The sequence below is a fragment of the Lonchura striata genome, chromosome 9 (assembly GCF_050655825.1).
Source record: "Lonchura striata isolate lonStrDom1 chromosome 9, ASM5065582v1, whole genome shotgun sequence".
Classification (NCBI taxonomy): domain Eukaryota; kingdom Metazoa; phylum Chordata; class Aves; order Passeriformes; family Estrildidae; genus Lonchura; species Lonchura striata.
In genome coordinates, this window is record NC_140711.1 from 21,050,033 (window position 1) to 21,626,748 (window position 576,716).

Below are 576,716 nucleotides of genomic sequence, written 5' to 3' on the forward strand. Positions count from 1 at the left end.
ATTCACAGAGCAGACAGCATGAGGAGAAGTGTTTGGTTATATATTTCAGGAGGCAGGAAATGGGCCTATCTGCTGCTCTGTGAGCAGTGAGAATAATTATGCATGCATTTGCTGCATCCCATAATCATCACCACCACAAAGATGACATTTCATAGCTGAGTTGAGAATGTGTGTTTCCCAAAATTATTTTTTGTTTGGAAGGAGAAATTGTTCCAAATAGTGTCTATGGAGGATAGATATAGGAAAGCACAGGTTTGAGAGTTGGACACTGTAGAGTCAAAAGCCTATCACCAGGTCTCTAAATAATTCTATCATTAATTCCACATCAGCAAAATGGTAACACATCTGTCTGTAGCAGAGTCTCAGGCTACTGGGAATTTCTGTTAGATATTATAAACTGGTACATTAATGTGAACTACTCAGACTCTGTTTGCATACAGGAGCTCCTCTGGGCTTTGGCCAGCTTTGGAAGGGGACAACAACTCTTTTCATTGTTTGATCCTGGTGAAACTGTCCAGTGCCCCAGTCATTGCCTCACTATAGACTGACAGGCACTAAGAACAGCAAGAAATCACAAAGAGTTGTGTTTCTCAGGTGCACTCTCCTGCCCTCAGACAACCCAAAACCAGAGCTCATCTCTGAGCTCAGTGGTGAGGGATGGGACAGGAGGAAGAAGGACCAGCTCGAGGCACAGCAGGCTCAGCAGACATTTCATCCCCAGGAGTATTTCTACCCACTGGGTCATGGCTAGAACCAAAGATGCACCACAGCCCTACTATCAAGGGGATTACTTACCCAGTTGCTCAGGCTGAACTTGCTGCTGGATTCCTACAGCAAAGAGGAGGTGCTCCAGAACCAGCCAGGTTCACAGACCTACCCATGCCTCCTTGGCACTCTGCTTTTTTCGCTGGTTCCACATTAGACCATGATAATCATTCACAAAACCACATCCAATCACCTTTTCTTACTGTGATAGTGCTAAACCTAACCCTGCTCCTTACTGATTCTCCAGCTTGGATGGAGTAAAGATCAGGACACAACTGGAGATGTAGCAGTTTCTCCATGAAATAAACTGGATTGACATGTAGGAAGTCATGGCTTCTTCTAGCCATAAGACTTCAGGTAAATAATTTCACTCGTGTCCTTTCTGTTAGTTCTGACATCTTGGTGTTTTTTCTTCAAGGAACAAGAACTCCAAAATGACTTTTAAAAAGGTAATTTCTATTTTCATTTGAGTAGAAAGAAAGTGGGGCCCTGTTTATGATGTAGATTTTAAAGAGAAATGAGTACAAATAAACCCTCACCTCTGGAAGGGATGTATTGTCATATTAGGCATGAGGACCTCATTAGTGGGCACTGTGGATTACAACAGTTTTTTGCCCAGTATTCCAGTGGGACTTTGGCTTTCTGATCCATACCAGCTTCTCACAGCCAAGAGGTTTATACAGGCTGATTGTCCTGCTTTGCAAGAGCTCAGAGCAAACCTTACTTTGCAAATGGTTCCTCACAGCTAAGTAGTGCCTAAATCTTAATGCTGGGAACAAGTGCCTGCAAGAGAATAGTTTTCAATGCAATGAGAGTTCAAGACCTAAATTAGCCACAAGCTTGCTTGCTTGTCTACCTAGCACATACAGACCAGAAACCCTTGCTTCTCTGCTATGTAAACATGTAGCAACTACTTGCAAATGCAAAGCATACTCCAGGTGTCCTGTGCAGTACAGACCACACCGTGCAGAGAACTGCTACCAAGCTCCAAGCCAGGACAAGCTGCTGGCTGGACAAGAAAGCAACATTTCCCCAACAATATGATGTCACCTGCACATTTGGGGGTGGAACAGAAAAATCTTGATTTGTTCTGGCTATAGATGAGGACACAGCTTGAAATTAATTGATCGTGGGTACATTCAAAGTAAGAGCTTGATCCACTTCCAGCAAAATCCAATGGCAAAACTCTGGTGCAAACACTGAGCATGCCAGACTTTCTTCCCAAAGACTTCACTGCTTAGAAGCAGTTCGACCTTCCCTGTCACATTGCTGGGGAAGTTCTGAGCAGCCATTCAGACCTCAGCTCTCTCAGTGGTGGGGATTGGAAGAGGAAAAATAGGCTGATGACTAAAATGTTTTCTTTGTTTAAAGATTTAGATTAGAGAAATGAATTGATTAGGATGGAACTTGTATCAAGATCCTTCAGCCAGGAATCCACTCCACAGGTCGCTCTTTCAGCCTACCTGTATGGTCTCTACTCTCACAGCACATCAGTATATTGGAAACTCACATTACACCCAGCCTTTGAGGCATGAGGATGTTTGCTTCCCCCTTTCAAGAGATACATCTCTGGAAAATTAGCCTAAGTGCTCCAACAGTGCTGCTCTGCAGGACAGTCCTTTTCTCTTGCATGTCCAGTCTCCATTTTCTGCAACACATTTTTTCCTACTGTTTGCTTTGCTTTTCCCCACTGATACATTGCATTTGTCTCAGAAAGCAAAGCTCAGCCAGTCTGCTTTACTGCCATTTACAATCAATTTAACTTCCTGGCTCTCAGGCACCTTTTGCTGGTCTTGTGACCGCTGCTACGCAGTTCTGTTTAAATCCAGAATAATTTGTTGATGTGGAAATTAAACCATTGTTCTTTTGATGCCACTAAACCAAAGTGCTGACAATTGAAACAATCATTCCAGCAAAATGGTCAGGAGTATCCATGTTTGTCATCCAGATAAAGAGTGTTCAATTCATAAAAAGCCGAAAGATGACTTCCCAAAACACTAGTGTCACAAAATTGGAATCTGAATGTGTTTTCTTAGAGCTACTTAATAGAAAGGAGTGTCTTTATTTAGCACCTGTCATCTCAAGTTCCCAAAATGCTCTCTCAAAAATTAAGTTTCCTTAATAAGCCTTCCTAGCCAGACATCGGGCTCCAATTTACAAGGGGTAAACTTGTTTAAGGTCACCCCGCATGGGAAAGAAGATCTGGGAAGCAGCTCCAGGAATCCAGAGGACCACACCCCTCACTAGCCACTAGACCACACAACTGTCCCCATTTCACTTGGGTCATTATTAAGCAGGATAGCAGAACACTGTGGTTTTATTTTATGTCAGCTGAACTCTTGTATTAACATTTTGCTGTCCCACTGATGTTTTGCCTAGAACATTCTGTAATCCACAAATTAATATGTGAAGAACATCCAGTACAGTTTGGAGGAATAAAAAATTATCCAAATGGCAAAGAAGTTTTGATTTCCAGCAGTTTCATAAATCAGATGTGCTGGAGAAAGAAGGTTCCTTATTTTATCACACATAGCCTTTTGTAATGCCAGCAAAACTGCTGCCCTTCCCAAAACCAAGCAGAAACCCTATTGTTGCGGCAAACCCCATCTGGTCACATGGAGAACTTAAAACCTCATGGCATTCTGTTTCACACAGACAGAAAGGAAGTTCTGCTCCAAATACATGACAAGAGCCAAAAATATTTTTGCTTTACCTATGCACAGTATCTGAAGTTTTTGTTGCCTGTTCTTATTCACCACTTAATGTTTTCTGTGATCCTGCCTTTAGCTTCTGGGACGAGGGTTTCTCTGTCCTGCAAATTCTATCTTATTCTCATTTTTGTTAAATCACTTTGTTACAGGATTCTTCTAGGTGGAAGCAGATCCTCCCCTTCTAAGGACACATACATGCTGCACGCAATGCAGTGAAGTGCAAATCCAAGGCAAAACCCAATTCCAATTCAGAAAGTCTATGAACAAAGTAGCAGGAAACTTGCCCAGGCTTGGATTGGGCACAGACCCTGCTTGTCCACAGTTGCTGGGGAGGTCAAGGAAGACTACCACTGCTCCCAAAACTCAATGCTCCAGCCAGAGCTGGGGAGTCAGCATGGAGCTAGGCAGAGCATAAACCCTAATCTGAACTGAATTATTTAAAATGTGTTAATGCAAACTAATTAGCAACTGTCCCCCACCTGCCAGGTGCCACAGGCTCCTCCTCCCCAGCAGCACCGGGCCATGTCCTGCTGGAGCTCTCCCAGTGCTGAAGGCTCCCGGCGAGAGCAGAGCATGGCCAAGTGTTAACTTGGAGTGAAGCTGCAGGAAAAACGCAGTTACAGGGCTGAAACGAGCCTTAGTAAGACCAGCTGACACTGATGGAGGGTGGAATGCCAGCAGGGAGCATCTGTATAGATGGCATGAAATAGCTGGAGGAGAATAAGTGTGTTGCATGTCAGGGTTTTGAGAAAAGTGCCTCCTTTCTACTGCCTCAAAGCCTTTGCTCCATAAAATGGTCCTCTCCCTCTGCCTCTCCTTGCAAACCTAACAACAGTGTAAAATTCCCCATGATGATTTAAGAGAATGTTTAAGGGAAACAAAGCCTGGTCCTTCTGGTCATTAGAGATATTACACCACTTCATCCAAATCCAGTTCACTTTAGCATCCTTGGTCAGCTTCCAGCTTGGGCTATCAGAGCCTGCACACCTAAACTCAACTCTCAGCAGTAATCAGAGAGGCTATCCTGCTTCATCTCTCACAAGTAAACACTGTCCTGGATCACAGTTCCAGCCAGAAGTGAATGTGACTGGACATGTGCCTGGACATCCAGCACTTTGAATGTGCTTCAGGCACATCTAGAATGGAAGAAGCTAAAATGCAGATCAGAAGGTCAAGAGGAGGCAGTTTTAGCAAGTGTCTGGTAGGCATGAGCCCAACACAGCTGTCATGGCCTTACCCAGAGAACAGACCCAGTTTGTGGGTCTCCTCTTTAATTCACCTGGAACGACAAAACTGAACTTTGATGTCCCAGACTGAGGCAGCAACTTCCTTAGCACACACAAAAGAGATTTTATTTTCTCTGTCAGCATAACTTCTTGATCTTTTATGACCACCTGCAGACCGATGTAGAAGTGATTCCTATGAGACCAGCTCTCATTCCATGCCCTGGCTGGTATTTTTCCCAGTGTTATCGTGTCTTTGAGGCTACTTCAAGGATACAGCAGTGGTTACACATTCAGTGCTGGGTTGCTGCAAGTTTGGATTCTGACAGACTGCATGTTACTTCATAATCAGTGTTGTTAAGTGCAGTAGCCAGTGGGCTAATTCTGGGTTTGTACTGCACTGGGTCAAACATCAGATTATCAGGTATTTATGTTGCTTTTTACTGAGGAGAGCAAAAATATATGAAAACAATTTTTAGCACTCTTGGGCCCATAACAGGATAACTACAGCAGGATCAGGAGAGCGTAACCTAGTGTTATATGAGATTGCATCTGTAATCACTTCTCCAAATAGGAAATCTCATAATAGAAACTATTTTAATAGGACAAGCACACTGCAGGCATACCCATTGCACCCATTAAAATACACACTCAGGGAAAAGAGAAAATATGACCGGCCCTATCTCTGGTTAATATGAGGTCTCAGAACATACACAGCTACCCAAATTACAATGTATATTACTATTGTGCTTAGAGGCTGCACTGGAGACCTTAGCTGCCCTATAATTATACCTGCCTAATATAATCAAAGCTGTTCTGCCAGTGAAAGTTCAGGGGCTACTCCCCACCAAGTGACAAGTTATGCCTGAGTGTAGCAGGAGAGACACAGCCAAGCCCTTCCTCCAGAGGCTTAGAGCCTGGGCAGGCAAGGCAGAGAGAGACAGACTGGCAGAACAAGGTAAGGCAGGAGGAACATTATAAAGCCATGTGGTGTAAGTGATGGCGATGTCACAAGACTCTGGGGACAAGAGATAAAGACCTGTAAGGACATGCCCCAGAGGACTCAGCCTCAGGAGAGGCTCAGCACTGTGGAGACCATTACTGCTGGGTGTTACTGCAATCCATCGAGGTGACAGAGGGAATCTGGCACTGAGGTAGAACCCAGTAAGTGCCAGGGAATCCTGTGCCAATGACTTTGTAAGGACACAACACATTACCTAGATGAGCAATGGCTGCTTTGCTTATGACACCAGCAAAGGGCAGCCAGCATTGGCAACACACATTAAAAGAAAGTGCACAAACACTTAATAATGGGATGCAGCCTCTCAATTCAGCCTCTCAGCTCCTCTGCTAATGTCTAGATGCACAGTCCTTCCAAACATGCAGGTGGGTGCAGAGGAAGCTCCAGCAGAGGGTATGGATTTCTGCAGGCTAATGACACAGCTGAAACAGATGAGCTTGAGCTAATGCTTGCAGAACAGCAGTGCCCAAAGGTTTGGCCCACAAAGCAAATTCAGTTGCACTGAAAACAAACACATTTAAGAACACCAGCAACTATGTTGCTTCATCTACTATCAACTGACAGCTAATTTGCTATTTTTTTTCCAAGTATCTATTTGCTAATCAAACCTCCAAAAGGGCTGAAAACAATAGCACCTCCTTCTGCACACCAACATGTCCTTCCCCATGGGACAAGATCTGTTTCCAGCACAGTGATGAAAAGCTGTGTCTGTAAAAGCTCAAAAATGCAATTCTTCTTGCTCTTGTCAGTGGCAATCAGTAAGGTCACTGCAGCATGAGCTTCCACTGAATGTGTAAAGGTGTTCAATTAATCTTTGCTTGCTGAGAACTCAGGGAATTTAAGTAAGGTCAAAGAGTTAAAAGAGATCAGAAGACGTCACACTCTCACTGACACAATATTTCCTAAAGAATCAACACAGACATATAAGTTACTTCACTGACAAAAAAAAAAAAGGTGTTTTTTGCAATCAACGTCCTAAGCACATATACATTTACTTGCAAAGACAGTAAAACATCCAGACAAGCCACTTCTGCTTGCTGTCCCCCTCACTATAATAGAAAGTTGTCCTTCTGCAGGAAAAGGCTCCAGCTCTTTTTTGGTTTACAGACTGTTTGTTCTGTAGTTATCACAAGGTTACCCAGACATGCTTACCTGCTTCCTCAGGTGGAGGCTGGACAGCTGTGCATTGACTGCTCCAGTCCTGGGGACATCACCTGCCACAAATTCCTCCTTTTTATCTGCTGGGTATGGGGTAGAGCTCTTGAAGAGCTCTGTGCACTGTTTTCACACACAAGAAAGCAACAGATGAAACAAAAGCAATAGGAAGGGTGCAGAAAATAATGCTGAAAATAGGGGAAGTCACATAAAGAACTCTAAGCCCACAAAACCTGCCATGTGGGCCCAGATATCCCACAGGTGCCACACAATTGAACTCTGCCCAGGCACATTAAGAGACCAGAGGCCTTAAAATTTTGCTCCTTCATCCAGCCTCTGCTCCTCAAGGAAGCTTACCACTGTAACCCTTATCCCTCTGTACAAGGGAAAGACCACAGAGTTATGGAGATGAAAAAAGCAGGGTAGAAACCAGGCAATCAGTGGTAGGATGAAGATTCCCATGAGAAATGGGAAACAGTAGGTGCCACTTTGAGAAAGACCTACAGAAGTCATGGATTGTGCCCATACACAGGCAGGGGACAGGAAAGCAGCCTCAGTCAGAGAGACTCCAAACCCAGATGCCCACACATGAATCAAAAGGTTCTCAGCACAGCTGCACTGCAGGCATTTAGTTCAGCAATTCCGAGTATGTGCTCAAAGTCCAAAGCTAGTGGCTCTCCCCTCAGTACAAGAGACAAAATTTGGGACTAGTGATGGAGATACCACTTTTTATGGTCTTCATCACACAGAAGGAGGCAGCACTGGAACAGCCCAGCACACCTGTCAAGCTGGTAATGGTGCACACAGGGATCTGCAGTCCCCACCCAGGTCAAACCTCTGTGCCTAAGAGCTCAGCAGGACAGCACTCAGCCCATCTTAAATCACCAAGATGTAGCTAAAAGGATCTTGACAGTTTTCCATCAGAAAAACCTTCATTATTTTCCAATGCAGAACAGATTAGAAGGTCTATCTATATATTATGAGGTTTTTCCTCCTGGTGCAGGAATCCATTTCAGTATTTAGAATAAGTAGCAGCCTCAGAAACTCAGCTTTTCTGATCATACAATTGCATCCTCGTAAACAAGGAGAAAGATGCTGCTCTAATCATCAGCAATGAGAAAACATCCTCTAAATGGCACATGGAACACAAAGCTGTGCTTGTGTCACCCCCACAGCTGCACACATAGCAGGGGATTCCTGGCATTGCCCTACCAGGGAGGGCAAGCCAGGGCAAGGAGGAAGAGTGGCAGGAATGTAATTTTGCCAGCAGTGTTAAAGCAGAGCAGCCTCCAGGCAGCTCGGTATTGAGTTAGGATGAGGAAGCAAGAAGTTATGATCACAGTGAATCCTTGCTCCAACTTCTATTTCCTCTCTCTTCAAGTGAGTAGGGAATCTGGGTAAGAGACAGGACTGTCCTGTTCCTGGGAACAAAACCAGGAACACCTCTGGAGAGCTAAGTCACTCTATGGAATGACAGTGAGAACTGTTACTCTTCCAAAATAACCATACAGGGCATGTTTATAACACTGATTGCTACAAACAGCATCCTCTCCCCTTCTCTTGGTCTAAAAATTACTCTGCAGACAGGGAGGATGGAGAAGATGGTAAGAAAATAGTCCTGGGAAAACAGTCCACTGAAAATATTTACAAGGAAAAACATGTATAACTTTGGAGGCAGCCAGTATGGCTGGCAGACCAGGCAGAATGAATTCTTGCCTTCAAGGTGACTGCTAGATTTATAAGACCTTTGTCTGGAGATGTCAGCATCCATAGCCTACAGATTCACATTGTTTCCCTTTTACAAGCACAGAGCACCATGATCACCACCCCCATATACCTGCCTGCTCTTCTGGATAGCTGCATCTCTGGCAACACTAGCCAGGCACTGTTCCTCCACATACCAGAGCAGAACCTGGTAGGAAACAAGGACAGCTTTATTCAGGAAAAAAGTGCAAAAATGAAACACCATTTTGGGAAGACACAGCAATAATTCATCTGCTTAAATGATCAACAAAATACTTTCCCATGTCACCTTGGCAATTGCCTGACAGCAGCGTTCCATGACCAAGAGTGGTCCAGTGGGCAAACATCCCTTCTCCACATTACCTCCCTCTCCCATCCACCAAATGCCACTCATGGTTTGGCATCGGTGGGTAGCAGTGACCTAGCACAGCAAGGTCACTCAGGGAACAGCTTTGTAGGGCATCTTGAAAAGTATTTCTTGATTTGTGGTGAGAATTTACCACTGAACGCAACTACACGCCACAGCGTTGGGAAGGGACTCACTGGAATTAATTCTCATTCCTCTGGCATCTCACCCAAAATTTCTGGTCAGAGAGCTGTTTCTGCTTCAGCATTTGTTGAAGATTCCCATTAAACACAAGTCTTCAAAGGGAAAGTCATTATTACACAAGAGTGAAGCAAAGACCTTGCTGCAGGGAATCCACGTCCCACTAGAAAGTAGAAGCCACTTCCCCAGTCTGGAATTCAGCTCCCACCACCCAAACATTTTTAAGTCTGTGTCATACTACAGTGACTCCCAAGGCATCACTACAAGATTTGTGAGCACCTTATCTGTATTTCCTTATCTCCCAGAGCTTCTCTTGCATATATCATTGTATATTAAAAACTTCTGTGGAAGAAGCAGGTCTGTGCTCATCCTTTTTGCTGTTCAACAACACATGAGCAGAAAACTCATCACCTCACTATCTTCTTCTGGGCCATCAGACTGAAAGTTACTATGTGGCTATGTCATCTTATGAAGGGTCAAAGGCTGAATATGAATTTACTCACTGACCTTCATACCACCATTTTTAACGCCCTACATTTTGCAAAGTACGTCCCAAATGGGACGATCTCATTCATTATCTGGAAAGCCAACATTTCTCATCTGCAGCCTACAGCCAGAGAAGCTGAATCATCAGCCTCTTAAGAAACTTCCACTTCTCCAGAAGAGAAACCAGCATTTAGATAACCCTCCTCTCAAATCCACTCAAACACGAAGTTGACAGAGACTCATCCCTGTTATCTCTAAAGTCTCAAAGAACAAAAAACACTTGTTTTAGACCAGTCGGTGCAATATCTGCACTACAGTTGCCTCTGTCCATGGGTGCTCCTTGAGGTACTACAGAGAAGCAGTATCTTGCACATGCAAAGGCTACAGTTTAAGCGTGAGATTGATTTCAAGGGTGACCTTAAACCGGTTTAACAGGAAAGCTGCAGTCTCTGAGCCTGCTCTGAGGAGGGGCTGGTGTGGGGCAGCTCCCACATTACTTGTTCTGCTCTAGGCAGACTAAATCCTTAAAGACAAGGAGAAAAGCAGCCTCTCCCACCCCAGGCATAGCCAGAGGGCTCCTAATGAGGGGCCCTGCTCTCCAGCTACCTGCTGCAGCATTGTCAGTGGGGGCACACAGGATCTCAGGATAGCCTGGGTTGCTGAAACACAGGTCCAGACCCTCACTGCCTTCCACACAACCCAGAATCAGCAGCAAACCTCCTCCTCTCCCCCATTCACAAGCCTACTCCATGTGTTTTGGGGTTTTTGCTTTTTATAGCTCACCTCACTTCACACCTGTGTCTTTAGCCTGAGGCCTGGGACTAAGTTGGCAAAAGCTGAAGTTCAGAAGAGAACATACCCAGCAAACAGGCCTTCCTTCTCTCACCAAACAAACCAAGCTTAAGGCAATTCCCACCTTGCAGGCCACCCAAAGGACAACACAAATAGAAACAGCCTTGCAAGCAACAGCAAACAGGATTGAAAGGAGTGTGACTTGGCTTTCCTTAGTAGAAGCCTTAACCTCCCCTGAGGTCAGATCCCACACAAACATGGGCTTTATTATCAAGGAACAGAAAGAGCCATTGAAGAGGCACCAACACCTGACAAAAAGGTCTCATAGCCCAAACCACACACTTGGTTCTGTGTAGCCACTTGTCCCTAGCTCTCTACCCAGTCCCAACATTCCTATACGCCTAAGAGTGCCACCAGCCTCCTGCCAGGCAGCTACCCCTTGGATGTCACAGGTGCTCTTTGTTTCAGGAAATAAGCAGCGAGTTATTTACTAAGTTGATTCATTCATTTCTCCCTGATGGCTTTGGAAATAGCAGATTTCATTTGGCTTCCAGCAGGTTCCACAAGAAACAAACCATGACACAAAGAAGGATCCTTGTAGTTACTACAAAATCTAGGGTTTACAATAAATTTAGGATTTTTCTCACGAGCTGTTGATACAATGGCTATAGGTTTCATACAGCATTAGTGCCTAGCTACAGAATCATTTGTTACCAGACTTGTATTCTAAGCCATGGCTCAAGTTCTCTCCAAATCCTATAATGGGTAAGTTAACATCAAAGCAAGGCTTCCAGCTGGGAGAAATTTAATGGTACTGTTTTACGCAGCACACCTTGTTAATAATAAGCAGTGCATTGGACAGACAAAAATACCTACCTTGCATATACTGAAGTAACAAGGTCACACATTCAGATGTTAATATTGGTATGGCATCATGCTGAGCTAGAAAACCTCCCAGAGCAGCTTCTATATCTGCATTACACAGGTTTGTAAGAAAGGCAGCCAAAAGTTGAAGGACAGTACAGACTGATTAGATACAAGCAAGACTCTAATGAAGCTGGGAGAAGCTAGGATAAAAACAAGATAGCCAAACCAGGCAAAGAAATCAGATACTCAGGAGTACAGGATCTACAAACCTAGAGAAAACAGAAAAGATGCTCAGGTGGGTTCCATGGCTTTGCCTTTCCCAAATGGGAACACAAGAAAAAACTTGCTTAGACAACTTTTCAGAACCATTTACATTTTATTCCCAGCCATATGCAAAAGAAACCCCAACATCAGCCTGAATTCTGACCTCTAATTGTACATTACTGATCCAGGAGTATTTGGAACACTACAATAATCTTTTTTGACATGTGTTGACTTTTGCTTAAACATCTTCAGAGTTTGACTATGTTTAGGTGCACGCTCAGAAGTCACAGCAAGCCTACAGGCCTGCTTCTCAGCTGCTCTCTGGAAAGACAAGAACATGGTAAGTAGCATTGCTTGGTTAGCCATGACAATCAATCCTGTGTGCTTCAGAGTGGAATATTCTACATCAGAATAATAAGGAACAAAGCAAATCAAACAAAAATTTAAGCTGTTCTCCAAAAAGCATTAAAAACAAAGCCAGATCATACCAGTCTCCATGTCACTTAGAAAAAATACTCTTAGAGCAGGGCTCTGGGTAAGTTCCTGAAGAGATATGTCCATAGGTAATGCAAAAAGAACAGGCTTTGCTACCTCCTGGACTGAAGGAGAGTTTGAGACCTGCATTAGAACAATGTGCAAGCAGAGACACCATTCTCATTTCACTGCTGCCTCTTGTACAGGTGAGTGGAAGAAATGACCCTCATACAGCTGTTACAGATGTCATGCTGCTTTCTAAAAGCAGAAGAGCAGGGAATTAGCTGGGATATCCATACTTGTCCGAGTGTCTAAGACTGATGGATGGTCCACAGTTTTGCAATAAATTTTAACTACTGACTTTCAAATACAGGAATATATGTGCCCCTATTTTGCTTTAGCATCACTGCTACTAAATTGAACACACAGCATATCTGAAAGCAGGAGTAGGATTTGATCCTACACCACTTCAGGCCCTCCAGTTAGAGCATCTCAGCACTTCCTGCTAATCCCAGCTGTAGATCTCAAAAGAAAAAGAAAAAAAAAAAAAAAAAAAAGCAATGCAAAGACACAATAAAACGGTGACAAAATAGGAAACTGAACCCAGTTCAGATGCCCCAACTGAATGGAATTTCTTTTCTCCAAAACATACAGGACCCTACATTTTCCAGCACTTCTAAGAATTTCCCAGAGAAAAATATTTCATGGTCTAATAAGCATCAGTGCTGAGAAAACCAGCTGACATTTCCCTCTGGGGTTAATGTGGGCTAAACATCATGAGAATTACATTTTGGCTAAGTAATTCTGCTTCCTCTTACATGATTTCAAAGCACCAATTTCAGCTGAGGTCTCAGGCCTCAATGCCTTGGGTGCCTTTGCCTGGTTTATTTTCTAATATCTGCAAACACAATCCAAGATCTGCTGAAGTCAATAGAGAAGGTTGTTTAGCTTAAAAAAGATTTTTCTCTATTATAAATTCTAAGGTTTGCAATGCTAAGGGTGGATAAGTTTCCCATGATTCAAAAAACTTGAATTATGCATTGGACAGTTATTAGAAAGCACCCTAAGCAAATACAGGTCGCTTCTGGTAACTGAGCATGAGGTATGTTATTTTTAACATGTTTGGCTAACCTCACCTTAAAAATCTCTAGTGACAAGAACTCCATGACATTCCCAAATAGTCAAATTAGTGCATCAGTGTCTACCGCTGGGAAGGTTTCCAAAGTGCCCAACCTGATTTTTCCTTGTTAAAATTTAAGTGCATTATTTCCCAACATATCTCCATTGCTATGGGGAAGTGTCCTTCTTCTTCTCTGCATGAGTTTTTCCACATTTTTGAAAGCTCCTTTTGTACTTTATTCTAATTACAGTTAAGTCAGCTTTCCCCCCCTCCTCGTTCTGAGGTTATGTTTTTAAGATCTACAATTGTTCTCCCTGTTTTCCTTTGGCATCTTCCCATTGTCCACATCTTCCCTGAAATGTGCTCAGCAAATTGTACACAATGCTCCAGCTGTTTCCCCAGGACTCTGTAGAGTAAAAGAATTACAGATGACTCTCCTGACACTGCATGAGTAACTAGGCTCATGGTTCTTCAGAAATTTAAGATTTGTGCATTCTCCTGCTGCTACACAGCAACCCAAGATATCCTCTATGCAAGATGTGGAACAAGCTGGCAAAGCTCTTCAGAACTACAAGTAAGGGATGTTAAAAATAATATAAATTTAAAATAGGGTTTCATTAGAAATTATCATTACCCTTAGTTTAAAGGGAAAAAATGAAAAAATCCCAAATGCTCTGCAGACTTTCATTAACTTATCTGTACTGTCAGTGCCAGATCTATTTTGAAGTACACAAGCCTGACAATACCCTTGGAAGAGAAAAATAAATTAGCTATTCTCTGGAGGCATTATTATGAATAGCATGTGTTCCTGGCCTGTTTCCTCTGGGCCTATTTTATGAATCAGTCCCCAGGAAAAAAAAAAATCAGTACCACCATAAGGTCACTGTGAACTCAGCTTTTTATTTCAGCAGGACAGTAACTAACCTACAAGCTCTGGGCTGCTACTGGGCTTGATCCTGAAATGAAATTATGCTACTGAAAGAGAATTAAACTGACTTCCATGCCCCAGAGTCAGCACCGTGGGTGCCTAGTTTGTGCTGGGATGTTGACAGAGGAGCCATCTCTCAGGAGGGAGAGCACCTAACCCAGAGTGATCACAGAGATCACTTTGGCAGCTTTGTGATCTTTCCATTCCAGGCTGGAAGTATTAGCCCCAGAGCATCCCCAACACTGATAGGGTACCACACAGGACCTGAACCACTTTGCAGCACAAAGCAGTGGTCCAGCTGCTGGCTAGAGGAAAAGTGCACCAAACCATTGCTGTGCAGTTCACAACAGAGAAAGTCAAAACAGTCAATCAAAAAATCCAATGTGGGTTAAAATATGAAGGCCAGGATAGAAGACAAAAATAAAAGACAAATTATTCTTCGGAAGTCCCCCAAAGTATGTATTTCCACTCATTTGGTCCTGAAGACAAGCTGTTCCCTCCCAGGTCATCATGCTCTCTTCTTTACAGACTTCACTGGCCTTTGAGGAGGCTCATAATAGAATTTTGAAGAGGAAAGGCTTGTACTGGACTATTATTAGTCAATGGTAGGAGAAGATAAAAGGAAATTAACTTATTTTTTTTTAATTCAGTGCCCAGAATTATGATCTAGATTCATCTAATTGTGCTTGGATCCAGAGAATTAGTTCCATCCATTGTAACAAATGGAACCAATTGCAAAATTTGGATGTGGGTCAGTATTTAGAATCCAAGCCAAAGGTTGACAGCAGGCTTTGTTACAACTCCTAGTATTTAAGGAGTAAGGGAAGAAAGAAATGAGAAAAGAGACACTATTTGGCACAAATTTGTCTCTGAAATGCTGAAGCTCTGGTTATCAGGATACCTGCTGCTCACCACAAACACAAAATAGAAAAAAAAAGTGTGACTAGACAACCTTCTAAAAATGATTAATAACAGAATGTACTAGGAGAAACATTAAAACACAATTCTTGGTCTGGGTGAACTTCTTTCAGTATTCTGATTGGATTTATTGCCTTACAAATAATTAGGGAGAGCCTAATAGAAGACCTAAAGACCTTCGGGCAAATAAATGAACACCAGCAATGCTTTGATGCCATTTAATCTACTGCTGCTTCCCAAAGGCTCTCTCCACCCCACTCACTGCCTCAAAAACCATTATTTTCATCTCCCAGTCTCACTGGGGCTGGAACAGCCACATAATTGTGCTGTGCTTCCAAATACTGCAAGTTGTAAAGTTGGGTTATTCTGCTTCCTAAAATACACACACAGGTTCTGGAGACTCCAGGTGAGCTAACACATTTCAACAAAGCCCATTTTATGCTTCTGTTTCAAACTGTTTTCCAAGCTCCCAGCGAGTGGGTAGGAGAAGCAGCAGTGGCCGGCGTTGGTGAGCACCATGTGCTGACTCAGTTTCCGCTCATAAAACAGGCTGGGAGCTGCAGGACAAGCAGAGCCTTTGTGAGGGGAGGCACAGAGGTGTCACAAGCCTCAAGCATGGCAGCAGGAGCCAGGAACACCAGCACGGGGACAGGGATGGGAAGCCACCCCCCCTCACTTCTAGTGGCCCCTTTTCTGAAGTGAGGGGCATCCTCCTCACCAAGCAGCCTTCTAGGGGCACCAAGACTTGTTGATGTCTGCACAGTATTCAAGGATCCTTGGAACCAAAATCTTTTAAAAGCACAGACTAAAGCTGGAATTTTGAATCAGCCAGTTCAAACAGTAAACAGGACACTCACTTTTGACAGGGAAGGGGTAATTGGCCCTTGGCACTGCTGAGACTCTCACTCTGGACAGAAGAGCTTTCTGCATACCACAGTTCAGCTCAAACACCAGATACAGCCTGGCTGCAGATCTCTGCTCTGTGCATATTAGCTAGTGCCATCCTCCTGAACAAGCTCTTTCTAGGCAGCACTATTTTAAAACTGACCTTAAAATCTCTTCTACAGAGCCAGCAGCAGTAGAAATCCTTGGTTAGACTGGAGGCTGCTTGCTTCCACCACTCACCAGCATTTCCAAGCATTTGCAGAAGTAAATTGGCTGAAGAACCGGAAAAGATGAAGGTTTCAAGAAACATTCTGACATAGGACTTTAGCACTGGTTTCTGTGCAGCTCAGGCAGCAAATGTTGACAATACCAGAAGACTGACCAGCTCTGTTCTACCAGCCCCGCTTGATAAAGGGAAGGAGTGGGGGAAAACCACAGGAATATTTCAGCTTGTTAAACATGACAGCTTCATCCCCCAAACACTGGGTACAAGGGAAGGTTTGCCTCAAGTGGCTGAAGAGGCATTTATAGCCAGAGGATGGGTGCTATGAGCAGGACTTAAATGCCAGCCCTACATAGAAAACTTTTGTTCCCCGAATAGAGCTACAGAAAAAAAAAAAATCAAGTCCTCCAAATTCTAAAAACTCTCACTTCTAAGCTTTGACAGTTTGAGCCTCTTAATCCAGGATCACTTCCTTGCAGTGGGCTCCCACCCCAATTCTGAAGCTGGGGTATGAGACCTGGGGAAGGAGTAAGTTGTCCTTGCTGCATGTGTTTTGGAGGACTGGGAGCCCTGCAACACATGTTAAGCGAGGACAAATCCAAAATGATTTTGTCTCGAGTGGCAATAGTGATGCTTTAACAGGCTGCTGAGAGTTAAATTCAATCCATGTATCTACAGGAATACAGCAAGAAGATTAACACCCCAAGCTCTTTCAGCTGGCACTTCTCTAAAATGTTTTTGTCTTTTGAGTTTGATTCTCACCCTTGTGTTTGGTGGTTTTAACTTTTGGGGTTTTTTAATAGGTTGAAATTCTAAGTTAGGCACGTAGCAAAGATCATAATTCAGACCAAATTGTAATCAGTATTTCAAATTAAGGGATACTTGCTGGGATAAGCCACATCTCCAGACCTGAATTTCTCTCTTTAAACACTAGGGTGGAATCCTGCCTCAGAGATCAGGTCAGGCTTGAATCCATCTTCTGAAGAGATCTATTGCAGCCCAGTGAGTAATGCTGGGTGAGAATCAAGAGAGCCAGCAGGCATAAAATCCCCTCCTCCTTTCAAAAATTAATTATGAAAAAAGTAAAACAACTGACATAAACAAGGGGACTCCAATCTATAAAGGGGATGAAAAAAAAAAAATAAATTTGCAACCAAAGGTTTTTTGGTCTGTTAAGAGTGATTTTCCATGCCTGTCCCATGCTTTCTGCGAGGACAGAACTGTGGGGCAAAGGGAAGAAAACCATGATAAAAACCACCAAAAGCAAACACCACCATTGCCTGTAGGAGCAAGGAAAGCTGTTCCAGAGGGAGCACCTGTGCCGGGAGAGGGCGCATGGTCCAGCAGAGCCGCAGCCCCCAGCCGGGAGCGGCGCCTCCACCTGCCGCGCTCCCCTCCAGCCCTTCATCCCTGTGTATCCGCACAGCCGCGCATCCATCATCCCCCATCCCACAAGGGCTTCTCTTCGCTCCGCTCGCCTGCTCCATGTTAGCGCTCGGCTGCCTTACATGACACCATGACCTACTTTATTTTTTTTTTTTTTTTTTTCCTCCCGGAGAATAGCAAAGCGCTGCTTCAGTGTGGCTTGCAAGGAGGAAAGGCAAAATTAAGGAGTGCTGGCAGAGCAAAGCAAGGTCCTTTTCAAAAATTCTGGGCTGTTTGTGAGAGGTTAGGCAAGGAGAGGTAAGGCCAGCCCAGGCACTCCAGACTGCACAGCTATAAACAGGGTGATAACAGGAAGAATAACAGAGGGGTCTTGTGTTTTGAATCTGAAAGACAACGCCTGTAATATCTTTACCAAAAAAATCAGAGCCCATGGAGCTCAGATCAGCTGGTTCAGAGGCAAGGGTAAGAAACAGCATCACAGGCTGCAGCAGAGACTCAGGGAAGCTCAGGAAACACAGGCTCATTTCTGTCCTCCCCTACAGACACCATCTAAGGAAAATACTTAGACCCAGAGCCTCCAAGAGAATCAATTACATGCCTATATACCAGAAAAGTCAATCAGCTTAACCATAACCCTGAGGAAATCCTGCTATCTCCACCACTTTCCAGTGCAAATTACAAATCTACATCCCTTTGAGGATGTGGATTTTAGTCTCCATATGTCTCCCTTCCCTGGTGTTTGAGAAGAGATAAAATTTCCCTAATTCTTCAAGGTATTCTATCCAGCAGACTGTCAGGCATGCCTAATAATTTAGTGAAGGGGTACCTAAAAGAATAATCTGGAAATATCTACTCCTAAAATAGCTAGAATTCAGTCTGTTCTGTGAGACCAGATAATACTTTAAGAATTTTTGATTCTCTCATCAATCCAGACTTCCTTAATTCTCGAGCTTTCAAAAGCTTGACTAGCATGATTTTAAGGGTACATTGCTTTGGTTTACCATGGCTTTCTTGAAACACAAGGATGGTTGTCCTTGGCAGGCAAGCTCAGAGCATACTTGCAGCAGGGCAAGCAGTATTAGTCTGCACTCTAACAGGACTGGAGAGTCAAGACTAGCTATTTCCAGACTGGTATTTGCCTTTTTCATTGCTGGAGAGCTTGCAGGACAAACAGAATGTATTGCCATGATTGCAGGTCAGGCCCAAAGGGTCCCCATGATTTTTGCTCTTTTCCTTTCAGGACCTGGTTTGCAGTGGGGCCAATGCAGACATAGTTTGGCAAGAACAGCACAAACCCTGGCAGTACTCATGTGCCTTGGGATAACACTCGGTGGGAATCACTGGCAGAATTGTAACCTTGAACCAGGCAGTGAAAATCTGACCTAAGGAATAGGTCCAGCAGCTGCAGGCATTAATATATTCAATCTCAGAGTTTTAATCATTACAGTGACTGCTGAGGAGGCAGCTCCTGGAGGGAGCTAAAGAGCTTTAAGGTGCAGCACTAAGATTTGAGTGCTTCTTACTATCAAGTTTAGGACCTGGCCCAACTGGACAGCTGCTGGAAGTTACTGCCACTGTACTCACCAGCCACGGATGCATAAGGCTATGTTGCTGCTGTTCAGGGAAAATGACTTTGTTTCACTCACCTCTGAATAATCCCTTGGGGTTTATTCTTGCTGAGCATGTCAGTAGCTGGGGCAGGAGTTGCTGAATGTCCAACATCTCATACTTCACCAAAATACAGACCCCATCCACCTCAGCAGTGTCCCAGATACACCACTTACCCTGTGCTGTGTCCAGCTGCACTGGCCCAAAGGGAGAAGCTGCACTTGGGAATGTTCCAAGTACCAAGCCCTGCTGGAGAGTCAGCTGCAGGCTGCAGCCTCTCTTCTGTCACATACCATCCATGTCTCCTTCATATGACCCAGAGTGGGTCATATGTTAGTAGGAGGGGGAAAAAAATCAAAAAGAATGCTGACAAACAGATCTTCACTACAGAATGCATTTGTGAATAGAAAACAGGATCCAGGGCTCACAACCTAAATGCAGATACCAGCAGCTCCTAAAAATATATCTTTAAAAAAAACCCACACCTGAAAGCTGCCCCTCAGTGCAGGAGACACTGTTCCCTTCTAAGCATCTTTTTTTTTTTTTTCCAGAGCCCTTCTGGAGCCCAGCTGCTCTGCATAATCCCTGCTTAGGGACAACACACAGCAGCCCAACACAAGCTGCTCTCAGTTTTCCACTGCAATTAGCATAGGTGGTATTTATCTTATTTTAGAGTGACCTGGCTCCTCTGGGGAAAGCCCTTGTCTCCAGTTCACTCAAAGACACAGCAGCTGCTTCTCTGCTTTCAGCATGAAGTGTCCTTGCAAATGGCTGGGATGGATGAGTAGAGGGTAAATGAGAGACAGTACCACCTAGGCACTGAGTGTGCACAGGCTCACTGCTAAACACCCGCAATTCTTCCCCAGAGGCCACAGATAAATTTCAGTGGCCTTGTCAAAGGTTCAGGGAGCTGCTTTCCAAAAGCCACAGATTCCCTGGGTTGCCCAAAACTTGCATGCAGAAGAATAAAACAATCCCCTCTCAGCTGACCCGCAAGCAAAGAATAAACACAGGAGGCAACTGGCAGCATCAAAGCACCCTGCACTCCCTTTTGGCTCAAACACGTGCTTTTGGGCTTCAGAGATGTGCAGCTGGCATGCCCCAGGAGCTACTTCCCTCCCCAGACATATGTCAGCATGCCTAGAGCACACCAACACAAACATCTGCATTCAGACAAACGGGGACTTTTGAAGCAGATCTCCAGCTCATCCCCACTCATTGCACTTTGGTTCACATCCCAAGGTGATCTTGGAGGGTGCAAGGGGCACTTCCTTTCAGATGAAGCCAGACAGAGATTCATGCCAGAGCACACCAAACACACTCCAGACACCCACATCCAATCCCAAGAACTGGAGAGTAGATCTAATCCAGAAATGCCAACAGCACTGACCTCAGCACCATCTGATTTACCCTGCAGAGCCACTCACAGTGCTCAGTGACACAGAATCCAGAACACTCTGAGCTGGAAGGAACCCACCCTCAGAGCCACTCCAGCTATGCTGTGCTCCCACCTGTCTGACTGCTTTCACCTTCTTCTCTTGCCTGGTGCTTCACTGATCAGTCCTCAGAGACAATCTCTCAGCCTTTACTGCTTGCAATTGTGACAGCTATCCCAACAGGGCCTTCGTTCTCCCTGCCCAAGATGTCTGAATAAAACAAAATTAATTCATTGCAGTTTTTATTGCTTCCAAATTTGCTTTCTACAGATGTTTCTCCCATTTCACCAGGAACCATTATACTTCAGTTTCAGCTGCAGAAAACATTAACCCATTATGAATGGGCAATATTGACCTATTTTGAAAAGCTGGTTCTAGTTCCTCTACCACAATAAACAATAGCAGCAAAGCTGTTTGGCACTAGCCACCTTCCGAGAGGCTATTCATATTCTGGTGTTTGTGCATGGTTTACGGCAGGGATTCTGCATTGTTTATTTTCTGTTTCTCTGCAGACAGTGGCATTGTTAAACAGCATGTGTCCCAGAGAATCCACCCTCTCCATGGGATCTCCTCCCAGCTATTACAGCACTTCCCAGAAACCTACTGAGCTTTGGAATAAACAAGTCTCAATGGGGGGACTGAGCCCACACCCAAGAACTACAGTGCCATGAAGCCTCCATAGCAATGAAAGTAACTTGGCTTTGCATGAAACCTTCCTTTTTCCTAATGAAAACCCTGTGCTGTCACCCTTCCTAAGGATGCTCTCTTGTCCCTTAGAGTCAGAAGACACAATAATGGACTTTTCTCAGACTTGCTCCAGCTATGATATGGACCACAAGAGAGGCTTTCCTTCTGACCCATGAGCATGGGCACCCAAAGCATTTCACCTTGGATCGAAAGAGCAGAGGTCAATCTTTGGTACAGATGAGCTGGAAAGGGGAAGCAGGGAATTCTTCCCAGCACTGAGAAACCTTCCACATAGTCAGTTTGTTTTTCCTCACCCATGCAAAGTTAGACCAAATGCCAGATTTGGGGTCAGGAAGGAAACTCCTCCAACTGAAACGACCACTATGTAAATAACTTTTGTCTTTTTATTTCCCCCCCTTGCAGTTTGGGGCTTGATAGATCCTCAGTATCATCTAGCCATTCTGCCCTGGCAAACACCCTCCCAGCAGCACTGGAAAGCCTCTGCTGGCATTTTGCCTGGCATATATTCCCTCATCTCTTGTCATGCGATACAGAGAGATGCTCTGCAACATGTTATATTAGCAAAGGCCAGGGAGGCCCTGCTGGTCTAAACATCTCATATGCAGTAAATTAGGATTGTGGCAACTTTGATTCATTGATTCAGACAGTGCATTTCATACTCACATTCCTAGGGTTTTGGGTTTTTTCCTGACTGGCAACAGATGTCCAATATTTCTGCTGCACAAGGGAATCACTGAGCAGTGAAGACATGGGCTCATTGTAGGATCTGTAGCTGGCAGCCCACCTTTCTGGGCCAGAGCAGGCCTAGACTGACAAGCAGTATCAATGATTGTTCTCCATATGGCATGAGAGGGAAATGCTCCCAAACAGCAAAAGAAACACTCAGTCCTACATTTCAAAGATTTTGCCAGCTGACCTCAGATTCAATCTTTTTTTGCATTGGCTTTGAAAAGCATTTACCCATCTATCTGGGTCTTTCAACATTACCATGTTTACAAGACATGCACATTTCATTGCTCTTCATAATTCATTCCCACTACAGCTAATCTCACACACAGTCAAAGCAGAAGCCCTTCAGAAGCACTAAACCCAGTACTAGGTTGCATAAAAATGATAGCTCCCATATGTCCTTACAAACACCATGCCAAACTGTATTGTGCTGTATTTACATTGTGTTAACATCTACCAAATTACCAAGCCAGCAGGAGAACATACACCCATTCACATTTCTAAACAAGGCTTAGAGTCTGGGTGAGAACTTAATTTTTGGTTTGTTTGGGTTTTTTGGTCTTGTTTTGGTTTTTTTTGGGTTTTTTTTTAAGCAATGCCTATGGGAAAAAAAGAAAATTTTAGCATAAACTTGGTCTGCAGTTTTATGTTACTTGCCAGAACTAAAACATCTGCATCCTGCGGTATCAGTCCACTTGAGGAATTTGTTAATTCAGAGGCAGCTAGAGTTTTGGATGGTATTACCCTTGGGAGAGCTTCCTGTCATCCTGACATTTCACGTGGTTCAAAAGAAAAGAACTTAAGCTACCATGACTAAATTTTTTCTTTTATATTTCAGTTTATTTTCAAGTGTACATTTCTACAAAACAGGGAATCAGGTCCAGTAATACAAAAACTGAAATTACACTCTGGAAATTTACTTCCTATCCAGGGATATTTCCTGGCTATCAGCCTTCTGATTTTCCTGGACCTGGGCTTTCTTTACAGCTACTAGCTGATCAATCTCAATGCTTGTAATAAGAGTCCCTCACCATAGTTTTTCAGATGAGCACCAAGACCATTCTCTAGGGAGACACAGAAAGACATGCCAAACGGATCTGAGTAATGGTCTGTAAAGCCTGTTTCTCCCTAAGAGCAGCAGAAGAAAGACAAATTATGCTCTAGACCTCCTGCCCAAGCTCATGAAATCTTTTTCTGACCTGTCTAACTAAGCAGTAGATTGTATTTATAGGCAAAAGACTGGGACCTTTCCTTTTAATCTATATGGTTACAGGCAATACCTCTCATTACTTACAGTTGTACACAGTCATCAGTAAGACTAATTCTAAAACCTCTCTGAGAAATACCAAACTACCTGGCCCAGATTTGAAGCAGAGGCTGAAGTCAAGATACAGAAAAAGTTACCTGTCCTTTAGAGGTAGGTTCTGGGTTCTGACTGAGCTACAGTTTCAGGGGAATTATGGCTGCCTCTTCTGGTATAAAGAGATGTTCAGCAGGATTTGGGTCACAAAGTGCATCAGTGCCCAAACCAGCCAGATCTGAACACTGGAGACAACAATGAGGAACAAACCTGAACCAGACCAGAGCTGGGGACATGAAAAGTGGGTCATACTAGACTCTGTTGTACAGAAAAGCTGCACAGCCTCAGAGCCCTGGTGTAACAGGAGGGTTACCTGCTGAACCACTCAGGCAAGCTTTCATCATAGACTATTTTTCTTGCTGTTCCTCATAAGTCACACTCTTCAGCTTCTCTTACACAGGTCAAAGGACGTGTCAGCTTTCAGTCTGCTTGCTTAGGGTTGATCTAAACAGACACAGAGGAAAGATAAAAGATCTTTTAAAGATTTGCTCAGCTGCCCATAAAACCTGAAACACCAGTGTAGTGGAGTGGTAACAGGCCTCAATTCTCCACGCACTCACTCTTATGCATCATTGCAGGTGTATCAAACTACAGATTTAAATTAATTTGTCATTATCAAAATACCAGTTTATAGCCATTATATTGATGGCAGAAGGCAAAGCACAAGAATGTTTAGTATTCATCATACATGCCTTATTATAACTTTGTTTATTCTTCATGTTTGAGACGTTTGTTGGATCTAGAACAAAAGGAGCACAGACCACTACTTCCAGGCAACAAAACTAATGGAGATGATTTTTAGATACTTCTGTTTGAAACTACACATGCATTTGCTAGACAATGCAAGTTAAAAGCTTTGTAGTCACCAGCTTGGGCATAAAGCCCAAGGGAGTTTCTGGGTGGTCACATCCAATTCTCCAGGCTGCCATATTTTAGACAGCATTTTGGATCATCTCTACAACTAAGTTCATGCTGAGGTCTTGGATTTCAACCAGGGTTTTGTCCTCTTTTTCTATCTGTGATGGTGCTGCTGTTGCTCTCTTTGGTCTTCTAGCAGCATACACTGACTATTCAGGGTGAGCAAGGTATGATTCAAGAGAGGATCTCATGCTTGAAGGAGGATTTAAGCCCATCCATCAATATTTTTAAAAAAGGTCACTCATTTTGTCAGGAAACCTAGTAGTCTACATCAAAACTTGTGGTTCTTTTTTGCTACTTCAGGCTTGAATTGAAAAAAAACCAAAACATACGGTAAAATGCCCTTCATTTCATCAACACCTTTCCTCTCCCTTGTTTCTTTGAGGGACTCAGAATCTGATTAAAAAGGATTGCCATAGGCACAGGTAGGTCACAAAGGTTCTGACAGCCTCTACTATGCAGGATGGACCAGCTGTGTTTCTAAGAACAGATTCAGCCACTCTGGAAGGGAGGAAGCAAGCACAAGAATTTGCCTGTGGTCCACAACTTATTTATAGCCACAAATGCAGCTAGAGCTCAGGTCTTGCTGGCCACTAGGAAAGCACAGTCTGAGCTTCAGCCATCTGTTTGAAGGTTAGGCAGCCTCCATCTCTGCCAATTCCTAAACTTTAATGAAAACAGTGTTGTTCCTTTTTTTCTTCCTTCCGTTGAAGCTCCTCCCAAGCTTAGATTTAAGAGCCTAACAGCAACATTTTAAAAATACCTCTGTGATTTGGGACCACAAGTCACAGTAATTTCATGCAGACACTGTGGTGAAGACTGACCACTGACCAACTCCTACTATGGAAAAATTTTGGCCACCATCATCCTGAAAGATGGCAAGGAAAGGGCTCATCTCCAGAGACAGTGCAGCCTTTGAAAAACATTTTAGTAATACTTTGTCATACACAGCATCAGAGCTAGAGTTGCTAGAACTCATTCCTCTGGGACATAAATGCTTTTCCTCAAAATGATATTTAAACTATATAGTCATTGTTTTTGAGTACAGTTCAAGACATTCCTTTCCCCTTAGCATATATGCCTCTTTGACCTTAACCTAGGAGTTGTGAGAACTCTGAAGGACTTTTGGTAAGTGATCCATACCGTATGTGAAGAAATATAATGAATTACTCTTTGAGTCAGGGAATGTCCACTATCTAAACTTCACATTTCAGTCTGGGTAACAAAACATCCTAGAAAATCCAAATTTACCCAGGAATGTACCTGTATCTTTTGTGATTAACTTATTTCTAAGTATCTGAGTAGTCCAGTTCTCTTAACATTTGCCCTCAAGTGGCCCTTCCTATATCTTAAAAAAAATTAAAAAGGGAAAAAAAGAGCAAACACTCTCTTCCCAGAGCATTGGTGGGATCTTTTAGCTGAAAGAGCCAACTGATGGGTTTCACAATTTTGATGTTTAATTTCAGTGTAGAAGAGAAACCCCACCCCTTCACCTTCCACAAAAGCTTCAGGAAAATGCTTCAAGACCAGTATTTGCTGCTAGCAAAAGGCTCATTGCACACAACCTCCCAGGGGAAATCTCACAAGAGGAAAGGCTCTCCAAGACAAAGATCTCTTCCAACCAGCAGGAAAACAATATGCCTGCATTAATTTACTCAAGATACTGGGCCTTTTGCAGAGCTGTGCTACAGATTTGTGCAATACTCCATATTGCAGACCTCAGGGCTCTAAGGAAAATATTAAAGAAGGGGAGAAGAAGCCTACAAATGGAGAATTCTGATTTATGGTCTTGCATCTTGCACCCTTATTAGGGCAGCTCAGGGGAGGTCAGGAGTCCCCAGCATTGTACCCAGGGCTAAGTGAGCACCCAGCTGATTCATTTTCACACACAAATCCCCCTTTCTGAGAGGTGCTCTTGTTACTCCCCCACTGCCCACCACAGGCAGCATTTGTCAGCCTCCAGCACACAGAGGTTGTTCCTGCCCAAATCAGCTTCCAGTCCTGATGGCCGAGAACACAAGGTGCTCAGTGTTCACACACCTGTTCACAGCCAAGAACAGAGCCCAGGAGCCCTGGATGGTGATCAAAACCCTTATCTCCCTCACATGCTTGCTATCAACAGCTGACAGCATGTGGTCAGATTCAAACAAACTTGAAAACAAACTTGTACCTGAACACACTTGCCTATACAACAGAGTTGACTTTTCTTCCTTAGCACAAGTCCTACCTAGACCACTACTCAACAAATTCAATGACCTCCAAAGACCACAGGAAAAATAAGTGCTCTAACAAACTGTTTGATCAGTAAAGAAAAGGACTTAGTACTTCTGGGATGATTGGAAAAAAAATGTGGAATGCAAAAATGAATGGTCACAGAAGAGAGGCTTGGCAAGGACTCCATGCCAGCTGAGCAGCCCTAACATCTGGGAGCAATGAGTGCCTCAGATCAGAGGCTCTCAGCCATGCTCTCAACATCACAAAGTGTTTCAAAGCAAAGGCTAAGGTGGGGGCAAGGCTGCATTTACTTATTGGCAGCACCCAGACATGTGCTGACAGAGGGGCCAGGAAACCAAGGCAGTGGGAGAGGCCACCAGTCATGGCTCAGCAGGCAGGTAGGGAGATCTCACAGCACTTCATCCACCTCCATCAGGGCCTCAGCACAGCCAGGTTTGCTGCCAGGGGCCAGCAATGACCATCAGTAAACTACCACAAAGCTGCTCTCCTCAACCCACACCAAACCACAACCCTTCTCCAGAGCAATGAACACTGCAGCTGAACTTCCCTATTCACTGCCACCTTGAAAAATAAGTATGAAAACACGTCATCACCAGTTTTTCCTTTGTGCTGCATTGGACTTTGCTATTGCCTGTGTCTTGCTCCTCACCATCATCCTAGAAACATCAAGTACTGAACAGACCAGGATAAGAGAGGGCCTAACACAGACACGGGCTCCCTTGAAAGATAAAGGGCAACCACCAGGAGGATAAGTTACAAATATTTGAACTTCCACATGGACAAAGATCACCTTAGAAAATACTCTGAAAGAAAAGAATTCCCCATCTTCTTATGTTATTTAAAAACTGCAAAGACTTCAAGAGAGGGAAAGGTAAGTGGACAGTCAGTCAAACACCAAAAACCTTGAGTAACTTTAACAGCACATATAATTTTGGCACACAGATTACTTCTCCAGACAGCTTCTGCAAGGCCTAAGCAGCTTAGCAAGATGGTGAGAAAATCTGAAGTGACTGAACCGTGATGCTATGAATCAGGCCAGCCTTTTCTAGTGTGGCTGCCGCTGTCATCCCAGACTTTGGCTTTGCCTGCAGCCCACCACTGAAACCTTCCATCAGGCTGCTTGTTTACCTGCAAGGAAAGATGGCTTTAGGTTCAGATGTTAGTTTAGACTTCACACAGGCTCCCATTCCAAATCCACTACTTGTTTCCTGTTGTCATCCCACACCTTCTCTTACATAGGCAGGCTGTAAATGCATTAACAACCTACACCATTCTTGCTCAGTTATGACAGGGGCCATAAAAAAATAGAAGTTATGAATGCATCAAAGCCTGCAAATCTCCCTTCCTCCCCATTCTGCTCTAGGCTTGTGCTTTTTGGTTTTGTTTTTTTTTTTCCCTCTCCTCTTTCCTGGGAAATGTGATGAAGGAGGGTGGAGTGGCTGGGGCTACGTACAAATATTCAGACAGTCTCTTAGCAATAAATGGATCTCAGTCAGTTCTATTATCTGTCTGGCTGTAGCTCCCATTATCTGCTGTGAATTGTAGCAGTGATCTCTGGAACAGCATTCGGGCACCATCATTACTTCCACACCCTCCACAGACTGCACTGTAACAAGGCATGCTGGATAATACTTGCCATTAGAAGAGGGAACATAAAGGCTTCAAGCTATGACTAACACAGTAAAAGGCTCTGCATGGAGCTTTTACATTCATTGACCAGGGTTTGTTATTAAAGAAAATTCTAGGTTCAAAACCTAGACCTGCATTTTATACAGCACATCAGCTGACTTATACAAAAAGGTGATTTCATCCTGCTCACGCTCACTTCCCCACTCCCCTCAGCTAAATCCTCATGGAAGGCTGCAGCTGGAGAGTGGGGAAGGCATAGCACAGGCCTGCCTGGAGCACAGAGTCCCCAAAAGTGGGCCATAAACCCAAAGCAGTGAATTTGTCCGGGCCAAAGTGCCTGGGAGCCTGCGAGGCACCACAAATGCGAGCACCACAGGGAGCATCCAGCAATCCAGAGCTGAAAGCCTCCAAAGCAGCACTCACATGGCTCCTTGTTAGGAACAGGAGTTTTGGGATCCAAACCCACATCTTACTTCCTCATGTTTTTCACAAGCCCTTCCATTTGTTTGAGGCCCATCTCAAAAGCCTGAAATGAAATCCAATATCTTCCCCCAGGGTAGGATGAGGGTTTTAAGAGAAAAAAACCCCATAGGTCTCCCTCCCATAGCCAGCAAGGCAAGGCCACAAACATGAGCTCCACCAAAAATCATTTTCTGACGGGTTTCTACCTGGCAATGGATTGGTTTCAGCTTCCCGGGCACAGAATCTCTGGACAGAGGCTTTCCTGAAACTGGGATATTTCAGAAACCGCCCTCTCCTGCACAGCTTCCCTTACGCTTTTCTCACTTGGACACCTATTTCACAGCAGAGCTTAATATCTTACTTACCCATCATTCAGCATGGCTGAAAAATTAGTCATCAACCTAAAAAGTTATTAAGAAACATTTGATACTATGATTGCTTTCCTGTGGAATGAAGCAAAGGGAAGAGGTAGGGGAGGGAAGGTGGGTCAAACTTTGCATTTACAGTCAGGAAAGCTTTCCCAGCATAGAAGCAGATCTCCTGGGGAAACATCAGCCCACAGGGGAGCACCCAAGATCCCAGCTTAGCACAGCCCCTCCACCACTGAGAGCCCAGAGGCAGCTGGCAGAGGCTGCCTTAAGTAGAGCTGCTGCTCTCCAGCAGCACCACCCATGGCTAATGTGCTCCAGATGAAAGTCATTCCTCGGCCAAAAATTGCTCCTAGGCCTCAGCTGGGAAATGTAGCCCTTCTCCCTGCTCTGCCCTTGGGCATTTGGGTCCAGGAGCAGGGCTGGCCACTCTCTCATCTGTGCACAGAGCAGCTTGGGGACAGGGACACCAGCTGGCTCTGGAGCTGTGGGCTGGGAAGCCCAGGGAAAGATACGGGAAAAGAGGGAAGAAGCACAAGAGGAACTCCACAGGGTCCTCTCAGGTCGGGGACTTGCAGCTGCTGCCACCAGCAACATCTCTTACCATATCTGTGTGTACCCCAAGGCATGGCTTAGGCAGAGGGGCCCAGTGCTGCTTTCCTGCATCTTTTGGCCACCCCAAACTGCTGTCCCAGGCCACCCTCTGCTCTTTCCACTGCTCCCACCCCGTGTCCCAGGAGCTCCTCCAGATCTGCAGATGGTGTGATGTGCAAGCCTGAGCTATGGCACTAGAAAAAGGGAAAAGTTATAATGGGGAGATAAGGGGGACAACTGGGAGCACTGAAAAAGGGCATGGGATTGACCACAACCACAAAAAGAAGAGAACAAAGTATCACACCTCTTCATGGCTATTTTCACACCACATGCACTGTTGAACTCAAGGCAACTCCAGGTGGAAGGAAAAGTAACCTGTTCAGGAAAAACAAGAACCAACAGCCTGTAAAAACATGGCATCTCCTTAGGCAAGATTTTTTGTGAGGCAGAGCTGAGCTATTGTGTGCACCTGCTCAACCCCACCACCCTGAGAAGGCAATTGCTGGGAAGGGGCTGCCACTGGCTGAGAGTCCTCATGCCCACAGCAGAGCTGGCTGGAATAGGCAGTCTGAAAAGCTACATTTCAAATGGCTTTCTGTCAGGCAGTGCCAAATATTTGTGAGGATGTTTTGAGAAGGAAAAAAAAAATAAATACTCCCCCCATTTTTTATGTTAATAAAAACATATTTTATTTGTATACAGTTCATGTGCTTCATGAAAGTGCTACTTACTCTCCCAAACAGAGGAGAAATAGAACCATTTTTTTTGCATCCCACCCTTCCTCCTGCCTTACTCTTTTTGCTTTTATGACGCAGCATTTATTTCAGTCGGAATTGTGCCCAGCTTATTCTGCCTTTCGCATGGCGCATCCTCACCTCTCTTCCCACTCATAACAAAAATAATAATAACTTGCAAATCTATGTCAGTGGAAACTTGAAAAAACATTCTGAAGGGAAAAAAAGTCATAGTCAAACATAAAGCACAGAAGGACTCCAACACTGCCCCCCACACCCCTTTCCACAACTTTTTCCTTTGGTGCATACATTTTTCCAAGGTCACCTCGGAGGCTTTTCCTAGTTGGCTATTAAAGCAAAAAAAACTCTGCCTGCCCCAAGAAGCACATGAAGCCATCACTGTGGCTTGGACTGTCTCCCTGTGTATGGATGCCATGGGAGAAGCAGCAGGGCGGGGTGTGGGGGGGTGAGCTGATATTTTTCCAAGACTTTTTCTCTCACCAGAGGAGGATGAAGATGGAGTGATGACTGAGGTTCCGTTTGTCTGGCAGCATGAGTCACTCAGCAGCAGTTTCCGATATACACTTTTTTCTTTTTTTCTTTCCATTACAGAAATTGGTGTCATTTATTCCTTCCTTCTTCTCAAGTAAAAGAAAAAAAAAAAATCCTGCTACCGTTATGTCTAATTTATTCTGGGAACTTGTCTGAGGACCCACCAAACCTGGGGGGGAAGGGTGATTTGAAACACAATCCAAAATATAATCGGCTCTGGAAGCTTTTAAAGAGACTCCTTTAAGGCTGTGCCAAACCTTAAAGAAGGAAAATACTTCCACTAAATCCCTCCCACCATGAATGGGATCCTGTATGTCTGAGGCTTTTTATTGGATGGGTGGTTTTGGATTGTTGGTTGGTTGTTTTTTTTATATCAAAGATGTTACTCTTTCAAATAGGGTCTGAGCTCTGTGGCTTTTCGGCAGGCAGTGAATACTTGCTCCTCGGGCATGCAGCGATCTGACACAGCCCTCCCCCACACTGGGTCGGGTTCTCATGCTAAGATCTGGCTCCTGAAGCTTGAGCTGTTGTTTTCTTCTGGAAGCTGTTTTTCCCCCCTCTTCACCCTTTAAAAGCAAAACTAAACAGAACTAAGCTGTTTAAAAGAAAAAAAAAAAAAAAAGCCTCACAGGGCCCAGAAACCCAGCCTGACCTCCTTACTCCTGAAATATCAAAATATTCCCACTGTCTGCAGGCGAGGGCTGGTGCTGCCTGTGCTACCTCTACCAGCTCCTCTGCCTCCAGCCAGAACCAGGGCAGGAGAAAGCCCTGTCAGTGGGCAGAGAACACGAACAAGGCATCACAGTTATAGTCAAGACCATCCAACCAATGGTAGGAGTAATGAGTGAACATACCCTGGCTTCCTCTTATTTCCAGTAACCCCCTTAGGTCTTGCTCCAAGTCCCAAACTGACCAAACCCAAGCTGTCCCCCTGTTGTGACTCCCCTGTGTGGCAGAGCTGAGGCAGGCTTTAAATGGGGACAATACTAAACTTGTCCCCTGCATTACCAGAGAGCAAGGATTATTGCAGAGCCAAAGTTTAATTATTTTGATGGAAGAGTATCTCAGAGAGTAATGGAAAGACTCTTATATTTTATCTAGAGTTGGATGCCCTTCTGCCCTATAGCTCTTTCCTTCCAGCTACATGTACATCCAGGTCTGGAAATGCATACCACTGTAAGGTCTGTTTTACAAGGAGCAGCATTAATAAGGCCCACAGCCTGTGGTTTTTTGTTCTCTCAGATGCCACATTTAACCTCTGCTCCTCTGCCCAAGTCTCAGCTCTACCAATCCACCCTGTGCTGAGAGGCTAAAAGGAAAACTCAGCAGCAGGGGAAAGCAGTGCTCTAGGAGCAGAAATCTTTTTCCTGAGTTCAAAAGGCACAGGGAAAAGGCTGCAGGGAAAATGTTTGGATGTTTGTTTGGAGTGAACCACATTTTGTCTGAATGCAGGCATACAGCAAAGAAGGGTCCTTTCTCCATTGACTAGGAGGTCAGGGGCCTCAAGGCACCCTGCCCACAACAGATTCATTCTCTACAAGCCACGAGCAACTTCTCTTCTGCATTTCAGGTTCTCCTCTGCTGCAATGTTACCCACCAGCCTCTCTTCTAGTACAGAGTGGAAGGTCAGAGAGGAGCTCTGGCACCCTGGGAGCATCTCCTGTTTAATTAACATGCTTCTGATAGGGGACAGATGAAGCTCAAACATTTCATTGCTCTTCCTTCTCCTTCCTCTGGAGCAGAGTGTGCTCATGGACTGCCCCAGCACCACCCTGCCCATGGCTTCAGCACAAGGCAGTGGCTGTACCCAGAGCTCTCCTCTCTGAACACGGGGGGACTCCGGGGGCCTTCAGCCTGCCTGGCTCTCAGTGTGGCCCAGGGGGCCGTGTGTCCCCAGCCAGACTGACCACTGACTCCTCTTTGCTGCTTGGCCACTCCTAGAACAGCCGGCTGTTTGGGCCCACAAAGCGTCTTGGAGACCCCACAAGAAATACTCCCCCTCACTTCTGATTTCCTGTTTACAATGACATCTTGGGATGTGCTTCCAAGCCAGTCTTTAATCCTTTTACTCTGTCACATTGATTTTGAATCATTCTAGTTTAAGTGTTATGAGTACCAAGACAAATATTTTTTATGAGTCTCAAACCACAAGCATCTTTTTTTACCTTATTTTTGATTTACTCACAAATAATCCCAAATTTAGCTTGACAGGATCCATCTTCCACAAGGTACCAGAGGCTGCCTGATTAAGACCCAATCTCATGAAAGCAGTTATTTAATGAAATTTCAAGGCAACTCTGAAAGGAATATGTTCAGACCTCCAACCGCACAGTAAAAAAGGTGCATAACCCCCTCTGGGAATGCAACACAAACTGATTTGCAATACAAATCTTCTTCTATAAGATTGTGTTAATGCATCTTTACTTTCCTTATGCTTTAGTTTTCAGTAGCTGCCAAAATGACTGGCATTTCCCAAATATAGGCAAACATTATTTATTAAAGGAAATTGAAGCCCCCTCCCTGAACATCCAGAGGGTCCTCAGTGTAGGGCACAACCCCAGAGAAATCCAGAGCATGGAGGCACTGCAGACTCCCAGCACTATCTCATCCATCCATGGATCAGTGGCTCCTAGCAGCTCAAGACGAGTTCAATGGAAACTGAAGCCTCTATGCACAGGAATACCATGGCATTTTCTGTAAAGGCAGCTTGCTGCAGAAAGCTTAGTATGATTTTTTCCCCTTTTTGACCATCATGACACAGTGAATGTTTTTGCTGAATGTGAGGGAACCCAACTTAAACACTGTAAGTTAAAGGGAAGAAAAAGAAGTCAGCCTCACATCAGGTTGTTTGTGCCAGACCTCACCATATAGAGATGTGCAATTATGGAATTTCCTGAAATACATTTTTGCTAGAAAGAGAAGTGGATAAAGGTTACATGGGATTCTGAAGAGCCTCATGAAAGGATACAGGATTTTAACCAAATGACCCACTGAGTGGGGAAAGAAAACCACAGTATCCAGTTCCAGGTGGCAATCAAAGTCTGAGCTCTCAAATACATATGATAAAGGAGGTATCGATAAGCAACATGTGCCAGCATGGGATCTGCAAAAACTGATTATACCTGGAGGCAGTATATTGTCCCTCTGTGCCTTGTTATAGATTGGTGTTGCTGGCATGAGTCTGCTTATTCATTCCCAGGAAAAAAATACGTTCTTTTAGAATAGTGTGTTCTAATATAAATTTCTTTCATCTTCCTCTAAAATGTCAGCACTTCTGGTCAACTGCTTGATATCATTGAGAGAAAGTTGGAACCTCTCCCTGCTCAAGAGCCCACATCTCATCCCCCACAAGGCCCTGGGACAGCCAGAATTTCTTCAGCCTTCATTGCATTCCAATGTGCTCACTCACACAGGTTTGTGACTTTTTTAAGGGTCGTGATTTGATTTTATTTTATTTTATTTTTGGTCCTGGTGCTTGTTATGAATCCTAATTATGAATCCAAGGTCATTGTCAGTGATGTCAATTATGCAATGGCTGAGCAGCTGCTCCCCCTGTTGCTGGCCTAATAGTGCCATGTTGAAGGAGACAGCAGAATTTCTTGTGCCATTTAAAATTTGCTATATCATGAGTTTCCTTTCAATTGCAAAAGCAGAAAAACAGCTTGAGTACTTTTCCTCCTACATCTTTACTTCAAGCTGCTTTTACATTCCTCAGTACATCTTTCAGCATCTCATGCCTTAAATACATATCCCAAGGGTAATAAAGATGAATTTAAAAAGATTAATTTTTCCCAGATGGTACCCAAAATCATCTATGAACACAATAGGAACTGCTTTAAAATAAACTCCACTGGAGGATTCTGGCTATGGGCGAACAGGGCAAGTGGCCATTCACATGTTGCCAAGTGCTGGGTACTAAATACAACTGCTCCAGGGTGAGAATGTGGAGGCAGCTCAGTAGAGACAAGCAGTGTTTAACATGCCACTGAAATGAAAGGGGGCTGCCTGTCTTCACCTTCATAGATTTTATAACAGTTTAGATAACTAGAAGGAGGTAGCCCCAACAGCAAACTACCAGTTATCAGTGATTTCCTCCTCTGTGCAGGGTGAGGAGTGTGGTGTGCCACATCCCACCATGTAGGAAGTGTTAACAAGCACTTGCTTTTTCATGGCAGGCGTCTGGTAGCAAATATGAAAAGAGACCCAACTCTTCCCCTTTCACATACATTGCATATTTTTTTTTCCTTATTCATCATCTTGGAAGATAAAAGAAGGTGTCTGGATTCACACAGGGTGGTCTCCTCTGTGACTTGCCTCACAACGTCACAAACACCAGCACCAGTGGGAAACACCCATTTGCCAAATCGGAAGTTTGGCGTTAGAAGAAATCCATTTCACTGCTCTTTTATATAAATAATGCTAACAGGATGTTGTACAGAGGAACACAGCTGTCTTTTAGTCTGCACATCAGCTGTTCATAAATGGGTATCTATGTTACTGAGGAACTACTGTGCTCCTCTCCCTTCTCACCTTCTTATTTCCCATTCCTAATTTCACCCTTTCAAAACTCCTACTGGAGCCAGACTAAAGCTGAGCTCTTCCTTGCTGAGTACTAATCCCAAAAAGGAAAACCAGTTGTCCAATTTATTGTCTTCTTGATGCTTACACAATCCTATCTCTGTCCTAGTGTTTTCTCTGCCCCTTCTTATTGCATTAATGAGGTTGGAAAGCAAATTAAAAAACCCTGCCATTGTCAGTGCAGCCAGAAGCTATGACTCAGAAAACAGAGCCTGCAGATCTGGTAAGATGGAGCTTTTTCTCCCCACACCCCACACTTTTTTTTTTTAGTAATCTTATTAGAAAAATAGAAAGACTTCAAAGAATTTGACTCTTTCTCAAAATTACTGCACGATTAAGGATTTCTGGTGGAACCACCTTTTCTGCTAACTCCAGTGACAGTCTCTCCAGGCTGCCAGCTTTGCATGGTCTAAGCAGCTCCAGAAGCTGGAATACCTCCTGATGATGTCCTTAGGGCTTGTGCATCTGGGCTTTAACCATGCAAGGTCCAGAACTCTGAATGCCTTCAGACTTCAAGAACTTCCTGCTTAGGCCAAGAGGATGCTGTCAAAACAGACTTCTTTACTGAGTGACTCAGTGCTGCTTTCAGTCCTTGCCAGAAGCCAAGTACAGAGGCATGAGGAAAACAAACACAAGTTACTGAAGCATTTCAGAGTTTTCAGAAAAGTTTGGTTCAGCTTTAATTCCAGTAAAGCTCAGAGAAGGATGAAGCAGAAAAAATATTTCCTAACCAAATTCCTCATGCAAAGGCTCTTAGTACACAACACGTATAAATTTTACAACAGTTTTGCATTCCTGGTCAGGACTCACATGGTTCCATGTCTGGAATAGGTACATGCAGAACTCATGGAAAAATGCCCTAAAGATACCAGCTTAAGTTTTGCCTTCAGCTCTATTCCCATAGCAAACCAACTTCCTGGGAGATTTTTTCTATTTCTCCTTCTTTTTTCTTTTTTTTTCTCCTGTTGTTTTTGAAGCTGTATAATCATTTTATGGAAGAGCCTGGCAGATACCAAAGGCTGCACGCACACAAGTGTGCTTGCTGGGAACTCTCCCGCAGGAATGCTCAGCTTGGATCTTGCCAGCTTTTCATCTAATTCAAACAGTAGAATACCAGTTTTTGAAAACAGAGTAATCCAAATATATTTAAGTGTGAAAACCAAAGCTATATTTGCCTAAAACTGGAGAAAAAAAAAAAATGCCAGGTATGCTCCAGAAAACACTTCCATGCCAAAGCCTACCTTGGATCTGTATTCACACACTCTTTTGTGGGTTGTTTGTGATTAACATCAGTTTAGCACTGGGGAAAAGGAACCATTGGATACTTCATCAGCTTCTTCCGTTCTGCCTCCCTCCAGAAAAAGGACCATACCTCAAAGTAGGACACCAAAGCAGTCAAAGCCACCACCATCACCCCAAGTTTGTGATAATGCCACAATGGCAAAATAGCACAACAAAAACATTGACTTTCCATGTAAATAAATTAATTTAACCTAATCTGGGCCAAAGAACACCGATATATCTTCATCACAACATAGTTAATTTCTAACATAATTGGACAGGAAAGGGAAGTGCAAGTCCCTGAGAGTACTGCTACAATTATATTAACTTTAACCTTTCAAAATTTCTTTTAAATGGAGCTGTCTATCTCATGGGGCATATGACACTGACTTGGAACAATTTAGCCAGCCTACTCTTTATTTTTAAACATGCATCTCTGGTACATGTATACATACAAGCTCAAATCCATCTTAATGAGATCCCCTAGTTTTCAAAATTGCCAGGAGAGCTACACAACCATACATGGAGCTCCAGCCTACAAACCCACCAGGAGCACAGGCTCTGCAGCTGGCCACAGCTGAGCCCAGGCTACAGACATGGGCTCAGCCCTCCTCCCATCAAGTCACCAGCTCCAGAACATCCCTTGGCACATACAGCTGCAAGGAAGGGTGGCTATTGCTCCTCCACACATTTATCTTGATCAGTAGCCTATCTGCAGGCTGGCTAATGCCAACAGACTGCAAACACTGATGATGGACCTTAATAACAAACTGGTGTGTTAAAGCAGTGCAGCAAATCTCAGATGTTGTTTTATTCCATCTTTACAGTTATTCAGAGTGAAAAAAACATTTCTTTCCCTCTCAGAATTAAAAATGTTAGTGTTTTATTAATCAAACTAGTTAATGAAGAAACTTGCAAGTTGTCTGAAAATTGACTTGGCATGCAAAGTCCAAGGCTTACAAATTTAGGGAATTCATTAGACTATCTTCCTTATGTAGGACAAGAGGAGTTAACTCTGGCTTTTTAGACAAAATAGAGCCTCTGATTCATCACTGCGCCAACTGACTAGCACAGTAAGACCAATTTAGGCAGTTTCTAACAGACTACAGAACCCAAACCAAACAATCAACAAAATTAGACCAAAAACCTGTGCTGGGGGGTGGGGGGACAATTCTGACCCAGCCATAAATCATCAACTGCAGGTTCTTTAGCTGTTGTTTGTGCAGTCACACTCCCCTCTTCAAACTCACTGGAGATCCAGAAGACAACTTCAATGCATTCTCCCAATTAAATAGCTCATTTGGATCTAATACAATGTTTATTGACTCCTGGGCCTGTATTGATTCTGAATAGGCTACAGCTAAGGTTTAGTAAATGCCTTGGAGATAAATCAGCATGCAGGTAATAAACTGCAGATCACATAAGCAAACATTACTTAATTATATTCCTATTAATATATTGAGTCTGTAATGAATTTTTGAGGCATTTAATTATCAATTTGACAAGATAATCTAGAGGTAGTTAATGATGGACCAGGAAATTGTTAAAAAAACACAGACACATAATAAGTCTCCTAACTGACGCTGAATTAACTTGCTTTAGCTGTCTGGTTAAATAGACAGCAGTTAATTAGAGTGCTTAGGCAGTCTCACAATTTTAATATATGACCCTCTTTGCTGTGCAGTAACTATACAGCAGGAAACATGGGCTTTCTCCATGTATTTCCTTCTGATGACTGAATTACTGGCTGCTGTAACCACTTTTGCTTTCAGTAAGATTCAGCAATTAAGCCTTTATTATTTACAATTAAATACAATGGACTGTTCCCTCTCTTTAGTGATCAGAAATCATTCTGTGTTTTAAATCTTCCAGGATTAACAAAAAGGGAATTTCTCACTTCTAGGAGGGGTAACAATTTGGAAATGGAAGCAGCAGCCTTGAGGCTCCAAGTGGTCCCTGGACAGGCAGAGACATCAGCTCAGAGACCCTGGCTAGCCACGGATGTCTGAGTTTTGCTGTCTACATATTCATGTATATCCAAGAAATGCTCTACCCAATGCAGCTCCTTATTTGGATAAAATCCCGACACTTCGCTGCAACAACGGGATCAGCACTGACTCATACGAGGATGATCACTTGCCATAGTGTTTTGGGTGCATAAAAAAAATTAAGGGAGCGGAGCCAGCCAAGGCAGCACCAGAGACAAGCTTTAACAGTTCATCCCAGAGGTTAACAAGTAAGGGTAACAAGTAGTAATAGCTGTGACACCTTCTCTAGGAGTAGCCTGGGGAAATGCAGCTTCCTCCAGCTGGGGAAGTGGTGGCATTAGCTGGTTTGAAATGTAAAACACTGCTGATAATCCCGGGCTGTGCATGAATAAAACATTGTAGATCCTTAATCGTCTGGAGAAAACACTCTTCTTTAAGAAAAAGACATTTCAGGAAGTAGAAGAAGAGTTGTTTGACTCCAAGAGTTCAGAGGCCCAGAGTCATCAGTCTCTCCTATCATTAGCTTCAAGAGAAATTTTCAAGTGCTGGTTCTTTTAATTTATTTACTTTGGGGAGCCTTTGTGAATGAAGCCTTTTTCCACAGTAATTCTGCAGCCTAAAAGATCTTTCTCCAAAAATAAATAAAAACATTCATGCAATAGCACAAATCCAGGAAGAAGGTCTTAAAAAAGCCACCAAATGTTTTTGCTACTGGAAAACTTGAGCAGAAGCCCCAGGGACCCTTCCTCAGCCACACATTTGCATGGCAGTGCAATGATACCAACAACATAATTCTGCTGAAAAAGCCTTTAGCAGCTGTGGTAGTGTTAAGTAGCAGGGTTTATGGGCAGAGTCCTTCATCACAGCCTCCTGAAGGTAAAATTCGGTGGAGACAGCCCTCAGTCTGGGAACTAAGAAGTCCTTGTGAAACTTGTGTCTCCAGCAGCTTTATTAAAGTCACGTCACATTGTGCACAGATAGGCCAAAAAAGACCAAGCAGAGCTTTTTTTCAAGGCACAGTTCCCAAGGCACCATTCTCCCTACAGCTTCACCCGAGTGAGAAAAATAAAAGTTTCTCTCGCCTTTGGCTGAGGGCAGCTTGGACACCTGAGGAGGCTCTGATGGCTGCTGAGGACACCCCAGTCTACAGCTTGAGCAGGGCTGCATAAGCACTCCTGCAAGCCCATTCTGCCCAAGGAGGGCAAAAAAAGCCAAAGGAATCCTTGCCACCTCCAAAGCATTGGTTCCTAAGGGTTTATCTGTGACACAGAGAGAGGGAAAGGATCATGTCTTGGCCTTTTGCCCAGCCTCCCCCGAATCAGCACTGAATTGTCATCTGAGCAGTGACCTCCCTTTCAAGAGGTCATTTTAGGGCAGGTCGCTGTTAGATCAAACATCTACACTAAGTCTCCTCTGACAGAGGGAGCAGTAGTTGAGGTTGGAAGGAATTCACAGCCCTTCAGTTTGTGTTGCAGGTGGGACCTTGGCAAATTCAAAGACCATTCCCTTAAGTCAGACCTGGGGAGCAGAGCTGAGTTTAACCCCTTGCTCTCTGAAAGAGAAGGCAGCACTTTCCCTGCACTGACACTAAGTGAGGTCACTGGCAGGGTTGTGCTCTGCAGGATACTTGTTCATGCCCAGTTGTTTTGGGCTTTCCAGTAGAGAAACTATTTTGCCAGAGGTGTTGTCAGATTTACCACCAGCTCTGCATGTGGAACTCAACACATGCATCACCAACATGCTTGTGGTAACTCTTGAAATCCTCTTTTGGTCCCAGCACCCCTTGGGATATCTAGAAAGAGGCACAGCCTATGGTGTTTTTGGATGGGCTGGTGATGGAGCTGGTGGCCATGGCATGCAGTGATGGTCTGGCCTGGGAGGTCAGATCTCCTGGCCCTCAGGATCCTTGGTCAGTGCTTCTGTGGTCCAGAGCCAATTGAAAGTTGATGTCCTGCTCTCCAAAACTGTTGCTTCCTCTGATGTATCCCTGTAGGCTCATTCTCTGTGATTTTTGCTCAGAATGGGCAAGACTGTCCTGTTTCCTCAGGGCAGGCAGCTGCTGTGCCCTGCTGGGGATGCAGATGCGGGTTGTGGGTCCACCAGCCCTTCAGCTCTCCTCCCCAGCACAGATGAGCACTCCAGCCCCTGCACATCCCTCCTCCTCTTGCACAGATGGTTGCCGGGGTTTCTCTTTGGCTGCTGCTTTTGGGCCCAGCTGCAGGAGGGCTCTGCTCCAACACAGGCTCAGCTGGGCGAGCACAATGGGAAAACAAAGGCCCGCTCGCTGGGGATCTAAGCTTTTTCAGCCCCATTTCCTTTTCCGATGCTTTCATTTCCTCCGAGTGAAATGCTGCTGAAAGGAGGACACTGTGGCTGTGGCTGCTGCCATAGGCATGGGGCTTGGATGTCACTAGCTGCTGCTTCATCTGGGTCAGGGATTTCAAAGGCGCCTTCACTCAGCTCCTCCCATAGAGATAATATTTCTTCTTAAATAGGTTTACCAAAGCAATCAGTAGAGACCTGGGTTGACTCTACCTTAGAAACAACTGGCCTTGCCTGGCCCAGAAGATATGCTGGACATCCTGGAACAAGTGAAAGTGAGACAGAGCCTAGCAGGGGTTTCTTAATTTTTAGCATTTGCTCTGCAGTTTTGAAGGCACCCAGAAAACACAAGGATACATTTGGGAAGTGGGGTAGCTTTTGCTTTGGAAATTACAGTGTGGAGCTGGAAAGAGGAGCAGGGCATAAAGTGGCTTAATTTATAGCATGGCTTTACTGCCACTGCCCCTGACAACGAGGGACTGGGGGAATGTGCTGGAGCAAGGGAGGATGTATTCTTTTAACAGCCTTTTGGCATGTGGCGTTATCCCTGCCGGCGGGACAAGGCGTTAATCTGCGCATTTGCAAAGGCAGGAGCTAACACTCCCCGTCTTTAGAGGAGCTCCAGGCCGAAGCCCCGGAGCCGACCCGGGGCGGGCGGTTCCCCGCGGGGCCGCGCTGCGCGGGCCGGCCGGCAGAGGGCAGTGGCGGAGCGGGAGCGGCGCGGCCCCGGAGCCCCTCACACCTGCCGGGCCCGCCCGCGGCGCCCCGGCCGCAGCGCCCTCGGCCTTGGGCAGCGCAGCCAAACCGCTCCCGAGGATGGGGCTCTTCCAGAGGACAGGGCTGGAAATAAGGCGCCGCTGGGGAAGGAGTGTGGCAATGTGGCACCTCTGTTCCCCTCTCCCATACCCAGCCTCCATCCCGTGACCCGCACTCTGAACAGTTCGGGGAGGTGTAGGATTTTGGAGCTGGAACACCATCCCCTGTCCCTTGGGTGACTCTGGCCAGGACCCTCATTTCTGGGGGATCCGCTCTCTTGCAGCCTGCAGAGCCCTCACTCCCATGGACAGGCAGGTTTGCTTTATTTCAGGTTTCACAGAGTGGCATGGGCTGCGTTCTTTGGGCTCAGGACCCTCCTTGGCCTGCTGGCCGCTGTTTCCCAGCACTGCACCTCTTCCCAAGGAGGGAGCCAGCAGCTCTGCCTGAACCTGCAGCTCCAGCACAGGCAGGCAGCTCCTTGCTGCCTGAGGGCTGGCCAGAAACTGCACCTGCAGCTGGGGCCGGCAAAGAGCGGCACACAGCTCCGTGGGGCAATGGCAGCACCTGGCCCCGGCGTGCACAAGGGTTGCATCCCAGGAAAAGCCCTTCCTTGGAGCCCCTTGAACGGCAGGAGCAGCACGTCGCTGGAAGAGACTGGTTTGCTCCAGTAGCCTCTTTACAAGCACCAAGGGACAGATGTTTGGGGACCGCTGGGTTTTTAAAAGGCCACTTACAAGCTTTAACACTGCGCTGGGGGAGAGGCAAAGGAGGAGGGGGGTCAGGGAGGGGTGGTTGCATTGACTGCTTAGGACTCAAAGCTGTAAACCTCTTCTTCCCTTTCTCATTGCTGGGACATTTTTATTGGCGAGATGAAGGGAGACAGAGCACAGCTCCACAACTTGCTCTTCTTCTAGAGGTTAATGACCCAGTTAGCAGCTCTTGGCTGCATTTCCCGACATTTTGCAGACATCAAGACCCGTCTCCCTGCCAAGTACATTCTGTTCCCTGGAGCTCGGCCAATGCATCTCAGATTACTATGTAATGCGACAAAGAGGGAGAGCTGGAGGTGAGGGTGGGGGCTGGAGGGGATATACGGGAGCGTTGGGGAGGGGGCAGGAGAGAGTGGGAGAATGGGAAACACCACTTCTAAATTTAACAGCTAAGATGGAAATGAAGCTCCCAAGGTGCTTATTTGCTGGATAAAACGTGAATCCCAGGATGAATTGGAGTGATGCTTCTGGGAAACAGATGCAATCAGCAAATAATTCCCCCCTAGGGACTATGCAGGCCTGTGCTTCCTGGATCTGCTGACAGTCGAGCTCTGCTTCTGATGCCCTTGTGCCCAGGACAAATACTGCTGGGGAACTGGGGCTGCGTTCCTGAATGACAGTCCAGTATTCCTTGAGGAACAGGGGCTTAGATATGAAAATGGGGAATGGGGGGATTGAAGAGGATGAAGTTCCTGCATGGTGTTTTATTTATCTTTTTATACCCAGAGCACATGATGCTGCTCAGGCACACTGTGCTTGGTGAGCCTGGCTGCTCCAGATCCCAACACTTTCACAGTAAAGGAAGGAAGGTCAGACCACGGGGAAGCTTTCCTGGCTGTGGCTGAACTTGTGGCTTGCAGAGAAGCTGAGTGCCAAACTGGTTGGTAGCTGGTGCCTGCCATTGTTAGAGACCAACCTGGTCCCACACTCCACACATGCTCTCAAGCCTTTCCCCAGTGACCAGTCCTTTCCTGAGCCATGCTGGGGTCTTCCCCTGTAGCTCTGAGGAGATCCCATGGCCATAACATGCACTGCAATGCCTTTGGCCCTTGTAAACCTTTCCTCACAGGCTTCATGTGCCACGTTTCTGATTAAAACCACATTGTTTTCTAGTTGTTTCTTTGAACCAGAGACCCTCACATTTTGGCAGTGTTGAAAATGAAGCTTGGGGTCCTGACCCAAGAGGAACTCTTGCAATCTCTCTTCTCTCAGGCTGGCACCTCTGTTACAGTTTTCCCATGCTACCTAGGTGCAGTATCTCCTACTAATTCAGCTCTGGACATTTGGGAACCTTCTGTTCAGAGCTGCTTTAAAAGCCTTCCAGCCGGACCTGCAGACCTGGGCTGCTGCACCACTCTGATGATGTGCCACAAACCTTTCTCCACTCAGGCACAGTTTCTGCCACATGGTCATGCCTGTTCTCAGCCCAAACCTTTGCCAGGTCTGCGGTTTCTTTCCCTTCCACTTTCTACACTTGTGTCAGCTCCACATGGTGTGAGAAAATTGCTCCTGGACATCCCAGCACCTCTGCCTGAGCCCTACGCTGATGTAGGAGTTCACCCAGTCCCATTCCTGCTGGGACATAGCCATGGACTCAATCCCAGCCCATTCCCTCTCCTGTTTTGCCATTTCTGCCTGCTCCCACATTGTCTTTCTTGATCCAGCCTGGCCTCTCTGGGGCACAGGGTGTGTGGGGTCTCCTCTCCTGCTGCTGGCCAATGCCTGGCTGAGCCTCCTGGCACTGCCTTCGTGCGAGGAGACCTGCTGGGAAATGAGCCTTGAGTCACCTCTGCCCAGGGGGTGTGGGCAGGCTCAGGAGCAGTGGGTGAAGGTGGAACCCCACCGAGCAAAGCAGGAGGCCTGGGGAGAGCTCAGGAGAGGGGGCTGACACACACAAGGTGTCAGAGCCTGCTCACAGGACCTGAGACACCCCACAAGCAGGGTCTGCTCCCAGAGCTGAAAGAAAACGTTGTTCCCCAGGACTGAGTGCAGTCTGGTTGTGCACCAGGCAGAGGATCTGCTCCCCCTTTCAGAGATGATTGGATGGAGCCAGGATTCCAGGCAGCACCTCAGGGCTCCCATCCTGCTCCCACAGACTGGACAGCCCCGTTTGTGCCACCCCTCAGGATGCTGCCTTGTGAAATGGGAAGAGAAGAAACACCAGAGGTCTGCCTCAATGGGACTGCTTATCTCCCTGTAGCAGAGCCCTCCCTCCTCTTCAGGAATTATTTCCTTGAAAGACACAAACCAGCACAAAACTGCCTCTTGCTCAGTTCCATCTGCCATGTGGGGGCTGGGTGCGGGGAGGCCACGGTTGCTCACTGCATTTGCCAGACAGACATGGCTTTAAGAGGATTTTTTACTATGTGCAGCCTAAGAAAGAGATGAGTTGGGTTTACCTGTACCAGGAGTTGCTCAGGAAAGTCCTGAAAAAAGAGTGTTTTTATGGAAAAGAGCTTCCTCAAAAACCACAGCAAATGCCAGCATCTAAAAATCTGGCACTGCTTCACTTCATTGCTGAGCATCTGTCCTCGAGGCCAGCCCCACAGACAGAAAGTCATCAGGGGCCAAAGCATCCTTTAAAACACAAGCCTTAGCTAACCACAAACATGCAACCCTCCTGACTTCTAAGCCACATGTCAGCCTCCTCCAAAGGATGAGAAGGTTCAGACAGTCCCGTGATGTAGGACAGCTGGGAGGAGGGCACAGGTTGCAGGAAGGAAGGAGCCCCTCCTCCCCAAGAGGAGCTGGGTAGAAGCGTACACCGAGTCTCAATTTTCCAGCAAAGTCATCCCAATCGTCTCTGTGTGGCTCATGCCCTTCCCCAGCAGATGCCCAGTGTGGAGATGAGCCCACATCACTCTCACTGTGCTTGATACTGCACAAACCCAGCCTGCAGTGATGGTCCTGGCCCCACACCTCTGACATCTGACTGCCCAGCAATGCTGCTACAAGTCAACAGCTCCCAGCCAGCAGGGAGAGCACAAAAATGCAAATGGAGAAAAACCTGCCAGAGGCATCTCAGCATCTGGTACAATGCTAAGAAAACTTGGGTTGGGATAATTATGGTTTAAGTATTTCTACTACCAGTGCTAGAAGTGTTTGAGCTTTTACCAGGGTAAAAGCAGGTAGGTGACTGCTAAGTTCACATTGCTTTTTTTCTGCCCTTCCTTTTCCCTACAGATCTATGCTGGAGTAGAAATCATCAAGGCCAACACATACAGAGAAATGTTCCAGTCCTATTTGTGGGGCAGGGTGAGCCAGGCAAGCACCAGCTAGGTCTTCCATGTGACTTGTAGTAGGGAAGTAGGGACATGAGTAGGGAAGCTCATCCCAAAATCTGAGACTTTTTGTTGTTTCAGGAGACCAGCAAAGTCCTCATTTCTGTCTCAATTCACTCTTGAATTTACCAACTCACAGAAACCATCAGGCAGTTTTTGTGCAATAACTACAGCCAGTCCAGGCTCAATTCCTCACCTTTTAACATCACCTCCAGATCCACCTGCCTCAGGAAGAAATAACCCAAGTTAAGCACAGCTCATTAGTCCAGTGTGGGTAGGGCAGAAAAGAGTAAGCTTAAAGTGCAGCAAAGAAGATTTAACTTTGGCCCATCTCTAAATGTTTTAAATAACAAACACAGTTAAGCCCCCAAATCATCGCCTAGAGGGTCTGTGAGTTCTGTATACTGGAATGCTTTCAGGAAAAGGACAGAAGCAAATATCTGAGCTATCTTGGGTCCAGCTGATGTTGTGGCAGGGTATGGACCTGTTTGAACTCTTGTTATGTGTTGACCTTTCCCATCCCAATTTCCAGATGTGTTTGTTCAGCTCCTCTCTATCACATGCTGAACCCTCCCTTTGTGTTCACAGGATGTGTGGCACACTGCTGAGCCTGGTGCTGAGCACGTTGGTCTGACTTGCGAAATCATATTTTCCTTGAATTAGGATGAGTTTTGAGATATACATAAATGTATAGAATAGCAGAGAATATTTATTAGGGTTGAAATTAACATTGATTGATTTGATTTTTGCTGATTAGGTAATTATGAGAACTAAAGGGGTAATCACCCTTTCAACGAGGAAATGAAACAATCATCCAAGCTAGACAAGTCCTGAGTTTCTAATTTGAGCAGGAAAAAAAAAAAAAAGCTACAGGTGAAGAGGAAAGAGCACTATCTATGCCTGTTGCCTTTTACTCTGAAAGCAGATATGGGCTGGGACTTTTCCCACCATGGTCATCTCAGTTTTATCCATCCATAGGTCTTGGGAGATGGACTGAGGACAGATGCAAGAGTTAGCCTGGGGAAAGCAATGCAAGGTGCAGATTTTTTGCAAATCAGTTCACATCCAGAGGAGGAGGAAGCCTTTCCTACCTCTCTCCAACTCACCAGAAGTAGAAACATATAAACAGATCTGTCAAGTCACTGACAGCTGAACATGAGCTTCACTGGAGCAAGTCCTGCCTCACTCCCCTCCCTAGACCTATCTCTTGCACACCTGCAGCCCCTCAGGGGCTCTGTTCCCCAGGCTGACCCCCAGTCTGGTTCACTGGATGTTTGGGATATCTCCAGCATCTTGGTGCTCTGGGATTTCTTCCCCAGTCAGCAACAGAGGAAAAGGCCACCAAGGGCAGACCTTGGCCTCATGCCCCGTGCCCAGCAATTGCCACCCCTTGTTGCCTTGTGTAGGGCTTGGACACCCATACAAGTGCCATGATCCCTTGCCCCTGTTCCCATCTGCATCATAATGGAAAGCCAGGATGAAGGGACACTCTGGAAAGCCAGCTACCATCAGTCCCTTAAAAACAAAACAAAGGCCTTTTCTCAGCTGCAGTGGCATGAACAGAACTTAGTCCCCCTGGCCATTCCAGGATGTGGCTGAGATATATCAGGGAAGAGCAGCTGTCAGCATGGATGTGCCTAAAATTAGCTCAAAGAGAAGGTTTCCTCCATTTATTTATTTATTTGCTCCTTAAAAGGTCCCTTCTTATTAGATGCAAATTCAGCACAAAAGCTTTGAGCCAGTACAAAGGCACTGCTAATATTTTTCAATTACACTGAGAGGAAGGTCACAGCATTTTGTGTTTGAATTTCTGCTTGGGATAGAAGCTGTGGCAAAGGGGGGACTCTCTGGAGATTTGGCTAAAGGAATGTATTTGGAAGAGCTGTACCATGTGCAGCAGGTTCAGCTGGTGAGTTGGTATGCTGGAGACCAGTGTGTCACTTGAGGTTTTAGCTGTCCCAGGAAGAAATCATGGAGAATGGGTTTCTAACCTTAATTTATCTTCTTTCAGATATACACACACTCCCTTCCAAGAGGTTTTTTATTATACATTATGGCATCTGCTTTCATCTGTTTGCCAGCTTATGCTTACCATCCATCTTTCCCATCCTCTGATTATTCCAGGACTCCCTCATCAATTTCATTCCCTCAGACTGTAGGGGGAAAAAGGGAGTGGAAAAATCTTAGAGATACTAGATTCCAGCAAGTGTTTTGTCAAAGAAAATTACCTCAATAAGCCTTTTGTAAGCAAAGTACTGGAGAAAATATTCCCTCCTTCTTAGAAAAGAATCCACATATGGCATAGATCCATAGGAAAGCAGGCTTGATCACTTCTGCTGCTCAAGGGACCATCTGTTAATTATAGAGCTCACAAAACTTCATCTCATCACCTTTGTTTGGCTCATGACCCAGAGACTGAAATGGGAATACCTATACAGACATTTAGAACTGAAAAATAATAAAAAAGAACTCTAGGGAAAAAACAACCCCCAAATTTCCTTTAATGTAACTAGTCTATCCCACACATCTCAGAAAAATACCTTAAATTTCTTTGTGCATACTCCTGGAATGGGCTTTGCAGGACAGAAGTGTGCCTTCAAACTCTTTGTGACACCTTGCTCTGCAGTGACCCACAGACATCCAGGAGTTGAATCCTGAGGTTGCTGCATTTGTGCAGACTTGCTGCCCTCCCAGCTGCTTTCCCTTGCTGCCTTTCATTTCCTTCTCTGCTTACCATATTTTTTGAGGTGAGGAATTGCCATCACCATTGCAGGGAGGTGCTGGGCAAGCCTGGGGCAGGGGGGGCAGGGGGCTGCTCCTGCAGCTTGGAGAGGCGATGAATGAAGTGAGCAGTGAGTGGCAGCAGCACCTGGATCACCCCTGCACACAGTCATGCTATAATGCAACATGTCTGGTGTAGCCTGGTCAGGTTGTGCCACAATCTTTGTCTCCTGACTCTAAAAGTATTTGGACCCAAGTTTGTGATTTGCACAAGCAGGGGAGGCCATGCACTGCAACTCTGGCTACCAGAGCATAAATCATAGGTGGGCTGGAGCACTGGCTCTGAGCAGGACATTCCATCTACAGCCAATCTCCATATTCAAGGTCCAGGAGCAGAGTTTCCAGGCTGCAGCTTCAATTTTTTCTGATCCACCAAGTCAATTGGATGCACATGTAAACTGGATCCTGAGATTTTATGACTTTTTAATAAGAAGGTGAGAACTATTTACACTTTGCATAAGCTCTTCCCTAGAGACAGCAATCCTGTTCAGGGTTAAAGGCCTGCTACAGCTACCTGCTTACCATATCTTTATCCTCTTGTCCAAGAAAGTACATCAGAGAGCAGAAAGTCAAGCATCTCAGAGTACACCTGGCTTAAAAGACCAGCCCCCCGCCTCATATCTCTCATCCCTTTGCTCTGATGGCATCAATGTTGCTCTGCACAGCACTGCAAGTACTGCTGATTGCAGAGCAGCAGCAGGAAGATGGGAATCATTAAAGCAACTCAGCCAAAGCCCTGTAATTAATTAGTTAGAAAAGCATCTTGGCGTTATTAGAGAGGCCTCAGCAGAGGAAGCGACACCTCTGTTCTAACAGATTCACCTTCCGCCAGAGCTGCTGCTGTGATGTTTGACATTGTGCTGGTGTAAACAGAAATTAGAAGTCAGTGTGACAGGGAGAGGAGCCACTGGCAGGCTGTGCCCTTGGCCAGGGCTGTGCTGTGTGCCAGGAGGTTTCTGTGCTTTGCTCGCAGGCAGAAATCAGATCCTGGAAAAAGCTCAGGTAGGGATGATTGCTGCTCAACCAGGAGGACTCTGATTCTGCTGTGATTAAAAGCAAGCCCAGATTTCCCAGGATACTGAACGTGAAGCTTGGTTATCCAGGTGTTTGTGATTATAAACAGCTAAATGTACACAGAAATGCCACCCAAGACTCCAGGAACTGGTGTCTCCTGGGATCTAGACACATGCAGGATGCTGCTGTCCCTGGAAAACATGCACAGTTTGGCTGCATGGAGAACTGGGCCATGCTCAGAACTGCATATTCATGGCATGGAAATGTTACACTATTGCAAATTCCCACAGCTGTTATCAGCACACAGTACCATGGCCATGAGCCCCAGAGATGGAATAACATCCTATGGGGAGCAGCAGGATGCTGCAAGATCTGTGTGTTGCTGAAAATAAGAGCATCAAAAGGAAAATGGAAACACAAGACTAAAATAGTCAGGGTTGGTTTCAGGAGTCTCAGTCTCCTCTGGGGCAGGAGGCCAGGCAGTGTAGCTGGTCCATGAGGCAAGGAGGAGGCGGCAGGAGGCCTGGCTTTCCCACTGACCTGCCATCATACCCTTGGCAATTATTTTTTTTTACCATAGGCTAATTTTGCCCTTTCCTCACTTGGTATTGTCAGCCTCTAGGAATTCATAAGTCTTGATTTGGGCCTCCAAACACCATGATTTTGGCTTAAAAATCCAGAGCTATAAGCATATATGTATGAATTACGTGCCTTTTTGAGTGGCCTTGTGGTTTCTGACTCTTCACAGATCGTATTTCCAACTGAGCAGGTCAGATTTTTTTTTTATTATTATTATTATTATTTTAAATGAAAGCCAAGAATTTCACATAAACACAGGGCTCTGGCAGCTTGGGTTGGCAGCTGTGCTCTTCATGTGTCCTGCCTGCTTAGACAGGGTGCATCCGAGGCATGGGCTGTCACTGGCCATGTCTGCAGAGCATCAAGCAAAATCTCCCCAGTCTCAGCTGGCTTCCTGAACTTCCCCAGGGCAACTGAGAAAAACCAGCCATTTCCCAGATGTTTCCAGTGGGCAGTAGTTGGGATAACTCCTGAGTTTGACCTGTATTAGAGTACAGGTAAGCAACAGACTGGAAGTGCCCAAGGAATAAGCTCCTGAGGAAGATTTTCGGTGCATCCTATTTTGGCCCTTGTTGTTGCAGCCTTGCCAAGGTGCTTTAAGTGCTCTTCAAAGCAGCACTTAGAAAGACCAAGCTCTGAGAGCTTGTCCGTGCATTTATTTGCTGTTCTCTTTGCTGAGTTTCAGATGTGGTCCTGGGCATACTCTGGGCAGAAGTTTGATAGGAAGATTGTGCATAATTGAACGGCCTTGCTCATCCCATGATGAGCAAATAACTCCAATTCCCCATGTTTTACCTTGCAGATGTGTGGATATACCATGGGAAGCTCCCTGTCTGTACAGCTGTCATCAGCTCTGCGATAACAAGAATCATGGCTTTGGCTCTCAGCTCGGAAGCTCATCTCTTCACATTCTGAAGTGAAGATGTTCTCTAAATAAATGAACAAACTGAGATCTTCAAATGAACAACAGATTCTTCCTCAGGTCAGCTTTGCAGAGAAAGCAAATATTTCAGGAGAGTATGGTTACTGCTCATAGCTCTCTGGAGCCAGCCTGCTAACTCCTCTGCGGTGGCTGTAAATCTGATGGTGGTTCAGCTGAAGGACCTCACAGATGCTATTTCAGGCTGATATAATGTACCATAAATGGGATTGAAAGCACCATCTATAGCAGACAAAGCCTTTCTGGTTCATTCAAACACCGAGGAAACCGACCATTGTATATATGCACAGTTGGGATTCATCCAAAAGTGAGTGGTAGCCAAAAGAATTTACACGTTCCTTGGCTGCGGAACATGTTGATTTCAGAGGGCAGCAAAGGTAACACAAGGATACAGGGAGACTCCCTTGCCTGGCATTTAGTATTTGAATCTCATCCTTTGACTCGCCATGAAAGGAAGAACCCCAGAAAGGGCAGAAGAGCCCCTATCACAAATTATATTTCTCATTTAGAGGCAACAAGGTATTTGGTCTCCATGGGATGGCAGGAAAACAGAACTTGCTCTTGCAGTCTCTGACTGAATTTTAGGGGGTGTCTATCTAGCTGAAATGATACATTGATAAACATAATATCACAATCAGCTTGTGGAATGCATTTCTACAAAGCTCTGCAGAGAACCAAAGGGGTCCAGAAAGGTTTTGGGGGGCAATTCTTCAACTCTCAGTACAGGAACAGCCACCAGCCCCCTGTGTATTGAGAGAGGTTAAAAGCAATCACTTAACCCCAAATGAGCACCATGGCAGGGGGAGCCTGTCTTCAATACCTGAGAATATATCTAATTAACAGGGTCAAGGAAGGGTCCCCTGGGGCAGACGGGCACACCAGGGGTACACAGGGTGCCCTGGGAATCTGTGCTCCTGGCGCTGCTCCCACGTGGGCCACAGAACCAGAGGGATGCGTGGTCTGAACCTCCCTGGCAGTTTCTGTGCAAAATGGGGCCAATTTGCTGGGAAGCTTCCCACTCCCAAGGAGGGAAGAGGTGGGCTGCGAGTTTAACAAACATTTTGGTATTTGGAAGTCATTCCCAGCTCTCATTTAACACACAGACTGCATTTCCCGTTGCTAACTGGCAGCAAAGAGCTCATCAACATTTAAATAAGAGGCTTGTTAATGCCAGCGTGAGGCAGGTTTGTATGCCAAGGCTGGCTAAGGTTTCGTGCCAAGGATTTTCTAAGAGAGAATTTCTCTAGGAAACTCCTTTAAAAGGAATAATTCACTACTGGTTAAAGACAGCGAGGGCTTAATTTGAAGAGGTGCTGAGCTGGTTAAGTCAAATGGATGGTGCAAGAGCTGAATGCCTGTGAAAATCAGACTCCAGCTTTTAAATCAATTAACTGAAGAATGGCATGTGGAGTTTTGTAACTGATTATATGCTTTCTGCAATGCCTTAACTGAAGGAAAAAAAGGCTACATGTAACCTCTTCCTTCAGCGTCACTGACTTGCCCATGGTAAATATGCTCAGGTGAGGTTTTAAATGCACCTGTTATCCACCTGAGTGTGGGAATATAAGGCTCTACAAATGGTCAAACATGCCTTAGTGCAAGGAAGATGTGCAATATTTGGCTCTGTTTCTAGATCTCAAATGAGTCCTGTAAATTAAAAAGCATTTTTACTCTGGGACCTTGTTTTAAGCCTTCCATATAAAGACAAAGTCCTCATCCCAGAGCCACTGGAGAGGAAGGATGGCAGCTTTGGCAAAGCTAGAGGGTCCTGTGCTATATGACTCTATAGTATGGTTTATTGCCTTTCCTTGTTCCGTCCCAGAACAGGAGTAATGTCCGTGGTGTCGGAATGTGCACATGGTAATTGGCTTTTGCTGTAATTAAATGCTTCGGTGCCAGCATTTAATCAGCCGCCAAAGCCTTTTATTGCCTCATATACGGCTGCACCATGAGCATTACCCCTTAATTAGTTGCTGAAATAGTGATGATTTAGCAGCGTCTTTATATTTATACTTTAAGACAGCAGATTCAGTCCAACACCAACAATATGGCAAGATAAAAAAGCAGACCATTCTGCTATGCAATGATTTGGGTTTATTTATTTTTCCTTACCTCATGGAAAACAGTGTCATGTGTAACTCCTGGTGACACTGCACTGGAGGTGGTTAGCACTTGGAAAGCAGTCGCTGTGTCTCTGCTCTGCTCCAGGGCTGACCTTGTGTATTTTCTCCAAAAACTCCCAGCAGCAAAAGAGTAGGCTTCACCTCCTTTGACTCACCGTTACCTGGAGTGCCTGGTTGGGCAGACCAGAGGCAAAGAGCTCCCAGAATCCTCACAGGAGCTCCCTGGGTAGAGGAACTCCTTGGTGTCACTGGAGTCACTGGTGTCACTTTGTTTTGCAGGACCCTGGCAGGTTGTGACATGTGACACTGACAGCAGCATCAATTCTCCTGACAGCCCCACCCAAACTCCTCTTCCCCCTTTTCCCCACGTTTTTGCAGCCGTGGTGGTGCTGTGTGGTGCAGCCATTTGCCATTTTGGGGGGAATTGAGCAGTGAAAGGGCTCACTCACTTGTCCATTCATCTCCATTTCAGTTGTCTGAATGGAAGAGGTCTGGTCTGATCTTTCAGAGTCCCTTGACAGTTAATGGTATGAGAGAGACCTCTCCAGAAAGCAGTTCACCCTGCCATGAAGAACCTGCCAAAGCTTTGTTGGAGGAATGACCCGTTGGAAGTGTCCATCTCTCACAGAGGGAGCCTTGCTGCCCTCTTGCATTGGGTTCTTCCCTTCCAAAATATTATTCCAAACCCTTCCCAGAACACCAATACTGCCTGCTAAGACCAGCACTGGAGACAGATTTATCAGCCTTCCAGGTTTCTCTTCCATTTGAAAACCCCTGAGGAAGCTCAGGAAGCCCTTGAAATCTTCTCAAAATTGATTAGAAAGCAAAATAAATCTCCCTTTTTGACACAGAAGTCATACAGGAGGTTAGCCTAGATAAACATCAGGATAAACATCCCAGATCCACCTTTCTTCAAAGCCAGGTGGTTAAATCTCCAGTAGCCACAGCTGGAGACAGCCATTGCACCAGGAGAACACAGGGTTATGACTGCTTTTCATGTGACCAGGGATGTCACCAACAGAGCCAAACAGTCTCCTCTGCCTCCATCCCTCCCTGAGCCCCAGGACAGCCCCCACTGGCGCTTGGATTTTAGATACACTTCACTCCCAAACCTTCCATTGTCTTCAAAGGATTCTGGTAGCCTTTGACTGCAAAAAAAGCAGTGCCAAACTACGGGATTAATAGCTCCCCCACCCTTGGCCCTCGCCTCTGGCCCCTGGCCTGCTAATGCATTTTGATTTGTGTGTGGACAACGTATCCCTGGAACTTTTCCATCGTAACAAGTTTAGGAAAAAGTACCTTGTGCTATAAAGGAAGTAATAATATCAAGTTTGGAAAACTATATAGCAGTTTGAATAGACTTGAAAGCCCACACCATCACACTCCCTCTACTGCCAAGACAAAGCCTGTCAGACTCCCATGTCCTGTAGGAACAAGCAGCAGTTTGTCCTTTCCTGAGGAACAACACAGGCCTTTCCTAAATTCCCCTGGGGAAGGGGAGGAGCTGGGAGGGAGGCTGCTGCCTGCACCTCCTTCCATGGCTAACAAAGCATCCCCTGACAATACATAACCTACTAAAGAAGTCCTGCATTTTTCCTGGTGGTGGAAAAGTAAGGATAGGATTTAATTTACAGCCAATATTTGGTCTGGACAGTAGCAGAGACTGTTTGAGGGTGAAGACAACACTGCCATAGAGAGGACTGCCAGGGGAGGTCATGGGATCTCCATATGCAGATGTCTTCAAGGCCACACTAGATAAGGTTTTCTTAGGAATTACATGGAGGGAATGGATTTAGCTGTGTTGTGTGGCCTGGGATCGTTCTACAACTCTCAAAAATTCTTTTAAGATAATCACTTCTGCTAATAGGTTCACCTCATTTAACCCTTAAAGGCACAAGACAAACCTGTCTCAGATGCTTACCTAAGATGCAGTTTCTCCCCTGACAGGAGGGCCACCTTAGATCACACTGCTGTCTTCCAGACTGCTAACGTTCATAGAAATTAATCCCATCTTGAAGATGATCTGTGCAGCACTGTGCAGGAGATTTCTGAGAGAAAAGGGCTTTTATAAAAAAGTTCCAAGGATAGAAAGGGAGAAAAACAAAGGCTATAAGCAGGGTGCAGATATTTTGCATGTATCTGTGGAAAAGCTTACTGGGATACACTGGACATGAAGCATTTCTGTCAAGGACAGTGTTCAGTGCTGCACCAGGTTCTCTGGCTGGAGAGGTTGTGGGCAGCCTGTGTGGGGACCAATGATATTTCTTAAGCAGATGGGAACAATCCTGGTTATTTACTGCAATGATAGCCTAGAAACAAGTTTCTAGAAGAGATAGGCTTTGCTAACCACACTTATTTCTACTCTCCCCATAACAGTTTGAATAATGTTCCTTCACTCAGCTGCAGAACAAGGTGTCTGACTCTGCTGTCACCCATCACAACACGAATTTAAGAACATTTGTGGACACCTTCCCATACAACCCAGCTCTGTGGATTACTGCATGGGTTAGGAATGGAGTGCTCTCTACTGCAAAGGCACACATTTTTAGGAAAATTCATCAAGAGATGGTCAGTATGTCAGATGAGCCTCTCTTGGGACACTTCTGCATCCTTAGTTCACCCAAGAATAAAACAGTCTTGAATTAGGTATGCTCAGGACCCACACAATGGGATTTTGAACCTAAAAGAGAAAAAAGTGAAGGATATGAAGCATAATTGCAGGTAGAGGCTGGGAGAAAATAAATAGCATTCAACTTGAAAAAATAATTTCACACGCTAGCAAACAAAAATGAAATTTATAAGAAGTTTATTGGATTGGTAAAATGTAATAAAAAAGCATTTGTGATACTTCTTCTGCAAAGAAAAAAGGCATCTGGCGATTTTGCATATTTATTTTCCCTTACAAAACATTTGAAAAGCATAACTGATAAAAAGGATAACAACTGGAAGAGCAGAGCAAAGAGGAAAATACATCTCAATATAATTGGATAATGCATAATAAAAATACAGAAAACACATGCTTAAAACAGCTTTCATTCTCTTACTGTAAAAAGTAATTTTACGTGTTGAATAAAAAATATATGCCGGTTGCTCTGAAAATTGCAGTTTAGAAGAGGTAACTAGCTGAGAACAAAATATATATATCTATATATATTTATAAATATAGAAAATGTGTATATGCTGCATCTGTCCTCAGAACAAATTGGAATAAATGATTTTCTATTCATGCACACAAGTTACCAGAGAAAAAACTTCATTTATTGCTTAGCAGATCGATCCTGTAAGGTGCTGATTGCATTTCCTGAGTGCCCTCAAAGCCCTATGGAAGTAGTCAGTGAGGGAGACAAGTGGCCTGATGGGTTCAGTGACAAGGGAGGCTACTCAGCAGCTCACAGGAGGTGCACTCAGCAAGTCACAGGAATTGGGAAAATTCCAATGCCAGCAGGGTTAGGCCCCCCACAGACTTGGGTAGTGCTTTTGCTCAGCAAGGAGTAAAACTCTGGTACCCCCAAGCTCTGACAGACAGGAGACCAATCCTAAAAGCTCAAGTAATGTTACTTCATTAGGATCCGAGGGCATGGAGTGTGCAGCAGAAGCATTCCTCATACAGGACGTGCTTCCTTGTGCCTCCCCTTGCCCAGATCCCTAGGCTACTGATTCACATTTAAAAGGAAGATTATTCCCACACCACTGGGAGCCTCTGTCTGCTGAAACGACAAGGAGGAGAGTGGCCAGTCATGCCTCCTCCCAAATGCAACAAAGGCAACAACACAGAACCTTCTCCATCTCATGGGCTAAGCCAACAACCACCATGAAGCTGAAACGCCACCTCAAACCGCTGTGAATTACTGCACCTCCAGTACAGATCATCCCTGTGAGCCCTCAGAGCACACAGGTCTGCAGCTGGCAGGGATAGGCCAAAGCATAGCAGCCACATAGGACAAATACATTCCTGGGGCACTTCCTCCTTGCAGTCTGAAAGACCTGAATCATTCTCCCAGCCTTTAGGGGCGGTCTCCGTGGGGCCTGTAGCCAAGAGGAATCCTTCTGGAACAACCTACGTGTGGTCAGACCTCCTTGTATCAGCCCACATGTAAAGCCAGCATGAGTGATTGGGCTCTGAAGCACAACAAACCTCTGCTGTTTGTTTTCTTCTGGAAAGTGACTTCAATAAATACAGAATTAGTACTCGGGGTCTCTCATTTGACTAACTAGAGGGAAGGTACTGGAGGCTGCTCTCCAGACTCTCTGACTGTCCAAAACACAAGCTATGCCATGGAAAAGTATAGGACCATTAAGGAAGTCGAGGTGTCATCAAGGCAGATCCTTTCTAGCAAGACCATGAGAGAAAGTCCAGGCATTAGTTGGCTCTGCCCACACCTCTACCAATACTCAGTTCTCACTTTCCAAAGAGACAGTAGAGGAAGTCACAGTGATGCAATTCAGAGCACCAAAACATCAAATCTTTCCCATCACTGCATTTCCAATACACCTTGCATTTCCTGTCTGATCACAGCAGGAAAAATGTTGCTAAAATATTATTTTGACGATTGAAAATGAGAGCATATCAGCCTTTTTAATACAGTAGCACCAATCAAACTTTGGTTCACCTTCAGATTTTCTCTTCTAGCATTATATAAAAAAATGAGTGATGGAGATTTTATAAGATACATTATTAAGGGAATAAATTCTTCAGATATGAATGACTGGAGTTTTGAACAGGAAGAGATCTTTGAGGAGATTAGAAGAGGTAACTAGCTAGTTACCTCTGCTACAGAACAGCTGCCCACTAGACAACAGGGTGTGTAAAGCAAGACAAGCTGCACTGATGGGATAAGCCATTGCTTTGCTTATCCCCATGGAGGACAGATTATCCATTATCCTCTTGCTTGTCTTCTCCATCACCCTCCTAATTCCCATCCCTGCTCAGCACTGGGGCTGTTTCTCTGCTGCCCATAGAGGAGCACAGCAGGTCTCTGAAAAGGCACACAGTGAAGAAAGTGAAATGCACTTTTTGTAAAGGCAGCTCTGTCAATAGCCTACTTGTCACCTTGCTGGTTGTTCTGTTGAGATGCTTGTCAGGAGCTTAGCTACTTAGGCACATTAGAAATATTTCTTTTTAGGTGGATAAACCAAAGAACTAGATCAGACTTGGGGGACAAGGCACAAAATGTCCATTTGCAAAACTGAAATGGGTTTCCAGCCCACACAGAGCTGTCAGTAAAGTACTGGCAGATGCAAAAAAGAGCTCCAGTTTGGATTTTCAATGGGTACCATCTCAACACAGTTGAAACTCAAACTACAACCTCCGGCTGTGCATTTCAGTGCAAACTGCTCTTATCTCATGCAGCCCTGAATGAAACATTAGCACAAAGGCAGCCTAATTGGAACAGGATCTTCTCCTCCCTCCCTGCAAATCCTCATCATTGCACACAATCCCATAGCTAATGGCAGAGAGAAAACAGCTGATTCTGGCAAAACACTCACATTAGGAAGCAGGATCAAGCCCTAGGCTGGACACAGACTCACCATGGGGAGTAGTGCTGGCTGTGGAGAGGATGAGGCTGACCTTGCTCCCTTAGCAGGCCTTCCTCACTCCCATGTTGCAGCAGTGTGGAAAGCTGGAGAGGGAGCAAATGTGTGCAGAGGAGATGCTGGGCTCTGGCTTAGTTTAGGAAATGGACGGTGTCATTTTTCTCCTTGTATATCACCAGGGAAGATTAGAAAAGCAATGAGAAATTATACTGAATGGCCATCTCCCTTTAATTTTGAAATCTAAGCATTTCCTCCAGTGAAGGAATTCCTCCCATGTAGAATTCCTATTTTGAAAACTTCTTTATATCAGACTGGAAAATATTCTTACTGCATATGCTGGTTCCAAATTCTAGGTAAGCACTCCTAGACAGAGTTCCTAACTATTTTCATTCAGTGCCCAAGCCAAAATGGTTCCATACTCTATGGGGACGAGGGCAAGACTACAACTCAACAAATGAAAAGTAAAAATAATGATACCTTGAAAAAGCACATGGTCCTGATTACCAAAAATGCTGAATAAGCAAAGCTACTATGGAACAAAATCAGTGGGAGACATAGGAACAGCCATCAAAATAAAAAATCAGAGCAATTCTGCCCTTTATTTTCTTGCCACGTTTATTATTTTCACCTCTCTCTTCTCACAGATGAAGTGGGGCAGGCCAGTTCTTTTTCCTTTCCAAGCTGGCTTTGCTCTCTGGGCTGTCACGCTGCTGGCACAGCCCTGTGGAGACAGGACTTCCCGCACTTCAGGGGAATGCTGAACTGGGGCTATTTTTTAAACATCAAACTATTCCTGTTCACTGTACACTCTGCTTCCAAAAATAAAACGAGCATCCAAGTCTTTAAACGAGTAGACAGACCCTTTAAAGTCTCATAACAATGTTTTAAACCAGGGGTAGGAGGGATGGGAATGGGAATACATTTTCCTGCTAATTGGAAATAATGAAGCTGATGTTTGTGGATATGAAATGCTGGGTAATAACAAATCAGAGGTCTGTTGCTGAGCCTGTTCTGCCAGCAAGCCTTTGTGAGAAAAGACAGCAAGAAAGGGTTTTTTTCTTTGCATTGATGAACTTAAAATGAAAGCAGGGGCAGTACCTGGGAAGGAAAAGGGTAGACAGGTACAGGGCATGGAAATTATTTGTCTGGAGCAACCACAGAAGTAGGCAGAAAAATGGCAAAAATAATGTCTCCTTATTTTCTTAGCCCTGGTTCCTAAAACTAGTTTGGGAATGATCTGGGGGAAGGGGAGGAAGGAGCAGCAATTTGAACACAGCAGATGCTCCAGTTAAACCATATTTTCCCAAAGAGGAACCGAGGGTGGGGGCAGGGGAGATGGCTATTATTAATGTCCTTCCGTATATAGCAAAGCAGACATCCTGCATAATGGCAACACAATACATCAATAATAGCCCAAGAATAGCTTCCTACCGGTTTTTTCCCCCTGACAGTTAGAAACATAAAGAGAAAAATCAAGCTGCTGAGATAAATAGCTGAGTCTCCACCCCCACCTCAAATTGCCTTGGCATATTTTAAGAGATAAATGGTTCTATGAGAAATTTAAATAGCTTTCTCTTTTCTTTTTTGGCAGCTGCAGGAACTGGGTCAGGTGTAGAAATTATTAATTTAGAAGCCTGAAAAACCCATGTTTGAAACTAAGGGTGTTTTTTTTTTTTTTCCCCTTTTAAAGCATCAACTTTCTTAGAAGCAGTTACAAAAAAATAAAAAATAATGGATGGGTATTTTTTAAACAGAAGTCAGGTTAAAAATAATGAAATAACAGTGCAGGCTGTAGAAAAGGGACAATTTGTGTAACAGTTTAATGGACATTAAAAGTATCCATAGTAGATTGTTAATGGGTTTTATTGCAGAGTGCAGTATTTGCCTAATGGCTTTCATTCCTCTTCATCAAACATAGCACTGGGAGTCTGCCCTGAGGAAAAAGTCTGGGGGGCACCATTCTGAAGCTTTACCCAAAGTTTAGTGCGTATTTCCAAAGAGACAAGAGATTTCTGGAAAGTGACCAGCTCCGAACACTCCCATGAGGAGCCCATTGTTCTCTTGCAGGTCTCAGAACTGACACCCCAGGGAGCTCACCTGCTTGAGGCTGTGCTCGCTGCTGCTCAGGGCTGGTGAACCTGGTACTGAGCCACAGGAAAATCACTGCCTTCCCCCTCTCTCTCAAGTTCCTCTTGCTGTCCACCTTGATACCAGGATTTGTAACACAGCTTTCTACTTGATGCCAAATCCATCTCCCTCCTCATGCCTTATGGGGAAGGAAGGATCTCTCTGCAACCATAAAACCTTGAATCTTACAGAGAAAAAAGGTCAAATCCTTTAGGAACAGCTCCTAGCAAAGAAATGCTGATGAACTATCTCAGAGGAAAGTACACTAGTTAAGACCTGTAAAAGATTCAAATTTCCAGTCCTATAAAGAACTCTGAGGTCTTGAAAAATACCCAGTTGGCAGGCAGCCCACTTCCTCTGCTGCATGGCTGGTACAATCCTCCTGTTCCTCATGTTCTGTGTCCCAAATCAGGCAGACACCTGAGAGGGAGGAGGACTCCCTCGTTTATACTCACTGCACCTCTCAGGGCTCATGGCTTGCACTCTCTCTTTCCCTCAGTGACCAATCAAAAATTTAGAAAGGTGACAGAGAGACAGATGTAAACAGAACCGCAGTGCCTAGAAAGTCAGAGCACAGATAGCATCAGAAGACAGACTGTAATTACAGGCCCTGCTACTTATTACATAGGCCAGTTGGGCTACATGAGCCTTTGGTGGAAACTTCCTGTGCAATTAATAAAGAAGAAACAGAATACTTTTGCAATCACTTTTCTAGCTTTCACTGTGGGGGTCCAATCCTACCATCCTGGATTAGCTCTGATCATAGACAATCTTTCTCTGCATCAAATGAAGGCATCTGTTCCGTAAGACTAACAAAAAAAAAAAAAAAGAAAAAAGGACAAAACCCTCCTTGCAAACCTACACCATGCAATCAAGAAGGAAAGGAAACTGATCCTGATCTCCCCCAGATCGTAATCTGACAATGTTTTCAAGGCATCTGGCAAAAAGGAAGAAGAAAGAGGAATACTATGAAATATTTAAAATCCTACTTCTGTCAAGAATACATAAGAGAAGAAAGGTGAGTTTGAAAGGGCTGTATTATTTGTAAGGTAAAACCTGAAAGCACCACCTTTTGCATAGGGGCATGAGGGGTCCTTGGCCTGAGCCAGAGCGGTCCTGAGAACAAGTACCAGGCACTGATTCAACAGGGACTGGTGTGACAAAGTCAAAGCTGGGTGTGAGGGACCAAAGCACTGTCCTGCAACACCCTGGGATGTACCATGGGACACAGAGGGTAAGGACACGTGTTAATACTACAGCAAAACAGCTGCAGCTTTGCAGCCAGCAACTCATCCTCCTCATCTAAAGCTTCAATCAGATTTTCAAGTGCATAAGAAATTGAGCATACCCAGGGGAGGATTTCTCCTAAAGGCACATTTTTTTACTACTGAGATTCTCACCAAAGAGACTTCCAAGGAAGGGGAGACTGCCCTGTGAGATCTGAGATGCATCAAATGACACTTTACTTTGCTCCTGCACCCAGGATATTGCCCTTCCCAGTCTCAAAACCCCACTGGTATGGAACAGAAAAGTCTCATCCGGGCCTGACCACTGGACTGATCCCATCCCCATCACAAGAAGCAGGCACAGAAAAGGGCTGAATGTGCCCAGGTAGAGGCAGGAAGGAACCCTCAAGCAGATATTCAGCAGTTCCAATGCTCAGCTGAACCTTTTTCTTGGTCACATCCACCTGCCTGCTGAACAGTCCCAGTAGAAACCATAACAGACTTCAGGAATGGTACTGGGTGTACAAATGGGACCAAAATAATCCTGAAATGATGAAAAAAAAGGACACTTTGGAACAAAACTGGCACAGCCACAATCCCCACAATGCTTGTGTAAGATAGAAAGAAAGAATCCCTAGAATGTATTTATCAAAAGCCATTTTATGCAAATTTTTCCTTCTGAATATTTAAAACATGGTGAATATTAAACTTCAGAGATTCTTAATATGTTCCAAAGCCCCACGGACCTTTGAAATGCTAGCTCATCAATATGCAGCATCTAATCTTGTCAGAATAAAAAAAAAATAAAAAGGGGGAAAAAGAAAAGCTATTCATCCTCTGCACACAGAGGTTACAGTGAGACTCCCAAGGAAAATAAAAAAACAACCAACTTCCAGCATCTTATGCAATAGGTTAAATTTACTCTGGTTGGGAAAGTTTCACTTTCTGCAAGAGAGAAAGTGCCTGTACGTGCATAGCTACTGGAAGCTTCTTCTGAAGTGTGAGGCTGAAACTGTGTAGCTGGATTACAGTAAGTAGTTTATTAAAAAAACAAGGCTTGTGGCTTTGCCTCCTGTTCCAGTCCAATGCAGTCTCAGGATCCCCTCTCCAAAGGCCAGCAGACAGTGCGCCACCTAAAAATCCATTCTAGTCCAAAATGCTGTGGTTGAAATGGTTTTGCTTGTTTATAAAGTTTAGTGTTTCGTATCGCTTGCATCTGACCTTCAGCAGAAAGAAAAGCTCAGTTAAATTGTGCAAATATGTACCAAATGGGAGCAAGGGAAGGCAGCCAAAAATGCTGCATGAGCTTTTGCAGGGCTGCAGCCTTTTAGGAGCACCAGTTAGATGAACTGGATGAGAGGCCAAATTGATTTAGGCTCCAGGCAGGAGCTTAAAACACCATGACATCCAAATTCACAAAGAAAATGTCCTGTTACTGCAACCCCAAATTTCCTGCACATGAAAACACTGTTTTCTTTCATCTTTAGGAGATGCTCATTCTGTAATCCGACATTTAAAAATGAACAAACAAACAGGAGTCAGCTGACAAAGGATTCTTGCTGGTGAATGGAAGTAGGTCACTTTGAGTATTTAGCCTTTACAGTCTGGCTTAATATTAGTGTTGTACACAGAGCAGCAACAAAACTGCACTGGACAGGGAAAGACTGATTTTTTCTTTTCTGTGAAAATTAGCATGAACGTTTTGCATTAATGTGCAATGCCTCCCCAGCACCTAATATCTGGTTAATTAAAAGAAAAAACCACAACCACAAAGCAAACCGCACACTAAATGAAACAGCAACAAAAACCCCTTACTGGTCAGCCTGCATTTAAAGACATCTCAGTATGAGTAACTGGGGAGAGAGGAATTTTCCTGAAGGAACATAAAAGAAAATGAAAGCTCTACATACAAGACCAATAAAATTTTCTGTCTCTCACGAATGCAAATTCTGGCTGCCCTTTTACACAAACATATTAAAGGAATATAACTGGAGGAAAAAAAAATAAAAGAGGAAAAGCTAATAAAATCATTTTTGAGGAGAAAAATATTTAAAAAACAAACTATCCTTCAAACATATTTCTTCATGGTAAATCCCTGCAATCATGTGGTTCTAAATTACATGGTTAAATATGACTGAAAAAGTAAGGCACAATTTCATAATCATTTTAAAAGCAATAATTATAACAATTTTATTTGATATCCATATGGCAGGCCACTGATACTAAGGACGCACAAACTACTTGATTAAAGATCTGAACAAGTTTTTCCAACTACTAGCTAAGACTCACAATACTTCGGTGAATTAAGTAAGAAACCATCTTTACTGCAAAGATGAGTGCACATTGAGGACATGGAAAAAGTGGGTAAGAGAGAGGCTTGTGGACAAGGGGAGGCAGAGGCAGAAAAGCAGAGACACCCCAAGTGTGATGTTCCTGGGGAGGGACTGGTAATGTAAAAGTAATGCCACCACTGGGGCTTCTGTTTCCTTCCTCATTTTCTAAAACAACTAGGTAGGATGAGAATACTGGACGAATAACAAAATTTAAAAAAAAAAAAAAAGAAAGAAAAACTTTTTAACTGGATGCTCTTGCTACCCGTGATAAACCCTGGCTTCCACACATTACATGAAGCAAAATGTGCTTCATGTAATGCATTCCTGACTGCATGACCAAGGACACGCAGTCAGGAATAAAGCCCAGTGCAGTATAAGCAGCAACAGCCAATATTGCAGCCTGTATTTCTGCTCAGTTATAGCCCCACAAACACCTGACATGTGTGTGTCTGTATGCCAGACTGCTCTGCAAGGGTGGAACTTTGACTTTTCAGACCACAGCAGACAATTTCCAGGCTGAAGTGAGAGCTGTTCCTCAATGTCCAGCAGGAAACCTACCGAGGTTATGTTTTTTTCTCTTAGATTTTCAGATGCTGGATAAATGCTATAATTTCACAGGTGTAAAGTCTGTTCTCTCTCAGGCTTCAAATGCCAGTTGGGCAACCAACTGTTGCAAATTCAAACTTGAAATGCTGAGGGAGACAGGTAATAGTTCTAGAAATGCTTAAGGAAAAATGCCATTCCCAAGCCCAGAGAGGAGATGAAGTTCAATCAATATCTCTTGATTTTCATGGCAGTTGCCATAATGTGCCTATATTCTTCAGTAATTTCAGGGGCAAAGCCAAACAGAAAAAGACCCCAAGATAAAAACAGAGAAGAAAATTGCAGTTGCCACAGAAAAAGACACTGGCAGTCCCTCTAGCCAGCCACTTCATGGCTTTAAGATGGATAAGAATAATGAATTCAACAGAAGCAATACTGTTATTTTAAGTCACATTACTTGGATTGTTCTAACAAAGGAAACAGTGACTTCAAAATTAGCAAAACTAGTTAAAAACAGGGAAAAAACATCTTGTGAAAAGTTTCAAAGCTTTTTTTATTTCACCAGGTCCAATACTGAACCATTTCCCAAGAGCATTTGCTTGGTTTTAGGTAGAATTTTTATCCAAAGAAGTTTTCAAAATTGTAACAGAAACTTTAATTTACCAGCAGAAGAAATCCAAGAAGAACTGTAAACAACTGTGAAAGAAGACATGGGTCTTTGAGAAATAAAAATATTTGTTAACAATTCTGAAATGTATTTAGATAAAAATTCAGTATAATTTTAATCATAACAGCAAAAACAACCCCCAAAAATGTTGTGGGTAACATTGCAAAAAGAGAGAACTTCTCATTAAAAAAATGGCCCTTCTGCTATCACATAATTAGTGTAAAAATTGCAACCAGCTCTAACTGGAAATAGTGTTCTCACAGCTCTCTTGGTCTGTATTTTACTAACCTCTAGGTTTATGGAGCAGTTCCTGTCCTCCTTCTACAACAAACCCTCAGTTACCATCGCTGGTGTTTTCCCACAGGGATTTCACCACAGTGGGATGGTTCAGCACCCCTCTCCAATCACCCCTCTCCAATCACCACTGTGACCCCACTACAGGAACCAGACACCATCAGATACCAGGCAGCAACTCAAACTCTTCCTGAGCCACTCAGTGCAAGCACCAGGTGTCTCACATTTATCCTTGACATGGGACTTCTCTCAAGAACCTTCTCTTGGGTCCTGTTATCCCTTGCCTTCCAGATTTTCCCAAAATCAAAAGGAACCAGCATTTATCAAACCTAAGCCAGGCAGAAGCCGTAACAGGTCCAAAGAGATTTCAGACAGACTTGTGGTATATTCTCTTTAACAAGCATCTTTTCTTTAAAGACATTTTCTTTTTCTTTATTCTCAGGCACATTTTGCTGACAGGCAGAAAGTCAAATTAAGGCCTGTGTTTTGTGAAAGCCTCACTCCTGCTATCAGGATGAACACTATTATGTAGAGTGACAAACACTTTGGTACTCCCACACTTCTGTGATTAAGTCATTACCCAAGTGTTTTGCAGCCAGGATAAAAATCTAAGAATTAAAATATTAACACCCCTCCCAAAACCAAAATTAAAGGTGTGTTATCTGATAGGCTAAAGAATTGGTGTGGCTTTCTGTTTTTAAAAGCAACGTTCAATGAATAAAAAAAGGTACAATAAAACCATCACATTCACAAAATTCTAGTGTTAGCCTTGGGGATGTGCTTAAGGATTGGGCTGTAACCAAGGCAACCCACTCTCCTGGAGAAAGTTTAAGTAGAGAGTTTTAAAGCCATTGCTCAAAGATACAGTAAATCTGGCTGTAGGGCTACTTGTGACATATGGAAGGTGTCACAACCACCCAACACAAAGCACTCATCTTGTAACAACTCAGCCTCCTGCCATCCAAATGTAAATTTGATCAGCTGTGGTTATCTCCTGCAGTTGGCATAAGAGTGACACAGGAGCCATTTCCTGTGTTCTGGACAATTGGATAGAAATTTAACTGTGCCTACATCTTACCCAGATCAAACCTGTACGATCAGGGGACACAGAACCAGTCTGGTATTAATGGCTTATGTCACACCATGCAATGGCTTTAAGTCTGTGCTTAAACAAACCTCAGGGACTTAAATATTTTGCTAAATTAGAACCTGATCCTGGGCCCTGTCTGGCCACACAAATCATGGGATCAGGCCCGACTTGCCAACAAATGGTAGACAAAGCAGCATAAGCAGAAACTGCAGACTTGAACAGAAATGTTTGGGTGATCTTCCAATTCTTTCTGAAAGGAACAGTTTGGACATTATCACAGCCACAGATGATGTGAATTTTTGTCATGGTTAAGAAGGTCCAACTTGAGAAAAGCAATGTCTCTTTGGCAAAACAACTCCTTCTTTGGAACAGATAAACATGATATATTATAAGTATGTGATAAATATTGTGATGAAGCCATATCCCAATAGTTCTTAATTGCAGTGCAATTGAGATAAAATCCCACCAGCATTTCTTATTAAATCCTGAAGCATCAGCAGGGAGATTTCCATATACATGTGGGTGATGAGAGCCTCTGTGATACTGTATCTTTTAAATATATTTATAGCAATTTTGGAAAACAAAACCACACAGAATAAAGAAGAGGGTTTTGGATGCTCCCTCCTTCCAATGGGCAGATGGCTTTAGTGTCTAGGGGTGAAAAAACTCCCATCATAGTACCTTTGCACAGATGTGTCAGGTCTAGAAACCAGCCACAGCACCTCAAACATCAACACTTCAATCTTTGTCAATCATATTTCATCCATGAAATATTTAATGCTTGAAAAGTTTGGCTCTCACCTCCCTGCATGCCAGCCCAACTCACCACAGCACTCTCATAACAGAGAGGATTCAGAGCTGGATCTCCTGGCTGGCCACATGCATTGAAATGGGCTGGAATCCCAGGTCTACATACCAGCAAACTTTTCTGGAAAGAGAAAATAAAGCTCCAGAAATCAGTAGTTTGTGCTAGTCTGTGACTAGTTTAATCCCCATAATGTCTCTGGGAAACTGCAAAGAAGCTCTCTCATGCAGAGGGCAGAGGACAAGGACTGCTCCAGTCCAGCCCATGGCAGGGCCATAAAAAGCCCAAAGGCTCTGAACTTGAGTCCTTAGTCTAGGCCACATTCTGCTGGAAGGCACAGCAGCTTGTTCCCATCAATTACCTCTGCAGAGTCTCATCTTGAGACTTGATTTAACACTCCCAAGAATAAGGAAGATCAGAGCTATGTTTTCTGCCTGATTAATGGCTCCTTCTGCACCCAAATGCATCACATTATCACCTGTGCTTGTATTCTAGCACTGACCTCCCCTGTTTTTGTAGCGTTAGCTCAAACCAGATTTGCTCAGTATTTGCAAGGCTTTTTGGACTGGTGGTGGTGCACACTGTATGTCAAGAAGCGAGCTCAGAAGGACCTTACATGCCACAGTTCAAAGAGCGGGAGCCCAGGTGGAATCTGGTGGGAGCCAGGGTGCCAAAAAATATGTTTATGTCTGAGGCAGTAACATTCTTACAGGCCAGGGAAGAAATCCAGTATAAAAAGTCAAACTGCTTCAGCACAGTCGCTGTGGTGGTGAAGGAAGTCTTCTGCTCAATGATGCCACCCTTCTACAAAGAAGGATTCATTTCAAGCTGTGAATTTTGGGAAACTTCCCTGACACTGGTGAAGTTTGCCAATATATAAACCATGCAAGGAATGGAAGTTTCAGACTGGTATTTCTGTATTTGAATTTACCACAGAGAGCTGAAGCTACTGAATATCACAGTGCTCTTCCAAAAAGGTTAGTGCTAAACTAAAAAGAAATGCACCATATGCAGGAGCTGCAGTATCACATCACAATTTTTCCTTCATTTCCTATAAGTTCAGTTCATCTAACTTTTCTTTTCAGCATTAGTGGATATAATTATTCTCTATAACAGAAGCTTGATACAAAGAAAAAAGTACCACATTTTTATTGCTCTTCAGTGGGATGCATGAAAAAATCTTATAACTTACTCTTGAAAAGTTACATTTTGTCACTTATATGGTCAATCAGCTTGCAACTATTTCAGTTCTCCTTCTTAATTTAAGCGCAAAGAAAGGTATTTTCCTTGATTACATCTGCAAATAAGATATTAATGTCAATTCAGTGATATGAAAATTACTCCCTCACTATGTAATTTGCACCTTAGTTATTATGGGTTTCATGAACAAGACTATTATAGCTGCTCAGAATGCCATGGATTTCTAATTTTTTGATTTGTTTTTAATTACCCAAACTAAAAAAAACCCAAAGAAACCCTAAACCCATGATCATGTGAAAAAAAAGGATTATCTGTGCCCAGGTTTTATTTACCTTGGGATATATATTAATTCTGGACTGAAGATGAAAATGCTGCTTCTGGCCCAGCACTTTACTGCCATGCGTTTCACAGAGGCAAGTTAAAAGTGGCTGGGATGAAAATGGAAGAGGCAAAAAAAAAGCCTGCTTTCTGGAATGGCATAGTGAAGGGCTTAATACCCTCTTTAGCTTTCTTAGGATGAAAACTGAACATGTATTTATGATGATCTCTTTTGCTGTTGTTGAAACCAAGACCTTATTTTTTAAATTTAAAAATTCAGATCACATGTGTTAACATCAGAGAAATGTGTATCATCCCAAAGCCTGATTCAATCCCTGTTACTGTTGAAGGAAAATCCTCCCACTGCAATAACAGGAGATGGAAAAAGACTTTATTGCTTGAATGTCTACCCAGAGACCAACACTGCCAGTGGTCCCACTAGAATGGGCTGTAGAAGAGAGTGGCGTAAGATTTTTCTGAGCATCGCTTTGCACTGCAGTTCTATATAGTCATTTTTATCTTTTTTTAACCACTGGGATTTCAGAAATGTGTTTCTAGACCCACATCCCTTAGATATCTTCTCAAGGGACATGCCTGGCTTATGCCTCTGGTAAATCAAAAGCAAGTTGTGTGTGTGTAGTGTGTAGTGTGTGTGTAGTGTACAGTGTGTGCAAGCTCACATCTTTCTGTGATTGCTCATACATTGTGAATTGGAAGCATCACTACTGAATAAATTTATGCAATAGCTAAGTAGACTTTCATGAGTAAAAGAAAAACACTATTGAACTGGGAGGGAATGGAGACAAGCAAGGGCCTAAGAAATGAGCAATTTATGTCCCAAGGATACAAAATCACACCTACACTCAGGCGCAGTACAGTTGCAGTTGAACTGTTTGTGTTAATGCTGGGTCTGCTCTCACACCTTCGAGGACAGTGGAGCTACTTCTGCTGGTGACACAGATCCTATTAAAGTCATCAGCAGACATTGAAGCCCCATGACTTCAATGAGAGCTGCTCAGGTTCTCAAAATAACTTGGGAGCAATAACTACTTCAGCCATACTTCACCCTCTACCTTCATGTATTTCTTAAGAAACAGTAATCAAACACAGAATGGTAAGGACCATGTTCAGACCTCCTTATACAGGCAGATAACTTAGGTGCTGTCACCCTTAACTCCATCAGCTACAGACAAAGCAGGTGCTCTGACTCACTCACTGCCCTCCTGGACAGTTGTGTCTAAATTAGGTGCTTGTCATGGGCAGTCTGAACATGGCCTCTCAAACTGCCCTCTTGTTCCAAGGCCTTCCAGTTTTCCTTTTTTTTTTTCTTTTTTTTTTTTTTTTTTCTTTTTTTCAATAACAGAGATTCAGACCCTAGGCTGGAAAGCAATCATGCAAAGCTTGTGCAATATCCCCCAATGGGCATCCTGGGGAGGGTCACAGCTGTTACTCAGAGATCAGTGCTGGCCTTGGCAGTCAGAGCCTGGATCCGAGCAGAGTTGCATGTCTTGCAAAGGATGTGCCCGTCCAGAGGGTAACAGCCCTGATTGTCCCCTTCAGACAGGAGGCCACCACAGTCCTAGGAAATAAGTGAACAGGAAGAGCAAAGTAAATAAGAAAGAATCTATTAGTCAAAGAAACTCTCTCCTCACTCTCCACCTTGTAACAGAATCCAGCCTGAGTCAGTGTAAAGCATGAAGCTGAGGTACGTGATGTCTTTTACGATTAAGCCATTTTCTGATAAGAGACAATGCTGCAGAGAAGATGGGTTCCCAAGCTCTCTGCTGAATTTAATCCAATTGAAAATAAAAGGAGATTATTCCCTTCACATTTCTGAGGAAGCAGAGGTCTTTAGCATTGGAGAAACATCAAACTGAAGCACATATTTATTAATTCAAAAAAAGGATAAAAAAAAAGCATCACTGGGAAAAAGTTTAGTACCAATATCTGACTATAGGCAATCTCCTTTGGAAGAGTTAATGCCATGAAGTTACAGCCTCCATTCTGGGGGTGGCAGCTAAGTGAAGTCCCTTACCAGAACTGTCACCTGTGTTTGTATGACAATTGGCCAAAAAGGTTGTGGCAAAAAGAAGGATGTCAGACAGGAGCATAGAAACCCCACTACAAGGCCCCCAGACTTGCTCCAGAGACCTCAATCTATAAGCTTTAAGGCTGAGTATAGCTGATAGGAAAATTGGGAATTATCCCACACTTCATGATCAAGCAATTGCTTGGCCCAGGACTGCTGATGGATCCCTGTGTATGAAAGCCTGGGTATCTCAGCAGCCAGCATGGGGACATGCTGTATGATGAATTAGGCTCTACAAAATTTAGTGTAAGAATGCTCCAGCATCTTAAAAAATAATGTGCCTAAGTAATGGGCTGATACGTACCCTGAAAGCCAAGGTCAGATTGAGAATTGAACCAGATGCCTCAAGTTTCAGCCTAGACCTTTAAACCTTAGTCCATCCTTCTTTCCAATTAAGGTTATTAAAACCTGCAACTGCAATATGAAATATATTTGGTCTCATTTTTTTACCCTGCCATCTGGCTGATGTATTATCCAACAAGTAACACTAGCACCGAAGAATTCTTGAAGGTTCCCTAACACAGCTGTTCCCACATGCTAATTGCTTTAAGGTGATTTTTATTCTCTGTCTTCAGACTCTTACCATCAAAATTACATGAAGTGTGTAATGAAACTGAACAGAAAAAGTAGCACAAAAAGCATTGCACAAAACAAGAATGATCATGTTTATATGTCTATTAAAATTCTTCAACCCATATGCTGAGTTTCCTCTACAATCTTGCTCAAATCCTAACATACATTAGCTTTCATTTTAAGAACATAAAGATGAGCTACGTTTGTGTCCAGGCAATAATTGATGAAGTTCTCCAGTATTAAGCCTTAATTGCCTGAGTCACATTCTTTTGCTCTTCTAATGAACCTGTTATAAACAAGGAACCAGATTTCCCTCTCATTTGCATGGATATAAATGAGGAAAAATTCCTTCCTTGCTGAAGTCAACGAAGTAATTTGACTGTAGAGCCAGTGTTACAATAGGGTTTGCCTGCCATGTGGGCAACATGAGGTGGTGATGAAGTTAAGCCGACCCTTGCTTTCTGTCCCTGCCGTGCCTGGAATACCAACCTCGCACCGGTAGCACTGCACATGGAAGTCACGATCCAGGGCAACAATGCGCACGGTCTCCTCTTGTCCTGGGGCTGGCATGATCGGCTCCTTACACACAGAACACCTGGGGGCAAATTTCCTGAGGGAGCAAGAGACAGGCACAGTCATCCTCAAACTTGGAGCAAAAGTTTTTGTTAACTACACCAGCCAGCCAGAATGTGTGAGTTTGTGCCAACACACACACATGTATGTGCACACACAGCACAGGCTGGAGCTCTGCACAGCTCCTTCCTTGGAAAAAAACAGGCAGTAGCACTTTAGTCTTACAAGGCAATTTCAGGCATGTAGAATATTAAAGAACGTTTATTAGGAAAGGACTTACAGAACTTCTGTCAGGCAGCAAAGCATTTTGCCTGCCCTAATTAACAACTAAAGTGCCTTTTGAATGACCCTCGACAGTGGCACCTAAGCACTGCCACAAGCCTCAGCTTCTAAGAAAATCTATGCAAATCCCAAGGTTAGGAAGATCACCAGGATCTGCTTCAAGACCATCTCTTGAAAACAAAAATCAAACTATTAAAATTTGGAGATTAGAACAAATAGTTTAAAAGTCTGAAAAGAAATGGTAAAAAGAATTGCCTTGCACCAACACTATTTTGTTGAGGTTTATGTCATCTAGTTTAAACTTTCAAGCCACCTTACCCACTTATGCACATAGAAGCACATTTCTGGCTGTGCTCACTCTCAGACAGGAAGCATCAGGGCAATTCTAATGCCCTGACTGCATTTTGAAGTGCTTCATCTCCTAGGTAAACGCAGCTCAGTTACCCAACAGGGTGTTGTCCAGACTTACAAGGCAAAAGGTCTAGGTGCAGAGACCCCAATGTTCTCTCTTCCAGTCGGCCTGACTTCCAATTTTATAGTGACAATATCTCACTGGATGAAGAGGCTGACCTGCATCAGGGTCATCTCAGGGACCAAGAGAAGCACAGTCCTTTCTTCTTCCCTCCTATTGCTTACCGTATGCCCTTCTGGACAATTCACCCTTGTTCTGTATTCCCTCTAGTTTTGCTCCCCTCAGGTCCCACAAGAAGTGGCCACCTCTGCTCCTAGGCTTGGGAACATTTGGCCTGTGGTGAATCATTCTCTATTTTAGTTCAAAATCTACTGGTACCAGTTTCCTGGCTGTAAATTCTGCCTGCAAGAAGGAACTTACACCCACAGAATCTGCTGCCATGTAATAAGAGCCAGGGTCAGGAGCTGTGGAGTGACAGGGGGCAAAGCTTATGGCAAACATCAGAACACAAGGAGATCAAAGGCCCTTCTCTTCTAAAATGCCTAGTAAGGATTGACTCTGCCACCCAGCCTGTCACAGGAACCACCTCAGAATTAACTATCTTAGAAAAGAAAAAAAAAAATCTATCTGTACTAGGAATAAAGAAAAATATTAATTTCACTGGCACCAGATGAAAGATGCCTGTGTAGCTGTGATCTAATGAAAGAATGAATTAAACAGTGGCTATAACGAGTGCTCTGAAAAATAACTTAAATGGATCATGATATGACCAGAGCTATGATGGCAATTAATTACGTGCTGCTTCATGCAGGCCCTTCCTTGTGCCATTTAGCTCAAACGTGGTACTTAAAAAATACTTCAACATTTCTTTATTCAGGCTAATGTGAGTAATTCATTATGAGACAAATATTATCTCTCAGGATCTTGACATAATTCCTGCAGATTTCAGGGGATGGAGATCTCTTACTGTGGGGCCTGAGCTCAGGGGGTAGCTGAGTAACAGTGTGAGCATCAGCTACAGTTTTGTTATCTAGAAGATGTAGATGTAGAACACTCAACCTCCAGATCAGGAGGACATGTCATCCCTAATCAATTAAAACTGGGCTGGTCAAAGTACTGCAAAATATGTGGCTGGCCAAAGACATTCTGAGTGTCACACTGGGTCCTGTGCTATTCCCACCACCTTCCCCTCAATCCTTCACTCAACAATTTTTATGTCCTTCCTTGCATTGACAGCCTCCCACTTGCCACTCTCAGAGCCCCGAGGTCCATAGGCAGTCACTGCCAAAAAGCTTCAGTGTGGGACAGCTCTCCTGAAAGCGGCTCTGGGAAGGGGCACTCTCCAAATTGTTGAGGGGGTGTGAGGGAAAACCTTCAGGTGACTGAGTGGTGCATAAAACTCCTGTTGGGCCTGTGCTCAGGATCACATTTTACCTTACACACAACTGGTGGCACAGAAAGGCAAAGCAGCACAGCAGCTGCCAATTAACCCAGCCTAGCTGAGCTACAGGGAACATCCTGCTGTTGGATTCTAACATGCCAGTTAATTGTGGCTGCTTCCCTTTCTGTCAAATCAGTCAGCTTCTTTGAGCTTTCAGACCCACACACTGATGTCATGAGGCTCTAATTAAGTCTACCTGCTTAGAAATTAAGAGGTAAATGGTTGAGATATAAACTCACATTTGTCAGTATTGATTTCATCTTTTAATTGAGGGGTGTAATGTATCTGTCTTTTCCATACAGGGCAAACATTTGTGCTCTGATTATATCTACCTGTCTTCCCTAGATTAGTTGTGATGATGGGGGTGGTAGTGTGTCAGTGACAGAAATTACTTGCAGCTATACCTTTCAACTTACTTTAAATAGCAGTTTCATTATAAATTATTACCAGGGCTGTATTTTTAGTAGCTTTAAAAAGCTAATTAGCCACTAGAAACAAAAGGAGCCGTGAACAGCCTGTGGCCACTGAGATCCCTCTAGCAGGTAAGCAAACACCTGCAGAGTGCAGGAGGACAGGACCTTTCTTAATTGCTCAGTGGAAGAGGCAGGGAGGTGGTGATGTGAAAGTGCAGGTAGAGTCAATGAAGAGAAAGAGGAAGGCAGAGCACTTGAAGCAGAGGGACACAGAGGTTATCCCTCAATTCAGCTCTAAGCAAAACAGAGATCAAACAGAATCATCCCCTAACCAATTAACCTTGTATGGCATTGCATGCCTGCTTGGAGCAAAGCTCTCCCTACTATTTAAGAGCCTTGGGAGGAAGCGGCATAAGGTTCAGAGCTTCCTGAAAGCTCAGTTTAGGGGCAAAAGACAAAAACAACAAGCAAAGCACTGACAGCAGCTTAGGCTTACTTATGGAAATCCTCAATGCAGTGGATGTTGCCACCAGCATCCACAGTGAAGGGGATCCCATCCAGGCTGCGATGGCACATCACACAGGTGAAGCAGTGGGGATGGTAGGCTTTCCCAGTGGCTCGGAGGATCTTTTCCATGATGGGCTCTTCACAGACACTGCACTTCTCCAGTGTATTCTGCAAAGAAAACATACACAACAGATATGAGCACCATCTCAGCAGGACACTTACAAAGGTCAGCTGGATTGGAGGCTGCTGCTGGTCTGCTTGGAAGCTTTAGGTACCTTCTTTTCATTTCTTCTAGATAAAGTGCAGTACAGTCAACAGTTATCAAGGAGTACGATAACAGCACAGGGAGCACAGGGCCTGGGTCAAGCCTTTAGAACAGTGTGAGAACACAAACCAGAGCCTTCTCTCAGCAGCTCTGACAAGTGATCAGAGATGGCTCATCAGGTGGGTTATCTGAGACACAGCAGCTTCTGTAGCCAGGAGCACATGAAGGAGTTGTGCAGCCAACACTCCTGGGCTTTTGCCTCTGCACTGCCCAGTCAGAGCGAGCTTTTGCAGCAGAGTTCATTAGAGACAAGTACCACAGAGGGCAGCGCTAAACTGAAATGCAAACTCCTGGGGCTACACAGACACCCCCTAATTACTTTGCCAATTCAGATCCCATAAAAGTATCTTTCTCTGCCTTGTACGAAGATCTTGATCTTACTCTCTCATCACAGAGAATCCTGCTAAGTCTGGGCAGAGAACAAAGCAGTGGCTCCAAGGAAAGCATCTGCAAGGACAGGAGCTTAGGATGACTTAAATGCTTCATTTATCTCTGGCCCACGATGTTTGAGATAATGACTGTGAAATGCCAGCTCTGAGGCCATGATCCTTGCTGCACAGGTTTTCAATACTAGCCTGCTCCTAAAGTGCTGGAGCCAAAAAAATTCCCACTTTTCAAGTGGAGTCCATTGAATGATTAATCTCATTTCAACCCTCACTTACCCTTGCAGTTAATTATAGAAACACCACGATAATTTCGTTTCAGATGGTTGTCTGTGAGCCACACCAGCCCTTCTTACACCAACTGGATAACTCACCATTTCAAAGTAAGCACTTTAAAAGACACATGCCATGAATGGATGGTGCAAACCACAAAGATGCAAACAATAAATCTGATTTGGGTAAATTCACTGGACTTGTGAAAAGCAAACTTCACCTACTATTCTTGCTTGATGGACCTGAAGTTATCAAATAATGTTATCAAGCAATGTTTGCATCTTGGGTGAGGTAGAAAAATCTATCATTACACTATTGATTATTATTTAGATAGACAGAAATAAGAGGGTGGGAAAATAAAGGAAAGAATCTAACAGGTCAGAAATATAGAAAGCTGCTGAAAGGCAGATCTTGTTGACAAACACAGGAAAGCTAAAGTTCTGCTTCCTCATGCAACAAAATTCTGAGAGAAAGTGGTGCTTTGACTGACTGCATTGTTATTGCTTCTTTGAGCCAGTTTCTCCGGGGCAAGATCCACTCCTTACATGTGCAACCAAAATGTATTGTAAGGACATGAATCACCCAGGAACTCAGAAGGTTCTACACTCTCATATTTGCTCTCAGACATTATCTCTGGGCTGCATGTCACTGGTAAGGTACAAACATAGAAATACACAAGTTCCTATCAGAGGATCAGAAGGATTGTCTTTGGAAAGGTCGATATGAAAAGTCCCAAATTTCAACCCGTCTGAGAACTGCCTCATGTATTTGGAAGGAGAGCATAGCCAGACTAGCATTGAGTACAGGCTGGATTTTGCTTTATACCTTGTAATAATGGGCAGGAAAGAATGACTGCTGGCCTTTCTGTCTGGTTGCTGTCACCATCATCATCATTATAACGGTGGCTGGTATGCCAGAAAAAGCAAGGTCAATAATTTTCTCCATGGAGAAATAACCTGGCAGATTTACCATTTTGCTTTGCATAAGCAGATCACATCATCTCAGTCTGCATCCATGCGGTTCTCTGCGTTTTTCTGCCAGAAAGGGAAGGCAGGATACCTGCGGATACTGATGGAAGATTGTGCCATTCGTGAAGCATTTGCCATGAAACCTTCTGAACACACACAAGTATGGAGCATTTGCCTCACCAAGTCACTGCTTGCCTCATTTCCAACAGCTGCCAGCAACAGAGGCCAAAGTATGAGAACAGGGTAAGCAAAACAAAAATTCCTTGGGATTTGCTTCCAGTCTCCACTGATTACTGGTTTAGGCACTTCCTGAGTCAGAGCTTGGCTTCCCCATACTTTGCCTCAAGTGGATGCTTCTCCCATAAACCTTCCTGACTGATTTTTGAATTCTGATAAATACTGATCCCCCACAACATGACCAGGAATTCTGTGGCTTATTTCCACTGGGGACTGATCTGTTCAGCATTTCCCCTGGACTGCTACTGCAGCCCACCCAGGACTGTGACCAGAGCAGGCACCAGTAATCCACGCTGCAGAGGGACCCACCACCAAACAGCGTGGCCTGGCACTGCTGTCACCACGGGTCTGATGTAGCTCCTGCTGACGCATTTCGGGCACACACAGTTTAAGCCCACAAAGGATCAGTACAACCATTCTGTCTGACATTCCGTGTTAATGCTGATTTTGATGCAAACCTTGCGCTGACCAGGACAGCAGGGAATCACTCTGCTGGATCATACCTTCTGAAAACACTCATCTTCTGTTCCCAAATCTCAGCTCAGTCACAGTTTGACATTCTCACAGCTCAGTAAGACAAGCATTATAAATTAACCAACTCCTGATTAAGCTTTCTATACAACCTGAAAATCAGATCTGAGAAATTTATTCTTTTCATCCTTCCAAGTCTGTACCAGTAAGGAAAAACAAAGTCATTAGTTTCAGACTCCAGTTCACTCCCTGTCTGGGAGTGTATTTGCTTAAGCCTCTCTCCTTGCTAGAACCCTGGCTGGCTCATACCCTCCCCTTCAAAGTGCTACCAGATGATGCCCAAGGGAAAGCTTCCTTGATTCACACCCATTTGACATCAGGTTGCTGTAAGACAGGATTTGGCCTGTGAAGCTACCAGGGTTTTCTTTGATTCTCTAATCAGGTTATCCCACATGCCTAAGTGCTGCCCCAGCAGCTAACAACCTGCACAAAGGTATTTCTGCACATTATGGGAACACCATCCTTGTAGGATTGTAAGTTTGGCTTCTTGATTCTGCCCTCTTTCACAATTAGTCTAACTCTCCTAGCACCTCCTGGAGCTTTCAGACCTCCAAAAGCCAAACAGGAGAAAAAAAATTGCCTAACAGGTCTATTTTTTTTCTTTTCTCTCCAGCTGTTGTTGCAAGCCTGCTCTATTATCAACAGGTAGAGCTGAATGCATCTGATGAGCTACACTGAGATTTAAGGCAAGGCACAAAGAAGAAATATGACAAACAGCTAGGAAATATCAGACCTAGGGGTTGTGGTCACATTCGTGTCATAAGAATATAGACCACAAATCTAGTGTGGGCTGAGGGTAAAGTTTACCATTCTTTTCCCATATTTTTGGCCAAGAGGCAGGGAGTGCCCTTGTGTCTCCAAATCCAACTAATTTTTTTGGGTTTGAAAAGCACAGGGAAGGAGCCATCCATTTCCAAATGGAAGGCTGGCACAATGTTTAAGGCTGACTCTGGGTCCATGTCTCTTGAGGGCAGAACATCCACAGCAAAGAACAGAATCTCACAAGGGTAAAATAATGTACCCTAAATACCAAAAAGAAAAATAACCCCAAGCAAAGATACACTAAAACACAAACAACTATAATGACCAGGACACCAGAATCATCTTGCAAGTTAAAATTAAGAGACTTAAACACGTATAGTACACTCAGTGCAAAGTGGGAACAAGCTGCTTGGAAGCAAGGCTCTAGCAAGTAGTGATTGGAGTTGACCTCCCTAGAGCAATATTTGTCCCTTCAGAAACCACAGAAAGCCAAAGGGAGTTGCTCTGCAGATTTTAGGTTTAAATATGGGACACAAAGTAAAAACACTGACTGCTGGGAAAGACTTCTATGTATCAAGAGCCACAGAAGGCTGGAGCTGAGGAGTGTTTCAGTCTCCTCCTGAAAACTTCACATCCCAGATGGCAAGGTGGCAGAGGCTTTGGGGACAAGAGGTGCAGTGACAACCCATGGGCTGCAGCTCATCCCACTGCCCTAATACTGCAGATTATAACCCCTCCTAACCAAACCTGGGGCACAGCAGTAACTCACAATATCAGGCCAGCACAAGGACTCTCCCCCAATGACCCAGCAATGAGTGCAGAAGAAAAGCCACAGATTAGTCATTGCTTCTTCTGCATTGGCAATTCATCCCAAGCTCTAATGAACATAAATAATGTCTCCTGCACTCTGAGCAGCAGACTGAGGAGAGCTCACGCACAGGGACATGAGCATGGTATTGCTTATTTTGCTGGGAGAGGGGAGGGAAGTTGCTGGAATAAATTACATTGGCAACTCATGCACAGGGACACAAATTCACTTTCTGTAAGCACTGCAGAAGAAACACATTTTTTGAAGTGACTGAGCAGGGAAGATGGTTTTAAGCTGCACGAATGAAATGTGACTGCTGTGCTAAAAACAGGCACATGGTCAAATACTATAGTTGGACTGTAACTTAGTAAAGTGTGGTAAGTGACTTGCTTTAAATCTTGTGACTCCGTCCTTCATTTCCTCAGACAGTGAGGAGAGCAGAGCAGCAGACATTTTCCCCTTTGTGGGATATTTTTTGAGGCTTTAAAATGTTTCCATACTTAAGCGAAGACAGAACACTTTAATCTCAAGAAGCCTGGTGAATTTATAAACCTCAAATTAGATCAGGTCAATTGAAAAACTGCACTTCAAAATAATTACAAATGGTTTCATTTAGGGTTTGGGTCTGAAAATATATAGTTGTATTATAAATTAAATATAAAGCAGACAGTGGTGGAGGGGTTAAGTGTCAAGATGTAATTTCAACACTTTCAAACACTTGTTTGGCATTATTTCTAGAAAAGGAAAACCTAGGCTCCCCAACTGCTATCTCCACAGATGGGTTAAATCTTGGCAAACATAACATTTAAGTCACTAATAGCCAGCATGAAATTCCTTCCTGCATGTCTGAGGAGACAACTTGGGCGCACGTTAATCCTTCTCACTTCACCTGACCAGCTGGACTCATTATTAGCAGAGGCTGGCACTCCCTTCTTGCTGCTCTGAGGGCACTTCCAAAAGGGAGAGCACTGCAGAAGCACCTTGGCTGGTGTCTGACCTTCAGACCATGCTGCCATAGCTGCTTCAGTGTATTGGGGCAAAAGATGTGACTGACCTTGACAGCCTAATTCAGACACAGTGGTGAGCAGTGAGGCTGCTCTTTAGATGGTATAGCTTGGTTTGCTGGGAGATGGCAAGGAAGATACAAGAATGAATGACATGGGTAACCCTGCAATGTTACCAGCATGCTGGGAATGGGGCTGAGCTGTGCTTACAGGTTCCCCTTGCACAGTGCAGGCTCAGGCCCTGGAGGTTATTGTATTCAGTGCCTTTCAAATCATTCTTCCATTCATCTCAGTTTTCAGTGGCTTTCCCAGCACAGTAGCAATACCACGGCTGGCATGCTTCTCTTCTGCTGGAATTTGCTTCTCTTGTCAGGAAAACTGAATTCAGCTTTGTAGTTTGGACTCAGAGCAGCTGGAGGTGAATCTGGCAGAAAGTCCTCTCAGCATACAGGATGGAGGAGTCCCTTCCCCTTGCCCTATAGCTATTAGAGAAAGGCCAGATGTATTATGCTTATGCTAGTAGCTTATGCTTATGCCAGTAGCAAAGATAACAATGGCATGCAACTGTGTCCACAAATGTGCAATAGCAGAAAAGCCATGATGAAAATGGAACAGCGCTTGAGAACTGCTTCTCAAATGATAAGCAGATGTCAAAATATGCTCTACAGTGAGAGGAGGAAGCAGCTCCATTTTTCTTATCAAGTGTAGGCTGAGGGATGGCTTTGCCATTGTCTGAGCCCACCAAAGGCTGGAGAGGAAACTTGGAGAAGGCTGCTGGGCCTGGGAGGCAGACAAGATGGCCATACTACCTGCAGAAAGAATTATATTTTTAATGCTGAACATAATTAATGTTTAGAGCAGCAGAGGCAGGGACTGGGTGACTACTCTGATGCTCAGTGCCAGTTTAGATAAGACCTGCACCTCCTTCTAGCACCACCAAGCTGAGAGTGATGAAGCAATCTCAGGGTTAAACAATCTGCTCTGCATTATGCTCAATGTCTGACCACAGCCACATTGACTCCTTCCAGCTAAAAATCCACAAGAAGCCCTGTGTTGGAAATTACTTAACTAATTTCTGGCACTCAAAGCTACTCATCTTCTGTACATTCCTTGCTCTGACAACAGAGATCTTTGTCTCTTTAAAACAGCAGAGCCTATGATGGTAAGAAATGAGTGAATTGTCCTCTGAACTGGCAGGCTGGAAGATAAAATTACTGGACTTCTGGCTTTTAAACCAAGTAGCTGCCATAGGCAAAGCATTCCCATGTTCTGTGCCTCAGTTGGCCTGTAAATAAAATGGCTGTAGAATTTACGTATCCCAGTGAGAAACTGGATATTGTTAGATTTGATAAATACTTGTGAAGTAATCTGTGTGCCTAAATGGTTACTTGATAGAAACAAGATATTATTAACAGAAAATAATAAATTCCTTTTATCTGCAATGACTTGCACACATCTCAAAGATCAACATTGTGTGGTGCACCACCAGAGAACAGCACCTGAGCTGTTATATTGAATACTCCATTGTGGCTACAGCCATTTGCAAAAATAAAGTAGTTTAATAGTGGGGAAATGCTTCTAACTTACAGTTAACTTTAAAATAGCACAGATAATAAAAAAAGTCTATGCATAGGAAATTTTTTCAGAAAAAATAATGGTAGTTGCATGGAATACTACAGTAAGCCAAATAATTGAAAGCACCCTTAGTAATCGCTATGTAAAAGAACATTGTTAAATATCTTAGTAATCAGCTCCAGTCCCTTCAATAATTTGACATGTGCATGTTGGTGAGCAGAGATCACTCTTGCTGTTAGCATTGCCATCACACCACACACCAGGTATGAACTACATGAAATCAGTCATGGTCACTCCACACTGGGACTGCAACTGGCCCAGAAAACATCCAACCAGGAAGCTGGGACAGGCTTTTGGAGCACTGGAGAGAAAAACATCTGGAAAGCACAGCAGCACCAGCAGAGAACAGGAGATGAGCCTGCCTTGGCAGGGAGGAATGATCTGATAAGACAGTTTCCATCTCTGATTCCTTCAGTCCAAGGAGATCCTAAGTGCACGACCAGATCTTCACTCCAAGATGTTGCATAATACAATGCCTGGCGCAAGAAGCTGATTTTTGAAGATTTCTAACTTGAAGGAAATCCCTCAAAATCCTTCTCAGAATGTCAGAGGTAAACAGTTTGTTCAAGGCTCCTGCAGCTGAGGCGAACTGCCACAGAGCTACTGCAGAAATCCCTGGGCTGTGTCAGAACAGCAGCCATACCTCAGCAGATCAGCATTGCTTCACACACGGGGGTCCCTACCTAGGGCAAAACCAGCCCATGGCTTTGCTCAATGCAGAAAGATGTGTTTGAGGATTTGTTAGAACTCTTTTTCCACTGAAGTGAACCTTAGTATGATAAAACTATGATATTCTATTAGCTTTGCTCCTGAGGGACAGGGGGAATACATGGCAGGTTTCGATAGCCTGTGCTTTTATCTATTATAAACACCCACACATCAGGTGAGAGCACCTACAGACCATACATAACTCAGGGATCTGTTGAACAAAGTGCTGTGGGGGATAAAGCAAAGCTGTTCTTTATTCCCAAGCACTCCCAGCCTTTGTGCTGTTGATGTAGCTCTGCCTGCCTTACGTGCTCTCACCACCAAGTTCCTCAAAGCATGATGTGCCTGACCTTGCATGCCGCCCTGGGAGTTTTGCCTAAATAAAGGTTCTGTCCTGTTGTGATTACTTTCTGCACAGGCAGCAGAATTACATGCAGCTGGGAGATGTGGCAAACATCGAGCAGATACACTCTCCTCCTTGTTTAGATACAATTGTGGACAACACACAGATTTCAAGCTTAATTAGCAATACCAAGGAAGCTGTTAGAGAGGCATTTCAAAATGCTTGCAGTTTAAGCTGATTAGAACTTTGTGAAAACAAAACAGAATTGTGTAGCAAATTGTTAGACTAAAATTCAAGTCAAACTAAACCACATCAAAGGAAACAGAGAAGTGACTATCAGCAAGAAGTGGGCTTTTCTCCTTTTCTTTTGGTGAGGAATTTAATTTCATAGCCTTTAATAAACCAAATGTTCCAATCCAAGCTTGCCGCTCTGGCAAGAAGCTTAACCAAAATAACATTGGAACTCGGAGCTGACGGACCAAAGAGACTATAAATTGGTCAAATCTGGGCACAATACAAGAAAAAAAATATCAAAAATTCCATTCAATTTTCCTATTTTAGAATTTTGATGTAACTGACCATTGACATGGAAATGTTATCTTGACCTTAACTGCTAAAGTGACTTGCAGAGGAAAAAATGACTGAGACTCTGACATCTCAGTGGTTATTTATAGTTCCCCTCACTCTCCTCTTTCTCAGTATTTTTACATTTGAAATGAGTTCTTGCCTGCCATGCCTTTCCTGAAGGATTGTTTGAGCAATGCAAGAATTTGACATAAAAACCATAAAGAAAATGGAACTTCATTGATTAAAATGGAAACCAAATTTTAGTAGGAAACTCTCGTCAGTAAATTAGCATCCAGCAAAGCTGGGCTTGCTTTGGTAACAGATTGAACACTACAAGCCTTTTAACTACAACCTGTTTAAAGCTGGCTTTTTCTGCTTCCTGTGCTCTCCAAGAGAGATTTCCTGGAGAGACAAAAAAAAAAAAAAAAAAAAAAAAGAAAAGGGACAGGGCTACTGCTCAAGAGTCTGGGTTCTTCTAGAGTTTGTAAGGATTGTAAAGAAAAAAAGAATCCTTCCCCTTCACTCCTTGAGAATAAAACCCTCTAATTTCTCCAAGCCACAAGAAAAAGCACACAATCTATTTTCCTCTGTTTATTTCAAGTCACAGATAAGGGCATCTCTATGTCACTTCTAATGGCTACTAAATAAATTAAATATTCCAGATGGATACAGTTTAACAGCACCTCATTCTACCTTAATTGGTCAAACTAAGAGAATACAAAGCTTCTTCAGAACATCTCATACAAGTCACAAGAGATTTTTTTTTTCTAGTGGCAGGGGCAGAGCATGCAAACTAAGGGTGTTTCTCTTCTGTCCTTGATTCACCAGTGACTAAGAGAATAATTTCATTATTTTCCTCCTCTGTTCTTCATATTATCTATGGAGTGGCTTTAGTCAGCTATTGTTAAGTGTGTGATGCTCTGACAGAAGTCACATCTCTATTGTAAACACCAAAGTTGGCACCTGGTGCCACCAAGAAATAAACACCTCCCCAAACTGAAACAAAATGAAAACCCAAGCAAGAAGGTAATGAGATTTTGCACAGAATTTCATGGAGCTTTCACGGAAACACCTTTTGAGTGCAAGATAATGTTTTTTTCAGTGTATACGTGCAAGTTGTGAAATACAGGTCATTGCAGTAGTTCAGCATAAAAATAGCTGTTTTTAATAGATAACGTAATCCAGTATAAAGCTTGGAAAAAAACTCCCCCAAAACTCTCACAGCACTTGGATGCTGCTGCTACCTGAACTGACAGTGAGAATATGATTTGCCCAAATCCGTGATATGTTTCCAAAAGAGTTGCCAAATACATTTATGTCCTTGACATGAGAATGTCTTGGAGCCTTTGGGAGTGGGAGACTAATCTGTGACTGAAATATGAGGGCTGAAAGCTTTGTGGGTGCTCTGAGGTCTTTCCAAAGGCAGGAGAAAAGGGAGTTTCTTATTTCTTGAAGAAAGCCTCCTGAGTTAAGTGTCTATTCTTAAAGACTCTGAAAGAACACTGGAAACCCACAAACAATCAGCACTGGCCACTGTCAAGAATAACAGAACCCAAAATTTAGTGGGCCAGTGTGAGGTAAGAATTGTACTATACTCTCTGCCCTCTACACCAAGATTAGAAATTTCATTTTTTGGGGAAATGGGATTTCTTCAGAGGTTTGAATTGAATTATTTCCTGGAGTGACACCCCTTCTTGTGTCTAGAGTCAGACTCTAATTGGAAATAAAACCAGACTGCTGACTAAGTCCAGGGTCAAATATGTCACCTACCAGGTACTGTAATTATTTTTAGATGCAATGACATCCCTATTCTTTTTATTCAGTTGACCTGGATGTTTGATTCAGTTCCTTGTCTGAGAAGTAAGTTTGAACCACCTGCTGAGAAAAAAAGTGACAAAGAAGGTAGGGACACAAAACCAGAAAATTTAGACGGCTATGTAAGAAGAACCCAGATAAGGCATGGCACAGAAAAGAGAACTTCCCAAAGAGGTCAAGTGAGATGTGAGAAAAGTGAAACCTGGAAGACTGATGTTCCACCCTGGGGACTCATCCATCACCTTCCTTCCTCCACTGTGAGATAATCTCATCCACAGAGACAAGAGACAGAGAAGATTATTTACATCAGTCCCTCTGCACCTCCTGCCCACCTCTGAGGGTGCTTCTGCTAGAAGTCAGCTTGCTGTACAGTTGGTAGAGAAAGGATGGCACATTATTCCTTCTAACCTTATAAAGAAATACCCACACAATAGATCAGATCCTTCCTTGAGTAAGTGAAAGTAAACCAGAAGCTTTGGGCTACTCTACTGCTCAAGATACTGCTATGGGAAGTTGGGCAGAAGAGTCTTTGCAACACAATTGTCTACTGAGCTGATTCAACCTCTTGGCGCCGTTCCTTTGTCCTCAATCTAGAAAAATTAAGGCTTCATGAAAAATAAAAAATTTCCTGTTTTGTACAGACAACATGGAGACTTGGATCCAGAGACCTTGTATGGCAAAACCATTGTAATGCAAATAAGCTCAAGAGTTGCATCAAGAGCAGACAGGCATGTCTGAGTAGGTGGTAATTCTCTGGTGTCTGCAGGGTTAGTCAAGGATGCTCAGAGCAAGAAATATGCACTTTAAAGTAATTTCTTTCCCTTTCATTACCATGAGAAATTTTGGATTAATTTGGAATATGAAGGACACTGGTCTGAGCTGTCAGAAAGGTTTATGTCAGAGCAGAGCAGACCAAAAATCAAGCTGACAGTTGGCATTTCTTTACCAGGTCTTTTACATCACTTGAGGAAGCTGCCCTGGATGTTATTTCAAGTTGAAAAGCACAGCAACTGAACGCTGTGCTAGTCAACTGTCAGTCCATAGTATTTACTAACCAGATCACCCCTGTATTTGTGCAACCAACACCAAAGGTTTTCTGCCAAATATTACGTTTAAAAAAAGAAACAACAGTTGAGAAAAAAACCCAGCAAAACCCAAAGTGAATGGAGCTGGAGAAAAGAAGAGATTCACTTGGGCACACACACCAGCAGTACAACCTGCAAGGTCTTGGGACAGAGCTTAAGAATCAACAAGAAAAGCAGAGCAGCAATGGCAGGAGAAACCAACTTGTCCAACCTCACTGTTTTCCTAGTGACATGGTTACATAAGAGATATGCATTTATATAAACACACTAAATGTAAAATAGATGTTATATAACATGTCCATTCTCAAGTCAATAGCATCCTCCCAGTGTATGGACTCTTAGGCTGAAATGACAGTGGTTATGGAAAATGGAGGAAAAAACATTATTGCAGGATCATTCTGATCTGTAACTGTTCCATTCCATTATGGGGATTTTCTTTCCATAACAGTGGAAACGACCATGCTCCATGCTTCTCACAGTACTATAAAAGATCTGAGATCACCTGCATCAATGGCTGTTTCCCAACGTAACTGCTGAATTGCTCATTTCCGTTCTAATACAACTTCCAACTTTCCTTTCTGAGGACCAGAAGTTGCCATTTCCCCAGCAAGAACATTTGAACACCCAAAGCAGTCTCACCCTCGTGTTTTGCCAAGCAGCTCATGCAAAGTAAAACTGGACCACATCTTTCCACACACAGTTTGTGATTTAATGGACCTATGAGGAACAAAAGAACAAAGGGCCACTTCATCAGGCTGTAACTATAGACCAGATCCAGGTGAAAAGAGACAAGACAGCCTGGTATTAGCTGGTGGCTCATGCTTCTGAGTGATCCAGCTAAAGCAGGCTGTAAGGACAAGTGCTGATGGTCTCCTAATGGAAGGATGCCATTTTATTGCTGCACTGGCGGTGCAAAGTGGGCACTCCCCACATGCACTGCCACACCAGCTTCCAAAGATATGTGGGACAAGGACAGAGGGACTGGAGTGGCAGTGAAGAGTGGGGAACAAAGAAGTTATCTAGGGCTTCCTGAGTCATTCTCTTTCTCAAACTGCTGCTGGAGCAGCATAGTCCAGCTCTGCCCTACCTGTAAGTTTTCCTATGGAAAAGTTACAGTTGGCTCCTTCACAGGCAGCATGAGTCCAGTGAGCACTGTCCTGCCAGTTCTGCAAGGGCAGCTAAGGAGCCTTGCTGGAAATCTGGCCCCAGAGAGAAACAGCAGAGGAAAGCAGCCATTTCAGAAGCACATTATTAAGCCATCAGACCAGTAGCTACAGGATCCCCATGGAAAAGTTGATCCAGGCACTTTGTATAATTACTTGAGCACTTCCAGTCATTTATTCCCCTTTGTGGTTGGCAAGGAAAGTCAGTATCTTCTGGAGCTGCAAAGTCATAGGGCTTTTTAAGAAGCCAGGTTTGTAGGTGAAGACATTTCCCTTTGCAAAATCTTTGCTGGGGCACACACTGCTCAGCAGCAATCCAGGCTAATGCAGCAAGTTCAAATGAGCATGGCACACAGGCAAGTCTAAGCTTTCCATTTGCTTTACCTACATATGTTTTAACACTTACATTTTTAGATGAAGAGGCATAAAAATAGCTTAATTGTGCACATTGCCTACATTACTGCTGGACTCCACCTGTGGAAAGGAACTAGAGTTTAAGTTTTATTAAAGTTTCACATACTTCCAGGAGGTTGCTAATTATCCTGTGTGTTTTGTACAGTATTTCTGGCTTCAGGTTCTTTCTGCACTTTTTTGAAAGAACCCAACACAAAAATATTTGAGCCGAGACCTGGAATGCGTGACTGAAAATAAAGCCTTCACTCCAGGGTTCATCTAACCCCACATATCCTTATTCTTACCAGGTTTTGGAAAGCACTTTCAGATCTGCTGGTAAGAAAATACTAACTGGATACCAAAAGCTTGTTATTGCCATTTAGTTGTCCTGCTTCCATGCACTTTAAACTCCACTGTTTGCCGGGCATTCCTGTGACTACAGCTGGGTGTAGAGTTGATCTTTTTAGGGCCTAAAGTAACAATTAATTCACTTTGGGTATAGCCCTCCTTTTAATGACTAAATGCTTAACAGTCACACACTGCAAAGTGTCCTCAGGGACAGGGTGTTCTATATTTTAGGACGGTTAATTCAAACCACCTTTTCTTAAAGTCACTTCAAGCCAACAGCTTGAGTTGGGGTCTGTTCAGCATCCTGCAAAAAAACAAAGCAGCCCATATTCTCTGACAGAGAAGACAAACCACAAGATAGCTGGAAAGAAGGCCAGTTTTTGAAAATAGCAGCTTTTACCTCTTCTGACCTAGATAGCTGACCACCCCAAGCACAGTCTCCAAGTCCTTTTCATGTGCTCCTTGAACAAAGGCAGACAAATCTCCAGTGGCCATAAATCATTGTTCTTCAGTGGTATCAGCTGGAGTTACTGACATCTGGACCTGCTGTGGCAATGGTCTAACAGGAGGAATGTGTTAGCTAGTGCCATGTACAGAACACAAGGATCTTGTCAGTAACACTATGTGCATGCTTCCCACCGTGCTTGGGCTCTCTGCTCTCTTTTGGGAACGTGACAAAAAGAAAACCAAACAAGACACCACTCCTTCTACCCCAAATTCACAGTTTATGAGGTTCTTGGTGCTATACCAGCATTGTTTCTCTGCAAAATTCCTGGCAACTTATGATCCACTTGGATTTTTAGCTATGTACAGGTTTGACTAAATCAAGACTTCCATCGCAGTGCCCAGGCATAGCCTGAACACATTGAGAAACACAGACCTACCACTTGCTAAGGCTCCCTTAAATGGCTGTACAGAAAGCTCTGATCCTTCCTAAGGATGTACTCAGCTGGATGAACCTCTACCTGCAGATAAAGCTGGTGTGCCAGAAGATGGTTTTGTTCCTGAACAAATAGATGGCCTCATAGTTGGGTGTGTTAAACTATTCCAGCTCAAACAAGTCTGGGATGCTCATCAGTCCATGCCTCTCCATTCCCTTGCTCTGGCATCTTATTAATCCACTAATTTTATCAGCAGGCTTTATTTTCTTTGTTATTAATAACACACTACAGGTAAGCATCAAGTACTATCAGACATAACAGCTCTGCAGTACCACACTAGAAATCTGTTTCAGCCACGCTCATTTATATGATTTCTCTTGAAAGGACAGTTGTATTGGTCCCAAAGATGTGTTTGGGGGACAGATGGGGGACAGGTTAACATCACAGGGAGGCTTAAGCAGAAGCCATTAATAAGCTGTATGAATTAATTACATTTCAGGGTTTGTATAATCTGTGTAAGGTACTCCACACATTTATTATTAAATAAAAACAGCAGTGTAAAAAATGTTTTCCAGAAAGACTTAAGAATTGCTTCAACAGGAGAAAAAACTACCTTACCTTACTACAGTATAAATTGCTAATTACTCCACCAAGCCCCTGGAAAGCAAAAAGCTCACTCTGGCTGTTATTCTATAGATTATATGAAATGTTTAAATGACATCTTCAAAGCTACTGGTCATGTCTATGTCTGCAGCAAGTAAAGGGCTCAGAATCACCATGCAGAGATGACCCTAGGGCTAAAAGCATAGAGAGAGCTTGAAGACTGACTATTCCCCAAAAGACAAAACTGCTGTGTAAAAGAAAGTGCAGTCTTAATGTTAGATCTTTCACGAATAGAACCACGAGAAAAAGATGTGAAAGCTCCCTTGGGAAACAAGTGGGAAGCATCTGCAACAGCTGATACTGAGCAAGGGGGAACCTCTGAAACTAATCTGAGGTAGTTTTGTGCATCTGTAAATCCACTTCTATAAGCTTCAACTTTATAAAGCTTTTAAATTATTCAGTGTCTATTGGATGTTACAGTTACTTGCTGTAATCTTAACACAGTTTGAATTAATGTTGATGATATTGCATTAACTACCTGACATGGAGTGCCAGGAGTCCCTAATGATGCCCTCTGTCAATAATACACTGCTGTAGAGAAATGAACATGTTCTCCCTTAGCTGTTGTTGCTACCCTAGGAGATGGGAAGGTGTAGAAGAGAAATCCAGCTAGAAGCTCCCAGCGCTCCAAGACCGTGGCCATCCAGTCAGCTAAGCTCTCTGAAGTCACTCCATGCAAGTCTCAATGAACAAACAATTAACATCAACCTATTTCTCAGGAATGTATAACTAAGGCACAGTGAAGCAACTCAAGCAGAACAAAAAGTAGACATAAGGCAATGAAGAACTCAGATGAGAAGCCAGGGTTGTGAGATACGGACCCAGAACTGTGTTCAAATAGCCCAGGCTCTGCTATTTTAAGTTAATCAGATTTTATCTTTCCTACTTTCTTCTTTAGGGTACCCTCAACTGTTTTGGCATATTTGAGGCCAGCAAGACAGGCTCACTTCTGGATTCTGGATCTAGGAGCTAAGGAAGCACCAAGAGGAAGGAATGCCAAGCAAGAGGAGGAAAGAGGCATTTCCCAGTTGGCTCCCAGAACCCTGACATTAGACTACAAGAGGTAACCAAAGTGCCAGGAAAACATCCTGGAGGAGTGTGGACAGGAAACCCAGTGCTGAACACAGCTCCAGTAGCCTGGCCATGCCACCCCAAATAGCTGGTGTCACAGAGGGGCACAGAGTAGCTCACCTGCCCATCCATACCCTATGTGGGTACCACAGGGTCATTTTTCACATCAGGACTTCCTCTCTATGAGGCAGACCAAGAATTCCTTCTCTTGGCAGACTTGTGAAGGACTCTTTACAGCTTCCTCTTCCTTTCCAACAGGTGTTGCCATTTGGCACACACAGCTGATAACATCACCCACACACGCCCCTGAGCTTTCTAAATCACATCTAGCAACATGTTAGCTCAGACATGCAAGATGAACTCAATTCAGAATGGAAGGGGAGTGACCACAGTAGAACCCCATTTTTAAAATCTTTGGCAAAGTTTTCAGAAGGTAAAAACGTCTCTACTGTATGATTTTATATGCCAGGATATTTTCCAAAATTACTTGTGCTTTAGATCCCATTCACTTCCTAAAAAAAGATGTTTTTGCCACCAAAACCTGCTGAAGAAGGAATCTACTGCAGAAAGGGGCAGCTGCACCTTGCAGATATGCACAGCTGAAGATCTTTTATGTAAGACTCCCCCTGACTGTGTGGAGAGCTGTTAAGATGTCAGATCATGGTTTGTTGCTCTCAGGGAGGCTGCTGCAGCACTCAGTCAGAACAAGTTTACGTCTTGGAGGAATTAATTTGTCTGAATAATGTCACCCTGGTTAAACAAAATGTTAGGGAAAATATTGCAGCGTTCTGGTGCACCTCCCTGAACTGATGCCTATATATGGGGATTAGCCAGCATGAAAGGGATCCTGCTGAGTCAAACTGGATTATAGCAGTATTATTTTATAGAGACAGTAGAAAAGAGGAGGGAGGAAGGAGCTAGGAAAACCTTGCAAAAATATCAGCTATTTGACATGTTAAAGCAAACAGCACAGATGTGAAAATGCTGCCTGCTTACACAAGTGCCTCAGAGCCAGGTCAGCTGAGTTACAGCAGTAGCCCAAAAAGTAAGTTTTTACCCCTTGTAGCCTTTCAAGAAACACAGCTCCCAGAAAGCAAGGTGGACTCTGTGCTTTCATCAAGAGATGTGCTTGTGTTCACATGGTGGCACCCTGGCAAAGGTGGCAATGTTCCTTACATAGGGAGGATCTCCTGGAGAGCTTTGCCAGACCTTCCCAATTGCCCAAGCAGCATGTAAGGGGGCAAATGAGCTTGCAGACTCAGCTCTCAAAGCCCTTGGGGGGCTGGTGCAGGTGGCAGGAAGGGAAAACATGTAGGTTTTCAATAAAGTCCCTGAGATGTCTCCTTTTATCATCACCAGGCACTCACACAATCATTTATGTGGTGATTGTTCAATGCTGGCTGGAGACTCAGGGCTGGTGGAAATTCACAAATGGGACATGTCCTTGTACATCTTGTTTGCAGAGCTGGATCTGCAGTGTGTTCTTAGAACATGCCTGGAGGGCTGATGTCCTCTCTCTCTCTCTCTCCAGCAAACAGCTTGACCTTAGAGTAATGGCATCAATTCCTCTGCCTGTCTGGCTCTGCCCTAGCAAATACTAACCTGTGCAAATAAGAGATGCCCTAACCACTCCCCTGCACCCTGCAGTGCAGAGACACAAGACTGAGTGAATATCCTACAGCTGCAGTTCTGTGAACAGTGTAGAAGACCCAAGGGTTGGTGAAGAAGACTCCTTCACAATTATGTCATTAAAGGACAGACCCTATGTAAGCACATAAAAGCAGCAAAAATCAGGTAGAAGAAGAGGTGGCATATTTTAGGCCAGAAAGAGTTGTCACAGTATGAGGCAAGGCTTGTGCCTCTCTTTGTAGTGCATCTATTCAGCAGTGCTGGTCTTGGTGGATCAAAATCCCTGTGCCTGCTCCCCCTGGGGAAGTGTCAGTCTAACTGAGCATGGTGAATTGTGCTAAAAGTTGTTCTTTGCAACACTGAAGACTGCTGTGGTAGCAGTGGAAAAACACTCCTCCATCCTCCACTGCCCAATGCCAGAATATCCAATGCAATGCTATGCTAGTCAGAGCGTACAAACACATGGTTTGAAGGAAAAATTCTAAAACATTTGAGTCATGGGAGTATAAAAAATTCTCAAAAAACCCAAATAGAACATATCAGTCATGTTGTAACTCGGAAAGCCAAAATTTCCTCCCAAAGACAGCAATGAAACAGTTTCCAAGATTCCAGGACGCATCTCTGTCTGCAGCTAATAGAGACATGTTTTTTAATCCAAGTTGCAAGCCCAGTGAAATCCATTTCTGACAATAAGAACCCAGCCAGCTGAAGAAATCACACCATGCCTTCCTAACCCACCTTTTGTTCACAGGTAGCTCTGTAGTCCATCCAGCTCACCCCTCCAGCACTGCCATGCCCATCCTGGTGCCCACTGCACATCTCCCCTGGATTAAGGTGCTTTCCCATCCCCTTTTTGCAGTTATCTGTGTTAGCCTTGTGTTTTTCCAAGTTTGGAGGTGGAGCAGGCTGGGAGGCCATGGTGGGAAGACAAGTGCAGTTCTGACCCACATCATCCCAATGAACACTTCCATTCCTGCCTTGACCCTCTCTGGCACATCCCTGGGTGTTTCCTGCATGCTGGCTTCAGCTGGAGCTGCAACAAGAGCTCTTCTGGAGCAGTCTTTTCTGTCACATCTCCCCTACATCTAAGAAAGGGCAGTTTTAGTTTTGCCCTCCAGCTGAGGCAGTTTCAGAGCTTGGGTCCACTCATCTCCTGTTTCCTGACTACTTAAAACCACCTGGATGTATTGCAGCTCCACTTTCTCTTCCTGCATCCGAGAAAATGGTCGGAGCTGCCTTTTCTGGTGGAGCCAGTCCTGAACGAGAGTGAATTAGAGCATGACTAAACAAGCAGGCCATGTGGGAGCTAAGGCGGAAGAAAGCCTACTTTCTAGGTACTCAGATGCTGCTTGCCTTAAATATACCAAGCAAAGGTGACACCAGCACTGGGGTGATTGCAAACGTTGTTGGTAGGGCTGGTTAAAATATCCTTCCCTAGGAGGCACCAATAACTCTCCACCATCACTCCCAAGGCACATGCATGTCAGCCCAAGCACATGGCTTATAGCAAGATGAAGTTATCTGGGATGAATTCCACCACAAGCATCAGACCCATTTAAGAGCAATCCCCTTGTGCTCCCTTAAAGAAATAGCAGTAAAAACCAAAACAACCCCCTACACTCCCTGTGTGTAAACATCAGCAAAAACTAAGTAATTTAATATATTTTGCAAAAGTAAAACCAGAGTAAATGCTTTGCCTCCAACACATCAGGAACACATTATTACCACATTGTCTTCAGTGATTATTCAAGCAATGCATTTAAATGTTCAGGGAGAAGAATGTGTGCTAAAATATTGTTATGTAACATGGGGAAAATGACTAATTCTGCCCTTGATCTTTTCCTATTTTGCTCCAAGAAAGAGTCATTAGAACTCATTCCCTGGTCGAAGCAGCAGCACGGCCGAATTCTGACCCAATTCCCCTGGTGGATTTACAGTGAGCTGATCCTATCCCAGGCAGCTGAGCTGTTCCAGAATTACTGAGCATAACTGTCTTCTGAATCAGTCCTCCAGGGTTGCACTTTTCCAAAGACAGGTGGAATAAACAATTCACATTTCTCCATGCTCCCTGCTGATGGAGGTCAGAGATCATTTACTTCCCGTTCATCATGACTTGTGAGGAGTCTGGAGCCTTACACATGAGCCAAGTGAGGCCAGCTCCATCCAGCAGTTGTGTGCATACTTCAGCAACTGCTGATTCACAGAGTGGGATTGCTACATGAATTCCTGTCCTGGCAGCAGAAGCAGAAGATGAAGACCTGTTCTGGGTAGCTTTACTTTCAGTCCATTTGCATCAACAGTATACATACAAGACAAACAGATCTGTCCTTACAGACACTTATGAAAAGCTAACATTTTCCTATGCTAGTGGAAAAATAAAATAAAAAAAACAAGCAACAGCTACAAAAAAAGAAAATCAGAGTTGAACATCTTTCAACAGCCTTTTTAACTTGTGACCCAATACAACTTGTACTGAGACCTGCCCTCCATATACAGAAAGAAGGTGACACTGACCCTGGGTAGTATTCACAGAAGAGTTCTAGTTACAGCCAGTAAGAAAAAAATTTTAAAAAAATTGTTTAAAGCTCCAAAAAGGCCCCTCCTAAAAGAAAATTTTGCATAGGAAATGCCTAATTGTGCCACACTTTTGAGAATCAGCTTTTCACTAGTGGGAAGAAAAAGTAAAAAAGAAAATCTGTTACTGGGATTTCCTTTCAAAGCTTTTAGATTCTAGTCTTCAATACATGTGATTTAAGATTTTCATTTTGGGGATAACTGGGGTGAAAACAGAAGTTCTCAATAATCTTCAGCTGAAATCCATTTCTTGGGCAACTTTCTCCCTAAGTCACTGGAGATGCAGGGATGGGTTTTAACTCTCACAGGGCTGTGTTACCCCATCAGGTGATATATCACAGCCCAAGTATGTGCTGTCCTGATCAGGCTGGGATTGTTTTTTTTATCCTTCCTATAACCTCCAACTAGGAGAATAATACTGGGTCTGATCAGATAGGCTGGACAAGTCTGTATTTTGCTTAGCTTAGAGTTAAGAGGGAGAAAATTTATTGAAATCAAGTATTTGGGATTTTTCCAGATATTTCCACAGCCAGAATCCAGCACGCTGGGGCCAACCCTAAAGTATTGTCTCTCTTTTCCTAAGATAGAGGTTCAAAGGCACTCGTGAAGCTCATCACTGCATTAGCCCAGTCCAGTGAGATTTACCTAGTCTGCCACAGAGATCCTAATTGTCATCCACTGGACACCTGATACAACACTTCTGATACTTTTAATTAACAACACCCAAAATAAAGCTACCAGCTCAGTCCTCAGCGAGTCTGACTTGAAACCATCTCCCCTCAGTAACAGCGAGGGCTGCTCTAAGTGAAGGAAAATGCATCAGCCTGCTAAGGGATGGTGAGGCACAAAGTCCCTGACCATACCAGGAAGTTCTGGAAGGCAAACAAGGCTCCTTCTCCAGCTAGAGCACCAGGGCTTATTTTGCAATTAGGCAAGAGAAGACAAAGGGACAAGCAAATTTCCTGCTGTGATGGGGCACTTGCAATGCAGTCCCTATAACTGCATCTCATTCCTAGCAGTACCAGTCTACACAGTGCTGGGTGATTATGTAGTGTCTTGGACTGCTTAAAGGTAATAAGCATTCACCGAAAATGGACTGCTATTAGCCACTGGCAAAAGCTGATTATAATAGTGCCAGCTCTGGAATATGTTTTCCACCCATTTACAAGAGGAGTAAAATAACAGGAGGGAAAAAAAAATCACATTTGCCAGTGTTTGGAGCATAGTGTGCTCTACATACAATTATCGAGAGAATGACAGGAAATTGACCCATTTACTCAGAAAAGTTCCTATCGTGTTCTGCACTATTTCATTTCATGCCCATTTGAGAACAAGTCATTTCTCTTCAGGGCAGAAGATAAATTGTCAGCTCGTACACACATCTCTTTCCATTGCCAGGCACAAAAATATCACAAAGAAACATTTTCCTGCCCTCTGCTTAATTTTCTTCTTCATCTTTTCTAATAAATGGTGCTAACTATAAAAGTCAACAGACTGTAAATAAACTCCATTCTATTCCTTCCTTACCTTATGATTGATTTTTGGACATAATGTATTCCACCCACAAGGTCTCTTGTCTGATTCAACTGCTTTTCTCAGCACCAAAGTAAAATCAGATAACCTCGGTGGAATAGCTTCATGTAAAAACAGAAACATTTGGCAACTACAGTTTTCCAAATGGCTCACTGCAATACAGGCTATAGAGCACATCAGTGCCCAGCTCTGTGTCAGCGTGGGGAGAGTTCTGGGTATTTAGGCTGCCAGCAGGGCCATTTCAGAAACAGCAGCAGGAAAAAGTGCTTGGGTTATGTATGGACACCTTGGATGGGGCGTGGGGAAGCCCCAGGCAGCTTCCCAGATTGGATTTACCCTGCCCATTTGAGCCAACCACTTCTCCTCTCTGAATGTGCTTGACAGAGGGCAAAAGAGCAACTGGATCACCATCATGGACAGGAAATTCACACAAAAATTATGACAGCAAGGTCCATGGGGAGAGGCAGCATGTGCATGTAAGAAGAAAAAAGGACATCATGGAAACGTCTCTATCTACAGCCTAAGCTCAGGTTTCTAGAGAACGCAGTTTGCTGTTCCTGCTCCATTCAAGTGGCAGTGCTCAGCTCTGGTTAATATCAAGAACATCAATCAGCAGAGAATTCCACAGCATCCCTGATGGAAGTGCCAGCAGTCTGGGTTTGCAAGAACACAGGTGTCTCCTGTGCTCTACAGCTGGAGAACTGCTAATGTAAGGATGAGCCTTGGGCACAGAGGAGACAGCAAGGCAGTAATTCTGCACTCCCCAGCTCCTGACAGATCCATCAAACACCACTCCAGTCCACAGCTCGTTTCTTTGTTCCCTGGCACCAGTTTCTTGAGGTTTAACTTAGAGTAGTTCCACAAACCTCCAGTTCACACAACTTTTCCTGCAGCTGGCACACTGGCCAGCACACCCCAACTTATCCTCCAGCCCTTGCTCTGCAAGGTGCAACTTCTTTCACGTGCCCATAGTGCTGAACAAGACACTGTTCATTTGCTCTGGAACTTTGTATTCAATCTCATCATTTAACACTGTTCTTTCACCTGAACAGTAGCTTTCCCTGTGCTCTTCCATCCTGGAGCATCATTTCTAGGAGTGAAAATTACCAATCATTTGGAGCAGGAAATGAGATGGAGAAGGGAGCTCAGAGCCAGAACCAGCCTCAGTAGTTGCAGCACTCTGTTCCTATACCGAGCACAGCAAAACTCATGTTTTGCAGAGAAACCAGTCACGGAATGTGTTATTCGGGCTTTGACTATGATGGAGATAGGGGATGTAAATGTGCAGAATATCAGCTTGGGAAGTGCAAAGGAGAGAAGAGCCTTTCTTCACAAACAAGCAAAATATTCAAGGTTCTGCTAATTCACACCTGGACTACTTCCCCTCTCCCCCCTCAAAAGGGATTAGCAGAATAAAAAAAGGAGGAATTTCCAGGTCAAGAATCATATGGAAATTATAGTCAAAACCAAATTGTTTGGATCTGGTCTTTGTCCCAGGGAAAAGCTGTTTGCTCCTGCTTAGTACAGAGCCCAGCCTCTGAAACCCAGAGTCTGCACATGCCTACAGGGAATGTGAAAAAGAGGGAGAGAGAAATAAAACAGCTCCCTACCTCACAGTGAGAGGGTTTTGTTCCTTTCTGGCCAACAGTATGGACATCTAGACGTGTACAAGAGAACAACAGAGATCATTACCTGCTGGGGAATAGTATTGCTGTTCCCCTCTGTGAGGACAGCCAGATTGACTCAACTCCCAAGGAAAAACAGCAGAAGCATTAAGAGACATTTTTTTACCTTCCGGTCTTCATCAGCTAAGGAAAGAATTTCCTGTGGCTAATTACACATTTCAGCACCAAGGTAGTGATTGTCCTTTAACTGCAAACATCTGCCTCCAGCCTGGGGGAGAGCCCAGCTCTGACCACAGTTCCTTGGGCACTGGCACCAGGCAGCTGCAGGACAGGATGGCGGTCCCTCACCTCCTGCCCTGTGGAGCACACACAGTCATGGGAACACGACCATTTCTGAACTGGGATCCAGCACTGGAGGTGCCAGCTCCTGACTGTGTGCAGCCTCCTGCTATGTGCCAGCCCCATCCAGTCCTCTGCCCAGCTGCCCACCCTGCCTGATCAAAGCCCACAGAGGCCTTTGGGTCTGTTACCAGGAGCTGAACTCTTCCCTTAAGGTCAGATTCAAAGCCCACCAATCCCCATATCTGTGGCAATTTTTCCACTGATGGGATACAGCCCCAGTTTTCAATCAGGTAATAGCTTACTGCTTATCCACAGACCAGGCTCACTGGGCTCACTCTTGGTCCCTTAGAAGATAACCAAATTCTTCCTAACACTGAGTAAAAGGAGACAGGGCTCTTCAAATGCTCCACTCCCTCACCTTGCTTCCTATTCCTTTGTTTATACATATGAACATATGCCACAGCCCTGAAGTTCTGTTGATTGCCACCCAAGGGTGAGACCAGTGACCCATCCACCATCTGTGCAGGAGGAAACTCCCTTGCACAGTTGGAGGAAATTTGCCTCCAACTTCCCACCTCACTTCATACATAAATTCTCACATTCTCTCCACATGAAAAAGAAAAAAAAAAAAAAAAAGGTAGAAGGAAAACAAATATCTTCCTCTGCCAATACATACATGTGTACACATGCACAAATACTTAGGAAAAAATGAAGAATCTGTAGACGGAGGGGTTAGTGCCAGATTTTAAAATTATTAAACATTATGTACAAAGAAAACATAATGAGCTCCTACGGGATGTAGAAAAAATTACCCATGAATGAGAGAAAAATGGATAACCACTCCTGGGTTTGCCACTGGTGAATTATTTAATAATCACTCCCCAGCAGATGGAATATATTTATCTACCCCATTGGAGCACACTTTGCAATTTATTTATACTGCTTTAAAATATGATTATTTATTTAAAAAATAAACAAGGTAACCACATGGGAAAAGGGAAGGAAACAAGTTTAGAGGGGGGAAAAGTATGTTTTGTGATTTTCAGTTAATTTTAGGGAAATTCCACTAAAACTAACTTGAATTTTCCTTACTTCTACTTTAAAAAACAGAAATAGAAAATTCTTTTGATCAAGCCAGTCTAGATTCTTCACACACTCAAGAGGATCACTTTGTGAGACAGGGTGTATGTCTCATGTCTTTCATTAGCCACAATGGCTTGGGCACTACACATCGGATTCAGTTTTAAAGAAAACATTTAAATGGGATCAGTGGGAGCAGACCCACAACTTAGACTATGGGATCCAGTTCCTTATCTAAGTTGGAGTGACTCTAACGCATGGCTCAAACAGCACTCAGCCTTGCCATTTAATTAGCTACTTATTCTAAAATGCAAAGGGTGCCATTTAGCAAAGTTTGAAAATGCAAAAGGTACCCTTTAGTACCATCTAACTGCATAAGTGAGCTGCCTGCTTCCAAAATTAAAGTAGCAGTTGTGAGCAAAAGGCTCTGCCCACCCAAGAGCAAAATGTATTATTGATAATTGAAGACTGATTTGGACAAACCTGAGGGAAGGTCCACAAAAGAAAGGAATACCTTTTCTGGGCAAATGCCAAATTATTTCAGATTTAATTCAGCCTTCCAGATTGTTCCTGTGCAAATCTGTGTGTAGGTACAAATATACATTGGCCATGGAGGGCTGCACAGAAACTCTATTACCCAGCTGGGCACAGATGTTTTTAGGAGCTGGAAATCATCTGGGAGAGGGGAGGTCAAGAGAAACCCTGCAGTGTAACACAAGCTGTCATACCTTGTCCAAAGAAAACAAAACAAAAAAAAAACAAAAAAAAAAAACAAAAAAAAAAAAAAAAAACCCCAACCCCAAACCCTAAACCACTGCTCCCTCACCAAAGAAAAAACTAGTTGCTATTGGTGAAACCTTTTCATGAGATTTTCAACAATCCATTCTGATTTTCTTTAAAACCAGTGAAGTTTATTTATAGATCTCAAATGTGATGAGTCCCATCTATTGATGGTGAAACCTTACTGGAGACATAACATTTTCTAAAGTGACAAAAGAATTACATGACTTACTGCTAAGAGTTTAAGTCTCATTGTCAAGAGTGGGTTAGCAAACCAAAAGCAGCCAATTCCTCAGTCATTTATGTGCTTTTGAGAAAGTTTCTTCAGGTCCTGATGATATTTTGTCTCTCACACCTTGCTTCCCCTTCCAGGACCAAGAAAATCTACAGCTAAGACGAATCAAGAATAGGCATTTTGTAAAAGATTTCACCTTAAAAAAACCAGAAACCTGATAGACCAGAATCCAGCTGCAGGCATGGATGTCAGTGTTTTACCAGTTAGCTAGTTCAGCAAAAGGGCTGCTCTATAAATAATCTAGTATAGTGAATGCTATACATTTTTGAAGTAAAAATGGACTACTAGAATACTCTTATTTAGCTCAGGTTGAGGAGAGAAAATCAACATGTCCTCCTTACTAGGAAAAGGCTCAAATATAGGTAAATCCTCTCTTGAACTGGGAGTGCTGCACTACCAGCAAAAAAACCAAAGTGACCTCTACAATCTCAACATCCTGGAAGAGTAAAAGCAAATTCATTGTATATTATTTCTGGAAAGAGCGAGATCAGATTTCAAATATTACTTCCACCACAACAATCTAACACATGAAGACAGACAGTACAGATGTGCATGTCTCTGGTGGGACGTGGACAAGGAAGCAAAATCCTCCCTACATCCTCCTGAGATGGAAAGATGGAAATGTCAAACATCTTGTGTGGTTATGCACTCATTTATTTTAAAGACAGAAAGGATTAAATACATCTACATAAAGGAAAGAAAAGTGTTTAAACAACAATAAAAAAAAGATTTAGTGGCATTAATAAAGAACTCCCTTAAACCAGCATGTCACCATTAAAGTAATTAATAGGGCATGCAAGACATTTCAGTCGAAACTGAGCAGTGCTCGCATTAGAGCCTTTAAAGTTTTCACATGACCTCAAGACAGACTACAGCATTCCTGAGCAAAAGTACCCTCTAAAAAAGAGATGGGAGCATTCAAGTCTATAAAAGAGTGATTTTAAAATTTAAATGATATGGTCTAAGTCTAAAATGCAAAGGTTAAGGGAATATTAGAAGGGCAATAATTCTATCTGATTAAACTTTTATCCAAAGTGACAATAAAATGTTCAAAATGAATTAAGGACTTTATTAACAGATGCAGAGGCTCTATAAAAAGAGTTTGAAATCTAAGTACCACAGAGGAGAGGTTTTATTTTTTTTTTGTCTGGATGGAGGTGATATTACATAAAACTTTAATCTTATTGCCATGCCACAGTGAAAATAAAACTGTCAGAGGTAATAGAGCAAATCAGGACTGCTTTCTCTCCCCGTTCTGTTGCAAGGGCCTCTTTCCAGAATATAAGAATATGCATGTTCTATGTATGGCATTGTTCCTATAGGTGACACACACATGTGGACAGGTTATGGGCTGATAATTCACCTGGGTTTCTGCTGGTTGCAACAGTCCCAAGGTGGAAAGTACAGGCAAATTATATGGACCATTTCAAATGGTAAAAACTGGTAAAAACTGGTGCTGTGCCACCAGGGATTCTTCAGAACATTTCAGCCTTTCCAAAACAGAATTCACTATTTCAGGACAGTTTTAGATGTTTTACTTGTTTATTAGTACCTGTATGTAGCAAGAGGATAACACCAATTTCCAAGCCCTTAAACAAAGGCATTTCACTACTTTAGAACGATGAAGTTTAAGCCAGTCATAAATCTGTGGAACAGCATTAAAAAACAAGACTTTTCCTGAAAATTATTGCTAAATTCTAGATATGACTTCGAGCACAGCTCAGCTCCATCAGGGCATTTAGCAGCCATGATTTCGGCCATCGCTAATTTTTCTGTTTTGCTGCTGCTAAATTCTGGCAACTTGGTTGCCTTGGTGATGGCTGCAGTGCCTGTGGCAGATGCTCTGGAAGACATCTTGCTAAGTGGTTTGGCTTTTCCTGGGAACTCCTGAGCCTTTTGCATGTTGGCAGGAATGCTGTGATGGCCACCTGTGCCTGTTCCACCACCCTCTGAGCCGTAGTGTCAGCACGGGCACAGCCTGGTCCCCAGCCTGCTCCTGTCACACCCTCCACGGGAGGACCCAGGCTTCATCCTCTCTCAGCCCCTACAGAGCCACATCATGCTACAGCTGCCCCCATCCCCTGCTGAGGAGCCCAAAAAGCACCTTTAGGGATTCCCACATCCTCCTTTGGCCCTGCAGCACCCACGAGAAAAGCACAGCTCCTCAGAGGAGCAACCAACTGCAAATTGCCAGGAAGACTAGGATGTCAAACAAATATTTTTCTTTTCGCAACAGAACATAAATATTTGGCAGCACATTTAATTTAAAAAGTCTAGAAGTTACTCAAAGAGATTGGCGAACATTGCTATGATGTTCGTTTGCTTCCTAAAATGTGACCAGTCACAGATGGCTTGCTGTAGGAAATATTAAATAGATTTTTTTAAGTGTTGTCTGGCTTGAGCACAGATTGCATTTACACAGATATCTCTGTTGGTGGAAAGCCAAGATGGTGTGTTGGTTCAAGCACAACCTTAAACAAAAAACTACCTAGTCAGGAGCTAATGGAATATTCATACTTAAAATCTCAATCCCTGATAACATCTGAGAATTAATTTACATTTCAACGCTGTTATTTTTCTCCCTTCTTGCTGTGTTTCCCATCACAAACAACAGAAAATATCTGGGTTTGGTTTAGGTTTTGGGCACAATAACCATTACTTTTTACATATTTGAAGCAGTTTGAAAAAAACTCCTACATAAAGAATGTTAAGTGACAGGAGAATCTGGAAGGCTACTCTGTGTTAAAAAGTCAAACAGCAAGGATGTAAATAGAATGAGCTGCAGCATTAAACACATTCATAACAAAATAAAAATCAAAACAATACAAAGATTTTTTTCAACGGCCAGCATCCTATAGTGACTAAAGAATATCAAATCTGTGCTTTATAACCTCACACCAAAGAGGTCACAAAGACTCTTGGTTTATTTCTTTCCATGAAGCTCTATTTTTAACAAGAACAAAAGCCTTTGAAACATGGGCATGTAACATAAGAACGGCCACCAGTTTCTCACTGCCTCAGAGAGCTGCGTGGAAGTCTGCTTTGGCAGCTACAGCATCAGGTTGTGTGGAAAACCTCCATGGTGCTTCTGTGTCAAATGTTTGTCAGGAAACAGCAGCCAGGGCAAAGCAGGGACAACGCTGAGCTCATCACTCATTCTCAGCGCTGATCTCATCACTCACTTTCAGCTATCCAGATGCCCCCTGAGTTCCATGCCCACCGATGTGCGTGGTGCCATCCCTGCCTGACCCCCACAGAGGCCTCACAGAGATGGGCACACATCATGGGACCTCACTGACCACATCAAACTCTCTGCTCCTGTGAAGGCTTCTACCTACCACTGCACAATTATCTCTTGTCCCCAGCAAATGCCACAGCATCAGAGTTAAGCTATAATCTGGTTTTCCTTCTGCCCAAAATACCCCACTGGATTATTTATCTCTTCTGTCAATATTGTACTTGGACCATAGCTTTGTAATCAATGCAGATGAGATGAAACAACAGTCTTACAATTTGCTTTGTCCCTACGTGAGTACTAGTCTACATACTCTTAAAATCAAAAAACTTTTTCTCCTGTCACCATTTCCATTTGTTGTACTTTCCTTACACTGCCATAATTTTGGCTTTTTTCTAACCAGAAATCTCCCAAGTCCACTGGGGTTTCTGTGTGCATGATGGCAAGTTTCCCCCACTGCAAACAAACATCACATGCACACAAATCATGTCCTGCAGTGAAGAGCAGAGGCAGACACTAGAGGGAGGATCGACTCAAAGGCTGAGCTTTTGCCAGAGCAAATTCCTTGGAGTGGGGCTTCACCAAGGAGACGGCTCAAGTGGCACGCTGCAAGAGCCTGCTGGGCTCCCTGGCACTCAGGCTTGCAAATCACTGTCTCGACTGAAGGAAGAGGGCATCTGGAATTGAGACTGAGCAAGACAAGATTTTGCTCTTCAAGGCTGCTCAGGGAACCATCCCTGCTAAATCCAAACACACCCATTCCAGGACAGATTCTGCTCTGTTACTCGCAGGTACTGCAGCATGCTTTGCCAGCAGCTCTGCACAGGGGCACTGGTAAAAATAAGCAATACTTAATGGTTTGTTTACTTCAGCGAGTTCCAATTGTTTTATGTCTGGACACTGCAGTGCTTTAACATCACTGCATTAGAAAAGACAGAGCTCCATAATATACAGATCTGATGAAAAAACACACCTAAATTACAGGCCCAATTTCAAATACATTACAGCTTTTTCAGAATAATTGTCTTCAGCAGTTTGAATGGACAAATAACTATGCAGGGTTACAGTAAGCAGTAAGCAGTAGGACTACTTGGAAAGGAACGCTGTCATGGTACCTTCCACCCTCCTGGGTTTTCCAAGAGCCCTCATTCAGCTTTCAGATGCTTGTTCTTATTCCTGTCCAGTCTCTAAACAGCAGTGATTGTAAGAGGGGAAGAAAAGAAAGGTAGCTCCTTCACCTCAAGATCTTGCCAAGCTGAATTGCATATAGGTAGAAAACTTGGGCATGAAAAACCTGAGCTGTACAGTGCAAGATGTGTTTATGGTCCTGGACATGTCATTCAAGCTCAGAACTGGAACAAGTAAGGCTAGAAAAACATCCCTAGGTCTGTGCATGCCTAGACCTTAACCGCTCCTTGAAAAGAGATGTTTGTCCCACGGGTCCTTGAAGGCTTCCTGTAATGGAGAGACATGATCTAAACAATCTGCATTTAAACTTCTCAGGGTCAGATCTGCATCTCCAATATGGAAACAATGCTGTTGCCTTTTCCATAGACTTGCTGTTTACCAAGAAGTTTTTCAAAGGCAAAGACTTTCACTCACTGGCACACCACAGTGAGAGTTTATTGCAGTGGCATCTCCAAATGCTGCTTGGGCAGCAAAGGGTGAAAGCAGCAAGTAGTTCACTGAGGAGGTGGTGAAGAACAGATGAAAGAAAAGAGATGAACACTGTAAACACTGTCTGTAAGTTGCCAATAACTATCTACATTTGACTGCAAATGAGGAAGATATTACAAATATGTTATTCTTGCCTTATAAGCCATTTCTGCTCACTTGCAAAGGCAGTAGGCTTTGGGATACGTTCCATAGGAAAGGCTCAACACACAGCTAAGATCCATTGCTAAATGACTTCACCATCCCCTCTACTGTAGCATGATCCCTAAGTGGATCTATAGCCAGGAACCATAAAATCCCATTAGTCCTACAGAGAGGGAGACTATTTTCTTCCAAAGAATATACAGTTGGTCAGTGGAATTCACCCCGTGAGGCAAGAAATTCACTAAATGGCAGCAGCTGGTCCTTTACAGTATCATCTTTTCAGTCACTAAGAACTCTTCATTTCCCATGGTATAGTTTTTCTAGATGATACATGTCAAATCAATGCTTAGTTCATATAATCAAAATATGAAAAATGCCTCTAATTATAAAAGCACAAGGCAAAGACAACACTACAAGTTGTTATGGCTGCCAACACACACATAGGAGGAAAGATCTGGATTCTAGCAAGCCATCACAAAAATCAAGCAAGCTCGGGTGTGGAGGAGGAGTCATCACAATATGGACACATTTTTAAATAGCAGCCATGAAAAGGAATGAAAAGTGATACATACCTAACAAAACTTTGCACCACCAAGACATCTGTGAATAGTTAATCATCACTTCATGCCCAACCTTCCAACACAAATGTATCTATTAAACTGCTGTCCAGCACTATGGTACTTTTCCAAAAATATCCCACTCATGACACTGTTCTCATTGGTAGCATCAAGTTGCTTTACCTCCACAACTGGTCCATTGCTGGTCTTCCTCTAAAGCAACACTCTAGTCAGCTTTCTGGAAAGTCAATTACACCAAGGTATATTCGTCTCAGAATCCATCACCAAGGTGAGCCCAGTGCAATTCTTGGCAGGGCTCACTCTTATGTCTTCCAAGAACACTATGAATTTTCCTTCTCACAGGCTTGATTTGCAGGCTTCTTGTCCTGTCCTTGTTGGACAGAAAGATGAATTGGCCTTGTATTCTTTAATATGAGCCTCTGGGTCTCTACAGAGGAGCCTCTGTAAAGCGTTACCTCATCATCTCATGGTACACTTTCTCCCCTTTCTTATAATCCCAGTTTAGAAAGGAGGATATTGACCTCTGCTGACTCCCCCACTCACCTACCCCTGCAAAGGAACCTTTTCCCTTGCCTTGTGACAAAATAAGAGGCATGACCCATCCCCTGTAACAGCTGGTAGGCCACTGAAAAAACAGATGCAGTCTTCCAGAGGGTCAGCTAAGTTCAGCTGTCCCAGTTCTGACAGAAGATGCTTCATTGACATATTCTCTCACATGTTTTTGTGCCTCTTAGACCTGGGCTCCTGGAAGCTCCAGGTGCAGCTTATGTAATAGCACGCCATCCTCCTCTATCTGTGCCCTGATTGCACAAGAACATTTACCACTCAAAGTAGTAGAGTTGAACTTATAGCCACTATTCCTCCTCCACCTTCTGTCTCTATTTTTTCTATCAGCTGTTCCTGGCTGGTATCAATAGAAAGGGCTGTTACACTCTTAAGGGATTTACCACTTTTACAAACAATCAGTTTATTAGATGTCACAGATTCCACTTGACATTATGTTTTTTCCATGGAATTACCAACTGGGTGCAGACTAGCAAAATTATCAACGCTAATAATCAGCAGGAATAAAACATGCCTGTGAACAAGACAAAATCTGGACCTGTTTTGTGGCTGCTATGCCCATGGACCACTTCTGCTGAGGGTAAGAAATATCCAGGGCTGAGCCTGCTGCTGCCTGGCACAGCCCAGCTCCATCTCTGTGCCACAGGAGCTGAGCCTTAATGCTTTTCGATCCACGGGTCACAGGTTCAGCTCCCTGCTGCTGATGACTCACACAGGAGCTCCGAACTAAAACTAGCAACACCAGCTTTTTTCTAGGAGAGGATTGAAGAGCAGCATTGATCTCAATGAAATATTTCGAGGGCAGAAAAATTCCACCACGCAAAGAGAGCGTGACTTCTCCTTAGTTTATTTTATATTTTTGTTCCAGTTGTCATTTTGAATTCAAACTCTTTGGAAAGCAGGCATAATAGTCTTAATGATCCCATTGAGCAGTTTAAATTCAAATTGTGGAGCACTTGCAATACCATGCTGGCAGCACTTTCCATAAATTACTCTCAAATTCAATACATTGCTTGACAAAAACAAGAATAAAGGGCTTTTTACTTTAAAAAGAAGAAAACTTGTATCATAAAAAAAAAAAATCTTTAAATTATAGTTTCTCTTTTCTGGTCCAATTTAAATTGTTACATAGTTGCTAAATTAGTGCTGTAATCCCTGCTTACAAATTGCTGAATTATTTTTAAAAATAGATGTAGTTTTACTGCATGGAACAACCTTACACTTTAAACCCTATGTGCTGCAGGAAGCTGCTCTTGCACAGCTTTCAACCAACCACACTCACGTGCACACAGGGTGAGGTTTACAACACCAGTCACACTGAAGCTAATAGCAGTCTCACCAGAGATTTCAATGAGCACAAATTGAGTTAACACTGACATTTTAGAATGATTAGCAAATTTAAGCTTTCCCAGGATGCTCCATGTCAGCAGTGGCCCTTGTTGTACCATTTCTTAAAACATCAGCACTTCTCTTCTGTTCTGTTCTGAACTATCTTCTCCTACTGAACTACAGTCATTGATAGTCCAGGAAGTTACAAGATTGTAAGAGGAAAAAAACCCTCTAAGATATACCCTTTTCTGCTCACAAAACAAGTAATTGGGGAGGGGGGGAGAAGTCAAAAAAAAAGAAAAAAGGTGGAGCACTATGATCCCAAGTTCAAAGCTGGGTAACAGCAATAATCAGGGCAAGACTCCTGTGCATAATTCTTCTTCCTTCAAGCACTTCCTCAGCTTCAATACTATGGAAAGATGAACTTCACCTGCAAAAAATCCATGTAAGGGATCTTTGGGGATGGGTTTAAGATATTGTCCTCAATATCTCACAGCACTCAGCAGAAATATAAAACCTTGATCCCTGGGTCTCCACAGGGCTCTGCAGAACATACCCACCATATCCCCTGCTCTAGCTTGACAGAAATGAGAGGTTCTTTCTTCTCCTTCAATCAATTTTTCATCATTTCTAGCCCATCACTTCTCTGAAGTCTTTCATCTGACCCTGGCTATTTCTGCTTTCTTGTACCCTTCCCAGTCCCACCATGGTCCTCTTCTCAGGTGGGTCACATTGACTTGGACACAACAGAAGAAACCCTGAGAGGCCAGGAGCATCAACAAGATACTCTCTGAATTAACTGCAGGAGCTCAGCCTCCCAGCCCTCATCTCAGAATGCAAATCTCCATCTGCCAACAGCCAGACTGTCAGGAGAGGGGAGAAAGAATGGAGGAAAATTTCCACATCCTGGAGAAAGTTATCTGGACATCAAAGAACATCCCATTCACAAAACAGCGGCATCATTCTTGCCAGACTGGTGTGTCTGGTTAACCTTGTGCTCAGTCCTTATGATAACACAGTATTTGGACAGCAGACAGCTGGCACTGCTCAGCATCTTGCTCTTCAGTCTTTTATAACAACAGTTCCACTGATATTACGCTTAGCCTTTTCCCTGCTCTCAGTCCAGTGTTAAAATCTCTTCAACTACTTAGAGGAAGCAAACCAAATGTTGTTTTGTCAGTAATTTGCCCTGTAAGGGAGGGGGGAAATATACTGTTAACATACTGCAGACACAGCGTTCATCACGTGCGCAGCAGTGCACTGGTTAGACTGGAAACTCTATGAGGGTATTTCAAATGTTAACTTGACTGTCATCATGACTGGGAAACATCTGTCTCCTATTAACACTTTAGATTTTACAGTTGCTTTTAGTTCAGCAGAAGAGTCTTAATGGAGAAGACTGGTACTCTTTTAGAAATAACATCAATAATGAAAGAATCCTTGGACGCAGAGCAAAACCAGCAAACACATTGGCAACAGAACTCACTGCACTCAAAAGATGTAACAGGAAATGATAGTGACAGGCTTTTGGGTGGGAGGATTTTTGTGTGAAAGAAATTAACTCTGGTACTCAAATTCCTATTAAGAAAAATATTTCTTTTCGAACAGGTGATTGATTTCCTTAGATGTTAATTCAGACTTTTGGGGAATTTCATCTTACTTGGATCACTGGTAAATAAAACCAGAAACAAAAACAACAAAGAAAACCCCTTCTGCAGGCTATTTAGGCTTGGTACTGACTAACCAGTAATTAAATACAGCTCTTCACAGAAATCTTAATTATGGCTTCACTACACCACAGCTAAGAAGAGTCACACAACAAACTGAGAAGATTAGCCAATTCTAATTGTTGAAAAACATTTATTTTTATTTTTGTGCATAGTTTTTGTGTGCATAAGGCCACAAGTCACACCAGCGAATTATTAAAAAATAATCAAAGGCTTCAAGAATTTATATATCACAAATAGGCCAGTGTTACAAGGGAAGTATTAGTTTATTTTCTTTATATAAATTAAGCCTCTATGACTTGCATAAGAGCTCAAGAGTTTTTGACTTGGGAAAATAGTGATGTCTGCTAGAAATCAGTGTGTATTAGGTAGACCAGAAACAAGTTTCACTGAGTTACTCGCTCTGAGAATCCTGTTTTCTCAGCTGGCCACTGCCATGAATTAGCCATGCAGTCACATCTGCTGCACCTTCCATGGGAATTCAGGTCCAGAGGAATCTGAGTCAAGGACTTTAGTCCCACTTATTTTCTACAGATCTAGGATTCCTAATATCCTAGCTATATTCTGATAGAGGGACCTTGGGAAACAAAAAATACCCCACCCACCTTCAAAAACTAGACACACAAAAAAAAACCCCAAAACCAATCAACCAACCAACCAAAAAGAAAGAGGAAAAAACCCCAAACCAAAACAAAAATATTCAGAGGCCGCAATTCAGCAGAATCTGGCTAGACAAGCTAGATTTTGAGCAGGTCATTAACTCTCAGAGTTCAGGATAACTGCATCACACATCTAAAAGCATCTAAAGACAAACACAGTCAGACTGTGTCTCATCAATTTAAGGGCCTCATTCATCTGCAAGAACAACTTGCAAGCCTAGCTCAAAGCCTCGGTGTACTTAGGCATTCATTATCCTACTGAAGCCAATGCAGGCTTCATTCCACTGAAAAATCAATGAGACATATGCTCTAGGACACAAATTCCTCAGGCCTAAAGCCAGTGGATGGCAGAAGCCTAGAGCCCTTATAGATCTGGCTTTCTACACAGCAGAGTCCCGAGCCTTCTGAAAGACAGTGAGACGTAGGCTCCCAACACTTATTTCTTCCACATTTATAGTTTAATATGTGCTTGGGTTTTTGATTTTTTTCTTTACTGCATCAGACTGCCAGCTTCCTTCCCATTTTTCACTCACAGTACCAGCTGCCCAGATACATATATGTAGTAGCCCCCTCAGCATTGCCATCCTTTCCCCTGCATGTGCAGCAGCAGATGGATCCAGACGTGTTTTGGGTTAACTCCATAACCATGTTTTTCTGGACTGCATGGATAAACATTTAAAGGCCCCTTCTGGTTATATAAAAGGAAGCTATTAAACGTTTACTCTTTCCTCTGTACTCAGAGCTGCAAAGCTGTATCACAGAACATACAAACGCAGATGCAACCAGGCAATTATCGTTCCTTTATCCCTTAAATAGATAGAAGATAAATTTGAAAGAAAATGAGGAACAGAATCCTTCTCCCTTTCCTTTTTTATCCTTTTATCTCCCAATGTAGGAAGTTTACTGAACCCTTGCCAACAATTCACTCAGGCTAATGAAGTGTATAAGTAATGGGATTAAACAATCTTAAACCATTACTACAGTGGCTAATGCAGATGTTTTCCCAAACTAAAGCAGATGAGTGGTGTAGAATGCGTGCTTGATTTAAAAAAGAAGAAAAGAAAGTATCAATCTGCAAGCAGATGAAGTCAATTCCAGCCTGAAGTCAATGAAATGTTTAATTCTAGTTACATAAAGTTGCTCCAATTATATTATGAATGCACCTTCCTAAAGTCTTCAGTGCTTTGCACGTGGTTAAACTTGCCACAAAATGAAACTTAAATTTTTTATGGCACAATCATTTTAGTGCAAACAAAAATAGAAATTATTTAAAAGGTACATATTTCACCAAAAGATCATTTAGCTTTTAAAATCAATTTAACAAGGCCCATCTATCACTGCCATTGTAAACAAGACACAAGCCTCCCTTTTTATATTCAATATTTCAGCAACAATCTCACTGTGAAGGCTCTGTAGAAATCGAGAGAACAATGAGATATTGGTGGTATTTTCAGAAATATTATCCTATCATTGCTCTAATTATAACTGGAATGACAGAAATGTAATGAAAAATATCAGTTTTTACTTTCAGAAGTGTAAATCCAATTCTGGAAGGGTATTAGGTCCAATGTTTGTAAGAACTCAAAACTGGAAGTTTAAAGAAAGATCTGTCAGTGTTTTAAGAATGTTCCAGTGCTTTTCTTACTTTAAGTTACAAGGATAATCCTTAGAAACTGGATGCTAAGGTCAGACCAAGGTAAAGCCTCAGGCACATTATGGGATGTTTATTTAATTTGCACCTGTGCAACTGGTTCCAGCTACTTGTTATGGGAGTCTGTCAAAATGTGCAGCTCCTCAAGAGCAACTGTTAATTGTTTGCTTTAAGACCTTGTTGGAGGCATGAAATGAAATTTTAGGGTTAATGTAAGCTTCAAAAGATATCTAATCCAAAGACCCTTAGTTCAGTAGAAAGTCTTCCATCAAGCAAGGCAAAAGTCTTGATTTTAGAAGTTTTAGTGCTTTCTTGCGTCCCACCTCCTTAATCTTATTGGGCACCACAGTCCAGTCTGTAACCATTTTGGTATCAGGTTTCTCAACACAGAAAGCTGAGAACCACACTACTGCTAAAAAATGACTGCATAGTCTGCTCCTTACAGAGATGAAACAATCACAAAACCCAGCTCTTTCTCCTGCTGTGTCCACTTCATTTCAGAGGGAAGTCAGACCAGAAAATGTAACTCACCCAGTAAGCTGAAAAGACCAGAGTTCTTCTGAAGACCATAAAAAAACTTGTTGCTCATGGTACTGCCACAGGGTTGTCAGATTTTAACTGTAAGGTAACTCCACAGCAATGAAAGAAATAAATGTTTCCCATGTCTGTGCATTAAAATCAGGGCATGAAGAGGAATGGGTACTCACAATGTAGCAGGGTTCACAGTAGGCTTTCTTCTCCACGGCATAGAAAGGCTGTCCCCTCAGCTTGCTCTTGCACGTTATGCAGGTGAAACACTTCACGTGGAAGACTTGGTCCATGGCTGTGCAACCGGTGCCTTCTCCAACAACATTCTCCCCACAGCGGGCACAGCGTCCTGTCACCAGAGGGAAAGGACAAGAGTCAAAGCAAGCCCATCGTCCCAGCTGCACAGAGGGTCCCTCCATTTGCCCATGGCTGGTGAGGGGGATGTAGCAGCTCAGTCCACAGAAAAACAGTTTGTGCTACTGCTGGCAAAGATCCAGTGCCACTGGAAGGCACTCTGGTGCTGGTCCACATGAAAAGATCTATAAATGATTGAAATTGGCTCCCAAGACAGCACTCATGTCAGTCATGCTGCTGCAAGCCAGCAATCATTGTAAGGATCTTGAGCTTCAGCTCAGCTATCACCTAACTCAGCTATATGGTCATCCTCAGCTCCTCAGTTAGATGGGATAAACCAAGGCCTTAAGCCTTGCTTCTACATGAAAGGATTTTGTCATAGGAGGCCTCATAAAGCTATCTGGTGGCAGCTCAATTTAAAGAGAAGTTTTTGCTTGTATCGCTTAAACCTCTTTCAATGAAGCAAATTACTTTTTTTTTTCCTCTTCAAAGATTAATACAGATTAAGATATTCTGTCTATTTTAAAGCACAGAAACTATTCCTAAAGAAACTGATGTGTGGGTATTTTATTCTTCCCATCCTTCAAGAAAGGTGTATCAGGAACTGCTGGTAAAGACTCTAAGTACAGACATGTCTTAAGAGCTCTGTCTTTTTCTGAAAAAGGTCTTTAATGTCAGACACAAATGCATAATAAAAAGCCTGTAGACATGCACATACAAAAGGCTTGTTGCCTTTTTCAGATTGTTGCTAAAGATGCTATGTGGCAGATAGTTTTAAAGTGAAGACAAGATTTCCTTAGCTCATGGGAAAGACATTTACCTAGGGAAGACTGTGATGCAGAGATGATGGAAGAGGTGGGTAGAAGGCACACCTTAGCCATTTTTCTCTGCCATTTGGGCTCTAGAAAATGGAGATAGCCCATTAAGTTCTGATGTACTTACATAACAATTGATGTAGAAAATGAAAGGCCTTAAGGACGAGGTCAGCCACATTACACAGGAGAACCCCACCAAAGGTAATAGAGTAACTATGATCTGGGGCATTGCCCCACTCAAAATTGTACTCCCCAGTTTAAGAATAACTGGTGATACCAGCCTTGGGACCCTGCACTTCTTGAAGACTTCATGGGTGGAGTGGTGTGGTCAGTGAGGGTGGGAAGGGAAGAAAGAGCTGAGGTACAAGCTGAGTTCAGTATAGAATTATTAATAAAGACATATAGAAATAATATGTACCTGATAATAATTACATAATCCAGTGATGATACAATGCTCTCTCACACCATGGTCTGTTTATTGCATGGTCTTTTAATGCAAATACTGCACAACTTATACAAGTTAGACTTGTCTTGTCATCTCAAGAGCAAGACTGCAGCCCTTCACTGTACACTGACAATGTCCCCACAGTCATGACTTCTTTCCTGCCTGTCCCACACTCCAACAAGCTACATTCAGGGAACAAAGCATGTAAGCTACTTTTGGATCCCTCAGGATGTGGCAGGATGATATATATACACATTTGAGATATATTCGGAAAGCTTGGAAAAGAATCCAGATCATTATGATTTGCTACAATGGCATAGCTGTAGCTGCCTTTATACAGGACAGACAGTTCCTGGCTCAAACAGCTCCCAGAATGATCAGTGTGGAGGGATAACTCACCAGAAGAATCTAGACAAGTCTGGAATTCCCCCAAATGGAATTAATAATGATGTATTTAAACTTAACTTTCCTTAGCATTTGTTATTAGGGTTTTGATTGTCACTGTTGTGCTTTAATCACTCCACTGTAACACTTCTAAAGAGGACTCCTTTCTTATGAACAGAAAAGGAATTCAGGTTTCCCAGCATGGTAGTAAGGCTACAGAGCATGGGGGAAGAATGGAAAAAACCATGAGGGCTAGGAAGAAAAAAATCCAAACCCACTGGAGAGAACCACAGGAGCGAGCACTGCACTGAGAAGGAGGCAGAAGACACCTCCTGGGTACCACAGGAGAGCCCTGCTGAGCCCTGCGTGTGGACAGCACAGAGCTGCTCCAGGGCCTTCTCCAAACATCTCGTGTAGCTGGGCTGTAACACGAAGAGACGTCTGGGGAGCAGTTAATATCTCTATATATAAAACATGAAATTGAAAGCCATTAGTGTATTACTTTACACAGTGTTTTTCCAGAGGGAATATTCCGCTGAAGAATTTATTTTCCCTAGTGTGCCATTCTGTGATCATCCGGTATTATTTTTATGAGGCATTTGGACATGGAATAATGTAGTGTCTATGCAAACACTTCTCAGCTTTCTTTGTTAACATCTGAGCAGAACATGTGGGAATCCTTTCAACTCCTCCTTCTCTTCTAACACACATAATTTAGCCAGCTCTTGTGTGCTTCAGCATTTATCTTCCTCTTTGACCAAGGCATCTCTCCATATGCTGAAGAAGCTGTCTACATGGAGACCATACTTCTGGCTGCACTTGTATCAGGAGACCTGGGTCTGTTTCCTAATTCAAATACATACTCCTGTAATCTGTTGCTCAGTGCCTTTGTACTTCTGTGCCCTCTTTGAGCAAAGGGAATAAAGACATCTTCTCTGCCTCCCAAAGGTGGCCTGAGGCTACATTCCCCCATGGCTCTGAGGTATTCCCCAACTACACTGCTGGTGCTCACGTACAAACCAAAGAGTAGCACAACCTGAGTCTTGGCCAACTTCTCCCCTTTAAGTTCATTTCCTGAGGCTTTCCTTCCTCTTTCTGGGTTTTTCCACAGAAGATTCCCACTGTGGCAGTGACAGACTTAACCTGTCTACATTTATAAGAAGTTCAGTTTCTGCTATTGAGTACACAGACAGAAATACTCCTATAAACTCTCACACTGGACAGCTTAAAGAAAGCTTCCTTTTTTATAAGTTTATATGCAAATTATAACACTGTGGCCTTGAGCAAACCACGTTCTTCATGAGACATGGCCACTCCAGTGAGAATCAAAACACATGTTCTGTGCCTAGCAACTGTCCCAACTGTCTCACTCACCCAAAAGGTAAAAGCAAATAAGCCAATATATTCAAATTTGGGAGCTTACAGTTGGGTGGCTGGATCCACTTAAAGGCACATGGGCAAATACACACCGATCTGGTTTGCAGCAATGTGATCACTGGAAACTGCACCTTGTGCAAACCTTGGTGCAATCTGGGAACTCACAAGGCTTCTGCAAAAACCTGTCTCTTCTCCCAACTCCTGCAACTCGCTCAAATGTAGTTGAAAATGGCTATTAGTTTCAAGTGTTGGTGAAGGAGGAACTGACAAGCAGACAGGCACATGCACACAGGCAGGGCGATTGCACAAGCCTCATTTCCTTAGAAAACCAGAAAAACCCCACTAAAAACAATGTATCTACCATTATGTCTGATAAAAACAAAACAAAGGTCTGCTTTTCCTCTGTGCCAGTTACCAACGGCGAAGGTATTTGTGGTTGGGCTCACCACAATTAAGTGCCCACACATGTTCCCCATTTTAATATTTTCACACTGTCTCAAATAACCCAGTCCGTTGTGTGCAGAATACCCATGAGTGAACGCAGAACAAGTTGCACTGCTTATTGGGAAAGAAGTAGCAAAGGCAAAGTTTGCAAGACTCAAGAACAAACAGATTGCACAAAAAAGATTACACAAATAATCTAAGAGAAAAATAGCAGGCAGCGTATTACAGTAGAAACACAGAACAACGTGACCCATTTGCTTTCCACAAACAGCATTTAAAAGGTAGCTTAAAGACAAAGAACAAAATTAGCACTAAACTGCATGAAGATGAAAAACTATGTCATTTCAACATTCTTCTTTTGCCCCTTCAGCCCTTTTTAGATCCTTTTTCAAGATCATTTCAGCAAAACTAGAAGGCAATAGTTGGCAGCAAGCCTGGGAGACCGGAGTCCTCTATTTTTGCATGGAAGAGGTTCGTAACCTTGGCCGTGCTGTGACCTTCCTTCAGCCCAGCCTGGCTGCCACATGGTGGTCTTACCTTGGGGGGATGTACAGAAGTGCCTGCAGAGGCTTCCCTGCTGAAAATGCCATCGTTAGTGAGTGGATTACACAGAAACACTTCAGCAGCTGAAAGGACACATCAGCTACTACACTCTATTCTGAAACTTCCCCAGTTACTCTCTTCTGTTGTGTAAAATTTTGAAATATTGTGAATCTGAAGGAAGAGGGGGAAGGGAGGAGAGGAGCTCATATTGCACAGGATGCCATGTTCTAACTTCTTGTTATCTCATTACTCCTATTACATGGTTTTCACTTATAACACCACAGATCCTGGCTGCTCAGATTATAGAACAGATCCATTCTGCTGGGTATTGGGACAACACAGAATTCAAAGAAGGGCACAACTGCAGGAGTTTACAACCTAATCTAATACAAGCAATAACAACCAGGTAGTGATAGGAATAGAAGGAAACAATCAGACAAAACCAGTCAGCAAGGGAAGCTGTGGTCTTAGCACTCTAAATGTTTTACTGTTGACAAGGAGTCTGTAGACAGCACAGCAAAGGAAAAGGTTAAGGAAGAATTTGAAAGAGGACCCGGAGGGAGTTTAAAGGAAGTTTAATGGAATGCTTCTGAAGAAAGGACAAAGACAACACAAAAGAGAATGTAAGTGCTTGAAGGTTGAACATAGACAACTTCAGATGGGAAGGATGAGTTGATATGTCACTAGAGAATACTAGAGGAAGAAGGGTGGAAATAGGTCATTACAGGTCACACAGGTAAAGACATGAAGCTTCTGTTTGATATGAGGCAGAAATGAAACCAGAGGAAAGATGTTTAGGAGTTTGATTTGATTATCCTTGTGGGCCCCTTCCGACTTAGGATATTCTATGACTCTACGGCTAAGAGGCAAAAATTATCTGGCCTAAGTTAGAAGCCAGAGAGTTATTTCTGCAGCTAGTTGAACATGAATAGAGAGAAACTGAATTTTTTAAAAAGGATGTTGCAGAGATTCAAGGTCACTGGAGCTTGGATGCAGGTTTTAACTGTGAAAATGAATAGGAAAGGCCATAATCTGAGCTGTTACTCAGCAAAGTTCTTAAGATTTGGCCAGAAACTGGGCACAATCTGGAGATGAAGAATTAGGCACAGGTTGTCCAACTTATCTGGAACATGCATCACTTTTAAATGTCAGATTAGGAACATGAGCAAATGGGACAAACATCCACCAGTGAAGATGGATGATAGGTACATGTCAAACTAATCCTTATGGCAGTAATATTCTGATAGCAATCATAATGGACCCAAGGATAAAGGCAATGTAACTCCACACAGGTGGCTTGAGATGCTCTTGTTTGCACATCCAGGGACTTGAGTAGCCTTTCTAGGCTACAGCATTATATTTCTGTCATATCTACTTAGACATTAAGCCATTGGCAGCACCACTGTGATGTACAGTGCCTAACACAGACAATTCAGGCAGTAACTACAGATGCCAAGAGCTGAGAAAGGAGAGAGAAAATGTGCAAACCTCTCCACAAAAGGCTTAAATTCATGAATTCAAAGCATGCATTCTATGTAGAGAAGAGATAGGGGATAATTTTCTGATAAAAGCATCAAAGTAGGGAGGTTCTGCATTTGCTGAAACATGGGGAAAAAACGTTGATATCTCAAAAAATTCTGCATGATGGAAAAAACTGTTTCCCATCTAACTGTACTGTGGGAATACACCACAAGGTCATATCCTCGGTGCCTATCAATTACACAATTTCCCTTGATCAGCTAAGTGTATTCCCCAGCTCTCACTGCAGCCCTGATACACAATGCAAGAAAGAACTAAAAAATACAGCACAATGCCTTTGCAAAATGGCACCAAGAACACTTTGAAAATAGATAAATACATTGAACAAAATATCTCACTAAAAGTTCCCCTAGCAGCCTCAAGACACACAGTATTTCCGCTGCATTATTTTTCTAATCATCTCTGTTTAAAGTTTGCCAGCGAATGCATTTTAGAGATTCATGACACATTCTGCTTTTGGATGGCTTTGAATCAGCTGGCAGTAAATGTGGAAAAATCATTATTCCTAATGAAGAAATATTGATGACAAAACAGCATTTCGAGGACAACGCTGACCATAGTCAACAATGTAACAAGACTTTCCCCTCTCTCCCTCCTCTTTCCTAGTGACTTTTATCCAAGGGTTTTCAAGCATTTCCCAAGCACATGGGATTCCTCAGGACACCTATGTCAGACAGGCACAATTACTCCATTTTAAGGGGATGCAGGAGCAGAAATTGATTATTAGGATAACAGTGTAACAGGAGATCTTAACTCCCAGTTTCAGAGCTTCGGCAATTCTGAAGTACCCTACAAGGTCCTGCGTTCTTTGATTCATCCAGCAAATAGGGAATATTCAAAGGGAATAGAAGAGGGATCTCTGATCCACAAGGGATGGCTTATGTCCTTCTACAGTGCGTGGGAGGTATGTGCCTAACTGATTATGCTAGACACAAATGTGTTGATCATATTTGTCCCAGAGTGATTCTGACATTTTGGCACTCAGGGCACTGCAATAATGGTACAGAGGGAAACCCAGAGGCATTTTGTACATTTTGTAGAAAACTGTTATTTAGCTCATCTTACTATTGTTTTCCTTACCTACTCTTTTCTTACTTTTGAACTCAAGACTTTTCACTGAGTGGGAATCCCTTGGCAATGGTTTATTGTGCCAGGATCCAAGCTTGAAGTGTCACCATTTGACAGTAGCAGGCTGTAGGCATCAATTGTCTTACACAGCCTTTGGACATGAGACAGATCAATCCTAATTCCCCCTTCTTCAGCAGACGTCAGAAAACACAATCTTTCACAGTAAACACAGATTCATGCTGCAATGTGTGCCTGAAACACTTCATAAATTAAATTCAAGGCCATGATTTAATTACTGTGTCCTGGTTATTCTGCTTTAACTGTGTTGCACTTGACTCCAGATGTACAGGTCCCTGCAGTGACCTACTTGTCACTTGTACTGTACAGCACTGTGCAGTAGTTGCACTCTTGTGTTGTTTGCATCCCTTTCCTCCAACCACAATACAATTTCATATTCTCACTTTGCTTGGCTGTAAAAACCTGACACATTCTCAGTATGCCCCGGAGGTCCCACTCCACATCACAGAGCAAATGCATTGCAACTGTGCAGGTTCACTCTGCCAACACTTTACCTTCTCAAACATTTCTTCATGCTGCTCATCACAAGATTACTATCCCAGCTGATCTCCAGGCCTCACAGTGAACCTTTCCAACACCCCAAGGAAGGCAGAGGACTGTTAGGACACCCAGCATGCAGGCAGGTAACTTGAGACCCACACAGGTTAAATAACCCTCCAAGGGTCATACAAGAAGTTTATGATGGAGCCAGGAACTTAAACCATATCTTTCTTCTCAATCACAGTCTGGTTTCTTTAACCACAAGGCCATCTCTGAAAAGACTTGATGGTAAGAAGGGCCTGTGGCATAAAAACTCCATTTCAGAGGGAGCTCCCAGCACCAATCTTGCTAAAATCCCTCCCACAGGAGATGGAATTTGCTACTTGTGTGGACCATGGCATCATACTCTGGCAGTCTGGTTGAGCCACATAGCAACTGAACACACAGAGTTCTATGCCTCTGCTACTATCCTCTCTTTATTGACAGAGAAAGAAAGGCTCTGCTTCATTCAACGCCTGTGTGGTGGTGATCCTTTACCCATCTACATCCCCCTCTCCTCAACATCCTGGGACACAAGAGACAATACAGCTTGTTTCTCATTTAAAGCAGATTACAATGAGAGGTACCTCCTGAAATTATTGCAGCCACAATGTAGTACAATCTTACTGCTTCGAAGGCAGCACCAATTCTCTCTACGGCATTATTGATAGATACTTGTTAAACCTGTTCCCAAAAACCTCCAGCAACAGAGATTTCACCAAGCACTTGGACAAAAAATCTCAGCAGGTACCTAACTGTACCACTAGTGAGCCTTTCTGCCATCCAACCACAATGCCCCTCCCAGCAAGCCAAGGCAATGCCTGCTCACTCCATTCATGATGGCCATGAGGAAAGCGGACAGGCTCGGGTGTAAGCTGCAAGGACAGACTGGAAGATGCTCCCCCTCGCAGGCTGGTGTGTCCCGGAGCCCCACACATCGCTGTGGTGCCAGTCCCCAGGCTGGATGATGTGCAGTGAGTGTGCCAGCCCAGTGGGGGTCAGTGATGCTCTACAATATTTAAGGTCCCAGACACCTTTTTTTGCAAGCAAGCTTTGAATTTTTTTTTTTTTCCTCCTGTTGTTGTTGTTACATCGTGTCAACTTTTTGGCACGTGTTTTACCATGTGCGAACGGCTTGAAATAGAACTCCGCTTACATCTGGAGACAAAAAAAAAAAAAAAAAAAAAAAAAAAAAAAAAAAAATTAAAAAAAAAAAGAGGGTGAGAAAGAGAGTAGGAGAGAGGAAACATTCCTCCCTTTGCTAACCGATCAAGGAAATGCAAGGGAGAGAGTAAAATGTAGTCTATTTCCTTTAGAAATGTTTCCTTTAATGCCGATGAAAGCTGCCAGATGACGGAGGCTGCGGCTGTACATCCCCGAGGAGCCGGCTCGGCGAGCAGAGGACGAAGGCGCTGCTGGCAGCTCCGCAGGCGCGGGGGCAATTCCTCCCGCAGCCCCTGCGACCACCCGGCTCTGCAGCACGGCAAACACAGCCCCGGCCCCGGCCGTGTGCCGGCGCTCCTGCTTCCCCTCCCCACCGCTCCCAGCCCGGCCCGAGCCGGGCACCGCCATGCTAAAGAGGTAGCTTCAAGTTGCAAGTGTAGAGCTGGGTTGAAAGAAGTAATATTTCATAATTATTCGTTTTAATTAAACGTGTTCGTGTTTGGGGGTAAGACTTTCAAAGCACTAATTTGTACAAAAAAAAAAAAAAAGAAAAAAACCAAAAAAACTCGGCCAATAAATGCTCAACTAAGGACTGCAATAATATCATTTGGTACTAAAATAATTAAAAAAAAAAAAAAAGCATACTTTCACAGAAGTCTCCCACATTCCTGCACCGTTACTCCTCTCTGATTGCATGTAGTAAGTTCAAAAAGCAAGACACATAAAAACCTTTTTTTTCAAATAAGTATCAAGCAAAAATTATAAAGGCTATAAGAAAGTGGGCCTTTTCCATGTTTTAAAAAGCTGAGAAACCTCTTATTTTATTCTACTTCCATAGGAAAATTAAGACTTTTTAAAGCAAAAATGACTCTTTTCCTTGGAACACATCACTAATACTGAAATCTTATTTTTTAGTGAGATGTTACCAGTATGTGGCATCCAGGGAACAACCTCAGCAGCACTCTTACTAAAGTCCTGGCAAAGGTGAGGCTACCAGCCAAGTCCTAGTGGGGCTGTCAGGAAATCTCTCTCTGGGCAATTTATCCCAAAGCTGATTCTGTGGGGTTTACCCCTCTTAGGAAGGGAAAAACAAAGCAAAGGGGAACAGTTGCTGGCTGAGCTGTAGATGAGACAAATTTTGGCAGTTTTGGTGATCCCAACAGCAACAACCACTGAGCCACTCCCCTTGCACTCACACTTGCAAAGACATATTGTATGATAAACCCTGGACAGTGAAACCACCAAATATATTACAGCACACAAGGTGAGCCAACCATGCTTGTATGAATCTCCTGTAGGGAAAGGAAGGCAGGATACCAGGCAGGAATCACTCCTCCTCCCACCCTCATCAGGGGCCAAGGGCAGAGGAGCTGAACTATCCCCTGTCCCACTGGGCTCATTCTCTAATGCTGCACCAAATTTCAGGATACTCTTTTGGAAAGTCACAAAATCAATACCTTGTCATTACAGGGGGGTGCCAGTGGCAGCAGCCTCAGGCAGCAGCTATGTGGGGCAGCTCTGCCCAGCCTGTCTGGGTCCTTTGGCAGGTACATGAGTGTGCTGCCCCAGCCTGGTCCCTCCCCAGCCCAGGAGAGCACTAGAGAGCACTGCTAGAGCAGTGGAGGGTGATTTCAGGGGCTGCTGCACCTGACCCTGTCCCTAAGCAGTGGCTGTAACACAGAGCAGGGCTGGAGGCCAGACGAGCTGCTCTCCTCAGAGGCTTGGTGCTCACTGTGCAATGGTTCATGCAGCTTCTCCCAGCCACTCCTGCAGCTGGGGAGGACCAGCGACTGACTGTCCACAGGCTCACGCTGCTGCTCAGCACAAGCACACCTTAAATAGATCAAATTCTCCTGAGCTTTCAGCTTTCTTACAGAGCTGAACCAAGAGTGCAGTCAGAAGGGACCAGCTCTGAGAAGGGACTCACACTGATACAGACAGCAGCCTTCATGTCTAGGTCAAAAAAGGAGCTGTCTTTTACCACATTCCCAAAGGACTGTGGTTGGGTTTGCCATTTCCAGCATGAAAGCAGGCTCAAGGAGCCCAAGCAATGGGGCACAGCTCTGTGATGTTAGGTGCAGGACAAACACAGAGCAAACAATGTCCCCTGTCCCAAAGACCTTCATCTGCAATTGTGTCCATGTTGCACAAGGGCACTTCAAACCACTTCTGTCCCCCTGCCCAACCAATCCATTCCATAAACCCAGGATAGGCACCATCAGTGTGTTAAACAGACTCAAGCCCAGCCAAAAATCACATTCATGGCTGGGTATGAATGACTCAATTCACTCTTCCACAGCCCAACTGTGCTCCAGCTGGTATTCCGCAGCTTGTCTCTGCCTCGTGGCATCACTGGGAAGGGGTGCCATGAATTGATTTTTACCAAAGGCTCTTTTCAGTGGTGAAAATGAAATTGCCTGAGTAATGGCAAGGTTTTGAGTCAGAGATGCTTCTTGTATCATTGGCTCTGGCCTACCAACCTGGAATGCCTCCTGCATGCTTGCCTGAGGAAAAACATCTGACAAAATCCAAAACACAAGGAGGGAACCTATCTCCCCACTGCCAAAAGTGAAAGAGGAAAAACAAAAAAAAAAGTGAAGAAAGGCTGGATCTGACAAAGAGTAGTGTCCTGAACAAATGGCAGATCTCACAGACCCAACAACATTGAGGCCTGAGGTTTTCAAAGGTGTCTGGATGCATTAGAAGATGTCATACCAAATTTCAACCAACACCTCATTTATTTCAGGTCTTTTGAAAACCCAGCCTTTCACAATCCGGCACCCGCCCAAAGCTTCCTTGCTGTTTTGAAACATGCACTGTCTGTGTGTTGACAGCAGCCCTGCCATAAATCACATCCCTCAGGCACTGGAAACCACCTCACCTGTATGCTGAGCATCCACTCTTCCTTGCAATGAATTCCATCACTCCGAACTTCTCAGTAGCTGGAATCAAGTAATGCTTTTTTTTTTTTTTTTAAATTTTTTTTTTTTTCCCATTAAAAAAACCTACTAGACAGAGGTTTCCTTCTTCACCCCAAAATCTGAGACTTTTCCAACCAGGTATGAAATCCAATATTTGTTTACTCTCTTGGACAAGTAATAGGAACTTTACAACCTGGGATGGAGAAGCACTCTGATTCTGCAGGGGACATTCAATATTTGTTCCTATTCAGAATGACCACACATATCATAAGCTTAAAATGTGACATTGGTATTGAAAGCAAAAGTCCTTTTAAAATGTCATTTGATTTTTACATATTTATTACACTGATATAATTAAGCAGTAACTATAATTCTGCTCCTCCTTTGGGTCATGGGACCTGCTTTTACTGGCCAGGGTAGATGGAAAGTAATACTGATAACTCTCTACTTTGAGAATAACCTCCCAGTGGCACATGCTTCATCTGGAGTCCATGATGAAGCACTCATATCAAGTATCCACAGATCATTATGCTCACCTGATTGCCACATTCTCAGAGCTTGCTACATAATGGTATCAAAGTTTTCTTGCTTGGCCTCCACTATGAGTGAATTAGTGTAAAACATGAGATATATATTTATAACAATTATTATTTTATTTAAAGAAAGTATGTGGAAATCCATCTGCACTATTGCATGTGTCATTCTCATACATCCTACAGCTTTTGATTCAAAACTAGCAAGGTTTAAAAAATAATAAGTTAAAAAACCTCACACCATAAAACCAAGCTCCTTAGTGGCATTAAGTTTGATCTGTTTGAAGTGGTGGTTTTGACTCTAGGGCCTATTGACTAATAGTAGGAGAGATGAGAATTGTGGGTACTGATCCATTTGTCATGATTAAAGACTGTCCTGACATTTCACCTTAAGCTCTCTATGAGGAGGCTCTGATGTTGACCGGCATCTACAAAGGCGTGCTCAAAGTACTATTCATCACTCATCACTCATCTTAGTACCAGTAAGATGGAAGAGTCTTCCTGAATTGGCTTCCATGCTAAAGGCTTCCATGCTAAGGGCACCAATCCCTGTCTCTTGAATTATTCACACAATTCATGACCTGAAAATTTTGTGCCAATGGAAACTGAAACCACAAAAGCTTTCCCTCCTCCCTCCCACGGCTGAACCAATCGGAATGGACTGATTCAATATCCAGAGCTCATGATGAGTTCTGCCAGTCCAATGCCCTTGAGCAGGCATTCAAAAAGGCCATCATCATCAGGGATTGTAAGTGTTTGCCAAAAACTTGGTGTTGGAAAACGTCCCGAACATGCTGTACCAGTGACGGCAACTCTGTATGAGCAAAGCTGGCAAATCGCTGTGCTCTGAACTTTCAGGGTGCTCTTTGCTGCTTTCTTACATTCATGGGAGTTCACTGTGAAAACAGTAAGTGTATCTAATCCTCATTAAACTCTTTGGTGTGACAGTAGGGAAAACTGATGGGCTTGTTTACATGTGATAATGGAATCATTTGAAATCCACTAGACCTCTAAATTTAGATCTGACATAAATGTAGGGACAGTTTATACCAAGCCTGATTTTAGCTGATGTAAACTTAGTTGACTTCTTTTGAATTTATATGACCAAACCCAACACTGGTCTAAGTCAGTTGGTTTCCACTTTCATGTAAAATGATGCAGCTTTATTATGTTGACAAAGTCAGATGTGATGGGTAAGTCAGAGAAGCTATTATGCCCACCCCAGCATAGGAAACAGTGTGGGAGACTTATGTCCTAATGGAAAGCTACAACTTACAAAAGCCTTCAAAACAGGACTTTTTGGTACTTCAAACATTTGAGAAATTGCTTTCATTGTTTTCCATTGTTCTAAGCATCCCTGCACAGATGAGGACGTACAAAACAAAATGCATTATGTAGCTTGTGGGAAGTCTACAACCATGTTCTAGACCAGATGACTCCAGAAGAGTTTGAGGAAAGTTTCAGATCCACATCCAAACATTAGAACACCTACAAAAAAGTCTGAGTTCCAGTATTGCTTCATGAGAAAGTCAAAAGAACCTCACCATAGGAAAAGGAGAGAGACTGGCATTTTGGAAATCACAGACTAAAGTCTTACGAGCTCCTTTTCATGCAAATGAGCGCTATCTGAGGTATTAAGGGTCATGAAATATTCCCAGCTAAGAGTGACACAAAATTAGTAAATTGCCATGGGGAAACAATATTAATATCTCATTTTACAGTCTTATTTGTGCTGTATATTGTTCTGTTCTCCCCTGTCCCCAGAACACAGGAATGAAGCTACTGCACACACTGATGTCCTAAGAATTTAGGCAGTATTTATTCAGCCAGACTGATTTTACTCTAGCCAAGCTGATGTCAGTTGCAGCACCTTCTTCTCAATCTTCAGTCTCAAAGAGATGTGAGCCACTATGTGCCACAATTAGACCATGCTCCAGAACATCATCCTGTGAAATGTTTGTTCTTCTAAACAAAATGTTCTGCAATTTCCCTAGGCCAGAACAGCTCTTGTAATCAGACATTTGCTGGATGCACACCATTCCTACTTGCTACCTAACAGCTGTTACTCATAGTACCAGGACTTCTGTCACTTACATGGGACTCAAGGCCACAGTTCAGCCACCTTGTCTTCCCTGACAGTTGTGCCACAAAGGGCAATACACACCAAGACTGTGTGTGCACACCTTGCAATTGTACAAAACAGAAGGAAGCAAAGTCTGTAGACATGGAACAGCTTAGTTATGGCTCCTCACCCAACCTCCTGCTGTAATCAGAGCAAAGAAATAACAGAAAACCCACCAAGATCCCAAGACTAATTGGCTTTCTGTGAAGTATTGTTTTTTTTTTTTTAAAGGACCAAGCCACACTTGGATCAATGGGCCTTATGAACAAAAACCACTTTACTCATGACCAGGCATGACCAGAGCTAGCTCAGGGCACAGATCTCCAATCCCAGAGCAGCAATGGCCCTCTGGCCTAAGTTTGGGGGCTTTTCCAAAGCCTGTCTCTGACCCTCCTGCTGAAGCTCCTAAAACTTGCATTATTGGTGTGGGTTTTTACGTAAGCCCTCATGAAAGTATGTGACTCTTCCCTGGTGAGTGAACAAAGCAACTTCCATTCCTCACTCAATTTAGAGACAGCAGGGCAGAAAGAGACTGAAAGAGTTCAAATGACAAGCTTTCACTAGGAGCTGGCCATGTAACTGACACAGACCTTGTGGCTCTCCTCAGCTGCCTTTCTGACAGAGGGATGCCATGGAGATGGCAATGCACCAGCTGTGCACATCTTCAGTGCACATTCTCCACTTCCTTCACCTTCTGAATTTTGCCTGTGAAGAAACAGCAGAAATAAATCTGATCATGGGAAACTTCCATTTTTCACTCTCCTCCCCTTTTTGTTGCCATGCATGGAAATTGAGTATACATAGAATAAGAGGTTATAGTGGTCCTAGCATCAGTAGTGGCCTAATGGAACTACACAAGCACAGCACACTGAAGCCTGTGCTTTGCCATTTTATCTTTAGAAGAAGGCAACGGTTTTAGGCATGTACAGATAAAAGATGGAGTATTTTAAAATGTCCCACCCAAACATCCACTGTAGTTGTAGCCATACCTTCCCCAGTCTTGCCTTCTACCTTACCTTCCTCCCTCCTCTAAACAACACACATCAGATTTGCCAGTGCTGTAGAGAGTCACACTTCACATGACCCACGTAGGCATCAAAAACTGATCAGTTGATGTGGGATGTCGAGATGGAGAATGGGAAAGAAAGGATCGCCACTAGAATCAGACTCCAGGTAGTTTCCTGCCCTATATATATGTGTACACACTCACATATTTATTTATGCATTTTAGGATTCTCACTAATTTCAGCCACGGGACAGAAATGAGAAGCAGCTGCACAGCTCGTGGAGATGACGACAAGAACACATGACCAGAATTAGCTCCACGTTGGCAGTGACAGTCACTAGGACTTTCCTGTCCTGAAGAACTGGCTTCATATGACAGTCTTCTGCACAGCATAAAGGACCCACATTAGAGTCCTTTCTAAATGTCTCCCTTCAGCTCAGCTAGACACAATTCCTTAGCTCATGTGATCATAAACTCTGCACTAAAAAGAGTGTAAAGTCAATATTGCCATGTCCCAGGTATTCATCAACACAAGAGAAAATTCAAGGTAAAAGGCTTAAGGCTTTCTGCAGTTTTTTTGAGAGTCGCATGCTGAATTCACTTGTCTTTCACAGCAAGCACATAGTGAGGAAATAGAGAAATTTTAAAAGCTGGGTTTTTTTCAAGTGTAATTTTAAATGACAACAAAAGCAACTAAAATCCCCACAAAGAGTTTCTCTTCTTTCAACCTACACTCACAAAGAATGCAGCATATCACCTGCCCAGCCTGCCCCTGACAGTACAGACAGAATCAGAACATGTACTGAGCAGATAGTAAGTTATTAACCTCTCAAGATATTGTCTGCAACCAGAATTTGTTGAGGAAATTGTATATTAAAGTTCAACACTGATGCTAACTGAATACAGCCTGATTCACAGCTTTAAATGGACAACTTCACATGGCTGGGACGGTGATTTGGAAGAATCTACAAAACTAAGTAATTCACATCCCACATCCAGCTGTCTGTCCTTAGCAGTGGACAGTGCCTTAGGCTGTGGAAGATGGTTGTACCCATACCTCTAAACTCTTAACAAAGGGGTCTGTTATTGCAATGGTGTTTTACTGAACCACTTGTGTTCAATGAGGAGATGCAATTGTGAACTGTCAGAACTCATGTCACTACCTGTACTGTCCCCTTTTTACCCTGGTGCTGTGAACATAGCTTTTCAGAGGTTTGGCTCTTATTTCTCACTTCCAGAAGTAATTATTTCTACATCTCTGTGCATGTCTTGGCAGACACACAAGGAAAAAAAAAAAAAAGGCAAAAAAACCCCAGCAAACTAGCAAGTTCCTAAATGAAAGCTGGTGACAAGGTATCAGATGTAGTCTCCCATCTCCACTTTGCACCCACAGTGATGCTACTGCTATTGACATTGTCTGTTTCCCTCAATGGGGCTGGCTTAAGCAGGGCCATGGGACAGGCACAGTGCTTTGCCACTCTCTCCTGCTCAGCTGACACAGTCTGTGCTGGCACAGTACAGGCAGGGGACATCTCAATTGCAGGTTTCACAAATCAAAACAGGTTTACTCTTGGCTGCTTGTAGCATCCCAAATGTCTGCCAGGGCTGGCTTCTTGTGATCTGCCTGCCAGTTTGAGATGACAGTCTCCTGAGCCTTGAACAGCAGTTGTGACCTTGGCTTGTAGCCAGAGACATGAAAACATGTGTTCATGACATGATGAACAGCAAGGTGCATTTGGACACATGAAAACAGTGCAGCATACTAAAACCAGCAGGAAAGTTTGGCTACTTTTGATTCTTTTCATCCTTTTAATCCTCCCCTACCTCTTTGCACCACTGAGAATCGCTCTGTATTGATTATGCTGACATTGACAGCAGAGCTGGAATTTTTTTTTTTTTCACATCTCGGATGAGAAAGTGGGTTATGATTCATCTCACTGAATCTGAGTCAAAGCAATTCCTTATAAAAAACCAAACAGTTTTGATGCATTTCCATTAGAAGAGAAGAGGTTAGAGAACACTCAGCAAATGAGACAGTCCTGTTTAATTCTTTTTAGCACATTTCACTCTCAGATAAAATCTGTCCTTTCCCTCCACTGGAAATAACTCATTTTGAGTTAATGACACTAAAATACCCCCAAAAGCTACTAGCAAAAGACAAACCACCCTATCAAAAAAAGACAGCATAAGACAAATGCCACCAGAAGAAGAAATAACAAATGCCACACTGTGCCCCACTTCTGTGGAACAGTGATTGCTGGAGTGGAAAGTAATAGATTACTATGGTAAATTATCAATTTTCCTAATAGCCTTGAACTACCTAAATGCTGAAGTGTGATAACATTAGTGGGTACATTATATTAACAGCAGTTAAAATGATCAAGTGTGATCCTGGAGCACATTTTCCCTCCTTTCTTGTTTTCATAGCCTTGTTACTAACCCTGGAAAATAGAGCTTCTGCTCTGCATGCTGGGAAGAGCCTTCAGACTGGTTGTGATTTCTTATCAGACAAGGCTCACAAGTCCATTTTAGTTGATTTTCACATAAAATAAAGTGTGTGACCACAGTTTTGGGTAAGGCATGGAACTTGAAGGAATTCTAGGCTCAATTCCCACTTCGCTACTGGATCTCAGCATGACTCTGGGTGAGTCATCTGAACTCTTCCAGTCAGCCCCTCGTTTGTAAATTAGGGACAGTAATTTCCTGGTCTTTGGCATATTTTCAGTTTCAGAACTCTGAGGGATGCACCCTTTTCCTAATCCATATTTAATTTTCACATATTACAGTGTGACCACAGGCTCGAATGCCACTGCACCACAATGAGCCATAGTGGAATGGGAGCAAACTGCAAATTTAGTGCACAGAGCTTCAAAGAACAGGTGAGCTGGTTTCAGTTTTAAAAAGCAAAGAAAGGGTTCCTTTCTATCAGGTCATGTAGACAACTAACTCGAAACAAAGAAATTCAACTGTTTTCATGTTACTGGGACAAAGATTTATCCAAGAGTGCATTGCTGGAAGGGTTTCGAACTCCAGCTCCAAAACTGAATGCCTGTGCCTCACTTGACAACTTAGCTACAAGTCATGACGAAATAATGTCTTGAGGCTTTAAACACTTCAAAGTCCTATCTGAAGTGAGAATTATTCCTATAATATAGTCCAGAAAAACATCCTTACTCATTCCTAGACACATGCAGACACACACACACACTCCATCTCAAAATACCTACCTGTATGTGAGAATTTAGAGTTTATGATATCCTGGATGGAGGAAACTCCTGGTTGAAGTCATCTCCATAAAACAGGAGAACCAAACTTCTCCATCCTGTATGTCCTAGACTAACAGTCCATCTTCAGCTCCTAGACTCAGCAAGGAAATCCTCAATCAGGGGTCTTCAAGGTGCCACAATTTGTTGGCTTTAATCAGGTCATGACATCCCCACAGAGACCCCCAGGGATGAGGCAGCTCATTTCAAGTGGAGCCGTAAACAGCCAGCATGTAGGTCTCGTGTTTTTTAATGATCTCAACTAGCTATAGACTCAGGAACTGCAGCTGAAGACTTGATGGCTCACTATCAATTTTTCAGCCCTTTCAGTCCACAGAGTGTTTACTTTACTTTGTAAGTTCATCATGAACAAGCTGGGCTGTATTCGAACTGTTTGTCAAATTAAGGTAGAAAGATTTGGTTTGTTTCCATGTAGGACTGTTAAATATGGGGGGTTGGCCAATAGCCTTATCATTGTTCAAAGGTTTTTCTGAAAGATGAGCTTTCCTATCTATCTGTACAGGTCCTAGCACACTAAGGGCCCTCTCACAATGAAAGAAGTATCCACCACCCTCACAGGTTTTTTTTTTTTTTTCATGGCTATGTTAATTTTTAAACATGAAGAATCATGTAGAATACAGCTGTACTTTAGAAAGACACATCCCTGAATTTCATTATCACATTTCACTCCTCTTAGAAGACAGCAGGAAATTATCAGTTTTTATTTACTAACTTTCAGGACAAACCTAATTTCATTCATGGCTTGAAACCCAGCTCTCTTTCTCAGCATACAGGTGATCATGGGAATCCCTTTAATTAAGTGCTACTTCAGTATTCTGAACTTATTATCCATTAAATAATCTCTGCATCAAAAATCAGTTCTGTTTAAAAGTAAGAATATGTCTATGTTGACTGCCAGCAATTCAAGCTAAACCAGGGAATTAAAAACACAGAAGAAGTCGCGCTGCTTGCTACCTGTTCCAGCTGGGATTTTATGACCTACAGTAACAAAGGTAATTGTGCTTTTGATGCAAGATTTAGATCCCATCTGTCAAGCAGTGGTGGTCTCTGAAGAGAGTGTGCTTCAGAAACACTCATGATGCAAAGTCTTGACCACTCTTGTGTGGATAAGAAGAGGAAAACAGAAGGTGAGTCTCCTGTCTCCTGGCCCATGTGGGTACCAGGTGCTCAGGACTTACAGAAGTGCAACCTTCTCTGATTTCTGACTGCTACATCTGCTGGATCTTCATTTAAAAGATGTGCACTCAAGCCTTTATAAGGCTAAGACACCTGGCATAAAAAGATCTAGGTGCTTAGTTTCATAAAGCATGTTTCCAAGAATTAATAAAGTAAGATGTAGATAGGATCAACATCAGGAAGAATCACACTTTTGCACCTATTTCCAGTCTTTCAAATGCTTAGAAGCACCTTAGACCAGCTCACAGCCTCTTGCCTTTCTCATGGCTGGAGATAAGTCCATGTAGATATGGTATATTTTGCTCTCCAACCACTCACTGGCTTACTCTTTTTCTCTTCTTACTTTGGAACTGTGGGCTAAAATTCACCCGTCTAGGTTGCATTGTGATTACCCTTATAAATTTACTCTACCTTGCTCTGCAAGGACGCTGGCAGGCAGAGGACTCCCTGAAAAAATGCTAGACGAGGGTGGTAAGTATTGACAGAAGTGAGACTGAAGAAACAGGCTCTGAAAGCCATTTACCAAGATAATTAAAGCCCCTGGGGAGCAGAGGGAGGGTGACTCCCCTTGTGGCAGGCCACAACAGGGCCGCTGGATGTTGATGGTGCTGCACTGTGACCTCCCTGAGCAGAGGTTGCTCCCAGGCTTTGTAGCCTGTGTGCAAACATTGGAATATGGCTTGAAGATAAAAAAATAATGACTTGAACTACAATGGAGAAAAGGGTCCCCATTATATGTCAGTTCTTCCTGCTTTTGTGAGTGGTTACATAAGAGTAAATGACTGTCGGCTCATCAGTTGCTGAAAGTCTAACCTGCTATTTTCTGACCCAGATGTTGTTCAAATGAGGACAGACACCATCTTGCAGCAGAACCCCTGCCTTTAGAAAAAAGACACATCACATTACATGGCAAAATTACAATGTAATTATGCTCTCATAATAATACCATGCTTCTTTTAATGATAACATTTTCAGAACAGATCTGAGTATAGGCAAGATACAACAACTTTCAGTTTCTTTTTCTGGTAATAATTCAGATGAAACCAAGTGGCTACTTGTGCCTTTTAGAGGCTCCTGATATGCCTGACCAAGACCGAAATGCAACACAGACCACGTTCAGTTTAGAGCCTCTAGAACTGTACAGTGCTCAGAGCCGTGCCAAAGGAAACAAAGACAGCAAGAGCCAAAGGAAGTCATACCTGGACTCAGCTGAACCTCCTACAACTCTGCCATACCTGATTTGGATTGCTACCTCCCAACCCATGTCCCGACCCTCAAGAAGTAAAATTAGGGAACATATTCCATACTGTTTGGATACCAGGTCTCTGGTCCTATTGAAGAAATTCTAGCTTATGAATGGAAGCCAAATGGAGATGCAAAACCAGTGATGGGAAAGGTTGGCAGAGCCTTGGCAGATTTAATACTGGTGTCACTTATCAATCTTTAATCTTAACTGTGACATGACATCTCAAAGAACCATTGGAGATGAAGGCTTCTCCAGGGGAGATGCATATATGACAGATGCTGCTAATCATCTGCAGCAAATTCAGTGAAAAAGGAAAAAATTAAGTTTGAAAAGGTAAAACAATCTGCTACAGGTCAAGATGTCAAAATGAGAAGTAGAAAAGAAAGTCAAGCCTCCTGTTTCTTAGCCTTGCTCTTCAATCGAATTCTGCACCACCTCTCCCATTGTCAAAGACAGGGTACACAGAAAATACACATTAAAAAACGACATCTCCTGAATTATCAGCTCAAATTTAAAACATAATTCCTTTACTGCACAAACTGAGTATTTCCCACAGGATGATTCTGGCATCTCTCTTCTCCCCATGCATCCCTACAGCATGCTGGAACTACAGAAGGAGAATGCTACCTTATCCAATACATGAAACTGGTGGCTCCTTTGGTAGCTCTGAGCATTTATGGTAAAATACCAGTGAGAGTTTCTTCCCACCAGTCAGGGAAACTGCTGTGGGGAGTGACTCAGCTGGGACATAGTCCAGAAGGCAACAGGAGATGAGGGGCCCCAATGGCACTTTTCCAGTCTTAATCAGCACTGTCTGCATGGTGATAGAGACTGATAAGCTGCCAGAAGTAATTTCTTTCTATAAGACTTGAAACAGTGGTCCAGAACAGTTGTGATCTTTCTGTGTGTGTGTATTTGGTTGGGTTTTTTAAAATGCAGAATTGAGGGCTGTAATTTCCCATGGCGGCCAACAAACAATTTTGATAGTTTCATTTTAATCTCCTATAAGTATCCATTTCTCCTCCTTCAACCTTACCCAATTTCCACTCCACTAAGTATTATTTTTTCCAAACAAATCAGACATGCCTGTCTACAATAGCACATTTATCAACAGGGAGGGCTGTGATAGAGAGAAACTATTCCTACTGCACAGAACATAAGACATTTGGGAATCCTTTCTAATAAAAAGGGATTTGATTAAAGACAGCCAACTACCACAGATCAGCAACTTAATCATCAGTAAAGAAGGAAGAGCAGCTTAGACACAAAAGACTTAAATTTGCTGATCTGCCAAGGACTTCCCAGTAGTAGTCACTCCACAAGTTACTCCAGAATCTACAAGGGGGTAGGAGGGGACATACACCAAGGATTGGGGTGCTTAGACTTATTAAAGCAGTTTGGTCTTAACAACAGTTAGGCACAATGCCCAGCATGCATATTTAACTCCTAAAAACTCACAGGAATTTTTAAAAAATTATTATGCCTAATGATATTTCCATACTTAAGCACTGCCTTGCCAATGGCAGCTAGAGGATTTCCCAGTGACTGGATTGTGCTGCTGTGCTAAGTCCTGGAAAGACAAAGCTGCCAGCTGTGATCTTGCTGCTCCCAAGTGTCTCCAACATGCTGCTCCTGGCTTCCACCACACTTCCAGGCTCCCCAGGAGGGCAGTGTGATCCCTGCTGCCAGCTGTGTGTGGTTGTGTGAGCAATCCCTGCCTAGAACAGTTCCCCCAGCTCTGAAATCACTTTCAGTGGTTTCCACCTGGAAAGCTGCAGAGAGGTGCAGTAAGCATAGACTGGATGGAAGTGTTGGCTGTCCTGATCCTCAGCTCAGCTCACTGGGTCTGCCAGCAGTACCAGACAGCATTTCCAGGACAAAGAGACAACCTGAGTGACTACTACTGCTCTTCCTTCCCAAGGAACCTTCACCCTGCCCACTGCTGGGCAGATTCTGCTGACTACAGAACCAGGATGGCGTGATTGAAAACCAGAGATACAGTGAATGAACTTGCAGAAGGAAGTTGGTTACAGAGAAGATCCTAGAGTGCTGGCAGACCAAGTAAAATGACCTTTCTCCAGCCTAACAGTTCAAATGTAATTATTCCAACAAATTATTTTCATGACTTAATATAACGCCTTGCAGCTTTCTAGCAAGGTTAATTAGATTCTTCAATTCAAAACCTATCTGCTCTTAACCAACTTTTAATATGCTGAAATCCAGTTTTCTAAATTCAAACTAATAAAAGTGATTAGCTGACAGCTATCTGGTATGCTACAATTACCACGACATTTAGACCTCAGGCATAAGATATTTAATGCAAATCAGAGTCAATGTCTCTGCCCATTTGTCCTTTTTTGGATTATTTGATAAGTGTGCCATATGAATCCTGTACAGTCCACACTACCATGCTAAACAACTAAAGAACGAGGGCAGAGATATTGGTTGAGACAGTTAACCAAAGCTGAAAGAGTCTTTTTTCCTCCCACACTTAATTTGTTCTTTCCACATGAGCAGAAGTTACTGAAAGGCACTGGCTGACAGCTCAAGTAGAGATGAGTATTTAGTTCTGACATAGCCAGAATTAGTACAGAACTCCTGGCCTGCACTGCCATATCAGAAAGCTTCATCCACTGTGACTCCAGAAACCCAGGGAGGAGCCTGGGCTGAAGCAAACCTAGGAAGATGAGGGCAGCCTAACTCTTTCACTGTGATGCCTTAAGTTTTAGTTTTCATATTTTTTAGATTCTGTACTACCTTTGTGTGTGACTCTGAACTTTACATAAAGTGTTAGCAAGTTTTCTTCACAGTTTAGTTTGACAAAACAATCCTTTCCCAGCCTGAGAACCAAGAACACCATTGCAGCTTCAGGCTCAAGAAGTATAAAGAACAGTGAACTGAGGAGAGCAATCTGAGAAGATGAGACTTGATAACCTGAAGCTATAATTGGACAATTGACCCCAATATGTAAATGAATCAAAACTTATACAAGTGTGAAAACTCTTGACCAGTCATCCGTCTTGGGCAGAGCCACAGCCAGGGTCTGGTATTGCCCAGGGTGTATCTTTTGAAGACTTTTTAATACATACCTACCTTATTCCTTTAACTCTGTCTAGCCACTGTTCCAGGTCAGCCTCTTTAGGCATCAACCCTACCTAAGCATAAAAAGCAGTTGTGCTCTAGCATTCTGTGTTTTGTTAGATAGAAATGCTCCCAGAAGGCTGCATGGGGCACAGCATCCTTAGGGAGCTGAAGAGATGTTCAGCCCAACACATGGTTCTTTGGCACATCAGGAATGCCAGGGATGGACATCACCTCAGTGATGAACTTCAGTGGCATACAGTGCAATCAGAAGATCAATCAGGTGCAGTTGGTAATTACACATGACCTGCCCAGGGTAGGATGAAAGTGGTTGTTTGATTTTTCCACCATGCATCATGCATGATTATTCCATCTTTGATTATGCTACTGTTTATATAAATAACACTGGCAAAACTTGTGAGTGCTCTGAAGCCTCCTTTCCATTTTCTCATCTCCTGCTGAATTAAGAGCTAATGGCATGGCATTGGTCTGACATTGGTCTGATCTGATAGCCAAACTGATGACCTGAGCATCTTTATGTTCCCACTCTTTCAGCTATGCATCCCTTTTGGATGAAGAAACTTTGATGTACCACCCTCTCCAATAGAGCAGAGCAATCTTAGTCATACAACATTAGTCTGCAAAATCTGAGCTTTGCAGCTTCATAAATACAAGTGGTAAACAAAACTAAAGCTTCACTTCAGGAAGCAATTTTCGAGCTGTGAGGAAAATTAATCACTAGAACAGCTTATCAGGGTAGGTGGTTGACTCACCATTGCTTGAAGTTTTTAAGATAAGATTAGAATTTTTTTTTTTTTCAAGTCATGATTCAATCATGTTCCTGGGAGAAACTGAGAGTAGGACATTAAGCAGCATAATGGCAAGGTCCTTTCTGACCTTGCAGCTTGTGAATCTTCTTTGTTTATCTGCCTAGCTTCTTGGGCAAAAGGAAAACTGAATGGGCTTTGGTCCATCAACCAACTCCTGCCAGAGTTCTGCATTAAGAAAATTGCTGTAATCAGATCTCATGCTTCAGGGCTTCAGCCATTTGCCTGAAGAGGGCAGGAAAAAAGTTTCTCCCTCTTTCCTGCCCAGGTAATGGCTAATACAGGTTATGTTTATTTGGTTGTAGCTCTGCATTTAAAACATCAGAGAATGAACCCAAATGGCTATGGGCAGAGATGAAGTCAAAGACAGAAATACAGAAAACAATCCCTGGGTATTTTCTATTCACTTAGCCATTCCTGCTCACACCTCAGATCTGTGATAATCATCAACTCTGATGACTATCAGTATTTACAGAGAAGACATTTTGGTTGTTAGGGCACAGCCCACAGAAGGTAGAAGGTACTGATAGAGAATTGGGACTGATACTAACCCCACCTACAAGGGCAATGTTTGTTTGATGAGAACATCTTAATCTTTTCATATTATCAGATCCTTGCCACTGCAAGATCCTTGTTTGTTAGTGAAACTGTGGTCCCACCCACTTTCTGATTAAACCAGACCACAAAAGTTTCTTCAAGCCAGAAATGTCCAACCAAACTCTATAGCAAATAAACCTGGAGGAAATCTAAATTACTTTTTAAGAAATGTTGAAATAAAGGAAGATAAATAACACAAAATGAATGGCCTGCCCCAGTCTTTAACTCTACAAACTACAGCAGTCTGTTTCATAATAACACTATTACCCAAGCCTGTAAGAAACTAAGCACACAGGCAGCTCCATCGATCTGCCCATCGTTGAGTGCCCAAGACTCTTGATTTCAATGCAGAGTTCAGAGGTCTTATCACCTATGTTTCATGTAAAGGCAAGGTATAATTCTACACCTATACATGCCTAAGATAATTATACTCTATATCACTTAAGAAGGAAATTAGATGCTTATATTTTTCCAGGTAAGGAAGATGACACTGTTATGACCAATCAGTCCAGATTTGTCTTACTTGTATTTGTTGGACCCAGTTCTGGGTGCCCATGTATAACCAACCTGATTGACTCAAAATGGATTTCCTTTTAATCTGTGCCAGCACACAGAAAATGAAAATCCATGCCTTGGAAGCAGAACACATTTACACTGCCAGATTTTTTTGCAGCTGCAATGAGAAGGGATGGGGCAGGCAGGCACGACAGCAACAGCACCTGAATTCAGACTGGTAGCCTGGAAGCTGGAGACAGATGGTGTGAAAATGAACCAGACACTGAAAAATTCAACTTTATATCCAGTAAGACTATAAACATACAGTGAGTGAGCGTGAGATTTATGCTGAAATTACAGAGGAATTCCTATGGATGATTACACTTCCAGCCCAAGCATGGAAAGCACATCCATCAACACGAGTGTCACTACATTAGCAGTGCAGCTGTCAGGCCTCCCATTACTGAACCCAGTAAATATAGAAGAGGACCATGAACACTTGTGACATGGCTCACCAAAGTACTCATCGGACGGAGGATTCTCCATGTCATACAGCATTTTCTTGGTCAGATGTTCCAGCTCATCCTCAGGCCTGAAGGCAGGAGTGCTTGATGTAGGGCCAGAACTTGGATATCCACTCTGGAAAAAAAAAAGAACAGCCTGTGATGTGGTATAAAAGCATTCACACAGTAAGTGGCTATATTATCTGTTCAGTGTTGAACTTCATTCTTCATTCAGTGTTGAACTTCTTATTTTTCTTTTTTTTTAAGACCCAAGGGATTCAAGGAAGTAAATACCTTACTTAATGTAATGAAAATGGACTCTGAAGAACAACCAGTGAAGTACTATATATCCTCCTAGAATGGGAAGTATCCTGTGCCTCATAATTAGATGTCTACTGGGTAGCACATAATAATTAACAAAGCAGAAGATTATTCCAAGAATAGCTTGATACAAACGTTTTCCAGAACTGAAAAAGGCTTGGGAACCATTTAAGTTTGGACTTGGTAAAAGTTTCCATTGCCTAACAACACAACATAAATGGTAATTCTCTAGTGGTAGAGTATATAGACAAAGACAGATAATCTCAAGCTGCTAGTTATGTTCTCTTCTTGTATGTTTCAACACAAATCCTGCTGTTAACTTTAGTGAGATCAGGAGCTGCTCCACAGATTTTTAGTACTAGAGATACAAAGGTTTAAATACATGTATAAAACCTCTTGGCCTTCATAAGCTAACAGCTACATATAGTATTTGCAGCCTGCCTCAGAGAGTCTTCTCCCTGGAAAACACCATAAGTACGGTATATTTTGAGAAGCACAAGAGTGCCTAGAAGTTGTGCCTAGAAGTTTTTTAGAAGAAGCTAAGTTTGGTGTCCATAAGGAGAAACTCGGTCATCTCAGGATTAAAAAATGCTGACACCAGCTCTCCTTGTGTGCACTGGTTTTTTGAAAGACTTGCATATGAAAACTAACTTATTTATAAAACACATCATTTTTAGTAAAGCAAGTGATTTTATTGATCAATTGCTGCTTACATCAAGGATTGGACCTTTAATATGAAACAAGGAAACATTTTTCCATACTCCGTAACTACTTAGATGGCAAGAAAATATAAAATCATTGGAGAAACAATACATTGACCACTTCTAGGGACTACATCTGACATGATGAATCTTTATTGAGCCAGTGATGTTTAACAGAGAAGAGCAGCTGTAAAGCACTGCACTTCAAGAGAATAAACTATATGCTTCCATGCTTTTTTCTTTCAGGCAAGAAGGAGATTTCAAATGAGACATCAATCAATGCAGAGAATGGCACTTCACAATAATACTTCAATCACCCACTCCCAAAATACCTGCATGCTCCTGACCCCATCATAATTCCTTTTCTAAGGTCCATGCTAAGCTGTACCATCACCCTTCTAACCTGTTGGCCTCAGCAAGGGCCTGTGCTCACTGGAAGGGCTGGATATGCTGTGCACACACTCAGTGCAGCAGCTGCACCCACTGCCTGCCCAAAACCCACCCTGCAGCAGAGTAGCAGCAGTTCACAAGCGAGAGCGGGGGCATGGTCCCCTAGGGAAAAAAGTGTACCTGGAATAAGCCCCAGGCTGGATGAATTTCCCTGAAGGGCTGTGCAAGGTCTGTTTGCCACATATTCAGACTCCCTGACTGAGAACACAGATTGGACCTAACATACATTCAGGTTTTCCCACAGTTGTTTTCATTTTTTTTGCTTATGAATTTTTTTCTGAACAACATTTAAGGATTTTGTGCATTTCTCCAGGAATTTTCGTTGCCTAGCAGTTGTCTTGAGTATCAGGAAATGCTGAATATCCACATAAAGAACAGTAAACTTTTTTGTACAAATGCAGCCATGCTGATGTGTTTGGGTTACCGTAACTTACTTTTCACATGCAGAGGCAGACAGTATGGTGACCTGCATTTGACTTCTAAGTCATGTAAGTGTCATCTCTGTGAGATAAATAATTACATAATTTTGGTGTGGATAAGGGCATTCATATGACTAGAAGTTCTAGAAGTAGGTGTTTGACCCAGTACACCAGGACTCCCTTGGCCAGAGCTTTGTGGCTTTTTAAGAAGAGTTAGTCTACAACTACTTCATTGGAAATAATATCTAGCATAATCCTAAAAAAGGTCAATTAAAATTGTTAAATGTAAGAATCTTGGAACAACCTGTTTTTTCCCCTTTGCTCTCTTGTTCCTAAGAGCTGATCATGAATCTTGCATGAACATATATTTTAACACAGCAAGTGCAGCCAAGGATTTATTACCTTGAGAAATCAATCTGGCAACTGAGCTTCTTGAGGTTCTATTCCAGGTATTGTACCTATTTCAGTTTCCATGCAGAAAAGAATGACCTCTGCTATTCCATCAACAGAGACTCATTTCCTAGACTTTGCATGGAGAAGACAGCATGGTCTGAAGCTGATGATGGCCCTCATCCCTGTATTTCCCATTAGCCATCACCAATCTCTTCTGCTGGGCTCTGTCCACACATCATTTGAAACACTGCCTTTACCCTTGGGCCCTGTAATAAAAATGGACCAAAACAGAAGGCACAAGCCACAGTTTGTTCACAGAAAAGGGCAGTGAGACACATGAAGCTGAAGCAATTTGCCCAGTATCACACATGGGCTCTAAGGCAAAGACAAATCCTGCATCCAGGCTGCTAGGGGCCCTACACTTTCCAGCCTCACACAACTGGGGCTCTACCTGGTCTTGCAGACCTCCATTGAACACTCTGCATCCCAAAGCCACTGCACCTGCAGGCCACCACAGCCAGGCATTGGCAGGAGGTGGCTGAAGCCTCTCCCTCTTTTCCATGCTGGCTTCCCACACCTCTCAACCGGGGAGCCCTCCATAACTAATTCAGAAGGTTTGGACTAGGCCCTTTCAAATGAAAGACCAAAATTTGCAGATTTTCAGTTTTGTCTGACTCTCTCTGGTTTTGGAGGCCACACTGCCTCATACGCTCAATAAATAGACTGCTCTCGTATTTTATCTACATTGCACTTTTCCAAACCAGGCAGATTTCCTATCCAGTACCCAATGACAGCAGAAATAACAAATACCAACCACAATGTTATGAGACACTTTGACTTATTTTGACTAAAATGCTATGCCTTTTTGACCAGTATTTAAGTAGTGCTAGGCACATCTTCTTCCTCCTCCCATGGCACATGTTGACTACGTGCCTCCAGGAAAATGCATTTCATGCAAATGAACATGCTGTTTGCTGGGACACGCACACACACACACACACATAGAGAGGAAAGTGCATCCTCAGTCCAACATAAAATACTTGTTTCAGCAAAACAGTTTCCTTCCTCCTCCTTTGTTAGGTCAGGGTAAAAATACAATTCTGGCTTTCCTTACAAAACAGAGTTGTGGTGTTGTTGTTTATATTAAACTTCCTCTATTTTCTCCTGATCTGCACAATAATAAAGGCTGTCTAGAAATTCAGCTTGCTGTCTGATCTACCAGTTAATTTCATGCATTTTCTTTTCTCCAAGCACACACCTTAATGCACACAATTAACCACTTTCTTAGCTAGACACAGCTCAAAGAAAGGGACTGCATTGATTTGCAGACCCCAAGCACCACTCTGTCTGGCTAATCACAGAAGCATCAGGGACAATAAATTGACCCATGAAAACGGAAAAGAACCCAGCAAAAAGCTGGCAGAAGGGACTATGCTTTGGGAGCACAGGCACCTGAGTGCCTCCTTTGCTACTGTCATCAAACACCAAGCAACTTCAGGGAAGAGAAGAGGATTGCAATAGCATGTGCAGATGCAAAAGCATTCCTAAATAAACACTGTCCTGAATACTTAGTTGGGGTATTAAGGAAAACACCAGCATTTCCAGGGTTAAGCCCTGTAGCAGAAAGTATCTTCATGCTACAAAGGAAGTGAGCTAATTGCTTGTGCCACTATCAAAATGCTGCAAGAACATCTGGCTCATCTTCCTTATTAAAGTTCAGTTCCTGAAAAGCCAGGTCAAAAGAAGCAGTTTTGTGGAATCTCTGCATAATTATTTTGGTACTCAAAGCTGATACTTGCTTCAGTGCTTCCCTGGCATATTTTTTACTCCAGACCTATCTCAGCTGTAAGGGCTGCCCAGAAAAGGGAGCTCTGCAGTCACTGTGGTGCAGTCACCAACAAGAACCTTCCCCATCCCCACATAAATATTTACCTGTATGGATAAAAACTGCAGTGCAAAATCTGCAAAGGCATCTGAAGATGATGCTGTGATGAATGCACCATCATTCAGAATCCACTGTATGTGGTCATTTTTCTTGTCCATTTACGAACATTGTAGAAGAAGCTTCTTCTCTCTGGGAGAAAATAACTTCAATTACGTGTTCCCAGTTACAGAAACGTGGAAATTATCTTCTTTTCAGAAGGTAGAATTAGCTGAACTTGGAATTGAAAGGCAGCCAGAAACATCTTTCACTGAGAGTTACTTTCTTTTCATTTTTTTTTCTCCTGTTTCAACTGCATAAAGTTCGTCTTCTCATTTCACTCACCAAAGCTAATCATCAGTTAAATAGTATTGCAGCATAATTTTTTGCTCAATGGTTTGACAAAGACCACTCTTTTTTTTTATTTTGAAATTACAGACTGTCCAAAACAATTGCAAACTTTCAGAGCAAGAAATCCAGCATAGTGCCACATCTCTCATGAGTTGTGCTCCCAAGGAAGTATCAAGATTGCCTACAGCTGTAATTCAGTTTATAATTAAGGCCAAGTCTTACAGAGGAGATGCACTAGAAAAAGAATTTGAATTCTTGATTTATTTTCCCAGTGAAAGGTTACAGCTGCCAGAGTACATAAAGATTCCTGAAAAGAGGATTCTGCCTGGAATCCTTGCAGCATGAACGTTCCTGGGTTTATTCCTGGTCAGAGGATAGCTCATCAAGACCCTCTGAAGAAGCTGCCTGGCATGAGGAGATACCCACTGACAGCCAGTGCCCTCCAGCCTACACCAGAAGACCAAAATTTCAAGTGTTGGGCTGCCAGGATAGAGGGCTCTTCTGGGACATGCCAGAGTGGAACAAACCACCAGTTCCCTCACTGCCTACCTGCCCTGCCACCCCACAGCAAACCAGCAATCCAGAATGTGCAGTTCTGCCAGCAGAGCCCTCCTTTGGTTAACACTGCCTGGCTTGGAAATAGGACAGTTTTGTAACTGCTTCAAAGCTCTAGAGGATATTTTTCTTTATTTTTAAACTTCATTATTGCAACTGTATCCTTAACTATCCATGCACATTGCCTGTCCTAATCCTGCTAAGCTCTTAGTTTTAGTGATCTCTTGTGGCATTAAGCTACACAGAATTTGAGTAATAATAACAATAAAAAGTATTTTCCTCTGTTTTAACTTCACACCCTGCAATTTTGCATAATTGTCTCTTTTTTTTTTTTTTTTTTTTTTTACACTATGAAACTGGGATGCAGACAGGTAGGAAGGGGAGGTATCCTATTGATAGTTTTAAAAGACAGTAGAGCCAGAATGCAAAATCATGATAGAATTGAGGACTTTTGAAAATCAGGCTGCTCATACAGATGTTTGTTTTGACTCACCAGAGCAGAGCTTTTAGCTTACAATCACGAACCCAGAATCTTGGTCTTTGTGTACTGATACTGAATTCAACAGGTTCACCATACATGCACCCTAATTACTCTGTAAAATGGGTTTAGGAATACTTCTGTCTTAATTTAATCAGTGCTGTGGAGCTGTTCAAGCTTCTACAACATAAGTGACTACACAGAGACAGATAATTTTATTTAACATCAAGCATGGCAACAAAAGAACGTGACTGTTTTGTCCTTGGATTGTTTTATGCTACTATATGTAAACAGACTAAGTGGCTTTTCTTGCTATTCTTCATATTCTCACTAATGTTTTGAATCTGGAAGGGCTGGTTATTTTTTATAGGTATTATAAAAACTGGATATTCTGTAAACACCACCATCTGCTTCTGGCTTCTGCACTGAGCACAACTGTGTTAAATGACACCTTCCACTGCTATTCTGGCGAGTCCTTGCTTCTGCTGGACACTATGGACTGTTTATATATTCAGAGTTAACAGCAGATGTGCAAGATTTTTATGGAGCAACATTGACCATTTCTCATTATAAAATACAAAGCAGTGGCTGGTTCTCCAAGTAATAAATTTTTTACATGTTATCTCAGGAAACAGCAGATTTAAGCTATATTTCACATATAAAATACTACATTTTAATGTCCCATTGGTGCTTAAATGTATATACAGAAACAAATGCAGCAGTGCCTGATCTTGCCTGGGGCCTCTTGGCCCTATCATTACACAAATATGCTTTACTTGTCAAGGCTTATCTCATATGAAAAGGGGAGCAGGCTGTTTTGTGTTTTTCCATTAACCCCACTTATTTTGGTAACAGACATTTTAGGCACTTTAAAAAAACCCAAGAACTTAAGGAACAGCTGGATGACACTACTGAGAGAGAGAATGAGGCACCATTATTATACCCATATGCAAATAAAAAGACTGTACCATTGTAGCCCTATGTTTTTGGCTGGAAGAGCTCAGTCTGCTCCATAAAATTGTATCAGGAAGTCCTATGCTCACTCGTCTATTTGTTTCAAGATCAAAGGCTTTATTCTGCTCTAAGCTGCTTGCCTTGCCACATCTCTCTGAGCTCAGAGTCAAGCATTCCCTTACTCCCATGGATCATCACCAGCAGTAAAGACCCTACAGGCTGCTTCTCAACTCCCCTCCTCAACAGGTCAAAATCTGCATTTCAGAGTAGGAGCCATAAGCTTCCATAGGAGATAATAGTCTTACTGCTTTGATCCCGAGCTCCACACCAAACTGCTGTACAAGAGTTTGAATTCACTTCTTGACATCTTGGCTATAGATCCTGGGGTGCACAGTGCATCTAGGACTCCTTGATTGGGGAGTGATGAGCCTCAAGACCTGTACAGGGCTGCCTTGTGCCAGTCCAAGGTGGCATTACTGAAAGACATCAAGCTGTGGAGGGTTCCAGTGGCAGTGATTGGCACTCCAAGGGCTTACCATCTCACCACCAACCAAGCCGTATTCCTATCTAATAGGACAAGCACAGAGGCAAACTTATGAAAATAAGAATGCTTCAATATTCATACTGATGAAAAGAGATGTGTTTGCTGACACAGTACTCAGCTGCCCAGATGATTCACTACCACAATGAAACGACTGAAAGAAGCACCTTCCCTCCAAAGCCTACCCTTCCAGAAGCACCTTCCCTCCAAAGCCTACCCTTCCAGAAGCACCCTTAAAATCCAAGGAAATAACTGGGCTTTGCCCTTTCTTAAATTTTTCATTTGCAAAGGAGGGCAGAGCTGAATGGTTTCCACAGACACTGAGGGGTGACACGGCGTGACGGGCTCAGCACGCGGCCGGCGTGGCGCCTGCAGCACCCGGGAGCTCCCCAGCACTGCCCCAGCACCACTCACCCACCCCAGAGCTGGGGCTGGAGCTGGTGCTCAGCACCAGCACCACCTGCCCTGTGGTTCAGCTTCAGCACCCAGTGAAAAAAAAGCAGCCGCAGCTGCGGGGCCTTAGCAGGTAACAAAAACCAGAACTGCCATGGCATCACTTGTTTCAAAAGAAAAATAAATCGACCATTTTAATGGTACTAATTTTGCATGTGAAACTTGCATTCATATTGTATTAACAGTTTAAATATAGCTTTCTTGCCAGAAGCCTGAATAGGCTAGAAAAGATACTTAAAATATGCAAATTGTGTTTCTGTTTTAATACACAAAGAAACCTAAAACCATATCACTTTCCATCACCAAGACAGGTTTTAATATAAGGTTTTTTCATGTGAAAACTGTAACAGCAAACAAATGGTTAACCAAGTGTGTTTAACCCACTATCTGTAGTCTCACTTTTAGTAAACTGTGACATGGGCCATTACACTTCCCAGGACGCCAATGACTTAAATGAAGACTATGTATTTTGCTTAACATTATAAGATTATATATATAAATTACAGTAAAAAAAAAAAAAAAAAGGCTTCTCAGACTGGAGAGGGTACTTGGTTCAACATCCATAGCACTGGAGGGTAGGATTCCTGAGCTTTATCCTCAGCAATGTTCTTAACCAGTCTGATCCTGCACCCTGCTGTTATAAATGGTGTTCATAATGCTTGGCTGTCTCAAGAGAGTTTGAGAGGCTCAATGAACTCTTCATTACAAAATGCTTTGAGATCCATGAATGACAGATGCTGAATGAGTACAATTCATGACTATTAATAATTACGTTCACTAGCCAAAATTGTGCCTCCTTTCACTCATATGTGTCTAGATTTTGTCTTTTAAGATTATAACATCTTCAAAACAAACACTGGTCTCCGAACATGCCCTCAGTGGTCTTGTATAAGTAAAAGTGATAAGAATAATATTTGAGGAAACAATAGTGTGTCTCTTTCCCTTATGTGTAGCTGCTTTCATTCTAACAGCTTTCCTGTTTTTCCTTTAACTTTGCACAGACCATGTTTCTTGAAGAGGTTACTGGAGGGTGCCAACCCTTTTAACAAAATGGGCACAAGTTCCTTTGGAAAGAAGATAGGAAGCTCTAAACATATCAGAGAGTGTAAGCACTGAGTACAATCCTTTATTTCACTTTGAGTCTCTCAGGTAACTGCAACAGAGAAAAGGAGTCAGAAATTTAAGAGACATCTGGATTCTGTTCAGGCCATCTTATTGCGCTCACCTCTCGGCCAAGGTGTGCTTCAAGGGTGACAAAAAATTGTCAAAGTGACACCTTATCCAGTGATGCAAGAGAAAAGAGAACTTGCAAATAATAATGAGAAGATTGCTGCTCATTAAAGTCAGAGGGAGACCACATTTGCTTGCACCTCCAGGTCTTGTGGTGAAAGACTGTAGAGAAGATTATTTAAAGGATACTGACACAGCTCAAGACAATATGTAAGCAGTAAAGATCAGAGTTCATCTCATCTCTACCTCAGTTAAAGCATCTCTGTATTTTATACCAGCTATAGGAATGGTTTTTTTGCTGAATTGCTTTATTGACCTTTAAGAGACTGAAGCTTTACTGCACTTAAAACAACTAATTCTCATCATGAAGAGCCCTCTGCAGGTGTCTGTAGGTCACCTGGATCTCAGCTCAGTCATCTAACATCACACCAAGTGCCATTTGCAAATACATGTTATTTAATTCATAAGGAGCAATCGCCTGGCCCATCAGTGTTGAGCAGACCACACTGCCACCAGCAAGCCCTGGCCTCTCTATCTCCAGCCCAAACAAGGACAAGAGCCTCTTCAAAAAATTACCAGGCTGGAGTTGGTCATCACTGGTGATTAAAAAGTTAGAGAACCCTTCTGCTTCTGCTATATGGAGGTCCCCACCAAAAGCAGGCAGTTTGTGCACAGAGCTGATGCTGCTCACTCACATGAGAGTCTGGGGAAGGGGCTGGCAGCCAGGTCACGGTGCAGCTGCTCCCACAAGGCATTACCTGCACTTGCAGGTGCTACTGTGATGCTAAACAACAGCAGGCAGAGGACAGGACACACTGGCAATAAGGAGAGAGGTAGTGAAATTAAACAGTGCCATCAGGAACAGTGGGAGTAATACACAAGAAAAGAAGGAAGAAAGGGTGAAGGGCTGCAGCCTCGAGTAAGTGTCATCTTGATAGCCTAGGCACTGCTGCTTTAGAAGAGACTTGTACATTTTTCACTATCAATTACCTCAGGTAATCAAAAATAATATTTTCAGAACAAAGCAGTGCCAAATTCTACACTGCACTTGGAGGAAAAAGGCCAGGGTAAATGCCTGTCACCTATATTATAATTTATTTCACCCAATGTACTTACAAAAATGATCTCTCATTTGGCTCACAGCAGTAGAAATTTCTCAACAAAGTCATAATTCTCCTGTAATAGAGTCCAGAACAGTAAAGTATTACTCAAATAAAAGCTCCAAGTCTTCTTTGAAAAACTGTACCTGCTCAGGAGTTTCCCAAAATCACACGGGGAGAGGAGCTGAGAAAAGGGCAGCAAGAGAAGAGGAATTATTTTTTCCTTAGAGGGCACCACAGGATGAAGATTCAGCACATCCCAACTGGTGGCCAAATCATGGCAGAGAGCCAAAGAAGCAGGGATTATGGACTATCAAAAAATGCTGCAGGAAATTTCACCATGGTTATTCAATATTCAAAGGGTCTCAATCTTTTCCTTGCAACCTGCTGGAACAGGAGTTGGCTGTTCTATTCCTGTTATGGATCCTATGACTCCTGCTTGTGCAGAGGGCAGGAGATGGCCCTTGGAGAAGAGCCCCAGGAGCAGAGAGGTGCAGATCAGATCTGGAAGGAGGGCTCTGGCATCATGGGGAGGGAGGCAGGGGAAAGAGCAAATTAGCATTTAGCAACACAAATACAGCAATTAAGGCAGAACAACCTTAGTTCAGCAATTAGAAAAGAAGTGCTAGTAGGAAGAGGGGAAAACTACTCAGAAGGCAGCATGCAGTAAGTGATTTGAGCCAGAGCCCAGCATCAAAGAGGAGGATGGGATGAGGCAGAGAGGAAGGAGATGAAAGTACTTCCAGAGCTGGCAAGAGTCCATGCAGAGAGGGCACATGGAGATATGCACCCACCACAGGAAGAGTGGCTTAAGGAAGACCAAAGGATCAAAGGAGGTGTGAAATGGAAGGTAATAGCACCCTCAGAGCAGGGAGCAAGCAGGAAAGTAAGACCAAAGGAGAGGCATCAGTGTCAGCTGATTTTATTGAATAATTTCCTTTCTACAGGAACTATCCAATGCTAACAAAACCCAGCAGTTTCAGTCTATGAGATTGGTCAGATGTACATGTGTGTGCATGTGTGTTTTTGATGGGACAATAGACAATAGACACCCAGGACAGAGCACTACACCCTCAGTGTCACATTTGATTCCCTCTGGGAAGTTGGATATGGGGCTTCAATGTCACATGATCCTCCTCTCCACACCCCTGCCACATGTAGTGTATGATCCCACATTTGTCACAAGCAAGCTTTCCAGCTAACAGAAAATTACTTTTATTGCCACGATGCTTAAGATGGTAAATGCATAGGGGCTTGTGCTATGTGCTACACAAGTACCTATGGAATAAAGGGCAAAGGAGAAGGGAATTCCCCAGATTCAGAGCTTTTCTACTACTTTTCCTCATCCTCTGCTTTCCCATCAGCCTCTCAAAAAGCCCCAGGATCTTGGCAGCCAAACCAGGCTGTGCACTAAGGAAAGGGAATTTAACTTCCTCAGCTGCAGCCTCTAAGGCTGCTGTCATCCTGAGGGCACAGTCACTGTACTGACATACAGCCCTAATGATCTACACTGTTCAAGGCATCAAATGCTTTAAGAAACTCACCCTGTTCAGAAGGCCATGCTCAAGCTATATTTCTGTGCCATCTTTTGTGCGAGGCTGGGACTGACTCTGAGGAGGTCAGGAAGAGCCTGATGGCTCAATAAATGAGACACTTGGGAGTGTTAGTCAAACTGACAGCTCAACAAGATCCATGTTTAGTTGTCAAAACATTCCTCCATGTACAGAGAGGTGCAGCTAAGAAGGCTGTCCACATCCATCCTGGGCTGGAGACAGGCTTATGTCACTAATTGGTCGAGCAGTACTTCATAGAGAATGGAGTGAACAGGCAGAGGTGGTGGCATATGCAATTAGAGCTGAGGAAGCTGAGGGCTGTGGCTGGACACAATACTGTGCCTGGACCATTTTGATGTATAGGGAAGATCACTTTGTCCATGAACTATTTCTGTGCCACAACAGCAGCAGCCTCCTGTATTTTAATGACTGAGCAGCTCACAGCTTGACTGAGCAAAGGCTGAAGGGGGAAAAGCAACGGTGTATATATATAATTTTGTTGAATTTACTTTAAAAGGATGGGCTACACATTCAGATGGTGCAAATCAGAGTCGCTCCAGGGAACTCGCTGATTTACACAGCAGTGGAGAATCTAGCTCAACATGCCAAAGTGAGCAATGTACTCAGGTGTACATTTGCTAGTTGAGAGGCACTGTTTGAGTCAATAAGGCTGTCCAAACCCAGACCAGACTAACTGCAGCCCCCTCAGCCCTCAGCTGCATTGTCTCTCACAGAACAAATGATACAGGGAGAAAACTGCCTTCCAGACTGCCAGACCAAGAGTGAACACCACAGACAAAAACCCTGCTCTCTGAGGATATGGGTGATTGAAGCTGCTTCCTTGCAGGTGACACTCCAGGGTTTACCTAAAAAATTAAGTTAAAAGTCTCTGTCCCCATCTGTGGGGGACATACCAGACTGGCTTTCATGGGTTCCTGTTACCAACTCCCAGCTCAAGCTAACATGTTTTTCAGGGCCTCCTCTCTCCTGGCTCCTTTTGAGAAGCTGTCTCTCTTTTTAGAGGATTTTCAGAGCAAGCATGCATCCTTCATCTCCTTCCTCATCTACACTTGTTCCTAAGAGCCATGCAAATTTCAACAGCATATCTAGAAAAACTGTTGAGAACATAAAACACTTTACGAACTTCTTCCTCTTCTTTCTCTCAATACAATGTATTTTCTCCATGCTCCCTTTCCACCCTTCTGCATTAGTTTTACACTATGAAATAAAGGATTCAGGCCCTCCTCCCTGTGACCCTCATCTGAAAATCACTCACACACTTCAGAGGGTTTGCAACACAGAGGATGAGAAAGTGAGGCCAGCAAAGTGCTGGAAGGGATTTCCTGGGGAGAGTCTGTGATTTCCATCACTGAGGCTTTTCAGAGTAGGAACAAACAAATATTTGTGAAGAATAGCTTAGGCAGAGTTGATCCTGTCTCTGAGCAGCAGACAGATCTTCAAGTCTGTTCCAGCTTTACTGTTTATGCTTCTGTGATTGTGATAGCAGTTGTGACATATTCTGCAACGGAGTTGAGCAAAGCCAGCTGAAAGCCCTATGGATCATCTTCAGGGCTGAAGCTGCTTACAGGAAAGGAAGCTCATATGCAGTGTTAAGTTACTTGATGGTTTTGTTCCAAACACTAAATCAAGGAAAGTTTGTTCAGCCATGGTAAGATAAAGAAGTTGGGTCCTAAGCAGGCCCTGTCCTGCTTTTACCATCTCCAAAATGCTCTATCTCCACCTTTGACTCCAGGCACATGAGGCAGCACATTCAGAGCACCCACTGCCTGGGCAGTAAATATTTGTGTTAGACAAACAACCGGCTTCTTTTGTCCTAGTCCTCAGGAATGCCCATCTGGCACTCGGTGCTGAATCTCTATTAAAACCTCCCAGAAGCTAGACAGGATGCAGTGAGTCTGGCCAGGAGCATGGAAATGGCAGGCAAAAAGCATTCAGAAAATCATCATAGGTACCCCAGACTGCAAAATGCTCCACATGTCTGTTGTGCAAAAACCCACGTGTGTCCACAGTGGATTGAAGGAAAGAAACTGCTCCAGAAACACTGATGCCAGCTCTCCCTGCAATACCACCTTCTGGGGAAAACAAATGGCAGGGGAGCTATCTAACCTACTCATCGCAAAGTCTTTATGCCACAAGACGGTATTTACTAGCTGGTACCAGACAACATTCAAGCAAGAACAGAAAGTCACTTTCCCAACGCTCCTTGTGAATTGCTCCCATCTGTGCAAGAGAGCAATCCAAAGCCCTTATGCCCATGACAGCGCTGCAATCACACGCTTCGTGTTTTACACCCAAAATAGCGCCAGCCAGAGCACGGTGAGGCTCGCACAGCGCGTGCAGCTGTGCTGATGAAGAGGAGCCACTGGAAGCGGTTCTGGGGGCGCGGGTTGCTAGGGAACGTGGCAAAGCCCTGCAGATTTCCCCGCCGCTCGCCGGCTCTTTCCCCTCTTCCCATCTCACTCGCACTGTGCCAGCATCTTCACCCCGAGAGTGCCGCTCTTCCTGTCTGAAGTGTGCAAAAACAAATCTGCCAGCAACAATGGAGCTCGATTGCTTGGCATGTCTTCCTGAAGAAAGAAATCACTCTAGCCTTTGATTTTCAAAGGCAGCCAGCTGACGCTTTGGGAAAAAAAATCCATTCTCCATTTTCTCCATGTCTGTGTGTTATTTCATTCCACCTGTGCTACGGTTAAGGGTGGGTGGCAAGCCCAGGTGGCACAACTCAACAAGCCGAGTTTGTGGGAGCTGTGTCAGCTTGCAGATAGCAAGACTGGTGCCCTGAGTGTCACACTGTGTCCCCTGGACCCCTTCACTTCCCATAATGTGCTGCACCTTGGGAGGCGCTGCAGGAGCCAGCACAGCACAGTTCTGCAAATGTGGCTGGGCACTGCGTGGTGCTCCCACAGCTCCAGTGGCCACCAGGGCTTACGGCAAAGGGCACACAAGCAAAGGAAGAGCTACCAGAGAACTGGGAGAGAAGGGAAAAGAAATTTCTGCCGTCTTAAAAAAGAGCTGGGAGAAGGAGAAGCCAGTGACCAAGGTGGAAACATAAGGTTTTCCAGTATTAATCAATCTTTAAACAATTTGACAGAATGATTAGGAAATGCAATGCTCCCTTCTGAGGCATTAGAGATTTATATTTAGATGTTAGGTATTTTTTTCTACACTGCATTATTTTTAGCTACTCGTTGATGCTAGGCTAGCAGTGGCTGCTGCTGGATCGATGAGGCTCTCCTGTGATGGCAGCTGGGTGAAATATGCCAATAGGAAGTGAGACATAATTCAGCCCAGGATGCTGCTTGGAATCCCTGTCTGCATGAGGAGATAATGGGACAGCAGAACAGTGGCTGGTTACCCAGACTGGTACTCACACACCGAGGCTGCAGGCCTAGACAAATGTCCTTCAATACCAACAGGGATTTAATAAAACCCTTACAGTAGCAGAGAGGATACACCTAACAAGCCTGTATAACTAAGAAATCACAAGAGAGAAAAGATTTGGAAGTGATTTTGAGAGATTGCTTAATAAACCTTTTTATCCCAAGAAGGAATAAAATAAAGTCTGTGTTTGACCTGTTAGATGCATTAATTCTGGAGACAGAGGAAGAAGCATTTCCTTCTCCTAGTAACAGCACAAATCTTGGGTGTCTACAATGCCTGAACTCATAACACTCTTTGGACAAGGGGAGACTCACATGATCCCCAGGGCAGGCCAGAGCTGCAATTTCCACACATTACAGGGTTGCATCTTTGAGAAGAACCATCACCTGATGATGAAAGGGTAAAAAAATCCAAGAAATGTAAAACAACAAAATACTAAATATTATGTCAAAAGACTAATTTCTTCTTCACTCCAGGTGATTTGTAATTAGACTGCTTTCAGATAGGATTTATGTTTCTTCCTAAGGACAGAGTCTCACACAGTGTGACAGCATGATTTCTTATCTCATGACAAGCCAGGCAAAGATGGTCAAGGTCTCATCTTGAACTTTGCTCAGCAGCACAGCAACAGCACACCAATATGCAAATATCTTCCATGGAATCGTGTTATGTATCATGTGTCAACCTCTCCACAAACAAGGATTAGTCTCATTTTATGACGGAATACAAAAAGCTGAATGCAAATGCATGTCTGTATATCAGCATTCCTTTTGAGAAATTGCCTTGCACCCCTGTGTCATCCTCTAGAGACCCTGGAGCAAGACCTTAAAAATGAGAAATAGTGCCAGCATCTCCTAGAGAAATTGTGTGAATGCTACTATCCCACCTTCATTTCCCCTTTAATCTACATTTCAAAAATTATATTCACCTGCAGACACATTCTAGGTTGATACATGTCAGGCACACTTTACTTTTCAGTTCAAGCCATATGGTTCTAATAATAGTGGTTAATAAAGGAAGAGTATATTTTCACTTGTAATTTTTCAAATCTCATCAAAAAATGGTACAACACAGAACAGTGCAGACTGCAGCACAGCACATGTGCTCAGTCACATTTTGCACTGCTCTGCACTTGCTCTGCTAATGGCCCTTAATTAATATTCACAACCAACTCAGTATTAAGTTCAAAAAGAAAGTGGTACAACTCTGTGTTTGCAGAAATGGTACCTTAAATTAAAACAAGCAATGCAATTTCAAGTTTATTAAAAGTGCATTTGGAAGCAGAGTCCTGCAGCAGACTTTGGAAATAGGAAGGAACAGAGAACATCAAGTTACCTAATGGGCTTTTGGCAATAATTTTACATCACAAATAAATTTTTCAGTAATACGCTCAAGGCCAGCCTCGACATCTTGGTTTTGGCATATCTCAATAACCTCTGTAGTTAAAATCATCCACTGGGCACTTTCAGGAAAAACGGGCACTAGGTTTCTCACAGAGGAAAATCAGCAAGTAGCAACCATAGCTAACTTAATCAAACTTAATGGAAACAAAAGGTTGTGACTGGTCTAGTGGTAGGGGATTTCCAACTAATTTATTGTGGAAAATGGTATCATTCACAAAGTCATCCTTAGAGAACATACTGCAACAGAACATTTAATATAATAGCCTGGCATCATCTGACCCCAGATGAAAGAGTAAGAGGATATATTTACACTGCACATGACTCCCGCCTCCATGAATGCACCTTAAGGCAGTAGCAATGTGATCTTTTAGCCAGTGGTGTCCTTAGCTTGCCACAACTCCTGCACCAATCTGCCACAAAAGCAGAGGTGTGTGCAGGCAGGTTTGCTGAGAGGGGAGCTGGAGCATGGACAGCAATCCAGCACGCCTTGTTCCACCACTGAGGCCCTCGCTGTCTTCCAGCTGCCTCTCACAACTCTGAATGAGCCTGAGGGCCAAGCAAAGTCTTCCAGGTGACTTTTTGCTTATGGAAGAGAAACCCAACAAGCCATAGAGAGGCTGAGCTGGCAGGTGCACAACGAGCTGCGGCAGACGGGTGTCCTTGGAGAGCCCAGCAATGTGCACACAGCCAGAGAGGACGCACAGACTCAAGAGTCACAGCCGATCTCTGGGCTGAGCAAAAACCATGCTTTCTGAACCCAAGAAATCCTACAATGAAGACAGGCTTTCTCCAAGGGACAGAGGCAAGGCGTACGGCCATGCCATTGGCATAATTTTCAACTAAAAGCTGAGACATCAATCCTAACTCAGCACTTGGAGAGGTTATTCCAGGGGGCCTATGGGGGACAATCTCCACTGAGAGTGGAGTCTGTCCCTGACAGACTCACATGTCGTGAGTCTGACCTGACTGTACACAAACACACATGAAGAGACAGTCCTTTTCTCTAGGGGCTTCAGAATAAATAGGATCAATTTTTTTATCAGGTATTTGTCTAATTGCTCAGGGTAATTTCAGTGCAGCACTAAACATTAATTCCCACCTTACTGCCGTGTTTATTGCCTCAGTTGAGAGCTGAAGTCTTATTTTTCACATCATGGGTTAGGAGACCAAAAGACAGTAGCAAGGGAAAGAATAAGATAACCATCTGCCTTCTCAAGAAACTGTCAGTTGTCTCTTTTCAATCAGGTAATCCAGCTGTTTGCTGTACATGCATATTCCTTTAAATATAGATAAGTTTCCATCTGTGGCAGAGATATTTTGCACAAAGTTAATGCCAGAAGCTTACATTCCTCTTCTAGGGGTCAGATCTCTTGATACACATGACCTCTACTGAAAACCATCCAACTGGGGACACTTCTTGTTAACATCACAGAAAGAATCATTAAAAAACCAAGCCTTCTAAAATGGAAGTGGGAAAAAAAAAATCATGCTGCTAATAATCTAAACGGCTCATTTCCAATTATGCATTTTAGTACACAATCTATTTTTTCTCTTATCAGCAGCTTTTGAATTTTCAGACCAGATCCCTACCAACACCTGCTCTATCTGCTCAGTGAGTACTAGTGCTAGCACATAGTACTAGCTCTAGCAGGAGAACTAGCTGATGCACAGTTCACGTTGCCTCCACTTTGCATCCCATGCACTCTCCCAAAGCTGGCTGCTGTGTTTCCAGCGACCTGAGAAGGAATACTTGTTCTCTTCGTAATTAGGATTCACAGTAAATGTGGGAAGTGAAGCAAAAAGAACACAATGTTCAAAGCTGCCACTCATGGTTAAATAATTAGTCAATATTACGCTCAAATGCTGCCTCCAGTGTTCATGCCAATCTGTACAGGGAGACATTTGTCCTTACATTACTTTGGCGCCTCGTTTCAGTAATTTCTATAAACTGGCAGTCTGGCCTCAGCAGAGAATGGGTCACACCACTTCTGATTCAGATAGATTACTAAATACAAATAAGAATGGTGAGAGATTAAAGGTGGTGAGGTGTTAACAAAGCTTTGGTAAAGTAATAGATGCAAGAAATCCTTTCACCTGATTTTTATAAAGTAGGCCTTGTCTAAAAACAAGGGGCTAATTAGCTGATAACTAATGCAGAACCATGATCCTGTTTTGCCTACATGTTCTGCTATAGTTACACACAGAGAAGTGCTGTTGATTCCCAGTGAGAGGGGATTTGGTTGCTTCTCCTCACTGTGTAGGAACTTACTTTTTTGCACAGTGATACTGTGGGTCTTGGTGGGACTTTGAAATGCTTCCCCCAGAGAAACTGCAGTTTGCTGGGACACTGCTCCATCTCCATGTTCATGTTGTGCCTCCTTTATCATGGCTGTATTTTTCCTCACAGCATTTGTGTGTGCTAGAAGAATTTCCTGACAAGAGGAGTTGTGATGGCTTATAGCTGATCGAGAGCTGAACTTGATTCTTTTGGAGTGCTAGGTGATGCCTGAATGAATGCTGCTGCTGCTTGTCTAAATAGGCTAACTTAGAAAGAAAGAACAAAGGATTTCATGAGCAATAGGAACAAGTACAGACCAACTCCTGGAATGTTCCTGCGTCACCTGCACAGCCATTCTAAAACTCTTCCATCAAACGAATGGAGACTGTGTCAACATTTTGCTTAATTGCCTAGCAGCTGCCTGGCTCATACCTGGTTAGGCTGAGGAAGTTGCACTTCCACCTCATGTCACCCAGAGGCAGGAGTACTACAGACATGAATTTTCACTCTGTTGTAAAAAAGAAGTAGTAAGAAAAGCCAGCACCCCTTCCACCTCTGCTGAACCATGAACCCCCTTCCAGCAAACTGTCCACAGGGAACAGCATTATGATCTTAGGAAAAATCTTCTTCCAGTGCTTTTCACCAATACTGAACTCAGTAAGAGTCAATAAAACAGCCACACACCACAGATGCGTCAACAAGTGGTGACCTGCAAGCCTGAACAAGCCCAACCTAACATCAGCTCTTTTTCATAACATTGGCTGCCCCTGGAAAGGAAACACTTCCTCCCGATCCTTGCCTGGTGCAAGGTACTTTAACTTGGGCTACAAAAAGCACCACTAATAAAACTGAGAGCAGCACTGCTAAAACCAAGAGCATGTCCCACAAGCAGGCCCTGCAAACACATACAACCAGCTAAGTACTGTTCTAATTTATCAGACACCTGCTGGATGTGGAGACTAAGGAGCACTGTGGCAGGGCCCAGACACCCTGCCCAGCCTTTAACACCATGTGAAAGAGGGGAGACAGCAGAAATACTGATAAGAGAACTCTGAAATGATTCATTTTGTCTGAGTTTTACTATGCATGCCTGACAGTGACTTCATTAATCAGATAGCTCACATCTGGATTGCCACTCTCCCCTGGCTGCTTCATCCATCCACACAGCTTGCTGGGGAAAAGACAGTGAGATGGGATCCAAATTAGAAAAATTATTTATGATTAGTGAAGTAGAAAATTAATTGCTTTTCTTCCCTTTCTTCCCTCATTCTGAAACACCCCTCCCAGGGAAATTAGTGCTAAGAAGTCCTTGTGAACAAACACATCAAGAGTAACAGAACAGGGTCCATATGTACCAGCAACCAAAAATAAACCGAAGTCTGAAATCCACACAGTCAAGTGGATTCACAATGTCTATCTCTACGCCACAGTAACAGATGGTCAATGAACTGTTACAAGACAGACCAAGACTAGTTAAACAGATGGGCAGTATTATTTTTATACTGGTTTATAAGTGAATCTTTAAGTTTCCACTAGGTTATCTGAAATAACATCAAAGAAGCACACACAATACCCAACCAGCCAAAACCAAATTCCATGAAATCTTTTGCCCAAAGAAGGTACTGAGCTTTTTATGGCATTGTGCTGATGCTGCTAGGAACTGTGGCGAACTCTTTGGAGTTCAGGAAGGATGGCCCGAGGCTGCACAGCCTTGGAAGCCCCTCTGGAAGCTGTGCTGCTGCCAAGGGCAGCTGGGGCGTTTGCTGTGCTGTGGCAGCCCCGCAGAGCTCTGTCCAATGCTGAAAGAGCTGTGGCAGCGGCGGTGACATGCGAGCCACAGGGCTCCTGTGACTGCATCCTCTCATCTCTCTTCCTTTAGCAGATTTCATCCCTGCAATTTATTCACAAAGCAGATGAACTCCACAGCTCAACTCATGCTGGCTGGACAGAAACAGCAGCTTTACAGAGGGAGAAAGGGAAATGGGGCATTTTAGAAAAGATATGCTTTTAGAGACTTGTTCATGCTGTCAGAATGCATGAGAAAGACCAGAGACACAATCTGACTTTTCAGACTTCTCTTCATTTTGCAGCCTGCATTACTTTTTTTTTTTTTGCAAATCTCTCACCTACAGGCATATTGGGCAGATACACTTTCCCCTACTCCAGATTTAAGCAGAATATCTGTGTTGACAAGAGGGCAGGACAGACTATAAAAATAAGTAAATTAGCAGCTCATAGCACATTCAAAAACCTAACCCAACATTTGCTGAAGACACTGACACATCTCACTGCCAGACATCTCAAAGGAACTGGGCTTCTAAAAAACTACCAAACAACCTTTTAACAAATTACCAAAAAACTACCTCAGACAATCTGAGCAGCCCACTCTTTTCAAGGTGGGCATAATAATAGTGGAGACAACCATATTCACCTACTTGCAAGAGAGGAAAGTTCTGTAAGTGCCCATAAACCAAAAAAATCATTCTTCTGTCCACAAGATGCCTGGTTCACATTTTCCCTACACCTTTTTTAACAGTTTCTGCATTAGGCAGGTGCAGATCACTTAACCCTCACTTCAAACCCATTTTTTACAACCAGAGTGATGCACAAAGGCTTCAAGTGTGACTATGACTCAGGCCCCCCTTCAGCATGACTGCTGCAATCAGATGTGGTCACAATTGTTGGATCAGCACTTGGTTTTGAAATTCACCATCCAAATCCATTTCTTACATTTCAAAGTGACCATTATCTTCTCACTGTTTGAAATATTGCTGACTACTGCTATGAAGCTGCAGGGGTTTGCCTGCAAGCCTCAGAAGAGCTTGTACTTGCACTTCTTTATAAAGAAGTTTCACTTTGTGGCTGCATTATCTGTCCAGCTGCCACCAGAAAATAGTGCTCAAGAAAAATGAAACTCTCTTTGCAAGTATTTATTCCTAATTTACTAAAGGCTAACAGTATCTAGTGACAAAACCCAAAAAAGTTGTCATTGAAACATTTCATTTACCTAACAGCTTGAAATCTCCAGGCTGAAGATTATGTGCACACACACTCCTGTGTGCTAAATCTTCAAATAAAGAAAATATAAAAGCTTTGCAGTTCAGCCACTGGGAGACTTTTAAGCATTCACAGCTTCATCTCCTTGCACATGAAATGTTAATGGGGCAACCATGCAGGGCTGGCTCCACAGATAATTGTTCAGATAACAGTGGCTTTGTGATACTTATCACTGGGCTCCAGAGGTGAGGGGGTCTGTCTTGCTTCATAGTGGATGACTTCTTGTCAGCATGTCACCTTCTCCAGTCAGTTCAGGAGTTCATTACATCTAGATAACACCTTTTTTTTTTTTCTCTCTGGCACTTGTTTATTAATGCTGCACACAACGTGGTGATTCATCAGAGAGGATGAAGTGGTGTTCTTCAGCAGGCTGACAGACTCCAGTGGATCCCTGCCCTGGCTGAAGTTCACCACAAGGCTTTAATTTCATTCATTTATTTACTGCAATTTCTGGAAGTCCAGTGCTGTTATTAAACAAGGTAATAGCACCTGACAAAGATTCAGGACTTGTCAAAATAGGTCTGTTTTGTTTGTTGTGTAAACAACATTAGAAGTTTAGAAGTTTATCATTAAGCCTTCAGTTATTAAAATGGCATTTTAAAATAGGCATGAGTAGAGAGAAATCTGCTGAACCTGTTGTTAGCATGCCTGATAACCAGCACAAGACATCGGAGCCCTGGAAATTGTTCTTCTTTGCCTACCCTGTGTTGCTGTGTGCTGTGCCACACACAGGACAGTAACCTACTGCAGCTCTCGGGCCGAGGGTCACAGGTCAGGACTCTCTGCTGTGGCAATTAGTTCCCTGAGACCCTTTAGCAATGACAAAGAAAAGGCTTTGTAGTTTTGCTCAGTAGTTTAAAATAATCCAACGGAGGAATTGGCAATACCAAAATCATGTGCAAATGTAGTAAAGCCTTTAGGCTTGATGTACCAGAGGTCAACATTGTGAAATGCTTTGCGCTAAACTTACATTACTTCTTTCCCTTGGGCAAGCTTGCAACATCCCAATTCCACTCCTTCAGACTGAAACTTTTTTAACATATCCTCTCCATGAACTGCTTTGGATACTCTAGAGAAAAGACTTAGTGGGAGTACAAAACCAAGATTTTTCAAAAATATAATCCCATGTATATAGTATATATATGGATAATATATACAGTATACACAAATATAATATAAAAACACACACCTACCTGTAAAGCACATAGGTCATGAATCTGGGCAACTTCATGAAGCAACTTGGAAGTGCCACAACAACAGTTATGAACAAGATGGAGTCACTTGTCTTTGGGCTTAATACCAGTGCAGGAAATTTCACCTTGGGGCTGCATTTCCAAACTCATCTCAGAGGACGAGAGCATTCAGGCACTGGAGCTGGGATCCTCTGAGACAGCACGGCAAAGAGGAAAGGAAAGCTGTGCACTCTGGACGCAGACAAGTCAGTGCTGCTGGTTTTTTGACTAAGTACATGCATGTTTTATGGGAGTGCTGGTCAAGTATCATCTGCAGGGAGACTGGAACATACAAGGACACTTAAAGGACCTCTGATGCGACTCAATTTCACTTTAGGGAAAAAGAATGGTACTTACTATATCATAGGTTAAATTTTGGCTCTGTCAAAGTCAGTGGGAGTTTAGCCAAGGCCAGGTTTTAAAAATGTAATTTCTCTTCAGAGACCAGCACAACCTAGTTTGGATTTACCTCACAGTCTGTTTTTATCTCTGCAGAATGGGGTTTTTTTGATGGGTAATGCAAGACTGACTGTTCCACTGAATGAACAGTGGAAGATATACCAGACAATTATTGTTATAGCAGAAGACATTAATACTACATTTAATACATTAACTTTGATAAACCTACAACTGCAGATGCCCTATGCCACAGTTTTAAGTAACATCAGCCTGCTGAAGCTTGGAGGCTGAGCAAATCTCTACTTTTCAAGAATACGGAATGATACCTAAAATAACTTCAACAGTTAAAACCAGCTAAAATCTATTCCCTTCTGTTAAATAGCAGCTTATTCCTGAGACACACTTTTTAGATACTACTTTCAATCCAATTTTGGAATTTTATGGACCAACCTGGTGTCAGGGTGGTTGCTAAAGCAGTTATATTAGTTGTTACAATTATATCTTCCTTCTACAGAAGAAAACCATCAACCTTTCCACTTGTTGCATAATGCTGCAATTACTCCATAAATTCTGTCAGTCAATTTGTTGACTGCAAAATAAAGTAAGTGTCAATGGAAGCCACTGGCCTGCACAGAGGATGAGACTTCAAATGGCAACCAGAGAATTCACCAAACAGATTTATGGAGGAGAGTTTATGGGCTGTTATCAAAATGTCCACAAGATTCAAACTTTCCTCAGCAAATAAAATTTGTAGCTGTAAAACAACAGTATAGCAATGGAACTTTTCACTGCAGGATGCAAAGGAGAGAAGGAAACACTGCTGCACTCAGGGAGGTGATGCTCACCCCGACTGCCGCCCTCCAGATTTTAATTCCCCTTCTCTGACTCCCGTGGTTAAAAGCAGCCCCTGCTTCACATAGTGATTGGCCTCTTTTCCAGATGGACTGGAAAATGCTCTGCCTCTCTCAGGGGTGTGAAGAGAAGTTCCTGCTCTGACCAGGAAGAAGGAATATGGATAGAATGCCAGCAAGTTGGTTTCTATCTTCAATTTCTTGGACTACTGCACACTATCAAAAGTCTTTTGCTTCTTCATACCCTGCAGTTCCTCTTCAGCTGAGCTGTGAAGTTGTTTCATCAACAAACTCAATAAAAACTCTCAGTGACAAACCTACAAGATTTATGATTTTTGTCATCTTTAAATAGACATCATAAAAAAATATTGTCAAGTTGCTGAATTCATTTGCTGGGAATTGACACTTACTGATAGCTGCTAGTAAGGGATAATGTAGTGACCTGCTACAGTAATGACCAGATAAGAGTTGGCAGTAAACCAAAAGGGGAAAAGGACTTTAGGTCAAACATTTTCAAACTCACGTGCCTGAAGCCAAGCTTTGAAATGCATCTGCAAACACTAAATGAGAGGTCACCTTTTCTGAACTGTTGCATCCCCTCAGCCCCGACAGAAATCAAATGCATTATACTATGGAAAATCATAACTCAGGCTACTTCTTTAGCAGCCAAATACAGATGTGTATTTGTAATGCTCGGTGCCAGAGAGAAAAAGTTGTCCTTAAAGGAAAGAAAAAGAAGAGAATCCGGAATGCAATGTGTTACAGTTGCAGTATCATACTCTCACTGCACAGTTATTTCTAGTGAGAAAGATCAGGTGCTAACTTATGTTTGCAACACTTGGGCCTAAGGACTTGATTTTATATTGAAGGAAAAAAAAATTACACTTTGGCAATAAAAAGGAAGATTTCCTTGTTTTGGGGAACAGAGAAGACAAGGCTGCTCTCAAATCCTCCCAAATCCATTCCCAAGAGCAGCTCACTGCCCTCAAAGTGGGCCAGGCTCACATTTGTTCCTATCAAACTTGCCATAGAAGAAACACCTTGACAGGACTGGCTAAGCCTGGGCACCCTCTTAGTACCACACCAGCAGGAATTCAAGTCAGGAGCCCATTTGCCAGGAGAAGTGTCTGGAAGGTCACCCCTGAGATATGCTCAATCCTGCTTTTCTGATGTGAATGGGATAGTGTCCATGGAGAGTCTTCATGCCTCCCAGATTTTACATTTCTAAGATTCAATGAACTGAGGTATCTTGGGTGACACCAAGGCACGTGGCTGTTCCCTCAAGAATGTACATTTTTGGCAGAGAGACATGCAAACTGCTCCTCTCTGCTAGCAGGAAAGACTTCTAGCATCCCTGCTCCTCTCCATGCTAGAAATCAAGAGGGACATTGTAGCCAAAAAGGGAAGACAACTGCAGGGACCTATTAGTTACATCCCTCTCTCAACAGGTAATTTCTACTCCCCACCTCTGCCTCTTTCCATACAGTCACTGAGTCCCTGCCATGTTCCCAAAACTGTAGGTCAGCATTACCCCAGTTGTCCAATATCTCCCATTGCTGCAGAACACAAGAATTAGGAAATCATGCCATCCTGAGCAAAGGTCACAGATGCACAGAACTGGTCTACCACAACTGCCATTTCCAAGGCATCCTTTTTGTAACACCACCAAAAAGCAGGCAGGGCAGAGGCTGCTCATTGTATGCTGCATTATGGAGTTGCTGTCTTGTGATGGAGCAGAGTTAGGGTGGTGACCACACTGTTAAAATTTTGGTTCCAGCACTCAAGTGGCAAGTTGGGTGTCAAATGCTTCATTTGGTCCCCATAACATGACCTGAAACCCAAAAAAATCCATTTGGTCTGAATGTTTCTGCCTAATTTGCTGGATTTTCACCCAACTCTCAGAATATGGCTGTCAGTGAGGGACAGCAGTGACAGGCAGGGAGTGATGGATCCACACCAAGGACAAAAGAGGATGGTGGATGTGTGAGGCTGAGGATAAACACCCAGGGTGACCAGTGGTATCCCTGGTCCCAGTCATGACACTCCACCCAGACATCCGAACAGAGGTGGTAGTAAAAAGGAGAAGGGTGAGGACCACAGCAAAGAAGCAAAGGAAGCTGCAACAAATAACTAATGGATCCTGGGTGTGCAAGCTACAGCCAGATAATCAGGAAGGTAAAGTATAAATGCAGCAAGCAAAGAGAAACCTACTGTAATCAAGATCAAAGACAGTAAGCTTTGGTCTGCTGGTTTTGGCTTAATCCATGACATTTGGGCAGTTTCAGAGTAAAGGAATTAAGGGGAAGGCAACAACCTTACAGGCTAACCCAGGGATACTGGGAAATTGGTACCAGCACCAGCATGAGTTACTGCCTGGCCATGTCAGAGCTCAGGGATTTGGCAAGGGACACCTAAGAGGTTAATCTCTCTTACAGATGGATCACAGGGGCCTGCATGGCACACCACTCACATACTTCAGCATGACCAACCTGGCCAGCCACAGTCCCATAAGATTTAAACAAAAGGTGGCTCTGAGCCAATAGGTTGAAGGTTGGGAAACCTATGTGCAAGGCAGATGCCAGAGCCCACAGCCAGTGAAAGTCTTCATGCACCAGAGGACATGGCCAGACCCAGCTCTGGGCCTGAAATGACTGTGATGGGAGCAGAATATTTTCTCTTTTCAATGTACTGCTGTTTCCTGCACCATGTGGTTAGAACACTGCAGGTGACAGTGCAGCTGAATGGTGACACCACATACCACGAAGATTAATTTCTCATAGCTTTTCTTGGGGCTGGAGACGTGGAATCTGACCTTGGCTTTCATCTGGTCAGTCTCAGATAATTCAACAGGGTTGCTAAATGAGGTGCAGAAATAACAGAATGATTGTCCCTTGCTTGAGACCACTGCAGTCCCTCGAGCTCAGGGCTCTCCTCCAGTAGCCAAACCAAAGTGCAAACCTCATGTCTGTAAAAACTGTCTCACAGGCAATAGGAAACTATGCTTCATTAAACAGCAACTCAGCAGCTTGCACATGTGCTGTTTTGTAATATAACAGATTTAGGAATAACAGTGTCAAGTTTGGAAAAGTAAAAGTCAGGAAGATTTCTCAAAGCTTTTGACAAGGGGGTTTGCAGTTATTTCCCTGTGGTTTCTTGTTTCTCTCACACTTAACAGAGGAGGAGCATCCTAGAGCTCTGTCAAAAGCCCTCACAGTCACTCTAGCCTAATTCTGAGTACTGGGGTTCCTAAGTGCTGTCCTATGCAGTAACCATTCCAAAGCTGCTTTTGTTTGTGGTAGACATCAATCCTTAGTGTCCTGCTTTCTCTGTGTCTCCCATTCCTCAGCTTTGCTTTGCTCTGGAGCAAACAGAGCTTCTGGGCTTTTTCCGTGCTTGCTCCTCTACTTTGATCTGAGTTTTTGCTTTTTCCTGCTGAAATTTTCTGCCTCCTCTTCCTCATACAGGAAATGTTATCAATGGTTCAGAGGACAAAACATTAACCTCTACAATGATTGCCAGACGAAGACCTTGCTGTCCTGTTAACAAATGCACACTTCTGTCTATAGCCAAGGATTACAAAAAACTGAAGATGTGCAGACTCTTCTATGTGCAAGATTTCTCTGTCTTTTGTGTCTCAGGTGCTGTAAGGGAAAAAAAGAGAGAATATTTCTTTTGTTTTTCTAAGTGCTGCAGGTTCTGCAAAGTCTTTCTCATAGCCAGCACGGCAAATGGCAGAAAATGCTGTTCGTGTGTGCAGCTCTGGAGAAAACTGTGCATCCCTGAGAGGAAACTTTCTAAAAGAGATGCAAAACAAAATGTTTGACCCCCTTGTATATCCTAATGCCACCCTCTAGGCCAAATTGCAGTTGTTAATTTTCACCACAGGGCACTGTCTCCTAAGCTCTGGGCATCCCAAAACTGGCAAGAGCAGCTGGGTAAGCTTAATTTGAAAAGCAGGTGCACAGGCACAACTTCTGGGTGCTTCAACTATGCAAGAGAAAAATAACATTCCCTTTCTTGGAACTTATTTTCAGTGGTTGAACAATTCACAAAGAGAAACTGTTAGTACAAACACTCAAAAGGTCAATCTCTAAATAAACAGAAAGAGAGAGTGATGAAAGGGGTTAGTTGTTAGTAATGAAGCTGAGATGATCACAAGTCAAAAAAAGCAAAGCAGCAATGAAATCAGAGTACTGTGAGCATGCTAGAAATTTTGGCAAGATCACATGTGAAGATACAGAAAGCAAAAGTTACGTTCCCCAGTCTGAAATGCCACACGCCCCAAAAACTTCTTCTTTACTTTTTGCAGGGATTTTTGCTCCTTCACTCAGTTTAGGAGGATCAACAACTGGTTTAGCACTAGAAACGAGCATCAGCTCTCTCCACCCAAATGCTATATTCATACTAAAACAAAGGATGAAAACAGACATAATCTGCACCTACTACACAAATCTTTGTTTTATCTTCATGCCTAAACAGGATTTCCCTCTAAATCAGATGAACATTTCTCCCTGACAAAATATCAGCAAAACATGGTGTGTAGTTCACATTAAAAGGAATCTGTACAAAGTCAATTAAGAAAAACAAAAAAGATTATGACATTAGACAAATGATAATAGCTGAAGATATTTATGGAAACTTTGATGATGTAAATACTATCCATAGGTTTCCTATTTTACAGTGTTTACTTTTGGGACTTGCTTGTTTACCAGTCATGTGGTAGTGTCACATTGACTATAAATACGTACTTTACAGAAAATGCAGAACTGTAGAAGTTAGAGATCTGTTCTTGGCTTTGAGGTGAAATTCAAATCTGATTATGTATCCCAGTTAAAGACTAGCTTTCCTACAATGAGCTAAGCTTCAAAGATCAGCACAGTCAAAATTTGGCTCTATAGTTTGTAGCCTGACCCTAGGTAAACCTCAGGCAGCACCACTTGTGGTTCAAAACAAACAAATAAAAAAATCCCTTGATGTTTCTGAGTCATCACACTGTATTGGTTCAATTTTCAAAGGTGAATTTGTCTCAGTCAGTCATGGAACTTTTGGTGGGATTAATAAGTGCTTTGTGGCTCAAAGGTGATTTGGCACTAAGGACACCACCCCTGTGCAGGGAGGACCAGTGTGAAAACAGCCATGTGTTCACATCACAGAGCCTTGTGCAAGGCTGAGAGGGCTCTTTGCAACTGCTTGGAGCTGGGCCCCAGCTCCTTAGAACAAGGAGAGCACTTAGGACATTCCTGTGAATATCAAACATTTGCTAAAAGGGCAGGATAAAATCTTTCCTCACAGACCAGTAAAACCTCTCTGCCATCTCATATTGTGCTGTATGTCTTGTCCTTTTCCTACTGGCACTCATCCAGGACAGTGTAATTAGAGGACACATGGCGTGACAAGATCAAACGATATGTCAAATATACAGAGATCACCAGCCTCAACTGAACAAGTGCCAGTGTCCCAGCACAAGCCAACTAAAGTGCTTAAGAAAACCAGCAGCTCCCTAGACACTGAATGACAACAGAAAACTTTCCAAAGCAAAGACTGGGAACAAAACAGCTCATGCAGCAGTGGGGAAAATAGCAGGTCTCTCAAGAGGCTGATCTATATACAAGGCACCAGCAGATCCACAAATGACCCAGATAAAGAGAGTAACAGATATATGCAGTGGCCTTCCAGAACACAAGATTGCAGAAGGTGGTATGTCTAACAGTCTCTTGGTCTGGGGAAAAAATAAATAAAGGAAGGACTACTGGTATTACTAGTCAGAATGATGAAGACACAGGAAAAGAAATAGCAATGAACTTCTGGAATTCACTACTACTACAACAATATAACCAAGACAAATACTGCTGGACCAACAGAGCATCAAATACAATGTTAGTCTGGCCCTGGTCTCGACCTGTCACTTTTAAGTTAAAACCTGCTCATGCTGCAACAAGGAAAACACTGAAGGTCAGCTCTGCAAGGTGCTCAGTGCTTTCACCAGAAGTCAGACAGTTGTACAAGCTCCTTGTTTGTTAGACAATGCAAGAGAGAGATGTAGAGTGAGAGGGTAGAGTGTACATTTGTGAGTCAGCAAGTACTAATGTGTGTTGTGGTGGCAAGGGAAAGAAAGCAGGGAGAGATCAAACAGGCAGGACTGGCTATGCCTTGAGCTACACTGAAAGCTTTTCTTGAGGTTTGCTCTTTCAGCATCATCCACAGGAGGAATTTTGGGCTTGCTGCATTGTCAGGCTGCCCTAGCCTTTTGACTAAGACAAGGTAGGGGATTAAATTTACATGCTGCGTGGGCAGTGCTGTCCCTTAATAAACAACACAACCAAAGGATTAATTGAGATAATGTTTTACTAAAGGTGGCTGGTGACCGCTGGCCGTCCCCTTTCCCTTGTGCTCTGAGAAAAGCAGACAAGGCAGCTGCGCTCTGCTGAGCAAACACACACTCTCAAAGCCACCCTGTCTGCTCTGCTCACTGCCCCGTGCCTGGCCATCCCAGCCAGAGAGGCAGCACCATTCTGAAGCATCACTTGAACGACATCAGGACTTCAGCTCCCAGGCTTACCAGTGGTGCCCAGCAGCTCCCAGGAGGACACAAGACATGGTACTTTCTCTCAGAGATTCTCTGAGAGCCCAGTGAAGCAGGAATAAAGGAAAACCAAGAGACTCACTGAAATTTGGATTTGGCGGTTTGGATGGCCTGACACAAAACCCCGCAAACCTTACAGGTGCCATTACAACTTCCCCTTTTCAGGGGAAGCACAGACCACTGTGTGTCAAAACCTCTGGGTTCACTTCCCCCACTTCAACACCACTTTCTCTTTGGACTTGGCCATGTTACTTAACCCAAACAAGTTTGGGTTTTGCATCTGCATGATGAGCGCTGCCTGTTCAGAAGCATTCTTATGGTCCTTCACTGCTTGCACACAGTAATGTCCAGGCTTCTTCCCTAGGGGGAAGATTTAGTGATCCCACCAGAGTTCCTATGAAAGGAAAATGAGCCACATGAATTGCTCGTGCCTGAGACAAGTAGGTTGATGGGGGAAACCAGTGTGAAACAGCTCATTCACAGTAACCCCCAGGGAAAAGGAATGTAATGCAGGGTCCAAGCTGTCAAACCGAGGTGGTGAATTCCTTGTGCTACAGGCTGACATTAGGCCACTCAAATATAATGTTTTGGTTAAAAACAACTCATTGCACATGTTCAGCTGAAGGCCTAGGAGTCAATCCTCAGTGTAAGTACTTTAAACTTCATGAATAGGAGGTACAAAAGAGCAGAAATCATGCATGATGAGCCAACACTGAGGACATGGGTAGAACCCTAGAAGTGTTATTACCCAGCTGATATTTGTCTATACATATGTGCATGCAGTGTTAATATTCCACAGCAAGCCTCCAACTAAACATATGTCAGCAATTGCCAAGTTGCTTCTTTTTGTCAGGTAGATTTTTGTATTCATTCTCACAGTCCCACAATTTGAGTCCTCATGGTTCTCCCAGCACTCAAATCTCTTGAGCTTCTGCCAATCTAGATCTACCCAGTGGCAATCACACAGGTCTGAGGAAAGCCACACACCTTGTCTGAGCAATTGCAATCTCCTGCATTTCAAGTGAAAAATCAGTGCTGGGGAAGAAAGGCATCTGCAGAACAGCCGATGCAGATATGAGCTGATATGAAACCATGAGTAATGAACTCTCATCAGCAAAAGCTCAGTGTAGCTGCCTTGCTCACTGTTATCACAATGCTCTGGACCCTGTACACTGACCCTTGTATATATTCATCACTGAGGAGGAGTGAACAGCTGCCTCTTGTGCAGAGCGTAAGAGAAGAAGGAAAAAAAAACTCTGTCCAAGAAAAACAGGATGTGAGATTCAGAGAAATCCTTCTGGGAAAAACCAGGAGTAGGGAGCTTGGAAAGAAAGCTTAGGAAGAAATGTATATTTGCAAAAAGGACCCAAGTTTTCAACATTATTTCTGCTTCGTATCTGTGAGGATGCATGTTCACAACCCTCCTGATACCTACCTTTGCTCTCTACCTATACTGCCAACAGTCCTTTCTGATCAGGTTCATATCACTGGTGGTGTCTGTTCAGAAACAGCCTCAATCACTCACAGCTCACTCTGAATGCTACAGCAAGCCTCCCCAGAAATGGATGTTTCTACTGCAGGGTGTCATTTAATTGAGCTGTTCTGTTAAAGAATTCCTCTTCCTTCTTCTTTACAAGAACTCACACAGGGATATCTTCCTACATGTGAAGTAAAATCTCTGCTTGCTTAGAAACAATGTCTCACAAAAGAAAGTATTGAAAAATGTTATGGCTGGTAACCAGCAGGGATAAGGTCTTGATTCCCCTAAAGCTAACCATAAAGTCACTGTTGTACCAGGAACAGGTTCAATGTGTAAGTGTTTTAGGGAGGCAGGAAATATGAGAACAGAAAAGGCTACTCTATGATTTATTTGTTCTCCTAGTTTTTGCTTGAGAACCTCAGATGACAATACTACGTTAGCCTCTGATCTATACTCCCAGCTGTTACTAAATCAACAGAGTTGCTCCAAAGTCAATACTGCTATAGTGACATCACTCTGGTCCAATATATACACACAGCAAAATTAAAACCTGTAAATTACAACTCAAGAGCCTTCATAGGATAGATCAAACTCACTGCTAAAATATTATTCTATACAAATTCTGTGTTTGTGCTTCATATATGAGGTGTTGTATCTGCTGTGGCTTTTTTGGATGTCAGCTTGCTTCCATTCCTGGTTTCTCATCTTATTCCAGCAACAGCTGGAATTACTGTACAGAGATAGCCTAACTCCAGCTGCAACACAGCTCTTTCCATAAATTACTTTGTTTTAAAGCCTTCTAAAACCAAATGGGGCATAATGTGGCCACCAAATGTCTGATGAACCCTCTCAGACTGAACACCAAAGGAAACTGGTTGAACAATCCTGAACATTGGGCAACAACATTTATCCTCTTCCTCATTTCCCACATTCTTTGCATCTGGTTCCCCAGATGCTTCAGTAACAGGAAAGCTGAGGATGTCAGTAGTCATGCCTGATCTCACTGGCCTTTCCTCATGCTTTTCAACAAAATAAAACAGGGACTTAAGCCACAGTGAGGCACTGCATATTTCTGCTCTAAGCACACAGTCAGCACATGGGAGGGTGGGCCACAGTCATCCTAAATCCCACCAAAGTCCTTAGATCCAGACAAGGTCACAGCTCTGCACTGCTCCTCAAGGAATGTATATACCTCATTCTCTGAATGTTGACTTATTCATAAAACTGTATGACTTGATTAAATAGCTCATTCTCCACCTCTGAGGGAACCTTTGTTATCTGCTTGGAACACGTCCTTGCCTTCTGTCTGCCACTGAGGGAGGAGAAGCCATAGGGCTGCTTTCTCCCCTGTGAGTCTGGGGAAATGACCATAACAGCAGAATATTGCCATAAGCTTTTTAGAGGCTTTTTGAAGGATTTAGTTGAGATTCGTAAGAGAGCTCTGATAATATAAAACACTAAATAAATGCTAAAAGTTAACTGTTTTTAATAGCCACAGATTTAAGAGAGATCTTTCTTTCATTTACACACAAAGGTACAGAAATATCCTTGATTTCAAATAACCACTGTGCCTGCTGTGAGAGGCTCTGCACATGATTTTCATTGCCTTTCACAGAGAAAATAGGAACACTACTTTGCATTTATAGACTTTAAAACTAATTTGCAGACAATCAAGTCTTGAAACCCCCACTGTGATACAGGAGGTAAACATTATACCTGCTTTAGAGAGGAAACTAAGAATGAAAAAGGTTAAATCACCAAGTCTAAAGCCAGAAAGGAGACATTTGAGAAATCAGGCATGCTACTAAGGTCTATCTAGATGCACAATTGCTCACCTGTTCTTCTTACTGAACAGTTAACTCTTCTGATCTCAAGGCTCTAAACATCAGGGTGCACATGCCATATGGCGAGAGTGGCCACCACATTTATCTGTATTACTATGATATTTAATCTTCTGCAGATACTTCTGTTGACCACAGAGTGTGCCTGGAATTGCATGAGGCCATTTATTCCATTTTCTAACATGTGTGGCAGTAGAAAATTGTTGACGACTAAAAGTTAACCAAACATTTATTTTTAGAACCCAAGTCCAACGTTATAGTGTCTGGACTCATAACTACCCATTTCTCCGACATTAAGCTGAGCTACCACATGAGAAAATTGCTAGAATGATAGTGTTTCCAGGGCATACTGAGTCACTGTCCAACATGTAAATTGGGAAATAAAATAATTTCTCAGCAACTGGCAGCAAAGTGGGAGGCAAAGCTTGCAGGAACTCATCTTGTGTTGAAAAATCCAGGTTTTTACTTTAAAACAGGTTCCTCATCACTATGCACAGTTTTTTTTTAATTTTCCAATGATAGAAAAACAATTAGGTTCCATGGTATTGAATTCTTTGCACTATCTAGTATTTAGAACAAGTACTAAGCATCACTACCAGAATTACAATGGTGATGACCAGGGAGCAGCGAGAGTAGCACCATGGAGATTTAGGAACATGTATCATTTTTTAATCTGATCCATCCTAGAGAAGTGCTGTGGTGCCTATCTGGAGGCTCTTCCTGACCAGTCTTTGGAGAAAGATGACTGTGAACCTCAACCCTGCCTACAGCAGGAATTCCCAGCCCAAGTGAGACCACCTTGGCTTGTTTCCTCAATGGCCCACAGAAATGCTAATGTGAAAGAGTAAAAAAGTCTCTGTGACAATGGATTTTTTGCCTTTTTTCATTTTCATACAATTATTTTTCCCCTTGGATGTGCAGGCTCCACAAAAGAAATTTAAGCTTCTATCAAAAGGCTTTCCTAGATCAGGGGAGGTACAGCTCAGAAGTAATTTGCTGATGCTTGGGATTTGCACACTAAAAGCCACAGATCTCATGTCCAGTATAGCCTCTCTCCTCGAGAGGAGAAGCTGCCTATGCTCAGTTAATAATTAAATCCTAAATGGAAGCAGAAGGGTTGATGAGGGTGATGAAGGTTTACGACTTCATGTCTTTGTATACTTTCTAAAAGGAGAAACAGATGTTTACAACCACCATAAATTTCCATTCCACAGATCTCTTGCTCTGGTTGTTACCTTGGGGCAGTGACTTCCAAATGCTGTATTAAGAAACAAAAAAATTAATTATTTTGCTAGAAGAGAGAGTCTGGGGCAGGGTCAGAGGTTGAACACATTCCCTCGCAGAGCAGCTCAGAAGGCAGAAGACAGCGTTGGAAAATCCTGCTCTAATACTGCTCTTTTTGCTGGTAACCAGGGTCTCCACAATTGCCAGTTCAATTGGAGAAAAGCCCTGGAAATTCTTCTGCTTTGTCAGCGACATAGTCCCAAGCAAATCCCTGTCTCATCTGTCAAAGTACAATCTGGATGCTTTCACTAGCATTAATTTAAATTTCTAAACAAACACCAGACCCTACCAACTTGTGTAATGGTGAAGAAGTTAATTTTATCTGAGATGTTTGGGTTTCCTCCCCTCTTTTGTCTCCCACTTTAAATTGATGCCATCTTGAGTTAAAAAAAAAAAGGCCAGGGGGCATTTTTGAGTGCTGCTTGCAGATATGCATTTGTATGCTTTCCCCATATTTTAACTAACAAATAGGAGGGGAAAAAAGTTCATTTTGCAAGCAGCCTGCTGTGATATAAATAAAAATAATAGGTACATTCACAGATTTTGAACTTTTTTACAGCTGCTGCTGCAAAAAGCAATTTTAATTTATAACCACAGATTCTTGCAAAACATATAACGAAGACATAATAAAATGGAATGTTTATCCTGTGGCTCCCATTAGACCTCCATTCGATGGTTGTAACTAATGACTTGTTTTTCCACTTTTGTATTGGAAGCCTTATTATTGGGCTGCACAGAGCATACCTTATTTGATTTCCCTAGCAAGGTCTGCACCTCTTGCTGAAGCCTGCAATTAGATGTTCATGAAGTAATATTAAAAAGCTGCATAATCACATCTATGGTCAAAAATTAAAAAAAAAAAAAGGAGAAAAAGCCAGTAACAAGCCAGCTCTGTTTGTATAATATTATACCGAGTACAATAGACTAATGTTCACTCTAGTGCATGTGTCCTTTAGACTAACCACTTCTATCTGACAACCTTTTTTTGGCAACAGAACACATTGTACTTTTTGGATAATTGACTGTGGAATATAATGTTGTTTATTCAAAAGCAGGTCACACAGAACTGAGCTTCCAGTTGTCTTTATCCCTCTACCTTTCTTATCTTCATTCTGTTTAAATTTATGCTGAATTTCTTTTAATTACACATATGGTTTTAATTGCTGTTCTGTATTTATTCAGTAGAAGATAACCTGATGGTGAAATGGTACAAAAAGTTGGGAAGCCAAATTCAGATTTGAAAACTATATTTGGACATATTTATTGGTGAGCAACATCATGAAGAAACAAACACAAGCATGTACTCTCCCAACACCCTCTGGTACATACAGGCCATGTTTGCCTGCAGTACACTTCTTGGTACTGAAAAATCTACTAGAGAGACTCATCCACCACTTGCTCAGTGATCTGGAAATTCTACAGCAGCAAAAGGCCTAATTTTAAGCCTAAGTCTTGGAGGACAAGAACCCTGAGGGAAATTGATGTAGAAACACGTAAAAGTTGTGAAAAATCTAGATGATGGGAAATGCAGTTGAGAAAATGGGTTCAGGAGAGAGTTTTAACTGAAGTATTAAAATGAGGTCGTGCAAGAATTGATGTGTTTCTAAAGCATATTTTTGGGATGCAGCCTGTGGAAAGAGAGGTTATAAGTAAGTATTGCATAATAGGAAGGGGAAAGGATTTTGATGCAGCAAGGAACAGAAAAGCAGCCTTCTAACACAAGGTGGAGAAGGAGATGAAGGGCACCTTTCTGATGCTGATCATCAGATCAGGAAAACAAAATTGTCACCTGAATCTTTGAGTCTCTGAGATACACACAAAACAGAGGTTTACAAGAATACAAATGTTGCAGAACACTTCCTCACAGAGATTTCTTCTGTTGGCTGAGTTGGACTGCAAAATAAAAACCTCCAGGCTTCCTGGTGACAGCCTAGAAGGAATCCACCTTAGAAGGTGTCCACCTAGGTGACAGCCTAGAAGGAATTTACATATATACAGCAGCAGTTTCACTGTGCACTTAGGTCATTTTTCTCCATGGAAATAGCATGAGTTTTTGCTTTAAGCTCTATCGCAGCAACAAGAGAAAAGAAGGTGATTCATTTAATGAACAACAAGTTCTTACAAACCTGGAGAAAAACCCTGAAAAAAAGATTCTTCAGATGTTAGCAGAGTCTAATTAGGCAATAATAGGATGAAAATTATGATAGCTAATCTGCTGTATATTATAGCTCAGGTGGGTTCCATTTTATTGATGACTAAATTAATCCTAATAAGTCGGGTTAAGTTACAGCCAACTCATTTGAGGAAATTTTGTTTGTTTGTTTAGAAAAATATTTAACTGGGAGGCCAAGTGATACTGACAGTAAGAATAATTCATCTGTCTGTGCTAAACCACACTGTGGAAAATCCTTGGTAATGCTACATTGATCAGCTAACACACAGCAGCTCTACTCTTCTAATTTGTTTTGTGTAGCTGACTTTAGATGGCCCATTTCAATCTGGACTATTTTGAGGAGCCATGTGAAACTAAGTCACTGCCCTATTACTGTGGATAAAGAGACATATGAATATTACTCTGCTACAAGTAAGATGTAGTTCATCTGATATTTCTTCCAGCAGAGAGAATACATTGTGTCTGGAACAAAGAAGAAAATGTGACTGGAAAGTTTAGAGCCCTTAAATTAATTCCCTAGACAGAAAGTTGAGGCATCATACTCATAATATCATGTTATGTAACTTGCTGTGGAGCCAGGCAGCTACTAAGTGAAATAGTGTAAGTTATAAAAACAAAATATTGTTGTGAAAACAATTTTACAGCTTTATAATTCACTATTACTTTCATTTACGAACAAAACTGTCAGTGTAATTGCAGATTCTGTTTGCCTTGCAGGAGTTCTTTCAGCCTGTGATGGGAAACCTCTTCATTTTTTTTTAAACTTTTTTCCCCCAAAGGCTGCTATTAAATTTACTATGTTATCATGTTTCTTTATAGTTATTCAGAGGTAAATCTTAACAGGAAGGCCATTATGTTAGTTTAACACCAGAACATTTATGATGAGTAAATGTAACCATATATTAGCAACTGCTTCATACCATTATTCTTGGGTGAAACAAATATTATATCAACAGACGTTATAGACTACTTTGTAATCTTTACAACTGAATATCTATTTTTGGTGGGATCTTCGTGGCTGGCACTGCTCACTATGCACCATGATAGTTTTCTAACTTGCCTGCTCATTGAAGTACTAGACTTAAGAGCCTATCTATGCACAACCATCCCTATTCAGGGAAAAATTATTCATCTTTTAAACTGTGCACAGCCCCCTGCACAAAGTGGTGCTTCAGTAACAAACCATTACTATTTTATCTGTATGTGTGCCTTATTAAAAGCTGGATTAAGACGTTAAATATGGTTCACATAGGTCAACCCAAATACAAAAAGATCCACTCCAAAGGACATGGCCAAAGCAGGACATCACTCAAAACATCATCTATGTTGCCACTGTGTTGTGAGCATAGTGACTTCTCTCAACACTGGCATTACCATCGGGTCATAAGCCCAAAGAGTTTCACATCAACAGAGAAGCCAGAGACCTTCTCACCTCAAAGAGAAGAGCCACCAAATGACACCAGGATGCTTCATGTCTCCTTGTTCTGCCCAGCCCTCCTAATCAATTGGTACCTAACCTTGGACAAGTTTCTCTACCCATTCAAGTTCTGGCTTCATTGCAATAAACTTGACAATGACAGAGGTTATCTGACAGAAAAACAGCTTCCTCACACACTCTGGTGCTTTGGCTTTGAAAGAATTACAATGTGGTTTGACTCGAGTGTATTTTTAAATGGAAGGAACCAGCTCCTCCAGTAATCAGCAGCACCATCACACACAGTAGCCAGAGTCTGCCTGCAAATCAAGTGGCACTTGCTTTTATGGGTGCTGATTTCTGTACTGAAAGCTGTAAGCCAGTAGCAAGGCCAACCATCCTTGTCACATCATGCTATAGACCAGACTGCCCTTTAGAGACCTGAGCTCAGGCAGCCCCAGGGCTCAGGCAAGCCCCACTGCCTGGAAACCAGCCAGCCTCCCTGTCTGATGCTATGCAAGTATACACTCACTGCATCTTATGACTCAGACCCAAAATTCTTATGTTAGCCTGTAACACGGTCTGGCAGGATCTCTCAAGGTAGACACTTGGTTATCAAGGGTTAACCAGCACAGAAGCAGAGCCCTTGATTAACTTCAAGGTTGCCCCATGCCTTATCATGTATGGAGGCATTGTCCTCAGCTTATTTTAAGAAGGAGCAAGAAAGAACATCCAGGTATTATGCCAAAAGCCTCTTTCTCAATTATTCCTCTTATATTTCTAACCCATTGTGGCTGACTAAAGGCTAAAGCTGCAGAAGCTGCATCCTGAAGCTGTAAATTTAAGTTGGTTTTTCAGTATATGCTGACCTGACTTACTCCCGTAACTGCAGGCTCCCTGTTATCTTAAACTTCAAGGTAATTGTTTGGCAACTCTTTGTTTCACTATTTCAGGAAAACAATTCAAAGATATGATACCCAAGAGAAAAAACTGATTAATTGCTCTGTCATCAGCTGGTTCCTGCCTAGTATACAGAGTGCTTAAATAATAAAAATATAATACAAAGAGTAAAGTTCTCAAGTGAACATGTTAAGCACATTTTGAGCCAAGAATTGTGCTCTTTCAAAAATCTGGGGTAAAAACCAGACTGTGCCATATTCCTGTAGTCAGGATAAGGACACCACTGTGCAAACACCTCTTTGCATCTCTTGCCAGCACCTATTCACCTGAAAAAACCCACAACAATTTTCATGCAGAGACTTATAACAGCTTGAAGAGGAAAACATCATTTTCAATGCCACAGTAGCATAAGTCCTGAGCTTCTCATCTTATTGTTAGACACAACTGCCTTCTTTTCCCTCCTCCTCATTTTAACAGAAGCAACAGTATTTAATTCAATCCACCCAGAAGCAATGACAGAGTCAGCAGCTGATATACAGCTAGTGCTGGTTAGAACTCTGAATTACTGTTTTGTGAAGAATGTCAACATTTTGACATTTGTTGCTATTCTCAGGGTAGAAAGGAACTGCATATTCGTCTGGAAATTTTGAAATGTCACACTGAACTCACAGTTTCAACTCTAAATTTCAGAATTTCACGTTCTATTCCATTTCACATTGGCTTTCAGTCTTTTTTAATTCATTAAATGCCAAAGTAGAATATTTTAAATCACCCTTTTAAATTTTACTTTGGTTTGCTTTATTTGAGCATATTAAAACTATGGGAAGCCACTGTCCCACACTGACGGAAGACCAACTTCAATCATCATTTTACACTGTGTCTAAATTCCATCCATTGAAAATTTTTGATACGTGACTTTTGTGAAGACACTTGGGTGAAAGCGTAAAATTTTGGGTGAGAAGACACTTTGGGGGAGGCAAGCAATGCAAAGCAAGCTGCCTGCCTTTCTCCATAAGTCAAAAGCAACACTAGGAAGGCATATATCCCTGTGACAGCAGGAGGGAATCTGGTAGACTGCTTTTATTCATCTGCAGAGAAGGAAAAACTTCTAGTTGCTAAATTAACAGCAAACAGCAAGAGACTTAGTCTCAGTTCAAACGCAAGCATCGGAGGTGAGTGATGGCAGACTGTAAAAATTATTAAACCAGTGCAAGAGAAGTGCATCAGTTGTAGCGAAGGACACTGGTGAGCAGATGTTTCTGAGGTGATGATGAAAGTTCCAAGCGAATGTCTCCATCAGAGATATTATATCAGTGGAAAAACTGACAAAAGCTGTGTAAAACAAGAAAACAGTGAGTCCCTTTTGGGCACTACAAGCCACATGAGACCATGTATGGCTGGGTGCAGCAGGCAGCAAAGAAATCATCTCCAGCAGTGTGGAAACCACGCTGTGGCTGAGGTCCACTAGTCATGAGCAGCCACCACCACCTAAACTATGCCACAAGCATAAGCTGCCTCATTAAATCCTCCTGGTTTATAGTTGTCTCCCCACTTTTCATAGTGCTCATCTGGAAAGGTGTGCAAAACTTTAGGGCTGTCTGAAGAGGAGGCCATGCTCCACTGATGCCTCTACAGATGTGAATGGGGGTACTGCAATCCGTGGCTGACCAGGTTAAGGAATTTGGGCACTTGTGTCATGTCTGGGAGAACAGACACAGCTACCAAAGGGATATTGCTCTCTTTCTCCTCCCAGCAAATCTGCAGCAAAGAAACATGGCTTTGGATGCTGTACTAAATCAGAGCTACAAGACATTTCCGTCCTCACCAAATTGTCAAATTGCTCTCAAGAGATCAATGATTTTATTAAGATTTCCACCATTTTGGACAAGAGCTGCAAAGCTGTCTCAAATGGCTTCAGTGGTACCTAGTCTAGATGTTGAAAATATGAAAGGTCCCTTTAGGAAGGAATGTGCTTTCCAAAGCCTATGAGTAGAATTAGGACAATAGCTGGGATCTAGGAAAAACAGATCTCCCAGAGCCACCCCTCAAATACACCAGGAGATACATGAGGTCCCTGAAAGGTCCACAAATCTATTTGGGATATATGATAGTATCTCAAAGATGTTCAAACATGACCAAAAAGAGTGAAAGGACCCAAAATTATTTGGAGACATGGGAACTCAACAAGGGGTTTTGGTGTCTTAACCAGTCCAGCACAGGAACATTTGGTGATAGATGAGCTGGTCAGTGGTGGGAGTTTACCAGTCCTGCTTTGGCTACAGGGCAGAATCCTGGGAATACTCCACATCAGAAACTGGTTTTGTCATATGTTTACTATAGACATGTTAGTGCCAGAAATGAGCATACCTAATGAGCCACCTTGGCCTTGTGCCCTCTGCCCTTTGGGAGAGGAGAAGTTAAGAGAGAGGCTTCAGATTTTGATTTCGTCTGAGCAGGCACAGCAAGAGCATGAGAGTAGCCAAACGGTCTCACGAGAACTCTGTTGCTGCTCCTACAAAGGTCCCCATCACCCTGAGATTTTTTGACTGTTGAAGCACATGAAAGTTTAAATGAGGACATGCACTGCACCAGATCATTTCCTAACTAGGACTTGGGCACTAATGCTAGACAGACACTAATGCATGACTATCACCCCATAAGTGGCCCAAGGACAGAATGCAGCATGGAATTGTGTGTGAGTAAAACTCATTGTTTTCAGCAGGCTTTAAGAACCAGTACAGATTATTTGCTGTTCCCATACCAATCCAGATTTATTTTGGATCAGCAGCGACTTCAAGATGATTAGTACACAGCAAAAAACAGAGAGCCACAATGTCATGAACCTCTTCCTAGCCAGAATGCCAAATAGAAACCTTTTTTTTTACCCTTTAAAAGCATGAAACAAATTTAATATAAATTTTTGCCACTCACAGTGATGAATCATGGTATATGTTAGAATTAGGGACCATTACCTTTTAATCTAAAATGGATTGGCTGCAACATCCTCAATAATTTGCGCACAAACTGTGTTCAAGATTAGGCATGAGCTTTTCTGAATACATTTAGAAATTGTTTGATACTTTAAAACCCTTCCCTTGCAAGAAGAAAAATTCCAAAAGGTCATCTTATATTTTGTGTGATTTGTATTAATGCTTCTTACCCTTTCTGTTTCCTTAACTGAAAAGTCTCAAACCAACCTTGAAAAGGCAAAACACAACCAAATGCAGAATCATGTGTGTGTGTTGGAAAAGATGTTAAGATTTACATGATAGCCAAGTCAAATTAAAGTGACAATTCTTCCTAACAGATATCTGGCTCTAACACAGCCTTTTTTTTCCCTTTTAAATAAAATAATTCCCAAAGTTGATTTTATGAATGAGTTATTCTGCAAAGGAAGAGAAGAGCATGTGGCAAGGCTGGACAACACTGCTTTAATGCCAAAGCCTGCCACCAACATATCACAGAAGATTTGTAAGCTCAAAAGTGAAATAGGTAAGAAAACAGCTATTTAGCAGGTTGGAAGAGAAAGAAAGTTTCTGGAGGGATTTATCATCAAGCAGATAATAGTCTGTTCTGCAGAAGAATTGAAATTATTTTTTATAGAGGTACTTATGAAATATTTCTGTCTGTGTATTTGCAAATGCCACGTGCACACACACCAACATGTATATATAAATATATATAGGCATACATGAAACCCCCAACATGAGCTAAATTAAATTGTCCCTCCAGCTTTGTAATGCAAATGAGACTAACAGGCTTGTGCTGTTTGTGGTTTGAGATGATTTGTGTTTCCATAGAGATGCTGACTGAACTACAGTTTTAAATTTTTTTATATATATAAGCCTACTTGTATCTATAAAAGTCTAAATATGGATCTACTATACCTCAGCATTTCCTCAGTGACTCCACTAGAACCACAACCATTTACATCTGTTAAAGCTATGTGCAAATTTTGTGTCTTTCACTACTTTTCTATCTAAGCTCTGTACCAAGAACCTGCAGAGCTGCGAGTTTATTGCTTCTCTCCCTGCTTCAAAGGTTCTTATTAAGGAAGGGGAAGAAAAGAATAAAAACAGTTTCTTAGCTGCTCGTAGATAATATTTTAAAGCCTTCTGTAATTTCTTGCCCTCTCTAAACTGCCTCAAGAAACATCTTTCCCTTTCAAAATTCCCACTGTCAGGAAACCTGAAATTCAGGGAAGACCATCTGTGTGCTGTTAGAGAAGGAAATGACAAATGGACAGGCTTTCAGTCATGTATCAGAAGCTTTTTCCCCTTTCCCTGTGAGCACTCACAAACTCAAGAGCATGGATGTGCTCAGACATGCCAAGGTGGGCCTGGGCAGCAACAGCATCATTGCCTCCCTACCTCACCCTTTGTGGAACCTCAGCTCGTCATACACAGTGAGGGCCCACAAAGCTAAAACACCTCCCAGAGCCACATTAGAGATGGCCACCAGCAGAAGTGACAAAAGCCAGGCAGGATCAGCTTGGGCAGAGAAACCAGGCAGACCCACTTTAACTTTCTATTTCAAACTGACTTCACTTTATGAGGTCCAGGCACTTATTGAAGTGGATGGGGACCATCTGGTGTACCAACATCAGAGAGGAAAACCAGAGCCGAGCTCTGTGGGGACTCATTTCCATGTGGTTTCAGTGATAAGTGATCTTTGAACAGCGACACACCAGAGGACAACCTCCGCAATCACTCTGAACCACAATCAAAACCAGCCTCTCGTGTACCTCCCATCTGCCTGAGGACCGGGAGCATTAATTGTTGAACCAGGGATGTCCCCAGTTATATGAAGCAGCTCACACCCAACCTCTCACTTCATCTTGGGAGTGCCCAGAAGAAAATGCTCCAGTTGAGCGATGCCTTACAGAGGCATGGCCAGGGAGCTCATGGGCAACAGCAAGTCACAGGGACAAAACCTGCCTCCCTCCCTCCTGTGGGCTGACACCATGCTTCCACACGTGACACCATCTCACTATTTGAGGCTAGCAGTTTCTCTAAGCCCCTGCAGAGGCTCTTTTCAAAGCAGATGGGAGTTCCCCATTTCCAGCTTTTAAGAAGCCATATGTAGGGAGATCTGCCCCACACCCCTGACAGCACCACCTTCACCCCCACCACCTTTCAGGGAGCATCCCAAGCCACGTTCCGCCATGTGGCTCTCGCAGGAGTGTCAGTGACCACTGGTATCTCTTACCTTCTGCTGCAGGGTGGGCGGCTGCGGGGCCAGCACTGGGTCAGTGATGTAGGTCTTCTTCGTGCCCGGTGGCTGGTAGAGCCCAGGGGGAGCCTGGCCCATGGCATTACTCGCAGGATACGCCGGCTCGGCCTTCCAGGAGCTCTGCGGCACGTAGGGCGCCTCGGAGCCGTTCCTGCCGCCGTAGCCCCCGTAGTAGGGGTCCTGGTAGCGGCCCTGCGGGGGCGCGTAGCCGTAGGCGGGCTCCGCGGGCCGGCCGGGCGCAGGGCCGTAGCCGTAGCCGGGCCCCTGGGGCTGCGGCGCTCCGTACTGAGGGGCCGTGGGCTGGCGGGACGGCGCGGAGCCGTAGGGCTGGCCGGGGCCCAGGCTGCCGTAGTGCCCGGGCTGCGGGCTGGGCGGCTGGTAGTGCGGGCTGGGCTGCGCCGTCCTCACCTGCACGTTGAAGGCCGGGCGGCTCGGCGTGGAGGCCGTGGCGTAGGAGGCCGGCACCGGCTGCGGCTTCAGGGTGCCAACCGGAGTGACTGGGATGGGCGCTGGCTGCCCCGGGCCCTTGGCAGTGGACTTCTTGGTGGCGGTGAGGGGAGGCTGGTTGGGGATGATCATCCGCTTGTGGCCAGTGACAGGAGTGGACACGGATGGGGTGGTGGCAGCGGAGCTGCTTGAGGTCCCCGAGCCCTGGAGAGCAAGGAGAGAGACACAGGGTCAGCAGGAGGGGCCGCTTGGGCACTGGGTCGAGCAATGAGGGTGGAAATGTGGGTTTACAGAAACATCTGTGCAGCAACTCCAACTGCTTAGGAAAGCAAGAGTAACAGGGCCACACGTTATAGAATGGTAATAGCAACCTTCCCCTGCTCTGACAGAACAGGGACGGCACCGCAGCAGCAGAGCAGAACTGCCGTGCATGGCATTTCATCTCTCCTTGGAGGCTTCTCCTCCGCCTCCAAACAAACAAACAAATTAAAAAATGATACACACACACACACAAACAAAAAAAGGGAGACTCGCCAGAGGATAATTAGGGAAAACCCCATGCATTCCTGTGGAAATGCGGCTGTTTTGAAAAAGAGAGAAAATGAGATTATAGTCTCTATGGAGACATGAAATTCCTTGGGTCTCTAGATCACTTGTAGGGTTCTGCCCCAATACAGGAGCTCCTTTAACTGTGCAGGAGGCAGCAGATTGGGATAGCCTGCAAACAGGACCCAGGCTGTAAGAATGAACTCCGATCAAAGCAAGTCACTGAGGTGTCCTTACCCTGGCTGTACCGGTTGGACACCTGGAGTGACCCCAGAAAAATTAAATGCTACAAATGCTCCATTAAAGGGCAGAAAGTGGGTCAGGATTTCCAAGAGCTTCAGAAGTCAGCTCCTACCATGGCAGCCATGTAACCCTGCACCAGTGCCCCAGGCACTGCAATGCTGGCGCAGCCAGGGAAGAGGATCACAGCAAATGCTGCTGCTTCCTGCAATTTGGCCATGGAATGAAGCTTTGTCGCAGTGACGCTCTCTAACAGGCATCATACATCCTTCAGTTTAGTGTACTTGTTTGTTTGGCTTACCTCACATTTAAATGTTCAAGAACACCAGTGTGAAAAGACATCTTTGTTGAAGAGCTAACAGTGTCAAAGTTTCTGAAGAACACTGACCAATACTCTTTATGTCTTTTCACTACATCAAAGAAGAGTAAACTTGGATTTCTAGAGTTTGGGATTAGGTATAATTTTTTGTTTCTCTATTTTCCTTTATTCTAAAAGAGTACCTGAATTTTATGCCTTCTACAGAGAAATGCATTAAAGTGAAGACATGCAGTTTGACTGCACCTAACACCATAGTTATATGAGGTTATTATCTCTCATTCAAACTTCCTGTACCAGGCTTGATCTCATCCATGATCTGCTTGATAATCTACAAGTTCACAGCAGCCCAAAGGCAGCCTTTACCCATGCTTTTGTGCACTCCAAGGCATATGACACCTTTAATTGACCAACTTGCACTTGTCCCCAGGTGTTCCCATTTATGCAGGCACCCTGACCTCCACCTCCTGCTCCACCTTCTTCCCAGGGAGGGCATGGTGAGGACTCTTCAGGACATGCACAAGCTGTCCTGGGGCCAGGGAAATCCTGTGCCTGGTCAGCAGGTGGCGGCAATTAATTGCTGCCAAACCACCCAGAGGGGGCTGGGGTAACTTCAGCCACCTTGAGCCTCCAAGGGTTCCAAACTCATCCTCTGTACGGGGCAGGAGAAATTAATCCTCTGAGCAGGGTGGCTGTGTCCTCCAACATTTGGTAACCACCTCACACAAAGAAAAAAAAGATAAGTGCAACCCACTTAGCTTCTAGAGCACAGCCTACAAGCAAGTCTACCCAAGGGATAAGGAAGCTCAACCACCCAACTGGCAGCTCTTCCCTGGTGATGTGCAAATACTTTTTTGCTGATGCACTGGTAAAGACCTTACTCCTGCAATCACACCTTCAGGGCAAACCTCCCACAAGGAAACACTATAAATCAGCAAAAAACCCCAGGCAAATAAGAGCATCAGTCTGTTCTGAGAGGTGTGAAAGGTGTGTATTCAGAAGTGGGGAATAATAAGGCAGCAAACTTCTGCTGGAGGAAAAACATCTCAATGTATTCACACCCTGACCTTGCTAACAGATCCATGACAAGGCAGCACATAGACAGACTGAAGAGATTTTCAAACTGAGAGCAAGGAAGAGCTGAAGCATGTCTCAGTTGAACTGCAAAGGCAGAGACAGGTTAAGGGTTTGTAGCTCTCCATTAATACTGCCCAATACTTCTACTTCTGAAACACCTGAAGGGAGGCCGGCACTCCTCCATCCCTGCATCAGAAAACAACTGCACCAGCACCCATTGCTAGCAAGAAAACTCGCTTTCTGTCAGAATTGTTCTCCCATGTCAGGTTGGCATTTATGCCTGGGAGTGCCAGAAACTTTCCCATTTCCTCACCTATTTCATTCTTGTAAATTATAGTAGTTTGTCTACTTACTGTAATGGGATGAAAGGTCCACAGTACAGCACTGTGTAATTACCACCAGAAAAGCATTTTTCTTTTCCATGAGAAGAGGTAGAAGGTAGATAATGTTATAAAGGCAATGGCCTGTCTGGGAGAGGGGAAAAGATCAAAATAACAGAAGTGAGCTCTGTTCATCACATTCTGTATTTCTGAATGCAGACTCTGGAAGCAGGTCATGACAGATGCTACTAAAACTCTTCTGATCCTATCTCAAGAACTTGGGGACTTACAATCTTACATATAAAAATCTAAAAATCTACATAACACATATAAACATCCACATAACACTTCACTTATGCCAGTCTCCTGCCCTGTCTGGAATACACCTTAAGAATGATAAACCCTTCTTCCAGAAAAGCCCCAAACCCTCACAATCTGTGGACTGGTACCAAGTAGCTCCTGTGTTTTGACACTACAGACAGGATGAGCTGTGAGTGTCCCCTCCTGCACCAGAATCCAGCGAAGGAAGGTGGCAATTTGGGGGAGCAGAGCCCAAACTGCGCTATCAATGCCACAGCGAAGGCCCGAGCTAACAAGTACTGGCTGCATTGTGGCATCAAACCACAGGCTGCCTTGAGGAGGAGGAAGTTTGCATCAGTAGGAGTCCCCAGAGGCGCCCTGCGTGACTCATTCTGAATTCCTCTGAGGGCGCTGGGCAAGTGTGTGATGAAAGCTGGGGTTTATGGGGGGAGGTGTAAGGCTAGCTGCTGTGGTGTAGTAGAGAAATGGGACAGGCTACAGGGAATTTAACACTACTGGAGCACTGATGATTTATGAGGACACAAGTTGGTTGTAGCTCTTGTGCAAGGGCACAGGTGAGGTATCACCATAAATCCTCTGCCCTTTTGCCTGAGAGAGAAGGGTGGCCACAGTCCAGCCATGCACTCAAATATCACCCCAGGCTTAAACGTTAAGATTACTAATGGATTAAGAAAAAACTTTATAAATGAACAGTCACTAAGGACAAGATTCCTGCTCTGAGGACGGGAATGTGTGGAAGGACAACAAAAGGGTACTCAGATACCACTAGAAGAGAGATTTCAACAGCTGTCTGGAAGGCACTAGGAGGATAGGAGGGATGGATGAGGCTGTAAAGATGCCAGGTAGATGGAGTAATGCACAGAAGGCTGGAAGGGGCTATCTATATCACTGGGTACAGTCTAGCAAAACAGATGACTGTCACAAATGTTTCATCCAAGTGAATCCACAGAACTTCCACCAACACAACAAGGTAGAATCATCCAAAAGCACATCAAAGTGACTGCTCAGAAACATGAAAACAAGTAGAAACAGGAGAAAGGAAAAGGAGAAAGACAAAGAGTGAATTCATAGGAGCACAGGCATTCCTTTCTCCAGCAGCTCCTGGACAGCTCATTTCAAAACCATACTGCATTTGCAAGTGATTATCGCAGCCAAACATGCTCTCTGACATCCTCTGAGGGCTTTTTTCAGAGGAAGACAGGCTTTCCTCTGCTCACTATGCCCTGATGAAACTGTCTGACACACTTTGCAAGTGCAAATTAAAACCACGCTACTTACCATCAACCCCTTCTTGCAAATTCGTATTTGCAAAGAGAGTAAACTAGAAACCCCAGGTGTTGATAACATAGTTGTTGAGAGAAACTAGAGTAGGAAGGAGTTAAATTCAGAACCTCATCTACCACAAGCATTATAATACAAACTCTTTTTTTTTTTTTAATGGGAAAGCACAAGAGCCTTGTTTAAACACAGATGGAAGTATCTAAATGTACTGCCTCTTCTACAAATGAATTATCCAGCAGTTCAAGTAAAGGTGAACTAATACTGACAAAATCAAGTAAAACTCAATCAAATGTGGGAGGAAAAAAACTCCAAAACACTTCTAAAAAAGCCTACCATGTATAACCATGAGTAGAATCACTTTGCTTGGCAAATCCTATCTTGTCTTTTTAAATGCAGAGGAGGTTCATAAACATTTTCAGGAGTTTCATGTACCAATCATCAAAGGCAAAGTCTATGGCATTGTGATAAAGTCACACTGTCCAAGAGATCTGACTTTCAGAGCTGGGTGTCTGGATTCAAAGCTACCCTGGTGGGCAAATCCAGAATCCTGAGTATCTTTGATTCTTTGTCCTGAAGAAATTATTTACATATATCTTAAATTCAATGTACATCTACAACTAAAAAGTCATTGCATAGGTACTAGGGATGAAACATGTTTCTTCTACAGAAATTAACTTATAATTATTTACCATTTGTCAGGGTTAAATCTTAAAAAGAGTACCAAATTATCATAGTCTACAGCATGAACATGATTCTATATGATCAGCTGGAATCCATATGAAAAGGACTTCATTCTTTTACTTTGTAGAATTATTTTTATAGAATCCCTTCAGTTACTCAGGTTTCAGAGACTGAATCAAAAATGCCAATACAAAGTTTATCATATTGTATTCAATTTTCCAGACATTTTTTCATATAGGTATAGTTGAATAGCTTTAGCCCTTTAGATGTCCTATTATTACATACAAAGATACATTACTCCAGCTCAGTGATTTTCATCAACCTTTATGCTCGGCAGCCCCCAAAAGTTTTTCAGAAGAGACAAGCTGCTTTATGGAGAAAGTTAATCTATTGACAATAAACATGGGTTTTTCAGTTACCTTCAATTGAATTCTTCTTAGTTACCTTAGGAGTGATCCATGGACCCCCAGGGTTTGCAGAGCAGAGGTTGAGAACCACGGCCCTAGCTGGGGCTGCCTTTTTTGGGCATTTCAGTCAGTAATTGCTCCAGGATAGGAATGAAACAACTCTTCTTCCTCGAAAGGCAGAAACCTGGCAACTACCGGTGGGCTGAACCCGAGATGCGGCGTTCTCAGGGGGCTGCCAGTCCAATGGGACACTGCAGCATCTCTCCTCCTAACTCAGCCCCTCTCCTGCATGGTCCACTGACACAAGCTGGGTTGAAACACAGGGCCAGCTCAGGCCACCTGAAATCCTTTATGTAGCACTCAATGGTGGTGGAAGTTGAAGGCCTGGGTGGGAAGGGCAGAAAACGGTGAAAAATTAACTTGGCTTTTCCTATCACCAATGATGGGCATTCACCTTGGCTAGCTGGAGGTGCTTAAAGCTCTCCCTCTCTCTGAAATGTATCTCCACAGGGTCATTTATTCCATTCTAATATTGAAGCCTAAAACAGGGGAGATGAATCATCCCCTGCGGGAATCTACTTCTCTCCACTGACTGTAAAAGAAGGGTAAAAACAGGCAAGACAAGTCACTGAATATTTAGACAGCACAAGTTAGTGGAGACAAATTCCACAGTAAGCAGGTAATTTTGATGTGACTGTAAGAAGCAGAGATCCCTTTTCCCTGCATTAAGTGCCCTGCCACTCAAGCTCAGCTACAGCAGCACACCAAAGGGATTTCTAAGTGCCAGCAGCTCAGATGATTTGCCAGGATCCTGCCTCATCCTGTAGCCAAGGCATGACCAAGAGGTTGTGCTGCAAGTTTATTTCTAGTGTATGAAGGGGACTGACATGAATGGGACACCCTTCCCCACCTCCTCTTCTATCTCTGCGCTGAACAGTGGCTCCTGCTGGAACTGGAGCTGCTGCTTTTGCAGGAGCAGCACGTGGGCTGAGCCTACCTTCTGCCTCAGGTAGCATACCCCAGCTCCCCTCAGTATGGGAAAAATAACCCCAGAGAAAAATAAAACACTCTGCTTTGAAACCTTGGTCTTTAGGTACCTGAAAATGTGAACAGGGATTTTAGGGGGTTTCCTGATGTGCAGGCACCTCTGCCTCCTGCTGACTTCAAATTCTGTATTTGAACAAGCAGCTTTGCTAGTGATAATGTATGGCCAAGTTCCCCTGAACCCTTTTCTGTGTGAAATAACATCTGGGTGAAAATGAGAAATCTGGCCTCTCATTTGGGACTTGCAGATGCCTGGAGTCTTCTGGAGTCCTGGTAGAGCTCCAGCTGGGCTGCTTCATGTCCAGAGATCCTAAATGGATGGACTGCTCCCATTTAGCATACCTGATGCATTTTCAATATACAGGATTCCCTGGCCTTCTTTATAAGGTCCAGACAGTCCAAGCACACTGAGGACACATCTTTACAACTCTGCACTGCTGCTATGCTGCGCACACAGCTCAGTTGCTAACACAGATTTATTTTAAATGTCAAAATATCCTTAGAACCCAATCCAAAGTTTTGAAGTCTGGTCCAAACCTTAAACCCCTCAGCCAAAACACGTTTATAATTTTTTCTTTACACTTTCATCATTCTCTCATTTCTAGTTTACAGCTGACAAGCGAGTGTCACGGATGTATGGGCTGTGCATGGATCAGCAGCTACACTCAGACTTTGCAGATGTGAGACGCAATTTGCTGGCTTGATCACCAGAAGCTATCAAGGTATTCAAACAGACTGCTCCCAGGCACTATACCAAAAGAAGAAGAGGAGAAATCTAATAAAGTGTTCCACTCTGGTTCTCAAATGAAGAGAATAACTTGTGAATGTCATAAAGTGTTACAAGAACACAACTGCTTCTGAGCTTTGATCTGTTTTTCAGCTGCTACCACAGGTGGAAAAGGAGTCAACGTAGTTGTTAATGTTTCCGTCCATAACCTCTTTTGTACTCCTTGTGATGGCCCAGCCTGAAAGCATGGGAGATGGTGCACAGAAGAAAAGGTGCTAAGAGTTGACCTCCAATATTTTATCATGGAAAACAGCCTTTCACAACTGAGGCGTGCAGTTACAGACACACACCTTGGTTCAGCTTTCAGTGTGGGTGTCAAGTGTTTTAGGCAATCTGGGTTTCTACTTTGCAACACTCCATTAATTCCAAAGAGTCTCAACACATCTGAAAAATTTGGTCTCCAAAACACAACAGTGTTATGCCAGGGAAGAATTTCCTTCTCAGTTTCATATTTACTTTTTTGTTTACCTAATACTATCGCTACGATGACTACTCTGAGCTTTTTATTTGCTTTTCCTTCTCTGATGACTGATCATCTGGTATTTATGAGAAGGACTCTCTGAGAGACCAGTTTTAAAAGATGTGCAAACAATTGACCTAAATACTTTTAATGCTGGTGGACAGTCAAGGTCCATAATACTACCTTAATTCATTGAAAGGGCTAGTTGTTATTTAAACTTTTCTATTTAGGCACTCAACTTGACCACTTCAAACGCAGTAGCAACTTTATCTATAAGAATATCAGATACCAGCATGAGACATAACTGTCAAAAAGTTACAGAAGATGCCAGTCAAGAGAAGGCAAACATTTGCCAAATTCATCTTAGGATACTTCTGTAATTTCCCACTCTTATCACTAAAATGACATTATTTGCACCCATCTGGACCTGAGGACTTTGCAATGGCAGCCCCCTGCACAGATTTTATCAGTAGCACATGGACTCAGCAGTAAATTACATAAAGAGCTGTTAAAAGGCACCAAAGCCCTTTAGCTACACCAAAAGGCAGAACTACTGAGGGCAATCCCAGAAGCAAAGACCACAAAAAAACCAGCACTGCACCATGTGAAGACAAGTCACCACGTGCACAGAGTACTGAAACAGCTCCTTGAGGAACATCTCCTCTAAGTCTTAGCAATGCAGGAATGTCCAAAGCATTTCTATTCATCTAACTGGGCCCTTCTAATGGGCTGAACAAATTCCCTTGCTTGATTTAGGCAAATATTGCTAAGCCTGACAATGGGGAAGCCCCCACCCCCCTATAAATAAGAACTTTGGGTAAGCAAAGTATTTTCATGACTTTTGCTATTACTAAGCTAGTAAAACTTAAAGTATCATAATTACAGCACCCATAGACTTTTTTTCCTTCCTTTTATAACTTTCTATTCGCAATGGAAAAGAAGTTCCTGTGTATGACAAATATGGGCAGGTTTGAGGGTTATACCACTATCCATGGATGTGCATCATGATTACAAAAAGTAGATTAGGAAGGTATAAATGGAAAATGCATGAGTGAGGGAAGAGGTCTGCACCTGTGAGTGACAGGACAAAACTCCACATACATGAAGTCTTCTGGAGAAGTATTCTACAATTTATATGGAAAAGTTATCATTTTCTATTGTATGTTAACAACAGACACAAAGATGAGTCCAAAACCGTTATAAAAACTTCTCATTTCCTACTAAGTTGCAAAGGAATTTTAGAGTGTTTATAGAGTATACAAGCTTTCTTCCTTTATTAAGTCTAGAGAACACTAAAAAAGTGTGCATAGGCACACATAAAATAATAGGAAATATATATGCACCCAGACACTACTTGGTTTACTTTGTGTTACTTATTTGTTTACAATTCCATTTATTTGCTGCATTGCATTTATAACTTATTTATCTTTTCAAATTCCAAAACTCTATTAAACTAGATTTAAAACATTTTCCTACTAGAGGGCATAAACATTTTCGAATGTTAGTATTGTCTCTATTTCCTGTGAAAACCATGTGTTTTCATTCTTCTTTTCCCCACATTTTAAAGCCTGTGCAAATAGCAGCACAGAAGAGCAGAAGCATCAGTGAACAATTCTGTGTTCATACAACATCTGCTTTCTTATGGTTCATTTGAGGTCCAGAACCCACTGTCATTTGCATGTATTTTTAGTGGGATACAAAATTGTTCAAGTTAGTAAGTTGAGAGGTTAGCATCAGGAAAAAACTGTATAGCCACACCAAAAAAATAAGAGTGTAACAAAAAAAATCCCCCAAAAAACATAAAAGACAGGCATATGTGACAGAGAGGTTATTTTCCTGTTAGATTCAGTGTACACCTTTCCAAAAGGCTGATGAGCTCCAGCAACAGGTCAAATTTAACAGTTTTCCCAGATGGCTCCTTCTGGGAAGTGGAGTGGAACATTCCCTCATTTATCCGTCTGCCTGGGTTATCACCAGTGCCCAAAATACCTTAATCTTTCCACAGTATCACAGACTCCAAGCACGATGTTGAGAAATCTGATTGGAAAGGTTTTCTTCCACCTGCTGTAGCTTTTAAAATTAGTTTCCAGGTATATAAATACATACACCAAGATACACAGAAATCCCCTGCAGCACTTCCAGTCAAGACACCAGGGCAGTACTGTAGCCAGTCAGAAAGAGTGAAAGAGAGGGCATTAATTTACAGCACAAGCAAAAAAAGCCATCTGTACCACACAAATACTTCAAACAGAAGTATACACAAATACTTCAAACAGAAACAATACAGAGAGTTGAGATTATTTTTAAATTCAAGAGTTCACTCAGAATAATCACTGTTTCTGCACTATTTTCCTTTCCTCATAGAACATATAATTATATTATATGTATGGTAAATAAAATGTTTACTCAACACACTGATAAAAATTAAGAATCACAACAGTATCACTCTAAAAAGCCTATGAAAAGGAATGTCAAATCCATTGCCTCACCAGGCTTCGTTCTGTTGCAAATGGTATTATAAATTAATCCAGTTTTCCTAAATATGCCTTCAGGAAACAAGATTACAAACAGCCATTGTAAGCTTTAATATAAAAAAAAAACCAACAAAAAAAGGGAAAAAAACCCCAAAACACACACACAAAAAACAAACAAACAAAAAACAAACAAACAAACAAAAACCACAAAAAAACACCCAAAACCCTTCTCTTCATTCTTAACCAGAATGCAAGAGCTGTGTTTTCAATAACTGATACTGCTGACTAGGTTATACAGTTTGCAAAAGAAGTCAACCTGTTGTGATACAGCTAAGTCCTATATTCTAGTTTAATACCAGGCCTTCTCCTTTCCTATGTTCCACTCTGCTCAGTGAGTTTTAGGAAGAGAAAAAAGAAGTTCCTAAACTTCATCACTAATGACCTAATGAGCCCAATTAGTTTATGATTTTTAATTTTTCCCACTTACACTGCTCTTGGACCAAAATAACATCCCAAAACATTTGCTCCATGGCTTGCTCACTGGGTTATCACAGTCACAGCTTACAACTAAAATATTCTTCCATACCCCTCACTACCTGAATTGCATTTTTTAAAAGTGCTTTATATCAAGCCAGATTCTGATCTTGGGGACAGTGGTGCCAGCTCAAGTGTGTCTATTGACTCCAGATGATTTACTCCAAACATCCTGACTGCTGCAGATTTGGACTTGGATTTGGATCCAGATACACTGCCTCTGAATTCACTGGGTTTGTCCCCCCACTGGGAACACAGTGGAGGTTTCTATGCAAACAGTAATGAACCCTCCCAGTCTGACCTTCTCAGGTACTAATTGTCCAGCTTTGCCAAAACTCAACACGCTGGCCATCTTGGCAATTCATCCTGCTGCAGCCTTAATGAAAGCAAATGAAACTTCTAATCGAGATTAAATACAGCCTGCACTGGACTAAACCTCAACACCTCCAAGGACTCAGCTCAGCCTGTCCCAGCAGCAGCACTTCCAGCTGTGCACCCTGACCTGTGCACCCAGCCACGAACCCTTCTGCATGAGGAATTGAACCCAAACGTGCTAATTCAGAACAAACAGACATATCCTCCCTCTCTCCTCACTTCTTTCTTGTGGTGGATGTATACATGCATACTGATGGCTACTGCGACTTGCAGTCTAACTGATTTTGACATTTTTAACTCAAGAATTTGAAACAGTGACTTCCTAGCTCTGGGGCAGGAGTACTAAATGCTAAAAACCTTTGGGACTAGGGAGTATTAATTTTAAATCTGAGAGCTTGGCTTCAACAATGTTTCCAACAAGGGCTCAAAGCTCTCCAAAACTCAGCAATGCATGCCCCAAAACTGCAACGAATTCTGGATCCAAAATGGAGTTTTGTGGCTTTAATTCTTGTTTGTCACAGGTCAAATTTAAGCTCCAGGCTTGAACTTGAGGGGAGTGAGGAGAATTCAGGTCTAGGTCTGAATTTACTATGGAATTAAATCATAATTTCTAGTTTGTAATGTACCCTTTTTTTCTTTTTCTCTCTTTTGTGGTTTATGATGTATTTGTATTTTAAGAAAAAAATTATGCACAGAGAAAACATCCTGGCATCACAAGCCATCAGTAAATCTTTTTTCCGTAACAACCCACAAAAATTCACTGCAGGACCCAATTGTTGAAACACAAAGCAATGACATTCTATAAGCTTTCAGAAGTATCATTCTAACCCTTGTGGACTTGATGAATTCTCTAAATGAGTCACTGGCCTCTCAATGGAATTGTCAAAACTTAGGTTAAGCCAGGTTAATTCCCTTTCCCCTTGTATTTGGAAGTCCAGCTGCAGCATGTGGTTTTCCAGTGAAAAGGTCTAAATGCAGAACCCATTCACCCTGAACAGGAAATCTCACAGGGCCCAAAGCTAATTTTTTTCCTAAAAGCTAGAGATAAGCCACACTTGCAGGAAAAAAAAATGTAATTTCTGATGCCTCATGGGCCGTGTGATGTAAAAATCAATATTCCTCTTATATGGCACAAATAATTTTCTGCTGAAGGTTAAAGGATCATGCTTGAAGCTACTATGGTTGGGGAGGGATAAAGGGCAGCTGTGAGGAACGGGGGATGAAGAGAGCAGAGACTTTAACCAGAGCAGGGAGAATGGAAATGCTGAAAACAACACTTCTAACCAAGGCAAGCGAGCAGATGTGGCATTGATTACATGGCCACAGAAGTGTTTGGGCTGGACAGGACCTGAACATCCATCCAGCTCCAAACCCCTGCCATGGGCAGGATACCTTCCACTACACCAGGCTGCCCAAAGCACCATTCAGCCTGGGCTTGAACACTTCAGGGATGAGGCAGCCACAGCTTCTCCCGGCAACCTGTGCCAGTGCCACATCACACTCGGGGAGGAATTTCTCCCTTACATTTCATCTAAACCTGCTCTCTTTCAGTTTAAAGCCATTCCCCCTGTCCTGTCCTTACATGCCCTTGTCAAAAGTCTATTCAGGGTTGGGCTGAGGGTTTCAGCTAGGTGGGACAAGGAGGGACATCCTTCTGACCCACAGGCAGTCTTCGGGCACGATGATGAGCGCTCCTTCCCTCTGCCCAAGGCCACCTGTGCCAGCTCCAGCTTCCAGCACAGCACCCTGCTTCACTGCCTTGCTTCCACCACAGTGTCAGCTCCTCTGGAACCCCCAAAAGAGAGATTCTGCTGGGCATATCATGCTCTTCATAATGGGATAAACTATGCTGAAAGTAGAGCAAGTTTTTATACTCCCACCCCTACTGTGCCAGAAGATCACTTGAAAACATCACTGCCTACTTTGTTAGGGACAAAACCACTCCACTTCCAGGCTAAAATAGTTCATATCCAGTTTGTCCTCAGGAATAGGTACAACAAACAAAAGTCACAGTTACTCATGCCATTGATGTCGACAGTCTACACAAATTTGGTTGCAACTGGTGAACTCTCTTTAGCCTTCCAACAGCACTACAGTTCTCACCACTGAAAATATGTCCTAAGGAGAAAAGGATTTGTCTCAGCTGTAATAAATTCCTTTTTTTCATAATAATAGAAAAACCTAAAAGCAATTGGAAAAAAAATTATGGCAAATGAAAAAACTAAAAAAAAAAAAGATAGAGGAAAAGAAAAGACATAGTTTATCCTACTACTACTGCAGAGAACATTTAATTGAGGGCTCTGGACTTAATTAAAAAAAAAAAAATACAGTTTTCAAGAGTGCAGAAAGCTTAAAACATAAAAAAACTAAAGAGCCTGATGGAAAACTAAAAAGAAATTGAAGTAAATTTTCTCTAAAGCAAAAACAAAAACTATTTTAGACTGATCCTATGATATTTTTAACAGCTGGAATTGATAATACTCAGCCATAATTCTACTATATTTAGCTATGTATCAAAGTCCACATGACTTTTCCATGAGACAGAAGAATAGATATATAGGCTGATAGACAGATGGATAGATACATAAAAAGAAAAGGGAAAAATATAATTAGGAAAGGGAACATTCTCTTGTCTGTTCTTTCAGTATGTTTTTTTTTAATTTCAATTTCTACCTTATTATTTCCTATAGGTAGAAACAGATTTTTCTCTCTTTCAAAAAATTCTTAAACTGAAAACCTCCTTTGACAGCTTCAACAGCAGATTAATCACTTTTGTAACCCACAGAAAAAAAGTTTTCTGGAAAGCATAACTGTCTGTAAATGTAAATGACAGTATTACTCTCTCTTATGCTAAGACGCCTACACATTCTCTCACTTCCATGACTCAGCACCAGATAAAAGCTTGTAAGATAATAAGCAGCAAACCTTCCTTTGGAAGAATAAAAACAGTTAAAAAAACCCAATTCTTGCTACCCCTCTTAAAAAAAAAATCCTTATAGTGTTAAAGTAAATTCTGCCAACAGATTCCTCTCCCACTGGAGTAAGATACAAATACCCCAAGGACCTCAGAAAAAAGAGGGACTAGGCTCAAGCAACATCAAAATCCAAATGCATGCAAACATGAGAGGCTTTTCTTTTTCTCCAAATGAGCAAGAATGGGTTTGTTCAACAAACAGGAATTTTATTACTGTTCATCTCCTGCCTCGCTCTAATTTGGTAGACAAATGAGTTGAAATTTTGCTCACCTATAATGAAAATTTCCAGGCACTCTTAAGGCAATGCACTCATGCCAAAAATCACAGAAACCTGTGGGGAAGGGAGGGGAATTTCAGTGGGACTTCCCCTCCTGCCCTGTGGTCCTTGTCTGACTTGAGCTTGTTAGAGCCCAAGTAACTTCTCCTTCAGCCAGCCAAATCAGGGGCAGACCCCTCAGATCAAAATATTCTTATTTTGGATAAATCTTTGGGAAACAGAAACGCTGAAAAAGAGTGGCTCAGACTTCACCTAGGCTCTTATGATGTCCCTAAAATGAATAGGAATGGTTTTGATGCCAAAATATTGCCAGTCAGCTTGTGAATGCTGCTGGAACAGAGACAGCAATCTCCTCTCCATGCACTCCTGTCAGCCCCAGCACACAGGTTAATTAACCAAAGGGTGGCAATCCAAAGAGAGCTGATTATTTACTTATTGAGCAGAGATGCTGTGGATCTGAGGAGGAATGGGATGACTTCCCAAGCCTCAGTATAGTCTGGAGTTCCTCTTGCTGAGTGCTGGATATTTCCTCAGAGAGTTTCCACCACCTCATGTGCTGGGTGGGTGCCCAGGAGTCTGTATCCCTCAGAGCAGCTCATTCTACCAGGAGTGGAGGTTATCCAGGAAGTAAATCAGGAAAATGCTGCCCATGCCTGTAACTTCTGGAGGAAGCTGAGTCCAGCTACGGAGTACCCACAGCCCCTCCTGAACATGCTGCTGGTGCTGACTTTCACATTTTATTACATTGAAAATAGTAAATTAATGGAATTAACCACAGAAGCTTGAGTTTAAAGGGAAGCCCCAGGGTAAGGCATCCCAGGCCAAGGGTGCAGGACTTCTTGACAGCAGATGCTTTGAACTGAGCCAGAGGTAGAATCTAACTCTTCGAAATACATTCATTAATAGAATGCACCTGCTCTGGCAGGAGGTTGGGGAGCAGAGCCGAGCTCTCAGCATGATGCTGGCAGAGCACATGTGTCCCACACAGTCCAAGGAATGAGTGGGAGCATCCCCAGCTCAGCTGCTCCCTATCATGGCACAGGGGGCATGGAGCAAATGCAGCAGCGTTGGGATGCTCCACTCAGCTGGCTGCCAGGTGGGTAAAGCACTGCCACTGACAAATTCAGTGCCCCTCATCTTTGTAGAGCTGCAGATTCCTTCAAGCATTGGATGCTTCTCAAAGAGAGCAACCACAGCTGGGAAAGGCATGGCAGAGGGCTCCCATGTACCCAATGATCTTTATCCCAGTGTTACCAAGGACAAGGCCTGTGAGCACTAGGTAAGAATTTGCAGGCCCAGAAAATGGCAGTATTGATATATTTGCATTTGTGTCTCAAAACTATGCTCGTTATTTCACAAATAACAGATTTCCATGTCCAAATCCGACTGAAAGCAGGTGTAGTCCAGTGGTTTCTGTACAACCACATCTGCTCATACTCCAGGGCAAACGCCAAACTATTTATTGCTACTTAAAATTTATTGCATTTTTAGACCTCCATCCCAAAACTGGTTTTGTTTAAAAATTCCTTTTAAATCCTTCTATGCCAACTGGATAAATCAAATCTGACAATTAAAATGGCAAATTGTTCAGAACCTCAGAGTTTCCACTGAGAATCTCCGAGTACCTTCAGAACTTAAACACTCTTAATCACTCCCATGCTTCTTGCAGAAAAGAAAAAAAGAAAAAGCATCCTTTTAAATTCTCTTTTTGCAGATGGAAACCTGAAGTCCTGGGAGCCCCAAATAGCCTGCTAGGAAGCTGCTTGCCCAAAGACTCCTTATCCACTAAATCAGAGGCAGGGCTGGGAAGGGAAACCAGGAGTTTCAGCAACTCTCAGTCCTCTTGTTCTAGCCACTTCATCAAAAACAGAGACAGAGATGTGATCATGCAGTTGTCAGTGTTTTCCCTCAAGGGGCTGGACAGAAGATGCTGAAAGCATTTGATCCACATGCGAGCACTGAACGGTATTGTTCGACACTGAGAATTCAGACATAAATAACTGGCTTGTTTGGAGTGAGTAAAAGGATGTCTGCGCTTGCAGGAATCTCACAAGAGGGAGTAAAGAACCAGGGTGTTCCTTTTCTTTTATTATTACCTTTTTTATTTCTTTTGTAGCAGTGTCTGGAAATAACCCATCAGGCAGAGGAGCTGCTCCCGCTGCTGCTGTGGCAGATGGCAAGCAGGGCTGGAGAGCAGGGCTCTGCCTCGGCAGGGCTGTGTGGGGAATTCTGCAGCGGGAAGCAACAAGGCAAAATGCGCAGGCTGCCGTCTGCATTCAGATCAAGTGCTGTCTGTTGCTAGCAGCACAAGTTGTTCTGAAAACAAGAGTCAATCATCTGTAGCCTTATTTCTGTACATTTCCTGCAGGGGTCTCATGAAATAAATGAGAATAAATGTAAGGGCGAGAGTTCCTATTAGAAGCAGCCTCATCAGCATCACCCAGCCAAGCATTTACGTCATCAGCATGCTAATTTAATCAGACCTGAGCAGTGATGCTATAAATGGATTACCATCCCAGCTAGTGTGGTTACCGAGGTAACTCAGCCCTTTGTGCCACAGATACAATCGGCTTAATGATAATAAAAACCTCAGCACAAATGAAACAGAAGGAAAAGCCTGACAGGGCTGACGCATACACGACCCTTTCTCTCCTCTCACCCCTCCCCTTCCCCAGCCTCAGCCGCTCACTGCAATAAAATTAAGTGCTGCTGTGATCTGTATGCACAACATTCCCATAGGGAACACGCAAGTAAATAGAACCCGCGGAAATAATTAATACAGGCCGACAACTGATGTCGTCAGCACTACTTAGTCATTCCTCCAACCCTGAATGGCAGAGGGACACACAGACAGAAACAGTGCATGGACAGATTCCAAAGCTCCTGCAAAGGGCTTCAGAGAAGTGGCTGCTCCCCACTATGCAGCATTAATTATATCAATGGAGTGCTTGGACCAAGAGCTAACTGCAATGGTGAATCCAGTCACTGCCTGTCCCTGCCGGGGGGGAACATTTCCCCACCATCTCCTACTCTGCCAAAACTGGAGGTGACCTGAAACTGGGTATTCCAAAGGCTAGGAGAAATTCAACTGCAGTGTCATCAGTCCAGAAGCAGAGGTGACCTGGTCCTTTGCAGGAGGGTTAAAATGGGGCTGTGGGGCTTCCTGCATTCACCCAGCTCTGCAAAACCAGCAGCCTACTCACCTCCCAGCTTAGCCTGGGAAAGAACATTCCTTGGAAAATGCTAGCCTCAGTGGGCTAAAAGGCAGTGACCATGCCTTAAAATGGACAGAAGGTCATACTCTTCAGCTCCTCTAGCTCTTTGCCTGATTGAGCACCAAGTTCCCTGTGGATGCTGAATGCCAAACATTTTCCTATTCAGATGCCAAAGACCAAATTTCCCATAGCATTCAAGATATGATTTTCTTTTTCTTCTACCCAAAATCTCAGCAACTATGAGCAAAACCACCAGCATCTAAGTGCTCAGCTTCGACAGCAGCTCAGGCATTTCACCTGCCCTTACTGCAAGTCACCACATCCACAGCTAAAATGCTTCACCTGAAAGCACTGATTGCTACAACGGGATCAGGAGTGCACACCATAACCTTGGTCCATCAGGCTCATGGTGGGTATTGCTACAGTCACGGAAGCATCTTAAGGGATTAGCATGACACCAACAACTTTTGATGGATTCATCAGAAGTGCAATGAATTCTCATTACCTGTCACATGAACACATACATCAGACTTGTTGTTTTGTAGATGCCAAAATGCAGTTCATACAGTCTTTGGAAAAAATCCAGAGAGACTTCCCAATATATATCACTGGACATGTACAGAAATAGCTGTGCCCTTGCCTTCATTTCACAGATTAAAAGCATTCTGTGTGTGCTCATTCCTGAGGGCAGGTCCTTCCACCTGTGTGAGACCATCTCAGCAGCCCAACCCAGCAGTTCTTCACTGAGTCGAGGTACCTAAGTGTTTGGACTCAAGCATAAATGAGATCAGCTTTTCAGAAGAGAAAGCCCTTTCTGAACTGGCAGAACCCCAGTAAAGTCAAAGCTGCTTCTGTAAACTGCAGCATGTCCCTGCAATGAGCAATAATAGCAGATATGTCTAAGGAAAAGACACATTCAGGCTCATGTCTTGGGAAATCTTACTAAATACTTTCTCACTCCTCCACCATGCAGAAGAGCACCAGTTCTCCCAGGAAATTTATTACATACTTCCAGAGAAATAGCTAAATAATTCCTTTAGGAGTCCTTTTAGATCAGATTACAGGAGTACACTTTTCCCTGGAAGAGAGAGAATCCTATGCAAAAAACACCAAATAACTTTGGAAAGTTACGTTCTTGGCTGGAAACACGTGGCTTACTGAAAGCATGGAGCTGCCTGTCCTGATCTAAGTGTGCCCTCACTCACCAGCCAGGCAGGTGAGGACACAAACAACCCCAGGAAAGAGGCAGGAGGGATAAAAATCCTCAAAGCAGAAGGCAGGCGGCGGAGCGCCAGAACGCGCAGCTCTGGAAATGGCGCGGCTGTTGATGTGAGAAGGAAGCCATCACCTTTGCTTCGATTTAAAAGTCATCATGACAGCTTGAGAGATTGTAACATTTAAGTGACACAGTGACAGCTTGATCCAGTCAACAATTGCAATTCACAGACGCGCTCTAAACACAAACCCCGCTTCTCCGGGTGCAGAGCAGCCGCTCAGTTGGGAAAGGCATGTATCCAAAAGGAGATGTAACATTAAAAAAGTTCCTCCACCATCCTCACTTGGCCAGTTTTTCTGCATACATTGCTGCTGAGACTTAGACTAAGGCTCTCTCCACCCCTGTGGCACAGAAAGGATACAAGCAGGCTGGTAGATGGAAAGAAAAGGAGAAGAATTGGCATCAATGTCAAATGTTCCATTAATTTCAATGGCAGCTACAGATGTGCAGAACTTCAGAGAAAGCTCTTCTACAACAATCAAGTGAAAATTCAATCATGCAAACTCCCTTTACTCCTGCTCCCCGACAGTCAGGTGGGCTCTGAGGTGGTTGCAGTGATGCAGGGCAATGCAGAACAGCCCCAGCTCACTGCAGGTATCCCAGCCACATTAAAAAGAGAATCAGGCATTCACTAAAATTTACAGTACACTTCTAACCTCTTTATAGTTAGGTGCTTGCTCTCTTGGCCAGCAAGTTACAGCTAATAGTATTTTGGGCCTAATAATGGCACTTTTTTTTTTTTTTTGGCCTGCCCAGTGTCCTGCTTACACAATTTAATGCTGTGGAGCACTGCCAGAGTAACTCTCTTGGCAGATGCAGAACAGCCAGTGCTGGCATTTCTTCCCCTGAGGTGTGGCCTTTTAGGTGCCCACAGCACATCTGGGAGGGATTGCTCTGAGCCACTCGTGACATGATTTCCCAACACAGTAGGATTTCTGGGCATTTGCAAGTGGGTTCTAACCCATGGACTGTTCATTTAAATAAATTATAAAAAAAGAAATACTGGAGAATATGTCCACACAAAAAAAAAAAGTCACAAGAGTCACTAAGCCAAATACTTATTTCATCCCTTAAAATGGTAATGGTAATGCTCTACTGTGCCCCTTCCTGCTGCACAAAGATCTTGTCATCCACAGGCAATATCAAAAGAATGATTTTGTTATTGTCATTAAGAATATGACTTTTCAGTGACCCACAGAAGTACAGCACCATAACACATGCTTACCAATGGTCAGCTCTCCACATAGTCTAATGCATTTTAAAAACAAGTCTGCTCTCTGTAACCAAGCTTTAGTTGTCTTAAAACCAAAATAAATAAATAAAAAGCTGAAATACTTTCACAGCTCACAAATATCCTAAAAGTATATTTGATACGTAAGAAATATTAGACAGTTACCATCCTGAACAGAGAAACCAGGGGCTACAGAGCTCACTGCCTTTGGAACATTTTCTCTGACTTGCAAGTTCCTCAGATAGCAAAGGAAGCCAGAAAATGAAACCTTCAGTAATGGCTCCTTTCCAAGCCTTTATGGCCATGGCCGGGCACTGAATTTTCTTAGAGAGGCAGCAGGGCATCCCTGGCTGTGGCTGTGCACAGAGGCAGGCAGTGCCTGCAGGGCAGCTGAGGACCTGCTGCTCTCGGATGTTGGGGGGGCTGTGCACTGCCCCTGCCTGAGCCCCCCCAGCTCCCTTGGGAATGGGACCTGCTCAAGGCAGCCCCTGTTGATGCAGAATGACCTCTCCTAAAGAAATCTTACAGGTTGAATGGGACCTCAGGAGTCTGCTCAGCCCAGTCCTGTTCCTTACAGCAGGACTGACCCCACCTAAACTCCTCCAGACAGAGCTTTGCACAACCTGACCTAAAGTCCCTCCACTAATCAATTACCTTCTGCTTTTCCATGCCAGCTTCTTCTGGGGTTACCTATCCCTCCTACTGCAGTTTTACCCTAATGGGTAATCTAAATCTCTAGCTGGGTTTAAGTCCCAGATATTGTGCTTTCCAGAGTAGATGTGTCATTCCCTTTTTCTTTGCAGCTGGAAGCAGACAGACCCTGAACAATTAGGAGGCAAGAACACCCACAGGGAAGAGGTTATTTACATAAACAAGATCACAATGTGTGTGTGTTTCTTTATTTATTACTTATAAAAAAAATACTGCAATCTCTTTTCTTTTCTAATTAAAAGACCCAGTTTGCCCTGCTGCACAATTGCTAAGCAGATTTAAAATGGGGACTTCAGTAGCTATTTTATGGCTAATCAAATGAGTAAATATAATGATCTGCTCCAATTCCCATTCTGATTACACAGTGTAGCTATTTCATTCCCTCAATAAGCTCCTTGCACCCAAAAAGAATAGTTTAACAAGCTTCAGAGCAGAATGTTAGGCTCAATTTCTCTAAAGGGTAATAGAGTGGGAGTGTCTGTATAATTAGCTTTGTTGGGCTCCCTCCCTCACTGTACAATACACTCTATACAGAGCTTTCACTGTCTCTCCAGGTCTTCATGCTAGAGCAGAAAAATAATGCAGAGCACATTAGAATCATACTGGTTGCACAGAAGAGTTTTGAAAGACAGAAAAAGAGCTGGAGAAGTGCTGGCTAATTCAGCCCAAAAGGGCTCAAGCTTCAATTTTGCTTTAGCAATAAAATCACACGTGTTCATGTACACAGCTTATTCATCTCTAATGTATTGAACGTTTAGATGTTTCTGGAAATTAAGATCTGCCAGACTACTAACACACTGATCAAATCATAGTATAAATCACTAAAGTACACTCAACAATTTCTTCCCTGCACAGAACCTGAAATTAAATTAACAGTATATAATCTATAATGCAAAACATTACCTAACACATTTGGAAGAGTTTGATGCTGAATTCCCTTACAGAAAATAAAAGTGTTTGACATACTGATTTTTCACAGCAAGAAACAATTTTTCACATAAGCTGGCAAAACTGTAATATTTTTGTGCTTGCAGAAGAATTTTCAGCTGGAGATTTGAAAATCCTTTCTGAAGTCAGACAGCCAGGTGGGATATGTTATTATTACCACCTCTGTTTTACAGATGGAAAACTTAATGCTAGAAAAATTAAAAATCTTACTGAAAATAAAGGGACGTGTCAGAGATCTGCGAGGAAAGGGAGAACAACAGATCCCATCTTGTTCCAAAGTACTGTGGCTGCATCAGACCTCTCCCAAATCAGTCATCCTGTATCTCTCCTCTCACTTTGTATTTGCAAGCAAAATGCCCATGGATACTGTCTTTGGAAACTATCATGCAAAAAGTTTGGCAAAGAGATCAAAATCCAGTCAAATTGTTTTATCCTGCGATGATTGGGAAAAAAAAAACAAAACAAAACAAAAATAAAACCACCAAAACAAACCAGAAAAAAGCAGGGCAGTATGGCAGTATGAAGTTACTCTGAAAGTCCCACAGCCGAATCACAGACTTCACCTCTAGTAAGTAAAATCCACAGTTAAGCCATTGTTTCACAGTAAGTCAATAGCAAATAAAAAATAAAATAAGACAGGTCCAATAGCCACTTCCACTTTCTTTGGTTTTTGTTGTTGTTTTTTTTTTTGTTTTGTTTTGTGTTTTTTTGGGTTTTTTTGTTTTTTTTTTTTTTGCATATAAGCTTACCAGTTTGCAGTTACGTAGCAATACCTGATCAGAAACAAATGGATACTGCACCTACATTTTTCACATTCCTCTGAAATAACTAAGTATCTCTGGAGCCTTGAGCCTTGAAAAGAGACAGCTCAGACTCAGACTGGTACAAACAGGAGGAATGATTGTTCTGTCACTTCCAGTGTTAGGAAGAAGCAATAGGAAACCACCCTTGTGGGAGGCAAAGAGAAAATATCAAGAATAAGGTGGGTCTGCCCCACCCACACTGAACTTCTTTGCTATGGGATGTTTTAAATTCCAGAGATTTACATGAGCTCATAAAGCAATTGGATGAGCTGATGGAGGAAAAACCCCTGACTGAATATTAAGGAAGACATAATTTAAATCAAGCCAGTTCTCAGTGAATAGCAAATTCTTAGATAAAGGGAAATACTCTGGGGCAGTGTAGATATGAATTTGCACCACTCTTGTCTTCTTTCTCTGGTATTTATGGGGAAGAACACTGAGCTGGAGTAACCACTTATCTGACACAGGGTGGGCAAGGTCAGGTTCTTAATTTCAGGCCTATATACCCTGACATGAGAAAAAGATACTGAAAAGCAAATTTCAGTTTCTCTTGCAGGCATGCTATTTTTCTAAAAAACAGGCTATTGCTACTTCTGTCTTTAAAAAAGCACCAGCAGCTGACCAATACTATAATGACATGAGCTGGAACCAAATGAGTGAATATATGAGTGCATACACTCCAGATTCAACTTCCCTCAAAGCTCAGTTGAAGACAACAAATCCTACAACAAGAGCATTTCTCTGAGTCCAGGATAACAGAATGCTTTCATCAAATGAGCCAAGCCAGAGATGAAACTGAGTCTTCACATTTAAGACAGCATTTGAGTCCCTCAAAATTCCCTAGAGGACAGGCTTCCAACACTGAAATTGCAAAGTGTCTTCTGCATACAAGTGCAATTAATGGAGTCAAAGCCATGTGATGGAGCCAGTGCTGGATGCACTGGTACATCCCCATACAATGTGTCTCCAAGAAGGTGACAGTTCTGAGCACTCATCTCTACTGTCTCCCTTTTACTATTCTGCACCTGTGTACAGGAAAGATTCCCAGCTGTTGGGCACAACATTCCACTTGCAAAGCCAGTTCAAGCATTTTTGCAGAACAAGAAGATCACCTTCATTTTCCTTCAGTCGTTGGCTTACAGCTCCCCAGAGGTGTACAAGCAGAACGAGGGACCTGGTTTGGATGTATAGGGAGTTCTTAAGCTGTTCAGGCAGAGAACAGCTTAAAAATGGAGAACAGCACCTTGGTGCTGTTGACTCTGCCAACTTAGCCACACAGAAAGGTGAAACAGCTGCACAAACTTGCAAGGCTGTGCTCCACCTAAGACTTGGAGAGGGACACTTTATCCCAATCCACCCATGCTGCTGTCACAGGAGAGTGAAGAGAAGAAAATCCCAGTGGCTCAGATGCAAATACTAAAGGTCACAAAAAATACATCACCTACACACCCTCACTGCAGCAGGTACTGCACAGTCACCCAAACACCACACACTGTGCAGCTGGGCAGAGAAATGGAGGTTTTCCCCATTTTAGAGCAGCCCAGGGGCAGAAAATGGCTCAGCCAAGGTTACACAACAGCAGGTAGAGGTCTGGCAGTGTCAGGGACACAACACAGGACTGAGAACAACTTACCTCCTCCTCAAGTTCAGGGTGGGACTTGGCTAAAAGAAAGTCCATGTTAGTGATAGATCCTTTAGACTGAGCACTGCTTTCCTCCCCATTCTTTTGTGTAGCCTTTCTTAAGTAAGTTAAAAGGAAACAATGACAAAGCTGATGCCAATCAGTCCAACCTGACTTTTCTTACAGTCAAAGCCCCAAACTCCTACCCTGCAAAACTCTGACAAATGTATCTGAGAACCCTACAAGGTGCAGCAAGGAAAGCCCCTTTAGGACTCAAGCTGCTATTTTACATTTAGAGACATTTTTAGACTGTTATTTTATCTCTTCCATCTCTCCCCATTGCTTGAAATTAAAATAAACATGGACCAGGGCCTAGGATTTTATCTGTCACATATTGCTATCATTAAACACACTTGAAACGAGTGGGTTTAGTTCAAATAAAACTGTCTCTTCCCTCTCCCTTTCTCAGCTCAACAAACATAAAATAGGAAACTGCACTCCAATATATTCAAGAAGCAACACACGTTACATCATGAGTAGATGATCCATCTGGCAGGCTGACATGGTAATAAGTTTGCTTAATTGTCAGGTCAGGCATATTACAGACCCAGTCTGTCAGTCCTTTTATTACAGCTCTGTCTGTACTGGGGAATTTCAACTGCCTCACACTCCGTATGTGTAGACATGGAATGCATCCATATGGTAAGAGGACATATGCATGGACACATATATGAAGTGTCACTCAGAACAAGGAGATTAAATTAAGAAAGGAAATGCTGAAGTCAAATAGCTCTTAGCAGCTGTATACATTTCAGTCTGGAATAATCACCCAAAGAAAGCAATGAGATATTTACATTTAATTTATTGGAAACTGGGCTGGCGAAAGCACTGATTATAAGGGATAATCCAGCACTGCCTCATAAGGAAAACAGCCAGAGAGCCTCAGATGTTCCCTCCATTTATACTTTTTAAGCGATCAGCCCATCATTTTGTTTTTGGCTCCATGCAGCTCCAATCATGCAGACAGTCTCCTGAGATTGTCCATATGTCCTCCTGAGAAATCACTGAGTACATTCAACAAATGACTGAGTTCATCAAATGGATGCTTTGCCTTTAAAAAGCCCACAAAACAAAACAAAAGCCACCTTTTTCCTTCTTTGTCTTTATGCCTTACCTTATCTCCTTCTCTCCATTAATGAACTCAATTTTGAAATGATTTTATTTACAGGAAGGCTTTAAGGTGTTCTGAAATACAATTTGTAGGAAAGATGCCAAATACAAATTGTATTTTCTAGACTTGCCTGCATTTGTGATTTTACATGAGCACGCACACATATGTTCAATATCCAAACAGCAGGTGTTCCCTAAAGTTTTATTGCCATTAGTTAGAAATGACCACATTACTAACAAACTCAAAGCCAAGTCTTGTCAATGGCAAGTCTTGCCAGAAAGTCTGATGATTTCCAGGATTAAACAGTCCTGCTCTGGGGTCCTGGCTCTGGCTCCTCCAGATATCTGCAAAACCTACCAGTGATCTATATTTACCCAAAAGAACCACTTAACTATTCCTCCTCTGTGTGGTATCCCCACAGCTTTTCTCAGGAAGCAGAGTGTGCTGTCTCGAGCACGGTAGCAGCTGTCACTGGGGCCTCATAAAACACTGTGATCTTTGTGGTAACCCTTTTCCCCAGCCAGATCCCTTGTCTTGCACTTTGGACATGAGCTGCTGATGCAGACTCCAGTCAAAATCTTTCCAGAAAAAGAGTAAATATAATTCAAAGCAATATATGTACTATCTCCCTGCTGAACTACACAGCGCTCAAAAAAATCCAGCTGAACAACTGTTTTTCTAGCACTTTTTAGGACTGTAATAGGACCTTAGCCACACAGATATCCCATGTAATGCACAACTGACCTTTCTGCAAATCAGCACAGTAATCAACCCCAACATCTCCTCTTTCCCTCTTGATAATCACAGCTTGAAGCTGCACATGCATCCTGGCTTTCTGCTGGATGGAAAGAGAACTGTGCCTCCCATCTTTCTTGAATTCTCCTTGGATCACAAGTTAGTGGTTTGGGAAGACAGCACCAAAATTGCCTGAGACCCCAGGATGATTGGAGTGATTGCTGATATAGAAGATGGCAATTCTTCATGGTTCTGAGCTGCCTAGGACAGGAATGGGTTCCCACTGACACCTTACAAATCATTCCAGAGAGGGTAAGGTACTCAGCCTCTTGTCAACCCAGAGAGAAACAACGGTGCTACTTATGGCAAGTCAGCAAAGTCTCTGACCTGGCTTAGGCTGACAATCAGGTGAGATGATTGCAACAATCCTGCCTGTGAGGCACAAATAATGCCAGGCAAACTGCACAACCTGCCCTTGCCCTTACTGTACTCATGCACATGAACTACTTCCTTCCAAGTGAAGAATTCATTGTAAGACTCAAAATATTTTGTTTGGGCAGGGAGGAATCAGTATCAGACTGCAAACATTGGCAGAAGTATTTATGGCTGCTTCAAAATCTCCTTTTTCTGGCCAGGCCCTTTATTTTGTTTAGTTTTCTTTTTTAAATCTGTGGGGGAAGACAGTAATATCCAATGGACCAACACATTATTGATTTCCCATAGAAACAGCAGTTAGATAGAGTGCTCACTTTCAGCAGTGAAATAGCATGTTAGTTTTATCTTACTGTAACATTTTTTTTCATTTCATCCTCTTTTACATACTCATAGAAGTTTCCTATTCACTACTGAAACACCATATGGTGATAATATATGCTAACACAGGCACAGTGACACAGTCCACAAGCCTGCTATTGAGCAAAAGTTGACAACATAAGGCTGAGAGAATTGTAAGTGCTTCCAAGCCACAATAAGTACGTCACCTAATTGCATTTTACTGTGATGCAAAGAAGTCTGAGTCAAGGAAAAGAACCTCCCTACAATGAAACTGTAACAGCCTGGAGTAATTCGCAGTTACTTGAAGAGCTAGAGCAAGGATCTATCAATTCATGGCTTTCAGATACAGGCTAGATGTGAGTTGGGGTTTTTTTTAGCCTAGGCAGCTTTAATATACAGAAGGAGACAATGCATTTTAGCATCACAGTCATTCCTCATAAGGTTCTAGACAGGAAGGCCAAAGGCAATCAGTAAGAGAAAATACAGACACTGCTTCTCAAACCATTCACAGATGCCTCTTATTTTAATGAACTAGGTTTTGAACTAGAACATCTTGGAACAATCCTGAGATATATTCCGGCTACAAATGGATCAGGCTTATTTACACACTGGTAGTAGAGTCTGGTGGAGAAACTACAGGGCCAGGTCTCACTTTTCTGTGGAGCTCTAGGTCCTTACAGGTGGCCCTACCTGAAACGAGACTGTGAATACACCTGATCTGCCTTTGGAATGGCCAGCAAGGGCTCCAGGGAGAGGTGCTCCCTCCCTGGCAAGGTGGACCCTCAGAAAAACAGACCACAGAGAACAGGATGGACAACAGTCAGTGACAACACTATCCCAGAATGTCACTGCTATCTGTCCAAAGCCCTGTTTTACAATGAGCTGCCAGGTGAGCTGTGCCTCAGCTCTCCATCTCCAGAACAAAAGAACCAAACTTCTCCCACCCCAGGGCACAACAAGGAAGAACATGGAAAGTTGCAAGCACTCGCTCAAACATGCCGCAATAAGCAACAAGGACAAATTCACAAAGGCCGTACTTGAAATGCCAGGGCTGCCCAGTGTGTTTAAGCCTTCACCTTTCAAACTGTATTTAGAAACTACCACTGCAGAAGGCAGCAGCCCTTCTCTTCTAAAGAGAACAATTCCACAGGAGCTCCCATCAACAGGATCTATACCTGCCCTGAAATGGTCTCTGGATAGCTTCCAAGCAATTCCAGGGCACACCAAGGCACACCCTCCTTGCTGTGAGCGTGATGCATGAACCACAGTCATCACTCCCAGGTGGAAATGGCCTGGGGAATACGCCCAGCAGAGTCCTACAGTGGGAGCAGTCCCAAGTGATGTATTGCCATGCAGGTGTTTTACAAGTTGCTGTGCTGTTCCCTTGGCGCTGAGCTATTTCCTTTCCCTAGCAGGGAGGGAAATGCAGCTGGTTCCTCCTGTGCACAGAAGAGAAAAACACAACACAAAAGGAACAGAAACCATAGAGAGCAGAGCAAAGGAAGCCTGATTTCCTATGGACTTGTGCCTTGCATCTTGAGCAGACTCTGACCCTTCCTGTTCTCATCTGTTACCTCTCCTGACTGCCCCTCCACTTCCCTTCTCCCCCTAGTATTAGCCTTGGCATTTGTCTGTGTGTGTCAGCCAAACAATCCATGTTCCAGGTCAGAGATCCTGGTTACAGCACAGTCTGGAAGGGCAAAAGTTCAAGTTGCCTTCAGGACATGCAGCCAGCTTGGAGCTCGCTGCGCACATGTGCAGTGGGGCCACCCCATGGGCCAAGCAAGGACAGCCAGGGTGGCCCCACTGCACACCCTGCAGCTCCCTGAGACAGGGACCTCAGGGATCCCTCCTCCCCAGCCACAGAGTTCTTCACACAGATACCACTCCCACAGACCCACTTAAAATGGTCACAGAAATCAAACCATATGTGGGGAGCAGCCAACTGCTGGACACCACTGGGTGCTGAGTAGAAAGAATTAATCAACTGTGCTTTCATTCCAAAATGCTCCAGTTATTTCCTTGGAAGGCACTGGACAGAAGAGTAGCTACCACACATGGGGAAATCAACCCCACACCTGAGACCTCTTTAAATCTTTCTGACAGGGGTGTTCTCACACACTGCCCATCTGTTCCAATGGGGTATGAGATGAAGATAAATCCATCACAGGGTGCCCATGGTGTGGCCTCAGCTCCTCTGGTGACTCAGGCACAAATCATCTGATCTCCCAGTGCCTAGGTTCCTCCCCTGCCCATGAGACAGGCAGTGTAGTTCCCCATTTCACAGGGCTGCTGTCATGGTGGTGAATCTGATGCCACTGAAGCACTCAGATGCATCGACCCATGCAAGAACGCAAGCAGAGGCTGCGTCCCAACAAAAAACAGGTTCCTGCCCCAGAGGCAACTGCTCTTTGCTGGCTGGACACACGGACAGCTCACGAAGTGCGCCACAGCCCTTTGAGGAGAGTGCCAAACTACACCGAGTGCCAAAATGCAAGGATGGGGAAATGATGACAGGCTTCCTGAGATGATGCCTTACAGCAGCTCAGTCCCATTGTGGGGAAAAAGATAGAAAACAAAACATAACAATAGGCAGAAGGCCTTGAAAAGCTTTAGAGAATAAGAATCCTGCTCTCAACAACTCACAGCAAAACAATCACAAATGCAGAATGAGAAAAAGACCAAATTATGCAGTACTATTTGCTTTTTATCACTGTTCCCAAAGTAAATGTTTATCTTTATCCATATACAAATTTGAGATGCCTGCACAGATTTTAAAGTCCAATACATCCAACACTGGTCATCATCTAAAGCTTTAGCCAAACACGTAGGCAGAAAACCAAAATGGATGCAAAAAAAGAGAAAAGGAAAAATGGAAAAGAAAACCTTACTGGTATTCCTGCGAACTTGATAATATATCAGAAAAAGAAACAGCAGGAGTAGTGCTGATTTATTTTCACTCTGATGATAGTACAAGAGGAAGAAATAATACCCTGCAAAGGTCACTCTTATCCTGTTCATCTGTGACAGGCTGATAATCCGGGATCTCAGAAAACTTTCTTTAAAAATCTTCACGGACATGCTCTTATCAAAAGGATTAAGGTTTAATACATACCAGCAGATGCAACCGATTCAGGCATCTGCTAATCAGAGCAGCGTCAGTTGCTGCACGCACTGGCTGGAGCTGATGACTGCAGGAAGGTTTCCCTTCTTATAGAGACACATTAAATCATCTCTTGGCTGTGCCTCCCAACTCACACGTTCATGGCTGAGCATCCCCGTCCTGTGCACCCTCCTGCCTCACCCCATGTCAGGGACAGCAGGACAGATGTGCTGCTCACAGCCAGCACACCCACAGTGGTCCTTCCAGAAAGCTCCAACCCAGGGACCACCTCAAACACCACCTGCGTGGGGTGGGAATGTCACTCTGTCTTTGGAGAGGGGAACCACAGCAGGAAGTGTTTCTGGATGTAGGGGCTTTGCATTTTGAGTGTTGGGAGGAACCTACTGAAATTGCTCTAGATGGGACACTTCCTTTCCTACTTTCAGAATCCACCCGGATTTTCCAGACAGCACAAAGCCAGCGTGCTCTAGCCAGAAGCAGGGGCACAGCTCTCAGAGGTGACCCCATCTTCAGAATAGCCCATGCAATTCCTGATGTCCATGACTACAGCAAAAGTGTCACAGCCCACTGAGAACAGCCACAGTCAGCAGCCTGCAGTGAGTCTCCACAGGCCACCTGATGCTACTACAAGGGCTGGAGCTCACCAGCTCAGCACCAGCTTGGGCACTCCGCTGTGAGCCACTGTCATCCAAGTCATCGAAACCACAGCACTCACAGCCTTCAGGAAAAGCAGTGTGTAGCACAAAAGCTCTACAGTAGCTAGGATGGTCCTACTAAAAGATCACCAACCCTTTAGGATGGACAGCAGATGCTTCTCAGTTTCAGAAGATGAGCCTTCTTCCAATGAACCCTCTTGTCCTACAACAAAGAGATTCAAATGCCTACAAAGCCCAAAACACACAGAACTCAAGAGAACAAACACAAAGAGCCCTTTTCAATCGGGAAAGCACTGCCTGGCTACTGTGCACTGCTTTGGCAAAGATGCCCAGCAGTTAGATCCACTCAGAGCAGCAGAATGAGGCTGGGAAACTTTTATTTACCTCAAATATCATATGTGAAGATGGCAGAAGCTAAGCCATCCATTTCAGCCCAAACTGAACATCTGAAAAAGCCATATTCCCCTGAGTCCCGTAACTGAGGAACCATAAAACTCTCTGTCACATAAACGCTACAGGAGGGAGGAATTCATTCTGAACCCTCCAAATCAATCTCAATCTCCTTGTACACCTAAATTTTCTTTCTTAAAAGAAATAACTACATTCCTGACAACAACTGGAGTTCTATAACATACTCTGTGAACTGCCCTTCCAAAATCCTTTTGGTACAAACCAACCCAAGCAGCCAGGCTCAGCCAAGTACCAGGAACAACGAAACCAACCCTGAACCTGTACTAGCAAATTTGGACAGACTGTTTTCAGTTCAGATTCAGTGATCTGTTTTTCATAAAGCCTCACAGCCCAAAGCAAGAGCAATCATAAGGAGCTTTCTCAAAGATGGGGAAATGTGCTTCCCCTTGCTGGGCTGGAAGCTTTAATCATGGCTGGAGACACAGCTCTGCATAAACCAAGATAAAACACCTGAACTCCCAGCCTTGCATTCCTGACACAGCTATAAGTGGGGCACTAGCAATTAGAAATTCATAGGGAAGAGATGCCTAGGAGTCTTCAGCACTCAACATTTTGCCTTGGTTTGCCATTGTACAGCTGAAACTGTTCAATCCTGTCCCACAACTCTGCAAGAAAATACGTCCATTGCCTTTTCTCTGCTTTTACTATCCCCAAATGGTCATCAAAAGAAGTGACAGGATAACCACCAGCACTGTCGAACATTTAAATCCCTTTTAAATTCCAGTCATTACAAGACATTATTTCCCAGTATGCTTAAAACTTAATGAAAATATATCACTGATTTTTTAAATTTAATTTTCTTTACATTTTTATTGTTTCACAGCTCATAGAGAGAATGAGCCCCTTTTCCTTCAAAATAGTGCTCACTTTGCCTTAGTGTTGGATACTGACAGGTGTCTAGTACTGGGGGCAATGACACAGGGGCATGAATCCTTAGAAATCTTGCCTAACTCTGCCTTCATGTTCCCCACCTGTTTGAACAACCTCATCACCCAAAGGCCTTCAACCCAGACCAAGGTTCCACATTGCTACATGCCATACACATGGGGAGTAAGAGGCAAATCACATTGAAGAGGTTGCCAAGCTACGAGGACAGAAGAGATTTTGAGAGGAAGGAGAGGGGAAACACTACATTCAAGGCCATTTAGCACAGCAGTGGTTGCTGGGAATGAAACAGGTCTCCAGAATGCCAGCCCAGTTGCCTCTGGATTAAGCTGCCTCCAAGAGCTGTACGCAAGCAGATTTCATCTTGGCTATGGTGCATGGTCAAATAAGATTTATTTTTTTTTTTTGTTACTTAAATACTTCACAAATATTGGCCAAAGAGCATTTTCTTTTAGAAAAACCTTAAAATACCACCAGAGCAAGTACACTTATTACCTGGTACACCTCCTACAAAGTGCTATTTTGCCAAACAGACATTCTGTTGGAAATTCAGGATAAAACTCAAGAGTTTCAGAAGGTAGGTGTCCAATTCCAGACAAAGCAATCATCATTCAATACATAATTCACAGCAGGGACGAAGAACCCTGAGCTTACATGTGCTGCTATTTCCAGTATTTCATTTTCATAGTCTCTGCTGGAAGCCCTTTCTCCAGAGTCACAAAGTTTTCTTGTTTTTTAAAAAATGCAAACTTTTGTTTTATGGGCTAAAATTTGTCATTTTTGGTTTAGGGTGTGTGCTTGCTTTTTTTTTGGTTTTTTTTTTTTCTTTGTTTGTTTGTTTGTTTGTTTGTTCAGGTTTTTTTGTTAAGATCTTGCTGCACTGACCTTTTATGCAAGGATTTAAGCAGAACAGGTAAAAACTGGGGAAAATACCCTTCAATAGAGGAGTCAGATCACCACAGCATTCACTAGGCCTCTATTTATGGGGTTCACACAATTTATGACTTGCCTCTGCTCCCATCCATGGAAATTATGCACATAATACCTTGTTTTTTACTAATGCCTCCTTTTACTAATGACAGATACAGTGAGTTCTCTGCCTCTGAACTTCCCAATGCGTTACTGCAATTTAGAAGGTGTGAGATGCACACAGAAGCACACTGCAGCTACACAAGAGGAGCTCTGTACTTTACTCATCACGCTAGTACTTCCAAACTGCACCAAATGAGAGGAAAAAATTAATTAGATTTTTTTCATAGTGCATCTGCAGTTCTTCCAACAACACCCGAGGCAAGTTAAACCTCATATGCTACTGCAGTCATGGCAATTTTGAGATCATCTTGGTCATCTTGTCCATTTCAATTTACTGTACCAAAAGGCTAGAACTGGTCATGCTGGTGAAGGTCATGCAGATCCTGTCTAAAGTTTCTGTTCTAGCTGAATTCTTTAAATACAATCTCTCCTACACCACCTCACATGACAGGAAACATCCTTAGATGCTGCTCTGTTGAGGCTAAAGATGATGATTTAGTCTTGTAATTTTATGTGCTTTTAGGTATGTGCAGTTTTGAAAGGAAAAAGCTTGCATTTAATCACTTCTGATTGCTTCTATGTTTCAGTCAGAGAGACTTTTGCTTGCAAGACATGGACTCAGCCCAGGTCACCTTTGCTTTCCTACTCAGCTGTCTAGAATTGGGCAGGACCACGAGGTACCAAGAGGACACTGCTGACCACAGGTGTCCAAACTCTCTCCCTGCCTTCTATTAATGGTGGTCAGTTCCAGCTGATTGGCAGTGTCCTTTTCACCTGCCCAGCTCACAAAAATGTTAACGGAGTGACACTTAGGTAAGCAATGCAGGGATGGTGCAGAGATTCGAACTCACCGTCCTCAACAGCAAGGGCTAAGCGACGGTGCCTGGGGTTGATGTTGGGCCATCCTTTCTGAGAAACATTACATCCCTCTATGTCAGAGGCACCCCCAGTGCAGTCTGTGTCTTTGCAATCATGAACTCGTACCAAGGATCAAAAGAGCTTCCCTTTGTGTGAGTTAATGGCAGTGGGCAGCGTATGTTAAATAAACTGCTTGTCATTACCCTGCTATCCAGTGAGAGAGGACTACGTTACGATTTATCTTACATTGCTTTAAAACTGTCTTGAAGATAATATAAAAAAGAAATGTAACAATAAAATTTCTTATTCCAGAATAGGAGTATCCCCAAGGGTAAGGTATTCCTATAAAATTATTATAATGCTTTAACCACATAAGCACAACTGAAAACGTCTTCTCTGAAAACAAGTCGTAGCTCTTTTTTCCTATCTGCAGCCATTATCCTGATAAATTTGGGAAGGTCAGCTAAGGTGTAATCCAATAAATGTGCTGATGTTCTGAGTAAGTACCTTACAATTTGCAGCCTAATCTATTATCCTACTATAAGACCATCAAATGACTCACCAGTTTTAATACTTAGTACAGATCAAACAAAGGAAAATATCAAAGCTTTACCTTCTAGTTCCACCTTTCAAGGACTTGTTTGAGTACTCTCTAATTACAGCAGATGATACATCTAACTCTGTCATTTTCTTTCTTTAACAGCTCTAGTTAGAAGTTGCTGTAGCAGTACTTTTCACAGGACATCATTATGTTAACCAAAAGATGCTAGGAAGTCAGATAGACTGAACAAATCAATCTGGGATTTGATCCCAGAGATGGAGTTCAGCTTCTTCTGCCCACCAGGCCACACAGTGTGCAATGCACCTGGGAGCTTCACCATCCAGGTGCTCCTGGGTGCAGGTGACAAGTCTGCAGAGCCCCCACCCGAGTTGTGGCAGAAAGCCATGGGAACAAGCACGTGCACAAATGGGAATGAGCACATCATCTTGGAGGGTGATGAACTTCGGAAGTCAGATCAAGTCCCAAACTTGGGCTATGACTTCAAATCCTCCAGAAACTCAAATGCACCTGCAGATATTTGCCTTTGGACACTGTGATTTTTTTTTTTTTTTCTTTTAATGGTAAAGGCGTAAAATAAAAGTGAAAAAACGACCTATTCACAGAACCCCAGATTCCAAAGGAAGAAGCATCAGGAAACTGTCAGCAGCACTGTCAGCAAACTGTAGATGCTCCATGAAATAGTACAGAAGTTACATGTCCCCACAAAGATGTCAGAGCTGACTGGGAGCGTTGCTGAGGAAAATGGGGAGCACAAATCTCTTTCGCCCAACTCTAGCAGTGTTTTGAGTCTGAGCATTCCCCAGTAACAGTGTGTGCTGGTATGTGTTTGGCCCATGCAAACAAAATGAACATGGCTTATTCACCACAGTGCCTCAGCAGAACTCGTCTCATTTATCGCAACAACAAAAACCACTGGGAAAAGGGCAGAATTGTATCTGGTTTACATTTTTGGTCTTTTTGACTGACTAACCCAAGTCAGACTATTTTTCAAGTACAAGCCTGTAAGTTTATGCAATAACTGTGCACATGACACTAAAAGCCAAGTTTATAGGGAGGTCCCTGCAGAAAGGATGGAAACTCAGAGCCTCTGTGTGCAGGGGGGACACTTTCAAAAGAGCACAAATCTGATTTCACTCTGCTTTTGCCTCATTTGCAGACTTGAAGAAGAGCAAATCTAAAGAGATTCCGATCACTACTTTAGTTCTGCTTCAAAGGTATCTCAGTTACTTAAAAGAAATGGAGCAATGCAAACAACCAAAAAAGACAAAACAAAAAGAAAGCTTGTATGGATAGTGAGTGTGCACCCATCACTGACTTATCTCTTTGATACTTTTGACTTTTGGGGCTTTACTAAGAGAAATACAGCATACATATAGCTGTATAGAACCTATAGACCCACATGCATGTAATAAATGAGACCAGTCATGAGACTAGGAAGGAAAGATAAGGCACAAACATATCTAGGATGATTTTAGGAGATCTCAAGAATTGCCCTTTTAAAAGTGCCACTTGGGTGTCACCACTTCCTCTGATAACGAGATGACATCTCACCAAAACTTAAATAGCTCCACTCAAGCACTACCTAGATGAGTGACAAAAATTAGCCAAGTCACTGTCACCCCTGCAGTCCTCGTCTAGACACAGCAGAGAAGTGTGAATTCCAGTCTGCCTTGCTGGGCTACAGCTTCCCTGACAGCTGAGCTCTGATCCAAGCCACTTCGTGAGATGCGGATATCTGGATCCTTCTGGCAGCGCGACAGACAAAAGTTAACAGAACAGAAAAAAAACAAGAAAATAAAAGCACAAAAGTCCTTGTGAATCGAGAAGGTTCTAATTCACGAGTCATTGTTGGTTGAAAGTTGAGGCAAACAAAATGCCGTTTTTTTGCGAGTATTTTTCTAACAATCTCTGTGGCAATCTGACAGTTGGGATCAGAGGCCCTTTGCTCAGAGGTGCGGCAGCTTTTGAGCCGGTGCCCCCTCAGAGCAGCTGCGCCCTTCTCCCCATTGACAGCCACATCTGGATGCTATCAGGAGGAATTGGCTGGCCTTCTCACAACAAATACCAAGCACTTAGCAAATTGACTCCAGAAGTCGATGCTGGTCCCCTTCCCACTCTGTGTTTATGCAATGTGCAACTAACCTGTTGAGTCCGAGGCTTGTATGGAGAGCTGCTCTCTAGGTCAGCCAGGATGCTGGTCAGAGAGTCAATTTCTGCATCTAAACTGCACCGCCTCTCCTCAAGTGTCTTGCCACCAGGATTCACCTTAAAGAAGAAAGAAAAGTTCCAGTTATTCAAACCACTTGGCCTGGCATATAATTTCTTACTGTCTTCATGGAGCTGCACCCATGCCCAACAATAAGTCTTGGGTTGCAGGGACAAACATGCTGAAATCCCATAGCTCCCTCCAGAATTAACAGCAAGCCTCGATCTCACATTAATTTATGCTGCTTTGGGGCTTTTTTTTCACGTATTTGCCACAAGGGTCCCATTGTGTAAAACTGACTTGGAGGATTAGCAATTCAGCAACCAGCAATCTGCTACTAGAAGAGGAGGACAATCCCCACACTGTAAGATGGAGAAGATGTGTTATAGAAGGATACTTGTCTGGAAAGACAAATCTGGGGACAGGCTTGGAGCACCTGGATCCCAAGAGCATCTCTTCTGCCATGTTCTCAACTCAGGCAAAACACAAAGAGAACAGAGCTACAAACCATAGTAACCAGTGACTGGCAACGTGCACCTATTCTTATTTTAAATCAATTCTTGGTAGGTGTACCTGTCTGAGTCAATGCTTCTTCACAAATTTCATCTGAAAAATGAGCTCTTTCAAGAAGGAGTGAAAAAGTTAAATCCATTTCTAGCAGATTGAAGGTGAAGGGTGTGATTTGCAACAAGCAGTCAAAAAACAACGTAAGTAAGGTCCTTGTGAAAAGGCTTTTATGCAGGAAATCCCATGCCCAGAGCAAATGTCAACATGCAGCCAGGGACCCTAATTCAATACATTTTGCTTTCTTTCTGCTTTCGAAACAGCCCAGTCCCATTTGTACCCAGGCTGGTAGGGACGCTCACTTGGAAGGGAAGAGATGTGAATTTTCACCACCACCACCACTCACCTCAAAAAGTAAAACCCAGAACTCAGTACCACAGCAGTGCATGTAACCTTCAATCCACTGTTTAAGGTCAGTACTGCAATCCCTGCTAGAATAACCATTTTTAAAGGGGACTCATTCCCATGCTTTGTTTTTGATAAATCAACCTAGTCCAAAACCTCTAGGAAGGACCTTTGTGCTGTACAGCCCAACCCAACAGCAGGAGCTCTCAAGAGGACACAAAGTAGGTAAAGGCTAGGACACATCCTCCTCAATGTCTTCAGTGCTTTGGGAACTAGGCAGCTCCACTAGGAATGGGAAATTTAAGAAAACCAGCTGAGGATCCATGCCATGAACAAAGTAGGTGCTCGGAGCTAGCCCCACTGAGCCAGGCCACCACCAGGGCACGCAGAGAAACCAAAGTTCTTGAGTCAAGTGAACTATTACACTGAAAGTCTTTTTTTCAGCCTGAGTTGTCTTCTTTTCTTCCATGTCTTACTTATCTGCAAATCCCCTGGACAGGACAGAGTCTCCCTGTGTACGTGCAACTACAGAGTTCAGTGCAGAAGAGCTCAGAGTTTGACAATGTCAGTAATAAAAATACTAAAGAATTACCTAACAACTCTCCTAATTTCAACTACAAAAGCTGTTCAGACCATACCAGCACCTTGCCACAGACAATCCAGCTCTGTTTGCTTTCACTCTCACCAAGTTACTTCAATTTTCCAAGACAACAATTTGCCTTTTCTTTTGGCTCACTGGCTGCTCCAGATAGTTTTTATTTAAATTTCATTTTAGGTGCAGTTGATCATTACCTGTTTTAAAGAACTCCCCAGTCACCAATCTGTCAGATAAATGGCAAGTTGGTCAAAGAGAGACAGACTATGCAAAGTAGGCAGCCTCTGATCTGCCAAACTTATTCGTGCTGAGGCATCCATTAGGTCCTAATGATTATTAAATCTTATTGGATTACAATATATTTGGCTTGACTAACAAGAAAATGGAAGTTCCAGTGTGGCTTATGCAAGAACTCACCATTTAAAAGGCTGAGAGTCAGGTTAAAAAATACTTACAAACTCGACTCTTCTTGCCTATTTTTATTATAGAGCCAAAGTCTTTCCATCCAAACCATTGTTCAAAAAAACAAATATTTTTCACAGGAATTAGCCCAGGTCATTACTCCTGGCTAACTGCAGGCACCTGTTTTTTTTAAATCTGCAAAAGTGCAACTTCTTTTTCACTTCATGACTCTTGAAGTTTGATTCTTCTTCATCTTCTGGTTGTTTGGTTTTCCTTCTTCTTCCAGTTGTTGGCCTGTAACTGCCACAGGCTTCTCTGACAGAAAATCTGTGATTGCTCCACTCCAGAGAATTTTGAAGCTAAGCAGCCAAAAAACAGCCTGGAAAAGAGAGGGGAGATGCAAAGAGCATCCAAGGCCCCAACATGTGAGGTGATAAATCAAGCCAATGGAAGAACCAGGAATAACACTGGAGTCCTCACAGGACTTGCTTGGTACCTTGACACTAGAGAGAAGTGATGGTGGCAGATGAGAAGATCAGCCAATTTCATTTCTGCTTCTTAGCATTTCTGGGCCATATTATTCCCAGGTTCTCATTCCCCAGAACAATTATGCAATAGCTGACTAGCAAATACTACAGAACAAGTTATAAGGCTGTAAAAGCTAAATGTCCTTAGGAAACCTAGAAAAGTAAAATAAAACACCATAGAAGCATCTCTATTGATTCTGGGCTCTGATTTATTTATTCAATTAAAATATAATCAACATAGATTAAGAGCCCAACTCTACAAATGCAGGAGCATAATGCAGTGCAACAGTGCCAACGAATGACACTACAGATGTATTCTGCAGGGGCAGAAAGGGACTTGAAAGACATTTAAGAAATGGTAATCCTCACAAAGACAGGTTTCTGGTTGCTTTTTCTTCCCCATCCCCGCAAAGCTTGAATTTTTCTCTCCCTACAGTGTTCAATACTCAACCAAAGGGTTTGCTGCGTGGGCAAACTGGAGCATTTGCAACACCAACTTCAGCAAGAGAGGGTTAAGTTATTCCTCTTCCCATGCTCTTTGTCATGACATTACTATAAAAGTTTTATGACATTGTTCTGGAACAAAACCCGAGCGCCAGGTCCCAAGGCACAACAGGTTCACACAGACGCAGCTCTGCTCTGGGGAGCGCGGGCTGGCTAAGCTCAGAGCCCCGCAGATACAAACACCGGAACCAGAGGGAACTGCTAATTCTATTTCTGTCTGGATTTATGGCATTGTTGCAGACATGTCGCTTTTGCACCCCCTCTTCCAGCCAGTAGAATATGGAAAAATGGGCTTAAAAAGAAAAAAGATGCTATCTTTGGCTCAGCCAACGTGAGTTCAACAAAAAGCAAACGTAAGCCAACCCAGTCCAACAAATTACTCATGCCAGAGACTATCCACTCACGTGAACTTCTGCAACGCCTACACTCCTATCCCCTGGCTCAGTTTGTGCTCTGAGTCAAAAGAGAGAAAAACAGCAGAGAGCTTCACTGCTTGGCTTGTTTGTCAGCCCCTGAATTCCTCGTGTGCAGCTCAGAGCAGCTCTGATGGTAATCCACTCTCGAGCCCCATCAACCTACTCTGCTCTGATGAAAATTTACTTTAGTTTTACTAATCCTATAACCCAACAGCAGTCAGTGCCACAGGTCCCCCACAGGACTCCAAGGAACATTCATTACAGAACATGCAGCACAGAGGTCAACACAGAGTCTCAAATTTTGCCTCACCGCACTAAAACGGTTGTGAGACTATTCACCAAGCTAAAAGACATGAAAAGCACAATGATGTCCCTTGATCACCTACTCTTATCATATTTTGCAGCTTTCAGCAGAGGAGCAAGAACATCTCTCGTTTAACCAAGCCAGCTCCTTGCAGTGGGCTCAAAAAGAATCTGGCTCCCAGATGTCCTTCCTAGCTCCTGTTCCAAATTCCTTTCCCTACCCAGGCCCAGCCGTCTCTCTTTTATTCTGTTTTCCCCTCTCTCCATGCCCTGTTTCCTGCCCTGCAGGGCTGTAGCTCAGGCCAGGCATTAGCCCCTGAGATGAGAGATGCCAATGTGGGCTGCCAGGTTGGCTTCTCAGCCAAATTGCTGGTGCCAGGTGGTGTTGCTGTGTTGGGGAAACATGGAGTGTGGCTTTGCAGCAGTGACCTGCTGACAGGGGTGGTGGGCTACAAGTAACTCCCGAGCCCCAGCATGTATTTTCTACCAACACAAGGCAATGGCCAAACTCCTGAATACTTTGGGTATTTGACTTTGTTCACAGAAGAGCAATTTTCCAATATCAGTATCCACCACCTCTCCATCCACCTCAAAAGTCTTGTCTAGCAGAGGTTGAGCTGAGCACATTTGCATATTTCTTGAGTGCAGTGGCCAGCTCATCCTCTGAACTGTGTCCCGGGAAGGTGATCTGTCATTTGTGGGAAATGTAGTGCTGGTTTATCTGTGCAGACACCTCCAAGACAGCAGAGCTGCAGCTAAACACACAACCTTTCTTGTAGCATCAGCTCATTTCACAAGCTGTGCTATCACAGGTCACTGATAACCTCCTAACTCAAAAGTGAAAGACTGGAGATGAACACCATGGATATTAGGAAAGGTCACAGCTAATGACTCAAAACAAAGCTGAGGGCCCACAGTGCCTTCTGTTCCTGGTACATTGGTTTTAGCCTGAGGTGCTTGGGAGCTCTCTTTGAGCTGTAACACATCAACACTTTTTTCATTTACACATCCAAGAACAGGGAAAAGCAGAAAAGCCTTCTGGGGCAAAGGAAGGACAAAGGTAACAAGAGGAACAGGAGGAATTTAGGCAAATCGGGAGTTGTGAGCAAGTAGGCTGCACCCATGGCAGCCACCCACCAACCTGTGCTGGCTGTTGTAATCCTGGGATAGGCACTGAGGTGGTGGGAAGAGCAAATAAAACAGGAGTGAGCCTCTCCTTATGCTCCATGGCCTTGGGCACTGGGCTTTGACAGAGATGCAGACAGAGCAAGCAGGATGCAGTTCTTATTTCCTATTTTAGCTGGGGACAGGTGAGGGACAGAAAAGTGTTTGATGTCAATAGTATCCACTGTACTGACAAGAAGAGACAGTGAGAAATGTTAACCAGGAAGACGAAAGGAAGTGATTCAGTCTTGATATACTTCAGGCTGGAACTTGTTTAGTTTTTCCTTTTTTTTTTCTCTTTCTTTGCAAATTCTCTAACAATATCACTGCCAGAGGCAAGGTTCTTTTCAGACACACACCCCTGCTACCTCGTCTCTTATTCATTCTTCTTTCCAAGGTCACAAAAGCCATCTAAAGCCCCAAAAGACATTGCAGTGGAAAAAAAGATGCATATTGAAGGGTATCCACCAGGAATATGAAGAACCCTTAAGAGTTGCTGTGCCTATTCTCCCCTAAGCCAAGTGTAAACATTTTCTTTCAAATTCCCTAATGTAAATTTAAACAGTCCCAAGAGGCTGCCCCACCACGCACGCACATGGAGACAAGAGCAGACTGCAGCATCCAGGGCAAGGGGGGTCTGAGATGCTTGACTGATGCCTAATCTCCATTCCAGGCACCAAGGAGGGCTGGAAAAGAAGTCGTGCCCTTTAAAAACAGAAAGATTGAGTCTTTTGAAACAAATATGAAATGATGGAAGATTTCAGCAGATGTGACCACAGTGATTTCACCAGATGTGATTGTATCAAGGATCTAATAGAAAAGAACTTCCCTGCTGTTCCATCAGGCTGAAGTCAGGCCTGAAATATCCTTTTTAGTCTTTTGATGACATCAAGGATAAAAGCCAAAGGGAAGTTAGGGTTTGATTTATTTTTTTCCCTTTGCTCTTTCATTTTTTCAGGCACAGAATAGTTTTACCTGGTTTGTATTGCTGGATATTAGCAGGACTAAAGGAAAGCACTTCAAAAGTTTAAAGAAGGCTGTTCCAAGGCACCATTTGGTACCTCTCAGATGCCACTGTCATTTAACTGGGCAATGTTTCTTTGACTCCAGCCACTTTTTCAGATTTCACTGTAAAGAGGCAGGTCAGGCCTACCTGGAACAGGACTTGAACGGGGTGGGAGTGGTCATCTACTAAACACCAGCCTGTATGGTCCCAAAAGGGGCCAGTGAATGTGCCAAATATCTTCCCTTGGCAAAGTTCATACCAGCAGCTGTGCCACAACAAACTGTAGAAGGCACAGTGGGGTAAAGGAAGCTGTGCTCAGCCACACCTACAGCAATTAGTCTGGCATAGCCACAGTCCCACACTCAATCTCTCCAGTCATGAAAAACACAAATACTACTGGGTATCCAGACTGAACTCACTTCTGAAGCAACACAGTGTGGTAAAGAACTGCACGGGCTTTCAGCTGGGGCAAACTAACAAGCAGATAAAGGAAAGTTATTTGTTAAGCATTGCTAGGAGACACCTTGCAAAAACTTAACAACTGATTTAAAAACTCACTGTGGTGTAAGAAGCTTATGAAAACGACAAATAATAAAAACATTTTTAAAAAAGAAAAAATACAGATAAATCAGATAACAAGAAAGCATGAAACTAGGAGGCATCAGTCTCAAAACAAAGGAAAGGGGGTAGGTGTTTTGTCACACAACACACTGCTAAGCTGCAGGCCTATTTCTGCTGCAAGACACTGTGGTTGCTATTTTACATGGATTTCAAAAGCAGCAGGACAAACTCATGGAAGAAAACTCCAAGACACATAATGAATATCAAATGTTCAGTGCTTCCCTTTTACATTTTTCTCTGGTCACTAGTGATTGATTTGGCTCTAGAGACATCCATATGAAGTCGCCACTTGTGTTTTCTATCTACCTGCTGACACCTGTCAGGAGTCACACCTGCTGGAGAGTACATTCCAGTCTGCAGGTAAATAACTGACCACAGCCCTGGGTGCCAGGGTTTGGCCCAACACCTGGAAACACATTTCTTTCTTTCTTTTAGGAGAGACAACAGAAATTGCAACCAACTGCACTCAGTCTCCTGGGATGCATAGATAAAAGAAAGCAAAGACTTTGTTGCAGTTATGAAGCTGTATGATAATAAAGATTTATATTTTCCTAGGGATCAGTGTGACAGACACTGTTCACACAATGCCTAGGAAACATCCTTGTCCCAAGAAGTTTATTGTCAATTGGATACCAGCCCTGGGAAGGGAATCCAGGCAGAGGGGTGGGAGCAAGGTGCTGAAACTCTGAGATACAACCAAGTTCCTCCAGGACACCAGATGAAGACACTAGCGCCTTGGGCCAAGTCAGCTCCTTAAAGGACTTTTCATTCTCTGTATTTGCCATCCAAGACCTGACAAAACATGCCACAAGACAACAAACCCCTGTCCAAGCCATTCAAGCTCCAGTTGCAATTCTGTTGCAGGATGGCCTTGGTTTCCCATGACACAGCTGGGTCTGAGCCACTGCTGTGGCTAGCAACTGGACTGTGGGTCAGGGGGCCTGTGGTCATCTTCCACCACTGTTTAATAAACTCTTTCTCCCTGCTTATCCTGAGCAGGGCCCCAGTCCCAGCACCAGCACGTTGGTGGGGGCAGGATGCCACCAGTATGGATGAGCAGTAGTAGAGTAATCCAGGAGTACATTCCCTTCCCAGCAGCTCCTGCCCCTAACACCAGAGGGAAGATTTTGCCACAAACACCTGTGGTTAGTCCAGAATTCTCAAGAGGATCTGGCCATGGATATTAGGTGAATGAGCAGAGATAAAAAAAGGATGGAAGAGCACTATAGAAGTGTAGCCAACAGGATCCATGACCTTGGGGTACGCTCTGCTGAAACCCAGGATCAAACGCAGCAGTGGATGACTGATTGATTTGATGGGACATAGACAATAGACAATGAGAAAATCTGCAATATTCCCTGTCCCTCTACCACCCCTGAGGACAGCAGAAGGCAATTATGCAACAGGAATAAAGAAGATGCAGCAAACAGCACTCAACAAATCCTCCTTGCAGCCCAGGATTGTGCTCGTAGGTGCCTTGAAACTGGAGATGCCAACACAGAGGCATTGATGGAGGCCCCGTGCTGTCAGGTCCCCTCAGCCTCAGGATGGTGTTACCCAGCTCCCTGCTGTATCACAGGCTGGCACCTCCACCTTGAGCATGTAAACCTGCACCCAGCTTTTGTGGGTTCCTCACTTTTTGTTTTGCTCATGGAAGGAAGTCCTGGAAATGTTAAGGTTGGCTAAATGGGGCTTTTAAAAGTGCAGCATTCCTCTGGGCCTCTACACCAAAAACCAGCAAAACAACAAATGCCCTTCAGCTGACCAGAGGATCTTCTTGCAGTGGGCCAGAGAATATGTGGGGAAAGGCAGCACAATCCTCAGCACATGAAAACAACAGGATGGTTTTGATAAGGAGCAGTCAGGGGATGAAGAGAGAGGAGGAGTCCCACAAGCCAACATCTGCCAGAGCAGCAGACCTGACAGTCCTGAGAGCTTACTTAACATGTCTGATCAAGAGCTTTGGGAGTCTTGTCTGCGTTAAATGCTACCAGATGCAAAATCAGCAGCAAGATGAGAAGTGTATTAATAAACTAAGGAGGCACATGAAGTTATTTGAAAACTGAATGGGGAAAGTGGGGAGAGAAGGGGGAGTATAAAACCAGTTTATTTTTCCATTAAAGCAATTTAATATTCTCCAGGTGGAGTTACAATTACTCGTCCTTGGGAATTAAATTGAATTTGTGAAACATTCCGGTTCATCAGCAGAATATACAATAAGAACTGGGATATATAATTTTTTTCTTTACACTTTGTCAGGACAGCACTACCTGTCTGTCCACAGGGTAAGAACAGCTGGCCATGATGTCTTTTTGACCCAGCATGACTTTCACTGACTTTAACTAACTTTACAGCAGCAGGGAATATATCCCTTTTCTTTTAATTAATGCAATTACATTAGGACTCATCATTGACAATTATGGTGACTGTTAAAAGTTTCCCCTTTCTTTGCCCACTCCCCCACCAACTTAAAATCTGCTCCAATATCGTTACAAATTAATGTTTAATTAGCCATCAAGCAGAGCTGATGTTCCCCACAGAGCATTGCTGCTTACAGAAAAACTGAGAAATAGGAGAACATAGCGGATATTTCATCATCTGCCTCCAAGGGGAACCATAACCAAAGAGCAGCCAATTACCCCAATACAGCTGCAAAGTTTAATCAATGTAGAAACCAAATATCTCATTAGGTGTCCACTGCAGTATTGGAAGACTTTCCCATTGACTTCTATGACACGAATGTTACATTTTTAAAAGATCCATTGGCAATATGAAAGAGCAGAGACTCCCTTCATCTTCACATCCTGGCCAAGTCCTGATCTTCATCTTTCCTTTTCTGGCATAAGAAAAGAGGCAGGAGGAGGATGCCTCAGACAGCACGGCAGGTGTCTGACAAGCCATGAATTAAACACACCTGTGCACAAGGCAATCTGTCACACCCAGCCCCACCACTCTGGATTTATATCCCAGAGGGGAAAACCACACCAAACACTATCTCCCATCAGGGGCAAGAAAGCGCAGAGCTGAAGATGATTTTACTTCTTTCAACACCTGTGGTGAGTCTGGCACTGACATACTGTGTCCAGTATGGGAGGCAGTAGTTTAGGAAATTGAGATGCCCCAAAACAGCTGAAAAGGAGACACATAGAGAATTCATTTGGTTTCACCTACCAAGGAGATTGAGTAGCTCGACAGCAATAACTAAACAGCTTTACAGAATGAAAATGCCTGATACCACAAGATATCCAAATCCAACTTCCAATCCAGCAAAACAGAAAAAAACATACAGCAGCCAGGAAGCCAAAGCTAGGGAAATTCCATTTAGAAATAACAGATTCTCATTTATGTGTAATACTGCTGGCAATTAAATGTTAAAACAAACTTCCAAGATTTCTCCACCTCTTGATGTCTGTGGATCAAGGCTGGATGCCTTTGGTCTCCCTGGGTGACCAGGCAAAGCTTTATGATCTGCAACAGGCAGAAGGGCACAGCTGACAATTTAATGGCCTGGCCGCCCCCCTCGACAGAGGTGAGAAAGAAACAGCTCTGCCAGTCCACAAAGATCTACTGACATCACTTTGTGTTTGCACCAGTTTAACTGGAAATTAAATTTACATGAACAAACTCTATCCCACACAAGACTGCATATTGTGACAGTTAAATAAAGAGCTTTTTAAAAGGCACACGTCTCAGGCAATTTAAATCAAAAAAGATAGGTTTTGTTAAAGCTACCAATTTCAGAAAATTAAGGCTGACTAAAACTGCTTTTAAAAACTCCTTTTGGAATTTAATCACATATTGGAAACTCATATGCAGCTGTTTGTGTCACCTGCAAAAAGACTGTATAAAACATAAGCATATGCTTAATTTTACACGTGTGCTTAAGTTCTATCAACTTTAATGAAGTTTAAGCACACAGCCAAGCTTCTCTGAATTTGAGAAAGCATTCCTGAGCACAGGCTGTGAAATTATTAGGAAATCACCAATGAGAAAAAAAGTAAAATTAAAACTGGCTGGTCAATTTTCACAGCCTGAGTAAGCACTAGGTGAAGAAATAAAACATATAACATATTTCTGAGTTTGTTTGCTTGTTTTGCTGTAATAGGAAGGGGTGAGTGCCCAAATGGTTGTAAGGATTCCCAGTGAACCTGGCAAAATGTCAGCAAAATAGATGTATAAAACGACATGAAAGTCAATGCTTGGGTTTGGCTTCTGAGGAAAGGAATCATATTAAAAATCTACTATATGTCTCAAAGCTGAGAAGAGGAAAATCTGGACTCTGCCTCAGTCTACACATTTGTGTGGTGGTCAGGGGCAGGCAGGCCTCAGCTGGGCAAACCCCACAGTCTGATTCACTGAAGAAGGCTCTTGCCTTCACGAAATTTGCAATCTCATTTTCCAAACCATTAGGCCCACTTCTACATTCCCTTCCAGGCTGCCAGATGTGTGTCAGATATTGGATTTGGCTGACTGACCATGGGTTTTTATTTCTTTTTTAACAACAACTGTCTTGTTCAAACACCTTAGGTTCTACGCATCTCCTAAGTGGGAACCTCAGCTGAAGAACAGGGAACCAAATCACACAGAAAGCTGAATAATTTGTGCTGTCCTAAAAAGGAATCCACTGTGCAGAGCCCTCCTATGTGAGCTGCAAAGTTTGATATGCATACAAATGAATGTAAAGTGCTGTCCTTTCAATCAGAATTCGTGCTTCAGAAAAGGTGGTGCCACCAGCACACATTAGACCTCAAGAAAACAGCACTGAGCTGTACCTCTGCTTGGGGCCAACATGCCAAACTTTGCACTAAAAGCGTGTTCCTTCCCTCTAAAAGAGTGTTTTTAAGGGGCTCACCTGAGCCCAGAACTGAGCACACGCTGCTCCTGAAGGCAGCCCTACCACCCGTGGGACACCCGGTACCCGCAGACCTCAGCAGTGGCATCCCCAGGAACACAGAGAGGGACTGCAGGGCTGAGCTGCAGGAGTTTGCAGAGCCAGGGGGAAGGAAGGGACAAACAACTCAAGAGCTGAAGAGGAAGGCTAGACCTTTAACGTGACAAGACGTGAGACAGTTTCCATGGCAAAAGAGAAATGTGGAAATGGAGAGGGAAGGAGCTGTGCCTCAGGACTGCTGAATGAAAGGAGTTTGTGAAGCACCTTTGGCTTACTGGCTTCAGCAACACTTGGGAATTGCTACAGCTTTTCCAAACATTTGTGTTTTACTTCTGTCACCATTAAAACCAATAATAAAACCATCACAAAATGTTTTCCAGATGCTTTTCCTTACCTGTTGTATGTTAAAGCTAATCAACATCCTGCATTTTAATCAGCAAATCAAACTGAAAAATACAATTGTGGAGAATGGTCCTTCAAAGATGGAGTTTTACGGTAGCAGACACTTAAAATCATGTCTGGAACAAATTTCTTCAGCTCTGGCAGCAACATTTCTCACTGGTATTTCTACCATCTTCCAGTTTGCTCAGTCACTGTGCCACACACTCCTCACAGAGACAACATTTTCTAACAACAAAAACACCCTTCATGGCAGCTGAAGCTGTTTTTCATCCATGATGGAAACTGAAAAACAGAGACAGGAACCTGCATTTCAGCCACTTCCATTCTTGGAAATTAGATGCTCTCACAACTTCTCCATATCCACATCTCATTGCTGCCAGATAAAATTTTCATCAAAAACAGGATGAAGTTTGTCCTACTCACTGAAAAACTCCAGGGCTCTAAAACTGAATTTAGGCCACAACTGGATTCCCCAAGCAGTATAATTCTATTTCCTTTTATCTTGTTTGGCCAAAGCTCCTTTCTACACTGCACAGCACCATAGTATTTAAAGCACCAGACCCAAGGTGGGAATCTGACTCTGCTCTGTCACATTCCAGACTACCACTATGCCCAAAATGCATGGAAAGACTGACTTTCTAAACCACCTTTTCCAATCCCAGCCGGCTTCATTCAAACAAGAGGCATAATAATTTGTCTGCTGCAGTTTTTAGCATTCCTTCTTATTACTGACAGTCTGTTTTAGTCTTGCTGCTGCATTATAGTTCCCTAATGCAACACAGGCTGCGCAGTATCTGAGACAAGAGATCTTGCAAGAGATTTTTTTCTAGGACCTGTTAATCCAACAGCAGACTTGAACAGCATTCAGATATGAGAAGAATGGAAACTTCTTCCGCATTGGTCATGTTATCTCACTCTGTCCCATCACACAGCTCATCTGCTTTGATAGGAGAATTTTCACGTCTTCATTATCTCTTTATTTTCCCTCTGCTTAAATAATTCTACCTTAAATACAATGATGTATTTGCTTGCTGTTTGTCTGTCCGCAGCCAAGCTCTGACAGAATAAAATTGCCTGCTTTTTCTGCTTGCTCTCCATGCCTCCACTATTGCTTTCCACATTCATGTCTCTATTATCCATGGGTATAATCGAGGTTACAGATTAAACTCTCTGCAGGTGCCAGCTGTGGCTGATTCCATCATTTGCAGTATGACAGTGTCCCTCAGAGATGTGTCCACAGGACCAAGGAGATGCCCACGAGGGTTTGTAGTCTCCGGCACAGCACTGGGGGAGCACGGCCTTCTATCTGGACCAAAGCTGGCACGTGTCTTAACCTGGGATGGATTTACCTTGATCAGCTCTGACCATCATAAGCAGCAACATTTCTGACCTTTCTGTTTCATCTCACGACTTTTTAGTAGGTCCCATACCTGTATTTACACATGATCTGTACCAGGCTTTTGCCTTCTTCTGTTCCTTCACCTCATCACCTGCTGTTTGGCAGAATCAAAAACTGCCCTGTTTCATCTCTGAAAGCCTCTCCCAGCCTCAGCCACAGAGCTGCCCTGTCAAAGAAGGCACAAGTGTGCAGGTCCTGGCACATCCTGTGTGCTGTGTAACTATATTAAACAATAACATAACAAACACATTAAATAACACAGTAAATAAGCATGATGAAAATAATGAGCACAGTTAACTGTTTGCGTCTTGCTTACTTTGTAGTCCTTGCCGAGAGGTTCAGCTATTAAAGGCTCTCTTGCATTATAACATTGCCAAGATATTAATAGCCAGGCAAGGAGATGAATGGCAGGCTTACACTGCACAATTAAAACTTTTCCAGTTTACCCTTTCAGTAAAATTTGTGGTTTATAATAAGCATCTTTGTCTGTTCTGAAGAGAATAAGAATTGGAAAGTTACATGGATGGGAACAGAGGTTCATTAAAGATTCAAAATAGAATGTGGTTTGGCATTGTAAAATAAACATGTGTATAAGATGGGATGCATCAAGAGCTGCCTGAAAGAAGTGCTCAGTGTTCCTTTTCTCTTGTGATCCTGGATCTACTGGTCATGCTACCCACAAAAAGGGATGAAAAAGCAGCAGGGATAAAATGTGCATTCTTGCTTCCAGTAATGTGAAGTCTGCTCTATATCCCCACTCATGATTCATTTATCATACATATATCTATAGGGTGTAAATATATATATATACACACATATATAAGAAATGCATGCATTTTATCCTTCATGCACCCCAATATTCATCAGCATATACAGATGTTATATTACTGATTTTTCTCACCCTAGAACCTAAATCCTCCTATTATAGAGCAAACACTTATTGATTTGTGGGGACCCAGTGAGCATTTAAACATTCAGAGAACACACATGTTATTTGTTTAAGTCTAACTTAGAGCACAGCACATTCCTGTTTCTCAAACACACGAGGAAGGCAGGAAGGAAACAGATAAAAAGCATTCCTACAAAGCCAAGGTTTGAGTAAAAGAGTTAACATTACCAGGTAATTTATTTATACTGTTGGACACAGCTTCAATTTAGATAAAAGGCAGATGCTTATCACATGGATTTTAATAAATCAGGTTAGAAGTCACAGAAATCTGTAAAAGCTAGATCTCAAAAGGCAAGCAATGCACACAGACTGTGCCTTTATTTACAGAGTTTCTGGGAGTTACTGATCCCTCCTGGTGTCAGGCAGCCCCACCAGCAGTGAGATCTGCTCCGTGGTACCAACATTCCTTGCCAGCAAGCACCTACAACCAGGCCACTAATCCCGATAATTAACAAAATCTAGCACTAGAGGGAGGCTGAACACATGTTCTGCTCTCCCTGGCCTTTTCAGCTTCTCCACACATTAAAAGGCAGGTGATTTAAAGCAAGCCCAGCACCAGCAGGCAGAGCCCAGCCACCGAACAGGAGATGAGCTATTTTACGCAGCAACCCCCACTGGCAAAATTCATGGTTTTTCCTCCCCAGCTATTTGCCAAGATGTGCAACCAAATTTCAGAAATAAATTTTTAAAAAAATCCAAAGAACTAAAAACAATTCCTGTGTCCTGGCTGTTCTTTCAGCCAGTGAGTCAGAGCCCACAGAGGCACCGCTGCCACTCGCGGGGAGTGGAGGCAGACGCTGAAACACCTGGCAGCCTCTTCCCTAACAAGGATGAGACTCTCACTTCTCACATCTATCAACACATTCCCACCTTCTCCCAGCACTGAGGAGCAGTGAGACAGGTCTCCTCAGAACAGCCTCGTGGAGGAAGGCACACACACCTCCAGAACGCGCTTCAGCTCTCGCCCTTCCAAAACTCCTTGGCAATAGGAATTTCAGTCCTTTGGCTGATTTTCTGCACATCACAACACGACAATAGGACTGGTAAGTTCAGTAGGTGGGAACAGTTCCCTGCCCATGTAGCCCCTCCAAACACAGAGGATTATAACAAGAACTGGTATATTAAAATTTTTTATATTGCACTTCATGCAACTATTCAAAGTCCAATTTTTTCTTCACTTTAACCCCCAACCTAAATCCACTTATTCACATCCACTTTGATACATCCCAAATTGTTCCTGTGTTCAGGCACTGATGGTGTTTAGTCATTAATTTGCAATTATTACAGTAATGAGGCTCTGGGATGTCGCAGGCAGAATTGCTCTGGGACACAGGAGACCTCAGTCTTATTTTTAACCTGCTACTGGTCAGCCTGGTGACCTAGACAAAGCACTTTCCCTACTCCAGCTTCCTTATCAGGAAGAGAGTGGTATTTCTTTTGTCAAGTGTTTTGTGGCCTGTCAATAAGAAACACACTGATAACAGCTGGGGGGTGCTGGGAAAGAGGTGCCATCCCAGCTCAGCACAATCCTCTCCTTCCCATGCTGGTAGCATCTCAGATCCCAAAAGAAAATCAGACCCATCTGCAGATGCAGCACATGCAGGTAATTATTAGAGATCTCTAAATGGATGTTTTCCCAAGGTGGTCCTTGGCAAGTTGGCAGCTGAAGGTCACATCTGCTTTGAGCCACCCAGATCCTGCTCCAACATGAAATGCTGGGCTCTGACCCTCCCCTTTAAAAAGAATTGGTCATTTCCAGGCCATAGCACCCATGACTCCTGAGACAGCATAGCACTCCAGGACTCCTGGGGCATGGGACAGGGACTGGCTTTTCACACAGCTGTGCAGCCCTGCCTGGCAAGGAAGGAAGAAATTGCCAGAGCCATGAGTGAGGGTCCCTCTGTGAGCAAACAGGGTGCTTGAGAGATGGCTGATGAGAGTTTTTGGCTTTCCCTGGCCTGGGCAGATGCCTGTTTTGAAACTAGAAGGCAAAAACATAATAAAAATCTGTCTGCCTCCCTCCCAGATCTATCTATTTCCCTTTGACAAACAGTGATTTCATTTTTCTTCCCGTCCAAAATTTTTTTTTTCTTTCTCTTTCAAACTGAGCCCAGGCCAACGTGGCAAAAGGCTCTTTGCTCATGTCCTTATTTGTCAAACACGCCACCACCACGCCCTCACCCCATTCTGGGAACAAGTCCTTGCCTTCCCCCGCTGCAGCCAAAGGGGAACTTCCCAACACAACTCTCCCCCAGCCCAAACACACTCTTTTAAAAATAAATATTGCCTTTTCTTTCCTTTTTTTTAATAAAAAATAAAAAGGCATTCCAGTTAATAAGAAAAGAGTTTAAATTTCCTTCCCCTTTCCTCCCCACAGCCCTGCTGTGAATCTGAATGTGACAGATCTAGATGGGAAAAAAAGAAATTACAAGAAAATGCCAGATCTATCACAAAGGTATTTTATGATCCAGCCCTCCTCTAATTTCCATCAGAGCATAAGTCAGATACTAAAGTACCTTTTTGGATCTGATCCTAAGTGGCCAGTTCCACTGTCCAAATAGAGATCCAGAGATAAACAGGCCTATGAAAACTGGGTATTATTTTAACTGCTGCTCTTAAGCTACAGCTTAAACTGTAATAAGTTGTGCAGCTTTCAGCCCTCTGGTAACACTAACACACAAACTGATAATAAACTAAACATCTATCCTGCTGTCCTCATCAACTTAACACCTAATATAAAAAGATTTACCTGGATCCTACAGCATACATACTTCATAAGCTGTCATCAGCACTGCACCATCCAGAGAGAAATTTCTGATGTAAAACGGCTGATTTGATGGAACAGAGGAATTTCAAACTCTGAAGTAGATCTGGAGGGCTCTCACCAGGTCCACAGGGGCCAAACCACCCAGACAGCAGCCTCAGGTCTGGGCAATGCTCAGGAACTGGGTCTGCTGCTCCAGCACTTACATTTAGCAAGAGGGAAACTGAGGCATGGAAATTAAATAGTCTGGCATTGGAGAGCTCTTGTAGCCCAATACAACACATGTTCACAAGATCCCTGATTTCAGACAGCCATGTCTTCACAGCAGAAGGAACACAGTCACAGTTTGTTCTGCTCCTTTAGCACAAGAACACCTGTCCAGATCTGAGAAAATTACTGTGTTTGATGCACAAAGGCACTGGGCAGCTGCCTCCAGCACCACTTGCCCTCTTCCTCCTCTCTTGGGCTTTACATGCTTCAGCGTGACTTTTGCTGTTCCTGAAAGATAAGGAGCTGATCCTGCAACACAAAACCCTGCTGGCTCCTGACTTAAGCCCTGACTTTTGCCTGCTCCTGATCTCCTACAGAAAATGGAAGGGCAAAGGGAGAGAAATAGGTGACATCTCTGATCACAGATGAAAGTCAGGGAAAGGCAGGGAGCTCTGTTTGCTGCATAAGAGTACATTTGGGATGGTGACAGGCAGGATTGCTCAGGTACAGCTGCTAGGCTCACCCTCCTCTGAGCAGGACACCACGCAAAGGAATCCTGCTCTAACCAAGCTCTTGCTAAAACCCAACACTGGACACAGCTCCAGTCCCAGTTTCCCAAAACCAGAGAGAAAGAGTGTGACAAATAGCAATTCCATGAGTTCAGAGGGAAGAGTTGTCCTGCTGAGTGGTTCTACCAAGGGGCACATCCCTGTCATAGTTTCAAGTGGCTCAGGGACACTTTTGGAGCCATGGCAGGAGCAAGCCCCTTTCACTAAATACACAAGGCCCTCTCCCTGGATGACTGGGAAGGGGGAAGCCTGACCCTGAGGAATCCTGTGAGGCACCACGACCCCTTCCTGCTACACAGGCTCCTGTGCAGGCACCATGCAGGCAGTGCCCTGCCTTTGCCAGGAGCCTGCTGCTCCTCGGCTTCCCGGGGTGCTCTGGAAGCTCCCCTGCTCCCACGGAGGCCACTCTTCTCAGAGAGATAAAAGACAGAACAACACTTGCTGGGGAATTACTTCATTCCCCCAAGGCTGGGAAAAGCCATGCTCTGCACTTGGCAATGTCCCTGACTGCTGCAGCCTTTCCTGGCAAGGGAAAACACAATCTCCATTAACCTCTTCCTGCTCAAAGGCTGCTTCCAACACTGAGCCCATTGCAGGAAAGGCTGAAGCTTTGCCATAGTCTCTGAAGGCACAGGCAAAAGATCTCAGTAAGCCCATGAGGGAGGGGAATGTTTTATTTTCCCCAAGCCACAAAGCAGACAAAGTGAGTCTAGAGTTGGTGAGAGGGTCGGGAACCAAGTCAGGTCTTTTGAATCCTGTTTAATGCCTGCCTGCTGGCCTACTCTCATGTTCAAACTCACCAAGGGATACAGGACTGCCACAATCTTCCAGGGCATCAAGGGCAGCCCCATGTCTGTGGATATGTGGTTACACGACTCTCAACAGCCTCAAACCTAGACCATGCTTGATGTGGTCTCACTACTTCTGACAGAAGGCTTTTCCAGATCTTTGGAGCCCCAGTGCTTAGAAATTTCTAAACACCAGCATGGGTATTCTGGCAAGCTCAGCCTCTCCTGTTCTTGCACCAACATCCACACAGAGACGAAATATGGGCTTATTCCCAAAGTGCATTTCAAATTTGCAACCAGACTCATCCTCAGCCTTCCTTTTGCTCAGCTAACAAGACATACTCTTCTGGTCTTCACCTGGAAGATCAGCTCCTCACTCCTTGATCACCTTGACTGCCTTGTCCCGAAGTCTGAATGAATTTCTCTAGAATGTGCCTGAGCAAACATAAACCTGGCACTCCAGGCAAACCTGCAATACCTGCACAAAAGTGTTCATATATTGCAAAGATGTTCAAGGTCTGTCCATATTCACATTGGACATTCCAGCATCACCTGATGTGTCTTAGAAGTCGTGTTTTCATCCAGGTGGCCAATCTAGAAGACCCAAGCCAGCAAAAAGAGGGTGAAAAGGGTCTCAATTACATCACTGGAGCCTGGGCCAGGGCTTATTTGCTTCACTTAATTTTGGGAATCTAAACAAAGCACTTTCAGGATCAGATTACTGCCCTAAAGTCTCTCCACAGTCCATGGAAGGAGATGGCCATTCCAGAAAACAATTCATTCTGGGAAGGTTCCACTCCCATCCGCCATCACAACAACATAAGGCAATTAGTCTCCTAATTCAAGCCGGATGGGAAAAATCCTTTAATAGCCCAGCAAGTTTTGAATGGAAATACTCCCTGCTTGGGAAACACAGCTTGCTAAAGCTGACTTGGTTATTCCTGACCCATGATTTTTAACCAGAACTTTGCCATCTCATTGTATTATCATTCATTCATTTCCACAATTTCTGGATCAGTTCTGCACAAATGACAAAATTCTTGTCTTCTTACCTGTACATTGTAAGTAACATCATCCAGAGTGGGTGGTGGGGGAAAGGCACCTTGTGATGATGTGATGTTCCCAAGGTCATCCACAGGAGGGGGTGGGGGAGGAAGAAAGTCGCCTAGGAGAGAGAATGGGAGAATTTAAACTCGGCAGCATTTCCCCACATCATGACATGGATGATCAGGAGGAGTTCCGCAATACTTTCAGCTCTGCCAACCGGTTTTGTGGCACAGGACATAACACATTATTTGACCATTAAATGCTCAGCTTCACCCCTCGATGCTCCAGGAAATGGCTACACAGCTCAGTAACATTGGCAGATGGCTTAGAGGTGCTCAGATTCCACAGCAAAAGGTGATGTACCACAAAGCCTGAAGGCACCAACAAGCAGCCCCACAGACACAAGTCGCATCTAAAACCTAACTACCACAGGCAACCACAAAACTTGCACTAATGAACACCTGTGTCTAACCCTGCAATGGAACCCATCCAATTCACTCGTGTGCTAAACTATGCCAGCTCTTCTTGATCCCTATAAAGACAGCATCAGGTGTTGTCCAAAAGCAGGGATCCCCTTGCAGAAGACACACGAAGGGCTGGAGCTGGAGCCCAGAGTCTAGGCCAGACCATCTCCTGCACCCCTGCTGCTGGCAGGCAGACACACTCTTTGCATCTTCCTATAGGGACTTCACAGCTTCATGTAAAGAGCTGCTGGGAAGATGACAGGCTCTTCTCAGTGACAACAGCCATATGATGGGCCAGGCACAAGCACACATGAATCTTAACTCTGGATTTTTACAAGGGGGATGATGTACAAAATTTCTAGAATACAACTTGTTCATTTTAATCTTCCAGAAGTGTTGATGGGAAGCCAAAGCAGCGAAGACAAAGCAGCTGTGAAACCATCCAGCTTAGCATAGAGATGGGAGGTGGGAGCAGAGAGAAGTTCTCCTTAAGAATTTCATGGGATGTGGGACCACAAAGGAGAAAGAAAACAAGGACAGAGTAGCACAGGCTGCAGGCAGCAGGACACCAAGCTCTGAAAGCACCTCCTAATGGTGGAAAAAGAGCATTTGCCATTAGCACTGGATTTGTCTCCAGGGAAGGCAGCTGCCTGCAATTTGGACCACTTTGGTATGTTTTCATTTCTTCTTATGAAGATTGATGCTGCAAGTAGAGCTGTTTGCTGTTGGCTCTTGTGTGTGCAGCATCTGGGATGGAAGGTTTCAGATTAATAAAAGTGTGATATCTCACATACATAGGAACTGTTGCTTTTGGAAGGAAATGTGAGCTCCCTACTTGACCCTCCAGATCTCCATGCAGCATCACACTGTGTTCAGGCCAGAGGCCTTCAGCACCACCCCTAAATGCCAAGGAGCAGGCTCCAGACCACTCAGGAAGGTGCTGAGCCAAACCCCTGTGACCTGCAGCCTTCTGGACCACCTATACCCAGGTTTAAAGCCCTAGGCTCAGCCCAGACCAGGCACAGGCACCAGCTGAGCAACACTGCCAGCACAACACCTCCATGCTCTCTACCATGGGAAGCAGATGGGTCTGCAGCCCTTGAAAGTTTTTCTCTTCTATTTCAAATCACCCTCTAAAAGACACAAACTTCCCCTAGGACTTTCAGAGATGTTATTTACCAAGAAAGTAATTTCTTCCCATTTTCCCCAAAATGAGCATGGATGGGACTCAAAAAATCCCTTCTGAATCCCTAAGAAAGTATCATCCTAAATACAGATGCTCAAAGACAGGTCCAAAACAACAGACTGAAAACTAATTTAAGACAATAATTTTGCTCCAATACATAAAATCTCATGAAACCTACTAGCTCATGCTATTATAGAGTTCAGGATTGATTTAAAAAAAAAAAAAATGTCCAATAATATCTGCAGTATCCTCCTTGTTGCCCTATAATTAATCCAATCTTTTATTTCAAATCATGTGAAATACAATACAAAATAAAAAGAAAAGTAGAGAGATTTTGAAATTAATGTCTAAGAGGTTAGTTCTAAAAAATGCTGGGATATTTGAGTGCTTCTTAAACTTTTCTCCTTTGCTCTGTAAATGACCCTTCAACCAGCCAACATGATTTTGCAAACAAATTCAACTCCAGCAAACACAGACTTCTCAAGATTATGCTTTAGATGATGTTTCTCAGTCAGTTCTGGCTCCAATGCCAAAGACTGATCTCCCTGCACAGCACATTAGTCAGACACTCTTGCTTTATTACAGTCCTTCAAAACACCTAAGGAAAATCAAAGTAGAGAATGTGCTGGAGGATATGAGACAGGGAAAGGGACAGGTTTTCTGCATAATCAGGAGTCTGCATCTAACAATGACCATTAGAATAAACAAAAACAAAATACCATTTTTGCCCCTTTGGAAGACCCACTCCTTCTGAAAGAAAAAAAGAAAAAAGAAATTGGCAAGATTTTTCAGAAAAGGAGAAAGGACAGAAAAAGAACTCTCTCCTAGATCTTGGAAGAAAACACTTCTTTGCAGTAGGAGACAGCTGGCTCTACCACATCCCAGCCCAGCTCTGCTGACTCCATCCTGTATTAGATAAGCTACTGGCTCCACTCTCCCCACAAGTGGGAAAGTTTTTAGACTGGGAAGCAGAGAAGCAGATGCCTGATGAACTGGGGGGACCTTGCAGATGTTTGGCCTTTTCCTGGTCCTCTGTGAACAGATGGACCTTTCTCCTTCACAGCTTTAGTTATTTATTCTGCCACTGCGCCTTCCTCTTTCCCACACACAGCCCCGGGACCCAGTGCTGTTCCCACTGCACTCGCGGGAGAATATTCCCTTGGATGCAGGAGGGAAAGCTGTCCCTGCATTATTATTATTATTGGCATTGCTGGAAGTCTCCCTCTGCCAGAGAGGGAAGCATGCAAAGACCAAAATCCGTGTCCTCAGTAGCATATGACTTTAGATGATGTGGGGAAGAAACATGTCTAAGTTTCAGGGAGAAAAGGAGGAAAATAATTGAAAGCCAGCTGTCCTTTAAGCACAGTGTCCCTACAGTGCACCTTTGGCACCTTCTCTCACCCTCGGAGCTTTGCAAGTCAGATTTCACTTACTTAGAGCTGGCAAGCCGTGGGAGGAGGCAGGAAAGTCCATGTCCAGGCAGAGCACATCAGTGCCACCCACTGCTGACCACCTTCAGTGTCACAAAGCGAGGTTGGAGCCATCTGGGCAAGGGAGCGTCCCTGGTCTGCATGGATGCACCAGCAGCCACAGCAGAATGGGGCTCTGGCGTTACCCGTTAACCATGGGCTGGTGGAGGACACATCCCACCCTCAGCACTCACCCTCTCCTGACTGATTTAACCAGGTTGTCCCTCTGTGAATAAGGGATAAAGATGGGCAAAAGGCTCATTAGTATTGATTATTGTTCAGCACCAAGACCAGCATTTTGTAGACTTTCACCTGACATCAACCTGAACAGCTGGATGTATTTCAGGTTATGAGAGTGACTGCACAGAGCTTTGTCAACAGAGAGGCATCAAGGCACCTCCAGAAAGCGATGTGTACTTCAAGGCAGGTGAAGAGACTTGCCTTCCAATGGCAAGTCTCTCCATGGAGGCAGGAAATCACACCAAGACACACACTGCTTCAGCTCTTACAATGAGAAACCTCTACCTGCTACCATATGTTTAAGAAGAGAAAATAAACACTCCTTGCTGTTCTCCCTTCATACAGCTGTGAAGACCATGAGTCAACCTACGAAGGGGCTGTGCAGTGAGACACATGCCCAGCTCGGTTATTTCAGATGTGGTGGCGCAACGTGCCGTGAAACCACAGCTCTGAGCGCTTCGCTCAGCACCCGTGCAGCTCCTGCGCCGCAGCATCACCCGCTGCAGCCACCAGGAACGGGGCTGCCAGCCCGCTAATAGAAAACCCTGTCCTCACACTCACCCTGAGCTATAGACAACGTGTATGTTGTCAATCCAAGTAATTAGCGAGAAATGAGGTTGAGTCCACCATGGTTATGCTGGGAAGCAATGGCAGAGCCATTGGCAGAAGTGATGCCTCCCAGGGCCCAGCCTGGCTTCTGGCTTCAATCAAATCTGTGTCATTGTAGACACTCTTGCACTTTTACCCCTCTCCATCTCAAAATTTCCCCTCTTACACATTGCAAGGAGCTTTAAACATTTCACTATTACACTTTTAAGTACACAAATATAATATTGTTCAGAGCCCTAACAGACACCTACATCAGCACAAACCTGTCAGGGTGAATAGAAACTCACAAAATTTTTGCCACTGGCTGCCTGATACCTTCTGGGTACAAGTACAAGCTAAGAAAAACATCCTGCCCATACAGCAAACACCATTCTTGCTTACAGGCTAACCTTTAAAATTTTAAGTGCACTTCATTTTTTGCTGGATCAAGCTTGTGTCTCAAATCTTTGTTTTCAGGAGATATATCTGCCAGCCAACAAATAAATTGTAGCACAGTAACTGCCACCCCTCTTGACAGACACAGTTATTTAGACATGAAGATTTGCAGCTTTGAAACTTCTAGACTTGAAGAAGGGCTCACATGTTCAGTAAAAGAGACTCTTTGGGGAAAAACACAGAGAAACACAAAAAAGCAAAGCACCATAATTTTCATGGAAACAATAAGTTAATGAAACCTATTAAACAAAGAACTGGCTTACATTGGTCTTCCCAGATCTCTGGCTGACATCTGAGGACTATATATGTCACGTGCTGATTTCTATTTTCTCCTTCCTAGCAAAAATAACCCTTTCTGATTGTCATCTTGAGAATTTCTGATTCTGAAGGTGGTTCAGAATCAGTCTGAATCACCTGAGAAACCCAGTTCAGCCCTGACTCAGAGACCAGACTAAGGATAGTGATGGAGGGTACCCCCACTGATGTGTTTCCCTTCTGATCCAGACTCCATCTGGCAAAGTACTGAGCAGACAGAGGCACTGCTCAGTTAAGTATTTACCTTCCAATGCAGAAAGCCACAGCTTTTGGCATTGAAACAATTGAGATTTACACCTAAATCTCATTTGTTGAGTGCTAGCTAAAATCCAGTGTAGATAGAGGCTACCATGAACCTGTAATCCACAATGCAGGAGCCTGCAGAATATCCCAGTATTACTATATGGTCTGGGAAACTTCCTACTGCAAAGTGACACCACAGGATTTTTATAGAAAACTTCAGCTAGATGTGACCTGGTGCCTCCTAGGTGTGAACATACATCTTACTCAGTTTCCCAAAGAGAACGTTATCCTGCAGCATCTGTACTTAACACACACCACTAGGCAAAGAATAACACACAATTAAAATCATGTTTTGGCCCCAGCCATGTTGTGAGGAATCACTGACACCACGTCAGTGCAGGGGAAACTGTTGCATGATGACACACCAGCTCCACAATCCACCTAAATATACCACATTGGCTGGTGATTCCTAAAATAAAGCAGCTCCAACAATCCAAAGCACTGTTTAAATTACCACTCTTACCAATCACTAATCCCACCATTTGAACTACTTGTGCTAATCAGCTACTGTATTAATAAGCATGAGGAAGAAAAAAACCCACACTGGCTAATTTCATCCTCAGCATTTAAAAAAGGAATACTGAGTCTGTCAGGTAGTTGCACTGAAAATTTACTTCACCACCTGCTAGCTGAAATATTGCTTTTATGGATTTACATTGTATTAAAAGGTCACTGGCTGTTTAAGTCTTAAACAGTTTTAATCATTCTAAAAGTCTCTTAACAGTAAGAAAAGGAAGCTCAGAACAAACAGCAGCAGGGATTCTAATTAAAAGGGCCAATTCATCTAATTTTATTTGGGGTTAATTATTCAGGATTCACTCTCTGATGTGTAAGGAATAGCAATTAGTAATTTTAGTGATTTGAGGAACATTGGAGGTGTAATCAGTTAAAATGAGTGAGTGTTTACAACACAAGATGTTGAATTAGTTTCTCCCAGCTGGAGAGCAGGAACATTAGTCCCCTACAGTTCAGGACTATGCATCGCAGTCCTGCTTAAAATATTCTCTTTAAATGAAAAAAAATTTAAAAACCAAATCCACCACATGCCAACAATCATCTGGTAATTTTGTTTACTACATGGAAAGTCAATAGGAAATGTGTACCATGGCAGCTTACTCATCCTCACCTCCACCTTCACCCTTCCATCCAACTATTTAAACCCCTGGGATTCACTGGAAACAATTCCCAGCAATTTTCCTATCTGCACAACTCCAGTCAGATTACCACCCTCCTGCCATACTGCCTTTCACCACAGCTGGCTGAGATAATGGAAGAAGCAGCCTGTGAAACTTTGAAATGTTAATTAACCTCAGTGGTTAAATATACAGAGGAAAAATGACCGTGCGATTAACTTAAAACCTCTAGGTACAATTCCTCCTGCAAATGCAAATCCAAAATAGCTCTGCTGGAATTGCTCTGGACTTCTTCCAGTGTTACTAGAGCCAGAATAAGGTACTAAAGCTTTCAGGAGAGGCAGATGAGACTCTGGTGGGGACAGAGGAGCCACCTGGGAGAGTGCCAGTGGGGAGATCCAGCGCTGGCTGCTTTGACATCCGGGGCTGAGCTGAGGCTGCAGTTCTAAAGCCATTTTTTACTCCCTCTCAAGAGGGTTTTACCACCACTCAGGCATAGCCAGTAGGACTGGACCCCTGGCAAGTTTGTGCCCACAAGTTTGTGACTGTTAAAAGGAGCAGCACTGGCACACTGTGTCATGCTCACTGCAAGTGATGCAGCTTTTAATGAGCAACTTAATTAAGTACACACAGATGCTGTCTTTAGTGTCGTGTACACAGAGCTTTCACTCCAGCTCTGGTCACCAATACAGGAAATCCCCTCCACCCCTTCACTCAGAACTCGCTGACCTCCCTCTCAAAATACCCCAAAGGCAGTAATTAGCACGAGGGTAGCAGATAAGGATTCAGTTCCCCAAATTATGCAAAATCTCAGCTGCTTCACCACAAATGCCCCTCATTGTGAAAACAATGGGGGTTTTTGATGAGACTCCATTTCTGTACAGCTGGTGGCTGTAGACACCAAGTGCTATCCTTCCTAGCAAATCCCAGGCGATGCTCCTGCAGCCCCAGTGGTGGAGGGAGGAGCAGGCAGGTACAACCCCGTGCTGGACTGGCCTCCTGCACACATCAGCAGAGCTTCCTACACATCAGGCTTACAACACACAAAGCACTAAGCCATCGATAGAAGGCTGCTTTTTAATCTTAAGCTTATTTTTCCATACAACTGTGGGGCAGAGCACTCCATCTCATGCCCCACATCAAACTCTCTGCCATAGATGTGACACATGGAAAACACAAAACTCTAAAGCTTAGCAAAGGACTGAAGTTGAACTGATGCAAGAAACAGTCCATGGAACCTTAAAACTTGAATTAAAATCTCTGCTAAAATAGAAGGCAGAAGAAGAACCGTAAGATTTAACAAAAAAGCTTTAAGCATTTTCCCTGTCATAGTCTTCTTTTAGGACATTGGGGATGTCACTTAACCCCCCTGTGTCTCTGCCCACCAGCATGAAAAGCTTTCCTTTGCCTTCTCTGCAATGTTTATTTGTAGAAGTGAGCATAATTTCATCTTACTTGTGCAGCAACTAGTACAATGAGATCCCACTTTCAGCTGCAGCTGCTCAGATCCAAAAATGGGGACAAAAGTTGTTCTGAACGATTTTTTTTTAAAAGGACAGAAAATAGAGGAGAGATTTCCATGTAAACAAACAACAACTGGGGCATCAAAGACAGAAGATAAAACCATGTCCTGGAGCAGAAATGGGCTGCATTCCCATGTATCATCCTTCTCCTCTGTGACTGAAGGGTCCATGAAACAACTCAACAAAGGAAACACCACCTCACTCAGAACAAAGTGGAACAGGTTATCTATTTGTTTATTAGATTATGGTGTTGAACTCATTTGTTCATTGCTAAGAGCTTCTGACAAGAGTTGACATATGCATTAATTTATTAGAGGGCTGTTGTGAAGAAGTTGAAAAAAATGAGCTACACCACTGGATTAGGACCTCATTTTCCCTGGCTGCTGCTGCAAAGCACAGTGAAAGTGAGTCTGTTTATTTGGTCAGCCTTCTCCCCTGAGGCAGCAGACAGGGAAGATGGGGACCATGTCCTTAAGACACAACCTATCTTATCTTCAACCCAGCTCTCTCTGTCCCTAGTGATGAAATACAAAACACTGCACAGATCACAAAAAAAAACATCCCTCAGAGCTCTTCACTGCCAAGGGACATCCTCAAGTTTTGGAAGCTGCAGCCAACAGTTTTAAGCAATGCTGGATTTATCTTTGCCTATGCCTGTTTTTGTATTGTTTTCCCATTTTGGGGGCGAGTTGCAATCTGAGCAGACAGAGGAAAGCCATGTGCTGCAGCTTTGGCTTGAGCCTCAGAGTCAGCAGTGCTCTGTGCTGCAGAACATCTGGAAGGACTGGATCCATTCTCCTTACCCAGCATGTCAAGGAGAGGGACAACAAAACCCACTGCATTAAGCAGACCATTCCTGGAGGAGGAGGACAGCCTCCCTTCAAGATGTTCTCTTCAGAGTCTTCTGCTCCTGGTTTGAGAGACTGGAGCAAAACTACCAAGTGTGAAAGGCAAGTGCAGTGCTCAGATGAGCTGATCAAACAAATCCCCATGGACTAGTTTTCAAACTGGGTCACTCACCCTCTGGGCCCTCCCATCCTCTTTGCCACCCCTCCCTCTGTCACACTTACAAACATCCAGACTTGGAAGATGAAAGCAAAATGTGTCTTCATCAAATCTATCTCAGTTCACTGTTTACACCAATACAAACAGCAGTGCCTTTCTTCCTTCCCCTGCAGTTAGTCAGTGCTACTTGGGAGCAGAAAAGCATCTAGATTTTCTTTGTGCTATAAAATTAATTTCCGTCTAATTCACGGGTGTAACATTGACTAGTACATTACAGCCTTAATCCCTGAAGATAATTTAATATAAAATTAAATGTTAGATACATAGAATTCACCTCTATCATATTTTTTTCAAAATAAATAGCAATGCTCCATATCCAAATTTTAGTGATGAACTTGGCAGTGTTAGGTTAATGGCTGGATTTGATGATTTTGATGATCTTTTCCAACCTAAACAGTTCTGTGATTCTAGCTCCACATATAAATGTATATAAATAAATATATATATTTATATGGAGTAGTGGTGGTTTGGTTCTTTTTGCTGGTACCTATTAGAAATGCCCCATGTGATCTGGCTAGAACATGGAACAAAACTGAGATTAAAATCAAAAGAAAAAAAAAAGGAGGGTTGTATCTTTCCCTGGGTAGGAGGTGCTACCTGGAGGTGCACTATATCCTTTCTACTGTACTTCTTGATAACAGAGAAAGTAGAGGAGAAAACAAATTATGCAGACTTTCTCTTCTTTGAGATGAACTGTACACTAAAACACTGATTCAAATGCTTTCTGTACCAAAGACCATTTTCCCCCACCCTGAAGTTACTATACCCACTTATACTTGCAGTTATTGCCGCGTTGTGACAAGAAATGCTTTAAAATTTACACTTTTGCATAATTCAACAAAGTAACTGGTTAAGAAAGAACCATGCTAAACTGACCTTTTAGACAAGTATTCTTCCATATTCCAGAAAATCTCCTACCAAGAGCCACCCCATTTTTTTATCTTGTCAGAGCCCAGAGTACTGTGGTGGGGAAGACAAGAGGAGACAGAGCATTTCCCATCAGGAGCACCTTAAAATGAGCAAGGAAGAGGTGAATAACAGAGGTACAAAAAGGACTTCCCAATGATGAGAATCATGTTCCCATTCAGGACCACTGATAATAACAGTATTCACTCCCTAGAGTGACCCAGGCAGACTTCCTGTCCTCAGAATACACGCAGGGATAAACAGTGGCAGCATGGAACCTGTGCTGGTTTTGGGGGAACGTGGCTCCCATCCTGCATTCCCAGCAGGAATGGCTATGACACTGTAGCTACCCAAGCACACATTTTGACCTTCTGACCATTCTGAGAGAGCAGTCAATAAAAGGAGCAGTTTTACTGTAACTCTGCTCAGCATATGGTGCCTCCCTTCCAGAGAAAGAGTATTAGGGTCTGGCATCAGCCCAGAGCAACTGAGAGGGTGCCCTTGCCATGGAACACCCCACACCAAAAGAGGGTCAGCTATTTGCTCTAGAGAAACCTGGGTGAGATCGCTCCCAGACTGAATTAAATGTTTTCTATTTAACCGACAGAAAACAAATTACTGAAATATTTGTGGATATTGTTAAAAGGAATAATGCGGAAGAAAATTAAAATCCTCTGCTAAGATTGTGGTTTTGTTTGAAAAGCCAGAGATTTTATTCTTAAAATAAAATGTTGTGGAAAAAAATGGTAACAAATTGTAGTAACATATTGCTACAGTTTCTAGGCTGGTCTTTGGAAATCTTTAGTCTGAGGTTTTGTTTTCCCTCAGAACTGCTACTGGGACAATTTTAGTTAAACAAAAAATTAAATCAGGCTAGGTGGGGAACCTCTCTCGATTTCCTTTTGTTCTAGTTTCTTTTCCAGCTTTGCTACAGGAGACTGCAAATCTATCCTTTTCAGATTAATGATTAATCATCATTCTAAATCCCCACTCCAATATTAATAACCTCTCAGAAAACAATTAAAATGGATATATCGTTTGAGTGTGTGCTCAGGGAGGATGAGAAGAGGATAAATCTTCTCTGATGACAAAAGGCTCTGTCACACTTGGAGGGCTGCTGATGCCAGTGGTGATGGACAGTGATTATCCACTGTCACATACACATCTCCTCGTGCTTCCACAAGCATGTGCCTGGAGCAGTGAAGGGCAAGGAGAGAGTGCAGAGCAGCACAGGTGAAGAGGGGCTGGTCCATCTCAACACCTAACAAGAGCTCCTTGATCAATGAGCTGGAAAGAGTAGGCCTTTTCCTCCACCAGACAGAAGATGATGCAGGAAAAATGACTTCCAAATTGACATTATCAGCAAGTGCAAACAGCCAGAGAGACACCAGGAAGGTTCATTGCTTGGAAATTATTTTAATGCACAGAAATGCCCAGTGTGCTGAGGCTTTATGATGAATCATGAAGCCTTCGTCATTTAGAGTTTCTTATCAGCTCAGAATTTTCTAGCCAACGTCTCTACCTTCTTCATGAATCACAGCAAAGAAAGAAGCATCTCCCACACAACCTAAGCAGTGCCCTGGTTCTGTGGGCTACAATTACTCCTTTTGCCTTTTTCCAGTCCCAAGTGAAGCAATGGGAAGGTCATGGTGGTTTTTCACAGTGTAACAAGGGGAAAGCACATTCCCTGCCCTGGCAAGGGTGCACACAGAGATAAGGGTGCAGAGATTTAAGGGTGCAGAGTTTTCTTAGAGGATGGTCAGAGGGCTGGCATATCTTCCTATGAAGACAGGCTTAGTTGTTCAGCCTGGAGAAGAGAAGGCTCCAGGGAGTGCCAAGAACACCTCAGTCTCTAAAGGGGGCCAACAGGAAGGGTGAGGGGAGACTTTTCACACAGGCATGTAGTGGCAGTACAAGGAGGAATGGCATTAAACTGAAAGAGAAGCTATATGGAAGAAATTCCTTACTGTGAGGGTGGTGAGGCACTGGCACAACCTGCCCAGAGGGGCTGTAGACTCCCCATCCCTGGAAGTGTTTCAGGCCAGGTTGGATGGGGCTTTGAGCAACCTGGGACAGTGGAAGGTGTCCCTGCCTAGGGCAAAGGAGGTGGAATGAGATGATCTTTAAGGTCCCTTCCAATCCAAATCATTTGATGACTCTGTGATGTGATTCTATGACTATCTTTGGCATAGAGAGACAAACTTGAGTCACGGCCTGAGTGTTCTCCTAGAGAAGAGCAGAACCACCCTCCTTTGGTGTTTACATGAAACCCAAGAGGAGCAGGTTTTGAAAACTCACACTGCAATCTTGTAATGCATGACTTGCTGCACGCAGTCATCCAAGGTGACTGCTTTATGCAAAAGCAAAGCTCATTCCTAGAGGATTTAAACAATGACAGTCATATTTTCCTGATGAAAGATACTCCAGTGAGTAACAACTTTATTTAAAGAGGAAACACGGTATCTTAGGGCACCTGGGATGTCAAGAAAACAAGAAGCAATTGAAAATGCATTTGAGAATGTTGAAATTGGGCATTATTTATATTTCTACACAAAGGACAGATTTTAGATTTAAAAATACAGGCATGACCTAGCTTTAAAATCCAGTAACACATCTGGGCAAAACCTAAATGTGGGTGTTGATGATCTTTTAAAGAACAGGACACTCTACTTCCACAAGTCTATGAGATTTACTCCATATCCTTATCAGACAATACATATCACATCAGGTCATGGTGATTAGCATCTTGACTGATTAAAATCTTTAATTCCATTGGATTTAGAAGGCTAGTTTGAGACACACTCATACAAAAGACCAAGGCTGGAGCTCATCACAAGCACAGAACGGGACATTGTGGCTGCAACATTGATATCTGCTCCCTTTATTCTTCAAAATAGTCAGCTAAAATCATCTAGCCAAGAGAGGTAAACAAAGGTGTGTGTCAGGTCAGCCAGAAAAACCTTTCAAGGCTCCACAGTCATCGTGAGAAAGCAAATAAAAACTACTTTGGCTCTCATTTACTATATATTTAACATTTGCAAGAGAAAAATGAGATGACTGCTTAAAGCTTGGTATGATGCACGCCATATTCAAGCTACTCCTGAGCTTGAAATGTTTAATGTTTTATGTGGTTTGGAAATGGTTTAAATTCCCTGATGAATTTTTCATGCCCATACACAATTTAGCCTTTATCAAAAAATTCCCCTTCAATTATGTACTCTGCAGAAATTCAGAAATTCTTTGGAAGCATTCTAGACACTTTTTTCCCCTTTTTTTTGTTTACTGTTTTCAGTTTGCTACAATCTGTATAAAATACCCTCACTTGGCTATGCCTACTGAAGTTATCTGCACTTCAGCTTTTGTGCTATTCCCAGAAAATCTCTCCATGCTCCCTCTCCATGACTTTATCTTAACTGTGGAGAATGGGAAGACAAAGGAGCACTGGGGTGAGGCTAAAAAGCTGCAAACCTTTGGATGGACCCAGCTCTTTGCCGTGATGCAGCACGGGGAGCTGTCTGTGGAGAGGGGCATCCTCTGGGCAGCAGAGCTGGCAGCAGGCACGTCATTCCCAGCGCAGGAGAAACAAGCCTAATTAGAGCACTGCCATGTGCCAGCTATTCTTGGAGGCAGAGCAGCCCCTCAGGAGCTGCTGCAGGAGAGCGAAGCCAGGACAGCCCTTGGACCACTCCAGCCCACGTCAGAGGCATCCCCAGGAACACAAAGCCATCCTCCCCTGCCCTGCAGCCCAGGCTAAAGATACCAAATTGCTGCTGCTCTTGCTCTCTGAACACCTTTGTTACACTGAGCACACATCCCCAAAGGTTCTGGGAATATTAACATAAGCCACCCACAGATATTATTTTAAAGTAGTGATTCCCAGAGTCCTCCTATTTTTGGAGAAGCATCTTAAAAAAGCTTCCCTAATATACTGGAACAGGCCCCATTTTATCTCTTCATGAAAAGAATCCAAGTGCTACGCTTCTAAATTCACTGGTAAGCAGTTCAGACTTCCTTTTATATTGTAAGATTTCCTTCCCATAAGACGCAAGATATATTGCCTCAAGGGAAAAACAGCTTTATGAAGAGGAAGCTACGTGTGCCAGAATTGTTCTCTTCCATTATCCATAACATCCCTTCTCCCTCCCATTGTTTTAATAAAGTTGGTCACCAGAAGAACCTGCAGCAAAAATGCCAATACCCTCAGAAAGTACCTGCCAAAAGCCCCAAAGCACATCTGCTGTTCTGCAGCCTCCTTGATGCTCAGAAAACCTGGCATCAGAAAACCTGTTTTCTATGCATGCCACATACGCAGCGCTGATAGAAATGTGACTTTGCTAACAAATTTACTTTTGGCTGTTCCCACCAGAAAAACATTTGAGGAATGGATGGCTCACCAGTAATCTCCCACCTACATGTATTTTTGTAGCATTTCATTGAATAGAAGGATGAAAAAGAAAAAAACCCAACCAACCAAAAAAACCCCCAAAAATAACCAGAGAGAGAGGAAATGCATTCAATGGCAATCAGCATTACAGGGAAGAAAAAAAAAATTAAAATCTGCTGTCTGATGTTCCTACACGTGATCCAGAGAAACATTCCCCTCCTGCATGCACGTGCTTGCATGCAGCAGGGGCTCAGTTACACTCTTAAGTTCAAGTGCATTCTTAAATGTTATGTCCCACGGGCCTTCACAAAGCATGTATCAAATCAGGCATTTGGTGGAATGCCTTGCTAAGCAAAATGATTTGTTTAGGAAGTTTCCCCAAAGATTTTGCTGAAATGAGGCTAAATGGTTGCAGTGGTTGCTCTCAGGAGATCCGCAGTTCTTCCCTGAAGCATTCATTTTGCTAGGATTTCCCTCTTGTACATTCAGCTTGGGGGAATCACTATGGGAAACTGGGAGCAGGGAACTCTCAGTGCTAGAAATTACAGTATTGCCCAGGGTAGCTAAAGTAACCACAAATCCCTCCTCACTGATTCAGATCCCACCAGAGCCACTAACATCTCTTAAATTTCCATTAAAAATCTCCTCTAGAGGGTATAATCTCCCCAGATTTAAGCAGAGGGAAATCCAGGGTTCCCTCAAATCAGAATCTACTTTATTTGGGACAAAAAGAATCTGCTCTCAGGAGGACTGGAGTTGCTAAAAATAAGCAAATATTCCCAGAGTTTCTGCACTCCTCTCCCTGAAGTGAAATGATCAAGAGGATTAATTTTAGAGTATGTACAGTTTTTATGTGAAAAAAACCAAGCTGCATCTTAGCTTTTAAGCAAAGACCAGATGGAAAGTCTATCATTAGAAATGCCAAAGGGAGAATACGCTTAAAGTTCGCTTCAGGATGGAAAGGTCATTTCTAGTCATCCTTGTTTTAAATGTTCTCAGAAGCACTCAAGCTTTTTGTAATAAGCTGGCTTTCTTTTAGTTTATCAACCTGATTTCCTTCAAAATAAAATATAAAAAGATCTCCAAAATAAAACAAAAATTGCCAAACAAGACAGAAACTTGAAAGACAGGCGCCAGCTCTCTTTTTTTCCTCTCCAGAGCAAAAGAGTCATTAAATTTTTAATGAATTATTGTTTAGTTGACAAGAAATGCCACAAAAATGACCTGCTGATTCCACCCAGGGGTGTTTACTTAGAGCTTCACAGGGAGATTTATGACGTGACAGGCAACAGACAATGTGTCAATGGAGTCTGAGAGGCAATGCTTCGTTCATCAGGTACCAATGTCGATGAAGAACATGTCAAGATGATGAGAAATGGATCAGGTTTCTCCACTATGTTAACAGCAACATCCCAAGCCCCAAGGAGGGCCTTGTGCAGCTGCCCCATACAAACCCACCAGCCCACCTGCACTGAAAGCACCATGCTCCTGATCCTGAGACCTGAGCAGTTCAGTAAGAACCCCCTTGGGGCATAAGATGCCTTCTTAACATTACTAGCACACACAGGGTGACTAGGAAGTGACAAAATTGTGATCAGTGACATTCACTGGAGTCAATAGGGTGACCTGAAGATAATACAGTGATTCCAGCTTTACTCCACTTACTAACTCATGTGAGAGCTACAAACACACAGCTCCCACTGAGACTCCAGCAGTCCCTGATCTCCACGTGCCAGCCAACTGTGAAACAAATCCTGTGCCCATGAAGATCAGCCCACAGCTGGAGTACAAGATGTGAATAAGCCCCCTGGGACACAGCTTAACAGGAAAATATTTAATCAAAGACAGAAAACCCCATTCTCCTGTTTTCAAACAAATATTTTAAAAGTACATTGATACAGTGATATAAAACTGACATTTTCACAGTAAACACTTTTGTGTCCCGGTGCAGATTATTCCAAATAAAAACTGGAGCTACTGCCTAAAGCTAAAAGTGTTTTATTTCCTTGCAGGCTGTGCCTTTTCTCAGCTCTAGTGGGCCACCCCTGACAAGAAGTATCTGGCTTTAGGTCTTCCTCTATACAAATCCTCTCAGAGGAGCCACCACTGACCTAACCAAGCAGCAACTGGGCTGTGCAAGTGTCAGAGGGAAATGTGCCCTGCAGTACCACTGAATGAGGGACAACCAGACAAAATCAAGATTTCATTCCCAAACAGCGTGCGAAAGCACTGGGAGTAGCAAACAAATGCTTTGTTGCTTCTTGGCCACTTGCAAATGGTGATTATTCCATACAAAATAATTAATAAACAAGAACAGAATCCTCCAAGCTCTCTTTAGAAACCTTCTTTTCAAAACACACCCTCATTTTAATCATTTACCGTTTGCAATAGAGAAGGAAAACAAGGAGGTAAGATATCTGACACAATCAAACCTTTTCTAGTTCCCACAAATAGACATTCACTGCCTTCCAATAGTCTTGACTAATCATTTTAATAAGCAGTGAAAAGATTTTGCAATTAAATGCTTAGAGAAATAAGATGCATCCTTCTGCTCTTTCTCATGCCTCATGAGTTTTCCAGCTCCTCTCATAAAGAGTTTTCATTACTCTGGACATGATGGAGCCAGAGCTGCTGCATGAGAAAGCTCTGATTTCAGTTTTATCTCAGTCACTGTCCAAATGCCCAGAAACTTCTTCACAGCTCTTGGACCACAGGGGAAAAAAAATAAGACCAAAAAAAAAGTGGGAGTTTCAGTCCTAAGATCAGAACCACATTTACTACACAGGTTTTTCAGAAAAAAACCCTCTGGGCTTAGTGTAAACTAAGTATATTTGGTCAAGTAGCAATAGATCAAATAGACAGGGAGCCTCACAATGCCCTTCCTGCAGCCCCACATTTGTGGTGACAACTGCACTTTGCTCTGATGAAAAGTGACCTTTAGGCCCTGACATTTAGGTCCAGATTCTCCTATTTGTGTCACCTCCGCCTCCAGTTTCACAGGTCGAATTCACAGCACTTCAAATAGTTGGCAGCATTCATCAAACATGAGCCCATGTCTTGCCCAACAGAATCTTAAAATGGAATATTCCCACTCCACAGTCCCATGCCATGCTGGATGGTCAACTTACACGAGGTACTGGATGTGCCATATCTCCTTGGAAAATCAACATACCAAGCGAAAGCTCATCTCCCAAAATAGTCACCCTGCTTCTTTATTTCTCTTTTATTTGTTTCCCTACTGCAGTTACAAAACACATTCTCACTGAGGCAAAAGGGATCATTAGCCAGAGCGCTTTTGGACGCAAAGAGGCAGTGCTAAATGCACACCAGAAATGGGAATATGGTTTTCCCAGATGAGAAAGCATAAAAAGGCAAACGGACCCTCCATTAGCTTGTCACCATGATATCTCAGGAAAAAACAATATATTCAGAATGGAATCACGGTGATTGGGAGATTTCTTGTTTAAAAAGTCCAACTTTGTTTACAGAGGTATCTCAGCTGTGGTCACGCATCACATCCCTTGTGTTGGATTAGCTGTTAAATGTAAAGTATTTTCTTCTTCTATCCAGTAAGTATGATTTACTGGCATGGAGAAATGTTTTAATTATCATAAGTTTTCAGGTTCAGCCCAACCAATCGCTCCTGCAGCTGAGTCTGAAAGACTCTTTACCCTAATAAGGGATGTATGAACAAAATCTAGAGATCTGGCAGCCAGAGATGCACCAGTCCAACCCCCTCCTGCTGCCACAAGGTGATCTCTCCCTCTTGAGGGCCTATTGTCCCATTTTTACATACACACAGGCACCAAGAGACATCAGTCAAGTGTTCTGCTACAAACCAAACTGAATTTTCAGCTGTAGAAAAGGGTTACAGTGCCAGATTCTGCAGGATCACTGTGGGCAGGGATGGGTTAACAAGAAGAGATCAACTGTGAATTTAATTCAAATCTAAGGCATTGAATAGACCAAACAGAAGATGAGGAAGATACTGCAATGCTTCATGCATTATCTGGTACAACTGCATGGTATCCTGTCCATGCTGATACCAGAGGAGATACAGACCAACTGTGATTTTACCCAACTCACACTTCCCTCGTGCATTGCCTCTTGTCTTTATAAATTTATTTTTACGTAAGACAGCTGTGTCAGACCTGAGCTCCCAGTGTAATTTTCCCCCTATGCCTGTAGAATTAATTCAGTAAGCCAGGTTCTATTTCTCCTTGGGCACCATACAAAAAATTACAAACGGCTCTTATTTGTGCCCAGCTGGTACAAAAGTGATGTCAAAAGTGTAATGGGAAGTAAGAAAGGACCCAATTACAAAAGCAAGGTCTGTGAGATAATCTCGGTCCCAGGACAGTGAGATATGGCAATTAGAAGCATTTCATCTATCTGTCAGTTGGGGTCATTCAATGAGCTTGTTATCCAGAGAAAAGGTGGCACCTCAAAATACCAATTACAACCTTCCAGAGTCAAACTGTGCTTCAGCCTCTTCTGCCCCCCTGTGCCATCATCTCTAACATGACAAGAAGGTCAGAATGAGCAACAGGAATTCAGTTTTCAAGAAGAAGCCCAACTGTACTGCAAATTAAGAACCAATTAGCAATTTTGAAGAAGTTGAGCACTCCAGCTGGGGGGCTGCCAGGCTGTGCTGAGGAAGTGCCTGGTGTTGACTTCCCAAACTGAGTCACTTCTGTAAGCCATGGGGTGATATTTATAAAGTTGGGGGAAAATTTCCAGGAAACATCACTTACTGGTACTCACAAAAATAGCAAGGGAATTCTTAAATTACTAAACTTTTAAGGAAAAAAGTCTTTCTTCTTTATGACAAGACAGTAAATCAGGAGTCTCTATGATTTTCTTGGAAGAAGTCACAATTAATAGTGTTCCTTATCTCACTTTTCTTGGACAGTAGGTAGGAATTGCTCCTAAGATATTCTGTGCAGCTGCAAGGTTATGTTTTTTCTTCTCCCTTCTACAGATAATTTCCAGGATAATTTCCTTGTCTCCAAGGCTCCTCAGCAAGACTTGAATGAACCCAGGTACCAACAACAACTCAACCACAGCAGTCCAGATCAGCCCAGACCTTTTACCCAACTGTCCAGGATCCTGATTTGGGGGAATGGCTGTACCCTTCAGTAAACCACATGAATCTGCAAGTAGATCTGTTACTGATAGTCAAACTATCATCTGCAGAAGTGAGCTGGTCCCCCTGCATAAAGTAGACATGCCCTAGTATCACAGAGCACACAAAAGCAGAGGAAGGACATGGACTAGTACCTGGATCAGTGTCTGTTCCCCTCCACATGCAACAGTGCCCTGATGTGTCCTCAAAGCCAGGGACTAAGCCAAGCTTTCAGGAAGATTTTTGTCCCTACAATAGTTTTAAGGATGCAATCACAAATCTGGGCACTCACAACCATTTTTAAGAGTATTTCACTTTCTTTCCATTAAATACACACAGATTTATGGTCTTGCTTAGCAAGGGTGGGCAGACCATCAGGCCTGGTCCCCTTCCCTAAGCAGCCAGCATACCCCACTGGGGAGGATGCAGACCAGCTGACCACAGAAGTACAATATCTGGAATGAAAAATAAATTTTTGAAAGTATAAGATACAAGCACACATACTTGTCCCCATCCCACACACAAGCTGCAAATGCTTCAATTTATTACTATGACTTCCGGACTGCTCCTACCACTACCCTCCCTCTAAGACCTGGGGCCAACATTGGCCAAATGGTCATTGAGACAGCCTCAGAAATGTTTCCCTACATGTCTTACACAAATCAGTACCTTAGATGAGGACAAAAAAACAGGATAATGGGAAAAAGGCTGCTGGCAGGAACTCAAGCAGTACCTGCTCTGCCTGGCCTCTCAGCCAGGCTCTCCCAGGGAGGGCAGGTCGGGTCCAGCTCTCTGCCAAGCTGTCAATCAGCACAGCTCAGCCTGTGACACTCATGAGACATGACACTCTGTGCAATGCAATGGAGACCCAACAAGTTTGTTTTGCACATGCCACCGCAGCGTTGGCAGATACAGCAACGTGCTTTGGCTCGAAAGCAGTGACATGGGAAGCATTCAAAGAACTCGTGCAGAGATAAGAGGCTCTCCTCGTCTCCTGCCTGAGACACACTGACCTCCTCTCCCTCCCACCTCCTTGGCATTTTCAAAAATACAAAAATATGTCCCTTATGTTTTCAAAATGTATCTGTTTCATTGAGTTCTTCCCCCATTTTTTTTTTTTTCTGAGACCAATTAAAAATAAAAGTTTACCAGAAAGACAACAAGGAAAAAAACAAAGTCTGATGCCATTGGATCCAGCCTGTAAGGATCTCACACATAAAAGAATTATGTCCCTGAGCACTTTCCAACAGACTTTCAGAAAATTTCATCTTTCTACTTCCCTGGCTGGATAGTCTGTTTGAGTAATTTTCTCTTTCTCCTGGGGCTGGTTGCTAAGAGACGTGCTATTACTTCTCCCTCTCTTATGACCCGATTACTGTGATCAGCAAAGACAGCGTGCAGACAACAGCCTGACACGGCTCAGACAAGAGCATTGGGCTTGTTACAAAATGATGGACTGTATTAACACTCCGCAGCCCCTTTGCTTGCCATGGCCTTTGGAGAGTCTCCAGGCACAACTGGGGGCTTTTACTTCCCCAGCTTCTGAAGTGCACGTTCAAACATTTTAAATCACAGGACTGGGAAGGGAGAAGAATTGACTTTTTCCTCCTGTGCTTCACTGTCTGACAGCCAGAACGGTGTTACTGGATCCTCACTGAGCAACTTTCCTTTTCTTACCATTCCTAGGAAGTGGCCTAGGAACAATGACTACTCCTTTTTACCTTCTTGAAAAATAAACTTTGCAAATACGCAGCACAGTTTGGGTCAGAACATTCCCTTGAAGGGTTGTAAAGCTGATTGTGACACTTGAGAGGCTAAGAGGTAAACTGGTCCTACAAAGAGCTGGCTTGCTCTGGATAAGGAAAGCAGCTGGAAACAGATCCAGCTGTAGGTGTCCAGAGGTCCCAAGGGATGCCCAAGAGGCTCTGAGCTCATGCAGAAGCAGCCACAGCCTGGCACTGTGTCCTCTGCAAAAAAGAAGAGTTGATGGAACCAGTGGAGGAGATAGGAAAATTGGAGCACAAATTGAGAGCTTGTACGGAGGAGTACATGGGGCAAAAAGCTGAGGAAAGTAGATTTTGTTGACAACCAAAGAACTGGTTTTCTAAGAATCTGGGCATGAACCTCAGAGACTATCAGTCTCCACTTAGAAAGAATTCAATCCTCATCACATTCACTTATTATAACATAAACTTCAAACTTCTTTACTTTCTTCTATTAAACCTACTTTCAAAAGACTGTGTTTACCCACACTGTTTTGGAATCATTTTCATACTCTTGAGGGCCTCCTCTCCTCCCACCAGCTCACTCAGGACAGCTCTTGTGGCAGGACTCCTGGGCAGACCCTGACACGGCAAGTAATGCCAAGTGCTCAGAAATACCAGTTGATAAAACTTCTCAAGTGGGCCTTGTAACAGAGATGACCCAGAGCACAGGTTCCTTCCTCATCTCCATGTCATTTCCCATAAATTCAGTGCTTGGCACAACAAATGCCAGCTGTCATGACAGTGCAGTTCCTATCCACCAGCCCTTAAGAGCAGGCTTGGCTTTACAATTTGGGTAATATCTAGAAGAAACCAAAACCTTTCCTTAGTCATTGTCATCACAGGAATTAAGACTTGAAAGAGACATGCGAGTCTTCTGCACTTCAGCTCCTCAAATAGTTTGGGTAAATCCCCAGTCGAGCCCCTGGAGCATTCCTGCACTTTCTTCCACAGAAAACTTTGCAGTGTGCGTGCTGGTTAAAGAAGAAGTCAGAAGGGGAATTTTCAGATAGTAGGAAACTAGCTTACTGCTTATCAGGATCTAGAGCAGATTCCTGCTCATCTCCTGCAAAATTGCCCTCCCCAGGCAAAGAACCACCACAGGATTCTCAGTCCTGCTCACAGACCCCCAATTCCTGTGCCAAGTCCATCTATAAACATGCTTTGCTTAGCAACAAACATTTCAGGCCTTGCATACTTAGTCCAGATTGTAATTGTGTAGGATTCACTGCTAGAAATGCCTGCTCTTTGGCCACAAGTACAGCTTCGGTGGCTTCAAGAGCTGCTCATTCATTCCTCCAACCTTTTATTACACCAACCTGTAATATAATCCAATAGACATTTACTGGTTGCTCTGATTTAGCAGGACTCAGCCTGGCAAAATAAAAAAGCTTTAGGCAGAGAAAAGGAAAAACATACATATAATCCTTTACTGTAATAGTTGGTTTCCAGTGAGTAGAAGAGCAGCATTGTGTGAAGAACAGCAAAAAAAATTAAATATTACTAGACTGTTAACTGTTGTATAACAATTATTATTATTTAACAGACTAGCATCTGGAGGATGTTAACATTTCAGCTTAAAATAAACGGGACAAGTGCTGCCTGCTTGAATTCAAGCTATTTCTGCATTAGCATTGCTCTCTTGCTTTGACTGGGAACCACAGCCCTGTAAAACTACATACAGAACAAACATTATCTGTTTAACAGAAGGTTTGATATGGTTGATGACAGAGGTTTGCAATTCAGGTTATTAAATGATACTTCCCTTCCATTTCAGTTGTGTCAGAAACATCTTCTCTTTCTCTTTTTCCCTTCCCTTTTTTGCCCGTTTTCTTTATTCTACCCAAACTATTGTGGTTCACAGAACAGGCCACTGCTAAGATGAATCACTATTTGATGTTTGAAATAATGAAGTGGAAAAATTAAATATAGTATCTTGGAAGAACAGACAGACAGCAGAAAAGAAAATGAGAAGAAATAGTCAGGGCAGAAAAAAATTAAGAATCTACCTGCTGAGAAGTGTAATGTTTGCTTTATGATACCAAATAACTGAGAAAATACAAGCTCACTCACCAAAATGAAACCCAAGGCTAGGCACTACTTCAAGTAGTTCCCAAATAAGAGGCATTGTGTTCCAGAGCATGTAAAAATTTAATATTTGTAATTCTAACAAAACACAGTCAGAATACTTAATAAAACTTGGTGGCTTGACTTGACATTTTATGAACTACAGATAAGTATACTAGTTCAATAACAGTTTTTATGCATTTGTTTTATGCTGCATACTTCCCAGGGCCTTTCTCTAAGGTGGTATTTCAAAAAACAAAATGCTCATCCTGAAAGCAAAGCCAAGACACAGTTCTATGGATTTGTCTCTGGCAAAAAAAAAAATAAAATAAAATAAAAAAATAAAGTAGATGCAGACACCGCTATCCAACAAAACAACTTTTGGGATGAATGCTAACAAGACAGAAGGCCCCAAATAGAGACAGTTTATTCACACTGGTGAATAAACTCACAGGTCCTGACAGTGGTCACTGTGCTGGGGACAACTGGGCAAAAATCCCTGTGCCTGTAACTCAGAAGTTATTGAGTGGAGCAATGCTGCCCAGGCACAAAGGCACCAGCTTGATCTCATCCCTCTTCAACATGGCCCAGCTTGCTTGGGGCAGCTTAAATCCAGTTTTATACAAATGAGAACCACCACTCATTTCCAACTGGTTTCACTCAGTTCTTTTAACCAACAGGAGGGAGGATGTGCTTTGAGAGAAATCAATGGACACTTCCAAAAGGGTGCCCCAAACTGCTTCACAGCTAGGGACCCCCCCCTTCCCACTCATTCTGCAGTGTTCAGGTGCTTTAAATGCTCCTGTGTGAAGGCAGCAAGCCCACCACAAAGTGGCCTGGAGTTTCAAGATCATTTTCACCAGCTGCATTTCGTAAGAGCCTGTGGATGATGCAGTTCTGACACTAATGAATAAAGTATTGCTTCATTTGTTACATCTCATTCAGTACAAGAAACACATAGAAAAATGAGAGAAGAATTAAAAAATACTTTAAAAGTTTATAATATGCACTTTAAAAAAGGTTTCTATAAGAAACAAGCACTAACAGGGAGGCTATGGTCAGGACCAGCCAGGATGACTTGAAACAGTAAAGTTACCTCTTTATTCAAACTTCATTTTTCAACATGAGCTCAGTGCTGTGAGAGGATGGTTCCACATCATCCATTGCAATTGATGGGACCATAAAAGTGTTAGAGCACTTCTCATCCTGTCTTTTTGTCCCACCACTGAGACACTGTGACCCCCATGAAGAATCAATGAATTTTTTTCCAGCTAGTGGCAGAGATGAGGAGCAAGAGAGGGACCATCAGATCCCACTGGAAATACCCTGGTACTGCCAGGACTCAACTCAGAGTAAACAGTGTATTCCCATCTCTCAACTGGGCAGCAGCAGTGGTCCACAGACATAACTCCTGACATATGCAAGACAGCCAGCTCCTGCTAGCTGTCCAGCTCTGGATAATTGCATTATCTGATGTTAGTGTTGAACAATGCACACACAAAACCACCACAGGAGCATGGATGAGACAGCTCACTGTGCCTGCACCTCAGCCTTCCTCCAACAACCAGCACAGCACTGCAGAAGCTCCTGAGATACTTCAAGGAGCAGGTACAACACCCCTCTGCCTCTCAGCCAGCACAGCCCTTCCACAAGTGAGAATTCTCCTGCTATGGAACAGAGCCAGCAGAGGCAACCAGGGAAAAAAACAAACAAACAAACAAAAAAAACCACAGAATCTTTCAGGTCAGCTTGAATTTATTCTTTCAGTACTCTCAATACAAATAATGAATAGACTGGATCATGTTGGCTTCTATGAACTGTCAAAGACTGCAGGGCAGGGAACAGCACAGCTATAACACAGGGTGGCTAGTCCAATAAATCCATACCCAAGCTTCAAAAATTAAGACACAGCTACTGAGAGCAGCTGCTGCAAACAAAACCTACTAGGTACATCTGCCTGGAAAAAAAACCCCAAAACACATCAGCAAAACAACAAACAGCCTGATAGTTCATGCCCCCAGTCTCCTACAGACACAGCAGAACATAACTCACCAGTGCTCAAAGGCCTCCACACCCATGAAGAAGAGGAGGGCACAGAGAGTCAAGCTCTGAGAAACCTGGATCAGCTGGGTTGAAGAACACACACTGGTGTCCATGGCATAGCCTTGCCCTGGAGCTGGTCCTGCTCCTTTGCCTTCTCCCATGAGTCACTTGCCTACTCCTCCAACCAAGGTAAATGGAAGGAGATGGTTTTTAAAAAGGCAATTATAACCTCAAAGGCCTTCACATGAGACCTGTTGTTCACCATATCTGAAAGGTGCCCAAGGAAAGGAAGGAGAAAGGAGGAGATTGCTTTGAGGCTCATCCCTTTGCTAAGTTTCCATTATTAAATCCATATTGTTTCTGCAGATACTATTTTCATAAAGGATGGCAGTTAGAAGGAAAGATATCAGCACTAATAAATACTGAATTTGGAAGTACCCAACAGCATAAACTAAAGAGGCTAATTTTGTAAAGCATGTCCTGAGAGCCCCAGGGTGACAGAGAGGCACCTCCAAGTCCTGGGCAGCCCCACAAACAGAATGACTGCCCTGTGAGGGATGCTGCTGCACATCCCTTTCTGACCAGGGCTGGCACTGCAGCATCTCAGCCTGTTCCAGGCAGCTTGAGAAAAACACATGGTCCTGTTCATATGAACAACAGACATGTGGAAAGAATCATCTTTGCAGGAGCAGGAGAACTCCTGGAAGCCATTCAATGATCTGGCACTTATTGGTAAGAAGTACATTCCTTCTCTACCACCATGAAATCATCCTCCAAGTGACTGCACACAGTGGCAGAGGAGCTATATTCAATCCCCAGGGAGCTGCACTAGTGCTCACAAATGCTGGGCTGCAAAGCCCAGCCCTGCAATCCAGCTGAGCCTCCCCAGATCACCACTGTGCTCCACCTGTTTCAGCACAGTCTCGTTTCTGCTGGACTTGCAGAGCTTTATTTGGAGGAAAGGGGGGAAAGAACTTTTGTGGATACTGAAACAAGATTCAAACCAAAAGCATCCAAACCAAAAGGCAACTCATATTGCAAAGTTTGTAACTCACTGCTCCCAAGCCATCCAGTGGCCCTGACTCAGGCTCTTCTGAGTACTTCTGACTGACAACAGATTTTACACATTTCTGAAGCCCCCAGCTCTGGCTTTACAACGCCCAGTGCCAGCCCAGCAGCACCAGGCCCACAGTAGCAGGCACAAAGCCAGCAGATCAGCTATCACCAATTTCACCCCACACCAGATGCCTCCTTACTCTGCCCTGCAGGGTGAGGCCCCATTTTCTGGAACTAAGGCAAAGATGGAATTTGCTTCATCTGCAAGCTATAAATCCTTTCTATCTTCCAGAGCCCAGCATAGATGGGAACAGCTGTGTGGCAGTGTTTCCCTAAGGCTCCAGCTCTGTTGAAGATGCTGAAATACCAACTGAAGTCTAAAAGCTGAAGAGCAAGAGAGAAGTGGCAGGAAAAGGAGGAAGACCAACCACAGAAAGGTTTGGATAGGAAAGACCTTAAAAAACAATACAATACAAAGCCCCTGCCATCAGCTGGGATATCTTTCACTAAATCAGGTTGCTCAAGGCCCTGTCCAACCTGACCCTGAGCACTTTAAATGATAGGGCATCCACTGCTTTTAAATGAAACAAAATTAATACCAACTCCTCAGAAAAAAAATCTTAGCTCCTTTAAGAGTTTTTTGGTGTAGGACAAAACCCACTGTGCACACTGATGGACAGGGTCTGCTGGAAAAGAGGGAGGGCAACACCAAACACATGAGCATGGAGAAAGAAAACAAATATATAAGAAGCAGACTGTTAGGACCCATGGCTGGTTGATGTCTCACCCATCTCAGGACTCATCTTGTCCTAGCATGAAGAGAAGATGCTTTCAAACTTCAGACACATCTACCTCCACGCAAGGACCACCCCTGACCCCAGTTAAACTCTTTAGAGCTACTGGTCAGATGTCTGGACATTTAATTTTGATTTCTAGCCTAATTCCTTAGCAGCTATACTTCCTGCCAATGCACAATTGTTCACCTTGTCGATAAACATCTTTCCCAAGCTTGAACAGTTCTCTCCTCTGTCTGTGGGGCAAAAACAGAGTTCTGCAAGATGATGAGCACCAGCTCTTCCCAGGAACTGTGGTGCTCACACCTCCCAAGATCAGGCAAAATTTATCCTCTGCAAAGTGTCACACTGGGGAGTGGCAGCACTAAATCCTCCAGAAACACAGCCCAGACCACAGCAGGCGTTGGAAGGACCTATACAAACAGGCTGTGCCTGCCTCTTGGGCTGCCTGCATGGCACAGACCTGTGCAGAATGCTAAGCAGGGCTCAGCTCTTATTGATGATGATTACCATTGTGATCATTACTTCTACTACTGCAGCCATACCCAGGGGCCCCCAGGCAGATCCCTGCAAGAACAAGACTCTGTCTCTGCTTTGATGAGTGGATAAATCTGGTCTGAAACAAGCTGCAGCAATTCAGCATGGCAAACAGCACAGAGGGGGGCTGGCTGCACCACGAAAATTGCTACTTCAGTGGTCTGAACACATGCCTTGAGTGCTTCAAATCACAGTAAAATGTTCCTGGTTTATAAACTGCTGGCCGTTGCCATTTCATTTTGTTTCAGTCATGTAACCATTTCTAACTTCTGTTAAAGTTCCATTAAGCAGCTTTTAATCAGCACCTTCTGGTTGAGTTTTGTGCAGGTATCAGGAAATAAAAAATAAAATTGAAGTCAAGGTGAGACTAAGAAAATGCTTTAGCAGGAGATGGGAGGGAGAGAGAGGTATACATAACACCTGCTCCACAGTCTTTCACTCCAGGGTCTTTCCCCTCTGCTTTCAATATGATCAAGAAATAAAACCACAAATGTGATTAGCTTGACAAACCCTCTACATACAAGCAACATACCTACAAAATAATAGTAAGAACCTCAAGGTCAGAGGATGTACATTCCTAAACATTACCAACAATGAGCTGAAGAAATTACCAGGAACATAAATTTGTCAGTCTCCCAGAGAGATTCCAGATACTTCAAAGGCTGCAGGGAGCCAATTCCAGCAACACTGCTGGGGCAGCCAAGGCTGTGATGAACACAGCCACTTCTTGACCAGTAACAGCAGCAGCACAACCCTCCCCCAGAGCTGTTGCTCCTACTCATCTCCAGCAAATGGATGCATGGGAAGCCAATGTGCCTCCAGTTAAGCAGCTTTGGCAGGGTAGGAGGGATGAAAACACACTGGGGCTTGAGGGATGCTGCTGCTCCCCTGCCTACAGACTCACAGCCAACCAGGTGGGACAGACCTGTCCAACAGAGGACAAATTGAGGCAAAATGGCAGTGTCCCTTTAAGCAGGGAACCAGTGGGGTCTGGAGCCATCTCCCAGGTTGAATTATTGCTGCAGAAATCAGGGAGGTGATTGAAAAAACAATTTGGGAGCCTGGAGGAGAGAAGGGAGCCATAGCAAGTGAATGAAGCACATTGGGCTAACTATTTCTCACTGCCCCCCCAGGCCTCGCCTGGCAGATCCCAGAAGCCTCATGTTCTCAGGATTATATATGGATGGTAATGGCTTTGCACGGGCTGCTGACAGCAACCAGCAGTGTGTCACCTTCTGGAAGTGGATTAGCTAAAGCTGCAGGCATGTTGTCACATCACTAAGCCTACCTCTGACCAGGTCCTGGCCAACCCTTAGCTCTTCTAGGCCTGTCAGATAACGATGGGATCTCTAAAAGCCCAGTGTCAGACAAGGAAAGGGACTGGCACTGGCAAAGTCCCCTGGGAGCTCCCCAGTGTCTCCTGGTTCCCAGCAGTCCCAGCAATCCCTGACTGCTTGCAGGATCAGGCACTCTGGGTTACATGAGAAATGTTTGAGTGCCTTGTCTCCCCTTCTCAGCCTGCAGTGACTCTTCTGCTCTTTGGGAAAACTCCTTCCACAAGTGGCAAGAAACACAGAATTTTTTTTAGAAGGTGATAATGTTCCTGAGTCACATACAATTAGACCTACAATCACTAAAACACTGACAATTAAGACATACTGACCTTTGTCACACAAAAAATCCTGACTGATCAAGAACAGATTTCCTAGGAAAAAAGGACCATATTCCATTATTATTTTGAATTGCACAAGAATTAGAAAAATAAGAATTTCCACTTGACTTGAAGGTGACATTTTCTTTGCATTTCAGAAATGGATTATTTTTTACTTTTTAAATTCCAAATGTCTTTCTCTTCCTATTTTTCACTAAGTTTTGTTAAGGAAAGCAACAGAACAGGTGCATTATGACTTTCCTTTTCCCCCTCCAACACATTTTCTTTTTTCGTTCTGAATTCTCCGAAGTTAGAGCGGCAGACAAAAAATACCCAAAACACTCATCAGGCTTTTCCAACTTTCCTATAAAATGTCCTTAACTTTAGAAAATCACTCAAGTGTAAGATTTAATACGCTGCTTTGTTTTTCTTTCTCTTTTCCATTGCTCTGTAGTGTTCCTGAAAATGTATATGCTTTCAAAAGATGGAGCAGAAAGAGGAAAGAATGTACAGATGATATTTATGTTATTGTACTCAACATAAAAGAGGAAAAAGTAGTGAAGGAACAATGCAGAGCATCCAAAACCAAATACAAAAGCTGGTTTGGCAATTTTCTTGAATACAGCTAAGCTTTTCTTTGGAGGGGAGGAGGGGAAGAACCTCCCGCCACTTCTACCTACAGTAAATCACCAGGAATAGAAATGTCATGCTCTGCCAAAACAACTACCACTCTCTCCTAGAATCCTTGGCCTTCACTTCTTTCTGCTGTAGTTCCATCACAAACTCTCTATTGTCAGCCAGGGGCATCCCAGGTGCTCCAGCTTGCAGGTTTCCAGTTGCCAGTTCCAGAGGTGCTCCCAGCCATACCCTCCTGCTCCTGGAAACTCCATCCCTGCATGTGTGCACAAGCCAGGAACCCAAATCCCACACTTGCTGCTCAACTGCATCAAGAGAGGAGGACTTGCACAGCAAGAAGTAGAGGAAGGCTGACACAGAGTGACTGGCAGGCATTTGTTTTGCTGGTGTAACAGCTCCAGAGGCCATTGGTCATCTAAACATCTTCCCAATTATTTTATATTCAAGAGTGTTCCATGGTAGAGGGAAAGAACAAAACTAGTACAATTCATCCAGCTGACTGGAGAGAAAACACTTCCAGGCTCACTGGCCAAATTTATGCACTACCACCCCCGATTATACTTATATTCCACAGATGAATCTCTTGTTTGTAAAGCATTCCCTGTGCTAGGGTGAAAGAACCAGTACTGAAAAGGGTTGTTTGAGCCCAAGCTCCTTGAATCATCATGTGCCAGCAGGGACCAAACAAGCAAAACCCCTTGAAAAGTACCAGTCCTGGACACAGGACATCTGCTTTCAATTAAAACCGAGAAAATCTGTCCCCACGTCCTCTCCCAGCCCTGCACTTCTCAGCAGGGTAGCTAGCCAGAGCAAAAGGAGGAGATACCTTCACATCCTTCTTGATTTGAACGACCTGAAAAAGGGAGGCTCTCACAAACTCGCCAACAAAGAGCAAATCAAGAACAGCCTGTGTTAGCAGTCAGTTCCTCTGAACCAGGCAGTTGTGGTTCCTTCCTAGAAAATAAATACTCACCATCACCTCCTGGTTGCTTGTATGGGTTGTACTTTGGTTTGGGGGCGACCACAGGCGCAAACTTCTTTGGGGTCTGCTGGGTGGACACGGAGATGCTGGGAGTCCCAAAGGTGTGTGTGGTCTCCATCCTTGCAGTAACGTGGCCAACAGGCTCGTTGGTACTCTTGGGTGGCAGCCAGGATGGGTGGGACATGGTTCAGTCTGGGGAGACACAAAGAGAGGCACACGTACATTAGGGATTTGGGCTGGGCAAGTGACAGCTGCAATCCTACTGTTTTTCTGGTTTGTGAAATCAATCCTACAAAACCCTTCTAAGCATGTTTAACTTTAAATACGTTATTCCAAATGTATAGGACTTCAGATGCAAATTTATCTTTCTCTCCCCAGCAGGTCAGAATTACTGATCAGGTTATTGTTGGTACCTGCAAAAATCATTGCTGTTTTCCTCTTCAAGAGCAGAGACAGGCTGATACCCTGAAGCAGCCCATCAATCCCACCTTGCATTCAGCACAGTAGTGATGTATTTGCCTTTCCCTGTTAAGCCTTTTTGAGTACATTAATGTACAACAGTGCAGGTGCTCTGGGGACAAGTCTAGTCACAGATAGGCACACACACTTCCAAAATACACTTTTAGCACTTTTTCACATGTCATTTAGGACCCCATGCCCCAGTGATTTTCACTCAGACTTTTAAGAAAACAGATTTCAAAAGTAGCTAATCATTCTTGATGCCTCCATTTCTGAATGCCCAGCTTAAGACATTTTAAAAGCATGTCAATTTTGAATAAATGCCAGAATCTCACAACCCCTGACAACCAGGCTCCTTTTAGACTTGTGTAACAAAAAACAGAGGGAGCCCAAATCATTACTTATTTATGAAAATCTTGGCTTTGGCCTCTTAAAAGCCTACATCACTTTTGAGAACTGGGTTCAGATGCTGCTGAAAATGTTGCTCATAAAAATCCTGTTGTTCCAATGAACAAGTGCTTTTCACCACACACAAACCACACTTACTGGGTAGCCATGCTAGTCCTACTGTATCATCAGATGGTCCTACGGAGCTGGATTTGAGATTTGATGGAGAAATGAAGATCTCACACAGACAAAAGTCAATGGTAATTTTGCAGCTCTTGAGCACCCTGCTCCTTCTGCCCATGCACTGCTTTGGTGTCAGAACCCCTTAAGGCTACCAAAACCAGCAGGCACCTGTGACCCAATCAGGAAAGATTTGATTTCATCATGGAAAAAGATCAGTGCATCAGAGTTAGGATCAAAGTCTCCACATAGTAGTGCAGGGTGAGCACTTCCAGCTAAGAGTAGTGACTGTTAAAACTGATGGATATACAAGTGTGCTTATTCCAACAAGTAAATTTACTTCAAAAAACAGTTTCCTGCTTGAGAGGTAATTTCTACTTTAAGCCCCAATGTCTGACCCAATACTAGGAGGTGAAAATTTTTGGTCATCTTCCACCTGCATCACTCCTTGTGTGAGAGAGGAATTGACAAGTGCCAAACATCAGTCCCAGCACTTCTGTCTCTTCCTGGCCATGCAGTCTGACTGCTTGATGTGCAGACAGTGGTTTCACAATTCCTACCACTAGGAAGTGAACCTGCTGTACTAGGAACCCAATACCAGTGAAATGAAGGCACTGGAGCTGCCTAGAAATAAGGCAGACAGGAGCATGGCAGGAACAGCCCAGAGATGTACCCAAGGCTGAGCTTCAAGGACATGACTTCTCTCTCTCTCAGGCCTGCTGTCCAACCCCACAGTAAGAGTGCAGAGCATCATTCTGAAAGCAAGAAGTGAAAGACAGGTCCTCCCCACAAGGCAGGAGAGGAAACCAGTCACAACAAGTGGGGGCTGAGGGCACACAAACCATGGTCCCACTGCCTGGCACTTCCCATTACCAACAGCAGCCCCTATGGACCTGGAAAATGACTGCCACTCCAGCAGTAAGATTCACCTACACTGCTATCCTCCTCCTCCTCCTCCATCCTTCAAAACTGTAAAAGCAGCAATAAAACTCAGGCAACTATCTAGGTCTTAAGAGCAGAAAGCAATGAGGGCAGTCAGCCTTAAGAGCTAAACAGGACAAGCTGCACTCTGCAGAGTTATTACATCCAAAGATGACTGTACCTTACCCATTGCTAAAAGCATACTGGAGTTTAATTCTGACAGGTTTTCAGCCTCTGGCTTGACATCTGATATGAAAGAGCCTCCTGCCACAATAAAGCACCCTCAGACCCTGGACATTACCTCCATGCTGATTTAAAGCTAAAAAATAAAAAAAGATCCCGTTACTGACTAGATTATCACCATTCCTGTTCTGGAGTGTTCCTTAACCACCCCCAGGCAGCATGCCTTGGTACCAATGAACTCTCATGGTCTGCTGGGCTGATGACAGGGATGGGTTGTGTGATGCACAAATCAAGAATGTTGCTTCAGTAGCCAGGTTGCACAGCACTGAGCACGGCTGAAGACAGTGAGAGAATTTCAACAAACAAGCTTAGAAAGCAGACAGCTCCTATGGACAGCAAGGAGATCACAGTGCTGGAACTCAGCTGCTGAATGTACACTGGCACACAGCTCTCTCTCAGCAAACCTCTAACGCCTTTGTTTTGGCAATGGTGGTATTTTCTAATTGTTTCCCCATTAGCCTTTTCTCTTCCTCTTTCTCCTCACCTCATTTTCTGTTATGCATTTACTGCCACTCATTTTTGCTATCTGTGCCCTGACAGTGTTTTCAGCAAGTTCCCTTTTCCTCATCTGTTCCAGCCCCAGCTCCCCAGTCTCAATTAAATTTAGCCTAACTGCTCTGTAAGATCATAGAAAAAGAAAATGAATTCATTTCTTTTTAAAAGCTGAAGCTAAATTTCTGGGCTTGCTATTATTTTACCTCCATTTTAGCTGGTAAATGCCAAAAGCAATGAAAAATGTAAGGGACAGTGGGTTGCAGACAAGCACAGCCCCCCCCCACCTTTCAGCAGACTTCTCCATGGTGGAGCACCCTGGCTAATTCAGTGCTCTCTCTCCACTCCCTGCAATACTGCATGGTTTTCTATCAGAAGCCTCTTTGGAGCAGAAAATTTGTGATGTGCACAAGTAACTAAAATAGCACAGGAAAACTTGGGCCTAACTAATTCCCTTACTCTAAAATTACTCTTACCCATGTCACTGCCTGAGTGTCATTGTGGTGCCTGCACTTGGAGAGGTAACAGCAGTGCTTTTCTGGCCAGCCAGCAACACAGCCAGCAAACACGTTTCACTTTTGAGCTATCTTCTTCCATTAAAAGTTAATTTTCACTGAAATGTTAACCCTCAGATGAAATCTACAGCTGCCCTTACATTTCTGCTCCAAGCAAGTAATTTGTCAGGCACTGTTTGTATTCAGTGAGCCCCTTCCCGGCAAACCTCAGTAGATCGAGCCACACAACAATTAACACAGCAAGGTTATTTGTCAGCACCTTTCTCCCCTGTCAGTGCCACACCTCTCTCTGCCTTGGCCAAAGCCTTCTGAATGTCTGCCTGCCACCCTCCCACAGCCATCCTTGGTCAGCTGTACCTCACAGCTCCCTTCCTGACCTGACTGCTACAAGCTTCTTCTGTGACTCTTTACTCACTGACCACTCTGGCAACACCCCCTTCCCAAATTCACTGCCTCATCCCCCCCAGAAAATCCCTTAAATCTTCTCTGTGTCACTACTTTGAAAGCCTCTCATTGATCATCTTGACTAACCCTGAACCATCCCCAACTACTGCATAACTTCTGTGGAGCTAAACATTATTTGTTATAAAGCATACATAGCCTCAACTGAAAGAATTAAAGTGTTGAAGAACCCAACACAGCATTAGGTAAATTGTTTGGACAAAAAATTAAGCACCATAATCACAGATTCTCCTTTATGTCTGGCTTAAAATTTAGCTAGATCCACTTCCAACCATTGCATTTTGTTATGCTCCTGTCATCTACATTACAGACTTGCCTCTCTTCCTTATGTAGATCTTTTCAGAATGCAACCAGATCATTCCTTAAATCAAAACAAAACATTTAAATTAAGTATCAATTAAACTCCCTGTAAAAGGCAGGTTTCTCTTGATTTTTTCATGCGTGTTTACTCTGAATTCTCTTCAATTTTCCAGCTACCTTTTGTGAAATGGTGGTTAATGGCGTAAGACCATTTTTAAGAATAGTAACTTCAAATAGAAGAGGTAAAATGATGAATAATATCAAAAACAAAAACCTGACTGAAATCAGCTGTGGACGTCTGAGGTTCTGTTATCCTTCCTTCCTTGGAAGCATTAGTCATCACCTACTTTTGGAGGCAAAGGATAAGACCAGACTAACCATGATAAATAGCATTAAAAGCAAACAGTGAAATCACACTGCATAAATAAGGCAAAAAGTGTGTTCTGGTTCTATCATTAGGCCAATCTTAATGCTGTAAATTCAGAAAATTCTAACCATGAAAGAATATACCACAGCAGAGGAACTGGAATCCACGAATCCCAAGCTGAGACCGCATTATCTAAAAATGTCAGATCAGGAATATCAATAGCAGATAATACCATGCAGTAATAACAGCCTGACAAGGTTTTTTCACTGCTTTTTTCTTTTTTCAAATGTGTGGGCATAAGAGCTTGTTTTTGCTTTTAATTACAGGATGTCATTCACCTTTGAGAAGCGAAGGTAAAAAACTGAGGGTTTCAAGTCAATTTCTCCTTACGTGTGATAAGCAATGGAAGGGTAGAGTACCAATTTGTCTACTTTTGAAATTGTTAAGTACATTCATCTCTGAGACAGGCTGGCTTTTCTGTGATTAGACTGTACCCAAATAAATCTCCATTTCATTTTCCTATTTGTAACATGGACCAAATACTCCTTGGATGTTGATGGACTTCACCAAGACAGAAGATTTTGTCCCTGAGCTAATTAAGCTAATGCTTCATAGTGGGTAGCAACAGTATTCAACAAAAAATGAGCAACAACCGTCTGTGCTTACAGACTGTCTGTTCTGTCTTCCATCCCACGCCTTCCTAAATTCACTAGCTTGATGTAGGTCTGTGATGTTCTGTCTTAATATCACCCATGCACAGTGAACTATTATGCCTAAGGCCAAGAGATTGACCTGATATAGGGAATTATTGTTTGTTGACAGGAGATGCAATTGAAAGTTGTGTTGGGGCTTTTCTCTGATACACAATACAAGCATAACCTTCCCATGATAAATCAAGTTTGTCACTAAATGTAGAAAGGCAAACTGCATCCTTCCCACTCTTTCTCCTCTTCCCTCCAAGAACTCCAAGAGAAAAGTTTTGACTTTACATCACCTTCCAAATGAATTTTAAAGAACAGCTCTAGAGCTAAACAAAGGGGACATCGTTCACAATGCAAAAATCATGCCACCCGTTGCCCCTTTCTGTTAGAGCTGCAGCCTATATGTCTGCATGTCTCTCCTCTAAGCCGATTTGTCTTTATTTTTCTGCCTGAAATTCCCCAAATCACAAACCTCAAATGCCCTGTTAAAATACAGTCCTTTGCTTTGTCCTTTTCACCTCCAGTCTTCTAATTAGTCAAATGCAGTGACTGAGGCTGACCAGAGAGATTTGCTCCTTACAAACTCCCAAAGCTGCTTGTTTTTCTTGGCACTGTTCCCCTCTGAAGGTTAAATGAATTTATTTCTTCATTTATGGCACATGGTCTCTAGCCATGCTCTTCTACTTCTTGTGGCCTTCAAAAGAGAGTATAATGTCAAAATTCAGGTCTCATTAAAGGTCTTTAACCAAACGTAGGAAGTGCCATAGGTACTTATAAACTCAGCACAAGCCCTCCTGGGATGCTTTTCCCATATGGTACTACTTATTCTCATCAATTTTACATCATATGGCAAATTATGTGATTTGGGGAATTGGGAGTCCTTGGAAACTCCCTTAATCATTGCTGATCTGCACAACATCTCTAATCGCATTTAACTCCTGCAATATTAACCAGCACAATAATGCTCCTCCCTCAAAACCCCCAACAGCAAACCGACTCCTGACCTTCATCACAAAGTTCCAGGAACAACTCTGAGCACTGGGAATCCTGTGTGTGGTGCTGGTGTGGCCTCTACCACCAGTGAGCAGTGAAGCTCTAAGAGTCAACTGAGCCACCATGAGACTGAGAGGTGATGAAGAGGAATGGAAAACACCATCACCCTCCAGTGACTGCCTTCCTGACCCTAGGCAAACTTGACACAGGTGGACTCCAAGTTCTTGTGACAAATACCTCCTCAAGATCAGGTTTCTTTGCTTGCACCAATTTTACATGGTTTATGCACATTTTCTAATGCTTTACTGTAGTCTTTCACAGCAGGTATCAGCTGGAGCAAGTTCAACTCTGCCTCTCAGAGTCATAGTTTATTTTGATTGCCTGGATAAGGCAAGGTTTTGTATCCTCATCCTAATTCCCTCAAAGTAAAATAAATAAATAAGTAAATGAAATCAAAGACACTTCTTCAGTCAAACAGGACTGAGACCATTTACCTATTTTCTGCTATGGGACATCACTAATGTAATCAGAGAAATTAAAGGACAAAGAAACCTAGTTAGAACACTGATTAATTACTCCTTGAAGAATATAATCTGGTAATATTTCATTATGGCTTTAACAGCTTCACTCAAACTTCCATGGGATCATCCAGAAGACCTGACTTAAATTCAAAGTGCATCCTGGTATGAGGAAGTGGTTGGCCCAGATGACCTCCAGAGATCCCTTGAGGGATCAAAATAAATTATTTTGTGATTCAAAAACCTCAGACCGACATCCATGACTTCATCTCCACTCAGAAGCGTTTCACAGAATCATGAACCTGCTGAGCTGGAAGGGACCACAAGGATCATCAAGTCCAACTCCTGTCCCTGCTCAGCACCATCCCCAAGAGTCACACCATGTGCCCGAGAGCATCGCCCAAACACTTCTGGAGCTCTGCCAGGCTGCTGCTGTGACCCCTGCCCTGGGGAGCCTGGCCAGTGCCCAGCCACCCTCTGGGGGCAGAACCTTTTCCTGACATCCCACCCAAAGCTCTCCTGACACAGCTTCAGGCCATTCCCTCAGTCCTGTCCTGGGCAGCACAGGGAGGAGATCAGTGCCTGCCCCTCCTCTTCCCCTCGGGAGGAGGCTGGAAGTGCAGAGGTCTCCCCTCAGCTCCTCCAGGCTGAACAGACCAAGTGCCCTCAGCTGCTCCTCATAGAGCCTCCCCTCAAGCGCCTTCACCATCTTCATTACCCTCCTTTAGACACTCTCTAATAGTTTCTTAGACGGTGGTGCCCAAAACTGTCCACAATATTCAGCATGAGGCCAGGCCAGAGCAGAGTGTGCCAATCCCCTCCCTTGCCTGGCTGGCGAAGCCCCCAGGACTCGCTTGGCCCTCCTGGCTGCCAGTGCACTGCTGGCTCATGTTCAACTTGCCACCAACCAAGACCCCCAGGTCCCTTTCCATGGCACTGCTCTCTAACCTCTCCTTCCCAGTCTATCCATCCAGGGTTGCCCCATTCCAGGTGCAGAATCTGGCATTTTTTCGTGTTGAACTTCATAAGGCTGATGACTGCTCTATCCTCTAATTTATCAAGGTCTCTCTGCACTGCCTCCCTGACTTCGAGGGACTCATCAGCTCCTTCCAGTTTGCAGCAATATATTGTATTCCAGTTAAGATATGCCAGCAATATCATCTACTGTCAATGCAACATTATATTCCTTATTTTCTAGATGCAATAATTAGCAAATGAACAGAGCTTGTGCCTATTCTTTTAAGTAAATAACCAATATTTGGAAAGTAACTTTTTTCCCCTAGCTGCATCCACAGTTCATTTATTTTTCATCAGATCCATGCCAGTTTGAGATGTGATTTTCATTGTACACTCTTAAGTCACTACAACTTGTACAGTATTACTGAGACATAAAAGGAAGACAGCAAATGTGTAGTGGAGACTTAAAGAACAGTCTCTCTGGTACAAAGATACTTGACAAAAGTTAACGTCATCATGAAAATAGTTCATGAGATATGAACCCAATGTCACAATCATTCCTACTTCAAAACCCTGCCTCTGGAACAATTAGGATATCAACCAAGAACCTACCCTTGGATTTCCCTTAGTTCATTTTTCTTGCATCAGCTTCCGTAGTGGAAAAGGTAGAAGGGCAAACTAAACATAAAACTTCTTTTCTTTCCCAATATAATTGCATTAGGAGTTTTGGGATTAGATGCTGGCTATTTGAATTTGGCTGCTGCTGCAAAACACATGCATAAAAGCTGATGAATGAGATCTTCCTTTTACAGCCATGTCACATCCTGGTGTCTGATGACAAACTAGGCTTTAAAATCCCAATAAATTGAACTTGAGTTGTCCATGTGAACTGAAACAAAGAGATCATACTGGCTCCCTGGAGATAGATAGATCTATATAATCTAATACAACTCTAATGACTGCATTGCAATTTCACCAGAGAGTAAGCTGATTCTTGGCTTCTGTGGCATGAGACAATCCTCAGCTACTCCAAACATAATCATATTGGATAAAACACGAATCCAAGGCCTCAGCTGCTTGTGGTCACAACAAATCCCAAGGCAATTGTAACAGAGGAGGCAGACCTGCTGGCTTACTCAAATACATTTTATTCCTGAACCTAAGGACCTAAACCAGAAGTTAGCTCTGAGTCAGCCAGATTTCTTCCAATTGTTATAGCCTCTTTCCCTGATAACTTGACCTACATGTTTGTGAGGATGTTGCTGTAGCAAAAAAAAAAAAAAAATTTGAGATAGATGTTTCAGAAATTTGTATATAAAATAAGAGAGGAAATATATTAAAAGAGACAGCAAAATCAGGAATTATGCAGAAAGGTTATTCTAGGATTCTCAGATCATGAGCTCCCTTACACAAATACTATTTTCCTGCATACAATTTATTTTCAAGACTCCTCTGCCAAAAAACACTGCCTTTATTCCTTCTGTGCCTGTATTCAATGTCTTGCCTATAGCTCAGTTCAATACTTGGCTTCCTACTTCAGTAAGGAACTGCCAAGACAGAGCTTATCCATCAAATGAAATTATTAAGGGACTGGACTTCCCAACTGATGGAGAAGTACTGAAATCAGGCATATCAAGAGTCTCACTTAAGTGAAAAGAAAACAGGACAACAAGAAATGGCAAGGTTAAGGCTGTTGGAACAAATTCAGGTACTTTGGATGCTGATGCTGGCTGTAAACAAGGAGGAATTGTGCAGAACTAAACATGCAGCTCAGCTGTGAGATATCAACAAGACCCCAGTGGGACCAAATGGGACCGTGGCAGCATATTGACACACAGATAATTGTATTAGCTCTGCAGAGCAGTGTGTGTGGCTCAGCCTGGGGAGAAACAGCAGGGATCTGAGCTCAGTGGGAAACTGATGGAGTGAACAAGGAAACAGTGCTGAGCTTGAGGTCCTACCCAGCAAGGTTGGGTGTAGGTGGGTTTTGTATTTATGATGGGGCTCCCTGCACTTCACTCCTCTTCTAAAACAGCTGTAATTGCAGGAAGAGTCAGATGTTGTCTCATCTGGAAGAACACACATTTCCTACTGGCACTCTGAACCCCAAGCCATCAAGAGGATTTCTGTGAATGGAAAAGGACCTGCAGCTCAGAACACAGGCACAGCACAGGCCCCACTCAGAAAGGAAGCATGTCTATCACCACCATAACCTTCTCCTGACAGCTCATGGAGCTGGCAGTGGAATCCACACTTTGGCAGTGTATTGCCTAAAAATCAAGCAATTAAATAAATTAATGGGCAGGAACAGTGTCCAGGACCAAAATCTTCAATCCTGGATTCTCTTCCTCCCATGTGATCCACTTTTCCTCCCTCATATCCCAAGACATCCTGGAAGTCACAGCTTCAGGTATGACAAATCCCTGGATGAATTCTTCCTGAGCACTGCACCAACCTGTGTCTTGGTTTTGGTAGCTCAGGTTATAGCACTTTGCAAATAACCATGGGAAATAGACCGTTTTCTATGGAAAATCCTGTATCTTAAAACACAGAAGAGTGATTGCTGCCAGATGACTGGAAATTGAAGCTGCAGAGAAATTGCTAATGGAAGCAAGATATTTGAGTGTATGAAAACTATAAGAAAAGAAGTACACAAAATTCTTTGTATAAACAGTCAGGAAAAAGACTACATTTCTCTTGAGTTTCATGACAACGGGGGACTTGACATCATCAACACACGAGCACCCCAATGTCTTCTTGTCTCTCTTCTGCAACACAAAGTAAAAAATAAAGCAATTAAATTGCTTCCTCTTTAAAGAAGCTGAAAGCCTGCAGTACTGTCAGGAAAGACAGAGGATCTCTGCAAGCTACAAAGTTCTGCTTTCAGCAGGAGACTAAATTATCACCAACTCTAGGTAAAGCTTGCTGTGGCTTTGTCCTGGAAAACCTCCAAAATTAAGAATCCCTTGCTACCTGGTGACTTGCACTAGTATTACACTATTTTCCCAAAGAAAATGCTTTTCCAGCTCTCCAGCTGAATCTCCCAATCAATTATGCATGTTCACAGCACTTTACTTGGCCATCTGGACAGAAGCATTTGGCTCTGATATGTTCAGAAGGAAAGGCCCCCTAGTCACAGGCTGCCATTGGATCATTCCTTTGCCTCCTTTCCACCAGAGACAGAAGCCAATGCTCTCCCAGCATAATTTTGTAGGCCATGTGCTCTCAGCCCCTGACTGACCCTCCTCTGGACTCTTTCCATCTCTTCAAAATCCCATTTCAACCAGTGGACTCAAGACTGGGTAACAGCCTCAGCAGTAGTGTGGAAAGGTGAGCAATAACTCATCTCAGCCTACAGTTCAGGCTCCTCCTGAAGCAGTCCTATATGCAGTTTATTTTATTGACAACCATGGTACACATTGGACTCCTATTTGACTGGGTGTTCACTGCCTACTCCACATCCTTTTGTCAAGAAATAAAGATTAATAAAATATTTTGAGATGGTGCCTAAGCTGGAGGAGCTCCACAATGCCACAGCCACATGGATAGAAGGGTAGGTCACAGGGTGGTGTTAGCTACCCCTATGCTATTTGCAATAAACATGACATATAGCTCATTAAGAAGACACCTGTTCAAAGATAGGGCAAGGGGGTGTTCTTAAAGCACAGAAAAATGGGTGAAGAGGAATATTAAGAGCAAAAGCAATGTTGATCATGACACTGTGGAGTGCATGAAGATAAAGCTCTGGTGTAGTATCCATAGAGCATTAGTTCTGCTCTGAAAAGAAACTCATGACAGAAGACAAGTGCTTGAAATTTGATTTTCAATTCAACTTTGAAACTTATAAAAGCACCAAGCACCAGCCCAAGAAACTGCTGCTCTCCCCTTTTAACTGAAGTGTCCATTCATTCAAGAACAGTGATATGCAAAGCTCTGGGAGATAATTCCCCAGCTGGTGCAAACCACAGTACCAGCAATGAAGTCAACCCAGCCAGGCATCCACACTAGCCTTGTATTTTGCTAAACAAGCTCATCCTGCTAAAATGCTCACCCCAGTTGCTCCACCGCTATTGCTTCGCTGCCTTCTATTTTTGACCATCCAAATTAATCATTTGTTCCCCTTTCCAAAAATCAGTAGGAAGTTTTGTTGTGACAAAAGATTTTTCATACTAGACTGGCCACATCAGTTCCCTAGATGCGGAACAGCTCAAATCTGACAGTCTCCAGGAAAATATTCTGATTCTCTTTTACCTTCACTGCACTTTCTCCAAAAAGACTGGCAGGGGGTGATGGAAGAGAGGACATGAATCATGAGGGTACTTTTGAAAGGAAGAACAAAACTTTCAATATATCCAAAGATTTTTATATGCTGCCTGCAACCACTCATTTTTGAGCTGGGTCAAGCAGCTGGGTCCTGCAGCTGGTAAGTGCACACACAACTCCATTTATCAAATGCCCTTCAATAGTTGCTACCACTATCTCTCAGGTCTGAGGCAAAGCATGTTCCCATACACAACCAAGCATCTGAAAGGCATTTCAGCATGCCTCTGCTGTGTAATGCACATATTTCTCTTTCAAAGTAACACAGCTGCCAACACCTTAATCATTCCTCGGGGACCTTCAACACATCAGCCCTTAAGTGCTTCATTACCTCCAGCAGCTCCTGCAGAGCTCACATCCCAGGTGAGCTGTACACAGCTCCCTGTCAGCCACAGAGAGCAGCCTGAGCTGCAGGAGAGCAGGATCTGTGCAAATCAGGTCTAACAGCCTGTCTTCCACCACTCCTTGTTTCTGCAAGTTTGCCCTCATTTGCTGCAAAATATCTAGGACAAAAGGCAAGGCAGCATCAAGAAACCACATTTGAGACTAAAATCACTGTGTGTTTCTTTCATGAGGTCCTGTGGGAGAGGAGATGCTTGCTCCTCTGCATAGACACTAAGGGGCTATAGAGACCAGTAAAATAACCTTCACTAAAGCACCTGAGCTGTGTGTACCTCCCCAAAGCCTTCTTGTTTTTAAGTTAGAAACTGCTGCCTCAAGTCACAAAATATAGCGTTTTGAAATTGTATTGATATGTTCTTGGCACAAAAGAAAAATAAACTGCAAATGCAACCAATACAGAAACTTGAGCTGCCCTTTGTTTCTGCAGGGCTTAAAACACTAAGGGAAAAATCTAAGCAGCAAAGTCCATTGATCCATGGAAAGATGCAGTCTGTTAGGACTGGTACAGAGATATCTATTTTGAAATTAGCTTGAGCATGTAAAGGGATAACCTACCCTTTGAAGCTTCTAGATTCTCTATCATGTTCCTTGAGGTGACACTGATGGAGACATCAGCACAAGGAAATCACTGCCAAGTCAATCTCCTTTTTAAAACAAGATACCCCAGGGCAATTTTTTTATGAAGCACCTCGACTAGGGAACAGCTTCACCTGCTCTCTTCATGTCAGCCCCACTGTCCCTTCTCTGCAGCTCCTGCATCACCCAGAGCCCTTCCAATTGGAGTTATGATCTAATGGCTCAAAATACGGTAGGAAGGTAAATTAATCATGCAACGAATACAAACTTACACACATAAGTATGCATAGACATCCCTGATTTTTTTATTCTGCATCATTAGCTCAGGATCCTGGTAGAGGCAAAGAATAAGGAGAGAAATCAACAGTTGCTCACATGGATCAACACTTCCAGGCTCTCTCTTTTGCAGCTCATCTCACTCATACTTGTGGCTTCAACATGTGATTCGCATTAGGCCCCTCTGCTCACCATTTGATGGTTCTGCTAAACAGATGTGAATTTATTTAGTCACAGAGCCTGCTCTTTACACTGCCTCTTTGTGGAACAGATGGGCTTTTTTTTTTTCCCCTCTTCAACAGTGTTCAGACAACGATCATACCCAGTGCACAGGTTTGCTTGGCAATTTCACAGGAAAAGGAACAACACGTGAACATAGGCACGATCTCACAGGAGTCCTTTCAGCAGCCTGGACACACCACAAGAGGTGATGGCCCTGATGGACAGTGCCAAACTGCAACACCACGAGTGCCCAGACAAGACCAAGATCCTCAGGGATTAGCCCCAAAAATTCAAGCAAATGAGTGATGCATGCTGCACCTGGCAGGGTCCAGAAGGCACAGCTCCACCACACACCCACCACAAAGCCCTCCTGTGAAAGCTGGAGTGGAGAGGGAGCTGAATGATGGGTAGGCTCCTGCAACATTCATGGGGACATGAAAACATGGCATCTCCTGGGACTCTTCAGCTTGGTGAAATAGCCTGGAAAAGCTATCCACTCCCTGTGTGGGCATTCTTTCTGCACTCAGAGTGCCTTTGGCATCAGATGAAGCAGAACTGCACAAAGGCCCTCTCAGAGCAGAATAAGACTGCCCACATGAGAAGCACGCTTGGAACAGCTATTGCACTTTAAATTCACACCCTGGCTTTGTTTTGCAATGGTTTCCCTCTGCAGAAGGGCCCTGGGCTTCTGATTCAATTCCTCCTCATGTTATCAACAGCTGAGCACTGCTCCCATCTGAGGGTAGGATGTGGCCTATAGCAGAGGCCAAAGCACAATCTTGGAGAAGGATGAGCTTCCCTTTTACTTTGCACTATCCTGTATATGGGTATACTTCTCTATTGCTTCAGAAACACACTGATGACTTCACCCTAGCAAATGGCCCTGCTATGTGGGTAAATCATCTCTGCTCTACCACAGAAACCAAGGATGTGTGTACATGGAACCCAAGAATGCCATGCCCACACTTGTGAAAACATCTAATCCATCTCCAAAGCTGCAGCCCTATCCCTCAGACACAGCTTTGCTCTCCACGCACTTGCCCACCTGTTACAAAGATGACCTCAATTTCTACCAGAATATACTTAGGACTCAGGATTAAAGACAATAATTTTATATATATGCTCACACACACACTTTAAATTTGGTTATATTAAAATTTAGTTATCTGGAGAATGATACTCCAGATTTCAGAAGGAAAGTAAAAGTGGAATTCTCTGCCTGAAAGGCAACCGGGACACAGCCATTAACACCCTCCTGGGGGCCCTAAAGTTGAACATTTCCAAAAGCAGAAAAATGTGTGGCTTTCTTTTGGGGGGGCATGCATACAATTAAGCAGTATTAAAAAGCTAGTAGATATTAGGAAGAAAAAAGATTTTCAATAATAGAAGACTGGGACTAAAAAGGACAGCTGAGGCCTCACAGGGCAACAGGCACTTCCAGCTACAAAGCATTTTGTGTCTTCTGAGAGTTTTCCCTTTCTTTTTTTCTTGGCAAGCTCTGAAACGCCACAGTATCATTTTCATTCCTATTAATGACCATGCCATCCAAATACCCTGTGTATGGACCATACACCAGCACTTCATTCTTTTCTACATCTTAAGCAGAAGCAAAAAAGCAAAATACTGTGAAAGAGACTTTCATAAGCATAAAGCAAATTTATGTGCCCAATTCCCAGAGGCTGGTTGCTTAACCTTCAGTATGAGACTCAAATAACTTTGAGCAGTCAAACAGCTTTCCTCCATGTGAGAGAAAGGAAATTCCCTCCTGCTTTGTCCCACCTGCTGTGCAGACCTGGTGGGGTGGTGCTCCTGCTGGGGCAGCACCAGTAACAAGTAACATGGCACCAGGAACAAGGCTCCCAGGCCATTCCTTCAGGAAGTGTGGAAATCCTTTCCAGGTATCACTCTCCATCTGCATCCACCTTCCCTGTCACCTCCACCAAGGCACTGAGGACAAGATCCAGCCCTCCTTTACAACATTCTGAGCTCAGAGACAAGGTGTGGTCACTAAGAGAAAAGTGCACAGGGCCAAAAGGCATCCAAAACTTTTAAGTATGGATATAGAGACCTCAGTGGAGGGTTAAAACTGAGGGGGAGCAGAGCTGGCAAAGGCTCATGATGGATAGCAGTGAGCTGTTCAGAAGAAAATTAAGAAAACATTTTGAATTCCCTCCTAAAAGGGAACAAATAGGTCCAACACTCCAACAGAAGGGGATTTTTTGCATCTCTGAACGATAATGCTTTGCTTTTATGGCCTGCGGCTGCTTGGGAAACTCAGAACTATTTCTCTGAAGAATTCACTTGGACAAGCTTTATGGCTTTGATCAGTTAACTATTTTTTAATGCTAATCCATCCCAGTGATATTTGTCCTCCTTTTCCCCATGTGCACAGAAGCACAGACACAGACAAATACTACACAAAAGCAAACATTAGCCAGATGAACAGTCAGGAACAATGACATCCAGAGCCCATAACCAAACACCAGCTCCATTCTGTTTTATTCCTTTCTGTTCTAGCGGTTCAATATCCTTTGGCCCAGTATGACCCACTAATGGAAATTTAGGAATCAAATTTTGGAGCCCAGCAGGTATAATGCTCACACAGTGATTTGGCCACAACTACTCTCACTCAAAAAAATGTAAATAATTTCCCCTAAAAGTAGGAATAAAACACATGGTTGAAAGGCCTTGTTAGAAACATAACACAAACCCCAGCAAGTAGCCCAAGTGCTGCCCCATGCTCCAGATTAACAAAGAAAGGTGCAGAAGTAGTGATTTGCTGACATCTATGAAGCAAAGATTAAAACGAGCCAAGAGAAGGACTGAAATTACCAGACACCCATCACCTCATTGGAATTGCTCTAAGCTCCCCCACAATCTCAGATGTAGAATCCAAGTGCCAGGCTAAGCAAAACTCCATTTAAAAGCTCAGCATACAAATTTGTCCTCTTTTTTAGGGCACCAAAGTCTACATGTGCACCCAGAACACGCTGGCTATTGAAGCCATTATTCAATTACCAGTTCTACTGGTCACACCACTGCATTATCCCATGACATAAACAGCTAAAAAATGACACTACAGGAAAAAACACCCTGAGTAAGGACCAGTCCCTGCTCTGCAGCACCTTTGGTATTCAGGCTGCTATCTGAACTTTGCTTGCTGTCTAAGTAACAGATTCAGGCAGTATTTCCTGTGGCAGAGAATTACACAGGCTGATTATTCTCTGTGGAAAAGTGAAGAAATCCTGGAAGCAATTTTCTGTCTCAATTGTTCCCAGAGTGCAGGAACAATCTCTTAGCCCTCTTCCTATTTTCTGCTCAGTGCCATCCAGGCTCAGCAGGCAGAATCCATCACGATGATGCTGTAGGTCTGGGTCCTGCAAACACTCACCCAGGTGAAACTTCACACATGAGCAGCCCAACAGGCTTCAACCAGTGTCAGCCTTGACCTTGGCCACAAAGGTTTTAGAGGACAAAGAAGAGATAGGTGAGAATTCAAAGTACCTGGGAAATGTTTAGTCCTAGGTAGGACTAGGCTTATCTCAGCAGAATAACACAAATGAAATGTTTCTGACACACACTTCTTAGCCTCGTTCTTTTAAAATTCACTCTCAGGCACATGGTGTGATTTTTTGGGTGTCCTGTGCAGGGCCAGGACTTGAACCTGATGATCCTCATCTACCCTTCCAACTCAGCATATTCTATGATTCTGTGATAATTTTAAAAAATCAAGGAAGATCAACTGTACTTGAGAATTGCACATCACAGGCAAAGCTCCTAAGAAAAAAAGATCATTTTCTCAAACTAAAAATTTCATTACCAATGTGGGGAGGTGAAAGCATAGATATTTTCTACAGGGATAAACCCCCACATTTCTAAGACAAAAATCAAAGAGCTGATGGCTTTCTACCAGAGCCTGAAACCATTCCTGTGCAAAACCACTACAAGTCTGACCCACAAAATGGGGGAAGAACTGACTACTACATACTAATCTGCATCCCTCTCCATATGCTGTAGCAGCAGCAACTGAAAATATGAATTTTTCAACTTTTTGGCAATACATGCTATTCACCCAGGTACATGCCCACACTCAGAATTATTCAATCAGAACCTTATTTTCCACCCAAATGAATTTTGATATAAAATATTCAATTCAGCCTAATCAGTGGGGCTTAAACATCAGTCAAAATATTTTCTTAAATTGACTCCCTCAGTGCCAGAGCATGAGAAAAACCTCTTTAAATAATTTGCCTCCAAAGGCAGGTACTTACTTTTCAATTGTGTTATTATTTTTTTAATAAAAGTAACATTAAAAATATTGTTACTTTTCAGCCAATGCTGCTGAGGGACGGACAGAAAAGGACTGGGGGGCTTCTTCAGAATTGCACTGCCAGTCTTAGTATCACTTCATTTTCAAATGAGGAATTTGGTAGTAAACAACCTTTTCCTTGTACACAAACATTTTTAATTTCATGCCCTGCTAATCATACATCTGTTAGAGCTCCTTTTCCACCCATTCCACTAACGATAATAAAAGAAAAATCATTGCGCTAAAAATGTGATTTGTCTAAAATGAAAATTGAGTAATAATCAACGTTCCTCTGTGGGATGAGGAAACGCAGCAGCACTGGCCCGATGGAGGTGACAAAGACATGGCTTGGAAAGGGATGCTTTCACACACACCTTGCCAGTGGCCCTTGCTGCTGGCAGCCCCTCTGCACCCCTGTGTTTGTCTAAGAGCCCTTTTGGGGCTGGCTCACCCAACAGCTTCTCTCAGCCTTCCTGGTGGCCCACACCAGGTACCACCACTAGCAAAGCCTCTCCTGCTGTCATCACCTCACTCACCAGCACCTCCTTCCCCTGCTTTCTTCCCTTCTGTTTTTATCTCACCTCCTCTATCAGAAGGATATGAATGTGACAAATGCTACAGCACTGCCCTCACCTTCCCAAATTTCCTTCCAGTGAGCCTCAGCACATCAGATGTGTGCAGCAGCTTTACCTGAGCCTTCCACACACCAGAGCTCACTGATGTGCTGCTCAAAAGTGAACTTAAATATGTGACCACACCCCTGAAAACAACTCCTTATCACCACTTCAGTAACATCAGAGGAAGTGTTGAGGTTGTTATTTAACAGACATGCCCAGCTGAAATTCCAAGTTAATCAGGCTCCCAGAAATACCCGCAATCAAGACCATCAGATTTGGCTTGAGAAATATTTTTTTTTTTTTTACAGCAAGACCTAAGAATGAATTGCCCAGAGAAACTATGGATGCACCATTCCTGGGAGTGTTCAAAACCAGGTTGGACAGGGCTTGGAACAACCTGATCTAGTGGAAGGGGTCTCTGCCCATCACAGGGGAATTCAAATTAAAGGGTCTTCAAAGTTCCCTTCCTACCCAAACCTTTCTATGATTTTTTTATTCTAAGATTTACTGTATTGCACTGCCCACACTCCTCTTTTCTGGACTGCTGACACACAGCTTTTGCCTTTTTAGACTCCTCCTATTCCCATAGCTCTGCTGGGCCAACTCCAACTCAGAAATATTGCACTTGTAAGACCTACGCAATGGTAACTGAGAGTTTTAACAAGCAGGAAGAATCCATCTGAAGCCTTAGGCAATGTGGCACAGAGACATTCTGGGCAGAGGTACGTGACTCTGCTACACCTGGGACTCCTCTCTGGCCTCCAGTCCTCACATTAGCATGCTGAGCCCACTGCTCCTTCCAGAGGCTGTTTTCTAAAGCATGATTATCTACATAAGCTCTCTCTTGTCTTCACCAGAAATGCAGTTGTTTGACTAATCGGCTTTAAGGAGACTTATGAGTTAACTAATATCAATTAATTACTCCCATTTTGCAGATAAGCAAACAAAAGAATAAAAAAAAAGCTAAACATTCTGGTCTAAATTAATGGAAGGGAAATCAGAGCCCAAACCCACTCCTTGACCTGGGTCCAGAATAATCAAAGGCACTGGGGAGAGGACCTTGGTATCTCCAAGCCCCTGCCTCGTGCCCAAGAAACAACACCAGCCCTGCCCTGCACCACCAGCCCTTCAGCTCATTGAGGATGCGCAGACAGCCTCGAGATCTTTATTTTCCTTGTGCCTTCATGCTAAAGCTGTGGGGATTAGAAATGCTACAGTACAAGCCAGATTTTATTACTCAAGAGACAGTTTTAGCCCGGCTGCCCAAATGCAGTTACCCCAGAGGTATCAGCACCACTCCACCATGCTCACAAGGGAGATGTGATCCAAACCAGGCTGTACCTAAGATTAGGCGACCGTGACCAGCAAGAACACAGGCACTGACACATCCCTTCTGTCCATAAACAAAAGCATTCAGCTCTGGATTCTTCTGAACTCTAATTAGAGTGCATTCAGTCAAACAACCCTGCCAGAATTAACAGGGAAAAAGGAGGGGAAAAGAATAAAAAAAGACTTTGTCGAGCAAAAGTACTCTTAGACATATTTGATGTAATAGTCATATGATTAACAAACTGTCATATCAAAGTTTTCTGCGAAGTAGGAACACTCTGACAGTTCATATTTTAAAAACTGACATTTTGATTCATTACTGTAAATAGCACTCTGTATTAAATATTGTGACAAGGCATACAGTGTATTTTTTGAGCTCTATAACATTTAGGAAGTACTGAATTTTTTTAGCCTTTTTTTTTAAGCACATATAATATCAAAAGCAGTTAAAGCAGAACTCCAAGAAAGCTTCTAGAGGAGAGAGTCATGATTTCTGAAATAACCTACTTCTCTGCCTTCATCTCAAGCACTGTTGGGAGCTCAGACCCACAAGGGTCTTAATGTACTGTTTGCATAATAAAATAAGGAATTGTTTCACAGAACAAAAGACTATAAGGAAAGTGGCTACATTAAATAATGTAAAATTACTCACTAGCAAATCATCCTGAAGCTGGCAAAGAGGGAGAGCACTAAAAGGTGCTGAATTACCACTCAGAATATCTGAGTGCCAGTTTCATAACAGAGATGAACTAAGCAACATCCCAATGGCTGCCCAGATGTGCATCTTGTTTATCCCCCCAGTCTTCTCCCATGTGTTTGGCCCCCTTCTGCAGCCCAGCCATGCCCATCCCAGAGAGAGGCAGCACTCCCTCACTGCTGGGGTGGGCAGGAAGGGCTGCCCCATCAGAGCTACCATCCAAGACATCATGGACAGGGGTCCACAGCAGGGCAGCTCTCACTGCAGGGATGCTGTGAGCCACCAGAGTCCACCAGCCTAGACAACTTAATCCCCTTACAGCTCCCTACTTATGGATCCCTTTCTCTGGATCACCAATACCAGGGCAAACAGAACTGGGACCAGAAACAATACTGCCAATGTTCTGCATTTCCTGAAAAGTAGACCACTCGATGGAGAAATCAAAAATAACAGCCCAAGTTACCACAAAGATCTTGCTAGGGCAGCAGAGGAAAACCAGAGGCTGCCTAGCTGTTTGCAAGAAGCTCAGGTGCTATGAGGACTGCAGTCCAGTGCTTTGGAAAGAAAAATGGTTACCATTATCATTGCTTGCAGCCAGCTGCAAGTGGATCTCTGGGCTCTGTCTCCTGACAGAATGGATACACTGCCATAAACATGAGCCCAGAGCCTACCCTAGGACACAATGAGGCTGCCACGTGCCCCAAAAATGGATCACAGCACTGTTTCAGCAGGGGCTTGATCCAGCCCAGCCTGCCTTTCCCTGGGAGCAGCTACACACCCCTCACACGCTGGAAATCTTGTGTATGTGTCTGCATGCCAGCAAGTGTGGCAGTAGTAGTGGTCTAGCCAGACATCCAAAACATATTGGCACCGCTATAATTTGTCCATTCACCAATATGTTTTCCTAAGAACGCCCATATGCTTTTCTTGCAGTTCCCATATGCTTTTGCAAAAAGAAACAAAAACATTTTGTTAGTCGTGAGCGATTGATCGCCACATATTTCACAGAAGTCAAGTAGAAAAACAAAAACAACAACAAAAAAAAGCAGTCAGCTGCTTCCCCCTCCTCCTCCTCCTCTCTGTTCACGGAGGGAACTGTGAAGAGCAGGAAAAAATTCAGCCCACAGCAAAATACACACACCGCTCATTTTTTTTTACACTGAAAGATATTCTAGGAATTACAGGAGGAATCTTCATTAAAAACAAGCTATCAGGGATCTGGCAGCCAGTGGCATTCCAGGCAGTAATTCAGCATCGGGTGCCGGGCTCAGTGCTCGGCGCTCGCTCGGGTCCCCACCGCAGGCAGCGAGCCCACAGGAATCCACGCTTCCAGACGCTCTTTAAACAAGCCAGGGGTGGGAGGACAGGGTGGTAAAGAGGTTACAGCCCTTCCAACTCACAGGACAGCTCATGTGAGGCTCAGTCTATCTCTCTGTAGGTATAAAGCCCCTCTCACACGCAGGGCTTCCCAGGGAGGTGCTGCCTTGCACACAAATCCCACAGCAGCGGGCGGGCTGGGTTCAGCTGGGAGCAGGCACGTGGGTGTACAAGTATGTGTGTGTCAAGGCTGGAGCACGTGGGAACCATAGCTGTGTACTTAAAGACTCATTAAGCAACAGCAGACCCAGGGCCAGTGTTCAAAGAGGAGCAATGCAAAACATTTCTCTGGAGGAAGATTAGCGTGTGTTCTTCTTTACACAAATAAAATTAAAGAGAGACTCATAATATAGACAAATCAATTAACTTCTGAAAAGCCAAGGGCACTGTATGCAAGAGCAGACAAGAGGGGGAAAGCTTTGTCACAGGGCCACCAAAGCAGTGCACAGGCTTTCTTCCCCAGAAAAGAAATTCAGCTATTGCTGCATGAAGTTCTGATATCAGTCCCAGCTGCATCACGCTCATTGTTACAGGGACACAGCTGCTTCCTTCGGCCATACACATACCTATATATCACTATAACCTTATGCACCAAGGGCTGGGGGTCATCTTTGCAGAGACTGGAAAATACCTGAGGGCAGAGGTCAAAAGACTACAGGAGTGCTTAAATCAACAGTTCCAGCCTAAAAAGAAAGAGTTTGAAGCTGACTTTCTATATAGGATACCATGAACAGCACACACCCTTCTATCACAATAAAACTTTCTGTGATGCAGTCCCATGTTATACAGTTCTCCCACAAATTTAACCAGGAATGCTGTTTGCAAAAGCTAGTGTTTTCTTGCAATGATCTAATCTCACACTAAACCTAATGAGAGACCAGATGCAACAGGTCAAGAGCCCAATTTTTCACAGAAATGAAGCTGAAAACCCAGTCAAGGGAAGTGAAATCAATCTCTTGCACAGGACACAGAGTGAAAAAGCAATTTGTCAGACACAGCTTGCTTCACAAAATACATTTTATGATACGTTTTTGTCTTGAGAGGAGTTGTAAGTACTTGAAAATCTGGCTTCACCACTCACAAGTGCATTGATGTTGTTGCTCAAGTGCTGACTAGAAAGCAAAGAAAGCAAAACTAATACTGTTTCATTTAGTTAACATAAGGACATCTTTAGTTAATTTAACAATAAGCTTCTTCCTAGATTTCATATTTATACCAACTCACTGGGATGGTTTATTAAACCTAGTCAGGAAAGCTACCACAGAAAGAGTGAGACTAACAGAAGAGCAACCATTAATCTTCCATAGCCCAGCAACTGGGAAGATCAGGCCTTGAACCAGATTCTATGTTCTTGCTATTAATCTCCTGTCCTCTACTTATTAATCCCTGGTCTGTCTTTGTCTGTCAACATTTATTAATGGCCCCAACTGTTTGCAGTAAACAGGATACTGAAATCTCATCTCCACCTAGACATAATTTACCCACAAAAAAACCCCAAAAAACCACAAAAATTAGACTCAAGAAGAAAGTAGGGACATACATTGTGTATCAAAAGAGAAGAATAAGAGCACAATTAAATTCAGTGACACAACAGAGTGAAGATTCACTGTTCCTGATTTTGGCCCGACTCATGATCCTAAAGTCAGGTAACATCACAGCAAACAAAGAAGCTCCACTGGTAAAACCACCAGGGTAGTTGGTCACTCATATTCTCCTCTTCTCAGCAGGGCTGCACAAGCTGCTTTCTTCCCCCCACTGCCATGGCTTTGCAGCACCTCTAGCACCTCTCTGTCTCCTGGGGTGGCACAACTGAGAGAGGCTTGAGGACTGACCCACTGCCCTGACACTGGTCCTGCTCTGCAATCAAACCACTGTATCATGGGAAGGGCACAAGGGCAGTTTATGTCCTACACAAAATCCAGCAAAGGACTCCTATAATACTTTCTGGTGGCTCACACAGTGAACCTTTAAGCCACAGCTAAATATCTCCAGTGAATTTGACAGGATTGGCAGTTCCGATGAATGAATTAATTTGCTCCTCACAATTTCTATTTGTCCACTGAAACACGGTTAGATTCAGCTAACAATACAGCTCTCCATCACCAGCTGGGAACATCTACAGCCTGCAGAGAGCCATCATGGATGGGGCATGAGTTCAGGTCCACACCCAGGAAAGCTTTGTTCAAAAAAGAGGTCAAAGCAACACTACCCACAGGACCAACCAATTGTTCCCATGCAACACTCTCAATCTGCAGGAGGGGCCTGTATGTTTGCTAATTCCAAACTTGAACCCAGAAACGGTAAAACCACCTCAAGCCTCCTGGGCAGGCTGGCATCCCACCACCCCAGTCTTTGGAGAAATGCCCATCAGCTGCTGAAGAACATGGTACTGAGATCTTCCCACTGTCCCTAAACTCAGCAGCTGCCAAAAGCCCTGGGAGCTGATCCATTTCTCACCTGGAAGCAAGGCAGCCCCGTCAGGCACCCACAGTCAGACGTACAGACAGGCTCTTCTAAGGGACCTCTGTGGGTGCAAACAGAAAGGTCAGAATCAATGTTTTGCTCACCATAAAAGCAGAAAGTAAATCAAGCTGGCTGTAATACCTTGCCAAGAAAACAGCCCCAAAAGGGCATGTAAGGCCAGCTGCCCTCCTGTACAGAGGAGACCATAGCCTTTTTTCCTCCCCTCTGACACAAGTCATGTGTCAGTCTGTCCCTGTTTTGACCCATACAGGGGTTTTTCACTCATTGGCAGCACAGATTATATCTTAGCAAGTGTGGAGGTAGCTGAGGTTCATTTGGAAGAGAAGCTACTTGTTTTAAATCACGGCAGAGCTGGTGAAAGGCACTGACGTACAGGCTGCAGGTAACAAAGTCTCTTTCAAAGCCTGACCAGACGCCCTTCTACCTCTCATGATTAAAGGGCCTCTTCTTCCCCAGCCCCAGCCAGCGCTCAGGGCCAGCATGAGTCACTGCCACAGCCCTGGCTTTGCCCTGCGAGCATCAAGGAGCACCACAGCAGAGAGGGGACACATTAAACACACAGCTGTTGTGAAAAAAGAGTCAGGGTGGGACAGCCCAAACCCCACCTCCACCTTCAGCCCTGGTTTCCTTTCTAGGTGCCTCCAAAGACACACAATTAAAGAGAAAACATAGTTTTTTTCAAGTTACCACAAGATTCTTTCAACCAGCAGTCTTTAATACTTCCAGTTTATTGATATCTGAGCTTACTCTGATGTTTTCTATTTCCTTTAATCTCAGTCTTGGAGAAGAAACAAATTTAAAAAGTACTAGTGATGATTAGCAAAAGGTTCACCTTGGCATAGCCCTGGTCTCCCAGCCCACCACGCTCCTGGTGTCACCAGGTGATCTCCTCCTAACTGCATCCTCACCCCTATTTTCCTGAGATCAGCCGAGGATCAAAAGTCATTAAAGAGAAGGTGAGACACTTCGAGCCAGTTGCCTATATTATTTTTTTAATGAAGCCAGGCTAAAACTCATTAGCCCCACCATCAGCTGTCTTGCTCAGGAGAGTCAGGTCTGGCAGGGCAGCAGCTTTGCCCTCCTGGTGTTGGTGAAGGAAGGGCAGCAGAATTTCAGCAGTTGCTTCAGATCCACACCGAAGTGCAAAAAGCAGAGAAAAATTTGCTGAGAACCTGCCCACACAGACACTGGATATTCTTTTCATATTTGCCATGACAAAAAATTCACGTTAACATTTTTGCAAGCACTGTAAGCCTGTATCAAGTATCAGCAAAGAGGCAGACAGGTGTCCTGACCACAGAGGAGACAGCATATGCAAACAGTTTGGAATTTATTACTATTATTTTTTAAAAGGAAAAGCAAATCCCAGAGATTCTTCTGTGCATGATACATTTTCTGCTCCCTGTTTGATGTTGCTTTCAGACTTCAGACTTCAAATAGCTAACACTAACCTATGTCTCAAGTCTGCTTTAAACTGATGCCCCTTATGTGACCAGAAATGAATGCATGGTGAATCACTTATGCCACACACAGTGGGGTGATGAGCAGTGGTCCACGTCTCCTGACCACTGCACGGACACAGGCAAGCTGGGGGAAAGGAGATCCCAGCTCCCAGTACATCAGAGCCAGATAACTCAGCACAGAGCCTTTGCATTTTTGGAGCTGAAGGCACAAGCTCCAGGTCAACAGCCCAACCACAAGTCAGAGAGAACCACCCAAGCAGTGGCATTTTCTGCAAAATATGGAGAGAGAGAAGCATAATCTGCACAGACTGCACTTCCACTCTCTGTTGCCTGCCTTTAGGAGATGCTTAAGAGAAGCTGCATTTCAATTAGTAGTCCCAACCAAAGGAATCTGATCTTGACAGCAAGTGAAAGGGAGCAACTCAAAGTTACAGACTTCAGGCTGTGTAGGTCCCAGCTCTTCACTTCTCTGCGGACATTACTGCTTCCAGAAATTAAATCAAAACCCCACTTAACTTCACAGAGGTTGCAATTTGCATCTAAAGTAATGCCTAAGCCTCAGCTGTAATAAACAAATACAGCTCCACTGAAATCCAAGGAGTTATTCTGAGTTTGTCTGGTTACAGATCTGCAGACCCATAAACATTACAGCTCATCCAACCTCCAGCTAAGTATCTTCTAATAGAAGACCATTATCCTTGTCACATGGATTGGGATAACTTGTTTAAAGCACTCTTGAATGGTCATTAGGATTGTTAGGTTTTGGTGGTTATATTTTAAGAATAAAACCCAGCAGCTATTAAACACTGGAACAAAGCATGTTAACAATCCACAAACAGAGCTAGAGTGGAAATATAACTATGGTTTGGAATTTTTATTGGGAAATTGGTGAAATGGAGAGAAGAAAGAAAATACAAACACTAAACTGAGCTGTGCATATACACTGAGAAATCAACCACATTATTTGACAGGTAATGAATGAAAAAGAAACACAGGAAAGAAGGAAGCAAAATCATGCAATTCTGTCCTCCTTCTGAGCCTTATTAATATTCTGGGTATAGTGCATAGACAAAATGTTGTGCAGCCTAGGAAATACAGATACATTTTGCTGGCTGTCACTGTTCCTATTATCTGACCTCAGGGTGGACTCCATTCCCTGGAGCCTTCCTCACCTCCTGGTAATAAACCATCCCTGTGCTGGCTGTGCTCCCCAGGAGCAGAGCAGCACTCCTGACCAGTTTTACAGATCTCTGCCCAGGGATGAACAACACTATGCCATGGACATAACCATTGTCTGCTTTAAACCATCTCACCAAATGGCTCCAGCAAACAGCCACTCCATCTGCTCTAACTCATCTTCCTGATAAAGGAGAATTCTGTTTCATTTGGGTTTTTTCAATTCTCTTGACTAAATTATATTGCTAAGAATCAACTAAAAGCCAAGCCAAAGACAGGGAGAAACGGAGGAGTCTTGCTTCATGTTTTACAGAAAATACACAAACATCCCAGGCCCTGCCATGGGATGTGCTAATTATGAAAGGCCATCAACAACTCACCACAAAGAAGTCCATTATAGCAGCTCCTCAGCCTGTGAGCCTTCTGAAGGGACAGCCCTGACCAGGACAACTTTGGGTCAGAAGGTAGAGGGGCAGCAGGGAACATTTAAGCTATTTCCTCATCCGACTTTCATTTTATTCATTTATCACTCAAGCCAGGGAAGTACTCTGATCCACACATGCCCAGACATGGATCTGAAGCCAGCATATCAGGCCAGGCAGTGGCACCACCAGGTCTTGTGCTAAGAGTGCAACAAGGGCACTGTGGTGCCAATCCCTGTCTCACAGCCTTTGGGCTGTAGGGTTGCAGCAGATGGGGGCCACACGTCCCAGCTGCTCTTCTGGGCTGGCACATCACCACATCTGCAGGTATGGCTGTCACACCCACAGAGTGCCTGCACCAACCACAGCTCTCCCCTGGCTCAAAAGGGAAAGGGCAAGGAGTAATACAGACACTCGAGACACACCCACCACCAGTGTGTGCACAGGGGTGCTGGGAGACAGGCTTATTTAGAGCTCCATAAAGTGCACTCCATCGTAATTCCCTCCTTCTCTTCTAGTCCTGGATGCAGCCTTAAAAATCCACAGCTCCAGACAGTTAGCCCACACACTGCTATTCCAGCTCAGCGGGGAAGAGGATGAACTCAATTTTGCCAGTCAAACTGGAAGGAATAAAAAATAAATTTAGTAGTAGCATTAAAATAGTATTAAAATCAAAGAAACACGGCCCCATCATATCAAAGACAAAACAGAAGAAATTATATGGAGAAACAGTCCTTTCTATTGCTTCCATGGCCAAGAGTTGCAACCAAATCTTGGGCAGCTCAGGGGCAGGAGAAGAGCCATCACAGTCTGCCAGTGTCATGCAACATGGCACTGTCCTCCTGTACCAAAGTGCCTCTAAACCCTGACAGCAGCTCATTTTGGAGAAGGTGTTTGGACATGCTGCTTGTGGCTCCCCAGCCCTGTTTGCTGAGCTGGATCTACAGAGACCAGCATCTGGGACAACAACCACACACGTGCCTCTTGCACGACAAACCAACAGGCACAGGAACACCAGCACACCCAGCACCCAAGCAGGAAGTGGCTGCCAGCCCCTCACCCAAGCCCCTGCCACACACAGCGGGCAGGTTTGCTCCCTGCTTGACAAAGACCTTCTTTCCACCAGCCAATGTTGGAGCTTCCCAGAGAGACCAAAGAGAAAGTCAGGCATAGCTCAAATAAGCACCTGGATCTACAAACAACAGATTAAATTCTCAAGCTACAAAACTATGTTTTAGCAAAAGTGCAATTGAACTCCATGTACTTGTTACATTTCTAAATATACTCTGGTTGTCAAGACAACAAAGAGACTGATGGATCTCTAAAGTGTACTGTATCCATTTAATTGTCAGCATTTCAACCTGACTCAAGGAGGGAAAAAAACTGCTGCGTGATAAGTCTAATTGTCATGGTTACCACTGGCTAACCCCATAATAAAAATATATATATTCTGGCTAAATGTGCCAAGCCATGTGAGGAGCAGATGGGAGACATTCTCATTACTGCAACAGCCTCCACTGGAAAACTAAACTTGAGGAAAGATGCGAGAGACTTTACAGAGATCTCAGACACAACAGACACCGTGGGCTGCATCTTCCCAGTCGTTTGGCAGCAGTTCCTCGGGCTTTTCCGCTGTGCTTATCTGCCCCAAGCGTGTTGGGACAACCCATAGGGCTGGGGCTGCCTCACTTGTGAACATTCAAGTTTGAGGATCTCATCCCTCACCAAAAAAGCCTGATATGCGAGTTGTTACTCCTTAAAAACCTCTGACAACATCTGATGTGCAACCACCTGGGCTTTGCACTCCCAGCCTCACCCCCCTTGTACTCCACTCTCCTGATAGCAATACACACACCCTCAGGAATGGCTGTGCCAGGAGGCTGCTTCAGCCTGGATCTTCTGTTCCCACACTGTGAACAGCTAAACCAAGGACTATGTCCAGGCTTGGGGATGAGAAAACAAGGCCACAACTGCAAATACACCTGCCTGAGGCTGAGTTGGGAAGCATCAACAACCCCCAGCCAGCCTCTGCAACCCATCTGATAAGTGTTATCCACTAATGTGAAGAGCTCCACTAGTCACATGAAGTCCCTTCTGAAAGAGATGCTTTCCAAAATGAACCCTTAAACATTGACTTTTGACATGGATCACCTCCAAAATAACATCTGAGTTATCTACCTAGATATACAACCATCGTGGCTTTCCTTCACTGATCCTTTCCATATGTTCAACGTTCACTTTTGTTTCATTAAACCAAAGTTAAAGCTGCAGGAGAAAGGCATCAGTGTCATCCAGGTATGAGAACCAACGAAAAACAATTTACATTCACCTGGTGAGCACTGATTTAAGACTTGGACTCAATGAGCCTTGTGAGTCCCTTCCAAATCAAAATATTCTGTGATTCTGTGATTTCAATGAAAGGGGAAGTTTCCAATTAGTCTGAAGCTTACCCAACATTTTTGACAGAAGCCATCTCAAAGTTGAATCATCCTTAAAATCTCCCCCAAACTGTTGCACTCCTTCATACAGATAAAAACTCTGCTTCTCTGCTGTCAGACACTTTCAGGGAAACCATAAGGTGTTGCCTAAAACCATCTCCCAGAGAGCCACAAAGTAAAATCTAGTTGGAAAACACTGCTTAAGAGAAACACCACATTCCAGGCGCCTCAAGCAACACATCTGAGTTCATGAAATCTTCCCTGGAGCTTGCCCCTGCTCATTACCAAGATGAACAATTTCTGAATGCCAAATATGAGATTCTCAGTGATGTGAAATGAACTTCGTGCCTACCAATACAGTCACAATGTGGTTCACCTTTTGTGCTGCTTCACAGAGGGGTCTGTGCCTGGAGATGGGCAGTTAATGTCAAAACAGAAGCAGCACAGAAGAGTCATCTCTGGGGCTTGTGTGAGAATTATTTCAAATAGTAGTTAAATTAAGAGATTAAAACAAGTCTTGGGCACAAAGAATCCTATGGTCTAACATAAGTCAAAGGCACCTAGAGGCAACTGGCTTTTTACAAGTATTTGGGTGCACCCAAGCCAATGCAGCATCAGCATTTTGTCCCCAGATAATTTCAAAACTAAGCATTACCCATAAGGAGCTTCAAAGAGATTATAGTTCTGAAAGCTGCATCCAGATCTTAACTGAGCTGAAATCCCAAACAACCAAAAGCTTAAAATCATGCTTCTATTTCAACACCATGCAGGTGCAGGAACCAAAGTTTGGTTTTCCTGTTACTGAAAGTGCTTGCCTAAGGCACCATGCTTTTACAGTTATGGCTTTGGGACAACTGCTACATTCTGTACCAATACAATATCTGCTCTCTGGAGCAAACTCCCCAGGATGACTCCTTTGCTTTGGCACAAATGGATTAATTTGGTTCAGATAAAAGAATGTTCCCTTGCATCATTTTAACTTTTTTTTTTTTTGTAAGATAGAGAAATAGTTAATTTTGCTAAATGAGTTCTCTGTTGCCATGACTTCACTGCAGACAAACACAAAGCCATCAAGCTCCTTTTCCTTGGGCACTTTTTTTTTTTTTAACAGGTATTTGATCATCTTGATTCTCTTGCTTCCTTTCTCAACATCTGGATTCTCAGCAATATCCTGCAGACAGATACATAATGGCTATAGCTACTCAGTAAATGACAGAGATATTCCTGCACATACTCTCACCCTCACAATCCACTTCTGCCAGCTGTGCCAATGTACCCCTCTGTGACTCCACAAGCTGGGCAGCACTGCCTGCAACAGCAGGCAGCAAATCTCTCCAAATGAAACCCTAAATTTATGAGATTAGACCCTGAAAATCGTAATTCCCAAGGGCAAGCCAGCAGGTGCCTACTCACCATCAAGCCAGGCTGTTGCCCAGGATTTTGCCCCAGTCCAAAACCAGAAGCCTAAAGTCCTTCCCACTGCCTCAGTTTCTCTGGTGGATGAAAAAGGCTGCACATGCATCATCTGCCTCCACGGGGTGTTATGACATTGGCTGAATTAATATTCATGGAGTACACTGGGGATTAAGAGTATTATAGACTTTACTAAGGGAGAGAGCTTTTTCTTTTTTAATGTTTGCATTGAATAGACAGACTAAGTAGAAACAGCATTTGTAGCCTACAGCCATTATCCTAGTAAATGGCTTATTACAGCATGCAGCCTACCAGCTCACCTCCAACCAGTCTCGCTTAAACGCATGTAGGTGGAAGTGCTGCTCATTCCAAAGAACTTTCTTTTTCACTGTCTGTGTCTGATGGAGATTCTGGATAGCTGGGCTCACAAGACAGGGCTTAGGATATAAATATTTCAATACAAGCTTGTTGTTCAGTACCTATTTACGGCAATCACAGAACAATTAATTACCTCCCATCTAAGACTAATTCCCATCTCTCCCAAAAAGGGGGGTGAGTTTTGTCCCAAGACTTTCAATTTCCTGATGAGTCACAGCAGACACACTACAATAAGCTCAATACTTCAATCAGACTGTTTCTTTTCCAGATATATTCAATACGTTACTAAGATGTGGAGTGTGCTATTTTAAGGGCTGATTTCAGGCATTGTATGCATAATGCTTTCTCATCTGAACACACGCCTTCTCCTGGATGAGACAGATGCACGTCCTACACCACCATCCCTTCTGCCCCCCCAAATCCTACAGGCAAATAAACACTGCAAAAGCAGAAAGTAAAGAATTGCCATTTAGTGCACTGATTTCTATAACACGCAGCCCTCTCTCCCACTTCGCTAGTTCATTCCCTGCCCTTTGGCAAGAAAATAACTTATGTGACAGCAGCATCTGACAAGAAGAAAACATTCACAGACTGCACAGGTTGCAACAAGTCCACAGCATCTTGCTTTCTTCATTCTAGGGCCAAGAATCATACATTTCTTGTTCTGCCCCAAGGAGCAACTCCGCATCCCTGTACGAATCCTCAGTTGTCCCCAGTTCCCACACCACCCACTCACAAGCTCCAAGGCTCCATCAGGCACGAGACTGCCCAGCCTCCTGCAGCACAGGTTATGGGGATCAGCAGGTGCCCTGTGGCCCTCATTATTTACTCAATTTAACAGAGTTAGCTATAATTTATTGTGTCAATTGGGCAATTGTTCCCAGCTGGGTCATTTGAGCCTACAACAGGTTGCAATCCACCTCAGCCTGACCACAGCCAGCTGAGGAAACTGCCTCAAAGCAGACTGTGAAGAGCAGAGTCATGGTCACATCTCCCTGGACCATGTGCAACCCTAGGTTCTCACAAGCAATGCAGTTAAAAGCTCCCAGACACCAACAGCTGCCTAAAAAATGTGTGGCTGTGATGACAAATAGGTTAAAGGACATAATGTTTGTGTGACAGACAGCTGTGCTGCTGGTTCTAGAGTTGCTGCTGTGCCATCAAGGACATCAGCTGCTCTGAGAGCAACCACAGCACAGACACCACCTCAAGAATACCCCTGTGCTAATTGTTAACAGCAGTTTTCCCCCGGCACTGGAAACAGGCTTCTGAAACTGGACTGTGCAAGCAGTTTCTGCACAAACAGCAGCAGTGCCAGTTTCTGCCAAGCCCATGCTAATTGCAAGTGTTTCCAGCTCAAATGCTCTTAAGTCAGAAAGTATTTAGGTGATGTGTAACCAAGGTCTCACATTTGTCTCGCCAGCTACCATCAGCTATGAAGATCTGTCACAGCTTCTTCTCCTTTTCTCTCCTTGGAAAAACTTTCTAATAAATAAATTCTTATTTTATGCCAACAAAAGTGCAGAACATTTTCAACCCTGGCAATGCCCTCAGCCTGTTGGTGTAACTGTTACAGCAACACAGAGGACGTGGTCACCAGTATTCTATTCAAGGCAGCAGATCCTCCAAGCCTCAGCAGCTCCTCTGATGCTACTTTTAAAAAGTGTCAATGTCTCCTCATTTATCTCAAAACCTGAGAGCACCTTAGGAATGTTCAAATAGTTTCGCAAACTCTGTGAAAATGAAAAGGGTTAATGGGAGAGGATGATTTCACCTGCCCAAGCACAGCTTGGAAGGACCAAGAAAAGAAATAGACTGAGATGTGTCTTAAGTTTAAAACACAGTAAATACCCTCTTGAGTAGGCTCAGCTAGGTCACTTTAACTAAGGTGAGAATATTCACCCACATTTTATTGATTTCCATTAAATACACTATTATCTCAGTCTGAGTGCTTATTGGACAGGCACCAGGCTCCACAAGATCTACAATGACATTCATTTTGAGCTGCAGTGACAGAGCAACATAACCCTGAATACACACAAGACCCCAGCTGGAATCTCAGCATCTCTTCTCTCCATTTTTTGAGTGCCTGTGTTAAAACCTCTTGAGGAAGTTTGCACTGGGCTATCCAGTTCTAACCAGAAGAGAAGCATCTGCTACTCTGTGCAGTTTTCCTCTCCTGTAGATGGCAACCAGCTCCCTTGGAGAAAGCATCAGGCAGGAGCAGAGACCACGAGCTGATGGCTTTGGCCATGCTGCAGAAGGTGCCTGTGGAGTCACTGCTCTTAAACTAGTGCCAGTAACTTTCTTAAAACTAATGTTATGAATAAAGAGAAAATATAAAACCATAAAAAAAAATCTTCAACTTAAAAGCGATCATAAATTATCTTTTTTGGTTTTTTTTGAGAACAATGCTAGTAGCATGTGGGTCTGCAGCATAAAGAGACAGCTGAGGAGATTCAAGCTCAATTGATATTCTTAAAACATACATGACTAGGATTCTCCCATGCGAGGCAAGTCCATGAGTCTTCCTGGAAAGCCATTTGGAAAGTTTCTAAATGCAGTAGGAGAAAAATAATCCTGCTTGGTCCATGCCTGTTTCTCCCTCTCCCTCTCCTCCCATTAGTGCATGGGGAGAAGGCTGGCTTAGAATTCAATTTGAATATGAATCACTCCTCTGGTGAGAAAACAAAACAGAAGCCAATTTTATATGAGCCTTATCTGAAGATATAATGAAAATCAACACATATAACAGGAGCAATTGAAATAAAACATGTGAAAATACTGCCTCAGACAAACAAACAACAACACTCTCCAATCTAGAAGATCCCAAAGTGTTTTACAAACTCATAGAGCCAGGAATAATTCCATCTTCTACTGAAACATGGCTATCTCTGGATGGGTACTCAGCATCATGCTTTAGTTCATGACAGACGGAAGAATGTCATCAAGCAGGAACTATGAGAGAGTTCAGGACAGCATGATCTTCAGTGGGAACTGCACCATTCTTCTGGAACATAGAAGTTCAGTTTAATTTTGATTTTTACAATTCAAAGTGTCGCCATGGGGGAAAGCACCTGAACACACACAAGATGTACTTAAAATTGAAGTGACTGGATGTATAAAGATAGAAATCCAACTCATGGATGCTGGTATTCTCCAGCTTCTGACTCAAAAGCAAGAAAACAGCAACTAGGTAGATAATTAAAATTTTTGAATCTGCCTAAGGATTATGAATTAATTTCTTATCATCCCACAGAGCTGAACACTCAGGATTTCCTCTCCCTGGTTCAGCCACTCTCTCCAGATGGAGTTAAGGGTAAAATGCTTGTCCTCTCCAGCAGGCACAGAAATATTCAACACTCTGAGGAGCAGACTGGAAGCAAGCACAGCATTACCATTCACCACTGCTAATGAACACCAGCCTGCACTTCAGCCATACTGAAACACTGACAGAAATTCCATTTCCACCCTCTCTCCTTTGCCCCCTGGCTCTTTCCATCCACCTGCTGGGACTGAGCTCACCTCAGTGACAGTCATGGGCTGCTGTCCCAGAGCTGGCCAACAGAGAACGGCTCCAAACTGAGTCCTTCCTCGTGCTGCTGAAACATCAACAAACAACAGAAGTCCTTCAAGGGCAGGGGATCTGAGCGAGTGATCTGCACATTTCCAAAGCTAAATGTTTACTTCTCCTCCTGGCAGCATCTGGAAGCCTGAAGACTATTTATCTGCATCTTAGAAACAGTTATTTAGTCCTGCAAACACATCAACAATTCACCTTGACTCAAAAGAACGGTTTGCTGAGCTCTGAGGAAACAATGAAAAAATCCTCTTTTTCTTACTTTTTTGCCAAATGTCTGTTAAAGCTTTTGTGAAAGGGGTTTACTTAATCTTTTCCCACATTACATTATATATACAGTTGCTATTCCAGAAAGAAAACAAAGCAAAACAAAACTTGGTGCACAAATACAAACAAATCTGGTTTTGGCCTGATCTGCCCAAACCAAAAGCCAGCTTCCTCTTCTACTGGCTCAGGAGCAGAAACACAAAGCCAGATAGTTCCTAAGATTTCTGAGAGGCTGACTTTTGGATAGGCTTGTTTGAGTTTGTCTTCAGTACCTTGGGGCTGAGTTACAATTCAAGGGAAAATGCCCTTAAAATGAACATGGATTTGAACATCAATTTGAAAAACTACTACAAAGCCATTTTTCTCTGCAGCAGTAACATTTCTCCAACCATACAATCCTATTCTGGCCAGCTGGGAGAATTGTCCTCATCTTGATGTAAGCACACCTAATTAATTTCAGTTTTGTTGGGGAGGGGAAAATAATCTACAACTCAATAAACAAGAAATGAAAAATTACAATGAGCCATGCCATTTACATGCCATACAGGTAAAGGGAATTGCCAGGAGATTCAGGAAAAAAATATTCATCACTGATTCATCAAACGAGTCATTGAGATGTCTTAAGAACAAGCTATTAGAGAAGTCACTCTTCCTCACCACCTTTTATTATTAGCTACTGCTGGAAGTGATCTTTTCTGCAAATCTCAAGACTATTTTGAAGTACTGGAGATTTTAGGAAGTGAAAAGTAGTTCTCAAAATGAACTAAACTGCTTCAAAACTCTTCTCTTAAAGGTTGTATTGTACTTCTTTCTCACCATTGGGTGTTTCAGATGAACTACCCACTACCCACTACAAAAAGAAAAAGGCCTGTGCAGTTCTAGCTGAGGGTCCAGGTTGGATGGGACTTTGAACAATCTGGTCTAGAGGAAAGTGGCCCTACCCAGGGAGAGGCTGGAAGATGATCTTTAAGGTTCCTTCAAACCCAAATCATTCTATGAGAATCCCAAATTTGGAGATACAGGGGCTTTAAGTTTTAGAAACTGAACGAGAGAGAAGTTACTGAAACAAGGGAAAGAAAAGATGTCCAGTGCCACTGGAGAAAGCCACTTCCAAAACTCCAGGAGAAGCAAGGATCCCCTTGTGTCAGCTCTGCCACAGCCTCGAGAAGGGCTCTGTCAGGGAGCTGGCACTGCCTGCAGCCAGCAGAATCCAGAATCTGCTCAGCCTGGCAGGAGAGTAGGAGGTGAGACTGCTGGCAGGAGCAGGCGGAGCAGCAGAGCTGGTGGAGATGATAAATGGAAGAGTGTTGTAAAACACGGAGGTGAGCGCAGAGTGACGCTCACCTTCACAGCTCCCCCAGAAAAGCACGGCTCTGTCAGATTCTCACAGCTTTGAAACACGTCCAGATTTCGCTGGATCAATCCAGGAACTTCATTCCTGTGCATGTTTGTTCTCACACGCAAACACGGCGAGGTTTTAACCACACACATTTTGCACAAGTCCCGCAGGCCCAAGCTTTCAGGTTACTCAGGAAACTTGGTCTTAAATGGGATTGTAAACCAAAGGAAAGAGATTATAGATAAAGGCAACGACCACAAAGAACTGCAGAGGAGTTTGGGTGAGAAGGGAGCTTTAAAGCACTCTAGCACTGAAGTACCCCAAAAAAAGGACCTTTTCTTCAAACAGGACTTACTTAAAAGGATCGTACCAACAGATCTTTCAAAGCTGATTTAATCATATGAAAATATGGGCTGGGCTCCCTGCATTTAATATCACTCCCAAGTGGAAAGTTCTCATCAAAGCTATAACATATTCAGTTCCAGTAGAACAATTAGGTGACATTAGGTAGGCAGTTGTGACTCTCAGAAATAAATTACCTTGCTATTTACCACTATGTGCTATGCCTTTAAAAGTTTCCAAAAGTAATGGTCTGTTTCTGTGCATACTGGAATATTCAAGAGCATTTCATATTGTTTCTCATATCAAGAAAAGAGCAATTAGATCAATAATGAAACAGGAGAGCTCCCTTTTACTTTCTGCGGTTTGCAAAGAGGTTCATGTTTCTGTGTGAGCACAGCTCTTGTTTTAGTGATGTGAAAGTGTGTGGTTTGTGCGATACCCAGTTTCTTCTAATATTCGAGTTTCTGTTGTTACCTACCTACAATTTACAGTAAAGGATCTTTTATTCTCACACCTCTCAATCTCAAAATTAGATCAATTTTCCCAACAAGATTTTGTTACCCATGCAAACCTTTAACAAATACTGGAAAACTTGCTGACAACACACTCCTCATTAATACAGCATGAAACCACCCAAGACATCACTATTGCTACCAAGTCTGCCTATGCATGTGTCTGTCTATACAGACACATGAGGCAGCAAACCTTACTTTGGGGAAAAGGACTATTTTTATGTTTGGAAAAGCAACTAAAATTCCATTGAAATTCATGCTGACAGGCCCAAAGCACCACATGCAGTGGGTAAAGATTTTTAAGCAACACTTGAACCACTGTGTATAACCACTATTGTGCTATTTGTTGTGATTAGATTGCTACTATTTTCAAAAGATTTCAAAATATTTAAAATTTGCCCCCACTTCTGCAAAGCACGAATCTAATTCTAGCAAAAATTTCTGAAGAACTCTCCAAATGGGAAGGACACTGCAATTACTGGGGATGGGTAATCTACTGTCTCTAGCATCAAACCAAACTAAGCCATTTATAGCATTTTGGCCCTCTCCACAACAGACAAGAGCGCTGATATTTTAGCCAGAAATGTTAATTTCCAGATAGTTGTTTCTGGCCATGTGCTCTACTCCACAATCTTTGACTGTGGCTCTCCTTGTGGCTCTCAAAGAAATGCATCTTTGTCAAATATACTGAAGGTCTTAAAGAGAAAATTCTGCTGCTGCTAGGTCAAAACATCAATTCAACAACAAAAATCTAAAACCAACTAGAATACTAAATATTTCTGAAGAAGCAAAGTAAACCAGCAGAAGCAAGGACTTAAACCCTGTGTTGAATCATTTGGTCATCTCTGTAGTCTGAACCTACTAAATCACACACTAAGGAGTCTGCACTTCTCAGTGATGCTCCATTCTCCATCTCTCTGGGCCAGTCTCGTAGTTTGCATACAAATATTGTTCATGGTGATAAAATCATCATGCCCTATCTAGCATTAATTTAATAATGATGGCATTACACTGCACTACCCAGTCACCCAGCTGCCTTGACTTAGATTAATTCAAGCAAGACAGGACACAAATATTCAAACTCCTTGATGCATCTTGCACACACCCAGGGAGAACTTGGCTTTCAGCCAGACTGCACAAATCCTGGTGGGATTAATCAATTTTCAAGAGACTCCTTTATGGGATAAGTAAGGAGGTCAAGTGCTGAGATCTATAAAAAAGGACATGACGAGTGTATATAATCCCCCAAAAGACACATCTCTCCAACCCTTTGCAGTCAGCAACAGGGATGACTAAATGCACACAGCAAAACCATTTTAACCAAGGCCATGGAAATGAAACTGGCAAATGTACTATTTATCATATTATCTTAACATGAAATAAATTTATCTGATTTGAACTCCAAATATGCCAAAAAAGACAGGTTTGGAAGAGATGAACATAGAGGACCATAAGACTACTGCTTACCTGGTTCTAGCTGAAGCAGAACTGCTGAAACCTGTAAGACTCCCTACAGACAGCCCTGATGCACTTGGGAAATACCAGCAGCTAAATCTGGACTATCACAAGACTTTTTAGGACATCCTTCTTAACTATTTGGACAATGCTCAATAAAACTAAGGTACAATACACTCTGCTGTAGAAGTGCCCAATGCTAGGTGTTGCCACTGTGGGCAGCTGCAGGTCAGAAAGTGCTGTTCACCCAGAATATTTAAAGTAGGGGTAAGCAAAAAGCATTCTTCTAAATCACAGTCACAATTGATCATGGTGACCATGGAGCTCAAGCACACCGAATTTCAAAAGCACTTTGTTTCCCCACTGCTCTATCTCCATGCAGGAGACCTGACTGCATCCTGCATCCCTCTAGCCTCAGGTATTTCTCAAATTTGGATGACACTGTGGGATCTGTCTTTGGAAAGCAGGTAAACCCGGACTTGACACAGCAAACAGACCATGGGAACAGGTTTGTTTATTTTAACATGAACTCTTGACACACCTCAGAGAGCTATCAGCTGCCCTACCCTTCACCAAAACACCAGAAAGGAGCTCAAGCTGCTGCTGCAGCTAAACCCAACACTGGGAATGGATCCAAACATCTCTCTGGAAACTAGCGTGATAATAAAACTTCTGCTGAAGTCACACAGCTCTCAGGCAGCTCGAGATGGGCTATCAGGAAGTGGGACCCATCTCAAAACAAACCACAAGCTCCTCGCCAACAGATTCCCATCAGCAGCACAGCACCAGTCATTGCCCTCATCTGGGCACTTGGCCATGAGAAAATATTGGAAAAGCCTCTTCTGTTTTTCCCCTCCCTCAGACAAGTTCACGAATCACCACCACTGGAGATTAACGGCCTTCCCTCATTGACAACCTAAGTAGGATTTGGACCACTGACAGGATTTCTCCTCATCCTCCAGATCAGCTTGTGCGCCGTGTCCCCATCGAACGCTAGTGGTTTGTCACTGCCTCTGAGTGACCTTGGCACAAACCGTAATTCTTGTCTCTCTAAGCAAGAATTTGGGAAAGCAGCCTTTATTGGACAGGTACGTCTGGCTGAGATTTGTGATCGGATGCAGTGCACGGCACAGTGTGTGACCTGGAGAGGTATTACCATCAGCTAAAAGCAGCACAGATTTCTTTCTTCCCTGTCCCTCATTAGCCTCAGAAGCTGGCTTTGCCAGCAGCAGTCATGCAAGCTGAGACAACAAAGCACATTAATGATGGGCCTCATCATGTTCCATATTAATTACTGTAGCTAGTAGTAAACTGTTGGTTATAAATCATATTTTGATAACCTGCCCTTTCTTTGACAAGCGAGCTCCAATGTTTAATGTTGCACTTAATCCTCAGATAATACCCCAGGAGTCCTCACTGTGCCCAGCAACAAATCAAAGCAACCTTCAAAAGGCTGGCACAGGTCCCCTTTTCCTACACACTCCAACCTGAAACTATCCCATTGCATCAACTTTGTTATAGGTCAGCTCTAAAGGCTGAGTTGCCAAAACCAGCAGCACACTCAGTTCTCCAGTGTCCACAGGGCTGTCCCAGCACTTCTCTGGGCTGGCAAAAGCCATGTACATGTTATACATGTATCCCAGCCTTCCAGAAATGCTGCACTATCACAGTGTCCTGCAGGGTAAAATAGCAGGGTAGTAACCCCCGGAATATCCCCACATTCGGAATAGAGCAGGATTACTTCTACCTAGGACTGAAACAGTCAACTAAAATCTATCCAAATCCATCATATTCTTACTTTTGTTTCTTTTTAATTCAGTGACATTTAGCTAGCAGAACAGCTGTTAGCAAAGGTCTAGGAGAGGTGGAATCCCATTTTCTATATAAAGAATTATGTTTTGGAGGAAGCTGCAATTTGACAAAAATACCTATTTGGCAAAGTACATTTTAAAAACTGCAAAAATATGCTCTGCTTTTTCTAAGGCAGCAAAAGATTTACCATGGCTCATGAAAATAAGCCCAAGCCTTAGGAACAAAGATATTAAATTATTTTGCAATGTACATCCAGGAAAATACAGAGGAGGGATGTGGCCTCTAAGAAGCAGCATAGGGAGAGACTCTTCATCTTAGCCAGATGTGCCCATCACCCCCCACCACCATCAAAACATGTAAAAACACTCATCTTGGGCTTCCCACAGAGCTGCTCCAGCTTTTACTGGTAACAGCTGGCTGGCTTCAGAAAGAGCTGGGTCAAGCCCGACATAGTCAGCACCGTCCTTTATTTCACTCTGAAGGCCCAACACCACACCAAGCAAGAACAGGATGTTGCACTTGCAATTTACAGTGTTAAAATCCCAACAGCTCAGGAAGAGAATCAGCAGTGGTAACCAAGAATCCCATCCTCTCCTCCACGGACAGATGTGAAGCCTTGCGACCTCACTCCAACCTGCAAATTAAAAGTGCTTACAGCAGTCAAGGGTTCATTCTTGTTCTTCCACCACTGGTGGCAGATGGTATGTGCTATTATTAAATCTTGATTCCCAGCTTATAATAGTCGTATGAAACCTTCTGCACTAAGACAAAAATTCACTATTTTTATTTGGGGAAAAAAAAGCAGAAGCCTTACAGTTAAGTAACTTTTCTCTTTTAACGATTTCTTTCAAAAATTTGTAGCATACTTCTCCTAATTGGAAACACACAGAAAATAGGATATGGCCTATTAGTTAAAGGTCAATGCACATTTAGCCACCTCTTTTGAAACTGACAGTATTGTCATGACAGCCATAAAAGCTGCTTTGAATTTTAGTTCCCTAGAAAGTAAATATAAGGAATCCCAAGGCCGTGACCACAAGTGCCACAGCTCTTAACACTGATGTCATATTCAGCTGAATGTGTGCTGCAAAAGTCAGGATAGTAAAGCTCCAAAATCAGCTAATCTAAGGGAAGGACACAGTAATTATGCCCCAGCCCAGTGCCCCAGGCATGTACCATAGTGCCTCCTTGATGCAGCATTAACAGCAGAAGTGTTTTATCCCCAAGAATTTTGTGTGGGGCACTGTGGGGTTGCTGGGACCATCCAGGGGGGCTGCTTCACCCAAGTACCTCACACATCTCACACTGCTGCATGTTATACTTGAGTATGCAACTGCTCCTTCCCATTCCGACTACCAAACAAACATTCTCTTATTTTTCTTCTTTTTTTTTTTTTTAGGAACCCGTTCAATTCATTTGTATCAATTTGTTTCTCTATCAATTAACAGGGCATAGGGGGCTGATTTTCAGACCCTCTGCTAGTGTGTGTTAGATGTAAGGGGACAGTGTAATTAATAGATGTCGGGCACAGTGCCCCTTCATTCATTGATTTCCACCTACTTAGCAAACACTCAGGGAGAACACAATCACCCTTGGCTGTCAGGGGTCTTCATAAAATCCATAGGCTTGGATTCACAGGAACTGCTAATCATTTTGGATGCTGAGAAGGGGGAAGGCAGAGTCTGATCTTTGTAAAGCAGAGGAAATTTCTTATTATCTGCAGCACCTGAGTGTACTTCAAAGGGAGCTTACAAGAACAGAAAAGCTTTCAGAGCAAGAGGCAACTCAGGAAAACCCTTTTGGTCCCAAGCTTCACCAAGGGAGATGGGAACATTCCCACTGAGCTCAGAGCATCTGCATGTCTGAGGCACTCAAACCAGGGATTGCTGCAGCCACCCCAGTTTGCCCCCCCACTGTCACACCCTGTCAAAGTCATCACCTTTCCACCACAGACAATATGTGTTTCATCCAGGTGTCTATATATAAAGTTGAACTTTGAGAAAAAACAGCATTTTATGACTATCCACATTGGTTGTTTCCTTTTAAGGTTTAATTTTTCCATCTCTCACATAAAGTCCTCCCAAAAACAAAACCAAAAAGAAAACCTCAAGGTATTTGATTATTTCCCCTACCCCACAGCTCTGCCCAGGAATGCACAGTTAACAAACCACACAGGACCAGCTTTTGTGCAAAGCTGGTTAAAATAGCCTCATTCTACAAACGCTAAACCTCACTGTACATACCACACAAATCAAAAGCACAGAAAGAAGACAATCCACAAGCATATCAGGCAATCTTGCTGGATATTATGCTTACCTTTGCATAAGCAATAAAGCATTTTTCACTGTACACAGAGACTCAAACCCAAAAATACCTACCCAGAACTGCTCACTCTTACCTACTCCACAAGGCACAGGAGACCAATTCTACTTTAAAAGAAAAAAAAATATCCTTTTTTCTGTTTGCCAAGTCTCTCTGGAGACATAATGGCACTTTGGCAGAGCAGCATGTTTAATAAGAGATGATGGGGAGAGAAAGGTTCTCCAAGAAAGGAGATGTTAGTGCCATGGTAGCCAGCACAGTGCAAATGTTGTATTTCAAAGCAATATAAATAACAAATTATTACATCTCTCTCTTTAGAAGTCAGAAAACACTGCTCATGCAGTGTTTTCTTTAAAGTACTGCCCTGTGTGAGCATCCAGACAACACAGTGACCTGGTCTATGACACAGAGATGCACAGGGGAGAACAGACAGAAGGAAAAGCTGGTCTGAAACAATGCCACATGAATGGGGTCCTGCACCAGCACCCACCAGAGCACACATCTACTGGCTGCTCCACCCTACAGCCTGCAAGGGCTGAGTGCCTTTCCCACTGGAAACCTTTCCATGATGCTAATCTACTACAGAAGGAAAATCACTAGAGGAGGACACCCAATAGCTTCCAGCCAGAGCACAACATGCCTTCAGCAAGACTTTTGATTTTCACAGGCACACACTGAAGTTGTTCTTCACAACAAAGAGCAGCCTGTCTGTTGCATAACTAACCTTAGGCTGCATTAGATAAGTTGTGCCTTCTCACAGATCAACTGACCTTAAATAATGTCCCCAGTGTATTCAGAGCCAATAGGTTTTTCTTTTAGAGTTCAACTGACAGGTCTTCTCCTTCCAGCTATTTCTTCAGAAAGGCACACAAAGAAGGTTTCAAGAAAAATCTCATGCTTACTGTTCCAAGAGCAGCTTTCCAGGCCAAAAATGAAGGCCAAGATCTTAGGTCCAGAGCTGCATCTCCCTTTGAAGGCTTGTTGAGCACTTCACTGCAACAGCACGAGTGAGAGCCTTGGCAGGACGGATGTGGGGTTGAAGCAGATGATAACTGGAAGTCTCAGTCTGTCTCTGGAAAGCTTGCTGCAGTTCTGCCACTGAGTCAAGACAGAAGGAAAACAGCCAGCCATGCCAATGAAACACTGCTTTGTATTCTGGTTAAGGCAAAACAAAGGTCTGGTGATGAGCAACTCTTGTGTGTCATGCAAGGGCCAGCAGCAAAGGCAAATTCCACCATGGCATTTCCGTTCTGTCGCCCAGCCCATTGCTGTGAGCGGATACAGCAGGATCTTTCATTGCTTGTCCAAAAATGGCATTTAACATAGCTGTGCAGCATCACCCCATTGCCACGTTCCACTCCAGAGGAGGGCTATCAGTCCCTGCACAAAGTTGAAGTCACAGGGTACTGTGTCATGAGCAGGTGAGGTCCTTTAATATCATTTCTTCAGTCTCTATCCTGGGTGCAGGTGTAAGGTGATGCAGGAGTTCTGCAGCTGCCCCAGAGGCAGAATCACATGGGAAGAGATGGACACAGTGGAAAATTAAGCAAGCCTCTGCACCCCTCCTGGCAGGTCATTTCACTGTCCAAACAGAAGTCTACATTCCCTGTGATGCCAGAAACAAAATGCTCTGCAAAAAAGGCCCATATCCCTTTGGGAGCACAGGCACCAAAGCAACTGCCCAATAAACCTGTGGCAAAGGCAGAGGCACTAAAATCCTGGCTGTTTTCTGACACCAGCTGAGCTGTCGTGCAGACTCCTCTTGAACATCAGTTTCCTGCTTAAAAATCACAGTGCACAGGGCTTCCCTTCTTGATACGTGCTGCTCCACTCATCCAGCTGATATCAGAACAGATACAGTACACACATTCAGCAATTCCCTGATCTTTTCCAATGGAGTACATTAGAGCAGAAGCCCTACCTCACTCTCTTGCAATTAGCCAATCTGGGCTTCATTGATAAGGCTGTGCCCTACAAAAGAGCTGTGTTCTTCCACATTCAGGACATCCTCACCTCTTGCTGTGAGCACAAGAACCCAGATTTGTGAGGATTGCTCATGCCAGGGGAGGTCCACAGCTGCTGAGGAGCTTTCTAGTAAATCCAGCCCTGATGGCAAAGGAAAGGGCTTGCAGAGCAGAGTTACAGGAATCTATTCCTCCTGCATTAGTCAGCATATACAAATACATCCTCTTGCTTCATTAAATTTTAATTGGAGTACACATGAATAGGCTTTGCTGGTTACTTAATCAAAGGGAGTCTGATTACAAGGTGCTCACATGAAAAGCTAGAAAGCAACATCCTTCCTCGCTTTTCTTTTGGAATTTTTTAGGCATCCATTGTCAATTTCTTCAGGTCAGTTGACATTTTAGGGCTGCTGCAAAGAACCAAGAAAAGCAGCCACAAAGAGTAAATAAGGCACTTTGAAGGGAAACAGGACACAGATCATTAGCCCTGCATTCCTCTTTATTATCCAGACAAAAATTAAATGCAAAATCCCCGAGCAGATGTTGCATTAGTGAGCTGATCAGCAGTGCTAAGCACAAGGATGACTTTGCTGCTGTGTGTCATGCATGTGTGGCTGGACTGGCTGGAGTTTCATTATTTTAAGTGTCCTTTAGTGCCTGAAACCACAGCAGATCATAACTTACAAAAAAAAATCCTACTCGTAAACTTTGCGTTTCTTCAGTAATCACATTCTCTGCAACACAGATGCTTATTTGTCCTCACACGCCTTCCCTGAGGTTAGAGAAACTTTGCACATACTTTCTTGCCTGCCTAGAATGGGACAACCATCTCTGAAACTTCCTCCTCACCAAAACCATGAGCTGTATGACCAGATCCTCAACTGCCAAAAGATCCATGCAGTTGATACAGCTTGAATTGACTTACAGCAGTTTGCACTGGCTGAAAAATCTACCAGCAAAGCAACTGTAGTTGCACGAGGCACAGCTGGGGACGGGAGCTCAGTGCCCGACTGTCTGAGAAATAAAAAGCAGCTATGTTGTTCTGCGCAACTCTGTTTGCTAAGTGAATCAACAAAAACAACCAAAAACAAACAAGGAAAGAAACAAACAAACAAAAAAACCTTTCAGCAATTTGAAACCACAAAAGACAATTCACTGGCCTGCTAGTGCACACTTGCTTGGAAGTGTATATATTCTGTACAGTGACAGGTTCTGGCAGCCAGGGACTGACACACTTTCTATGGCAATGTCCTAATACTAGAAAAATTTGGTCATAAGCTAAAAATGTTACAGAAATAGCATAGAATCATAAGTTATGAGCTGAGTCAGAACTCTATCTGCTATTTGACTTTTATACTATTTTATTATTTAAAAAAAAAAGCCCATCATGCTGTGAGGTTTTTTACAAAACAGTTTGCTGCTCCCATCACTTATGAAGAAGAATGAGCCTTTGTCAAGGGGGAAGAAAGTAATTTAAAATGGCAAAAATCAATCTGAAAGGAAGCAAAGCACAGAGATTCCCCTCATATACCACAGCCCTGTGTGTAGTAAGCCCTTCACTAACACCACAGCCCCTCTGAGTGCCAGTTCTGGAAGGCAAGGGTCTGCCCTTCATCAGTTCACAAGGACTCCTCCATCAGAACTCCAGGGATGTTGATGGGATTGTACACAATAGTACAGTGCCCTAATTCCCAAGAATCCTGGGTGTACACGGCAGTCTCCTGCATGAAAGCATTTTATTTGCACTCTGTACTTGTAAATCACTGGTAAATAATTAACAGACAGCATAAGTATGTAACAGAACTGAGTCACAGGTGTTAGCAAAGGAAAACTGCTATAAATGGATATGTCACAGCAATAAGTCGCCTGTTCACCTGTTGGGTGCTGGAGGAATTAAACCATTTCATTTTCACAAATTAACCCCTGACACCCAGCACCTTACTAGAAACCCCATCCATATTCCGTCTCTGCTGTTTCTGACCATAACTTTTCCTCCATTCACAGTTTGAACAGTCTTTAAATGAAGAAACAATTAAGTTTCCCAGGCTTCTGATTGCTGGGTAGAGCTGTGGGGTCACACACAAGTCCATTCATTCATCCCAGGGAGGGAAAGGGAGATGGGAGCAAGAAGCCTTGCCCAGAATCCCACTGGGAACTGCCAGACTTGCTGGCTGCAGCAGCAGGAAAGGATTTCTCAAGTACAAACACACAGGAGGAGACCAACCCTTGCTCCACATCTCCTCTTTAGGTTCTTCCTCCTTCCTGGTGCCCCCCACATCCTACAGGCTGTTTTGCAAACAGCCCAGGAGATATTCTTTTCCCTACTTGTAGCAGGAAGGCAGAGGAGCAGAAATCCTCCTGCCAGGTGTATGACACTGCAAAGAACTGCCATGAGGGCACCCCACTCCTTAGATCACAAAAGTCATTTGACACCACAACATTTCAGCCCCAAATACCCAGCTGCTGGAAGGGCAAGAGCCAGAAGCCTGCTAAACCACCAGGAATGGGGAAAGCACAAGTCCTCAGAAAAAAGTGAATGACCAAAAGCTGCTCAATCCAAGGCAGTGCACTAAGGAAAGTGAAATAATCGCCATTCTTTGCTGTGGGTCCCTCAGGAAACACAGATCCTCTGCCTCGTCTGCAGCTCTGCCTGGAAACAAAACCCAAAAAGGACCTTTTCTGACAACAGCTTCAAACTGTTTAAGCTCATTTCACCATGTTTGGTTTGGTTTTGAATACAGTAACATACAAGCAATGAATTCTTGATTTTTTAATTTTTTTTTTCAAAGTACAGCTCCCATAAGCTAAAAAAGTAAATGGGAGTGCTTTGCTTCCTGGGGTATGGAACTGGAACATTTTTCTAGCACCTAATAAAACATTGTTTGGTTGATACTAACCATTAAAATATGTGTTTCAAGTCATGTAATGTTCCCTGTGAAATTTGCCTTTTTGCTCCATGAAAAAAAGGGCACTGGTAGGAATCCTGCAGCCATAAGGATCTCACTTAATTCATGGAAGTATCATTTTAAAAGCCTCACAACGTGATCAAAGCACTGTTGAGAACAGATGTTCCAGGCTTTACAAATTCCAGCATAAGTACTTTTTATGACATTTATCACTGCTAAATTCTTTCAGCCATATTTTTCCCCACAAGAATTATGTAGACACTTTCCTCCTCGGGGAGGACATGTTTACATGTGGACTGGTCTCCAGCCACAGACCCTGTCCTGCCAGCATCCCTCCCCATCTGCAGTGAGGAGAGCTGTGCAGTGTCACCAGCAGCCGAGGTGGTAGCCAGATCCCAGCAGAGCTGGGCGTGGTATTCTCCACTTCACAAGGAGAAATTAATGTAGGAATCACTGTGTCAATGCTCAGACTCTGTCTCTCAACCCTTCACACAGACCCTCTCACAGGAAAGTCACTGCTCCATTACCCTGACACCAGAGTGCAGCCTACAGAGCCCTCCATAAAGTATTTTTTTGTTACTAAGGCATACACTGTCATCATCCCCCATGGCCACAGCAGGTCACCACGGCCCTGACAAGCTCTGAGCAGCCCCATCCCACCTTAAACCCAACCTTGCTTTGAGCCAGGAGAAAAAGACCTGCATGACCCTTTCTGCCTGAAATGTTGGATGATTATAGATCTCAGGTAGAAGCCACACAGAAGTGCCCTCAGCCATGTCCACACCCCAACACCTCCCTGGTTCCTCAACTCCTTCCATGGATGTGGAACCCCCTGGCTGTGCACAGAGCTAGAAGTGTGCTTCCCTAGCTGTATCAGAAGATGCTCAGCACTGCCCAGCTACAAGGCCAAATACAAGCAGGAGATGCTCAGGTGCCTTGGGGGCTACTAAAGCCAGATGAGCTGAGCCAGAAGAGGCAATAATGGGGAGCTGAAGGGCTGTGAAGGAACCTGCTTGTTCCTAACACAGCAGCAACAAGTCTCCATTCCTAGAGGTGATCATGGAGGCAGAGAGCATGTATTTCAACTGCAATTCAAATCACAGGCAAATTTCCACCAAGAGCAAAGTTCCCACAAAGTTTAGCTCTCCACAATCACTTTCTGTGTATACCCAGACTCAGGAGCATCACCAAGTTCTCTGTTGACAGAAAGTCTAAACACCATGCAGTGCTGGGCAGTTTCATGAGAGTGAGCTGTGTACTAACAAAAGACTCACAACTACCCCAGAATCTGAAACATAAAACTTATCTCTGAATAACATTATAACATTGGGTTTTTTACCTCTTTAAAAAAAAAAAAAAAAAAAGAAGAAAAGGGGATCTGAAACAACCAGCTCCTTTCAAATTTCACACATTCGCAGAAGAGGGTGTTTGTGAAGAGGACCCCACAAGCACATCACTTCTCTAATATGTGCCCAATTCAGTTTCACCTGTCTCCATGTGCTCCCTTCCCAATTCCTACAACCTGCTTGCACATCCTGTTTCACTATGAACACAAGCTTCTTCCCTGGGGCAGCAGCGCTGCCTTCACTTCTCCTCACAGTGAGCTCAAACACCAGTCAAAATGGGAGCAAAAACCAGACAAGTTTACCAATCTTTCTTATCCAGACTGTGAGCCCCATCAAGGCATCACCAGGGCTGTAGCAGATCCTCACCCTGGGCTTTGGGTACCACCAAAATGACACAGCAACAGGCCCACACCTAAGTCATCCATCAAGAAGATGGAAGAGTGACCTCTGAAAGAGCTGCACAAGGCAAAGGAGGTCTCCCAGAACAAGGGAGGAAATGAGGAAAACACATGAGAGCAGAGGCACCAAGGTTGCAGTGACAGGGAGGATGCTGAAAGTGAGCAGAGATCTCAGGAATAAGGACAACAATTCAAGCAAAGGCTGAAGGATGTTGGAAGAGCAAACACAAGCAAGGGAGGATCTGTAAAAAGCCTCTACCAGCAAAGGAATCACAAACAATCACAGCAGCAATCTTCCTCTGCCAATTCCATGTGCTTTTCTTGATAGACCTTCTAGACTAAGGACTTCTTGAGTTGCTTAAAACTTATTTACTTCTTCATTTATGAGCTACAACTTTGTATTTTAAGTACAAACAGAAAATGTGCTGAAAATTTTAACACACAAAATCTTGCTGAGATTTTGTACATGCATGTGCAAGTGCTGGCACACAAACAGGTGCATTCACATCTACACTATACCTTTTCAGCAAAAGGACTGTTCCCCTAAGAGTCCTCAAGGTGAGAAAAGAAAGGAGGAGGGATGTACACCACTGTCACAGACAGGCCATGCTCCTCTGCTCCAGCCTCAGAGACAACCAGCACTGATATCACAGTCAGTTTTCCTGCAGGTCCTGTCCAGTCCCTCCCCTCATCTGTGGGAGCATCACCCCAACAGCTGCATTGCATTTTGGGCTGCAGCCACCTCTGGGGTGTGAGCCCGGGCCACCCCTGCCCTTGCAGTGCCCCAGGGACAGTGCCATCAGCCACAGACAAAGGACAGTATCTGCAGAGCCCAGGATGCAACAAGGGAATTTTAAAAGGGCGCTCCAGTTGGCATCAGAATACTGGAATTGTTCTGCTGAGTTATTAACGTCACAGCCCTGCTCCAGACCAGAGTCTGTTTTGTTATCTTGCCTCCCCACTCCAAGGGAATTTGCTGGGTGATTTTAAGAAAAAGGCAGTGACCAATTTTCAGGCCTTCTGATTGAGACACCAAAAGAGAAAAGGCATTCCTACATTGCTTCCCTCTTGTTTTTTCTAAATAAAAATAATGTATAGCCCTAACTGGATAATAAATATGCTCAAAAGCTGTCCTTAAGTAAAAGCTTTTGATAACAAATTGCCTGTGCTAACCGCTATTTTACTGTTGAATTTTTTATTGTTGCTTAAGCACTGCAATTATGCTAATAAGCCTGAGAGGATGGTACACTAAAGCATTGAATGTGACAGATATAATACTCAATAAAATGTTAATCTTACCTGAAAATTGGAATCAAACAGCCTTATTAGTATTTATGGATATGGCACCTCCAACATGTTTCTCTTAAGAGGAATATATATGTGCAATAGATACTTCCAAATATACCCTACTATTTCTCATGCTTCCACAGAATTTAATTCCAGGTGGTTATTACCCCTGCTGCTAATTGCCAGTCCCTTTTGGAATAAGAAAGGAGAGTGTTGCCTTCTGGGACATGCAGAACTCCTGCACATTGCAGGGCTTTTTCTTTGCCACCTGGAGGATGGCAGCTGTGGGGATGGGGACAGCTGTCCCCAACTCTCAACATGGCCACCAGGCTTGTGAGGGTGTGGCACAAGACAAAGGCTCTGCTCTGCCACCCTCTTACCTATTTTCCCCATATCCTCTCCTTTTATGTTCAGTTATTTACAGGTGCTGGAGAAATTACTTCCGGATTTTAAGATGGTCCTAAAGATAAATTTATTTATTTGTTCTAAAACTTTTCAGTCAGTGTTGACAGAGAACCAGACCCATCAATTCCACCACAAGTTACAGCACAGCTGATTTGGACCAAGAGCTGCTGAGCTCTCACAGGGGTCTGGCATGGAGGTGCTCTGTGACTTTCCACAAGCTGCACTGTTTTTTGCACCTTTATTTCACCACCAAGTCCCAGTCTACTGGGAATTGCTTTCTCAGCTGATGGCATAGTTTTTTTCACCACATATAAGCTTTTTGTTGGGGATTTTTGGCCAAATCCATGGGTTTCAGACCCAGCCTCAGGGCTCCAGAGCCATGAACTTCCTGTGAATAAAATTCAAGTGGTCTTCAGCACCTTGGCTTTCTCATCTCCAGAAGGAAGAAAAAATGAACTCAGAAGAGCCACATGCTTCAGAGAAACTATACTTACATTCATGACCAGGCTCTAAAGAGACCATTTGGACATAACGGACTGTGTAGCTTTCAAGTGGTGCAGGTTAATGCCTAAATAGTAGCTGCTGGTTTCCAGCTTCAGTCCTCATGTTGCTCTCATTGACCCACAGGAGTCAATTCTATTTACTGGACAGCAGAAACATCAATAACCACCCAGATATTTCCTGACTGCAAAGCAAGATTCTTATCACTCAATGATGCACGCTTCCATGGTGGCAAACATTAGGTGGGCGATATCTAGGAACTGTTTTCATGAATAGTCACAGCAAGGAAAAGCCAGATGGCTTTCCACTGAAATCTGGGATTCCCAAAGGGCTCAGAGATCACAGCATGTAACCCACAGGACATAACTCACCAAATAAAACTCACCACAGGACTCTCTGGGCTCTCTGCAGCCACGCTTGCAACCCACGCTGGTTGCACTGAGGGCAAGGATGCAGCAAAAAGATGGGAACAGGGTGGCTTTGCAGGACAGAGCTTACGGCAGCTCCACAAACCCTCATTTGCATTGCAAGGAGCACAGAACTTGGAAAAAAAAATCAGTTGCTAAATCAAGGGAAACTACCAATTGACTGAGCTGGCACCTCAAAGAGCCAGGAGATGCATCCAAGGCTCCTCCACCCCAAACAAGCCCCAGCACGAGATGCCAGACACCAAATTTCAGAAACAGACAACTGAACTAGGCACACAGCTACAAAGTGCTGCAGGACCACACAGCAGCCACTCCCATAGAGGTGGCAGGACTCATCTCTGCCAAGTGAGTCTTGTCATTATTTTCAACCCTGCAGGGAAATCTAAATTGAACTTTGGCATATTGCTTTTTTTTGCTAAGCAGCAATGCTCAAATGTTAAGTCCAGTCCTGACAGGCATATTTATGGACTATTCTTTGCAAAGAATCTTACCCTGACCAGTTCAAAAGGTCAGAACCATAAAAAAGAATAAAAATTTAAAAAAAAAGCACAAGGCTGGGAAACCATCACTACCATTGGCACAACCCCTCAACTTATTAACCGTCCTTGCACAAGGTGAATTGCAAGGTCTTGGATTTACTTGATTGATTGAGATCAAGAGATCATGGGGGAAACACAGTAAATTGCATCTTTCCACGAACACATTTTGCTTTCAAGATTTGAGCAGATGGTTGCAGGAATTGAAAAGCTCAAGAGGAAGAAAAAATAAAAGAGAAAAAAATTTAAAAAACAGGTACAAAGGTGACTTCAGAAAGGCATCCCTTATTTTCTTCTTGACACCATCTGCACTTCTTAGAGCTATTTGCAAGTTTCTTCCATGTCCTCATACCCCTGAGACACAACAGCTTATCTCTGCTAAACAGGAGATGATAAGGAACAATCAGACAATGGTGTAATGCCAGGGCAGACACCAGTGCTTGCTGACATTATGGATGAAATGTAAATTTTAAAGAAATCGAAGTCCAACAAGGGGTTGAAGAACTTCCCATTGAATTCCAGATGTCCTGCAAGATAAGAAGGTATCTCACTGATCTTCTTCACTGGACCAAGGAAGACAAAGCACCTGAACACCCCTCTTGTTATACAACGGCTTGGAGGGTGCCTGAGACCAGGCTCCATTTGTCATCAGCAACTCCCAGGGAAGGGATGAAGGAAGAAGCAAGGGAACTAAAGGAGCAGACATCTTCAGGACACAATTTCAAGACCTAGCTGGTGAGCCAGCAGTTTTAAATTCAGGAAAAGCCTGCTGTGTTTGCTGTCAAGACAAGACAAAGAAACACAATAGAGAACATGAACAGAAGAGCAAGAAAAGAAAAATTAAACTCTCCTCTACTTCATCAGCCCTGGAAAAAGAGAGGGAAAGTAATCACTTGGTTCCTCTCTCTGTGTTCCAAACGATATTTGTGGTTTTCTCAGTGTATGTATATTTGTAGCATTGTGTTCTCATGTCACAATTGAACAGATGAGATTACACCCCTGAGAGTAAATCCCTTACATGGATCATGGAAGTGACCCAAACTTCCAGAAACTTACTACAGAGGAACCAGAACGGATTCAACTTCCTGTTTTTACCACAAGTTTACACTACATGCCAACAACAGAGGATTAAACCTCTTCTTTCCCCTGAGTTTATACATCCCTCCACAACAACATCACCACTCACGTAACAAAGACACTGAGCACCAGCATTAATTGGTGCTGCATCAATTCTTCACCTAAACCATGCAGCTCATTCTGCATTGATACACCCAGCTTTGCCTTTTACCTTATCAGCTTTGAATAAGGTTGTTCAGATAAGAATTTCACACATTCTCATTTCTAATTATCAGTGGGTTAGTGCAACTCTCCAGAAGTCACCTAGTCTATTTTTCTACCACATGAAGAATTGGTTCTCCTAAAAGCACATCTTCTATTGCTCTTTCAACTTGTTCTTAAACCTTTCCATGACTGAAACTGCCTGATGTCCTGGGATCCACTCCAGCACTCAGCTATCCTTACTGTGGATCATTCACTGACACCTCAGCTAAATTTCCTTGCTGCAATTTAAGTTTATCATTTGTTTTATTTACAGTGGACAGATTTTGTTTATTCCCTCCCTCCATGACAAGTTCACCATTTCCAAAATTTACAGGTTGAGGCAGTGCTGCTTGTCCTCTCTTTGCCCATTCTGCTTCTGCTCACAGCACATTCTCAATCTCTGCATGTGTATGTCTTTCCTTACCCCAAGAGAGAAGGCACCTGGATATCACGAGGCTGTTTCAAGGGAAGACGCCCACCTCCAGAGGCTGATGCATTCAGACACACACAGCTACAAAGTACTCTGAAACAAGAAAAATAAAAGATTTGTCTTCAGGATGGCAGGCAGAGTCCAGTCCAGGAGTAAAGGAAAAGCCAGCAACTCTGAAGTGCAATTTTCTGCACTCCATTATTTAGCATGCAAACAGATCTTCAAAAGCAGCATCACTGACTGTAGATACATCATGCACCACCACTCAGTTGGCCACATTTTCTCTGACAACCACCATAAGAGTTTGATAAATTTGTGCTCTAGGAAACAAAGTGTTCATGGACTTTGCAGAAAGTTCTGCCAAGGTATAAGCAATACCCAGCACATGTCAAAATCAGATGGCTCTGACTCCAAACCTTTAAGCCCTGTGACAGGGGACAAATTTTAATGTTACCATTGGTGACTTTATTTACAGTGTCACTGAAACCAACACAGGCAAGATTTCCAGTCCACTCTGGGATTTAAATGTGTGTAATTATGGAATAGACCCAGAGGGCAAAAGTCAGGTCTGATGAATGTTTTTTTATTCACAACATACTCCTCACTTCCTGATCTCCAGGATGTTCTACCTAGCAAAACAAAATCTCTCACAAATCCAAGTGTTTGGTGACAACGTAGAAAAGTAAAGAAATTATCTACATGAACAGTGCTCAGAAACACAGGAGAGAGATCTGAATGACAAAAACATCCCAAATTTCATGAAAGATAACAGGCAACAAGGGAGAGCAGCAATGACACATTTGCCATCCTACTTATGGAGGCTCTCAGAAAAACAGAGAGTTAGATGGTAGCACTCACAATTAGATGGTAGCAGACAATTTGCAACAACAGCACCTTTCACCAGTAGATCACCTTTTGCACCCCATCTCATCTAAATTCCTGCCTCTGCTCAGAAGGAGCTACTCCTGCCCCCAAAGGATCAAGTGGCTTTGTAACAAATACGTCTTTTCCGATGGCTGAAGCCAAGAAACACTCAATTTGTCACTTGCTGTGAAAACAAGATGTTTGTTGCACATCTAAGGATGTGCCAATGCAAGAACTCAGTGTCTTGTCTTTTGCATGGATCATCCATCTGACTGTACGTTTGGCTACTGCATTTTGTCCATCTCCAAGTTTCTGCTTGGGATGGTTTTCTTCATCCTTTGTAATCCTACCCAGCTGCCCTGGGATTTTGCTTTCCTTCATCACTTGCACTCTTAGCAATGCCAACACTTACAGCCAGCCAGCCCAAGTGCTGTCAGCACAGGAAGGTGACACACTCCTGTTTAGCACTGATTGGATAGCAGAAGTGCTGTTTCCAAGGCTAAAGAGGAATACCTGCACCAATAACGTCCCTAAAACACTACAGAGTAGCTGAGGAGATTGAGCAATAAATGCCTGAAGGTGAAAAACTCAAAGTAATCTCAAAATGTATGTTGGACAACTGATAAAAGACTCTAAATGCATGCCCACCTTTAAGGGTGAAAGTAGTTCCAAGGACTTCAGCAGATCATCTGCAGCATCAGACACATTACCTCCCAAAATACTAGTGAGATAAGGATGTTTAGCAAGGGATAGAGATATGAGGAATGCTTTCACCAAGAAAATACACCCATTTGTACATCTGAATTACGACAGCTGTTGAAAACCATGGAGTAGCATTGAATGGCAGCCCAGGACAGGGAGCCAAGACAACTACCACATGCAATTGAAACTGCCAAGGGATTAAGTCAGGTCAAATGTAATTACACAAATTGGATCCTGGCCAGAGTGCTGGCTTATTCAAGAAAATGAAAAGAGGTGTTCAAAAGTTTCAGAGATTGAGTCCTCCTCCTGTTAATTATTTGGTGAGTCAGTCAGTGAAGTCTCAGTACTCTGGGAGGCCATCTGAAAAAGGGGAAAAAATGAGGCATAAACTTGAAAGGCATTAGAAGCGATTAGCAAAAGCCTTTGTTCTCCATGGCAATCCTGGCTGCACCAGTGCGCGAAAGTCTTTCATGTCCATGCTGAAAAGTGGCCTCAGTTCCTTTGATACTTCTGCGAGGAAGCGTTTAAATTTACAAATATCCCACTGACAGAAGTTACAGACAACAGTTGAGGAACTTCTGCATAACTCAGCCAGATCATACCCAGCTCTCGGGCAGGCAGTACTCCTGCTGAAGAGAGGAAGGACAAGACACAAAGAAGTTCACTGACACCTGGAGCAATGTCCACTCTACATGCCAGTGGTGTATGAAAGCCAAGTCATGTCAAAAAGGAGGTCGTAGCCATGAGGGACTGTGGCTTCCTCCCCCCATTCAGTTTTCAGAAGAAGGAGAGCATGCAAGGCAGGCAATAGTAAGGAGATGAGAAAGGAAGCTTTGTGGTCTGGCAGCTGAGCGTCACTTGGAAAGATTAGATCCTATTTATGCCTCTGCCATAAACCTTCTGAACGATAAGAGCAAAGTCACATATATCAAAATTTCCCGCATATTTACTGCTGTGACTTTTGTGGCTGAATAAAGATACAGAAGGACTATGTCCAGAAAAGACAAGAACTAGCAGGCAGGGATTGAGATTCTGTGTTCAACCTTTAATCAAGACTTGTACTATAACCATGTACAGCACTACAAAACATGAAGTGTTCTGAAAAAACAGGCCTTGTAAGTCTCAGTTTTGGCACCTAAAAGAAGTAGATGCCTATGCTACCTCTGTATCTGGGAGTCATCATTAGAGAGACACTCATCGCTGTCTTTGAAGCAGTTGGATGCGACAGTAAAAGCAGTACAGAATTGAAGATTAACCTTTTTTGGATAGCTTATTCAGTGCAATGTTCAGATGATGCACATGAAACAAACCATTTTTTGACTGACATAAAAAAAAAAAACAGATGAAATAACTATCTTCTCAACAAGTGCCATACACGAGGCATGTCAAGTGACATGGCTTCATCCCACAGTGACAGCAGGTGAACACGCAACTGAATCCTCTGCCATACTGATCTAGTGTGCTTTTTTTTACCCCTTTAACTTTTCATAAAACAAGCCAGGAAAATGCAGACATTTCACAGCACAGATTGGTGCAATTTGTATTAATGGCCCAAGCATGGATGCAAGCAGCAGCTTGCTTCTCTCTGTGTGGAACAATCAACAGGGACCAGTCTGGTGGGACAACTGCTACCACGGCACACCTTGCCCCAGCCCAGCAACACCTCCTCCTCCAGTGGCTTCGCAACAAGCAGGGCAAGAACAAAGAACACAGGAAAAAATCTCTGCTGTCTTGCCATGCTGTGCAAAATCCAGGGGCAAGCAAATGTGGAAAGAGTTTGCATTCTGCGCTGACCACACACAAGCTGTCATTCTTCCAAAAGGTAGTCAAGTGCTCTTCCAGGTAGCAAAAGCACAAATGTCCCAAATTCCTCATCTCTGACAATTCTCTGACAGGGTAATCACTCCCTTGGAGTCCTCAGGCACCACACAGATGACAAAAATTTATTTTGCAAATAAGAACAAAACAGCAAGGCAGTTCTTCCCATTTTTTCCCCCAACACCTTCCAACCAGCCTCCTCTGAAGCAAGTCCATTGCTTGCACTGGAAAGACCCACAAAAAAAGGCAGGTCAGAGCCAGAGCCACAACACGGCCAGTGCCACATGTGAGCACCACCACACATCAGGGGAAAGCACAGGACTGATGGTACACACACTACGAAAAAATAGATTTTTCAGCACAAAGCAGGACAACCTGAAGTGTTTCATGCTGAAGAGGGACCTACTGCCATGTTGGCCAGGGTGTGCAGGGGGACATCCCCCTGTGGCAGCAGCAGTGATTAACCAATACTGATAATGGCCTCCAACGCCTGAAACAAAGCACGAGGAAACAGCACAACAAGGACTAATGCCAAGTGGCAATAAAGACAGAGGCAAGGCTGTTGTTCAAATAAGACTTTTTTTTTTTTTTTTTTTTTTTTTTTTTGCCTAGGTTACTTGTTTAAAAAAAAAAAAAAGGGTTCTGCATGCAGGGACATCCTGTTCACTGTATTAAATTAAAGGGATGATTCAAGAGGGAACAGCTTTCAGCAGATGGGGGGGGAATCAATTTCAGGTTGCTATGGACAACTGGGCTGTCTCCTGTAAAACAGAATCAGATTCAGCTCTACAAACCTGAACACTAAACATTCCCTCAAATACAACACACACACTCTCACTAAATTAGTGAATACAATAAAATACAGGCTTGTGTCATCTCCCAGGTTTTTTGGCTGAATGAAGGACACACTCAAATCTGCTAATTGCCGCTAAATACAGGACTGGAGTTTGGCTCAGTGGTGGCTCTCTGACTGCCAGTCCAACACTCCCTTACAGGGGAAAAGCCCTTTAACAGCCAAATAAACCAGAGCAGTGCCCAGATTCACCTCACTCTGGACCTTTCCATGGGCTCTGGGCTTGAAGACCATGTGCTGCTAATCCAAGCTCCTGAAGAACTCAGCTAGAAGGGACAGCAAGAGCAGCCTGAGGCTTTCAAGCATGTCCTGGCTGATACTCTCCTGGCTGAGAGGCAATTTAACCTGCTTGAATAGCCTGAATAGAAACAATGCTCTCCACCCAAGCACCTGACCTATGGTCACAGCTGCCAGCAGGAATCTCACATGGAGAGACCACTGGGAACAACATGGTGGCCATGGTCCAATGGGTGTCTTCTCCCCACATTTTGCACTAGAATAACTTGAAACATGTTTTAAGCACCTTCTCCACTCCCTGCAGGACAAAAAGCCTTGGTGAGAGAGACTGGAGCAGAGATAAGGCATCTGAATCTGTGCCCTTTCCCAGTAGCTGTTAAGAAATCAAAGAAATCAATCTAGATCAATCTCTCCATGAAGGCAATAGGAAACATTCCCATCCCACGATACTGTAAGTCATATAGAGCAGCTAATGATTTTCCAATGAAATGTACCATCAAAATATAAGATTTTATTAGCAAAATCAATGATGTGTGCAGAGACAGTCCCTTGTGTGCCTTAAAAAAAAGTCTATGAATAAACCTGACAGGAATAAAGAACATGGTGCAATTATTACAGCTGTTTTACAGGATACTCTAATAATGACAGCCCATACTTCTGGTAAGACACCTCAAGGCAGTGCCACAAAATAAAAAATATAAAAAGAACAGAAGCACAGCATTCCCCTACACTTGGAGGGTGCACAGAAGATAACATCCTGGAAAGAAAAGCACCCCAATGCTTAAAAATATTTACCAGTCACCTGTCTTTTTCTCTTTCTCCACCAGTTCAGTGTTTCACTGAACTAGAAAAGCAACCAGTGGAAATTTACACCCATTTAAACCTAGCACAAATGAAAGCAAGACAGAGAGGCTGCAACGTTTCAGCATCCACAAAACTCATGATGTTCCTAAACTATGTACACAAGTCAGGTAACTGCAGCATCCAAGAGCCCTCTGCAAGCAACACACCCATCTGAGGACACAGGAATGCAGTCCTACCAGCCTGCCAATCTCCTGTTCTCAGCTGCCAGCTATCATCCACATCAAAACCACCATAAAGAATTCAGACAGGCAAAACATTAAGGGACCCCAAATCCAACACTCACCAAGCCCACTGCCCGATTTTTTGTGGAGCTCTGGCTAATGAACAAGGAGCATCATTAAGCTGCATTTATAGCCAAATGCTCAAGAGTGCACTTACATGAAACAGTGCCCAAAAAACCACTTGAGAGCTCTAACCCAAACCTAGACACAAGAGTCTAAGGTCCACTCAGAGGAAAACATTAAGTCTCTATTCCACTTGACTTTAAACAACCTCTGGATGCATGTGGGGATGGATAGCGAAAAAGTAACAAGAATACCCAACAGATGTTTCCATTAGCATAAATTTCCCATTCATTCCTCTTTTTTCTACCATCAAACTCCTTTATTATCCTTGCTGGATAATTTACAGTGCTTTTTACAAAGTACAGTCTCTAAGAACAGAGACAGCAAACACTTGACAATGTAGAAGTTCAAAGAGCTGAGCCATGCATGACCTGCAAGCAGATTGTTGCTATTTCCCCATGTGTATAAAAGGGCTTTGCCTTCACACAGTGCTGGAACTTGTCATCATGAAACACCCTCCTACTACAACATGGCCCAGAGGAGCTACTATTTTGGGTCCTAATAACGTGCTGGATTTTACAGGAAAGAAAGAAGCCAAGTAACATGGAACAACCCAGCTGTCAAGGAGAGAAGCAGATGGGATCCTCACAAAGCTACACAGATTGCCTGAGCCAAGTGCTGTCACAGCCCATCCTCGAGATGGGAAAGCACGGTGCAGGAGCTAGATGAAAGGAGCTTGTGAAATTAAGTAGCATCATCACCTCCACAAGACCTGTGAAGAGACAATAGAGAACTGCTTTCCAGGCATTCTGATCCCAAGGCAGTAAAACATGACTCAAGGTTGTCAAGCTGCTTTTTTAAAATGCTTTTCACCTGAGTGACAATTGCCCGATTCTCCCACCTGTTTGGCCCCCATGAAACACAGAGAGCAATCACAGAAGCACAAGCCACATCTGTGGTCTTGGAAAAGCTCTCCCTGGGGTAACAGGCACAAACAGGGCTGGCTGGAGGTGTCTCTGCTAACATGGCCCCAGGTGCTGACAGGCAGACAAGCTGCCAGGGCACAGGTAGCACCAGGATTCACCTTACTGTGGCTTCCAGTTCCAAATGTGGCTTCCAAACAATCTTAGAAATACACCACTTGCCATGGCAGTTCAGTTCCCAGTGCCTTGGCACCCTGTGAACCAGTGGCAGACCAGGAGAGGGGAGGGACTGGCCTGACCTTCCTCATTCAAGATCTCAAAAAGGTGCTGCACCCAACAGAACAAACCAGTGCTTGGAAACCCCAGCCCACTTGGAGATAACAGGGCCCATATCCAACAGATAGAGAACTTCCAGCTCGAGCACAGCCACTCACGTGCACAGTGATTCAAACAACAGAGGCTGAAGCCAGATGATGAATGAAGTAATAGAATCGATTTCCTTACCTCCCCTCCACCTCCCACTAACCGGAAGATGCTATTCAGGGAAAACATAATTTAAAGGCAGAGGCTAATGATGAATCGGATTGATTTTTATATGGACAAAATAGATGTAATTGCAGTCTACCTACTTGCAGCTTGCCAAGTCAGAGCAAACTTCAGGAGAACCTGGCCCATTCTCCCATTCCTTGTCCCCACCACTGTCTCCCACCAAAGCGAAAAAAAAAAAAAAAAACCCTCACAGAAAAGAAATTCCTTTACACAAGACAATTGTATGTTGCTCAGAGCCAGCTCAATGCTGGCTTCCCTCTTCCTGCTCAACAGTATAGAGCCTGAATTAATGGATATACAGAGGGCCCACTTTCCAGGGAAAAGCGAATTCCAAGTTTGCAGCTGGGAAGAATGCATTGTATGTCTGGTATTCACGCTGCGCCCGCTTTTCCTCTTCCTTCTTTTGGCCGTATAAGGAGCTGAGCACAGCAGGCTGGACCAGTGAGTGCAGCGCTGCCTGCTCAGCACCGTTGGACCTCAGACTTTGTTTGTCTTTACTGGAAATCCAATAAATCCATCCAGGAAAAAGGCTAGTGCATACGCTATGGAGTGTCAGGCTCAGACCCCGGTCTGGAGATCCAGGATCCAAAGAGGAGCCAGCTGAATGAGACCAGCCCAGCAAGTGCTCCTGCAGAGCAGCAAGCACATGCACTGCACAGGCAGTAATTACCTTTATTACATTGCAGGGAAAGGAGTGGGGATGTGTGTTAACTTAAAAACTGAAGACTATTGCAGCTACAGTCCTAAAGGGTTGTTTCACAGGTTTGCAGTACTCAAGTAATACCTGCACAGGAAATAAAAGCCAGCCTGGCCCGGAGTGAACACACCTGGGGCTGGGAGGATTACGTGCCTTTGGCCACAGAGAAATACGCCCTCTCTAATCACACACAGGTTATAAACAGGAGTGTGGGATTGCACTTTAGAGATGCAAATTGCTGGGAATTTTTCCTAGAGTCCTGACAATCCCTAAATTAGAGCCTAATGCAGCAATTTCAGCAGCAGACTGGGATTTCCATATCCCAAATGCAATTATACAATATTACCTTCCAAAAACATAAAACCTTTTTGCCACTACTGCTTCTTCTGTAAACAACAGACTGTTCCTGTGGCCACCCAGGGCATTGCAGGAGCAAAAAGGAGAGGGAAGGACACACACCACATAACCTTCCCTTATGGAGAGTGATAGGTGCTGCCCCATGAGATGGCAACACCAACAATCAGAGCCCCTCATGCTTGGCCCTAGCACCAAAGGGCAGGGGCAGAAACTCAAAGCAACCCCAAATCCATCCAACCACCCTGTCTTGCCCTCTCACCTTTGTCAAGCATGTAAAGTTCCATCTCCTTCCCAGCACTAGCAACTCTGGGCTGCAGTTCCCCATTGCCACCTCTTCTTTGGAGGTTCTGTCCCAGCCCCTGCAGCTACCCGCTCCCAACCCTCCACCTCCACAGAGCTGCCTGCATGAGGAAAAGGGAAGGACAGTGGCCAGAAATCCCTTCATGACACCTGAAAACAGTCTTCAGCTTTCACCTGTTATATCCAGATAGAGTCAGGGATGCTCTGAAGCACAGAATGAAGCGGCTTAGATGAAGACACACGGTTGAAACTCAGCTGGGGGAAGGGAAAGTTTCTAGCCTCATTAATAACAGCCTGAAATTAAAAGCAGAGCTTGTAGTACAGCTGCAATTTCAGCTACCCCGCTGCTTGTGTTAACAGTGTGGCTTTATTATGGTCAGGGATTAAAAACAGCTTCAACAATTAAAAGAGGGAAAAGAAAAAAAAATAATGACTGAATGAAAGAACCACCACCACCAAAAATCAGTATAAAAAATTCCTGCGGGCTGGAATGATTAGCAAAAAACACTTGTGTGCTGTGAGGAGCATGAGTGAATGCTTCCTTCCCCACACAGGCCCACACATGTCCCTGACAAGTATATCTGTCCCCCACCTGTGGGAAATCACCCACTGCCCCATGGCTCAGCACAGCCACCATTAGCCTCCCCAGGGATGCCACCTCCTGCCCAGGAATAGGTGGTCTACAATCACCCTGCTCCAAGCAGAGAGCTTAGAAACTTCCTCACCCCTGCTGTCTAAATAACACAGTATTTAGAACAAAAATGGAAAGAAAACAGACTTTCAACAAATGACTAACATGCCTCCAATTTCCCAGGAGGCAGCAGGCTCATGGAGCAGCTCAGAAGAGCTGAGAAGCAGCACGCTCGTGTGTCCTGGAGGTGAGCTGGTTGCCTAAGGTTTCCTGAAGCATTCACCCCTCATTCCCTGGCACTTGCTCTGACACCAGCTGGGATAAGCTACCACTGGGAAACCTCAGTTTGTTGTGCCTCAACACAAGAGTCATCGCTTTGAGGGCTTGGCCAGTAATGCCAAGACTGAACCTACTCATTCTGCTCAGTAAGAATCAAAAGCAATGTCTTCATGAGAAAGACTATCTCCCTTCTCTTTCACCACCTTCCTGACAAAGGTATTCTCTGAAAACATCACCTTTAGGGCAGTCACCTACATTCACTGCAAAGCTACTGAGGACCAGAAGTCCCTTCACAGCCAAGCTCACACTTGCTTTTTCTCAACAGTGTTTCTGTGCCCCCACAGGTCATAGCTTCCACTTCTCCTGCCTGCAAAGCAGGAAATATAAGAAGGGTCAGCACAACTGACCATAAATTCTGGAGTTTGGGATTTTTTTACTCTTTTTACTTCACAGCTGCTTTTGCCTTTGACCAACAACAGAAAGGGAGTGCAGCCACAGCACAGCAGGAAGGCATCAGTTTTGTCACAAACACAGCCACACCTACAGCTCTTTCTCCACTGCACAAGGTTTGGCCTTCAAAAATCAATCCAAACTTAGCCCATCCACCAAAGCTGCTGCCTTTGGATTATATGGATATTAACCCAAGGACCACAGGTCATTCCCAGAGATATGCTCTGGGCAAATTCCTGCATCTACCACAGAGCTGCAATGCTCAAGAGCCAAACTCCTGACACAATGATGGTCATCTTCACCGAGACAACAGATCCAGGTTCCTCCAGTGTTTCCCATGAGGACACACTGGACAAATCTGGTCCTAATGGCCGCTGCAACCAGTAAAAGCAATGCTGGGAACACCCAACAGATCTGAGCCCTGTTCCTGCTATGGGATGAATGCAGAATCATTTTCCATAAAGGATTAAAGTCACATCCCTGTCAAGGAAGCTATTAGTTAACAGAAAAAATCTTTGCCATTTTTGGAGACAGAACCATGGACTCAGAAAAATTCTTGCTGCTCCAATGAAGGACAGAGACATCCAACCCAAATAAAGAAGATCCATCATTATATGACAATGGCAGTGCCCAGACATCTGCCCTCAAAAGCCAGCCAAAAGCATTTTACACTGTTCACTTTCACAAGCTCAGAAATTCAAGCTAGGCTGTGCCAACCCTTTACAATTCCCGTCATTGGAGGGTACAAAGGACTTCAATAGATCTGCACTTGAAGCCATGTCTGCAAAAATATCACAGATAAGGTAGCATGTCCCCAGCAGCCACACAGCTTCTGCACCATATCCAGGGCAGGTTTGGTATCTTAGAAAACCAAAATCTCCTTTCTTTGTACCCTGAAGTCCAGTATTCCAAAACCATTTATATTAAAACTAACAAGCCCCACAATACACTTTCTCAGACACCAGAGCACTTTCTAAATGCCAAGGTGACTGCAACCAAAAGTCACCACGGCTTAACAAATGTGGGTGATATGACTTCCTGGTGGTTTCAGTTAATGGGCTTTGCCTTGCCTTTTCAGCAGGCTGGGAGCACACGTGGCAAACACAACACAGCCACTGTTCAGCTGTGAGAATGAACCAACTCCAGGCAGCCTCACAGCCCCACCATGGAAAGCATTATATCCTATCCCCTGCTTTGCAGACAGGAGAAATTCAAGATAAAAAATAAACAGCCACCAAAGAAACCTAAAACCAACACACACAAAACAATGAAATCCCCCTGAAAAGGGTAGAGAAAAAAAACCCCACAACACAAGCCTGAAATTTGGAGCTGCACTGCCCCAACACACTCATTCCTGGATGGAAAAGAATGGAATGTTTGAAGGATGTGAGATGACACCTGCACCAGGTACAGTCTGGCAGTGGGTAAATAGGCTGTGGCAGCATGATAGCAACAGGAGAAGTGCACAGAAGCAGGAAGAATTGAGGAAGTGCCAGCCAGTAAGGAAGGTGCTGTGGCCACAAAACATAGCCAAAAAATGGCAAAAAAAAAATCAGATTATTCAGATCCTGTCCTTAGAAACCGATGCTAGAATTTTTCTCTTACACAGGACTGCACTCCTCCTCTCACCCCAGAATTTGTGACCTTCCATGTCACAGTTTTTTGAGTGCAAGTAATGCCCACTGCTGCATAGGCAGATGGGGACCAACGCTATGGCTGATGTCATATGGACAGCTCCTTCTCTTACAAAACGCTTCCAGCTCCAGTAGAAAGATCCCCGTGCGTTCAGATGGCCAAAATCAGGCAAGCACTGAGCAGAGCCTTTACCTAAAAGCTTTACTATCATCTGGAAGAATTACAGTGGGCCATCTGCATATTCTTCTCCTAAAATGTATCTGGTTCAAACTCACTTCTCCCTCACCTCCTCTGACATATGTCCATATTTCTCCATTAATAGTTGAGCTGCTGGTGACACCCTGAGCACCTTCCACTGTTCCAACCCATCAGTGAAATAACCCCCTGCAGCTCAGGGTTAACATCAGAACCAGTAGCTCCCATGAACTACAACAGCTCTAAGACTTACACTGAAGAGTTACTGGAATTTATTAGGTTAAGCATGCCAATATCTCAAAATCATTAAGGGCTTAAACTTTGTACCTGTACAATGCATGATCAAGTTTGTTACAAATGTCATTAACAATAAACCATAACTACATTTCCAGAGAAAAAAATCCGGGCACCTACAGTGGATTGTCAGAGAGACAAAGTACTAAAGTCAAGGAAAGAACTCTGGCTTGCCTGTTTTTTCCAGCCTATCAGAGACACACGCTCCTAAGAACCCAAGCCTTTCCCCTTGAAATGAGGAACTAATCACCCTTCCAGGGTGACACCACAAGCTTTGGGTTTTGTTCCCATTTTAGCATGTGTAAGGCATGAGGCACCAAGAGGACCTATGAGCTGCTGCTTCTCAGACACCAGACACACCTGAAAAGCAGCTCTCAGTAGTTCAAAGCTAGCACTTTCCAGTTTCTGCCAATTTCCTTGATACCCAAAAGGCAGTCTATGACCCTTTTAGATTGACAAACCCATTTTTGTAATAAAAACACAAAGGTCCCTTGCTACAAAGAAACATGAGCAGTCCAGCTAGGAGCTGCCAGCCCCAGCACAAATAAACCTTCAGCACCACATCATACATGGAGCTGAAAACCCCGAGATCCTGTCCTCCTGTTTCTGAAGTACTATTTGTATTAACTGGACTTAGTGTGGATTTTAAACATTACCAGAAAACTTTCCTCAGTAAAAGGGGATCATTCAGGCACATTCACAGGAGCAATCCTCCTCTTTAGGGTGACCTAAAGTTGGAAGGTTTTGCTCTAACCAACACTGGAGAGAGGACTTAATGAGAAAAGCACCAAAGGTCACTGCTGGTCTTGGCAAGGCTGGATAAACTACAGTAAGGGCTAGAAAGAAGATCTGCCTAGTCTGAAGGCCAGGGGTCCAAAAGGCAAGCCAAAAAGTAACTTGTTCCCTTTCCTAACAAACTGTGTTTTCAGCTGGAAGTCACTTGGCAGCCTTCCTGCCAGAGGATGCTGCAGGTCAAGACAAGGGTTCATTCCCGGCCAGGCTGAGTGGGGACACAAACCACAAGAACAGACAGTGCTCTGCTATCTGTACATGGGCTGGAACTCCAGAACTGCATCTGCTGGGCTGTCCTTAGACAGAAAGGGATGCTGCTGGCCAGGGCTGGTGTGCCCCAGGACACATCAGCCTGCTCAAGAGCAAGGATGGGCTAAGTACCGAGGCACAAACAGGGGAGCCAAGGCAAGTCTTCAGGCACCCAGCTGCTCCACACCTGCCTCACAAACACCTTGAGCTCCTTGCTTCTGTGAAAATCAAGAGCAGTGTCATTCTGTAAGAAAAATGTCACTTAAACTCCTTATTAAAGGTAATTTCCTCTCCTACCCCTTTTCATTAGCAACACTCAAGCATTCATCAAATGATCTGTTACTTGCAGGCAAAACGTTAGTCTTCTTACAAAGAACCCATATAATGGCACTGTCTATTGTTCTAACCATAAAAAGTTGTACTAAAAAAATCCATTGAGAAGCACAGTGTCCCATTCACCTGAATAGTTTACCTTAAATAAACCTAGCACACTGGGAAACCCATAAGTGCTTGGGAACAATGCTCATATGGGAAAAAGATGCAGCAGTAACCACATTACTTTTCCCTTCTAGGCAGTACCTTTCCACTTGAATTTTATACAATGCACCTGCTTATTGTTCTTATTACACAGCATTGCATTCAATTCAAATCCATGCTGCAAGTATCCCACTCATGGCAAAAAAAGTTCAGAAAGGAAAAAAAAAATTATATTAAAGGGAAGTAATCTACAGCGGCACATTACGCAGCACCAATTCCAGGCAGGCTGTCATTCTGATCACACCAGATGGTATTTTGACTCCAACAGTATCCTTCAGTGAAACCTTCTTGTTACAGCATTATTCTTGATGCACAGAGTCCTTTTGAAATTAATAGTACAAATTCTCTTTGTCATTTCAAAAGGACCGTGCTGTTCAGAGTGCTTTACCTTTTCACATCTTCCTTTCCAATAACTTGCAAAGGAGTAAGGCCAAAACAGGCCATTCTTTAAGGCAAGAATTAAAAATAAATAAATAAATCCATGCTTTCCTTGGTAAGGAACTACAGGATAGAGCTGTGAATCCCAACTCAGGAGAGCCTTATGTGTCATTCCAGATCTAGGCCAACTGAGAAAATCACTTAAGCTCCTGATTATCTATAATACATGCTTAAGTTGCTTTGACTTCCGTAGGACTTAAGCATATATTTAGGTTCTTTCCTCTACAGAAATACTCTCTTAAATCAGATCCTGTTTTGTAGGGTCACTACACACAGACACATACAGCACATGCCCACAAGAAAGCTCTGGCTGTAAACCAGACTGCCTGAATTTTTGCCTCACTATGGAAGAAAGTGTTTCACCCAGAGCTTTAAGTGAAGTTGAAGTTTGGAAGTGCTTTATCTCAGATAGGACCTTTGTGAAGGTACAGCTCTCAGTTTTAGACTTCAGTGATGCTAAAACTCATGAGAGAGCCTACAGCACACCAAAGCTGCAGATGTTTCCAAGAGGACAAAATCTCCCTAGACCCAATTCCATCTGCTATAAATCACCCTGTGGGTTAACCACAGGCTGTGAATGCACAGCAGAGACCAGAAAGACCTTTCACTGGTCCCTTCTGAACCACTTCTCCTGGTGGGGTTATGCCTCAAAACACCACAAACTTTCGTCCACATGACAGAAGACATACAGAGTTAAAAGCAGGAAGTCTCCCAGCATCAAATGGGACACCAAGTTTCAACACCCTCCATGTTACCCATGAGGAATACAGAGATTCCCCCCCCAACCTTCTACCTTACTGGGCATGGGCAACTGCTAAACTATCCTGAACCTGCCCTCCTACCAAGGAGCTCTTATGTTTCAAAATAGAACCTAGGCAAAAAAAAAAGCCCCTTTGTCCAACCCCTCCCCTCACCAACTACTCGCTTGCTATTAGCGTTAATTGCAAGCACATCATTCCTACAGCTTGGTTGATAGAAAAGAACTCCTGCTATGTAGGGGCTTGGTTTTCCCATCTTGCCTATTCTCAAGGCAGTGCAATAAATTATGATTATATATGGAAGCTTTGCAAACAACTAAAGCATCCTGAGTGCCTGCACGGGGGCATGCTGTTTCTCAGTGTGATCTGAAATAGCCAAGATATTAAATCCCGCAAAGAACTGAGTTTCTAATGGAAAAACTGATGTGCCAGATGTTGACACTGATGATTACTGAGGCAGAGCCAAACCCCTCTAGGTTAGATGGCCTCACCACTCCCTGCTCCTCAATGACCCACACTATAGTCCAGCTGCTCCCACATCCACCCACCTCTGCGGTTACTCACCCAGAAAAGGGATGCACACTATTCTTTCCAAGCCCTGGACCTTCACTTCTCTTTCAATGACTATCCAGCCCAAACAAGGGATCAAGCTCTTTGGTGCTGAAGATGGCACAGGAGAAGGAGCACTTCACAGCACGACATCAAATGGTGCAACTGGGTTTTGGATTCCACCAGCCCAATAGCTCAACCCAACCCTCTATTTTGGGAAGCCCCAACTGAACAAAACCCAACTCAGTTCAGCAGTGCAAGATGACTGTATTTTACCTCTTGAAATCCTCCTCTTATTGATGCCACACAGTGAAAATATTATGATGAGAAAACTCTGCAGATTCAAGATATCAAGACTTTGGAGATGGAAGATCAAGCCCTTTGCCACGAATCAGGAGATGATCAGGACAGCAAACCACACACTCCCAGCACACCTACAACTTCTCTGCCTGAGTGGTGTCTGATCCAAACCCACACCAGCCTTTAAAACTACTTCTCCCCAAAGTGGTGGAACAGGCTCCAGAAGCAGTGGGGTTGCCTGACCCTTCTGCTTTGCACAAAAAGCCAAGACCAAAGGTGTTGCTTACCTAGGCAGCTGTGAAGAGGGCAAGGAACACTGTTCCCTACTGCAACACAACTTCAGGGCTTTTTCCCCCACTCTGGGACCTCCAGTACCCTGTGAAAGAGCATTCTGCATCTCCAGCAGCCCAGGGGTTCACGGAGCTGAGGAGAAGTCTCAACATGCACTCCCACACAGAAGGGAACAGGTTTGAACAGGAGGGTCTCTGTGGGAGTCTTGCACTGAATATGAAATGTACAGTAGTGCCGAGCCTTGTTCCAACTGAAGGCTAAATGCCTGTCTTCCCCTCTCAAACACATCGTTGTCAAAATATCTGCTGATCAGACAAATTACAGAAACAGAGACCACATAGTGACTGCAGGGAGGAGAGCCACTGCTGCAAGCCTGCCCCAGGCAAGTGCAGGATCCCAGCATATAAAACAGAGCACCATCCAAAAGCAAAAAGATAATACAGAAGTTTACTGCCTGTCATTTAAATAAGGATTTCTGTTACAGAAACACACCAGGAGCCTGCCTCCTTTCCTCCCTCAGCCCCTGCAGGGAAAGACATCATCTTCCTCCAAAGGTGACAAGAGATGAAATAAAAACAGAAGTGATAACGAGACAGGAGGAGAGGAGTTGCAGGACGCTGCAATTTCTCACTTCAAAGCAACAAACTCTTTCTACCATCAAGTTTATTCGAGTATCAACAAAGGGTAAGATTTGAGAAAAACACAGGTACTTTCAGTATCTACACTTATGCTGAGTCCCTTGCCAACCTTTTCAGTATGTCAAAAAAAAGTATTTTAAAAAACCAAGTGGTTTTCAGTAGTTTCTTTCTCCTGTGGTTGCTGAAAGTCGTGCAGACACCATGGTAGAAATTAAATACTTTAAAACATAAATGTAAGATTGCATACATCCACTTAGCATGAAACAAAACTCTAAAAATGTTTTTCCCCAAATTTTAGTGTGAAATTTCAATAAAAGGGAATACATTTCTTTGAAGTTAGTGCTGTCCTTTCAAGCTGACCTTCAGTCACCTGAATCACATGCCCAAGACCACCAACACGATGCAATTTCCATTTCCAAAGCTTTGGTCTTATAGGATTTATTGTTTAAGCTGCAAGGGAAGCACATTACACACTGCTGACAGTGCATTTGCGCATGTGAACAAAGATGAGGGTGAGGTGAGATTAGGACAAGCTCGAGGGAATTAGCTCAGTGGGTTATTTATTTCATGACAGCACAGATTAAAAGGGCTGACTGTCCCTTTGGCCTTACAAGCACTCATGTGAGTTACCAAGCACGTTTTATTGGAGGGAAGGGGAAGAGATGTTATCATCCAGGTAAATATCTCAAACAGTTGAGTATTTGATGGACAGCACTTTGCATGTGATTAGCACAAAACCTCCCAGAATCCCTAAACACCTTACAAGGAAATGCTCTTTTTAAGCATTACTGGGGTGGGTGGGCTGGATCAGTCCCAGCTGAGAGGCAAATATGCTGAGTCAGAGGGATCAGCTGCCCAGCCAGGATATCACAATCTTCAGGCAGGGCCAGCCTTGCCCAGGACACTCCAGTTCAACAGCAGCACCTGCAATTGAAGCCTCCCAGTCCCAGCTGGTACAGACAGGCACCCTGCTCATGATCTTTCCTGCTGGACCAGGCTTCACTGAGGCTCTCAAGGGATTGAGTAGCAGATTTAGCAGTAAAAACCAGACGGCCTCATTCCTACTGACCCGCTCACACCGTAACGTAGTTCTCATTTCCAAATGACTGCCTGCTCTCTCTCAGTCCTGGTTAATATTATTTGTGTTTTAATGCTTTCTAGGAACCATTCCAGCTTTACATCACAACAAATACCACCGGGTAGGGGAAACGCTTAATCTGGCTGGCCTTGTTTTTGGTACTTCACTTTAGGAACTGGGCCAAGTAGTCAGAGAAACAGCAGTGCCTGCCCCACGGCCAGACCTTTCCCCACATACACTCAGCCCCACTGGGGATGTTGCCTGCAAATCTGAAGGTGGCTTTCATCAAGGCTGAATTCTGGAGCTCCTCCAGAAATCCTCCAAAGAGCATGAACAAGCCGAATAAAGAGAAACCCACAAAAGCTCGAGATCAAAGGACTCTTTGGGTTCTTTTTCTTTCCCATTTTCTTCCTCTCAGTCTTACCAGCAGCACATGCTTCTGCAGCCATCATTGACAGAGTAAGTGCCCAACTTACTGGCTGAGCAATTGCTGTACAACACCCAGGAAGAGGTTTTTGCCACCACTTCATCCTAAGAGCTTGCACCAAACTGCTCAGGGACACCCACCTTAAAATTTCCTGAGCCACTTCTTTACAGGCCAGTACTCCCACTAAGCTTTTTAAACCCTGCTTGTTATCCCTTCCTTCCCATCCTCAGGTCCAACTCATGAAACTCATTCTCTACAGCAGCCAGAATGACTTTCAGGAGTGCCTCCTGCCAGAGGAAGAGCTGTTCACCCAGAGTAATGTTCTGTTCCAGCCCAGGCTGGTTATGGAAGACTTTTTGGAGTGCTGTTTCTCTTTTTAGCACTCACCCCACTCAGGTCAGGATGAAGCAGGTAGGAAAGGTGAGCACACAAGGCACATCCTACCATGCAGGTCTGGAAGCTGCTGCTTCCCAATGTACGTTTGCCCTGAAGCTCAAACCAAACCCCAATGTACCCTCAAATGTACCTGTTTGCACCAGTTTCACTCAAACTCACTTTACCTTCTTTCAAAGAAGAAGCTGTTTTCTTGCTGAGCAGGGATGTAACCAGCTCAGAGACTTATAAGTTAGCTCATCTGCAATTCCACATCTCTGCAGTTTGAGCATTATTTTCATAAAGAGGAGACAAAATAAAATAAAATTTTAAAAAGAGGGAGAGGGAGAGAGAGAGAGAGGGGGGGGGGTGGGGGGGAGAACCCAATCAAGGGTATCTGCTGTTTGGGACCGGCATGACAAGCTCAGAAGGTGAATATTCACTGTCACCAGTTTGGCCCAGGGAGGGGAGAGGGGACTCAGTGTTACAACACATTAATTATTTAGCCACAGATTTTCTCAGGAACTTGTTACCCACACTCAGCATCTCAGGAGCATGTGTGTAGGGTGCAGGCAAAAAGGAAATCAGGGAGGGAAGAGGAGGAGGTACCTTAAGTCAGCAGGAAAGTGTAAAGAGCTTAAAGCCAGGGGTTATCAACCAGACAGAATTGACCCAGTTATGCAACTGAGAGAAGAAGCAGGATAAAAACACCAAGGAAGGCTGAATACTGTTAGGTTCCCAAAATACAGAAAGCACAGATAACTGGCACAACTGACCACAAGAATTACATTAAAATACAGATTACACAGCATCCACTAGGATTTTAAAAAATCCTCAAGAAACATAATGGACCTCTTCCCAGCAAACCACACAGTGCTGTGGAGCAGCAGAGAGCATCTGAACTCCAGGCAGCACCTGGAAATCACCATCCATTTATTCTCAGGGAATATTTCATTCATGTCCCATCACCAAGTAACAACACTGGTGCACAATAATTTTTAGTCAATATTTCAGTGTTTTAGAGGGGAGGGAGCTTTGTGTTGTACATCAGAAAGCTTGAAAGTTCAGACCCTGAAAGGTCTGAAAGGTTTTTATGGGAGGCAGGGGCTCTTTCTAAAGTTTTCCCCCATGCAAAAAAAAATTCCTATTTCCCACCCAGGCCATAGTTTTGAACTCTGCACAGCAACAACCTCTGCTCTGATAGTGATGGTTAGAAGTGCTTTGACAGACTTCCATCACCCCTTGAAATGTCCAAGGCCAAGTTGGATGGGGCTCTGAGCAGGCTAGCCTATTGGAAAGCATCCCTGTCCATGGAAGGGAGGTTGGAACTGGATGATCTTTAATATCCCTTTCCACCCAAACCACTCAAAGAGTCAAGGATTAGCAATGCCCTTCTTCCAGATTCCAAATTAATCTTCTGCTCACATTAGCTTTCATTTTTTTTCCATCCACATTAATCATTACTCCTCTTACATATTACTAAGCAGTGGACTGAATCAGGTCATCTCGCTTTTGGGAGGAAGAACCATTTGCACCGCCTTGTTTGCACAACAGAACCATTGACTCTGCCACATCCAGCCCCAGAACACTGCTCCCCTCCACTTCTTTCTGGGCCAGGCCAACTTCTAATCATTGCTTTTGTCTATGTCCCACAATCCCACCCACATGCCATGTAGTAAATGTTTGCTTTGAGTTTTTGCTTGGTTATTTTTTCTCTTTAACCAAGTGACATTTTTCAAACCAGATGACTTTTTCCACTTTAAATGTTAGCAAAGGGGAAGGGGGGGATGTGGTGAGGAAACTAATCAGTTCATCTTTCTCCTCTAGTTTGATGCAATGCTGCCCTTACTCTTACACAGCAGCAGCACTTTTCAAATCTATTTTTCACCAAAATGTTTAAATGCTGCAGAGAAATTACCTACTAAGATGCCTAGCCTATACATCCTCTATTTTCCACCACCTGTAAATTACCATTGTTGAATAGGTGTTCTCTTTTGTATTTTGCCAAGCTTATTCACATGAGATACTGTGTCCCCTACTGCTATTAAATGCCCCAAGGGACAGAGCAGCTCAGGCATCTGGAACACACACCAGACAAATCCTCTAAAGCCACTCCAGGATAATAATAACAGAAATCAGGATTGCAAGGTTTGGGAGAAAAATTTTTAAAGTTCCTTGTGTTGTCAACAAAAGTCAGCCACCAACCCAAAAAAGGAGCACTTAGTGCCACATCACCTCAAGTACCTGCAGCATCAGAAAATGTTTGAAACATGACAAAGGCAATTTTTGTCCCCTCCCAGGCACACCAATCACAAAAGTTATAATTTTTAGCACAGTTTATCTTCCTGCTCAACCACACAGTGATTGGTATTGTCAGAGAAGAGCACCTCAGGTTTGCCAAAGTGAGCAGTGGGGAAAGTGAACTTCCCGATATAGAAGAGAGGAAAAATGCACAGCTCCTGGCCTCAATGAATGGAGCACAGAGCAACTTTAACCATGGGGACCACTCAGGGTGGCCAGGACAGCAAACAACTGCTTGGACACAGGGAGAACGGGAAGGGAACCACCTTATATCCAGAGTGATTTGTAGGTGGGAGAAGTGAAGAGGTTGTTCTAATATCAATCTCCTACATATGGATGCAATACCTTGGTTTCCTCCCTCTTCAGGAGCTGTCCTCACAGCACAAAAGTTTCTAAAGAGATGCTGCTTTCTCTCCTACAGCATACATTAGTATTTTAAGCACTCACTACCAAGTCCAGCTTTACCCTTCCCCTTCAGACCTGCTCTGCCCCTTTCCTAAAAGGAAGAAAAAAAAAAAAAAAAAAAAAAAAAAAACAGGGGGAGCACACTATAGGTGACACACTGCTTGTGTGAGAGCAGCAACAAGCCCTGCTGCAGCACCCAGGTGTGGAAGAGGGAAGAGAAATCATCACTGCTGATCCAGCATCTTCTCTGATCTGCATGCCAACACAAGTGGGCAATTAGCCCAGTTACAGATCTCACACCATTTGGCTCCACTTTCTCCTGGGAAACATGAGATGGGGTGGATGTAAACACCTTACCAAAGAAGCAATGGCAGTTGGCCACGCTGAAGGGGAGGCAGGAGAGATGACACAGAACCATGGCAAAGAAAAGCCCAATCTCAGCATTCCCCACTGTCTCAGCAGTCTGCAGGGACAGGCCCTTAACACAAGCCCAGGTTCTGCTGAAGAGCATGAGCCCTCCCCCATCCAGCACTGCCTGCTCCCCTGATCACAAGGGTGATCTCTGGGAAGCTCCACGAGAGCTTCTCACTGCCCAAGGGGCCCATGACCGCTGCCAATGTCACGCTGCCCACCCAGAACGGCAGCACTGAAATCCACTCCTGCTTTCCATGAGCTAAGCAAAACAGCTTAAATATTACCCAGCACTGCCAGCCCTTGTGATGGGGAAATGCTTTTGCGATCAGGGGCACATCTTTATTTAAATGGCATCTGTATGGCAGATGCCATCAGCCTCGTCACCCAATCCATTTGTGTCAAACACTTACGCAACCGGTACAAATAAGCCCTGCCACTCACCCAGCCTGCTCACACAAAAGGATCATGTGCCAAGCACGCTGACCCCTCTATCAAAATCACCATCATTCAGCTTTTTATAGAATACAGCTGATCTCCTATGGCCTCGCTGCCACCATAACATGAACTGCAAAACTTTCAGGGCCAGCCACGTGGCTTGGGATCCACCCGCCCAGGTAGGCAGCGGCTTCAGAACGCAAACTGCTCACAGAAAATACACCCAATGCAAATCAGTTTATTTCTGGAAGAACAGAACTTTTTCCCCCTCCATGTTTTAGCTTACTCCACCTTCCAAAATAGCCTGAACTTAGTCAAGAAAGGCATGTTCGTTTTGGAATGAAGCTGCATGCACACAAAGCACTCACAGAAGAGCTGTGGCAGAACAACTTGTTCCTCAATAGCTATTCTGAACCACGTCTCAGTAACAGATCCAGAGTACATCTCTGTAAACGAGACATGTTGATCTGACAACCTGGTTGAAGTGGTGGGTAGAATCTTAAAACTTTTACAAAAGCATGAGCTCTCACTGACAACTCCCTTGAAGTAAGGGCTCATCAATCCAAGAGGAAAAAAAACAGATATCATTCACTTATTTTCTAGAGACCTGCTTTGCATCTTCAAGTGTTCAAAAGTTATCAGTCCAGCCCCAGTATTGGTAAGACCAGCTTAAAAACCAATACAATAAAAATTACTGCACTGAAAGTTTACCTTCTGTTAGGGAAAAAAATTCCGTTTTCCAAAACATTCCCATACAACCATCAGGCCCAGAACCTTAAGTTTATTTCAACTGGAAGGTATTAAAGGAAATTAAAGATTTAAGTAAGCAGGGGCTGGCAAGGACTTGATTTACAGCAGAGCTTACAACAAGACCACAGTCAAAAGAAATCACTGAACATATTGAACATTAAAGCTAAGACACTGAATAGCTCAAAACTCCATTTTGCTTATTATTATTTGTGATTGCAATGTCTCAAATTAAAAAGTGGTCCAGAAGAATCACCTTTGTCCTCACCACTTTTACACAGCCTGAACACTTTTTCTGAATAAGAAATTTTTCTGAGATAGCACGTTAGTATTTTTATTTTCTAATTTTGTTTCCCCCATTCAAAATTTCACTCAGCACTGCAAGTAGTAGTTAATGCAATGCCTTTCCACATGCTCTGCTTCGCTATCATGCTCTCAGTATCCAGGACTCCAGCATAGTGAGAAAATCTTTGGGAAGCATCATTTAAACAAAACAAACTGCAGAATTTTTTCCCCTAAAAGGTTTCATAGGCTTAGGGTTTTATACAACAGCTTGTTTTAACAAACTGTATATTCAGGATCCGGTTGAAATCGGTGTCTTGTTTTAGCCACCCTGCCTAAAACATGCACTTACTTCCTTTAGAGCAACGTGAATTCATTCACCGTGGCCAACTCGTACCACATCCCTATTAGATACATATGCATATATATATATATATATATATATATATATATATATATATATATATATATATATATATATATACAGGCATGTGCTGTCTCATCTGAGCTGGCCATGACCAACACAAGGCTCATTCAGCCAGGAGGAGGATTCCTAAAGCGTTATCTGCACCCGGAGCGGTTTAGTGTTACGGGGCTGAAAGGAAACAGAGAGACATCCTGTTTATAGGCTGTAGAGCCCGATGGATAAACAAGTGCACCTCAGTCAAAGGCAGAGCGGGGCAGGGGAGGGGAGCTGAAGGGCAGAAAGCGAGGCTCAGCGGTGCGAGGACACCGAAATCCCGGCGGGCTGGATGCCGGGCAGCGCTGCAGAATGTACAGAATGTGCCGCCCGCCGGTCCGGCCCTGCTCGGCTTTCACCCCAGCGCTGGGGCCGCTTCCTGGCACCCGGCGAGGCGACACCGGAGATGCTCTTCCACACCCTCCTCGCCGCTCTCCCAGCGCACGCCCACACCTCCGAGGCTTTCTGTGCGTTTTGGGTTTCATCTGCCAGCTGGGCACGCTCAGGGTTTTTGCAATGCCACGGTGGGAAGGGCGGTGAGCAGAGTCAGTCGTGCCTCTGTGCTGGCCACCTGGGGAAACCGATCGCCTTCCCTCGGCATCTGCTGCTGGACGGACAGGTCTGAACCAACACAAGGTCACTGCTGTAACCCCATCCACCAGGGTCTGAACCAACACAAGGTCACTGCTGTAACCCCATCCCCCAGGGTCTGAACCAACCCAAGGTCACTGCTGTAACCCCTTTCCCCAGGGTCTGAACCAACCCAAGTCACTGCTGTAACCCCTTTCCCCAGGGTCTGAACCAACACAAGGTCACTGCTGTAACCCCTTTCCCCAGGGTCTGAACCAACCCAAGTCACTGCTGTAACCCCATCCCCCAGGGTCTAAACCAACCCAAGTCACTGCTGTAAGCCCCTTCCCCAGCTACAGCAAGAAGGACAGTCCCAAGATATGTTCCTCCCATTCCTCTTCAGTCAGGAAAACACTGGAAGTCCACCACCAGGTTAGAAGGAGGTACCAGACTTATTCTCATTTTAATTATCACTTGTGTTCACTGGCCCAGCATGAGGGAGTGGGTCAGGGATAGAACTATGGGATAGATGCAAGAGACAGGAGATCTATAGAAAAACCCTACAAACAGCCCTCTGCTTCTGACATTGTTCTGTCCATCCTGCTTTAGCTCGCCTGCTTCCAGTTACAGACAAGCATCTCATGCCAGCTCACAGAGGACTGACACCTCACAGGGCAAGCCAAAACAAGAGACCCAGGTCAAGGCTCAGGTATGACTTCTCACATCTGTTTCCTTTTTGGTTTTTACTGCCTCATTTTTCTCTGTAGGTCCAGAAACTCTCTACAATGGAGGGCCAAACTCAACATGTTCCCCAGCCATTCTCATCTGAAAGACTCCATCCAAACCCTGTCCTAAGCATGAGCAAGGGAGAATTCTCCCTGTGTGTACAAGCAGAGCTGGCTGGTGATGCCAACATTCACACTCTGAGCACTTCCGTCACAACACGGCTGGCACAGCCTATGCTTCATAACCACTACAAAAACACCACAGTTCTGCAAGGACACACAAGAACAGGATTTGTTCACACTCTGACACGAACTGAGGATGAGGCAGTGCTGCCAGGCCCTCAGCTGATGAATTGGGGACTGGGAAACCTGAGAGCTGCTCCCAAAATAAAGTCCTGAGCACGTAACTTCTCACTTGTTTCCCATCCTACTCTTTGTCTCCTGCAACAGAGACACTTGTGACTCATACCAGGCTTCCGCAGGGCCTGACACAACAGGTCGACAGACTCTCCCTGAAATCAAACAATAGCAAGCACAAGGTGACTGTGCCTTCGCCAAGAAGGACCCAGATTCAAGACATCCTCAGAGGTACAACTCCAAGGTAAATACATGTTGATGAACCCCATTCTCATCAACTCCGTGTAGTTCTGATGCCTTTATTTTGCCTTCCTTCCAGCTGGAAAGAAAGTTCATTGAGAATGAAAGCTAGTGACTCGCAGTGAGCAGTGACAGATGCTGCCTGCCTGCATGTGTGAAAAAACTCTGACAGGCAGAAATAACACACCTCACATGTCTTGTGGTGGCAGTGAAGCAATAAATATTCTAATAGACTACTAAGGCTCATAGTAATAATGCTGAGCTTCCTTTACAGAAGCCACTCCCCACGCCAGATGACATCTGCCATGGTATAGATGTTCCTGGAACAGAGAGATATTTTTAAATCTCTCAATGTGGCACAAAACTGTGAGTGTATCAGCCAAAATACCAGCCATCACAGCGTTTATATATAGCCTTGCACATACCATCTATAGATGGGAACACAGACAGATACATGGTATCTAGCAGCATTACAAACAGACATTCTTCTGCTGGTCTCCAGGACTTGAAAAGAAACTTCCCAGCCAGCAGCTCCGCCCGTGTCATCCCACCCTGCAAAGCTCTCCATCAGCTTCTGTTCAAGTGTGTTAAGTGCTGCATCTCAATTCTCACCACCAAAAGCCTGTCCCTGCACTTCCCACATGTCCCCTCTTCCACAGGGCAGTGCAGGTGACAGGGTCTCCCCACAGCTCTGGGGACACACATCTCTGTACACCTGCACAATCTGTACACACACCTTCCAAACCAGAACCCATGGGCCCCTAAACTTTCTCTGTGCTGAGACAGGTCCTGAGAAGGGGTTAGAAAATCTTCAAAGCAATCTGGTTCACTCAGGGACACCTCTGATACATACTAATTCTAGACATGGTTCCTATCGGAGGTAGGAATACAGAGGTTCTAGTGAGAATAGAATCTGCAAGCTCCAAACTAGCCATAGCTCCCCATGGAGCACCTGTAATTGCTTCCCAGGAACTCTGCTGGCACCCTAGTTACTGTAGGGGAAAAGGAAAAATAAAAATTGTTTTTAAAAGCGGCTTCAAGTCCTACAATACATTCTCTCAGGATTATGAAATGTGCATCAGCACTTCACAAAGAGCACTGCAGCCGTCAGACCCAGGGTGATGTTTAAGCTCTTGATACAGTTATCTGCCTAATAATAACCCCAAAGAGCACTCCTTGTCTGGCTGCCTGCCAGACCACATGCAGACTCTATGCCCTTTCTGCCTTTTTTTTTTTTTTTTTTTAAGTTTTTTAACTTTGTCAGACATGGAAACGTTGACTCTAAGAAATTCAGCCTCTTCTGTGAAACAGATTAGCTGAGACTTCATTGTTGTGGAAAGCATGACTTGGGTGCTGGGGAGGGGAGACAAAGGGGAAAATTCATGTATTTTGCCTTCACGTGTGCTTTATTTTCTTCTCTGGCAGGAAACAGTGAGAAAGACTCTGACCCAGCTGCCGTCAGCTGCGTTGGAAGTGATTGTATCAGCTCCACCTGCTTAATGTGGGTATTATTCAGGACTGCAAGGAGAATGATTTGAGGCAAATCAGCAGTGACTGGTGTGTTCTCGAGGGACAAATGCTACACTGGTGCGTGACACAAGTGATCCACAACAGTGGGACAACAGCGACAAGGATGGGACAAGGAAGCAAAGTGGGAGAGAGGGATAAACATCTCCGCCTGTTTTTCTAGTGAAAAAGTTATAAGAGGGGAAGCACAGCTTGTTCAAACATTTCAGAGTTCACACAACACTTTTTCCAGCACTCAGAAGCAACAAATGAACTGCATCAAGATATCCAGCAGCTACAGCTCACAAAGGAACATCATGTCCATGTCAAGCTTTCAAAGCCTTATAAAATGCAAGGAGCTCAACATGGTTTCTTTATACTCAGAGAATAACAGCCTTGAAAAAACATGGCACACTTTGCCATTCACACCTGCAATGGATCTGGCCATGTGCATCAGTGAGCTTAGGTGTGGCATAGCCCCACTGAAGCAGGTCCTGCAGACCACTCCTCACACCTAGCTACATGTCAAAGTAACAAGGGAGCCTCTAACAAGCACATGGACAACAGCACAGGCTGAAGCAACTGCTGCTGAAGCATGAGAGAGGCACTTCAATGGCATTTTTAAAAGGAAAAGATAAAAAGAAAAAGGGAAAAAGCATACCTTTGCAAGTTCCAGCACAAGAAGAAAGCCCCAGGTCACTGCTGTAGCTAATGAGAAGGGCGACAGTTGTACTCAGCAAGACTGTTCAAAACATCCTCATGACTTTTTTTTTTTTTAATCAAGCGAAATACGCACAAACAGCATCATGTCCACAGTAGGCTGCTGCTTTGACATCCATACAGCCAGTAGGACCCTCTGAAGTTTCAATAGGCAGGTCAAGCCTACAAAGACTTTGCTACCACCTTTTCCTGCCTCCACGACATACGCTGTTCCCCAGTGGTTTTACTCTGAGAATTCCACAAGCTTTCACCAAAATTGCTGCTCAGAAAGCAGCCTGCTCAAAGACAAAGCACACACAGCTCCAGCAGGAGAGAAGCCCTTTAGCTTATTCTGCATCGTCTTCCTCCAGGATCCAAGTAAATAACAACATCTCACAAAAACAAACTGCATCAGTCATGGGACCCTTGTGACCCAAATGGGTAAATTTTCATAAGAATTTACCATTTTACCTCCACACAGTCAGAGAAGTGGAAGCAAGCCAGGAAAGAAGGACGGCATCGCCCTTCGCAAACACCTAACGAGCCCAACCGAAAACACAAAGCCCAGCACCTTTGGAGACATCCCCCTGCACACCCCGGGCAGGGCAGGCGGCTGGAGATGAAAAAGACCCACCAGGAAAGCTCTTCCATAGGAGCTGATATTTCAGCTATTAAAGAAGTTTCTGTTTTAATAGACATTAATTGCATATGCTCAGGAATTTATTCACCACTTAAAAAACACCCAAAGCCGCTTTGAGGCTCTTCCTTTTTTACTCTCCCGCCTTTATTTTCTCTGTAAACACACTTGTGCACACCCTGGATCCTGTAATGTTCTGCTGCAGTGACAGCAGCTCCAAAACAGAGGAGCAGCAACCTTCGCATCTCACCAGGGACTGCTGAACGTCCTGGATCCTACCCCTGCCATCACAGCACACCACAATGCAGAACCCCAGAGCGCCCAGCTCCTGGCAGGACGTTCTCCCAGCACAGGATGAAGCAGAAGATGCCGTTGGTGCCATTTGTACCAGCAGATAACACTATCAGGAGCACACGCTCACAATCAGCCTGCTCTCTCACAGGCTGAAACTCCCCTAACGAAACCCTACCTGTGAGCAGTGGGGTTTGTTTATTAAAGTGCTGTTCCGAGTTTACCCACAGATCAAGGCCTTGATTGTGGCAGGTGGAAGATGTTAAAGAACTGCAAATACTTTGTAGCCTTTTGAAGAGGCCGCTGAGGTCAGCCCAGCAATACTTCCCATCCCACGCCAGGCAAGAGTGGCAGAACCCTCCTACGCACAAACAGGATCATGGCCAACTGCTACAGCAGGGCTGCCCATCAAGCTGCTCATGAAGGCACCAGGAAGAAGGGAGGACAAATAGAATCACAAAACTTGGATCAATTCTTTGTCTTACCATATATGTACCTACACATAAATGTTTATGCACACCTGGCAACATCTGTGCAGCTTTGGGCGAGCTTTCACCCTTCCTGGTCAGTAAAGAGACTGTAAAATCAATGCCCTAAACACACCTGGAGGCAAGAGAACACCCAGCAGCTCCATCTCCACCCCATCACTGCACACAGCAGGAAACTTCAGCAAGGAGACACCAGTGAAACGCCACTGGAGCCCAAGGGAGCCATCTGTGGCACTGGCCCAGAGGAGCTCCTGGCAGATAGCCCACGATGCTTTCTATTATGTCCTTTAATATTGCCTTACATCTCACACATCTGTTGGCCTCCCTCCCCAACGGGAAGGCTGGGAGTGACTCCTCTCGTCAAACAGGTCTCCTCCAAGCCTCAAGCAACATGAAATCTCCTGAGAGCAGCCAGAAATCTCTTTCCCCTCTGAAATCAGGTTACCTCCACCATGCTCAACCTCAGCCCACACAGAAAGTAAAGTCTGAACCAAAACTCAGACACCTTTGGCTGGGCTGGCCATGCCACCACCACCAAGCCAAGTGAAGCCCCTGCAGCACCTCACAGAAGGGGGGTAGGAGAGGGGAAGTAATTTTTGATACTGAAAATGTAATGGAACATTTTGTATCGATCCATTGTGGGATGAGTCATGTTTAGAGCGACTCGCCTCCTCTTCCCCTCACTTCCTCACTCCTAAATTATGGACTGCAAGAAATGAGCAGAGATAATGGGCAATTTCAGATGTTCCGAACTCAGGTTTCTCTCCTGCTGGAACAGCGTGCCGTGACAGGAGATGGACTGAGCTCCAGAGATATCCTACATATTCCCATGCCTTACACTGGCTACAAAAGAATTGTGTCTAACTATGGGCAATTAGGAATGAACCAGAAGAATGGGAGATTGCTTTGTGGAAGAAATGAGGAGTCAGAAGGAAGATCTGAACAGGATCAACAGTAAAAGGAGACACAAAAAAAATAGATGGGGATCAGACACAAGCTCCAGAAAAAGATAAGCAAGCTGGAGGTAGATTTCTACATATACACACACACCCCAGTCTCTAATTTGCTGAGTCTCTAGGAGACTAACTAACTTTGAGGGTATAATGCAGAAGATGAAAAGCTGCTTATGCACTTGCCTATTAATGTTTGGCAGTGGGACACAGGCAGGATGTGACCACCCAGCACCCCACCACGTGTGGCATTCAAGCCTGACCCAAGAAATCTTCCAGCACTGAACTCCAGCCAGGACCAGTACACTCCATTCAGAGAAGAACCTGGTACTTCAAACCCTGGGAGATGACTAATTGCAGTAGCTGAGTTATGGCATAGCTTTTAACACACAAGGAAGAGACATTAAGGTCATCTTGACTCTCATCTACACCATCCCCTCCCACAGCAGACTTGCTGCTCTTTTTTTCCTCCTACTCCTTTTCTCACTTTCTTCCCTCCCCTTCAACATTCTTTCCTTTCAGGTCTTCTCACCTCCCTCCATACCCATTTACCTTCCTCTCTCGATCCACTCCTCCAGCACTTGAAAAATCCTTCACCCGCAACTCCCACAGCAAAAGCCCTTCTCTTCCAGGAATCTGCTTTATCTGGAGTTTGATCTCCAGCAATCACCTGTGCTAACCCTTCCACAGACCTCAAGTGCACATTTGTCTGCCTTGCTTTGCAGAATCTTTAGGACAAGGATTGTCATCTCCCCCACTTGTAAACCACAGGACACATTTACTGGGTTAGTAAGTGATAAATAAGCCACCTCAGCATTTCAGGGTAGCTCAGTGTGAGTTCCCTTGGTGTTTGCCTTCCCTCCACTGCAAACTAATCTACCTGTAAAACTTTTTCTTCCTTATCTCTGTTACAAGGTTATCACTTGAATTTATCTGCATTTTTCAAAAAAAGTTGAGAGAGGGAGGTGGGGAAACAAAGGGCCTTTACCAGCCCAGTTCAACCTCAGCTCAAACCCTGAGATGCAGGGGAGCTTGTGGGAGCACCACAGGGAGAAACCACAGCCAGAAATAACTCACTGGGATTATTTCAAACCCCACATCTCACTTCTATTCAGCCTTCAGTAGGCTTTTGGACAAGCAGACACATCTGGCTGTTTGCTCAGGGAGCAGTTATCAAATCTAGATCCAAATCCACCAGCTGAGTGTGTGTCTGCCTTTGGAAGGAAGCTAGAAAAGAGGCGAGTAGACTGTTGAAATGGAAAACCGGGGTAAGGAAATAGAAATTACAAAGAAAAGATTACCCACCACACTCAGGGTGCCCAGAGGTGACTGAGAGGTAGCCTGGGCTTCAGTGAATAAAAACATCACAACAGGGAAAACAAAGCCCTCCACCCACGTCAGAGCCCATGCATGAATTGGGCTGGCAACCACAGCTATGCAGGATGAGGGATTTGCATAACAGGTGGAGCACTTCTCAGGAATCAAGGTGATAAAATGGTCATTCAATTAAAATTAGGAGGCAAAAGTACTCACTAGACAGCTCACTGAGTTGAGATAAAGAACCAGCTTTTAGCATCATGAGAACCTACGTTGTCTGGGGTTTCTGCTCTCTGGCTCCCTGCACTCCTCCACCACATGGATCTCACCCCATCTCCCTGCACACAGCAGCTCCTCACCTACATGAGGACATTGCTCCAGTCACTGCAGCACACCCATCCCTAGTGCCCTCCCAGCCTTCAGAAATACTTCACCAGGAAAATGCTCAAAAGCCACATCCTTCTCTGTCCCTGCAGCCCTAACAGCCTCTGCAAGCTTATCTGGTGCAACTTTCTGACCATCACACATCTTGGAGGAGAATTAGCTGGTAACTAACAAAGCACTGCAGGAACCACATCTGTCAGGAATCCCATGTGATAAAAGCAGTCTGTCATGAGAAACCTCATCCAGATCCACAGGAAAAATTACAATTTTTGTTACTGGTTTCATCTGAACTCACCAGCTACCCTCAAGACTACACAGCAAACAGGAATGCCTCCAAGTCCCCTGTGATTAGACATGGTCACCAAAACAGCAACAAGCAAGACACAATGAAAATTAAGAACAGAAGTCAAATAATCACCTAGAAAATAACAGGAGACCATGGAAAAACACCAAGCCAAGAAGCACCCCTTCCTTCACACAGAATGCCCATCGCAGCATTTCACCCAATAGGGATGGAAGAGCTGCTGCTTAATGCTGACCCTGGAAACTTGCCCAGAAGTTTTTACACCACTCAGCACCCTGTGCATAAAAGGGCAGCAGTGGTGACACTCCTAGTGAACTCCTGCTGGCCAAACTGTCTGGCAGGTATAGCTAAAAAAGCTGGGTTTGGAAAATATTGCCTTTTTATAGCTTATCTCAGTGCAGACAGCTGCCTCACACCTCTAGAAATAGCAGGATTTAACAGCCATGTTTGCAGGGACAGATTTTAAAGGTTCCATCTTCTAAGAAACAACCTACACATTCAGAAACAGGAGGCCAGATTTGTTTTGATACTGGAACCCCCTTCCATATGCTAAGCATACCCACGGATTTGCAAAAACCCTGCTCTGAAAATGGGATGTTCATTCAGCAACAGGCGACAAGTAACTTGCGTTTGCCTTCCTATAGAGTCTGTTCCCAGCACAACCAGCAGCGAAGTAGCAACATGATTAGGCTGATATTGCCTTTTGCTGAAAATAGTTGGCATTTTAGAAGTAAAATAGTGGTGGAGGAGAGCATTAAACACTGGAAAAACAAGACTAATAACTTAAATACAAATACCCCACAGGCAAAGCCAGTCAGCAACTCTCTGTTGTTCCTCTTAAAGTGGAGCAAGTCAGGATCAGATCCCAAAGCATTGTTTTGATTTGTCTGAGGTGATAAGGACTGGGCCAAGAGATTCACTCCTGAGAGTCAGTCCCACAGCTGCAAATGCCAGTCCCAGGAGTCTGGAGAAACTTCTTCAGCCTCTTCAACTCTATCATGCTGGTGAGTGAAATAGGGATAATATTATTTTCTGACCTTTTAGAAATAACGAGCTTTTTTAGATAAAAAGTATCAAATTCCCATGTATTTAACACTGGAAGTGCTGACGATAAGGATGTAAATGGTTCTGAATCTAACAGGGCCTTGCAGGATTTTCACAGTACCACCTTTTACTACCAATAGTTGGACCAGTTGACTACAGCATCTTCCTCATCAAGACATTTTTAATCTTTTTTTTTTTTTCACTGAAGGAAGGGGTACTAAAGACAACAACCTGCTGTGAAATGACCAAAATTCCTATGCAAACAACTCATTAGCAGTGTTCAAATGCAATTTAAATTACTAGTTGTTAAAGTGCTCCTCAATTTCATGGTAAGTTTCCAAGCAAAATTACATGCTATGTACTATTTAATTGATTGTTTTCTACTTCTTAACATCCATTTATTCCCTCCTCCTGTCCTTTTCTTCATTTCAAGGGATGTTAATGACTTTTCAGGGAAGAAAGGGGAACACCAAATGGAGTTGAAGAAGGATTTACCTGAAGAACAAGGATGTAGCAGTGAAGTGGTTGCCAAAAACAGGCAGCTTCACCAGAACTTGTCCTTCTGATATTTTTGCTGTAGGGGTGTGAGACAGCACAGCACAAGTATTCTTTTCCTCTCCACCACAGGCAGCCAGGCTTTTGAAACCTGATATTTCTTTAAAACATTGTCATCCCCCACCAGGACAAGCAGTAAGCACAGTTAACTATTCGAGGACATCAGTAAAGCAACAGGAGCAACTCCTTTCCTCCTCCTGGGCACCTTAGTCCTTGAACCAACACACTCACTGGAAGCAAACAAGTTGTTCTCACTTGGAGATCTCATCCCAAATGCAAATACCTAACTCACAGGAGCAAAGTCCCCCTCAAAGCTGACCGAAGAATTAAGCTGTGAGTGAGGCCTCCTGCTGTGTGACCAGCTGGTACAGGAGAACATGTATGATAAAGCTAATAACAACAGACATTTCTTAAAAGCCTGAATCCACTCAGATCCCAGGAAAGAGCAGCTGTACAATTGGGTGAGGTGCCATCTGGAAATTTCTAATGTAATGATACATGTTGAGATCATGTCACATACTACCAACACAGATCAATTTTATGAAATAATCAATGCCTCTTGGTTTACCTTTAAGCAACTGATGCAGAAATATTTTGTGCTCAGAAAAGTATGGCTTTATTGGAGTAAGAGAGATGGGTTTAACATCATCACTCTGCCCGAGGCCACAAAGCACCCACGTGTCCTCAGGAGCTGAGCACAAACCATCACATGAAATACAGAGATTCGCACTTTTCCCTAATCTGCTACACAGTGCCCTAATTTCGTGCCTGCACACCACAGTAACACTACTTTCTCAGCATTCAGGTACAATTTAGTACTTCAGGGATCCTAAACCTTTGCCTAAAGAAACACACAAAGTATAAGATGTGCAGAGGTTTGCAGCTTTCACTCTTCCACGCTCACATGTGCCAGTCCCGTGCTATCTGGGGCAGCTTCTCTTACCTGCCGTGGGGCACACACACCCAGCCCTCACTCAGTGCCTACTGAGCCCTCTCCAAGCACTCAAATCACAGTGCTGGTGTAATCCCTTTGCCAACTATGCAGTGCCAGCCCTGGACTGATCAGAGCAACAGCCAGGATGAAGGATGGGCTGGGAACACAAACCTCCCTACACAGGAGCTAAACAAGTCCTTTGCATTTAACACAGCATCAAAAGAGATTGAGAAAAGCTTAAGAAAGGCAGTCATGGAGTTCTCTGAATGCTCTTGAGGGCCAGTGCCATGGAAGGTTTCTCAAGCTGGAGTGTTTACTAGGTGCCAGGCTAGAGGAGAGGAAAAAAAAATCTTTAGACAGCTGTATTAATTTACAGGTCAGCCCTTAATGGCTCTGTTCCTGGAGCAGGAGAAAATCCTTTGTGGATCCTGGATAGCGTCAGTGGTCACTGAATCTGCTCAGGTCCTGGAGAAACACCAGATGGAGAGCCCTGGCAGCCTGCAGTCCCAGCCATGGGCATTACCTCGTCCTCCAGAGCTCCCCCAGCTCTGCCTGCACCCACCAGGAAAGGGGGGCACAGGCAGCACATGGGGAGCTCATCCTGCACAGTCTGTCAGTTCTCAAGTCACGTCCTCGCAGGGGTGAGGTGTTGCACAGAGAAGGATCAGCACGAGAACATTTAGAGTCGCTTCCCCAGATGTGCCAGACAAGCCCTGCCCGGAGCACTGGGTTACGGCACCCAGGCACTGCTCATCCTTGTCTTCCAACAAACAGCACATCCTGGTGAGCAGGAAAGGGAAGAGGGGAACAGAATCATTTCCAGTCCCACTGTGCTGTTCCCAAAACTCCAAGCTCAGCCACAGGCAGCTGGTGAAGCCTGGACGTGCCACATGCATGTGCCAGTACAAGCATGGCCACTGCACAGGGGCACGTGTGCACATGCAGAGGCAAAGCACAGCACACAAGGAGCAACACAGACCATGGTCCTACTGCCACAATTCCACAGCTTGGCACCACCATGCACGACAGAGGATGAGTGTCTGCTGGGGGAGTCCTTGGGCTGAGGCTTCAGGTGCTGTGACATGTCCCCAGGGCCCTGTTTCCTAAGCCATTGCCTCTCCCCTGCCCATTCAGGCTGGGCACTCTTTAGGACAGCAATTCTTTCCTTTGCTCAGCCCAGCCAGGCCCTGACCCCACAAGCTGCAGTAATCCAATCAGCCTTTTGAAACAACAAAGGATAAATGCAGCTGAACTCTACAAACCCCCAGCATGTCTCAGCCACAGAAAAGGCTCCAGCAATCCTTCATCACTTTTTGTGGCAGAGTGTTTTCTATCACACATCCATCCTCATGCTAACCATATTTCCCTGTTCAAGACAATCCAGACAGCTTTATACCTCAAGGACCTGCTGCAAATCCACATCTCTGGAAAAGCAAGGAGTATTAAGCCCTATTTAAAAGGGCAAATGAAAATCAGCAAGAGGTTTACCTTTCCAACAAAGGTCTTAAATTTAAGATGGAGAGTATGAAGCAAGAGGTCTGAAGGAGCCTAAAAATACCAGTTAGCTGAGAAGATACAAGGATTACTAAGCAGCATTGGGAACTATAAAAGGGTTTTCACCAATGCCCCTTCCAAAGTAAAAGGATGAACTCCAGTGCTTCGCATTCGAGGTGCAGGACTGGCTGCCCCATGACCCCCAGAGCAGTGTTAAAAGCACTCTGTACATGTTACATGCTCCAAATCACAAGAGGAATGCAGGATGGTGGATCTCTGCTCCACATTCCTCAGCATGGTTTTAGCTGCCATGAATAAAATAGGAAGCAGAGCATCTTCCAGGTTCCCCCCACACCCCTGACTGTCTGGATGAACTGCAGCTTCCTTTCAGGAAATAGAAAGGAAAGAGCAGGAGGGGGTGGGGAGGCAAAGGGAGGAAAAAAAAAAAAAAAGTAAAAAAAGAAGCAGCCAGTTACAATATCAGACAGATTAAAAACTTAACACTAAGGAAAAATACAGAACAACAGGAAAAAAAAAAAAACAGACAAAGTTTATCCAGTTACAGTTGCTAAACTTCAACTAAGAACAGTTAAATATTAACAACTGAAAGAAATATATGTGTTATACAGCCTTTTTAACACACACTCTTGCTTAAGAGAAAAATCATACAGAAGCTGTATTTTTCTTGCTGACTACATGAATTTCCATGCTGACCACCTCCTTTACAGTGCTCTGCTACCTTGTTGGACTAACAAGTGAAACTAAAAGCGTGACTGAATGGGAGATGGCTTAAATTATCTTTATACCTACTCCTGAAGAAACATTTTGCCTTTGAGACCAATCCAGTAAACCAGCTCTCTCTCCTATAGGTTTCATTGGGTCCCTTGCTGTTGATCCACATGCCTGCCTCCACCAGCAATGCACACACTTCAATGCAATCTGACTAAACAAAAAAAAACAACAACAACAAAAAAAAAAAATCCCAAATTGCTTGCTATAACAGCAATGATGCACTTACCAGCATTCAGGCAAGCTCCTTTGTTAATGTGCTTCCCTCTCGAGCACATCAAATTTGGAACAAGGTCCAGGAGCAAGAGAGAACTGAAAACTGACCACAACAAGCTTCCAAAACAAGAAAGGGGGGGGGATTAAAAAAAAACCTAACTACAGGAATTCAAATCCTGCTTCCACCAGACCCTGAGTCACCTCCCCTCCCTTGCAATAGATCAGAGCAATGGGTAAACATTTCCAAATATGGAGATCAAAACTCCAAAGGATGTCAAAAAAAAAAAAAAAATCACCCTTCTCTCCCTGGCTTTGGCACAGGGATGACTTGCCCCTCTGAAGCATGAGCTGAGCAATCTGCCTTTGCCGACCTACACAGAGCCTGGATATGGGGCCACACAAAATCACCTTCAACTGTGCTTCAGAGGCTCCTGGCATGATGGGTGACACTACATCTCTGTCCCCTACTAGGGATGCACAGGAAGATTCAATGGGAGCAACTCTAGGAGTTGTTGCTCCTCAACCCTTGCAACAAACCTCTTTTTCATCCCTCAACTCACCAGTAGAAAAACTCCTAGAACTACTTTTTAGAGTGTTCTCTGAAGGCAAATAGGCAGATTCAGGCTGTGGTTATAGCAACATCAGCTTGGCCCAGAAAAGGCAGGCTCAGCCATCAGTTACACCACATCTCACACTGGCTGCTCACTGGCATAGAGAAATCTTCCCTGACCTGGCTCATCAAGCTAGTGCTTTATAAAGAGCACGTATTTGAACTTGTATTATGGAAAAAAACCCATAAAAACAAGACAGCACTGCAGAAAGGCACAAACTGAAGGACAAGACAAGATCCCTGCACATACAAGGAGCCCCAGGATAGCAGCACCCATCAATCCCTGCTGGGACACACAGCACAGTATCCCATGTCAGGTGGGAAGTGGGGAGCACCCAGCCTCCCCACCCCTGGAAAAGGGACTTGAGTGTCAATGCTCAAACACACAAATCAAGTTTCAGAGGCAGTTTTCTTAGCAGGTATAACTATCCCTGCAGAGCCTGTATGCACACCACAGCAACATCCCCATGCCAGCACTGCCACAAGCATCAGTCCTCAGCAGCCAAGGCTGACCTGCAGGCAGCAGGAGCTGACTCTTCCTGCCAGCATGGGACAGCAGCCTCCTGGAAGCTGCAGCCATGGCTCCAGGGGCAGGCAGCCTCTCAGGAATGTGCACAGCAGGACATTTTCAAGGCAAACAGGCTGCTGAGGCAAGGCGATCCAACCAGACCAGAGTGATTCCCCGGCACCACCCACAAGATGCTATTGAATTTATAGGGAAGGAATTCCAGAGCTGACTCTGCCCATGTATGGCCAAAACAAACTGTAAAAAAGCAACATTACAGTACATCTGGCTTTCACTGGCACTGAGGCACAGGCTTCAGGAGGAGCTGAAATCCTGCAGAGACAGAAGCTCTCCAATTACCTCCAAGAACTGAACAGTGGTCCAGACCTGTGGCAGCAAGAGTTTAGCACCCACAGGTGACATAAAACATTTAAACCATTGCTTTAAAAGGTAAAAAAGTTCTCTGCCTTTCAGAATACATACATATTTAACTCATTGGTCCATCACTACCACTGTAAAAAAAAAAATCAACCTTGCCAGGCAGCAGCAGCATACGTTCATTACATTGGTTGTCACAAAGGCAGCTTTAAAGAGACAACAGTTCAAGTGGCACTAAATGCTACACCAGGACAACCTCAGCGCATTGCAGGTTGGGACTAGCTCTCCATGGGTAGCTGATTAATTATTTTTCCAAAAGCCCACTAGAACCTCCCACAGGGGCTATGTGCCCCAGCCAGCAGCAGGGTCACCCGGAGATCACCCCATGGTCAGAAATGGGAGCTACTCTCACAACTAATGTAAAAAGTGTCAGGTTTGTGCAGGTTTTACAAACTCTCACTCAAGTTTTCAGGAGAAAAACAATGGGGAACATCTGGAAGAGCAAAAACCCCATCACAGGCACATACCAGCCTTTACAGCTCTGGTGGTTCCACCAAAGATTAACAGATCAAAGTTCTCCTGAAGAGTTAAATGCCACCACCTTGCCTGCCCTGCCAGCAGAGAAATATTAGCTGTGTCAGCATGAGAGGCACAGGGCTTACAGAATGGGAGAGGAATGCAGCCTGCAGTGGCACACATGGTAGGGACAGGGACACAAAACCCAGGGGAGTTTGCCTTTGCCTTAAAGCAGCCACTGGGTCAGGGGTGGCTAAGTTAAATGAAAAATTACAAATTACGTAAGAAGGATGACTGAGAATATTTGATTCATAAAAACATCTTGAAGGGGCAGAGAACAGAGGGACTGCTGCAGAATCACAGGGACACAGGCCACATAATGCAGACAGCAAGGACCAGGGATGCTCAGACACACAGATGGCACAGCCATGCACAAAAACGCCTGCTCCTCCACCATGCACAAAGGCAGATTTAGGACTTGCAAGCTGAAGTCCTGTGCAGTCAAAAGCCAGCACAAATGTTTGTGACAGTTCCACAGGCAAAGGCAAAAACCAGGTGCAGAGGAATAAATATAGAAAGAAGTCAGGCAGGCAAAGCAGGTGCTGGCTTGTAAAACCTTGGCCAGAAAGGCTCCCCAGGAGGTTGAATCTGGTAGTTTTGCAACAGCTCCACAGAAAGACAGAAGAGACAGAAAGAAAAAAAGAGAACATGAATGCATATGCATTCTTTAATCGCCATATATAGTATATACAGACATTTGGTATATACACCCCCAAGCTCTCATATGCCACTGTATAGTATATACTATATATGCATTGCCATCTTTGTTTCCATGTGCCTACACTTGTACAGCCTGTGTCTGTGTGTGTATGCATTTCTGGTGTGTGCATTTGTCATTACCCCCACGTTGCCTCTCTGTGTGAGCTATGACACCACACATCGCCCCACAGAGCGTGTCTAAAGCCTCAGCACCTCAGCCTGGGATGACTTCTGGACACTCACAGCCTCTCACTGCTGAACCCTTCCCCACCAAAATCTCTGGGTGTAAGCACCCCCAGGGAACCATCAGTTTGTCCTGTATTTTCCAGTGATCCCACTCTTCCTCCAAACTTTGAGAGTCAGGAACAAGGTGCCACTGTCAGAAAAGCCTGACATTCTTGTCCCTTGTGCCTGTGAATTGTGTTTACATACCAGTTTTCACGCTGCACAGCCTTACTGGTGGGATGAACTCAGAGCAGGGCGTTTGGAAACACGCAGGGCTCCACCAGACTCACGACTTCAGGTTTCTTTCCCAGCCCTGAAAAGAGAGAGACTTGAGTGATGCACACTAGATAGGCTTCCCAACAGCTTGTCTCCAAATCCAGCAGCTTAACCCACACAGTTTCTGGGAAATGCAGTATTTTCCTTCCCAGCTTTCTCAAGTGGAAGTGTCCATACTCCTGGACTACTTTCAGCACCTCCAAAAGCATGACCCACTACCCTGAACTGGGCCAGTGACCAGCAATGACCAGAAATGTCAGCTGCCAGAGTCTGGCCAACAACTCCCACCTCCTCACGTCACCGCTCCTTTACTGCTCTTAATACCATTGAGAAAGGAAAGGGATAAGGAGATGCCAAATGAGGTATAAAATAAGAGTACAGGGTGAACCATCACTCATCTCTGGTCTTGAGCACAGTGAGCAAGCTAGAAGGTGCCATTTAAGGCATTTTGAAGCTCATGGAGTTACCATTACTATGAGCAGAGCTACAGCACCAGCCCTCCCCCTCAGCACAGCCTTTTTTTTCTGGAGCTCTGTACAATCCCCAGTGGGGACTATCTCACCCTTTCTTGAAGCTGAGAAGCAGACACCACCTTCTCTTGATGTGACCTGCTCAATGCTGTGTTTTCCCCTTCTGCAGATAATTAAGTCAGAGCAGAGGGGACAACCAGGCCACGTGGCCACCATTCTGCACTTGGCATGGGACATGCCAGGACACATGTCAGGATGCACCCTACAGAGATCAGCAGCATCTAATGCACACACTCCTTCCTGTCCCAATCAGCCCCTGGCCAGCATCCCATCCCAGCCACATCCTGGTCACTCTAAAGCCCTATCTTTGCCCATGACAAGCACAAGCTTGTCATCACAGCTCAGCAGAGAAAGCTTCTCCTATTTGCTGCTGTCACTACGGAAAAGCTCAGTTCACACTTGTTTGTTGTACCTGGGCTGCTCATGATGGTGCAGGTGAGCCCACAAATCTACAACAAACACGGAGTAACAATGTGTTGGTGGCTCATGGTCCAAGCCCCTCTTCCCTGTCACACAATGAAATGGCTCCCTGCCCCTCCAACACCCCTTATCCCCCATGCAATAGCCAGGAGAGCGACAGGGCTTTTGCCTCTCCCAAGCAGAGGCACATGCCCACTGTGCCAACACCACAAGAGCACACTGAGTTTCATTCTGACCCAGCTCAGTCCCATGGTCCCTGTTCTAGCACCCAGCCCTGTTTCAGCACAGGGATAGGCAGGTCTAACAGTCCTCAGGCCCCTCAGAGCTCCCCTAAGGTGTTATGAGGACAAAACCAACTGTAAATTCCAATGGTCTCTCCCTCTCACTGCAGGGATGAAGATGAGTAACTGCAGAGGTTTGTTGCTGATGAACTCAGCCAAAGAGCAATTTCTCTCCATCCATCAATGAGGAGACAAGAACAAGCAAATATTATGGTTGCACATGTTTACTTTTCATTTTAAAATGATGTAGAGTCACATACAATTTAGGTCCTTCCCACAGACTCCTGGCAAAATGCCCTTCAGTCTTATCTGCAAAGGCAGAAGACAACAACACTCCCCTCTGATTCCAACACTATTTCAGTTAAACTCACAACAGCACCTCCAGGAGCTCCAGGTAAGACCCAACCTGTGTGTAAAAAAATCTTGGTTCAGAATTGTCTCTCACCCGGTTTAACTCACAAAATGTTTACAAGATCAGTGACAGGATTTGGCCAGTTGAACTGCATCTTCCTGGCTTTGCTTCCCACATCAGCTGTCCCTGTCACCTGTGACAGGAATTCTGTAGCAAGGTGAGCAGGATACCACATACCCTCCTTGAGGCACCCAGCTGAAAACTTGCTGTGAAACCTCCCTCTCAGCAGCACGTGGGGCCCAGCACCCCATGGGTGCCCAGGCAGGCACTCAGGCACTCCATCCTGGCAGCACATCCACAGCTGAGAGGACAGGGACAGCCTGACTGGTCACAGCAACACCCACCAGAGCCAGTCTATCAAACTACTCCATTAGAGACAAAATTATCAGAAGCAGTTTGTTCACTCGCTGGCTGGCAATAGTGATGCTGTACTACTGACAGTAAGAATCAATGTTTCTTAAGAAAAAAATAAATATGAACCTAACACACAAGTACAGAAAGAACTTTTTTCTGTTTGCAGATTTAAATCTAAAACCAGTAGTTTACAATGCCTGAATTTAAGCATCAGTCCTGTGTTATGGCTTAAGTTTTCTTAGATTGTTCAGATTTTTCAGGAATGGTCAGTGAAAAAACCTCTGCAATAATTCCAAGTTTCAAAGAGCAGAAGTCAGTACTTTCAGACAAACAGGCAACCCTAACATAACTCCACTGTTGCCTCATAGAAATTGAAGTAACCAGACACCACAGTCCCTTTAAATGAAAAATCTACGTGTGAAAATGACTTCAGCTCATTAGACTTCTCCCAGAACAGTCTAGTTTGAATGGCATCTGTTTTCTGACTACTTAAAAGCTGCATTCACTTTTAATCTCCTTTACACTGAAAGTGTTACCAATATTTAGAGTCTATTTATTACTATTATTATATTTTAAATCAGCATAGCTGTACTTGCTGAAGCCCAAGTGCAAACACCAGCAGAAGTGGGATAAAGCAGCCTCGTGCTGGGATCCTTTGTTCCATTCCTTCATGAAGCAGATGGTTCAACCTGACAGCCACAAGGAAAATTGTCATTTTAACTGTTCCAGTCACCAATTTTAAAACACAGACAAGCTCTCAGCCAGTCACCCATCAGCATGAACTGACATGGGTCCCCCCCTTTGATTGGCATGTGCACGAACAGTTCCCCAGATGCCAACCTCATTCAATCTGACCTTTTCACTTTAAATGAAAACCACTTAAAAGCCTGCCCTGTTCTGACATATGTCTTTTTATGTCTTTCCTACTCTGTGCCAATATATGTGTTATTTGCTGGCCAAAGTTCCCAAACTCATAAATCTCACATTATCTCCCTCCATTGCCACAGCCCTGACCCTCAGGCACTCTGGCCACTGCAAGCACTGAGGGAGCTGTCTGAGATCTCCACATTCTCACATATTGGAAAAATCAGATCCCTTTCACACAAATCTCAATTTGGAGTTCAACTCTGACTTAAAAATCAGGTTATATGCATTGGTAGCTTTACACCTGAATACAGCCATACATAGACAGGTACTCATCTTTCTACACTGGGACAGTGACACATGCAGGATCTAGCCCTAACAGTTTTCTCTGTTAGCATCTGTGTTTCTCAGGTTTCATGGATTAAAATTAAACTGCTCAATTCAACAGTACACTGCTGAAGTTATCTAATAAAAGGATCACACAAGACAACAAAAGCTGGGGACACGTTTCCCCTGCTCAGCTGCCAGCACAGCACCTGCTCAGGGAGTCACCAACACAAACAGCCTGGCTGCTGCCTTTTTGGGTGTCAGATCCTGTGCTGGTGAGAAGCAGTGACTCTGTGAATGGTTTCGGTCTGTAAGGAAGCACACGCCCCTCCTCGATAGCACTCAGGACAGAGCTGCTTCCAACCCCACTACAACCCTGTGTGTCAAAATTAGCAATAATGGGGCTTATCACTTCCGAGCTCTGGTGCAGCCTCATCCTGGAGGAAAGCTCATCCTGACCACAGCACAGAACATCAGCTTGGGTGGGGAAAAAGAGCTCCCATAAGCAAACTCCCTAGAAGCCCCTATGTGCTGCAGGGTGCAGAGCCAGGTGCTAAAAGCATTGCCCCAAGGTCCTCCAGCAGTGCCCAGCAAGCTTTGAGACCAGGATATATATTTTTGCCTTTGCTGTCCCACTTGATTTTCAGGTTTGTCCTGGTGTTTGTTAAATGTGACTAAAACAAGAGAGGAAAATGAGTTAGGAGAACAGGTGGGGAAAGAGAACACTTCAGCACAGAACTCAATTTCCACTGAAGGGATGCCAAGCTGCCCCAGAGATTGCTGTACTATAGGAAATTAAAAGATCATTCAGAGCAGAAGAGATCTAAACAGCAGCTAAGGAAGTTGTGAGAAAGCCCTACCTACAGCATCCCAGCAGCCAGGAATCACCCTGAGCTGGAGCCACTGGGTCACAATGGTCAAGAACTAACCCAAAAGCAGGACCAGCTTTGCTGCACTGATGTTATTTTAAATGCCCAAGGACAGCTAGAAAAAAGGGTGGCTAAGGAACGAGAGGAATCAGCATGTTGTGCCAGAAAGCCTGCAGGTCCCATGCTGGAGCAGCCTTTCAGCAGCTGCTGTCACTGCCAGCAGCACTGCCTGTGATTTACAGGTCTGTAACTGACACCAGGATTGGATCCCTCCTTTTCAAGCACAGACTACTGACCTCACGCTGCTCACATTCCCTCAGTTTACTGGAAGATTTTCAAAACAGCCTCAGTGACTTTGATTTTCATTTTTGTTTTTCCCCCCACTGTTTGCTGTCTGCATTTCACTAAGCCTGGTCAGAGATACACTGAGCAAGAGGGGGGCACTTCCACTTTCTCACTCAAATGCACCCCAGCTTCTTGATCAAAGAAGGACAATCAATCATTTAGAGTACCACGGATCCCGAGTTTCAAACAATGGAGAAAGTTTTTCAACCCAAACCACAAAAGATGCCGTTCCCTCACTGCCCGAGGAATGGCCATCCTCCCCAGGCAGCACCAGCAGAACAGTGCCCCAAAACAACTCTTGTGTTTAAGGTGCTCAGTCAAGAAAAACCCACTGACAGTGCCCAGGAGCACAGGGAACAGAGCAGTGCTGTGCCCCAAGGCAGAAGCCCAGCCCACTTTTAAGCTGAAATCTCCTAGGGCAGAGGTGGTACATGTTTCTGTGCCAAATCTAAGGGGTTTATTGTTGCATTTTATAATAAAGCATAATGTTCTTTTTACCATTTTAAATGGGCAAATTTTGGAGGCAGAGAACACCTTCTCCCAGGCTTGCTCAGGTGCCACCACAATGAAACCCTTGGCAGCATGGCAGGCCCTCTTATCATGGTCCTTCAAGCCATTTGTAAAGAAAGCTTTTAAAACTTGGAGCCTTCATGACCGGACAGTCTTCCTGTCCAAGGCTCACATTTTTGGTCAGATAATTTGAAAATAGCAACAGATAGCTGGCAGACAGCTGGATTCCACACTCCTGTGCCCACGTGGTCAGACTTGGTATTTTTGAAAACATTATAATCCATGGAGATGTTTAAAAAAGCACAATCAACCATGATCAGTAAATCTCTCTGGTTTAGAAATGTTTGCCCCTACAAGCATTAACCAAGTTCTTTCACCTTTATATCTTAATAGAAAAGATAAATTTAAGTCCAGGACCGGCCTGTTCCCATTTCAGACTTAAAAAAAATACATCCAGGTGGGATGAGTATGTATTAAAAAAAAAACAACAAAAAATCAAAACTTTCTCAGTGTTGCTGCTCCCCTTTCCAAAGAGCTGCTAGGAGAGGCCAAAGAAGCTTATTCCTTCAAGAAAAAAAGGAAAAAGCTTGGATGGGGCAGAGAGACCCAGGTAAACATGGACATGTGGCAATCACCCAGCAGCAAGTGGAGAAGCCTCACCACTGACTGCACCTCATAAAAACATTTCTGTTTTCAACAAATATTTTTACCGTCACAAATAGAATAATAGGGAAAAAAACAAGGGTTTTTTTTTTCCTTACAAGAAATGAGTTGCAAGTTGACATTTCCCTCAGAAAGCTCCAATTTGAGAAAGGACCCATTTATTCCAAATATAGATAAAATTTCTGGAGCAATTCTGAGAAGCTGTAATACCCGCTCTTATTACATCTGAAAAGTACAAGGGCCAGAAATGCCTGTGTACACATCTGCCTTCTGAACAGGAGAGTACCATTACTTCCATCATAGACAGGGACTGAGACATGCAGAAGATACATTAAAAGGCTGGTTTACTTCCTAAATAACCCTGACTTCAACTGGAAGCCAGACTCCTGACTGAATTTGGCCCTTATGGCAAAGGAATAAAAAAAGAAACAGAAGGGCAGCACTTGAGGCTCTGCTTTATGCTTTTCCTTCATGTGATGGAGAAACTGGGCTGCTCCCAGAGTCCCCACTCCAGGGTAGGGATGGGGAGGGACAATGGCAAAGGTGCTGTCCTTTACTTTGCTGTGGTGGCAACCTGCTGTGATGATCACACAGAGCCCTGGACCATCACTGCAGACAAAACTGCTGCTCCTCTCCTTCCCCAAAGGACATCTGAACATCACCACCACCAGCCCTGCAGTGTGCAAACCCCAGCCTGACACTAATAACCAGAAAAAAGGAGAATGAGAGGGTTTCCTGCACTCATAGCAGCACAACAAGGGGAAGGAAAGGCAGTCCCAATGCCCCAGCTCAGCAGAACCATGCACATGCTGTCCCACAGCACAGCTGCCAAAAGTCCATCTACCCAGCACAGCAACCTGGTAATCTGCCTGCAGGATGACACGCAGCTCCACGCAATTCCCCTGCATGCAAGGGAAGGACTTTCTCCCCCAGAAGGTAACAGAGGTGGGGAGGGCACACAGTTGCCTGACACCCAGCCTTATACATGTTCCCATCCTGCCAGCTGGGACTTGGGCACAAGAAAAGGGAAGGTAGCAGAGGTTGGATACCCCTTCACCATCTTGTGCAAGAGAACCAGCACACACAGACTTCCATGAGAATTCTGTGGAATATTGTCCCACTAAAGGGGCTTAATTAATTGTCTGTAAAAGGAGACTGTAATTTATCATGAAATTTTCAGCACAGCAAGGGCAAGTATTGTCACTTCCTTACTCTCTTTAAAAACAGATGATAAAAAGGATTTAGACCTTCCATGGCATTGTACCTTGACCTGGAGAAGTAAATACACTGGACTTACACTGCATTTCCTTTATTATTTGCCTAGAGCACCAACAATTACTATTACCCCGAACCTCTATGATTTGGTTCACTTTGTCTGCATTCCCATTTCTCACTGAAAAGAAAGAGGCTTATGGTTTGCAAAGTGGCAAAGTTAGCAATTATACATCTCCCAGCAGCCTCACTGGAACTCACTGGTGCTTGCAGGGAGAGATCACACTTCTTCCCATGTACCTGATGGTTTCTCAGCACAAAGTTTTCTTGGCTACTAATTTTCTGTGTTCTTCCAAGAGTTTGCCACATGATATCCTCCAACCTGCTACACCTGAGCACGGTATTCCAGAAGAGTTCAGATCTGCTCACTTGAAACATTCGCTACAGCGTGTGATCGCAACATCACACCGAAGGTACAAACCACTCGAGACCAGGAAAGGGCTCTTCAACCTTCTTCTGCCTCTCTGTGTGATTCACAGGAGCACCTAACAGCATAACACAACCATCACACCTGTCTTCACCTACTCCTACCCCACCATACTAAGCCTGTCAGCAGGAATTTTGTCAGCAGCATTTGAAGCCAACATTTGTTGCCAAGCCAAGTGTTTTTATTTTTTACTTGGTGATGGGGAAAAACAGAAGGCAACTGCGTAAGCTTTTGGAGGCAAAGATCTCTCCAGGACTTGCCAGACAGTACTTTCAAAGACTGAACTGGCACGGCATCAAAGAAGTTGGCATCCAATGTGCAAGCAAGACCAGCTCCATGACAGCCATCAGCCAGGCTCAAGGAGCATTAGTGACTGCAGTCGGGAAAACAGAAGGCAGAGGAGGAGGCAGAAAGACTAATACTACTCCTCTCACAAGAGCTACAGACATATGCCTGGTCACCACCCAAAAAGGAAACACAGAATAAAATGAGGGGGGACCTTTGTGATCAACTGCAACATCTTAGGCAGACACCAGTGGCCAAGCACAAGCCAAGACTGACCACACAGCAGCAAGTGAGATACCACACTTGGCTTTCAGCCTAGGAACAGGAGACACGTGTGGGAGCAGTGTGGGAAGAGCTGGCAAGCAAAGGCTACTCCTATCAGAGTTGTAAATCTTCAGAGTGCACACAGGGGCTCACAGAGGCCTTGCAAAAGCCATTTGCCCATAGTCACCATATATATATATAGTTCCAACCCCCAGAAACACAGCTGACCTGATCACCAGGTCTTTATCAGCATTCACAGAGACCACAGAAGGTCAAGAGAGCCATCACCCAGGAACACAGGACAAGCACAGTGAGCTCAAAGGGAACTTGACAGGCCAAAAATGACTGCAGTCACAGAGGACCGGGGAGAAGTCGCTCACGTCACCATCTTTTTCTGAGGCGTTCAGAGGCAACAAAGCCTCTGACCTTTGATTAAACCACGCTACTCTCACAAGAGGGGGCGGCTTAGGGGCTCAGGAACTCAATAAGAAACTATTTATCTCAAGGTCATGGGTTCATACCTTCTTCAAGTTCTTTTTTCTTAGTCAATTAAAACAGGAGACTTGATCTGCATTAAAAAACCCGTTGCTAAGGGCACAGCCAGATACTGCCTCATCAAACAGGCAGATTAAGAAAATAACAGCCCCTTTGCTGCTCCCTGCACATGCCACAGCAGAGCACAGCAATTTTGGGAATGCTTCCTGTGCAAAGTGAACACAACTCACTTTTGTACCCAGAGTGGAAAAGCAAAAAGGGGCACTGCAGATGAGCAGGCACAGCTGCCATCACCAGCCTCTACAACAGGACAAACACATCCATTTCCAGAGCATTATGAATGGAGCTGACCCTGTCCCAGCCTCTGAACCTAGTCCTGAGAGATTCCTGCCCACCCCAGTACCATTCCTTTGAGAAGATGGACATTCAGCCACTGACTGCGGCCCAGACAGCCATTCCTCCTACCCCAGCTGGTGCTCAGAGGCCAAACCCCATCACGAGGTAATGGTGAGGAGAAACAGAAGGCTGGAGATGTGCTTCTGCTTTTCACACCCAGAGCAAACAGCAGTTGCAGAGCTCAAGGCCCTGCTTCCAGGGAGCCCAGCCACTTTGGACTGGACATCTTTCAGCCCTCAACCCTGCAGTGCCATCAGCCAACCCTTCCCACTTGCACACAAGGAGCACACACACTTGCATGGACACTCAGAACCAGATGAAAAAGAAGACTCCCTGATCCCCTCCTACTGCAGGTACAGTCCTGTCAAGGCAAAAACTTGACAGAAGCAGAGACTAGGCAAACAGAAAGAAAGGAGGCATCTTCCACTGTAACAGCAGGCCCAACTCAACACATGAATCAAAGTTAATGTGTGTCTGAAACCAATTACTTTCATCAATAGAAACTAAACTGTCTAGGAACTGGGGTTCCTGGTAGTGAGCACATACACACATTCAAAACCTTTTTCTACTTCTTGCTGGTTTTTAGCCCTAAAAAGCCAAGATGAAAACACACTCTGGCACACAGGGTACATGCACTCAACTCTTATTGCCCTTAATGGCTTCCGACCAAGAAAACACATCCTTGATCCCAAATATAATTATTAGCTTCATAACATTTTTTATAACCCTGTGCTTCTATATTTATCCTTTGGTCCAATAGCAGATAAAGGATTCAAGCACAAGTTCCCTGTGCACCAGGATGGAGGTGCTGGCCCTGATGGGGCACTCTCATACCTCAGGGCCAGTGCAAAGTAACATGGCACACAAGCAAGGGGTTTGGAAACAAATAGGAAGTCAGCATAGTTTTGCTCTGTTCACCAGAGATGGTAACTATTTTGGAAAAGACTACGTACCCTATTGGCTTTTAATTAGCAGCAAACCAAGTCCACTCATCTCCTATGAACAAGAAATTACTAGGGGTTACAGATCCCCAACCAAGGTAAACAGATTTGTACCAGCCCTTCACCCCCAGAATAACTGCTGCTTGTCAAGCACAGTAACCAGGGAAATGAATAGCTTCTCCTGCAAGCTCCTCACTCAATTAAACTAATGCAGACAAAAAGGCTGGGCAGCAGCCGCTGGCAAGCACAGACCAGTGTCAGATGCACACACTGTGCAGCAAAGTGACTGCACCAGGTTCAGAGCAGTGAGGGACAGGACAAGCAGCCCACAGCCCCTGTCATCACAGAAGACACCCAAGACTTGTCCTTGAGGAGGTGCTGAATGGCAAAAACTGGTGGGGTCTGTGCCCTGAGAAGACTCCAGGAAGTTTTAACTACATGCAGATATTCAGAGCCATTGTTTATATTTCAAGGAGACAGAAGAAGAACAGAGACAGAATAGGAAAAAACCTAAGGAAATTCTTGATTTATTAGTAACCAGAACTATTCCTACTGCTGCCCCGAGCACTTCACTTAGCAGCCTTATAATTACAACTCTGCCTATCCTAAAATGTGCCACAGCAGAAATAGAGGCCAGGAGAAATGAATAGGATCCTCAGTCCTTCTTGAAGACTTCTTGAATCACAAACTGGAGAGTCCAGAGACAACTCCAGAATAAATTGCCATTTTCTTGTTCTCAGAGGTGTTAAAGCTTGCAACTAAATGTTGACAGTTGGAGAAAGAGAGGAACTCAAGTAAAGGACACAGTCCAACCAGGACTACACACACAACCCCTACGGAGGTGGACAGATCAGCACATGGACAAAGGCAGGCAGCAAACAAAATCCACAGCTCTTTTCCTTTCACCTAGACTTTAACAAAGTGGGAGTGTATAAACATATTGCTAAATCCCATTCTCCCTCACAAACTAAAGGAAGTTGTGTCTTTGATGTCAGTGGAAGCCCAGCCCTCACCCACTGTGGCAGAGCAGCCTGAGGCAATGGCAGCAGGTGCCCTGCTGAGCTGAGCCCACACAGCCACCAACACACACAGCTCCAACGGGATCCTCTAGCAGGTGTTACTGGAATCCTGGGCATCTCTCTAGCAAAGTGCAATGATATTTAACTTCCTTATGAGCTCTGGAAGCTGTCGAACATCTGTTGGGATTAGCAGGTTTGAGAAGTGCACACGAACGCTGGCATAAGGAAGGGGCTGGCCCATTTATGGATGGGAATGCTGGACAAAAACCCAAACCCACACGCTGTATTTGCACATACGGCTGTATCTCTCCTGACACATTTCACTGATTTAGGATGGAGGTGTCCCCTATAGCTTACAGCCTACTTCTGGTCGCTGATAACTTCAGTGAGTCATACTGCTCCCCTCCTCCACTTCACCCATCCAAATGCACGAGTGACTTTTGCTAACAGGCTGGGCCAGTGCAGCTCTACCAGGAGCCCCCATATGGGAGTTGCCCTTTTGCAGGGGAAAAAAAAATCACCTTCCCCCAAGCTCCATCCCACGCTCTGGGGTGCTGCAGATCACACTCACAGCCCACAGACCTCCAGCAGGCTCCCAAACACCCAGCTGCAGCTGATCAGCCACCCAAATTCCTCGTGGCAAGGGACTTTACAAGTTTCATGTTTCTCTTGGGTGTCCCTCCCTCACACAGAGGCCTTCTGTGAGTAAGGGCTGAGGAATGAGACAGCAAGTATGCACAGCTCACAACTGCAGCAATAAACAGCCGTGAGGGAGATGAACTCCCCAGGAAGGATGGTAAGAGCCCAAGTGGGTTCCAGATTAAACAGTACACATTTGTTACAGAGACAAAAGGGGCAATGGCTTGCAGTGGCAAAGCCACAGCAGCAGAATGTTCCCATGACCCAGAATTGCTTTGCACAAAGTTGCAAATCCTACATGTACAGCTCTGCTCTATCAGAAGCTACTGCTTCCCTTTCCTCCATACATTTCAATACTTATCAGGTCTTCATCTTAATCACATTCTGCTAACAAGCACTTTTTACATCTTTTTGATCATTGATCATAATCAGTCACTATGTCTGCAAGTCAATCATTTCTGCTCTTCTCTCAGCATTCTTCATCTCCCAGGGCAGGACCTCCTCAGACCCAGATGTCACTTCATGGGTGCAGCTTGTGCTCTGTGCTTGGCTTCACAGGAATTTGATGCATGCTGTTTGCTAGATACACAACTCTCCTTCAGGTAGCAAAACAAGTGCCAGACCCAACCCAAGATGCTACTGGTCAAATTTGGAGATATGGCCAGCACAAGAAAATACTGGCTATGGGATATGGAAACAAAAATCAAAGGATAAAAGGAATCCAGGAGTATACCAATACCCAGAATTACTCATGTTTTTCATTACATGGTCTTGCCTTTCTGGAGATCAAAAGCATCTGGAATTACTTTCATTTGAGGCAGAATTTGCACAACTAAAACACACAAAATATGTTCCCATTCTAGCAGGTACCTCTACCAAGGGAGTTGAAATTAAATGAGATGAGCCAGTGACTTTCTGATAATACAGCTACCTTTGCACATCCAGCTCCACCCATGAAAGTGGGCACACCCTTAATCAGGTATGAATCAAATCACCCGAGACACAAGAAATTTATCAAGAGTTCTTGCAACAACAAGAGTTCTTGCTTGTGCCTCACTGCACTTCAAGAGACAGGCAACAGCCAACACAGGCAGACAGTGACAGCGTAACCCAAGACCTAACACACCACCTCAGGTGTGCAAATGAATACAGACTGGGGGCTTGGGCCATGGCACCCAGGGAAGCAGGGTGATGTGGATCTGAGTACAAGAGCCCAGAGAGTGGCCTGACCTCAGACAGGGTGGGGACAAGCAGCAGAGATGATCATTGTAATACACTGGAGCAATCCTCTCTATCCTATGCCAGGGCAGAGCACAGAAAAGCAATACACCCAGCAGTGCAAAGGTGAGGTGATAGCAAGCCACCTGCCTGCATCCCCAGAGAAATTTGACACCTAGTTGTAGGAACAGTGCCCAAAACACACTGCCTGTAGGCTGTGTGTGCAATGAGGCCATGGAGTAACTAACTTCATCCAGAATGACTTATAAATGAACACACCCTGCAGGGATCCTCGTGCGTAGTACGGCAACGAGCTCTGCTCTTGTAGCTCCTTCTCCCAGCTACAATATAGTCCTTAAAAATTTCTCAACTAACTTCCCCAGCCTCCACACACCCCAAGTTCACAGTTCTCCCACACAACAGAGCAAAAAATGCCGTGCCAAGCCAGGGAAGGAGGCACACAGGCACTCTGAGAGCTGCCATCCTTTCACCCAGACACTTCAAGGACCTGGGTGGGTCGAGTGCCTTAGAAAGACATGCTCATTTACATTGTTTTAAGTCCACCTGCTGCTCTGGCCACATTCCCAAAGCTCAGATGCAGAAGGAGACACTCAAAGAAGCACTACATGCCAAGAGCCCCATGCTAATTCCTGCAGCAATACAGTGGTCTAAGGCATCATTCCTAACTTCCACAATATGCTTCTGCCCCACAGTCCTTCACTTAATGCCACTGCTAAAAGTCTGCACCACTCACAATAGGATCTCCTGCTCTGTACAAGGCTGACTCTTCACTGCAGCGAGGCTCTGGTCACTCTGCATGCTACAGTAGGAAAGAAGCCTGACATCTCCCTGGTAACTTTAACCCTACTGCACTGCATTTATTCCCCATCCATCTAGCTTGGGAACAGGTTAGGATTTGGGTACAGGACAGTGCTAAAACACTCACTTATCTTCAGGCACACAAGCAACTGCAGAGTTCAGCAGGATTACTCATACACTTGAATTTCAAACTTACTATGCAGAAGGTTCACCAAGACCTCCTTAAATGGCAAAGATGCAATGTCGTGTTTTCCCAGCTCTGCTCTGCATCCCAAGGAACTCGAAAAAGAAATGGATTCTCTGAAAAAGCACCAAAGTGAAACTGTGCTAAGGAAGGCATAATTCTCATTCTCCAAAAACATAGCCTGCAGAATCAGAAGTGATGAATAAGCCTTAAAAGCAGCTTCAACTGAAGCTTTAAAAGAAGTTTCAACCCTGAAAAATGTCAGTCACACTGTACATCGTAAAACAAGTCACTGAGAAAGCATCTAGCAGATGATGTGAAGTCCTCATGGCTTCTACTCTCTGAAAGATGTTTTTATACATAAATACCCCCTGGACCTTAACCACCCCTGTGTCTCATTTCTAGACCTCCTCACCACCACATTTCAGTTCCAACAGCATTAAACTGCTCTAGCCTCCAAATGCCAGAGGCAAAGACCAGCTTCCACACTAAGCTAGGTATTTTAATACTCACGCAAGGTAAGTACAGGCTTTGCCCCCACTCAAAGATAATGATGATAAGCATAAGAGGCAGGTACAGCAGGAAATATGGGAGAAGATAAGCATAAGTGCAAGGAACAGTTCAGAGTAATCTCCGGAGCTGAGCAGAAAGGATGTTAACTTCAGTCTGTAATTACAAACAATTCTTCCCAACCATTTCTTTGCTTTATTATCAGTTATGACTGCACACTTAAGAGAACAACATTGGTCTAACTCCTTTTTACTCCATGATTTTAGTGTCAAGGGTGATCTGAGACAGAGTTTCATGCCTCTCCAAGCCTGTGTCCTACCAGTAAAATGGCAAGAATAATTTTCCTTCACATTGGGAAGGCATTACAGAAGTAGTTCCTCCAACTTCCAAAGTGCTCCACTGAAAAAGCAAAGAGTGCTCCAGAAAAGCACAAAAGAAAATTAATAACTGCATTCTGTCTAGAATTTGAACAGTACATGGTAAACAAAGCCTGGGGCCACACACTGCACAAAGAGAAAAGCAACAGAATAGATGCTCATTAAGTATCACCTTCCACTCTGGACACAGAGTAGGTGCCCTGGCAATTAAGTGGCTATATCATAAAACCTGATTGCAGGGGAGGCTGAAATTAAGATTTCAATGACTTTCATTCTGGCATTTCATAGCTTTGGAGCACTTGGACTTTGCAACTTAAACACCATTCTTTTAACAAAGTTTTCAGCATGCAAACAACTACAGATTTGCCACATGGCTGCCACAATCACTATCCATTTTTTTCTAGGGATATCCAGATTATAGGCTTGTCTTGGCCACACTAATACTTTGAGGTATCTCTCAAGATTTGCCCAAACCCACGATAAGCAAATCAAGTCTTATCTCAAACAACAAGGCATGTCAAACCCAAGCCAGCTGATGTCCTTCAGCAAAAAGCTTGAACAGGAACTTCAGTGACACCCAGGCTAGTGAGGCAGTGATGATGCAGCAGCTGGAGCTACAACCCCTTATCAACTGCTAATTCAATCACTCTCCCAATCCAGACGCCGTGGCCTGCACTATCTGGGAGACTCCTTGCTTTCATTCATGCCTCACTAAGTGGAGTAATTCAAATCTGTTAAGGTGAGGTAATAAACTGCTGAAACAGAGATCTCCTTAGGGTACGTGCACACAGCACGTTGAAAATGCACATGCACATTACTGACACTGAAACCATCCCAGCTGGGGCACAACCACCACAGCCACTGCAGCAGGACCACCCACAAGTCACCTGTAACAACACCTCAACATTCTCCATCCAAAAAGCAAACCTCACCAGCCTGAATTCCATGCAGCAGCCACACCACTGAAAAAGCCCTACAGGAGATACTTAAACATCACAGAGCCGAGTTTAAGGGAAGGTTTAAAACTGGACCATCTCTAACACACCACACAGTGCAAGCCTACCCACCCCATGGGGCTGCACAGATCCCTTTTCAAGGCCTGTGGGACAGCCTGTCAATTCAGTCTCCTCCACCCCACCTGCCTGTGCCCAGCTCTCTGGGCTGGTCTCACAGCTGAGCAGCTGGGTCCTGGTTCCTTGGCAGTATTCCAGCCCCCAGCCCTGACAAGCCTGTGAGAAGATATCAGGAGCAGAGGGAGAACAGAAGATGACTCCTGCTCCCCACAATGAGATCAAATGGCCAAAAAAAAAAAAAAAAAAATTTAAAAAGGAGAGAGTAGTTACAAATTGATGCATAAACAAGACCTGACTGTGCAATTCAGAGCTAACAGGGCAGTTTACTAAATGTTAATTAAATCCTCAGTGCCTGTTACTCCAGTCATGGAGATCAACTTATTTTTAAATTAAATAAGCAGTAAATGCTTAGATGAACTTCTATTAAATTTCACCCAGTGAGCGAAGTATGTGGGGCTTTTAATAGACATTAAACAAGATAGTTATGGCAAGTTAGCTGATATTTTATTACCTAAAGATAATGGCCATATTAAATCTCAACTAACTATTCCACTGGCAGGAAAATCATCCAAGATTTGGCAGAAGTTTTCCTGCTTTGAAGCATCACTGAGCAGGAGGAGCAAGGGGAAGAAGGCAGCCAGGAGCTGAATGGCACCTACTTAGGGGATGCTCATGTGCATAAACTCTCCAAGGTACAAGACAGGATTCTCTGAGCCAGATCTGCAAACCCCAAGGAGGGCTGATGGCCCCAGCAACAAAACTGGCGTAAGCCAGAGACCCTCATGCCTCCCTCCCTGCCCCCAAACCAACCTAAGTAATTTATGGATTTGCTGAAGAATCACAGTATTCCAAGGTTCCCTTATGCCATCAAGGGCAACAGAAAACATCCTAACAGCCTGCAACACTCAAAAGCTTACAACATTGTCTAAGAAAAGGTTATCAGCAGCCCACAACTCCACCGATGTTTGTTTTCCTTCTCTGAGCATATTGTGATAGTTTGGGAGATCTTCTGACTCACACGTGTGTGTCACTGTCACCCACAGATCCCAACAACAGATACTGACAGTCTAAAATGACAGAGACTTGCTGACAGTGACTTAAAAAACTACAATTTTCGTGCCAGCTCTTGCAGTTGCTCAGAACCTGATCGAAACCAGCTCCTGAAGATCAAAACAGCATCTCCACTGTGTTGTCTCTACCGATAACCTTAATTGCAATGATTAAGTGTGAGTAACGGGTTTTATTTTTTTTTCAAGTTTGCACTGGAAAACATCGCCAGCTGTACATGGCCTGCCATACGCAGGAGCAGGATGAATGAAAAGAACCAACCCTGTTAAACTCTGCTTCTCAGGAAGACATAAGCTCTCAAAAGCTATAATGTTTTGTGGGGTTTTTTCTGGTCTGTGGTTTTCGGTTTGATTTGTTGTTTTCTTTTCTCTGTTTGTTTCTATTTTGCAAAACAAAGAACTTCCTAAATCAGAAAGAGGAAAATGCTAAGCTCTTCAAACTTTACTGATTCTCTCCTCCAATGCACACATGGACACCAAGCACAAGATCTTCCCTCCAATCCCTTCTCTGGAACCCTTGTTTGTAAAGTTAAAGTGTTTTCCTATGTATAACCCACACTCTTTAAAGGCATTGTTCCTTGTGAATCTGTGCATCAGATAGCCCACATCCTTTCATAATTTATGGTTTCCATCTCCTTTGCTCCTTCCTCCTCTGCTCCGGCTGCAATTGCAGTCTCTAGCTTTTCACAGAACTATGCTGATACAAGAGCAAAGGGAGATGAGGAAGCTGCTGGGGTGAAAGACTGAGTGTGGAGGACCTTGTCTTGCAGACAGGAGCATCATTGTCACACTCACATGTGCACACAGCAAACACAGATGCTGAATCACAGACTTCTGCTGGGTCACACGGACTTCGTATTCATCTTACTTTCCTCAAGGTTTTTCCCCATCAAAAACAAAGTACCTAAAAAGCACACACATATCTAAAGAATCGCAGAATATCCTGATGCCATCTTTAGAACCTCTCCACACATTCACAGAGACTTAGCTCCACCTTAGCAGGGCTGCCACAGAGCACAGCAGAGCCTGGACAATCAGTTAAAGGTGAAACCCAGCATCTGGGGCCAGCCAGAGCAGAGTGTGCAAGTGTTTCTCAAAGCCATGTCAAGGAGAGAAGAGCTCAGTAGGCAAAAGGCAGAGCTGTGTGGGTCAGGCTTTCAGAAGCTTGAGGAGCAGCAAAACGCCACTGAGAATGTATTGTTCACACAACCATTATAGGCAGAGCAATAGAGAAACCACTGCGGGCACCCTGAGGGTATTTGTTTCCACAGGCACACAGAAACTGTGTTCTTGGAACAATTTGTCATCCACCCAAGATATTGCTTTTCTCTATCTGTGTCTATCTAGTGTCAGCCAGAGATGCTTCATGGAAACCTACATGAAACTGTTTCTTCTTTCCAATCAGATATTTATGATACAACAGGCACCACTACAGGTCTGTATAACTCCCAATGCACCTGACACTCATACAGCCATCCCATCTTCTTTTCAGACTTGGCTAAACTCTTGTTCTTAGCAACATTCTCCATCATAAATCCACCATTAGTTACACTGAACTTTCTTCACTTTGAATCCACCACTTTCACCTTGGTTTTCATTTTTACAAAGGAACAGACATCCCTTTTCCACAGCACTCACTGTTTCTCTGACACCTTTCTAACATGCATCCTTTTAATAGGAGTGATCCCATATTGCTCATAAAACTCCCTCAGGTTTCCAGCTCCCAGCCATTCTTACTATTCCTCTCCAAAACTGCATACACAAAATTTGACTGATCACAAGAGTATTAAACTTAAGTTTCATAGTAAGGCATTAAGGTAGACACAAGTGATTTTAACAAACAAGGTAACAGCCAAGCTTCAAACAGGTGTCTTCACTCTGAGCATGAACCCCCACACCATAATTCTTACTAGAAGTCATAATTAAAAATACATACTGACGATAATATATGTAAAAGCAGTCCAGCTCCCCTGAAACTGCAACCAACATTATTAGGTAGCTTGCAAAACTCACTAGTCCAGCTCTGGAGCTTTGCTTCTGAATATCCTAGAAAAGCAAGTGCTTTAGCAAGGGATACACACCTGAATCTGCCATTACACTGCTTGAAAGCTTGAATTACATTGCACCAGTTCCTGGTTGTGCCCATTACCTCACTAATGCAGCACAGCTGAAGGTGCTTCTCAGAGGAATCCAACTTGGAAATACAATGTGCTCTGCAAATTTCCAGGACACAAACAGGTAAACTAACCACAATTCCCAAGATCCAAATATCCCTTCTGACTTGCCAGTGTAGAGCCAGACTTTTGCCCATTTTTCCTGGTTTCACAACTGCATATCACAGACAGCATCATGGAACAACGGTAATAGGCCTGAGGGGCCCATTAGCAGCACCTGCACCATAACAAAGTTAAAGGCAGGATTTGACAGGGAGGGTAGGGGTTTGATGGCAGGTGGCTCTGTGGCCACCACCCACACCATGAGCTTCTGATAGCCCATCCCTCAGGGAAAAACCCTCCAACAAAGGCTAAATAATTGAAATAGGGGAATAACAGAGCTAATTAAATTTAGGAGCAATAGGCTGTAAGGTCATGGGGTGGGCAGGGTGAGACAGACCAAGCCAACAGACAGAGGGAAACTTTCAACAATAAATCTTTATCCACAGACACACATATTTCCCAAGGGAAATCACAGAGTACTATTTTAGCTTTGTGTGGGCCAGTCGTGCTTCAGCAACAGTGGGGATAATTAGAAAGTCCCCCACATCCCTAAACTGTCCTGATGCACAGCAGGCTGAACTACACACAGGACAGCAGCCAACATTTTTCAGCAAGAACACAGCCACATTATTAACATAGAGATGAAATGCTGTGTCCTCTTCTCCAGCTTTGCATGTTCCCATGCTTTCCTAATATCCCACTTCTCTAACTACTTGGTGAGCTGGCACCTGATGTATCACCCAGCTCCCAGGCACTCCCCACTCTCTCAGCTCTTACCCCAGAAACCCCTGGAATGTACAAGCACAAATTCTACAGGTAAGTTCAGGGAAGCAAAGAAATCCTGGAATGTGTCCAAAAACACTTGTGGGTTCTATGTGAGACTTTTTCGCATGGGTCAAAACCCGTTTGTGCAGAGGGACCAAGGTGTTGCAGATATGCAGGGAGACACACCAGAAGGTTTTATGGCTCCTGCAAGCTCCTTAAACTTTTGTGTACCAATTGCCTAGCAAAACAGAAAGAAACAGACAGGAAATTAACCCAAGAACACCACAACTGGGCTAATAAGTCAATTCCTACAGGTGTAGGAAAAAAGAAACAAACAAAAAATAATCAAAACAAAGCAGAAGAAGCCAACTCTCGTTTGTTTCACCGGCAGGGCCAAGCTGCACCTGGAGGTACAGGCGGCAGAGCAATTAGGCAGGAGTTGCTTCATCCACGGCTCCTTGGGAGCACTGCCGGCTTCCCAGCACAGCCGCGGGGCGCGAGGAGTGCTCCTGAGCAATGGCAGGAGTAAGGTTTGCCTATTCAAAAGAGCAGAGCAAGAAATGGGGAGGGCAAAAAAAAAAAAAACTTATACGAAAAAAAAAGTTAAAAAAAAAAAAGCCGTGGGTGACGTCAGGGTGTGGGAAACTTTTCCGTCCTTACCTGGTGGGGAAGGCAGGGCCTCCCCCGGCATATAAAAAGCTGCCGGAGCTTTACTCAACTTGTTATTTACTACGAGCCGCGGGCGGGGGTCGGCGGGCGGGGCTGCGGCAGCCCCCGCCCGGGCCAGGTGCACCTGCGGCACGGCCCGGCCCGGCCCGGCCCGGGCACCGGGACTCGGGCAGCGGGGCCGCCCGGCACCGGCGCTGCTCCCCCTGCCCCGGGCACCGGCGCTGCCCCCGCCCCGCGGCCGAGCCGCACCGCGCCGGGCCGGCCCCTCCGGCGGCCGCGGCGCCCCGGGCGGAGGGAGGAGCCAGGGCGGCCCCCCCGGGCGGCCGGCAGCGCTCCCCGCCCCGGCCGGGGGCTCCAGCTGTGGCACAGCTGCCTCGGCGGGCGGACGGGGGTGGGGGGAGGAAGGGGGCAAGTTATTATCTGCAACAATACCTCGGGGGAGGAGGCAGCGGAGGCGAGCGCGGCGGCGGCGGCGGGAGGAGGCGGCGAGGGGCGGGCCGGGGGCGGCACCGGGACCGCCCCCCGGAGCCGCCCCGCACCGCCCGCCCCCGGCCCCGCCGCCGGCCCCTTCCTTCCGCCCGGCGGCCCCTTCCGCGCCCCTGCCCCGCGGCGTGCCCCGGGCCGCCCCTCCCGCGCTCCCGGCTCGGTACCCCCGCGCCGCTCCCGCCGCGTCTCCCGGGCAGCCCCTCCCGCGCTCCGCCCCGCACATCCCTCCCTCCTTCCCTCCCTCCCTGCCTGCCTCCGGTCCGTCAGCCTCCTCGCATCCCCCCGGCCGCGCCCCCCCCGGCCCTTACCTCCCCTGGGGCGCAGGGAGGGGCGGCCGGCGGCCCCCAGCTCGGCGGGACGGCCCCGGAACAAAAAGCGAAAGCGGCGGCCGCTGCCTCCCGCTCTGCCGGGCTGCCGCGCTCTGCCCGCGGCTGACGTCAAGGGCCCAAATTCCTGCCTTTCCCTGCAGGCAGATTTGTCCATGTAAGGGCTGGGGCCGGGGCCGGGGCCGGGGCGGCCGCACGGCGGGAGGGGGCTGCGCTGCGCCGCGGCTGGGGGGGCGCGGGCGGCGGCGGCTCCCGGTACCTGGGCGGGGGGGAACGGGGATGGAGGCGGCCCCGACCCGGTGAGCATCACCTTCCTGCTCTGCATCCCGGAGCCAGGAGAGCCGCAGGCCCAGAAATGCACCCTGTGCCTTGCAGGATCCAACTTTTCACAGGGAAGTTTTGTCCAGGGCTCCTTTTGATTCTTTAGGTGCTTCTCCAACCAGCTTTTAATCTGTTGTTCCCCAGCTGGGGCAAAGAACAAGGTGAGGGGAGGTCAAAAAGGTGCAGGGAGTTCTAAAGGAGCTGCCTCTTCACAGATTCAAAACCAGACTTGTCGTGAATACTAAAGAGAGGGGGGAGGGAAACTATTTTCTGATTGCTCTCTGTTTGATTGTTTTGTGGCTATTTCTAAGGACTGCAATTAAAATAAATTGGGATGTTGAGTGTGATTGTTTTTATAATGGAATGTTACTCTTAAAGTAGCTGTTCGGTATCTACATCTGCCCTGAAGAGAACGGGAAGACAGAAGGGTTACATTGTGTTCAGGCTGTGGAGGGGAGCCTTGCCAAACCTTACTGATTTGGAAAGAGATTGCTGGGTTAGTTTGTAGGCACTTCAAATGTATTTCATTTTTAAAATAAAGGGCTTTGGTGTGTGCTTTCAAGAAGGTGCTTACATCTTATCCCATTACCACCTTTAATGTCCACAGTCAGCGCTTGACAGCCCCAGGAGGGCAAGATTGCTCATTTGGACACAAAAAAAAGGATAGTCAGTGCCTAAAATACTTAAGCTGCAGCAGAGAATTGTGATTCAACCTCTCTCCACCTTCCCTGGCTGCCAAAACCAGTGTACTTCCCAATCAGAGATTTCACCCCACTCTGACAGACTCCTCAGAAGGGAAAGTGTCGCATTCCCAAATTTAGTCCTCAGTGCAATCTCCCCCTCTAGGGCTGATTTGGTGTCTCACGCTGGCCCTGTTTACCAGGGGTGTTAAATTCCCCCCAGGAACAGAGGCATGCCAGGGCCAGATTGTCTCCTTAGAAGCACTGCAGCTAAATCTGCATGAGCAGTCATGGCTGCAGGTGTTTTCTAAGCATTAGGACTATGACTAGAAATACCCCAGCCTTGTCCTAGCTGCCTACCTGGTGTTTAAACCCTGCTGAGATCCTAAACCAAAGCTGAACAGCACATGAGTCACCCAGTGCCCAAAGCTGAAGAGCACATGAGTCACCCAGTGCCATAGGTGTTACCTAGAGAGCCAGCAGTGCTCTGTGAACCTGGCCTCTTGTGAAAGACACAGGCACGGCTGATTTCCAGATGGAGGAGACTGTAGCACCAGCTCAAGCTGAGCAGCCAAAGCCTTTGCCTGAGGCTCTGTAAACCCAGGTTCAGTTCCCTCCTGCAAAACCCACAGTTCACCTGTCCCAGCTGAGTGCTGGCCTGTGAGCTCGTGCTCCTCCATTGCACCCTGAGGATAAGTCACAATGGGATTTTCTTCCACTAGGAGCAGGTGGTCATAACCAGGGGTTTCCTGGCACCCATGTCTGTCAGTCTCAGCATGGTGGAGCTCTCAACAGAAGATAGACACAGGAGCTGTTGCCTCTTTTGCTTTTCTTTCTTCAAGTTTTCTTGCAGAGCTGTAACAGTCCTTGTGTTGTGTCACTGATACCTAGGGGAAGTATATGAACACTAAAAAACCCCTTTGGCCCAAGATGAGACAACTGTTCTTCATTTACTAATTCAGACAAAACCAGTGGTCAAATATTTTCCTGGTCCCATATCCAACAATTATTGCTTCTTTATCCATCAAGCTTATGAAATTTTCCAGTGCTGTTAACAGAAGATAGAATACTGTGCCCATCCATAGCAGCGTCCTTTAAATCATCCCAAAAGTTTTAAGCTTTGAGCCTCCAGAGTTTGAGATAGTAACTACTACTACCTCCATTTTGCTGGTAGATGAACTGTGACTAATCCTCTGCAGCACAGCAGCAGAAGTTTGATTTGCAGCCCATTACCCTTGTGACGTGCTGCCCAGAATGGTCACTGCCTTGTCAAACACAGCATGAATTTTCTGGGGTTTTTTTCAGTTTCCTATCATGACCAATATCATACACTTTGGAAATGAAAGTAGAAAATTCAAGGTGTCGAGCCTGGCTGTGAAAATCTGCTCTTTGCCTGGAAAGAATCAAAAACATTGGCAAACATACAATCATTCCTTTGGTAATATCTACTGCACCCTGCACCATAGCAGCAAAATGAATTAAACAGCAAAAGACTGAAATGCCTGACATTGCATAGGCCAGTCAGGAGGCAGGAATACAGGAGTCAGCCTGGACCAGTATTAATTCAAGGAAATTAAGTTTTTTAGTGTTTAAGGTGCATGACTAGGAGATTGGAAACTTGGCTTCTGCTCCTACTTTCCCTGTATTGTGTGACTGAAACCAGTCAGTTCACCTTCCCATGTCTACAGGAGCCCTTAGAAATCCACAGCACAAGGTTTAAAGCAGGGAATGACACATCATGACCTCCTATCAAACCCCATTCTGTGCAAAGTTTCCAGAAGTCAGCAAATGAAACCTTGCTTTTCAGTTTGGGTCTCTCCTTTTCAGTGAGATTTCATATGCAAAAAAAATCACAAAACAAAAAACTCAGGATGGGAAGCTGCAGGAATTCCACCTCTCAGGCCATAAAGCAGGAGCAGCACTGCCTAAACTGACAGGGGTTCACCTACCCTACTCATAAGAATATCTAGAGGATCCATTCCAGAATTTCACGGCTGGATATGTTTGCTTTATCTCTAACCCAAGTCGCTTTTGTTGCAAGTCAGCTCTTAATCAGATGAAATTGTGGGGAACTGAGATATTCCCTCACTAGCAACAATTCCAGAACAACAGGAAAGTCACCCACCTGGTGAACTAATTCTTCTGTGTGTAAAAGCCAAAGAGGCTGGAAAACACACTAAGCATGTGTTTTTGGGAAAGCTGCCACCTAATTTACAGACAAGGATCAGATGCAATTAGTGTTAGATCAACTGGAGACTCCTCTGCCCCAAACCACAGCACTCCTCCTCCACCTTGCCAGGAGGACGCCAGTTTCCAGCAAGACATGCAGTGTCACACTTGACCCTTCAGTCTCTGAAGGGCATTCTTGGAAGCGCATGCAAAACCTGAGCTCACAGCAGCAGCATTCCTGTGGCACTGGGGAAGGAATGAGGAAACACCAGCATGGATACTAGGCAGACGGGCGAGAAAAGACTCATCCTGCAAGACTGAATTAATTTCCCAACAGGGTGCTTGTTTCTGATGCAGAGATCCACGTGTGCTGCCTGGTGGAACGAATCTAGAAACAGCAGTGGGGCTAAGCTTTGTCATTCCCCACTTTGCAGATATGTTTGCACCCAGACAGGAATGCAAGGCACGGTACTGAGCAGGCTTTAGTGAGTCACAGATCTCTGACAGCAATTGAGACTGGGCCAAAACCCCAGGGGAATCTTCACTGGTGAGAAATACAGTTGCCAACTAACTCCCCAATTTTCTGTGAGTGTATCAGAGATAGTAGCCATCATCAAACCCTCCGTCTCTGGGCACATCTCGGAGTTGCAAGTGGTTCACAGGATGCTCAGTTTTACCTGGCCACCAGTCCTGTCTAATTCCATATAATTTCACTGTTGTCCACGGTGAGTTTGGGGTAGCTCAGGAAAGCATAAACCTTCCTGCAAACATTTTAGGCTCCACTCCCTGCTCTGCTTCATCTACACTCTAGGCCATAGTAGCCTGTGCCTCAGGAATGGTAAAGTTTTGTAAAACTGCTATATTCCAGTGCTGAGAAGTACAGCTGAGCAATGTGTTAGTGTAACACACTTCATTTTAAGGACACGCTTAAATCCAATTTGAGCCCAGAGAGATTTCAGCTTAGATTTAAGCGTTCCATTGAACAGGGTGGATTTAAGGATTGAAGCGTTTTGCTAGACTGTATCTTTGGTTAATGAGGAAGGGGACTAGCTAGTACTAGAAGAAAGAACTGCCCGAAGCATTTTGGCATATCCAAACCATTACTAGCACTACTCATTTTTTTCTAATGAATTCTAATGAAATTAACACAAAGAATTTGTAAAGAAGTTCATAATTTCATTAACAATCCTCACTCTCTGGGTCTCAGTTTAGTGGGGGGAAAAAAGCAAAGTTCTAGTATCTCATCAGAATGATGTGTAATAATTAAAGCAGAAGTACAAACACTAGACTTAGTATTTTATACCATCCAATATCTTGCACAGTATCTCACTAATGGTAAATGTCTCATGTCCAGATCTGAGCACAGAAATCATGAGTGCTTTGCTTTACAGGAAGAGAATCAGTTAAATAATTTATGGAGCCTACACTGAATAAACAAAGTACCCCAGTCTTAAAAGAAATATTTGTGGTAACAAAATATTTTGGGGGACATTTTTGCATGGGCTCTGACCTCCCTGTTGAGAATCAAAGTGAAAATATTGAATGTACTAAGCAGATGTCTTCTCCTAGTGACAGCAAGATGAGCAAAGACAGCTGGTTAGAAGAACAACAACAACAAAAACACATCATCATTCCTGCTTCAGCTCCAAAAAATCTTGGACTTGTTGTCATGGAAGAAAGCTATATATGTAAGAAGCCAAGAAAAAGACAAATATTATTGAATCTGGTAGCATTTTAGTGAATGTGCTGGAAATAACTTAAGTAGGAAGAAAAACTGGATGCACTCCATTGTTTATTAAAAGAATGCCTCTTCTTATTTCCACAGGGACATATAACCTATATAGGCATTAACACATTTGCAAGATAGATATTTTAAAGATGCTTCTTCATTCGTCAATCTTAAGGACTCTTCTGCTAAAGTAAATAGAGTTACAGCACATAGAAATGTATACAGCCACAAAATGTTATCTCTGTAAGCTAAAAATGCCAACTGTGGATTTTGTCTGTAACTCCTTCAATCAGGGAACATGGGTGTATTGCAGAGACACCTAGAGAGATTTTAAATATTAGGAAGGAAGAAGAAAAGAAAATTAGACTCCCTTGGTGAAACACAGGATAAATAATTCACAATGAACAAAGGAAAATAAAAAGCAAACCAAAATTAAAATATGAAGAGCTCTTCTGGATGAAAATCAGTCTGAGCTGCATTGCTGCATTGAACAGATCCAAGAGGAGTTTTTTGGCAAGACTGGAAAATAAGCCAGTGACCCTCTGACCACCCTGCTCAGAGGCAACACATTCTCTCTTGATAGTTTTCATCTGAACTTGATTTCTCTGCTTGACCCCTGGACATTTCCATTTCCCTTTCTGAGCCTTTGGGCAGACTTGAGCAAAGAACAGGATTGATGAGAAGAGTTTAAGAAATCAAAAGCTGTGCAGTTGGTAATGGCAAAGACAAGTAACTTGAGGTGGATGTTCCCAGTAACTTGAGGTGGATATTGGGCTATTAGGTAGCCCAGATCCCATGGTGCCATCAGACAGTGCCCTATGCAACAGCGAAACTCTGGGGTTGCAGGCTCAGGAGGTGTCCTGTGTGGAGTGCTTCAAAACACCTACAGACATCCTAAATTATTTAAAGCCTTGAAGAAGCAACAGGTTACTTTGGTTTATACTAAAGATATATACAAAGAAAATCATGTAAAGAAAAGTATTTCATTTGGAAAACAACTGCCTTGAGAATTGAGAGCTGTGACCAATCTGACATACGAGCTTGTAAACAGAGGACAATGAGGTCAAAAGGAGAGGACATGGCTGCTGGGCCTCCAGTTTCTGGCTTTGCCCTTTCTCCACCAGATGATGAGGCAGTAATAGTTTTCAAAAGCAAATTGTTTTATTTACTTAATTTTCTATACAGAAAACCAGGGTTAAGTATGCAGCTCTGCAATAGAACAGATGTGGGACTTGGGGAAAATTGCAGCTTGAAATGAGCTGGAAAAGCTTTCACCATTTGCCAACATCTTGGAGAGTCAGGAATCTATCTCATCTCTACTGCAACAAAAACAGAACTTCTCAACATTTTGGAGGACTTTCTCCCTTGTAACAAAGGACAAAAAAGCATGCAGTGAAAAACACATCACAGAGCCAGAAGTGACTGAGAATCAGCTTGCCTGTTTTAATTCCCCACCTTGCTAGCCTCAGCTCCAAGACCTGACCTACAGACTCCCAGCCAGCCCAGGAATAACCATGCCACAACAAAGGACCACCTCAGCCAGAAATTCCATGCTGATTCCAAGAAAACATTTCCTAGAGTATCTTGCTAAAATGGATACACTCCCACGTGCACTACATGAAAGGAATCATGTCTGACAAATAAACATTTCTTAATGAGAAACATTTGTCCAACATGTTTCTCCCCAGTACTCTGAAGCTTTGTGCCTCAGTGCACCATCAATAAAAGGAGACAACAGCCCTTCCCTGGGCTCTGGGAGATCACGCTGGGCTATGAAAGTAATGGACTCCTTACCTCCATTAGCTACCCTCAGAACTCCGTATACCTTATAGCACACAAGTATGGACTGACTCAAGAATTTCTATAGATCCATTTCAACCCATGTTTGACCTTGACCAAGAGCATCTCTGCCCACAGGCTGCTCCATTTACTCTGTCTCACTTTGGAACACAGAGGCAGTACAGGGTACCTCAGTATCCCTGAGCTCAGCCATCCCTGAATGTGCATTTCCTCACACCATCAAAAATTTGGATCACCAAGGAGACAGCCCAGCCCTGCTGCCAGTGAGGTGACAGATCCCTGGCACCGGAGCTGGGCTCAAACTGCTCATGAGCTGCTTGTGGCTGGAGAGGAATGTCTGCAGAGAGCTAAACCAGATTGTTTATAGATCTCTTCCAAATTGTCTCTAATCTAGTGGACAATTTGAGAGTAAATGTGTGCTGGAAGCACCATCTTTCCTTCAAAGTATTAATTTGAGAACACTGGGCTTGTGGCTGCACTGGAGAAACCTTAGGATCTCACTGGTGCCTCGGCCAAATCCTTAAGATGTCAGAGTCACCTATGTGTATTCTGTCCCATCTCTCAGAGCACTTCAAATATCTGTTTGATGCCACAGCCACCATAGCTCCAGGAATGTGGTAAGGTTCCTAGCAAGGGCTAGCTGAGGCTGTGAATCTGAAGCAATGTGCTTACAAATACAAGACCTGCACAGAGCTTTTAGAGATAGTCAAATGGCTCCAAAGCTTCAGGAAAGATGACATTTTGGTGCCACCTTTGTTTCTTAGTCTCACACCTACTGCAGGGAAAAGAAGAAAAACAATCCAATTGGTATTTGTGTTATCCTGTCTACATTTCAGCCACAAGGTTCTAACATTTTCAGAACTTCTGCAGGCCCATCTCACCTGTTCAACATCTCACCTCTCCCAGCCATAGACTGAAAAATGCCACCTTTCTCCACTCATTCAAAAGCTGTCTACACCCATGTGTTAGCTGTTTACCACCCTCTGTTTCCTCCCTTTGGGCAGCTGATCATTGATAATGACCTATCCTTGAAGCATTTGTTTTATTTAGCTTACAGAGAAGGAGGGCTTAGGGCAACAAGCAACCTAATTATATAACCTTTCCCACCCTATCTTATTACAGAGGGATCATCTTGCAACTTCACCTATGGAAACACAGCAGCTCAACTCTTTGAATGTCCATAACTTCATCTGGGCTCTTTCCTGCTCTGCTTTTGTCCTAAGCAGAATGGATCCAATGTCTTTCAGTTAAGATCTTTCACTCATTTTTTACATTCAGGTAGGAACAACCATCAACTCAGCCTTGCTTTAGCCACCTTGGTATTCAACACAGATTCCTAGAAGACATGGCCATGCTGCCCAAATGATAGGAAGGCCTTGATGGAGAAGCTGTATATCACAAGGCAACATTTGAGAGCACCCAGACTCTGTCCCCAGCACCCAGAGCATTGCATTGGTTAATACTATTGGTGTTGAGCACCACCTGCATGCTCTGCACAGGGATCTGGGACTGGTACACACCCTGCATCAAGCCTCACCCCACAATGAGACAGGCAGGCAAATGAGAAAATTGGGCCCTGGCCCTTTCCTGTGATTAGGTCATTATAATGGGTAAATATTTTCCTAGATAGACAGCTGAGATAAAGAACTCCTGATGTCTGAAAGGGAGTTTGAACAAAACTTGGAAGGACTCTCTCTACCTTATAATTCTTTATAATGTGCTTTTACCAAATATGATATAATGTGCTTATACCAAATAAATGCCTTTTGCCCCTAAAGTACCCAGGGAAATGTTTCACTGAATAGCAAGAACAGCATCTAATCTACAGCCAAACTGTTCACCAGCAAATATGTAGAATGGATTTAGTGACAGGTACCAAAGATTATTCCCAGAGGACATTACAGCTCTACACCATTCAGTCTAAATATTTACTGAGGAGTACAGAAAAGTGAATAGTAGAGGCAGAGTCCCAAAGATTGACTTAGAAGAATCTGTTTAATAAAAGCTGGTTTCTGCAGAGAAAAATGATTGTGATTGTTTGTTAATGAAAATCAGTGTTCTCGTGCTATAGCAAATAGTGATTATTCAATCTCTATCCCTCTACTCTGCATTATTCATGATTTTGTGGCCTCTGCTCTATCTTCTCTGTTGGTATTCCAATCTCACCCTCAGTTTTCTCTGGGTTTGGGAGCTTTTGTATCAGATAAACTGGTTCATAAGGTAGTCTTTGAGGAACAAGTCTCGCTTAAATCTCACATAATATCCAAGAATGTTCTCCGGTATTTGACCTCTTTGTGGATGAAACAATACTCTTCAGACACAATAACCTTGGTGTTTCAAAGCTGTAACCAGCACCTGTGGAGTTTTCAAACAAATAGGCTCAGTGTTCCTTGGTACAGTCTTCCTCATTGCTCCCACATTTAATTGCTTTGTAATTATACTTGTAAAACCTGCAATGGGATTACACATGGGGAAAGAAAAATAATTTTAAAAATCACATTTCAGAATAGGAGGGGATTTATGGGAGCTGCAAGACAAAGAAAAACCCACCTTTCTTTCTTTCTTCGTTGTTGTCTTTGGAAGGCAGCCATCAAAGTTTCCTTGTCAGTAATACAGGGATTTGTAAATAGAACAAAGAGCTTCCTCACACCAAGGCACATTATATAACCCAGCGCCGTCACCGTGTGTCTTCGCAGGCAGTTCCCTTGAACTTTGCATCTCGCTCCTCCTGAGAACAGTCTTCCATGCCAGCTTCAACAGATGTGGCTTCCTTTAGGAAAGGTTTTCTGTTAGGGTCATTCTGACTTCCCTTTCAGAGTTTTCCAGCCTCGTGCTCTTTGCTCAAGGGATTACTGTGGTGGACACTAACTCCATGTGCTACTGTTAAGCTTCTCCTCACCTGCTGGCTCAGCTGAATGAGTGCTGAAATCTCTGTTCCACAGAAAAATCTGACATTTCATGTTTTCCTGAATCAGACCGGAAAGTTGCAATTTCCTGTGAACCCAAATTCTGAGAAACATTTCAGAAAGTGCAAAATGGCCCCAGCACAGCCTTTTGTTTGGGTATTATCTACAGGTTTTTATGAGACTTAAGCTGGCTTTAAGCCCATCGTGTTCCAAGTGATTCCAAACACAAGCAGGCAGCACCCACTGCTCCCAAAGACACTCCAGGAGTTGTGGTGTCTGTCGAGGTTGCTTTGCAAGACAGAGGTGACACGGAGCCAGATGTGGTTTTCTCTTACCCAGTGCATTATTCTAGTATTGCTACTCTTCAATTCCACAATGCACTTACAGACTTCAGTCTTAGAAGCATTTTCATTCTTATTTTCCAGGCTCCTTAAAAACAAAGGCTTTTATCTCTGAGGGTACAACTCAATAGCTTGTACAGCCCTGGCATGATATTTCTGACATATCGAGTGCATATTCCATGGCACTATTTTAAAAGTGGGCAGCTTTAAGACATTTTAACTAAATCAGGGCACAAGGCCATGCAGACGCTCTTATTATCAATAGAGCTGGTTTTTAATCTCTGGTTGGTTAGAAGAGTTTTGTAAATGAATGAGGATAAGGCATCCTACACCTGATGTAGATCACCAAATGCAAAATTTCACACTGGTTAAACCAGGGTAGTATCAGCTTGTGTGAAGACAGCTTTGAAGCTGCAAAAGCATAGTGGGAAAAGCAGCCCTGCCCTATGAACAAGTGAGAAAAAACAAACAAAGTAAACAGTGGAGCAAAAGCAGCTGCTAGCTGCTTCATGGAGAATGAAGATTAAAAGAAAAGAAAGAAAGAAAAAAGAAGAAAAAAAGAAAGAAAAAAAAAGAGGTGGAGGAAGAAACAGAAGCATACTTCAAGACCAAATTCTCATCAGACTAAAAATCAGTGTTAACTCCCACATTGCAACACTTTGCAGGTCTAATAGACACAAAGCTGTTCCTTCACCCGAAAGCCAAACATAAAAGTCACGGAAACCCATCATGCCAATTCTGTGGCTGATTTCCGGAGCAGAATCTCTTTAAATGTCAGTGTTCCCTTTGTTCTGTGCACCCTTTTTAATGAGTCTATCATCTGTTTGGTAAAAGATCCAGTGAAATATGTAATAAGGTTATCTCACCATCTCTTTCTATTGTAAAGTCATATCTCCTCTTCCACTCATTAATTATTGTCTTCCATTTCCTGTGTCAGATGTGAATCAGAAAATAGGGACTCAAGGCTTGCAAGCTTAGCAACTTACCATATATTAGCTGAGCTGTGGTAACTCTCCATGTGGTCCCTCTTAGCCCATAATAAACAAAGCCAGTGTGACTTTGCTGTACACAGGCCTGCAGTCAATGCTGTTTGGATTAACCTTTTATTGTCAGCAAAGTGGTCATGACAGTGATAGTGGCCATGGCTCAGCTCATGTTCAGTCCTCATATTGCAAGACTTTGTCTTTAAATCCTGGGAGCAGAGCTCTACCAATATAACTATCTGGAAAGCTACAATGATTTATGTGCTGTCAACATACACTAAAAAAAAAAAGGACAGAAAAGCAGCACAATTACATGATTATCAGCCAATGCCCCTCGGTTTGCAGTTTTTCAAGCATGAACTGCTCAAACTTTGGATCAAGAAGTGAAGCAATCTGTTTCTCAAGTGCAAACAGGGAAAAGTTATATGAGTCTTCTAGCAATTTCAGGCAAATATATCACAGAAGCAGCATGCTTAGCCTTTTTACTGTGCATCTGTCTGAGGTTTCCAGTAAGATTTCCCTGATATATAGTAAGAGTCAAAACTCTAATCTCTTTTAGCTCTTTTTTATTGTCTCTGCAGCACTAACTTTGAAAAATGGCCTTGTCCCCAAAGAACTGCACACAGTCCGTGTAGGGAAGCTGTTAAAATAAATGCTTTACGTAAAAAATATTGCAGACGAACTCGGCTCCGAGGGTTTTAGAGCTACAACATATAGATATAAACCAGAGCAGCTAAGTATGAATGGAGGTCATACTCCAGTAGAGAAGAAGGGAAATCCCCTGTCAGTTGTTACACACAATCTCTGAAAGCAACAATTCCTTCTCTTCTTTCTCAGGGCTGCAGCATTTTAATAAATGACTATTCTCATGTTAATGTCCTTCTGCCTTCCCCCCCAACCTCAAAACATACCATGCTGTGAAAAATGCATATTATATGATTGTTTCTTTGCAAATATTAAAATGAATACTATATGTGTTATGTTGGAAAGTTATGTTGTATTAATCTCTTTTAAGTAGTGTGGTAACTATGGTTTTTAGGCTATAGCTTTAACTTTTGTTAAAATTTTAGAAGTTTAATAGTAATGGTCTTCTTATGAGCACCTCTCCCAGGAAATAACATGGGCTCAGAAAAATTTACAGTAACACAGCAGTATTCTATGGGAGTGCTCTCACAGCAGATGGAACAATAATTCATACTGTGTGTTCAAATAAAGGAGCAACTTTCACTTCACTCCTGGAGCTTCAAAAAAGCTGCAAAGATGATTCTGCCTGCTGTACTCTTCTAGAAGCCTGGACTGAGACAATAGTTCTTAAAGCACCCCTGGAAGTGTCCAAGGCCAGGTTGGATGGAGTTTTGTGCAGCCTGGCCTACTGGGTGGTGCCCTTGCACATGAAGAGGGGTTTGTAGCTAGATGAACTTTGAGGTCCCTTCCAACCCAAACTATTCTATGATTCTGTGAAAGCAACACACACATGGAGTGCTAACCCTGCACTCCCCCAAATAAACAAAAGCTGTTTCCTATTTTGGAAAAAAAAAAAAAAACAAAAAAAAACAAAAACAAAAACAAAAAACAAAAAAAAACCAGAATGAAACAACCAAATGGAAATAATCTGAAATACTCATATAATGTTTGACTTACAAGAGGCAGTGTAAAGAGGAGCTTTATGTTAGAAGAAACTCAGCCACATGAAAACTAAAATATTGGGCCACCACCCCCAAGCCTGATCTTAAACAGTCCCTGAGTCCCTAAACACAACCCAAAAAACATCCAGTGCTGCACCTCAATGTGTCATTCTGTACAACAGAGCCAGGTTTTCTTCCTGGAAAACCAGGTCCAGAGGCCAGGAGGCTCTTGTTATATTTGCACATACTAGTCCCTTTTGTTGGGGGATTTAGGTCACAAGAGTGAAGGAAAGGCAGCTCTGAAATCACCTGGCTCTTGCACGTGTTGTGCAAAGGTTTCTGAACTCAACCTCCTTTCAAGACACACCCTTTGTTTGTTACTTTCTCTTAGGGCTTTTTCGCAACCCCATCCACTGCCAACACAAACAAGGTTGCAACATCTCCCTCCAGTCTGTCTTCCTCTGCTCTGCTCTAAATGTCAACCAGCCACATAGCACTGCTCACTTGCTTAACTTGGCAAAATACCTGCTGTGGCAGCCTTGTGCCTTGACTGCCTCCGGGAGAAAGTTTCTTGGGAATGGTAAGTGACAGAACCTGCAAGTCGGTGTTAGTCACGTTGATACCAGATACCAAGAGTCTTGTGCAGGTAGAACACGCGCCTGGCTTTGCTGAGCAGCCATCGAGCATCTGTAAGGCACAAGGAGAGGCTAAGGAGAGTAATTGTCAGGGATCACAGTGGCTACTAGAAGTTTTTTTCTGCAACTGTGGTGCTTTCTACTTGGCTGCAGTGTGTACCCCGTGCATAGAGAGCAGGGGAGAGAAGCTGCTGTTGTTTGAATGTCACATATCGGTGCGAAACAAATTGTGGGACCTAGTTCCACTCCTAATATTTGGGATAACTAGAGTAGATGCCTTCTTACAAAAGGGGCACCACAACAAGCACACTGTGAGTAAGCAGGTAGGAAACAGGCAATCTGGAGACCCTCTTAATTCCCAAATTTTGTCCACAGTAGAAATATATCTGTAGATATATTACTGTGTATTATTATACACAGTAGATATATCTGTCCACTGAAGAGAGGATATCTAGCAAGCCCAGGAAAATGGAGAGTGCCTGGTGCCTACACTCAGCCATTACAGCACAGCTGCCCAAGGATTCCTCATGGACGGTGGAATGCAGGTCTGACTCTGTCCGTGTTTGTGGCATGGCCTCCTGCTCGCTCAGGTAGAGCTGTTCTGTGCGTGGGATGGGGCAGCATCCTGCTCTCCTGCCTGGTGGGCACACGCTGGGCTGGACTGTCCTTAGCCCCCGAGCCCCTGCCCATCCTGGCACGCCAGGAGCCAGGCTGCGGGCAGTGCTGCTCACCGGCTGGAGGCGGCTGCTTTTATCAGCAACCTTCATCAGGGGGATTTTCTCTTAGTTCATTCTCAAGCTTCCTTCAGCCTTGGATTTGCATAAAATCCTGGGTTAGGACTAATCTGATCGCGGGTTGGGAACATTGCATCAGGCCCAGTGAATCCTCAGTGCCAAACTGTCTCTGATCGGGGTGTGTTGGCACTGGAAAATTGAACTGTGCAGAGACAAATGGTGGCTTGAATTTTCCTTAGTAATAGGAGGTGCCTGGCTTTGTATCTCATTTAAATTCCTGTGCTATGTGGCAACTTCCAGTCAAGTTTCTATTTGTTTACAACTCTTGTAGCCAGGTGCTTTCCATGTGCACTCCAGGTTGCTGAAACAAGAAGTATGTCCAGCCTCCAGGGCTAATAAGAGCACATTGTCCTTGGTGGCAGGAGGGAGCACCTTGCCCTATCTATGCATTCCCTGGCAAGCAGCAGTGGTGGAGAAAGAGACATGTCTCACTGCCCAAGTAAGAATATGAATTCAAGTCTCAGAATGTAAATAAATATGTGGCCATTCAGTTGGAGGAGTTGCAGGTGACAGGTTGCAAGTGTAACCATGGCACCTCCTGAAGGGTTGTTCCCTGTGGGCATATGGCTGATTGGCTTTTCCAGGTCCTGTTGGATTAAATTCATGAACATACTTGGGAAAGTGGGGGTTTCTCTTAAGGTTTTCACTTGAGAAAAGAATTGAGGATTAGCAGTGCCAAGTGTCTGATATAGCAATCACCATCTGTCTTGCTCTCCTTTCCATCACTGCTTTATGGCCAAGAAGATGGCCTAAGCTCGCTCTTTGCTGCCAGATTCACTTGCTTCAAGAACAATTTGGCATCCTGACCTGGAGCTGTTTTTTTGTTATAAAATAAAGACACAGGCATGTCCTACTGTAGGAGTTACTATGAACATGGGGCTGTGATGGGTGTTGGGGTACAAACTGCCCATGCCCCCAGATCCCTCAAGACAGTGCTGACCTACTGTAACACATTGATTATCTCACTGCAATATTTAAAAATACATACTTCCTGCTAAAAATGCTGTGCTTCACTCAATCTAGATCTGTCTCTGTCATTTCATTGTCCAGTCCCTGGCAAGCCAAATCATTCTACAACCTCTGACACAAAATCACCAATGGAACAGTGCTGATTGGGTCAGAGGTGCAAAGAAATCAGCTCTCCACTCCATGAGCCATCCTCCAGCTCACAGCTGGTACAAGTGGGTACGTCCTTGGCAGTTCAATCACTACTATCCCACTGGCTGGAAATGTTGTTTTTGTTGATATTAGAGTATACGCAGGCTCAGCCCAGATGCCAATGATGAAAATAAATGTGCAGTTGTAATGGTGGAAAAAAAACTCCAGTGCTTTGTTTTATCTGAGCAAAGCTCAAAAGTCGAGATATCTGCTTAGAGCATTAAAAAGTACCCTGTACTTTGTCCATTCACAGGCAACACAGTGGCTCTGCCTCATACCAGAATGTCTATTCCCTAACACCAGATTAATTGGAATAATAGGAAAAGAAAAACAATTGGGTTTTTTTGTTGTTGTTTTTTTTTTTTTAAGTTTACATTTTACTCTTAAGTCCAGAAATATTTTGGTTCTGGTAGGAACCAAAGATTGCTACTAAGATTGGCTTTCTGCACAGGCCTTCAGTATGGGATTTTACTCCATTGAGAAGTTTTCTGTTTTGTTTGGGGATGTTTTTGTCCTGGTGACAATTCTGGGTCATGTCAAACCTCCACGTGAACACTTCAGTTACACAGCTGCAGCCCCACCTTTCTCGCAGAAACACCGAGAGCATTCCTCCCCCTCACAGACAAAGAGAGTGAGCTCTTTGCCCAGAATAACAGAGGCTTTCCTGGTAGCACATACCTATTTCTGTAGTCACCCAAAGGAGAGACATGTTGGTGACGAGTCCTTTTCATTTTTTTTTGTTCTTTCCGTAGGGAAGAATATCAATTCCTATCCAAATTCTGTTTGGGCATTTTTGTTTGTTTGGTGTTTTGGATTGGGTTTTTTTTTGTTTTTTGGTTTTGTGGGTTTTTTTTTTTTTTGGTTGGTTGGTTGGTTTTTTGGCATTTTGCTGTTCCCTTTCCTGCAAATCGGGCTCATGAAGCTGTGTCCCAAATTGTCTGCAGTGAGGCTTTGCATTTTTGTGGACAGTGAGCTGGCCCAGGTATCTGCCCCATACCACACAGCCTTGTACCACTGAGCAAGAGAAGTCAATGAAGAGAAGAGTCTGGCAGTTAGTTTGACAGCTGTAGGAAAATGACATATATGATGATTAATAAATAGAGAATATTTATGAATGCCTTCTCTCTGAGAATCAGGCTAATAGTAATTATACTTTTCTAAATCCTATCTATAAAGTCATCTGCATTTAGGTAAACAGTCATAGAGATTTTTCTGTTGGCAGAAACACAAGGCAGAGTCCCAGCTCTCAATCTTTACTTCAGACTCCTGGATGCCAACCTTCCTTCTCCGTGAGGACAAAAAGAGAAACTGGCTCCAGAAAATATACTCAGTGTTTACATTTTATTGAACCACTAGACATTGCTGTTGGCCACATGAAATCAGTGCAGCAAAGAGAACCTTTCATTTGCCTGTGCTTGGCATAAAGTGTCGTTCTTTGGTTACTCAGCTGAAGTTGACAAGTTGCCCAGTATTTTTATTATCAGGTTGTCAGCTCAATCTCACTACTGCCCTCTTAATTTATTATTTTGTATTTCAAAATCACAGGTATGACTCATTGCACAGCCAGAGGTTATAATGAAGTATCCCACTCATGCTTTAGCTCATCCTTTGTTCAAGACAATGCAGATTGCGGAAGGTTTCTGAGGAGGTAAGAGGATTGCAAAAGAGTCGAAGACTCCTCTTTTATCTAACCTATGTGTGGGCAGTGAAACTGCCTGATATGAAACCAGCTGGGTGCAAAGGTGGGCATGGAGGTTCATTTGTCATTGTGTCGAGGGTTGAAACTCAGAAGATACAGCCAGCTGTCATTACAGATAGGCACCCAAACTTAAATCACCTCATCCTGAGGTGAGTCCAGATAGACAGTCCTAGGATAACACACTTATCCCAAGATTTCCTCTATGCTTTAGTTTCCAACAGGACAGAAGATGAAAACCAAGCAGGCATTTTTTCAATTTCAAAAAATCTTATTCCCTGCATTTTATGATTTAAATCTGGAAGTGACTCTTAAGTGCAAGATTTTGCCAGCATTGTGCAAATAAGTATCCTATGGCATTAGAATTTTTGAAATATAAATACTTAGCATAAAGTGACACATCATCCATGTTTCTCTTAGGAGCATCAGGGATAAGCTGCTGGGAAGAAGGAAGAAGGAGCACAGTTCAATTGGAAAGAATGTCTTGATGCTGATTATGAAAATGACATGGAAGGCATAAGCTGAATTAAATATTTCTCCATGGTGGAAAATTGATGGGAAAGTTTCCTGGTATCAACAGCTCATATGGAACAGAGGAAGAGATCCTTTTATCACAGAAGAAGAGTGTCAAAATCCAGAGCTATTGTGAATCAATTTGTTCTTTTAATTGTCTTGTACAGACATCTGTCTCTGCAGCAGAAATGCTGAGCTCATGCTACATGAAAACAAACCACATAAACTTGAGGAGATACAATTTGTTCCCAACAGAAGGAGTTACAAAGCCACACACCCCAGTGTCCTGGCAACTCATTCCTTCCCCAGGGGAAGGATCCATGTCCTATGTCCAGTCTCAGTACCCTGGAGCAGTGACAGGCAGGGGCAGAACTATTTGGGTACTTGGCTTTTTTAAAGCTGCAACACGGAGCTGTGGCAATGCCAAAAGTGTCCCTGGTCTGCTCTGTCTCATTGCTGGGGGGCAGGAACTGTGACTCAAAGGCTGTCCACTGGCAACACAGAAAACTACACCAAGAGCACTGGTTCAGCTCTGCCATATCCCATTTCTGTCAAGTATAGAATAATAGCTATCCAGCGAGCTGGGACATGCTCCACCAGCATCAATAGGGTTGTGCTTCAGAGCATCCCTCGAGGTAGCAAAGAATTATCCCCATTTTGTAGATGAGGTAACTCAGGCACAGGGATTAAAGCCAGAATGTTCCAAGCTGGCTGCCTACTGCTAGGAACCTACACCCATATTTACGCAACTCATGGCCTGATTTTCAGAAGGGCAGGGCAATGAAAATTTTGGCCTGAGGGGTTTGTTCACACTGAGTTTACTGGTAACAACGCCCAGGATGGAAGCCGGGTCTCTGCTACCTGTCTTACACCTTAACCACTGAAAACATACTTTCTACCACTAGCCAAGAGCTGGTGAAGGCTCCTGAGTGTCCCAATTTGCCATGCAGAGGTTCAGAGTTAGCAATGCAGACTGGCTGCCTGCGTGCTCTCAGCTAGAGACTTTTAAATAGCAACAGCAGGAGTAAAACCAGTGAGATTTCTTTGCTTCCTTCTCAGCTCTTCAGAGCCCAGGCAGCTTTGCTTGACTTGGAGTACTTTGCTCAAACAGCACATCTGATGTATAAACCTGTGTTTTGCCTCACACATGGCATCAGCTTTCCCCTCTGTCCCTTCACCATGTCTTGCTCAGGACACCTTAGCCTGGCAGAGCACAGATCCAGTGCAGAACCACTAAAAGACCAGTAAGAGAAGGGAGAAAACTGCCAGATGGATATCTGAACTCCTCAAAAGCACAAGCACCAACAGGAGCAAGTTAATCCCAGTGCCCCCTCACATCTCTTCTGCACTCTCTTCCTGGTCTTTAACTGAGCCTCAGAAACAGCCCTGATATACTGGAAACTCTTGAGAAGCAAGAAAATAGAGCAAAAAACATACTCCCATACTATCAACTATCAAAACCCAGGAGGCAGAGCACTTGCTGGCTGGCTACAATAGAGCTTTGCAAGTGTCCCTGCTAAAATCATCTCTGCTAGGGGCTGATGTGATGCTTGTCTTAGCTTGTTAGAGAGCCTTGCTGTCTTCAGACACGTACTTGAAAAACAACACTTCCCTCTGGTTGCTGCCTGAGGGAAGAAGGACAGAGGACCTCGGCTGTCTCTGTGGAATGGTCACTGGCCAAGTCCCCTCAAGCCTGACCTGCAATACCAAGTGCATGCTGCAAATCCATTGCTGTCAGTCCCTGTGCTTTGTCTCATCTATGGAGTCCCAGCCACCTCTGACCTCTTCTTTCCCTTCCTTCAGGCCATGTCCTGCTCACGAGGCTCTGGCTCAGCTGCTCTGTAGCTTCTCCTCACCCACAGGGAGGACAGGCAAGAGGAGGTGACAACCTTCAACAAAGGTTAAGGCTGGAAAAGAAGGAAGTGTCAGCTCAATCAGGTCAGCTCAGCCAACCTACTGCTGCTGTAATCCCTCTGCCTCAGGTCCCTGTGCTGCTCTGTTTGTGCTCTGAATGCAGCTGTATGAGCAGCAACCTTGTCCACATGGTACTGTCAGCCTGCAGCATCCAGACAGGGAGATGGGGAAAAGGGGTAAAGAGGAAGCAGCTGATTGTGAGAATCTCCCAGAACTCTTTCCAGATACTTCTTTCGCAGTGTGTTTTGGGAGCATGGACTTTGAGATGGATTTTACTCCTACTGAAGTTTCAGAAGTCCAGACTTTGCACCTTCTGATTTCTCCAGAAGAAGGCTGAGAGACAGATCTGAATCAATTCTTATGCTGGAGCTCATCTCTATATTCACAGCAAACCCAGAAGCATTGAGAAGCTGCTGGTAATACAGCCCCAGTTCCTTCTGCCCAGGTCTGAGATGCCTCTTTTGGGGTGGGAGCAACTGAGTCTCACCAACCTGTCAGCAACCAGGAGGAAGCCAGGAACAAATTCCTCCTATTCAATAAGAGTTGTTGCTGCATTTTATACAGCAGCCAGTGCATTATTCTGTGGTGAAAACAAACCCTATTCTTCTCTGCCAGATAAACACACTTTATCCTGTAAAGAGCAGCATTTCTGACTGTTCAGCAGCAGCCAAACTCACGATGGGAAAAATAACAGGTGTTTGTAAGACACTCCCTGTTTATTCACAGTGCTTAAAATAATTGCTTAAAAAAATCCAACAGAGATTTAATTTTCTATGCTCCCACATTTAAAAAAACAAAAACAAAAAAACCCTAAGCTTGGCTCATAGTAGTTGAAGGCAATTCATTATGAAAGGGGTGTTCTTTCTGTTGTGGTAGCAAAGAAATCTGCTAATCAAAGCTCCTGAGGAGCAAAATAGTAAAGCAAATTCCTGCCTAGAACCAACACTTCCCTGTGCTTTTCATCAAGCTCTCCAGGTGGAAGCTTTTATTATCAAAAGATGTGATTTTATGGTCAAAATGGGATGAGCAGGGATTTAGCTCCTCCAGTTGCTGCCCATCATTGACCATCTCCAACATCGCCTTTTATAAGGCAATGATGGCCTTGGGCTGGCTTATGCCCTTCCCTCTTGTTCTGGTGGTGGAACAGGAGATAAGTGCTCTGGGGGGAAAAGTACGTCTCAGAGGCACAAACCTTTCTTCAATCACTGCTTGCTTCTCCGGGAAATAACTGGCAATGGATCTTGATCAATAGACCACTTTCCAGCGCAATGGGCTGACACGGTGCTGGAGGAAGAGGACAGACTCCCTGTCTCCATCCACTCTCCCCATGCTTGCTTACAGCACAGATGGGGGACATCCCTGAGCCACCTAGAGAGTGAGGGGACACTCAGTGCGTGGCTACTGCCAGAATTTGGTCCTTGTGGTGGTGAATGGGCCATGCATAAAGTCCCTGCAGGAGCCACTCAAGGGAATGCAGCATCATCCATCTGGGCTACAAGCTTCATGAGACAATTGTGGTGGTCCTCTGCCCTCAAGACTTTCCCTTTCTATGGGGTAGGGATCTCCTTGAGTCTGGCCCCCTGCAAGCTTTTGGCATAAGTCACAGATGCTCAGTAGCTCCCTGGGAGTCTGGAAAGAGCCTGGAGCAATAGGAGCCCACCTAGCAACACCCAAGTGCTGTCCCAACCCCCAGGTGCTGCTCCTGGTGGCTCCTGGACTGCCATCCAGGTTACTGGTGGATGTAGACACAGCCTAACCCTCAACCAAGACAGCCTGATGCTGGCAGTAAAACACAGCCACATTTTTGACCTTATTGTTCCCACAAAGGTGCAGGAAGGGTTACACAACCCAAACCGTCTCCCTGGGAGGACTCACCTGTCTGAGCAGTGGACATGGAGACAGGCAGCTGGGCTTTGTGCAGACGCGGGACTGAGCAGGGCTCCCAGCGCTGCGGCTATTGCCTGTGCCACGGCAGCATTCCCAGCCGAGACCAGGCTGCCATGGCACCGGGCTTGTCACACACAGCAGCTCCGGCCTGAGCAGAAGAGACAGATGAAAGGCAGAAAGAGAAACAGAGGCACAGGGAGAGCAGTCATTTCCCCGGGGCCAGGCAAGAGAGCGGCGCGGGTCGGAGCGGGGCTCGGCAAGGTGCCCCTGCCCCGCGGGCTGCAGCAGCGACGTGTCCCGCTGCACTGGGGCGCATCCAGCAGCGCTCCCGCAGGCAGCGAGGAGGAGATGAGAGAAGGCGGCTGCAGTGTGCAGCGGGGCAAGATGAAAGGGCTCGGAGGCCGGAGGAGCAGAGTCGGCAGCGACTCAAAAAGCAGAGCCAGAGGCAGCGGCAGCCGCCGCGCACGGCGCTAGGCACAAAGCAGCGCTGCGGCAGAGCGGGGGTCCGAGAGCAGCCCAGAGATCAAACCCAGCCAGACTCAAAGGTCTGAGCAATAAAGGATCTCACACTGCTCCGGTACCGGCAGCTCGGGGCCTGCGGGGCAAGGCAGGGCTTTCTGCACACAAATGAAGTACAACCGAGTCCTCTGCAGCTGCACTGGCCTGGGCAAAAAGCACAGAGATGCGAAGGATAGGGATGGGGATAGGACAGTACAGGACAGGACAGAATAGAACAGAGAATAGAATAGAATAGAATAGAATAGAATAGAATAGAATAGAATAGAATAGAATAGAATAGAATAGAATAGAATAGAATAGAATAGAATAGAATAGAATAGAATAGAATAGAATAGAATAGTTAAGGTTGGAAAAGACCTCTAAGATCATTGAGTTCAACCATTAACCTGACACTGCCACTAAAGCAAGTCCCTAAGCTCCACATCTATGCATTTTCTGATCACTTTGCAAAACTTTCCTGCTTCCCTGGGCAGCCTATTTCAATGTTTGACAACCCTTTCAGTGAAGAAGCCTTTCTTACTATCCAATCTAAACCTCTCGTGGTGCAACTTGAAGTCATTTCCTCTTGACCTATCATTTGTCACCTGGGAGAAAAGATTGACCCCCACCTGTCTACAGCATCTAGTAGTTGTAGGGAGCAATAAGGTCCCCCTAAACTTCCTTTCCTTCAGACTAAACAACCCTAGCACCATCAGCTGCTCCTCCTTAGACTTGTACTCCAGTAAGACAAGTGCTTCTGCCCTTTCTTAGGCAGGGTCTTACAGAAAAAACAATAAGCAAAGCTTGTACCTTTGCTTTCGTGCCCATAAGGCACCAAAACCCATGAAACCTTACTCAAGATGATAAAACCTACACAAAGTGGCATTTCCAAGGCATCCAATGCCTTTCAGCCCGAGATCTATCTGTCAGCATGCCCCTGGGGCAGATCTACGTGCCTGAATCTCCTTTGCCAGGCAGGCAGTCACCAACCCTGTGCAGCATTTCATCTCCACTGGAGCGATACTGGTGACTCAGCACTTCCCCTGCAAGGCACTGCGAGGGGATTATAGCAACAACCCGACTATAATAATGGTGTGGCTGAGCAGCAGGGATTTATGAGCAAGCAAAGAAAGTGAGAATTATAGGTGTCCAGTCCCTATGACAGAACCACCATATATTTCCTCCAACAAAGCGTGTGACAACAGCTCCATAAATTCACATAGTAACAGAAGCGAGCGCCAGCTCATCATTGCAGCTATTTAAGGAGCCAAGTAGCACTCTGCTTATTGCAGAAGTTCACAGTTAGTTAAAAATAAGCATTAAAAAGTCACTTTTGGGCCCTGGCTGAATAAGGCTTTTTATTCATGATGCCCAGCATTGCATTCTGCCTTTTCTCCTTTTATGCCTACACAGACTCTCTCTGGCAGAATTTCATGTTAGGTACTGTCAGCTTCCTTTTGAAGGAGCTTAACTTAGGATGTGCCATAAACAATTGTAAAACTTAGCTGTGACTATGAAATACTTGATCCTTTCCAATACCAGCAGATCTGAAATGTGCTTTAAAAATTCTTTAGCTTCAGCCCATTAAATATCTAGGGAGAGTTTCCCTGAGATGTAATTGCTGAAGAGAATAACCCCAAATATCCACAACATGCTGAATAGGTTTTTTTAATGCTGTCTCATGATCAGATTATTTGCAGTACCTGTCAGCTAATGTGCTGTTTTTATTGCTAATTTAACACTTCTTCCTAAAGGGAGAAGGGGGAGAGGGTGAAAACAACTCTTCACAGTGAACTGGAAATCAAAAAATATCTGTGTGTTTTGTTGTCACTTCTGCTACTCTCTTTTCTGACGTATAAAGAGAAATTCACTTTAATATGACTAACTCCCCTTTAAACATGAGAAATATCAAGTTTCTCTGAATCCCATGGCTTTTATTCTTTCTTCTTGAAGCTTTAGGAAAAATTTGAAAGAGACATCTCAGCTAGAAAGAAAAGTTGGAACTTTCTTAGGTTTAGGCTTAACATCAGCAATGATTGGAATGTAATTTTCCCATAAGAAAAAAAATCTGGCTTCTCAGTGAAAAACTGAAAGATAGGAAATGGAAATTAAGGCGTGATGTCTATGAAGCTGGAGCTCTAGGGCCCTATTCTCCCCCAGCGCTTGCTGTTCTGCTCAGACTTGGTTTCCCATGCAGCACCTTGCACTCCTGCCCTTTTCCTGGGAGCCTTTCCTGAAGTCAGGACAGCAGGTTGAAAACCTGTCCTTGGAGCCTGATGAGGACTTGGTGTGTGCACAGTAAAAATTTGCTGAGACATATCCCATGACATTTTCCCAGGGTCAAAATTATTCAGATGAGCAAAGAGAGAGGAGATTCTTGTTTGGTTGGTTTAGTAAGAAAGTGATGCCTTGTACAGAAATGACATAACTTTGGAGTAAAAAAAAAAAAAAAAAGATTACTCAAGAGCCAGTTTAAAAGAAAAGTGTTGAATGGAAAATTTTCAGCCAGCCCCACAGAGATCCCTTCTTTATCTCCAGGTTTGGAAGAGCTGCTGCCCTGCTGTCCGTGGTGGCTGGTGTCACGTTGCACGCTCCTCCAAGGGCAGCAGATTGCTTATGCATTAGTTCTTTTGCATAATACCAGCAGTTATAGTGGTCTTGGATGTTTGAGGGGTTTTTTTAACACACATTGTTTGATGCTAACAAACTCAGGAAGGAAATTTACAGTCTTGAATGGGGAGTGAGGTCCGAAAGACGTCCCCAGCAGGACTGAGCTGCTGAACCTTGCAGTGACTCAGCCAGCACAGGAAACATTTGTCCTGAGCAGCCCCATCTCCTTTCCCCCTCTGCTCCAAGCGCAAGGTTTATAAACAGTTCATTGTAGTTTCTTTTAATTTTGCTTTTGGGTTTTTTTTTCATTCCTTTTCTTGGAGTGTTTCATTGCTTTATGTGTACAAGGTTATTTACTAGAAATAAATGACATTAAATGGACAACGCGCTTGAGCAGAAAGTCTTGGGAAGGGGATCCTCTGCTTTTGTAGTAGAGCATCTACTGTTCTTGGTTGGGTGCTGTCGTACTGGTTATGCTAAATTAAATGCCCTTGTTCTCCACCTCTGTTCACACCTTGGAGACCAAATATTGCACACAAAATTGGAGACCTCCACATGACAGAGCAGGGTTCAGACAGGAGGATGCAGCAAATATGGAGGACAGAGAGAAAAACCATAAACAAAAGATCAACATGTGATTTCATGCAGAGATCTCTGTCTACATTATTGTATTTCTATCTGACAGCAGCTCTTACTGTTCAGCAAATTCAGCCCAGCTCATTGTTCCCAAAGCTGACATGTAACGAAACCAATTAAAATACTTGCTAATTTAAATAAATAAACAAAGATACATAGAGGATATGACTGTTCAAAGCCTAGCAGCTTGTACTTGTGCATTTTTGTCTCCTCATTAATCTGTTTATGAAAGGAGTTTGATTAGTTCCATATATTCAGCTTCTAAAGTTAATACCTTAGTGGTCTAAAGTGTTTTTACCAAAGCTAACACTGAATTTTCTCTCTGCTGCAATAAACATGTAAATATGAACTGATTTATGCATGCAAACTATTTCCAAAATTGAGTTCAATAACAATTTTCAAATAATGTTTAAAATGCTATGCTGGGAAACAGCACAGGGCACCTGTTAGTTTATTCTGGCTGGGGAGACTGCATACACCCCTGTATTTTTCTATGCATGTTTGTGTCTGGTACAGAGACTCACATATTTTTAGTCATTATTCTATAGGATAATTTTAAAAAAGCAGGAGTTCTGTACAGCCATTAACCCAGCCCCATCTGCTCTGAGCCCTGTCTGCACTCACACGATCTCAATCTGATTCCTGCTCCCCGCTCCTCTCTGCGTGTTGCAGCACAGCTCAGCTTTGTCCTAGAGCAGGCTCCTGCCCCTATCAACACTTCAGCATGTGCTGAGCCCCATTCCCATGGCCAGGGCGGGCTGGTTTGCACGCAGACTGTTAAGTTCATGTATAAATATTTACAGAGTTTGAGGCATGGTCTGCCTAATTAGGTTTCCATAGCAATTAGCCCAATATCTTGATTAAGACCTGAGGCTGCTTTTATTATAATAAAAAAATAATACAAACCTCATTATATTGAGATGATGAAACCAGAGCACTCTTACGAGAAGAGAGTAAATGTTGGCTCAGCAGCAGGGAATGGACTTAGCAGGGGCAGAATGATAAAGCAAATGAAGGTTCTGCTGCGTGGGGAAATACTCGGCATCCCAAGACACAGGTCTAAGATCTATTGAGGAATTAGGCATCTCTGCTAAGAGCAGCTATTGTCCTGTTTTTCCTGGATTTTAAACCTGCTTTTTGTCACTGTTTTTAGCTAGCATGCTTGGGAAAATGCTGTTTGTTCACATGATAAAGAAATGCCTACAGCTTTGTCTTTATCTCAGAAATCTTTGAGCAATTTTCAATATTAGTAGAGAACCCACACTGGAAGTGCAAAACACAGGGTCAGCAGAGCAATAACTTCTTTGCTGAGAGAGCATTTTGTGTCTCAACAGTTACTAATATTATACATATTAATTACGGCGAGCAGCAATCCATGAAGAAGTTACATCTACAGAGCAGTTGTGCTTCTGCTGTAGGTCTGCAGCAGGCATAAGCAAAGAGGTCAGTGCTCCTGGCTGGTGGGACAGAGAGATGCACAGAAAAATTCCCCAACTTTGTTTTTCCACCCCACATCTGCACTGAGTCAATTGGAGGGGCTGCCACTAGCCCTGTAAAACTCCAGCAACAAGTTCCTGCTTTACAGATACTGACAGCACATCCTACTGAAACCAGCAGTTGACCAGTCTTGAATATGCTTTGTCTTGTTTTGTTATTTGGACATCATTATTTTTCTACCCGCTTCATCAGATTTCCTTTTTCATGCAAGTTTCAATACAAACTAAAACTGTTCTATATCCTTTTATGAATTTTTTTATAAAGGGAAGATGCTGCAGAGTACTGTTAGATCCCCAGCAAATCTAGATTAAGCAAAATGGCAGCTCATTAGCTTTCATGGACAGGCATTTAAAGTACTTAAGAGGGGACATAGAGCACTGCCCTTTACATTTACTTTGGCACTAATATCAGATTAGAAAGAGAAAGGTTATTAAGTAAAGGTAATTGTCTGCTTTGTAGAGAGAATCTTTCTGAGGTACAGCCTGAGGCACTAAACTTTAAGAAGGTTAATTGTCTCATGGTGGAAGTCAAGCTATTACTGTTATTATGGACAGTTAGGAAAAATTCATCCTGACATCCGAAGTCCAGTAACGAGTCTCAAAGATGGAGTTGATTGGCTGGTAGCCACAGGCCTATAATTAGAAAATTGGCATTATGAAAATACAGCTGAGGCAGTGGTGAGCCCTGCCTGTGCAGATGTGGTACAGCAGCTGGAGCCAAAAAGCAGCACAGGGGTGCTCAACAGCCAGCCAGGAGTTGAGCCTAGGGGAAGCCCCCGAGCTGGGTGAGTGAAGGATGGCCCCAGGAGAGATTTCTGAGGAGGACATGATGCTGACTCCAGGTGAAGCCAGCCTGTTATTGCTCATTCTCATACATGACAAAACAAAGCACTGGCCTAAGAGCTGTAGAGGTTTGGCTGGGAGTTGGCACTTGCAGCTGATTCCAGCCTCTCAAAGACGTTGACATTCTGTCCTAAGTGCCCAGAAAATGCTTAAAGGTTTTAATCCTCCTGGCTCTGCTCATACCCATCCTTTGCACCTTGTTCAAACCCCCTCAGTGCCTCTGTGCTCCCTTTCCCAAAATGTTTTAAGAGAAACAGCAGGAGCAAGAAGCTCAATTGTGCCAGGATGTAACTATGAAAAACACGCTGAGGGACAAGTCAAGGCTTCTTCTGAACCTCTCCTGGGCACAGGTGGGGAAGAGTGAATATTTGAATGTAAAAAAATACCAGAATGTTCATACAAGTGATTCTGGCTCAGAATTACAAACTGCTAGCAGAAACCTCAGCAGGATGCCCCCTGCAAACATCCTCAGGAATAATGTTTCCCTCCATTTACAAATATATGATTCTGGTGGGGAGGCTTGACTAACAAAACTCCATCTCCAGGACAGCAAAGTCCTGGCTCAGCAGCTCTCTGCCTCCACAATCACATCCAGACCCAAAGGAGAGGTTCAATTTCCAGCTCCCAACATTTCCATTGTATTTTTAGCCGTAGACTGGGGATTTCTCTTCAGGTGCAGGAAAGCCTTTTCACCCATGAATCACCTCTGTGCCACTCAGGTATTGTCTTGCTCAAGTTCCAGCTCTCCGGGTCTGTGCAGGCAGGAGATGAAGGTTTCCATCCCCACAGTTCTGTGCTGTACCAGGGAGGGACCACTGTGACCTACAGAGTGCTGCCAAAGAGCCCTGGGATGTTTTACACCCTAAAACCCTCACCTGTTCTGGAAGAAGACAACTATTTCTTCTGTGTTTGCATCAATATTTAAACACCTCAGCACATCCTGCTGACAGCTTCATGGTAAAAGTCAGCTTGGACATTTTCCTACCCTGGGTTGATTTTCATCTTCCAAAGCCCCCAGCAAATGATGTCTTTGCTGGTGCTCCTGTGAGAAGGAGCTGTCACCAACCACACTGCACAGATGGGAGCAACAAGGAGCTTGTCCCCAAATTCTGTGACACAGCACAGAAATTGGATGCAGAGATACACTGCAACCTGAGGGTCCCAGGGCAGCCTTCTCTGCCAAAGGGGACCACAGCTCCAAAACCAAGGTGTGAAGGATCACAAGCAACTCTGGTCATGATAACCACATGAAAAAGAACAGGCTAAAGGCAAAATGAGTCACACACTAGACAGGAGGAGCAGTGGTGCAGGGACTGATTTAGAACAATCTCCTGTTCCTCACTCAAGCACTCCAGTGTGCTGCTGGGAGTGTTTACCCTAAAGACCCTGATTTTGAGCTGTCTGCTGATGGCTGGCTAAGGACAAGAGGAAGGTGTATGAATATGCTTCAGTGACATGACATGATTCATCCAGAGAAACATATTTCAAGTAATCTCACTGGACAGGACAGGCCAGGTCAGTGGGATGGCTGTGCTCAGGAACAAAGTCCTGCAAAGTGTCAGGGACACAAAACTGTATATAGGTTAAGCAAGGAAAGAAGCTGTCTGGTGCTCCTTCAAAGCCTAATGTGAAGATGACCCCTGAGCTACACACTTCAGCTGTGAGGTGGCTGGTGTCAGGATAGACAGGGGCTGCCCCTGCTGGGGCTGTCTCAGGGCACTTGCAAAGGTACCACTCAGGAAAGGCAACAGGGAGAGAAACTGGAGAGGACCTTGGGAAAGGCTCTTTTCTTTAGAAAATGAACTCTTTACAGATCAATCATGCTTTACTTGTTCCTTCCTTGAGGCTTCTGTTTGCTGAGCTTGGCCCTGTGCTGGTGAGTAATCTGTCACACCATCTCCACTGTAGTGCCACTGAGAAGAGTACCAGAACCCAACCACTGCAATTATACATTCTTGATAGCAGCTGCCAAGACATAGATAAGCCAGAAAAGCTTCAGAGTACCCACTGATTGTAGCATTCCCTGAGTAGGAAAGCACAGCCTCACACAGAATTAGGTGGCTTGTAAGTTGAATCAGAGCTTCCCTGAGCTCCGATTGGTGCCTGTCCTACAGCAGGGTCCCCAGTGGGTGAGTGCTGAGGTGTCCTGCAGTGTTACCCCTGCTCAGGCTTGAGAAAATATTTAGTAATTAATGGAGCTGAGCCCTGTCTCACATGTTTTTCTCTGTATTGTTTGTAAGGACAATTAAGCCATCTCAAAAGAAAAGCATAGGGTCAGGGAAAAATTCTCCTGTCCATGGGGTACAATGGTAAATGTTCTATATAAATGTTCTATACTGAACTGTACTGATTCATACCAGTGGAGGGTCTGCCTCCAGAATGCTATCTAGAAAAGACAGCACAATTAATCCCTTCCACTTCAACCCCAAAAAATTGCCTTTCATTGTAGGACCACGACGTAGCAGGGTATTATTTTAGTACTGAAGAAACCAAAGCATGAGTGGACATACTGTTTTCCTGGAGCACTGCAGCTTTCTCATGGTACTCCCAAGGAATGAGGGCCAGTGTCTGTCCCCTCTGTGTGAGTTGATCACTGCACTCTCCTTTGTAATCCAGGTTGATAAAAGCTCAGGTATTGGACTTCTAGTCTACTTCATGTCCAGTGAGCCATGCTACCCTTCCCATTGCTCCTTCTCAGGTGATGAATCTTCTCCCTGTGCCTACAACTGTTCTTCCAAGTCTGCTTCCCCTGCTGCCTACACAGCCAGGACCTTCCCTCCAGCTCAGGAGAATAAGGGCAGGATGAAGACACAAGTTGTAGGTAGCAGTTTCCTTGCAGCATCTTTCTGATGCCAAGGAAGGAGAAAAGATGGCCCATGAGCCATGGAAGTTGGCAGAGTCCCCGTGAGGCCATTCTCTGCTGGCCAGCCTTGCTGATGTGCTGTAGAACAAGAACTGGCCAGCACCCACAAGGGAAACCTGCTGCTGATTGCAGGGAGCTCCAGAAAGGTTAAAACACTCTCCCCTTTTCACTCTGACATCTCTGCAACCCCTTCCTCCAGCCAGAGCTCCACTTAATAATTAATTAGAGAAATATGCCCCTTACCAAGCAGCAACCAGGACATTTAGATCCTCCTGAGAAAAGCTAAGTCTCTATTTCTGTAATGACTGGCAGCAGGAGATGGGAGGCATTTACAGAAGGAGGGTGGAGTGCTGTCGCCGCTGAATCAGGCTATCAACGTGTTCTTGCCAACCACTCCAGGGCTCAGTGAAGGGAATTTTTTATCCCTTCAGCATCTGCTGAGCTGGTCACAAGGTGCAGGTTACACCACAATGGCATGGAGACCTCAGAAAGCAGTACTTTCCCAAAGAGACAGGACAGAGAAAGACCAAAGAAAGACATGGGACACCAAGCAGAAGTGGATCTGAGGTCAAGGCTCCACTGCTGACATTGTGCTTCTCTCTCTTGTTCCAGCAAGACCAGAACACCAAAGTTTGTGACATTTTAGCTCAGAGAAAGTGAAAAAAATTGCCTTCCAGGTAATTCCCTTACCAGGAAAACCATTAAAAAGAGCCTTTTTTCTCTGCTCAATGCTTTCATGTGCCATCCAGCTAGGCAGTTCTGGCACTGGCTGGGTGTCTGGGATGTTTCTATTCTGCTTTGAAGCTGTCTCTGCTTACAGATGTGTCTGTAGTACCACCCAGTCATGTACCATGGTTCAGTGGGTAGGACATCACACTGGAAGCACAGGGAAATGAGGTTTGTATTCCTCCATATCATAAGGGGGACTATGAAGATTCTACAATATGTAATGGTTTGTTCAAGTCTCAGATGTTCACTATATCTCTCAGATATGAATTTTCACTGCCAGTATAATGTGAGCAAGAATTCTTTGCAGAGCAACCTGAGGTCCCCTGATCAAGAGTGTTAAGTGTTATTGTCATAGTCAACTGAACTAGAGGTAATAGCTGTATGATTAGTTATATTTATGGCACAGTCCTTATCATCACACATTTTATGTGTGCTCTTCTCACCAATCTGTATTTACTGCTTGGAACATTTTGGGCCCTTATACAGACTCATAAATCCCACTTAATTTTGATTCAAGATGGGCAACACTGCATCATAAGGTGTTAGCTAAGCAAAGACCTAGCAAAAACACCTACAAAAGCATACATCTGATGGAGAGCATACAATTCACTGCTACAGAATATCTGAGTGCTGGGAAAAGATATGGTATTTGGTAAGCAACTTAAAAAGCTGGAGCTACAGCTGTGTGAAAGGTTTAACTGAACAGTTCATTAGTAAGTTACAGTAAATCAAAATATCCCAGTTAAGGTGGTAGGAATTACCTTTCATCATTTATATCAGACTTTGTACTCAACACGGACAGATAACAAAGACTTTCAATGTTATTTAAAAACTATTGTGGAGATATATTCCTAACCTTCTTTTTCTTTTTGAAGGTGTTGGGCTCAGGGTAACTAAGGATCCTGAATTCACAGACAGTAGGAAAAATGCATAACTAAATGTTGCAGTGAAAGCTTCCACAAACAATATGATTTTTCTGGCAGTTACAAGGTATTAAAAATACATTAAGACATAGTGGAAGAGACTATTGATACTCATTGGAAGTGATCTCATGGGTATAATGGAGGTCATGCCAAGTCATGACAAGAAATTGCACAACAGTGTCTAGTTTAATTTCTCCAGTACACACTGTGCTGAACTCTCACTATTCTCCACCTGTCCTGAAATACCTTGTTTTGCCATAAAACAAGAGAATATCTTGTCGTTTGCCAGAAAGCAGTCATGAGATCTCATAAAAGAGAGACTTTCTCTCAGTGGCTTTCATGGTTCTGTGGTGGCAGGTGGTGAGAGATCAGAGGAGGAACAGAGCTGACCTCTGAAACCTCATTTCCTCCCACCCCTCCAGAGATGGACACGCTGCTCAGGACTCTCTCTGCACTGCTCTCCAACAGTGCCTCTCTGTTTGCTCTGGAATGGCACCAGACCCATATCCCCTCTGTCAGTCCTCTCTGCCTACACATGTGGCATATTCATGAGCCAAAAAACACCAAGTTCAGAACAGATCCCTGCACTCTAAATATGGATGCAGGGCCCGGGTCCTGCAGGCTGGGATTTCTGCTGGAGCAAAGAAGCCTTGCTTCCCTCCAGTTATCTTGTGGTAAAAAGGCACCCCAAGACTGACTCTTACTGTGGCAAAGAAAGAAAACTCGATCCTTTCAGACAAGTATCTTCCTATCCAGTAAGTTTTGCCTGTGAACATCTGCTTTAGACACACACTGAGTGCTTCCATCACTGTTTGCACTCTTCCTGGTTGGAGACATTTTGATATCTGCCCTTCTGTAAATGATCCAGATGTTCTCCATGGCCACTCTGATCATCCAAGCAGTCTTCCCTGTATGTTAGTACACACTCTGTCCATTTACTCTCTTTGACTCAAGGACTGTCTGCTTTGTAATCCAGGCTGATAAAAGCCCAGGACTTGGACTTCTAGTCTAACACCATGTCCAGTGGACCATGCTACCCTTCTCATTGCTCCTTCTCACGTGATGAATCTTCTCTGACCACATCCTAGAGTCTCCACCATATTCCTAAACCCAGCCTCCTGAGGAGAAGCTGCCACATATGCCAGCTGTAACAATTTTACAATAAAGAAGAACCCAGGAACTGGCCAGTGTTGCTGAAAACCCTTTTCATTTGGGCCAGGTCAAATTTGTGAATCTATGTTTGGGATAAATGGCTCACAAGCCAACTCCTTTGGATTTGCAGAGTGTATTTTGAAAACCATCACGAGCTCTATTTCAAAACAGAGTGAGAAGAGAGAGTATCTTCCATTATAAAACCCAAAACTTCACATTGGCTGCTCTCTCATTAAAGGATTTAAGATGCCATTGTTTTCTGATAAGCAGCAATTGGGATGTTCCTGAATACATTTCAGTGCTGGATACATTTGGTTCCTTCCTTTCTTGGATGCTTTTGCTTTTTCCCTGATAACAAAAGCTTTCCATCTGGGGCACCTTATGTAATTTATCCTTTTGTCTCTTCCACCAACAAAAGGACCTAAAAAATGACTAAGACAACACCATAACTGGGCTGCAGTCCCAGGCTGGCAGTCCCTAGCTCTGATGTTTCAAGCAACAAGGAGATTTTTCAGGAAGTAATTTCCAGGGGAGATCCTCAGTCTGCAGTCCCTGACACATGCACATTTTCTCTGGTGCTTTACAGGTGCCACTAGTGCCTTCATTAAAGAAAACATAGCAAGGTTTGGGATCAGGGGTCCTGGTTCCACAAGCTGCACTGTCCCATATCCTTGTACCACATCAAATTTACAGAGATGGTGATGCACATGAAAAAGAAACAGCAGCTCTGGCAGGCCCCTCTGAGCTACCTTTAGGACCAACAGCAGCAGCAAAGACTTTGGTGCAGGCTGAAAACCTGCCTAGGAATCCAAGCAAGCATGAGGGTAGCTGTGGGTGAGTGCTGTCACCAGGACTATACAGATACTGGTAGCCAACCCAGCCAGGCCAGCACCAAGCATTTTGTTACTAAAATCTCTGGTTCTACCACCCTGCAGAAATAACCCCCAGCCAAGGGCAGTTCCACAGGGAGCGGATCACCATGTGCTGTGCATCAGCTGAAGTTGGGTCACGGTGTGCAGATGGCACAGCAGAGCAAAAGAAAAGAAATGCCTGTGTTTTACAAATAAGGGAACTGAGACACAGATGGAATAGGCAGCTAGTGTACAATCCTGAGTACATGCTGAGAAAAAGGAATGCTGAGATAAAGCCAGGGACTGAGCGAGTTCTCCAGAGTCTAAAGTCAGGGCACCAGTCATGATGTCAGCACTACACACATGCACACAGAACCTCTCTGGCATCTGCCCTGTGGGAAGCAAGGAATTTAATATTTATCTCTTGGAGCCTTTCCTGACAAATAAAATAATGAATATCTGTACAGCCCTTTAAGAGCCTCGAACAGAAGGCTCCATCAAAGCAATGTATTAATAGTTTGTTTGTTTTTGAAAAAGGGAACAGATGGACAAAATCTTGGAAAAAGGAAGAGAGAAGCAAGATGTGATTCTATGTTGTAAAATTCCTTTCCCACTTCCAGAAGTGACTAATATTCTCCACTTGGTGCTATTGTACAACAGAGACAAAAGTTAATGCGTTTGCTACAATTTTATTCCTTTTGATATGTTTAAAAATCTCTTTATCAAGCAAAGCTCCAGACTGCTGGCCCCACTCTCCACTATTTTAATGAAAACCTGACATAGAGTTGCCAGTTGTTAAACCCATTTCTAGCATTCTTTTTTTTCCTTATCTCCCTTGATCTTAGGGAAGTGATGAGGCATTGTCAGGCACAGAGTGCACGAGTGTTGGGGTGCAGGAAACACCTCACAGCAGCTCTCTAAAGACAGATTTCCACTGACAGACCACTTGGCACCTCTCTAGACACACTCAAGCTGGCATGCCTCTTCCTATGCTGCTTGAGGTCTTACTTATTTCAGAGCCACTCTAGCACAGTGTCCTTGTGAATGTTTCCACAAAGCAAACCCAGTTTGTCCTGGGTCCATTATTGACTTGTTTTGGAACTGCAAAGAACATCTATCACCAAATTCTGAACATGCCTTCACCTACAGATTCTCTAATGAAACAGCAATAGCCACTTGAAAGCTCACAACAAGAGCAGGAACAGAACTGAGTTTCCCTGCTTCCAAGTGCCTGTGCTTGAGCTGAACTTTGTGTTTGGACCAAGTATAGACAGGAAAGCCCTTTCAGTTCAACAGAACACAGTAGGGTCCAACAGCAAGCAAACATCTTCACAACTATTGAGGTGACTTCCATTGGTACCCACAAAGCCCCTAACAGCTTCTGAAGTAATTTTTAAAGCCATAAATCTGCTTCAGCCCCATCCAGGCCTTTAACAGGCAGGTGAGCTGCATATTAGGTAAAGAAATGTATTCAGCTCCACAGGAGAATGTGAAGTGCTACAGCATGCCACAGGTTCCATGCAGAAGAGGATCATACTGAAATAACTTCCAGAAAATAGAATTCCAACCAGCTGTACTTTATGATTATGTTTAATTACCAATAGATCACATGTATACATGCCTGTATTTTCACATATATTTATATGCAAGATCACTACAATCAAAGCTAAGAGGTTTCATTAAAAAAATACCAGAAGATGAATGTTGTCAGAACCTTTTCTTGTATCATAGCAAAACTGAAATCTCAGTAACAATAGACTATTATAGCTTTTCACTTTTTTACAACAGAGGGCTCAACTGAAAGTGCAAAAAGCCAGTGTAACTCCCCAGGATGGAAGGTAGCAGGAATCATACGAATGTTCCTTCTCTAGCAGAGTGCCACAGAGCTCCTGATGGCCATGAATATCCTTGACTCCACTTAGAACACAAGTTTAACACCCTCATGTCCTGCCAGGGGCTGGAGCACAGTGTTCACTGACTGGCTGACAGACAACCATCACTATTTCTTTACAAGACAAGGAATTTCTGGGAGTCAGCAAGTTCTCGCTGCTGATTCAGATTTGATCAGATGTGGCTTGAGATGGTGCAGCTGGATCTGAATATCTTTGCTATTGAATGTACAAGCTGGAGCACAGAACCAGATTTCCAGCCTTCTCTGAAGCACATTAATTACCTCTGCACAATGTTTATGCACATCATCATTGGCAGAATTTGCCTGGCAGTGCCCAGCTACTCCAGAGGTTAAAAGGCAGAGGGAGAGATGGAGGATTTGATCAGAAACACCAGAGCCACAGAGGTGCTGGGATTGGTGATAATCAGAATATCTTTATGTGTCTCAACACATGAAGATTGCTGTTACTGGGAAGAGGGGTGTTTAACTGTGTGCCCCATTCCTTCCAACCCTTCCTGCCAGTCACACACTGGAAAATGCCTGTGTAAGGAGCATCCCTGAACTCCACTGACTCTTGTGTGCACACTGCAAAGAGTTTGGCGTTGCCAGAGTGAATCCCACGGGAGAGGCAACAGCAGGATCATCACAGCCCTGCTGGGCACTTGGGGAGGAACACAAAATCCTCGCAGCAGCCTGCCTCTACCCTGAGTTTGCTTACAAGGAGATGAACCGTGGTGCCCTGCAGGGAGGCTCCTGCCTCTCTGCAGTGAAAGGCATCGCAGTCAGGGGCAGCTCTCGCTCCCTTTCCACCGCCGGGCGATTCCCGAGCTCCGGCCAAGGAGCTCTCCCGGGGAAGCAGAGCTGGGGCCGCCGTTCAGCACCAGCGGGAAGGGGAAAGCTCAGCCCGGACTCAGCCCCAGAAACCACCGGGTGTGGCCAGGGCACAGAGCTGGGCTCCAGCCCCCAGGGGCACAAACAGGGCACAGAGGGGAGACTCGGGCTGCTGAGTCCAGTCTCCTGCTGCTGGAAATAAACACATCCTAGGACTTTGCCAGGTTCATCTTAAAACTGCTTCAGGTCATTGGGTTTCTGTCTGGCTGTGTACTCCAGCAGCTCTGCTGGGAACTGCTTCCCAGCCTTTTTTCTGGAGTGGGGCTGCTGAGGTCAGGGCAGGGCAGTGTTGCCGTGGTCTCATGCTGTGTTTTAATACACAGAAACAATGCTTATACAGAATACGGCTCGAACAGCACGTGTGTAGGGAAGCAAAGTGCAAGTTCTCTTCTGGCAAGGCACTGGGGCAAGCAAACACCCAAGTGGGTTGCACACATGCCAAGGATGGAATGAGTGTTTCATGTACAGCTATTTCCAGATGCACTTCTGTCCATAGCAGGGCCAAAGACTTGTTACAACAAAGAGCTTTATAAAATGCAGAGATGTGAGTCCTGCTCCAGAGAGCTTGTGCCCTGTGTTCAGGTCTCCAGAGACATTCAGCTGTAAAGCCAATTTTGCTGTACAGCCTGGAGTAAGTCACCCATCATCTGTGTCAGCAAAGTGGGGACTCCTGCATTCCAAGATCCCTGGATGAAGATCGTCACTCAATACCAAATTCTTTGCAGTTCCATTTCACCATCTGACTTCTACAGCAGCCAGTGCTCTATATAGAAATGTCATTTGCTTCATTTCACAAATCCACTGATGAGCTGTTACAGGCCCAGATGTCAAGCTTTACAGCAGGGAAAAACAAAAAGGTATTTGGGGTAGTTTTGTATTTTGTTTAATAGAAAAATAAATTAGGCACTTCTCTGTTAGAAATGCAAAGACAGCACTGAGCTAGTGGATGGATCTTCTCTAAACAGATTAAAAGGACTATCTGTAGCAGCAGAAAATAAAATGTTTTGGTTCTTCTAATCCCCAGTAGGAAATAGCAATGGGGAGAGTGCAGGTACTGGAATGCCTGAAGGAAAGGATGGACACAGATGCTGCAGTGTCAAAGTTACAGCACTGTCAGCCCCAGCCTGACAAAAATCAGGGATTAAGGCACTAGAAGAATTTAAAGTAAAGGAAAATACAAATACTTTGACGTGGAAGGTGTGCATTCTTACCTGTGCTTTTTCCTTCAGCCAACATAAGCACCAGAAAAGAAACTTTAATAAAGAGATTTAGCTGTGATATTCCAGGGGCAGGGTCCCTACAGAAGACAGAAGCATGATAAAAAAGGGAGGAGCTGTGTGTGCTGGGAGATAATCTTACTTCACTTGCTGTAACAACTGCCAAGGGACAAGAAAAGCAGCAATTAATTATGATTTTTTTTTTTGAAAATTTCTTTTGCTTTTTGTGAGTTCACTGTTAGTAAAGGAGCCAAAGGTTTTATTTTTAGAGTATGGCTTTTGTCTTGACATTGCCCAGTCATGAGCACACAAAATCTCTCTGTAACAGGGGATGTAGCAGGGTATGTACAGAGGGTCTCTGGAATAGCTCCAGCCCATCCTCCCCAGGTGTCATCCAAATCTCTGAGCAGACATTTTCATTTTCCCTGCACAGTCCAAGCATATGCAAGAGGGTGGGAAACAACCTCCTGCTTCTTCTACAACTGAGCACAGCGATATAAAAACCTCATTCTCTCTCCTTTTATGTTGCCCATAAAGCTCCAAATGTTGCTCTTAAATGGAGTCCCCCTCATGCATATAATTGAGTGAGTGATTTCTCAGCCACCTGCATTATGATTTTACTGGGCCAAATGTTGCCCATTTCCTCTGTTAAAGCACTTTTTGCTGAGTTTTCAGCTGCTGCTACGCATGAATTTTCCAGAGCAGGCATAGACAGCAAGCAGTGTAGAACAATTAACACTTCCAGCTAACCTTATTAACTTCCATTGTGCATCAACAATATAAGATTCAGATTGATGTCACTTGCCGCTTTCTTAGCAACCCTGAAAATCCTGTGCAAGTTCCTTTCCTGAGAGCCTACGTGCAGAAATAAAAGCCCAACAGTTCCAGAGATAATTCATTACCACCACACTGTAGTGAAGGCAATAGCTGCCTGACAGCGATGCGTAGGAAGGCTGGCTTCCTCTTGCTCCTGCCAGGCTGGATTTTCTGATGTCTAATAATGCAGCTGAGATCAATTTGCAACCTGAGCTGCAGAAGGATTTCCCCTTCCTTTGAAAGACAGGTTACAAAAACAGCTAGAAAATAAAAATCTCCTTTACTTCACATGTAGCTTACTTTATTTTGTTTACACATTTTTTTCATGAATTGCTTACTAAAACATAATTTGGGCATCGCTGTCCAGCTTTAAAAGGTGTTTGGAAACAAAAGAAAACCATCACAATTTCTGTTCTACAAATGGGGAAACTAAGGCTTCAAATGTCAGAAGACACCCCAACACTTCCATAGGTCAACAAGCAGCTAAATTTTTCCCAGTTCAGTATTGTAATGGACCAATACGTGCATTGTCTGATACCTGGGAAAAACAGAATAAAATGTTGACAGTCTCAGATTTGACAAAGACTACCTTTTTTATCCCCTGTTGAACATTATGTTTTGAGCAACATTAAGGTGCAAGTACTGAAAAGCCAGAAATCCTCCTAGATCATTAAAATAAAAAAATTGTATAAAAAATATTTTTAGCAGCATTTTCTCATAAAGACTTGGTTTAACCTCAGAATCTGCTGTTCCCTACCAAATTGTTTCTAGGGGAAAACCAACCAGATATAAAGAACAATTTAAACAAGACAGACTCTTTTCTACATGGTCATGGTACCTTCATCAAGACAGAAAATTCAGGGCAAATCAGACCTACTGCACCCACAAAAATAAATAATCCTGAAGTCTCTGTGCAACAGTTCACTTCCACTCCATGCTGGCCACTCACTGCTCCTCTGCAACTTAAAAACCCTTGACTTGCACAAACATTGGAGATCAGGGGGTCTCTCTTCCCCTGTTCTCCACATGGACTTGACTTCCTACCAGGTTCTCAGTCCAAGGGTGAATTGCAGCCTCCTCACCTAGGGAACAGGACAGAGAGCTTCAGCAAAGGCTGGGATTCACCCATGGGTCTGTCTCAAGCAGGTTGGAACATCCAGCCTTACTTAGTTCCCAGGTCTCTACTGCTTTTCCACGGGAAATTTTTTTTAACCTGAAATGTTCCAGTTTAATTTCTACCAACAATCAGCTTTTGGACCAAATAAAACTTTTCTGTGGTGGTTTTTTTGTTTTGTTTTTTTGAGGGGGAGAGGGAGTGGTGGTGGTGTTATTCTAAATTATTTTAATTTTTATTTTATTCTCCTATGTCTAGATGCATTTTTATCATTAATAAGACTTTAAAACGCCACCCTCAGTACATCATAACCATGTCTTAGATAATGATCTAGCTGTATTCATATTTTGCTATCTTCCAGGCTAGTTTAAATGGATGTTTTGATTCCTCGCGAATTCACAAATTAGGTGGCAAGGGGTAAATATGCAGTATTTAACATGCAAAGCAAAATCAAGGACATGTTGATCTTAGGTTAGCTTTACATTCGTGTAAACAAAGTCCTGTGAATTCCATAAAGAAAAGCTAAAAATTAAAGAGCATGACTTTTTTTTTTTTTTGCATCCCTGTTTTAGGGTTTAACTCCTTCCTGTTGCTGTGTAGACAATTTCTTCCAAGTTGGGTAAGGTTTATGGAAAGAACTGTCACACCCTTCTAGCCTGATCTAGTCACTTTCTTTCTGGTGAAATATGTCACAGGTGATAAGTGAAAAAGATCCAGTTAATCCCACCTTGTCCTCTTCCTGGTGGTGCAGAATTACATTTTATAATCTGTTTTCCAGGGCAGAGCCTATTATTTTAAGAGATGGGACACAGACCAGATGCTACAAGTTTTACTGACCCAGCATATTGTCCTGGGTGTCATGAATTATTTGGCTGCTATGAATAGTTTATTCCTTTCTCTCCTGAAAATTGCCACCCAAGACCTGCATGGTCAACACTTGCTGCTTCTTAAGATGGTGCAAATTGTCTATTCTTGGAGCACTGGGTGCACAGAGCACCCATAGGTGACACTGGTAAGGGGGCAGCTGATTTCTGTCCTGGGGCACAAATTCCCCAAGTATTTTTATCTTGTCCAATTAACTAAGGAAACTCACCAAACCCTTTGGGAGTTTCTGATCTCAACCTGGGATAGTGAAAACTGCAGTCTAATATACACCTCTCCACTAACACATGGGATTTATTCTGTATTGATTTTTAGAAATACAGTAGAGTAGAAATACAGCCCTTCCACAAATGAAACTAATTTGCTCTGGCTTCTTTTTCCAGAGACTAGCAAAGCACAACAGACAGTTTGGGCTGTAACTCTTAAGCTATAGCTCTAATCCATCTAGAAAGTTCCACCTTTGGCAGAAGTGGCCAAGGAAGGTGGCTACTGGTTCACCCTCAGCAGAGCCAAGTCAGAAAGGGACTGTGGGCAGCCTGTGCCTGGCAGGGTAGGAAACAGAAGAGACAAGTAGTTGGAACCTTGAGGGCTAGAGGGCTATTTGGAGAAATAACCTGTTAGGTGACTAACAGAAAAGAGGTAAAAAGAGATGTCGTTTTTGTTCTGTGATAACCTATGCAACTTAAAAACCAGAAATTATTTCTTCATCTTGAAAATTCAATAGGAACAAGTGTAACAGGAGGAAGGCAAAAGCAGTAAGATTGAGGAGGGCATGGGAATTATCATGCATGACATAGCACCCAGGGTGTGAATACCAAGCACATCTGAAGATGAAAAGCTAGGTCTTGCTGTCCTTTCTCACCACCACACGGGTCAGGACCAAGCAGGAGCACGAGACACGGGTCACGTTCATGGCAGGAGAGCAGAAGCTGCCAGCGTACGTGAGGGCAGTCAGGACTTGGCACCAGGAGCCATCACCAGATAAGGAAATGCAACCAGCAAGTAAAGGCAGGACCTGGCAGCCAGTGCTGCCTGTTGAACCCAGCTCCTCAGCCTTCAGATGGGGTTTGCAGAAAGCACCAACACTCCTGCAGCCTTCATGCCACTCTCCTCAGAACAAAATATGGGGGCACTGGGGAGGGTGCACAGGGAAAACAGCCATTTACTAGTAGTGTTATTTGCACCCTGATTTGGTACCCAGCTGGTCTGGGAAAATGGGCACCAAAGACCCGAGGCAGTGGTTTGGATTTTTTAAGTTAGGGAAAAAAACCCAAAAAACAAAGAAGGCTGTGTGCATGATGGCTTCTGAGCAAGTGAACCATAAGTACTTGCTCCAGCCCTGCCCTCCCTTCCCCTACCACACCAGCTGTGACTGTGCCTCTTCACAGGCATCTGATGGACCTGGCACCTCATGTTTTAGAGAATAAAGCTAAGTGAAGGAAGGAAAATGAAGGAAATAATTTTATTCAAGTGGGGGGCGAGGGCACAGCCCCATGTGTTACTCTGCTCCAGTTTGCAGCAGCCTGTTTAGTTTCTAGAGTGATCCTTGTACCATGGTCTGATTTCTTCTGAGAAATAAGCTTTATAGCTACTGAGTCTTGTTCTTTAGCAACACAAGAGAATCCCAGAGATGACAGCAAACTGGTGGTAGATCTAGACCTGGTTCCTGTGCATGCTCTGCTCACTAGACTGATTCCCTTTCCTTAGGGCAGTAGCCATGCAGGGTCTAACAGAACTAAAACACAGAATGACCAGACAACCTAAGCCCTAGAGCACATAAATGCACTACACTACCAAAACCATTGAGTCCCACAGCTCTTAGATGGGTGCCTCAGGCTGGTCCCCACATCATGGCAATGCTGCCAAGAGCCTCACCAGCAGCAGGTTCTGGAGCTGCACTGGGCAGGCTCCTGCTGAGCTGCCTCTGCTCCTGCAGGGCCACAAACCCCTGGGGACCAGCTCAGCAGACAGGAGGAGCCATATGAGGATGAGAGGTCTAGCCCACACCAGCAGCTCATTTCACACACAACCCTAAACTCTGATTTGGTTTAGCTGCCAAACTATCAGATTTCTGCCTTAACCACAACCACCAGATGCACCTCAGGTGAAACCTCTGTTCAGTTTCCCAGAACTTCCTTCCAGCTCAGACACCACCTCACTCAGTGAGTCTTGGGTCACCTGCTAGAGGTACCATGAAATTACAGTTATTACATTTCCCCTGTTCTTTCCTGTCCATCAAGTCTGTGAGGAGCCTGCTTCCCTGGCAGTGTTTTCAGAAAAAGCACCCAAGGGTGAATAAGTACAAACACCAAGGTACAAGTAAGTACCAAGATACATGGGGTATGTAACATATTTGTGGGAGAAGTTAGTTTTCTTCTCAACACACAGATCCATCTCCCACTAGAAAGAGAAGCCAGGAGACACCCAGGTTTTCTTTTTTTTTTTTTTTTTTCATTTTTCTTTACGTCACTGGCTGATTTTTGTCATTTGCCCTTGTTTGTGCTGGTGGGTGACACCAGCCCTTAGCAGAGGGCTGAGAAAAGCACAGTTACTCCCTCCTCCCCCAGCACCTTGTCCTCTGACCTCCCCGTTGGGACACTGTGGTATTGTGTCCTGCCCTGGCACGGGTGGCTGCATGCAGATGCCACTGCCATCCAGATAATCAGAAGTTATTGCTGTGACAGTCTCTGGACATCACTACTCAGAGGAAAATTTTGGCATTTATTAGGCCAGGGTGGTTTCTGAGAACACAACTGGGATTGGGGTCCCTCATCCTCACAGCCCAGACATGAGAATGTGAGTGCCTTGCACCTGTCAGCAAGCCTTATTGCCAACAGAGAAGAGCTGTATTTGATTTTTTTTTTTAACAGCTCAGTAGATCATGTCAGCAGACAACAATGTGCTCACTCCACAAGACACAGAATTTGACAGGCAAAACAACCTGCCAGTTACTTATCATTAGTGCAAATGACTGATTTTTCGGTTCACCGGCAGTTCAGAATAATCTGAAGGTTTTATTTTGAGTCAAACTGAAGAATTTTTTTTTCCAGAACTTTCAGCTCACCTTGATATTTCACATTCTACTCCAATCTCTTTTAAATTAAACTTTCTATTATCTTCTAAAAAGTGCAAAAAATGAAGGAGAGATGCTTCATTTGATCCAAAATTATTTCCATTATTTTAACTTCCAGCTTAAAAAAGAAGCGAGGGGGAAGGAATTCAAGAGCAGATATTTCTGCCAGTAAAGATAAAATTATGGTCGGTTGAAATCCTAGATTTTCCTTGAAAAAAACCTTGTAATAAAAATTTTGGGACAGTCTTAGCCCGTTTCTCCTGTGCTCCCCCCACCATTCCCAGTCAGGCTGCAAAGCCCATCACCCACATTTATTTTTTGTAGGCTTAGAAATCACAAGTCAAGAGGGAAAGAGCTACTCATTTCCCATCACTCTTCTCCCTCATTCCCAACAGTGTCCAAGGTCTTTTGCACATCAGTGAATCCCATTCTGCCTCATCCCTGACTATTTCAGCCATCCAGAGCCAGCCTTATGCTGTCCACTGGCTTGGAAATAAAAACGCATTTAAGAGTCAACCAAGGGAAAAAAAAAAAAAAAAAAGGCAGTAGGTGTGCAGGCCAACCCTGCAGGTGCTTCTGCAATTGAGTCTTGGCTTAGGGCAGTGAGCGTTAGTGACTTTTAATTTCCTCTGTCCCCAGGCATCCTGGATAATATCACTCAGATAGCTCCAGTTCAACTCCTGACCTGGCAGACAGTGCTGGGTATCCCACCGTGCTCCATTGAGTGCACTAAGCCTCACATAAGCCCTCTAAGCCACTGGGCTACTTTGGTGAGTCATTTAATAACACTGAACATGCTTTTCCCTATAACTTTGCAAGGAGGGGAGGAATCTACAGCAGGGAATTAAAGACCCCCAAACAAATTTTAAACACAAATTGAATTTTTTAATTGGACTGGAGTGCTGAAGCATATTCAGATCTTGACCTCAAACCAGGAACAAGAAGTAGGCAGTCAGTTGGCTCTGGAGATTTGTAGGGGGTCACAGGTGCCTTTAATAACCAATACTACAAGTTAATAGCTTGGTTAAGGATGGGAATAGACTAAAAACGACACCAAGATGTTCAGTGTTAGTCCAGTTTGCTTCGAAAAAAAAGCTAATATCACAGTATGATCACAATTGGAAGAGGAGGTTAGAAAGACCCCCAGATTTCTACTTTTAAGCTTTTGCTATTGCAAACCTTTTCTTATTATTGTGACAACCTGTTGAAGTTTTTCAAGATACATCCTTGTGCGGGGCATTCTTACTTTGGTTGCTCCTACTGGGAAGAAATTTCAATCTCTGCAAGAAACTTTCTCGTAATTATCAGCCCAGGACTCTGGTTAACAAATAACTATCTCCTTTAGTTTAGTAGCTATTCTTTTCATTTCTTTTGGAGAAACCCACTAAGAGAGTCCCTACCTGAATGGCTACAGAATCATGAAGTGTTGAGGGGACAGGCATCAATCAGCTGCATCATCATGACCACAGTTTTAATTGATTCTATTGATCAGCTGTGGGTTAGCCTGGAAGAAAAAGTGATGGACCATTATTTGGTAGCTGCAGTGCTACTTTGCACTGCCTCTCATTTCATCCCTGTGTCCTGCCTCAGTTGCACATTTCCAGAGGTGTCAAAGGGAGCTGAACCAAGTTAAAAGTTTGCACATATCTTCCTGGAGTGGCTTTGAGAATCACAGGCTCCAGGCAGGAGTCTGATCTAAGTCTCCAGTTCAGCACTTGCTGAAGGATCAACAAGAATATCTTTGTGAGTGTCTGAGCCACTGAGTTGCACAGTGCTCAGGCATTTGGCTGCTGCAGGGAATCCTACTCTGATGTTTATTCAAGTCATGACCTGAGCACCCAGCACTCCAGTTTGCAGACAGCAGGAACCAGGGGCAATCGGCATTTCTGAGCATCTTCGATCTGTTAACTGACATTTTCTGAAGATGAAAAGCTTTTGGGTTGACTGCCCATAAGAGAAAGCCCCCTGCCCCCAGATAGTTCCTGCATGGGCCTTGGCAGTGGGCTCAGAGAACATCAGCAAGCTTTGAGCATGACTTACAGCACTATCTGAGACAGTGAAGAAAACAGAAACTCCCATGACAGCATTCACATTCAGGTCTTGTTGATGAAACTACCAGTCACTAATGCCAAAAACAGCAGAGATTATTTTTTACCATGTGGGCTTCAAAATTCACATCAACAGGCAGAGTAGCATCTTTCACATAGCTCCTTAAAACACCTCTCTGCCACAAGCCTGCCCCTCACACCCATCTGGCAGAAGGCTCGCCCATGGCGAGGCACAGCTTCCTCCTCATTTCATCCTCCTCCAACACTCCCATTTGCGTTTTGTCCACTTGTTGCATCCTGTCTAATTCCTGTTCAGGCTTTCATCAGGGAGGGGAAGGTTGTTTTTGCTACTTGCCTGTGCTGCACCCAAAGTAATGAGCCCAGAACCTTTATGTGATCTCCTACCTGATACTCTGATTTAAGGTGGGACTACAAGGAAGACTTTCCTTTCTTCGCCCTTGACAACCAAGTGGAAAACACAAAATTTCAGGAAAACAAAGGTTATTGGTAAACCTACTTGAGGGCCTGTCCAAAACATTTAATTTGACAAGCAGCATTCTGTGTTTGTCATTTCCCTTCCCTCTTTCTGCACTTTCAAACCAAAGTTCTGCCCATCAAAAATATCCTTTCGAAACAGAAGTCAAAATGCTGTCTGCAAACCATGGGGAAACATTTGATGGCAACATCCCTATTCTTGCCTTGACCAAAACTCAAACCATATTTAATGCTAAGGAGCAAATAGGTTTGGCCTTTGAGAAGCAGTTTTGAGCCAAATTTACCTCTCATTCACAAACCCTAACCAGTTCTTCATGCAAAGCAACACAACCACAACTTTAGGTCGTTTGTGACCTTGGCCTTATTCAAAACAAATGAAAGCTTAATGCTCACAGATTTTAAGTTCTAATCCACAAACATACCAACCCTCAATTTGTTTGCTCAGTATTAAAAAAATATGGGTTTAACTTTCTTTTTTTCCCTGCATTTCTTTTCAAACAAATCCTTCCTGCCTTTGGACAAGCTGACATTGTGTGTGTCCTTGAGTATGTTCAAAAGCAAAGCAGAGCGTTCCTTTCTCATTACATGGCTTGGCTTATCAGCCCAGCAAAGGTTTGGGTTTCAGGTGTGGCTCTGTGCCAGGTGTGACTGGCCACACACCTCTCACACAGCACCAGAGGCAGGGGCATGGAGTGTGTACAGGCTTACAGGCTGTCCTTTAGAAGCACCAGGAAACTCTGCTCTCACCTGCTGATCCTTGTGGACAAACAAACAGCCTCTAGCCTCAGAAGATGGATCGGGAGGAATTAAATTATATTTAGCAGGTTGATTGAGACATATGATATGATTTGCCCACTGAAGGCAGGAATAGGTTATCAGCTGTATTTTGACTTTACTGCTTTATGGCCAAAAACCATAGTGAAGAAAGGCTGGTAAAACTGGGGCAAGACATTTGTATTATCAAGAACATTAATGCAGAGATTTTACCTCCTAAAGTGGACTGAAAATTATACACAAGAGATAGGTCACCTAGGAAATAATTCCTAGACAATGTGATGAGCTGGTGTGCCAGACAATGCCACTGCATTCTAGGATAGCCATATAAACAGGACTACCTTGAATCCATTGAGGTGTCCTGTTACTGCCAGCTAGTAACAACAAACTGGTAACTCAGCTTTCAGCTATTAATTTTGAAATGGCATGCTCTATTTACATATAAATGTAAAATACATGTGAATGGTTTTCATTTATGTCTCATAATGCAAATGGACTCCATATGCTGTCTGGGTGTTCAACAAGTCACCCTGCAACACATTCTACCATCCTTTGTTGTGCCACTTTGCATTTATCTAATATCTTATGTAGTTACTCAGAGGTTACTATTAGAATCATTCAGAACATGCATCTCCAGGAGGGCTTGTCATGAACAACCCACATCTTATTCACCAGAAAATCATTAGAAGTATTGCCCTGGTGTTCTTCAATTACCCAAACAAGTGTCCCTTGGGCTGGCTGAAATTGCCAAACCAGCTTTTGCCCATAGTGGATTGACAAGTGGTGCCATTGGCCAAGGAGGTCTTTCTGCAAGCAGACCAACTCTTGTGGAAAGGAGGGAGGGGTGGAGGCAGTAGGAAGGAGGAAAAGCTCTTCTGGAGATGCGATGTGAGTAAGGAGATCCAAGCTTTGAGAGGGCAGTGCAGCCACTGGTAACTTTTGCAAATTCCTAGCAGCCCTTGCACTCATCGAAGCGTCTCAGTACTCCAGAGAAGCTGAAAACATTTGCAGGCTCTTGGCAATTCCTGAGCAGGTCATTTTGGCTAGTTAATTAATGCCCTGCAGCTCTTTGTTACTCACAGAATGAATCCATAGCCTTGAATTCACGGACTAAATTAATTTTTCTGATTCATGGCCTGGACAGAGCTTTTACTACAGGGGAACCTCAGGTGCCTGTGGTGCTTCTCCAGATTTTCAGCTGACATGCCAATGTAGCAACACCTTCAGGATTTGCCAATGTTTTCAGAGGAGAAGGTCCTGAGCACCCAGATGGTTACTTAGTCCCTTCCCACACCTTGGGGCAGGTTTAGCACTCCCAAAACCTTTCCCTGAAACGTTTGGCAGATACAAGATGTCAAGCCATTTTTTTTACAGCTGCTGATATGGCTGGTTCTGATTGCAGTATCCTGCAGTCTTACAGGAGTTTACCCTCATAATAATCCCACAAACTGGGGAATTCTTGCTATTCCCATTGTACTCCTACTGAACCACAGCAGTGATGCAATTTGCCTGGGACAGAAGATGAAGTATGGACAGAACAGGGAACTGAGCACAATTCCCTCAAATTCCTGGTACGCACTCCAAGCCCAGGCCGTCCCAATGGCTTGTCATATTTGTGAAAACATCTGGCAGGGCTTTAGGTGCAGCGTGTAAGAATTTCACTTGCTTGAGCAGGCATGGAAGTGCCAGCCATACCCCTGTGGGTGAATCTGCTGCAGCAGGACGGATGGGATGCCATTGCATCACAGCCCAATAAAATTCTGCAAAGCCTTCAGGAAGAGAACCCAGTGCCAGGCACGGGATCAGCAGGAGAGCTGTGGGCAGCCAAGGAAGCTCTTGACAAGCAGCATCATGCAGCACCTGATCCCAAGCCCAGAGCAGCCACTGTCTCCAGTACACTTTGAACACACTTGTTCAAGGGATCACTCAACACCAGAGGTATTTGTGAGAGATCTGCTTTGCATGTGGTGATGTCCAGCTGGCAAGAGATAACTATTAGACTTCTGCAGTGCCCTGCACACACTCCAAATTAAGCAAACCCTGTGTTTAAAGGCATAAATAAATCAAATCACAGCACTTTCTCTTCCAAGATGAAGATTTTAAAATCTGACTTCAAAATGCTCAATTAGAGGTGCAGAAGCCACTTAAAAACAGAACTGACTAGCAAAGCTCCTTGAGGATTTGAGATGCCCCATGCATTTAAAGATCAGTCAAAAGATGATGATGCTTTTACTCCCTTGTATAGGGGCTTTGTTTCCTCAGGATGATGGTGAATATGGGATGAAAATCCTGCTAAAAATGATGGAAAGCATTGAAGCACATTTGGGCTCAGCTCTCAAGCAGCAGGGCACTAAGCACCAGGGTGGGCTTCTACTTTTTATTTTACAAAGATAAAAATCCTGCCTGGAGTTTGTACAGCTGGAAGATAAATGGAGTCAATGCACAAAAACCACCCACCACTGGCAGAGGTAGAGAGATAAAAAGTTGCTAGAATTTGATTGCACCCATTATTAAAACTTATCTTTAACCATCTCTGTCTATTGATTTCTAGCCAACTATTAACTAGCAATGACCTTAGAGGCTTGAAAATAACTTGGGAAGTCAAGTAAACAAAGGGGAACCCAGCTGCATACAAAGGACCAAGATATTTGCAGAGACCCTCTTTGCTTCTGCTCATTGCAATAAACTTGTGCTAAGTATTTTTCCATTTAAACATCTGAGTCAATGATCCAAGAAACTGAGGGTGTGGACAAGCAACTGAGTGTACAGAGGAGCAGAAGGAAGGAATAGGACTTAATTTTGTGTCTACAGCCTTGAATTGATGTAATCTCAAACAAAGTCAGAAGACAAAGGTTCACATTTTAAGAGCTTAGCTCCACTGGCTGCAAGCCTTCATGTGTATTAAAAAGAAACATTAATTATACACAGGTCAATTTGACTTTTTCAGGACATGGTATTATAATGTACCTCGTGCCAAAGAAAGCCCGTTTTGTTGTTCAAAAACCTCATGAAAATGCACAACAGGAGTCCTTTTAGAGGGAGTAACATAGTATTTCATGATACCTTTGTTTGTCTTCCAAGCTTTCTCAGGTCTCAAGAATCTTCTTTTCACAATCTAAGAATTTTTACCCCATGTCCTTTCCCTCCACCAGCACATGTACTCCAGTGTCCCCCATATTTCCCTTTGTTCAGTGCTTCAAGATTCCCTCTGCAGTCACCAGAACTCTCACCTCACCCATCCCTGTACCCACAGCATCCTCAAAACTCTGCCCCTTCCCAGTACACTCAGCTCCTTCCCATGTCCTCTAGGGATTATCTGGGGAAATAGCAGCATTTACTGTGGTTTGGTTTAGGCTATTTGTGCTCTAGCTGGACAGTCACTCACTTGGCCAAACAGCACATATAACTTTTGAAAACTCCCCGAGTCCCTTATACAGAGCACACTATTGCCTTGACATTGATTTTCAAGATGCTTTTGTAACAAGAATTATTTGGGTTTCCCTGTTTAGGTTGGCTGATTAACTTGTTCTACAATTTCTGAAAGAGCATAATAAAGAGACCAGTGTTACTATTTTGAAAATAGTTTATATTCTTACGCATCACATTCTACACTACTTTGGTTTTGGCCTTGCTTAGTATTGTGGCCAGGGCAGTAGCTCCTAAGAAAATCTCTCAAAATCTTGGAAAAATATTGTCAGTATGTAAGCCTGTTGATTTAAATCCCATCCTGGATCCAGTAGCTGATCTGTGTGAAGAAGTAAAGTGAATTCTGCAAAATAGGGCTAAATGTGGTGACTGTACAGATCAAACTGGGAAACTTCAGAGAGAATGTGGGCTACATTGGGTTTTGAAAATCAAATGTAGGTTTGCTTCTCCTCAATGGAGAAGAGAGCTGGGGACATTCACATATTCAAGTTTACACAGTTAAACCTAGTGGAGCAAGAAAAGCCAATGTCTCTTCAGTCATAGTCCCACAGTACAGAATAAGATCCTGCAAAATTCTGGTGTGTACAGTTTGTGGGCAAATCCTTTAGAAGGGCTTTATGTGCTTTCTCATTCACACCATAGGCAAACCAGGCTTGGAGGGGCAGCATAAACAAAGTCATTTGAGGCCAGAAGAGGAAGATGTCTAAATTCTTCTTAATTTGAAACCTAAATAGAACACTAAATATTTTGGCAATTCAGCAATCAACACAAAGTATTCTTTTTGGACTGACACTCAGATAATCCATCATCTATCCTTCTCAAAGAACTTTTGAAGGTTTTGACTCAATTTGGTCACATTTGAAAGAGTGGTAGAAATTTCAGCAACAAGAAGTGCCCACAGGATTTGGCAGAACCCATAGAGGACAGGAGGTAGAGATCCAGAGGAGTTTCCAGTGTGGAAGGGCACGTGGTAACAGCCCTAAGGAGCAGCTGCCTGGCCGACCAACACGTGTGTCCTGCCTGGCCAGCCAGGCCCAGCTCTGTCCCAGCTACAGCATTACGTTATCTTCCGTGTCACGGAGCCACAGGAAGAGCAGTGTGAAAAGAGCTGGGCTTATTATGATAGAAACAGAAGTAGGATGAAAAGGCCAAAGGACAAAAATCCACAGGAGACTTCAGTAACTCTGGTGTTCAGGAAACAACAAGGCTCTTTCCCATCCCTTCATCTTCTTCCTGTGAAGGGTGAGATTACCCACCCTAAAGGCAGGAAGACACATACACCTCCCTCACCAGAAGAGACATGGCATTATAATAGCAGGGCTATTTTTTCCCCAGGAAAAAGAATGAAATCAGCTATTTACACTGGACAAATTACAAACTCTGGAAAGCACATGAGGCACACAAAGAGAGCAGTTGTATCACAAATAAATAGGTGGTGGGGGGAACTTATTGATTAGCTTTGTAAACGCAGTTGCCCAATCAATAGCAATTTCTGGAAATGCCTGGTACTTATTTGGTGCAGCTTGCACTATGAGGATAAATAATAAGAGTACTTAAGGGGCACGTCTCCTGACGCCGCTGCTGAGCCCTGTACAACACAAAGCCAGAATGTGGTACAACAATTGCACAAGCCAGGACTAATCCACTCTGCTTCTAAAAAAAGAAAAATCACAAGCACATATCCAAACACAGCCATGCTATCAAAATAAACACCTGGATCCCAAAGGTATCCAGACAAGTTCCTGCTGTTCTTGCTGTAGATGGCTGGCACAGAATCCAGGATGGTATTAAACTCATCCATTCCCAACTGTGCCCAGCTGGGAAGCCATGCGTTCCCCCAGGGTCCCTGCTGTATGGGAATACACAGAGCCTTCCCTCTTCCCTGAATGACCAGGTACCTCTAAGCACAGTAAAAGCCCCAGATCTTGGACTAGGAAAAAAACCAAAGGTACAAAGCAGCTTGCCAGAACATTTAGCCTGATGCAGCCCCTCCATGCCAGCAGCAGCCCCCTGCCTCTTGGAGGCTTGGTTTGGACACGCTGACCTCTTCCCACACCTTCCTCCTCAAGGGAGCCCAGCCCTGATGGGGCAGGGCAGGGTCCCAAAGCAGGCAGCACCCCCGAGGTCACAGCACATGCTGCTTGCACAGCAGCAGCTCAGCAAGAAGCATGGAGGGTCAGCATCTCACCAGCAGGGCTGCAAGGAGCCCTGATTAACCCTGAGCCAGGCTCTTGGTCATACCACAGCCCTGTGCTAAAAGTAGCACCTGATGGAAGAAGGGAAAATCCACCTCAGCTCCCCAGAGGCTTCCCTACTTCCCTTCTTTACAGATAGGAAGTTTGCTCACATTGTAACATGAGATCATAGCACAGGAAAGACTGAGGAACCAGCCGCGCGTTTGAGCCACAGCTTTTTCACTGCAGCTGCCAAGGATAACCGTGTTTGCATGAAACCTGTTTACAGCTACTGCTCACAGCCCTCCCATGAGGTGCCTGTGCAAGAGCCTGTGACCAGCTCATCATAACAAAGACCTTCACCCGCCCAACTTACTTCAACCAGCTGCATCACTCCAAGCAAGATGTGGCAGGGAGTTTTCACATCCACAGCACCCAGCACTGCCCGTGCAACTGAGGGCTGGAGGAAGGGAAGGGTGTTTGTAACACAATCCCTTATGTAGTTTTTGGTGCAGATTGCTGCCAGCTGGGTGGTGAGAGAACAGGGGAGCTGCTCTTCTTGCTAGACGGAGTCCAAAGGTGTTTCTCGTTTTCCCTTGGGGCCCTAATGGCTCTTCCCATCTGCAGGTGTCTCAGGACACAGGGGTCTGGGCAAAATGCTGAAACCTTGTCTCCCCTGCAGGAGAGGTCGTTTACTCTATCCCATGGTGAGAGACTCCATAGGACTACACTTGTTCTTGAATCATGGCAGGATGAGAGGAGTTTATGTGCAGTAGGAGTGACTCATTTTTCTGTTCCTAAAATGTTGGTATTACTCACCAGAAAAATCCCCACATATTCGGAGGGATTTCAGTGCTTTTTGTCTTTCGTTAACAGCTCATCTTGTTTGCTTCCTCATCACAGCGTTTTCCTCATAAGAACTTCCTGCATCCTTTGTCACCACCTCACAACATCATCACGACAGCCAAGCAGCTCTTGGAAGCTGGAAAAGACATTAGGCAGCAAAGGATCCCTCTGTCACTTAAGGAAGGCCCCATTAGCCTCCATGCTCCATGTTCAGCAGCACGGTGAGACACGCAGGTTGCATGGATTTTCCTTGTGGCTCAAAGCAATTTTCATTTGCAGCCTAGAGGTGTGCACTCATTACCAAGGGTGCATAAGTGAAAGCCTTCAGTTACCTTGCACAAACAGGATGGGTGTCCTTACATGAATTCCTGTGTGCCCTAGGAGAGAACGCACACATGCTGCTTTTGGATCCTGACATAGCTGGTGTGGGGAATTAAAGGCATAGCCAAATTATTTCAGCTCTCTGTGAGTAGTTCCCCTAGCAGTAAAACATGTTTGCTTTGCATTGACCTTGAGGCTAAACATAAATGGAGGCCTGGAGTTGCTACAAGCAGAAGACTGTGCAAAGATAATTTCTTGGGGACCTGCAAAGCAGTAAAAGGGAATACATTTAACTTAGGAGTGGTGTGGGCTATATCTCCACTTTCCCTCCATCCTACAAAATCTTAAAATTGCTTTTCTTGCTTTTTGTTGTAAATAATTGATGTGTGAAATGCTGACTCATAAGTCTGGGGTTACAGGAAAGGAAACTTTGTTTCTTGGTTAAAAAATTCATTTCACAGCATAGGCAGCTTCCTCCAGGGCTGGTTGGCAGTCCTGGGCCACCCGGTGTGTGCCCTGCAGACCCAGATGATTCCTCAGGGGAGGATTTCCCAGGCACTGTGGTTCTGCCCGTCATTCTGCAACAGGGAAACCCAAGCATTGCCCCACCAGGAGCGTGGCAGTCCTCTTCATGAAGTGGAGCACATCAGAGCTCCCTTGCCTCGGTGCTAGAGCAGAGGTAGGGCCACTAGAGTGTGCCAGGTCACGTTTCTCTGGGCATCACCTGGCCCCCCATGGGCTTTTGCCCACTCTACCCAAGCAAGAAGAGGTTGTTCTGGGGCTGCAATGTCCACAAGCTGTTCCTTCTCCACAAGCAGCAGACCAAATTTTGGACTTCCCCAGTTATTGCTGTACCAAAGTAGCAGAGAAGAGTGTCCCCAAAGCTCAGTCTTGAGCACAAGTGACTTAATTCCTCAAAGACCTTGCCATACAAAGGAAAAAAGGAAGTATTATCTGCATGTCATAGGAGAGAAGACACTGAGATCCTTAAATTTTTTTCAGCACCTGACCGGCACTGATTTCCACAGCAGTCAGGCACTTGCACTCCTGCAGTGAGCCACACATCAGTGACTCACTCAGCGTCAGACAGAAAGTCTGCAGCGCTGCAGCGGAGACAACTTCACTCTTCTGGAGCTCACAGAGGCACTTCTGACACCTGGGGTGCCGTGACACTTCCCCTCACTCCCTTCAAGCAGCATTATTTCATCGTGTCTGCCAGGCACAATTTGCTGCTGGAATTCAGTGCTTTTATCTCTGCTCTTTGATGGACACCCTTGTGGCATATTTGACTCATCTTCTTTCTAATATTGTCGTGATAGAATTCAACACCCCCTCCAGTCTCCTCAGACGTTGCAGAAAAGATGAATTTGGAAACTTCTTTCTCAGAGCAATTGATAATAACAGCTCCATTGTGCCTGACAAAGCCAGTGACAGTCTGTGCCTTCCAGATCCATAGGAATGTTGTTGCTGTAGCTGTGACTTGTGTTGGCAATGGCTGTGCAAGGTGCAAAACAGGGAACCAGCCTCTGTCCCACAGAGCTTGCAATCCTAACAATCATCCATACATTGAATGTTTACTGTATAAATATTTAGCTGAAGAAAGCATCCAAGTCATGTAAAAGCTCAATGGATCGAAAAGGTCAATGGAGAAGCAAGTTTTCCAAGAGATTGGGTTTATCCATAGAATGGCAATTTGCAGAGCTTCCGTGTTGCATTTAGAGAGAAGCAAAAGCTCACAGAGAGTGAAAAAACTTAAGATGTAAACCCCGCCTTGTGCAAACCCTTCCTGAGTAAAGTCTCCTTCACTTGGAAAAGGAGAGGAATTGAAGAGCTCCATAAGCTGAGCAGCATTTGCTTGTGCAGGGCTGACAGCCCTGGGAAGTGCTCAGTTCTTAGGGTATGGACACATATCTGAGAGGTGAGGCAGAAAGTGAGTCATGGTGGCTTGAATTTCACATCCCAGGACAAATTAGTTCAGTGAGTATACACCAACAAGTACAGGTGCTGCTGTGGATGTGTATGAGACAGAAAAAGAGATGGCACTTCAAAGGCAGCATTAGGAGAAAGCCCCAGGTATTGCTCTTCTTTTGTGAGGAAGATTTCCTTGAGCTCTTGAAGCTAATGGGAATAAGGAAAAGATGTTTCTCCTTAATCCTGATGAATGCTTTCCTGTTTAAATTATAACCAACTCTAGAGTGAAGTGGGATGCTCCTATGCAGAGCCTACACAATAGCAAGCTGGTTTTTTCAACAAGAAAAATTCAGATCACTAGAAAGTGCTATGAACTTTTGCTACACTAAGACAAAAAGGGACTCTTACAAATAAGTTAACAAGGCACATTAACAAATCTACACCTATGTTAAGGGCTCTTAAGGATCATCAAGGAACGTGCATCTGAAGGCTGTGAGACCACACTGTGGCTGACTGGAATTCCTGCTGCTCCTCCTGCTGCCTAAGCATGTCCTCTATGGCTGCTTCAGAGGGCAGCGGGAGGCAGCTCCAGCAACCACATCTCTGTGGTGACAGGACGAGAGAGGCAGATGCATGACTGCATAAAAGAATAAAAGAAAAAAGAAAGAGCTTCATTTCCTCCTGGTCAGGCCATCTTTGTTAACCAAAATGCTTGGGGAAACTTTGGGTACAGCCGTGGGCATGGTGGTGGTGTGAGACACTCTGAGCAAGGGTACCAGATTCTGGGGAGCAGCCAAAACAACAAACTTTTTTGTGCTTTTTCTCCCAGGGATGGGCCCTTACTCTGTCCTTCAGTCTCTGAGGACCAGGGATCTTGGAGCATGAGAGCTGGCCAGGCTGCCTCGGAGAGACATTCTTTGTGCAAATGCCAGCTGGGTCCTGTTTGGAGACTTTTGCTCCCTGAACCAAGGTAAAATGGGGGTCTCCAAAATGTGCACACAAGGATCTGTGCATGTGTATAAGCACAAATATGTGTGCATATGTAGGTGTATGTTTATATGTATATGTATGCACTTTACCTTTCAGGTTACCTGGGACACACAGAAGGATGAGTCCAAGCACAAGTGACTTCAGAGCAATCAAACTCCTGTTAATTTTTACAGCTGGAGGAGAGAACTCTTGATACGATTGTACATCCTGTGCATCTTTACTGAAGCTGGCTTTTGGAAACACCATGGTGAACCAGCACTAATGCAGCACTGTGACAGCGTGTTTCAGCAAAGCTCAGGTTCTCTTTCCCCTGTCCAGCTGCAGCGTGGCCAGGCAGAGCTCTGGGTTATGTAAGATGGGAATCAGATGACTGATACAACTCTTGCTTCAGTAAGGACAGGTGCTGCCAGCTGGGCATGTGAACAGCCCTGCCGCTCGAGTTTGAAATGAGAGTATTTCAAAAGAGAACATAAATGTAATATTTAAACATAAATATTTTAGGGTTTAATGCTGTTGATTTTGGTTTATTTTAAATTAATTTATTCTTGCTGAGAAAAGCTTGTGGTTAGTGGGTTTTTACTCTGCACTTCCTGTCTTATGCCCTGTCTTGTTCCTACTGTAAAATACTGAATGCAAGATAATACCAAACAAATTGGTTACTGTCATGTTCTCAATGGCTGTCATCAACAGCCTTCTTTTCTAGCTGTCATCTCACTCCTGTGAAGCCTGGACATGTGAGACTTGTCTTAGGGAAATACCAGTTTTTCCATTTTTTACTGCATTTGGGATTACCTTTGTTTGTGGCACACTGTAGTTTTGGTTTCATCCATGTTATGTAAGGTTTTTTGAAAAGAATTCTGGTCAGACATCAGACACAGTGTCTCTTGGTAGGTTATAAATTTTTCTGTACAGCAAAGGAGAAAAAGTGATTGCTCAGGAAGGGAAAGGACAGGGGATGCAGATTCCCTGGCATCTGTTTCCAAGCTGAGCAATTTACTGTCTGTGTTGGTGCCTTGCACAGACCACTTGCACAAAGGTCAGGCACCTCCAACAGCCCCTCATCCTGTGGTAACTCAACAGCACAAACATTAATCCATTAAGGCTTACTCTATAGAACTTCCAACACACCACATCAGCACAACCCTGGGGCTGCTAAGGCCACATACTCTTCATTGGCCGAAGCTCAAATGAGCAAGCAGCCCCTAAGAGGTTTATCCCAGCAATCCCCCTTTGCTGCTCTCTAATTAATGTTGCTGCTCCCCATTCCAACAGCTCCCAGGGACCACGCGGTTGAACGGTCCTGGACACCTTAGCAGTGCCCAGGGATGCACTCCCAGGCCCTCCTGCAAGTGTGGCTTTCCTGTGGCAGCTGCACATGTTGGGTGACACTGTAGGTATGGTCCAAAGGGCAGGGGGTGCAGATGGAGGGGAAAATCCAAGGGAACACAGAGGAGACACTAGTCAGGGTGATACTAAGTTTTTTTGAGCGAGTTTTCTGGCTCTGTTTTCCAAAAGGGAGGCTCCATGGAGGTCGGCAAGATGCCACACAGGAATTTTGGGTTGTGCCATCCAAATATGTGTGACTGCATTCCCAGTCCCCTGTGGGGGAGGTCCTGTGTCCCAGGGAACACCTTGGCCAGCAGCACCTTCGGGTGTGCAAACATTCCACTTCTGGGACACATGCTGAGCTACTGAACATGCCTCCAGTTATTATAATGGAATTATAATGATGGGTAATTCTCCGATTGCAGCCTGGAAACAATGCTGGAAATCTCACTTGGAGACTGAAAAGCACACAAAGGTCTCCCTTTGCTCTGTCAATTCCATTTGAGCTCCACTGAGACCCCACCCAGCTCGGGCAAATCAAACCACATCCATTTCCTCCATCTCTGCATGGTCTAGCAAGTGTCCTGAAAGATCTGGTGTGGATTTGCAGCTTGTAAATACCACATAGCCAGGCACCTCTCCTGCGGAAAACAGGAATCCTCTGGAAGATGTCAAGAAGACAAGACTCCATATCACAATCATGTAACAAGGAGGTGGTGAAATTGCTGTTGCATTAGAGCTGAGCAACTCATGATTGCTCTGTCCTGAAAATGTTTTCAGTGTTTTTCCCTACATGAAAATATAGGTGATGATAAGCATTTTTACGTTGAAAATGTGAAAAAAAAAGCTCTATGGGGGCAATCAACACTGGGTCATTTTGATAACTTTGAAGTGTTTTATATTCAGCCACATTTAAAAAAAAACTCATTATCTTAAATTGTGAAATAAAAAGTAATTTTAAACAAAATGAATTTTTCATTTTGGAAATGATGAAAAGGCAATTTCCACCCCTTAAAATACAATTCAAATTGAAAAAAATTGCCCAGTACAACCCTTTCAGGGAAAATGCTTTGTTTCTCATATATTAGCATTTTTGGGTGACAATACGGTTCATCAAAAACCTCTGCACCTCAATAATCTGCATCTAGGCTTCCCCTGATTGCATGGTGACTGTGTGTTGCCTAATTGTGTGTGACTAATACAATTTCATGTGCATTTCCGTGCACTGGGGATTCATTGTTGCCACACACTACCATTGGGAAATCTCTAAGCGTGTGTCTATGAAACAATGACAGGGAGACAAGAGTACCTCCTCTGGAGAAAAGATCTAGGAGGAGGCGGATGACTGGGAGCAAAAAATTATCAAGGCAAAATAGACAGAAAACAGAGCAGCTGTGCCTCTCCCTGGTTTGCAGGGCACAAAACCTCCTCTGTTGGGTGGGATTTACTGGGACAGCATTTGAGAGGTCCTCGTTGATGATGAGAACAATGAAACCTAAGCAAGGCTTGAGAAAGGAGGGGAGCGACAGAGAGATTTCCTTCTTAGGGAGAAATATCCTGGATCCGCAGAGCCAGGTGGACCACAAGCCCTCAGCAGCATCAGGAGGGCAGCTTAAGAGAGACTTGATGCCCCAGGGATGGAAAAAGAGAGGAGGGGTACGAGGTAGCTCCAAGCAAGCTGCTGTCCTCAGTGAGAGCCAGCAGCCAAAGGTTATAGTAACCCTCCATTCAAGCTCAGTCTGCATGGCTTGTGCAGCAGGTACAGAGGGTACAGAGCTCTCCGACCAGCACTCAGACTCCCAAATGGGCACCTTTCCAACCCCTTTGTGCTGCAGCACCCAGGCTGCTGGAGAGGAGGGCTGGTTTGTGAACAGGTACTTGTCACTTGGGGCTGCAGGTCCCACATCTCCATTCTCTGCTGCAAAACCCCCTGTGGCGGTGGAGGATTGCCAGGGACCAGGTGTAAAGTGGGGAGGAGGTCCCTAACTCAGAATAGGCCCTGGAGGTATTTAAGTGATGTGTAGATGTGGTGCTTAGGGACATGGTTGAGTGCTGGGCTTGGCTGTGCTAGGCCGATTGTTGGACTTAATGATCCTGGAGGTTTTTCCAAACGAAATGGTTATCCCATTCTGTGATTCTATGCAGAGATGAAATACACCTCATTGGATATGGAGGGGATGCTTTGAGCTCCTTAACCAGGAGGCTGAAGTGAGTCACCATCTCACTAGGAACACAGGGAGTCATGCCCTGTGGCTTGGCAGTGGGGATGTGTTCCTGCATGGTGCCACATCCTATCAGTGGGTTGGGTGAGTGAGAGGGAACATGCAAACATCCTCCCTAAAAGGGCAGCAACTTGTTTGGTGCAAGTCTTACATGTGTTCAGAAAACATCTTCTAGAAAGTGTCCCTCTGGGAATTAAGGTGTTTCTCCACCTAGTTTTGGGATGTTGGAGGTGTTTAATGGCACCTGAGGCAGACACTTGTAGATTTACATTTTGGACTTGATTGCCTCAGTTTCAGCTGTATGTGCCTGCACACAGCTACCCTGCCCAGGAGGGGTAAATCTGAGTGTAGATCCAATTAAAAACACAAGGCATTCAGAAGCTGCAGAGAGGGGAGCCCTATAAATACTTGTGAGCAAGGGGATGCAAACAACCACGTCCCAGAGGAAGTATCTGGTTTTTTCAATGCTTATAAAATAAAAATAAATGAAACCAGCAAAACTCCTCAGGAGTCCACTGTCCACCACTCACTGCTGCTGATGGGGAGGGGCAGGAAAGCCCTTTGAAGAAAACTTTAGTGAGAGTGACAGGCTTTCCCCTCCTGGCTGCTGTCCCAGCCAAGCTGGCTGGCTGTGCAGGTGGCCACGGGTCACTGCCCTAGCCAGCCCGTCCCCTCTCCTAGCCACAGACCCTGGAGAAGGGCCCTCTTCCTTGCCCCTGATTGTAGGCTTCACAGGAATGTAAATAGTGCACGTGGTAATAGAGATGCCATTATTTTTATAATTGCTGCTAATGCTGCCTGAAATTAAAAAAAAAATGAGATAAAGAATAAAACCTGTTCTTCAAGCAAGATGACAGGAAAAGGCCTTTGTAATCAAACAGAAGGGACCCATCCCTTTTCCTCTTCTACTAGCCTCTACTTCATTGCTTACAACATTCTTCATTGTCTCAATTCAGCATTTTTTTCTTCTTCTTCTTTATCCTTCCCCATAGATGTGGTATATTTAGTCCCTCTTTTCTACTCATCCCAAGTGCCCACAGTTACACTGATTGTTTATCATCCTTTTGATCCCCAAAGCCTTTCACTAAACACTTAGCTGGCTTCTTGCCTTTCAGATGCAGAGTTCTTTGAGGCAAGGGCTCCCCTTTCTGAAGTGATATCTGCTCCCAGCACACAGCACCCCTAACCCTGGCACTGATCTGATTGGCATCTCACAGAGGGGTTTCAGAATCCACCACAATAGGTTGGCTAATGAACTTGTTGCTACAGCTGGGCTGGTCTCCTGAGACATCTCTGTGTGGAGGGAGCTCTCGGAGAGAGAGAGAGGATACACAATTTTGGATTGAATACAGGGCTCCAAAAAGGAAGGTGACTCATTGAGCCTAATCATTAGGGTGTGTGATGATATTATCTAATGAGGAAACGCTTGATGATGCTTTTAGAGACTGCAGAGAGCAGTGAACTGGCTGTAGAGGAAATCAGAATGTGAGCGCTTTCGACATAAACACTGTTCAAGAAATGGGATCTGAAATGTCTTTGGGGAGAAGAGCAGAGCAATTTCAACACCCTCAAGCTTGCATCAGGGTGTGTTGCTGCTTCTGTTTAATCTTAGTTGTTCACATAATTCTCTCTTTAAATAACCAGCTCTCTAGAATTCAGGACAAAGAACAGATTTCATCTCACTTTTTTTCCTGAATCTTGTGTTTGTTGTCATTGTATTTTTTCCTATGTTGAATTGCGAATGAGGTTTTAACTAAAGAAAGCTCTCAGGTTGGTGTAGGTTCCAAATCTAGGTTCAGTTAAGCAAGGGGGTTTACAGAATCTCCAAGAAAAAAAAGAAACATTTCAGCTGTTGCTGTTCTGTTTTGCTCTGGGTTTTTTCTTTTTTTGTGTGGGTTTTTTTTTTTGTGGTTGTTGTTGTTTTTTTGACTATTTTTTTAAGAAATCTCCTTGAAATATTTTTGCTTGACTTCCTCTAAAGAATCTTCATCTTTTTGCTACCTCATGAGAACCAGAGAGTGAAACCATGTAGAAACACCAAGTCACAGTCCCCATTCTCTTTTTTCTAAGCTGAAAAAGATGAATGAATGAGCTGCCTGGCATATTTCTCACTCCTGGCAGCGGCAATATACCTGGGCAGTTTTCAGTAAGGGACCACAAAGGTGAGTGTTGTCATGCCCCAGAAATATCAGTAGAAGGAGAAGACTTAAAACACCTCAGAGACAATCTTGTCTAAATATATTCAGCAGGTAGGAATTTGGCCCTGGTTATTTTATTTAAGTTCTCAGCATCTGATAAACTAATGTATTCATCTAGAAAGCAATAGTGCTGAGGGAATAAAAATAGCACAAATTAAAACTTGTCTCTTCCCTTAAAGAAGAAAGGTCTACCCTTCCTAAAGCTACAACACCATCAAATTAGGCTTTCTTTACACACAAATTTTCAGTCTTATTTAAAATACATTACAGACAGTGGTTTAAGCTTGTTCTTTATGTATTGAAATTAAACTAAGCTGACAGAGCACATACAGCCTCCTGCAGCCCTTTGACTAAATGATGTTAAACTGGTGTAATAGATTTGGATACTTTTCACAAGCGTGGCTGACCATTGCAGCTCTGGGTGCACGTGAGATTTCAGCTCTGTTTTAAGTAAGGGAAAATGAAAGGAGAATAGAGCCACGATCAAATGAAGGTTAAGGCCTTATGTGAGCACTGTGGCAGCTGTATCTCTGATGCAAATGTCTGCAGAAATACCAGGAAACCCTGATGCAGGTGTTTGGGAATCCAGACATAGTTACACCAACCCTTTTTTTTTCTTTTTTTTTTCTTTTTTTTTTTTTTTCTCTTTCTTCTGCTCTAACTAAATACATCTCTGGGCTTAACAGCACTGTGTGGGCTCAGGCCAGGCTGATCCCACGGCTGCAGCTGTGTGTATGTGCGTGTGTGTGTGTGCATTCCTTCTCACTCTCGTAAATGTGCAGCAAAAGTGTGAAAAAAGAGCAGCTGGCACATCTGAGAGAGAAAATTGCAGTGGAAACATGGCATATTTTTTAGATCTTGGTTACTGTGACACGAATTGTGAGAGCTCCCATCTTCTTAGGAAAGACTTAAAGCTCAAGTTAAACAAAACCTGGCCTCCAGTCCCCCATGACCCCAAGGCCAGTGATGTCCTGGGGTGTTCAGAAGGCATAGGCTGGGGTGTTTCTCTTCTAATTGATTAAATCTACCCATCCCGCAAACTTATTTTATTGTTAATAATTGCACAAAGACAGGAAGTGATGAGGACCCTCAGCATTTCTGCAGAAGAGGAGGCCACCAAGCGCTGCATGTCTGGGTCTCTTTTCCACGGTGTCTTTGCAAAACCATTTGACGTGGCCATCAGGAAGGAAGGATGTGCTTCAGAGGTGGTAGCTGAAAACTTCCCACAGCAGAAGAGCCAGTTTGAACTCTCTTTATAAAATATTCTTCTCTTGAGTGCAGCTGTGCTTGTAACAGAGATCGGCTGAGTCAGGAGAGCACATAAAGAAAAGCAGGAGCTCAGCTCTTCAGCTGCTAACACATCCCACACAGAAGGGGATTAGGTCCTTGCAGGTGCTGCACAATCTTCCACTGCCTCCTTGAAGTGCACCCTTGTAGTTGGGAAACTTTTACAACTCTCAGCAGGGAAGATTCACCAAGCAGGTGGGCTTAGGGCAGTGTTAAAAACCTCTGGGACATTCACTCCATCAGGAGACTTTAGGCCCAAAGGTTTCTGTTTGCTTTGTAGTGCATTAAAGCTGGGCTGATCCAAGGGACCTGAGCATAGCCATTCTCAGGCAGCTCAGCAGAAAACACAGCTTCCAACACCTGAGAATATCCCTTCTTTTTTTTTCTTCTCCAGATCTTTATCACAATGAAGACATGGTATCCCCCTGACCAGGTATGACAGACCACCTGGAGGAGGGTGGAAGGAGCAGGACAGGCAGAGCCCTTTCCCACTCCTCCATCCTGGAGCTGGTGTTTCGGACAAGCATGGTTTGGTGGTACATCCCCACACCCAAGAGATGGCCGGCAGAGATGTAGCCCTGCAAGAGCAGCCACAGCCTTGCCTGTACCTCACAAGAATCAGTTGCTCTGGGCTGTGCTCGCCAGTGCAAACCCACGGCTGTGCACAGCACTCACCGAGCCACCGCCGCCCCCGAGGGTGACCTGGGCCAGGGGACTCTGTGATCCTGCTCAGTGCCTCTGTTGGTCGGTCCTACATCCAAGAGAACATTATAAGATCAATTTTCCCAATTAAGTGAGGACAACAGAAGAATATATAAAAATAGAATAAGAATAATAAATTTAAGAATTATAAACTTAGTAGCTTCTCAGCATTCCCCTCTTCTGTGAATGTGATTCAATGTTGTAGTAGAGAAAATAGCACTTAACAAACCTGATTTAGTTCTTTGAGGAGATTACAAAGTTGCCTGATAAAAGTAACTACGCAGATATGCTATACTTAGATTTTCTACAAGGGGATTGAGCTAAAACCATGACATCCTGCTTAAAAAATAGCACAGAATAGTATGAACCAGAGGATATGTGAGACAGATTGAGAGCTGGATAACTGACAGATCTCAAAATGTTGTTGTCAGTGAGGACTCATCACCGAACAACAAATTCCAAGCAGGTTTGGGACTCAGCCCTGCGTTACCCCATGTTTTTTTTGTCATCAGTCTGGAAGACAATGTAAAAGGGCCACTGACAGAGGGCATTGATGCCCACTTTTGGTGGCAAGGTGGTTGAAGAGGCAGTCATGCCAGTGAATGGTGACTGCTGCATGAGCAGGGCTCACTTGCAATGCATTCCTGCAGTCCGGAGGAGGGAAGAGGGGAGGTTGCTCATTATCTGCTACACTGTCTGCAAGAGCTCCTGAAGGAGGGCTGGAGGTTGTTATGGATGAGTGGTTCTGTGCAGACACCTCTCCTGGCAAATGGGGGCAAGGGCTGCCTGGGATTAAGCACACAGGGAAAGCAGTAAGTAGGATCAGGGAGGTTAATTTTCCTCCACATAAAGCACTGAGACTAAAGTGGATAAGATAACACAACCAGGCCTGGGGCTCACATTTTAATATTCAAAAGGTGGTTAAAGTGAGGGCAGGCAAGAGCCACAGAAATGAATTAAGGAGTGCAAATGCCTTAGAGCAAGATACTGAAATTGTTCGATCTGTTTCATGCACTGAAAGGGGGACGGAGGGGAATATTGAAGGGTGAGTTAAGATCAGCATATAATTAATTCCATCGGATGAAAACAGAGTGCAACAGGGCTTTTCAATGCAGTAGAGAATAGGATAAACATCAACCACCACTGGTGAGAAGCTGAAACCAGACAAATTCAAATTAGCTGCAAGGTGCACGTGTTTAGTGATCAACCACTGGAACAAATGACCAAGGGGAGGGGCAGCTTCTCCTTCTCTTGATATCTTCAGATCATGACTAGAGAGATGTGTGGATCAGACTACAATCTAATGATTTCCCCCTACCTAAACTCTCTCAGCCCTGATGCCAACCCCTGATATCACACACAGGTGCCTTGTTCATCTGAACAGCACCCTAGGTCACCATGATTAGCATCCCTGTTGCTTAGTGAACTTACATAGGAATTCTATGCCAGAACTTGATTGTTAAATAACCCCTGATTCCCACCCAAATATGTTGACTTCAGACACTATTTTCCCTGCAAGAACCAAAAAATTGCATCTAGGTCATCCAAATTTCCCCCCAGAAACAGCCTCTGGGTATAACAAGTGTGGCAGATAGAGCATCAGATCACGCATTAGTGTGTCTGCTTGTAAAGGTTGTGCCTCCAAGGCATCGGCTTGGGCTGGGAAAGAAAGGTTCACTTCTCTCCCAGCATGGACACTGTAGATTGATGGTCTGACCCTAAAGCTTTTGATCTTTCCCTCATCCTTCATCATTTAGGTGGTTCATCCTGTAGAGCACTATAAAAGGTGGTCAAGAACAAAAAGTGAAGAAAACATGCTGTATTTTCACGCCCTTAGCAGGGCAGGAGCAGTAACTGGGGAGAAGGGGTTTTACGTTAAAATTCCCCTTGAGTTACTCACATGTGCATGCAGACTGCATTACTGCTGAATCACTTTTTTTAAGAAAACTAGCACATTATATGTGTGCAAATATAGCACTGCTATGGTCTATAACGTGTCACCAACACATGCAAAGAAGGGGGAAGCCATTCAAGTGTGACAATTCACTGGGCCTCTACATCTTGCAGACCTGAAGAAAGTTTTACCTCCTGTACCCTGTTCAGTTAAATGAAACCCAGAGTGGGTACCAAAGATAAAAATAGCTATATAGTTTGTATAACAACATCTATATATATATATTTAATATAAATTCAACCTGTCTCTTTTCAAATCCTGTCTCCCTGATGCCCCTCAGCAATGACCCAAGGTCTGACAGTCTCTGCCTTCCTTCTCTGCTACCCCAAGAAGAAAACCCTCCAAACCCAGCAGGCTGGAGACCTCAAGTTTTGGGTCGTGTTCCCTCAACCCAGACGTGTTGGCTGGGCCAGTGACCACAGGGCTTTCTTGAAGCCCTTACTGGCTGGTGAGCAGTGTGTGGGCTGGCACATGCTCCTTTCTGTGTCTTGGCTCTGTCCCTGAGGACCCCTCAGTTTAGGACTGGGGTGCTGGTGTCTGCATTCGTGATGAGTAAGCTGTAAGTCCCCAGCCAGCTCTGCTGTGTCCAGAGAGACTATACTGGTCATGGGACCCACTTCAGGAGAGAGGATGGTGTATTCAAGCACCTCTGTGTCCTAAAACAGACATATGCTGGTTCTTGTAACCTGTGAAATCCAAAATGTGTGTGGAATACCCACTAGAGTCAGTTTAGGGCACCTGGTTTATTTGGAAATCAGTGAGACCATTTTTTTCCAGCCATTCTGGTTCTTCCAAACCTCCCAGTGGACACAATTGCACTGCACAAGCTGTGTGTGCTAGCTGTACATCTTCACTGTGGGCTTTGCTCAGGGCTCATCAACATAGAGTGCCAGTCCTCACAGAGCATACTGCCATGGGATAGACCTCATTTGGTGGGGTTAGTGTGGAGCAGTTTGGGGTCTGACACAAATCAGAAAACTCTGAGTTCTGCCTGGGTGGGTGGGGAAGTCACCCAGGGGATGACCTGGGATGGAGATGGAGAAACAGAATTGCTGCTGGTGCACAGCAGAGTCTGGGTTTCCATAGGACCACTTCCATAGGAGCATTCTGCTCCCTGCTCAGCCCCCTCATGCTCAGGACCCGGGCACCTAGCAAGGCAGGATGTTCTGCTCCACAGGGTGATTTTCTTGCAATGCAGCCAAGAGGGATCTGGGCCCTTCATCCCACCTGTGCTTGTGCCAAGGGCCAGAGCACAGCACAGCACTAATCCAAGGCTGGTTTCTGGGACAGATTGTTCAGCCAGCCCCTAGTGCTTAATGCATGATCTCACCCAATGGCCTAGTTTTTCTAGTGATAGTGCTTTTCAGGAGCTTTGCAAAGCCTTTCACATATCTAAGGGGTACCAAGATGTGAATCCATGCCTCCATGGTAAAGCCAAGCACCACAAAAACATCTTAGCCATGAGTAAGTGACAGTAGCTGATCTGACCTGCATGGCAGCTCTGACAGAATAATACCAACAGTTCAGCACATGAGCTCATTATTCAAAATCTGACTTGCTAAGGTTGGGCAAACATCATCCTCATTCAACACAACCACTGCTGTGGGAAGGCACATGGAAAAAGTGCCACAGGCCAGCGGACTGGGGATGAGAGTGGGGAGGAGAGCTGGGGACCATGCCTGGAATCTCTCAGGCTGCTGCCCCAACAGAAGGAAGATGGGTATGTGGCATTTTCCACTGGCATGCAAACAGCTGAGTCTATCTGATATCTGGCACACAAGTGTTTGGCCAGCTATTTACCAGCTCACAAACAGATAAATATGCAGAGGAGGGTGCTCACAGCTTTCCCACAAAAGGGAAGAGTGAGAAAGAAAGAGAGACACGAAAAAAAAAAAAAGAGAGAGAGAGAGAGAAACAACCCTAAAAAAGAGAACAGGAGTGAGAGTTGTCAGTGCCCGCAAGCACTCACAGGAATAATAGCAATAATCACTGTCATCCGTAAGAGGCTCTTGCGCCAGGTTCAGCCTCTCCCCCTCCCTCTCTCCCCTCGCCTTGCTGTCTGAGTCACTGGATCTGAGTCACACTCCTGTTCTATTCCTGTACCCTTCCCTTCAGCTGGGGATGTAGATTTGTTTTGGCTGGAACGATCTGGGCACAGGAGGGACCATCTGCTGCTAGTTCTTGCTTGCTTTGCTCTTGTTTCTTTCCCAGAGAAGGGAAGTGAGTGCTGCCATTGCAATAATTCAGAGGGAGCATGCTGGGAACATACACCCCTTACTGTACAGCCAAGGACTGCCATTTGTCATCTGAAGGCTTGTTATCCATGGCTGACCCTGAGCAGTTGTCTCCACGTGCTTAAGCAAGCAGCTCTGACAAAATCAGTTCCCTGCATATCAGCTCTTTCCCAAGGAGGGTGTTTTTCCTTTGGTCAAACCTCCTGTTTTTGAGGGAGCTGGAGTGGTTGGTACAGCCTTCATTGCTGTGATGAAGGAGAGGCTCACGGAACAAGCTGACAGCATGCAGGGACTTGCAGTCAGTGTGCACAGCACATGTTATGATGGAAGGAGTGCTCCCTTCTGGCTTTCCCATCAGGAGCAGCAGCCCCAATCAGTGTAGGCACTCTGTCTTTTGCTGCAAGAGTAGTAATTGGCAGTGGTGAGGAAATGCAAATTACTTAATGCCTAATCCACCACAACCAGTGTCTTGGCTGATTCCTGCATCCACATCCTGAATAGGAAAATCAGCAGAGTGAAGGTGTGGGAGAGAAGAATTTACCAAAGAGCTGAACTAACAATGGACTGGAAGATGGGCTGAACCAACAAGAGCAAAGGTCTGGGAGAGTGCAAAGTCACATTACAGGCATACCAGAGCTTTCAGGGGTGACCAGACCTTTAAGAGGCTGTGTGTCTGAGGCCTCTCTCTGGAGGGATACAGCAGTTGGAGACCTCCAAAGGAGAGGCTGTTCCAGGAAGCCATGCTCAAGCATCCCAGAAATGAAGGCCCCATGATAAAGAGTTTCCTTTGGAAAGCTTAATCCCAAGGCTGTGCAGCAAAACCTAGTATTTGCCAGACCTTTTCACAGGAGAGACAACAGAAGGAGTTGCTTCATGCCTGAAAGAGAATATAGCTGTCCATTCAACAACAAAGCCTGAATCCTGAACCCTCTGGAAAACCAAATAAACATCAAATCAGCTTCATACTTTTCATTTACAGTCCATGGGGCTTGTGAACTTTACCTAAGGTCATAAAGCCCTGAAGCACTCTGTAGTGAGCAGTCTTGCAAGGCCTCAAGACACATCATTTCCAGAGATACATTTCTCAGTCTCATTCCACACCATGCCTCCTGAAAAATTTAGACTGGATTTCCCAAAATCTGAGAGTTTCAAAATGCTTTCAGAATGTTCCCCATTCCAGAGTGGAGAGTACTTAAATGCCTGACTGATGATAGCCACCATGCTAATGTCATATCCCCCCCAAGGATCAGAGTTGTCAGGGAAATTGATTTTCTGAAGAGTGATCTGAGCTCTAATTCCAGCACAGTAGCAGCTCTTTTTGGGGCAAAGATGCTCCAAAAGCAGTTTGGTGTTTGGGACGTTGCTCAGAGGGGCTGAATGTCAGCACAAACAAAACTACCATCTCCACTGGTCCATGTGTCACATCAGTATCTAAGACACTTAAACTGTTAATGTCTTTAATGCAAAGGGAAATGAAATTACCACAAGAATATGACTTTAAAGGTCTGGGCCAAATTCTCAGTGGGTGGAGAATGGCTGCATCATTCCTAATGGAGCTGTGACAATGTGACTGACCCTCCTCACAAGCGGTGGCTAGACACTCACATCACAATTCCACCCAAGCTGATTCTAATTTGCTCTGAGTCTGAGTCATCTGCCCAGCCAGAGACAAGATGCTTCACCTTCAGTGGCTGAGATGGGCACCTGCTTGTTAAGGTTTATATTGCAGGTGTGCCCCAGCCAGGACCTCTGGCTCTGCCAGCACAAGCCACCAAAGGACGTCCCTGCCTCAAAAACCTTGTGGTGCATGCAAATACCAAAGCAGGTGCTTCCTGACCTCTTTAGGGGCTGGACACCAGTTACAATAAACAGGGAGCCTGGCAGGAGAAGTTCACAAGAGAGACAGGTTAATTACCCAGCTATTTCTGGGGTGCTGATTTATTATTTTCAGTGTTCTTATTCAATTCCAGATGATGCAAAACCACCTGATCTCCAAAGAGACCCCTGTCCCACCTCATGACTGACTCTTGCTCCCACCCCTGCTCTCAGCATAACCCTGTCCCAGCAGAGAAACCCCAACAGAGAAATGACTTCTGGGACTGAATGTGCCAAGCTGCCTCTCAAGACCTGGAAGTTTCTCACAGCTGAGATTTAACTCAGATAATTTTTTCTGTTTTACACAGTCTTTTCTGAGGCAATTCCTTAAAAGGGGTGATTCAGTGTACAATACTTGATCCCTTGCTTTGCCCATATCCATTTGAGATGGCCACCCACTTCAACTTTGTTCACTCCCAGAGACATGGAGGGGAAGTTTTGGCCTATACCAATTTAAAAAGCACATTGATTGCTATTCTAGTTAGATTCCTCCCATTCTTGCAGAAGATCTTTCTTGTGTTCTCTCCACTATGCATTATTTAGCAGGAAGGACTCCCAATTCTTCCCAAAGGTACAAGAGAAACCAAAGATCAGTCTGGGGTCTTCAGCAACATTGCTTTCCCCTTAAAGCTCCTTTCCTCCTTTTTACATCCTCCCTCTTCTGTCCACCAGAGTTCAGCCCTGCCAGACCTCTGAAACATGAGGTTGATCACAATCAGCCCAAGGCAAAGTGTGAGCAGAGACAGGTGATCTTTGCCAGCTGCATTTTTGATCCCAAGGACCCTAGGGTTGATGTCCTCCCCATGTCTTCTTTTGCTAGGCATGCTTCAGGACACCCTGGAATTGCAGTACATGCCAATCACTGGGATTTACAGCTCAGTAAGTTTAACCTTAGATTCTCTGAATAACGTGCACACGTCTTGCTAAAACTGGTGCATTCAGTGAAGGCTTGACATATTATCTTAGGCAGCTGTATTAAAAACACTCTGCCCCTTCAACCATAATAGCCCAGGCACACATTATATAGCTCTAACCACATTACATAGCCCAGTGCTGTCCCTTAACTGCAGACCTCCCATCTGCAGATCTGCCACATCTCCAGAGTTGGGTTTGTTTCTATCTTGAGCAGCAAATGTAGGATAGGAGGAAAACACATGGATTGCAGACCAAGAGAGGTACAGGCATTTAGTAACAGCCCATCTGCCTTGTGTTTGCCTCAGAATTTGCCAGATAAGACACATGTGTTGACTAGTCACTTCTGGCCCTAACTGATCAAGTGTAAAATGCATACCCTGCATCCCCTTTAGCTGTGCCCTCACATCCTCTCTGCAGAGGGCTCCTCCTGTGCCAGGGTTTTGCCTGACTATAGACAGTCCTGATATTTTGGTCTCCCAAATGATGGGGCTAAGGGGATCCTCTGAGAAAAAGTCACCTTCACTGCTGCTGTACTGTCCAAAACCCAGCCCTGCCTCAGCAAGGCTGGACTCACCAGAGAGTCCAGATTCACAAGGCATTTGCAAAATGTATGTGAATCATCCCGTTTGCACAAGCATTTGCACATCAGGAGTGATAGCATGCAGGATCAGCCAGGTCCCTGAGAGCAGTCATGGAGATCTGTGTCCCACACAGCCAAGGCTAAGGCTTTTCCCCAGAATGGCACACCTCACTTCTCCTGGATACATGTATGCACCTCTGCTGTGAACCTTGCCAAAACCCAGGGAGCAGAATGAGTTTATGTGAAGCCCAGAGACAGATTCAGACGTGGTGACATGGGAGGCAGCCCCAAGGCAGCTCTGGCTCCTGCTGTTTCCAAACTCCCTATTCAAAGCAAAGAACAGGTTACCCTGATTTTTACCCATCTGATGCACATTAAGAGGAGAAATTTGATACCAGTATTGCCCTGGACTTGTGCAGGATGCTCAGGATTTTATGGTACAGCACTAATAATTTCATCCTTCCAAAGAACAGCCCACAAAGTGACTGGAATTTATTACAGCAAGATTAAACAACAATAAGAAGATTTTAGAGCAGCCAGGATGAAGATGAACACACTTGGAAATCTCGAACACTGTGAGTTGTATCCATAGCCCTGAAACAGCAGGAATCAGGAGGAATTCCTCCAATGAGACACAGTGATGCAATCCACCTCTAAGGCAGGACCAGTGCTTGGGAATCAGCGAAACCAGACCCTTTGTTTCTGAGCGATGACAGCTTCAAAGTTTTAATGTTTGTAGAGAGATGTTTTCACCAAATATGATACAGAGTGATTAAAATAATGAGCTGGAACAAGCTGAAGTTATAATTGCTCCTTTTCCTCCCCTCCCCTGAGTTGGTCTGAGTGCTTCGTTAACTACCTTGATGAACCAATCAAGAGTTGGCTAAATCAAGGAAGGAGCAAACAAACCCTGGGAGACATTCCTACAAGAAAAGACATAATCTGGACACTGAGCTTTGAAGGCAAGCTGTATAATGAGAGCTGACTATATCTCAAAATCCATGTTAGCTTGAATGAACTTATGTAATAAACATTTATCACAGAACATATGTCACTGAGCACCTGCCAGACTTCAGGAATAGAGCCAACGCAGCTTGAATCGTATATGTATTAAAAAAAAACAACTTGGCGGCAGGAGGCTGGCAGACGCTTTTACTAGAAAAATCAGAAGTGATTTTGAGAGGAGCAGAAATTTCCTGAAACCTCTCTCACTCCATGTGGGAATATAGCACTTGGAAAAAGCAAGAGGCTGATCAAGCTGTGCTGAGTGGAGGGAGCAGGACGAGTTCCTCTGCTCATCCCCTCTGGAATTTGTCCCTGAATCCCCACTGCTCTCCTGCATGTACTGCTGCCCGTGGAGGAGTGTTCCACTCGTGCCTGGCTCTGCTCAAGCAAAAAAGCAGCACTGAACAGTGCAGGGCAGCTGCTGGAAGAACAGCAAGCACAGGGCTGAGCAGGGCTGCAAAGTGAATTTATGGTGAGACGAGTAAAGATACCCAGCTCAGGGAGAAGTTAGCACCCAAATCAAGCAGAATGAAGTGGTTGAGGGATGAACTGAGACTGTGGGTGGGAAGGGGGCTCAGAGCAGCAGTGTTCAGTAGAAATCACAACAGCAGAAGGACAGGGCAGGGTAGTGCAGGGGCTTGGGCAGGGTAGTATGAACTTGGCCTGAGATTTTCTTCCTGGGACAGTGCTCCCTGAGTGGCAGACACAACACAGCAAGGAGCCTGGGATAGGAGGTGTTTCTGTCTGATACAATGAAGATCAGGGCAAGGACAAGGCTGTGCCAGGCATGAATCGCTTAACTCTAGACACAGGCTGGGTGTGAGAAGTTGGAGAGAGATGTGAAGCAAAGGTAACAGAGCCAGGTGGAGGAGAGGAAGGGGACTACCTTGCCTCGCCACTGTTGGGCATATCTGCACCAGCTGTGCTTAATCCAGAGCTATCCTGTTCTCTCAGGCACCCACAGCAGGACATCCATGACAGCTCCATCCCTGCTGCAGGTGACAGACTTGGTTTCCCTTGCAACACAATTAACTCGAGCCACGCAGGAGACGAGTGGGACTGTTCTGCTTGCAGGCTGTGTGTCAGCAGTGCTGGAGCAGGTGTGGGTATCTCTGAAGGGTAATGCCTGTGCACTGAAGCCAGACCCTGAATTTCCTGTCTGTTTTATCACACTTGCAAAGTGACGGTCAAACCCAGCCCTGGGGAGCAGGTTCTCCGGGAAAGATGAGCAAGATTTGCTTTGCAGAAGGTATCCTCGTATTTTTTTCAAAACTAAAAGCTTGTTATGGGCTCTTCCTGCAATATGCCTTCAAGCCTGATGAACTCTGCAGAACTATCTCAGTTTGAGGAAGGGGAGTGAGGGTAAAGAGCACAGAGTAGGGAAGAAGGAAACAGGCATAGGATAGGCTCCCAGAAAGCTGATACTTCTTAAAGACCTGTCCAGGGTTGGAGGAGAGAGGAGAGGAGAGAAGAGAGAAATCAGCTAGTCAGACTGTCCAAACTGCAGCTGAGTAAATCCAGAACCCCCTTCCCTCCTGCTATCTAACCTCAGCACTTCTCTGACTGCCATTATTATTGGCATCTGAGCACCACGGGTTGTTTCAGTGCTTTTATCATGTCTTTTCCCTTCTGCAGGTATCCTTGCTTTCCCCTGCAGCTATAAATGAGAAACAAAGCCTTGGGGAAGATTATCAGATGATTTCCAACTGACCTTTTGGACTGCTGACCCTAACTGAAGTGACCAGGTACTTGCCACTTGACTATTAACTAACCATCTGCCCTGTGCTTGGGCTAGAACCAAAGGCTTGGAAGCAGTCCAGCACGTGCCATGGAGAGGTTTTGCCTCATCCCATTCATTTTGGTGATCCTACAGTGAGTTAGACGAGTGTGAGATCAGATCCAGTTAGTGCAAGACTGAAAGGAAGCAAGAGGAGGGAGATGGCAGAAGTGTGGGGAAAAGTGAACAAGGGCATGTTGGTGCTGTCCTTCTGCAGGGAGCTGCTGGCTATTCAGAGGAGCCTAAGGCTGGGCAGCCTGGCTCAGACTCTCAAGGCACGCACGCCACTCATTTGCCGCCCCAAACCACAGATCCCAGCTGCTCCACGGGAAGACAAGAGTCTATCTGGAGAGAAAAGCCTCACTAACCACCTGATGGTACAATGCTAACGAGAAATGATTCATTGTTATTGCAATTCTCCCTGCTGCTCTGAATCCATGGGCTTTCATTAGTGCTCTTCCAGGCTGGCTCTGACCCAAGTGTGCAGTATTTACCTGGTCACAGCTTGCTTGCTGGTCTTTGCTAGTGTCCCAGAGTCACACCGCTTGGGTTTTTGCCCCTTCTCTGTGGAAATGTGAATGCTGATCCTGCCAGTGTGCCAGATTCTGACCTGTATCTCACTACATGAATTGCTTCAATAAAACCCTGCTAAAGCAGAACTGTGATGATTCATGGTTGTGCATTTCTTCCACAAGCATTGAATGTAGGCTAAGATTACAACAGATCTGGCATTGATAACTGCTTAGAGTCAGGGTCTTTTTTGTTTAAAATTAGGTTTTAAAAAAAAAGTCATGTTGAGAATTTGTGGAGGAAAATCATACTTTGAACAACTACAAAAAATGTATGGTGCAGAAAGAGAGGTTTTGCAAAAGAAAGTTCAAGAGACACCTTTCTCTTTCACTTGCCTCAGCTTCCAAACAACGTTGCTCTCCTCAGCTCCCGATTTTTGAAGAATATCTCTTTTGAGTAGCCAAAACTAAGCAGATGTTGAATTTCTCCAGTGGTAGCCGAATTTCCTCAGTGAGCAGCTGATGTGGTCACGCAATGGCCCCTTCCATTGGTAGAAGGAAGGGGCCATTGGGTCACCCAATGGTAGAAGCTGCGCCCTGCTTATTCTACCATTTCTGGAACTGGGTGATTAAAGGGTAAAGCCTTCCCTTCTGCAGTGTTGCACCACTTGGAAGATGCTTTACTCATCTGCCTAACCATAGCCTACATCGTGATAGTTAATGAGTCAACACTTCTTTCTGCACATGACAGTGGCTGGAAACAGGTAAGGCACCGAGATAGGCAGGAGGGTGACGCACCCACGCAGACACCCCCGGGGCTGACTCTGCACTCCCACCAGCCTGAGGAGTCTCCACTGGGGGTTGCACACGTGGGATGGACACAGCTCATCCACCAGCTGTGACAAAAACACCCAGTCCGTCAGCGCGGCGGGGAAAGAAAGAGGCATGAAAGCGAGAGGAAGTGGAAAAGATCAAGGCGAGAGTGTAAGACAACAAGCTCACCACCGGAAAACAATAAAAATAAAATTGCTCAGAAATAGCATAACTGACATGCAAAGGAGATCAAAACAGGCCCTGAAAATATCTCTTGGTGGGGGGCACGGGGTGTCTATGGTGGACACCATGGGGCAACCAGAGGATGTGCTGCGGGTGGCGGGCAAGCGTTGGCTGTTTCGTGGCCACATCCACATCCTGCCTGGTCCCCAGATTCTGACCTACAGGTCTCTGGAGACTTTGGTCTCCTGGGAGATGAGCAGTGCTTTGTGCCTTCCCCAGGCACCAGAGCACACAAGATGCAGCTGATATCTCTGAGCCAAGGGTGGTTAGGGGGTCTGTTGGGAAGCAGGTGCTATTCCCATTTGGCTCACCCCACTTGTTCAGCCATTCCTCTGATGCAAAGAAAAGAACTTGGGTCCTGCTCCACTTGCTCCAGGACAAATTCAGAGCACCTGCTGTTTACATTAGCAAAGGGACTGGAAAGAAGGGAAAGAAGAACCCAGTTCTTCAGGGTTTGCTTTGCTGGAGAGGACAGCTGCTCTCAACTTGCCTTCATGAGAGTGCTAAAGTCTTAAGCTGCTGAGGCATTAAGCATGCTTTGACCTTTAAGCAAAGATAAGGCTCCGAAGTCAGCATTGTTTTGCTGTAGGTTGCTCCTCTGCTTAGAGCTGAGCACACCCTAAAGCCTTGCTGTGCTGTGTCCTGATGTGTTTCAGACTGCTGTAAGCACAGCACCAGGGAGCAGGATCAGGTCTCTTGGGCCCATCTCAGCTCTGCTTTTTCCCAGCAGTGTGACCAGTAGCATTCAACCAGCTCTGCACCCTGCCTCTGAACAGGTTCACTCTCCTGAAGCTCCAAGCACAGACTAGACATCACAGCTGGGGCACTGTCCCACCACAGGTACAGAATAATATGTCTTTCACTCCTTGCACAATAAAATTAAAAACTAACAAAAAAAAAAAAAAAAGAAAAACAAGAGAGAAATCACTCCAAACATGGGTAGATTTTCAGTAGAGTCCTTTGGGCTAATCTGCCCAAACTTGCAAGACTTAGTTGCAGGCTTGTGGTTGTTCTGGCAACTTTCCAGCCCCCTGTGAATCAGGGAATACTGGGACTGCCACTCAAGGACAGCAAACTGTTTAAAACATAATACCTTATTCCCATCTGGTGCACTGAAATGCATGGATGCCCATGGACGTTTTATTCTTTATTCCCTCTATAACAGAGCATGTGATACAGAGTTTTCTCCAAGGAGAAGAAGGGTGAATGAACACAGTCAGGGAATGTCATTGTGTTTCTTGAAAGCATAAAAGGCAGGGGTAAGTACTAGGGATTAATTATTATAGCTGTTTAATGATGCTAGGGATTTTTAATATTATTATTATTTCTGTGTGTTAGCAAGGGCCATGCCAACAGGAACACCAGAAGCCACCTGTCTGGGTTGTGCCAAATGAAGGTTTATATATGGGTTATAAAAGTCACTGGGACAATATGCTGATGAACACGGGGTGTGTGGCTGGGCTGGGGTCCACTTTGGCTGGCAGCAGGATGGAGCTTCCATCCTGTGGGTCCAGACATTTTTTGACCAGAGCTGAGGGTAGTTCTAATCCTAAAGCAAAGCTGCCTGGTGGCCTTGAAACATCTATCCAAAAATGGCCAGTAGACCTCCTTGATCCTGCAAAAACAAGGGCTGCATCAGGGCTTTTATACAATAAAACACCAGTTTTTCTGGACTCTAATTTTGGGTGATGAAATGAGGGAGCTGGACACTGTCAGCTCTTGCTCCTTGTATACCAACTCATGTTATAGGAAAGTAGAAGTAATGTGGTCCTAAGTATGAAAGGACAAAATTGTTTCTGATTCCTGGTTTCAGAAAGCAAGAGAGAATTATGCCCATGTGCTGAAGGAAGTTTAATAAAGGTTTAATTAAGTGCCTCAATCTTGATTTAGATGTTCTCACTTCTAGTGCTGGAGCTTGGAGCTGTTAGTCATTAATACTCATCTCAGGTAACTTCCACCACCCTCAGCCCCTCACCTGACGCATGCACACACTTGACAAAGATTGCTGATATCCTCTCTGAAAACTAATGAAATCACAGTGTGATATTTTGATTTCAAGGGCATCAAAGTGATGCAAAATAATGATGGAAAAGGGAGGCTCTGATACCACTGACACACACAGCTCTTCTTGTCTCTAGATCTGAAAGCACCTTGAGAAGGAGATCCAAATCACCTCCTGCCTTTGTTCAAGAGAAACTGAGGCACAGCGCTTTGCAGAGATGCAACCTGCATGTCTGGGATGGAGTCCAGCTGCCCCAGTCCCAGGTCAACCTAACACTTACTGACCACACTTCTCCCTGGAACAGAGGGATCTGCCATGGGCAGATCTCTGTGTGTGTGTGTGTGTGTGTGTGTGTGCGTGTGTGTGTGTGTGTGTGCGTTTGTCTGTGGGTACACAGGTTTTACAGAAAGAAGGATCCCAAACACAATAACAAACAAAGAGGAAATCAATTCAATGGTCAGTTGGGAAAGCAAGCCTTGGCTGCTTGGAGTTTAAAGGGCAGCAGTGGACACAGGAAAATGCTTTCTAAAGGCTGGAACAGCAACCAGATTTCTTCCTGAGATTATTTCACAATATTTGTAGATCTTGTTTGCTGCACAGGAGATTGGGTAGGCAGAAAGTCCTGATCCTCATTTTTGTACTTTTCAACAAAGAGTGCTCCTGATCTGCAAAAGGCTGCAGGACTCCTGCAGTAATTCACAAATTACTGATCTTCAGCAGAACAGAAATGGGACAAGAAATTATTCTATATGTTTAATAGAGTATTGTGGAAAATTGAAGGATTGTTAGCAAATCTTCTGCATATGGGGCTGGTAGTATAAAGCTAAAGAACAGAAGACACAGGTTTCTTCAGGTTATTAATAAAAGCAGCAAAAATTTCTTTTGGTTACTAGCCTGAGTATGTCCAATTTTTGTTATGGGAAGAATGCCATGCCCTGATGAGGATTATTACAGGCATGACTTCTACATGTGGAGATCCCGCTGCCTCTGGGAAAGGTTTGCCCTCTCCCCAGAGATGCCCTAGATTGCTGTGAACCTGAAGCTCAGCTAATCAAAAGTCTTTTTTTACCCTTTCTTCCCTTTCCCTTCAAGGCTGCCTAAGCAGAGCTGCTGGAGGAGACACAGTGCTCCCCCGAGGTGGGAGCTGGGCTCTGGGGTGCCCGGACAGCCCAGGAGGCAGCAGAGCTCCAGGGAGATGCACAGCTGGCAGTGCAGCTGCTGGGCGTCCATGGACTCGAAGCCTCTCCAGGGATTGCAACAACCCTCTCAAGATGACTGTGCTGGTGAGGAGTGTGATATCAAAAGCTGTGAGGCTTTGCCCCTGGAAAGTAGTGGGCTCAAGGCTCCAGGTTTGTTTCAGCCCTTCCCACTCCCCCAGCAGCACCATGACTGAATCAAAGTGAACAGACTCAGCCTCTCAGCCAGCTTGGGAACTGGGGCACAAAGAAAAGTGACTCACTCCACAGCTATCTACCAGTCAGAAACTCATCTATGGGACAGGAGCCTTGCAAGAAAACACAATTTTTAATAAGCAAGGTCAGCAGTTTTCTTCAGGCGCTCAAGCCTGGGGCAACCCCTGTAGCTGGCAAAGTCCTCCTGAGCCCACAACCCCACCCTGAGCCTCTCCCAGCCCAAGAGCTATGCAATTGCCCTGAGTAAAGGAAGAGGAGGATGGCATGGTTTGGAGGCTGCTTGCAGCCTGTGGAGCTGGCAAAGCCATGCCCCCCTTTGGCCTTGGGCACCCAAGAATGACTTGCTCTGGGCAGTGCCACCCCCTGCAAATGAGCTGTGACTTCACAGGAATGGCCTCTCCACAGAGCAGAAACCTGATTTCCTCATGTCCTCGTGGTCCTTGAACCTTCTGAGAGGTTTCAAGGTCATTTAACATCCATCACTGAGACCAGAGGTGTTTTGGTATCCTGAGTCTTACCTGTAAGACTTTGTCTCATCTTGGTTTTGGTGCCAGTCCAAGTCTCCATTGGTGCCAAAACTGACACCATCGAGAATGCTCCATTGCTGCTGATTGCTCTGAGAGCCCAGGCCTCAGGCTTTTCCCCTGACAATTCTACCACTAGATCAATATCTGTGCTTGAACAAGAGCAGAGAGCTCAGAGATACCTCCAAATGCAAATGGGACCCTTGCCAGTAATGGAGAATCCATCACAGCTCTCCAAAGCTGTGCCAGTGTTTAATTAAGCCTCCTGATAGAAACACATTTTATACCTAATCTGCATTTGCCTGGCTTCAGATTGCAGCTGCTGGATCTTGTTTTACCTCCCCTAATTGGGGAGGTCTGGTGTCATTCCACTCCCATTCCACATCACTTCCCAGCAGGACTTCCCTGGGTCAGGGTTACCCCAGGCATTACTTTTCCCTGCCCAGAAACGTTGTCTGGGTGAAGGGTGAGGGTTTCAGCCTCTCATTTGACATTTCAGATGCCAGGCAGCCCGTTCACAGCTCTGTGGGCATGGGTGAGGGAGCTCACACGTGTTTCCCCAGGATCAGCCTGACCATGCATTTCCTCTGGATATTCTGTGTGTGCCCAATTTGTTCCCCCCACCTCAGATATGTTGGAGTTCCCCTCCAGCTCTTGCAGAGATCAGGAGAAAACTAAGAATGCACTCAGTGTCCTTCATTTGGCTTACTTCTTTGAGAGCTTGTTTTTCTCTTTTTTGTTTTCTTCACACTCCTGGACCACCTTTTCCTCTGAGGGATGGAATTGGTGCTCATCCCAGAATCACCTGGCAGAGGGAGACTGCAGCTGCTTTGTTCACCCTCACAGTCTGGTCCAGCTTCTGCTGTCCTGCATCCCTTCCTAATGTCCTGCTCCTCCCATGGGCAGCCCCTGCCTCCTGCTCTCCCTGCCTCTGCCTGGTTTCTCCCATGGAAACACAGCTCTTCACCTTCCTGGCAAAGCTGTGTCCCCAGGGGATACAGGCTGTTCGTCAGCCTGATGGATTGATTCAGTTTGACTTCCTCACACTCATTTATTCAGGTTTCCTAGAAAGCCTCTTTCACTGGGGGCTTCCTGAGAGAAGCAGGTGGAGTGTCCATGCACGAGTACATGTGGGTCTGTGGGCTGGGGGAGCTGAATCCCAGCCTCTGCTGTTCCCCCCAGCACTGTGCAGAGCTGTGCCAGCCCCGAGCATCGTGCAGTGAGGGCTGCAGGGATCTCAGCATTTGTAGAATGAGCATCTGGGAATGTGCATCTGATCCTCAGGCCACGTGAAGGGGGGGCTAAAAATAATAAGCAACTGCCACTCCATTCCTCGGCAGCATCTGGGAGAGTTTGTGCAGGGAGGAGCAGCCATCAACATCTAACACTACCCAGCAGCATCCCTCTGCTTTGCAGCCTGGGTTTGTCTGTGTGAAAGGGGTCAAAGGCTTCAAGCTAATTTTTTAAAAGGGTTTCTCTGAGGGAGGGTTATGTTGTGAATTTTCTCCTACTTTAGCCATCAGCTGTTGTCCTGGCCTATTGAAAGATGCCCCAGTTTTGCACTTGAAACCTCATTTGCCCTTTGCAGAGGAGCTGGCAAAAGTGCCCACTGTATCAGTGAAAAAGTGACAGTATTGCAGTAGGAAGGCTATGAAGACCATCCCTCTGAACATGGGTGGAGACCACCTTCCTAGAGCAGTCAGTGCCTTCCCCAGCAGTGATGAGCAGAGTCCAGCTGTAGCAGATCTGCAAGATTGCTGGTGGAAGCAACCACTGTCTTGGCAATCTATTATTGTACTTTTGGTCATCACCTTTAGCTCTGCCATTCTTTGCAGTGGCACTGGCCAATTGTGGGCAGTGGAGTCAAAGAAGAGTCACCTGTGGTGGCATCTTTGTTTAAACTTGCTTATTCTGCAGGGTTTTTTGCCCTCACTCCTAATACAAAAATAGCTTTACCCAGAGATTTCTCTCAGTGAGCAAATGCCATTTTCAACCAAGGAACAGCAGCAGCATATGGATCCCTGTGCATCTCAGGGAGAAAAGCTCAGCATTGTCCAACACAGCTCACACCTGGATTCCCTGCGGTCCTACGAAAGGGCTGGGCAGATCTGGAAAAGCAGAGCATGATTAAATCTCCTGTGACTTGTTTCTTCCACTGTAAAATCAAATTAATATCACTCCTGTATTTCTTGACAAAAGGTAGGCAAATCCTGCAGACAGAAGTACAGGTTGGCTGTGGTCCTTGGTGGATGCTGACTCAGCCCCATGAAGCAGGTTTGTTTTCCTTCTTCTCCATCCCTCAGCCATCTCTGCTACCTCAGGGAGCACTGGAATGAGCAAGGACTGAGTGGTTTTTCCTCACGACCTACAGATCAGAGAAATGAGCAAGCACTAGCAGCTGTCGAATAAGGAGAGAAATGTTCCTTCATGTACCAGGAGGAACCTGAGCAGGGAAGGTATCAGGTAGCAGAGCATTTCCACAACAGGTTTATCACAGATCCCCTGGTTCCCCAGATCTAGAGCTGTAGCATTTCAGGCCTCCAGATGGGCTAACACCTCCAGGGCTGGGCAATTTATGGTTTGTGGGCTGCCTGTGGCTCATAGGCTGTTCAGAGCTGGTTCTTGTGCCAGCAGACAGCAGTTGCTGTGGGTGGGCTGCTCCATAACCCACACCCCTGGCTGGAGGCAGTGGGAATAAACCCATCAAAAATGATTTTCTGGGTTACACAGCCACTGAATGCTTGTCCCTCCTGCTTCCCTAGAAAGCCAGATAGGTCCTGGGAGCATGAACCCCTCCTGGCATGATAGAGATGGATTGGCATCTTTGGGATCACTCCATTGCCATGCAAACGTGCATGAAGATGCCTCTGCTGTGGCCTGGTTTGTACTAAGAGAAAGATCAGAGCACTACCTGCTCCATGGAGCAGTGGGGTGTGTGGGGTGGTGGGAGAGAAGGGGTGCATTGCAAGAGGGACTCAGGAGCATCAGCCTGCTGCATTTGGCCTTCCCAGTGGCTAGGGAAGTGCCTGGCTGGATTGAAGCTGTAACCACCAGGATGTGTCAAGACCATCCTTGAAATCCTTGTGTGAAATTGGGTCTCCTGGGAAGTCTGCCAGGAGCACAGGGTATGTAATGCCATGGCAGGTAGTGAGTAGCTTGACTCACACCTGGGCTGGGTCCCCAGGCTGCGATAGACTCCCACCTTGGGTGGGTCAGGGTGCAGGTGCCAGTTCTGTGTCCCAAATTCTGAGGCAGTCTGGATGCCTCACTGGCAGAAGGCCATGAGGGGCAGAAAACAGCCAGCAGCCTGATGGAGGACACCTGGCTTGGCAGGGAGATCAAGGCCCTGGGAGTGGGAAGGAAAAGGAGAGGAACCAGGAGTGAGAACTGGGCTGGGATGGGGTGTGGGAAGATGAGCTCAAGGGAAACATCTGAGAGTCTTTCTGTGGGAGAAATGAGATTTGGGTTCACCCAGAGCTGCCAGACCAATTGAACCCTAATCCAGATGTTTCCCATGAAAGTTCTGCACCATCCCACCCCTAAGCTTTGCTCTCAGCAGTACCCAGGGGAGCTGGGGAAGGACAGAAAGAGCTCTGTAAGCTTTGGCAACTCTGTGGAGGAGAACCCCATCTTCTTTGCCATTTGCTTTGTACAACCCCAGATCCAGCTCCTGGATACTGACCCCTAGGGAAGGAGAAAGACTGGAGAAGTACAAGGAATACCCAGGGCAGTATCAGAGCACCAGGGATGGAGCAGAAAGGCTATTAAACATAGCTCTGAGTAATGTGGTAGACCCTGACAAGCTTAATGACTGAGAGAAAAGAGAGATGAGGTCAGGATGTGCAAGTGACTGTGGCATTTCTGCTGCATGTGGTCAAAACTGGTGTATTTCTCCACCACTTTTCTCCTTATTCTTCCAGCCCTCAAAAACATTCACTTTTTCTTTGTAAGTATAAATCTCTCTGCATTGGGAAATCTGCTGCCAACTCCTGGGTTGGAAACCCTACCCCCTTCCATGTTCCTGGGAGGGAGGTGAGCTCCCTGCACACACTATCTCCTCTCCCATCAGCTCTGAATCATGGACCATCAATGGCAATGCAAGCAAAGGGAGAGCAAGAGGTAATTAAAATCTTCAGGGAGTGTTGCAGCTATCTCTCTGTGCTAAGCCCGTTGAGGCTTTCAGCTTTTCATTAAAAAATCCCCAATTTCCTACTGAAGAAGCAGGTAGAAAATTTCCAACTATGTAGTCCCCAACCTGTGGCCAAGCCACAGATTTACTGTTGCTTCCCAGTTCCAAACTCAAGAACCTGTCTAGCCAGGGACTGATGCTGAGAGATGAGCTTCTGGGGGTGCTTCACTACACCAGCCCAGACCATGGCCCCCACCAGCAACACCTCTCTGCTGCATGTTCCTGAATCCAGTCATCCAGTCCTTCCCACAGAGCACCCCAGGAACAGCTCCACAGAGATTTACATCTCTGCACAACATGAATCATGTCCAGCGAGTCTTGAGCTGACCCTCACAAGGAGCTCCTGAGGCATTGCATGAAAATTATTTATGTGTGGTTTTTATTGCCTGTAAAAGGATGTAGAAATCGGGCAGCACCCTTGTGGTTTTCTGCTGTCAAATTATGATCAAGGTTGCTATTTTGCTGCCCAAATATTTAAGAGTGAGACAGAAATCTTTACAAGGGCTACCACATTCCTTAGGTTATCTCTATTGGTTCTGCCTGGGCCTATAAATACTAGAGGGACTACCAAAGTAAATAACACATTTGCCTGCACATATGTTGCTCCAGGGGAACTCCTATTTCCTGCACCATGGAGGTCAGTAGGTCAGGGACTTACTTGCAAATCAATAGAAAATTACCTTTCAAGTGACACCTGCATTAACCTTTGATTCTTGTTGGTCTAGATGAGGTTAAGGCCACCAGTCCCTATAGGGAGAGTCTCCCATTGAGCCTGTGATTTATTTGCATTATGATTTATTTGCATTATCTGTTTCCCTCCTTGATCTTTGGAATTGCTGGCACAGTTCCCACACAGCATGCAGAGCCATTTCCCTGCACATTGGTTGGGAATGGCAGGAGATACACAAGGCTGTGCTTTTTGCTGACAGGTGTCAGAAACAATAAGGAAAATGTATATGTTTGGAAATGAAGAGAAAACTAAAACAAACAAGAGGAAGCAATTATGAAGACCCAGTTGTCAACACAAGCTCTTCTATCCAGAAGTTGTGTCCTGAGCTCAGTCATTAATGACAGCCACAGGTCATTGAAAGTGAATGAGTCGTAAAAATCAAATTCACTTGTCATTACAGTTCATCTAGAAAGAAAATTGGTGGACCCCACAGCCTCCAAACTGGTGTGAATCACTGGGGTTGGTTCACACCTTGTATCTCTTCTAGCTTGCATGAAGAAATCAGACTGGTCATTTCATGTTTCAAATCTGCTTGTTCCTTTTGCTCTCTGTCCCTGGCATTGCTGCAAGGCTGTGCTGGTCTAGCAGGAGCAAAGAGCTTAGCAGAGCACCCTGTGCTCACCTCATCTCTCATTGTCCCATGGCAGTGCCAATGTGTTACAGCTCAGCATCGCCTCTCGCCTCCATCTCCCCTGGCCAGAACTGCATTTAGCAAAGGCATCATGGTCCTGCCCCAGGTTCCTCAGGGATCTTCAGATCCTGTGCTAGATAAATTCCCCATAAGCCAATTAATGTGGGAATTTGGGTGTGACCCTTTCCCTTTCCCCTCCCATAGAGGTTCTAAGACACCCCTTTTCTGGGTATTATTAGGCTTCAATTGTCATGAAGGAACTCCTGGACACAAATCTCTTTCCATCACGTCAGATGCCATTTCTCACTGTATGAGGTGACTACATCTTTTGTTTGCTTCTAATTCCTCCTTTGCTGCCAGAGAAATGCTCCTCGGTTGCTTTGCTGCTGGTGGAAATCCTTCTGCAGAGCTCTCTGCAGACGGGAGGGATGTGCTGATCATGGGAAAATAGCTGACATGTCCCAAACATCTCCTGCAAGGGCTGAATTCCCAGTCAGCCCAAGCAGTCCTGTCAGGGTGTGCAAAATTCCCAGCAGGCCTGAGATAACACTGAGCAATGCTCAAATGGCAGGAGGACACTGTGTCCTCAAGGCCACCGTGGTGGTTTGACAAAAATCCACTGGCACAGGCCACCACTCTGCCCCTGCCACCCTTCTTTGGCCCATGGGAACATCCCGGGTCAGGGGGGACACGCAGCTCTCTAAAGCTCGACTTCCTTTTGCTCTGGGCATGGACATTTTGGCCACTGGCTTCTGATTGTCACTAGGGACCTGTGGGTGCTTCTAGAAAGCAATTAACAGCCAGAATTAATATGGGCAGACCATAGGACTTGGCACTCTGCAGTTGGCAAACACTCCCTAGCCCTCTGGCTTACTTCAAGGCCTGAACCTCGCTGATTGTATCCTGTTAACAGGCTTTAGTTCTGGATGCCGTTGAGAGCCTGCCAAGCACAATCTGTAGGATGTTTTAATTGGAGCAGAGAACAGTAATAAAAAGACCTTTGCCCAAGCCCTGCAGATGAGGCTAACAGGAGGGGAGAGCCATGCCGCTGTTCGGTCACTTCCCTTGAGCTGCCCTTGTTAGAGGGAATGGAACTGAGGTCCCAATTTGCTTGCCAGCCATCTCTTCTGCCTGGCCTTTTTGTGCACAGCAGAAATGTGCTCTGACCACCCAAAGCCATCCAGGTACAGCAGCACTGAAGGATTTGCTGTGGCTTCCTGAAGCCAGGGGGGCAGAGGCACCTCGCAGAGTCTCACCTGGGAGTCTGGAACACCTTCCTGAGGGTCCAGCACGGGGATGGGAGGTTGAGATGTTCCCTCCTTTCAACTGCCATGGGAACAGATATCAAGAAGCATCTGGAGAAGAGCTTGCAATGTAATGTCCTCCTCAGTCCACTTATATTCAAGAGATTTCACTTTTCAAGGACCTGCCTGGGAATCACCTCTTTAGGTCACTTTTGAGACACTCACCCTCAGCAAATGAAGCTCAATCACAGAACAGGGCTGGACCAAGTCTGTGCTTTGCCCTGGAGCTTTTCCCCAACAAGGCTGATGATCTGCAGCTCTGCTGGTAAAAGCTCGAGCACTGGGACTTCTCTTCCACCTGGGAGCCTCGGCAGGCAGCAACTGTTTCTTGCTTCCCACCCTCCTTTCCTTCAGTGCCTGCTTTGAGCTGCTCAGTGTTCTTGCTGTGCAACATCACACAGCACCTGCACTCTGCTTCACAAAGGGTTGCATTTGCACGGGGGTCAGATGGTTCCCCCCAGTCTGCTGACCACATGCTGTTCAGTCAGCAGGAGAACACCAGGGGGACAGGCTTCAGTATGGCAGCAATAAAATCAGTGCTGCCACAGATTTCAAAGGAGCAATTACCAAGGACCAGACCAGCTTGTCCACACAGTCCCTTGAGGACTGGGATATCTGGTCACTGCAGGCTTCGCCAGGCCCTGCAGGTCCCATTTGGGCTGGAAACAAGGTAAGGGAGAGATCATCCTAGATTATATGACAGCAGGTCAGAAATCTAGTCTTGGTCCCCCTCCCAATAGCCCAGCCCTGCCTGGGCATCCCTGCGGAGGGCAGCACGGGAGGCATGGGGGTGGATGGGGCTGCACGGGGTGGGGAGGGTGGTGGGTGTCAGTGTGGGAGCCCAGGTCACAGCATGCCATCCCTGCTGACTGAAAGCACAATGTGTCACCCGCTGCCACACACCGGCACGGCAGGACCTGCCGAGGGGGAGCACGGCTGAGGGGTTTGACTGGGACCTCAGTTTCACTTCCTGCCCTGTGTGGGGAGAAATCATTAAAAATATCTGACTAAGGCAGACTTCTCTGCTCTCGGTATTACTAAACCCTCCCTTCTCCCCAGCCCCCTGCAGTGACAGTGGTGTGGGCAGAGCTATTTCACTTTCCCCTGGTTTGCAGGCTCACAGGTGGGCAGGCAGGTGTACAGCACTGCACACCTCCTGGTCTCTCCCAGCCTTGCTGGAGCATAATCCTTGGTCCAACAGACCTGGGGGCTTTTCTCCAGCATCTCAATGAGTTGCAGCTTCTTAATCCTCAGAGAGGTCTGAGGATACCAAGTCAGAGTAATCTGGTTGATGCTGAGGGCCATCAGGAGGGGATCAGGTCCCAGGGATGCTCAGAGCTAGGAAGGGTTTGGAACCCTGCTTGCCAGGTACAGCATAGCAGGGCTGCATAGCCGCCTCCTATGTGGGGCTGCAGGGGGGGAAATCTTGACAATCTCACTCTTAGCGATCAACAGATTGATCACAAACTGATTTCCTCTTGGATTAGTATGGTAACCATAGACACAAGCATTTTAACATCTGCCCCTACAACTGCAATCCTGTTTTCATGGCCACGTTGACTAATGCGCACAGTACTTTACAAATCTGGAACATGCCTTTTCTTGCCGGAGTAACTTGCACCCGGTGCACATACAGACATTGCAGCTTAGAGGAACAGTGGTTTGTAATTTGGTGTATCCTCCTGTACCAGGTCCTGTGGTGCAATTAGATACTCTCTTTTGCAAAGGCAATAGTAATTAATGCTTCTGCAGAAGCCTGGGAGTTGGGAGTGGGACAGGACACGCGAGGTGGGCTAAAGCCAGGGATGAAAGGCTATCAGAAGCTCATATCTGAAACAATCAAGAGAAGGCATAGCAGGTCACCTGGAAAGACTGTTTTTTCTTGTTTTTCCACTTTTGCCTTACTAAACCTTTTGATTGATTTCACTGCAGATATAGACATGAATACTACACCGACATGGTCTATCATGAAGGCCAATGTTTCATTCCATGTTTCCAAATTCCAGGCACGCTGACTCTTGGGCTAGGTCCACTTATCTTGTGCATTTTCTGCCTTTCTCCAGTGCCATTCTTCCAGCTGTACTGATGGCTGATATGTGATCCCATAAGAGGTTGGATTACATTTCCAATTGGGTGAGATAAACCTTCAGCAAAATATCCACACACCACCTAAGATGTAAATCACTTGAGTTTTGCTGCTACAGAATATTCATGTTTTCACCCTCTTGGAGAAACCATGTGAAAAACTGTGGGTGGGAATGTGCTGATATTCATATCAGGCTGCAGGTAAGTGGAAGCTGCCATATCTCTCCATGAATAACTTGACTGGAACTGTTGAGGTCCGCTCCTGGAAGCTCAGGTGAGATGGGATTCCACCAGAAATGCTGAGCTCTGCTTGCAGAATCAAGGGGACCATCTGAACCCTGAGTGAGGAGTCGTTTGCAGAGCCAGATCCAGGAGCAATGTGAAGGGTGGATGGAGCTGCCCACACATGTCACCATCCAGTGGTGCTGACTGGGGCTGACCAGAGCTATTGCCTCCTTGGAACAGGCTGTGCCTGTGGGGAAAGCCCTGACCACTCTCCCACTGCTGTCACTCCACATGGAGCCAGCAAGATGGGAGCAGGGCTGGCACCCTGTGGGAAGGCACTGTGGAGGAGGCACCCAGAGCATTATTTCATGGTAGAAGAAAAAGCTGATTAATAAGCTCAGAGGGGCTGGGCTGAGCCCACTCCAGAGAAAGAGGGGGTTTTTAGTGAATCCATCCTCATTTTTCCTTGCAGAAGTGACATGATGGATAGCAGCAGTGGTGGAATTACTAATAGGATAAAAAATTTCCTGCACAGGTGGATCACTGAATTTAAAACCCTGGGGACAACTTGTTTGGGGGATGCTGTGGAGCAGGAGCTGAGGCAGACAAAGCCCTTCAGAGTGAACATACAGCAATGCTCTCTTGGAAACTAAACCCTGATGAGGATGTGCCTATGGAGGCTGGAAGACACCTTATGCTTTCAACAGTGACCCCGTCCTCTCATGCACAGGCTATTCCTTCAAAGCAGAAGAGATTGGTCAGAGTTTGGGGGCCATTTTTGTACAAAGTAGCCAGGAATTAGTGAGAAGTGGCTATTTTCAAAGTTTAATTTAAAAGAGTTGGGCATTTTGCATATGATTTCATAAAACACAGGCGAGATCTTCCTTAATAACATTAAGATTTTTTAGGAAATGTGAGACTACATGTGCTGTTTCCATCACTCCAGGGTGCTGCAGGTGTGTGGAGTGCTTAGGATACTTCAGGGAGGAAGAAGGAAAAGAAAAGCTTTTGGGATTAAGTGGTGTTTGTTCAGCTAATCAAAGCTCCTCACTCAGAGCCAGGACAAAGCAGCTAAGACTTCTCCTTTTTTCCCATTATCAAATGAGAGATGTTGCTTTTGGTTGTCATCATGCAGCAAGTTGCAGGTTGCTGTTACCCTAAACCCTGGGCAATCCCATGCTCCAGAGCAATTCCCTGGGCTGAGCAGTGCAGCTCCTCTGGGTGCTGGTGAAGGACATCTGTCAGTCAACACTGGCTCTGCATAGGTCACCCTGAGCAAGAACTGCCTCACCCAGGTGTGGTCCTGGCCTGCAGACCCCAGCCCCAGGGCCAGGACCCACCTCCCAGTGTACCCCAATGTCCTGTGCTGACCGAGGGTCCTGGCATGGGTTTTGGACAGGAGCAGAGTGTGCCTGGCATTGGGTGAGCCCTGGGCAGCAGTCCAGGGGTGCCTGGTCCCTGCAAGATACACTGAGCTCGTGCACCATTGACTCCTCCAGCCTTTCCAGGGCAGCAGGAGTGGGAAAAAATGGGTTAAGGGAATGTGTGTGTGTGTGTGTGTGTGTGTGTGTGTCTGTGTGTGTGTCTGTGTGTGTGTGTACATGTGGGTGTAGGACAAAGTGTGTAAACAGAGCTGAAGAACACACCATGTGAATGAGGATGGGGGCTTGGAAAGGAAAAACTCCACCACAAAACAGAATTGCTTTACCTGTTTTTCTCATAAAGCAGCATGAGTATGTTTCTGCTAAAGCAGCCTCCTTTCACAGCAGCTGCATTGTGAAATTACTTCTTTTTAACAAATCCGTCTGCCTGCTTTTTAATAAGCAGGGCTTTCCACCATTGTATATGTGCAAGGTCTGACCTTTTCATAGGAAAAAACATTCATAACCAAAAACTATAAATAGAAGCCTTCAGACTGGAGCAGATCAAGATGTAGGTTTTGTGACTTTTTAAAAAGAAAAACAAAAAACCAACATAATGTGGGAGGGAAAGAAACAGGCTCTTTTAAAAAGTCATAAACTTCTATTATTGCCTTAAGCTTACTTAATATTTACTGAAACGTTTAATGAAAGACTTAACAGTAAGGCTTACAAGACTTCTGTATCAAAGCAAGTATTTTTACAAAGGAAAGGAAAAAAAAGATTAGAGGCATGTTAGTTTAGGAAAAAGGGTATTTCCTCCAACTATGTAATGAAAACTTTATACAACATTTGTATTTCTATGGTAAATTAGGTTTTGTGTTTTGTTCATGTTCTGGTTCTGCAAGTTCTCATAATATACATGTAACTTTGCTCCTGAGTACAGACACTTAGCCTTCAAAGGGACTAACTCATGTGAGAAAAGCTGATCATTCATTGTTTCCACTTAAAGCCATATTTGGTCCCATGATTTAAGTCCCAGATGCTGAAGGTAGGTGATTACATAAGAATCTCACTTTTCTTTAAAAAAATGAGGGGAAGAAAAGTAAGTTCTAAATCTTGTGGTTGAAGAGAAAGCTTGAAAACATGCCCTTTATGGAGCTTCAGAGCCAGAAGGCAAATAATAATGAAACAAATCTTCCATTTACATCTGCTAATCACAGACGTTTCTTGATTTGGAGCAATATTAGTTAAGTGTATGACAAAGGAATTCAAGAAAGGGGAGTACAAAACAATCAGTGCAATTGTGGCTTTGAGCCATGGCAGCAAATCACAGCTGCCACATGCAAAGACCCTTGGTGGATCTGCTCACAGATGCTCTGAAGAGCTTCACTTAGTAAACACTCAGGTACATCAAAGTGAATCAAGAGAAGGCTTTGGTTAACATGTATTTAGCTCATCTCTGTATCCCATGCCTCAGATTCTAGGAGATGCATATCTCCTCTGATATTTAATACAGCACAGAAAATAAATCAAGTTGCCTGGTGCTGTCAGCATGAAAATAAAAATAAGATGTTAGCTGTAGCCACTGAAGGGTGCAGTGGTAATACAATACTTCAAGTCTCTCTGCTCCTTTTTGATATACTTCAGCAGCCTAAGAAACAATTATGCTGATCCATATTTCATCAGGCATGGTGGGCTGAGCATCTTTTACAACCATTGTGTAGCTTCTCAAGCATTAGCTATAGCTTCCTTAGAGAGACATTCTTTTGCTGGAACTGCTCAGTGCCAGGATCCTTTCCCCTAAGAGGCAACACCTCACCATCACTGCTCCACAGCACAGCACAGCAGCAGCCTTCCCTCGAACCCAGCATCTCTGGTACCATGGCACTGCCCACATGAGGAGCCAAGTCATGGGTCTGCCCAATACTCACAACAAAGAACTTTGTGTCTTCTCTGCTGCAAGGCATTTTGGGATGAGTTTATGTCACCACTTCCCCGATAGCTATAAATATTATTTTTCATATGTTGAAAATGGGAAGCTACGTAGAGATCGTAGAGATGAGAGGTGGACGCCGATTCCTGCAGCAATTTCTGTGGGCACAAGCACGTGTGCACACTCACTGCACGTAGGGTTTGCCTCCTAGCTTCATTTCTCCCAAATGGTGATGACCTGTTAGCCAAAAGCCTCCCAGGCAGGAATGCTTGAAATGTTTTTCAGAAGCTGCAATTGCTGCAGTCATATCAAGACCCAAAAGTCACGCAAATGATACACAAACCCTTGAGGCAGCCAGGAAAGATGTCATGAGTTCTGCTTGTGTGCTTGAAGAGAGGGGAGCCCCACCATCCACGGGCAGAAAAGTGGGGCATGCATTTTGCCTAGCACCTGCTGTGTGCTGTGTGTCTGCTCTCTGTCACTTGGGCTGGATGCCAAGATGGAAGAGGGTTTGTCCTTGGGAGAACCTGAACTCTACAACAGATGCCTGTTTTAGGAAGAAAAACATCCCTTCCTGTAGAGCTGCCCTTGGAGTGGTCATTAAGGTGAAATCTGGGCCTGCAGAAGCTGATGGTGAAGTCCCCATGGACTTTGGTCTCATCCAAATTCCACCCCTTGGGTTTGACTGCTGTCCAGCTGCTGCCTGAGCCTGAGCCTGGCCTGCTGCCCTACGCTGAGTTTCCTTCTGCAGCCATGGAATGGGGCCTAGGTTGTATCTCACCAATAAAACAAACAGAATTATATGATGCAAGGGTGTTTGAGTCGTGATTTTCATCAGTGTTTCCTTTTCACTGAGCTCAAAGTCTAGCTTGAATGCAGCCTACTATTTCGGTCCCCAAGAAAAGGCTACACAGAAAATAGGTTTTGAATCAGATGCTTTACATAAACCATGGGTTTTACTAAAAGCTGATCCATTCTGCTCTTTTTCACACCTATAACAGCAACTCAGCAGGAAGGCATTAGAAGTTTCAGTACTTTCATCTTGTCTCAGAACATTTAAGGTGGAGAGAGCAGGTAATAATAATAATAATAACAACAACAACAATTAAATCATTCACCACAACTGATTTATTAGAGGAATTTTGCTACACATGGACATGATAAGTCATCTAAAAATAGGTCATGATTTCCTGAAATGTATCTGAAGTGTGGGATTATTTGCCAAGTAAACTATACCAAAAAAATTTCTCTCGCTGTTAGTCGACGGCACTTTTATTTTGAGTTGTTTTGACTGAGTAGCAGTGTGGTTCACATGGCGAATATCTCTGTCTTGATTGGGAACCAGGGCAAGCACCCAAGTTTAACCATGTGCCAGCTGTCTCCTGGCTGAAGCCAGCCATTAATGCATGTTCAGACTAAGGATTTTGATGACCAGTCTGTGTGCCAGTAACACAGAGGCCTTTCGGCAGCAATAGGCTCAGTGCTGTCCTAAGCCTGAAGATGCTGCAGTGGGGAACAAAAGTGACATTTTAACTGCCCTTCCTGAGATTTGGATGGATTTAGGGGTTGTCCCAAAACAGCCAGGTAGGGGTTATGAAACTGTGAGGGCTGTGGGAAGATGAAACAGAGCCCTCCTTCTGTTTAACAAAATAAACTGTGATCTTGCTTTGCTTTGCACCCAGCCTTACTTAGGCCTGGCTGATACACCTGGTTTTATTGTACTTGCTGGAAGTTGCCTGAGCCCAGTGTTGAGTTGGTGGTTGGGATGAGAAAACTCTTTGTATGAAGACCCTCTCAAGGCAGATTATGGTAGACTCAAGCCCACTGATGTCCGCAGGAGACCTTTCAAGCTGTGTGGCAAATTACATGAAGTTCCAGCAAACAGAAGGTGAGACAAGTTTGTCAAGGGCATCACAAATGAGATTTTTGTCAAAAGATTAATCATCTGTCCCACTGTTTTTTTTTTAAACTCATCCCACAGTATGGAGCAAGGAGATCTTTGCCGATTTGGACCTCAGGGTTTATTGTAATCCTGTGCTGCATGTGGGAAAGCAGGAAACTTCCCTGCTGTGCTTGGAATTGTAACTCTATAGATGTGTTTATACGTGTGGGATTTATTCCTTTATGAGAAATGGGATAAATTAGACTTGAACAAAGCCAGCACCATATCCACCCTAGGGAATTCTCTGCCTGCCTGTAACTCTAATGCCCACTCCATCACCCTAACTGCACTAGTTAAAGAAAAACACACTCTTGACCAACATACAAGTATGAAAATGCAGACTTTTCTGCTTTCAAAAGTTCTGACAGAACAAAGGTGATTGAAATGGGTTGTAAATTAATTTCTGTGTGCATTAAGACTCTTTACACAGCCTGAACAGTATAAAAGAGCTTTGAGTTCACACAGAATTAGCCTGAATACATTCAGAAGGCCATATGTCTTTATACAGCACATATTAATTTCCAAAGCATCTGTCATAAAAGGGGATGATTGAAACAGTTTTCCTAGTGGATAATTTCCTGCCTGTTCCTTGCACTTTCATCTGAGGGAGCTGAATGCAAAACTCATGGTCACCAGTGAGAAAGCTCCATTGATCTCAGTGGACTTTGGTTCAGCTCTGAAAGATATAAGAACAGATACTGAGAATTTGGGTTTCTGGAGCTCAGGGCAGAACTCTCCCTATTTGACAGAGCACAGCGAGACCAACACTCAGCAGAGCTCCTTCCCACGGCCATCATGCTGTGATCGCCATTCTTGTTCAATCCTCTCAACACAGCCAGTGTGACATGGGGTGATGGCAATGATTGTAACATGGACCTGTGATCTGGGAAATGGATCTCAGACTTACACAGTTGGAGATTACAGGAGTAATGTACTGTCCAGGTGCTGTGGCTCAGGATGGGAAACCTCCTGTTTAGCTGGACCTTCCCCATGTTTCCCACTGTCACCCCTCCCCTGCTCCACCTCAGCAGATCACAGGGTTAATTAATTTGTCTCCATGAAGGACATAAAGAGGTGTAGTGAGTGTCTAGGGAAGCTCCTCACATTGCTTTCTTAATAAAAAACACTCTCTCATATCACAACAGATGAATCTTCTTTCCCATAGGAGCTGGGACAGCTGATGCAGTGGGTAGAACCCCGCTGCTAGCTGAGGTAGCTGTTGCTGACTTGACTTGAGAATGAGATTGTCAGTGAAATGAATTGATGGTTTCAGTTCCAGATCTGGTGGAAAAATTAAAAAAAAAAAATTAAAAAAATAAAACAAAACAAAAAAAAACCACCCAAACAACAAAAAAGCCAACCAAAAGTGGGTTGTGCAATTCAATGCCTATTCTCAGGAAGCCACAGCACAGACGGTGAGCATGGGGTCTCGTATCTCCTGCTCTTCAATGCCAGCTGATGTTCCCCAGCTGCAGGAGGCAGGAGAAGGAGGCAAGCACCCAGGACCCCGAGGGGTTTGCTCCTGTATGCCCCTTCTCTGGGAAAAAGAGCAACAGCAGGGAAAAAACAGTGATGTGGAAAGCAAACCTTGGTCTTGGTGAGATCCCATTCATCCCAAGACTGACTGAAATGATTCAGATATAAATATTTTCATACCAGAGCTCGCTGGCATTTTCATTCAAGCTCAGCAGACAAGGGAATTTTGGTTAACTCTCCCATGGCCTAAAGATGTAGGAGGAAAGCCAGATTCATGAGAATTGTCAAGTCAACATCCCTGTACCTCCAGCCAGTTACACCAGTGTGAGTTTCACTGATGCCATCTGAGGAATTGCAAGCAGCTTTCAAAGGTTTTAAAAGTGCCCACCACATCCCTGTGAGAGAAGTAAAAAACCACCTCTTCCAACAAAGAGAGAGAAAGGGACACTGGGGATAAAGAGTGTGAATTTAGGAACGTGGTGGCAGAGCAGTGGGGAGCAGGCAGGAGCTCCTGGCTGGTGGGAACACAGCCTTCCTGAGCAGCCAGTCAACAGGACAAGGAGCAGGAACAATGAGCTAAGCACTGCAATGGAAACAAACACCTTTTTTTAGGCTCTTTGTACCAAGCTGCTGCTGCTGCTGCTGCTGCTGCTGCTACTTTTATCACAGCATTCATTTGGGAAGAAAGCAGTGCAGCAAAACAAGGTGCACACAGAAAGCTGCACGCTGTGCCTGACCTCACACCAGTTACCAGCTGAAAAATCCAGTTGTTAAATTATTTCATTTAAAGGTTTGGGATTGCAGTGATCTTGCATGATGTTAAATCTTTGGAAACTGGATACAGCTGAGTTAATCCTTCTGAGCAGGATATGGATGATCCACGAGGGGACTGAGAACCACAAGTGGTTGCTAACTTCTTCTGGGAAGCCCAAGCCAAAGCTTCCATCATGCAAGTCTTCAATGGAGGCCCATGAGCTATTTTACAAACACATACACACGTGCACATGAAACCCCCTGGCAAAAACAATGGTTGTTTTGCATGCCAAATGTGTCAGTTACATTTTGTTTTACAACTGAATTCATTCTCAAGTCACAAATGAAAAAAAACAAAACAAAACAAACAAAAAAAAAAACCAGGCTGAACGTTTAAACTTAGGGCATTATTTTTGCATTCCAGTGTAGAGGGAACCCAACAGTCTCAAACCTTGGAAAAAGGCACTCCACCTCTGCTTTATGGGCAATTTCATTCTGTTTGTGTTTCCAGAGCCTACTTCAAAGCACAGATGCATTTCAGGTAAATAATGACAGCTTCAGAGCAAAAGTTTTCCTTGTAACACAAATCACCTCACTAATAAATCCCGGGAAAAATTCAGGGCAACTTGATATCCATCTGCCTCAAATCAAATCCTTCTATTTATATGCTATAAGTAGGGGCCTGATTCCTCCCACAATCAAATCAGGTGTGAAACTCCCACAGACTCCAGTGGGAATGGGGTCAGCTCTTTATGCTTGCTTGGTGACCATTGTCTGAATGTGGGTGAGGGTGCCCTGGTCCATCCAGAGCAAAGCAAGAACGTGCCTGTGGGTGCAGCTCCAAACAATGGGGTCAGGTCCAGAAGAACATGAGGCACCTTCCCTCAGCACAGAGAATAGTTCCTATAGTTTCCACATTTCCTTCCTGCTCATGTCAGTCATGCACAGAGGAGAACAATGAAGTAAAAACCAACCCCACATGGAATAAAGTAATGGGAATCTGAGAATGAGCCACATGCTGAAAAGAAAAGTCATCACATCCAAGATTGAAAGTATTGACTGTCTGGACTGCCAAATAAATCAGACTAGCCCTGAGGACTTGGATCTATACCTGTACTTACCTCTTTAGCTAAAACCTCAAGGGCAAGCTTGCCTTTTGCTTTGGACGTCTGGAGGTGGGCAAATGATGTAGCTCTTGGTCACCTTTATGTGCACACTGCTGAACCACTTTGCCTCTCTGCAGGCTGCTGCCTGCTTCAAGAGACACTCCTCTCAGATCCCATCACCCTTTCCAAAGGCTCAGCTGTGGTATGAGGGGAACTAAATGTCCACTTGGCTTGGCAACAAAGAGAAAAAATTGTACTTGAACCTGGAAATTTACAGGAATGCAGAGCAGCCGTGTTGCTAAGCCAGCTGCAAACCTGCTTTGCTCGGGGCTCTTCCCTCTGTAGGGTTGAAGGAATGAGGCACGTGTTGCCAAGTAGGACATCAGTGCTGCAAACAAATGGAAGGCCCTTATCCCACCAGCAATCTTGACCTGGTAACGGGCAGGCAGCTAGAGTAACAAGAAGCTCAGCTCCTTCCTACTCACAGCAAGGGGAGGCGGTAGGATACAGGTTATAATTAGAGCCACCCACAGCAATTTTGGGGAAGCTTTAGTGTATGGATTGGGATCTTATTGTTAGTGCTGCCAGTTCACCATCTGCTTGGACTGGGCCACTTCAGAAATCCAGTGGCCAGCACTCCCAGACACATCTCTTGCTTCTCTGGAGTTTAGCAGTGCTTTGAGTCATGTTGGTACCTGCAGGAGGGCCACAGCAATAAGAATTTCTGTATAAGCCTGACTGTCCTCTTAATTTAAAGGATCAGCTTTGGCTTTGGGGACAAACTCCTTTTGGAGCCCTCACTCCTTTTTTTCTCTTGGATTATAAAATGTCAGTGGCTCATCCAAACTGGATCTCCCCAGTACAGCTTCCTATAGCTGGAAAAACACCAGTTCTGCCAAGCCCTGCATGCTGCAGGTACAGTACATTCCATGGCATCCCATGCAAAGCTGCACAACTGCCTCCTTACAAAGCCCTTGAGGCAGAGTGAGGAAAACCAGAGCCACCCCCAGCTCTCCTTCCAGCTGCCATGGAGGATGACAGTGTGCCCTGGCCCGAGCCAAGCTTGCCTGGAGCAGATCAGCTCCGTCCTCAGAGCTCAGGCCCAGCAGGATAAGGGTCAGCGTGGAGGACTAAGGAGCTGATGGGGTCTTGCATCCTCCTGGTACAAGACTTTAGCACCTCTGATTTGGTCCTAATTTTTGTGCTGCTAGTTCACAGCACAGATTTGATATGCCATGTATGAGCCTTTAGGCATCATTTCCGGCCTACTGCATCTGCATCAGTGTCCTTATCCCCATCCCCAGGCAGGAGTTACCCTTTTTCAGAGTCCTGTGTGACCCCTCAAAAGCAGCACAGGCCCCCATGTTTCAGATTAAACCCCATCAATGTAAAGATTTAAACCACCTGACTGGGAAAGCTAAGCCACATCAAGCCCTTGTGACACACAGGGCCTGCCTAGGAGAAGGGAGTCCTTGACAGAGGCAGCACAACTTAGGTTGCTATGTTTGGTACTGACCTCTTCATAAACACCCTGAATTGTGGTGGTTTTCCCCAAATCCCTGCTGCAGCACCCTGGGCCCAGCTGTGAAAGTCCCACTTTTTGCCATCTTGCTTTTAACCACCAGTATTTCTAAGCCTCCCTGCTTGAAGAAAAAGTCTTCAAACCATGAGTCCAGCCCTCTCAGAGAAAACAACTCCAATTCCTTTTCTTTTTTTTTTTAATTGCTTTACCCCTACTGCTGTGATTTATTTAAGGTGTGACTTGGGGGCCTCACTCAGGACTTTTGGGTACTGCTCAGCCTGGGGAGAGCAATCCCAAAGCCATTACTGCACCATGGGCACTCCAGGAAGCCCTGTGATAACTGCTCTGGCTCTGCCAAGGGGGAGCCTTTCCAGCTGAAGGCACAGTGAGAGCTTTCTTCCAGGTAAATGGAATAGAATCATGCAGATTATGAATGGTGATGTGTCTGCAGGGGGGTGGAGACAGGGTGAAGGAGGCGTCAGTGTGTTTTGTAAATGCTTTGAAATGTATTTGTGTGTTTCTGAGATGAGCCTTACAGAAAATACCTGAAAACTGGTTTTGCTTTTCCTAAAGCATTGGCTCTTTCAGGCAGCAGCTTTGCCAGAAGTCATTAATCACATCTTTATTAACAAGGGCGGGGGAACAGTGACCTCAAACAACCGAGGAAAACAACTAAAACTACACTCATTTGAAGAACCGCTTTGAAAAATATCTTCTGGCCAGCACATGCTACTGTTTTTGGGTTTTTAAAGTGTGCTGAGTCTTTGGGATATATTGGGACTTCTGCACAGAACCAGGACAGGACTCGGCCCAAGGCTGTGTTTGATTTAACTATATGTCTCCTGGAGTAAAAGGGGAGGGGAAAAAAAAGGGTGAGTGAGACAGTCTAAAACGTTCCACTTCCCAAGTTTTAAAATTCATAGGTTCATGGATCTCATTATGTGTATGGTTTAAATCCAGAGGGAGCATTGTGATCACTCAGTTCCTTCTCCCTCAACAGCCTCTTTGCTCTAAGTATCCCAGCCTGCTGCTAACAACATGGCACAGGGTCCACCACATCGCTCAGTAACGTACTCCTTTTCCCAGCTAAAAATGCAGGCAGCTGCATGAGTGGCTGCATTAGGTGGGGCCAAACACACACCACAGGGACTACTGCTCCTGGGGCGAGTAGGGCCATGGATGCAGCCCGTGTGCCCCTGCTTTGTCCTGCCAAAACTGTGTTTACCACTCGTTCCCTGCTCTAAGACAGTTTGTCAGCTTGGAAACGGGGATCAGTGAGAGAGTGGGGACTTTTGAGGGGATTTCTGGAGCCCGCCCCAAAATGCATTTGTTGTGGGTCGGGCTCTCAAAGGCAGTGTGGGCAAAGGGCAGGTCCCCACCTTGGGCAGGATGCCAGCGGTGCATCGCGGTAGGCACAGTGTAAACCCAAACCCTGGAAGGCTCTTGCCTCTGATAACACCCATCTGCTGTGGCATCATGTCCGTTGACATAGCCTTAATTAATGATATTACCAACTTAATGAGGAGATAAACCACCGATCCCAACTGCTGTTAAGAAATTGTCTTAAATACCAGTCACTAATCGCTATGGAGAAACAGATAGTGGGCCAAAATGCACACCTGGAGAAAAGAGGTGTGGCTCCCGTGTTTTCTGGTGAAGTTGCATTTGTTTACTCCAGGGCCGACTATGAACCATCCTGATTAACACATGGCGGGTGTGCGCTGGGCGGGAAGTTGTAAACAGCCACAGCCTTAAGTAATGGCACTGATCTTGTGCAAGACCTGTCATCCAGATGGCAGCAGGATTGATGGCTGCCGAGATCAGCAGGGTGCCAGACCAGGGTGCAGATGTGTGTGGGAGTGCACCAACCCCGGGCTCGCTCTTCCCAGACCCTTAGCTGGTGCAGAGGGCCTCTCCAGCCACCTCTGAGCCCTGGGATGCTTCACACAGATCGTCTGGTTGACGTGGCTTTGGTAATAGTGGACATCACCATAGTGGACATCACCATAGTGGACATCACCAGGTGATGTCCAGAAGATAGGTCCTTTATTTTTTTCTGATATATGCATGCCTATGATCATTTAGTGGACATCACCACTAAGTGACCACATAGTGGACATCACCAGGTGATGTCCACTATGGTGGCCAAGAGCCTTTTGGGCTGTTTAATTGAAGATGATTTGCCAGTTGTAACTAGATTTCCTGCACCATTAGAGCGGTGTGGATATAACTTGTAAAACACGGAAGGGACCTGTTTCACTGTACTGATTTGATTCTTTGGCTGTTACTTTATTTCCTTGCCGTTGTTATTCTGATCTAGTGAAATCAGAAAGGCATGAGCAGCCTATTTGGATCTGAATGTGTGAGTTCCTGCCCTGCAGAGCTTTCAGTAGAGATTAGATTGTACATGCCATTGTGTGGGGGAGATGTGCCATCAGGCAAAGGAGGAACAAATGCAGGCGGGGCGGGAGCAGGGAGACAGGAGCGATGTGGATGTGTCTGCATGAAGCTGCCTGCTGCTCGTGGGGGGTATCTCCATCTCACTCATGGCTGGTGAGTTTCTCACAAAACATTCACTGCATTTGGTTTCTTCAAGGTATTCAGCTCCTGGAATGTGTGAGACAAGGCAGCCACTTCTTCCTCATATTAACCTTTTATAAGTTGTCCTGGAACAGCCTAAAATAAAAACTATGCATAGAAACCTATGCCATGTCTCATGTTCCTGAGCAGACTATAGGACATCCTGGTCCTTAAGAATGAATAATCCTCCACATTGCTGAAAGTAGACATGCACTCAGTTTGCTGGTAACCAAATAAATCTTAAGGGATACCAAGGATTTATGTGGTACATGACACCCAACACAGACACCCGAAGCAGACAAGACTGGCACACTGTGCTACCAACCATTCACCTATTCAGCTACTTCACTCTAGCTCTCTGTGTTTCTATTCAGGCAGACAGTTTCCTGTTGAAAAAAAAAAAAAAAAAAAAAAAAGGGTGTTTAAAAGGGTGTTTGTTTGTTTTTTTAAGTGATCATAGGCATGCATATATCAGAAAAAAAGAAAGGACCTATCTTCTTCTTACATCTCTATTATTTCTATTGTTCAGGTATGCCTCAGGTACTTTCCCAGACATGTTGCCTTCTGTTTTTAACATTGCCATCTGGGAATCAGATACTGCACATCTTTTGTGGTGCTGTTCAGCAGGGAGGGAATTTGTTATTGCTCCTCACAGACAGTTCTGGCTTGATGCAGACGGATGGCTTAGGGAAGAGGGATGCCATGGGCTTTGAGGCCACTGCATTTCAGCTCAGGGAAAAGCTATGGCTGTGTGTGCACTGCACAGCTTGGGATGAGCTGAGAGACTTCTCATAACACCTGGAAGACAGGTGATGTCCATGGGGTTCAAACTCCTCACTGCTGGGAATCTATTCGGTGAGTTAATCCTGCACCGGACCCTCTTCTCAATCTGGCACACATACTGGGTATGCCTTTAATAATAATTTGCTTTTTGTAAATCCAGGGAAAGCAGAGGTGATCTTTACACAACAGGCACTGAATAAAACAGACTAAACTCCAGGGCACTTGGAGCTTGGTGCAGGAACAGATGCAGAACTGAGCTTTGTGGCTTGGACCCATCTTTTGAAGTTGATTCTGGCAATTTCCTGATTCAGAGCCTTATTCTGTAACCACAAACCCTCCAGATCCCACCCTCTTTGGTCTCCATCTCTCTCTGGTCCTTTAACTAAATACTTGTCAGTAAATGCTTACACATTCAAGAGAAGAGGCTGCTAATTCAAAGTCTTGCATTATCTGGACAGCTGGAAAGGAAAATTAAGAGAAGCAAGGACCAAATCAGAGCCAGGAGAAAACCCTGGCTCTGAACAGTGACAGATACCTGCTTAAGACTTTTCTCCAGCCTATGTTACACCCACTGCTGAACACAAAATGTTGTTTTACCAAACTGTGCAACAAGTGGGATGTTCAGGTGCGCTACTCTGGAGTGGGCTGCTCCTGACTCTGGGATTATTGCTCTTTGTAATAGAGCAATAATTTTCCCAGCCTAGAAAGCAGAAGGGCTGCCACCTTGATGTTGTTACAGAGCTGCAGGTGAGAGTAGAACAATACCCCTATATCACAGTGGAGAAGACATTGTGGGATATCAAGAAGCAAAGAAACTGTGACAGAGTGTGCATGCACATGGTTTCTTCTTTAAAAATAACCTCTGCGGACTTTTTTTTTTTTTTTAAGACACAGTGGCTAAAAATGTCCTTTTAAAAACATATAAAGCCTGAGGCTGGGTCTGAAAGCACTTAATGAGGGGTAAAAGTGGTTGAAAAAAGGAAAAAGAAAAATTCCCATGCTATTCCTAGCACTAGCTCCCCCAGTTCTGCATGTAAACTGTAGCTGGATCACAGCAGAGCACTTCCAACAGTTTCAGACCAATACCTGGCCCACTTGGGGCAAATGGTTGGAGAGCAGAGACTCTACCGAGACTTTTATTTCCTAAAGGCACTGGGCACCCCATCATATACATTGCCCAGCATGGTACAGCATCTTCAAAATCACGAGGGCATGACAAGTTTTAAAGCAAAACTGCACCACACAATAGGATGAAACCAGTTGTGGACAACATGATGGAAAAGGTGTTGGGGAGCTGAACTGAGTGCAGTTAAAAGCTGTGACCATTCAGCCTTTTTAAAATGAAAACCAGGTCTTTCAGACAAATCCTATTATGTTCTTTGGAGAGGTTAAAACTTTTGTTGAGTAAAGGGACTTTGGATGGGATAGATTTTTGGCGAGGTGGTTGACTTAGCAGATTCTCTTACAAATATTAATAGCATGATATGAATAGCACAAGCTCTGCATGGCTTAGAGAGCAGTGAGATCAAAGTTCTTCCAAATGAGCAGTCCCTGAGAAGTCACATTCCCAGAGGAAACCCTCAGGGAGTGACAGGACATCACTAATTTTCAATGCTTATACCCAGCGCATGAAAGGTGACGCACAAGGACTGCTGTCCAAACCTCAGGTGACACCAGGCGGGTGGGGAGGTGGCTGATGTGGGGAGATGTGGGTCACTAACAGGTAGAGCATGTGTTTCAGGAAGCCAGAGCCCTGTGCCAAGGAGACAGGGATGCATGTGTGGAAGGAGAACACCTACCTTGTAAAGAAGAGGAAATCAGGAAAGGAGGCTGAGAGCAAGGAGGACATGCAGCCCAACCTGTGTGTGACACTGCAGAGTGGTAAGAGTGAAGATAGGAGATGCAGACTGAAGTATGGACCTGTTCTGGTTCCACAGAGGGTCCTGAACAGAAAAATAATTTACCCTTTACTGGTCTCTGCATTTTAAGAAGAGAAGTTAAGAGACTTGAAGAATTTAATGTGCTAAATTCCTCCTGAAAATGAGGTGTCATTACACTGTGAAAGCACTGTCAGGACAAAATGGGTGTAGGAAAATAATCTTTAGGTTGGGCAGGTAAGGTCTCTACAAGAACACCACAGCCCAGAAAGTTCAAGAAAGGAAGTAGCATGTGCTGTATCAGTGAAGACACACTTTGGAATGAGCTCCAGAGGCAGGATTGGGCCCACGTTTCTTGATGCCATCAAATCCAGCCTGGCTGCCCTCCTAGGAGGCCTGATTGAGATCAAGCTGTGCTTTGCCAAGCACGAGTTAAACACAGAGGTGAGGGAGTGATAGTCAGGGATCCTAAAGTGCTGGAGCGCAGGAGGGAGTCTCCAGCCCTCCCTTGCAGCCATGAATTTTGGGACTGAGAACTACAAAGCTGAATAAGAAAAATATGATTTAAAAGGTCTGTTGCCTCTTGGAAGGTACAAGAGGGTGAGAAAGCAAGTGAAAAGTCTGGGAGTTCTTGGTAACTACTTCTAAACTGATACAATCATCCTCAAAACTCCTCAATCCTTTCTCTTTTATTGGCCTTTCAATGCTGTAAGTGGAATAAACTGATTATTTCATAGATGTTTATTGGTAGTGATCTTCTTAGCACACTGGCAAATTGCTCCTCTTTGGTTTTGGTTTGGGTTTTTTGAATAGCTATAGTTGGGTTTTCACTCTTCGTTTGCAAGTGTTTGTTTAGGACTTGCTGAGAATAAGTTAAACACAACAAATGAGCTCTGGACAGAGTTTTGAAAGAGATTTATTCTGTGGCCATTCATTCCCCTCTGTCAGGAAGCAAGTCCCATATGCAGGCACTACTTCTGAGAAAGTTTTTTCCTTATGCTAACCACCATCCTTGCTTGGTAATGGTTGCAAGGCATTAAGTTGAAGACCAAGGGCCCAATCCAGAAAGATAAAACAAGGTACTTTACCCTTAACATTGCCTGGCAGTTAGTTCATGTATTGATGTACTATTAGAGATGGAGTTGGATGATACTGAGGAAAAAACATCAAGCGATGAAATTCCCACAGAAAGTCTGTGGCAAACCTAGGATTAACACCAAAACCACACAGTCTGTGTGTCTAACCAGCCAAGAATGAACAGACAGGTAGTAAATCTAGAAGAGCAGTGCGAAGGTCAAAAGCTCAGGAATTAAAGGGTAGTGAAAGAATGAACCAGAAATACAGCTGTTGAAGGAAATAATTCATGCAGTGTTGATCATCTCACCCCCATATGCTTGTAATAATTTTGACAAGCATTTCATTTTATCTGTTGTTATTAAGAAAATTATTCCTTTAAGGACAAAACCTAACTATATTTTTCAGGTCAGCTTGATTCTGGGAATCAGTCTCACTTGCCTGTGGTTTTTGCTATCGGGCCAAACTTAATCCCTGGTGTATTCCTCTTGACTCGGTGGAGTTATGTTGAATATCAGCTTGGCCTAAGGGTCTTTAGTTATATTGCCAATGGGTTTCTTTAAAGGGATATTTCCCTACTTTGAATGCAGTGATTCCGGGCAATGATTTTCATTTTGCAACCTGGAAGGACTCCTGCATATCTTAACGAGGTTTTAGTTCCTCTGATCCTGAAGAAACCTTCTTTGGCAGCAGATGGCTTGTCTGGTGCTGGTCCGGCTGCAGGCAGGCGTGTGCGTGTGCTCGGGCTGGTGTGTGGATGGCAGCCTCGAGAAGCAGCTTCCAGGTGCCTTCCCCCACAGAAAGAGCCCGGGAAGAGCCACAGGAAGGGATCTGAAATACACAGCAGCCCCAGAAAGCAGCGTGAATGTGTTTCTGATTGACACAGGAGCATCTTATCTTCCCCTGAAACCTCTGCACCCAGCCCTCCAGGTGTGTGTGTGTGTGTTGGGAGGGGAGCCAGGATTCTGATTACCGTGGGGAGCAGCTCCTGGCATGCATCCTTTACTTGGAAGAAGACAAAGGCAAGACCCAAAATAAGGATAGGCCTTTCAGCATCCTCCACCCTGGACATCATGGGCTGAGACATGTCACACATGAAGGCAGGTGAGTGCACACCCAGTGTCTCTGCACAGACTGCTGCTCCCTCATGAATCCGTGCAGGAGAGGCTGTCACAAGGGAACTTCTCATCTCATGAGGTCCTGGAGAAAAAGACAGATCTGCAAACTGATAGGTGTAGAACAGTATCAAACCTGCTGAGATGGTTTAGTGGCACTCCCCCTGCCCTGAATGTCCCAAGTGTTGCCTGTTTCAGCTTGCTTTGACAGCCAGATTCCACCCCAAGTGCTCCAAATCACTGCAAGGAAAAAAAATGAGGATAAAAAAAGAAGAAATCTTTTTTGATCTTGTTTCGTGCAAGATGTGAAACCTACTAATGAACCTGAGTGTAACCAGCCTCCGGTTATTTGCTTAAAACTGAGAAACACATGAGGCTGATACTGCAGTTCTCAAGAGAATTTTGTCCCTGGGACAAAAGAGACCTGAAAGAGACCTGAGCAAGCCTGGAGCTAGGTTCAAACAGGCTGGGAAGCGTTATGCAAAACAGCAGCACAGAATGTAGGGTACATGATGTTCCTGCTTCTAAACTGAAAAATCTTCCTGTAGGACTGATGATGGGCATGTCACTAAAAACCAAGTTTACCTTGCTTTGCAGAGGACCCACATTCTTACTATGACTGTGTCTGGTCAGAAAAAACAGGAGACTTTTTAATCTTGATGGCTTGATATGATGGGACAAGCCAAAATCTGAGCTCTAGGGTTACTGTGGGGTGCTCCAGCACAAAAGTGTGCATCAGAGGAGGGCAGGGTTTGAGGGAGCAGGGCTCAGGGGTGAGCTGCTTCTATCCTGCAGCTGCTGTCAGCTTTGCACAGCTGTGACTGGGATCCAGCAGCCTGTAAAGCACAAAACCACTTGAATAGTGTTTGGATCTACACAGCATCACATAATGGATTTAATTACCATGAGGGAAGAGAGCTGATGTGATTTCTCTACAGTACAGCCCTTGTGCAGAAATAGCTGTTGATCCAATCATCATCTCTTGAGACCTCAGCTCTCCCCCATCCTGCCATCTCCATACATCTTCCTTGAAGACTATCTGCCCTGGCCTATAGCAAACTAAAGGCAAATGACACAGTCACCAACCTCCACTTGTTGCTCCTTCTCCATCTCAGGGAGACCAGCTCTGAAGGTGGTTCTCCTAAGGAACAGTGGGAAAACCTGGAAGGCTTGGGATCTGTGTCATCCAAAGCAGGAACTGGATGACTCAGAGAGCAGAAATCATTTGCTGTGGTGTCTGGAGACCTCTGAACAGCTGCAAAATCCCAGTACTGAGATCTCAGCAAGGTTGCAGTTGTGATTGGCTGGGCACATTGCCAGGGTGGAAGATTCCAGGATCTGCATCCTCCTGGGAGCACCTAGCAGCCAACACAAGCTTTGTAAAGACACCTGAAAATCCGTACTTAAAGCTTATCAGCTTAACATTAATAACTGGGAGGGAAAGGGTTTGGAGCCACTGCAGTGCAGCCTGTGAGGTGAAGCAGAAAAGCAAAATGGAGGAGAGAAGGGAGTCAACTCAGAGAAAATCAGCCATGCCTTTTAAAAAGCATGACTGGGAACGTGCTCCCTCCCAAAGTCTGACTTTTTTTACAGGATCATACACACATACAAAGAGCAAAAGTAAAAATAGCTAAGGGGATGATCATGGCAAACTGTACCAAATAACAATTCAATAATACGATTTTACTTAAGAAGTCCATGGCACCAAATAAATTCAAGATTTGGCACAACAGCAGTGTCCAATAGCCATAAATAAAGCAATTTGCTAATGATTGTACATTCCATCTCATTTTCCTTGGTGTTTTCCATGGCGTCATTCCTCTGAACCACAGGTTTTCTTTTAATCTCATCTCAATCGACACCACTATTATGTGCTGTGCTTCTTCCTTGACAGCACCATATTTGAATGGCCACGAACCAAAGCCGAAGGTGAGGCTGGAACACAACCTTTTCTCCTGCAGGCTGAGCCCCAAGAAGGCTGCTGGTCACGCCCCGACTGCACGAGTCACTCACACATAATCAGCTGTGTCTAATTCATAGCCAGAACCACCCCCATGGCCCCTAACAGCTTCTGCACTTGGGATTCAGTTGGCTCCACAGGTTTGACATGTCATGACAGAGACATTTCTTCTTCACACAGCTCATTTTGTCCTGAGCTAATGAGAGATTAACTAACTCACAGCAGCAAATCAGCTGCTGCTGGTCTAGGGAGGGCATCTCAGGTTCTCTCCTTAACGAGCTTCACATTTGGCTTTTCTTAGCTGAAGGAGAGTTCATCAGCACAAACATCCTGCCAGTGACATGGTCCTTATCTGGCAGATGGAGCCCAAGGAGAACTGTTTGCAATGACCTCATGTTGTTTGCTGCTTACCTGGCAAGACACCAGTGAGCTGCTTCTCCCATGCCCCGAGAAGTCACTAAACAGATGCTCATGGCTCCCAAACAAAAAAGTCTTCACTCTTCTTAAACAAAATCAGGGTTTACAACAGATCAAAAGCACTTTGGAGCCTCTTTGTCTCTTCGGCTGCATGCTGTATGTTTGTGGGACCCTGTCTCTGCATGGGGTTTTCCCCCTGTGCTGCTCTCAGAACTCAGGGGAAGGCAGGAATGGCATTTAGTGTGTCCTGTTGGGAGATGATTAACCCTTTTGTCACCACTAAACTGCAATGGGAACATCTTCCTCTTTTTCTCAGTCATTAAGTTTTTTGCATACTGGAATTATATGCATTAAACAAGGAAGTTTTCCAGGAGGTGCCCATCCTTGAGTCTTTCAGTAGAAAGCAATTTGAGTGTCCATAATCACAGAGTATCTGACAAACCACAAAAGAAGACTTCTTAATTTTAACTTCTTTTGGCCTAAGATGGGTAGGACCTGAAGTCGGGGCTTGACAAGCTCAGAAATACTTTGCCATTACCATAAAATCCCATTCTAGGGGAGCTTTGCCATTTGGTGCTGCTGAATCTGCTTCATTCCTCTTCAGGTTTCCACCTCAAAATTCCTCTTTTTCAGTCCTCTTTTCTTATGCAATTTTATAGGCCGTGGTAGATGGAGATAAGGAGGCCAAGTCCTGAAATGATCTGTCTGTTCTATTTTGCAACCTCAGTGACAGCAAATATTAATGTACATGTGTTCACCGCCCAACTAGTCTGACCACTCTGCATGGACATTTTGGTGACAAGCAAATGCCTTCTACACAGTGACTGATTGTCCAAACACCACACAAGTATGGTTAATGTTGTTGTGATCCCCCAAGAATGCTTTTCTTTTGCACCCCTCCTGGTTATTTTTTTGCACATTGAGGTCCAGCATTTCTCTTGTGCCAGGCTCTTCCTGGACTGTGCCTGTGTTACACAACTGTGCCCTTCAGACTGAGGCAAGGATTAAAGGTGTCCAAATTATTAGGAAATCAGAGCAGTGAAAGGTCAGCGATCTTCCTATTTTCTCTCAGCTTGGTAGGTGGTTGCTGAAAAATCACAAATGCACTTTGAAAATGAGGGGCAGCGAGGTGCAGCTTTCCAAGCACTCCTTGGCATTCATGTCTGTGAGTGAACTATTTACAGGTATGGCAAAGAGTTACTAATCTCTGAGCTATTTAGAAAGGAAGTATCTCTAGGATCTCATTTTTTCTTCCCTGTTTCTCAAACACCATTGAGTCACACCGAATCTCCTCCCCTCCTGAAAAACTGCTTTGTAGAGCTCCCTGAAGAAAGAAAAATGTCTCTGGACAGTGCAACAAACAATCCCAAAGGGGGCTGATCATGACCTAGTAACTGGGTAAAAAATCCTGGAGACCCTGGAAAGGAAAGGTCAGTACAGAGGCTGCCTGAGGACTCAGCTGCTCTTGAGCCCCAGGGAGGAACTCTCTTATCAGGGCTTGGAGCCCAGCTGGAGACAATCTGGACCTGACCCTTCTCAAAGTTCACGTCTGTTTGGATGGAGGGTTCTGATTCAGACAAATCTCTGCTTTCAGACAGCCTCTTGGAAGACAGGGCTGCCAGTTGGCTTTGCAAGGCTTTGCTGGATGTCCACTGATGCCTGAACTTTCCCTGTTTCCTCCCCCTCCTCTTCAGTATTCCTGTCTGCATCTGGCTTCTCTTTCAAACTTAGCCCCAGATGTATTACGTTGCAGCTCAGTTCCCTGGATGCTGTTACAAATGGCAAGAAATTCTGAACAGAATTCCCAAAGAAAGCCACTCTGAAGAAAGAGCTGAGAAAAAGGGAAACCTCGCCATTGCTATTTAATTTTTTCTGAGTCCATACTTCTTGTGTTGCTAGAGTTTCAGAGAAAAAGGAAGTGTGTACAAAGGCTGCCTTGAACAACAGGGGGATGCTGGCTCAGGCAGTGAAGGGTGAAAAGAAGAAGTAGGCACTGTGAGAGAACTGGTAAAGATAAGGTGAGTGAAAGAGGTGCTTCAACACCTGGTCTGTGAGCAGTGGGGATGGACAGCCATTGAAACAGACAGACTAGGCAATGCTTGAAGAACAAACATGGAATAAAAGACCTTCACAAAGAAAAGAAAAAAACAGGGATCTTCTTCACAGTAGGATAATTCTGAAGGGCAAACACCAAGGGACAGTGTCCCTGCTTCCAAACATAACCCGATAAATAGCAAAGGAAGAAAGCCAGAGTTCCTGATTCTGGTTTTAGAGCAGCACTAACTTCTCTACCAGATCACCTACCAATTGCAGGTGCTGCAGGCAGCTTCCAACAGCGAATGTAAAAACATAGAGTGGGGTCCTCAGTATCAGGAACAAGCAAGTCAGGCTTGACTCAAGGGGATCTAAGAGCATTTGGTGCCTCATATCTCTGGCCAGTTTCTGGCCATCTGAAAAATGGAACATGTCTCACCTGCCACAGATGGTGCTGGTAGGTTAATAATGGCATTTCATGTCTGAAGCCTTGTGACAGAAAGCTGCCACGTAACACCACACTTTATTCTACCCTAAAGCCAAAGTCTCCTCCACCCAAATAAATATGTATTTGTGTTGCTGGCCTCCCATTTTTAATCTACTAGCGATTCTTACCAGAAAAATAATAAATAAAAAGCTCTGGCCATACAAATGTGCCAAGAGCTTGGCTAATCAGCAGGATTCTAGTGTGTCACTACAGATTTTGGCAGTCTTGTGTCAAGAAAATGAGGCAACCCCATCCCTGGGAACCAGTGCGATGTAAAGCGCTTCCAGCTGATTCGGGTTGTTTATTCTAGGTGAAAGTTTGCAACATTTCCATTTGGTTTCACCACTGTGAGCTTTGCCAGGACTTTTTCCTAAGCAAATGAATGTTTTCTCATTTGTCTGCTTGATCTCCTATTTACAGGCTTAGTTGCTCCATTGCTTTTGTTACTCTGGAAGGTGTTTACTTGGTCAAGAATGGGTTTCAGCTTGCGAGACGTGCAATGCTTTCGTCTCCTGCTGACTTTAATGAAGACTAGCATGAATGAAGGCTAGCATGAGCAAAGGATCTGTAGTCTTGAAGAAGGACAAATTATGCCAGAAGAAAAGCCAGAACCTGGGCAGGAATGCATTAAGTATTATTATTACATTTCTATGCAAGTATTTAACCTGTTAGTGCTTTCACGGAACAAGGAAATGCATGGAAAATACTCCTTTCATGGTTCTACAGTGCAGATTAACCTGGCATAGGTTGTTAGCTAGTACCTGCAGCCTTGCAGAGCTTTGGCCTAAAGAAATAAGGTCAGTCCAGCCTTGTTAAGAGAAGCTGAGCCAACTGTATACAGGGATTTCTCCCTCAGCTTGAGCCAGGCCGACATAGGGGCAGAAAGCGTACTTCCAGGAACATATTGGTCTGTTTTCAGCCTAAAAAAACTGTTTCCTCATTCTCTTTGTTCCTCTCTGCTATTTCTTCTTTCTGCAGCACTATAACCAAGTTCCACTTTGAAATGAATCACTGTTCTAATGCTCATTAAATTAAGGAACTGACCATTCTGGTAAGACTCATGCTGACTAATTGCAGGTGTTGGTTAAATTTCCACAATAAAACTTCTACAAAATCAAGGTATTCCTAGCTGCCACTCAAATTTGGGGCATCTGAGGAGTTTAGAAGATCCAGTTAGGGTGATTTTCTAATAAAAATGTCCTAATCTATTGCAGCTTGTCTGAGAATTTGACTCTTTATTTCTAAATTCAGCAGGGTCATTCACTGGCCAGATCAATTCCAGATCTTCTGACCATTTCACAGGCTGAGCCATGGTTTATAATATCTGTGTCTCTTAGAAGGAAGAGCTCCTGGCATTGCAATGAACAATTAATTCACATGGTCAGATCAAGATCTGTGCCCTCTGTTAAAGAATCATGGTTAGGATGTGGATGCTGGAGTTGGGGCACTTCAATCAGACAACATGTAATCCCTAATAATCCAAGTGCCATTGAAAACTCCGATATCATCTGAACCCCGTGACATTAATCATGACCCAGAAAGTTCTCCACTTTCCTTTTTTCCTATTGTGCTCACAGGGAAAATAATGGACTCAGAAATTTCCCTTCTCCAGGACTACACACAGATTTGTTGTGGGAGGGGGGCTGACAAAAAGTGGTCTTGCAGGAAATCACAGTGTGAGGCTCCTCCAGAGACAGTTTACATGTAGCCCTAGTTTGATGCCACATTTCCTGTGGCAGCTGGGTGAAAACTGTGTTCCCCACCTGTGCAATGGAAGCAGTAATTTCTTCATACAATGTTATTGCTTGCCCCACATTGGGGAGAGGAATTTGAGGAGACTCTGCCACTTCCTGAAAGTTTTCACAAAGTGTGTCACGGGAAAGCTTCAGTCTCCAGGTCCTGCTGTTTAATAATAAACCTGCTGTTTATTTTGTGGAGCTTGTTTCCTAGACAGAGTAGCAAGAAGATGTCATAAATACCTGTGTGCTACACTCACCTTTCCCGTGGTACCCTGTGTCCCAGGCACCTGGTAAAGGCAGCCCAGCACTGTCAGCCCCACTGCGGCTGGGGAAACTGTGGCACTGCTCGTGCCGCAGTGAGGCAGAGGCACATCAGGCACTCCTGGCTTTCTAGCACCTGTGCCTCAACCACAAGGCCAAATTAGTACTGAAGGGACCTGTATTTTACTGTCCCCTTCTTCTGCATTAATTAAAACACATCGCTGCACACTTAAGCAATTTAAATGTTTTGGAACGAGTCTCAGGACGGCCAAGGGCGTTCAAAGCGAAGGGAAGGCTGGCAGCTTGCCCTCAGCTCGCTGGCTTGCCTGTCTATCACAGGCACACATCATGCATTACAAAACTGTGAGACGTCTGCAGACCCAATGACAATAATACACTTTAGGGAAAAAGCTGAAGTCAGAAATCCCTGGTCTTCCTGGGGCTCCATCACAGGGACTGGCTGGCAGCTCTGCTGATCTCTTTTCAGTTTGCACATTTTTCTTTCCATCTCTTCTCTATGAAAAGCTGGCGTGAACTGCTATTGCAAGAGATAAGACCAGCACCAGATTGTCTGATAGAAAGCCCTACTAGACCTGAGTTTAGGATATATACCTTGCTCTTGAGGACTTTTGGGGAGATATTCAAGGTGAGAAAGAGCAAATTCATAACACCTCAAACAAAATCCAAGGTTGGCAAAGACTGTTTTGCCCTGAAGGAGATACTGAAGTTCAGGGTATATGTGATCCTTTCTCCAAAGGCCTGTTTGCCTTTCTGTCACCTATCGGTCAACAGCAGGACGAGGCACCTCAGGTGACCTCCAGAGCAGCTTGTGCACTCTGGACTCCAGGCAGCAGACAGCTGACTACAGTCTAGCATTGAAATGAAGGACTAATTTGCCCAGGGACATTCCCTTTTGTATTTTAAAGTTATGCAAAATGTCTTTTCACTTTCAGCTCTGGATTTGAGGCCTAAGTTGAGGAGTCACTGCCATTAGATCCACATAATCACAATTGTAACATCAAAACAAGTGCTGTATTAAAAATAAACACAACAGGCATTCACTGACTTGATTTAAATGTATACATATGGGTGAGGTCATTTTAATAAATGCCTTATGCACAGACATCTGCATTTCTTACCGTGGCCCTAGGCTTGGAGAAGGAACACTGTACATCCACAGCTACCTGCTCTTGTGCAGTTGCATCAGCCTGAGCTCTCTGGCTGTTTAGAACACCTACCACAACTGTCCTTGTCACATTCCTGTGCATTGACCTCCCCTTAACACTCACAAAGGCTACAAAAAACAGAGCCACAGTTTACCACCTTAGCTGGACATCTCTTATCTCTGTCAGGCCACCATGTCAAGGTCCTCCATCTTCTCTATGAATCTTTTGAAGACACATTCTGATGCTGTTTGGAAATAACTCACTGAAAATATTGTCCTGTCTGTGCACCTGGAAAAAGCTCCATTAGTTAAGGGAAAGTCAGCTGGACTTTCCAGAATGACACAAAAAACTGCAAATCCAATAATGTCCATATGTCACACTGATGAAAATATTATATGTTGCTGGGAAAAAAAAAATCCAGGACTGAAAGCCCTGGCCTTATGTGCCTTCCTAGGTGACCCTGTGCTGAAGCTTCTGCACCTCCCACTATGAACTGCCAAGCCTCTACAGCTCAGGTGGAACAGCACCTTCTGCAGCAAGCCCCTAGAGCTGGTAGCAAAGCTGGCACCACAGTGGCTTTCCTACATTTTTGGTTCCTCCTCACAAGTGCCAGTTACCCCAGGCTGCAGCTCCCAGTGCATCCAGGCCATGATCCAGAGTCAGCCCTGCTCTGGGAGAGGATGTAGGAGGGATGTCCCTAACTGGCTTTAGTCTCTTGGTCATCCTGCTGTAGATATCCCACCTGCAGAGTCCCTGCCTGGCTCTGGAGCAGCCCTGGGCTATTCCAGATGTCACTGTGAGGGTTCCAGTGCTTCCCAGTATTGCAGCAAGGGGTGCAGCTGAGGGAGGCTTGTCCTCTGACCGAGGTGCCTGCTACAACCCCAAAAAATTACTTTTGTGCTACTCATTCTTACTGATGGTTCTTATACTGCTGCCCAGAGGAAGCTTCAGCCTGCTCCCTCTTCCTTTCAGACAGAAGCAACCACTGCCTGCCACCAAAGAAAATCTCACCTTCCTGGAGAGGGAGGAGGGAGGGTTGCCTTTAATATAATTTGGAGTCCAGTGGAGCTGTTTGCTCCCTTTATTTTCTTCCTGATGCCTTAGAGGTGGTTAGAAATGTCTGTGCTTGTGATACTTCCAAATATGTTCAGCAACGCCCAGGCAAAGAAAGCTGCCAGTGGCTTTTGCAAAACTCTGAACCACGGGAGCCAGAGCATGGTCTAAGGGGACAAGGGGACCTGTGTGCCACTGTCCTGGGGTGACTTCATGATGCTGGTAACTCCCAGGGAGTTTGCTTGCAGAAGGTATCACGGAAGACCCAAACTGGAGTTACACACCTGCCCTGAGTGCTGGGGGGCCCTTCTGAGCAGGATCTGTGCTGTAGCAGTGGTGATGCTCCAGGGCAAGAGGAGCACAGCTGGGGACCCAAGGCAGCCTCCACCAGCAATGTGCTACATGGGGACGCCAAATGTGTGCCCAGGCAGAAAGCTCAGGGGCACCCAGGGTGCATAAAGGGGCATGTGGCAAAGCCAGGGGTGCAGTCTGGCTGCTGGGAAGTGGGGCACAGCACCCCCAGCTCTGCCAGTGGCACCGTGCTTCCCACCCAGCCAAGGGACGTGGGTGACAAGAGGCTGGGCCAGACCCTGGCCTGATTTCCCTCCTCTCATTCCCACAGTGCTTGCGCCAAAAGATCTTGTCCTAAAAAGTTTATCCAAATCCTATTTGCATGCTGGTCCTCCAGACTGAGGCTCACCTTCTCTGCAGGATACACCTTCTTGGCGGCTTTTTACTGGTCTCTGCTGTGGGATGAGCCATAAATTAGCCTGGGAACAGCTTGCTTTGCTGTGCAATGGAACCTCAGTTCCATTTTAATATATGATAATATAGACGGTACTGTCCCCAGCCAGGATCCAGAAGGAGTGAGATGATTAAAAATAATTCATCTTACACTGAATTAAACAACTGAGAGCCTCAGGAACGGTCCTGTTTGAGTTTGGTACAAATCATGGGTGACAATCTGGGTCAGTTTTTATTGGACCTGCACCTTTTTGCCAGCCCTAAATCTGCCAGCCATCACATAGGTTTAATAAGAAGGGACAACAAAGAGGCAGAAAAGGTCAATCTCTGTTCGAGAAGGAGATGGAAGGAGCGGAGCAGACAGGGCAGGGGAAGGTGGCGTGTCCTGGCAAACATGCAAGAGGTGATGTTTCCCCAGGAGAGGGACAGACAGCAATGCCCTGGGTTCTTCGGAAAGCAAACAGGCTGCACCTGGAGCCCATTCTGCTGTTTGCTGAGACTCAGCAGCCTGGACCACTTGTGGCTTCCTCTCTGAGTCTTGTCTCTGCCCACAGTGACATACAGAAACTGAGGGAAAGGAGATGAGACAAGCCTGGCATTTTCTGACCAGCTGAGGCACTGGGAGCACAGGGCTGATTTGCCCACCCTTCCTTTGGGAATGTGGCAGCAGGTTCCCCTTCCAGCCACCTCTGCTGAGTCACAAAATCCTCTGTGCATGCCATCCCCAGTGTCAGGAGGTCTGTGTGCTGCATTGCTCTACCTTGGATTGAAGTACCCCACTTCCCCCTCCCGGAAATAACACGAGCAAGAGTGAGAATGACTCATCTGTGCATTTGAAGACATGTATATGCACACACAGGAATATATCTTATATGTTGAAAGCCTGGGGCAAAAATTTCACCCAGCTTTTGAGCTCCCTGGTTCACATGGTTCTGTGAGTTTTAAGGGAAAACAAAAACAAACCAACCAAAACCAACCAAACAGTAAAACACACCAGAACAGTGCCAAAATAGTTAAAAAAAAAAAAAAAAAAGGAAAATTACAGATCAAATAATGTTACCATGTCTGTAGCTTGAAAAGAGGCCTTCCTCTTAGTGTCTGTGGGTGCATTTTGTCCCCCAAGGTCTCATACCAGTATGACAGTTTTTGTGAGTAGTGGGCTGGCTTGCTCTGCTTCAAATCCTACTGTGCCATGTGAATCCCTATCACTGCTATTTGCCTAGGAATTGGATGGATGGTTTCTTTCCCTGTCCTTGTAAACAGCTCCTTTGACATGGTTCCTGATCAGTGATGCTCATAATGGACACTACACACATGCCTGTGCCTCAATTTGAGGTTGAGTGAAGTCAATCAGGTGACATTTGCCCAGATCATTCCTGAATTCAGCTTTATAAACTCTTCCTCCTCCATAAAAGTCCCTGGAACGGGTACAACTTCCCAACAAGGGCTTGTGAAGCTTTGTAGTTGTTTCTGATGTTTCCTTCTCCCATTTTCCTGTGAATTGCATGGAATTCAGTGTTGAATGACTGCACAAAGGACATGGAGCCTGAGAATCACAGAACCAGTTAGGCTGGCAAAGGCCTGTGTCTAAGATGATCAAATCCAGCCATAAACCCAGCACTGCCAAGCCCACTGCCAAACCATGCTCCTAAGGGCAAAAACTACACATCTTTTAAATTCCTTTTCAGCTCCCTGTGCCAACCATGGCCAAGCAGGTGTGAAGCTACAGATCCCCATCACAGCTGAGGGTCCCCATGTGCTGCTCCCACTTGTAAGCAGTGGAAGGCAACAGATTTGGGTCCTTGGCCACCAAAGCTCAACAGTCAACATCAGCACTCTGTGGTGGCGAGCTCAGCTCTGTGGCCAGCCCTCCCCTCTGCCTTGGCACGTGGGATTGTCACTGCTCCAGGCCTCCCTCAGCCAGCAGAGCCAAACATGACAATATGATGGCTCTTGAGAAATGGGAAACCTTTTAATTATCCTGCCAGAAAAGGTGAGCTGGTAAATGGGTCTTGCTGCCCAGGGGTTTTGCAGCAGGGAAGGAAAATCATTCACCACAGTGTTGTTGTGATGGGCTGTGACAAACATCCTGAGGCAGCTGTGTGTGGTCAGTCATCAGATGGCATAGCCCAGGAAGAGCAGCTGCTCCCTTTTGTTGGGTCAGAGACCCTTCTCCACAGCAGCCCCTCAGTGACCATTCGTGTCCTGGCAGTGTGACACGATGCATTTCATCAGCTCCTGGGAGGATGTTAAGCTCAGTGACACCCATTCCAGCCAAGCTACATTGTTTAATAAGAGCACATAATCACAGACATCAGCTACAGAGGATTAAGGTTGCTTTCCCCCTCCAGTGTATTTTACCTCTGTCTATTTTGCTACATTTTCTCTACATTCTCATCCTTTCCTCCTCAGGACTGTTCTTGCTGGTTCTCTCACAGAAGCAGAGTGAGTGTGTGAATGGTAAAACTGCAGAGGAAGGAAGTGGTGTTGCTGATTCAATAGAGTGTTCTTTTCCTTCTGAGTCAATACAGAACAACTGTCTCACTGTGCTCAGAACACATTAGAACAAGAAGTCTGCCTCTGGTGTGTGTGGGCTTGTGTTTTAATCTCTCTGACCCAGAACATGGAAAGGTTGCACAGAAGGGATTTTAATTATCTTGAAAGTTACTAAAGTCCAATTAAAAGTGTGGAGTCATCACAGCAGGCCACCCATCCACTGTATCAGTCTGTGGGCCAATTGCTGTGATATATCCAAAAATCACAGGGCATGAACCTGCTTCTAGAAAACAGAATGTGTCAAGAAGCAGTGTTGTTAAAGACTGACATTTTTGAATCACATAAGATCATGCCTAGAACTGCAGCTGGACTCCATGAAGACAGCAGGTCAGAGACAGCTGGGAGGATGGGGAGAAAATGTGAAAGACAAGGATATAAAATTATAGACCTAAATTTCCATAATTTTTAGCAGTAAGTAGACCAGAGGTAGGAAGCCTGCAAGAAAATCTAAGGTTTGCTGGACCACTTAAGACAAACAGTGAAGAAATAGAAATTACAGAGCTACTAAATTTTGAGTTCAATTCAGACTTCATCCTGCAGGCTATCGAGGTATACCTGGTTCTATCAAGAAGAGACTATTTGCTGGTACAGTGAAAACTAAAAGGAGAGAAGTTGGAAATAACTCCAGCTTGGGAGAAAAAGTCACAGCAACCATACTACCCATGCAGAGGATCCAGTGGGAGCTTTTAGGTGAAGGAGCCAAGACACTTTTAAAGAATTGCAGGGGTGCATTGAAATCAGTTCCTGTGTCATGGGATGAAAAACAGCAAATGTTTTGATTAATATTTTTGTTTACAATATTATTTAAAATATGAAACAGCCTCCAATTTCAAAGTTTCATGCACATTTCTCACAGGCCCAGGCTGGAGGAAATGCGGGTACTGTCTTCTTTCATGATACTTTCTATTAAGCTCATTTTACCTCAAAGGTTTGGGTGAGTCTGAGCCTAAACCAAAAGCAAAACTCAAGCAGGCATAAAGATAAGGCAATGGAAAGTGATTGCCCAAGCCACTGTGAACTGAAACTGCCATGTTATGCACAATGCAGGTGTCAGAAACACATTGAACTTACAATGCAGCATCCTGGAGCAGCAAAGGACTCTGGCTTCCAGCTATAAAGTTCTGATGAGCAGAACAGGCTTCTCCATAAACTGGTGAAAGCTGCCCATGGACCACAAGTGATGGCCAGGGAACCTGACCCCAGCTGCTGGATTACCACCAGGGTCAGTGTCCTGTATGTGTAACAGTGCAACAGTGAGGAGTATTTCATTCTCTCCTGTGCTCCCCCAGAAGCTGGCTCTTCTCATTATTGCAGCGTTTTTTCAATTGGGCAACAAAAAATCTGTCATGTACTGGGTTTGTTTTTGTTACTCCTGGGCAGTGGACTAGACACATCTGGGATTTTCTTGGGACAGACTTCGGCTCAGTGCCCAGCTCTTGATTTCAGGGTAGGGATCATGGGCTGAAAGATTCCACTGCCATGGACTGGCTGCCTAGTAGAGCTCTGCTTCTCTTGAGTACATCTCAAACTTTTATTGTAGAGTGCTCTTTTGTGCTAGGGAAAAGAAATTACCAATCTGAGTTTCATGCTGCTTTAAAATAGTCTAGGCCAAGGTTGTCTCAAAAAAGTGTCTCAAGGATACAGCTGCAGGCTTCAAACCTGATTCAATACCTTGCTGTCTTTCTGTAAAGTGCTTTTGGTGCTCTGCAGGAACAATGTGGTGCATGGAATTAAGTGCAACTCTTTGGCAAATAAAAATTAAGCTTCAGCTGAAATATACTGTTCCCAAGGCTTTGGTAAAATGAAGCAAGGTGGTCCTAGACTTGAAATGCATTATATTTGTACTCTTACCTTCCCATTCCTTACCCCGCACCGAACTCTGCTCACTTGCCCTGCTTTTAAATCGCATTTTGAAACACCAGCCTATGTGCATGCACAGACACACAAACACAGAGGCAGAGCCCTCAGGAAAGTTCTTCTATTGCAGCACCTCGTATGGTTTCATGAGATGAATGTGCTGCTCTGTGTGCTGTGGCAGGAGCCCTGCAGGTCTGGGATGCAGCCTGGCCAAAAGTCATACCGAAATAGGTGAAATTGCAAAAAGAGAAAGCTGACCACAGCTGCTCCTCTGTGCTGCTGAAAGCCATAATCTGGGCAGGATCTGTGTCCCAGTGCTGCAGCTCCCCAAAACCTCATCTTCACAGGGAGGCCAGTGGTCCTCCAGGTGAGGAGTGTTTCAACTCAAAATATGATGGCAATCCTTTCACTATTAAAAAAGCCAATGCACTGAAAGCAGCATAAACATCCCCCAGATAACAGGTGTGTTCTGGATGCTGGTTGAATAAATCCATGGGTGCAAGGGAATATCAGCCCCAATGAGTATGAATCTCTCCTTCAGAGAGCAGCAACAATGGGAGGGAGGGAGGGAGGGAGGGAGGGAGGAAGGAAAGAAGGAAGGAAGGAAGGAAGGAAGGAAGGAAGGAAGAAAGGAAGGAAGGAAGGAAGGAAGGAAGGCTCCCTGCCCACATGATACTGCACCAGACAACAAATATTCTTTTACCCACACGAACAGCTTTGCCATCCAAAAATCTGGTGCAGGAAGCTGGGCAGACAGGCAGATGCAGAACTTCCCAGTGGATGGAGGTCCAAGACCAAGCCTGGGGCTGGAGTAAGATGAACACATTGGGAGTGAGGGAACTGTCCAGCAGGACACAATGAAGGAATTATCCAAGGATGGGTGGAAGAAGATAAACTGATCTGGCAGTCAGACAAGCACCCTGCTTCCAGCAACTTACGGTAAAAGCATTTCAGGGCTTCAAAGGGCCCCCCAGCAGTTGCTTCTGTCAGTGTCCCAGGTTGAGCAGGTCTCTGGAATGCATTTCTCACCCACTTTCAAGAGAGTTTGGCTTGTTTAGTCTAGCAAAACTAGGGAGGAGAGGGCATACCTTTGTTGTCTGTAAATACACCAGAGGCTGCAGTAGGAGAAGACCTATTCAAGCTAAAAGATCCTGTTGGCATGAAAACAAATGAGGGATCAGTTGCTCTCTGAGAATATTTGGGATAAAAATTAGGAGGTTTCTATCTGGCAAGGAGTTTGACAACAGCTGCCTGCAAGTAGAGAGGCCTCTGAGGAATGGCAATATTTTGAGGATGAAGCTTGAATAATTTTTGGAGGGGATTGTAAAATGTTGGATGAGCAGGAGACTGAGAAGTCCTTTGTAGCTGGAATAGGGCAGAGAAAATGGCATGAGAAATAGCAAAGCAAGAACTTCTGTGGAGGAAGCTCACAGAGAACAGAGAAGAAAGTATTTCCAGATGGGCAATGGATAAGCCTCACTTAAAAGGACAAAAGAGGCCAAGAGCTTTTGGAAGTACAGGTGAAACATCTCTCACCTTGTCAACAATGTCTGGGGAATTGTCTCTCCAGTGAAGTGGTCTGTATTTATCTATGCACCACTTGCCTGGAAGGCAGTGCTGGCTTGTAAGCAGATAAATTAAAAAACACAGCATCCAGGGCATTTCTGTCTTCCAATTACTGCTGTTTGGAACATCAGAGATGTTTTTTGTAGGCGAATCCAAAGGATTTCCATCAACTCTGAAACACAGAAGAAAGATTAAGGAAAATCAGTCTGCAAAAGCATATCTGATGCCTTTCAGCTAGGACTTGCCTATCTGTACCCATCTAGTTACAAGCATAAAATCCTTTGCTGAGGAGAAAACCATGGGTCATGGGGAGCTCTGTGCATGTGGAACCAAGGAGTTTTTCCAGTGGGTGATATGCACCCCTCCATACCTAACCTTATCATCACATCTGAGCCATGGCCTAGGAATAGGAAACACAGGAAACACACCATGTCCAGAACAAGGGTCCCAGATGGCAATGCCTCTTCTATGTCTCAGTGGAACCATCTCCTTTATGGCAAAGAGAAATATTTTTGAGGGGAAACCATAGCATTTTAGAAACCAGAATCTGCCCAGGAAGAAGAGTTTCAATGTGCCAGCCCAGAACAAGTCCCCCAGCTGATAGATGTAAGACACATTGAAGTATTTTTTGATGTCTGCATTCTCTAAAACAGATATCAGAGGCCAGGATGTACTGGGAGTGGGAGACTGTGCAGGCAAACAGAGTCACTTACTGCTGGGGAGAGAGCAGTGTGCCTAGAGGTATTAATCTGTGAGTGGGAGGGAAGGCAAAAGCTGGGAAACCCAGGCCTATATCTGTATCCATGTTTCCACATATGCATATATAAAAATATGTATACACACACAGGGAAAACAAAACAAAACAGAAGGGTCCATTGCACATGGTCCTCCCCCGGGGGGAGGGCGAGAGAACAAACCAGCGGCAGATGTGAACCGTGTCACCGCGCCCAGTGCCGCGAGAAGACCAGGCCCCGTGGTGACAACGTGGGGTGAGAAGCCACCAGAGCAGGAAGCAGCAGGAGACCCTCGAGGCAGGAGAAGACCCCGAGGCAGAGAGGTCCTGGAGGTGTGAACACACAGGCTGCTCCCCTCCCTTGGCATCCCCCCGGGGTGAGGAGGTGCCTGGTGCCAAGGTGGGCTCTGAGCGATGGCCCAGAGCCCCTCCATGGTAGAACAGATGGGACAGAAGCAGGGCTGCAGGGTGACTTTCCCACAGCTGCAGCAAAGGCCAGAGCCAACCTGCAGCCTTGAGCTTTGTGCCAATCCCAATGCCAGGAAGCGGGAGCTCCTGCACTGCCTGCAAAGAGCAGAAATGAGAGAAAGAGAGACATCTTCCAGCCAGTTTAATCAAAGATAATGAAGAGATCTGTTTCTCAGTTAGATGTATCTATTTCTATTTTCCAAAAGAGCAAAAAGGGCCTTGGAGAAGAAACAGGAACATGGGCCTCTGTCCCTGGCTTACCCTTTAGTGGTGTTCTGTTTCCTTGTCCATCCTGGGGCAGTGGTGCTGAATACTGATAAGGCCAGACTTGGACCAGCCTCAGTCAGACAGTTGGTGCAATTTGACTTTAGATAATACTTAATGATTTGTTTTTAGCATCGGGTTGGGGTGAGTTGGGGTATTTGTTGTTGTTGTTGTTGATTTTGTTGCTATTGCTTCTCCCCCTCCTTCTTTTCCAACCAATTAGGTTCAATTTGTTTTGGCAGAGGACATGATTAGTGGGGCTGGGCTCCAGATGGTTGGGCGCTCAGCCGCTCACCATAAATAACGCTGGGTGAGCAGTGCTCCTGCATGCAAAGCTGGGGCACAAGAGGCCCAGGTCACCAGATCAGAGCATCCCATGGCTGGCATGGTGGGGCCGTGCCTGAGCCCTTTGGAAAAGGCACTGACTGACTTTTCCTTAGATATCTCCAGAAACGAGTTTGTTTCCACTGCCAGGCAGTCACTGGCAGGGCACCCTCACCCAGCTGCTCCCTCCTCTCTGAATTAACCTCCCCTCACTGGATCAGCCCAGAGCTGCAGCTGAGCCTTAGCAAGCAGGGAGAACTTGTCTCTCCCATTTCACCTTGCAGCACCTTTTGGTCTGTCTGAGGATCATCTGATCTTGCTCCTGGTATGGATCCACAATGGGGAGCATTCTGTGGGGCTGATGAGGCCAGCCAAACACAAGTGTGGAGTGGGAATGAGCTGCTATGTGTCCCACTGACACAGTCACAGTCAGGCCTGCTGTATTGGCACTGTGGCAGCCAGACTCTTGGATACCCCTCAAAATTCTAATGGGGCTCTTTGGGAAGGGGACAGTAGTACATTGGGTAGAGACAACTTTAGTAAGGAAGCAGATCCAGCAAAGAAACATGGTGAATTTGTCAATTTTTTTCAAAATCTGACACTTTCCAGTGCTTTTTGAACAAATAATGGTTTTATCAAAGCAATGCCAACTCCATCTTGTTGTGAAACCTAACTAATTACCTTCTGTAACACACTGTAAGATCCTCAATAAGAGAGGAAAATAAAGCCCACAGTTTATTGTTATTGTTCTATCAGTGCTTAAGAAATACTCAGTGAATTGCAAACTGAATAGCTGTTCAATATTTTAAATCATCTTAGGCAAGCAAGCATTTGCTGAGAATATCTTATGCTTTAGGACAAAGCTGGTTGTTGATTTAGTAAGTAACAAATAGAAGGTTCCATTCTGTACAATAAGTTTACCACGAATATAATGTGACTATTGTATTAAAGTTAAGGAGCAGACAGTACAGCAAGGAGGAAGTAGCTATGAAGTGTTAAAATGTCTTTGGACTGAGCATTTCAAGCCTTTGAACTGAACTTTTTTCCTTCCACCTCTCAGTGCCACAAGCTGCCCTTCCCTGGTGCATGTCAGGTTGCCCAGGGAGCCTCAGTCACTCACAGCAGCACAGCACAGCACAGCAGACACACCTGAAACTGGCACCTGCATATGGGGAAATAAACCCCAGTTCAGCTCTCGTCCATAGTCCAGCTCTGCAAGCTCACACCTGTGCTGCAGGGTTTGCAGGGGCAAACCTCTGATCCCCGTCCCCCACTGAGCACTGTCCCCAAAAGGCTCATGAGATGTGCATGCCTTGATCATTGAGCAATCTCAGGCTCTGCTCTCTGGACTTTTTGCGTTGTAAATCTCACGCCCAAGCTCCACTTGGGTCTGGAAGATCTCTGCAGTTCTTTCAGAGCTTCAATCTTTTTGGGGCTATAATGTTAGCCAAACTCTTGCTCCTGGAGAGACAGACATATCGGAGAATGTTATGGCTCTGTCTGCAGGTAGATAACCCATGACCAGCCCTCTGTAAGCTGAAGATGCCTTTCACATGGCTCAGCTGCAATTTTGGGTTGCAGCTAAGCTCATGCCAGCTTTGTGCAGAGGAAGCCTGGCGCACAGGGAGCTGTTCCTGGGCATGTCTTTGCTCATAACAAGGGAGCTCACTATTCCTTATCTGATCTTCCTGGATAGTTTCTATTATTGACTGGTACCAGGAGGGACCAATGTCAGAAGATATCCATCTTAGGGAACACTGGACAAAGCTGCTTTGCACACGATCCAGCACATGCTTGCTCCATGCACAAGGCAACTGTTTAGCAGTGTTGCACAGGTGTGGAGTGTTTATTTATGCAAGTAATAGAGCTGGTCTCATTGCCACATGCAGATGGCTGGAGCTTCAGTGAAGTGCTGGTGCAAGTGCTGTAAATGCCAATAGAACCAGTCAAATGTGGTCCATCTTGCCCGGAGCACAGGTGTAGCTGTGCCACTCCAGTGATTTCTCACAGGGAGCAAAGATAAGATTGTCTTCCAGTCACCTGTTGGAGATTTTCTGGAGGGATGTTGTAGAAATAAACTTTAGGTCAAACAGAAGCACGGAGACCCCTGGGAGTCAGTTGTAAATTCAATGGCCATGGTCGGTGTCACATGCAAAGAGGTGGAACAGATGTTCATAACTGATAAGACTTGTCCTGGTATAGCTTAAAATTGGAGATATGGCAAGGCCTCTGCCTATAACACTAACCAGAACCCACAGTTCACAGAGCTATTCTGAAACAGCTTTACATACATCTCTATTTATCTCTGGACCCGTTGCAAATCCATGTGTACAGTCACACGTATTTTGCAAAATGCCTGAGAGAACCATAACAGAATCTAAAGGAGTTAGAGATGGAAGTGATCTATCAGATCCATTTGCAATCTCTCACAAGCCAGGCAGCATGTTTCCCTGGGCTATATTCATTGCTTTGCCTCGTCTTGTTTTTAATCACTCAAGCAAAGAGACTAGAACAGCCAGGCAAAGTTATGTCATATTGCTGCAGCAGGGGCACTGGGGAATCTGGTATCTCTGATCAGAACTGAGTCCCACAGTTGTACAATGTATACTTACCAAGCATGTTTGATGTGGTTAAAAAAATCCTGTGCAAAAATGCATTTAATTTCTGTAAGGATTTGTCTTCCAAGAATTTTTAAGACCTTGCAATAAACATAGCCAAAGTCATCATTCAACAAATTGAAATCACACTTGTATTAATGTGGTTGCTATTTTGTATATTCTATACAATTTAACCCTCATGACTTTATCTTGTAATCCAGTAAAGTGTGCAGGTCAACAGAAGTTGTTACCAGAGAGCTGAGTGAGCATTTACTGTCCATCATCTCCTTCACCACTTCCTTGACTTAAGGCACTTCATCCAGAGATCCCTCACTCAGGCAGAGCACATTTCCTAACACATCCCTCCTGGTCTCCACTGAGAAACTCTTTCATAAATTAAGTGAATTCAATGTTTTTTCCTAAGGTCTTCTTACGAGTCTGCCCTTTGGTAATGGTGACTGCTTTCAGAAGGGTGATCTTCCACTCATGCAAACAAAGAAACAAATGACTCAGAAAAAAATGTATTTGTAGAAGTAATTTGTTATCATCCAAGGTCCTAGTTTTCTTCCCTTGAAAGCATAAAAGAGGAAGGTCCCCTCCCAGCAGCTTGAAGAGGTTGTAGCAGAGGCAAGTTGCAATGTGCATGCCATGCTGTTGTAGCTGGGCTCACACAAAGTATAAGGAATCAGTTCTTACAGCCAGAGACATGGGTCTCTGAGAATAAATACCCAGTGTATTTGCTAGCTCAGTTGCATCTAATCAACAGACATGGTTTTTTGTTAAAGTAACCCAGGAGGTTTCTAGGGTCAACAGAGCTAAACAAAACAACCAGCAAAAACACTGTGGTCTAGGAAAGGGCAAGATTTTTTCAAAGCTCAGCTCCCCTTGGTGGTATGGCTCCTGTACGAAGGGATGAAAGTGTTTAAGTCATCAGAAAGAGCAGGCAGTGACCTGCAATAAAATACATGGCCTGGTGAGATATGTCTCATCTTGCTAATGACTTCCAGAGCTGGGTCAGCAGATGCCACTGTGGGGAACACCATCATCTGCAAGGCAGCAGACACAGCTCTGCTGTCTTGGCGTGCCTCCATCCTCACTGCAGTCCTAGGCACACCAGCTCCACAGAGGCCCAGTGAGGGCAATTCAAATTTTTGGAAATAGCACCTAGCAGGGGGTTATTCACAAAATTTCAAGAGAACAATCTTACTAGAAGTCCAGCCTTTCCTATGAGCTGCAGAACCCTGAAACGAACAACCTCTCTGCAGTCACTTACCCTTTTCTACCAGAACTACATAAAAGCACCAATGAAAACAGAGTAAAATTATATGGACATCTCAAACTTGCAAAAAACAAAACAAAACAAAAAAACCAAAAAACCCACCTTTGGGATTTTGCTTAGTCAAATACTTGAGCTAGAAATTTCAGGGTGATTGTAAATTTTAAGCCAGCAAGTTCATCCTGTATTTTTCAGGCAAAGTTGGCATTTTTCTGCCCTTAGCACATGGCTCTGCCTAATAAGGATACAGATCAGGGCAGCCCAGAGCCAGCCTGATGCCTGGCCCAGTAACCATCTTCTGGCATGAAGAAAAATGGCTGAGGATTGATGGGTTGGGAGCATGGTGCCAGACACATCCTGCTGCTCCAACTTATTTCAGATCTATCTGGATACCCTTCCTCCCTGCCCAGCTGGCAGATTGTGTGGACTGCAACAGAGCAAACTGGGGCACAGGGCAGAGCTTGCTCTTTTGTGCAATACAGGAGGTAATCTCATTGTTGCAGAGTGAAATTTGGTTTCATGGAGGCTTTTGAGCTTAGGCCCATGTGTCTCAAACAAAAGAGTGTTTCCAAGCGGCCCAGAGCCTTCTCCAGGTCTTGTAACACTGGAGTATTGGAGGTCTGAGACCCACACTGCCAGACATAGCCAGGTTCATGGCCCTCAGGTCCTCCCAGGCTGGGACTTGGCATTGCTGCCATGTGCAGAGAAGCACTCTAGGTATTTCTCCCCCATTAGCATGTCCCTGCAGCACAAGTCTCATTTTGGCACAACATGTATTGCTAAATCTACACACCTTGTAATCCTCACCCTCTCTGGAAAGAGAGGAAACCTGATGCAGAACAGAGATATGCCATGCACAGCTCTCCCCACCAGCGGTGGCCATCTCAGCTGGAGTGGCTGGAGTGCATCTCAACACCTAAAGGTACCCTCTCCCCGCAAAAATAAAGAACTTTTAAACTCTGGGCCCTAGATGAGGGGGTGGGGGAGGGTTGGAAATGGCCCCGTTGCTTCACGCTGCACATCAGCAACCGAGTTCACAAACACAAGGTGCGCTGTCAGAATAGCCCGGGGCAAAGTTTGTACTTTGCTTGAATTCTAACTTTTGTTTACCAAGGTAATAAACCGGTCTTCTCTTCCAGGTGTAAATGCTATTATGAAAAGCATATTTGTGTTTCATCTCACCTCAGATGTACAGTATGTGCTCACATCCTACACTGTGTGTACAGCCCACATTGCTCCAGAGCCAGCAGAAGAAAAGGCAAGGGGTAAAAATAAATAGCCCCATTTTGTCCTCAAAAAACAGTGTGTTGTGGAGAATCTAGGAGTTTAATTGGGTCTTTTTGCCTTCAGACCCTTTGCTTTACTCTGTGAACACTAGGCCAGACCTTTCCTGCATCCCTGTGGTCTTCCCCATTAGTGCAGCTGGGCAGACCTGGTGCAGGGAGCCGATGGGAATGAACTGCTCATTTCAGGGCAGACAAGCTGATGTCTAAACAGTGAAGTTTTATTTCCACCAAAATAGCTGGGTTGCCAGTTTGGCTCCCTCCCCCTAAAACTGCCTATACCTCCATCATGCCACGTGCATTGAGATGTGTTGTGTTTGGTGTAATCTCACTGAAACTGATGGGAGAGGAGAAGAAGGTAGGGGGAAAAAATAGAAAGAAAAAAGCCTGGCATTGTTTTTTCTTGCACTTCACCTCCTGTTCCTGGTGTCATGCCCACTTGGCAAGATTTAGAGATAACAGATGAGCTCTGGATAAAAATGACCTAAATGTTTCCTCATCCCTTCAAACCTGTTTGGTGGCCTTCTGTCTCTGCACCACTGGTAGCCTGGCCTGGCCGCTGTGGCTGCCACCTGAATGCTACTGAAAGCCAAGGCCACGAGACCTGCAGCTACTGAAACAATCACAGCCCCAGTCCAGAGCGTGGCTCAGCCAGCACAACATGGCCTGGCACAGCACGGCGTGGTGGCAATGGGCAAGAGCACTGCTTGCCAAACCAGTGCACCCACTCCTGGCATCATTTCACTCCTCTCACACTGAGCTTGTAAAATTTCATGAGATGACACCTTGAAAAACTAAGTGTGAAATGCCAGGCTTGGATGGGGCCTTCCCAGAATCTGTCCAGCTGCAGGTCAGCAGTTATTTCCTTCCTCACCTGTTGCAGCCCTCTATGAGCAAATTTAAGAAGGCAATAACCACACCATAATTATTTTTTTTAACACAAACTATTTATTCTATTAAAAACCCATGCCCATAACTCCACCTGTATTACAGAAAAGCTGCTTCAGAGAGGCAAAGAAAGGGTCTGAAGAAGACCACAGAGTAAGCAGTGCATGGTGCTGGCCCACTGTGCCCGGTGCAGGAGCTTTCTCTGAATGCCTTTGCTCCTGAAATCAGCCACGGAGGGAGTCGGGCTGCCAGTGCCACACAGGTCTGAGCCTGCCCTGGCCCAGACGCCTTCCCCACCCCGCTGTTTACACCAAAGTGCTCGCTCCAGCACAGGCTGAAACTGAGCCCTGGCTCCTGCACCCAGCAGGGCCCCGGCACACTCTGCTCCCCTCGGCCAGTGACAGGGTCTGGACCCCTTTGGTGCTGCTCGACTCTCATGGACCTTGCACGGTCCTTCCCGTGCCAGTGCTGGGCTCAGGCGATCACAAGGCAAAGAGCTGCGGTGCAGATGGAAGAATGGAGGTCCCCAGCTGCACGTGCTCATGCTCCTCTTTGCTTCTGGAGTCACAGAAGACGGTTTACAGTTTATTTTTAATCTCCACAAAACTCATTGAAGGTTCTCAGCAGCTTTTGCACTTTGTCTTTTATTTTTCCACCTCCAATATTCCTTTATGCTTCCACAGCGGGCTAGGAAGGACATTGCTCACAGGAATACAATCCTTCCCATTCATCAAACCCAAGCATAACCAACAGCTCTGCTATCCCTTCCCACAAAATTTCACACAACCACATGAGCCAAGGAAAAACATCCTCAGCATCAGTGACTTGAGCATCCTCCTTGCAGCACTGGAACGAAGAGCCCACATCTGACCCATCATAACCCAGGAGTGGGGAGCTCCTTTCTACTTGGGAAGGGAAATTGGTGCTACCCAGAGAACTGGTGTGTGCTCAGCTCCTCATAAGGGACCGATTGTAAGCGAGCTACTGGTGGAGGATGGGAGCATCACGGGTTTCCCCACATGGTTAATTCCTGCCATGGTGCCTTCTTGGATTCATCCACTCTCTTGAGGTGGGTGGGGCAGAGAAGGACATGTCTGGGTCCACCCATGAGCTCCCAAAGAAGGAGCGACGTGTCACCCCAATTTGGGAACAGGTGTGTTCAGTGGCCAGATCAAGGCGCGTTAGGAGACCTAGAACTAGTTTGACATAGGCTATTATTTCATGGCATCTCAAGTATATTCCACATGTCCTTTAAGTGCTCCAGCAAAGCAATGGCCCAGGCCAGCCTTTCCAATCGTGTTCTTCTAACACGTCAGTTTGGTTCCTCCAGAACAGGGAGGGGGTGGCTTTTTGCCAGCGTTATGTAAGGAGCAGAGGGATTGCGTAAGTTCAGTTGGTCACAAAGGTGTAAAATAGGCTTTATTAGTAATTGCTGCACCTGGAAACTTCTCCAGAGGCATCTGTGCATATTTTACAAAGAACTTGTCCTTATCTAGATTTAGGGTCTTCTGGAATCCTTTCTTCTGGATACTTCTGTTCTCAGAAATACTTTTGCAAAGGTGAATGTTTGCTTTCGTGTGGTATTTGACAGGAGGAGGTTGTATGTCCCTTCACTGATGCTGCATAAAGTGCTTCAGTTGCTCCACTGACCTGTGACTTGTGCAGTCAGAGGCAGGTGCTTGTTTTAAATCAGTTCCCAAGTGCAAACCTGGGACACTTGATGGACCCATCCAGTCCTCCTAAGAGGGACAACAAGACCATATGACTGCAACTAAGAAGAAATGCTCTACTTGAGATCTTTCTAGAGAATTAAATAGCAAGTAACACCTTGCTATTTTAAAAACACAAGTTATTTGACACAATTTCACAAGTAAAGATCATTGCATTCCACATGTCTGTGTGGCGTTGGACCTTGTGTATTTTAGGAAAGGTGAAAAGTGACATAGCATTTAAAAGGAGTCAAAATGTGAACCACTATAACTCCAGCAATGCAAAGAGAAATGGCAAGCTTCACCTTGTTCCTCTGTCTTCCATACATTTAATATTAAGTATATGGAAAAGGCTTTACAAAACCAAGGCCTGATCAGTAGCTAATGCATTCCCAGGTTCAATAACAAGTACACTTTGTACATCAGAGGAATGGCAAACTGCCCGGAGCTTTTGGGCAGATGCTGTTTCTAAAGAAATTAAATGCATGAATAGATAATAACCAAAGAAATCCCTGCTGGAATAGAGAAAGGACAACCTCCTTCTGATAAGATCAGGTTCTTGCTCAATCATTCCCCACTTGAACACGAAGACCAAATTGAGTCAGTCATGAAGGTCCTGGAGTCCACAAATAAATGGTCGGGCTTCTTTTCTCTTCATCATGCTGTACATTATCCTAAGAACTGGCAAGAAAAACAGTGACTTCTCTGTCCCTCCCAACAAGAGGGATATTGCAGGAAGTCAGCTAGGTCTGCCAGGCTGAAGGAATTTCCAAGTTCTTCCTTAACTGGTTACCCCCAATCCTCTAAAGGCAGAAGGGAAGGAGGAAAGTGTGTTTAACCTGTGTCCTCATCATGCAAACAGAGGATCCAGGTGAGGAAGACCTGAGGGACAGCAAGCGCGAGCAGGGCACCAGCGGTGAAAAGATGAACATGAGGTTGGCAAGGAGTGGGTGAGCTCTGACATGTGAAGGAATTGAGGTGAGGGTCAGGGTCAGAGGAATGGAGAGAGCTAACCTCAAACCAAACCACCTGGGTATTTCAATCCTTGATTCCAGTTATGGTGCAACACAAATTCCTCAGCTGGCCTCCCCCACTACTGAATCTACTCCCTGTGCTGCTGTCAGACCCTGTCTTCATTGCCTGACCATTTCTGGTCTCACTGGAAGTCCTGTGGGAGTCAGACAAATATTCAGCTGTGCTGCATCAACTTCCTGGCAGGGAGAGTTTATACATACAAAGCTCAGAGAGTGGATGGATAAAGTGCACATGGGGAAGCAAGAACCAGCACCTGAGTGTTGGGATGAAGCTGTTGATGTTGATGTTTGTGTGACCAGTGCCAGCTGCTGGTACAGGGAGCTGGTCAGAGGCTGTTCTGTGCCTGGGAACCAGGCTGCTGGTACCACCTGAAAGGCCTGGGCAGATCAGAGATGTGTGACCACCAAATCTTTTCCAAGAGACAGAGTCCAAGTCTTGCTCCTCTTCCTTCTTGTTTCCCATGGTCCATGGGAATTGTATAACCTCACAAAATCTCTTCCAAGGCTACAGGCCCTGGATGCAAAGGACAGCAACTGTTCTGCCCAGGGTCTGCCTCAGGAAAGCAAGGGACAGAGCTCAGAAGTGGGAATCTGGCACACAGCTGTTGCTGAGAGGCAGGTGGAAATGCCCTGAGCAAAAGCTGGGGCACCTAGATGCCAAATAAGTGAGAGAGTTCCTCAGCAAGCCCACAGGCTCATCCTTTACTTCCTGGTGGGGATATCCAGGGGACTAGCTGTAGTGTGATTGCCAAGGCAAAACCATGGTATAGGTGACAGCACAAAGCCAGGAACATTTTGCACACAGGCTTGGTGCTCCATCCAGTGTTGTTCTTGACCATTGGGACCACTGGGGCCACTGGGATGTTTCTGAAATGCCTCACAGGGAGAGGGAAATTCAGTGCAACCAGTCATCGAGGATAGCTGCAATATCTGCTGTTCCTGGATCTCACTCAGTCTCTGAAATACATTTATGGTGTACGTGACAGGTGGTTTATTTTCAATACCTAAAGCGTAGAAGGCATGTGAGATGATGTGCTGTCATCTAGAACACTTTATTCTTGTTTAGTGCCAACTATGTTACAATATCATTTTGATGTCACCATTTCCTCCCGCTGAAATAAAAAAAAAAAAGAAAAAACACATTGCTAGAAAACATTACCCAACAGGGAGACTTCTGGGTTTGTTTCCACTACACCTGCTTTTTATTACTTCATTGGCTTGTTCAGAAGAGAAGGAGAAAGAAACTAGAAGAAAAATGAATACATTCCTATATTATTTAATCCCTTTAGTTATAAAAGATCTGAACAATCCTTTTAAAAATACCTGACTTCGAAGTGTCAACACATAGCTGATGTCATAAAGTATTCATAGGGGCTGGGATTAATGCTGACATGTTTTAAACTGATTAAATTTGAGAACCTGATGACTAGAGTTGGATTTTCATTATTCCCTTGATACATGCAGAAAGTTTCAGAGCTTGAGAGTTTCTTAAGTATCCAGCAAATATCTGTGGAGTCCAAACAAATAGCCCAGGGAAAGCAATAACATGGTCCCCAACCATGGGGTTTTTTAGCTGCATCTCTCAAACCCAGTTACTCACATGCAACACTTTCATCCTGATTTGTTCTACAAATGTGCCATTCCAGGCTCTGCAAGCAGCCATCAGCTCCTTCATTCCTAGGAGTCTCTCAGGGAGCAGCTGCAGGTGCCAAAGCCTTTGCCAGCTGTGGAGGAAAAAAACGGTGCCTGGCAGGGCCAGCCAAACCATTGCCAGCCCCCAGCTCTGTGGCTGTAGGAGGCACACATTTCTGAACACTCTCTAGATATTTGTGCTGATTTTGCTGCAGCATTGCACATGGGACTGGATGCAGGATCCTACCTGCGAAGCATCACGACACAGATGTGGTAAACCAGAGACTCCGACACCTTTGGAAGATGCTGCTGCACAGAGAAAAAGTCTTCCTCTTAGAGGAAGTTTTTCTATGCAAAATATTTTCCTTGCTGGAGTCTGACAACCCAGCACCAACTCCAGGCCTCTCTTCAGGAGATCTGTCCTCAGGAAGAGTTTTGCTCCCAGAAGAGATAGCTCTGCAGAGGATTACTCTGCACAGTAACCTGTTGTGAGGGTTTGCAAATGAGCTCTGCAAGAGCCCAGCTCTCCTGGGCAACACTTCAGAGTGCATGGCTGAAAAATGTCTGGACTCTGTAGGGAGCTCTGGGGAGACGGGTCAGAGGTTGTGTTTGACTGCTGAGCAGCTCCAGCCCCAAAATTCAAGGCCAAGAGGAAGGGATGGAGCAAGGAAGCCTGGGCCCATCTTGGATCAACTCAGTCAAGTTGTTCCAGCACAACTTGGCAAGACAAGACTGAACCTTCCCAAGAAAACAGGTGTTGATCTGAGCTCCATGTGGCAATGACACCAGAGAAATTCCCCAGCCTTCCTTTTCTCTTCCTCCTCCTGGCAGCACATCTCTGCAATGGCCATGTAACAACAGCACCCTGGCTCTTGCCCAGCAGGGCTCTCACAGCATCTGGCTGTTCTGGGCATGGCCCTCCCGAGTACACCTATCTTAACTGACCCACATCTTTCCACAGGCTGTTTCTGGGGCAGCGTGAGTGTGTTTTGATACTGCAGCTTGCATTGCCCCTGCCCTGATAGGGCAGTTCTCCAGGCAGGGCAAACATTTCATCATCATCTTCTTCATGTTTCTTTTTCTTTCTCATTTCCCTTTTTTCCACCCCCATGTTTTTTTCCTTCCTTCAGCATTGCCTAACCTCCACCTGGGTGCAGGCGGTGGGGTGAGCTCACTGTGCACAGCACCGCCAGCCCCAGGGCCCTGCAGAGCCAGCCTCCTCCGCCCTGTGGGAGCCACGGGGACTCTGGTGGGAGGCGTGGGGCCCAAGAACCCCACACTGAGCCACTCCACCCAGGGACACAGTCCTCAGCTGTCCCACTGCACATCCCAGCATGGCATTGGGCGGAGGGAGCTTGGCCATTTCCATCGGCATCCCTGGTGAGGAGACACAGCTCACAGAGAGCACAGAAGAGCATCAGCCCCACGCTGTCCTCCACTTGACTGTGGGAAACCAAACTTTGCACTTTCCTGGGGATGTGGGAGGCCCTCAACTACCAGGGTGAGCTGCTGCCTTCCTGCACCTTCTCAGCCCATACCTCCCAAGAGACACAGTGGGAGCTCTGGTGGCAGGGCTCACCAGGAAATGGTGCTTTCTGCAGGAAAAGCATTTTTTTTTATTATTTTCTGTTTCTGCTCTTATTATTTTTTGGAGGGGGGAGGGGAATTGAGCTGGGGGATTTCTCTGAAAGTACATAGTACAGGGGAAGAAATATCCATTTTCTGTCTAATCACAAGAATTTTCTTGATGCAGACAAATATCACTTCCCAGAGGGCTGGATTGCTACTGCTTCCAGTTGCTGAGAACCACACTTTGTTAGATGGGGTTTGATGAAAACCTTAAGTGGTGGCAAAAATGGAAATTTTGCAGAGATAGCTGCTGGAACCCTCTGAAAGGTCATGCTTTGGTGATGAAAAAGAATTTAAAAACCTTTCTTTGCACCAAATCTTTCAGCAGGATGGCTTTGCAAGGGGAGAAATGGGTGAGGAAAACAGGATGACACCACTTTCCTAGGGACAGAATGAAGAAAGGTGGGAAAGGAATGAAAGTTGCCCAGTGCTAGACATTGGCAGGAAGAGCGACCTGGGACTGGTGGCTAAGAGCATGGCTGGGGTTTTGTCTGGGGACTTTTAATCTTCTAATTCTAGCTTCAGTACCAGTAAGTTGCATTTTTTCCCAAAAAAAATATTGGTAGAGTAATTCAGAGTGCTACAAAGGTGCTATGCAAATTTCTGGTGGGAAATACAGCTGTCTCAAAACATTGATAGCCTGTGGTTTCATTTATGTGGTGGATGTTAATGTGTCTAATGATTCTGAGGAGAGATGTCTGAAAAAATGAATTTGGAGTTGTTTTGTTTCATGAGCAGTTCTGAAAAGTCAGGAAGGAGGGAATTAGTTCAGATTGCAACTAGGACTATTAATTTAAATTACAGAAAATGTGAAAGGTGAGGAGAAAATGCTGTGCTTTGATTTGGAGCTATTTACAAGTAAAATGGAGGGGAATTTTAAACTGAAATAAACATTGCAAATGTACTTTCTTGGAATTTTTTTTTTCTCAGGACAAACAATTTAGTTCAACCAGCACTAATGCTCAAAACTATTTGTCACCAAATTTGCATTTTTCACACAAGGGAAGTTTCAGGTGAAATAATTGCACCCATCCCCAGCTCTGAGCCTGGGAATTGAGGATATGTCCCAGCCCTTTGCCATTGTGTGAACTAACTCAACTGGACATTCATACCTCACTGCTGAGGATACATCTCCAGACCAAGCTTTCCATATTGTGTTTGGACAGCTCTGTCCTTTTAACATTTTGGCAAGGTGTGCCCCGCAGTGCGGTGTCACATAGAGAGAGCTCAAGGGTGGGTGGAGGTCTTCCAGCTCTTGGCTGGGTTCATGTAGGTCACTCTCCTTCCCACAATGGCAGAAGGCACAGGGCCAGTCCCTAGGGAAGGTCAGGGAACCCACCCCAAGTCATGATCCCACACTGAGACAACCTGTTCCAACCCCACAGCAACCAGGTCGTGGGTCCAGAGACAAAAATGTCACTCCCAAACCATCTCACATGCATGGCTGCAGAAAACCAACCCTTCAGGCTTTGCACCCTAGTGGAATTCCTTTTTCTGGTGGGGAACACAGAGGCCACTTCCTGCACCAGCACCCAGGGCTGGAGGGGAAGAGCATCCCCCCAGGGGATGAAGGCAGCTGGTCACACATCACAGCCTGGCTGGACCTTGGCCAATCGTGTCTTTCGGAGGTCCCACTGAAAATGGCAGTGGTCAATAAAAGAAGGTAGACAAGGTTAGGAGAAACATTTTTCTAAGAGGCAAGTTAAATAAGAGAAAATGTTTTTCCATCCAAAATTGTCTGAAAATCTGTTTTGTAGCCATGTATATTAACTCTTTAGTGGCAGCAAGATTTGGAGAGACCTCTAATGATTTTTATGGACCTTTCAGAAGAGAATGGAACAAAGCAGCTTGGGAAATGGTTCCTATTTTCTGAAATGTCTCAAAAAACACATTAGGGTAACTTGAATTTCCTATGTTCCAGAAGCTAGGCAAAGGAATGCTAATAAATCTGACATTTTTCAATCCAACCTGCCATTTTTTCCCATCCCTTTAATCATTCCCTGTGACCAGCTGCCCAAACAATGAAGCAATGTGCAGAGACCTGAGAATCATTCATTAATGTTTACAAGACACTCAGATAATAGGGGGAGAGAGGCATACAGATAGCATGTATGAATAAATGATAGCAATAATATGTTCAGTCTCTGAGATTACTCATGCTCTGAAATCTGAGCAAGTTTTTACAGGTTTGGGCCTTGGCTTGGTCCAAAGATACTTTCAGGTCAGCCTGTTATCTCCATGAATGAAGCATTCCCTGGATCCACTTGGCTGCTGTGGGTAGGAAGAGGGAAGCTGTTAGATATCAGGAATTTGGCAATATCAGCATGCTACTTAAGTCATACTAGTTAACTGGAGGAAGATCATTCACTAAAACACTGTGTTGATAAATACCACGGAAGTGCAGAACTGGGGAGGTCCAGAGGAACAAACATTGTTTAGGTTTTACAGTGCAAATTGCTCTAGGAACAGAAAAATGCCTTTCCATTTTTCCCAATCCCAGACATTCCTTGGAGCATAGGCCATGACTGCTTTATTTTTAAAATCAACAAGTTCTTCTGAAGGCAAAGCATTTCTTGATCTCGTGACTGCCACAGCAGAAAGCTCCGTCCCCTCGCAGTCAGGCGATGCGCTTCCTGCCAGCTGGACTCACTGGCTGCCTAAACCCTGCCCCAGCAAGGCACGAGCTGCCTCTTATCTGCCAGCCTGGGCTGGAGCAATAGCACTGAGACATTGCAAGATATCATCTGGGAAAGCAAGATAAATCCAGGCGAGTTGATTTGTCAGTCTCTGCGAAGCACGCAGCCAGCGCATGGCCCCTTGCAGCTCTGTCTGTGCCGAGCCCACCCAGCCCTGTGCAGCCTCACCTGGGCTGCTCTGCAAGGTCAGGGGGAGCCTTCAGCTTCAGCAAACTCTCTTAGTGCACACTCACCACCATTCCCAAGAAGCACCAGGGCCACCCTTCCTAACAGGGTCCTCATTGCATCCTATAAGCAACCCCAAGGGTCTTACACCAACTGGAATAACCATATCAAAGCTGGATCATGCAAGAAAAGCAACTTATTTCCCCTTATCATGAAGTTGGTTACAATGCAAAGGAAACACCAGTACTACACATTTTACAAGGAAAGATGTTTCACTCCAGAAAAATGCAAGACTGATACTCCTTCCATTCTCTGGCTGTGTTGTTGCTGTCCCTTATCTCCATATCACATCACAGCACACTGTGCCTGAAGGCTGCGCCCCATCACCAGGCTGCACCACCACCTCATAATTTCAATTTTCTCTGCATTTTCAGTCTAGTTCTGTACTGGCTACTTTGTACCAGTTGAAACACCTTATGTCCTTGGCTGGATCAAGGTCTCTGTCCTCTGTGTGTGTTGCAGTTTAGCAGTCTGGCATGCAGAAATGACAAGTTTCAGCTATAACCAGCTGTTCTGTGTCTCTGTCCAAGACACACCATGCTTCCCTCCAACAGGATTTCTTTACAGACTGGTTTAAACCTCACCTACCTGCAGCAGGGTATAAACCCTTGCTTCCTACTAAGGATGCGTTCAAGAAAGAAAGCTGGTCAAGCCTTTGTCTCCCTGAACGTCAGCCAAGTGGGGAAATTCAGCCTGACACATGGGGCTGGCAGAAGTGATGCTCTGAAAGCCCAAGGAGGCAGGAATAGCCAGAAGAAACTCAAACAGGGGTTGTGTATGAACACCTGCAAGGCTGGTGCTCACACCTGAGGCAGTTATCTGGGTGGTCTGTAAAGGTACTTGCAGAGCACAGCCAGCCTGCCATGGACTGCTCCTTTAGTTGAAGGGCCCCTTTGGAGCATCTCTTTTTCTGCACCCATTACAAAAGCAGCTGAATTCTCCAGCCCCTGTGAAGATGCTCTCACTGATGTACCTGCCCAGGTTCACACTATAGCCCAGTGGCAGGTCCAGAGGAGAAGCACCCCACACCATCCACCTCCCCCTCTCTTTGCAACCACTCATCCCCTCACCAGCTCTCAGACAGCAGAGGCTGTCCAAGTCTCCAGACTGAAATTCTCAGTATTATCATTACTGTTACAGCATCTAAAGAGGACCCAACCAAGAACAAAGGACTTGTTTTGCTGGATCCTACACATCTCATGTGCTTGAAGGAAGTTTCTCTGTCTGTGAACACACTCATCGAGTTCCTGGTCTTGTAAACTCTTATGCACATTAACATAAAACCTCTGAGAAATTACATGGAAAGGAAAATGACCAGGCCCTGCAGAAACTGCCTGTTCCTGTCCTCAGGTTTAATTAATCTGTCCATTGGCTTAAGCTGTTCTGAAACACCTCATGGAAGATGAAGGAAGGACAGAGAGAGTTCAGGAGGTGCTAATGACCCATGGAGAGCACTACTTAGCTGGCATGGAGCTCTGCTTATTGCAGTCCTGTGGAGCACATGCCGCTCTGGAGGGTGTCCTCAGGTGGGGCTTGTGTTTTCTGTGTATTTGATTGCTCTCAGTCAATGAACGAGTCTGAATGTCTCTACTGAGAGACTCCCTGTCAAGGCTGGAGTTTCCTTGTTTTGCATTTCTGCTCATTTCACAAACATATTTACTATTCTTGAGCGTTATTTTCCGTGGAACTCCACGCCTGTGTGCAACAGCTGCAGTGCTGACGCCTCCAAAGCCACATCTGCAGAGGGGCTTGGAAGTCTGCGCACAGCCTCCCTCCAAGGCAGCGCTGGGCTCTGCAGTGACCCGCTGTGAGCCACCACGTCAGCGGTGCTGTGCCAGCACCTCCATGCTCTGAGCATTCCCAGCCAGCTCTCTCTGTCGCAGAGCTGGACCTGCTCTGTGTAACAGACCTGCTCCCTCCCGAGGGAAAGCTCTGCACTGTCGTCTTTTTGCCTTACCCAGACAGACAGACAGACCGATGAACCCTTGAGATACTGGGAATGCCGGCTACTAACGAGGTTGGCCAATGCCTGGGATGTCTGGGGGTTTCAGGCATCTTAGCTGAGCTCTTCCTGCTCAAGAGAAGGCTAATTAATCAGCTCTGCTGTTCTGGCATCACCCAAAAGTGAAAATACTTTTTGGCAGGGCAGCAGCCACAAAATTAGCTGCTGCATTAAACTGCCAAATCTCCTTTACTCCTTTATTAGTTGCATTTGGTGATGATGAGGAGTGAGGCATTAACCAGTCCCTGATGGATAAAGAAACTATTACTCTGCTTTCTCTTTGCAGCTGGGAAGAGGAAATAGGTTTTATTACCGAGATTTCCTTGAAGACATTCACTTGACTTTGTGGCATCAGAGACGGAAGAGAAATGAAGAACACAGGAATCTTGGCACAGCAGGAGAGATTGTGCACGGATAATAACAGAGAGAAGCACCAGGTCAGTCGGGAGCTGAAAATATACTTAGGTGATTGAATCCTTGTGTTGGGTTGAAGCTTTGACGATCTGCTGGGCTCAACTAATTTCAGCATTACAGGCAGATTCTCTGCGCTGACACTGAGGACCTAAGCCAGGGAACTAGCTGGGAAGACACGTTCGGGATGGATTAGAATGGAATAGAAGAGAAAAATATAGAATAGAAATGATAGATTATTAACTCTTTGTTGTTTGGTTTTGTTTGCTTTTTTTTACTCAAGATTAGATTTACAATTTACCCATCCTTGTTTTAGGCCTAGATCCTGACTAACATGACATGACCCTACTAGAGGAAGATGCAGACTGGAAGAGCCCATGCAATTCACAATCCATGCCTTGAAATCTCAGAGGGTTCATTTTGGAATGAGATACTGAGCTTCCTAAGGGATAATCCCAAATTCTTGAGTTTGTTACTCATTTGTTACCAAGACAAACACAGCCTGGACACAGATGTCCAAGAGATCTAGAGCAGACTGGAGCAAAAGGGCAGAGCTGGTACAGAGCTGACCTAAGCATGGCGCTGGACCAATGGTCTGTGAACCAGCGTTGGGAGGAAACTGGAAGAAACACCCTAACCATGTGGGGAAAGAGGTCTTGTGACAGGCAGGCAGAGGCAAAAAGCCAACCTGGCCAAAGAGGATGTGGTAACCCAGGCCTGTGGGGACCAGACTCCAAAGCCCAGCAGGTCCCTCCTGTTCTTGGTCACTGAGGGACCCTTCTCATCTCATGGGCATGTGGACCTCGGTCAGGAGGAGGGTTGGGAAGAGGAACCACATGAAATCATCTTGTCCCATCACTTCTGACAATGAGGGGAGATGACATGGGCAGGTGGGGCAGGTGGCCAAGGGATATCCTCCTGGACAGGGTGTATTTGAAGTTCCTAGGAGGAGAAGTTCAGGCTCCTGGCTCAGGAGCTGGCCCAAGTATCAGCACAGCAGGGTGAAATGAGCTTGTCTCTCAAAACAGGTCAACCAAGAGGCTGGCAGAGGCCTGAGCTTTACTTCTGGTAGCTCTTGCTGGCTGCTGCTCAGGGCACCACCCCCCAACTCTGCTGTACTTCGAATCCTCTCACCTCCCTCCACCTTGCTTTCCACGTCTACAAAGTGGAGCTGAAGCTAATTACAGCCCCTAGAATGGAGCTGTATCACTTGGCTTTACCAGTGTTTCAAAAGCACCCAGACATGAAAGGTGCTTGAGAAAGCAGGGTATTGTTATTACTAATAATTACAAAAATGAACCAAATATTTGTCTAGCAGCATCCATCCCCACTGCTGCTTCTTACATAAAACACACACATGCTCTGACTGCCAAGCCAAAGCCCCAGAATCACTACATCAGCCCTACGGTATCGAGAAGGGGGGCAAAGTGCCTTGGGTCTAAAAAGGGTTGTCTGTTCCAGCAATTAATTTAATTGTCCTAAATATAACCCAGGTATAGTGCAGATCCAGATTGCTGGCTGACAACAAACCCAAACAGGGCCCAGAGGCTGTGAGGCAGCAGGTTAAACGCTGCCTCTGAAGCTGCTGGGCTGATCCTGGCACACGAGTATATTTTCTCTTGGTATTCGCCGCCGCTTGCTGCTGTGGAGTTGAATTCTCATAAAATGTTTATCAATGCCTGGGCATCTTCCAAACCAAGAAAGGATGCGTGAGAAGTGTCCCCTTGCAGTCAGCAGAGACTGAATTTCATCACTTGTTTTAATTCCTGTCTTCATAATTTTATTGCTTTTTTTTCTCCTGTTTTCTAATAAGCTCTTCTAACACCTAATGAAATCAGTTCTTTTTTCCTTCTACTTACCTCCCCCTGCTGCCATCACGATTACCTAGACTAGAAAAATACAGAGCACGGGGTCCTGCAGGCTGAGGTTTTAGTGACTGATTTCAACTGACGTGAGCAGAATCGGCAATGAACTTCAATGTCATGGAATTTTGATTCCTTCCTCTTCCGTATTACATGAAATATCTGAAGGGGACAAATGCCAAGGAGTGAGAAGAATTCTTTTGGGTTGTACAACCAAAAATGAAACTAAGAAAGGAGCCATTTCCAGAGGGGGAGATGCAGTCAGCTGTGCAATCGTTATCTGTAATAGATGGCATCTCTCACTGACGCGATCTCTATTATCCTCCTATCTCAGCATCTCACAGGCTTTAATGGATTCTTCCTTCCAGCATTTCTTCAAGACTGCCATTGTCCTACACACATTTTACTAACCAGGACCAGAAATACCAAAAGGCCAAAACCCAGCTTCCTTAACCTACCCTGGCACTCAAGTTCCTGTTGGTCCATGTCTAAAAACCCATCTGTAATCTGGGCACCACGTTATTTAACAGGAAATTCATTTGCAAAGGTAAAAAAAGTGCTCTGTGACCACAGAGAGGCAAACAAATCTCATAAAATCCAAGTTTATTTCCTGCTCTGCTTTCAAAACAAAACAATAATTTTAGCAGACAATTAAACTCTCTGATTTCCAAGGGAGTCAGGCACACAAATACTTTTGAGGATCTGAGCCCACATGATTATGTAAGGAATTAGTAGGAGGGAATTAACCCAATCACTGGAGCATCCTTGTGAAGAGGATGTCATCCACACTTGGGACTGCCATATGGAAACAGAGCAAAATGTAAAACTCAGAAATACTTAAAATTTAAATCAGCAAAGTGCCACAAAATGTCACAGTGTTGCTCCATGTCAGGACAATACCTAGCCTGACCCCTTTCTACCTCCTGCCTCACCACCGTGCTGTCTGTACTCCAAAAAGCCAGGAAAAAAAGCCCAGCATGGCACGTACTCCTCCCAAGCATGTGGGACCTCCATGCAGGGCAGCTGCCCGTGGACTGGCTGTCTGTGCGTTGCCCTCTGTGCATGGACACGGGCTCTGTGTCAGGGCAAACAGTCCCTGGGCACCCATGGGACATTTGGCAGGAGAACGAGGGGTGCCCCATGCCGAGCAGATGCGGGGATGTGGGGACAAGGCAGCAGCAGGGCAGGTTTTCCACCACACGGCAAGGATCTCGCATTTCTCCCTCCACCCTGGGGCTGCTCATTAAATATACTGTGATATTAAAACAAAACTACTTTAAAAACATTAAAAATAAGTAGGAGCGAGCAGGATTTGGGGGAGTTATGGGGAAGGTTGTGGGCCTGATCCTGCTCTTCCTCAGGACGGGGTAATAGGAGCATTGGGTGAAGGCAGTTCCGAGGCGGGCTCCTTGATTCCAGCCTGAATGGGATATAAAGGAGATTTGGCTCCTTTCCCATATTTTAATGCTGTCACAGTCGAATTTATCACGCTGAAAACAGTGGAGTTGCTTCAGGAGTGAGGACTGGGGCAGCAGCAGACCTGGGAATGCAGAATGCAGGCGCTGGGAACCAAACCTCGCTGCCCGGGATGGACGCAGCTCCCAGCACGGCTCAGGATAAAACCGAACCTTCCCGGGCGAGCAAAGGCTGCCCCGACTGTCACTTTAATTGAAACCTCCTGCAGCCGTGTGCTTCACCTTACGCTTAATGATTCACCTCTTAAGCAGCCCACTTGTACCTTTGTAATCTTTCAGAAGGTTAACTTGTTGATCCTCGAAACTTGTCTGCTGGGAGAGAGAGGCAATTTGCAGGGAGGCTCGGAAGGGAAAAAGTATCAAGTTTTCTGATGAAAAGTGTTTTTATTGAGGTAGAAGGAACGACAAATGAATTGCAAAATTCAGAAGAGCCGATGAGACTTTGGAAAGAAAAAAGAAAACAAGGGAAAAAAAAAAAAAGGAAAACAAAAAGTCAATAAAAAAATAGGAGGGGTGGGGGGGAGCAGTTGGGTTTAGTTCCCAGTCCCGGGGAGATGGTTTATTTCTGCTTTATAGGAATCAAAAATATATTTGTCATTTACCAAATTAAATAAAAATAATCCTAGCATTAAATTATTTTTAGGACATTAAGAGTTACGTTCTTATGGGTAATAACCTATTTGTAACACTGTAATGGAGTAACTGGCAATTTCATACAGTTTCGGGATCGATTTTTTCCTATTTGCCATGTACCTATGCAAATAAATATCCCATTTGATTCACGTCCACATCGTAGGATCTGCCTGCTTCTTTCTTACTCCTTTAATATTTAATTATTTAAAACAAGGAGAAATCTCATGGGAATTTTTGTCTCAAAAAATAGCTGACTTTTTCTTGTCATTCGAGAATAACAGAAAAAAAGACGTGAAAATCTAATTCTTTTTAACTCCTAAAACTGAAACTCAAATAAGGACAAGGAGAAAAAAATCCTAAACCCCAGAAACCAAACTTCCTCCCCTCCCTTTTTACATGAATATTCTGAGTTTTTACTGTAGCTATTCATAGTCATACCTAAATGTAGTCTATAAATCTACTAATATATTATTTAACACTCTAACTACTAGTATAAAAAAATATAAAATATTCTGTTGGCAATACATTTAATTGAATTCTTTTAAGAGACAGCTTGTTACTGCCAGACATGCTTTTAGAGATAGTACGGAGAAATAAAAGAATTCCAGAAGGCAGTAAAACAAATAATCACCATTTTCACCATTACTTCCAGATACCCTCCTGTCCAGTCACTAAATCCTTTAAGTCTAAATCAAAGAGTTTCCGTGAACAAAATTGCACAGATAATTTCAAAGAATATAAAAATTACGTTGATGTTTTATTTGAAGAGAGAAATTGAAATTCACAGAGCACTCTACTGTCTGAGATGTCGGGGAGTTATTAGAGGAAAAACAGAAATAAACTAGGCTAGTTTAGCCTGAACTTTAGAGGCCTGTTTCAAAACTATCAGGGTCAATGCAAATCCCTCTCTTAATTACAGTGTGCTTGTGCCTGTAAAAGTTTGAGGCACTGTCCTTCTTCTTAGTCTCTCTGCTGATTTTTGCTATCAGGTATCTGCAAGATTCTCTGAGACGTAGGAGTAATAAATAATATTATAAACCATTCAAACCAAGCACTGCCTTTTATTCTTTTAATTACTTTTTTCCCCAACAAAGCAACTTACACATTGGGTTTGAAGTACCTCAGCACAACTCCTAATCAGAGAAGTATCTGAAAGGGTTACTGAGGTTTTTTCATTGTAACATCTGAACGCTGACAGTCTGCTGGAAAGAAAAGTCAGTAGTGCTGCTCAGCCACGGGCCAGGGATTTTCAGCTTCCACTGGTTACACACTTCACTTTGGTGGGTGCCAGGATGACAAGATTTGGGGACAAGCAAGGGATTGGGCTGGGGATGCTGATCAGGTGAAGGCTTCCCCACCACGTCCTCTGCCAGGAGGCTCCTTGCCCGGCACAGACAGGCTTAGGTCCATAACTGGTTAAAAATCAACTGGGTCCGGGCTGGGGGCGGGAGGTAATTATCTGCAGCTTGAAAACTTCTCAATGAAGTTTCTCTTTTAAATCTAAGATGGGGCAGAACTGATGTGGGGCTGTGAGTGCTGAGTGGAATGTCCTCACCCACCTTCCGAGAACTGCTGTTTACGCTCAGCCAGTTTGGGAGATCAGACAGGAGACAGGCAGATATCTTGCTCCTCTGTGGCAAGAAAGTAATTTTTGACAGGCAAGTCTACACTGTCTCCTGGCAGCAAGCACCAAGCAGACATGCCAGTTATTTGGGCAATTTTGCCAGAATATTATCCTGGGGGTTGACGTGAACATAGCATGGATGTGCACCCCTCCATCATCAGAGCAGCTCTTCTTGCAGAGTATTCATCCGAGTGCAATTCATTACCCCAAACAGGATGTCTGGACATGGCACAGGGGTTAAAATGTATCCTCAGGCCTTGTGGGGAGCCATGGCATGGAGGCACTGAGGGCCAGCCAGCCACACACCCCTCCACATATGGGAGCCCCTGGCTGTCCTTCCCTCCATCCATCTCCTCATCCCCCTGGTCCTGTCCTCCAGGGCACCCTGTGCTTCCCTTCCCAGTGCCCATCCAGATGCCGGCAGATGCCAAGTGGTATTTGCATCCACCTAAAGCCTCTGCACAAGACGTGAAGGATTTAAAACAGATCGGGCCAGGGGCTTGTGGCTGGTGGGCTCAGTGGGAGCCAGGCCGGGCGAGGTACAGTCAGATATGCCCAGGGTGTGCTGGGACAGCCAGGTTTTAAAACATTCAAGTTTTTCCACTTCCAGGCCTTTCCCTTGCAGTAAAGACCGAGTTAGATCAGAAACACTCAAATTTACAACAAGAAAAAATAAAAAGAAAGCAAGAGAAAGGAGCCCCGATGAGCATTGCAGCACTCCACTCCCTGCCATTCCCACAGGCCCAGCTGCTGCTCTCTCTTCTCCTCCCAGCTGGAGCCCATGCCTCTTCCGATACCCAGGAAAACATTTTGTTCTGCGTTAAAGGCTAAAGCTAACACATGACCAGCAAGAGGCAGCAGTTTGTTTAGCTCTTGGAGTTTATTTTAATTGCGGCCTTGTTTTGTAATGAGGACGGCTGCAGCAGGGGGAGCCTGCTGGGATCCGGGGGGCTGTTCCAGAGGAGTTTCCTTATCAATAAAAAGAAGTCTCAACTATTTAAATTAACAACAACTGCATGGCATGCATGCTCAGCTGCTTTGTTTTCTGGGAAGTTAAACTGTACACATTTGTTTATTAAGGATTTCAGCAGCTGGCTGGGATCACATGTCCCCTCCAAGTGCCACCTTTCCCATCCCCAACCTTCACCAGGGAGGAATGAAGACGAGAGAAACAGGCCCCATGTTCATGCTGCCAGATACAAAACAGCCTGGTAAACCTTAGCAGTTTGTTATGATGATGCATGAAAAAAAAGGAGGAAAAAAAGTAAAATCATGTGATTTTTATGCAAATCAGATGAATTGGACGGTTTAAAAAAACCTTAAATGTCAGGTAGATAAGATCACATACACCTAGAGCAGTGTCATGATGTTCTCTGTACATTACATTCATACTGGAAACCAAAACGTGTTACAGAAATCAGACACCCACAAAAAGCTCTGAGATTGCACTGAGAACAGGTTCTTGCAAAGCACCGGCCTCTGACCAAAAAAAAAAAAAAAAAAAAAAAGAGAGAAGTAAAAGAAAAAAAGTAGGTTAGATTAGAAAACAAGATAGCTGAATTCAGGCAGGGACTCTGCTGTCCCTGCGCAGCCTGGCCTCGCTGCAGTCACATTAATATGCACAAAACTCCTTTAAAGTAACATTCATGCGGTGGCACCCAGCTCCAAAACGGGCAGGCTGCTTCCAAAACTCATCCTCGAGGACCACGGGGAAGGGGAGAGGTTCACAGGCTCTCTTCTCTCAGGCTAAACTTTTCTCTCTTAGACACATTTTTATTTTCCCTTTATAGGTCCTAGCAGCTATTTTTGTGTGAGGATGGGGAAGCCTTATGGCCTGAAGGAGTTAATTTCTAAAGAAAAAATTATAGTGGGGTACTGTTTATTTAAGCAGTGTTTTGTAGAAGACAAGGCATTTCTTTCCAGGGGTGCGGTTCACCTGGGAAAAATACGCCCTGGCCTCGATATACCATAAAAACCTGCTCTGTGTCCCTGGGGGGAAACGACCCAAGCTCGGGGACTCCCCTCGCTGCCAAGTAGCACCTCCAGCTCCCAGGCCCTTCAACACCCAACTGCAGCTCCCAGGGATGGCTGAATAATTTCACACTGCTCTGTGCACTGCACACCCGCACACAGGCAGAGGGGTTGTTTTTCATCCCAGGAGCTTTGCCAGGGGAGGACACGAAGAAGCTGCAGAGGGACAGTCCGTGGGAGGGTGCGAGGCACCTGTGGCAATGCCCAGCACTGCTCCTGCCTCTGCTCCTTGGAGCCACTCCTGCATGGCCAGAAATACCCCTGCCAACTCCAAGGGGGACCATTTCCCAGCAGCATCACCCCTGTTCCAGCAATGCCACCACTTTCAGGGGTGGAATTGGGGGTTCAAACCCTTGCCTGGGTGAGGAGCTCTCTGCAGTGTAGAGGGTGTTTTTGAGAGAGGGGTGTGTGGGGCTGACCCCCTAGCAGGATTGCCACAGCCTCGCACACGCAGGGCCGAGCTGCTGCTCCTCCACGTGCGGCACAGGCACCTCGTGGGTGTGCAGGAGCCACGCTGAGCTGGGGCCGCTGAGAAACATCCCGCAGCCGACATGGGACTGCTGGTGGCTTTGCACACTCCCACCCGCAGCCCTCCCCAGCATGGGGCCGCCGTTCTCCCCCAAAGAGAAAACACTTGCTGTCGACTTGTGGAGGCAGGGGAAGCTGTCCCAGCGGGACATTGCCGCCCTGGCAGCCACCACCACTGCCAGCGGCGGCCGTGCTCGTCCCCAGAACTGGGACACGCAAATGAAGAGGGTGTCAAGGCCTCACTCAGCAAGGATCCCTCTGGCCAATGGTGGGAGATGGCTCCCAGGAAAATGACTCCATCCCCAGCACCCTGAAGTCCCCAGAGAGGCAGCACAGGGACCGCTGCTGCTTTTGGGGCAGCAGGAAGCAGTGGAGAGCAGAGGCGGGTGGCAAGAGCCCATGGGTAGCTGCAGCCGGGCCCTGAGTGACAGCGAGGGAGTAGAAGGTATGACACCAGAGCAGAAAGGCCAAAAACTCAGCAAAGGCGCCCAGGCCACTCAGTTCCCAGTCTGAAAGGGATGCTGCTGGTTGCTCCCTATGTCCCCGCAACGAGGCGGGTTAGGATGGAAACTCTGATGCAAGCCCGGCTTGGCTGTGGCCAGGCAGAGTGAGAAATCTCCCCCGTCGGAGTGCTACTTGAACGGAAGCTGGGCTCGACCTCGGGCCCCCACCAGAAATCCCCCAAGCGGCAGCCCTCTCGCTGCTGCTCCCGAGCGTCCCGCGGCCGCTGGGCTCGCCGGGCTCCGGCTAAAGCGAAAGCGTCACACGCTGCACAGAAATGACAAACAGAACAGATCCGTCGCCTCCAACACCACCCCTTCCTTTGGGTTTCATGGCTGGGGAAAAAGAATAAAAAAAAAAAAAAAACAAACAAAAAAAGACCCAAAATCCCGGAACAGAGTGGCTACTCTCGGGTCCGATCCTCCTTTGGTCACCTGCAGACCCGGGAGCTCCCTCCCTGCCCGGGGCCGGGATCGGAGTCGCACAAGTCACACAGCTCCAGCTGCACTCACTCCCTGGGAATCCCGTATTGCATTTTAACTACAGGGAAGCCGTCTCTCCAGCAGATCTGTACCACCTCAAGTGCCTCGGGAGTACCATCCCCGTCTTGCCACCGGGCTATTTTTAATGACGACTCATATTAGCAGAAGGGCTTTCTTCCTAATTTATTACACCCCCCCCCCCCCCCCCCCCCATCTCCTTGCTTTAAAATGTCTCGGTTCAAGAGCTCAGCTGAGAAATCAAAATAAAGGCAGCACCCGGGCACTTTGCGTCCACGGCGGCCGCTCCGCGGGCTCGCCAGTGCTGGAATCAGTAGCTCCGAGCAACTGCACCAGTGGACCGAGGGCACCGTGACCTGCGGTGGTTATTCTCGTGAACAAATTTCTATTAATCACCAGGGCCCGGGAATGCCTTCACAGCGCAGAGCGTGCCTTCCCCCGCTCCCCACCACCCCGAGCGGCAGCTCGCAGCCCAAAAACCCGACCGGGAAAGCAAAATGAGCGATCTGAACCACCCCGAAACCCAAGCCCTGCTGCAGGCCCCCAAGGAATAAACACGGCAGGCTGGGGGACAGCCACAGGAATCTCCATAGATTTACATCCACGGAGCTGCATCTCCACAGGGGAGAGGGGAGGTTGGGGTGACAGGTCCCCTCCCCTGCACCCCCTGCGAAACCCACCCGAGACACTGATTGCAAGGCTTTGCATTACTCCCCCCTCCCAGCTCCCAGCAAAGGCCTTTGCCCAGCAGACGCAAAAAGTGCAGAAATAAAATCCCTCTCCAGAAAAGCCAAAGCGATTTCGCATCCCCAGCACAGTACAACAATTCCATACAAACAGAATATTTATAGACTTACAGGTTATTTTGCAACAATAACAAAACAGCTACACAGAATTAACCCACCACTTGAGTGTCCTGGAAAGGAAAAGAGAACACGGATGGAAAAAAAAAATAAAAGAAGAAAAAAATAATCAAAATTGTTTTGTTTTTTTTGTTTTGTTTTGTTTTTAGTCTGGAGAATTCTGGCGAAGAAATAAAAAATTAAAAAAAAATTAAAAATATAACCAAAAGTGAATATGGGGAGTTCATGGGCAACTGTCTTTAAGGAAAAAGCTTCTTTCCCCAACAGTAAATCCCACTGGAGGCCGTGAGCCGAGTGTGGCTGTTTGCAAAAAAATTCTTTTAAAAAGAAGCTGAATGAGGGGAAAAAAAATTAAAAGAAAAAAAGTAAAAATCCAGAACAATGCAGCTGGCTCCTGGCTTTGCTCGCTGGGTTGCTTGGTTGGTTTGGGGTATTTTTTAGAGGGGGAGGGTGTTTTAGAAACGCGAAAGTGACCCCCCTCCCCAAAATAAAGAACAAAAAAAATAAAGATAAATTATAATTAAAAGTACATACATATATATATATATATATGTATATATATATAAAAAATAAAAGGCGCGATTTTTTTTCCAAGATCTCTTCGTTTTCGGAGAGGTTTGGGAGAAAAATTAAAAAAAAAAAAAGCAAAAAAAAAAATCAAACAAAAAAAACCCAACCCCAGAAGCGGAGGCCGGCGGCGGCAGGGGGGTGTGATGTGTGTTTGCACCGCCCGGAGCTGTGCCCGGGACCCCCCGTTTTCCTCTCCCGCCGCCGCCGCCGCTGCTCGCCCCGCGCCGCGCGCGCTGCTCCGCGCCCGCGCGCCCCCCACGTCACCGACAGCACCCGCCGCCACGTGACCCGCCGGCCGGGCGCGACCACTGCTGGAAGGGGGGAACGGGGAGGGGGACGAACGGGGGGCCACACCGTGAGACCCCCGCCGCCGCCGCGGCCCCCCCGGGACAGGCGCCCCCCCCTCGCCCACCCTGCCGGCGGCCCTCTCGGGGGGCCGCGCTCACCGGGAGGGGCGCGGCGTCGGGGAAGGCGCGGAGGGGGGAGGTCCGTGTCCCTCCCCATGCCGAGCGCGATGGTAGAGTCCGCAGCTCAAATTCCGAGAATTGGGCTCTGTTGATTCTTAGAACTGGGGTTCTTAGAAGTGGTGATGCAAGGAGTTTCTAGGAAAGCCCGGAGACCAGGTGATTGCTGCTTCTATTGCCGCGGCCGATTTTACCCTTTAATTCTCTCGCTCGCTTTTTTTTTTTTTTTTTTTTTTTTTTTTTTTTTTTTTTCTCTCTCCATTTTTTTCCCTCCTCTTTCCCTCCCTGCCCCGCTCCGACGCTTGGCGCGGAGCCGCCTCTATATATTTCTACCCATTTTTTTTTCCTCTCCCTTCTCATTCCTTCCCCCCCACCTCCCCTCTTTCCCGCTGCAGGTGCCCTTTATTTTTTTTTTAATACTATTATATTATAACCTCAATTTAATTTTTTCCCCTGCCTTATTTATTTATTTATTTCACATATACATCCCCCCCTTTCCCCTTGCCCGCTGTCAGGCGAGAAAAAAAAAAATGGAAATAGGGGTGCCTGCATGTCTTTAACGTTGGGAGCGTGTATAAGGGGAGGGGAGCGGGGTGGGTGGGAGTGTCTCCCCTCGCCGTCCTCTCCCGGGGATTATCGGTTATCTGGGATTATTGGTTTTCCCGCACGCGTGACGGCCGGGTGGGGACGGGGGGGACGGCGGCGGCTCCTCTCTGCACCTGCAGCCGCTCCGCGGGCGCAGGACGGCGGCGAGCGCTGGCTGCCGCCGGGCTTGTGGCGTGACTCGGGGTCCGCTCTCAATGGCTGGATCATTCGGTCGGGGTGTGTTATTTTTCTTTGCCCTTTTTTTTTTTTTAATTTTTTTTCTCTTTTTTTTTTTTGTTTGGGTTTTTTTTTGTTTTTGGTGTGTGCGTGTTGTGTCGCTGTTGTCGTTTCGCCGCCGCACGAAGCCGCCGCGGAGCGAGGCTCGGCGGCACCGGGCACCGGCCTTTCCGCGCCAGCCCCCATTTCTCTCCGTTTCAGTTATTAAAGCATTATTATTGTTATTCCGTCCCCGGCGCAACCGCGAAAGGGCTGGTGCGTTTTGCAACCTGTGGCGGGGCTGCGCCGTGATCTGTCAAGCCCCGGGCTAAGAGCGGGCGGTGATGGAGAAGACTTGCGGCATTTCCCTGCCCGGGGAAGGGGGGAGCCCGCGGGGAGGCTCGGCCGCCGCCGGCTGCCGGCCCCGGAGCACGGCGGAGCGCCGGCCCGGGGCGGCGGGGACCGCGCTCGCCTCGATGGTGCGTGCGGGGCGGCTGCCGGCCGGGAGCCCAGCCGCGATGCAAAACTCGGGAAGGGGCAAAAGTGTACGCAGCGACTCTCAATATCACGATTAGGGCTGCAAATAATAATAACAACAGCACCGCTACCACCCGTGGGGAGGAGCGGGCGGACCCCGCCGGGAGGAAGGCGGCGGGCGGGGGAAGCGGAGCGCAGCCGTGCGAGGGATGCAAGGGACGGGGTCCGGGGCGCGATGTGTGCGGAGCCCCCCGCTGCCCCCAGCGCAGCCCTTCCCCTGTGTTTACTACCGCGGCGGACTTGGCGCGGGGACAGGCGCTCGTAAATCTGCCGGCGGCAGCCGCGGGGCTGGCCCCCGGCCACACGCTATTCCTGGAGCGAGCGGCCGCGGGGAGCCGCGCAGCCCCCGCGCTCTGCGGCCCCGAAACCGCCGCGAGCGGACGGGGCAGAGAGAGCGCTGTTTGTTTGGGTTTGTTGGGGATTTTTTTATAGTTTTTTATGAGGTGCGTGATCTTGTGTGCGTATATATTTTTTTTAACTTTTTTTTTTTTTAAGCTCCCCCTCCCCCCCCCCCCCCCCCCCCTTAAAAATAAAAGGCAAAACAAATCCGAAAAAGCCCAACTTTGTTATGAAAACTTTCGTGGTCGGACAGCAGCGACCTCTCCCGGCCGCCCCCTCCCCCCCCACCCCCGCCGTTCCCCCCGCCTGTAGTTTGCAAAGTCACAATATGAAATGTTATGAAATCGCCTCTTGGGAAGGAGAGAAACAGAAAGCAAGGCGTTTGCTTAGAAAAATCCGCGGCAGCCTCTCAGATGTGCCTAAAAAGCTGCCTTTGACCCCCCTGTTGCACTTCCAGGGAAGAGGCAAATCTGGGCTTAAAATCATGAGTCAAAATCAACAAAAACAAACCCGTCCCCGGTTAGTTTTTTCCACTGACTTCAGTAGGCGCAGGATCAGTGCAAAGGGAGGCTGGGGACAGATGGATGCGGCTCAGACATTGGTCTGACATCTCTGTCTTGGGCCAAATTGCTGCTTGTGCCCGTGGAAGTGTCTGCAGGGCCAGGTTTGCGATCAGGCCCTTGTTCGATCTGGGAATCTTATTGATTCCTCTCCTGAGCATTTAAATGCTTTAAAAATTATTATTTGCTGTACTGTTTCAAGAATTTAGAGGATGAGAGCTTTAGGAACAAATACAAGCTCTTTCCCCCAGTCCTTGAGTGGGTTACAGTTCAAAAATTGCTCTAAAAATATTTTAGGGGAATCCTCTGTTTATATATGCACAGAGAAGCAGAACCAGAGACTCTGTTATTTTCTCCTAAGGGTAGGATTGCAGGTTTAAAAACTTGCATTATAGATGGCAAGCATTTTGCCCCGTGAAACATAACATAATAGCCCGTGAAGCCATTAAAATATTCAGAGGGTATCTAGAAATTTTCCAGAAAAATGGATTATTATATTGTTCCAGTAAGAAAAGAGTTCATCTCTTGGTGTTCAATTTTGATTGGCAAAGCAGATCAAAGATCTCTTGAGAGACATTTCAATTCCAATTTCCAATCCCCCTCAGTTTTGACTGTCTGAGTCAATATTGGGAGAGGAAGTGGAGGTTAACTGGTTAGTTATTATTGTGAAGGAAGAAGTTGGAATGAGAAGTGATTCTTACAAATCCCACCCCAAAAAACAAAGCAAAAAAAAAATCTGTCAAAAAGCTTTGTGACACTTTTTAGACATCCCTGTTTGCAGTGCAGGGAGGTTTCAGCCGGCTGTCGGATGGCACAAAAATAAACCTAACAGAAACATTAAGTTTTTCAAAACAAGGCTGGAAAAGCTCATAAAAATAATGTTGCTCAGATGCGTTTTAAAAGAAACAGAATTACATCGACAAAATTATATGTTTTCCAGGTTTGGTTGGGGTGTTTTATTTTCCAAGGGGAAAAATTGCTCCTGCAGCGAAGCGAGTTGGTGCCATCTAGTGTCACCTCCCGCCGCTCCGCGGGCTGGCGGGGCCGGCAGCCTCGGGAGAGTGGGAACGTGTTTATTAACTGCTCGTTAAAAAAAGAAAAAAAAAATGCTTGCCAGCTTGGAGGAAGGTGGCAGAGGAAACTCTGGATGCCACTGAACTTACTTAAGGAGTCTAATTGGAAACAACCGAGTGCTTATTAAAGTCACTGACATTTCCATATGGAGTTCTCTCTGGGTCTGGTCATGAAATCACATGTGAAAATCTTTCCGAGTTGTGGTGTTAATCTGCCCTTGAATTTTTGCCTAATTTAGGATGTATTGTAAAGCTATGTTTTTTTCTGTTTTCTTTTATTTCTTTTATTTCTTTTTTTTCCTTGGGCAGGGAAAGCTTTCAGTGTCCAACTGCAGCAGCCCAATATGATTTTGCAGGAATAGTGTTTGGGTTTGCAGCACATTTTTTTCCTTAGTAAACAGTAATGTTATCCTCAAAACCCCATCAAGTACAGGTGGTGAAACTTTGTGTGCCAGTCCTATGTGGTAGGACTGTCCTTTCACTTTATTTCTCCGTGAAAAATAAAAACTTTTTACAAAGCCTATGGATGAATAGAATTAAGCTCTAATCAGTAGGTGCATTTCTCAGTGTGGAACTTATGTACCTTCATATATTTATGATGTTAAGAACAGTTTCATGCCTGGCTTAGTCTGTATACTGTAATACCTGGGCTGGGAATTTCACTCAAAGAGTTTTTACTGGTTCAGCTGGAGCCTGAAATGTTGTTTTCATTTTTCTGAGAAGTTGGTAAAATCTAAATTTGGTGGAAGGTTGCCTGTGTGCTCATAACCTCTTGCTCCATTTTATAGTAGCATGGGAGTCTATAAACGGGAGCCTTGTATGCTGAGTGCCTGTATTCTTCTCTAGATCTATTTTTAAACCATTCTTCTGTTTGGCAAAAAGTGACACTTGGTTTCCATGTTTACAGCAGGCATTGGCAAACCTCAGGAGTTCACAGTTTGCAGTTTGGTTAGATCAGTATCCAAAAGTCAGCATCTGACCAGTAAGCTCCTTCAGACTGCAAATTTAGGCTGCAAATGTAGTCCTCCTTTTGCCTTTTTTTTTTTTTTTTTTTTTTTTTTTTTTTTCTTTTCCTTTTTAAAATCCAAGCTAGATCTTATGTGTTAGCATCACTGCAGGATGGTGGCAGCCAAAAGACACACACCCCTAAACTGGAGCAAGTGTGTAGTCTTCAGGACTGCTTTAAAACCCCAGTAATCTCAGAGGAGCTTCCCGTCTAAACCAGAGACAGAATTTAGAGGCGTTTGGGAGAGGGATAGGAAACTTTGATCTGTATTGTTTTCCTTTCCCTCTTTCTCCTGGTCACTTGCTGCCTTTGGGCTGTATGCTGGGTATCCATGGGGCATGTCGGACCCCTTTTTATGGAGGAGAGAGCTTGAGACAAGCACGCTGCAGGACGGGGGGTTCTGAATGCGTCCTGAAGAAGGTGTCCTGTAGGACTAGGTACTCTTTGAAATTCACCTTCTTAAATCTGTTTGGCTAAATACAGGGACAAGGGGGTGTCTCTGCCCTAGCCAAGGCACCCCAAGCTGTGCATGTGTCTCATCCCATCCAGGCGGGATGCCAGAGCAGTCCCTTACTGCCAGAAGGAGCTGTGCCACCCTCAGCCCCAGGAGTACAGAGACAGGGAGGGTCAGGTGCCAGCTGGTAATTTTCTGTCCCAGTGCAGGGTAGGGATGATCAGACACCTCTTTGGAGCCCAGTGGGGCCAGGGATCCAGCTCAGCTGCTGGGGACACCCGACTCCAGCTGCACCCTGCTCTCGCGTCGGCATCTCGGCACAGGGTTTCGTGTTGGCAGGGCACGGAGTCCATCTTCTGTTCTCTGGAGTAGCTCCCTAGATTTCAGCCAGGACACATGGCTCCTGCCTTCCCTTGAAAAATTAATGTGCCAGATTGCTTAGGGTCATTGGAAATGCTGAGGAAGGCTCGACTCCTTGCTTCCCAAGGGCACGCACTGCCTCTGCCTCACAGCCAGAGCTTGGCTCCGGAGAGGGCAGGGGAGTCCTCTTTAGTAAGAAAACATTGGAGGCAGTTTTAGCATGCTTACCCCCTCCCTCCTCTGCATTTTTTTCTGCAAAGACCAAAACAATGTGAGACTTGAGCTGGGCCAGCTTTCAAGGGCAATCCTTTAAACCCTCTTTTGAAGTATGAACTATAAAGTTCCCTGCGGCGCTCGAGAAAATATGCAGCTTTCCTGGTTCCAAATGCTGATAATAAACCCGTCCAGATAATGCATTGCATTTCCTAGAAACATTTGTTTGCTGGCAGGAAATTGGATCAGATTGAGACCGCTCGATAGAGCGAGTGCGATCTGCTCACGGAAGGGTACGGTGGAAAATACGACAGGGCTTGCACTGGTGATGCTGCTTTTGATCTGTGCTGACGCTGTGGACTTCTCTCAGTCTCTTCTGGGTTATTATTAACCCAGCCACGTTTTGGCCTAGACACTGACCAGAAGCTACTAAACTAATAAAATTGCTGTGACAACTAAAGGACACTTGGTGCCCCTGGATTGCATGGTATCAGAAAGCTGAGCTGGGCAGTCACATACCCACAGCCAAAAGCATCTTCTTCACCATGGCCTGTCCTGTAGCACTCATGGCTTTGCTGAGGGAGCCACCCACACACCACCTCAATTTCTTGGTTGTCCCCCTGATCCCTGTTCAGGAGAAACCAGGCATTCCTTGGTAGGGTGGAGAGGCAGCTGGCAGCATGCCCTGGCAGGCAGCAGGGATGTTCCCATGGGGCTGGGACCCTACTGGGGAGGAGGAGGGCAGGATGGAGTTTCCCCTGGGCGGGCAGTTTCAGAACACTGTGTGGGATGAGCCTGTGGGGAAGGAAGACTTCACCCAGCCACCCCTCTAAGGTGATGCGAGTGAGTCGGCGCTGCAGGCTCTGGAGGGGTAGGAGATTGGGGCCCAGGGAAGGGGAGTGTTCGATGCCCTTCTCCCTGCCTGTGCGACTGGGGGTGGGAGAAGGGTTAAGATCACGGGGTATCACCATGCAAAGAAGGATAGGGGAGCAAGGAGCTACCCCCTGTGCACAGAGTGGGAGGAGGATGAATAAGAAGGGATTCCCTCTAACTGGGAGAGTAGATCAATGGAGAGGCATGGCAGAAAAATGGATTGGAAGTCCCTGCTTCTCCCCTCTGCCCTAGGGTAAGTGAGCAAAGAGGGTCTCCCCTTTGCATGGGGTTGAGCTGAAAGAGGTGCCCCCACACGAAGGTGCAACCTCCCTGTGCTCACAGAGCTGCAGGGAAGGCAGAGCCAGCTCTGGCTCCTTTCCAGGAATGGGTTTTCTCGGGGAGGTGCCGGCAGGGAAGGGCTGTTCCCTGAACCACTGGGGCAGACCCATTGCCTTCCTGGAAGGCAACAGCAGTGACTGTCCCGTGTGGCCACCCCCAAAATGGGCACTGTGCCTATTCCAGACCTTCCTCTGCAGGCACAGCCAGCCCTGGCACACAGCCTCGAGTGCTGCCAGAGAGCCCCCACCTGCAAGGTACTGGACAGGAAGGCTGGAGGGGAGGGGGGGGTGCGGTGTGAGATGATGCTCGGGCCCCAGCTGAGCCTGGAGGAGCCTCATGGGATTTTAGGGGGGTTTAGATAGCAAAGACCATGATTGACTGCAGTGTTTTTTTCTGCTCCCATCACTGGTCTCTGGTCCTTGTCGCCACCCCATTCTCTCTGGTCTCTCATCTGAGTATCCTCCCGTGCTAGGGTACAGAGCTAGTGCTGTGTGGGAGCTGGAAGGGGCAGGGTTAATCCAGCTCAGCACAGTGAGAGGAAGGAAAGTCCCTTTCCCTTTGCATGCCCACATCCTGCAGCCAGGAGCTGCTTGGGATGCACCTGCCCAGCTCCTGGGGCTGTGGATGTTGCAGCAGCACTGTGCTGGGAGGGATAATTTGGAAGGGTGGGGAAGGGGGCTGTGCTGGGGTCCAGCTCTGGGAGAGAAGCTGGGTGTCCCCCTGGCAGTGCTGTGCCCTTGCTCTGGATAAGGGGATTTGGCGACAGTAGCAGCTTCTCGCATGATGCTCAGGGGTACAGAGTTCATCTGGCTGTTTGTTACTTTTTTGGTTTACAAGTGGGTCACCTCCTCACCTCTGTGACACTGAGGTGACTCCCCAGAGCCTGGCAGAGTATGTCTGCCACTGTGGCTGATACTGAGCTGCCCCAAGCACACACATGTGGGCATAGGGATGTAGGCTGGGCTCCTTGCAGAGTGCTGCGGGTCGCTTGGCTTGCAATTGGCAGTAGTGAGTGGCTGGCAGTGAGCTTGTATGGAAAGGTCAGAGTCTGCAGTATTTGGGAAATGAGTCACTTTTTGTATGTGCATAAAGTTTTAAGCTGGCCGGGCTCAGAGCAGCTCTGAAGATTTGTGTTCAATGGCTGGAATAAGCTGTAAGGTTTTGTGCATGATACCTTGCCTTAAATCTCATCTCTTCAACCCAGTGGCTCTGGGGATGGGAGGGGATCTTGCGCTGCAGACCTGCACATCTCCTGCAAGAGAGAGGGGAGGAAATGCTTGACGATCCCTTGTCTCACAGGGATTATTTGGCTTCCTGCAGTCTTAACAGTTTAGGGGTTGGTCCACAAAATACTTGCAATGAAGGTCTTGGGGTTTGTTGGCTCACTTATTCATTGTGCTGTTACCTGCTGAGGCAACTCTCTGAGGACCTTCTTCCTGCATTGGTGCCAATTCAATTTGGTTTGTTTTAAGTGCATTTTGGAGGATTAGTATGAGTTGTAGAAGGCAATTGACTCCTGGGTTTCCTTGCTGTTCTGTCCCAGCTACATTGCTAGGTGAAACCAGTGCCTGGAGACACAGCTTGTGGTTTAAGGGAAGGCTTTGGCAGCAGCAAGGGGAATGGGTATTTGTTCTGCATCCTTATTGTCTCTACCACTGGCTTCCTATGCAGTCCTGGCCAAGTCACGTTGGTACTTGACACCTATATCATCCCAGATCTGTTGAGCAATCCCATCCCAGGGCGTTTTCACCATTGGCTGGAGCATGTGGGTTTCTCAGTAGAGTGGCAGCAGATGTTTGTGTGTACATCATACCTGTTAACAAGGTGCTGGGAGTATGGCACGGATCTTGAATGTGGCACTGGACAGGAATTCAGTCTTGACAGGGGAAGAGCTATCTCCGAAAGAAGTAGTGAGAAAATTCTCGCTTGACTTCCCTTCCCCACCTGCCTTTAAGTTCCTGAGTCATGGAAATGAAAATCTCCTTGGCATACGCCCATGGTTTGGGCTAGAGGGTGTGGAAGAAGCTATGATTGGATTCTCAAAGGCTGTGATTGTGATAAGAACGTACTGTACCGGAAGAAACAAATGTTAACCTTACTGGAGAGTAGAAGGCTTGTTATCTCCAGCTTTTATCCAACTGATACTCGAGCAAAATAGCAGTCTTGTGACCTGCCATGGCCAATTCATAATTACCAGCTAATGTGGTGTTTGTTTTCTTGTGATTTATTTGTAGGTTTAAAAGAAACTTTTGGACTGTGAATTGAGGCATTGGGTATGTAAATTTAAATTTTGTGTTTTTTCTTCTGTCTCCCCTTTTCCTTAATGCAATGTTTCATTAGATCCAGCTGGAATTTGTTTTTGAGAGAGCAGCTGCTGTATAGAAACTATTGTATGTTCACATGCCACTGGGAAAGGAGGAGTCAGGATTATGGAAGGGGGTTGATCATTGAAGAATTTAACACCAGAGACACACATTCCATCCCAAACCTCAGGGAGACATGGGCCATCCTGGGTACTGCTTGGGAGGATGCCTCTGAGCTGTGTCAACAGGTGGTGTGTTGAGAGAAGGCTTCATGTTCCTCGACTAACCCAAACTTTGCCCATGACTGTGGTGTGGGTAGCAGCCCAGCAGGTTGGAGGAGTTCTATTCCTCACCAGTTAATTGGGAAACTGTGGGCAGGTCTTCTCCAGAGTGACCACCACTTGGGAGCAGGAAAGTAGTTTCCTGGGTGAGGGTTGGTATTCCATGTGGGCTGGATTTTCCAGATGTTGAAATCATTCAACTTCAGTTGGGACCTTAAGGCTTGTTTTGATTCCTGTGGCTGGATTTACAGCCAGACATCACACAGGTGAGGAGGATGGCTCCTGAGGGAGTTTGGAAGGCTGGAAGCTTCTAATGTTGGAAACATTATGGAGATAAACCTGAGTGGGTGGAGTGGACTGGGGTGGGGTTGCCATGGGTGAGGCAGGGAGAAAGAGGAGATGGTTGGCTAATCATCAGGAGGGTCTGATTGCCTTCACCCACCAGCTTGATGGATGGGATGAGACATGCCAGGTCTCGCTATCAGGAGACCAGGAACCTCACTAGGCAGCCTGGCAAAAGCTCAGTGTGATGCAGGACTGTTTACCTTGGGACCAAGGAGCTGGTGCTGCCTCTACCAGGAGCAATTGGCCATCTGAGCATGTCCCAGAGCAGCAGCCATCTCTTCCCCAGGTTTAGGGTACTTGCCTGGTTGTTCTCCATTCTCATGTCCCTCTGATGCTTGTCTCACAGACTCAAGATGGCCTCGCCGGCAGACAGCTGCATCCAGTTCACCCGCCACGCCAGCGACGTCCTCCTCAATCTCAACCGCCTTAGAAGCCGCGATATCTTGACCGATGTTGTCATCATCGTGAACCGGGAGCAGTTTAGAGCCCACAAAACAGTCCTGATGGCCTGCAGGTGAGAACAGGGTCCTTCCCTGCCTCCCTCCTTGCTCCTTCAGCCTTTGGCCTCCAGAATCACTGCTGCAGTCCTGTGGGGGCTCGTGGGAGTCAAGGGAATCAGAGGCAGAGAAATAGAACTGAAAGGGACTGCCAAGAAATTTGTACCTGTAATGGGATTAAAGCTGAAACCACTTCCCTCCAGTGTGCTGTCCTCACCTCACTCTTTGTGTACCCATATCTGCCCACACACAGCCCATGGAGACCAACAGGAGCACAGCAGCTGTGAGGCACATCCCTGAAGGCAAAGCACAAATGTGCCACAGGGACATAGGAGAGGAGAGGGAGGGCTGGATGTTCACTAGGGTGAGTGAGTCTTCTGTGATAGAAGTATCCCCTGCCAATGCTATTTTTAGAACTATTCCTCCCTGGCTCCCAGACTGCTGGCTGCACCCACCTTAGTTTATTCATTTAATTTTATTTTTTTTTTTAAAGCCTGATGGGGTCTGAAATCCCTTTCCAGCTCCTAAGATTGCTGGAGTTGCTTCCCAATTAATGCTAATTAATATCCCACTATTGAATTACAGCAAATGCATTCCAGGTTCTCTTGCTGACATGGTGTAGAGATTTCAGAATGCCAAGCTTTGATTATTAAAGTGTCTCAAAAATGTTTTGCCAACATTTCTCCTTTTTTTTGGTTTTCTGGTTTAGAACTATGTGATGCCCCAAGAGGCTTCTGAAAGAAATGAGTCATAGTGGGAGGGGCATGGTGGTAAGAACAACAATGAAAAAAAACCAAAAAAGCTGGGGAATTACTAAATGGAGATAGTGAGGAGTTGTTGAGCAGGTGAGATCTAAAAGCAGGCTGTTCCAGTTGGGAAAAGTGCAGTGCAGAAGGTGCTTACTAAGCTGAGAAACCAAGCTTGATAATAAGGGGGAAGCCCAGGGAATTTTATAATTGCCTTCTCCTCCTCCCTTCCCATTCAAGAACCCCCTCTGTTCTCAGGGATTTCATACAAATTCTTTTTTTTTTTTCCCTTTGAATTGTCATAACACTTGTCCTCTCTACTTCTCCCCTCTGCAGTGGCCTCTTCTACAGCATTTTCACTGACCAGCTCAAGTGCAACTTGAATGTTATCAACCTGGATCCTGAAATTAACCCTGAGGGGTTTTGCATCCTCTTGGACTTCATGTACACCTCCCGCCTGAACTTGAGGGAGAACAATATCATGGCTGTGATGGCCACAGCACTCTACCTGCAGATGGAGCATGTGGTTGACACCTGCCGAAGGTTTGTCAAGTCTAGGTGAGTGCAGTTGGTGAGCTTTGAAGAGCCTGGGACTGTGTGTTTGGGTGAGCAGGGGAAAAACTGACAAAGTATCTGCAAATGTATCTTTTAACGGCTGAAAATGACTTTGTCTCCCTCCTGAACAATTACTTTGTTTTCCCCAATTCCAGCGAAGCAGAGATGGTGTCTGCTGTGAAGACCCCGAGGGAGGAGTTTTTGGCTGGACGGATGCTGGGCCACCCAGAGGTGATGGCTTATCGGAGCAGAGATGTCTCAGAGAACGGCATGCCTCTTCAAAACGGGTCCCTCTGCAATGGGAGGGCCTTTGCACCTGGCTTGATCAACAGTTTGTCTGGATCCCCCATTTCCTACCATGGATACAGCCCTCTCCCTCTAAATAGCTTCCTAGTGGATGATGAGTTGCGGGAGATGAGGATGCCTCTCTCTGAACTCTCAAGGGCAGGTGCCTTCCCCAAGGAGAGGATCCTGCCGTGCGACAGCTCCAGGACAATCCCCACTGAGTACGTGAGAACCATTACCGACATCTCTGCCAACATGTGCCATGCTACCATCTATGCTCCAAAGGAAGGTGCTGCTGAAGAAGCCAGGAGTGACATGCACTACAGCGTGGCTTCTGGGCCCAAACCTGTCATTCCATCAGTCCGGAACAATCCCTACTTCCCTTGTGATAAAGTGGCCAAAGAGGAGGAGCGGACCTCTTCAGAGGACGAGATCAGCCAGCACTTTGAGCCCACCAACACACCCCTGGACCGCAAGGGACTCATCAGCCCTCAGAGCCCGCAGAAATCAGACTGCCAGCCCAACTCACCAACTGAGTCCAGCAGCAGCAAGAACGCCCGCATCGGTCAGAACTCCAGCTCCCTCTTCACCAAGAGCCCCACAGACCCCAAAGCCTGCAACTGGAAGAAGTACAAGTTTATTGTCCTCAACTCTCTCAACCAGAACACCAAGCAAGACAGCACTGACCAGAACGAGATGGGAACCCTCTCTCCTCGCACCTATGTGCCCATGTCCACTTGCCAGCAGTCCATGGAGCCAGAGCATCTCAATGTGCAATCCCCCACCAAGATAAGTGTGAATGGTGAAGACTCTACAATTCCACAAGCGAGCAGACTCAACAATATTGTTAACAGGTGAGAAGATTTCCACCCCCTATGCTCCCCTCCCTGAGAAACAGGACTTCCTGCATTGCTGGTAGGGGTTTTGAAGTGTGAAATATCTGTAGCATTGGACTGGGAAGTCCAGTCATGAGCAGATGGAATCCCAGGCATTTGGTAGAGGGCTGCCGGTGACATTGAGTGCCCACTGTCCCCACAGCACTGGAGCCAGTGTGGACTGGCAGAGGAACTGGGAACGTTGGGTTGTGAATCCCTGGGTAACTTTGGCAGCTCTGGATGATTTCTGGAGCCTGGATTTGCCTGGCCTGTTTCCACCAGACTCTCTATGCCTCAAGTTTTTTGTTGGCTGTAAGCATTGGAATGGCCAAAGTATCAGAGAACAATATGCCATCCTGTGGACCTGGATGTTCCTAAAGACATTTGAGGTCATTTGATGATGGACATCTGGAGGTTTGAAGCTTAAGGGTCTGTTGTTGATCAGGGCTGTGCTGTGCAGCTCACCACAAAGATGTCCCCATAAAACGTGTCTGTCCCTTGTGTTGGGAGGGGTGCAAACACCCTCGGTATCTCGAGCACAGCAAGGGCCTTCTCACAGCTGTCTATGTTCCTCCTTCCACAGGTCCCGGGATGGGTCCCCTCGGAGCAGCGAAGGGCAGTCCCCACTGTACATGCATTCATCGAAGTGCAGCTCCTGTGGCTGCCAGTCCCCACAACATACTGAGATGTGCCTTCATACCCCTGGCTCAAACTTTGGAGAAGAGATGGGGGAAACCCAGTCTGAATACTCTGACTCCAGCTGCGGTGAGTCTTGCATCCTTGGTTGTCTTTTTCAACCAGCAATTAGGGGGCTGTGCAATGTAGGGACCCATCACTGACTGCCCTGTGACCAAACACAGTCAGACCTGTCCCAGATGCTGGTGGATCCCACAGCCCCCTCTTAACTGTCTGCCCAGCTCTCTGCATGCATATGAGGCACACATGCACATAGGAATTGCTGCCTTCCTCCCCTTCCCCAGCACCATCCAGATACCTTGTGCAGGGAGGTAGTCACCTGCTGCAAATATGGCAGGTAAGGACAGGAAACAAGTGCACCCCACCCCACCAGAACCACAGCAGAACAAGCCTGACAGATGTAATGACCCATAATGGGGATTGGGCAAGCTGGCATGTCTCATGCATCCGTCATGATATTTTTGTTATCAGGGAGCCCAGTGTGCACATCTGGGGAAATGCAGATAATGAGGCTTGCAATCTTGTTACAAAACCCCACAAGCCCAAAGACAGGTATCTGGGCACTCATCTGCCTGTAGCTCAGGAAGGGGGAATGCAGCATTGCCACCTGTAGTGTGGGCAGAGATCCAAGAAGGGAACCTCACTGTGGTAACACTCAACACAACGTTTAAGAGTTGGGCATCATCCTGCTGGGGGAGCCTGCCTTGTGATTTGGGTGATGATCATCTTCCTAAGCTCAAGGCAGACCTCTGTACCTGTAAAGGTTAAAAGACCCCTGAAGGTGCAGGAGTTGGTCCAGAGCTGAGCAACCTTCAGAGAATGCTTGATATCTTGAGTGCCTTCCCTCTCTGGAAGATGTCCAGGTGGTAGCCTGGCATCTTGTAAGCAGCCTGTGTGTCACTAAAGGAGAGAGAAAGCTTTAAACTAGAGCTTGTGGTGACTTTGCTCTCAAGCCATGCATGTTGTTGCTGTGTGCACAAGGCCAGGAGGTAACAGCACAGTGCAAGTACAGCTGAACGTGAACAGCTGTACTTGGCTGCTGGTTCCAACACTTGCTCTGACTGTCCCTCTCCTCCCTCCCAAATCCATCCCACAGCCTATCAAGAAAGTGACCCATGCACTGACCATCTGATTGCTCCTCTCTCTGCCCTCCCAGAGAACGGAGCCTTCTTCTGCAACGAGTGTGACTGCCGGTTCTCTGAGGAGGCCTCTCTCAAGAGACATTCTCTGCAAGTCCACAGTGACAAGCCCTACAAGTGTGACCGCTGCCAGGCCTCCTTTCGCTACAAGGGGAACCTCGCCAGCCACAAAACCGTCCACACAGGTACAGCGTTGGCTATGGCGACAGCTCTGGGGAGGCTGTGGGTTGGGGGAGCATGTGGGTGTTTATGGCTGGGTTTATGCCTGTTGCATCATCCTTTACTCTGTGTCACAAGCTGTCCCTGATGGGAAGAGCAAGGTGCTTTACTTAGCACTGCCAGGGAGCCCTTGGACAGAGCACCAAATCTGGGAATGGGGGAAATACCTGCCCTTGCAGCAGGGGTGGAACTCGACCTCCTTTGCTGTAAAGCACTGGCCACCACTGTTTTTAAAGGTGTTGTGCAAAATTCATAACTGGGAGCAAATGCATGGCCTCCAGGTAACTTTGTGGTAGACTTAAGCCAAAAAAAAAGAAATAGAAGAACATTTAGGGAGAAGTCTGAGATTTATTTTTACATCCTGGAAATCCAGGTCACATCTAGCTTGGCATAAACTCTGCTGATGGGAAAATCCATGAATGGATGGACTCTGTGAATCAGCACAATGAGAGCTGAGAAAGGAAGAGGATATTAAGGGTTTAGTAATTTGCTGACAAACCTAGGGCTTATTTTATTTCATACTTTTAATGCTTAACATGTCAATAGCCAGGTCACAAGCTGGGGAAGCAAAGTCTGGGCTGACAGCTCTCTGCTGCTGCACTGAATTAGACCCAAATTCCTACAGTCCCAGCTGAGCTCTAGGAGGGCTGTGCAGGGGACTGAGACAACACAAGTACCAGGGCACTGTTCAAGGGTGCCTATTGACAGCTTGTAGGGAGATGCAGGTGCCAACTGCTGTCACAGGGTCAGGAGGAGCGATGCTGTTAATCCTTGCTGGCAGGGCTGCCTGACATCCTCTCTTGCCCTGAAGGCTGCAGCTCCCAATCCAAAAGACAAAAGCTGCCTCCTGAGCTCACCCTTCCCTGTCGACACCCTGCCCAATGCTGCTTGTCCACAGCCATCTCCAAAAGGGACAGGAGTCAGGGCTTGTGCTTCATGCCATGGGGTATGGCACCTGAAGGGACTGACCTCTGGGGAGCACCATGGATCCTGGGTGCTGAGCACAACTGTAGCTAATCCCTCACCCTTTCTTTTGGGCTCTGCAGGAGAGAAGCCGTACCGCTGCAACATCTGCGGGGCACAGTTCAACCGACCAGCCAACCTGAAAACCCACACACGCATCCACTCTGGGGAGAAACCCTACAAGTGTGAGACCTGTGGGGCCAGATTTGTCCAGGTGCGTGTAGCCTCTGGGACCCGCAGTGCCTGGGGAGGCGGGATGTGGTTAAATCTTCTGCCCAAGACTGGCAGATCTTCACCACCAAGACTGGTGTGATGCCTCATGGCAGGGAGGAGGGTGATGATGGGCCAACTTGCTGTCTTGGGCAGCTCTTCCCATGGTGTTGTGGGATCAATAGGGACCTTAAGGTCCAAGCGGGACAGTTTGGCTTAGCAAGGAAGCCTGATGGCTGGTTGTTGCTATTCTGCTCAGTTTTGTCTTAAGGAAGAGACAAAACTCAGACATGGCCCTGACTCCCAGCTATAACTCAACAGATCATAAAAGCAGTCTGGGCAGAACCCCATTCCCAAGGATTACCCCTGCTCCCAGTGGGATGCCATCCTCCCTGGGGCTGTTTCTGACCCAGAGCTGCTCTCTGCAGGTGGCCCACCTCCGTGCTCACGTGCTCATTCACACCGGGGAGAAGCCGTACCCCTGTGAGATCTGCGGCACACGCTTCCGGCACCTGCAGACCCTCAAAAGTCACCTTCGAATCCACACAGGAGAGAAACCGTATCATGTGAGTGGCCCTGCTTTTTTTGGTGGTGGAGAATCTCAGCTTGGGCTGGGGGACAATGCTGCTAAGCCTGAGGGGCTGTGAAGACAAAAGGGCATTTTGCACAGGCTGGTTGCAGCATCCTAACTCCCTTTGCCAGCCTCATGAGGCCCTGCACCAAGGTCACATCCCTGCTTCTCGTGCCCCATTTCCCTCCCAGGCATTAGCTGATGCTGATGTGGTATTTTTTCAGGCGTGGCTGTATTGGAAATACTGACATGCAGCCCAAGCTGGGTACATCTTAGTTGCTCTTTTCTTCCACTCCATCTGGAAGAAGGTCACACTTCTTCAAATAGCTGTGGCTTAAATTACAGCTGCCTGTAGTGTGTGGGGATGGGGAGAGGAGCAGACAGCCTGGCCTGAGCTCCCCTCTGATAGTGATAATCGCACCCAGCAAGCAGTCTGCCCTGCCTTGCTTGCAGCCCTGTGGGCTCCCAGCTCTTTGCTGGGGCTTTCCTGGCTTTCACCATCTGCTAGAAAGGGAATCCAAGAAGGGGGTTGACATGCAAACATCCTGGAGCCATCCAGCTTGGCAGAGGTCAAAAGCAGCTCCAGAAATAACTCCGTAGCTGTTTTGATCACCTAGATATGGAGCTTGATGCTGTGTCTGTCAGAGCCAGAGTCATGTCCTGAGGGACTTTGCCCTTTGTGCATCCCAATATATGCTGCTGAAAGCCTGGGATGGGGTGCCCCAGGTGCTGCTCCTCCCACCATGTTCCCACTTTTCCCTCGTCCAGCTGTATAGTGGGTGCAGTGTCCTGGGGCTGCTGGTGGAGCGTGCCCTGAGGGGAAGACATGGCATTTGACACCCTCCCTCTTTGCCTGTCGCCCCACAGTGTGAGAAGTGCAACCTGCATTTCCGCCACAAAAGCCAGCTGCGGCTCCACCTGCGGCAGAAGCACGGGGCCATCACCAACACCAAGGTGCAGTACCGCATCTCGGGCAGCGAGGTGCCTCCGGAGCTCCCCAAGGCCTGCTGAAGGCACAGGATTTCCCAGGAGGAGGTCGGCTTGGAGGGCATGGCAGGGAGAAGCTGTCCAAAGGATACTTGCAACACTTTAAGAGAGGAATACAAAAAAAAAAAAAAAAAAAAAAAAAAAAAAAGAGAGAAAAAAATATTCATCACATGATGGAGTGCCTCTAAACCCATAGTACAGATAGGTGGAAAAACATTAGAAATTAAAAAAAAAAAAATTACAAATACACGGGTTTTCTTTTTCCCAGTTATGTGAAACAAAAAGAAAAAATATTCAGATCTTACTGTATATAAAACATAAAATTTAAAATAGTCATTTTAAATGTCTGTGCAGTGGAGTGTTGATAAACTCTGGAGTCTAACCTTCACAGCCTTTGCCGTTTGAAGATGAGGAATGTAATGTTGATTCATGGGAACAGATTTTTTTCTTTTGTATGCAAAATGTGTGTTCTTTTAAAGAGAAAGTATGCTATTAAAGAGAGGGCTTTAACTTTTTTAACCAAAGGTGAAGGAATCTATGGCAGAGTTGTAAATATATATAGATATAAATATATAAATATATATATAAAATAAATATATATAGACCTTTAAAAAAGCTATATTAAAAATATATAAAATGCATTAAAGGCTCAGTTGGACTCTGCAGGCAGAAGCCACTCTGAGAATCTTTATTATGATAGAGCACTTAAGGAGATATTTTAAAGTATTGCATCTGTACAAGTAAGAAAATATTTTGTCTAAATGCATCAGTGTATTTGTATTTTTTTGCAAGTGAAGGTTTACAATTTACAAAACAGTGTGTATTAAACCAACAAAGCTGCAGAAGGAATTTAAAATAATAATAAAGTGTAATTTTTTTGTTCTAGTTCTCAGTCTGTATATATGTAAAATGTGGTTTCGCACGGTGCCTTTCTTTTCAATGGAAGTTTTCAGTGTATGGACTATATTGAGCTCAGTTTTTTCAAGGTACAGCCTGATGTTGCAAAAGGAGTTTTGGTGGAACTCTTAAGTGGGGGAATGTTTCATTTTTTTTGTTTTGGATTTTTTTTTTTGTCTTACTTTACATGCTTGTGTTATAAACAATCTCGGGAGACAGGGTTTGGGCTGTGTCTAAACTGCATTAATGCGTTCTGTAAAATATAGCTGTACAAATAAAAGAATAAAATGAAGAAAAGTGATGTATGATGGAGTGAGAGGTCTGTTCTTGCCTGTCTTCCTCCTTAAGCACCTTGAAGCCTGGCTGGTGCCTGGGGAAGGGGCTGAGCATCCCGAGTCCTGGTGTGAACTCTTGGCTCTGTGGCTCTGGCCCTGTATTGAAGGCAGGGCCTCTTTCAGCCTTGAGTGAAGGTGGTCTCTGGCTGGAGCAAGACTCGAGTTTGCTCTGGATCCTGGTGGGGACTGTGCCACCCCCTTGCTACTTTCTGCATTGGCACCGAGTAGCCAGCAGGAACAGGGCAGAGCCTGGGAGAAACCTTTGCTAACCAGCCCAGGGCCAGTTCCAGATGGCTGAGCAGTTATTTATATTTCCTGGAATCCAGTGCACTTGCCAGAATTGCTCAGGGAAGATGACTGCCTGCTGCTCTTCTCAGAGCCTGGGCTGGGGGGGCTGCTGTTCTGCCTGTCCTGGGGGATGATCCAGGGCATCAGGGTCTGTAAGCCCATCCAGGCCCTCACTGGCCAAGAGCATCTCTGTTTCCAGCCATTGCATGCTGGCTTTGGGTCAGAGCTGAGATAGCCCAGCCTGAGGGAACCCCTGGGCTCGCCCTGGTGGGGAGAGGAGCTGCTCTGCCCTGTTTGGGTGGCTGTGCTATGCTGCGAGAAGCTCTGGGTGCCCGAGCCCTGTGCTGCTCTGCTGGAAACCAAAAAACCTCAGGCAAAAAGTTTCTCTGAATTACACAGACTGGACTGGCTGGAACCAGCGCTGGTGTGGAGCCCGGCCACAGCTCAGCATGGCCCGGGGTGGGGTCTGAGTTTCATTTTGAGTTTAGTCAATTCATGGATAACTTTGTCTTGGGGCTTGCCAGATGATTCACAGTGGGGACACTTGGAAGCACCAGCAGGAAGGGGAGGGCCTGGCTGTGTGCAGGGTCAGGAGGGGCTGCGCTTAGGAGGAGGTGGAGATGAAGATAAGGATGTGTTTTTCAACACACCACGAGACAGAGCCTGATGTGAGGTAACCAAAGCAGCTTTCCATAGGAAGAAAATGCCAAGAAGAGGGGGAGCCAGTTTGCTGTTTTGCAGCATCTTTGCCGCTCTGACTTGGCCTTCTGATGGTCACAGCAGGCTGAGACTACTACTGCTGACATCATCTGAACATTTTTAGGACCAGGAGCTGTGAAGATGCTTTTGGGCCCCATAAGTGGGATCATGATGACTGATAACAGCAACGCTATTCTTAGAGAAGTTTCTCCCAAGGGATTTTCTGGCTTAGCATAGCCTCTGGATCTGGACAGGCTGCTCACCTGGACAGAGTGGCTGGTCCTCATCTTCGTGAGCTTGCGGCTTTTAGGTCTGCTGTTCTTCCTGACCATGTCTTTGAGCTCTTGCTTTTTGTGCTCATCTAAAGACAATGTAATTGCCTTTTCCTGTTTGCCTCTAAATAAACACATTGTTTTAGGATGAAAGTTAAAAAGTTTAACTTCTACTCTGGTCTTGTGAGGCCCCTCCCTGGAGTACTGTGTCCGGCTCTGCGGCCCCCAATGCAAGGAGGACCTGTTGGAACGAGTCCAGAGGAGAGCCACTAAGCTGGTTGCAGGGTTGGAACAAGTTTCAAGTGGGGACAGGCTGAGAGAACTGGGGCTGTTCATCTTGGAGAAGGTTCCAGGGAGAGGAGACCTTAGAGCACCTTACAGTACCTAAAGGGAGCCCACAAAAGAGTTGGAGAGGGACTTTTTACCAGGACATACAGTGGTAGCTCAAGGGGGAATGGCCTTAAGCTGAAGGAAGGTAACTTTAGACTGACTATTAGGAAAGCATTCTTACCCATAGTGGTGGTGAGGCACTGGAACGGGTTGCCCAGAGAAGCTATGGATGTCAAATCCCTTAGGTGCTCAAGCCAGGCTGGATGAGGCCTTGAGTAACTGTAATCAGTGGAAAGTGTCTCAGCCCACGGTGTCTCAGGGGGTTGTAACAAGATGATCTTTAACATCCCATCCAACTCAAGCCATTCTATGATTTTGTGACCCCCAGCTCCTCTGGCTTGTCTCCCAGCAGCCCAGACCTGCTGGCATGTGAAGAAACCTCACAAAAAGGCAAGAAGCGCAACGAGCTGGAGCCAGCCTTTCTCTCCTCCTGTTTGATTGGGCCAGGCAGGATGGCTGCCTGGCAGCCTGCAGGGCAGGCATTTCATAAAGTGAGGTCTTCCCAAGCATCCTTCTGGGCAAGAGCCTATTTTTCACCCCAAAGACTGAGGCCAGCATAAGCCCTCACCAACTTACTTGCGTTAGACACAGGGTGGTGGAAAAATGACCACAAATGGATCATTGCCTGAGTGTTGACAATAGCAAACTCTTGCTTTCCCACCTTATTCCCTCACTTGCTTTCTCTTTCTACCTTTCTCAGGTGGGTTTTCAATGTTTAGTAAAGCTGGCTGTCCTCACAACAGGGTTTTGACACACTGCTCTCATTTGACACACATATTTAGGTTTGTCCCTTCCCTGTCAGGACCTGCTTGCCTTTGAGCTCACCGCCTCTCTGGTTACTGCAGTTGTCACTTTTGAAAGCAGCTGGGCTGGACTGACAGCTCCACTTGTCCCAGAAAAGCAGCTGTGTAGCCACGACCTCTATTTCCTATTGACTTGCTCAGCTGCACTTGCAAAATAAACACTGTATTTTCCCGGAGCACGGTTTCCTCCTCCTGACGGATTTGATTTTTTTTTTTTTTAAACAGTGATGTCATGGCTTTTCCGGGCAGTTCAGCTGAGGCGATCGCCATCCGTGGTGCGAGGCCTGCAATGTGGCACGGATGGAGTTTGGAGAGGCGAGGGAGCCGTCACACACGGAGCTTTGTGCCTGCTGCATAGCCAGGCACACCGAACCGCGGGCAGTGCCCGTGGCCCCTGTCCGGGCTGTTCGGCCCTGGGGAGCACGGCCGCAGAGACACGCTGGCATTAGGGACAGGGTCACCCCCGAGCCGGTGGGACGGCTGGCTGCCCGGAAGGGCCAGCATGGAAAGGGGGATGCGAACTCCGGGCAGTGAGCAGGACTATGGGGAGGGATGCTTTATTTCTTTTGGCAGCGCTGATGGACGACCCCGGGGCCGGGCCGGGCCGGGCCGGGCGCTGCATTCTGCCGAGCCTCCACAAGAGGGCAGTAGAAGACGGAGTTTAGCGCGCTCCTGGAATTCCGGAGTCGTTTGGGTTGGAAGGGCCTTTAAAGCTCATCCAATTCCAGCCCTGGACAGGGATATTTTTCACAAGATCGAGTTGCTTAAAGCCCCATCCAGCCTGCTCTTCCAGGTTTGGAGCATCCGCAGCTTCTCTAGGTTACCCATTCCTCACCACCCTCACAGTAAAGAATTAATTCCTTATATCTAACCTAAATTGTCCCTATTTCAGTTTAAAGCCATTCCCCTCTGTCCTGTCCCTGCATATCCTTGTAAAAAGTCCATCGCTGACTTTCCATAATCCTGTTTAGGTACTGGAAGGTGCTGTAAGGTCTCCCCAGAGCTTTTTCCAGGCTGAACAAAGATGGTATTAATAGAGGACAGTTATATACAGAGATAAAACAGAGATAATTATTTATTGATTTTATGTGCTCATCCATCTGTACCCATCATCTCTTTCCTTATGCTAATAAATACTCACAGCTCAGGCCAGCATCTCTCTCTGTATGGTCCCAAACATGGCCCTGACTCCTGGCAGCCACTGCAATAGTACAGGTAAATACTCTGGTATTTAACTTTCATGTTATACCTGATATATAACTCTTAGCTCAGCCTATTCAGCTTTGTTTCTGCAAGTGTTTGTGCTGGCCTTTCCCTTGTCTTTACCATATCTTTCTCTTCCCCTTTCTCTTCCCTCTCCCTTTCCCTTTTCCCTTCAAGGCAGCTGATATCAGCCCTATGACAATATCCTAGGTGGCTGAGTTTGGGAATAAATCTCAGGTAGCAGCATTAGAAATCTTAAACACAGCTCAGGCTCTTAGACAGAGATATTTCAAAAATTAGTTACTAGAATTCCCCCTCTGTGAACCTCTGCTGCCTGACTGCCTTCCCTCTTCGGTACTGGAGCAGAAATCCCAGAGGTTTGTAACTGATGGAGAGGTAAATTCTTTTGGATCTGTGCCCAAGTTTTACTATAAAAACAGAAGCCTCTCAGGGCTGTTGTAAGTCCGTGTAAAACCCCAACATTGAGGCTATCTGTGTGTCCCATTCCAGGGATACATGGTACCATTCAGCCAGAGGCTCTCTCTCTTATTGAGCTCTTGGTTTTTATTATCACTCAGGCATGATGACTACTCTTTCTCCACTCATCTGGGTCTCCCGGGGCAGGAAGCAGCTCTATTAGATTTCCAGCAAGCTGCTAGAGCTGTGGGGCTGTAGCAGCTTCCTCACTGCCCCACAGCACCAGCTGCAAGTCCAGAGGCAGTGCGGGGAATGCCACCACCCTGGCTCCCAGATATGGCTCAGCCCTACCAGCTTGAAGGCTAGAATAAAAAGAAAAGAGGTACTCCCTGCTGGCAAAGTAGTGATCCAGGGCAGAACTGTCCTGCTCCTGGAAGCAGAGCTGAGAGTGTGGAGAGTGCTCCGCAGGGGACAGCAAGGGAGATGCGGTGCGATGGGAGCTGGGCTGGCGGCTGCGGTGGCAGCAGAGGGCACGGTTCCCTGCCGAGCACACAGCCTGTGCGCCCAGGCCGGGCATCGCTGGGCTGCTCTGGGTCCCTGGAGCAAGCTGGAAGCGTGGGGGTAAGGAAGCAGTCACAGGAATTCAGTGCAATTCAATCGTCTGCAAAGCCACATGCCCTGCAGGGCTGCGGCAGAAAAAAAGGAACAGAATTGCCTTTGCCACAGCCCAGCGGATGATGGATTTATCTGGCTGGAGAATGAATGCAAAAAAATTCAGAGCACACTGATCCCATAGAGGAGCTGGGGGAAGGGGAACCGGTAAGTCAATCCGCAGCTCACTCGCTGCTCCATGCCTGCACCAGGCATGAGGACGTCTGGAGGTCTGCCCTTACCCCTTCCCCAGGAGTCCTCTGTGGGAGACAGTCCAGACTTGTGTGGAGCAGATCCTTTCTCCACTCCCTTGTTGCTGCCTCCTCTGGGTCAGCACAAGGTGGTTTTCTGAACCAAAGCACGTGGTCTTTTTTCTTTAGAGTTTCCTTGAAAAGAAACAAAAATTTTTCAGAAGAACATCAGAGAGATTCTCACAAACATTACCTGAGAACTTTGTATCTGTCAACAAGGCTCAGACCCCACGGGAGTTCAGTTTCTCTCCTTTAAACAGGCTGGGATATTTCTAAGGGAACAGTCCCATCAAAGTTTTGTCTCTGGTTCTGCCTCACCAGCCTCATACTCTCAGCTGAATCCCAAAAGGATAAAATCCCAAAAAGGTGGATGTCAGAGCCTTTCTGAGGCTGCTCTGGTTCAGGATCCTCATCGTGTCCTGAGCGTGACCATAGAGAAGAAACCAACCACTCTTTCCTCAGGTGAGCTTCTGAGATTCAGTGGGACAAATCCAAGACACTTCCATGTGGTCACCATTGCCCTGTTACTGGGGAACATTGATGTAATTCCTCCAGCCTCCCTCAGGCAGAGGGGGGAACAGAGGGACCCCTTCAGAACACAGAGAGATGGAGTCAGAGCCAATTTCATCTTCCAAGCCTTGTCCCCAAGTGCCTGGAAAAGCCAGAGTAGCCAGTGAACATCAAAGCCAGGAATTCCCAGTGGGACTGACAGTCTGTGCTTGCCTGGAACTGGACTGTAGGGAGTCCAACAACTCCAACAGCATTTCTCCAACCCAAAGTCCCATTGGGTGTTATTGTTCTGTGGCTGGATGCCCTGCACTGCCAGCTGGCCAGGGAGGATTGGCAGGGCAGGATTGGGCTAGGTAAAAGCCAAAATGAAAAACAAGGTGTGGGTGAAAACAGGGAAGGAACAATTCTGGTCTGAACATCTTTAATAGAGTTGGGCTCATGCACACAGAGGTCCTGGGTAGCTGGGGAAGAACAAGTTGTTGAGCAGCCTGGGTTTGGGCACAGCATCAAGAATGGCCTCTCAAAACCTGTTAGGAATCAAGTCTGGTATCTTCCCCCATTTGGTGGCAACAGGACCACAACAACTTTCTAAAACCATCCCTGCCAGCCCACGTGGAACCCATCCATCTTTGACTGAGCTATGCAACTCTGCAAAATCCCATTAGCTGTATACAAATCTTGCTGGCCCCACAGGAAGTTATCAGGAAATGAGAAAGAGGGGAACTCATCAATGAGGTTGTTCCTGCACTCCGCCAGCTCCTACAGCTCTCATCTCCATGTTGGTGTCCAGGTGAGTCCAAAGGGTGATGAAATGTAGCACAGCTCTCCATCCTATGCAGCAGTCCAAGGCTGCACTCCAGCCCATTGCCATGCTCTAAGAAATGCAGGTGCTGAACTGATTCCTCTGGCACTTCAGGGCAGATCCATCACTGCAGAAGCTAAAGGAGGATGGTAGCTCTGGAGTGATGGCAGTTCCCAGTGTCCCCATCCCCTTGGGGTGATATGCTGAATAAAAGAAGGGGTGCCAGCCTGGAGAGTCGCCTGCTGTGCAGTGGAAGGGGATGTTAGATAACAGCTTCCAGTAAGCCACAGGGGAGTCTGAAGTAACCCAGTGTTGTTTCTCATTTCCATTTCTGCTGCTCTCCAGTGTAGAACCCAAGCAGCCCTGGGCTGTGGGAGATGGGATAAGCTGGTGGGGAATTGGAGCCTTCTACAAAGCTGGCCCAGGCTTGCACTGCTGAGGCACAGCTGGGCTGGGCTGGGCTATGCCAAGCAGGAGAGCCTGAGGGCTACAAAACAAGTCTATTTTCAGTGCAAGTAGAGTGGAAGAGCCCAGCTTGCTGCTTCTGGCACATCTACAAAAGTGGTGAAATTATTATTGCTGAGAGAATCCTTTCCTAGGAAGCCTCTCTTGAAGGCAGGCAAGAGGTCCAGGATAGGTCTGGTGCCCTGGCATCTGCTGCCTTGGCCATTTGCCACACCCAGGACTGGCTCTGCTTCTTTGCCCACAGGAGGAGAGAGATGCTGGTCCAGCTGCTAACACAGGATCTTGGTGGAGAGAAAAGCTCTGACAGTCACAGCTCTTAGGGACAATCTGCTCTTTTGGGTCAAATCACTTCCCTTGGCTTTGGTAGGAGGCTGTGTCCTGTGCCCAAAGCCAGGGAATTTGTCTAAACCAGAGCAGGGGCTGATTCTTCTCCACCGGTTTCCCCAGAGCAAGACCAGTGAAAGAAGACAGACAGGGTCTCAGGAGCACAGAGCTTGGCCTTGTTCACATCAGGCAGATGGGGAAAAACTGGCTGTAAATGCAGCACAAGTAAACCCAACCCTCAGGGTCTCATGGGCTACAAATGAAAGCTTATTCTCTCATGATTTTATTAATTTTGCTCCACAATTCAGGAAAGATGAAGAGGATGAAAGCCATGTGAGGCTGCAGAGCTGCACTGCACAAAGGAAGGGAGGCAGCATCCAGGGAGGGCAGTTGTAGTGCAGCCCAAAGTTCTACCTGGTCTGGAACCAGAAAGCAGCACCAATTCATCGTGTTGGACTGTAAAACAGAGCAGGAACACTTTGTTTCATGCTTTACACTCCCTGGTCAGCTTCAACAAACCCAGACAGCAGCCCCAGGGTTGAAAGTGGGGCAGAGAATGCACATTAATTCATCATGAAGCAAAATACCATTTTGAAGGTTTCTGGAGACCTTTTTGCAATACTTGAATTCTTCTCAAGTCCTTGATTTTTCTCAGCTGGAAATTGAGATAGGAGAGATTCTGATACTCGTTTTTTGACAACAGAGGCCCTTTCCAGCACATCCTGCCCTGCTCCTGCCAGCTGGGAGACAGCTGAGGAGGCTGATCCTTCAGGGGGTTTGAAGCAGCTTTTCCTGTTGTGGGCACCAGCCAGCTCACAGGAGAGGCTGGAGGAGTGGGAGAGGCTGTCCCACCATCCCAGTGGGACAGGTGCATGCTAAGGAGCCAGCACGTCCAGCGACCCTGCGATGGAGACAAGGGTCCCCGCAGGCTGAGGCAGGGACCAGCACGCCCCGAGCCAGGCACGGATTTGTCATCGGTTCCCGGAGCTGCCGAGCCGCGGCAGGAGCCGGGGCATCTCCCCGAGGCTCCCGCTGCCTTCGGAGCTGCCCGCGGGAGGGAACCCGGGAACCGGTGCCGGAGAGACCCACAGGGGCAGGGGAGGCAAAAGGACCCCCAAGGGCACCTCGGCACCCCCACCCCCTGCAGGAGCCGGAGGCAATCCCCCTTTAGGGAACCCTTTGCAGCGCCCCTGGAGCCGTTTCCACACGACGGGGCGGGACTGGCTCCGGGGCGAGGGGCTTCGGCAGAGCGGCTGCTGGGGGGCTTCACCCTCCGGCGCCGGGTCAGAGCCGCGGGCGGGCGCTACAGCCGGGACCCCACCGCCGCTCCGGCGGGCTTGTGGCCGGGGAGGAGGGAGCGGACGGGCAGGGTCGGGAGCTCTGGGAGCGCGGTGATTTGGGGACGGGGGCTGGGGGCGGCCGGGGGGCGGCTGGAGGAGAGGGGAGCTCAGGGGGAGCCGTGGAGGTTTGGCCGGCATCGGGCAGAGCGGAGCATCCCCGGTCCCGTTCCCCCCCGCCCCGTCCCAGAGACCCACCCCCGGCGGCGTGGGGCGAGGGGGGCGCCCCCGCCTTGACGTCAGGAGAAGGGTTTATAAAGGCGGCGGGCGGCGAGGAGATCCCCAACGCCGGAGCCGAGCCGCAGCGGAGCCGCCAGCGCCTGCCGCCGCCGCCTCCCGCGCCCGACCCGCCGGCGAGATGCTGTCGTGCCGCCTCCAGTGCGCCCTGGCCCTGCTCTCCATCGCCCTGGCCCTCGGCACCGTGTCGGCCGCCCCCTCGGACCCGCGGCTCCGGCAGTTCCTGCAGAAGTCGCTGGCCGCCGCCGCCGGGAAGCAGGTGAGAGCCCCGCCACGGGCGGGCACCGCTCGGGCGCCCCGACGGCCGCGCCGCAGCGTCCCGCTGCTGCAGAGATCCCGCGTCCCCTCCGCTCCCTGCCGCAGCCCCGGCAGCCCGGCTGCAGACCCCTCCAGGTCCTCGCCAGGCTTCCCCCATGGCCCCGTTTCAGACGCCCGGTTCCTTGCTGCAGAACCCCCCTTTCCCCGCAGATCCCCGGTTCCCCGCCGGGGCTGAGCCGTCGGCAAGTTGGGCAGCTGGTGCTGGGAGGTGAGACAGACAAGCTGGGTGCTGGTGGTCAGTAAGGAGCAGGCACTGCTAGAGCACAGGGCAGAGCTCCTGGTGTAGCTCCCAAGGTTTTCTCCGGGTCACAGAATGAAGGCGGCTTCCCCAGAGCACAGAACAATGGCCTTATCCATGCTGGGTGACAGGAGAGGCTTGGAGAGACTAGAAGAAAATCAAGTTCTAGTGAGATGGTGACCTATTCAATGTCCCCTGCCAGGTCCCCCAAAGACCTTTCCCGTGTCACTTTAGCAGCATGCTCGTGGCATCCTTGCCGAGCGTGGTACTGAGTGCTGGAGCTGTGGGAAGAAAAGGTAAAGACAAGTTCATTCCCTGTCATGGACAGGACAGCAGGCTGTTCCCCACACCGGGTAGATGCTATAGACACCACTGCTGCATAGCAGCTGTCAGGCTGGGCTCTTTGGAAAACCAGGGCTCCTCTTCTTCTCCTGCATCCTGAATGTCTCTAATCCAGCCACAGAGAAGTCTTAGAGGAACAGAGTGGTGAGCCCTCAAAAATCAAGCAGTAATTGTGGTCTCTCTATCTCTTTTTCCCTTTCTGTCTTTTGTATCCAAGGAACTGGCCAAGTACTTTTTGGCAGAACTGCTCTCAGAGCCAAGTCAGACAGAAAATGAAGCCCTGGAGTCTGAGGACTTGTCCCGAGGGGCTGAGCAGGATGAAGTGAGACTGGAGCTGGAGCGCTCGGCTAACTCAAATCCCGCTCTGGCACCCCGGGAACGCAAAGCAGGCTGCAAGAACTTCTTCTGGAAAACTTTCACATCCTGTTAGCTTTTGAAACCCACCTCTCCTCCCCATCCATCCCTGCCCTGCCCTGAGCAGAACCTTCACCACAAGAGGCGAAGACTGTAAATACACAATCCACAGTTATGGTGAAATTAAACAAACAAGGAAAATTTGAGTTTGATTTCCACTTGTTTTAATAAAACTTTCTGTTCCAATTGTACATGATTTGCTTGAGTTGTGATTTCTGACTAGTTCCTTGATGACATGCACTCTGCAACTCTTTCAAATGTACTATTTTTAATTCTCTGTTACAATAAAATTTATGTTTCAAACGGTGATGCTGAGGCTTGGTGGTCAATGAGAAAACTGATGTTACCTCTCAGGCTGCTCATCTTCAGAACGCTGCCTGTCTCAGGGCAGCCAACACCACATCCACACGTATGCACACATTCAGTGTATCATAATGTGATTTTTTTCCTGTGGTCTTACTAAAAGAGCTAGAGCCACGGTGATATTTTAGATATCACTGTGATTTAGTTGTGGCTGATCCAAATCCACAGTGCCTGGCACTTCAAGTCAGTCTGGAGGATTTACACCCATCACCAGAGGGATCAGCAAAAATCTTAGCTGTGTATTTCAAGTGATGAGGACAATAAAAGTAGTTCATGGTACAAGTTTACACCACACATCTTATTTCCTCCTCAGCCACAGGCTCTAAAAGGTTTTCTTACCTGGCATATTTTACTCCTTGCAGCATTCCTGACAAACACTGCTTCTGGCATTCTTTCGGAAAGTTTTCCTTTGTTCTGCAGTTCAGGGGCAGTTTTGCATCCCCGTAAAGCTGAGATGTCAAGCCCATGACACCAGCCCCTCTCCATCTAATGAACTGATCACAGCAGTTTTTCTACCCACCTCATCATCTTGAAAGGCAATACTGAAGTGTTCAGCAGGGTGGGAGATATCATTGTGAGAAAAACATTATTTTCTCAGTGAAAGAAAAATTTTTCATGCTTTTGCAGAGCCTCAGCTTTCTGCCGCGCTGATTTGTGCCACGCACTCACAGGTGAATTGGAGCTGAAGAGTAAACATCCTGCACAGGGAATAGGTGCCACTTTGATGAGAAATTCATCATTCAGGATTAAAAATAAGTATTTTGTAGCCATCACATGTGAAAGAAGGGTAAAAAATGGGGGATTTTAGAGATGTTGATGGGCAGAGGGCTCAGCATGACTCCAGTGAAGGTGGATTCCCCAGCTGAAGGCTTGTTAAGGTGCCCCTGCTCTGTGCTGAGCGTAGCTCTCTGTGGGGCATCATTCTTGATGGCTCATGGACCATTGCTTTCATTCATGGTCTGCACCTCCTTTCCCTGTAGGCAGGGGAAGGTGCATCCCGTGTGGCTGGGAACTGTAGCAGTGCCAAGTGTGAAATCCCAGCCCTGCTACAGAGCTTGCTGGGCTCCTCCACAAACAAAGGGAACAGGCAAAGGCAGCAGGGACGTGCCCAGGGAGGGGAGCTGCTGCTGTCGGCCCCTGAGGGGGCCAGAGGCAGGGCTGGATTCTTCCCTCCCTCCCTGGAGCGGCAGGCAGGGCTAAGGATCCAGTGGGACCCTGCAGTGCTGGAGAAGCCTTGCTGTGACACAATCCCGTGCTTCCCCAGCTCCGGGGAGCTTCTCTCCTCCTTCCTTGGAAGAGGGATAGGTTTTGTGGTGTGGTCTGGGGAAATGCTTGCTCCACATGAGTGCCTTGGGGTTAGGTCTGCCCTCTTTACCATGGTTGGGGGTGGTGCAGACTGGGCAGGGCACAGTGGTCCTTACAGCACTTTGTGGGGACAGGGGGAGAGCCTTATCCTCTTTGAGCCTTGGATTTCTGCAGCTGGTGCAGCTGTGGAGGGTGCAGGATTAACTCACTCTTGGGGGATGGACAGGGCTGCACTGCACGGAAACGCCTCCAAAATGATATTTGAGAAGTGCAGATAATATAGATCAGTAATCAGCTTCAAAAAGCAGGCAGGGTAAGAATAGGACCCTGCTTGAAAATGTGGAGACAGGCTCTGTGAGGAGACAGCAATTGTCCCAGCTCACATCTGATTCCTTTGCTGCTGTGTAGCATCAACAGAGTAGATTTCAGGGGATTCAGTAAAGCAGAGACATCCCCGTCCCTGGCTGCTCACTCTTGTGTTGACTGAGGTTCCTCTTATCTTTCAAGAAGAAGCTTAATTTTTTCAGTGCTGAGACAGCCTCAAGAGAGCAGCTAGAGGAACAGGAGGGGGGTGGAGGGGCCAGGGGCTTGAATATTCTTATGCACAGAGTCCATCTTTCATAGGATATAAATAGACCACTACTCGCCTGAGGCTTCTCCCCTTGTTCATAATGCTCAACCCATGCTTCTGAAGGGAGTTTAATCCTGCCAGTTGCTGGAGTGAAACTCATCCCAAAAAGGGATGAGGATGATCCTCAGTCACAAGCAGGATTTAAAGACAGTGATTCATAAGCTACACCAGACTGTTTCAATAGAGCTGATGGTATGCCATGGCAGCTTCTGGGAAGCTTAATGAAGATGTACTGGTGAAGGCATGTCCCCAGTTCAGAGACAGAAAGACAAACTGCTCCTTGTGTCAGCTCAGGAGTTCCTGGAGCCTGGGGAGCTGGCTTCCAAGGCATTAAATGCAGTATCACCACATGTAATTGCACTGTGGCAGCACCAGCAATCCCAGGTGCTGTACAAACATGATGCAGGAGACAGTCTTGCCATGCCAAGCTAAAAAGACTAGAAAGAAAAAGAAAGATTTCTTTTTCACCTTTGATATGTGGGAGTTATGGGCTAAAGAGACTAAAGTATATTCAATCCCTAGACATGGAGCCATGGAACAGTTTTCCAGGCTGGCAACACTCCTGCTGGGCAAGGCTGAGTCTGGATGAGCACACAGGTACAGCACACAGGCCAGAGCTGCCCAAGAGCAGAGCAGTTTCTGGGGAGGTTCTCAAGTCACATTCTCTGCAGGTCAGAGAGGAGGGACAGCCTCAGCATGGGTCTGGGAGTTTAGGGTCTGTGGTGATCCACACTCAGCTGATTCATCTCCCCTCTTGCACTGGGTGCCATGGGCAGATCCGAGTGATGCCCCTGCAGCAGGCACCTTCAGCAGCAGCTGATTCACCTGAGGCAATGTGGAGAAATGCCTGTAAGGAACATAAAAGAGCTTGAAACTGCTGCTTGAAGGGTTGCCCTTAATGAAAACCAGAAAAATTGTATAAGGCCTGGAAATACACATAACCTGTGGGAAGTCAGTGAGGAGCTTCTCAACCACCCCCAAAGGCAAAGTCTCCAGTGGTGCTGGGGGATGTCTCTTGATCTAGCAAGCAGCCCAAGATTATTTCTAGGTGCAGTTCTAACTGGTAAAAAAGAGAAGTACTCCTTGGTCCACAAGGCTTGTTGGGGACAAATAGCTTGAAGTGATCCTAGCTGTACTGCAGAGGAAGAACCTGTGGGACCCAGAGTTCATTTCCTGAGTCCACTCTGGCACCACCTAACTCCTTTTGGCTCTGCAGAAAAGACCAAGAACCTAGACCCATGGGCACAAGTTTCCTCCCCACAAAAGAGCCCATAAGATGCTTTTTGGTGCTCTTGCCTTTACTCTGCCTCTGGGGCTCCTCTCAAGAATTGCACCAGCTGATTGCAGCTACTGGGAGCATCTCTGATTCCCATCTCTGCTTGCACCACAGGAAAGTTCCTTTTCAATCCCACCCAACTCCCAGCATCTCTGAGGAGCACCAGATCTGCCCCCAGCCCCTGCATGGGTGGGCACCAGGTTCTTGGAGAGTAGCACTCACTGCTGCAACAGAGTCCTAATTCTCAGCAAGCAAAGCAGCAGGATGGTTATTGAGCAGGGTAAGAGAAGATATACCTAGGCAATAAAAGTTATTATGATAAAGGAACAGACTGTACTCTTTTCTCACTGAACACCTTCTGACTCTTTGTCAGCTTATCACCAGAATAAGGCAATAAAACCCACTTTTATTCCTTTTTCCTTCACCTTTGTCTTTATTTTATTAGGTAATTATTTGTTATTTTTTTCCAAAATCCAATTTCACTCTGACAATAGCTGTTTGGCCACATACTGGGTATCTCAGAAAACGTTTTGTATCCCAGTCTTAGAAAACTTATCCCATAAACAACTTGTAGAATACAAGAAAAAAAAAATAACAAAGCCACAAACCCCCCCCCCCCCACCCCCCCCCGCCACAAGTTCACTTTTCTTCATATGTATAGTAAAAGTGCCAGCCTGGGCTGTGAACTATTACTTCCAGCATCATCTGATAAAGAAACACACCTGGTCACTCAATTAACAAAATTAATCTAACAAAGATCCCTAGTATTTTCTACAGAGATATTCCCTGAGAAAACATGAAATAATGCAAAGCCAGGCTTTGTTTATCACCTAGACTGGCTGATGGACAAGAGAGAAAGTGACTTGGTGTGATGTACAACAACAGAGCATCCCTCCTGATGCTCTCCACGGCTCACCTCCCCCTCCCTTGCAGCTGGCTCGTGCAGGCAGCAGCCTGCTGTGCTCCATGGTGCAGGAGGATGAAGCACGTCTGGCCTCCAGCCCTGGGAAAGCATTCCCAGGAGGAGAGCTGAGAGATGCTCTGGGCCCTCCATTCTCATCCCACAGCCCCTGCTAGGAGATGTCCCAGGCACAGAGCCCAAGTCAGTGATTCCCTCCCAGCCCAGCAATCAACCTGGTGCTGCTCTGCCCGGGGTAGATCATTTGCTGCCTTACACAGAGCTCTGCACTCTGCCTTCAAGGAAAAACTCTCCTTTTGCTCATGACTGAGGAAGAAAAAAGGATCCCTCTGGAAATCAGCTGTCACATTTGCAAAGCTCTTTTGTAAATCTTTTCTGGCAGCTCTTTTTCCCTGCTTTACTTCTTGTGCCTGGCAGGGTTTGTGATTCTTCCTAGAGGCTCTAACACAATATTCCTCACCCTGTGTGTCTGGCCCCCACAGCAGCGTGCTCCCCAGAAGGTGACTTTGGGGGCACAGTGGCGAGCACAAGCCCAGGATTGGGGTGCTCTGCAGCCAGCAGAGAGAGCCAAAGAGCACAGAGAGCCCTGCTCAAGGTCCGTGTGTGCCCGAGCTGATGCTGGGGGTCCTCTGAGCCAGGAGCTGCTCCACTTCTGGCTCCCACCCCAGCACCGGGAGATGGGCTGCAGTCAGAGGTCCTGCAAAGAGGGGCTTTCCATGGAGCATTTCTCAGGGCCAGAGCTGTGTCAGGATGCAGGCAGTGCTGTGGCACTGACAAGGGTTTTTTCCCCCAAACTAAGTGCCTGCTTCTCATTTCTAAAGGACATTTCTCATGTCACAGTTGCCAGTTTTTAACATGCCAGAATAAAGTTAAGTAATGTGATAGTAAGTGTTCTACCTTGGGTAAAATGCAGTGGGTTTTGTCCTAATGACAACTTTCAAGAAACTGCTCCCATGTAAATCCCTTGACATTTTTTGGTTTTCATCCTCTCCTTATTCAGTCAGATCTTCTGAAACTTTGCAGCCTAAGCAGCAGTGGCAGGGGCAGAGGAAGGAATTAGCCTATTCAAAACAGTTGGGGATCTTCCTGAAGAACATATGAGGATGCTGTGTCATATTGCAAAACAGGAACCTGGCAGGTCAAGAGTTTCTTCAACAACATGTTTCAATGAGAAACCTCAGCATGGTTCAAACACAAGATGTGAAATCTCTTGTCAGCATTCAGAGATGCACCCTTGAAGCCAGAGCCCACCTGCCCTCAAGGAGGAAATTTCAGTTGTGGATATGGCTCCCCAGACATTGCCTCCACATGCAAGTAAGCAAGTGAGCAGGCTGGTCTGCAGAAAACACAATCTCTTTAGACTGAAAGATGTAATCCAGTTAGATACGAACCCTGAATTCCAAACCCTGCTTATCTCCTCAGACAGTGATGACACATGTCATAACGTCACCTCCACCATCAATTCCCTTATTTGTCACATTAGCAGTGGTGATACTGACACCAGCAATAAGGCAAAGAAAAAAACTGAGGAGATCCTGAGACAGAGGAACAAAGTAGAAGCCATATCTGGGCACATTAATGAGTTCCTTGTAGCCAGCTTTCAATCAATCAAGTTTATCAACCAGCGGCAGGAAGAAGATAAGAAATGAGGGAAGGAACAAATCATTCTGTGCTGTAATTGTGTCATTCTGTAACTCTCTCTTCCAGGAGAAGAAGCTGGCTCAGGAGGCCTTAGTGGAAATGCTTCAGGATGTAATGAACAACCTCTTTACCTTAGTGCTAGAATTCCTGACTGGAGACATAGAGGAAAATCAGAAACCAACACATGAAGAGGGTGTTGGGAAAATCTGACCACACGCTGATCTTTTGTGCCCCAAGGCAGCCTGACTTCTGAGGGGAAGCCAGATAAGTTTTCTGAGCTGATGGCCAAGTGGCTGTGAAAGATCACATGGCTTCTGCAGGTACCATCAGCAGCAACCTTTATGCAATCCTGCTGGATGCCCACATGCTCATGGAGACTTTCCAAAGGAAACACTGAGGCAGCAGACAAACAAACTCCCACTGCAGACCCTGAAAACTGTTGCACTGTGGGAATCCAGGGCTTCCCTCTGGCTGCCCTGGCAGGTCTAGGACCCTGGCAGGGGGTCAGGAACCCCCCTGGACAGAGCCCCGAGAGACACTGTCTGTGATCTCTGTCCATGGAAAAGAGTTTTCAGTCTTACAGGATGAATTACAAGCTCTGAGTGTTTGATATAAGTAATAATTAAGTGTGGCATGGGTGCAAAAGTAAAATTTTAGGATTCTAGATAAGGGGTTCAAAGGGGACAAGATGGAGGAAACTGGGTGTGTTTTGTCCTTTTTCTCCTTCTTCCTGCCCTCCATGTTTCACTGTGGTGTTGGCATTTTTCTGTTGGTTTAGGCTGGGGACACACTGTTATTATTGTAAATATAGCACAGGTAATTTCTGGTGTATAATGTTTGTAACATCCCACTGAGGCCAGAGCCCCACATGCTGCCCTGCAGGACAGAGCTGTGGCAGGGCAGCAGAACATGTGAGAGATAAACAGAATAAACAACCTGGAAACCAGCACAGATGAATTATGACTTCTTCTTTGGCAACGGGGCAGAAAGACAGACTTTCTACAATCTCAGAATCATCAATACCTCAGATTCCGACACTGCATAACTTATGTGAGCTGACAAAAGTGAGGATGCTGCACCACCTCGCCCTGACTCAGGATGCAAGTGACTCTGAGGTACAAGCTTCCCTCCAGAAGACAGACAGCCCTACTGCCAAGCACAGGGCAAGTGAAACAACTGTAAGAGAAGGAGGGGAGGTGATAGTTCAGAAACAATTTTCTAGAAAATTTTCTCCAAATAGAGTATGGAGGTCTAGAGGAGTTTTATATATGAATGTAAGAAAAAGTGGCCTGGGGAAGTTGGAGTTTTTCATAGAAAACCTCTCCCTCTTCTTGCAGAGCTGTGTGAAGCAAAGCCTGGCCATCATCCAGACGGAACAGGACACCAGAGAAGCTTCTTCCTTCTCCTCCCTTGGGGAA

General features: G+C 44.8%; 3 protein-coding genes and 3 long non-coding RNA genes across 46 annotated transcripts; 3 read left to right on the top strand and 3 right to left on the bottom strand.

The window, feature by feature from the left end:
• Nucleotides 1-8,083: 8,083 nt before the first annotated feature.
• On the bottom strand, nucleotides 8,084-37,294 carry LOC146766656 (uncharacterized). 2 transcript variants are annotated; one of them, XR_014957229.1, is made up of 4 exons: nucleotides 30,791-37,294; nucleotides 29,098-29,930; nucleotides 28,959-28,994; nucleotides 8,084-23,793 (listed from the first exon to the last, which is right to left on the bottom strand). It is a non-coding gene; the product is annotated as an uncharacterized LOC146766656 (long non-coding RNA). The 2 variants fall into 2 exon arrangements; XR_014957228.1 differs by having other exon boundaries at nucleotides 29,098-37,294.
• Nucleotides 37,295-56,043: 18,749 nt separating this feature from the next.
• On the bottom strand, nucleotides 56,044-408,966 carry LPP (LIM domain containing preferred translocation partner in lipoma). 37 transcript variants are annotated; one of them, XM_085587206.1, is made up of 16 exons: nucleotides 387,417-387,514; nucleotides 366,705-366,810; nucleotides 366,130-366,179; nucleotides 326,594-326,692; nucleotides 306,975-307,048; nucleotides 296,133-296,199; nucleotides 272,047-272,247; nucleotides 270,450-270,491; nucleotides 241,375-241,487; nucleotides 221,840-221,962; nucleotides 185,039-185,713; nucleotides 140,126-140,249; nucleotides 113,772-113,941; nucleotides 75,672-75,850; nucleotides 72,544-72,664; nucleotides 56,044-70,971 (listed from the first exon to the last, which is right to left on the bottom strand). In XM_085587206.1, exons 7-16 carry the CDS (start codon nucleotides 272,237-272,239, stop codon nucleotides 70,843-70,845), a joined length of 1,869 nt encoding a protein of 622 aa, XP_085443332.1. In that variant the 5' UTR covers nucleotides 272,240-272,247; nucleotides 296,133-296,199; nucleotides 306,975-307,048; nucleotides 326,594-326,692; nucleotides 366,130-366,179; nucleotides 366,705-366,810; nucleotides 387,417-387,514; the 3' UTR covers nucleotides 56,044-70,842. The 37 variants fall into 37 exon arrangements, with proteins under 37 accessions (XP_085443332.1, XP_085443329.1, XP_085443328.1 ...); XM_085587203.1 differs by lacking the exons at nucleotides 306,975-307,048; nucleotides 366,130-366,179 and adding an exon at nucleotides 299,650-299,840; XM_085587202.1 differs by lacking the exon at nucleotides 366,130-366,179.
• Nucleotides 397,635-412,873, top strand: LOC146766657 (uncharacterized). The gene is made up of 3 exons (XR_014957226.1): nucleotides 397,635-400,930; nucleotides 404,483-404,585; nucleotides 405,054-412,873. It is a non-coding gene; the product is annotated as an uncharacterized LOC146766657 (long non-coding RNA).
• An 80,517-nt stretch (nucleotides 412,874-493,390) lies between these two features.
• Nucleotides 493,391-540,850, bottom strand: LOC146766658 (uncharacterized). Its single transcript, XR_014957402.1, has 2 exons — nucleotides 494,540-540,850; nucleotides 493,391-494,397 (listed from the first exon to the last, which is right to left on the bottom strand). It is a non-coding gene; the product is annotated as an uncharacterized LOC146766658 (long non-coding RNA).
• Nucleotides 540,844-559,172, top strand: BCL6 (BCL6 transcription repressor). 4 transcript variants are annotated; one of them, XM_021536835.4, is made up of 10 exons: nucleotides 540,844-540,902; nucleotides 549,533-549,571; nucleotides 550,574-550,741; nucleotides 551,807-552,028; nucleotides 552,181-553,164; nucleotides 553,769-553,950; nucleotides 554,978-555,205; nucleotides 556,286-556,416; nucleotides 556,841-556,978; nucleotides 557,851-559,172. In XM_021536835.4, the coding sequence occupies exons 3-10, from the start codon at nucleotides 550,581-550,583 to the stop codon at nucleotides 557,992-557,994; spliced, it is 2,190 nt and encodes a 729-aa protein (XP_021392510.1). In that variant the 5' UTR covers nucleotides 540,844-540,902; nucleotides 549,533-549,571; nucleotides 550,574-550,580; the 3' UTR covers nucleotides 557,995-559,172. The 4 variants fall into 4 exon arrangements, with proteins under 4 accessions (XP_021392510.1, XP_021392511.1, XP_085443932.1 ...); XM_021536836.3 differs by having other exon boundaries at nucleotides 555,038-555,205; XM_085587806.1 differs by lacking the exons at nucleotides 540,844-540,902; nucleotides 549,533-549,571 and adding an exon at nucleotides 541,153-541,565.
• Nucleotides 559,173-567,821: 8,649 nt separating this feature from the next.
• SST (somatostatin) lies at nucleotides 567,822-569,470 on the top strand. Its single transcript, XM_021536797.3, has 2 exons — nucleotides 567,822-568,110; nucleotides 568,967-569,470. Exons 1-2 carry the CDS (start codon nucleotides 567,973-567,975, stop codon nucleotides 569,177-569,179), a joined length of 351 nt encoding a protein of 116 aa, XP_021392472.1. The 5' UTR covers nucleotides 567,822-567,972; the 3' UTR covers nucleotides 569,180-569,470.
• The last annotated feature ends 7,246 nt before the right edge of the window (nucleotides 569,471-576,716 follow it).

What these genes read in the sequence shown, in the direction of transcription:
- LPP (XM_085587199.1), bottom strand. Translation starts at nt 272,239, where the DNA reads ATGTCCCACCCATCCTGGCTGCCACCCAAGAGTACCAACGAGCCTGTT. An exon ending in GGATTTTTTGTGTGACAAAG is followed by an intron (nt 241,488 to 270,449) that starts GTCAGTATGTCT and finishes TCTCTCTCCTAG; the next exon opens with GCGACTTTCTTCCTCCCCCA. An exon ending in TGCAGTGCTACCGGTGCGAG is followed by an intron (nt 70,972 to 72,543) that starts GTTGGTATTCCA and finishes CTTATTTCCTAG; the next exon opens with GACTGTGGTGGCCTCCTGTC.
- BCL6 (XM_085587806.1), top strand. Translation starts at nt 541,294, where the DNA reads ATGTCTTTAACGTTGGGAGCGTGTATAAGGGGAGGGGAGCGGGGTGGG. An exon ending in GGCTGGATCATTCGGTCGGG is followed by an intron (nt 541,566 to 550,573) that starts GTGTGTTATTTT and finishes CTTGTCTCACAG; the next exon opens with ACTCAAGATGGCCTCGCCGG. An exon ending in CGAAGGTTTGTCAAGTCTAG is followed by an intron (nt 552,029 to 552,180) that starts GTGAGTGCAGTT and finishes CCCCAATTCCAG; the next exon opens with CGAAGCAGAGATGGTGTCTG.
- SST (XM_021536797.3), top strand. Translation starts at nt 567,973, where the DNA reads ATGCTGTCGTGCCGCCTCCAGTGCGCCCTGGCCCTGCTCTCCATCGCC. An exon ending in CCGCCGCCGCCGGGAAGCAG is followed by an intron (nt 568,111 to 568,966) that starts GTGAGAGCCCCG and finishes TTTGTATCCAAG; the next exon opens with GAACTGGCCAAGTACTTTTT.